This window comes from Sphaeramia orbicularis, chromosome 10 (assembly GCF_902148855.1).
Source record: "Sphaeramia orbicularis chromosome 10, fSphaOr1.1, whole genome shotgun sequence".
Classification (NCBI taxonomy): Eukaryota; Metazoa; Chordata; class Actinopteri; order Kurtiformes; family Apogonidae; genus Sphaeramia; species Sphaeramia orbicularis.
Window position 1 is genome coordinate 21,105,154 of NC_043966.1, and position 576,716 is coordinate 21,681,869.

Here is a 576,716-nt window from a genome sequence, read left to right on the forward strand (position 1 = left end):
TGGGTATTCCGCTATTTCTTGAGCCAAGCTGCGATATCGCAAAGTTCTGTGTTTGCTTGGTCGGGGGGATCCACCAGGACATGGTCAGTCAGCTTTTACTGATAAGATAGTAATGTGGAAAAAAAACGCATACACATGAACCCAACATATGCACACACACAAACATACAGCTGGCATGTGGTTTTATTATACACCATGAAATCTTGTCACATGTGCTTCACAGCATGATTGGTACTACCCCATTTCTGAGACACATATTTTCTACTTGTGTGTACAATTTTACCTAAGAAAAAAACATACTAAATATATCCCATAAAGTTAATATTAACCCATAAAGACCCAAACCAAAATCATCTACTGATATAAAATGTTTCATATCTGTTCATCCATTAATCCTATCAATACATGTAAATAACTGGTGTAAAATGCAGTTTATTGTCTTTTCATGGTCATCAGGTATGACCCATTTCAGAGGTTCCGTAATGAACATGGAAACACCAACATCTTCTGCAACACTGATTCACCAGTAAAACCCATGGAGTTGGATCAATGACAGTGGATGAAGATACTTGGTTTATGTTCAGTTAATAATATATTTTGTTGAAAAAGTCACTTTTTCTTCAGTTTTCTCAGTTTCTGATATAATAACCCTCAAATGTAATCTGAGCTTTTATGAACATCTATATGATCAGTGAACTAAATACAGGAAAATACTTGATTATCACTGTAAAAAAAAATCAATAAGTGATAAATCATTTAAGAAAGGTTAAACAGAGAAAAAAATTCATTTGGGAACTGCCACAAAAGTAGCACTGGGTCTTTACAGGTTAAAGGGGTAGTTGGAAATAATTTTAGTTCAAAAGATTCAATAATGAACTTAACTTAATTTTCAGTGAAAAAATGAAAAATACAGAGGATAGTATTATAATAAATACTGCAAAATCACTTAAGAAAAGTTAAAACGAGAGAAAAATTGATTTAGGAACTGTCACAATAGTAGCACTGAGTCATTATGGGTTAAATTTTAATCATTTCAGAAATTACTGTCTGAGAATCCCAAGTTGAGTATTTAGACTTGCTTATTTGATCTGTCTTCATTCTTGGCATAAAAAAGGCGGGGGGGTTAAGTTGCTTCTGGGAACTGAAATTCTGAAATATCCCGATAAGTGCGTCACTAAACACAATATTCACCTTTGAGTTCAGGTACACTATCACTGTTCTGCTATTAAAGTGTTTTATTTTGACTGCTAGTGGCACTGGAATCTGTACGGTTTGTTTTACAGCAGATAAACATGGATGCCACAAGCACAAAAGTGATATCATCTTTGCAAACAGCGGAGGCAATGACAACGTGCTGGAAAATGTACTAAATTGCTCATGAAACAGGATGACAGGTTGATGTAACCAGTGCGGGTTTACAACTACCGAAATAAAAGATTTAGATGAGGTAGAACGTATAATTTTCTTGGTTACACCTCATTTTGCGGAGAGGAAATTTGGTAGCTTGGTGTCATTGTGGCTTGTGGATTTTGTGAGAGTTTTCCTCTGTCTTGGGAATTGGTGGTGGTCTCTCTAAGACGCCTGGTTTAAAGCTTTGGATGGCCAAATGGGGAAATTAAATTGTGCAGAGTAAGCTGCCTTCAAGCAATTTATCAGGAATGCTATGGGAAGGATTAGCCAGCATAGCCCTACTGCAGTTAAGGGTGGTATAACTAGCTGCTGACTGGTTCACACTGTAACAAATACAGACTGTTGTTCCACTGTGTTAGCGAAGTTAACAGACTGTTTTGTGGATTTTTTTTTAAGAGCAAGAAATGTTTTTGGTTTCATCTCAGTGCTATTCTCTTCCTAACACTTGCATTTTTGCATCTGTTTTTACAAAAAATAAGATGAAGATAATTAAAAGAAAAAGTTTATACCACCAAGGACTTTTTCTGTTGTAATTTTTTTTTTACATTAAAAAAGATACCTAAAATGTATAGTTTCAGGAGTTTCTTAGAGACACTCATCCATAGGAAGTATAGTGAGCTTCTTAAAATGCAGATTGGGAGAGAGAGAGAGAGAGAGTGAGGAACTGATTTTTACATCTATCCATCCTTAGTTATCACAGTTTAAAAAGAGCCCAGTCATTAGCATTTTTTAAAATTCCTGTGCACTTATTATCACGGGTATTATGATGGATTACGCAAGATTTGTCATCCGTTTACAATTAATGGATTCCTCACAATGCAGATACTTTTTTTTTTTTTTTTAACTCTCGCCTCATTAATTCGACTTTTTGTTCTCTGTTAACTTTGGCCACACTGAGATTATAGTATCACCGAATCAACAGTTCAGCTGATTTTCTTTTTTTTTTTTTTGCAAGGCTATCTTCAATAAAGATGCTACAGCACTGCGGAAATGTGCCATGAAGATAAAGGAAAGAGACATGTCAAAGAGTGCCTTTCCATCCAGAAGCAAGGCACATGGGACGTTTTTCAGCGAATAAGTAGGGCAGCCCTAATTCTAATTTGACAGCCTCCTCTAACGCATTTCCTCAGACCCTCAGTAAGAGAGAGAGAGAGAGCAGAAGCCCGTACAAGCAGTAAAGAGAAATAACGCCTGAGCTACAACACATGTATGTATTTGAGCACATGCAAACACATGCCCAGAGCCACCACATACTGAATGATAAAGTCATAATTTAAACATTTTCTTTCAGTCATTGCACTGCGTGGGCAAAATCATATGTGTCCCAAAGGCTTTTTCTGGCAGAGATCCCTGATGTGACTTTGCGTATGTTTCCAGTTGTATATGTTGGACCTGTATTAATTTCCCATCATGCTTGAATACTTGATCTTTGTGGGTGTACATTTGAGTGAACAGTGTAAAATGCTTCCATCCGTCTCTCCGCAGGTGTGCTGTAGGCCATCACCCTTCCATTCCTCTGCAGACTGATTGAGGAAGCAGAAGTGCAGTAAAGTGCTTTTTATCTGCTGTTTGTAGCCGTGATTTCACAGGTGGAGGGACCCTATTTTCTACCCAGAATACATTAACAGCAGGCACAGGTGGACGCCACACAGCTTTGTGTGTGTGAGAGGCAACACTGTTGTTTTACATCCACACTGTAAGACCGGATAAGTTGAGTTTACATAAAAAATTTGAGTAAACCGGTTGCCTTAAAAAATGTAAGTAATGAGTAATGAAAACTTGAGTGTATTAAACTTAAATGTTTGATTTGAATGGAATTGCTAATTTAAGTACAGCACACTAAATTCCAAGTTAATTTAACTTAAAATGTGTTCCAATGTCAGTTGCTTTGTATAATCATTAACGCGATATCATCAGGTCATTATGCTCAATTCCAAGTTGATTTAAATAAAATCTTTTGTAATATAAATTGTACTGTATAATTACTATAACTTAATATACAATAGTATGGATGGAAGTAATGCAGGAATTCTACTCACCACAGTTTGACAGTATAGGGTATGCTGTTAATCTGGCAAAGCATAAAGATATTTAGCAGGTATCTGCATTGATGGATGAACAGGAAAGCCATTGTTGGGCCTATGGCTCTCACTCATGGTGCAGCTCTACAAAAATACAAAAACAAACACAACAAGGCCAATAACGTACCATACACACATTAAATCAAAATTAACACTAACGCCACTACCCTGCTGAACCCCTGCAGATATTTTCAACAACATGCCCAATACCCACAATGGAATTCAGAGACAAAAAGGTGTGGTCATGACTAAAACTTAGTGATTTAAATCCATTCAACTTAAACTGTTTTTCTACTTTCGGCTATGTCTACAAATTAGTAGAATATATTTAACGTTTTATAGTGATGCAATAAAACTTCAATCATTTAAGTACATTGTAATTAAGGCATTTTAGTAAATACAAAGTCTGGCCTTGCAAGACCCCCCCACCCCCCCACCCCCTTTTTTTTTTTTTTTTAAACTTGTCTTGTCCAGCATCATAACAGCAGAATGGTGGTCTGGCTGCCTTTTTGAATGAATGAATGAATGAATGAATGGTTTATTTTGGTTTGTACAGTAATCGCTACACACAGTACAACAACCATAATAAACACACCCAAAAAAAAAAGGAATAGGCCAGAAGCAGAAGCTTATTTTTAACCTGACACACCACTTACATTAATTCAAATGTGCACATCATTGAGCATTGTCATTATAACTAAAGAACCAATAACAAAACTTAAGGCATTTTTTAAACTTTATCAGAGAAGTGAAAAACTTAAAATCATTCGCTTTGCCAAGGGAAACTTCATAAAGTAAATGAGGCTCCCCTTGATATTCTACTGTCTTTATTTGGAGTTTTGTTGAACCACATTTTGATGCCGGACCTGACATGAAGGGACAGGGGGAAGAGAGTGAAGGGGGGAGAAAAAGGAAGAAGAAGGTGGTGAAGACCTTCACAAGAACATATCAACAATACTAACAATAACAACTGTGGTGATAAATACGATAGTAACAAGAACTACAACCAGAACTGAGTAAACTACGCAGAAAAAAAAAAAAATTAACAACCATGGGAAAACATGGCAGATTCTGTGCCAACTGCAGCGACATCCTCTCATTGGATGACATTTATCACATCAGGCTCAAATACTGACAAATGTATGTATGTGTTTGTATTAAACAGCAACTTATTGTTTCTTAACCAACAGTCTTGTGTTAATAATTAAACTAATTTGAGCTGTTTTAAAAGTGTTTGGTATCTATCTATACAGTGGTATATATTCATACTCATATCTTCAGTACTGAAGTGTAACCTTAACCTATAAGGACATGTGGCAGTTCCCAAATTTCTCTATATTTAACCTTCCTTAAGTGATTTATCACCATCTATCTTTCGTAATATTATCTTCTGTATTTTGTGTTTTTTTCAATGAAAATCAGGTATTTTTCTTTTATTTAATTTACTAATCGTAAATGTTCATAAAAGCTCAGAGTAAAGTTGAGGGTTATTATATAAGAAATTATAGAAAACTGAAGAAAAACTGACTTTTTGAACAAATCTGTCATTAACTGAACATAAACCAAGTGTCCCCATCCACGGTCATTGATCCAACTCCATGAGTTTTACTGGTGAATCAGTGTTGTAGAAGATGACGGTGTCTCCATGTTCACTACGGAGCCTCTGAACGTCCAAGTGGGTCATATTTGATGACCATGAAAAGATGACAAACTGCATTTTACACCAATTATTTACATTTATGGATAAGATTAATGGATCAACAGGTATTATACATTTTAGATCAGCAAATTCTTTTGGTCGTCGTGGATGTTTGGGTCTTTATGGGTTAAGTTCACACTCTCTACATGATGAATTAATCTATTCATCATCAGGCTTAAACTCTATGCCCACACTGCAACATCATCTACATTACATTTGGCATCTATTTTTATCTTTCTGTCTGTACTTCCTTTTGCAGTGACAACGAGATTTACTACAAGGAAAAGTGTCCAGCACATACAGTAGTTTTTATTATTAAATTATTCAGTACAGCTGTTGTGTTGTTGTCCCTAGGAATTGCTTTGTTTTGTTGGTATGTTCCACACAAGGATTTCTGCCAAAGTAAATATGTGATCATTTGACATATTTATTATAGTGCAGTGTTTGTATCAATAACAGCCCTTAATAATTAATCACTGATTTCGTTTTTGTATCAACACAACTCAGTGAAAATTTTTACAGGTCTGTGGTGCCCCCAAGTGGAAGAAAAGTAAAATACAGTTTAGGTGGTGTACAGCAGCTTTAACATTCAAGGTATCTGACAAAATGATGACTGTATAAAAAGATATTATTTAAGAGATTATCTAAATTTTATTACAAGAGACAAACATTTGCAGATGTAAACCAAACTACACGAAGCAACTTTAAAAACGAACATTTAAAATTTGCTACAATTGTTGTGAGATGTACAGAGCTTCTCAGACACACTATATACTGTTGTTCTGTCTGAGTGATTGTGCTTTTTCTCAACCACAGACCAATTTATGAAAGTCGTACTCACAAGTGCACAAACTGGGCAGAGGAGTGAAATACTGGGGTGGGCTAAATTGTTAACCAAAAATGTGTAGCCTTTGTATACATGTGACCCTGAAGTAAAAATGGGGAAAACGTCTGTAGCAAAAAGGTCACACTTGAGTGCAGCCTTGTAAGAAGGAACGGTACTGTCAAATTTGTAGAGACTGATTGAATAAACCATTTCCTTGATTCCAGATCTTGTGTGTATGTCTCCAAGAATGTGTGCAATAAGAACAATACGTATCCTGTCCCCTGAAGGGGTGGCAAGGGGTATTGTTTTTGGCTTGTTTCTTTGTTTGTTAACACTCTTGCAGCAAAACTATTTGTTGAGTTCATACCAAATTGGGTTTATAGACCGCCAGTGACCCAGAATACTTCTCATTACATTTTGGGAACAATAGGTCAAAGTTCAAAGTTTTTGTGAATTTTTCAAATCCTTTTTTTTCTTCATTTACTTATATTGGGCAAAATTTCAAATATCTGTAGTAGCAAAACTATTGGTTGAATTCATACCAAATGGGGTGTATAGATTGCCATTGACCCCCAGAATAGATGTCATTACTTTTTGGAGAAAATAGGTCAAAGTTTCATTTTTTTAATTAATTTTTTACATCTATTTTTTCCTCCCATTTAGTAATAATGAGTGAGATTTCACATGTCTATAAAAACATAAATTTTGTTTCAATTTACTTCAAACTTGGCACATATATAGAGACAACTGATATGCTGACATCAGCACAAGCATAGACATTATGACATCAGCTGGACCGATGCCAAAATAAACTACAATACATTCAAGGGGTGGGGTTTGTTGTGTCTGGCACCACTTGTTGGAAATATAGTCCATGAATTAAAAGTAAAACATTGATGAATTTCACTGTGAGTTTTTAAAGTTCCTTAGTGTAGGTACAACTAAAGGTACAGCCATGAGAGTTCACATCTACACTTTGAAGTCAGTCTACCTTCATCTTCATCGGTAACTCAACAATCCCAAACTTTGTAACATCCTGACTCTCCCAGTGTTTGGTTTCACCGCTCCTCCCCTGATGTAGAAATGACCTTGGAGCTTGAAATGCAATGACACTCAGCACTAGCCTGGTGGAACTCAAACAGCTGCTGCAACTCAAACAGGCTTTCTGAAAAAAAAAAAAAAAACAACCTCCGCTTCCAATGCTTCACTCATTCTCGATGACTATTGTATTTTTTTTTTTAATTTTGTTTAACAGAAACTTACATTTTCATCTCAAATTCACCTAGAACAATATATTACCTTTTTATAACTTCATCATTAAGACATTTGTTGGGCTAAAAGATGTTTTTTTGTTTTTTTCATGTTAATATAAATCCCATATATCCCCAAAACATGCATTTTAAGTTTCACCTCAGAACACCTCACACCATTCATTCTGCCATATATATGTACAACTATATATGTACATCAGACATAAACTGCTGCTGATTCTGTATCTTTTGCTGTAAAATACAAATGATCAGCAACTGACCACACCATTTTCATCATCATCATCATCATCATCCTGATGTGTGTTACCAGCAAATCAATGTAATACTGATGGTAGTCCTTTAAAATTTAAAATTTAAGTTTTAAAACAGCTTTTAAGAAGTATTTTAAAAAGGTGATTAAAATTAAACTTAATTAAACTAAAATAAAATGTATTTCCATTCACTAACTTTGTTTTTTTTTTTGTTTTGTTTTGTTTTTTTACCGAAGCTCATGGGTACAGTTTAGTTTGATTTATTTCAGTTTTAGATGATTTCATGATTTTTTCAAGAAATATAAAAAATAAATTCTTTAGTTATCAAAGAATCATTATATCAGTCAAACATAGCACTACAAAAATTTATATTTAAGAAATGATAAATTAATGAAGGCAAAATCAGGGGTGAAAATACCAAATGAAAAATGCTTCCACTTTAAATACATTAGTCTAAATATACATATAGATGAACATGTCATTTAATGCTGTTATGGAAAAGTGAAGCAACTTTCTTGATGTACAAAAATTATCTTTTGAACTGACAAACATCATACGTGTAAATGGTGGCACAATTTGGGGATCAGAAAATCAACTGTCGTATTTGTCAGTGACCAGCATTCACATTTTTACTAATATTTAAATTTTTGTGTTTAAAGGTAATTACGGAAATTTGGACGAGTGACACTAAAAAACTATCAAGCACGTACACTGAAACATGAGTGACAGCAGGTCAAATAAAATAAATCACAAAAATTATCATTTCAGTTTATCGCATCTTCATTATTTGCATTATTATATAGTTAGGTTTTTCTGTTGAAGTTGATTAGATATTCATCTGTAAATATTTTCATCTTTTTCAACACATGATAATATTGTTATAATTACATTTAATCTGTTTTAGTCACCCTAGTCTTAGTTTTTACAGTGCTGGACTTAAGCTTGTATAATTGTATCCTCATGAATTTACATTTATTTATTTATTTATTTATTCATTCATTCATTCATTCATTCATTCATTTATTAGTTTGTTTGCTTACAAAGGAAATATGCTAATTTTTCTATTTAGTGTTTTGATGTTTTACATTATTTTTAGTACCCCTAGACCTGCTTTATGGTGAAACAAGAAATGGATACCTTATTTTTCCACAATATGTCCTCTTTAAACTTCCATCTGAGTCTGAAATAGCATCATACCACCATCTGTCATACATGATTTTTATTAGCTTTGAATCTTCTATTTATTTGTCACTTTGCTGCTATGAGGATTTACTTCAAATATCTCAGCTGGCTAAGAATAAATAACTTCTAAATCTGTTTGAAGTTACTTTTTTTTTTTTTTTACAAGCCTGGAATATGCATAATATTTGTACTTGTAATCACATCTTCATACTCTGCAATGGAGAGAGACAGATATGTAGTTGCAGCATGAGGTGAGACATAACACAGATTTACCACAGGATGGCATTGTGATACAATAAAAAAAAAAAAAAAAAAAAAAAAAAAAAAGATTTGTCGCTCTTCTTTCAAGCTCTTATTCCCTGACCTTCAGTGACTTACTCTCCTTAAGAATGTTGTTCATTAGGGATCCATTGGTGCCAAGCCAGTTAAATAAAGCTGTTAGTTTAAAAGAAAACCATCTAGCAAGAATAGTGAATGCCAAACATCAGGTGTCCTTAAGCCTTAACAGCATTTTGACAAACTTCACTCTTCACAACTCTGCAGCTAAAAACAAATATGTCCTTTTGTGGCAATTCTTTCAAAGGCTCAAAAGTTAACAGCACTGAACATAAATCTGTCAAAGTTTTCAAGGGTGTTCGCCATTTAATGGCACAAGACTGAAGTCGCTAAATTCTGGCTAGAGAGCAGCTGAAGTGATTTTATACCCACTTGCCAATTCTTGCACTTGCTTAAGCACTTCACTTTAGCAGCAAAAGTATTGGTTGAATTCATACCAAATTGGGTTTATAGATTGCCAGTGACCTAGAACAGATCTGATTACATTTTGGGAAAAGTTGGTCAAAGTTCAAATTTTTTATGAATTTTTAAAATCTTTTTTGCATCCAACCTCAGCAGCGATGGTGCGTTGCGAGAGGTCTTGCTTATGCAGCTCAACAATCCAACCACGTTCAAAGAGAGAAAGCCTGTTTTCCCTTTGCCATCAGGAGGTCATGACAGTGTGAATATCTGACAGAAAATGACACTGAATCTACATTTTTGTGCAGATTTTAGCTTTTAAAGGCTGTGGTCTGAAACTTTTGATCAGCTGATGAACAGCCTATTTCAGTTTAATGGTTGTTTTCAATAAATTGCTTACTTTTTTTTTTTTTTTTTTTTGTCTCACTCCCATTTCTTCTTTTAGCATTTTGAAATTCTACTTAGAGCCTTCTTAAGATCCAACAGTGCAAAATGTACATTCTTACAATTTTTGAACTGGTCTTAAAATTTTGATGAGGAGTGTGTGTGTGTGTGTGTGTGTATATATATATATATATATATATATATATATATATATATATATATATATATATATATCCGGCTAGAGAGAATTAAGCTTGACTGTACACTGTAACAAATTTTACCATTAAATAACAGTAAAATACTGGCAGCTACAGTTGCCAGCATGTTACTGTTATGCTACAGTATGTCTACTGTAATCTGCAACTACAGTTTCTTACTGTAAAAAGTATTACGGTACTGGGCTGTACATAATGTACCTTTTACAGTAAAATACTGTTAGCCACAGTTGCTGCATTTTACAGTAACTACCGTATTCCAAGAAACAATACATTACTGTAAAACATATTTAATGTAATATTTACGGTATAACACAGCGAAAAGCTAGGATTTTAACATTTCAAGTTACATTTTAAAATATAAAATCATGAACATTGCTAGAAAAAGCTCAAACAAGAGATGACAATATTATATATAACCATGTAAATTGACACGCTGTTTAGTTTAACTGTGTCCACTTCGCAGCTAGCTAGTATGCTTCAACTTAAATTAGCTGCATGTGTGCTACATACGGTTAGCACCCCGAAATATGAAGCAGTATTATCACGTGTGTTATACTGTGGAAGTTGCGTCCGGTGTGAACGCAGTTTATGGAGGCAATTTAATGTTTAATGAACCCAAAAAGCCACAGTTATGTTGATAAAATCACAATTACCTTGATAAATGAACAGCTGAAGCAGGATGGAGTTATGGCAGTGTAGGCAGAAGCATCAGGTGGCTTCTGTTCCCGGTCTGTATGGGGTTAAGTCCAGGTGAAAACAGCCATCCTCAGTTATTTTCTCTTTTTATTTTATCCTTCTGCTTCAAAAAAGAACCACTAACCTTTGATGCAGACAGTCTATAGTTAACATTCGTTGGATTGAATCTTTTCTAAATGAGCTGGTGGGATTTGATGCCAGATGACTGTTCAGAGCAGTTCTGTGCGGACAGCAGTGGAGGAACTGAAGAAAATACTGGAGAATACTGTCACATTTTGCAGTAGCTTACTGTTTTAAATTTGCACCTTAAAGACCTCATTATTTACAGCATTATACTGTATTTACTAATAACAGCATGATGCTGTACAAAATTTGCTGTTTTTTTTCATTTTTTTTGTTTTTTTTTTACAGTAATTTGTTACAGTGTATTTCATGCAGTTTTACACAGGAGCAGATAAAGTTAGAAGCCCCCCCCCCCCTTACCCCTACCCCTCCGTTTTGCACATTCATGTGATGGGGTAGTATTGTCCCAATTCTCAATTAGATGGAATGGAAAGGCTAAGGCGGAGGGCTGTATAACCCTCGAAACAGATTTTCCAGGACCACACTACGAATGGAGGGGTAGGAGAAATTTCCCATAATTCTGTTTAAATCATTGGCAAGATGGAGGTGAACACAGCAAAAAAGTGCAGCAGCGTGATGAAAGAAACACACAAATGTACGTATTTTCTTCATAAACAACTTAATCATTTGAGTGACCGTTTAATGCTCTTTCCATGTGTTATAGATTGCATTTGTGTGGTTTATTGGTGATAGCTGCAAAAAGATGACCAAAGCCCATGCAACAGAGACGGTTACAGCTGCTGACGGCATGGTGAATTCTTTCGGAAATTCTTTCATATCTGTTAATAGCGGCATCGACGACTGCTGATGACGTAACAGGTCTCAAAGGGTTGTCCCATTTCACAGGAGAATGTTTCAACCCCCGACCTATGCAGCTCCGTTTCAAGGGGCGGTGTCAGGTGCAACGGCCAAGAGGTAGGGGTAAGGGGGAGGGCAGAAGGGTGAATTGGGACTGGGCCATAGAAATATCAACTTACCTTGTCATTACTGATCCCAGTGATCATGCTAAGTAGCTTGTTGAAAGCAGGGTTAGGGTTAGTAATGAGCGTGCGTCCATGTGGCCAATGCACTGTCTTCTGCCATCTTCACCCACTGGCTGAACACCAACAGGAAATAGAACTTTCCTGCCACATTTGTGATTTCTTAAGGTCTCACAGTCTTGTTGTTTTTGTTTTTTTTATTAGTATTTGAGCAATTAAATTATGGGCGAAAAGTGTGTTTTAACATGTTAGAAGTATATAATTGAAGAACATATAAAAACCTCAGCATTATATAATTAGAATGTAATAAGATCTAGCTATGATTTCTGTATTTTGCTGATTTGCTCTAAGTTGTGTGACTTATTGACATAAGACGGTTACAGGCTTCCAGGGGTAGAATGGAAAAATACAGACAGATGGTCACAGGTACATTAGCTAAGTTTTTAGGAGTGTGGAAGGTTTATTGTTTGATTGTTTTATTAGCCATAAAGAGAAGATGGTAAGGTTTGTGGGGCTAGGACAGCTGTGGTGAGGGTGATACGAGAAGTGACTGGCTGAAGTTAGGAGGAGGAAGGTAACACCCCAAGTAAAGAGTATAAAGAAGTAGGAAAAAGTTAACTCTGGGCTCTTGAGGACGGGGGATCAGAGAGATAGGTCTTTTGCTTTGAGACTTCATGTCTGTTGGTCAGGGAATCTGATTCTGTGTAACCTTAGGAGACCACAGATCTGTGTAAGTTTGATTAATGTTCGTTCAATGATTGATTCATTGTTATTCTTAAATCCTGTTTCGGGTCTGTTTTATGGTCAAGGTAATAGCTAATGTAACGAACAGAGAGAATAGAGATAGAGATAGAGAATCCTACTATATAATGCACGTTGTCCATCCGGCGTCTGATCAATGTTGCAGCAGGGGAGGGCGTTTGCACACAATGCCGCTGTTGCACCACAGGAGGGCGTTTTAGCCATGGGTACAATGCCGCTAGTTAGAGTAAAATTTGTGAGTAGAATCCCAACAGTTACCAGTGAACATGTACCAAGTAAAATATTACTGAAAATGCATCAGTAATGCCTTACACTACTGCATTGCAGCAAAAAGTACCCATACATTTGTAACATGTTACTCCAGTGTTTTTCCACCTTGAGGTCAGGACCCTGCGTGCGGTCACCTGGAATTCAAATGGGGTCACCTGAAATTTCTAGTAATTGATAAAAATAATCATAAAAAAACTTACTAATAAAAAACATATGGTGAGTTGAGAGAGACAATCCCAATACATAAAAGACATGACAAACTGTGAAGCTGAAACTGAAGCACTGTGGTACTGTTTATCTGTCAAATGTTCATTGTGGCTGATTTAAGATGCTGCAGCTCTTTCATAATTCATAGTTTGAGTTATTGTTTGTTCAGTATTAATTGTCAGCCTTGTAAATCCAAGCTGGACTGACTGTACATATCCTGACCAAGGAAAATAAAATTCTCCCTTTGTGCAGTAATCTACACTTGGCTTTTCTGCCTCCGTCCATGAAAATATACATTATATAGATTAAATGTCATCTAAAATTAACATTTATTTGCAACATAGTATACCAAACTATTACATGATCAAAAACAAATTAATTTTAGCCAAAAACAAATGTCTCCGTATTGAATGTCTGGGGTCGCCAGAAATTTGTAATATTAAAATGGGGTCATGAGCCAAAAAAGGTTGGGAACCACTGCATTACTCCCAACAGTGCTCATAAGGCATAGTAATATTTTCCTGTTGTAAATAATGGATTTCACTGACATATGCAATGGATGTGTGCTATTAAAACATTCAATTAATGGCCAGAGATATTGTGTTCCAGAAAATGTAATCTTTTTTCAATAAATGGATAGCCCTGTGAACTCATCAGGAGTGAAGTGAAGAGCTGACAGGTGGGTTATAATGGATTCTGTCCCCAAAGTGGATGTGTCTCTCGTCAGTAACACCCTCATTCGCTCTCCCTCCGCTCTGCTGTGTGTATATGTGTGGCTTTCCTCCCATTACTCCAGAGTTCTTAAGCGAATTGAGTGAGGCAGAATAAATCAGTGTGATCAAGATGTCATCTTCATGATAATGAAAACATGATGCCTCATAATAAGTTTCCTGATCACAGAGAGCTGGTGAGGCTTAATAACTAACTGACAAGTAGCCGAAAACTCTGTGGTGTAGAGATTCAGCCGACTGTGGGTCCAGAAATAATCTCCAGCGTGACTAAAGCGTCTGTGTTTATGTTACTCATTTCAAAAAGTTATTGCTGCTGTTCTGCCAAATATAACTTTGAGTTATTTTAATGTACAACAGTAGTAAATGTCAAATAAGAGACAGTTTATTTTGTTTCCAGCTACAGTATAAACTCTCTAAAAGGTCAAAAACAAAACTCCTTTTCCACAGGTTCATCTATCGCTCAAGTTAGCACAAAAATATCAGAAGAACAAGAGTGTATTTTGCAGCAGTGTCACAACAACAGCACAGGAAAGACACACCAAAAACACCCAACAATATAAATCATGCAAGTAAATAAGCTCACACCCTATTTTTTGACATTCCGGGAAAGTTTTACAGTGCGTCGTTACGTCTGTAAATCTGTGTTTATAGCTTCACCCCCTTTATCAATTATTCAACAAAGAAATAGTGTGCAGATTTCAAAAGCTCCCCTGTATTTATAAGGCTCCTCTGTGTAAAAATGAGGGTGTGCCTGTGAGGTAACGTCAATGTTGAGCTAGAGTTTCCGCCCCGCAGTTTATGCTTTCTGTTTCATTTGATGCGAGATAACATTCATCATTTCAGGACAGTGCTTCTATCACTTTGATTCTGGAATTTAATGATTCATGTGATGGCAAGAAAAACCTTTGAAGGAAAAAGTGGGTTCAGTATTTTGGGGATGTCAGAGAAGTGCTTTTTCTGCAGCCACTGTAGAGAATAACAATGTAGCTGGAAAATGATACAGCATGCATACAATAAAATTATTATAATCAATATTATTATCAGTAATTTAGTGTAGTAGTTTGTAGTTTTTTTTACAGATTATTTCTCAAACAATATTGAAGTCCAACCTTGTCTACTAAAAGATGAAGGGGTCAAAAGATGATGAAAAAATCACTGTTTGATAACTGTAACACTTTATAGTAAGGATGAATGGAAAAAGCATGTATTAATTCCTGTTTTACCATATGAATCAGTAATCTTCAGTAAAATACTGGTATGTACTAATGCAGTGGTTCCCAACCTTTTTTACTCATGACCCCATTTTAACATCACAAATTTCTGGCGACCCCAGACATTCAAAAAGGAGACATGTTTTTTTGCTAAACTTAATTTGTTTTTGATCATGTAATAGTTTGCTATATTATGTTACAAATAAACGTTAATTTTAGGTGACATTTAGTCTATATAATGAATATTATTATGGATGGAGGCAGAAAAGCCAGGTGTAGATTACTGCACAAAGGGAGAATTTTATTTTCCTTGGTCAGGATATGTACAGTCAGTCCAGCTTGGATTTACAAGGCTGACAATTAATACTGAACAAACAATAACTCAAACTATGAATTATGAAAGAGCTGCAGCATCTGAAACTGACCACAATGAACATTTGACAGATAAACAGTACCACAGTGCTTCAGTTTCAGCTTCACAGTTTGTCATGTCTTTTATGTATTGTAATTGTCTCTCTCAAGTCACTATATATTTGTTATTAATAAGTTTATTTATGTATTTTTTAATTTTTTTATCAATTACTAGAAATTTCAGGCGACCCCATTTGAATTCAAGGCAACCCAAGGTTGAAAAACACTGTACTAATGTATGCTACAGAGGTTTTGTTTTGTTACCACACTATGTATTATTTGTATATAATGCAAATAAATTGAAAAGTTTCACGTTCACATGCCAGATGTCTGTTCATTCTAGACAGATATTTGCTAGTGAAAGGTGCAATATGTCTTTTTTGTTTCATATCGGCACATGCCAAGGCAACCTCACACTGGCAACTGTATGATTAGTAATTTTTGACCATATACACACTTTACTCATATCCTACTTGCTTGTTTTGATTTTATAGGATTACCTTTGGGACTTCTTTATTTCAGACTTTCATTCCTCAGAGGTCGGTGTATCTGACTCTGATGAATCAGTGCATTTTCTGACTCCTCATCTCTAACAACAAGAAACACAAACAAATAATAACAAAAATGAAGTTCTGTCCTCAGTAAGCATACCAACCATATTCTTTTGATTCTGTATATCCTTGTGCAGGGCTGTTTACAAAAAGTGACCCTTTGAAACGAATTAAACCTTTGTGATGGTAAGCTGATAAATGGATTTTTGCAGGTTTAGAAAATATTACATGGTCTATTCAATATTTCAGTGCTTTATAAGAAACTCAAGCTTTTTGGCATTTCCTACAGCAGAAGTGGAAGGGCTGTGAATTTTAAATGTCAAATAAAAAACATCAGTTGTACAGTAGTACATTCACTTCAGATCATGTAAGTGATCTATTTTTTTTTTTTTTTTTTTTTGCCTGCACATTTATGCTCAAATACTGAACTTGTCAACAACTGACATTTAACTTTATACAAAAAAAGACTAAAATTGAATTGAATTGAAAATATGCTTTAATTTTATGGTTTTAATGTCTTTGGTCACTGTGTGAGAACTCATGTACAGGAAATTTTGGATGAGTATATTAAGTTAGTATAACTTCATCAGAAATTTAATAACACTGTATGTTTCAGGATTAATATCAAGGTTAAATAACTATTAGTATTAAGAAATTCTTAAACTATACACCACAGAGAGTCAGTATTACATTTCAGCAGTTACACTGAGGACTTGTGTGACAATAACCTTACAATAATAATAAAACAGAGATACATTTCAGTCTGAGTTTAGTGTCTGAGTAATGTGAACTTTTCAGTTTCAGAAGATTTCAAGGTGCACAGCCACAGTGCGAAAGGCATCTGGCAAAGGGAAGGGGAGGTCATATTTCTACTTTTTGCAGATGATAGTGTCCTTCCAGCCCCATCCCAAGATGCCCTCCAGCTGGAACATTTTGCAGCTCAGTGTGATGCAGCCAGAATGTGGATCAGTGCTCTCAAATCTAAGGCCAAGGTCTTCTCCTAGAACAAGATGGTGTGTTCCCTCAGTCAGAACCTTAAAATGATTTGAAGCATTATTTCATAGTGTAATTCAGAGCGTGACCAGTAAAAAAATGAGGTAATTTCTGATAATAAACTGAATATTTGTTAGATCTCTGAGAAGTGAGGCCCAGATTTTAATGCTAAGATCAAGGCAGATAGATAGATAGATAGATAGATAGATAGATAGATAGATAGATAGATAGATAGATAGATAGATAGATAGATAGATAGATAGATAGATAGATAGATAGATAGATAGATAGATAGATAGATAGATAGATAGATGTGAAGCTAAAAAGTGTACATTTAATCTGAAATGTAACCTGAGTTTCTTGGAATGGAGCCATAGTGTAGTTTCTTTTGTTTCTGAGACTTGTTTCTACAATCTACTTGCGTCACATGAAAAATGTGAGTCAGATCAAACCTCTAAGCAGTAAAATGTTCTATTTAGGTATCTCCATTTAACCCATAAAGACCCAAACAGCAACCGGTAACCAATAGCATCTACTGAGCTAAAATGTTTAATCACTTCTGATCCACTGATTCTATCAATTCATGTAAATAATTGGTGTAAAATGCAGTTTGTCATCTTTTCATAGTCATCAGATATGACCCATTTGGACGTTCAGAGGCTCCGTAGTTACCGTGGAAACACCGTCATCTTCTACAGCATGGATTCACCAGTAAAAGCAATGGAATTTGATAAATAGTGGTGAATGGAGGCACTTGGTTTATGTTCAGTTAATGATATAGTTGCTGAAAAAGTCATTTTTTCGTCAGTTTATTCTGTTTCTGATAGAGCTTTTAAGAATGTCCACATGATCAGTAAATTAAATCTAGGAAGATACCTGATTTTCACTGAAAAATACTGCTGTTTTTATTTTGGTTTGACATGCTGCAAATTCTTTTTTTATCCTGCAGTGTAGTGTTTATTTATGCATATTTATTCATTATTATTTTTAGATTTTTATTGTTATTATCAGATTTTATTATTATTATCTTTAATATAGGATTCATTTTATAGGATTTTACCATGTCATGGCTGGACCCGAGTACTGATTTCGTTCATGTATACATTACATGTAATGACAATAAAGTGAACCTTGAACCTTGAAAATGCAAAACGCAGACGAAAATATTATAACACATACTGATCAATCACATCAAAAAAATTAAATATAGAGAAGAAACTATTTTTGAACTGCTACATAAGTAGCACTGGGTCTTTAAAGGTTAAGCAAAACTTCTCTACCACATGTGTGAGCCCTTGTAACGCAATAACAAACTTTTTTGCCATTTCGTTTTGGATGTATGACAGACTATACATTTTGGCAGTGAAATGAGCTTTCAATTGGCTAATTTGTTATCACCGTTGCCATTTTCACCATTTACCTGAACTAAAACGCTCCCCCGACATGTTAGGCTGTAGTAATGTCCCTCAATTGAAGCCTTAATGAGGGCTTTGTCCCACCGCTGTGAAGCTGTTCCTTGACAACACTTCACATCCCTTGTTGCAAGAAAAGCGTCAAACAAGATGCGCCGGTCTCCATCGCTCTGAAACGAGCTCCCCTTCTGTGATGAAAAATGCAGCCTGTCTCGTTGCTTATTGCTGTGGCATTTAGGTGGCTCAGTGTGGTGATTTCAAGAGCCTGTGGTGTCAAAGCTATTTCTCCTGCTTGTGGCTTAATGCTCTGACTCAACAAACCTGACCATTGTCATTTCCCCCCATAGTCTTCATGGTGGCCGTGAAGAAAAGCCGAGGAGTGTAGATAATAACCGTCAAGGAAAGGGCTGTGATTGCACATCCATTTCACACTGAGGACCTCTTCCTCGCTTCCCCTAAAGCAGTAAAATGCTGTATGGGGTGAGGTGTGAGAATGGCAGTAGGGGAGAGGTGTTTTTTTTAGTGGTGAGAGATAAAAGAGGTATAGGACCTGTGAATGTGGGAGTCCTGGGGGCTGCTGGTGTGTGTCTTAAAAACCTGAGCTCTTCAGTGCTAGGGCCACTACTTTACTTCCTCAGAAATGCCTTTTAACTCTGGTATGGTAGTGCTGACCGAGAACACATGCAGTCTAATGTTGGTGGATAACCGGGCCACTGTACCACTCTGCCTGCTAGGACCACCAACCACAGCCACAATTTACCAATCACCTTCCTCCAGTCTGAACCTGTATGGGTGATAACAAAGAACTAGAACAGAGAAAAGTGGATGATGAACAAGTATTTTTGTAGAGCACAAGTTGTTTAATGCTCAAAGAAGAAGCTGGAGGTCCACAATCTAATACAGTAAAATACAAATTATAAACTGAAGAACTATTTGTATTTCTTTATGTGACTGCTGGTTAGGTTTTGACCTTGCAGAGAAATTTAATTCGATGCTAAATGTTTGCCCGATTTGCCATGCCTCATAAAATGTTTATGTTTTTATTTCTTGCCTTCAAGGCCTCAATGATCACCACATTACAGCAGCGGTGTATGACTAATTGGATAGCCACAGCCATAAGTAAAATTAATGCATCTGGATTTTTTCATTTCTGTGTTGAAAGATTTTTTTCTCTAATATTTGAAGGGGTTTAAACAACCATTTTCTAAAAAATGCATTTTCAGTTTTTGTTTTAATGAACACTCTTTGTAGCGCAGTCATTGAAGAATTTTGTCCAGATGGCACTAAGCAGTGTTTTGAGATGATTGTGTTTCATTGTAAACCTCTAGATGTCACTGTTGGTTAACCACTGTGTTGCTGCAGTCCGGGAGGGTATTTGTATTTTTTACACAACTTCTATAGCAGCAGATGGTGCTGATCATCAAGGCTCGCATCATATTTATTTTTCTTTGTTACTCCTTGTAAAACCCACCCTCCAGATAAATAAACACTACAATTGACGGTACATGTTGGCTCAATGCAATTATTTCTAATTAAACAAAATAAGATATGGGTACTTGGCTGATAGTCTGAATGTGCAATTAAGATTTAACAATTCAGGTGTGTGGTCTTACGTCTTGCCCTTGAGGGAGACTAATATAAACCGCAAAAAGACAAGAGAGAGAATTCTCCACAGTCATTGTTCATCAAACACCTCTTCATGTAGCAACATAGACTATTTTGTCTTCATCTTGTACCAAGACAATTAGTCAGTAACTCAGAAAAGCACTTCATCTCAGAGTGGTATTCCATGAAAATGAAAAAATCATGCTCGGTGGTGTCCATACTCTGTTGGAGATTGTTATCCATAATCCACTCTAGAGTACTCACTTTCCCCTGTCTGATTAAAGGATTTCTGGTAATTGCACATTACACATACTGTGCAGCCCTCCGTGGGTTCACGGTAGGTCACAAATGTTCTCCCTCCCTCATTCTTTCTTAGTTTCAGCTCAGGCTCCTTTATCTCTCATATTTACCCTTTATACCACAAACTATAATGTGTACTGTATCTCGACACTAAAAAAGATGAGAAGGAGGCATCTATTTTTTATCACCAATAACACATGATGTACTGTACTATTTTTTTTTAAGTCATAGTTTTTCCCACATCAGATTTGGCCCAACGACAAAGGGTCGGACTTTTCTATAATGGTGCTTTATTTACCCAAGAGAACCCTGTGGGACTGCAGCATGCTAAGCCAATCAGCAGTGTATAATTGAAATGGAGCAGCAGTAAATGACTGCAGATAGGAACTGAGCTCCACTCCTACTGGAAGATCAGATAGCCAGGGCAGTGATGTCTGTTGAAAACCAACTGTAATACTGCACACATGCCGTCCCTCTGGACCTTGCAGATAGGCCTGTACAGAATGTATGCGGGAAGTGCGGTGAATGTTGGGAGGAAACTGGAAGAAATGATATGAAAAGGGAAGGTTAGGGAGTTGATGTGCCTATAATACAGATTCTTTCATCGCATTCCTGTTCAGGTCTGAATAATGCCAATTTCAGTCAAGGCTGATTAATTGCGGTTAAATACTGAAATCTTTCCATTTATTGCTTGAGTCCTTGTACATAAATACGCAGTTTACTCCTACACCTCCTTCAGTATTGTCAAGTGGAGGAAGGGCTTGGTGGAGAATGTTTTTCCTCTCCTTGTTTGGCTACCCATGAAATATTCAGTGCTCAGTTAAATAAAATGTCTATACTGAAACCAGAACATACTGTATGTTAAATTAAGAATAACCACTTAGGATTTTGTAACAAATTTAGTAAAATGATATGACATCCCTTACATAGAGTGCTTTGTGTCCTCTGATATCATTTGTTTAGCAGCTTTTCTGTTTATTTTGTGACTTCTTTCTGGTGTTTTGTTCTGTCTTTGATTTTGCTGGCAGGTAAATTTGATGTATCCCCCCCCCCCCCCCAAAATAGCATAGCTACTGTTTTTCATATCTTCAAACAAATAAAAAGATGAAAGAAAAAATAACATTCAGTGCATATTCTTGCCAGCTTGTGACATTTAAAAGTGCATTTAGTTATACTGGCAGAATATTTTCCTAACAGATAGCGCGATCATTTTTGTATGCATGTTTTTTCTTCAGAAGCATGAAGTAAATATTCATGGGGTGCATGATGAATCCACATTTCAGCTGAGTTCAATCCAAAGAAGTAAATGTGGATTATTTATACTATTAATAATATTGGGTAGGGGTTTTGGAAAGTGTGTTTGGAGCCTCTATTGTGTTTTTTCTCTCTGTAAATCTATAAAAAGACTAATAGGGTTTCCCACCAGGGAAATCTGCTTGTGTTTCCTGTCCCAGAGCTGCCCTCTTCCTCTCTGACTGAAAACCCACAGCCTGCTGCTTCTCCACGCCAGAGGAGCAGAGGTGGAGCTCGCTGTAACTCTGTTTGAAGATCTAAAAATGGACCGCAGTATCATATCTATCTGTTAACTTAACTCACACATACACACACACAGAAATTGCATTTGGCATGGAAACTGTTCAACTTGGTCTAGTACTCCCTAAGTACATTTTTCACAAATAGTGTTGATAGTAGTGTATGCGTATGGTGTATGACTGTACTTTTATTGCATTACAATAATAGTATTTTGGGCATTCATTTATACCTTAATGACTAATCTATCTGTATGTTTTATTTGCTTTACTTGCTTATTTCATTTAACATGCCCCAGAAGAAGGTTAACTCTTTTTGGGGGGTATTTTTTAATTTCCGTGGGTGTTCTGAAAGAGCTGAGATAGTGTTTTATTATGTCCTGGGGTTCTTTAACACTGATGAATTCTGCCCATGAGAATCCTTTCTCCAACATTTTTTGGTCCAATTTCTGTCTAACAATAGCAAGTCCAGACTGTTCTCTGTAAACTATTCACTGATAGACTTACCTAATGCTTTACACTGTGTACCAAAGGCAGACAGAACAAACAATACCAAAACAAAGTACAAATATTTTGTTACTAAGTTCTGAAATACCTGTGCTTCAATATTTAATTTACCTTTTTCTCATATATTTTCCATAAGTACCTGTACTTTCTACCCCTTATGTTTTCAAACAGTCTCTCTACTTGAGTTTTAGTACTTTTGAGAGGAATTTTGCATCACTTCCTAAAAATAACCTAAATATAATGAACAATAATACAAAGAAGAGAGAAATTCTCTGTTGAGTTTGCACAACAAACTAAACAAGGCAAAAGCATCATAAAAGATGCAAGATGAAACTCACAGAAAGGAGACTGGGTGGAGGAGAAACGGTTGTCATAATTTTATTCTAAGTTTTTATGTGCTAATGTAATTAAATCTTTGCGTATGAGTCTATTTGAATAATAGTCTCATCTAATGTGAACATGTGTGTACTCAATAGTATTTAGAAAAATATGATCAATCCTGTGTTATTCTCTGGCTATCTCTGGCTCCTACCAATGTAGCACGTAACTTGGGAGTCATGATTGATAATCAGTTGACCTTCACAGATCACGTTGCCTCTGTCACCCGATCATGTCATTTCACTCTGTTCAACCTAAGAAAGATCAGGCCATACCTAACCCAACAGGCCACCCAGCTCCTGGTGCAGACTATGGTTATCTCCCGCCTTGACTACTGCAATGCTCTTCTAACAGGCCTCCCAGCTTGTATTGTCAAACCACTACAGATGGTCCAGAATGCAGCAGCGCGTCTGGTCTTCAATCAGCCTAAAAGGGCACATGTCACCCCGTTACTTATTGAGTTACACTGGCTACCCATAGCTGCCCGCATCAAATTCAAATCCTTAATCCTAGCCTACAAAATTCTCAGTGGGTCTGCTCCTACCTATCTAGGTGCACTGATAAAAGCTTATGTTGCCCCACGACCACTCCGCTCGTCAGGGGAACGTTGTCTGGTGATCCCCAGACCTTGTACAAGACAATCCAGGCTCTTTTCATGGGTCGTTCCATGTTGGTGGAACTCTCTACCAAGTACTATGAGAACAGAGGCATCCCTGCCGATCTTCAAGAAGCTCCTGAAGACCCAGCTTTTCCAGGAGCACCTCCTGTCCTAGCACTGGCAGACATCCCATTTTAAATATTTTAATAAAGTTCTTCCCAGGCTTATCACAGATTTTCCCAGGATTATCTCTGGACCTGCTGCGGTGGTCCTGCCTCTCTCCTGCCTTCATCATCATCACTCACCTATCCTCAACTGCCTCCATGTGTCTCCCCCTACTCCCCCCTACTCCCCCCTTCTCCCCCAGTCTCTATCTCTATCGCTCTCTCTTTCTCTCCTTCTCTACCCTCTCTCTTTAGCCCCAACTGGTCCTGTCAGTCGGCCATCCTCCAGGAGTCTGGGTCTGCTCCAGGTTTCTGCTGTTAAAAGGGAAGTTTTTCCTCACCACTGTCACCAGTCACAAGTGTTTGCTCCTGGAGGATTCTGTTGGGTTTCTGTAAATTGGCTTAGACTCTGGTTTCTGACCATCTCTATATATAAAGTGTCATGAGATAACTTTTTTTGTTGTGATCTGGCGCTATATAAATAAAACTTGATTGATTGAATGATTTAATTGGTTTTCCCCTGTAAGTCGCTTTGGAAAAAAGCGTCTGCCAAATGCATAAACATTAACATATTCTACTTGGCTTTACAATAAATAGATGGAAACTCAAACGTATCATAGTATTTACAAGTTCTGCAGTTTTCTTAATGATTATTAGATTTCAATAAGTCAATATTAAGCCAAACCAAAATCCCCTTATTACTGTGTTTATCATATAATACAGAAACATTCTTACTGATCAGTGCAGGACCCTGGTGTTAGGTACATATAACCAAAAATTCATTGTTTCTTTTTTTTGTGTGTGTGAATTTTTTAGTATCAGTTTCAATGGTTACATATTCAGTATCATGTCAGGTTTAGTTAAGTATACTTTTTTACTTATGTACTTTGCATTTCAGAGACTGATGCTGCATCATATTTTTACTCAAGTGTCTGTATTTCCACTAGATTAAAGAACAGGTGTATTTGCCATCTCTGGGGTGACATAGTAATTTTGCTGTGATAGTTCACAGTGACAGCTGCTGCCTCATTTTACCTTTATATTTGACGTACCTTCATTGTTTGACATCAACCAGGGCCCTGGAGAGACTGTTGAACTAAAACGAGGGCCAATGCTAACTCCTAAGTAGCAAGACTCTATTGTGGTATCAGCCCCAGCCTGTGTCCACTTATCACCTTAAACATTCTATGCTTTTTTGTGTTAACCCTGTAACACAAGGGTGTCAAAGTCATTTTAGTTTAGGGGCCACATTCAGCCCAATTTGATCCCAAGTGGGCCGGACCAGTAAAATAATAACCGTGAAAAAAGGACAATTATATTATGATCAGGTTTACATCCACAAAGTTTTCTTAAAAATCTGAAAAACATAAACAACTTGAATAGTCTTAAGAAAAATAAGTGCAGTTTTAACAATAGTCTGCCTCGGTTTATCAGTTTATTAATTACACATACATTACAATCGCACAAAACATTTAGTAACAGGCAGAATATTGGTAAAACTGCATTTACTTTTCTTAAGACATTTCCATTTGTTCATATTTGTTCAGGTTATTTACATTTTTTTGTGAATGTATACTTTGGTAACGTAAACATTTTCATGTAATTTAACTTTTTTACACCAAAAAAACAAAGAGAAAATTTGGGCTTGTCATTATTTATAGGTTATTATGATAATATTTTACTGGTCTGACCCACTTGATATCTAATTGGACTGTATGTGTCTGTATGTGGAACCTGAATTAAAATGATTTTGACACCACTGATTGTTAATATCTTCAGTGTAATTTTTGGATTTCACAAATTCATCCTGCCGGCCAGATTGGACCCTTTGGTGCGCCGGATTTGGCCCCCGGGCTGCATGTTTGACATCTGTGCTGTAACGCCTGAACTATTAAATCATTGACAGAAAATGTCTTTACTGGTCCGCCTACACACATTGGGTGGCTGTGGCTCAGTTGGTAGAGCGGGTCATCCAGTGACTGAAGGGTTGGCAGTTCGAAACCTGGCTCCGACTGCCCACATGTGGAAGTGTCCTTGGGCAAGGCTCTACATTGCTCCCAGTAGGGCCTGGCAGCACCTTACATGTCAGCAGCCGCCCACTGGTGTATGAATGTGTGCATGAATGTGTGCATGAATGTGTGCGTGAATGGGTATTGGGCACCGTGAAGGTGTAGAAAATATGCTATATAAGTGCAGTCCATTTACGATTTTCTAAACAACCCAAAACTTTTTTTTTTCAAATATCAATTTCCATGTATGAGTTTTGATTTTGTATCATATTTAAACAAACAAAAACATAATATAGTACAAACTTGTCCAACAAATTGGTAATTCCTTGTCAAAACTGGCAAAGTTCTGCCTCCTTCCTCATTAATGACAATCTTGTAGTGTCACTGGAACGGCCTCTGGGGAATGAATTCCTCCCCCCTGGTGGATTATCTGTGTATTGCATGTATCTAATTGTATACATCAGGTTTTTCAAGACAAAAAATATCACACTGATCATGTAGAGGGCTTCAAAACTCATGTACCAAATATGATACGTATGGTGTTATAGGGTTAACAATGTACAATTTGACAACTTACACTCTGAAAAGGACAACAGAGATGACAAAGCCAACCATTTTGTTCTGTAGGGCACCTAAGACATTTATAGAGTTGACAATTACTTTATGGGTGACTGACAACCTCTTAATTTTCTTGCTGTGTCACAAGAGTGGCACATCTTTGTAGATTTATCTTAAGATACCTCTTGTCATCAGGGGATCTCTGTGCCTGGGGATTAGAATTGCCACTTAAAGGGTTTGTTGTTCGGTGTATCTTTTTAGTCTTTGAACACTTATCTCGGCTTTGCATCACTGAACATTTATCTTGACTTTGTTCTTCTTGAAAGCACCACCTGACCTGATCTGTAGATTCTGTTGTTGAGGCATGACACATTGTGCCTCGAGATATCGCACAAGATTTTTTGACGTGTCCACATATCTCTGTGAGAAGGTATGTCAGTCAGTTGGTCAGCTGGGCCTGTTAATAATCAATCTTCCCAATCACCACTTCAGACTCTCCAGAAGTATGTGGTGATGTGTTTACCTGCACAGACCCTGCAATCTGCCTGTGTTTCTGTTCTTCTCTTCATTTGCTATGTTTGGAATGTTTCTAAGTCCTGACCTTTTGACAATGAGTTTGTACCTCCAGCAAATAACAGCGTTGCATCCAGTTTACCTCTAAAAAGATGATATTTCAGGAGTAACATGAACTTAAAATTTAGCACAAATGCTCACTCGGATTCAATGAGGAACTGAACATGGTCAAAGGTTAAAGGTTAGGATCACTGTGACCTTGTGTCTTTACTGTTTTATGGTTGTGATATTTCAGGAATGTCTAAACATATTTTTTCAGATTTGTCAGAACTGTATGTTTGGAGTCAAGGATGAACTGATTTCAGCCACTGGGTACTCACAAAATGGTTTTTTTGGACATAATTTTACATATTGATGCAAGGACAGTTGATGTAAATGACTGAAGATGCTTCTTTAAATGCAATTTATTCTCACATCAACAGCAATGCTACTCAAATTATTTATTTTTTTTTTTTTTCTACAAAAATTAAATGATTTTCCAATGAACTTTCACTTGTTTCTATCATGTTTGGGGGCATCAGGGGCAAAAATCAGACAGACAAAAATATTTAAAATCAGAAACAATATACTTTTCTGAGTCTTTTTTCCTGTGTTATATATGTTGTGGGTTTCCATCTTTGTTACAGTACAATGTGTGACAGGAAGACGAATATGTTCAGTATTAACCGACAGTGCAGCTGGGTCACGCTGGCTCTGAAAGCAGGAACAAACCTAATACAATTTCATTTTACCTTGTTTCCACCAGAAAGAAAACATTGCTTTATTAGCTCAGGCTCAGCTTTGCTTCCTGAATTACTTGAATCTTGTGTTTTTAAAAGTACTATTATGTTGCTGTATGTATGCAATGATATTATGTCTCTCAGTAATATTGTACCTTCAATAGCTTTCCTATATTTCCACTTCATCAACTCATTCTTTTATAAGTACCTTGAAATTCCTTTCTTCATGTAAAATATTTCTTTTGAAGCTATATTAAATTAATAAGTCTAAAATGAAATGTATATAATGAAAAGAGAGTTATTGAATCCAGCCAATGCAACAGCAATGTTCAGGCGGTCTCCTCTTCATAGTCGTACAGATGAATACATGAGATGTGGCTATTCAACCATTGCCTTCTAGTTTTACCCACTGGGAGGTTAAATGGCTCAGTCAGGGACGGACGGAAGGGATTATTGTGTGGTACAGTACATATGCATACTCATTTATAGCTTTAGCAAAGGATCATAAGAAAAAAATAATGGTAAATATTAATGCGATGGACACTCTAAATGATTTAAGCATTAAATAAGTAAAGTAAGGAAAGGTGTGAACTATTTGACAACCTATGCCAAGCTTGAGCAGAGACTCATTCAGAAGGGGGAAAAAACTAATATCATTTCTTGTTATTTGGACCAAGTCATGTTTTTATAAAGCCTGATTTGCCCACTTCAATCCTAAGTATTTCTGAATTGTGTGGCAGCACTAATACAATTTTCTTTCATTTCTGGGTTTTTCCAGGTTTTGTCTGCAACAATTACATCCTGACTGAATTAGCATTTTAATTACAAGGCAATTTTTGCCATAATGCTGAATACTGAACTATTTCTAATGAAGCAGACTTCAGAAAATTATTCCTGGAATGTATGACTGGAGCTATTTCAAGAAGTTCTTTTTAATTAAAATGGAGGATTGGTCAGTCCTGTGCAGCATGTCATCCTAAATCACATAAATAAAAGAAGAACAGCCAACTCTTCAAGGAAAATTTCAACAGTATTCCCCACACTAAGTTGTTAAGAATGAACAAGTCTGCCTGTTGTTATCTTGATTAAGGTCACAGCCACCTGTAGGGAACGTCAAGTTAGAAATGAGTAATTACAGGTCTATTAAAAGTAGCAGAAGTATTGCATGGCACTGAGTTTTTTAGCAGCTTGTGCACCAATAAATGCAGCGTTATACCTGCCTCTGCACAATTTAAAAGGAAATTGTGGCTTATTATGTCCTGTACTGAAGGTATTTGCTGCCCTGCCTGAACAATGGGTCATTTTCCTTATAATGTGATTACCTCAAGACTCAAGATGTTTATTGTTTTGTTTGTGCACAATAATTGCCGTCCATATGTGCCTCTATAAACCCACCTCAGGAGCCCACATGGAGAGAAAAGGGATTAAAGTTGAGTTCCAAAAGTGGAGTTGCATTTTCATTTTCTGCATATACTTCATAATATATTGGATTTTGTAAATGTACTTAGATTATGACATTTAGAAAAGAAAGACTGCAAGCTGTTGAAAGAGTTAGAAAAGTTATATCCAAAAGTTAGTTTCTAAATATCAAGAACACAGAGCCACTAAAACTATGATCATTTTCTGACTTCTGGAGATATCAGATTATTCAAGTGCTTATGTAAACAGCATACTGTGATATGCTTTGTCTGATTATGAGAAATTAGATTAACACATCCGGATTTATCCCCAGTACTTTGATATCTTTGTGCATGTATACTACTATAATCTGGTTTATTTTGTTCTTTTTCATCTGCGATTTGTGTAAAAAAATAAATAAATAAATAAATTGTAGAAAACAGATATGACCTAATCAAATGTGAGCTGAGAACAATAATAGGAAGTTTGAGTCTACCATCACACATACTCTGAAAGAAATCCGATGATTTACTGAAACATGCAAACCAAGGTTTTTGATTATTGCATTTCTGAATTGCATGAAAATGTGTCAGATCCAATTATTAGTCCCAGTTATCAGATTTTTATGGTCATGTAAACAGGCTCACTGATATTGGTGTGTATTCTGGTGCTAGTAATATAAAGTACTTGTGCAGAAACATTTATTTTTGCTTTACAAGTTATTGTGCACTGCAGTTCTTCCTACAGCAGATGTTGGACATGTCCAGTGTCCTATAATATAATCTCATGTGGAATCTGGCTGGCTTGTTCTCCTGCCTGAGTCCTTTGGACTTTTATCTGTGGGGTGGACTGAAAGGAAAGGTCTACAAGAGTAGTCCACACACAGCTGAGGAGCTGACAGTTGTAATTATTCAACAGATCTCACTGGCCACACTGCAGGTATCTGACAATATGATAAAACACGTCCAGACTTGTCTTCAGGCCTGTGGGGGACATTTCCAACATCTGCTGTAGGAAGAACTGCAGTGCACAGTAACTTTTGTGGAAAAAAAACAAACACGACTGCTCAGTAAGTTTTGGCACACCCTGTATATTAGAAACACTGTCACCTTACAGTAAAAGGTCCTGGGTTTGCAACATGTATGTGTGGGTTTCCTCAGGATATGCCAGCTTCCTCCCACATTCTCACATGAATATGAGAATGAATGGAAATGTTCTGCCATCTTCATCTGTGTGTGCTGCATTTCCCTTTATGGACGGTTGCGCATCTGACAGCACCATGTATTTAATTTGTCTCAGTGCAATTTCACTTTACCTTGTTTCCACCAGAAAGGAAACACTGGCCAATTTAACACAAAGATTCTGGAAAAAAGGCGAGATGGTGAGCCCACCTTTTTTACACCACTGACCGATTTACAGTCAAGTCAAAGGAGTAACAGAGGTGAGACAGGCTGGACTTTTACACAGCGGACCTGCGTTCTGGAATACTGTAACATGTAACTTGCACGTCAGAAATACTCCGAGCATAGCAGTGTTGCTGACCTCTCCAGAGTCAGCCCATATTTCACCATTCCACAAAGGTTAGCATGGATAGAGTCCTCCGCCCGAAGTGACAACAGCTTCCGGATCTCGACATTTCCCCAGTTCGACATCTTTCTGGTCACGCTGATAAATGGTCACGCTCATTTTTAAATCCCCCCGGTGCTGGGGTCGCACACTCAATACGTCATCAAAGCGACACACCTTGGTTGCGGAACAAGAGGTGTTCCTTTTACATAGCATTCCAGAATCATGATCCCACCTTTATCACGGCTCTGTTACTACCTCCAGAGGTGTCACAGAGCCACAATAAAGGTGGGACCAAATGATCCCACCATTTTGTTTACACAGACGTCATTCCGGAATAAAGGAGAAATATTCCCGTAACAGAAGTGCTGTGTAAAACGGGCTATTGCTTCATTGACTCAGGTTGGGCTTTGCTTCCTGAGTTACTTGTCACTATGTTATTGATGTCATGTTTCTGGAAATAACATTATACCTTCAATAGCCCTCCTACATTTCCTTTGAGTGTGTTTTGTCAGTCTTTTATAGGCATCTTGAAATTCCTTCCTACGTGTGAAATATTTCTTTTCACTCTACCATGTTTAGTTTTAAACTGAAATGTGTATAATGTATGAAAAGAGAGTTATCTGATCCAGTGCCGGTGTAACTGCCTTGTTCACCAGGTCTCCTCTTAATAGTCTTACAGATGAATACATAAGATGTGGTTATTCAATCATTACCTTGTAGTTTTACTCGTGGCAAGGTTCTGCCATCATCATTTTTATGGACGGTTTTGCATCTGACAATTTGCCTCATTTTTTATTTCTTCTTCTTTAGTTTTTCTGCTTCTTTTCCTTTTTGTGCCTTGTAGCTTAGCATGTCTGTCTATGACTTGTCCAAAAAAATTGAACTATCCATGTTTCCTCATGAACCAAACCATAGTTCAGTTTGACCTCAACCAAAGTCGCAGATGTCAGTTGAATAAACGACTGGCTGTTTGGTCACAGTGGTCCATGGGCACACACACACCTGCAAATTTAGTTGGAATCAAAATGGAAAAATCTGTAAATCTGGACCAAATGAGGTGGGCGTCAAAGTGTCCTCTATGTCTGCAATATACTGCCAACCTATGCATGGTGTACCCCACCTCCACCCAGTGACAGCTGGTATCAGTTGAAGACCCTCTGACCCTGCAAAGGATTAAGCATTTGCAGAAAATGGCTGAATTATACACCAGATGTACAGTCACACAGGCTCAGAATCCCACTAATATTTTCATTAATACAACTGTAAATAATATGACTATTATCAATCTTTTTGTAATTTGGAAAATCCATGCACTACATCTATATATTTAGATACTTTTGCTCTGTATTTTATTGACGTGTAACTATAAGTAATAAACTTCTTTCGCACATGCACAAGGACAAAGACAAACTGCAACAAAGTGTATGTGTTACTCTGTTGTTTGTGCTGTTGTATCACACCTGGGAGACTGATCTCATGAAATATCGTTGTATATCACACCAGTTCTTAAGGCATTTGGCGTGCTATACAAACGCATTTTCATCCCTTCGCGTGTTATTCAGTGTTATTTGATTGTGTGTAAATTTATGCTAAGATCTTCAGTTTATATATAAACTAACCCTAACTCTAACCCTAACCTCTAATTACATGGTAATTGGCGGAGCGTGAACATACATGGAAAGCTTATAATGTGTACAAATAACACGCCAATTAAAAGCGGCATGTATATTTACGCAATTCATGATATCACATTGCACCTGGAGGAATCTTGGGATATGCATAAAATAAGATGTCAGAGTAGCTGCCATATGTTAAACATCTGGGAAATGTTTCCATGCTAAGTGGCACAATATCTTTCCATTAATTTAAGGCTATAAAAGTTAATGGCAAACTCTTGATTAATTCTTGTTTTCTTGGACGATTACATTTTAGCTCTGTATAATGATCTATGATAGGGAATGGCACTTCACCATAAAGTGCTTTAGCAATCACCAAAACCATCAAACATCCATTCATTATTTCTCATGGCAGGGAAGTTTCAGACACCAGCAAGACATCTTTTTTTGTGTGTTATATTTGAAGATAGCATATCTTAAGAAGTGAGCCCAACACTGTGTGTGTGTGGGTGCAAACACTTTGAAAGATGTACTGCCATTTTTTCGTTTGATAAAACACCTCTCATATGAAAGCAAAGTCCTTCATACAAAATTTGGTTTTGTTGCTTTCTTATATCTGCAGTCTCACATCTTTACTGTAAACGCTGCACTGTTCAAAGGATAACAGCTGTTGTAACACTTTGTGGTGTATCCACTGGCCCATAAAATGTTCAGAGCTGAATAACAGAAAAATGTGCTCAGGTTACATGTGGCTGATGAATGACGATAGTAGTTAAGAAAGTATCTACAATTTTTTTGACAGGGGCATTCAATTTAGGTAAAAGGTGTAAATGGATTAAAACAGACATAGTACAAGTCAAATTTAATGGGTATAATTGGCTATCCACATATTAGCAGTGGTGGAAAGTTTGCCCTAAGTTGGTAGTGAGCTCTGGCAGACTAGAGAAGAGTGTGGTGCTGCCTTGTAGTACAGTGGGTGGGCAATGAATAATTTACAAGCCATTTCTCTTTCATCTCTCAGGTCTAAACACAGAGCTCTTTGCCGTCGCTGTCTATGACAGCCTAATATCTTTCTAAGTCTTGCAGTACTGTAATAGGAGAGGTATGGCTCTGCATAACGAATGCAAAGCATGCTGGGAGTTTCAGTAGGGGCTATTTGGCTGAAGTGCTGAATAGGCTGTGAATTGCAAGCAGAGAAAACTGGCAGGAAAATTAAAGGTTTAAATAACCTTCCACAGATACCAATAGAAAATCATTAGAAGTCCATGTGATAACAGCTGTGCTTAATCTTTATCAGGGAGTACCTACTTTTTGGGGGTCATGGGCAGTCACGCCAGAATGGTTGAATGAGTCTTGGGAAAATGATGTTCCACATAAACAGCAGCTGCATTTTTGTAATTATAGTGACACCAGCTACCAAAAATAGTTGTAGTGGTATCCACCATCATTACTATAACACCAGTTTTTCCACTACATTGACAATTACAGACAGATGTGTAAATGCCTGTTTGTCAGTGTACTATTGTAGGACTGGACAGTGAATTATTGTATTGTTATCCATCTTAAAAGATTTAATTTCCTGTTTCAAAGCTCTATATGTCAGCCCTGCCAGGAACTGGCGAAATGTCCAAGGTGTACCCCCCTTCGCCTGTAAGTAGCTGGGATAGGCTCCAGGTGACCCCCGTGACCCTGGTGAGGATAAAGCAGGTTCAGAAAATGAATGAATGAATGAATGAATGTTTCAAAGTTCATATTGTTAACACAGGTTTGGTCAACCTGTGGCTTTAGGAGCACATGCTGATCTTTAACCCTTCCCAGTAGCTCTATGTGGCTTTCTCCAGGGATGAAATGAACAAATTTAACAAGAGTCAACTTACTTTTACTTTTTCATTAGAATCTCAAAAGTGTTCATGAAATGATCTGCTCACCAAGGTTGAGACAGATCATTGAATACCAGGCAGTAAAGATAAAATAGAACAGGAGTGAAGTGGACCAAAACTGACCTAAATGTAGACTTAAACAAATATGAATCACATCTTCAGCTGAACCTGGGTCTATTCATCTACCTACTGAAGCTGGAGCACAAAGAACATTTTCTAAAGAACCAATTCAACTTCAAGTCCAAAAAAATACAAAAAACAAGGTTTATTAACCCAAAGATAAGTAGACAGTTATACTGTACAGGCACATTTAAAAGTTTTTCCAATGAAAATGTTCATCATTTGTCATCTGTCATTATATTTTAATGTATTTTTATGTGTGTGTGTTTATTTATTTATGACGTGTAGCTCCTGCCTGGTACTTTTTTTGTCTGTCTGACCAGTAATTGCTATTTAGACAACAGATTTCTGACCTCTGTGTTAATATCGAAAACAGCTGACCTGTAAAGTTTATAAACTTTTCTTTTTTTTCTTTTTTTTTTTTTTTTTTTTGCTAAAGATCCATATTCCTAAGCCAGTGGTGGCTGACAACAGTCCAACATGGACAGATGGAAAGCTGAATGACCTAATTAAACATTTGGAGCTGATTTCACACAGCTGGACCCAAACAAAATATAATCACATACTAATCTGAGCCACAAAGAGCGAATTACTAGTTGTAACATGGTTTAGATGAATCTTAGTCAAAATGTACTAATATACCATACTGTGTCTGTTTTAGTGATGTGTGAATATGAATTATTTCCCCTCATTTAAAAGCCATTTTACAATTTCTTTGAAGTCTACATTTTTCTTTACTTTCTAATTTACTGTTTTCAGCTACAGAAAAAGTAGTATTGATCATTTCTATGGAATGACTGGGTTATTTACTATCTATCTATCTATCTATCTATCTATCTATCTATCTATCTATCTATCTATCTATCTATCTATCTATCTATCTATCTATCTATCTATCTATCTATCTATCTATCTATCTATCTATCTATCTATCTATCTATCTATCTATCTATCTATCTATCTATCTATCTATCCCTTTACACCACATCTTCAGTTTTCTTCATCCACAGCTGTGACTGAAGACACCAAGTGCATTATGGATTTTCTTGTGAGAGACAAGCAAAAGGCTGCTAAAAGTCTGACTATAATAATAAAAATCATACATCTTTTTGTGTTTATCCCAGCATTTTGTTTAGAGCACTTGATTTTTTAAGAGGAAGCACAGAAGAAAAGAAGAATAACAATAATTTCACAGTGGTCTTGGTACCTCTTTGCAATCAGTTGAAAAAAATAGAGCAAAGATAGAGCAGACAGTTGTAAACATAACAGGAAGAATAAAATATTCTTTTAAGGTTATGAGGCAATCAAATAGACACCTATTCTATAAGCCAAGACAGATTATTCTGGCCTTGTCTTCCCTAAAATGGGGACTATTTTATCTATTAACTGTTTAACATTTTACTTGACAAGGGCACAAGCATTTTTGAGAATCTTCATTAAAGCCATTTTGCAGATGGAGCATTTATTCAGCAAGGGATACTAAAGCCTGAGCAACATCTTAAAAATCATTCTGCTGAGATGACACTTCTTAGTAGGCTCTAGTGTCCAGTAAAATTTACATTTTAATTTAAGTGTCAAAACTCTTAATGATGATATGACCGCCTCTCACTAAAGTTCCATAGGTCAGGAGAGGACAGGTGAGCGATTTCCATGAAAACCGAAGAGGATGGCACAAATGCATCCAAAGGCACTATATATTGTTAGAAACTGTAAATACTTGTCCATAAAATACTGACACTCTAAAATGTATTTAATAAAAAAAAACAAACAAACAATTAATTTACATTTTAATTGTCATACTAATCACTACATAAATAAGCAGAGCAGCAGTGGAGAGGCATAAGAAGACTACATATTGTTTAAAAGTAGACACATTTATCATTATTAATATTATTTATAAAGATAATAATTGAGCATCTGATAGTGTTAGTGTTAACAACAAAAAATAATGAATAGATTTAAAACATGGATACACCCACTATAGTACAAATATAATAGAAAAAGAGGCATGTTTGGGTTCTGTGTGCTTTTGAGCCAAATGAAAGTGTATAAAGTTGCAACACATACACATATAAAATATAGCTCATTATGTTTTATAGAATCATTGTGTAATAGCAGGTGGATTTAACATCCCAGTCATCTACTGCCACCCATGTCTCTTATTTTATAATAAATAGCATCTTAAACAGGTGATAAAAGTGATGATATCAATACAGTAATACAACTATAACAAGTGGTGCCAGGCACAACAAATCCCACCCCTCGCACGTATTGTAGTTTATTTTGGGATCGATCCAGGGTTTTAATGTGAACTCTTTCATTTTCAGTGGCCTCTCAGTGTTTTACTGTTTTGAACAGAAATGAGGAATTTCAACCTGAATTCATCTTTTTATTCCCAAAATTGAGCCGACTCACTGGGCTTGTTAGAAATTAATCAAGCATAACATTCAACCACTAAAATTCATTTTTATGATCAGGAATGGAAGTAACTGTAATTTGAAAAACAATGAATTTGAAAATTAATGGACAACAAATAATAATTATATTTTATCATTAAAAATATCATTTTGGTTAAAAAGCTTTAAATACTGGTGTATTAACTATTAAAGAAACATAAAAGATTACTTTGGTAATTAATTAGCCTATTGCTAATTTAGGGAACATGTACCATCAATGTTACATTGAGGGGTGGTTTAATAAATTTGTTAAGCTCTGTAAAATTAGAATGTGATCATCATAGTTGTTGATCTCCAAGTCAAATGATCAAATGACAAAAAATTATTAGTGATATAAACTTTTGTGTTTGTGTGTGTCTTTAAGATTTCTTTCTTTGACAATATCTTAGACATTTTTTTAGTGAAGTTTTACTTACTTTTACCTTTGAAGTTAACAGACATTGTTATGTTCAGACTACAATAAAAAAGTCTCAAAGCACAAACCAATTATGTTGTTAAAGCCTTAATCCTTAAAAAGTAATGATTTTACATTTATGTTAATAATCATTGTTATTGTCTACATATGTACTACAGCATACACTACCAGTCAAAAGTTTGGACTCACCTGGTTTTTCTTTATTTTCATGACTATTTACATCATAGATTCTCACTGAAGGCATCAAAACTATCAATGAACACATATGGAATTATGTAATTAAAAAAGTGTAACATAACTCAAATCATATTTTATATTTTAGATTCTTCTAAATAACCACATTTTGTTTTTATTACTGCTTTGCACATTCTTGGCATTCTCTCAATGAGCTTCATGAGGTAGTCACCTGAAATGTTTTCCAACAGTCTTGAAGGAGTTCCCAGTGATGTTGAGCACTTGTTGTCCATCTGTGGTCCATCTCGTGCCACTTAAATGAGAAGGTGAGTCCAAACTTTAGACTGATAGTTTACATATATATTTTAAGATAATACATGCACAGTTACACATGGTACAGTGCAGTGAAATACACTTTTGGCCAGTTCTAATATTAAACAATTTATTTAAAATATTTCAAATTGCACATTTTTTCTGCCATGAAAAATTCTAGTAAAATTTTTTCAAAAATAATAAAGTAGTTTACATATTTACATAGCCTGCTGTAGGATATGGCACATCTTTCAGTGGATCTGTAGAGGAGATAGGGGTCAAAGCAGATCTTAATTCGCCTTATCCAATGTGACTTTTGTCTGTTTGTCTAATGACTACTCAATTCATCAGCAATATATTTCAGCTCCACATTTCAGGCATTAATCTGAAACCTTCCACACACTATGCACTCTATTATGTAATGGAGTAATATCACATTATGTCATAGACAAACGTGCGGGGGTGTGTATGAAAGAGACATGACTGGGAGTCTTTTGTTGCGGCTGATTCCCGCCTGCTTCATATCCACGGTCGGCTTTTCATAATGCTTTTCATTGTTGATCTATCCTTACAACTGAATGAAGCCCGTCCGCTGGCTGTGGAACCAAACTGACTCCTCCGTCACTACGCTCCTCCCCTCAACGCCACGCCGACCTCTGAACTGGCAACTCATTTGACCAATCACCACTGGAATACCCATCCCTGACGTCTTTCATGAACCAATCACAAACCGGGAGGCGGGATCGCAGTGGGCCTGTCGTCCAAGTTTGGTTGCAAAGGTAAGCTCTGGTTGGGATTTTGTTAGTTTTATTTAACATGTAATTATTTCTAACAGTGGTATTTAAAGATTTGTATCATGTGTGCTTGTTAAGTATAGTGTCTGTTAAAATAAATAATGTTTGGCAGGCAGCGGTCGGCCATTTAGGGCTAGCTTGGCTAAGGGTACAGCCCTGTAAAGTATCCCAAGCAGAGAGAACAACGGTGATTTTCCTCAATTACAACCACTATTTATTAATTTTGGCTAATATTTGTAAACTATGGCGTTGTCAGTTTACGTTGAACAATGTTTGCACTATCAGCGGAATTTACTCGGTTACAGCAGCGTTATTGCTAAGTTATACGGTTGTAACTTTGCTATTTTTAACAATAAATGCTGTTTGCAAACATAGGGTTTTGGGTGTAAGTGTAAAAACAGTCACTGTTTTCTTTTATCGAGTCGAGTGTAGCTAACATTAGCTCTGACATGTTTGTTTATACTGACACTATTTGCTGAATGTGTCTACACAGCATACTAACAAGGCTGTTCACTGAAACACGTGTTAAAGCAAACGTTTGTGTAACTTAATCCTCAAGACATTGTGATAGACTAACTGTTTTTTTCTATTTTGTGGTCATTTCAGACAGCACATATCCACGGAGTGAAGTAGTATACAAACCGAGTCGAGGAGACTTCAGGACGGAAACTATACCCTACCACACCTCTTCTTCAAGCAGCCTCCTCGACAGGGTTGGATACTATTGGGAACTATTTGGAAGTAGTCAGCTTCACTTCATTTTCTTCCTTCTTTCAAACGTAATGGATTTTGAGAAGACCTAACCTGGATGTTTTGCAGTACAAGAGTTTCCAAAAGCTTGCTAGTGGGTTTTGACAACTTCTAAAAGTCACGTTTAAGACTTGAAGAACTGGGAAGTAAATTAAATACAACATGGATCAAGCCAGCGGTGGGGAGGACCCAAATAAACCCTCCAAAAAGAAGTCCAACGAGGATGAGGGTAAAAACAAAAAGCTGGTAGGTATTCTCACAGGTTTGTTACTGTTGCATGAAAGTAGGTGTGGAGTAAACTGTCACATCCTTTAATCCCACATCCAACAGTTAGCGTCACTCTCAGCTGTAGTAAGCCTCAGAAAGTTGTACTAAACCACAGCTGCAGAAAGCCAACTACTCTGCATCTCTAATAGTGTTATAGTTATTCAGTCAGTCAGTGTAATCCTCTTACAAAGTCAAACCAAGCAAAGGGGAACTTTAATTTTACCATAGTTTGTAAAAACATTGTCAATGCAAGGCATCCCTCTATGGGATATTGCACAAATAGGTATTGATGTGTTGTTGTTACTATTTAATGTAGTCTAATACAAAGCAGCTAATAGATGTTAGAGCTGAGCAAAAGAGATAGTGTTTCACTGAGTGCTGTACTTTTCTAAGCACTTAAGTGTATCATGTGCTTATCCCCGTCAATGCATCTTCTGAACATTTTTAAAGAGCATTCTTGTTTGGACAGTCAGGCATAAATATATTTTGTGTTGGCGCAAATAAGAAGTTCAGTCACTGAATGACTCATGCCATAAGTGTGATGTCCTTGTGATTTCTCCTGTGTGTGTTTGTGATTGATAAATTCTGAGTCTGCATAAACAGTTTTATCAGATGAATCAATGACTGTCACAGCATGACAGCACAAAGAAGATTACAACTGAAAACTAAGTTCGTACTTGAATATTCATTGGAGGTTGAGTAATTTCTGTTGCCTTATCAAGTGGCAACCCTCACTCGTTGTCACTGATGTGCGGGTGTTACTGAGCTATTACTGTTCACTGTGGATTGCCTGGAAATGAGATCACAAGATCCAGAGCTGTGGGGTGTTGATAGTGTGGTCTATCCATGCTGGACTAATTTGTACAGGATGCATTTTTAGCTGTAATTTTGTAAACAATGCCTGGCCACTGCTAAGAATATCCCAACACTACAACTAAATGTCTTATTTATTGAGCTATTAACATAGTTTTGAATTCACTGCCTTGAGTGGAATGTAAAACTGCAAATCTACATGATACTCCTCTGTGCACATGCAACAGTGTACTACTATACACTTTATCAGTAACTGCAGAAGCTGGAAGCAGTTGAAAATAATTTTCCATAACCAAAGACAGAAAACTTTGGCTGCTGTTAATCACAGTATCCGCTTTTCCACATTTGTCAGCGTGGAAAGTTTGGCTCAAATTGAACATTGATGTTCAGCGTCACCACAACATCCCTCAACATCTAGCAGTAATATTTATGCACTACATATCTTGAATAATTCACTGTGGTTGCTTTTTTATCTCTGTAGGGAATTGCCAAAAATTAGTACCCACTGATACCAAAGAAGGAAATGAACAAAACTGGTGGTCCAACAAAGTTAAGGGAATGTGTGACTGTTGAAATTCTCAGGCAGAAAACCACAGTGTGGACAGAAATAAAAGGCACTCCCAGAGCCTCCAAAGGGTGTTTCTAAAGAGACCCTAACAACAGCCTGCAACTCTAGAATATCCTGCCTCCCAAGTTTAAAATGCTTTCCAAGTTTCTTTCGTCTTACATCACTCAGTTAATCAACCCAGTGAGATAACTGCTTTTTGTTCCCAAAAGTGGTCTCAAGACATAGACATGTCCTCTGTTGCTCAATACTCCAAGCAAAGCACAGTCCAGTCAGAGGCAAAGGAAGCTTGTACTGAAGCTGTTGCAAAAATCTCAACACAGCTCTTTGAGAGAGGAAGTAATTATTCATCCCCGGGTGGAGCCACGATGTGTTCTCTTTTCAGCTGTCCAGTGTACACTGCAGCTCCAAATTTGTTTGCATTTACAGGCACAAATAATATTAAACCACTAAAGCAGCAATTCACAGTCTAATGAAAACTGGAGTTCTTGTTAGGGTCTATCAGATCATTATGTCATATCACATGTGCAGATTTTTCCTATGTATGAAACCAACTATCACCATTTATGGAGCTATTCCTGACGTGCAGTTTAGGTCACATGGACCTGATCCAGATGCAGAGAAGCTGTTCACTCTTATGCCATATAAATGTAGTCACAATCAATTTACTGTTTGCATGCATAACAAGTAAAGTGGCAAACAGTGGCACAGTATGGAGCAGTATGGTCCAGAGAAAGTCAAACCAGTCTTTAAAGGAGAAACCCTGAATGCACTGTTTGTTTTACAAGTCACTGGACAGGATTACGTCATGGCAACAGTATTTGATATTTGGACCCAGGACGTAGATACGAAGCACAGCCAAGGGCATTAGAAAAACACCACAGTGTTGGGAGATAAAGATAATACAAACTTCCAGGTGTTTGCTGCAATTCTCTGTTGTCAAAACATGATGCTCACTGAAACAAGGTAATGGAATGAGGTGTTTTTTAAAGGAATTCAGGAGAGCTGGTTTGACAAAGAGGCCTGAAATATTACTCCACTGCATACCAGAGTTGACGATGATGTCACACAGAGCAGCATGACTTCCACTCCACTATGTCCATGCAATGAATGCAATGATAAAATTCCACAGACATCACAGACTGAAAAACTACAAACCTTTTGGGATGTATAGTCTATACGTTGAAAGCATTTACATGCCTCTATCTGGGGTTGTAATTTGTTGCTTGTCATATTGTGTTGCAAATGAAAAGATCTATGAAAAAGTTATTAGAAATAACATTAATTTACTACATTAAGAAGTCTGAAGTAAACTGATAATTTTTGTCCTCTCGGAAAATCAGTTTTTCATATTATTCTTGTACCATGACATGATAAAGGAGAATGTTCTCATATCTTGTCATTGAGGATATCCTGGAAAATATTCTTATCCATTAAGATTTATTTATACAGTGTTGCAGTATTTATGGATTACAAACATATTAACCCCTACAGTGTCTGAGAAGGAGCATTGTTGTGCAATAGCTATCTGGCAGTAGCTTTCAGTTGTGCTGAAGTAGTAATAAAATTGAATGAATGATGTTTAGATTATGTTCCATTAATCACTTGAATAGATTTTCAAAGTATATTCAGTGACTGTAGCTGTTTCTTTTGGTTTTGTTAAAACTGATGCAATTTGATGATCCAAGTTACTTTTATGTACCAGAATCCTCAGTGTGTTGTAGGTTATTCTCTCTTGCCATGTGATCCATCAGGAAAGTGAGTGATTTCTTTTTGATTAGCTCAGGCTCAGGTTGTTGGCTTGCTTGGTATTGTCTATAACAAATGGATTAAAGGTGATGAGTATCTTAAAGGTCAGTCATTGGTGTATTAGCTACAAGCCGAAAGACACAGGTCAGTGACTTACAGCATGAGACAAGCCTCGGTGGGTTACATCTTAAAAAACATGTTCAGTTTTGAGCTGAAATTTAAAGGAGTCTAAAAGTGACTTTAATGCATTGTCAAAAATAGATTCTGTTGACTTGTATTGGCTTCCAGTGTTAATGATGGCAATTCTCACTTCTGCATGTGTCATGAGTGGTTTAATGCTTCCCATTTTTGGTGTGTTCTGTAGTCATTGGAGTTGAGTTTCCAAAAACAAAACAGATCAGCACTCGAAGGCAAAGAAATACACAGTTGTAAAGAAAAATATTCTTTATATATTTTGTATACATGGGTTTTTCATGTCAGGTTGTTGGTCTGTCTCTGAAGGTGGGGTACTTGGTTTTAGCCTGAGTTTTTGGCTCTCTGACTTTGCAAGCTGTTCAGTCAAACTTTTTCAAGAAGGAATTTGGGAAAATTGGAGTTGCACTGAAAGCAGCATCTGAATAGTATGCATTTAGTTACTTAATTAGATATGAGATATATAGGCATCTCCTATTACTCTGTGATTGGAGCTATACTCTGAGAAGGTAAAGTAAGGCTACATATCCTCTTGAGACCCAGCAATGCATCTTTGTCCTCTGTAGGGGACAAGTTTCACAGTTTTGCCTTTAAATGAATAAATAAATGAATAGCTGTCCACTGCAAAGACCATTCCATAAAAAAAGTAAATGTATCAGAAAAAAACTGCTGCATTTTGTCTTTTCCAATCAATCAAGACAGTTATTTAATGCAAAAAAAAGCCAAAGTTTTTATTTTCCTGGGTCTCAAGAGGATATGACAAAAATAGGTGGGCTTCATAGGAAAAGTGCATGAACCACACTGTAAATGTTACACTTATTTAGTGCTTTTCTGGTAGTTAAAGTGCAAATTCACCCATTTGCACACACAAATCCAAGTTGCTCCCAGTGGGGTTCAGTGTCTTGCTCAAGGACACTTCAGCATGTGGACAGGGGCCAGGGGTCAAACCACCATCCTTTTGGTTGGTTTGGATAGAGAACTTGCTTAACCAGCTGAGCCACATCTGCCCCCAGTGTTACCAGTAAGACTGCATACTGATGCTAGAGATGTAACACCCTTATCAAAGTGGTTGAATGGACACAATGAACCCAGACACTTACTTCAACACTGGAATATTAAACAGTGCACCATGGGCTTTGTTGACAACATTTATGTCGTTAAGTTGTTGACAAGATGTTAATGCTTTGGTTGCTATTGCTTTAAGATATTTGAGTTTACTGACAAGATGATATCTAGTCTGTTTGAAACGGCTATGGGACATAGGTGCCTCTCAAAGTAGTTTGGACGAGGTCAAGGGCGTCACGGAAAAAACAGACAAGTTTAAGACAAATATTACACATAATTGGAAAGGTCTAAATGCCATCCTAAACATACTCAAAGGGCAAAATTTAGTTTCAGATATTTTTGAATGAAAAATATCAAAAACTACTGCGTCACGGACGGACAAAAAAATTAATGTCTATTTTTTGCAAGAATTACAAAGGTCTCAAAAGTGAAGTTCCTATGACATTTTCATCCTAAAATTTATTCAATGTATACCTTAAACCCTCTATTTTACAACCCAATAATAGGTTAGAGGAAAAATATATTTTATCATACCTAAATAGCAAGAGTTTTGACAAGTAGCAGCCAAAAATGTCACAGATAGACAACAAAAGTAAATATCAAATTAAACATTTTTTATTTCAATTATCAATATCATATAGATTTTTTTTTTTTTTTTTTTTTTTTTACAATATTTAGAACATTCAAATAATATTCACATTATATTCAAAAGTATTTTGCATATGCATTTTTTAACTTCAAACAGTGTGTGTTTAGAATATGACATAAATAATATAAAAGTCAAATATCAATGTATAAGGAATAAATGGCGTTTATTTATGAGTTTATAAAGTGAACCCAGAATGACGGCATAAAACTGTCACTTTCCAAACATTCACATTAATAAAACTCCTCAAATTATTTCTCATTTCAAAATACATTTTTCTGAAAATATAAGTAATTACCTACCCAAAAATATAAGTTTGGTGTAGATTATTGTAATTGAATTTTTTTGACCAGATGTTAACCTTCCCTTGACTTCGCCTGGTTGCTAATTTCAGCTTCTTAGTTAACGTGGCTTGTTGGTTTTGTCATGTGACGCTTTGATGCTTTTGCATTAAAGTGCTCCTTTTAATGTTGCAGAAAATCATCAGAAAACATTTGAGGGAAACCCTCAGTGATGACTAAGCTACAACAGAAATGAAATTCTGACATAGTTTTATCAGTGGTGCATGTCCTTTATTTTCTGTCAGTTAAAGCATTATTAATTAAATTGTACTTAAATCATTGCAATTGTGTTCATCTTTCATTTTTGTCATTAAAGTCATGGCTGAGTACCGAATGAACAGTTCACTACTACTTCTAATATCTTTATGAGGAGACGCTGGATGTGAGAGACATTAGTGGAATGAAGGCATTTCCATCAGTGGATCTTTTGCCTGGTTGAGGTTTATTCTCCACCTCAAAAGCTATATAGACATACAGGTATTTCAGAGTACCTGGGTATAAAATTTGATGTCATTCAGTTAATTATTATAAGCCATGATTATTTTTTGGGAGAATATAAGCTTTTGTTGTCTTCGGTTAGTATTAATTGTTTGTGAAATACTAGACACAAACTGACAGTTACTTTATTATTTCTTATTTTATCAGATGACTCTTTTTAAGACATTAGATAGACATGCTACATACAAAAACTCAAGCTTATGTTTGACACCGGCAAGAACTTTGTGCCTGAATCACGTACAGGCACAAAGTATGTGATTGCAGTGATAGAGTTCCCCTATATACTTTTTTTTTGACAGTATCATTCAGTGAATCACATTTAATAGCTTACTCTTGCAAGCTGTGTCATTTGAGAACTTTTTTAGGAAGATACTGGAGTCACTTGAGGCCACGCTAGCATTTGGTTTGTAGAAGCTGTCGGGTTGTCGCACAGATGATGCTCTCTTTTTCACTGACACCATCCCATTTGGTTAATCTCAACATGTCTCAGCCACGTTGGCCCTCCTAATTTTCCTCCATGTGTGACTTTGCATTTTTTTCATTTGCCTTTGTGTATTCCTGAATATAACTGGTGTTAAGTAAATGTGTGAAAAATAGCAGGAAACAGACCACATGTGTGTTTTAATGGCATTCAGGAAGTTGGAGAGAGGAAGTGGTGAAGAATGCTTTAGTCACACAGTGGAAGTAACCACACTCACTGTTAAGTCACCCTCAGTAGATTAATCCTCAGACTTGAGAGTGGAAAATGTATTTGACTGTCTCTGCTGCATTTTAAACAGGCTTTAAGACTTATCATGAGTATAGGAGGTCATAGTTTCATGCAGCTGTTTGATGATTCAGGATTTAAAGGCAATGTTTTGACTTAGGTACCAGAGTCCGATGTAGACCAGGATGAAGGCATTTCCCAGCTCTTTGCCTTAAATTTTTCTGGCTGCAATATGGGAGGTTTTTGTCCTAATAAATTATAGGGAGGAGGATAGAGAGGTGGATAGAGGACAGAGGAGGATATTGTCAGTGCCATTGATTTAATTTGCTTTTCTGGGACCTGAAGATTAGATTTATTTTTACTTTTAATTAGTACAATTAAAGCAATAGCTTACCGAGAGCTTAAAATGGACTTTTCCTGCAAAGTAAATGAAATGAGATTAAAGATAATATTATGTGAAGAAAGGTCAATGGAGGGAGAAGACAAACTAGCCGATAAGTAGACTTGTGATAACATGTTCTGAAACACATATCCTCCTATGCTTTGCCTGCTTTTGTGGGCAGCACAGTGGCTCAGTGGGTAGCGCAGTAAGGCCCCATGTTTCAGTCTCAGGTGAAACAGGGTCCTATGTAGAGTTTGTGTGTTCTCATTGTGTTCCTGTGAGTTAACTCCAGTTTCCCCTGCCATAACTTTGCAAACCTTTACGTCATCTTCATTCTTCCACCTCTTGACCTGCTCTCATTGCACTGACTTAGATCTTGGGGTTGGTTTATCAGGCGATCCTGGGTGCTTCACACCAGCTCTTCACTGCTCCTATTGGAGAACATGTTGGCGAGCATGAACATGTTTTGCCATCGGGACCAATAACACATTTATAAGAAAAAGGTTGATTGGGATTGTTCGACAAATTACTTGAGCCGGCTGATTTCTGCTGTTACAGCACAAGAGAAAGCCAAGTAACAACCACATTTCAGAGGGACACAATCTGATGTTTATAAACATTAAGAGCCAGATTTGGATGGAGGTTAACTCAGACTTCCTGATTATATCATTTTCAATCCTCATGATACCACAGCATAGCTGCCTGCACCAATCATTTAGTGAAATAGACTACCATATTTAATAACTTTTGCTTTTGCAAAGAATAACTGTTTCAGAACTCATTTAATTGCCTGATGTGGTTAGAAATTGCTTGTAATTTTTTTTAGCTTAAACTGAAAATGTGAATGAAGAGCAAGTGAGGAATTCTATAATTTAAACTGAGAACCAACACAAGTCACCAGAATCTATATATATATATATTTTTTACATAAACCTTAAAAAAAACCTACATAAGCATTGTTTGTTTATGTAGGAAAGTTATAATTTTGACGAAGGAAAAAAATGACAATATTCAGAAGTTTCATTTAGAAAAGGGAAATAATACACCCTGATGTATTTATATACCTACATTCCAAGTGCCAATATCCCTTATTTGAAAAGGGTCTATTCTAGACATTTAAATAGAACAGAACATTTTCAGGCATAGTAATTAGATTTTTTTAACAGATATAACTGCCTTGCTGGTCCACAGCTTGCAACAACTGTCATGGATTTCCATGTAATTAGGACATGTTTGACTAACCGCTAAAAATACACATAAAAAACCAGCACTGAAATTGTAAAATATTTTAGCATAAAAATATACATATATTATTTACATAGAATAAAATTTACTGTTATCATTGCTGTAATTGTAATTGAAATTTATGATTAAGTCTAGTACAATACTCAGTAATAATATAAAAGCTGTGTCCCACATTTTCTTCAAACAAAGATCTCTGTAGACAGACATTCTTATCTTGTCTCGGAAACCTTTTGTACAGCTTTTGTTGTGATTACATATCATACAGGTCCTCAAGGGGACAGTAGTAGAAATTTGCTTTCAGTGGAGACAGAGATAACCTCAGGGTAGTGCTGTGCTAGTCTGCAGTCACATGCTCGGCCACCCAGCCATTCAGATCTTACCGACTTTTGTGTGCTTTCCTTTTTCCTAGTTACTGTTTAGAAACTGTAAACAGTTCTAGCGCTTTCCTGAAATAATAAGCCTGACTACAGACTCATGCCCTTTTAAAGGCACTTAAACTCTCACAGAAATATAAGACATTCTCTATATTCTATGTATCTCAAATTCAGGAGTAAACATTAGGCCTGAATCAACACAGCATTTTGTAAGACTTTATTTATTTGTTGAGAAGAACAATGTGACATTTTGTGCTTGATTGAATTGTGTCTAATCCAGTTTGCAGGGTGGACAAGTGCTGTGAGATTGTCTGTGTGTGATAGATTTTCCTTCACTGGGATAAGAGGCTATGTTGTGCTTGGGCGTATTAGATTTACAAATAAGTATCCTTGTGACACAGTGCACAGTCAAAACACTGCACTCTATGTGTTGTTTTAGAATTGTCCATTTAGATTTTGTTCTGTTCTTATATTAGTTTTTTGTTGATAGTGTCAACAGAAGCAGCACTGATGTAGTCACATGTAACTTCAGTTGGTGTAGACCAGTTTTATACACTCCGTGTAAATTTAAATGGGTGACAGAGTAGTGCAGTGTTAGGACTGTTCTGGGACTGAATCCAGTGCAAGTTGGACCATGTGGAGTTAGTATTTTCTTTCAATGTCTGAGTGGGTCCCCTTCAGGTATTCCGTCTTCCTCCAGCCTAAGGACATGTACCTCTGATAGGATATCTGATCTGAGGAGCTGTAGCCCCATGCGACCCTACAGAGGATTAAATGGCTATGGAAAATTACTTTATGAACAAAATGTAATTTGGGGCTATGTGGTATTTCTGGTGCTGTGTTGTTATTTTTAGGAACAGTCGATGATCTCACTTTGACATATTACACACTGCTAGTTTTATCAAAAGAACTCTGAAACCCAAAGATACTGAGTTTTCCTGCAATATTGACAAAGACAAGCAGCAAATCTTTAAATTGAAGGATGTAAACAAGAGAATGTACTTTTGCGCTTAAATGCGTAAATGTTAAATCTTAATTTTTCCTGACTCATTTTTCTGACTCAACTGTTTCAGCTAAGCTAAAACTACCTATGTCATTATTGTTTTACAAGTTAAACATGTTTTAGCAAGTACATGTGTGTACATGAAGTTTTGGTGGAGTCTGTTTGCGTTGGTAGATGATCATCTGATGTCAGTTGACTCATTTCCAGACTACTTGTAGCTGGTGTTGTTTGCTGTAACTGCTGTAGAAGAGTGTGACAGGAGTGGATGAACCTGAGAACAGGCATCACGACATACATTGAAATCAGTGTACAGGCTGTTTTTCACAGATGTTTGATCAATATCGATCTGTGGTTTTATTTATTTCAACTTAATTACAAAAATCATCTACTCCTTACCAGGTTAAAAAATTATTAAATCGAACCTTAAGTGCACTTAACAGATTCCAGTGTCATGCAGAAATAACAACAAAAATAAAGCCAAAATGGAGTTGCATTGTGTGAAAAAAAAATTAGGCGCACACTGTGGTTCAGTAGCTTGCGAAACCACTTTTAACAGCACTAACTTGTAGTAATTGTTTTCTGTATGATTTATATGAGTTCTTATTTGTCTCTAGCATTACTTAAGTTTATTGAGATTTGTGGGGATTCTTTCTTACAGTCCAGCCACAATATTTCAAGCACTATGAAGACTTTTATGGGCCATTGCACCACACTGTTGTGTTTTGTTTTTAACCATTTTATTGTGGATTTGCTTGGTCTAGTTGCATGACCCTAATTTTGCCAAGCTTTAGCTGTCAATCAGATGCCCTCTCATTTGACTCTGGAATACTCTGGTTACCAGAGGAGTTCATGGTCAACTCAATGACCAGTGCAAGGTATCCAGGTCCTCTTCAAAAGAAGCTTAAAAAGATTACTTTTCATTACTGTGGTTGACAGTTGGTGTGACATGTGCTAATGCATGCTGATATAATGTCGGGTTTTTGATAAATATGGCACTGTGCATTATGGCCAGATATCTCCACATGTGTCTCCACAAGTCTTGCGTTTTACTTAGATGCAACTTTAAAAACCTGCCATATTCGTTCCAGGGAGAAGAGGCTTTCTTCTGGCAACCCTTTCAAACGAGACTGAATAAGCCAGTCTTTTTCTAATTGGACTGTCATGAACTTTAACATTTAATATGCTAACTGTAGAGTCTGGGATACAGCTCTTGGCTTTCGTGCAATTCCTCTGAGTGTTGCACAGTCTGACCTTGCGGTGAATTTGCTGGGATGTCCACTCATGGGAAGACTGGCCCCTGTCTGAATGGTTTCCAGTTGTGAATAGTCTTTGACACGGTAGAAAAATGGACTTCAGACAGTGTGGAAATGGCCTTAGAACACGTAGAACACTTAGAACACAAAACACTAGCAAACTGCTTAAAGTTGTGCTTTAATAGAGATTATCACACATTCTGATGGCTGATAGCCTAATTCAAGGGCATTTGCTTAGCAGCATCCAGATGCTACTTTCTCTCTTAATTCTTATGGAAACACTAACATTGCATTTAATTTTTCACACCATGCGTCTGCATTTGTGTTAAATACATGATGACATAGTGGAATTTGTTGCATGCTGTTTGACAATATCGGTTAGATTAAAATAATTTTAGAACTTGGTGAGGATCAGAGGATTTCTTATTATGTTTTGGTAGATAAAATCACAAAATTCAAAGAGAGCATACTTTCTTTTTCTCATGACTGTAAGAAACTGAGAAAGTTGCAAATTTAGAAATAGAAATCAGTGGCTAATGTCAACAACAAACCAGCTCCCAGCTCAAAAACAGACTCATACATATTAAAACACACACTGTTTGACTAAAGATGCTGTTTTGATTTGACTGTGATTATTTCATTGACCACAAATACATTCCTGAAATTGACTTAGTGAGGTTGTATTTCGGGGAGCAGATTCACCAAATGAACTTTTAACTTTGCTGACTGAAAATCTGGACCTTGACATTTAAAAGTGGACTGAATTTCACTTTGCAAAATTATTTTGACAATTCTGTGAGGCTCCTTGTTGAAGCAAGCACTAGAGCTGAGGAGATAAAAACATCAACCTAAGATTGAATTTAGATGAGGCTCAAGGCTGTAGTGCAAATGAAACCAGATGTCTACTGTCAGTTAATGCTCAGGAAGAGCTATTTGCATATTGTGAAGGAAGGTTTTGAAAAGGGTAACTGTACATGTATTTTGCAGCTAACATCAGTTTTGCTCTAAATATATTCTGAATTGATTCATGGACTAAACATATATTTCAGATATAAGTCATGTGAAATGTCAGGTGTCAACAGGGCCTTGGGGTGTTCAGAATGGGCCCGCTACCACATTGTCATCCCTGCTTGAAAAGGACATTGTCACAGTGTAAACATAAAGATTAATTTGATAGATTTTATGAAGAAGGATGAACGTTACTTCAATACTTCTAAAAATCCTTATGCATCAGTGTAGACTGTTGTTGGCTTCCCCCTGCCTTTACAAAGGCAGCCACTGAGAGGACTTTGTAACAAGATTAATTGTGACAAATTTATTTGTTTAGACTATTTCTAATTCACTTACTTGGATGGTATTTGGTCCTGCCTGATGCCACTCCCCCAAAATTGAGGATGATATTGGCTATGCTGTACGTCCTATTCGATTACAGAAAGACAAATTATGCAATTTTGATGTTTATGGGTATTAGAAGAGATGAGCCTCTAATGGAAGTAGAAGACAGTGTGGCTATGTGCTTAATGGCTGTGAGCTACATGTTTCTCTTGCACAAGTTTGGAGGTGGTAAGTGTTGTGAAGAAAGGGGTTTTAATATCATTCTCAGTAGATAATTTGCATATAACTATTAAATATACCATCGAATGTCCACTGAAATGATGAGGAGCAACAACCAAACTTTATAATTTTACCTTCAATGTTCAGTCAGTTCAACATCCTGTGTAACTTGATAAATTTAAGGTTAATATAACCATTGCATGTAGTAGTGCATATTTTATGTTTTATACTGATTGTGTGCACTCGGGGTTCTACATGTTGAATTTCAATTTCTGGATTTCCCTGCTTCTTTTTGCATAGCACATTGAATACAATGGTCATGGTTGGCAGTGTCTGGCTTCCACTATTCCTTTGTTATTATTAGAACTAATTAAAGTAAAACCTAATTTCCTTCTAAACTCGTTTTACAGAGGCAACGTGGCTACTGATTTTATAGTGGTAGTTCCACTGAGTGACTTAAAATGACATCATACAGATGGTCTAGTTAAATTGGCTGGGAATAACAGACGTTGCTATTTAAAAGCGGTTTAATGGTATAGCCATTCTGAAATAAAAAAGGTCCTCTGTCCATCTTAGAGGAGGACTTGTATCATATGCCACCTGGTGGCATTGTGTAATAAACCTAAGAGCTTTGAAACCACGAATTAGCACAGGTTAATGTAATAATAACAGTAATTGTAGTTTGAAATACCAATTTTAAAAGTTATTGTGAGAAATATGCATACTGGCATGGATTTGTGTCCCCAAATTGACTCTCAAGTTGTAGGATATTGCTTTGTGTTTTCATTTTTAAGGATCTGCATGGAGTCATAATCATATTTGATTAAGGAGGGACCCAGAGCTAATTTGATTAGGTTATTTAGAGGAATATGTGTTTGGTAATAAACATTTATTATGATGAAAAAGTTTACTTTAATAAGCAGGAAAAGCCCAGAGGACATACAAGCTTAATTGTTAGATGTTAAATTGCGTTGTTGCGATGTTGCCAAGATAATGGGCAAGGAAAGGCCCTCAAGTCAAGGCAATTAACCAAACAGTGGTTTGATTGTTGTTAAATTGATTAGAAAATGTTTAAGTACTCCATTTGAAAATTAGCTATTGTTTCACGCGGTTTTAGACTGCTAGAGAATGCTGGGCTTAATGATACATACGCTCAGAGTTAGAAATGGGAAAAGTTGTTACCTAGGTTAAATTCTTATCTTGGCAGATGCTGTCAGAAGTTGTGAAACTGAGCTCAGAAAATATGGAACATGAAATACTCTTTTTTGCGATAGCACCAGATGAATATCCCATATTTGTTTTCTTGACTTGAAAAAACATGGAAGACACATGAAGCCTGCACATAGGGACTGAAGCTTGGTTTTCTGTGGTTCACAGCAACTGTTGATCAGCTGGTGCAGACAAAACTTGATAGATAGGGCAGTTTGAGTGTCTGCTCAGTGTTGCCCAGAGCGACAGCTGATGAAGATGCACAAAGGGAGGCGCAGGTTAGAGCCAATCTGTTTGCTTGCTCCAGCATCAGTACTTTCCTGATTAGAATAGTGGAGAAATCCACGGCTGGAGGCAGGCTTTATGGCCATCACCACCCCACATCTCCCTGCTCATTAGTACTTCACAGCCTAGCGCCACAGCATATGGCAGTGTTGCTACTGCTTCCCATTTGAGGTGTGTTTTAAATGACTGCCCCTTGCAGAGCCACAAGCCTTTGGCAGTGGTCTGTCTTATTGTGTCTGAAATGAAGATTAACATCTGCATTTGAGTTGAGTGTTTTATGTGAGCTCTGTGGAACATTTTGTGAAGATTACAAGTTTAAGTCCCTCAGAAAGATGATTGACAGGGAAAACGTTTGTTAGCACTCTCCAGGAAATAAATTGGACACTATTCTGACTCATGCCTAACAGTTAAATGGTAGGTCAACAAGAAAATTCAGTAGGGTTACTATCATTTCAAGACATGCTCAATAGAATAAAAATACACAAAAGAGATACTAGTGCTATTTAACTGTGCCAGGCGGGAGCATAATTCCAACTGAAAATGCATTATTTTTGAGGTGTGTGTATATTTTAACTAAATGACTTAACTCTTGCATGTTTCCAGTGGGTGGTGTGGACAGATATACTCATTTTGTCTGTGAATGTGGGATTATAGATGTTTAATTATATGCCTTAATTTCTCATATTTTTTGTACAGCTGTGTGTGCTTAATACACAGTTGCTGCACATTAAAACTCTATTATTTGGAATCATCAACTATTGTCACATCCTGCACATGTACATCGTCCTGGATACACTCCCACCTCTGTTTAAGCAAAAACCCACAATGTCAGTGTATCTTTGTTTCTAAGCCCTTAGAAACACAGCTACATTAAGATATTTGTCACTGATCCTGTACGGCTTCTCAAAGGTGCATGTTCATTTGATTTTTGATGTTCAATGAGTGTACCCTGAAGGAACGAGTACATGTGACACATTTCAGGTGGGATACATACTGTGCACTTTGTGGTGTTGTCATTTTCTGTTGGATCTTATTTTTCACACTGTGCCCTCCCTTTGACAGAACATACACATAAAAACATTGGCTGATGATATGGTAAGGTGCTTGGTTTAATTTTTGTGTGATTATTTTTGTTTTACATCTTCACCTCATGTGTTTGTGGCTGCATGGGACTGTTTAACTGAAAATATGTGGATGGATCAAATGTGCCCGAAGGAAAAAAAAAAAAAATTAAAAACACACAAGAACTGAAGACACTGCATCCTGCATTAGTGTATAATATCTGTACACATTAATAGACAAGTGGTGCCAGGCACAACAAACTGCAACCTTTGCACATATTGTAGCTTATTTTGGCATCGATCCAGCTGATATTATCATGTCTATGGCATGTGCTGATGTCAGCATAGACATAGACAGCATGGACACATTTCATTCATTATATGTAAATGGGATTTTTTTTTTTAATTTCATAAAAAATTTGAACTTTGACCTACATTTCCCAAAATGTAATCACATCTATTCTGGGTCACTGGCAATCTATAAACCCAATTTGGTGCAAATTTAACCAATAGTTTTGCTTCTAAAGTGCAAACAAACAAACAAAGAAACAAAGTAAACCAAAAACAATACCCCTTGCCTCCCCTCTGGGGGGCGGGGTAAAAAAGAATTAAAGTGTAAATCTGACTCACTAACTTGTCTTAGCTCTACATAATGCTATCTAAATGAAATATCATTTTTCATGGAGCTATGATTTAACACCACCGATGTCTATGGTTCCTAATAATTTATATTGTGAACAACATCTAGCCCATAGCATCTAGTCCTTTATAAGCAGCAGTGTGCAATTATCAGCTCTTCTTGTTATCAAATGTTTCTACCTGGGGGCTTTTTAATACCCTTACTTAACAAATAGTCTGACTTTGTTTCAGACAGTATTGCATTAGTCATGGGTTGTACCATGAAACATCAACATGCAACTTGAGATAACAGGAATATTGTCTTAGCCTACGGTCTGTTTGATCCATCCTGTAATATTTCAGTTCACTGACAGTAGAGACATCATACATCCTGTTATCATGTGTGTGTCTTTCATTTATGTGTGTATTCACCCAGCATGCCCTCATTAACCTTTTCTGAGTAGGACTAACATTACTGATTGCATGCACTTCTTTTTTTGTTTTCTGACTAAACTTTGCTGGGTTGCAATAGTGTCACCTAACTGAGTCTCAGAGGATTTTCACTGATGTTGTCCATGGGAGCTGAAGTTATTAGTGTGTGCCAAAACAAACAAAAAAAATGGTGATCCTTCAGGGTTGGTGGTAAGTGCAAAGGTTTTGATAAAAACTGTTTTTGGTTGATAAATATCACAATAAAAGTCAAATTGTTATTTTTAGTGAAAGGCTCATTTTTTTTTATCCTGAGCTAAAATTTAAGAAATCATAGGGTTATTTATGGTTCAAAAAAAAGATTGAACATTCAAAACAATTATGATAAAATGTTTGTTCACCATCAAAATATACATACACCATGCATGTGTGTAAAATTAAGTAAAGACGAAAGATTCTCAGATCATTTACTTTTCAAGATATACAATTATACAATATATTATATTGAGGTTAGTAAACATTTATGTTGACCATGTCAAATTTAGGTGCTTGTATGTTGGGAAAAAGTGTTTTTTTACATGGGCCATCTCAATCAGAGCTCATTAGTAAATTTAATAGACAAAAAACTGTTGCATAGGATAACAAAAGTATCAACCTGTTTTAGTGGACTGCCTATTCTCTTTTATTTAATAACGTTCATTTTTGAAGTTTATTGATTTAAGAGGTTGTAATCATGAGTTGTGATTTCACTGAAAGGTTAAAAAATAAAAAGCATACAAGCTGGACTACAGTATTAGTGTACATATTTATTCAAAATTTAAAATGTTAAATATTGTAACTTTAAACATACCATTTCAGATTATTTTCCTGCAAATTCTCACAAAATTTATAAGCTTTTACTTTTTGCATATTTACCTTCACATTGCCTCCATGTGCGTTTTTTTTTTTTTTAATGCAACTGCTCCCAGGCCCTTTTATATTTTCCCTTCCTTTCTTTTGACGATGAACTGGAAACTCAGACTGAAATGCATGACTCAGACTCAGGCAAAATGCAATCAACGTCTGTCTACTTGGAAAGCAGGGTTCGGTACACAAGCAGGCAGTCAGGAGATTTGCAAAACAACTCGAAAGGACCCAGCTGAGACAAGGTCAAAATACACTAAGAAATGGTCATACACAAAATATCTCTGAGCACTAGGAATAAAAGCTGGAACACTTGCCACAAGAGAATGAAGACAAAATGGTGCAGGGTAAGGGGAAGAGTTAAACTAGTGATGTTACCTGTGACACCAAAGCTTCGAAACAAGTGTAAAAAAAAAAAAAGAACCAATTTTCAGTGGGGCTTGTATTGGAGCTTGATTTCTTTTTTGCTGTTCATGTGACCCATGACATCCGAAGCTTCATTTGACACATACACCATGTGACTGGTCCAAACGCTGATTCAATGGTAGCGGTTCACGCTTCACTGCTGATAAATCTGTATGGCTGATTTGATAAGAACATGAACAAAACCAACAAATAGATAAATGACTAAATCAATGCATGATTTATCCACATCACTAAAACCAAGGAAGTATATGTACAGTAGCATATCAAATGAAGCTTCAGATGTCATGGGTCATGGGATCGAAAACAAGCTTCGAGTAGTGAACCTTTTTCAATACAGTTGTGTTGAAAAGGTTCATTGCTTCAGAAAGCTTCACTTTGCCCATCACTAATTTAAACTTAGGGGAGGGGGAGCAATGAGACACAGGTGCTAAACATTAGGAGCAAAGCAGCCAATCACAGTGCAGGAAGTGAAGGTAAGGGAGAGGTGAGATTAGGTATATCAAAATAAAACAGGAACCACAAAAGAAAGTGAAGAACACAAAAGCATAACCTGGGGCATGTAGCTATCCAGTTGTGACAGCCTTTCCTTTTCCTTTTTCTTAGACACATTCTGAGCCATCCCGGCCATCAAAAGTTCTTGGGGTACTGTAAATCACAATGAGCAAACACAAGGGAAAAAAAGCAATTTCTAGTGTGGTTTCTTTCAGAGAAAATGTGCGTCGAACACAAGAATAGGCCTTTGCTTGTCCCAGTTTGAGCATGAATGCTAACAGCAGTATTTTAACATCTCTTGTGCTGCGTTTTCTTTCAGCGTGATCGTATTACCAGCTTCAGAAAAACAGGGATGAAGAAGGAGAAGCCGCTCATACAGCACCCTACAGATCCCCTCTCTACTCAGACCGAGCTGCCTGTTCCTCAGCCTCTGTTTGATGACCGCTCCATGAACCTCTCAGAAAAGGAAATCATTGACCTCTTTGAGAAAATGATGGTGAGCTTTGCCTTTTTCTTGTGTTGTTCACTGAAACATAATAAGCTATAATAGGGATTTTGTTTTTGTACAGAGCGAACAGGGCTTTTGATGGCATAAAAAGGAAACAGCCCTAGTAGTTGTAAGAATAATCAAATGGAATAAGTCAGCAAGAAGTGTTTTATAATGATTCATACATAATATGTTGCTAGTATTTATGCTAATAAGTAACTTCTTACTGGTGAAAATGTGTACCTAAAAAGTGGTAATGTGAAGTTTATACATGCCAATTAAAATAGAATACTCCAAAAACCCATGGATAAAAGTGTCAATATATGCATCCATAAGCCAAGTACCTGTTCATAGAGTGCTTAATATGCAGTTAGTATTACCGCACAGATAGTCTTAAAGACGTGTATTTTGCATGAAGAAAAAAATGAACCCCAAACTTCGAAATTCACTTTGTACTCATCTGTGGGGTCAAAGCCTTGTCACACTTGTGATTTTCTCCATTGAAATGCATTTTTGGCCTTATGTTCTGCAGGATTGAAATCTAACAAAAAGCTTTCAGCCCATCTCTTTGAAGTAGGGAGCTGAATTACTCTGGCTTCATTGCATAGGTTGTGTGTACTATTGTGGATAATGTCTTTGAGTGTGTGTGTGGTATGGTGCCTGCCTTTCCTTTTTTCTCATACAATGGTCTTTATTGCCAGGGCCAGAGAGATGCGACCAGTGCCCCTGGTTTTCATCAGGCTACTGCTCAGTGTTTTCTTGCCTGGGTGCTCATCCCTGTCACTCAGTTCACCTCTCAATTACTATGTTTGTGCTCACAGCGGCGTGACATTAAACCCAGGCTTCAATTTGCTCAGTGACAGACGACACAGAAGGCATGTTCGCTGCTCTGACATTTGACAGGCCTTGACACTCTTGGTCGGGAAGTATAATTACAGTAATGAAATAAAAAAGAAAAGGGTTATTTACTTATGTACTTTTAGATCTGTCAAGATTTGCTCTCACAAACTGTAAACTTTTCTTCTTTGATGTAGGAAATCCAGAAATAACAGTAGCGGATACTTCTTTTTGATGCTAGTAGATTCACTCTAGCGTCTGTTTTCTCTTTTTTTATGTCATACACACATACATCTTAACTGCTGTTCGTCTTTACACCCATTAAGTTATTGATTGTTTTTATGGTGCTGCATGCTGTATGTAGCCTTAGAAGTCTTGCTGGCTTCAAATGAAGGGATGACCCATGCCATATTAGTGAGACCACCTACTGTGCATTAACGACTAGGAAAAAATATTTTTTTTTTTTTCGCTTTTTTTGCTTTTTTCTGAATTGCGATGTATTTCTGTAAATAGCAAATAGCTGTTACAGAAAGGTCATCAGGGAATATAAAGGAAGACGCACTCAGACAGTGGGTAGGAAAACCAAATGAACTCTCTCCAGAATTTTTGAAGCCAACCATTGAGCAATTTGGTGTATTCATAAAACTACAGGGTAAGTTAAAATGCATTTAGAAAGATATGTATGTCTTAAAACCATGTGTTTCTCATGGTGTTTCCTCAGATGTACACAGCTGGAATTCAGAGTCTCTCATCAAAATGCACAGCAGTAAATCGGTTGGTGAAATGTGTGGTATTTGGTCTCACTAAAGAGGCAGCTGGGTTGCAGTAGCAGACTCCAATCCAATACTATTCAATCTTAGAATCATGGTGACACTTACAACGTCTAAACTCATTTCTTTAGTATTCATTTTGCTGCGAAACCACTGCCTTCTATGGAGCCTCTATGGAACCCTTAACACACTGCAAACTCCTTTCATCAGCACTATTTTCTGTAAATGGATCATTATAGGAAAAAAGTTGTGGCCAGTGTCCAGTGAGGTCAGATGCATGAACTTACCCTCTACATCTAAACAAAATCTCCCCGATGACATGACTTTCTGTCAGTAATTGGTGCACACTGGCACATTCAAGCAGCAGCACGCCAGCAAGAAAACCTCCAAGAGCATGACGTCTTTACGTAGGGCTGATCGAATTCAATTAATCTTAGTGACAATTTATCTCTGCCCTTTCTTTTCCTGCTCATTGTTGAGAGTAGTGCATCGTTTTGATGATGTCGTACACACAGGACTGTCTGGTAAAGTATAGCTTCGCAGTGCTGCTGTGGTTGGTTTGAGGTTTTATGTGCAATCGTCAGGGTGAGCACTCCTTGTAATAAGCACCGATATGATCCCTCAGCACTTACACTCTGCTCTAGGACACTAAAAGAAGCCCATAGGAGAGTTACTGTGTGTGCCTGAACACATTTATGGATCAGACTTGAGGATATTGGACAAAAAATTGATTTGTCACACCTAAAACAAAACATTTTATGTGTCTCCTACTGTCTTAAGATATGCTTATTCCCATAGCTTGGTCTTTTCATGTGGTCTTTACAAGTAATCAGAAACCTGTGGTCAGTAAGGCAACATTCACCATTTTTCTCTCCTTCTTATATTTTTATTATATTATTACTTGGAGTACAAAAGAGTGCTTTATCTTCATAACCTCAAAGGCTGTTCCCCGAGGTGGAAACCAGTACCTCAAACCTGGCATAAAAAAGCAAGACTAAAGTTGAATGTTCTCTGGTCAGATGGGAGAAAAATAAAACTCTTTGGCCATAAAGACCAATATTATTTATGGAGGAGAAAGGTTGAGACTTCACTTAGAAGAGTACACCAAAAGATTGATTTTACATTATTTGAAGGCCATACACTCAAATGATGAAGTAGATTTTAAACTTTGGTACATGAAAAAAATTAATTAAAGGAGAGAAATATGAAAAAATGTTTTCTGCTATTCAGAAATGTTCCTAATATATTTGGTAGTTATCTTGAACTAACAAAGTGAATGTATGTTGAAATAAAATGTTGGTGATTGTAGAAACGTTTGACAGTCAACGTCTGGCCTCTGCAGTTTTGATGATACAGTATGTGGCCAGTCTTGTTCTGCAACCATCTTCACCTGCTGTTTGTTTTACAGGCTGGCAGCAAGTAAAATACGAGTTACTCTGTCTCTCTAAAATGTATACAAAACTTGTCTATTTTGGATAAATCACAGCTTTATAATTATGAGACTTGGTTGGCAATAGCACATAACACTGACTAAGAAGTGAGACCATTTTAGGCTAAGTTTCCTTGGGGTGTTTTCAGAATATTGTAATAATGTAGGCGTGCATTTTTACATTGCTTCAAAACCAAAAGCACCTAAGCCCTCACAGGGATGTCTATGTATAAAATGGTTGTAATCCTGGAATGCTAATGCAGTATGGGTGTGAAAACTGTCAGCTGAAAGTACGTGCAGTAAGATTCTTAATTGTTTTATTTCAGAGCAGAGACAATAGCCAGATCAATTAAAAAATGTGTCACTGCTGCATTCATTACAGACTGCACTGTAAGAACCAGTCGGATGAAATAATGGCATTCCCATACCTTGGATCCACAACACCTAGTATGCCAGGTTTTGCACAATAAGATTATAAATGAAGGCTGATTAGCTGTAGCAGGGTTTTAGAAACAAGATGTAAAGCACAATCTCTAAGGCAACTCCTCTGCCACTAATAGAAGCTCAAATCTCATCATTTCAGTGAAACCAGGAGCATGGCTGAAGATTTCTTGGGATTCTTTTATGTAGCCTGTGAGGGTATAATTAATAAAAGAGCATTAATCATTTTGGAGACTAAACATGTAGGGCTCATTCCTCCAGTTTGCCCCTGACAAGCATCCCGCAGGCCCACCACTCATACCCCTAGTACAACACACTCACCCAGCCACGTTTTGCCTCGTTTATTGAATGCCAATTAAGCAGATAAATTAGCAGGGTTCAGAGATTAATTAAAAAACCTGCTGGTTTCGGTGGGTGAGGAGACCTGCCAATTTTAACTTTAAGCTGCATTTTTTTTCTTCAATTCTGTGTTCGAGAGGATGTTAATGGTTTTTGCTCTGAGGGTATTTACCAGAGGAAATGTAGTTGGAGGAATTTAGGTCACGATGCCCCCGGGTGGGATTCCTGCCCATGCCTCCCTGACAAATGAATGAACAATAGTGAATGAGGTAAGATATTATAACCAATGTCTAATACAGTGTTCCTAATGCCGCATATTTGTCAGTGACATGTAATATGAAATCTGATGAGGAGAATCACTGCCAAATCAGATCAACCAAATGAACAGACGCATGATTTTCTTTGTTTTCCAGCAGAGGGCAGCATGGCTCCACAGCTTTAGCTCGACTGCCCTGAAACTCTGAGGAGGATGTTTTTTTCCCTCTGTTCATTCTAGCCATCTCTTTGTGAGAGAGTGCTTCTGATAAACATCCCCCTCCATTCTAATCATCATGTCATTCCCTAGCTTTTAGTGCTCTGTCCGGCCTTCGCTCCATCCCCTGATGTCTCTCACATGAAAGACCTTTTTTGTGATGCAGAATTAAAGTAGTGCGAAGATAATACTCCCAATGACACGCAGATACTGCCTATCCAGCCTATCTGATGCAGTTGCCTGGCCTCAATAGAGGAAGAGTTGTTTTATTTTGAGTTGTTGTATGCAGTTTATACTGTAGCCACGCTACTTTCATTTCAAGGACTAATTAGTACTGCAATGTTTTCCTCTTGCAGAACCTTGTGTCTTTAGCAAAAAAAGGATTCATTAAACTGTAGAAATCCAGCATCTAATGGAATAGTTGTATTGGAAATTGAAGTATGTTTTGTGAGGTTTGATATCTTCAAAAGAAAGGATCATAGTCTAAATGTCATAAAATAGTATAAACCTTGAATTGAAAGAAGCTTTTTAATGTGTTATTTGTATATGGTTGAGGCAAATGCAGTATGTAGCTTGTTTGGTAGATTTGATTTCTCTCCTGTTCTCAGTCCATTGTGTGTGTATGTGTGATTATGCCTGAACGTGAAGACAAATCTCTTTTATAACACTGATTCTATAGTTCAATTTAGATCGTAGCCATTCTCCGTTATTACATTTAATTTCTTCTCGTGGTGTCTTTGTATGTAGGAGGACATGAACCTGAATGAGGAACGCAAAGCTCCGCTGCGTGGAAAAGACCTAAGCACCAAACGGGAGATGGTGGTCCAGTACATCTCAGCCACTGCCAAATCTGTAAGTGCCACAATAAAGCAGACTACTGTATCTGTTATTGATTATAGAACGCTCACTGTATAATCATAGTAGTTAGGCTGAATCATAACGACACACCGCACTACTTTTTCCTATGAATTTAACCTGATTCTCTGCTTTGTTGCTTACTTCGTCATCTTTTCCAATGCACTGATTCTGTTGTTCACTCTTCATGCCTGATCCTCAGATCTTTGATACCCTTTTTCAATTTACCCTTCATTTTTTTTTTCTTGTTGTAGTGCAATCGGCCGTGGTAGGCTATTAAAAAATGGTCACTGCTTGTCCAATTTTGTGCTTGCATGTCAGGTGTTGGTTGTCCAGGTGTTTTCTTGCATGTGAATGTTTTTGGCCCATTGATGCCCGTGCGCTGTGTCATCATTTGATAAATAATAAAGGATTAGTTAGAATATTTGTTCAGTCGAATTATGACTGTAAGAAGCACAAAGTGTAGATTAGTTATTGCATGTGGTTTCATGGTTTTTTCTAAATAATAAGAAACAGATTATGAGACTTTAATGCTTTACTGCTTTATATTGAGATTATGAAAAATAATTGTACTCCATCTGGTAGAATATTTCAAAATCTGGTTCTTTTTCCTCATAAAAAAAAACACCACTCAGAAGTAATTACTCTTGATATTAATTCATAAATTTGGATAGAATTCTTGTGTCCTTTTTTTTGAAGTTACAAACCTTATGAGGTGAAACTTATTATATTGGAACAGAGGAAAAAAGTGATTTCTGTCCCCATTGCTTCCTGAACCTGGTAGCTCTGTCTTGACACCACCATTTATTGCCTTCCTCATTGTTATGGTAATTAACTGGCATTATTGATAATGATGATTATCCAGCATGATTGATTTCCTCACAGGGCCCATTATGCTTTGTGAGCACTGATATTTTATTCAAATTAATAACGTAATCTGTGTAGTCAAAGGACAGAAGACAAAATGTGATGTCTGTCAGCACCCTGCTATCACATTTAATACAGATGAAGGAGGGGGATGGTTGGGAATCAGTGATGATGTATCTGTGCCTTCACGTAAGTTCACTTATAGCTACACCAGAACACCTGTAACCACTGAAAAAACAACAGGGAGACTTATTTGTTTGCTTTTAATAATATTGTATTTAGAACATTAGATTAGCTGCAACAAAACATTAACTATACAGTGAAATTATTTTTGTAAAATCAAGTTTCAGTCAGCAAAGAATCTACCTTAATTGTGCTGGTTGATCTTTGTATTTCTTTTGTTATAATATCATAAAAAAATTATTTATTATTTCACAGATGTTTTTGAAAAGTGAAATATGAAAAGAATTTTGTAATTTATGATGCTTCTGATAAATATGATAAAAGAAAATCTATAAAAATCAGAGAATCTTGTAGAGGCACACCAGCCGACCATTATCATGCATAGCCCAGATTCAGTATTCACTTAGCTGCGTGTCTTAAATAGCCTTTATACTTTTTTCGATTGCTAGGTTTGACTTGTTCAAAGCTATTTCTGTGACTATTTTTTTCAGGTGTAAAAATGTTTTCATGTGTGTATGTGTTAAAAAAACCTCCCACGAAATTTGTTTCCAGAGTCATTATCTGAGCCTAATATTGTGTGTGGTTCCTGATGAGCATGCTTTGTGATATACACAAGTGGAAGATTACGCTGCAGTGAAAAGGAGTGGTGCATCTTGGGCTTGTTGGGGTGTCTTTGTTGCTGTGGTGCCTTGGCTGTTAATATGAATTCATCTTTTTCTATCATAGATGTCTGCTGCGTTGTGAGAAAGCAGTGTGGGGGGCTTTAAAGGGGCTTCACACATGTATTTACTTCATTCCTCTGGGTTATATGCAATCATGATGAGACAAGATATAGATTTTTTGCCATTTTCCTTTTGTAATGATTAATTAATATCATCATTATCCATCACTTTGTTGCCACTTGGCCATGTGCATTATCTGACTGATTGTAACCATTTAGAGCTAAGTTAGAGTATGTGTACTTGTTGAAACTGTGCAGAAGGTGTAGGCTTAAATCCATAAATTTTACTGCTGGAGGGAACATAGCCCAGCATTGTGTGGCATTTCTCTTGTTTCTGTTTGCACTCAATTGAAGATCAAAAAGAGCTTCACAAATGAAATGTGCAACTTCCTTGAATAACTTGAAATTCTCGAATAACAATATTTTTCTTGGCATTGTTTAATGCCATATAGACTCTTTCTGTAAAGCCATCTGGCATGACACTATATCTAATATAAGAATCTTCTGATTATTAGTTTGTTTACTCTTGTAAAATATGCCATTCAAAAGACAGTCAAAGATTTCTTTCCCTTTTTCCTTCCCTTGTGATTTGCTACCTCTCTACTACTCTATCACCATGCAAGACTGAGAACACTTCCATATTCTACCAGGGTGCCTCAGCAGGAGTCTGGCAGAAAACTACCAACTAATAATGGAATGTCTTTCGAGGGAGAATTTTACATTGACCCTGTTCATTTGAATATGAGCTGTGTTTTAATGGAATCTAGCTCCGCTTCTGCAGGAGTATGTCTGTGGACGTCCTTGGCCATCAGCTTTGCATGAACATTTGCTTTCTATCTCACTTAATATCTTGGTTTTTCTTCTCTCTATCAAAGTGTGCCAACATCATTCCAGCTGCCAAAATTCCTTTTACAACAAGACAATCACTTATTGCCTGAGATTGACTTCTCTATTGACAGTGAATATTTTACTGTGTCAATTTGTTTTATTGTGTCTCAGATGCAGGAAGGGTGTGATGGCAGGATCTTATAAGGGGGAGCTGTTCAGGATTATTATTTCACTTGTATTCAATTATTCATTTGATGTGACCATCAGTGTGCCACCTTCTTCTAGTTACAGGGCATTATATGATGTGGGCCTGTTTTATGGTACTGATGGCTGTTTATGACACTTCGTTGTATATCAAAATGTATAAAAATATAAAAACAAGATAAGTAATGGCTACACTTGTGCTATAACTTTGTGGTTTAGTCATAAATTAGTGAAAGAGGTGCTTAGTATCAAATCGCACCAGGTATTAATATCTTAACATTACTTAAACTGTTGGTTGGGGCTATATTTCTTGCTTGAGTTTTGCCCCTGTTTAGTGAGACCAAGGTGTCACAGTGTGTTTAATATACAAACTTGTTTTCAGTAAAACTGTGCTGCTCCCCCTCAAGCTCCTCCCTTAACGGTGTCTGTGCAGACTCAAGATAGTGTCTGTTCTTGAGGTCGGCTGCTCCAAAACACTACTTAAAAACAAGTATCCTGTACTTCAGGCATCAACATCTGTGGAAAATATCAAAGTTTAATGTGACTCATTTCAATGTGTCTAGTCTGCAGTATTCATACAGTGTAAGATATTCCCCAGTATTAGACACTGACATGCTGAATTCACCAGAGAGCAAGGAAACTGTAGATACACCGTATGATTTAAAAAGTCTTATGTGCATGATCAGGTGGTGGCATGTGTAAAACCGACTTTATGGTTGTCATAAACTCTTGGTAGAGGGATGGAGAGGGTAAATCAAGCAACAAATGGCCACAGACTTGGAGAGTTTGAGAGTGACAATAAAAGAAATGGAAAGTGAGATTAGAAGAGATGGAAGGAGAGAGACAAATGTGAGAGAAGGAAAACGGGGAGAGAGGAAGGCGGGGGGTTACTTCCTGCAGTCAAAAACACATTTCTCCAGAAACATACAGCACGGCTGAGAAAGAAGAGCTCAACCACAGATTAAAATATGTGTAGTTTGTGACAGACACCCTCCTACTGTGAAACAAGTCCCACGGTTGCAGTAATAAAAAACATTTCTGCCACCTGCCACTATTGACAGATAACAAGGTTAAACTCCAGGAATCGTGCTGACTGCATGAGCTCAAGGTAGCTCTGCCACACAAATTTGACACCTGAAGCCCAACGTTAATGGCAGTTGATTGATTTTAGCTCAGTGAGACTTGTGTAACCTCTTTGTCCACAATGTCTTGTGTTCCTTTTTTTGGGGAGGGTTAATCTGTAAATCTATACCCATCATTCACTTACAAGGACAATCATATTTTAGCCATTTAATCATTTAATGGATCCCCTGTGTGAAAACAAGCATGTCTTAACACCTGGATTCAACACTTCCACAGTTGTTTTTGCCACTTATTGTGCATGTTGATATTATTTTATCAATGCAAACTTGGAATACGTGTCTGTTTTTTTTTTTTTTTTTACCTTGTTTCATTTAATCATATTTTTTCACCAATATATTATTAATTTAAAAAAAAAAAAAGGAAATTGCAGCTGCTAAACAGACATTTTCTTAAGTATGTGCTTATAATTGTAAAGGTTGGCTATTGAAAATGTAGGGCTACAGTGTGTGCTATAATTGTGTGAAGGATGTTTGTGATGTCACACAAATTGCGCTGATGCCTCAACGTGTAATTGAGAGGATTCTTTGGCCTACTAATGATTGTGCTGTTTGTGTCTTTTTGCACATTAACCTTCTACGCTGATCGCTGCATGCAGATAACTGGGAGCAAAGTTGCGGTAAGTAGCCCATTATTTATTTGGCTTCTGAATCTTGTTCTTTCTTTGTATGTCTTCATTCACCCCCTAAACACACACAGACACACAGACACACACATCCCTCTACTGAGTGGATGTGGAGGAGCATGTTCCCAACTGTGTGAGTGAGGTCATTTTTATGGCTCGGATTTTTATTTTCGGCCCTGATATTGCTAATGGGCTGTAATTCTGAAAGGCTATAAATTGCTAACACAATTCTGGCATGTAAATGGTAGCACTTTCAAATGAAGGATTTTGAAATTATACTGCCTGAAAATGAACTGGGAAAGATTTCTGTTGCTTTTTACTCTTTCTCTTTTAAAACTCCAGTCAAACACCTATTAGCATTTGAATATTGTAATACCAAAAAAGAGCAATGGCTTTTGCACAAACACTCATAATCTGCAATCTAATCTGTTTATTGGAACATATTGCATGTAGATGATTTCAGCAGAGCTTATTCTTTCTAAGAGATGGAATACATATTGAGAATACATATAACTTAATAAGACTTTGACTCACAAATTTTAAATACAGAGAAAAATGCTCAACTACAATAGTAGAGATTAGCACATTTTTCTGTCTTGGTCAAAAATATTAGGTTACATTAATTTTGCAGTACTTGTCATCGCTATATATGAATATTTACTGTCAATAACCCTGTCTCTGTTAGAAAAAGGAATTAAGCCACAAGTTTGTGTTTTTACAAGTGTAGGCTTTTCTTTTTTATATTGATGCCACTTTACTTTCCCCACCTTAAAGTAAACAAGAGGCCCATATGGATGCACACTGACTAGAAATATGCCTTCCTTTCATTACATGGTAAAAAACCACAAATCTTAAACAATCCCATAATATTGCATTACATTATATGATGTTTTGTGATATCTTTTTTTAAACATTTAGTATATTGGGTTTAGTTGCTTAAAAAAAACAACAATAACAAAATAGCTGAAATACTCAGTTACCTGTTGTTGCAGGTCTTAAGTGGTCACTTTAAATGGGATTTTGTGCTTTTTGAGAGCTTTGTAAGGATTAAAAAAACTGCACTCAATAGGACCACACAAGGTAAATCAGCGCATTGTGACATGGCATCATTGGGGCACAGGCTCTAAGGACAACTTTGTGCTTTGAGGCATTTTACAGAAATTTTGTATTGATTGGGAAGATGGAGGTTTTGGCCGGACTCCTATGTGTGTGGATAGGGTAGTTTACTTTTGGAAGTTCTGCAAACTCTGTTGAAAAAGTGCCAGAAGCTCTGGTTATCAAGTGTTCTGAGGTATATGATCTTACCTTGGTAAAAAACAGAAAAATTAATTGGTTTGGCAAATGTTAGTGCCAATGATGGCTGATAGCTAGTCTTAAGCTTCTAAACTGGCAATACTGACTTTGATGTAAAATAATAGCTCAAAATTTAAATGAAAAATTTCCCTACTAGATTTTTATTGTCAGTTAGATGATTAATCATTTGGATGTGTTCTTTGTAAGTATTTATTACCATGGTTTAGTTTAAACATTCATTTTTTGATAAAGTGAAGGATTCATTTCATACTTGAATAATCTGATTTCAGTCTCTCCTTTTTTGGGGAAGAGGCAGAGATAATACTGGGTTATTAATTGACTATTGGGCTTTTTCTGCTCCAAACTATTGTTACTGTATTGGCCCTTAAAAATCTGTTAACCTCTAACCTCAGCGACCCTCATGGTAATCATCAGAGCAGTAGCTTCAAATGACTAGTGCAGTGAAAGCTGTGAGCTGTCACTCTTAAAGCTCCATTGAAGGAGAAAAGAAACAGGGAGGGCATTTAGCCTGGTTAGCCGATCATGGCCTACAGTTAGCTCCCTGCTTTGCTGGCAGATTCCCATTTTCACGCTGTCAGCGTGCTTCTGTGGGATAGAGCGCTTTCAGATGTGCTAGAAGGAAAGTGTTGGTTAAGATTGTCTATAGGGAACACACAACTGTAACTCCTCTGTCTCAGGCATGAAATCTCTCTGGCACTTGCCCCTCTCCCAGTAGAAAAAGAGGTGTGAATAGAGGACTGTCTGAATTTGCTTTAATCCAGTCAAACCGATGTGCAAGTGTGCAACACTGCTAAGTCTTATATTCTCTCCATCTCCTTAAGCAAGCCTGAAGGGAATATAAGCAGCACATGTACCTGGATGCCTGCAGGTAGGCTTGAGCAGACGAGCCAGGCACCTCTTCTTTTCGCTGCCCCACTGACCATTATGATGGCTGTATAGTTAGACTTTGTAAAGATCGACCTGATTTATGCCACAAGTCAAGGGCCATGTTGTAATGGTCCATCACTGACTCCTGCAGTTATGGTGAAAGCAGACCTCTGTCTTTCTGCACTCTTATTGACAAGCTCTGCAGCTTCAATACTGCTGCTGAGACACTGGGAACTACTGTAGAAGGACACTCAGAGAGCCTAGACCTCTGCCAAGGTTGGTAGTCCTTCATCTTATAAGTCAAGCTCAAGCAATCCAATATTAAAGAAAGCCAAAAACATGTTCAGCCTGTGTCCCTTTTTAATGGATCTTCTCCAATATGTAATGGATTCTGTGTGACTGTTGGTGATAGTTTGTATGGTTGTGTATCTGTATGTACATCTGTTGGTATGAGTACAGCCAAAAGACAGACATGAAATATGAGAGTACGGGAGAACTTGTCAGGGATTATTTAAGCTTATTTAAGAAATTGTAACCAGTACATATTTTAATGAATCAAACAGATGTTGGCTCAAAGTGAAGAAAATACCTTATATTTTTGATCAGATACTTACCATATTTTCTGGACTTTTTCAATCCCGAGGTTTTTTTAGACTTGACTGGTTGATTTTTGTCGGTTGATTAACTACTGTGGTTGTACTGTAAAATGCAATAGAAGTGAGTCACCAGTGAATGGGTAGTTATAGATCAGGTCAGAGGATTGTATCCAGAAGTATCCAGCTGAAAACTAAGGGAGACAGAAAGAGATTTTCAGTGATATGAGGAGATGTAGACATCTGGCTCGTCTTTAACTCCAATCAAGTACTTGTTCACTGTGCCAGGAGAGCTTACGAAGGACCTTAAAAAAAATAATGAAATAAAGCGAGTCTGAAAGGAAATCAAGGCAGCCTCCTTCCTTCATTCCCCTCTTTACCTTTTAAAACCACATGCCTCACAAGACTTTTTGTTTCAAGCGAGCTATTAAACTGGGTGCTGAGGGTTGAGCAGATTTGATGTGGCACATGTCCTTGGTGCTTTAAAAGAACCGCAATGAAAAATTAATCAATAGTGTGTGCCTCCTATGCCCTGAGCCAGTGTTCACCATAGATTCTATCTTAAATTAAGATCAAGGAAACATGCTCTGGAGGGTACTGTTTGAATAAGATCTTTCTTTGATTGGCTTAAAGCATCTTTTAGAGTTTATCTGATAGACATAAAAAGTTGTCTTTGAGTGATATGGAACAATTTATTTGACAAACTACTGGAGAATTGTGCGGCTGCAAACCTGGAGTTTCTCATTTTAATGAATGTCAAATATTTGCCTTGTAATATACTGAGGTATACATTTCTTCTGTATTGATAATCACATTGAAATTTTCTTTTCATTCCCGTTTGTCACTAGACATGATGTAGACTAATACATTCATGCTCTAGAGGCTGTGATATATTCTGTGTAAGATAAGTCACCTGCTGAATAAAATATTTTCTCTGTAGTGCCATTTGTGACAAACTCCGGGGGTTATGTTAAGCCAAGGGAACTGTACAGTTCCTGTGTACAGAGTATTTACATCTATATCTGAGTACATGTCAAATAAATACATACTGTAAAGGCAAACCATGTAGCATGTAACTAGAAAAAATTGTAGACTCATGCACTGATAATACCTCTATCCTCCTGAGACCCAGTAAGTAAACATTTTCAGCGTTTTACATTAAATAATTACCTTAATTGGAAACAGCATGATGCAACAGTTTTTCCAGATACATTTTGTTTTAAATATAATGTCTTTTTCAGTGGACTTTTTTTTTTTAAAGTAAAGCTGTGAAACTCTTGCCTACTACAGAGGACAAAAATGCATTGCTGGGTCTCAAGAGCGTATGCCAGGGGTGCCCACACTTCTTCAGCTTGTGAACTACTTTTAAAATGATTAAGACAAAATGATCTACCTCCACTATATATCATGACTTTGATGCGGGAGACTGGGGTTCGAATCCCAGCAGGAGTGTACTCAACAATGTCAGTTATCCCATAGGCTAATATCTATTTTTTAATGCCATGCAATCTACTTGCACCTTTCCGACCTACATGTCGATGGGGAGAGATCTCGCTCTCTTTCTGTATTTTCTATTTTCCTGTTATTTTTCTGTGTTTAGGATGTTTCTTGAGGCCTGGATTTTTGGCAGTGTCCAAGTCCATCGATGTTAATATCATTGTGCAGCTTGTGACAGTGAAACAGAATTAGAGCAAGGCTGCTCTTCTTTCTTCAGTATTCTTAGACCGACTGCAGTTCTGTCTGAGTGACAGAATTCTGGCAAACCACAAATACAGACATCTCTTATTTATGAGAGCTTTAGAGCAGGATCACCCCTGTAAATTAGAAAATAACTATAATTTGCTGTATCTTTTTCTCACTGTCATTACTTATTCGGCCACCTTGTTACTCCAGTGGAGGGGACAGGGCAAATTTCAACAGCTCTCTTTAGAAACACAACTGAGACACGCTTCATAGTTTGCCTTTAAATTTGATTGCACACAGAAGTAAAATATGGCAACCATTTCATTAATGCTTGAGCTTTTAAGTCAGCAAACAACACTGGTTGGAATTGGATGCCAGTAGGAAGTCTCAAAAGCATTGCAGCCACTTGTGTGCTGTGTAAATCCTTTTCACTTGAGTTAAAAATTGAAAATGTTGTCTCAAAGAATAGAAATGTTATTTTGCTTAATAAAACATAAGTAATGGATTTAGTTAATGATGAAGTTATACTGTAATGCCATGGATTGCATTTTTTCATGTAAATATGAATTTATGGTTGACATATTGTACATACAGCATATGTGAGCAGTGTACTTTTCTTGGTTACTTGTCAGAATTCATGTTTGGATTGATCTTTATAGGAAAATAGAAATAAAGGCTTAGGGTGTGATGTGTGCGAGGGTTAAAGTCAACGCTGTGATTAAGAAAAACTTCACTTTTCATTTCATGTTTTTACTCCTTTCTTCTGTACTACCTTTTCTTTCTATTCTTTCTCTTCTAATACATCTCCTGTCCTATACAACATATGTCTTTTCAAAGGCAGAAACAATCTTTCCTCTTCAATCACAAGGGGAGGTAGATCTTGTTATTTTGAAGGGAACATGAAAAACTAAAGTGGTCACAGTATGGTTATTCTGAATATAGCAGAGGCTGTGCTTTATAGTCTATTTGTGTTGGTGTGTGTTCATGGTTGTAGGGTCGCACATGTGGAAAGTTGCACCGTTTTTTGTCTGTGTAGTGCAGTAGACTTAGATATTACATCTTAGATTTAGAATTGCTCAGGAGAGGTGGGGTATGAAAGAGTGTTTTAGAGATAGGGAGGGAGAAAAATGGGATTCTTAGTTCAGTTGATTGCATATATGTGAATTTTATGTACTGTATGCACATCCTCACACCAGTGATGGAGCTTGTGAATACTGGCTATGCTCTCAGTTGTACATCTCTCCCCCACAGCTCTGTCACACTCTCAATGGCATTGTCGGCATGCTCAGCTCGGCAGGAGGCTCCTGCAGGGCCGCATTAGGCCCCATAAACTTTATAGCGTATTTTTACAACCCGCCTCTCTGTATGCATCCACCATCACTTCCCATCGCATCTGCTTTAACTGTTCACACAGCTGTGAAATTCTGTGTATCCCCATGTTTTATGGTTGCCTGCTCCTCCAGTCACATCACATTTCTTTATTTGCTTCTTTAGCTCTTTGATATCTTTCTCCACAACTGTGCATATTTAGTAAGTTATTTGCTTTTGTTGATGAGTTGTCTGCTTTTTCTAGATGTGATCCCTGTGAAATAAGGACTCGTATGTCAAGATTTGCATAGAACTTTTTCCAGTGGGTGATTTGATATTGCACTTTTGTTTACAAACTTGCCAGACTCTTTGTGCATTTCTCCTTTTTTTTCCAAATGTAGACTTACATGATGTTAATATGTGGCACTGTCCACAGCAGTCTTGTTGAATGTCCTCGTTTCACATCAGTCACAGTGCGTGGTTTGAGGACAAAGAGTAAAAGGAGACAGCTGTTGACAGGGACCAGAAGAGTAGAAGACAAAGTTGTTGTAGCTGTCAAGTTTGGATAGAGTTACACTGATGGCCTGTTTATAATCCCCCTCAACTCTTGCAATAAGCCCACCAGGTCCTGTGGGAGTGCCTTACTATTCAGCCAACTAGTCCACTCAGCACAACAGAGTGCTAACAAGGTATAGTCTCGGACTATCAGCTACCATGCTTTCATAGTGCTGTCATACTTGGACGCACAAGAGTAAAGCCACATAATCGCCTCATCAACAGCCAGGTTCTCACCAATTCCCCAGACAGCTCTCTGCTGTAGTGATTGGTGACATGATCAAGGCCAGATCACTCGCTGTGTTATTGTCTGGCTTGCAGTTTCTTTTCTAAGGGTGCTCAGGAGAAATGAGCTACAGCTCTAAAATGGCAGGCTTCAAGCTGTATGACTTTTTACCTGTTTATCAGCAGTATTGGGTTGGTTGACTTTCCCAAGTAAATGAATGAATTTGTGTGAGTGAAATAGCCAGTTTCATATATAAAGATTTAGGCTGTTAAGACTTGGATGAAGGATAATGTGGCAAAAATTAAAAAGACAGGAAATTATCATGAATGAGCTGGGTAAGAAAGTAGTCAGAGCTTTTTATAAACCACACGCTTCACCTACCTTCCATTGTGTGTCACCTTTCTTGTCCTGTATTAAAACAAATACTGGTGTTTGAATAGTGTTTAGCGGTTTTATGGATGTTTTACAACTCTGCTGATGGCCTTGGGCCCTGGTTTTATTTGACTTAAGAGTGTATCACTCACAGAAGCTGGTTTATGCATGGTCATTGTCCTCCAGTATTCAGATAGAGGCATCAGCACCTGCAGTTCTCCAGTCAGTATTGTAGTACTGAAGGCCAGCACTTGGTGGCAGCGGTTGGCCATTGAATTTGATCGTCAGTGCACCACACAGGGACTGATAAGCCATATTGTTGCTATGGAATTGACCTAATGGGTTTCTCTCATGCCTACGTAACATAATACTATGTGTGCCACTGATACGGTTTTTTTTGGACATCTGATCCTTACAAGAGGGATTTGTGTGAAATGGTACAACAGCATTCAAATTGGTCTGTCATTTCAGATCAATACTCTTACCAAGGAAGGAAAAATAAGGATAAAAAAAGAGACGTATCTTTATCATCGGGCCTGTTCACAGATTCAAAAGCAACACTGTCTGTGACATTGTGGAAGGCAGCCAACTTTTTGTGAATCCAAACTTTTGTGTGTTTCACTTGCATATCCAGTGAGGAAGCCTTACCATTCCTGCTCCTGGAATGACCTATTGTGCATGACCTCTAATATGACTATATCTGTGTTATTTATTGGACCAGTCCCACAATAATGAATCAACAGTGTATTCCCACACCAACATAACAAATCTTGTTATAACATTACTGTCTTTGTGGCACACTTTGTGGCTTTCTGTACACCTCTCATATGCATTATGCTAACAGCCCAAAACCACATGACTGTCTTAATCTTTTTTCTGTATTCTATTGAAAATGCTTTCACACAGAGTCTTGAACACCAGGCCTAACTCTGTTTTCTGGATACACGCCATATCTACTAAATGACATCTTGTTCTCTTGACACAACTTGGGCTTGTGTTCTGCTGAGACATGAACTCAGTTGGATATGGCTTTCGTTTATGGTCCAGTTTGTTTTCTAGCAAAGACACTGATGACAGAGGGGTGCAACAACACACATCTTTTTTCCTTGACAATGGTGTGCATTGTATTTCAACTTCTTCCACCTTGTCATTCAGCTCAGGTGCCCTCACTAACATACCTTATCAATTTTTAATGCACAGCCATATGGTGCTGTTGTTCTTCTTCATGTACTGTGCTAAATAAAGGTGAGTAACATGAAGCAAAAGGAAAAAAAAAATCTACCTCTACTGTTATTTTCTCAAATGTTGTAAAGGCTTTTTGGTTTATCAAAAGGTGTTCAAATGTATCAAGCATTTCTTTAGAATGGGACCAATTACTAGATATTGACCTGAGGCTGATTTGATGGCAGATGTATAGTGTTCCAAATGGTGATGTCCTTGATGTTGGCTATAGACCCAGCATGTGAGGTGACATCCAATCATGTTGAGATGGCTGACCTGTCTCTTTATGTCCCGAGTGGTCTTGAGAGATGATCTTTCTAATGTCAATTGCATGAATGTCTTTTTCACACCTGAGAGGCCGGCCTTGAATCAAACATAGTCTGCTACAGGATGTGATAAAAACACAGGACCTTACAATGAAGACCCCTGATGTGTATAATTACACAGTCATTTAATAAGACAAGCAGCAAATTCAGTGTCATGTGTGAGGTGTTTTTCTTCTTTCCTGTCAAGATTTCCCATGTTAGCTTTCAGTTGGCTGTCTGTGCTGCCAACGGGTGTTGTTTGCTAGATTGTTTGTGTGTCACCTCACATGTCTCTGTGTGAGGAGGAGGAATTTGCCACCACAAAAGAATGAAATTGAGAGGGAAAAAGTTCCTTCTATGCCCTGCAAGTAGAACAAAAGAATAGAGAAAAAAATCTTGATGTTATTATGCCGGCAACATCTTCTGAGCTTCTGATATAAATGAACTAAGGGTTCTAAAATTGTCATTTGAATTATGCCTTTCATCTCCCCATGGTTTTTAGTGAAGCAGTTCAGCCCAAGTCTCTAGTGAATGTTTTTTCTTCCCCTGTTTGCATTTCTGAACAAGCGCCATAACTGTAATGAATTCTATTATTTTAAAACCAATTACTGTTAGTTGGGAGCTCACATTGTCGTTCTCTCAGAGGAATTGTGCTGTTGCAGTGTTGACTACGCTCAGACTTCATGGTATTTCTTCCTATTTCCCTAACCACCCATATTAATGTACTTTTCTGGTGTTACTATACTCACTTCATACATGCTCAAGACTTCATATAAAGCAAAATTAAAGGAATCAGAGCAGTGATTATTATTTTCATTATTTTTTTTTTTTTTGCATTTAAGTACAACCGATGTCAGTGTGGTGTTTGAATGAGAAAGAAGCCATGTAAATACAAGGAACAATATATCTTTTTACCCCATCCCCCAAAGGGGAGGCAAGGGATGTTGTTTTTTGTTCGGTTTGTTTGTTTGTTTGTTTGTTTGTTAACACTTTAGGAGCAAAAATGATGGTTTAATTCATACCAAATTGAGTTTATAGATTGCCAGTGATCTAGAATAGATGTTAGTACATTTTGGGAAAGGTAGGTCAAAGTTGAAATTTTTAATGATTTTTACAAAATCTTCCCACTTACCTTAATTAAATATGTGCTATATGTGTGGTTTGTTGTGCCTGGCACCACTTTTTTTTTTTTTTTTAACTTTGTCATGATATTTTAAGGGTGAAAATGCACAGCTAAATGATTTGCTCCTGTCTTACTTCAAGATAATTTTTTACTTCTAAAAGGGAAAATCAAATACTATTTCAACATATCTGTGTCAGGTTTAAAAGGATTTAAAGCAACTTGATTGTGAAGTAAGTGCAAAAATGCTGCAATGCAGTACACTGCATGATTTAAAATGGTCTTCTCTGCTTGTCAGTTTGTATTTTAATGTAACCCTCACAAACAGAGTCATTAAATTTGTAAAATGTAAAGTTAAAGAGACAATCTGCTGAGCTACCACTAGACATTCAGCCTGGGGGCTGGAGAATCTCTGCTGTTTGGAAATTTTGAAAGTTTTTCATTCTGTCTCTTATTATATTTAATTAATGCTTTGTGGTCTAACAATGAAATGATGTTTAAACTCATATTAGACCAGCAGTGTCCTTTGTTCATAGTAATTATATTTGTTCACAATTACCAAAGACTTGTGCAGACACTTTTACAGACACTATTACAAAGTTCCTCTTTGGTGCTGGTTTCCATTATACTCATGGCTAATTGGATCCTGCGTAGTCAGTGTTTGGAGGTGGACTTCATTGTTCCCAATTTTTGAGTTCTTGTCCTCTAGAACCACTTGCATTCAGTCAGTCAAATCTTCAACATACAGCTTAAAGTTGGAAGTAGTGTCAAACATTTCTGCACTGTAATTTTTCAAATCTTTCAAATTAGTTTAGCATTTTGGCTTATAGTATGTTCCTAGTTCTACATACACACTCATGCAAAGAGAGGAAAAAGGAAACCGTGAGAGATTAGACACGTTCACTCATTAAGAGCCAGCCACTCATTCTGCCCCAAAGATTGATTTATAGCTTATTTAATAAGCTGAAAGGTTACCTCAAAACAGATTTTCTCCATAATTGAACAATTTAGTGCCGCTCAATAAGCATTCATGTCAAGCTGAGATGTTGTGGTATTTCTGTCTCTCTCGCTCTCATGCATTACCACTGATATAACAGTGCCATAATTAGTCATTAGAGGAAGTATGAAATATTCAACATGTTGTATTTTGGATGTTAACAGGGTGGGGTCCGAAACCTGGGCACAATGGCTGTAGCATTAGTTAACATCGTTGAATGTTCTCCCAATTAGCTCAGCAGCTGTCTCATATTAGGGTCCTTTGTTCCAGATGTTATCTCATTAGAATGGCATTGATCATCCTAATGACTCTGAGAGAGATTATTGGTCCACATTAGTGTGACCTGCTTGCTCCCTGTTTCCCTGAGGTCAAACCACAGTAGCTGCACCCATCCATATGTTTAGCCGATGGTTAAAGTGTGGTGCCATTTTCTCTATTCATGGAGACTCACATACCAGCAAGTGGGGAACAAAACTGACATGTTACAGTGCTATTTGATAGTTACAGACAGTGTAAAGTCACCCATTATTTGTTGTTCATCCGGCTAGAAGTGTGCACAGTTCACTAAGAATATCACTGTTCATAATGACTTTTATTTATGCATGGGTGCACTGAGTTTAAGCCACACTTCTGTTTGCTTCACATTATGTTCTAGTTTGAAAGAGTGAAGGCTATCAGTTTTTCTACCTGTTACCTTGCCTGTGAAAGCAAGGATAAAGCAAGCAGCGGCAAGGATATTTGGCATTGTGTGCTTTTAAATTCAAAACATCTATTCAAAATACCATACGGTATTCAGAGTCACTGGTGTTGCCGAGTGGTCTCATTCAGATTATTCTACTCTCAAGGCTTTTATTTTGTACGTGTTTGTATGTTCATTTTTGATTGGTATTAGCACACATGCATGCATCTTTACATACACCAGATTGTGACTCTGTTTTTTGCTACACGGATATGACGGTGTTGTGACAGGAGGAGAAGAGGAATTTGAGTCCTGAGCTCACACTTTGGTCCTGGTTTGAGTAGCTTTGTGGACAGACAAGGCTTTGCCAGGGTATTGCTGACAGCAGAGATACAAGCAGTTCCCTCCCCTGCCACAACAACTTCAGAGCACGGAAGTACACAGAAATGTGTGCGCCTCATCCTTTTGTTTCCCCTCTCTGTCTGACTTGAAGCTGGCCATCTCAGATTTCTGTGAAGTCATTGAGCCATTGCCCATTTCATTTTGGGTGTTGAGAAGAAGGTAGGAAATCTAGAGAAATACAGAATGTTCAAAGTAAGATTGGATAAAGATGAAAAGATGGAGAAAGTAATGAAAACTCAAGCAAAATAACAGGGAGACAGTTTAATATTATGCATTCTCCAGCTTGTCCCTCCCTCTCAGCAGTCCGCAGTGTAACTAATCCTGACTTTTTCCCTCCCTTTACAGCGTAGAGCTGCCTCCTGCACCACAGTGTGTCTCTGTGGTCAGTTAGTTTCCCACATGACTCTTGGGCAGTTTCTTTCTCCTGCTGCATGAACACCTATTACATTAACTTAGCGCCATTGTTTTTATACTTCAGACTCAAATGTGTAGTAAAACAATAAGGTTTAATTGCATCCATCTCAGTGGTTTTGTCTTCAGGTTTTCAGGCTCCAAGGCCTAATGAAAACGGAGAGGCATCAGTTTAATTATAATGTACTCGCCTCTTATCGAGGAGAGATTGTTTTTATTTGGAGCCCTAATGAATTTCTCATCAGTTTGTTATTAACACTGTGCTATCTGGGGCTCAAGTGGGGAAGCAGCCAATTACATGGCTTTGTTCTCCCTGATGGACAAGTATTTGTGCCTCCATTGAGAGAGAAATAACTTGTGAAAATGCAGTGGGAAAAGAACATAGCCACATCTTTCCCCCATTCACTGCCAGACAATTTTCTGCTTCAGGTAAGGTGGAATGTGTATATGCCATTTCTTGTAAGATCTTTCTTCTTACGCCAGCTAGGTGTGCTTTTCTTCTAACAACGTGCTCATCAATTGCTTACACTTTTGGAGAAAGATGATAGTGGCTAGCTGCAATAACAGCTTGCTCTTTAGAAAGAGAATCAAAGCAACATTTCTGCTGTTATGGATGGAGTGTGCCTAGTCAACTGTATATAACATGACATTTATTTTTTCCAGTGTGAACATTTCAGCAAAATGAAGTTATTACGACGCAAAGTGCAACAACTTAGCTTAGCCTCTGGTTGATATGGTGGAGTTGAAAATATTCAGAGGATTAAAAACATGTAATGATGATTTGACATTTTCTCCCCTGACCCTGACTGTATATGACATGGCTTCCTTAACCTAAAACCCATTTGAAACTAATCTAATGGGATATGAACAGAACATAATGATGTGTGGGGCCTTGCTATTTGCCTTTGTTCACAAAACACTTCCCTAGTTTATTGCATTTTACGGTTGAAGGGCTTGATCACTAGTATTATGGCTTTGTAAATGGGAGTCAATAAATTACCCTCTGATTAAAGACAATGCCCTCACTTTAGGTTTGAGACCCATTCGTCATGCATGGTTAGCACAAGTATTTTGTGTGCACTAGTTTAATCACTTAAGTTCCTCTTTCATTTTTCCCTTCACCTCCATCACTGATGTATGCCTGATAGTTCAACATGAAACAAATATTATGACACTGAATTCTGTAAAGCGCTTTTAAGTCCAGAATCGTTTTTAAATGCATTGAAATGAGTGGTGTTTTTCCGATAATTTTGTTTCCGCTAACATTTGATCTACCTGGTCTTGATTTCATATTTATGTACTGTTGCATGTATAAACAGTGTTTACCACAAAGTTGTGCAGGGATGTGGTGGGGGATGCTTAAATAAAACATCAGATGATCAACCTTTTCATTTTAGATTCTTTTTAATGGATTAAACTGAAAATATAAAATTATTTACCAAAAATGTAAAGATATATCATATTTTTATATTTCATGGTATTCTTGACTTTGCTCAGGCATCGCAGCAGGCAGGCACAGAGCGTTTTTGTTACCATGGTGATTAAGTTTCACTTCATGTGCTTCCATGTGTTGGTCTGTCTAATCTCGGCATGTGTTGTCAGTGTCATCATTTTGCAGTTATCTGTTATCAATTAAGTTATTTTTCACTGTATGAGAAAATAAATGGCTATTGTCAGAGTTGACAGCTCTGCTTTACGTACAGTGAGAGGATGAGCAGAATCATAGCAAGAATGGAGCCAGTTTTGTAACTGTAACAAACATATAGATTCACATAAAAAACATCTTGCTGATTATCTGATATCCGATTCACTGTGGAAACCATCTACATTCCTCAAAAGACATGCATTATTAATCTTACGGAGTTTATTAGCTTGCTGGTCTGTCTTTGGAGAAGCGTCTCAGTTCACTATTAAAGCACCTAATGTTGACTAGTTAGAAAATAAACAACAAGCAACAGTAATGCTCTACTGCCAACATTAATACTAAGATTACTTCACTGACGTGTTTATTACTCCATCGTGGCTTGGTTCAGAGGCTGGGAGTTGAGGGTCTGGCTCTGTTCTTTGTTCTGTTATGTATTTGACAGTTTAAGGAGGTGTGTAATGTTAGCAGAGATAAATGTGCGAGTATGTATGTGTAAAATATTTTTTGGAGATTCTCATTTTCATTACTGTTCAGTGTGACATTAGCAGACCACCCCAAATTCTTTTTAAAATTAATTTATACTGCTACAGGGTTAAAAGTGAAACTTTAAAAAGTGAGCTCTACAGTATTTTCAGCTTGTTAAAACGACTATGGAGGAGCAAAATAGAATAAGGTGGGCAGCCACAGTCTGTGTCATTAAGTGGAGACTATAAAGTACAGATGCAATGACTGTGAAATCTTGAGCAACGTTAAAAAATATATACACAAAATACCAATGCTGATAAGCGATACTGACACTGATATTGTTTTTCCATTTCTTCCTGGCCTTCATTACACTGTCTTTGAATAAGCACACATTTAGGTAACCTAGAAGACAGCAGGAGGATTCAGCAGAGGAGGTTTCAGGAATTTTTTTTTCACTTTTTCTAAACGTTATAAGATGGGAAGTACAGGGGCTTTAACGGAGCATTCCTTTGCAAACAGCAGAAGAGATTAACATCGACCTCTGCCACTGGTTAATTGTCATCTTATTAGCTGTTAGCTGATGTCACTCAACACGGCCAATACTGGGTGTTAACTGATGTTCAGCTTTATTTTTAGTAGAACGGCACTTGGTAAAGTGCATATTTCAGTTAAAGCCCCACAGTCCTGTACTTCCTATCTCATAACATTTAGAAAAAGTGAAAATGAAATTCCTGAATCCTCCTCTGCTGAATCCTCCTGCTCTCTTCTTTTTATATCTTTTGAGAGTTTTATATTTTTTCACAGCTCTTTTCTTTCTTTTTTTTCTTTTTTGTTCCACTCTAGAGTTGAATAGGTTTGTCCTTGGCCCATGCCTTACCCTTCTACTAAGTTTCTTGCAAACTGGTGCTGTGATATGGTGTGTAGTCATGCTGATAGTCAAACCAACAAACAATAATGTGCAATAAAAAAAAATCTGAGAATTGAAATTAAAGTAATTATATTGTTTAACCTTATATTTTGAGCCTGTGATTCTTTTGGGTCAGAGGTTATTTATGTATTTATTGCAGGGATGCAGATACAAATGAGATTTGTTCTGTAATGTACTCACAATTTTCTCTATATTTGTCCAATTAACATTTCTACCTCAACCAATTTTAGTTAATTTGTTCACATATTTTAGGCAAATTTATTTACCCAAACAGAAATTTACTAAGTTCCTTAAAGTCGTGAAAACTTCCTACAAAATCATTTAAACTATGCCAATTAGTTACCAGTGTTTTTTTTGTTTTATTTTTTATTTTTTTTCTTATCATGATTATAGCTGCTGCTCTTCACTGAAAACATGAATTTGAGTTTTGGGTTATGGAAAAAACAAAGATGTTGCAGGTAAAACAGATGGACCAGGTTTGTAGATACAAAGCTTTACGCATGTCAACAAGGAAAGAGAAGTATTGTACTGTATTTTTGCTGACCCCCGTGCTTTGGGAAAAACTGCTGACCCCCCCTACCCTTCCCCACTGGTTTGTTTCATGCATCTTCAAACCTCAGTCACACTGATTGATACACAGCGGAATCGCCCGAAGCTTCATTTTCACATGAAAAAGCTTACAAGTCCCCAAAAGCAAAGCTCACAGGCCATTATGGGACTAAGGGACCACATGCTACTCAACATAATCTGTTGCATCCCCCTCTATACCTACACCCCTGCCTCATTCTCTATGTTCCATTAATTAATGAGAAAATAAAATATCAAAGCAAAATGAAAATAAACTCCATTGGCAGCCGTCATTTATTGATCAGATGTGGCTCTAGTTTGAAACATCCGACTTGGTGATGACTGTATAATTAACCTGCTGTTTATTATTCAAGTACATACAAATATTACATTATGCCATAAAACTAATACTGAACTGCGTCTGGGACTATAAAGTTAAACCCAATAGGTGTTTTTCATGCTACCTATTTGAAGCACAGTATCATTTGTGTGATATTAGACCTATATAATGTGTTTTCCCTTTCCTGTTAATGATATTTTCTTTATTTTGGTTTCAAATGTTTCATGTAGTGCAGCTGCCTGCCCATAGACAAGAGTTGTCAGCCAGGTTCCTACCCCTTTTGTGTGGATTAGTCCCACTGCTGGAGGAGGATGAGTGAGGGAGTCAGGTGGGCCCAGCAACAGCCAGCAGGGCCCGGCTAGGTGGATCCGCTTGCAGTGCTAAGCTTCTTAACGCACTCCTTCCACAGTGACATCCTTTAACCACTAACATCACACACTGCCGTCCTGGCAATAAGCAGGTCCTACAGCAGACACACCTGTAATTTCAGTAGCCCCATTATAATCAGCATTTGAGTCTGAGTGGATTAAAGCTTTAGGGAGTTGTGTAATGATTAAGCATATTCCATTATTTCATTCAGGGGTATTTGCATGTTACCCAAAACACTTGTGATGGCCTTGAGTCAGCAGTATGATGTGAAATGAGCTCGTTAGAATTTTATATAAGCCGAAGATACCTTTAAAAAATTAAGCATATTGTTTCTCCAGTACCAGACTTGTTCAAAACAACGGTGAATGATGAACTCTAAAAGTGTCTTCTGCCTCTGGTGTTTTTCTCTAAAACATATAGCTTAGTGTTGTTATGTGAGCCACGTCTTCACTTCGTCAATACAAACTGCCTTTGTGTTTTTGACTTCATGTCTACTCACCTTGATTTTATGCTTGTTAATGACAGCAATTACAATCATGAGTCAGCACAATGAATGATGGTAATGATAATGTGCTGCTTATTCAACATAAGAATTTGTGGTTCTGAGGACTCTTGTCCTGTGGCTTGTGCTATGGTTTTTAAATGCAGAATGAACTAGAAAGGCATTTGGAAAGTGCAGACGCACACCAAAGCCCGTAGCTCACCACTATTTTGGATGTAATGATGGTCGACAAGAGCAACTATACTTAAGTACAGTATGCTGTGTAGACTGATTTTATAATGTGTCATATATCAACATCCATCTTGGGTTACAATAGCAGAATCAGCTAGCCCTGGAAAGCATGAGGCCACAAAATAAAATGTGTAAGAGGCATTCAAAAAGCACATAAAGTACGTTCAACTTCAGAATGGTTTTAACATATATAATGGCACATACAGTCGTGGAAAAAAATATTAGACCACCCTTGTTTTCTTCAATTTCTTGTTCATTTTAATGCCTGGTAAAACTAAAGGTACGTTTGTTTGGACAAATATAATGATAACAACAAAAAAAACTCGTAAGAGTTTAATTTAAGAGTTGATATCTAGTCATTTTCCATGTTTTCTTGATAAAAACCAAAATCACGTAAGTTCTTACATCTACTGTATAGCTATGGCATTGTACTGCCAAAAACAGTGCTTTTAGGCGTTACATGTTTTCTTTTCTGTCTGTTTTAGTCACATGAGACACACAGGAGTTAGAACTTGATTGCATAACCATTGTTTTTGATGACTTTTCATGGTCTAATAATTTTTTCCGCGACTGTATATTCTGTTTATATTTGCTTGACTTTCAGCCATAAGTAGACTGTTTGAAAATAAGGTTGGAACATGTCTTCATTGTTGTATCTGCATGTGGAAGATAGCACTCTTTCACTCATATCAGACCATTTACAGGCTTTATTAATATCTCATATACACCAGTCATCTTGTTAATCAGTACCTTAACCTGTGCTAGTGCTATAGCCTTCAAGTTTAGTGAGATAAATTTATTAAGCAGCAGGCAACTGTTGAAGCATCAGAGTTTCCTGCATGTTGCACTGCACCAGGTTGTGATGTTGTGACAGATGCCACAGGACAGACTGATGCTCTATATAAATGTTTTTATATGTTATGGCACAGGCACAACTTGTTGTCATCTGTCACTATACTTTCACTCTAAGCTCAGAAAAAGCTTGTACCCAGTGTGGTTTGTTTGCTGTCAACAGCTTCCATGTAGCTCTGGAGGTTCATTAACAGATATAGATTGAGTCTTGCTTGTCTCCTTGTCTGCCATATATTCTGCACCTTGAACCACACCAGTACTTCACCCTTGCTTGCTCCCTCTGTTTCTGTAAAACCACTGCAGGAATGTGGATTATAACTTGTAGCTATTAATTGTGTATGGAAAAGATAATAAAGTCAATGTAGCAGAAAAGTGAAAATCAATCTTTAAAAGGATAAGAGGGAAATTGATTCCAAACGTCTATCAATATGCATGTGTTTTGAGTTGTTAGGTTGTGTTGCAGGGGTGAGTAGATGTCATTCTCCAGCTCTAGTCCCGCCTCTATAAATAGTAGTCTGTGCGTTGCAATTCCTGAGGGGTTTTCTACTCTTTTTCCCTTTCTTTCTCTTCATCCTGATCCCGTTTCTCTGTCCTACCCCCTCCTGTGACTGTGTGGGGCTGTCTTTCCATTTATCCAACTACCATATTATTGTATGATGCATCACTTAGGAATAACTAACTTACTATGGCTTAGATCACCCACATATACAGAACACAAATATGTTGATCAGTGTATAACAGGGTTTCTTCAGGTCATTAAAAAACATTAAAAGTCATTAAATAGAATTTGTGAAATTTTAGGCCTTAAATGGCATTAAAAAGCATTAAATTTGATGTCCAGAGGCATTAAAACATTGAATACACTTAATGGAAAAAAGCATTGTTATTCATGATTTATTTTGATTATATAAACATTTTAGAATTTCGGTCGGAAGTATAGTGTGATGATTGATAGGCCAAACCCTTTAATTGGCTATTGTTTATGGCTGATACACGAAATCACAACACCAGGTGCTTGGAATGCAACGTGCTGTGAGCGTGCTCATGCTGTGGCGAAAGAGCAGGAGGAATATTAGCAAATGTCGGAAAAATTGGAAAATGCAAGTTTCAGCTCAAGTGATTGGAGGAGGAACTATTCAGAACCTGGTTAAAGCCTGCCGCTGGTAAACCGTCTTAAAACTATATAGAAAACTGTATCTGCAGTTGGACATGGGCATTAAATTTGTTTAAAGTGGCATTAAAAATGGCATTAAAAAGCATTAAAGTAGATTTGCTGATACCTGCCAAAACCCTGTACGTCTTTTTTCACCCTGTAATTCTCAAGTAGGATAGGTTATTTCTCAGACCTATCTAATACTCTTTTGTTGAAATCCTTTCTCATGGCAAATGGTCATGGCAAACTTGTCAAAAGAACTGAATTCACTTCAAGGTTGGAATGATTTTTTTTGGTAGTTGTTACTTCATTTTGTTATGACTCTTTGTTTTTCATTTAAGTTGATTTTAAGGGGTGACAGCTCTTGCTGAAAGATGTTTTCAAGTGGATGCACTAGTTTAATGAATCTTTTTTTTGTAAAATGCCTCATATGTTGTTCGACTTCGTCTAATCCTGGTAGTTTTAGTCTTCATAATATGGAGTATTAGTCAGAGGCAAGATTCAAAAAGGTTTTGTAGTAAAACTTTATGCCATTTTTACCCTTGGACCTTGCCGCAGGGTATTGTCATCAGTTTGTCGTCTGTTTGTCCCTTCGTCCGTCTGTATGTGCAAAAACTTTGGTGTGAACCAGTGGTTATCAACTGGTCACAAATTTTGGGGGGCAGCAGATAGTTAATGATAAAGTGAGGGGAGTTCACTTTCACTTTCTCAAAGCTTTATCGACATGTCCTCCACATACAGGTCCGTCGCGTTACTTGTAGAATTATGTATTGAAGCCCGGATTGAGGATGGATTGAGGTCCGTCAGCGGGGTGGGGGTTCAAAAAAGGTTGAGAAACCCTGGCATGGACTGAAGGCCAAGGGTTCTCAAGTGCGGCCACGTTATCTTTAAAACATGGCTTCATTCAAGAGAGATGAATAGCTCTCCACAAACAACTACAAAGATCCTTGGCTGAGAAAGTCAAGGTAAGCATGGTTAGCCTTCCTGTCTGAAGTTTTCCAGTGAACTTGGAGATTCGAATCTCACGATGAAATATTCCAGATATTTCATCACCTTCCAATACAAGTCACTTGTTCTTATCTAAGACAGTCTTATTCAGAGTACTCCCAAATGGGACTCTGGCGCTTTCTTCTGACTTTCACCATAGTGATGCCAGGCGGATAAATTGGCAACACAGTCCTGTGATGTGCTAACCATCTGCTGCCGTAAAACTGGCACCGCTGAAAAACGATTTCAAAGATTTCATATCCACCCCAAACACTAGGCTTACACATGAAATAAATTGACAAAAGCCAAGGCTTTATAATGTGAATATGTATAGCTTAAATTTTCTGCCTTATTTTTTTTTTTTACAATGTTCTTTCACACGTAGTTTTTGTTATAATCACCTTTGAAAAGTTCAAAATTTTCAGAGTATAGGAATTTTTTGTGAAGATTGATTACCTATTACAAATATAGATAAACATCTATAAACTAATTGATCAACACACTAATAATGCAGCATTAGTTACAATGTCATATTGTAATTACTTTGGACAGCAGGCGCTTTTGTAATTTAATTTAATTCCTTGTTTATCAAGGAAAATGCATAGATTTCTGATCATACTCAAATATGGATTTAACCCAAACATACAAACTAGTATTAGTGACAAAAATGGTCAGATCATTCTAATGTGTCCACTATCCTTGTAATGAAAAAACAAAGAAAATGGATTGATACAACCTGATGTTGTAGAATAAAAAGAGATTTTTTTTTTTTTTTTACATGCTTTTTAGGATGATGTTAAATAATGTGGAAAAAAATTGTTTATCATTTTGAGACCATAGTGAAACTGACCTTTGACCTTCTGGGTGTAAACGGTAACCACTGCCTCACTTCATACTGTTATGTATGTATATGAACCTATGTCATTTCGGGTGATTCTGTTGTATGAATTCTTGAGTTATGATGAAAAATATGTTTTGTAAGGTCACGGAAACATTGACCTTTAGTTACCAAAGTCTTTTTTGGTTGGGTCTAAATGGATGTTTGTGCCAAATCTTTGATGTTCCTGAGATATTGTGCTTTTAAATGGAATGAGGATCAACTAACTGAGGGATGAGCCATCTGGAGCAGGCAAAAACCTAAACCAAGAGATCAAAAATGTATGTTTGTACACCAGTCTGCTTAGTGTAACTGAATCCAAAATATTAGCATAAACCACTTTAAAAATACAGACTTGTACTCTTATAAAGCATAATTGTGGTTAATTTTGCAGTTCCTGTGACATTCCTTTTTTGTACCTGCTGGGGTGACAAACACACACTGGCAGCTTTCAGTTGTGTCACTCACAGTCACGTAACAACAAGTGTAAAGCCATCAGGCACTGACAGTTTGAGGGTGGCTCATGCTTTTGACACTTAAGATTACCATATCAGGTTTCGAAACCAAGCTGTCTAATTGACAAGCTTAGGAAACATAACGTGGCATTCCAAATGGTGTGCAGTTGAATACATGGCATCTAGTGTGTGACCTTAATTTTGTAAGATGTTACACAATCTTACATGTTGTTAACATTGTGAGATGTTTTTCTTACAGATGTTCATGACTGCCACGACAGGCTGATTAACCTAGTCAATTAAGGTGCTAATGAGACAGAATTTGCACATTTGTTACTGGGTTGTCTAGAAGTTTACATGGAATCATTTATGAATAAAATATAAAGAGACACTAAAAATAATTATAGCTGTTGCAGTCAAGTCTGATGTGCAAAACTGCAAATTGTGGAATTAAGAAATGAAAATGTAAACACATAACCACAGATACCATTACCAAAGTTTACTTCAGGGTCAGTTGTGATTTAAGTCTAGAATAAGAAAGTGTCAAATATTATATATTTTAACTGCTGTTTTTTTTGTACTAAGAAAAAGTAAATGCCAGAGACAGAAATAGCTGACTGTCTGATTTTGTAGATCAGATTGGAAATGGGTTAAATGCTGTTGCATTTCTTTTCGATTTTAATAATATTGCTTTAAATACACATTTTTCATTGTCTGAAAAATATGATTATTCTCAGATGTTTTGTAGTTTGTGCAAGAAATGTCCTTAACTGCTCAGCATCAAGTCTTAATTAGTTACAGTGCATTCAAATTAACTAAACTGCTCCTATGCTCATTTACAACATCAGTATTATTAAATACCTCACTAAATTGAAAACATGCGGTGATGCCGAATTTTGTGGCCGTGATGGTAATTTGCACTAGGATTAGTAAATCAACCCTCAAATCTAAATAATGACTTTTGCCAAGTGCTTGCCTTCCAAATAATTACCATCAAGTGGGACGTGACTGCAGGAGGCTCTAAGGGCTGATGGGAGCTCATCAGGGAGGCCAGCCATTTACTCCAATCGACACAAAGACAGTCTGCTCTCCCTCAGGTCCTCCTACCCACACCCTGAGATGCTGACTGTGGCGTGCTGCTAATTAACTCAATGAAGATGAGGTTTCTGCCACAGTTGTCTTAAATAGTGCTCAGGTGTGCTTGCACTGGCTTAATGCCGGTTTGGCTGTTTGTCTCCCTCCATTTATTGCCGTACTCTTGGGTTTGCCGTGTAATGCTTTTGCTTTGCTCTGTATATTTGCTTCTGACTTTGTACCTGTTCACAAAAATACAAATGCTTATACTGTATACATATATATATAAAAATATAAATACTGTATGTAATTGCCTTTCTTTTTTTGCCTCAGCTGGCTTTATACTCATTATGTTGTCTGAAGCATAATGTATTACTTTTTTCATTGCTACTTATTATTCACTCTAGGGGAACTTGTAGTGAGATTCTTTTTCTGTTGAGCTAATTGCCTTTGTAAAGACCTAAAACTAGCTGTGACTTGACCATGAAGGAGGGAGGTAGAGAAGGTAATTACTGTGAGGACTGCTTTTTTCAATGAGGAAAAGACAATGGAGACACCATCAATAAGGACAAACCTTCCTGAACCTTTTCACCACATACCCTGTAATGAAGACCTTTGCTATTGGCTTAGATGGATGAGGCTCTCTGTGAGAGCGAGTGAGTAAGAGGCAGGTAGATGTTTGTTTAGGGCTAGCTCATAGTGGATATATTGGAATGGGAGTGAGCCTGTCGGACAGAAAGGCACATTAAGACCAAGGTGATTAAGGAACAGAGTTGATGGAAAACGAAGTACTATTGACAAGGCTTTGTCTTCTCCTGGTCTCCCTTGTGCCCACATTGATGCCCCTGTCTAGTCTCCTCCAGGCTAAGCTACCTGACTGGATTCACAAAACCTAAGGGGGATTGATTGTTCTGCAGCAATTTTCTATGCAAGCCCAGGCAACCATATTGATTTTGCAGGTTTCAGGAGTGGTGGTCTTACGTTTATATTACTGTTAATCATTACTCTCTTGGCATTTTTTTTCTCTCTCTCAGATTTCTATGTGTGCACTGCCATATAAACTGATGATGGTATTTCACACATTTACACATGCGTAGAATGAAACGAGAAAGAAAAAAACACAGAAATAATGAGGCTAAAATTAGGGTCCCTTTGACAACTCATAGACAGTAGTGTAATCTTTCTAACCCTCAACCTGTTACTGTGGTTTTTAACTAGGTTGGCACATGTCTCCTGAGAGATCTTACCCCAGTCCTCTGTGGCAAATTATTCCAACTCATCCAAATTACATGGAGTTTTGAGCATGGACCTTAACCTTGAGCTCCTGCGATACATTCTTAATGGGACTGAAATCTGGGCTTTGAGAGGAGGCAGTCCAGGACCTTGATTTTGTTGTCTTTGAGAACACTTGGGATCAGTTTAGTTTGTTGTGCTAGTAGAAGACCCAATGACAGCATGGAGCCACAATACCATAACATTTCACACGGTGTCCTTTAAGATTTATTAAAAACTATTTCACATATTTAACATACAAAATACATAAAAGCTAGCACAAGTGGTACCATGCACAACAAACTCTCCCCCTCACACGTAGCTTATTTTGGCATCGATCCAGCTGTCATGTCTATGCATGTGCTGATGTTAGCATATCAATTGCGTCTATATATGTGCCAAGTTTAAAGTAAATTGAAACAAAATTGATGTTTTTATAGAAATGTGAAATGTCGCCCATTATGAGTAAATGGGGGGAAAAAAAAGGATTTTAAAAATTCATAAAACATTGAGACTTTGACCTACTTTTCTCAAAATGTAATGACATCTATTCTGGGTCACTGGCAATCTATAAACTCAATTTGGTATGAATTCCACCAATAGTTTTGCTGCAACAGAGATGTTAAATGTTGCCCATTATAAGTAAATGGGGGGTGGGGGGTTAAAAATTCATAAAACATTGAAACTTTGACTTACTTTTTCCAAAATGTAGTGGCATCTATTCTGGGTCACAGGGAATCAATAAACCAAATTTGGTATGAATTCACCCAACAGTTTTGCTGCTACAGACATTTGAAATTTTGCCCATTATAAGTGAATCGGGGAAAAAAAGAATTAAAACATTCATTAAAAACTTTGAACTTGTACCTACTGTTCCCAAAAATGTAAAGAGATCTATTCTGGATCACTGGCAATCTATAAACCTAATTTGGTATGAATTCAACCAGTAGTTTTGCTGCAACAGTGATAACAAAGAAACAAACTGAACCAAAATCAATACCCCTTGCCTTCCCTACGGGGGAGGGGGGGCAATAAGAATAATATTACAAGAAGAGTAAAAGAGATGTAAAGAATGTAAGAAAGGCATATTAATCATACCAGTGATATCCATCGCTCAGATCCCTCTACAGATGTTATATAAAACACACAACATTTTTATTCCATAAGAGCTTGTATAATGCCTTTAAAAGTATTTAAAGAGTGCAGTTTTGCAGTTCATTCCATACCATTGGTACATAATAGAGAAGGTTTAACAAGGCTCTGACTTCATTCAGAGGAAGCAGTTGATCTAGTGCTTTTCTCAAGACTCTCAACAGCGAACACAACTTTTCAGGCCATATACCTAAGTATTTGTAACAGTTGACTCTTTCTATACATTGACCATGTAATTTTTAAATATCTAAATCAGTTGCAGTAGAGTGGGAGTGAGTAATGGGTGTATGTGTCCTGCTCTATGGCTCGATTCAAATAGGCTGCCACTGTATATGTCATTGTATCGTCCGCATACAAATGTCAGTTAGCAAAATTTCTTAAAGTATTGTTAAGACTTTATTGATAGTACTGCTTTTACCTATACTGCTTATTCATGTGGCACTTAAACAGTACTTATTGGGTCTTTTTTTTTTTTTTTTAAAAGAGATAAGGATTTTGTCTGAACTTGAGAACATAATTATCTACCTGTATTTTCTCATGTAGTATAGGCCTATATAATTAATATTACGTAGTAGGTAAATGCAACAGCATTGGTTTTAACTCATCACTATCATGGATTCTGATTTTGTCATATAAGTAATGTGAAACCGATATAAATAGTTATTACTGCAAAAGAAAATAGTTTTTGACTCATCATTTTTAAGTAAAAAACTGAAAGCAGGACTTTTTGTTCATTAGTATTTTGACAGTGCCGTAGTTTGCCTGCAGCCTCCAGATCTCTAAATCCACCTGAGGCACTATGGAACTATGAGTCTCTTAGCGACAGATCAGATGATGCTCTGACCATTTCAGATGAAATTTATAAACACACCCACAGCAAAACAATCAGTGAGCTGTTCTTATCTAGGCTCTAGGCTGCTAGCATACCAGTTCATAACATACAAAGCAAATACAGATGACTATGACCTAAAGAAACTGGATCTCTGTGTCTGCACTCAACAGACCTTCACCAGGTTTCTAATGACAGACAGACAGACAGACAGTTTCTGCATGACTATACCAAAAACTGTCAACAAGTGTCGTGACGACTTTATCATTTAGCTCTCAGAGACCTGATCCTAGGTCTCTTATCTGGATTAAAAGTTGCCTTGGTCAGAAACAGAGTTTCTGAAAAAAATTCTCTTATAACTTTTGTATTTTGTATGTATGTAGCTAATACACTGGAAATCATCTGGAAATTTTTCTATTTTACTTTTTCCAGTAGCGTTAGAAAGGACAATAATGTCAGAGCTGCTGTCAAAAAGCTGCTGTCGAAAGACCTGGGGATATCATTTGTGACTAAAATTATATCATCTAAAATTGTTTTAGCTTTTTTTTTATTGTTAGCTCACAAAATATTCGAACACCTTGGGTTTAACAGACAGTCTGGAAAATGGACCATAGTTATTTAAGTCAATAGGTCTCCACTCTTCAATAGAGGGAGAATTAAAATGTAAACCTAAGCTTCTCTCCTCATGACCTCATGCACCTCAACAAGGCACAGCAGCAAAACTGCTTCACACACTACCTTTTTTTTTTTTTTTTAAACTTTGATACCAGTTTTTTTAATGGGTGAAGACCTTTCTCTTCCTTCATCAAACGAGTGTACCTAAAGAGCTCTAATTTGGTCTCGTCAGACCAATCAACTAACTTCCTGCACTCATCTCCATATTTCAAATGGTCATCATGGGTAAACTTCAGTCTGGCTTTCACGTACTGTGTGAGCAATAGAGTTTTCCCCTTGATGAATACCTCATAGCCCTCCTTAAAAGTTCAAGTCGAGTCGAGCAGAGCTCAGCAACAGTCATGTTTGCAGAGATCTGAGGGTTCTTCTTGACATTTCTGATGATTCTCCTCTCCAGAGTCTTTGACATTTGCACTTATGACCAGGTTTGGGTTTGTGGAACGTGTGTCCTTGTACTTTGCAGTGATGCAGCATAAAGCTGTTGTCCATACCAAGAAAACTTGGAAATGGAAGTTTAACTATTCATCTACTTTCTTTCTTAGGTCGAGAGATTTCTTTTGCTTTGCGTCACAATGAAAAGACTTTTTTTTAAAAAAAATGTAAAAGTGGTTCTTATCAATCTATCTTTAAAGTGGCACTACTCCTCTTCACTGGAGTTCATTTAGTAGAGGTAAATGCTGATTGATTGAACTGTTCAAGACAGATGGTTTTTAGGTGTTTTGAAAGAGTTCCATTTGCTACATTTTCTTGAAGAATTCACTCAGGAACTAATCGTTTTGACAATATTAATTGCCAGTACTTTTGTTGTGAAGCAATTTTGAGGCTGTAGAAAACAATATCAATCTACGAAATGATAGCCCTCAAATTTTTACATGTTGTATTTGAAAGAAAGCAGGAAAAAAATGTCCATATCTTGTAGGAGCCTAATCATCTTTACTACAACTCAGTGTATGTATGTAGGCTGCACATCATCAAACATGCATGCACGCAAACATACTAGAGCACACATAATGTACATCCTTGCACCAACCTTAAAATTCATCCACAGAGGCTCCTGTGTGGAATACAGAGCCAATGCTCCTGACTTGAAAGCCTCTCCAGAGCCTCAGATGTGACATCAGCTCGTTCTGTCTCTTGCTTCCCCCCTCCTTCCCCTACCCCCTTCCTCTTTCCTACACTCTTTCATCAGCTGAGCCCATCTTTTGACACTTCAGAAGGTGTTCCACACATGCCTGTCACCTCTCCCCTCCTCCACTAACACTTTCTTCCCAGCTCTCTATTGAAAGCACGCGTCTCTGTCTGAAACTTATGTACTTTGTAGAGCTAACGCTTTGGCGTTTGCATCACCTTGAAGTTGGTAAGTGGTACTGAGCGAGGAGACCGATCTTTAGTGTTTAAAAGGGGAAGAGCTCAGAAACATTCTGTTAGTGTGGCATGGTGAGTTGGCAGACATTGTACTAAAGTGGGGGGAGGAAGTAATTGTTTCACCTTTGTACCTGTGTCTCCTTACAACTTTGAACAACAGACTAGGAAAAAAGCGGAAATGTTAGGGACCTCCTTTCCTCCTTTGTGTAAAAAATACCCTTTAACTGTTCTGCGTGTCTTTCTGCTTCAATGTATTCCTCTTACAACCAGTTTTATCCCTTTATGTATGATTGCACGCATGTATGTGTTGTATGGTGATTTAAGTGGTCTCTTAATGTATTGTGAGCAATTAAAAGTAAGCATATAAATCCATTAGATTCACATTAAGGGAATGATATAATGATATTTCTCTGGTTGAACAGTAGTGTAGTCTCTGCTGAGGCACTATACCACTGTGTGAATGCATTGCTTTGTGGACTGAGCGGTGCTGACTCCCACGTACCTGCTCAGGATCACTTTGGCTCAGCCTCAGAGGGAGCATGTTACCTATGTACGGCTAGAAGAGGCCTTTGGTGTTAAAAATGAATTCACTTTGGTTATATATTCCTGCTTGGTGATGTAGGTGATTGTGTTCTGTGCCTGTGTGTTTGTTTTCCATTCTGTAGAGTTCAAACAGGATAGAAATAGCCAATAGAGTTTTACATTTGCACAATTAAAGCACATTTAAGATGCAAGTAACTAAAAATGTAGATCATTCATTTGATAGAAAAATAGTGATTAATGCCTTGGTTTAATGGATAATCATAGTTAAGATAGAGTTAAAGAAGACCAATTGGCAGTGGACAGTAATAAAAAAATAAAACAAAACCAAAAAATAATAATAATAAAAAAAAAAATCCAATATTATTCTTTAAAAAGATATTTGAAAATAACATCCCACTGTGCACTTTTCAAGTTCTGACACTTGAGACATTCAAGACAATTGTCCCGAAATCTTCTGTCAACACTTGGCATAAAGGGAGGGAATGGATACAGCTTGGCATGTCATGTGGCGGATCTACGATCTGCAGTAGCATTTTAAAAGCCACGTTCCTCTCTGCTTTTAATAGTACAATATCTTTAGCTGAAAAGAATCACTGTTTGTCACTTCTCCCCCTGAATTTGATACGTTGATCATGCTTTGTCGACTTCTCAAATGCTTAGTGACATTTCTACCTTGCTAACCACACCTCTGCTGGTCATGTTCTCACTCAAGTTGAATTATTTACATTTACATCACGTTAGGGAAAAAAGAGTCATGCAAACTAATTTGTCCAACCACCAGAACTGTGCAATGAGTTATACATCTTAGTTGGATTGTTGACGGAACTTTGAGCTCTGTTAAATTTGGATGACGATACATTCATGGAAATAATAAATTACAGACATGTGCAAGGCTGATCATGATATAAAATCATCAGCTTGTTCTCCTTTTGTAGGTCATTATATTGTTTAAAATTTGTGTGTAAATATTTCAAATGTTTTAGGGTGTTAGTTGGGCTTAAAGAAAGATCTATATCCTGTGGTTAGGAATGTGTACAGCTGCTTGTAAGCAGACAGCTCTATGACCTTTAGAAGGATGAAGGATGCACAGATTTGTCCTCTCTGTAGCAGTTATTTGTTGGTACACACCTTGTTTACTGTCAGCTTGATAACACATAATTTGTCTATGTCTGATTTGCCAGACCTTTTGTAAAATTGTGGAACAGTGTTTGGATTATGAAAAAAAAGCTTTGAAAAGTTCATAATAATCTGATCTATCAGCTCATCATAGAATTCCCTCAGATGCATTTTTGTCTGAGTTTCAGTAACTAGTGTTCACCTAAAGAGACATCAGTGGCTCTTGTAGCCTTTCAGCACTGTTTCCTCTGTAGTCAGTCTTGATGTAGCAGAAGCAGGGTTCCATTTCCATGGTATTATCCTCTCCCCATGTAAAACCATGGCTCCTATCGAGGCCTAATCCTCAGCATGGGGAGAGAAGGGCAGGCATTTTAGATTTATTAGTTTTTTCGCACAAAGCTAAAGAAAGCCCTAGGAATGCAGTTCATGCCATGCTGAGATCAGTATGTGCGCAATGCACACAGACAAAATAGGATTTCGGCTGGGCAAGCAAGAGAGCAGGGATAGAGGGTAGGGAAAGGGGTGAAAAAAGTAACGCTGGGACTTGAGAAACATTCCATTCTAGAAAGCTTTACTTCATTATCAAGTGAATTTATTATTCCCTGGAGTAATACTAACATTAAATGAGGCTTTTTTAATATGCTGGTCAGACATGCTGCTGGCCATTTGAGCTTTGGAAGAAATAGACACAGAGGACTAAGCAAAGCAGCTCCAAATTTGGCTGGGGATTTTCTGCCTCTCTGAATTTTGTTATTCCTTGCAAGGGGAGGGAGAGGCGTTTGGCGTTTCTGTTTTTTGATTATTGTCTGTTGCTTTGTTTTGTGTTGTTAACAATGGCCCGCTGCCATCTTTTCACTGAGTTCAATAAACACTTCCTTGAATGACATTATTCTTAGGCATCAAGCCAGACCAGGGCTGGGAAATCATGCTTTTATTAGAAAACATGAATCTTGTCACTGGCATGCCTAAGGATTATTGATGGTAGTTGCAGCACGGATGGCATTTGCAGATAAAGTGAAGCTTAATATTCAAAATTATCATAGTGGTGTCTATGACATTCTTCAAGTAGCGCCTGGTTCTTATCGATCGGGTGCTGGTTTCACAAAACGAAAGAATTAATTTATTCTCCAGATCGATTTTTTTAAGATAACACATTTTGCGCTCCGTCTGATGGCACATCTACTGGGATATGATGGATGTTAAGAGTATGGTTGAAATTATATTCAAGACCTCGTGGATGGGTAAGTTAGGATAGAAGTTTTGTTCTTTGAAAGTGGCTCGAGTAACTTTAGTTGTCTTACTGTGTGTCAGTCAGCTACCATTGTTGGAGATGAATTGAATAGGCTTTTTAGCACAAGTCATGTTAGAAGCAATCAATTTGAACAGTACATTGGAGAGTGAGCATTTGTCGCTCATTTCCTTCATTCACAGCCCCGCAGTTGAACTCCATATTAAACTATACTCTTGTTGAAACATTTCTTTTTCCATCATAATCTGTCATTAATGGGTTTTTTTCTCCTCCGGTTTCTTCATGTGCTACAACTGACAAACCAAGCATTTGAACGCTGTTAATCTTACTTTGATGAATTTCTTTGTCTTTTTCCTGTGGTGTAACAGACACATCAAATTCCTCAATAAAAAGTGATTCCTTGCTCCACAATTGAGTCAGTTGAATAGAAATAATTTCACTTTGACAAGTTAATTCTTTGTTTCCCCGTTTATAGGGCATCATGTGGGCACAGTGACTAAATTATTGTCGCTGCTGTCAGAGGTATTAAATTCTGAAAAGTTCTCTCTTAGTATCATTTGCCTAATTTTTGTGAGTAGCTTGGCCTGTCTGTAGAGTCTGATATTGCCAGCTCTTGTTTATGGCACTCCTTTCCCCAACTGGAGCAAATTAACATTCTCATTATTTTATTTGCCGGATGCAGGGTTTTTAATGGTCTTTCAACAAATTAAATAACCTCAGGGCATGGGCAGGATTAATTAGATAATAACAATCACATCTCCTCTCATCTTTTTAGAAAATAGATTATGTCTTGATGGTTCTATGGATGAGATGGGTCTTTATTTTAAATGTGGATCAGAGGAGGAATCAGTGCAGTAGAAAATCTGCTAATTATTTACAGAGAACCTTATAGTGCCTACCTGGTTGTTTCTCTAAATTAACCACAGAAAGTCACTGTAGCTTATAAACACTTTTTATTTCCGACATTTCACAAATAGAAAAAGAAGGAATTGAATAGAATTACAGAATGTGGACTGAAATGTAAACATAAAGTGCGTAAACACACACAAAAAAAGCCGTTTGCTAGTTGTTTAATAGTGGAGCATCTTCTCTGATGCCTTTTGAAGCCACAGCGATTCAGCTTCTCTAGGGCATAGAGCCAATGAAACTCTCAACATGTTGTGTTAAGATGTTATCCAGTTCCTGCAGGAGGGAGTGATAAAGTCTGACAGTGTCTGATCTCACACTAGCTAATAACCCCCAAATTACAAAATCAGATTGATAAAATCATGCTGAAAAATAAATTGACTACAACTCCTCAGACCAAGTTGTAGAAACATATTAATTCCCTTGAAATGTAAACATCTAAAGACATCATATGCTTTTGACTCTATAATACAATGCGTTGCAAATGCAAAGCTGTAGTGATGTTTTCTTTCATCCTGCCACGCTGATAATACCTTATTGATAGTAGGTCATTGTCATGCACATGTGCACATCTGCTGTCAGCCCACACCATCATTAAAAGCCTCACAATGAAGGCCTGTTTAATTAGATTTAAATGTCTGAGTAAAAGGAGGAAATGAGAAAAAGGTTTCAGTAGAAGGAATGGTCATTCATGGTAGTAGTCGTTTGCATAATAAACCCAGGGTTTGAAGTGCTCTGTGACCACATGTGCAATGAACATCAATATCAAAACATGGCTCACAACCTTGCTCCAGTACTTCACGCTTTACTCATTTATACACCAAAGATTTTTTAATACCACCCTGATGAAGACAAAAAAAAAGTGTTTGCTGAATAAGATAGCACTGGAGAGAGTGGTGTGATTTGTTTTGTTTTTGATGGACATTCTGCCTCATGCTGGTGTACACCTCACTGTGAGTGCACTCTCAAAATAGAAAACTGAAGTACATTTCTGATGGTGGGATACAATTTGTCTATCTTCCATCTTTTTATAGTGAGTTAAAACATCTTAAAGAAGCCACATATCTATCACAGAGAGCCATTTAATATAAACAAATTACATATAAATAACGAAGTATATTTTGTGCTTGACTACGCTATTGCTCCCAATATTAAATACATCTCTGATAAAACCTAATAAACACATATAGTACATCTATTTATGGATCAGTTATAAACTACACCAGTTGCAGAAATATATATATTGCCAGTTACATTTCTGTCATTTTTTTTGTGTGTATTTCTTTCCGTATATTTCATTCAGCTTGTGCACTTGAACTTTTTTGCCCATATACTTTTTTCACTCGCGTCTTTCTTCTTTCATACTTTATCCATCTCGTCCCACACCTAGTCTTGTGTTACTTAATTCATTTTCTATCAGTCGGTCTTTCATGCTTCAAACTACTGTATCTGTAGCACTGAAGGGCTTTTTCATCAACATGTATCCATCACTGGTCAGATAAACTGGTGCCTTTCTGCACTAGATCAGGTAATCATACACACTAAGATTTTCTCTTATAAGGTGAGAGGATTGACTGTATGTTACCTTCACGAACTGTGTTGCACTTATATGAAAAAAGAAATATCACCACTCGCTATGTTGGAGTTTTTTGTCAAGCAATCACAAACAAACCACTTGGTTTTTCAGATGAACTTGATAATGAACCGAAGACATTTCTACACTCAGAAGCCAAAACAGTATTTGTTGATATTTAGATGCACAGAAAAGACCCACACAAACAGCAGTAATCCCTTTTTTGTTCATATCACCCAGAGGATCTGGTATAAGTACATAAGAAGTCTAGACCTGCACTCACAAACATGTCATCTGCTATTCAGCCTCTTGAAGATGGATGAATGCTTTTTTTTTAAATGCTACATAGACAGTTTCACACCAGCTGACACCTTCTTTCAAGCAACTTGAATGACTTACAATTATCAGGTGACAACTTCTTGAAACTGCTTCTAAGCCCTTGAGTTACAGGCAAAATATTGTATTCAGCTGTGAAGTCTACCTGGTTTGTTTGTATTTACTAGAATTTTTCTAACTGGAAGAGTGAAATACCTATAAATAACTGCTAGTTTCCTCATCTAGAAGCAGTGGTAAAGGTTCCTTTTGATTCGACGATATTGTATAGAGGAAATTAAGTCCACTTTATTTCTTCTTTATATGCTAGTATATTCTTTTTGACTGCCTAATGGAGTGAAGGCATATCAAAAGCCTCATCAAAGCTCAAGACTGAGCGGTGCATTTATAGGGTGTTAAAGCGCTTCGCTTCAAGAGCTGTGGTTTTGCATGATCTAATGACTGGAATGATGTTCAAAGTCATCGTAGCCTCTCAAGTTAGAGAAAACACTTCACATTACTTGCTGAAATAAAATGGTTGATTCATGTGGAAGACTGCTCTCAAGGGGGCAGTACATGTAGCGCATATATGCATGTGTGTACTTGATTGTATTGACGATGGTAATCATGAGGTGAAAGTTTAATAGTTGTGTCGCAGTTGTGAATAAAACTCTGAGAGCTGCAGCTGATGTGTCCATAACTCTGGCAGGAAGAGGAAGCAGCTTTGCAACTCTTGTTAACGGCCTCTTCACTCTGAGGATTTGCTTATTAATTGCATTACAGTAAAACTTCCCCTCTTTTCAAGTCACTAATCTGTCATGCAGTTAAGAGTGTAATAAACAGAACTCTGCCACTGTCTTTCATTATATATTTTAACACATAGCATTTGCTATATATGCATCAAAATATCTAAAAATAACTGCAACTGTGGAATATATTTTTTGACTTATATTATGTATATTACAGAAACACAGTAAATACCTGATTAAAAAAAGCATTGTATTGTAACGAAAGGACAAAACATGAATGCACGTCACTAAATACATCTCTTTGTCAGCAAAGATGAATTCTATAACAGCAATTCTCTTCATCCCATGCTAAGTAACAATTCTTCTGATTCATGTTTTGTCACAGGTTTGTGGAGGAGATGTCACATATGTTAAGAAACTACAGAAAATGGTTAATCGGTGTTGTTCTTTGTCTGGTTTGTGATATGTTGTCGTCATTACTTGCTTTTTCTGTCCTGTTATTTTTCAGTCTAACCCAGTTTTTCTTGATGGTATTAGTTCTTTCCTTCCTGGCATTGACTAGTCCATTTTAAAAGTTTTACATGTAAATGTTTCACCAGGGAAAAAAAAATGAAATAATTGCAAAAATTGTATCATTACATCTGTTTGCCACCTCCGCAGAGGGACATTTAAACACACAATAAGAGTTTAGATAGCAGCAAAACATGTTGCTGACGAATGAATTAGCACCGTGGGCTATGCATTGACGTTCAGTTCATTTGAGCTTGGAGGAATGCTGCAGGCAAGAGTTAATTTCTTAAAATTAAACTAAGCATATTGGTACAGAGGTTTATGGAAATCTGACCAGTATGTCTCTGAGGCATTACAGAATTCTTCAGTGCCTGTGGGGTAATATTAAGTAGCTGGTTGTTTGTTATTAACTGGATTACTGTGCTGCATGATGAAGGAACAGTGGGTGTGTTAAGGGGGTTGTGGTGTTCCATTAAAGTTGCTTTAAGTTTTTCCTATCAACCTTACAGAGAGGGTAATGACTATATCAAAGGGCTTGCAGCTGCACCAGCATGTCAGGATCTTGACAAATCACCTAGGATCCTTTTTTTTTTTTTTTTTTTAAACTTTATAGTGTTTCTGCTTCATTAGGTACAGTACAAAAAGTGACAAATGTGGAAAGGAGAGAAGAAGATGACATTTCAAAAAGGTTGAGACCAGTATTATACTCACAGGCTGCACATGGAGTTCACACACAAATTCATTATTAAACCTTTGAGATCACTTTTATAATCAACAGACAATGAAATGGGGATTCATGTTGGTTTCCTGATATGACTACAGAACAACATTAGAAATCAGTTACAGTGTGTGAGGCTGGATTTCTCTCACTTAGAAATATGACTAAGAAGTCTTTAAAATAGAAAGTTTTAATGACATAACCCTAGCTTTTGTGCCGGGGCAGTGGAAGATGCGAATTAACGGCAGAGCTCAAATGGCGATCTTTATTCCTCCCTTTTAATTTCTCCCCTGGCGGCACTGAGTAATAGGTGGGTAATTAGCACAAGGTGAGCTGCGTTTTTAAAGGGTGAGCTGCTTTATAGTGTCACACCTGTGTTAAGTCTCTTTCATTGTTGTTCTTTGAATATTCAGTACATTTTTAACCTACATCTAACTTTACCAACATCTAACACTCATGTTTATTGACTGTTGATAGAGGCTTTACCATTGTATATTTGTGGTGCACTGCAGCTGCTGTTTCAGGTTTTTTCTACATTTGTAGTTAAATGTAAAAAACGGGTGCTTAGATAGATAGATAGATAGATAGATAGGTTACTTTACTTTCTTAGCATTAAAAGGCCTGATAATTTTTTTTTTCCAACTCAATATACTCATACATATACTATATATAAAACTCATATATAGTATATAGTAGGGATATGAACAATTAATCGACTATCAGTTAATTGCCGATAAGGATTTGCTAGATTAAATTACAATAATTGTCGGTTAATTGCTCTTTTCCACAGCGGTATTTGTGGTGTCAACAGTAGGGGGCACCACTGCCTAAACTAACCAACTAATTATTAATGAATTACCGTACTTTCCAGACTATAAGCCGCACCTGATTATAAACCACACTCACCCTGTCTCCAATGTCTCACCATCGCTTCGTTGATGCCAAGCTTACGTGCAGCAGCTCTGTTTCCTTCTTTGTCAGCTGGATCGATCGTTAGCTCAGAAAACATAAATTAGCCGCATTATTTTAGAGCCACGGGTTTACAGTGTGTGGAAAAAAGTAGCGGCTTATAGACCGGAAATTATGGTGATTGATAATTTGCATCCCTAGTATATAATAAATATAAGGTAAAGTACTCATACAAAGTAAATACATATATTTACTATATATGTGTATATACTCATTCAAAATACATTTATCTCATAAAACTAACTGAAGAAGGATCTTTATTTGTCAGTATTTTATACATGTGGACGCACACTGAAATTGAACCTCTTTTTTTAACCCATCACTAACCCACATGGGTTGCCATTCAGCCAATGGGGGTTAAGTGCCTTGCTGAAGAGCTCATCAGCCAACAGTTTCTCAGCCAGTTCTGGGAAATTTAACTGCCTGCTTCTCCAACCATCTATGCCACGACTGCCCCCGAAATGGGAGTATTATTGATAGAAGTGGAGTTATTTTGTTGTTAAACATATTTTCATGAGTGTACATGTTGACTGCTCAATAATGAGCCATTCCCAGTCTGTCAGTATGGATATTTGTTTTTGTACGACAAACTTTGACATTAGAAAAGCTCCAGTTTTGTGTAAAATCTCTCAAGGATTCTTCTCTCCTCCCCACATGCAATTAGGGATGGGTTAGATTTACATAGCCACATATCTCTCTGCACTGTTTTAACACACTGGCAGTGGTGGAGAAAACTCTGGCTGAACTCATCATCATTCTAAAACAGAAGCAAAACTCTGGCTCAAACCGATCACAATTGTCTTGGGCAGTGCTAAAGGGTGAAGTGGCGGTGCCTTTGGAAATACTGTCGAGGGGACTTGTTTTGGTGGAATTCTTGCATATGTTAAGGCGAGTCCTGGCACTGAAAAGCCTAAATCCTCACAAAAGAAAACACCACAATGAACCAAGCAAGACTGTATTATTGCATAATCTAAATCTTTGGCATTTTCAGTGTGTTTTTACTCGCTGAGATGCTGTTGTTGTTTAACATAGTGACGTGGGAAAACTGTCACACACATACCGGCTGGGGATGAGAATGCTGAGTGAGATAGTTGGCTAATGGCTTATTCCAATAGTATTTTGGTTCTGTACTGGCTGTCAAAGATGTCATGAGTTGTAAAAAACTACATTGGCAGTTTTGTTTCAGAACGAGATATGGTTTAACCGTAATATTCTCTGTTATAACAGCGAGTGTAAGCACGCACCTTGTTAGCGTGGCTTTGTTTGCTGGAGCCATGTTGACTCTTTTGTCTTGTTGTTCTCCTTCCTACCTCAGGCTACATAAAAATGAAGGCCTTAATTGATTTAATGGTTGTTCACTCCCACATGCATGAACAGTTGCAGTATCGAGCAGAGCTTTAAGTGTAGGGAGAGGGAGGTTATTGTAAGAAAAAAAAAATGAACAGAAGGGGCACCAATTTTAAAACCCTCTCAAGTGATTACTTGGTTACTAAGGGGAAGGAAACTGGTAAGTTGGTGGGTGATTTGATCTTTTATGCCATGAAAGGTTGCTGGGCAGTGTGGGCCATGTAGCCAGGTGGAGATTTATTCCCATTCAGACAACCATTATTGTTGACCTTGCCTTGCCTGGGAAAGCCAGAGTAAACAGAGGCCTAATAAATCAACTTTAACAAGCACAGTAGTCCTGGCTGGTGGAGCAGCCATGCAGCGCCGACACGCAGGGGTGGATTAATCCACACCACCTCTTCTCCACAGAGGATACCTGTAGAGTCTGATTTGGCTGATAGTTTGTATGCAGACGCGCAGGGACATTTAATTGCTCCACTGAATGCATCTCCCCAGCCAATGTGTTTGTATTCACACTCAGAGTTGTGTTTGTACGGGAGATACAGAGCAGTCAAAAGATAGGATGCATAATCATACTCTTGTGCTGAATTTCTAGACTACACTTGAAATTTCATTACATGCTTACCTGGTGTTCCAGTGCAGGATATTTGTCTAGCAGATTGACTTGCCTGCCTATTTGATTCCTCATCAAATTCATCCCCTCTACGTCAAGCAGATCATCAATGATTTATACTTTATACTGCAGCTCCCTGCAATGTAAATGCATTCATAAAAACCATAATATCCTGATGTTATGGCAAAGTAATAATCTAGTGTACCACTGACTGTTGTGTTCCTGTTTAGAACATCAGATTATTGTTTTATTATAGTATTTTTTTTCATCAGTAAATGATAGATGAACATTACAGTAATTAAATCACATCGTGATATTTCAGTGCAGAACCCACAACAAACACATACACACACACACACACACACACACACACACACACACACACACACACGTAAAAACATAAATATGCACAAAAATACACTCACAGACACATGCCACACCGTTCTTCCATCACAACCTTCTTCACCCCAAGTCTGCCGTTCTTTGCCTCTGGGGTGTAAATGTGAGTGGGTGCTGAATAGTAATTTTTGAGTGCAGCTTGTAGGATGGGTTTAGACAGAAAATATGCAGAATTGGCAGTGTCAGTCAGTCAATATCTCAGTCTGTTATTCTTCCTGACATTTGGTTGGGGGATGATCCCAGATCATTCACAGAAATATACAACAATGTACTTTAAAAGGTACAGAGAGGAAATTAAATAATGTATCTGAGAAATTTTACTATGTTATAAATTAGTGACTCAGAGTGATGGGATATGGGATGCACTTTCTCAAAGCATTTGTTTGGACAGTTTGTTGCTGTACTTGAGTAAATTCTTTACATGTACTGTATGTGTCCACATATGTGACTGTCTTACTATGCACGTGGGTGTGTGTCGGCAGAGTAAATGCAGGAGAGTTATTCTTCCAGTGTCATATTTTTGGCATGGTTGTATTGTGTCCCAGGCTGCTGCACAGTTGGTGAATATCAATGCAGTGTGGCGTAGTGACGGGGACTGGAGCTGACATGTTGTCACACTGTGATGAAAAGCACTCTGAGATGATGTGGCGGGAGTGTTCCTCCTGTCCGCAGAGAGATGGCAAGCTGGCTCTGGCATTTGTGTATTCGTTTGTGCTTGCATGCATGTGAGTGTATATGTTTGTGCATACTTTTCTCTGAGTGCACTTGCAGTTGTGTGTGCCTACTGCTTGGCATTAAAACCCATATCACTTTACACAGAAACTGTGGTTTTGCTTTTGCTATGTTTTTGGTGTAGCAGTGGCAAAATATATATCTACTATAGAAACCAATAAAACAAGGTGTGTACTGAGTGACTTGGCTGTCAAGAATATGTCACAAACACTGACGTACTCGTCAAGATCAACCGCCCCTCCCAAGAATTGTAGGTGATATATTTTACTTAACATGATATTCTAATGTTTTACAAGTGCACTTTTTGACCGGCAACCCTGTACTGCAAAGACATCTCCACAGGAAAGAAGCTAAAATATAACTAAAGCATTCCTCCTACTAACTTTATCTTGTACTCACCAAACAAAACACACCTGTCAATGGGATAAGACAATTTTGTTTGGCTAGATTTACTAAAAGTGGAATGAAATTCCACCCTTCTGAAATAATACTAAAATTCAAGCATGTTTTGCTTATTACAAGCAACAAAAAGACAGGCTTAATATTATTAAACTGCGAACTTGTTCTGGTCTGCTCATAAAATAATGAAATGTTCCTCAGCTCGGGTATTATAAAAAACATTGGAATATCTTAAGTTGGATATATTTTCTTAAAGTTAAAAATACTTTTCCAATGAAAACCATGCTTGAGATGAGAATTCTTCGTAGAAAACTAAGCCTTGTTCTCCAGAAACAAGACTTTTCTACTTTCTGAAATTCCTTTTTAGCAGTTGAGCTTTTGTATTGTTATATTTTCATTATCCCACTGAATCTATGCAGGCCTGAGATACAGACAGATACATACTGCACACATGCAGCTTTTTCATGTGTATACTGTCTCAGAAATGTTGCAGTTCCTCAGATGAAGCTTTCTCACTTCTTCCCTTGACAGTGCTTCTGGATTTCGCAACCACTCCATCAAGTCTCCATGAACTTGATGAACTCTCAACCATTTACACCACTGGAGAGCTGACGTGAGGGGGGGGAGTCACTTTTCCCTTGCTGTAGTAGTGGTCTGGCCAGGTCTCTGCAGACTCTAGGGGGCCCTGTCTAGGCCTTCTGTTTCCTTTTTTGGGCAAAGGTTCAGCTCTCACTTGGGCAGAGGCCTGTTAAAAGCTTTGCTTAATGCATACGAGTTTGTCTCTGTGGGCTGATAACAGACAGGCCCCACCTGGTTACTGCCTGAACTTAGTAAGGTTAATTATTGAACAGGAGAGCATGAAGGACACAAGTGAACATAAGCACAAAATGTGTCATTGTAAGTTATTTTTAATCCACAAATTTATATCCATGCATACAACTACAAACCCTAACAGACAACTAAACACCCCATTTATTGTTCCTAATGTTGTTATAGTACATACAGATGTTAGGTTAATTTTGTTCTCGTTGCAGTATCGTAACTAACAGTGTTACTACAAATGTTATGTGACTTTCTATTTCTATGACTAACCTTGAAGATTGTGAGGCGTGAGATGACATACCTTCTTGAATCAAATTCATTTAATCTCCTATTGTGTAGTGTATAGTGTGTAAAACAAAGTGGTTCAATATAGTTGCTGTGTATAATGAAACTTAGCTTGCGCCGTACTATTCTATGAATAGACTTTATTGTGTGTTGGGTGTCTATGCTGTGTATGTCTAGCTCTATATGCTTATATATTCATGTGTTTATGTGGAGGCATGTGTGGCACTGTGTGGCTGTCCTCCTGTGTTAGCAGTGTGTTATTGAATATGCATCTCCATCAATCAGGGAGTTGTCTGCTGTCTACTCCGTCCTAATTGCACCCCTAACCCTCTCCTTCTCTTCTGTTGCAGCCTTTGGTCGCAGCGTAGCATTTCATTTCCATAGAGGAGTCCTTTTTGATACAATAGTCTCATTGAAGTACTCCTCTCCAGATGTTCTCTCCATAGATAAATCTGCTATTCAGATCTCTATAATTGATTGTAATATGCAGAATTAATGCCTAGGGTTAGAAAGAGAATTCTTGGAAACGTTTTTCACTTTCCTTTTGAAATTCAAAACAAGAAAGCACCACAATGCACTTTTTTCTTTTGCCCAGGCACAGCATACAAGTGCAGTGCAGCGGTGCCTATTTGCATATTCTCTAGCTGATTCTGTGCAAAACAACTTGGGTATTGTTACAGACGTAATTAGGAAGATGATCAAACAGGCCTTTTTTTTGCGACATTCACTCTCCTTCCCTCTCTCATGTTGATTGGAGTAGCACTGATACCATTGCTGGATTTCCATTTAGAGTTAAAATTTTATTGCAAATAGTTGCTACTAATGATGAGTTCCGCGCATGCAGCTAACAAATGTATGTGATGAATTTAAGAAAGTTTGCTGTTGTCAAGTTCAAAAAGCGACTGAGTCACAGAGACAGATGAGACGGACAGAGAAAAAGACTGAGAGAGACAGACGGATGCAGTGACAGAGAACGAGGCTGAGTAGTGAACTCATTTGGAATTCAAGTGTGTTGGTAATAATAAGGGAACCTCGGCAGCCCTTGTTGAATTATAGATCACACCAGCATGATTGGATGAGGTTAGGCCATTGTAACACCAGCTTAATAATTTACAGATTGTATTACTACAGTAACAATCGCGCAGGGAAGGTAAGTATTTTTCTCGTCCTCCCACATATATGACGGAAGAGGAGGCATGTGTCATATTGAATTGTAAGTCCCTCAGATGCAAATGTTGAAAATCTCCTTTTTTGGCAGAGCTTTGGAGTGATTTGAGTTTGTGCGGATGACACAATATTTTGTAGTTGAGCTGATAATTTTACTTCCTTTTCATTATTCTGTTTTTTTTTTTTATTTCCAGCAGCGGCTATGTGACACCTTATGTGTTTACTGCACACTTGCTGCTCTTGGATTTCTCACTACCTCATATCCTTATTTCAATCTTGTGAAGAGACTGAGCACTGGGTTACTCATAGTGACTAATTCCAAGCTGTACATACACAATGACACACAGTGCATGATCCTTTGGCTCATACATACCGCCAAAGTGTTTTTTTGTTGTACTTTTCTTTCAGTCTGACTGGACATGTGGCTTATGACACTTTGTCCATGTGGTGCATCATGTCACTGTGACTCCACACCGACATGCTTGAGTTCATCCTGCCTCAGTGTCTGTATTTATAAAACAAAATGACTTCTCTTTCAGTTTGCCGGATATATAGCAGAATTGTCTTTTCACAGAAAATTGTGGCAAGGAGTAGACTTCATGATGATGTTGTAGGAAATGAGAATATATAAGGTTTTAGAGAGAACACCTGGGTTGGTAGTGATAGGACCAAGCAGCAACCTCGTTAACTTCAGATCCTGTTGTTGGCAGTAGGTGAAAATCAAGTCAGGCAGGCACACATATCCCCCAGTCGGCCACTTTCTCCCTCAACCAACTGCTTTTCCCTTTGCCCAAATATATGTTGACAGACAGTTAAGTATCTTCACTGCACAATGACGTGTGTGTGTGTGTGTGTGTGTGTGTGTTCAGGCTTGCATCCATATGCATGGCTTGGCTGTAGATTGCAGAGGTAGGACTTCCCCAGGAGATGTTAAAGTTACAGCTAAAGCAGGCTGACTGTCATTGTGTTGCATCAGTTGGAAGGCAGTAGATTAGTAATATGCATTTGCCACATCTGTGTGGTAAAAGAAACTGTGATTCCGACTTATTTGTACCTCAAATGCAGTCCTTTTGATGCATTTTAATTTGTTGTTGATAATAAATACATCATTTCTACAAACCTTAATGGCCAAGTATTAAGAGGTAGCTTCCTTTTATGACAGGCTTCAAATCTGGGACAAAATATGATGATATATTGATAATACAGTACAATACATACACACAATTACATTTCATAGCAAAATTTTACACAGCAGGATGTGATTTATGAAAGAGAATGTTTAATGTGGGCTTTCAGTTTGCTAGTTGACACCTAATTTTTTTTTTTTACAATTTTACTTTGCTTCCATATGAGATATTTGTATAGATTAAGGCAGTGGTTCCCACCCTTTTTTGGCCCGTGACCTCATTTTAACAAAACAAATTTCTGGCGACCCCAGACATTAAAGACTGAGACATTTTTTTTGCTAAAATTATTTTGTTTTTGATCATGTAGTAGTTTGCTACACTATGTTGCAAATAAATGTTAATTTTAGACGACATTTAGTCTATATAATGTATATTATTATGAATGGAGGCAGAAAAGCCAGGTGTAGATTACTGCACAAAGGAGTTTATTGCATTTTATTTTCCTTGGTCAGTATATGTACAGTCAGTCCAGCTTGTATTTACAAAGCAGCAAATTAATACTGAACACACAATAACTCAAACTATGAATTATGAAAGAGCAGCAGCATCTGAAACTGACCACAATGAACATTTGAAAGATAAACAGTACCACAGTGCTTCAGTTTCAGCTTCAGTTTGTCTTGTCTTTTATGTATTGAGATTATCTCTCTTAACTCACCAGATATTTTTAATTAGTTTATTACTTTTACGAGTTTTTCATGTGGGACCCTGACCCCAACGTTGAAAAACACTGGATCAAGAGTTGATGTATGTTGTTATTGTTCATTGATTTGCTCTTACATCACTAGAATCTTTCTTTTTCTTTTTATGTGGCCAACTCAGTACTACTCCACACCTCAGTTCCCAGTGTCTCAAATTAAAACAATATCAGCATCTTTGCCAAGTCTAGCCTTATTTTGGCTGTTGTTTAGGTTTTAAAGATGGAAAGACAGTAAGAAACAGATAGTGAATGCTCTTTTTTGTAGACAACAGCAAGAAAGAAACCTCCATCATGTAGGCTAATTGCTATGAAAGAAAGCTGTAATTGACCAATTATATTTAGAAGAACTAATGGAGGGAAGCAGAAGAAAAACTAAGGAGATGTTGTTTTAAAGATTGGTCTTGTCATGTTCTTTGTAGGAAAATAGAAAATTATAAGTGACTGGATGACAATAAATAAATGCAATAGTGCAGAGTGTTGGATCTTGTTTAAAGGGAAATACAAATTTCCTTTATGCTTATTATGACATTCTTAGGGCTAAAAAAAAGTAACCTTAACACTGTGAGCTGTGAAATGAAAAACTTTGAAATATTGCGGTAATTGCAAGCCCAGAATACTTTTGGGTGTTTTGTCTGACTGAATGAGACCAGGGTAATCATCGTTCACTGAAATTTACAGGGCATATAGTAGCAAAAATAAACACAGATCTATTTAACTAGAAAACCATAGTGTCAACTCTGAATATAATTGGACTACTGTGACAGAGTAGTAAAAATCATCATTTGTCAGCAATATGACTTGTAAAGCCTAAAACAGTAAAAAAAAACAACAAAAAACTGGCAAAATACACGACATGGCTGCTTTACAATTTTATTAAAGAAATAAGGCCCATTAAGAATATTTGATGGCAAAAAACTATCTTGACTCACTTAATTAATTCCAAAAATAAAAAAAAAATCAAGTCATTTGAAAAACTATTTTTTTATCAAGAGAAAACCACATTTAATCTCCTAATCATTTCCAAAGCTGTATATTAGAAAAACATACTTTTGCAAATATTGGGTGACACAGTATGCAGGCACTTTGACAGAAGAAAGTTGTGTTTGGTAAAAATTGTGATATAAATTGGTAATGAGCTTTTTTTCCTGCACTCTAAAATTATCATTTAAATCTGTGCGATCTGCTGCCTCAACGCTCCTCTCAGATGGGGGTCTGTGAACCACTTTCTTCCAGCCTAGCAGAGGAACCTCTTCTGCCCTGCAACTCTTTTAATTGGGATGCCACGGTTAAAATTGGAGTGGCTGAAACCTACAGGGATTCCTATTCCTATCGTACCCTGTACACATTCAACTCGCAAGTTAATGACCATGCGACTGTTATGTTTAGACACACAGCACGACTGAAAAGTCACGTCTTCCGTTTGACACCTTCAACTATCTATTTAAAATAACACATCATATACCGAGCAGCAACGTTAGATGTATATATGTTAAAATGGACGCTGGGTTCATGTTGTGGTGCTTATAATAAATGGTGCGCCCATTGTTACGGTGGCATTGCACACTTCAAGGCTGTAAATAATATCCTGCTGCTATTTGGCTGTGTTTTTCTGTAATGTATATTGACTTTACCGTGGAGAATTAAAATATAAACAAACAAAAATACAACAGACATCAACATATTTATATATAAACAGAGGAAATGTGGAGGTTGCACTCTGCTTTCCCTTGTCATTAACATGTACAACAAACAGGCCCGTTACAACTAATCGCCTTATCGCAGTTATTTGCATAATTATAATAATCGGAGTCATTCACCTGTATAAAACAAGACGAAAGAAACAGAAATGTCGTATTCCATGTCTGTTTCTCCATCTTTTTCCAAATTCTAATATTTCACTAACATGTTACTTCATCTTGACACGCTTGACTTAGAAGTAGAGCTGGCTGATGTGGTCTAAAAATCTCAATTTACAATTTTAATCGACTGTTCTGAAGACAAATCATAAAAATATAAAAATAGTTTTTCTTCACTCAAACTGTGTACCATATGCTATGTGTAGAGTAACACTTTAATATGTAACATTATTAATGTGTTACATGATGCAAACAGGTTGCATTTTGAATTTTTGTTGACCAGGAAATGTCTCAAAAGAATGATCTCTTATTTTTTCACAATTTTGACAAAGCAAAACCTTGATTAATTAAATGAAATTGATATATTGCCCAGACCTACTGAAAAGTACCTTTCATTATCAGTCTTTTCTTTGTACTTCTCCTCTCAAAACTCTTGACATTAAAAACATAGTGTGCATGTCTGAAATTAGGCCTAACATTGTTTTTTATTAAAAACTGAATAACTGTTGAACTATGTTGAAGTCAATGTCAGAATTATTAAATCTGAATAACTGAACATCATGGTAAAAGTAATTAATTAGTAAATATGAAACCAAAAATCAAGCTGTCTTTTTTTAGCCATTATTTTTCATCACAGTCAATATTTCCAGTTCATATGTCCAATATTAATTGTCAGTATCTGTTCCACCGTCTGCTGATATAGTTTGAAAAACATTCTTTCATTGCTTATTAACCTATATCTGATAGGTTTATATATTTGTGTATTTCAATGAAACTGGGTTTATTTTGGTATTTGGCACTTTGCCAGCTTTTTTACACCCAATAATAAAAGAGAAAATTAGACATATTTCCCTCCAGGATGTACCTAATGATGACCTCAGATAAATGCAAAAAAAATTATGCTCTTGCTCTGAGCCATCCCAAAATTAATGAATTTTTAATAAATAATTGGGGCCTAGGTGTCAGTGCATTTTATTTTGAAAACATGGCTTGAAATGGTCTTATATTCCACTATAAATAAAGACACTGTGTTAAATTTGACAATCCTAGTGGTTTTTCTAATCCAGACATGCAGGTTTTTCATGAATCTCAGTCTCATTCCAGGTTTCGTGAGTAACCCATTGTGTCCACACGCGTTATATGCGGAACTGGCCCATTTAAACACATAAATCGCGAGTGATTTTGCAACAGTGGCCATTTTTGTGAAACACTCTGCCTGGCATATTTACTCCAATTCCCAAAAATGTACCTGTGAGAGAATAAAAAGATATTTGAAAAATTAGTTGCGTGTAATTTTCGTGTCCTTTTTACCGTGTTACATGTGGATTTTTATGTGTGCGTCAAATAAAAATGTGTTATATCTGAAAAATACTTCCTTTTTACTCAGTAAATATTTGTTTTTAAAATAGACCCAAAGTGCTTCCAAACTGGTCTACATCTTGTTTGAATATTTAGCCCCTCTGTCCTGCTTTTAGGTTCCAGTTTCATTGAAGCACCCATATACGTTAATTAGCCGCTATTCAAGCTTTTTATGTAAAATCTGCGTGTGCAATTTTTATTTATATAACTGACTCAAATGCAAACACAAGTGCAGTTTTAATGTATTTGTTCCAGCAGTGGCAGACTTATACAATAATAAATAACGATGACATGCAATGAACAGAAAAAGGCTGTTAAATCCATAATTGCAATTATTTCTATGTCAGTTAGTTGTAAACTACAATTCCATTACTATAGTTGTTTATTTTGTTGTGTATTTTGTTTTCTCAATACAAATTTGGCATTCTCATGTCTGGCCTCTGAAAAGAAAATAGTCTACCCTCAAATAAGATATAAAACAAAGCCTAAATCAACATCAGTCAATGCAGTCCATTTCACACATCCATCCCCATATAATATTACCCTGTCCTGCTTTCATAACAATAATTCTGTCTCTTGCGCTCTGTCTTTTCCGTCCATACACACACACACACACACACACACACACACACACACTCACACACTCACATGCACGCAGACTCACAAAAAGGCTGACAATTACACAGTCTTCCTTTACTTGTTTTCTGTTGCTCTCCACCTTTCTAATCATCTCACAGTCAAGGATCTCAGTTGTAACTTTTTCCCTCTGCAGGACAGAATATTGTGGGTTTTTTTTTCCTTAGATGCGTGTGGGGGTGGGGGTGCTGTGCTACTGGTCTCAGCACCTCAGCACCACCTTTAAAGCTTTGTTGCTCCCTGAGTGTGCTTGGAAAAAGAGAAGATGTTGGCAAGCTAAGGCATCCTGCCAGTTTGTCTGTCTTTTTCTACATGGGCTGCTGCTGCTTGGGGTCAGCGTTCAGGTCAGGGTTGGAATCTGTCAGCGTGACTGGTTCTCCTTCACTTGTAGGTGAATACACTTTTTCACAGACTGTGAAATAATGTAACAAACACCTGACAGTATATAAATATCCTGAATATCTTTAGCTATTAAGAAGCAGGGCCATGTTTTGCATTTGGAGATTTTTTATCTACTGTTTCTGCCACTCAATTCAGTGTTTGTAGCTGGAAATTAGGACAACTTCGAAAAAAAGTAGGTTGAAACATGAGGACTTAAACTTGAAAATACGCCGCATTTTCCTCCTGGGAAATTACTTAAATCATTAATTAAGTAATTGGTTTTCTCTAGCTTGGTTGGTCTATGAAATAATTAGTTGTTTCAGCCCTACTGCAGTGGCTATTGCTTGGTGCTTGCTGATCTGATGCCTGTTTGCTGATGACAACCTCCAGTTTCTTTGAGTGATTGTATGCTCTTATGTGTGTCAGAGAGATTGCAACTAAAAAAACCTGGGGTTCAGATAATGACTTTTTTGGTTTCATGTTGCTTTAGAAATTCACATTTAAAGTTGTGATTATCAGACCTCTTTTGAAACCATAGGTGCTCAATCGTAATAGATACTCAATTTTTGCCTCTTCTGTTTTCCTGTCCCTGTTTATTGTTTGTTGTCCATCCCCCTTATGTTTTCTCCTTCATTATCAAGCACAGTGACATGTATATAAAGCCCCAAACAGCCTTGCTCACCAGTGTGCTATATCTACTCATGCTAAATTAATCTGAATTCAGCTTTCTCGCTCTGGTTTTAACACCTCAGAATTGTATTGCTCAGGGAGACTCCGGGTTCTCCCTTCTCTCGTCTGACTCTGACTCCCATGCTCTTATTTTCACCCCACTCTGTCTGTCCTATCTCCTGCTCTTCCCTGTTCATGGAGGCAGGTTTCTGACATGAGATGGAGCTGTGGCTTCCCCCCATTCATCCTTTGATAGGGGTGTGGGGTCTAATGAAAGTGAAGCGATGGGGATTGGGAGGAAGCAAAGGGACTGTGCAAACCATGGGGGTCTGGGTCTGGAATTGGATAGTTAGAAGGTTGCCACAGTGCATTAGTGCAGGGGACATGGTGTGGGAATGTTGGGAATGGCTTTTTTCACCAGTGATTGGGTCTCATGTCACCCGGCCTGCTGGTTTAAATGATGCCTGATTAATTGAATGAGCCACACACTCCGCATGAACTCCACTGATAAAGACTCCATACAACACACCCAAGTCCCAGTATTATTTTCACCACAATTGTAGCATGAAACTGTTCAAGACAGTTAGATTTTCCAACGAGGCAATATTACTCACAGTGCAATAGTTTGTCAGTGTAGCATGGTTTCTAATTTTGAGTTCAGTAATTGGCTTCTTGCTAAAGGAGTAGAAGAAAACTTCCACATCTGTTTGTGTTTTTCAGAGTTATCTTACTGGCTTACAGAGTCAGTTGTGTTACTCCACAGGTCCATCAAAACCTCTTACTAGCTTTATATGCTTGACATATCAGTCTGATGAAACAGGATGTCAACACAGTAGGCAAGCCCGCCTCACTATAGTAGACCATACTACATCAGAGAGATTAACCAGGAATTCAGATGTATTAGAAACTATTTCAAAGGATTAAAATGTTTTAGCCTCACCTAAAGTGTGACATCAAATACAGTTTCTTCACTTAGGGAGTATAAGCGGATTTAGGCTCTCTCCTTTCATTATGCCTTGAATGCTGTTGAAACGGCCCAGGACAGAGCGGCGTCAAAATGTGCAGAAAGGATCGATTCCCTCTCCTTAGAAGCTGACAAACGCTGGGCCCCACGCCTTTGCGCCGATGCATTAGAAGATTAAAAGTAATGTCTGGACGTGGCAGTCGCTTCCTAATTGATTCTAAGCTGCCTCCTCCCACACGCAATCTCCACTCCCCTCCCTGCCATCAGATGAGGTGCTGCACTGTATCGATCCCTGACGCCAATTTCTTGATTGCAAATTTTGATGTGAAGAATCCGGCCTAATGCCATAATCATACACTTGTGATTACGGGGGAGTCTCTTCTAATCAAAGATCCAGGCTGCCATGCCAGAAGGCAGCCTGGGGAGGCAATCAGGAAATGATCGTTTAAGGAAGCATACTGAAAATATCCAACAACCTTCTAGGCTATATCTATCTCACGCTTTCTCCTTGCTTCTGAAATGGTATGATCCTTAACTGTAATTATACCGAACTATGTGCATGAAACGTCAGTGCTATTTATTGTCAGTTGGATGGATCCACAATAATTTCCATTTGCATGTTAAATAATTGTAGTCATTACTGACAAGGTAGGATCTTGAAATGAAAGGATCAAGAAAGTAATGGAGGAAACAAAAATTGTAAATATTTTGATAGATATTGTGATTGTGTTGTATATTGGTAGTTTTAGATTTAAAAGACTGCTATTTAGCTTTTTTTTAAAAATGGAATTATGCATTTTAAAACATTTCCCTGTGGTCTACATAAACTGTAAATCCTATGCTTGGGTCTGAATTCTTCATTAATTCAACTCCACAGGTCCATCTTCAACCCTATTTCTGAGAAATGACACCAGACTTTTTGAGCACTGGCCCTTTAAATGCAAATGAACCACTTCACCCCCCCACCCCCAGGTTGTTGGCTGTGCTGCTCTGTTTACTTCAACCAACAACTGAACATTTTAGGTGATCGGCTCGAAGTTTGGACATATTTTCAGTATGGACTACAACCGTTGCTGCTGACAGACAGTTATGGCTTATTTGGAGAAATGTTCGTTGGAAGTCTTGACGTTGTATGTGCAAATTTTGTGATGTAACTAGTTATAAACATAACAAATGAATCAGGAATTAAAACGAGTTGTAGAAATCCACTCGATTTTTGCCAAAATTAATATAAAGATAGCTTTGCAGCACCTAGAGGGCTCAAATTCAAACTTTTTGAACTATTAGGGTCCAAGTACACAAATAAAGGTACCAAAGGCGGATAAAAGTAGGTTTAACAAAATATGACCCCTTTAAGAGGTCATGGTATTTTTTGCATTTGCATTTGGAAAATATCGTCATCCTCTTAAAATATTGGCCTAAGTTATAATTTTCAAGTTAAAAAACAAAACAAAACAAAAAAAAAAACAGAAGAAACTGAGCCGGTTATGGAGTTTTTGATTGTTTTTGTTTTTTGAAATTTATTTGAACCCATAAAGACCCAAACATCCACCCTCAGCTACGACCATTGACTGATCTAAACTGTTCAGCACCTGTTGATCCACTAATCCTATCAATACATGTAATTAATTGCTGTAAACTGCAGTTTGTCATCTTTTCATGGTTATCAGATATGACCCATTTGGACGTTTAGAGGCTCCGTAGTGAATGTGGAAACACCAGCATCTTCTACAACATTGTTTCACCAGTAAAACCCATTGAGTTGGATCAATGACAGTGGATGGAGACACTTGATTTTATGTTCAGTTAATGATAAATTTTACTGTAAAAGTCACTTATTCTTCAGTTTTCTCTGTTTTGATATAATAACCTTTGTATTTACCCTTTACTGCTTTAATGAACATCTCCATGATCACCGGACATAAGAAAATACATGATTTACACTGAAAAAACTCAAAGTACAGAGGATAATAATATAATAAATCGGGATAAATCACATAAGAAAGGTTAAATAGGGAGAAAAATTAATTTGGGAACTGACACAAAAGTAGCACCGGGTCTTTATTGGTTAAGAAGATGACAATATCTATTAGAGGCCTGGGCATATCTGTATCATCACAATGCTTCTTTTGTAATATTATGTCATGACTACAACTTACTACATAATTGCACACTTGAAATTTCAGTGATATTTTGCTTAATTGCTCAAGCCTGGATCAGTGCAGGTGTAGCTCACTGACAGTCTTTAAGCTAAAAAGGCGGTGGTGACATTTGTAATGACTATGTACAATCACACCAGAAAAACATTTCACCAGTCATATTGTATAATTGATGACGATGACCTATACTTATGAAGATGAGCTGATTTCAGTGGGCAGCCCTGACATGGCAGGGTATCAACTGTTATAATGAATAATAAGTTCAGCCGAGGTCACGGGTAGAAGCTGACAGGGTGAAATAATGTTGTTTCCCCCATTGACAAGAGCAACTGGCCCAAGTAGATAATTAGCTTAGTAAGGTGGTTGTGTGCAGTGGGAGGTGGAGCATGGACGCTTCCTCTAGAGCTCACTTTTTAATAAGCTGATACTTCTTTTTAACAGAACAGAGACACCCCTTGCATGGAGCTGACCTCCGTACTTAACACGTACTAAGAGCCAGGGCAGTGGACTAGAAAGTCAGACTGTGAAGAAGTCGGGGGTGTGTGTGTGTGTGTGTGTAAGAAGGCACAAGAAAAAAGAGGAAATTAAAATACGACCATGATTTGCACTTCTCCCCATCCAAAATGTGTTTTCTTGTACAGTGTTTGCACCTACTGAGGAATTCAAGATGCGACTCCACACTATACTAGGTGATTTATTTCAACTTTAAATGCAAGCTTCAAGTAGTTATTGTTTACCTCTCTCCTTTCTGCAGTATGTCTACGCTGTAAATAATAGTAATAATTTCAGGATGTTCACCTTGACAGGGAACTGGTTGTTTTCTTTCAACCGCTTATTCAACGACTCTTATGGTGCATTGTTTTTTGATGTGTAGCAATGAGATACTTTCACTGCTATTGTTTAACCTGTGGGGAATAGAGCTTGATGTACCTCCCATCCTTACAGAAATGAAAAATAAAATTGGTGTGGATGCGAGCATACCTTTCAATGGCATTGATAGGTTCGCTTTCTTGTTTGTTAGTTGTCTCAGTGTTGCTAATGTTTTCTGTACTGCTATGTTCTGTAGGAAATCGACCCATTTCTTTTGTGACACAGGCATAAAGCCATGCAATTTGTTCTGAAATAGTAATGTTGAGCAAACAGGTATCAAGACAGCCTGGATTCAAACTGCAAAATTTGTTATGTCATTTGATTTGGTCCCTGAAATTGTGATTATGCTGTTATCACAACCATTATTACCACCATGTCTGTTTTCATTTGCGGTTCAGAATATACTTTAATGAAGGATATTTTTTTCTCAGAGAATTAGATTATGTTTTGGCTCTAATGTTTACATCATAATGTGCTGAATGTGAAAAATGTCACATTGCCTGAATGACAGGAAAACAGGCTTTCTGAGTGTGTGCAACACAGCTACAATGAAAACATATTTTCCTTTAGAAAATGTACTTGTCTGCTGAGATGACTCATTTTAAATAATGTCTCTCAGTAACTAGTCAAAAACCAGCATGAAGGTCATCAATTAGGTAAATGATTGTGAAAATTCTTCCTCAGGAAAATATTATTACGAGCTGCAATGTTGAATTGCAGTAGAGGCTATTGATAAATGATTGTTAATAATCTAAAATAGACTGAAAGCAATGATATGTCAAATGGTTATTTTATTTTGTTCATGACTGCATCAACATTACAGTCTCTATACCACTCCACATTTCATCTCATCTTTCCTCTCTGGAAACTCAGCCTCTGTTTCTCTGCCAGCCTGATGTTCACACAACCTGCCTGCAGAGGGTAGCCACTGACTGCATCAAAAACCACTCACCAAAACCCTCATTTCATATACTGGCCACGCACAAGCTTACATATTCACACATGCATGTTTGCAGGTGCACAAGTGTGCAAGTGTGCCATCGTTTTGGTCTCTATCTAAACACTACATCTGCATCTGATTAGGCGTTAGTTAAGTGTTAGAGGAATAGAACAATGTGCCAGATGTTAGCAATGATCTTAAAAATAAATAAATAAATAAAAACAAGAAAAAAAAAAAAGATCCCATTCCCAGACAGGTGGAGCTGGTGCAGCCTTGTACCAGGTTGGAACAAACCATACACTTACCAGGGTTGCCTAGATGAAACGAATGGGATTTTATGTAAACTGCTTGTCAGCAGAGATACACTGATCCTTTTTTCCACGGGGCTGGGGGGTCTGGGAGTCGCTACAGTATGGTGTGTGTTTATGTCTGTATGTGTGAGCTGTGTGTGTATTAATGTCTGTTTATTTGTATTCCAAGCCCGATTTGGGGGAAGACAGGCATAAATACATTCATGTACACATGCTTGTCATAAGAGCACTCTCATAGTCTATCGAATATGATGTGGAAGCTTTAATAATGGATGTGAGCAGCAGCTGGAAAGGTGGAAAGGCATTGATTTATACCCACAGGTTTCCTGGGATTTTTATAGGATTGGCTAAATGTCATTACACTGCAGGTGGGGAGGTGATGAACTGTAATAAACTTTGATGTGGATGGGTGTGTGTCTCCTGTCATTGGCTCATAAACCGGAACACTCTGACAAGTCTCAAAAGATCTACTACCCTCCTACCACCTGTCATCTTTTCAGACGCGTATAGTACACATAACCACACTTCTGAGCAGACGTCTGAATCTGTGCAGCTTCTGAAACATATGTACACTTATACCTGCGCACATGTGGAGATCTGAAGAAGGGCAAGGCCGTTGTTGGCAGAATGGTTTTCATGACATTGTGTGTGAACAGCATGTGTGCTGACATACAGTGGTGAGCAAAAGGTAGAAAAAACTGTTATTAATCTGCACATATTTGAGGGTTTCATTTTAACTCTGGACTGGCATAAAAATCAATGGCTTATAAAATGAGTTTTCATATTGTGTCAGTGATAATCAAAATGCATGAAAACATGCATGCATGCCACAGTCAAACCATGACACTAACTTTCTTCTAAACTGAATGTGCTTTTCTTATGTTGAAGATTTCAGTTTAATGTTGTAGTTGCATAAATGTTGCAACTTAAAGTATTTTACTCAATTCATTTTTAAATTACTTCTTCATGTCTGTACCTGTGCAGTTTCTTGACAATTCTTCCTGCTGCCAATAACAATGAAAAGTACAAAAGAAGTTTAGTTGCAGAATGTTAATACATCATTTTATACGTTTATTGTAGAATAAACTTCAATCTAGTTTCTGTTTTCATTATTTTCCTCCACGCTATCCTGCACTATCTTCTCTTTATTTGCTTATAGTTCTTGTTTTTTTCCCCAGATGCTGTTCAGTAACAGCTTAAAATACCAGTTGCTCAAACCATACTTGTAAATCAAGTAATTATTGCTTGGTTCTGTTTCCTGTCTGTTTCATTTTGGTCCTACACCAGTCACCCAGTTTATGCTGTGGATTGCCCTGAATTAACAAATGCACCTTCAATTCATTTAATATTACACATTAGACATGAATTCTTCTCCCCAGCCTTCTAAATCTCAAATGAACAAATTTGTCCTTGTTTTTGTCAACAAACAACTACAGTGAAAACACCTTGAAGGTCAAGTCCTGCACTCTAACTAATTGGCCAGGATGTTTCTGATGTTGTTGCTAGGGCAGAAATCTTGCCAAGTACGGCATTATTATGCACTCACTAGTTCAATTGCCATTGTGTTTGTTTTTTTCTTTTTTATTTCAGATGTTATTGTCATCACATTCAAATGGAGGCAGGTCCAAAAAGCTCCGTAGGATAGTTGTTGTCAATTACTTCATTGTTCTAGTCAGGGATCTACATTAAGGAGTCTGAGTGCATTCTCAGGTTGTCACTTGGGAAGCAGCATTCTCTTTACTGATGCCGGCACCAAGCCCTCACCAAGCGAAATAGAGTAAAGCTCCTTCAGATCCTGGGGAATTAGGGAAGTCTTCATTAAAAATGGGAAATGTTGTCGATACCAGGCACAAAGAGCAGAGAGAGGATGGCAGGGTCCTTGACTTTTGATTGAGGTATGCACTTGATAATAAATTACTTCAAGTTTTTAAATCCTCTCGCATGCTGGATAATGATAGCTTTTTAGCAAAAGCACACACTGAGCTCACTGCTCCCACAATTCTTAGATACGCTTAAAGAGGTTCACACCCCAGTGCCCAAGTGCATTTGTCGTATTTTACCAAACCGGGCCAATTGTGTGCATTTACAATGCGATAAACCTCATTATGTCTGCCCACTAACCAGTTGTGCATTATCTGAAATGGTTTATGGGGCTTATACAGGCCAATTTACCACAGCGCTTGATTCCATTGTTGGTTCATGAATGTGATGCTTGTCTTAGCCTGACTGAGCTAATGTTACTCCTGCTCAGAATGAGGATGCACTCTTTCTTTAGACTCTTTGTATCGAGGTGATTAAACCCCTGGGATTTTGTGTCCATGGCAAGACATTATTGCTGTCAGTGGTGCATAGCAAGTTGAATGCACCTTTTTGCATGTTAATCATCGGAGTCTTGCACTTGTGTTATGAAACGAAAAAATTCAAGTGAGGAACTAGAAAATCAACAACAAAAGGGCGATCAGAAATTGGAAAAGCATTTGGGATTTTTTTCTTCTTCAGAGAAGCACAGGTATAAAACAAAAAGCAGGTTGCCATTCTATATATTTCTGTGGATTGCATCGTGAAGTAATCAGGCATAATCAATGTAAGGTATTGCACAAGTTAAAATTAAATATGCATATAGTGAAAAAAGACTCACCTCAGGGGTTAGAACAGCTGCTTTGAGCTCTTGTCTATTCCCTGTGCATGTTGAGTGGTGACACATTGATTTCTGTGTACGTCGGATCTGTTTGGACTGGGGTCAAACACAAATAAGGTCTTTGAGGTTTGGCCAGAAGAAAAAAGTGTAGTGTGCAGTTGCATAGTCACTTACTGATCATGATATTCATCTTACATTTTACTGGTGTTTTCTCATTGATGTAGAATTAGATTTGATAATGGTGTCCTGATTCACATCAACACTGACAACTGAGCCTACATTCTTGTTTATCTCTCTGCACCGTTCCCACTGCTATCACCCCCACCACCACCACCACCACCACCACCATGGCCCCCCCCAAACAAAAATTCCATTATTGTGACAACTCTCTGAGGTGTTTGTAGATACAGTGACAGGCAAGTCATACTCACTCTCTACATTTCTCTTGAAACCTAATCTCCAGCATGGCCTTGCTCACCCTGCTGATAGGCAGATAGTGGTGGGAAGGCTGCTCGTACACTTGCTGTCACTGTAGTTCCACTTGGAGCATGTCTGCTCTCATTAGTATAGATTGTGTATTTTGGTTTTGTACAATATCTCTCTTGTGACCTATGAACAGTGAGGTTAATGCAGGGCTATAATGTGCAGCAGCCCTTGATTGCACAACGAACATGTCATCACAACACTTTCTAACGTCAGTGTTGCCACTCTAAGTGATGTTGGTCTACATAATATGATATGTATAGGCAGAGGAAGTCAGGCGGTATTTAATATTTGTGGTTATTGATCGTGGCCTCGTAATGTAATTTCACCATCCTTTTTCATCATAGCAACTAATCGGGGTTAAAAGGAGACCGTCACCCACCGTAAATCCTCTTCCTTTTCCCATCTGTTTCCTCTTCATCGTTTTTTCCCCTCTCTCCCTCTTTCTTTCTCTTGTTGCCCATTGGGCAAGGGCCCGGAGCAGTAAAGTCCTCTGGCTGATGGAATTTTATGGTTGGCATCTTGGCAGACTCCTTCATTTAACTTTTATCCTTGTCAGTCTTCAGTGGCCTAGAAAACTGTCTATACAGAACAATCATAAAATTCTGTCTGTCACCAGGCAAATTTAGGTAACTAATTTTTTAGATCAAATTATAAATCTTTTAACTTGGCTGGCTGGATGGGTGGTTGGCACAATAGCCTGCTGAGCAGAAGTTTGAGCAATCTTTGCCTGCTCATCAGTCTCTTGGAGGAAGCATATCAGTGTTGGTCTGTGGTGGCTGGCATGGGTAGTGGAACCAGACAGAGTTACTGTCAGATATTCGAAATGGAATACGATGAAAGGCTGACTGATTCTGGGGCAAGTAATATGTTCATGTTCTATTACACACTGGCATGATTCTGAGTCAGATATCAGCTTGTGCTGCTCATCTGGAATATTTTGTTGAAAAAAAAAACAAGTTTCATCTGACACCAGTAGAAAAATACATGCGTACCTGTAAGATAGTGAATTATCTACATAATTCAACAGATCATGATTATAGAAAGTTGAACAAATGCTGTGTGGTAATACTACCTTGGGAAGTTCTTCAAATAAATCTCATTTGAAACAGCAATTCATTTATCCATTTGAAAACACACATTACACTTGCACATGTGCACACAATCACAGGAACACACACGTACAGAAGGAATTTCTGCATGCCTTTGCCTTGAAGCAGTGATGCCAGAGCTGCCTGCGTGTTACTAAATCCCATTCTCAAAGAACGTTTTACCCCCCACGTCTGAGAGGCCCTTGGCATTGGGAGAGAACACACACAGGGACACACAACGACACATACACAAACATAATCTACATGCCTGATGCAATGTTCAGTCACTTGAGCAAACAGACACTTTTGGGTACATGAAACAGCATTGCAGTGTGTCTGCTCTTATTAGTGAGACACTGCTTATGCCGTTCCTCTTCATGGGTTGTTTACTATATACAACAGGGAGGGAGGGTGTTACTTCTGGATTGTTGCACTGTTGTGCTATTGTTTTGCCTCATTTTTCATTTTGTTTACTTATTGCTCTTCGAAGAACTATGCATGACAGCAAATGTTTCCACACTGCCCATAAAAATCCTGGGTTTTGAGAAGGAAAGGGAGAGGATCAGAGAGATACAGGTATGGGTGGACAGAAGAATAAAGGAAGACAGTGGCTTTGTGACTCACCTACAGCTGTAGTATTACTGATGAATATAAATTCATGTACATCTGAAATAACACTGGCTAACATTTGATGCATATTCTACAGTGTGTGTAGGCCACCATATTTGGTGCCATTGACAAGTTGATCATTGTCTTTTGTGGGTTTCAATGGCTGCATGTTGTAGAGTAGGGTGGGCACTTGCCACTTTTTATTCTGTTGTTTTGATAAAATAATTTAATTTTCTCTCTAGGAATATTCAGCTCATGTTAGTTACAAGTAGACACATGTCTGCATTGTATCTGTTTGTTTAAGCAGATGTATTTTGTGCTCACCTGCAGTGCATTAAAATAAAAAAAAAAATAAACAAACAAGTGGTGCCAGGAACAACAAACCCCACCCCTCTCATGTATTGTATCTTATTTTGGCATTGATCCAGCTGATGTCATCATGTCTATGCTTGTGCTGATGTCAGCATATCAGTTACCTCTATATATGTACCATGTTTGATATAAATTGAAATAAAATGTATGTTTTTACAGATATTTGAAGGATATTTTAAGGAAATGGGAGAAGAAAAAATATTTTAAAATTCATAAAAAATGTGAACTTTGACCTACTTTTCCCAAAATGTAATAACATCTATTCTGGGTCACTGGCAATCTATAAACCCAATTTGGTATGAATTCAACCAATAGTTTTGCTGCTACAGACATATGAAATTTAGCCCATTAAAAGTAAATGAAAAAAAAAAAGATTTAATTTTTTTTTTTTTTTTAAGTTTAACTTTGACCTACTGTTTCCAAAAAGTAATCAGACCTATTCTGGATCACTGGCAATCTATAAACCCAATTTGATGTGAATTCAACAAATAGTTTTACTGCTAGAGTGTTAACAAACAAAGAAAGAAACAAACAAAGAAAGAAACAAACCAAACCAAAAACAATATCCCTTGCCTCCCCTTTGGGGGATGGGGTAATAAATAAATAAATTATTGTTCTACAGCAGCCATGCTGACGAGACTGCCTTCACTGTAGATGTGTCTGCATTCACTTTTTGTTTACCTGCCTTGTAACACAATAAGATGGCTGCTGCAGACAAGATTATCAACCGATCCTGATCTCAAAAGGGCATGTAAATGGCCCAATTAAGTATTGTTAATCTTGGAAATCAAACCACTTTCTTTCAGTCTAACAGTCATAAGTGGTAGTTATATGAGAGGATAATGTGTAGACTGCATGATATTTGTTCTGCATTATTGTCATGATCTTACTGTCATAACCTGGTGCAACAGTGTTACTGAGCTGTCATTTTTGCTTCACAAGTTTGCTTTCATTACCATGACTCCCAGGCAATATGGAAAAATCCCATGGTACAAAACCTTTCAGCTTTGATATTTTCAATACCTGCCCCCCTCCTTCTATCATCCTAACCCCTCGTTGGTACAGTGAAATTTGAATATACTAAGAAAAGGCAGTTTTACCCAGTGTCCTGCTGTATTTTTGTGCACGCCAGGCAGCGCCCTCCTCCATTTTATTCCTCTGTGATTTGCCAGAATCTACAAAGATAGAGCAAAGACGACGAAGAAGAAATGTCATTCTCAAGTCGTACCCCAGGGTTTAGCAGTTCACTGCAGAGGTTAACTGGTCTGGCTGCTCAGCAACAGTTGGCATGGCTACCATTTCCCAGGGTATCCCCTCAACACCCTCACCCCGGCAGATGCCATTCATATGGCTGCCAATGCAATGCTTTTACACAGAATTTACAGGTGAAGAAGCTCAATGAACAACCATATGTAGGCTAGATGTCTACTTTCAAGAGACAACAATATCATTTTTACCTTATTAACATGAGAGATAACTGGAAGTATAGGAATGGTTGTAAAAAAAAAAAAAAAAGCAAGGGACTCTTTTGGGGGAAAAAGGTCTAGAAATAATATTACATTCTTACAGCAATAATAATAAAGCTTCCCATCTCTCTTTTATGACCCTCCAATAAGTGAGTTGTTTCTGCATCACAGTACTGAATAGAGAATAGGGTAGAAAGGCAGCCCACAAAGCAGGGAGGCAGGGGCCCTGGTTTTTGATAAATGTCTCTTTCTCCAGGCATTAGGTGTTCTATTTTTCATAGCAGGCCCTTCAGCCATGCTGGGGAGAGCTTGGGCCTCACATGCGCGTTCGTGCAAGGCGCCCCAATCCTCAGAGATGGTGACTAATCCGGGCCTACTGTCTGGGGGCGAGAGTGGCCGCTACCAGCACAGCCGAAAGGTCACACCTGTCAGAGGTGGGGGTGAAAAAAAAAACAGGGCCAGAAAAGGAAAGGAAGCTAGCACAGTGGCCTCTGCATAAAATGTATAGCTTCATAATGCCTTAAATAGTTTAGCTCCCAGTGATTTGTGCAAGCAAACTAGCTGTTATTAATACAATTACGTCTCTTCTCTTATTTCATCCCTGCAGAGTGCTCACTCAAGTCTATGTCTTCATCCTACATTTTGTGCTTATTGCAGTATTTAATTGATTCATCCAGGATAACATACTGTCTTTCCTGTGTGCCTACATTTTAATGTGTTCATTAGTAGCATTTAATTGTTCATTTTAAAATTTGTATAATTCAAGGTTATTGTATTTGCAATATCATAATAATTAATCGTCTGCTAATGGACTCTACCGTAATGCACTTTATTATGATTTCTATTTTACTTAATGTAATCTAAATTGTCCCCTGTGCCATGGTACCTAAGCAGTGCTCTAATTGTTGGATTTTTTATTAGTTTTAATTTTTGTGTTGGTATAATCAGGTAAATAATTTAAAATAATAATTTTACCATATCTTTGTTAATGAATTATATGTATATGGTTTCCTCTTCTGCCTATTTGTCTCATCGACCATTCTTCTATCTTTTGCATAAAAGGGTGTATGGTTTTGTAGTTTTGTGGGTTGTAGAAATTTTCTCATATAAGTGCAAGCAAATGTGTGTGTTCGGTTCCTCTTATTAAAATTGTGGATGGCAGTTTCTGCTTTTGCCTGTGCTCTTGCTCTGTTGACATTATACAAATGTTCCTGAAGCATAAGAGGCACTGCTGCACCTCAACATCAGCTAGGCAGCATGCCACGGCTGGGGCATCGTCCTCAATTCAACAGGCAAATTAATCTTGCTTTGTTGGAGTAGTCAAGCCCAACCTGGGAGAGAGTTCGTTTAGCGATTGCTCTGCTGATGCAAGTGCTTTCTCAAGTTTGGAGCCTTCATTTATGTGCAGTTAAAGATCTCTCCATCTGTTATAGGTAAGACCTGGACACAGACGTCTTGATGAATTGGTATTTCTACTGCTATTGAGCAGCTTGCAGTCTCTCAATGGAGACAAAGTAATAGGGTGGATATTAGAAGAAATAGTTTTTGTTTCCTGAGACCTTAATGTGGATGTATCCAATAACGTTTGATTAGAAGGGGAGCCTTTAGGTTTGAGAGAAACACATAAATATCTGTCATGATATGCTGTTACTGGTATACCACATTGGATTGGTACTGCTTGGTGTTTTTTTCTTTCTAAATCTAAACTGTTTCTGTTTTTTTTGTAATGCATACAAATACACATACAAAGCCAGAATTATTCACACGCATGCTTCAACCTCGTACACACAAACACACATTGCGTCTTTCAGCACAGATCACCTCTCACCCTTGTCTCTTAGCTGTGCTGTCTGTGTGATGAGAAGATAATCTCTCAGTATGGGTTTTTCATGGGAAGATATTTCATAGATCATGTTTTTCTTGTGATGGGGTAGCAGCAGACAATTTGAAATCCTATTTATCTAGCTAACAGGGAAGAGGAGAGGAAATGTATCTGTGGTTATTAGAGATGAGACGACCCCAATACAGACATGAGAAGGAGATCAAAGCTGACCGCCCTGGAAATAATGACTAAATCCAATGTATCCCACCCACTGCTTTGAGGATGTGGAAATGCAGAGTTTCATTTTGCTTTGTGAGTTTGTACATGTATGTACCTTCATGTGTGGGCACATATAAGCATTTTTTTTTTTTTTACCCGAAATAGCTCGGTCTAGTCCAATCCTGTCCATGTTGAGGGTCACTACAGCAAGCACAAACATGAACACAAATACACACTCACCGCCCACCAGCCATTTAGCTTCTGGCAAGGCCCATCACCATTCTCCCTGGACTACCATTGTCGTAAATCATGGTTGTCCTCTCTATCAGAATCTGCCCACAGAACCTGTGTAGGGACTGGATATCATTAATGTCTCTGCCAAATCATGTTTACCTGAGCCCAGTTTTTATCTTCAGTCATTCTCCCTCTTTCTCCCTCTTTGTTATTTATTGCACATTCTTGGCAGTTTGTTCGCAGGTTAGAGAGGATGACCAGGGAATGATGGGTTGCAGGTTCTGTGTGTTGAATTGATAAGAGCACCTATTAACTATTCCAGGAGCAGAGGTTAAAGTAAGGGAGGGTACAGTTTGTACCATTAGTTTTATGAGTATAGGCATCACTCACTGAGGATCTTTGGGGTTGCCGAGTCAAGCAGTGCAGAAGTGCACTGGAATTAGCATGCAGCTGTTACGCAAATCAAGATGAACCCACCAACCTTGCATGATAGAGACAAAATAAATGGCCCTTATTTTCTAATTCGGCATACGCTCAGTCAGTGTGGGTTATTTCACACAGATTCCATTCTCTATGGGCTGTGTGGGCAAAGGTAGATACTCCACACAACATAAGACTGTGACCCTAGGTTAACAAAGAATTTGGGTGATCACTCCAGCACCTTCTCCTGCAAAGGCAAAAGGCCAAGGCCAAGCCAACAGAGCCTGATTAACCACACACCACACTACATACAATTTCACAAGTAGCAGAAAAAAGGACAACAAAAAGAGGAAAAAGAGGGTGCAAAGCAACAGAAGATGCACAAAGCTGGAACCAATTTGTAGTAGCATACACACCTCGGCCAATTACGTGAACCTCTTGCCGGTTTTACAAATTGTGACTAGGGACTAGTGACTATGTACACACTGTGCATATTAAACCACTAGCCCATAAAAGAAGTTATACGTTAGGGAATAAAACCCTACTTTTAAGGGGCTGATCTGTTGTAGTGGCAAAATAACACACCTAGGGCCAAATCCACAAAGAATGGATTGCAGCTGCTAATAGCACTCTAAATTGCATTGTGTTTGCTTCTGCAATCTGCTTCCTTGCACGGACCTATTCACAAAAGATTTTGCGCTAATGATATGCTGGCTCAAACACGCCCATAAACTTTTGCACCTGTGTACAATTTTCCCCTGTTTCCTTTGCACCTGAGCTGTCTGTGCTGCAGAGCTGTTTGTAGTGTTTGGGCCATAATGAAAACTGCAGAGAGTAAAAACCTTCAATTTTAATATTAAATTTGCAGAAATGCATGTAACATGCGACACATTGTGACCATCAAAATACTCTCTGTGGTGCTTAACTCAGGTGGGTCTGAAATGTGTTTTATTAATGTCTAAATCTGTAAAAATAAAAATGTTCCTGTGTCACTGAATCATAACAGGAATTTCACAAAACAGTTGCACTGATGTTCTGTTTTTTCATTGTTGGCAGCATCATACGGCAGCTGAAATAATACATGTGGCTCCATAGAGGCTGTGCACATTTATGCATGAATTAAAATCAGTCCTCATCCGCTTATCTGGCTCCGGGTCGCAGGGGCACCAGCCTCAGCAAAGAAGCCCAGACAGCCCTCTCCCTAGCCACTTCCACCAGCTCTTCCAGGGGAATCCTGAGGCGTTCCTAGGCCAGCTGAGAGATTTAATCCCACCAGTGTATCCTGGGTCAGCCCCAAGGTCTTCCTCCCGGATGGTCATGCCCAAAACACCTCCCCAGGGAGGTATCCTGGAGGCATCCTCACTAAACTCCCGAACCACCACAAATGGCTCCTCTCAATGTGGAGGAGTAGCGGCTCTATTCTGAGTCCCTCCCAGATGTCCGAACTCCTCACCCTATCTCTAAGGCTGAGCCCTGCCACCCTGCGAAGGAAACTCATTCCAACCACTTGTACTCGCAACCTCATTCTTTCGATGATTATCCAGAGCTCATGACCATAGGTGAGGGTCGGAACATAGATCGACCGGTAAATTGATAAGTTCCCTTTTGGTTTAGCTTCCTCTTCACCACAGCGGACCGGTTTAGCGTCTATATCACTGCAGAGGCCGCCCCGATCCACCTGTCAATCTCCCGCTGGTTGGGATTTCATGATGTTTAATACTGTGTGTTCAGATTATTGCAGGTTTACAAGGAGTGTTTGTAATAAAGTAGCCTGATCTCCGTTCGCCTGAACCCAAAACTCTGACAGATTTCACTGTTTATATCATTAAAAAGAGAAGGACCATAACTTCTTGATTCCCGTGCACATGCAATGTTCATTTAGAAGTTGCTAATTTTAATTATTATAATGCTGAAAATATCCTGTTTTAATAATATCCCGCTGTAGCGGTTTATTGTAAGTAAGACAAACAATTTGCCAGGTACACAAACTTACTTTTTCAGACTGGTTGAAATTTTTGTAGATGATTAGTTTCTTAGTGTTCTGTTGTCTACACACATAATCTCAGGTACCTTCTGAAGTCAACAAAAGGCAGTTGAAGTGTTGTTTATTCTGCATAGTTATTTCTGAGGATTCTGAGGTTTGTTATTCAGCAGTATCACTGGGGAAAGCGCTGCAAAAAAGAAAAATATAAGACTAACCTGGACCTTTTGCCCCCATAGTACGTTTGCCCTATGTATGATTTATCAAGGTTAGTCCCTTATGGAGAGAGTCTGCAAAGAAGGACGAAGGAGGATAAAACAGGACACACATTATAAACCAATGTCTGTACTCCTTTTGTAGTCCTTCTCCAAACTTTTAGTGAGTAGTTGCAGCTCTTGGCTTTGTACCCAAGCTCCCCAAAGCTGGAAACAGGAGCACAGAGTACAGAGTTCATTAGGCCTTCACATTGCAATCAATGCAGCAGAGACCGCGGTGAAAACCTAAATTAGATCCTGTGTGACTTTACCTCCTTAACAGCTCACTTGTTAACACCCCTCTACCATGACACTGGGAGTACATGAGGGGAAAACAAGCGCTAAGATGGCTTGACATACTTTTCGAGTTTTCTTCTGTCATAATTTGTCACTTGTCTTTGTGGAAATCTGACTACTTTCTCACCTCACAAAATACCTCACGTCTTTGTGCTGTCATAGAACTTTTTCTTTGGGACAACACTGAACCACTTGCTGTCGTTGTATTGATTAGTGAGTGGTTGGAGTGTAGTCTGTAGTGCATTATCTAGAAAGCGGTATGTGTGAGTCAGTCCAAGGGCTTATTTTTAGGTTGCATCAGTAAAGAAAAATACACCATATTTTAAATAATCTTATTGTCAGAATTTTGTCTCACAAAAACCTGTCCATTAGCTGTGTCTGTCTGTTACATTTGCTTGTTTTTCAAAAGACATACTCTCTTTCATGTTACATCCTTACAGCAATTCTGTTACTCTGCTGCAAATAGACACATAACTTAGGACTTCTCTCTGCAGCTAGTGTGCACTCAGTTTTACTCATGCTATTTTTTTTTTTTAATCTCATCTACCTGATTTTCAGTGAGCTGGCTGACATCTGCTCCTATCTTTATAGAGGTGTCATTGAAATTCAGTGCAGACATGAGTCCTGCAAACTACACGGAGAATTGCTTAGAGGAATATTCCGCGTCGCACACAAACATACCCCCAAAATATATATGCGCACAGAGACACTGGCATGTACATAAGGAGTGAGTGAGTAAAAACTCTTTTATATGTGCGTATACACAGCCAAATACAAAGTGCAGAAAATGTGACTGAAGCTTTCCCGCATTCCCTCTTGTCAGGCTTTAATTAGTTGCAGCATTAATAGCCTTCAGTTAAATACAGGCATAAGAAACAGTTACTGAACTCATTTGACTAAGATTCTGAGAAATGTGTTACTCCTACAGTATTTGCTTGACATAAGTATGTGTGCAAGACTTATTTTTATGGTCCAGACAATCTGCTCTTGTAGGAAATGGTAAGGCGAGGCCAAAGTTTTGACTTTAATTGGGTTTACACCTAAAGAGCCCTGATCATGTGCTTTTTAGGGCAACAGAAACATATTGAAGCTGAAAAAATGACATGCTTGTGGTACTGACACTCATTTTTCAAGCAGTATTAGCTTCACATACCTCAGAATTTCATTATATATAGTAATATACATACATACAACATAATTAGCAATTTATTATTATTATTATTATTATTATTATTACCTCCTTGCTAGTAGTTATTTCTACTAGTACCTTGTGCAACTGCCTGTTTTTTTCAATACTGGTTTCTTTTTCAGAGTTACTGTTTTGCTATTTTCTTGTATTTCTTGTGTGCATATCAGATGTTGTGCTGTTTATTGGTACCTCAATTTCCAAGGGCTTTGCCTAAATGATCAGTGAAGTTCTATCTAATGTAATGTAATGTAACGTAATGTAATGTAATCTAAAACAAAATCCTATCTGTCATGTTAACGTAGAGTACTATAACGTTATATAAAATTGTAGTTTAAGAACACATAGATTACACACAGTGGAATGCAAATACTTCTGTAAAATATATGCCACTGGAGCCCAAAAACAGGCTGTAATTTTCCTGGCTGATTTGAAAATTATACTGTATCTACAACCACAGAATAGCTAACAGAATTTTTTAACTACACATTACATAATAGTAATACATTGACTTAGACTTGAATTCAAATATTTAAGAGTCATTTTATGACAATGGTTGTGTTTATAAAGGAAAGGGGGGTATTATCCACAACCATTTATTTTATATTTTCCTGTTACTGTGTTATGTGAATAATTTTGGAGTGATTGACTCCAGCAGCATATTTTATTTCTGCCACTAACTCTTCTTTTTTCTCTGTCCTCCCTTGTTTTCTGTTACTCAAATGTAGTAATTTATAAACCCTTTCATATGCAAATATCTTATTTTTCCTGTACTAATTTGCAGTGCTTATTGTGGCTCCCGTCCACACATCCTCCAATGCTCGATACATTTATCAATAAATAGCTTCAAGTTGTTTTGTTACTGGCAGTCCTTATTTGTTCTTTTTCCCGTCACTGGCTACTTCTATCTGTCAGCGTTAGGAAGAAAATTGATATTACTTTAGTTTTAGTCCAACAAGGATTAAAACTCCAACCTCAGGTATTCTCAGGTGAAATGTGTTGTTTAGGTTGTTTATTATTTTGATTCCATTAACTAATAAGTGTGATTTTTTTTTTTCCCCCACAGAACTAAAAAGGAGACTTTGGTTAAATTTAGGCATCTTTATAATAATGTTGAGCCATAAATCCCCAGAGTAGTGCAATGAAGAATACTTTCCTCAGCGTTGTTATTATAGTATTTCATCACAGCTACAGTTTTATCCACTAATTTTGTTTTATTGTATGTGAAATATCAGTTGAATTAAAGCCACAGAAGCTTGCTGACTGTGCTTCTATTCGCCCCTTCTCCACATCTGGGGCTCAGCCAGTAGGATGTTTTGTGTGTTTTCTTCAATGCTGGAGTTGTCTGGTGTAGGTCAGGCTAAAGTTAAACAGTGAAGGTAAAAGGAGGGGGTGAGCCTCCTCAAAGAGGTAAACACAATCGCCTGTGTTGTTAGCCTGGTACAGGGTCAAGGTGGTAGTTTCACAAACAGGTTAACTTTGAGCCGACTTCTACTTTGACTTTGGGTGACTTGAGTGGCAAAAGGTTGGGAACAAAGTGCTACAGAACGAGAAGAATCACTCACGCTGTTGTTGTTACGACTGTTAGTCTGCTGTCGTATAAAACAAACCTCTTTTTGCCGAGGAGTTTTAATCTTCAAATTGAACACTTTTGTTTGGAGATCATCTCTGGGGTGAAACAAAATTCTTAATATTTTTGTTTTGCAGAATCCAGAATAAAAAGTGTTTTATTCAGCAGTCCAGTGTCTGTATTGTAGATAAAAGAATGCATTTGATCTCTTTGTTCATTACTGTTATTGAATTTGTTTATGTCTAAGCTCATGTAAGGCTTTTTTTTAGGCAGAGACGCATCCTTTATTCATTACAGCATGACAAGTAAATTCTAGACAATGAAAGGGTTTGCTTCTTTTCTCTGCATTCTGAAAGTTTAAAATCCATTTATAAGAACATGGCCTTTCTTTAATAAAAACACATCCCTGTATAAATTCTAGTCCTGAATAAATAAATCATATATTTATTCAACCTAATGGGTGAGCTGTCCCATATTTGTATGTTTATATATTTTTTATATCTGACATTTCAATGTATTTATACACACACACACACACACACACACACACACACGCACACACACACACACGCGCACACACACACACACATTTAATGCATATTAATATAGAAGCTGCACACCCTGCTTTTAATTTAGTTAATGTATTGGGAGGAACATTTCTGCGCTGTGATTAAAAAGGAAATGGCATTGTTCAGTATCCTCAGGTTTTGTGATTGTTGTTTCTGGGTGTTCTTCTTCTGGACCTTGTAGATTTACACACATACACACACAAATACACAAACGCCACGAGGTCTTGGCCACTGCCCAGTGTTTCTTACAAAGTGAACCCTGCAGTGGTAATTTCAAGCTGTTTACAGCCTAATACCTTATTGTTTCCTTTTGTGTTTCCTCCTCAGTGTGCTGCTCTGCCGCTGTGTGTTTGTCTTGTCTGGACACCAGATATAATGCCACCAGTCTAATTATTGAGAGAATGTTAAAGGCCTAATTGTGTCCGTGTTATCAGGAAGTTGTAGTTGCCCAGACATGAGACAGTAAAACCATCAGAAGATTTTGTTTCTTGACCATAACAGGCAGAAGATAGTAGGCAGAAAAATAAACAGGAAAGAAAAGAAGTAAAGCCCCTGGTGTGTACAGATACACACATTTCTTTGTGGTTGTCACCCAGGGTTAAAAAAAAAAACACCTCACCATGGACAGAGGACACAGTGAGAGACGAAGACTACAGATAGGAAAAAGAATGGCAAAAAGAAAAAAGAAAGTAAAGAGAATGAACTGCAGAAAGAGGAAAAGCGGTAAAATGCTTGGCCACATGGTCTGGTGGGAAATCCCCCACTGAGCTGGGAGCCCTGCGCCCTGGTGGCTAGATGAAATGTCTTATCTACCGGCAGCAGGACTCTGTCCTTTAAGTAGGGCTAGGGAAAACTCATTGTCCAACCAACCAGCATCTCAACTGATCCGTGTTCCCTGTGACCTTTCCCACTGCTGCCACAGACACATGCCAAACTTTAGACTGTGTTAAATGCAAGACTTCTCCTTTTTATACAATCCCTCACACGCGTTTGTTTGTATTTAAGGCTTTTCCTTGAATAGTTTTCATGACAGAGTTGGTCAGAGGTCATGTCTGTATTAAGGGAAAGGGAGGACATGTCACATCTTTATCCACCTGTCTAGAAACAGTCTTTTACCATTTCTCATTCTGTCTTTCCTGGCAACTAATCTATCAGCAGGAAATTAAGTTATAACGTGGCTATCATGTGGCTTGATATGCACTAATTGCTCAGATTGTATCTGTATTATTTTTACAAAGACCAGTGAGGTGCTGTAGTAATTTTCATTAATTACATACAAAGAGTAATTAGATTTTCCATTATTCACTATTTTTTGAGTATGACTTTCTGAAGGTGTTGGTTAGGGGCCACCTTGTCTTAATGCAGTTATTTTATGTCCGTCCTGCTTTAGTTTGTAAGATGTTCGTAATAACCTTGACACAGGATGATATACAGTTCTGCTGCAATCCTCTATAAATAAAACATACACTTAATGTGGTTAGCAGAGTTATCTAGTTTTAACATGTGCAGTAGTTTTTTTTTTTTGTCTTGAGGGTTTCTGTTTAGTTTTTGATCTGAGTTTTATTTTTGTATAATCCCATTTTAATCGTATGGCTTGAACCATTGACAAGTGAGGAAATGGGTGGGACTGTGTTCATTGTCCAGTTAACATAATTATTCTGTCTTTCTATATTTATTTTTAGTCTTGTTTGTCTTAAACTGCAATAGTCCCAGTGGATAGCAACATGTGTGACCTTGTTTAAGGCAGTTGATAGAATAAATAGGGTTTTTTTTTGCTGTAAAATGAAATGCGCACATCCACATTCAAAGCTTTGGATGAAACAAGACTTTCATACTTGCCACAAAGAGAATGAAATCATTGTAGCATGCTAAGGTCATGCTGTGACGAAGTACAGAGACACTAGTTTAACATCGTTTCTTCTCTGGTTTTGCATCACTGACTAATTGTACTTTCTTATCATTTAACACTGCAAGAAACAAGCAAGTCTATAACATGTGTTTGAGTACATTCCATATGCTTACGTATTTGAGAGCAAGAAGTAGCCAAACAGACGGAATGGAAGGAGTGGATGCAATCAGCAATCTTCCAGCCTGAGCTTGTAGGCTAGACACTTTGCCGCCATGTGGTATTCCAGTAAGCTGACAAAGAAGCTGAATAATGTATCTATCAGTCTGCTCGAGTGTGCCGAGCACTGGGCACTGAGAAAGCTGCCAACTTGTTATAGGCTCATTACAGGTGAAGATGACATGTGGAGGTGCAGCCGCCTTGGCATTGTCTCCCTGCCCTGCCCTCGATGGAAGGCGCAGCACTCTGTCACTCCCCATGGCAAAGAGAAAAGGGAGACAGAGGTGATGGAGGAGGAGGAGGAGGGCAAGGAGGAGGAGGAGCAGGTGGGGGGAATGAGCCTCAATGCTCCTCTAACCCCCCAAAATGAAATTGACAGGCTCGCTGAAGTAATTGCTCCCAGAACTATTTTCTTTGGCAGGAAATACTGTTATCGACAAATAGGAGATTCAATAAATGGCAGGAGATGAGGCTCTGGGCTGTGGTCAAAAGGCTGTGTCTGTCCTCTACTGTTGAGGTTGCACTGTCTCCTGATGCTCTATCTCCCTGCCCTGCCCTTTCTCCCCAATAGTCTTTCTCTACTTTTGTATCTTTCCCTACTTTCTTTATCTCCCTCGAGCTGCCCCGCCTCCCTGTTCCTTTCACTTTTTGCATCTTGCCACTTCATCCCATCCTGTCCATATAATGTCTCACTCTCTCTCTTTCTTTCTTCCCTCTTACTCTGATTCTCTAGGGGCTCTTTTTGCCCATTTTCTTCTGTTGACCATTTTTGTGAGCCTGAAGGGGAAAACTCTATTATCAAATAGCCAGCAGGTAATACCCCTTCCCTTCCCTTCCCTTCCCTTCCCTTGCCTCCCTCCCTCTCCTCTGCAGACAGTGCAGTGGTGTAATGTTGATATTATCTCAAAGGATTCCATTAATTTAGGCTGGGGTCATGAAAAAGCAGTTTATGGTCAGTGTCTCTGGTTTCCAGAGGTCAGAGCATGCGGTGAAACCAGAGCTCAAGCTTTTCTGGGCATAGTGGTTTGCCTGCTGGGAACTACTGAGAAGTAAGGAGATAAATAAAAAGTGGGTGGTGTGTTTGTCCACCACTGCTCTATGTATTACTCAGGATGTGATGTTTTTATTTGCTAAATTCCTAAAATGGAATCACTGTATGGCAGATTCTATATTCATACACTTCACACACAGTACGTTGTCTGTGTTTGTGTCAGCATTTCTTTTTTATTTTCTACTCCAACATCATTTTACCAAAAGTGCACGTATTTGCTGTTGTTTCACCTTTATTTTTAGTCCTTTGTGATCTGATGCTCTTTTCTGTTAGTAGGAATTAGTGTAGCTTGGTTCCATTCCTAACACATCACACAGCTGTGGAGTAGCTCAGTGGAACATTTTGTGGACCAGGTTAAAGAAGTGACAAAGCAGAATTTTGGACAAAACTACAGTAACTTACAAAAACATAATTGTATAATTATACTCCCACCTTCTCACTGTATCAAACAAAATGTTCTTATGGGTGCAGGTCCACTGTCTTGGCTGTTCATTCCAGTAGCAATTGCATCAAAACCCTGGAAATGTGAACTAGTTTGTACAAGTTCAGAGACTGGAGGAGAAGGTGAGATCAGTACAAAGTTCATGTCTTTAATACTGCTATTGAACAATAAATACAGAACAAGTGGTGCCAGGCACAACAAACCTCACCCCTTGTACTTAATGTAGCTTATTTTAGCATCGATCCAGCTGATGTCATCATGTCTATGCATGTGGTGATGTCAGCATAACAATTGTCTATATATCTATATCTAAATCTATATCTATATGCCAAGTCTGTCAGTAAATTGAAACAAAATTGATGTTTTTATAGACATTTGAAATTTCTCTCATTATAAGTAAATGAGAGAAGAAAAAAGATTTTAAAAATTTATTAAAAAATTAAGTTAGACCTACTTTTCCCAAAATCTAATCAGACCTATTCTGGGTAACTGGCAATCTATAAACCCAATCAAATATGGATTCAACCAATAGTTTTGCTGCTAGAGTGTTAAACAATCAAGTGGTGCCAGGCACAACAAACCCCGCCCCCCGCATGTACTGTAGCTTATTTTTGCATCGATCCAGCTGATGTTATCGTGTCTATGTGTGTGCTGATGCCAGCATATCAATTACCTCTATATATATGCCAAGTTTAAAGTAAATTGAAACAAAATTTATATTTTTATAGACAAGTGAAATCCCGCCTATTTTAAGTAAATGGGAGAGAAAAAAAAAGTTATAAAAAAAATTCATAAAAAATGTTAACTTTGACATATTTTTCCCAAAATGTAATGACATCTATTCCGGGTCACTGGCAGTTGATAACCCAAATTTGGTATGAATTCAACCAATAGTTTTGCTGCTACAGACATTTGAAATTTTGCCCATAATAAGTAAATGGGGGAAAAAAAAGATTTCAAAAATTCATAAAAACTTACTACTACCTACTGTTCCCAAAATGTAACGAGATCTATTCTGGGTCACTGGCAATCTACAAATCAAATTTGGTAGGAATTCAACCAATAGTTTTGCTGTTAGAGTGTTAACAAAGAAAGAAAGAAGCAAACTGAACCAAAAACAATACCCCTTACCTCCCCTTCGGGGGGGGGGGGGGGGGGGGGGGGGGGGTAATAAAATGAATCTGTTTATTTAATAGCTTTAACCCAAACACTATTATGCTCAGCTACAATAGCCTGTGCCTTCCAATCATTGTATTCTGGTTGGTTGATTAATATATATTTTTTTTTCATCTAGGCAGGTACAGTTAATAAAAATCTCATGCATCACTACTTCAAAGTTGTCCTTGACAAAGCAGCTGAGTACATTTTATTAAGCCTTAATGTCACTGGAGTCAAGAGTTGCGTAAAATCCACCAGTGTGGCTTTAATCCTTACCTGCCATCGTCTTTCAAGCATTACTCAGCGCAGTGCTGACACATTGTCTCTGCTGTCTACCCTGCTCAGTTGTAGTAACATTTGTTTTTCATCTAAACTGATCTGCTGCAGACAACCTGGGCTTTGTTTTGAGAAACTTAGACCTGTAGTCTGATTCTGTTTCTTCAACTCTAAACCCCAGGCACCACAGCCCACAGCTATGTAAACAAAGCAATCTGTGGAGAGAAATCTTACTCATTAACATCCTTTTAACATCTAAATGTGAATAATAACTTTACCATGCTTGTATTGGCTAATTACCATATGTTTTTATACATCTTGAGTAGGTGTCTTGCAGGAATGCCTTGGTTTCATGCCATTTCTTTGAAAGGCCTTTTTACTGTGACAGCTAATGATTACAAGTGGTGATTGAAGATAATATCACTTGAAGTTTGTGCATATCAAGTTAATGGAGTACAAAGAATGTAGATTTACAAGTCAAGTTATAGAAAGAAGTGATGTGTACTTGATCCTTATGAAAGCGCACACTCATAGTTCATCAGTGATGGTGAAATTCCTAAGTGTGTTAATGCAAACTTTCTCTTCTTTCTGCAATTTTATTTAGTGAGTATGTTATAGAAAATAATCACTGGGTCAATGGGAATTAAAAACAACTTAGACATGAAATTGTAATGGTTTTATCTCACTCACAGATGAAGTTTTACCTCACTGATTAGGGAGGTTGAGCCTTGAAGTGAATCTCTTGCCAACACAAAGTGAACACATCTCACCTCAAGGTTTTGAAGCACTCGTCTCACTCCTCTTGTTCTTGTTTTTCAATAAATGCTCAGATACTACATAGAAAGTGTTTTAGATGTGTTTGTTTTTGTTATGGAACTGTAGCTTGTACAAGAGCAGAATTGGGGGAAAAAAAATACTTTTGAAGGTAGTATGTAGTCAGTAATGAGAAAGGTTTGTGTCCCCATGGTCTAATAACTGCCAACTGGTGAATAAAAATTTAACCAGTCTCTCATACACATTCATCCAACAGTGCTTGAAAATAAGTGTTAGAATGGATCAATCAGAGCCCAAAAAAACCCCAAAAAAACACAAGCATGGAAAATGGAATTATTATAAAACCACCCTTTTAAAAGCACCTGTTTCTATCAAAATATCACAATGAATACAAGAATATTTAAAACTATAACAGAGGTGTTTGAGGTATGTGTTAGCAGATCGCTGGCCAGTAGGGGTGCAACGGTACATGTCGTACCATTGTACTGATCAGTACATCCCCAGCGGTATGCTCCTAGCTGTTCAATTCGAGCATGTATTGTGGCACGGCTCATTTGTCATTTTCAAATGACATTTCCAGACAACTGATGTTTATATAAGAGCTTTGCAAGATGACTGACTTAGGGAATTCTGCTGTCATTGGTTGAAGCCGGACGTGGAGCCTGGCTGTGCGCTGCATTCAGCCCGTTTGACTTAAACGGAACTCGAATCCAGCTCTGAGTAAGGGCTCATTCATGTTATTTTCTGGGAGCTTGCAGATCCGTACCCAGACGCAGAATACGGAGCAGTACCAGTGGGAACCATGAAGGCAGTGTGAGATTTGAACAGAATAATTTCCATAAATAGCGGAACTTTTCAAAGAGTGACTGTGTGAGTTAGTGAAAAACTACCAACATATTTATGATAACTACCCTTCTCAACATTAACAGTATCCACATTAGTATTACCTCCTCTGTTGTTGTCATGTTTGTTATTATTGACTTTCTTCTGCTTCTTTTTAAAAAACTTTACTCTTCTTCGAGGCCAGTATGGTAATTAAGAGCAGTGCCCTCTGGTGGACTGATTGAGAAACACTCATTCCAATATAAAAGACGCATGGAAGTATGAAGGCAGTGGCACATGACAACATTAGAAACGGACAAACCTATTTATGTACGTAAAGCGAACATGAATGAGCCTTAAGGCTCTCCATCAGCTCCCAGTTAAGTTTTGGTGCACAGCCGGCCTCTGCGTCTGAACCGTACCGTGAACTGTGACTCAAGAACCACAATTCACACCGAACCGTGGATAACCTGTACCACTGCATCCCTACTGGTCAGATCTGTTTTTTCCTCTTATTTTTTGGTAGTTACTTCATTTCCCCTTTGTGATTCAATATAACTGAATGGTAGTGGGAAAAAAGTTGGTTTTGTCTGAAATAACTCCTGAAGGTTGAAGTGATGGTATTGTAAGCTTTATGAGATGAAAGCCTCTCATCATATTTGAGCCAATCAGGCAAATATCTCAGTTTACATCCAGACAACAGAATACCTAGTAGGTTGCTATGACTGTTGTTTTTTTCAGATACAAAAGCAAAAAAAGAAAAAAAGAAAAAAGGGAAAACAAAACAGGTTGTTTCATGTTGACTGTGCATTGCAAAAGATCAGCAGGCCTCTCTTTTCTACAGACAAATGAGCTAGCTTATTACTTCCCAAACCGCCTATTAGTGCAGCTCACTTCATGGGGAACCAGCAGTCTGGGGATGAACACAGTAAAGATGATTTTGCCGAGTAGTCTGATTCAGGCATATCCAAAGCTGTTTCCAGAGCATTTCTTCATCACACTTTGTATGCCACCTTCACACAACCCCCACCTGGAATATAGCCAATTTTGACAACAGAACCTGAAAATTACTAATTTACCACAGGTTTGTTTTTTTTGTGGCTTGTACAGGGAGTTGAAATAATGCGGTAAAATTGCATTATGCAAGCCTTTTTGATTCATGTTCCTCAAAATTTATGTTGATTTTTGGACCACATGGACAAAGTGGCAGACAATAATAGATTCAATCACTCAGGTACTTTGAAATCAAGCCGTTGCTCAAAGTAATGCAGCATTAACACCAGTGTGTGTACGTAGATTGGGGGTTTGTGTATGCATGTGTGTGTGTTGCTGCCAATAGGTACACTCATTGTGTAGGCATTAGTGTTGCAACATGTCCCTTGAGTCTTCACTGGAGATGATACATAAGAATCCATTTACTGTAATTATGAGCTGCCTCCGATAACATATAAAGTCTGTGTTTAGCTCCTAGTAACATACATTATAATCATGGCTAATTGAGAGAGACTGAAGTAGTCTTGTTATTTCTCTTCAAAAAACAATTGTTTATGGTATGAAACTAACAGTCAATAGATATATTAGAGGTCCACCCATAGTCACCTTTTAAACGCCGATATAACAATAGTTGCTATCAGTAAAATTACAGATTAATTACCCAATATCACTGTCCACTGAAAAAAAAAATCAACTTTGTCTCATGTGTACTGTTCTTGCCTTTGTTAGAAACTAAGAAATACATTGAACAGAATATATAAATGAAAGTAATTGTAATGGATTATACCGAATACAGACATTATTAATGTAATAAAAAAAAATATGGATCACTACAAACAGACGCATGGAACTGAACATCAAACTATTAAAAAATCTCTTGCAATTTTTATTTTTTCAGTTATTATCCTCTTGAGACCCATGAAAATTAAAAAAAAAAAAAAAAAGGGCTTTTCTAAATGAAATAATTGTCTAGATTGGAAACAGCATAATGCTGATGCAGCTGTGTTTTTAGATACATTTTTTGTTTTTATATTTTTTTATTTGTCCTTTGCACTGAACAGTTTTTTTCATTTTTTTTTTCAGTAAAGCTGTGACACCCTTGTCCCCTACAGAGGATAAAAATGCATTGCTGGGAAAAGTAGTTTTTGCACAATAAACTACCCCAGATTTTAGATTAGTAGTTACAAGGATTTCTATAATGCTGACTGAAGAGCTGACTAGTCATTGATGTCCAGTGTGCTACTTTATTATCCATCCATTTCTTCTTATACATCCATTTTTAATTCCATTCAGTAGTGTTGTGATTTTAAAAAGCCATATCATCTATATAAAAAAAGCCAAGTGCCCTCTGTGTGTGTGTGTGTGTGTGTGTGTGTGTGTGTGCGTGTGTGTGTCCCTGGGGATTCACACAAAATCTGGAAAGAGCTGTCTGTTATAGTTTGGCATACTTATGTAATTTTGGTCAAAGAAGAGACTAGCGAAAACAGCAAGTTGATAGGACTAACATTTTGGGAGATATTAGTAATTTTGGGATACAATAGCCTTACAATCACATTGCTATGTCCAGAATGCTTTGGCGGTGACTGCTGCACAAATGCTGTACAGCATGCATGAATACACAACAGCATAAAAAACTACCACATCTAGAACCCGTTGATCCCCACGGGTCAACGTGGTACTTAATGATTAATTTGCTTCTGTGCTTCCTATTCATTTGGATATCCTTTACTTGCTTTCGCAGATTTATCAGTGATTTTTTTTTTTTTTTGGCTATACTGACAATGGTGTGTTCTTCTCACAGCATGTTTATACATATCTGTAATTTTGTTTGCAGGGCGGGCTGAGGAACAGCAAGCATGAGTGTACGCTTTCATCCCAAGAATATGTCCATGAGCTGCGTTCTGGCATCACAGAAGAAAAGCTGCTTAATTGCCTGGAGTCTCTCAGAGTGTCTCTCACAAGTAACCCTGTCAGGTTAGTAACTTAAGCTCTGTTCGCACACTGCTAAACTCTGTGCATCACCTCTGTGGTCACCACCAGCATCACAAATAGCTTTTGTGAATTTTCATTTTTATTTTAGAAAACACTCTTGATTTGCTTTAAGGTAAATTCAGAAAACAAAAAACAAAAAAACCCTTTTGAACTTTTTAAAAAGGGAATGCCAAATGTATCATGTACTAGTAAATATTTATACTCACTTTAGTCATGAAACTTATTTTCTGCTTTTTTACTTGCTTTTATAGTTAACAATAAGGTGCACAATTTGATTGCAAATAGCATTTCAAGGATACAATAGCATATGGATTACTCTGATGATATTTTTACTCCTTTTAACAAGCTATATGAAGTGCAAAAGTTTTTCTTCTTTTCAGTTGAGCAAATGCAAATTGTTAAGTTGCTACAAGCAAATGGTTTTGTACCTGGAATATATTTGTGCACTTGGCAGTTATTACTCCATTCTTTTATTTGTTTAATGAGACTGTTAGAATATAAACTACCATTCACACCATCTATTTGTAAGTGGTTGTATGTGAGGAAACCTGGGACCTGTTTCATGTGGACTGATTTGCTGGGTCAGATCAAGATGCACAGCATCCACTTTTAACCCTTTAAAACCTGAGCCATTAAATCATTGACAGGAAATTCCAGTTCTTTGAAACTGGAGCCTTTATTGGTCCTTCTGAACGACCAAAAAAAATATTTTTCAAATATCCGTTTCCATGTATGAGTTTCAATGTTGTATCATATTTAATACATCGGGTCTCAATGATCAAATATTATTATTTTTTAACAAACAAAAACATAACACAAACATCTCTAACAAATTGGTAATTACTTTTCAAAATTGTCAAAGTTCTGCCTCCTTCCTCATTAATGACAGTCTTGTAGTGTCACTGGAAAGGCCTCTGGTGAACGAATTCCTCCCCCCTGGTGGATTATCTGTATATTGCATGTATCTAATTGTATACATCAGGTATTTCAAGAAAAAAAATATCACACTGATCATATAGAGGGCTTCAAAACTCATGTATCAAACATGAAACGTTTGGCATTATAGGGTTAAGCAAGCATAGGGCGCAGTGCAGGTGATGATCATATACAAGCCTGTAGCCACTGGGAGTGTGTCTTCCAATTCACACCACTCAACCTATTAAACTCTAATAGATAGAAAGTCTAGGTTTCCACACCAGAAAACTAGCTTTTCTCAGGCTTTAATGAGCGCTCAGCTTCAGGTCATGTGTGTAACCAGCCACCACTGATAAAATTAAATTCACCAGCGCTTTTTCTCTTAAACAGTTATGATCGCACACAAAACAGTACAGAGCATAAAGGAGATTTTCTTTCAAATCATTCATCTGTTCGTCTTTGAGCCATTCATTACGAGACTTCAGTGAGTTTGTATGCCTTGTCGCTAGTTGTTTCCCAAATTGTCTGCCTTGTCTCTTGTAAAGGGGATCTTCAGTTTTAATTTGGTCTCTCTAGTGCAAAAGAACCCACAGTGACAGCAGATCCTATAAATTATTTACCAGCCTGTAGTTGAACAGACGTTTCTTAATGGGAATCAATGAATGGTGCATATTAAATAGTCATCTCATGAGTAATATTTTTTAGGCTTTTTTAGGCTGACCCTGGGTATTGAGAAACGACCTGTCAGCGTGGTCCCATTAGAAAATTTGTTCAATTTTTGTAGCGGTAGCATCACAACAATGAAGAAAGCAGCAGCAAACACAATAGATGAGAGTATACCTTCTCATACATTTGTACATGCACAGTAGAAACAGATGCTTAGTGCATACACAATCAATGTTTAGTTTAGTTTGACAACTGTTTGCAAGAGCCTACTGTGTTACTGAGTTATTGCAACAGCTTTCCAAGACATTGTGACCCTTGGGAGCAGATCCAAAGGATGGAGGCAGCCGAAACCAATAGTGAGTAGGTTGGCCACAACTCCAACACACATATGTCAATAAAATATTCTATATAACGGCGTGTATTGGTGAACTGGCGCCATCGAGAAGCTGAAGCATGCACACATCCGTGACTTGAATCATTTATGGTGTAGCCTCTACAAGTTGAGCTTTTTTTTTTCAGGTTATAATAATGTTCAGGGAGAAGATGAGGAAAACAAAGGCAAATTTAAACATGCTTTTAACACACATTTAATTAAGTATATGAAATGGAAATGGAAATAACTGACAGGAAATAGTGTCTAGTTGGGGAGTAGAGACCATTTTTTCTCCATGTTTGAGCCTCTAATCCACACATAAACAGTGTTTTATCTCACTGAAATGTTTATTTTGTTTTCGAATATAACATTAAAACCAAACCACAAAAAGATTTATATAAAAAGAAAGGAAAGGAAAAGGAAAGGAAAACATTCCAAAAGGAGTGGGAAGTTTAACCTAATGCTTCTTCTAACTCCTTTTTGATACTTCTTCTCACTCCTTTTTCTTTTTTTCATGTGTATTTTTTGCTTCCTTGAATTTTCATTTCTATATTATGTGGTGCAAAGAAGTCAATTAGTAGCAATCAGGAAACTTGTACCAATTCCATATTTGAAATAAATCAATAAAAAAAAATAATCTCCCGCCCCCTTATACCATCCTTCTACCTATCCTAAATTCCCATGTCAGATCCAATAAGTAACTCAAAAATCCTACACATATCAGACTAAATTCTGACTAAGCACAAAACACAAAAATGCTATACATGTCAAGGATAGACTTGGTCCATTTTGCAACAGCGTTTCACATCAAATGAAACTCTGTCCCTTTCGTAGCAGTAATTATACCAATATCAAAAACAAAAAAAACTCTGTCCATTTATAACAATAATACACATATTAAAAACAAAAATAAACTGTCCATTTCATAACAATAATACGAAACTCAAAATAAACTGTCCATTTCTTAGCAGTAATATACATATAAAAAATAATAGAAGTAGAGATAAAACTGGATAATAGAGATTTTTTACAGTTCCTTCCATAGTGAAGATTTGTTAAATAAATAAATAAATGAATAAATAAATGCAGTTTGTGTGTATGTGCTTGGAAATGAAAATGGTGGCATCACACTCACCATGTGTCTATGCCTTTTGTTGTTTTGTGTAATTTACATGCACCTTAAATGTCAAATATAGATCATATAAAAATCAGTGTATTTATATGGTAAAATCTATATATCATCAAACCTATATAACCTCAACCAACACCTTTAAGTAAAGTGGAATCGAGGGAGGAAATAATTTGAAAAATGTTCATATTAATACGGACATGGTTAGACTGAAAACATAAAATAACATGTTAAAACTGATTCATCCGTTTGAACAATTTTCATCTCCAAAACTCTTTTTCCATATCAAAATTACAAGTGGAAATAATTTAATCAGGAAAACCCATATGACACGTCAGTTTGACCTATGTTAAGTGAATCAGTGGATGTTTCATTAGCTACATGCAAAGAAGAAAAAAAGACACAAATTACCATTGCCCAAGTAATTATCCCTCAAGTGATTACAGAGATGTTAAGTCAGTCTCCACAGTCTCCAGCAAACTGTGGGGAGTCAAGTCAGCCTTTCCACTCAGAAAGGCCAACTGTTGCCGATGGGATGTAAGTGAGGCCAGTCTTACCCTGTGGGTGTTTTGAAATGGCTGAACCTTTGACCGCCTTGTAACAGACCAGTGTGCTCTGAAGGAATAACCTCCCATGGATGGATGGATTCATCCGAGAAGGACACCTTTCCTTCGGGTGTGTGTGTGCCATAGACCAACACCAGTCCTGTGCTCATCTTAACGCCTTTCATTATTTGTCTCAAAGGAAAAGGGACTGCTTTTTTTTTTTGTTGTTGTTGCTTTTTTTTGAAGCATGGATAAGGTTACTTCTAATTAATATGAATGCACTTAATTGTCATGGATCACATCACACAGGAAAGCCACATTTGGTTTGCTACTCTTTTGACTCCACTATGTTAATGTAACCTTTGTATGATATGTTATCTTATACTGGAAAATAACTAGGAAGAAGAGTGTTTCTGCTTCACTTCACAGCATGGACTCATCTTCTGTTTAAATATTGGTATTCAAATGTTATGGCAAGTTTATCTTAAGAAATAATTTAATTCCATTAGGTTGCTGTACAGCATATCCATATCAGTTAAAGGTTTTGGCTTTTTACATGAAATAATTTGCTTAACCCTATAACGCCGAACGTAACATATTTGATACATGAGTTGTGATATTTCTTTTCTTGAAAAACCTGATGTATACAATTAGATACATGCAATACATGGATTATCCACCAGGGGGGAGAAATTCGTTCACCAGAGGCCTTTCCAGTGACACTACAAGATTGTCATTAATGAGGAAGGAGGCAGAACTTTGACAATTCTGAAAAGTAACTACCAATTTGTTAAAGCTGTTTGTGTTATATTATGTTTTTGTTTGTTCAAAAAATAATATTTGTGCATTGAAACCTGAAATATGAAATATGATACAAAATTGAAAATCATACATGGAAATTGATATTTAATTTTTTTTTTTTTTTTTTTTGGTTGTTCAGAAGGATCAATAAAGGCTCCAGTTTCAAAGAACTGGAATTTCCTGTCAATGATTTAATGGCTCAGGCTTTACAGGGTTAATTGAGACAGCATGACGCAACAGTTTTTTCAAATGCATTTTTTTTTTTATGGAATGCTCTTTGCAGTCCTTTTAACTAAAGCTGTGAAAGCCCTGTCCCTTACAGAGGACAGAAATAAATTGCTGGGTCTCAGGAGGATGTTGAGATATAAATGTAGTTTTTGCATGATAAACTCCCCCAGATTTTACACTAGTGGTTACAGGGCTTTCCATAATGCTGACTACTCATTGATGTCCAGTGTGCTACTTATTACATCCATTTTGATTCCATTCAATGGTGTTGTGATTTGCTAATGTCACTCACCTCCACTTTCATACAATGTGAGTGTGGTGATAAGATAACTATACAGATAAACATGTTTATCTGTGTCTGTACCACACACATACAGATGCAGATAAGTATGTCTGTGTGCGTATGTCTCGCCCCCTCATGTCCTGTATGATTGTGTTTATGTGGGTGTACGCTCAGTGGAGAGGTTGTGTCCTGCTGAGTACAGAGCACAGATAACGGTACTGTACAAATATTAGCCAAATAACTGATGACAAATCATTTGAAGGAATTGCCCTGTAAGCGCTAAAAAAAAATCGACTGAAAATACTTCAACATAGATGTTTACAGGTTTAATGAATATACAGTTATCTTTTTTTACACTATACTTGTTAATCCATAGCCATTTCTCCAATGAAAAAGGCAATGTTGTTAAAGTAGCAGGCCTTTGTCATGTGGTGAAAATGGTTATTTTGCTGTTTAAAATGTCCTCGAACACATACCATTGTAGAAATCTTGTTTTCAAAATAAAATATGATGTAATTTATAAATAATATAACACCAAGACATATCCTAGATAAGACAGCATAGGATTAAAACATGCTGCTCTTTAAACATTAACCAAAGACACATTAACATCATCGTACACTGAAAATGTCAATGAATAAATACATCAAAAAGGTCTAATGATTCCTCTTAGCGAATAGGCTTTGTTTTAAATATTTATAAATGTTTACAGGCTATGGGACCAAAAGGAATAAGAAGCCTGATTTATTTTTACCATTATGCACCTACTATAATAAGCAAACACATTAATATATGAAATAATTACAATCAGGGTATAAAATGGAATCGTTTTGGATCACAAAGCACTAGAGGCCACCATGTTTGGGCTTACCCAGCCAAAATGTTGTGCCCGTGGGCATGCCCCCAGACCGCCCTAGCTGAATACTTTCCATAGCGGTTTCTCAAATAGTATGTTTTAAATTATTATTATTACAGAGACAAACTCCTATTCCCACAAAATACTGATACATGGCCAAGAGCTGATTACTTGCCACTGTTTTTTATTTTGTAAAAAAATTGAAACATCCATTCTTGATGAGAGACACGCCACATAATAGTCTGGTAGTTCGAGATTAGATTTTCCTGTGTTTATCTCTTGAACTCTGCATGTAGTGCAAGGAGAGAATATTCTTGGAGATGTCAGAATTCTGCCTTATCTCAATGTTTATATTTAGGCCATATATATATATATATATATATATATATATATATATATATATAAAATGGTCATTTGTACGGTGTCTGGTTGAAAATTGTGTTTTGTGACGTGGGCCACTTGATGCTTTAACCTCTCTAAATGTCTTACATGATAACAGAATAGGAGCGTTTGAGCTGTGTTACATGCGGTCTGTCTCCAAACACACCGTTCATCCTCTTTGTCCAACTTCTTCATACTTATGTAATGACTAAATCAAAAACAATTCTGTCTCATCAAGCATTAAACTTAATTCTCTGCATTAAAATGAAAGTATTACCATCAAAGTATTGTTTTTCACAGTGAGTGCTTACCATTGCTTTTTGTTTTCCTGTGATGTTTGGGCAGCCTGCTAATTTGCTCCCAGAGGCCTGTGTTTGTCTAATAGTTTAATTGGCTGGGCTGCACACCTGTTTGGCAATGCAGGTGGCCACAGGGCCATTGTGCTGTGGGTCTTATCTCCCAGGCAGTCCCACACAGGTGTGTGGCATGCAGCCTTTGCAGGTCCACCCACAGATGGCATTGCCTGAAGCACCCACTGCACTATTCTGTTTCCACTTTCTTCTCCTCAGCTGCCATGTTTTCCACTTCTTTCTGTCAGAATTTCCCTAGCTAATTATTTATCCTCAACTTAATTTTCCCCTTTTTAATTTTGTCATTTGGATACTCGCTTCTTAATTTAGAAGTGTCAGATTGAGTAGCCACTTTTCATTAATTTCTTAACCCAGTGACATTAAATGAGATGCTAACTTACAGAAAATTAAAAGACTCTTATTTTCTCATTTAGTCGGACAGAAATCCTGAGCCCTCTATATCATTTTATCTTCATTGTTTCACTGAAACAAGGAAGACTGTGACTATGTCCCTGTAAAGTATAGATACTGATATATTAACATCTTACTAGACTTTTTTTGTTTCTGCCTATTAAAGCCAAAACTCAATTTACGTTTGTATAACATTTTCTTTCTACATAATGTAGCATAACCTGAACTCATACATTTCATCAACTCTGTAACTATCGAGTTTTAGCTCACTTTCTTTGATTTAACTTGGGTGCCTTCAATAGACTTTCTAGCATAAAAATAGAAAACTGATTTTGACCAGCAGACTTTACGACCTCAGCTTTTGAGTTCCTTATGTTTAGCCCTTAGCATAACACTATGACTCTGTCAAATCCCAACAGTGACTTTCATATTAGATCTGCTCGCTCTCACATCCCTAAGACATATTTAACCGAAATTGAACCGGGCTCCTAACTTTTCATTATGTGAAGTCTTCATGGTACAAATCAGACATTTTCCCTGGGTCATTTTCTTGTAGGGTCTTTTATGTGGAGGTGGATGATATTTGCTGACTCTGGAGTTTCTGTCAGTTTCTGGATACTCCAGGTGTGGGCTGTTGTAATGATCTCGCTTCTCTGCCACACAGATTTGAGTCGGATTCAGTCTCACCAGCTTTTCTCTGTTAAATGCTTGTGGCAAAGTACCCAGGGTTATGTGGAACACTATTAATGGACTTTTATGAGCTTTGAAGTTAGTGTGCGGGCTAACGTGATGCTGCTTGTCCTTTTGAATGGCTGTCCTAATGCCCAGTGTGAGAAAGTATTGAACTGAAAAACAATGTCATTTCTGTGGAGCAGTGGAGTGGTACTCTTGCACACAGAACTACCTTTAAAGAGCCCTCAATCCCTGTTTTCAGTGTCTCAGCTGCTATTTTATTAAAGGGGCAATATGAAGTAGTATGAAGCATGACCTAAAATATTATTCTGTTTTGTCAGAATAATAATACAATCCAATGCTCTGAAGTTCTGTCAGAGAAGTGGATTGTAGAGCTATGGACTCAATCTATTCATCCTGACGGTCTGACAGATTTATGTCACCACTAGAGGGAGTAGTGAGTCACTCAGCAGGTCTTTCAGGGTGTTGAAAGCTAACACCATGGGGCCTTTGACAACATGAGATGAAACAACATCGAAATAACTTTTACAGTTCAAGAAAATGACAAAGTGAAAAAACCTAGAAGCACTGTTCTTGTTTTCACCACTGGACACCGATCTAAATGAAAAAAATGGAGTTTGATGCTTAAAACACAGCACTTGTCTACACCAGAGTGTGATTATAAGGCTTCTGAAGGTATAAAGTCATGTAATGTTTTCATCTTTGCTTATTTGTTGATCCATTCAGACTAAACTGCGACAGGTCTGACCTTGTGTGGATGATTCTAAACAGATTTTAGTGCAGCTACTGATGGCACAAACCACTGTGGCTGTGGTTGTTTTCTGTCTAAAAACAATGCTAAGCTAACAGAGCTATAATGTAAACTATCAGCTGATACAGTAACCTTCATGAAGAATATAAAACACAGTAATATAACTGACTGTCAAACTAAGCAGATATTATATATGTTATTTCTGTTATAGCGGTACTGAACAATTCCATTTTACTTTGCACTAGAGGGAGACCAATATATAGATTTTTTTCAATATCAGCCATTGGCCTTAATTTGTTTTGAAAGCCGATATTTGACCCGTAGTAAAAATGTTATAAGATATTTGATTAGGCACCTGTGTGGGCAGCACTTGAAGTTCAATAAATGTTAAGAGTACTATATGTATGTGTATTCATGATTTCATTTATATTGCTGGATAAAAATTTTAATTATCTGAGTATTTCAATTGTATTTTACTGTCAATGTGCTTTAAAAAACAAAAAAAAAGGCCTTAAATATTGGCCTCAAAAATCAGCTGTAGATCTTGGCCATTGGCTGACCAAATTTTTTAAAATCGGCATTGGCATCGGCCTTAGAAAAAACCATATCAGTCAACCTCTACTTTGCACAATACAGTTTATTGTTGCACTGTGCTGTTTTTCTACCATTTCTGTTTTTTATGCTTCTAATTTATTATGTATAGTGTGTTTGCTCTTGTATTCTATGTTGATCTTATATTCTATTTTTGCTGTCTATCATGCTGCTGCTGCACTACAGTTTCCCAGTTTGTGATCAATAAAGTCTGTCTGTCTGTCTGTCTGTCTGTCTGTCTGTCTGTCTGTCTATCTATCTATCTATCTATCTATCTATCTATCTATCTATCTATCTATCTATCTATCTATCTATCTATCTCTCTCTCTCTCTCTCTCTCTCTCTCTCTCTCTCTCTCTCTCTCTCTCTCTCTCTCTCTCTCTCTCTCTCTCTCTCTCTCTCTCTCTCTCTCTCTCTCTCTCTCTCTCTCTCTCTCTCTCTCTCTCTCCGTCCGTCCGTCCGTCCGTCCGTCCGTCCGTCCGTCCGTCCGTCAATCTGTGAGTTTTTGTGTTAGAAAACTTGATGATAGCATAATACAGATGTGTGTTAACGATAGGGATGGGAATTGAGAACTGGTTCTTTTTGAGAACCGGATCCCAGTAGCTTGATTCCTTGGAATCGTTTGCCTGCCTGCTTAACAATTCTGCTTATCGATTCTGCCTTCATTGCACATGCGCAATGACGTCACACATACACTGCAATATTTTGGTCAAAACGTAGCCAACATGGTGTTGAGGCAGAAACGGTCTGAATAGATGACACCAGGTCCACTTGTAACAGTGTCAAAGCTTCCATTTCTTCAAAAGGGTGGAATCCCTCCAATATGCTCAAACATTTGTCCACAGCATGTGATTCATTTGATACACTACTTAGCGGCACTTGTGAATCTAGTGGCAGAGTGAACACCAGGCCGTCATCCGGGCCCAGTTCCTGTTCCAGTGCGGGCAGCAAACGTCATACCCACCTCAAATATAAGTTTCCAAAGGAAGGGGAAAGGAAATGAGGTGCACAACAACGGGAGACGGGCAGAGTCAAACCGGTTCCATGTAGTGGAAATGCGGCAATAGGGGAATTAGTAAAGCATCTTTAGTTTCACTTTAACTGCCCCCCTCCCCAAACCGGGCCCGGCATCATCTGTTATTATTACTTGTACATACTGTACAGGGTGGGGAAGCAAAATTTACAATGAACATTTAGTTGTTTTTTTCTCAGCAGGCACTACGTCAATTGTTTTGAAACCAAACATATATTGAGGTCATAATCATACCTAACACTATTATCTATACCTTTTCAGAAACTTTTGCCCATATGAGTAATCAGGAAAGCAAACGTCAAAGAGTGTGTGATTTGCTGAATGAACTCATCACACCAAAGGAGATTTCAAAAATAGTTGGAGTGTCCATAAAGACTGTTTATAATGTAAAGAAGAGAATGACTATGAGCAAAACTATTACGAGAAAGTCTGGAAGATACTATTAAAGAAGAATGAGAGAAGTTGTCACCCGAATATTTGAGGAACACTTGCGCAAGTTTCAGAAAGCGTGTGAAGGCAGTTATTGAGAAAGAAGGAGGACACAGAATAAAAACATTTTCTATTATGTAAATGTTCTTGTGACAAATAAATTCTCATGACTTTCAATAAACTAATTGGTCATACACTGTCTTTCAATCCCTGCCTCAAAATATTGCAAATTTTGCTTCCCCACCCTGTATATGTTATATTTTCTGTGCAGAGATGGAAATATAAAAGACAGTTAATGCAAACACACCCGTTTGTACTCTTTTATACCCTCACCCAATGAGAATCGATAAGAGAATCGATAAGGAGTTGGATCGATTAGCAAAATCGATAATGGATTTGGAATCGTTAAATTCTTATCGATTCCCATCCGTAGTTGATGATGAGCTTTATACTTTCTGCAGTCAGCGATACAGATACAGCGTATACATTGTGTCGATATGTTTGCAGTTTTACAGCAGTAAGTGTATTATGGTATGCAACTTCCCCTTGCTGTTGAGAGTTTCTAACATCAGTACAACATCTAACCCTTTTCAGATAGCCATCTGTTTTGTTTTATGAGTTAAATATCTTAATGTAATCTAACTACATTTTACACTTGATTATTGAAATGCCTACTTGAAGTTTACAAATGCATTTCTCTGTTGGTACACTTGAAATTGTATGGTGTACACAATTCAAACACATTCAATTAAAAAGTGTCAAAATAAAGTACTTTCTTGGCACATATGTTTTTTATTAGTAACACTAAGCAGCCTTCTGCATCCCTCGGTCTTCACATCTCTGCTTCTTCTGTCATCAGTCTGCATTGCAGTCAATTAACAGCGGCACAAAGGACCATATCCATCTGTCCGTCTTCTATTCGGAGCCTTCAAACTTATATGAGCGTCGAATCGCCTCGCAAGCTATATACAGTTTCCTCCCAAGACATTTTGGTCTAGAAGTCTTGTCTACCAGAGGCACAAAGTGTGAAATGTGTCTTGCAGTTAAACTCAAATGACTTAACACCACACAGATGAATGATACTGGAGTTAGAACTGAGACACCGTACACATCACTGGACAAGCTCTGTCTGAGTTCAGTCCTTCGGAGAGATTAATTTCTTTTTTTTTCAACTCTTGTCTATTTTTGATGTGAAAATACCTCCTTATCTTAGGGAATCATCTATAATTGATCCTCTGTGTTCTCTTTGTAATCCTGGATAATGCTTTTTGGAATCCCAATCAAACCCTGCCATTCTGAATTTTTTAGATGTAGACATACTTAAACACAGGCATGTTAATCACTTCAGAGCAGTGGGAAAATAGCAGTTTGATTTTTTTTACCTTTACTATCAAAATCCTGCAAGAAAGGATTGGAAGAAAGCATGATGTAAGATTTCTAAAAGTCTTAACCCCTTAACATCTCAATTTACATACATGTGTGTTAAAAAATGTATTATTTGTGTTTTTGCTTTCAAGTAGATGCTTAATGAAGTGGAGATTGGTAATTTGACTATAGCACATAAAAGAGATCAAGTTTTGGGTATGTTGCGTATTTATTGCAACAGGCAATAAAAAAACACATTTTCTCGTCTCATGTATGGTTTTATTGATGCCGCATGATTTTCACACCAACTATTTTAACTATTATTATCCAAACAAACAGAGCTCAAGCTTTTAATTTGTAATATGGGTGTCAAATTCATTTTTAGTTCAAGTTCCACATATAGACCAATATTATCTCAAGGAGGCTGGACCAGTAAAATAATAACACAATCACCTATAAATAATGACAACTCCAATTAAATTACATAATAAAAATATTTACACTTACAGCTATCCTTTCACAAAAAAATGTGAATAACCTGAAAATCTATGAACAGTCTAAGTGCAATTTTAACAATAGTATACCTCAGTTTATCATTTACACATGTACATTATAATTTACAGAATAACAGTGGATTTACAGATACACAAAACATTTAGGAACAGGCATCTAGAACTGACAAATATAGCATTTAACTTTACACATTTTGTTATATTCTGTTTTGAATGAAAAAAGTGCAGACATTTTTAATTACATCATATGCACCACATGTAGTAATGGTTACATTCATAAACATATGGCCATATGTTGACAAAAAAGCTGTAACTCTACACAAAATTATAGCATTATTACTGCCATTTCCATCCCCTGGTTTAGGTTGATTATATTATTCATCGCTGCTGTTTCCATGCCCTGGTTTAGGTAGATTATTTTCTTCATTACTCCCATTTCCATCCCCTGGTTTATTATATTCTTCATCGCTGCCGTCCCGTCTCCTCACTCTTTTCTGGTGAAACTCTTGTGTGAAGTCCACCAACCCACTTCCCATAAAACACTGTTGCATTCATTCTGGTTTGCGTAAAAATAAAGGGCAGAAATTGCATTTATATCCCAGCATTTTATGTTTTTAATGATTATACAAATGAACTACAGTGGCATTTCCTAAAGAAAATGCGTGCGTGATGAAGGCCATTTAAATATAGCACTGATCAGCTCGCACCATTTTTTTTATAGCCAAATGTCACTAATATGTTGCAAACCGAAACATTCAAATAACTTAAAAAATAGTCATCATACATTGTCTACTTTAATATATATGCTGTAGAAGCACACAATAAACTTGTAAGTATTTTTTATTTTGGCACAACTTACCGTCACTGACCGATCCGATGAGAAATAAGTGCTTGAAAAAGGTTCCCAAGAATGTGTTGAATATACCCATTCTCTATCTTGCTATCTTGGCTGTTTCCGTGATGGAAATGGTATGTCACGAATTTATGCCCGGCGGCGTTAAGGTGTTAAATACAGAAGAGGATTAGGGCCACTGGAAAAAAAACAAACGAAAAAAAGGTCCAGTATGTTTTATTCTGCTGTTATTCAGAGAAAAAAGTCAAAATTCTGACTTTAATCTTAGACATCTGACTTTTTATTCTCAGAATAATAATAAAAACAATATATTGGACCTTAATTTTTTACATTTTTACCCCGGTGGCCCTAATCCTCTTGCGTAGTTTAATGACCAGACCATAGAATATGTTGATGTTGCTTCAGTAAAAATTATATGGAGGAGGATGACTCTCTCTGCAAACCTCTATCATCAAACCTCCAGGTCCAGCTCTATTATTTTTCAAGGAGAGACTAAATAAAAAAAGATTATAAAATTATATAATCTTTAAAGATGTCGATAAGATTTTTTTTAACCTCAAACTGTAAGAAGTAATTGTCTTAGTGGACTTACATTTATATTTGTCCTTTTACTTTCATTTTATTCACTGGATCCTATTACAAAGTCTTTTATGTCACTGTTAAATCTGGCCCAAATATTATGGCTCTGTCTTACAAAGATGTGTTGGGAAGTCAGAAGTGAACAAGTTAGCTAGTTTTTTACCCTTGCAGCTGACATCTGAGTTGATATTCACCGTTCTTCCTCAGAGGCAGTGAAAACCTTTTTTCGGAGACATAAATGTCCTCAGTGTCTGGGTATATTTTAAGAGTGATGCCTATTACATTTTATGACACCATCTGTTAACCTCCAAGATATCCATATCCAGATAGCCATATCTGTTATGGCCCCACAGTGATACATACATAATTCAGAAATATCTGATTAGAATTCTGTATTGATTAAACGATGTTGTGCATTTTAAGTTTGTCTTCACTGAAAAATGGATGGTAAATATGTTGTTGGAAATATGTCCCCAGCTTCAGTCTGAAAACATTTTTACTTTTTTTTCCATTTATAAGATTAAAACATTTTAAGTGAGCAGGAAATCCATACATTAGTCCACATTGTCAGGTATTTGTTTCTACTTCTATGCTTGGAATAAAACCATTTATATTTATGTTTCCTACCCTACAAAAGTCATCCTATCTGCTCCAGGATTTAAGATCGCTCCGAAATTGCCCTAGCATTTTAGTACTTTCCAGCTGACAGCGTATAAAAAAAGACAAACATACTGTACGCACACATTTGTGAAGGTGTACACTGACACTTTTCAAAAGATTTTCTACATCTATTGTACTGTAAAAGACGGCAGCAACAAAAGCTCCAGCAAAATGGCAACTTTACCAGTTTGAAAATAGAATGTTCTTTCAAAGAATTGCTTGCCATTGCATTTCTTCTTTTCTTCTTGAAAAATGAAACTCATCTCTGCATAAATCAGCAAGAGTGTGCAGATAAATCACCTCCAGCCTACAGTTTGTGTGGTGTTATGGAATTAATTGGTACAATCATCGAAAATATCTGCCATTTCTGCAACTGGGTTCTCTCTAATTTCACCACTGCAGATTTTTTTTTTTTTTTTTTAAACATAGGGAAACTCTTTGTTCTTCAGAGGATAATTAGAAATTTGAAGAGTGATTTGCACACTGTAGGGGGTCATTTCAGAGTGTCGTGAGAGCGTGGTGCGATCTCAGCTGTCTGCACTTACTAGTTGATTTAATTTCTGATGGGTTCTCCACGCACAATACGGAAACACACACACAGTATGTTTTCATCTGTTTGGGAGACATTATATTGGCTTGCATTACTTTATTGATGTCTTAGTTTACCCACAATATGCTTGACACTAACCTTTATTATGCTGTTGTTTCATTTGTGTACTATCACAAGAAAATATGAATTGCTATTTTCGTTACCAGAGTGAGACATTAATATTTACAGGGACGCCATGTGTTTCTACAGTAGCTCAGAACTTACACCCATTTTGTCCTCTTTATTTCTTTATTTAAGGATCCCCATTAGTCTCTACCAAAGCAGAGACTATTCTTCCTGGGGTCCATTCCCAATATTAAAGTACTGCAATTTTTACATTCACAAAGCACATAGACAGAAAACAAAACAAAACAAAACATTAAATACATTATGAAAATGTTTACATCTACAAAGTTTCCTTAAAAATGTGAATAACATGAACAACCTTTGCATTACAACTTGCAGATCACAGTATATCTACAAATACAAAGAACATTTAGAAAGAGGCAAAATATTGTTAAAATTACACTGACTTCTCTTAAGACATTTCATGTAGTTCATATTTGTTCAGGTTATTCTTGTTTGTAAATGTAAACATTTTCATGTAATTTTACTTTTTTACACTAAAACAAAGACAAACAATTTGGGGTTGTCTATATTTATAGGTTCTTACGATGGTATTTTACTCATCTGATCCACTTTATATTGGTCTATATGTGGAACCGGAACTAAAATAATTGTTAATATCTTCAGTGTAATTTTTGCATTTTACGTATTTACATGTTGCATTTTACATGCAAGTCGTTTTTTTTTGCCCACAGGCTGTATGTTTGACACCTCAAAAGCAAAAAAAAAAAAAAAAGACCAAAGTGAATAAGCCAAGCCCTGCCCTGATTTAATCAACTATCATAGAGGAGGATGAGGTGATTGTTATTTAGTTGGTCTGGAAGAAGCCACTAAATCTTTCACCTTAAAAAAACCCAAAACAAGTCTCAACCTTCGATTTATGTCCCTGTTTACATCATGTGGACATGCATTTTGTCCCCACAAGTGATTGTTTAACACCAGAAGCCTCATTTTAAGAAAGCTGACACCTGGAATATTGTCCGCACTGTGTATTATTAGCTTTAGCACCAATTTCAATTATCACTTCTGCTCCAGTTGGTAATGAAAACAATTCCTATGCCGTGGTTCATTTTTATTGCAGTATTTGTGTTTTACTCGTCTAATGGTTTATCTTTATAATAAAAACTAAATTAGGTGTAATACAGTAGAGGAGTTTTGAATAATCTCTCCATTACCTTCTCTCTGCTTTGATTCAGTACATTTAAGAACTGTGGCAGCCAGTGGACACAGGACAGTGAAGTGAACGAACAAAGCAGCTGTGATTTGGATGGTAGCGGTGCATGTGGGCAGGAGTTACATGGGAAATACATCAGCTGCTCTGTTCTTTTTAAAGGGCAGCACAGGTCAATGATTTTGGCTTCCTGTATAGCATTGATGTTCCTTGCACACAGCATTTTCAACTCAGCAAGTCTTACTAGTTTGTTGGATAATTACTTTTACCTTGATTCTGCCATCTATTAAATATTTAGCTTATTTTTGTTCAAGGTTAAATTTCTGATTAGTACATATCAAGGGAATAACAGAGGGAACAGTCAGCTAGATTTGAGGTATTCCGAGAAGGATTTCTGCTGTATGAAATTTCATAGCTTGGATGTGGTCCTAACTCACTTTATGTGGTCTTTATGTAATAAAATGATCTACTTCCAAGCGTTCATGAATATATAGGAGAGTGTCAGCTACATTTATATTCTTTGCTCATACATACTGCATGCATTACTTGGTAATGTCAGAATCAAAAGTTTAAAGCCTCAGAACGGCCTTTTTGCTGGTGCCTCAGTTACATAAACTCATTTTGTGCTATTTCAATCTTGGTATTGTACTTCCATTACTTGCTAGCTGTCAGCAACTGAAAGAAAGTACATAATTTAGTAAACTTCAACAAAGTTAGATGCCAGTGAACTGATTATGAGGTGTAATGTCACTAAGATATACAAGTTACAATAACAGCAAACTTTAGCATCAGCATTTCATGTAAACAGGTGGAGATAATTCTTGTGTTTTTTTGGGAGTAGTGGACAATAAGTGCAAAGCAGCAACTTATTAAAACTGACATGGTGTGAAATTGTGTAAAATGAAGAGCGTTTGATTTTAATTAAGTTACAAAGGACATTTAAGAAAAGCAAACAATAAAAAAAAAAAAGTTGCTGCATTTTGTGGCTGTTTTTAGTATATTTTGAGATATGATGACAAGAAAAGTACAGTTCTACTTTCTGTCATCTGATATGCTCTGTACATTAAAGTTATTCCAGATAACGATTAAATTGATCAAAGTATAAAGTAGCACCATGTTTGGCGTGGTAAATCATTATGCAGACAGTGGGGGTGCTTGGTTTCAGGCTGTAATGTCCAGAGCTTTTTGTTACACAAAGCTTTGGGCCTCAGTTGGAGTATTGTAGCACTGAATAGGTCAGTGGTCCCACAGAGGGACACTTTCATGGCCATGTCCTGTAATATAATATGAAAGATGCACTTGTACAAAGGCTTTCAATAACAAGGTGTTCCATGTAGCCATTATAACATAATAACACTCATCTGTGCATCGAAATCAGCGAATATGCATATCATCTGAACTCACGACCAGTACTTAGTCAAACAGAATGGTTGAGAGAGTGTCTACTTATTAATGTCTCTTTCCCTTTTTAGTCACTGGAGGTGGCTGGTGATCAGTCATCTTTTCATCCTCAAACTTGATGAACTTCTTACTTTGAACACAATCTTTACCCCAAACTTTGCTGTGGAATTACTTCTCTTTTAGCGGTAGATGCTAGCACTCTAACTACTTGTAGTTTTCTTACTTCATTCCCCTGTGCAAGATGTTGAACGCAGCCTTTAGCGGCAGTAGAAGTATTAAAGGGGTCATATTTTGCTAAACCCACTTTTATTAGTCTTTGGTACATTTATTTATTTACTTGGGGACCCTAATAGTTCAAAAAGTTTGCATTTGAACCCTCCAGGTGCTGCAAAGCTATCTTTATATTCATTCAGGCAAAACTCAAGTGGATTTATTCAACCTGTTTCAATACTTGCTTAATTTGTTATGTTTTATAACTAGTTATGTCATGACATTTCCACATATAAGGCAGTGGTTGTAGTCCATACTGAAAATATGTCCAAACTTCGAGCCAATTACCTAAAATGTTCAGTTGTTGGTTGTATTAACCAACACAAGTGGATGAACGGGACAGAAAGCATGGTCATCAACTGGGAGGGGGTGGGGCACAAAGTGGCTCATTTGCATTTAAAGGGCCAGCGCTCAAAACGACCTTTCTGGTGTCATTACTCAGAAATAGGTTTGAAGATGGACCTGTGGAGTTGAATTAATGAAGAATTCAGACCCAAGCAGAGCATTTACAGTTTATGTAGACCACAGGGAAATGTTTTAAACTGCATAATTACATAAAAAAAAAGCAAAATATCACTCCTTTAACAGGAAGTGCAAAGACATATTGGTGAAGCTACATAAAGGTCGCTCGTGTGAATTGTTTTGCGTGTGCCTTTCTTATTTGTTTCATTAAAGTGTTGAGATGTGGCATATGACGAGACTGACTGTTTGAAGAGGTTGAGATAGACGGGGATTTTCCCACCTATTGGTATCAGCGGATGTAATGGCTGATCAGTTGGAAATACTGACTTTGAGGGGAAAATGATAAGTAGCTCAACAGATAAAAAAAAACAAAAAAACAAAAAACTCCAACCTAGATTTTATACATAGTTCTGATGTTCCTTCCCACATTTATTCATTCATTTCTTTGAGTTTGATGTTTGCTTCAGATTTATTTGGATATTTTTTACATTTACTTGGTGCTCAGTCTGCTCGTAATAAAGTGAAAGTAATCAATTTCAGACATGCCTAATACATTTTCAGTGCCAGAATTTTTGGCTGGTGGAGCAGGATGATATTCAGTTAACCTGCACCTGTTTTTTTCCTGTTCCAAACTATTGTTATCATACTAGCCTTTAAAAACATAACTATCGAATGACCCTTACTTTAAAGTTTTGTATAGATTTTACACTTTAACATATAATTTTTACATTCATTCATTTCATTTCATTTCATTTATTCAATTATTTCGAGCATTCACAGCATACATACAACTTCAAAATTTTAGAATCATTCATTTACACTCGAAAAGGAGTGGGAAGAAGAAAAATTTATGTAATCCCACTCCCATTTCTCATCATCAAATAACTTAACGTAATAATGTTTTAAATACTCACTCCTGTCTTTAGACTTTAAGCCAGGACAGTGAACAAATAGGCCTATACCAGAATAGAAGAAACTCATTCGACAGTATTTACATTATATAACCACAATGTGTGTGAAAAATAGAAACAAAGTACATTCATGGTGGTTTTACTACAGGTAACAGTTAACCGTTAACTTACATTATAATAATTACATACCAAAAATGGTAAGAAAACTACAATACCACAAATGACATTAGATTAGGGACATTGGAGTATTACATAGAGCAAGAAAGGCTTTCTATGAATAACTTAATTTTTTTTTGTGTAAAAACTACATTTCTTGCTAAAGTCAACTTAATTTTTGCATTTCCCTGGTCATTGGTTGCATGTTTGATTTAGGGCTGGGCGAGTAGGTCAAATTAATTAGATTAATTCATTTTTTTCTCTCTTAAAATTGTAAAAAGCATTTAAATAAATAAATAAAATCGAGATTTCTTGCTCATCAAAAATGCAAAATGCAAACTGTTTGCTTGTTACAGTAAACTAATTATGTTCTCCAGTTATATATGAAATAGTTTTTGTAAAGAAAGTGAAAGAGATCGTGAATCATCCAAGACACTGATTAAAGATGACACGCAGTGATTCAATTATTTGGTCACATCACTCAGCCTGAGTTTGATCAACACATCCTGAATAGTTTCACATGTCTAGATGTAATTGAACTTGAATGTAATTTGTCTCTCTGAGGCTTTATTTACTCACTTTTATTTTATAATATATTGCAGTCAGCTTGTCTGTTTGTTTTTTGGCAACTGTGTTTTGTTGTGGTGCCTTTTGCTATTTTTCTACTGTTCATCCGTGTTGTCAGTCATGCCATTTGTCATCATTTAATTTTAGCAGCAGAATTAGAAATCCATCCAAAATTTTTTTGACTGAACAGTATTTACATTGCATTGTGTGCATGTACTTGAGTGTGGTAGCTCAGTGTTCAGCAGGGTTCTTTTACAATAACAGTGTCTTCAGTTGACCACCAGAGCTTTGTATGGAACTGGTCCAGGGTGTGCATTGCCTCATATGAAGGACATGCAGGGACACAGTAGGCTCCAGCTGCCTGATCTCAGTACAGTATAGTACAGAAATTCACTGGTTGGATGAATGTTCTCTATATATAACTATGACTACATATGTAATGACAGCATGTATCAAAAAAACTCACCTCCTTATGTGATTGTGTCCAGATCTGACTCACAGACCTATGACTTTGTTCATAATATCACATTAGAAACCCCTGCTAACTATGAAATATTTTCACTGAACACACACCAATATATCTTATTTGACAGTGTCTTTATATTAATGTATGTATGGGAATTGTTTGCAGAGATTTTCAGTGCATACATTTTATTGCGCTTAACATGATAACAATATAATTGCATTAAGCCAGAAGAAATAACACAAAATATAAAATAAAAAATTGCTTCCCTAAGACTTACCATGAATTTTTCATTTTGCCTGCGGAATATACATGATTGCAGAAAGTAACACAATTTGGTGACACTTAACTAGAGGATTATAGCCATCAATATTAGATGAACAAGTTCTCCCCCAAGTTAATGAAATCCTTGGATTTATGCCCGCATTAGAAAACGAGACTAATAGGAAAGGATTCGATCTCTTCTTTGGCTCACTTCCTCTCTTCTTCACTGTTGAATCGGAAAATGGACAGTTAAACGTCCACAAGAATCCGTTACCTTGATGTTTAACCTGGACTTATGTTAACATGATCTTTAGCGTTATCTGCCCGGCTTTCAACAAAACAAACGTCATCTGATTAGAAAGTCACTGTGAACTCTGAAACATTAGCAATGCTGATTATGTGTTACGATACAGAACAGTTGTGGTCTTAATTTGTGTTTTATTTATAATGTTTGTAATACGTTGTCCACTGAGCCTGTTTCTCTGATGAACACAGATGTAGGGCATTTTATAGCCTTAGGACAGATACTGTAAAAGTACCATCTCTCATTTTCTTTGTAGTAACTTTGGGGACATTTAGAAGGCAAGCTGCAAAGGGACCTGGGGGTATACGTGAGGGGACAGAAAATGATAGACAGTCTGGGATGCAGGGAGGAGTCCAAATATTTAGTGCCTTAAAACCCTTGAGGAGTACTTCACTCTGCTGCTACCTGTGAAAAGGCATACGTTTTAGATCCAAACTGCTTTGATGTCTGCCTATGTAAGATGGACAATGCAGACTGTGTCATGCAACAAACCAGGGGATTTCTTTACAGTTATAGCCCCGGTGGTAAATAAATGTTTACTATTTTGATACAAAGTGTAGTCGATTTGTGGTTCACTCTTTACTTCTTCCAGTTTGTGCACATCAGTCACACTTTGTGGATGAGTCAGTGGAGTGTTAGTTGTGAAGGCATTTGGATTTTAAAACCTATTTTCTTGCCTTTGTGTCTGTGTCTTTGGCTCACGTTCTCAATTGCTACTCGCAGTCTTTTGAAGTTTGAGAAAAACATGATGCACAAACAGTAAAACAGTGTCTGCTTACTATTTATTTACGGTGCAGTTTGCGTCCGATGATAATTGCCCCGATTGCAGTACATCAAATGATAATGAGATGAAATCATTATTTAGTCCTTAGTGCAGAAGACAAATTTAATTTTGCACGCGCCTCATTGTGGCCACGCAACATTCCCAGAATCTCATATTGCAGTTCGGCTCTACAATAAACAAAATTCCACTCCACAAATATTGGTTCCATTTCCTGCCCCCTGAAAACCTCCATTACTGTCATTACGAAGATGCATACACAAAGACTGTGAGTTTACAGGATTGTGCTCCCTGAGCCATGTCGCCTCCTTTCTTTCTGTTGTCGCAGTCTCCTGTTCGCTCCCACTACCCCTGTATCACCAGTGTGTATAATGGCATTGTTATTCTGCAGTAAACTGAGCCAGTTGGGTTCCTTATTTTCTTTTATGTCTTTAAATATGTACAAAGCATAGACTAGAAGGAAACTTTGAAACTGGGAGGCCTACTGTAAACAGACATTTATGAATTTGCAACATTGTGATGATTTGTTTTTATATTAGAAAACCAGATCATCAGTGCTGGAAATATTAATACATCAGGTCTGGTTGTCTGCTCATGTAATTTGACTAATGGTAGGCGGGGGGTTGTAGCATTTGCTAATTTTGTCATATCAAAGAAATATCTCACCTCAACTGTACTAGTAGCCTCGGGCGAAGCGCATCTCTTCTCTAATTGAGGGTCTCTTCCGACTCACTGAGTCAATACAAATGACTTTAATACTCAAACCATTATTATTTTGAATTATTGTCAAAAAGGCGGGATAAATTATTGACTTATGCCTCGTTTATGTCAGAAAATTGCCCCATGCGTTTTGTGTTATTGACAGTCAGGGGCTTGAAAACAAGTAATGCTAATGACATAATCTGGCTGTGACCACACTGTCCTTCCCACTCTCCCTCCGCCTCGCTCCACTCGTGGCTTAGACAAACAGGCTCATCTGCACTGGATCATTTGCCGTCTCCTGATACGCTGTGGTTTATAGCCAATTATCTCCCGCGACCCATTATCGATTACAGTGTTATCTTTCTTGCATTGCTTAATCTTTTGGTACAGGAACATAGCAGCTTGCAGGGGGGCCTGGATACAAACTGCTTAGCAATGGGAACACTAGTTAAGATAGATGGGTGTTCATTTGCTTGTAAATGGGCGCAGTTTAAATTTAAACTGATTCAGAATGCATTCGCTATGAGGGAGGGCAGGGTTGTTTTTGATTTGCAGCTCTCTCTGCTTGGAATTAAAAACCACAAACAGTCAATTTATCCAAGTGAGTGTTGAACCCATAATATTAGGTGGAATGACTGATTTCCTCAGAGGTTAATAAAAAGTCATTTGTACTTCTTTCATCTGAACCTCAACACAGCTCCTAGCAAACCAGCTGACTAAAATTTACAGAACTAAAATAAATGGTGTCTTGTCTGTTTGTGCTTTCCTTCTAGTTGGGTGAATAACTTTGGTCATGAGGGTCTCGGTCTCATTTTGGACGCTCTGGAGAAGCTCCTGGACAAGAAACAGTGAGTGAAGTCTTACACCATCCATTATCATTTGTTTGTATCATGTGTTATTGACATTATATTAATGCTCTGGACAATTGTTCTTGTTTTTTAGGCAAGAAAATATTGATAAACGAAACCAGCACAAACTTATCCAGTGCTTGAAGGCGTTCATGAACAATAAGGTTTGTATGAATCAATGAGGAAAAGGTGTAAGAAAACGCTATAATGAAACATTCATTCATTCATTTTCCAAACAGATTAATCCACAAGAGGGTCCTAAGGATTATGAAGCCAATTATTTTATTAATTCTCACTAATATGACATGATTCAGACCTGAAGTTTATAGGCCTATTCCTCACATATTTGAATTGTTTAATTTTAGATGTAATAAAACCAAAACTAAAAAGAATTCCCCATGTTTCAAATAACTTCTAAATTAGCAAAGGCTGCAGACAGTCTTTATACGCTTATGGGAAACATTTAAAATAGTAACTCGGATGGCCACGAGTCCACACCTGACTGAATCAGCGTACTGACAAGCCGGGGATATTGGGACGCTAAATTGAAGCTAAATTTACCATTTCATGCCCACTGCCTCAGATGTTTTAATTATCTTTTTTGGGAAGGTCTGGCTCATTTCTCAAAAGTAGCACAAATTTCAAAGACAGATGAGCAATTGATGTTACTGCTCACAGATAATCCCAACACACGGTCATCTCTACTTATTCCTCCAGTTGAAGGGGGGGACGAGACTAAAAGGTACAGAAGACTATAAGTATTTGTCCCTACAGTCCTGTCCTGAATTGAATTAATTCATCATCCTCTCCTTTTCCTCCCATGGCTTTGTTGTCCCTGCTTTAAAAGAAAATTGAGGCTAAGTTTATCTTATGTACATTATAGTTTTATTTTTCTGTAATTTCATTTTAACTTGAGGTAAAAGTTCTTGATGAATATAAATGTTTATTTACATCCAGCTGAGTTTCTGTTTTTATTCTAATTCCTAGTATGGACTGCAAAGGATCCTGGGAGACGAGCGCAGTCTGTTGCTGCTGGCACGGGCCATTGACCCCAAACAGACCAACATGATGACGGAGATTGTTAAAATTCTCTCTGCTTTCTGTATTATTGGAGAAGAAAACATGTAAGTGTTACATTTGTTTTCACATTGACATCTAGCACTTGCGGGCAAAAGGTGTAAGTTCATATCTGTGACATTCTGCTAATAGTGGGTAAATTTACTGACATGTTTTTGGTAAAACAATGATTGTTGCAGTTATCGAATCAATAACCTGAGATTTATTTGAACAGATTTTCAGATTCAAACTCAATTTATTGCCATTATGCATCTAGAAGTACATGGCAACGAAATGCAATTTAGCATCCAGCCAGAAGTGCAATAGTAGCAAATGGTGGAAGTACAGAATATATAGTGTTAACAATATTTACACTATGTACCATGGGTATAATATATGCAGATATAAGTGCAATGGACTGTTTGAGATGTTATTATTCTATTCCCCATACAGTGGACATGGATAAATTGTACATATTTGTAAAACACAGTCTCACTTTCTCTATGGATGAAATGTTAACTGTTTTCATTGTAAGTGTTTTGTACTTGAGACAACCAGAGGCCTCAGTGACACAATCCTCAAAACCTCTACAAACAACTGGTGCCAGGCACAACAAACCCCACCCCTTGCATGTATTGTAACTTATTTGGGCATTGATCCAGCTGATGTCATCATGTCTATGCGTGTGCTGATGTCAGCATATCAGTTGCCTCTATATATGTACCAAGCTTGAAGTAAATTGAAACAAAATTGATGTTTTTATAGACATTTGAAATTTCACCCATTATAAGTAAATGGGAGAAGAAAAAAGATTATAAAATTCATAAAAAAAATTACTTTGACCTGCTTTTTCCAAAATGTAGCCATGTCTATTCTGGGTCACTGGTAATCTATAAACCGAATTTGGTGTGAATTCAACCAATAGTTTTGCCATGTGAAATTTAGACATGTGAAATTTTGCCCATTATAAGTAAATGGGGAAAAAAAAAAGATTTTAAAAATTCATAAAAACTTTGAACTTTGACCTACTGTTTCCAAAATGTAATGACATCTATTCTGGGTCACTGGCAATCTATAAACCAAATTTGGTATGAATTCAACCAATAGTTTTGCTACTGCAGACATTTGAAATTTTGCCCATTATAAGTAAATGGGGAAAAAAAAAAGATTTGGTAAGAATTCAACCAACAGTTTTGCTGCTATAAAGTTAAACATAGGAACAAACAAACCAAACCAAAAACAATACCCCTTGCCTCCCCTTGAGAGGGGGTGGGGTAATAAAACTAAAACTATCTTTATGACTGCTAACCATCAAAGATGAAAAAGGAGTTAAAAAGACTGTGTGATTTGGGTGATTTGACCTTCTTTGGAGCCAAGACGCCATCCAGAGTTGTTAGCAAGTTTTCAGTGTTCGCAGTTAAGTCAGGTTTTCTATGGTATTTTCTATCCTTTTCAGCAAATCACTGCTGATATGGATATAGCACAACACCATTTCAGAACCCCAATTGATGGCAAAAAAGAGAAAGTAATGATGGCTAGATGCAATCCATCTCTGTTATGGCTGCATGTTCTGTAATGTTTCTGAAACAGCAAGAGGGCAGAAGACCGCTCCCTCTAGTAAACACTGGAATATCACTATTGGTTCAATTTTCTCCCACCGTGTGGCATGTGCTCTTACAGAGATCACACTGCATGTATACGGTTTCACCCACTGTGAACATACTGTATACTACATTTACGAGTGACCTGAGATAGTATGAGATACTGATGGGTCGCATGGTCAGATGATACAGTTTAGTCTGTTTAATGTGTTGAACTACTCAGTGTAGTTTGCCACTGACACACAACCTGGCTGACAGCTTATAAATTGGATTTAGGCGAGTGTTTTTTATTGTTTCCCACTGGGCCAGACTAGAATAACAATGGCACTTCAAAGACAGTCTGTATGCAGTGGTGGAAATAAACAAACCCACAATTTTGCTGGAGAAGCTGAGTTCAGCAGCATGTCTCACATCTCTGACCATCCAAATAGGCCTTTATGGTTGTTGTTCTGACCCTTGCTGGGACTGTGCATGGTTTCTAAAATGATTTCCTAGTTACTGACTATCAAGGGATGTAAATTGCACGGTAAAAAAGTAACAATCAGCATTCGATCCAGCTCTTTTTTTTTTTCTTCAAATGAGGAGCTGTTTTGTAATATGAAAGAAGAGGACAGATGCATAATAGAGTAGTCAGTATCTCCAAACTCTTAATTTCTTCTGTTATTGAAGATATTTATTTCGATTTTGTGACTTTGGTGAATCATGCAGATTCTAAAGGCTGAGTTTTAAATGGTAGAATGAAACCAAATAGTGACAACTTCACAAGAGTGTCAATGAGAACAGGACAGTTAAGTGTACTTATATTACAGTATATTCACTGTATATATCACACTTATCAAAGAGCCTGGAAGTTTGACAGGTGACATCAGGAATCCATCATCTGGCCCTTTAAGTTGGCAGATTTAGAACCATCCACTTAGACAACAGTGAATTTAGGCAAATTTAGAGAAGTTAAGAAAGTAATTTTTCTTCTTTATTGTCCTTATGGGGACTTTAGAATATCTATATTACATTAAATGTTTGTTTCAAGATCCAAAAAGGCTTCCACGGACAATTATATATAATATAATGCAATCTTTGTAATGTTTCTGACGTTTAGAAATAAATGTGGTTGGTTTGTTTAGTATTAATTATCATCTATTTTTCTTATTGTACATAACAGTAGTTTGTTTCTAGCTCATTTGTACTAAACATATATGTGCCTCAAAAATCAGTTTGGACCCTAAATTAAATTAAAATAAATAAATGAATAAATAGTTTACTCTTGATCCCACATTGATTCAGTTTTTCCTGATGTTTATTGATTTGAGTTAATATTTAACTGATGCGCTATTTAATCAATTCAGAAATAATATTCAATATAAATATGTTTAATTATAATTATACTCTAACACTGAAACTTGATGCTTGCATATACACTGAGCTATATTTAGTGAACAAATCTCTCCCCGTTAAACTACGGAGGAGCAGAGTTGATATAGACATGGATATCTTTTCTATGATCATAGACCTGCATTAAAATATACACATCCTGTAAAAATGACAACCAAAGGAGCCAAGATGTCACTTTGTTGCTCAGAAACCTCTTTGGCAACCCATGTTGTGGTGCTGGCTCATGTTCAACACCCACTTCAGCTGACAGGATCAAAGGGAGTACGACAAGTTAAGCAGATCTATCTTGGCTGTTCTGAAGCGTTGTCTGAACTGGCTTTAAAGCTGCTCAGTATGCAACTCCCCATGTCGTCTGCGACTTTGTAACCCCTATCACAGAGCGTGGCCACTCCATTTATCTCCGTGTCAGGCTTACATCACACGTACAGTCCTGCTGGCCAGATGCATGATCTCCCTCAGTCACAAAGCTTGGAGTTTTGCTTGATTTTTTTTTTTTTTTTTGTGTGTGTTTTTTGTTTTTGTTTTTTTTTAATCTTAGGACTGTTTTTGTTTAATATATGGAAAATTCGCTGTGCAGGATGTGATAACATATTCTTGCGCGTGCATCCTCCCATACTGATCCACACTACTTGTAGAAAATAGTTTTTCTTTCTTTTTTTTTTATCTTATATTAAATTAATGAGGGGAACTTTTTAAGCAAACTTACAATTCCTCTTTCCCAAAAAGAAGTAAGGTTTTGGATAGCAGATTCAATCGTTTTTTTTTTTATTTTTCGGCAAAGACAGAATGGCAAACAAGGTTTTTGCAAGGACAGAGAGACCACCTACTGCCAATTATTGTCCATGCATATTGTAAATCACTGTTTACGCAAGTGCCCATAAGACATCAGCTTACTTTTATTGCAGTCCTCTGTCTGTTCATGTCAGCAACACAACATTTCTTCTTCATTCACAATTTAGAGGCTGAAATTGTCCAGTCATCTTTTTAGCTAAGCTGCCTTGAGCGATAACAAGTACTCTAATTTCCTTACCTTCTCAATAGGTATATTTGGACATTAGTCTAGCAGTCCCTACAATAATTTGCACCCTTTCTCTCCTCGCCAAATACTCTCTTCTACGATTGCTTCAGCAGCTAAACACATTTGCAATAAAACCCCATTTTTGTCTAGCATCACCCTAGTAACAAGTGCTATTAAGTCAAATTGAATACTACAGCAATAATAGACCAGACTGCATATAAAAGAGATGGAGAGACGTAGCATTTGTCAGGGTGACCAATCGCTGGCTGACTAAATGTCCACACCATCACAGAGTGGAAGATAAGATACATGGTGTTTGATCTGAAAGTTGTGAGTAAATGTCCTGTTGGTGAGGTGATAAAAGGGTTTGTTGACTATTGTGTTTGCCTGCTCCCTGTTCTCTGTTTTCTTCCAGCCTGGATAAGATTTTGGCTGCCATGACAATTGCTGCAGAGAGGAACAATAAAGAGAGATTTGCCTCCATTGTGGAAGGACTTGAAAACCATGAGGCACAGCAACTCCAGGTTAGAAATCACACACAAAAAGCAATTGATGTCATTGCTAAATATTAATTTTGCATTCATCATTTTGCTTTTATTGGAATATTTCTTACAAAGGATGAAAAATAAATTCTGGATCGATACCGTACATAGCAGTGGGTGATATGGCAATTTATGCAATGTGATATCATAGTAGCATAATCTATCTTAATAGGGTAAATGTACTTTAATTAAGAAAATGGTTTAAACTACTCATATTATACTTCATCATTTGATTTTTTTTTTCCTTTTCAGTTGGCACTTTAATACAAATAGACTTTTATGAGACATCATTTCAGTTAAATGGGGTTATTTTCAGCAACTATCAACAGTAGAGGGAAGTCATGTATCAGTAATACACCCACAGCTATAAAAAACAAACAAACAATTAAATCAAATCATTACTGAATAAAGCTCATTGTTTACACACATCTGTTTTATGCCATTTTCAAGTTTTCTCCTTCAAATAAAAACTCAGTCAAAGGAACACTTCTGTCTTATAATTAGGGCTGCAGCTATCGATTCATTTTGAAGTTGAATATTCTGCCAAATATTTCAGCAATTAATCGAGTAACCGTCATTGAAGCCGTCATTGAGACTCATTATCATAGACTACCACAAATGCATAGCTTACGTTCTAATCAGCGCTTCGGATGTGTACTTATACACATTGCATGAGATTCTCTGTTTTTTTTAAGTTTGAAGTGATCCCAAACTTTGGACATCTTTTGCCTTTTGCAGACAGTCTCCTCACTCTCTTCCATAGCACCAGCTTTTTGACTCTGAGCCATGTACGTCATTGTCTACAGTCGTAGAACACGATCCCCAGGGCGAAATGCAAGTGACTACTTAAACACAATTAATAATTAAACAAATACTTGAGGCAAAAAAAATGATTACAGGATTTTTTTGTACTCAAATTACTCGAGTACGCATTACAGCTCTACTAAAAATTGTTACATGCAGCTAATAAATTACAGTATACAAACAGCTACAGGGCGGGGAAGCAAAATTTACAATATTTTGAGGCAGGGATTGAAAGACATTGAAATATTGAAAGTGTATGACCAATTAGTTTATTGAAAGTCATGAGAATTTATTTGCTGCAAGAAAATTTACATAATAGAAAATGTTTTTATTCTATGTGTCCTCCTTCTTTCTCAATAACTGCCTTCACACGCTTCCTGAAACTTGCGCAAGTGTTCCTCAAATATTTGGCTGACAACTTCTCCCATTCTTCTTTAATAGTATCTTCCATACTTTCTCGTAATAGTTTTGCTCATAGTCATTCTCTTCTTTACATTCTAAACAGTCTTTATGGACACTCCAACTATTTTTGAAATCTCCTTTGGTGTGACGAGTGCATTTAGCAAATCACACACTCTTTGACGTTTGCTTTCCTGATTACTCATATGGGCAAAAGTTTCTGAAAAGGTATGGATAATAGTGTTAGGTATGATTATGACATCATTATATGTTTGGTTTCAAAACAACTGACATAGTGCCTGTTGAGAAAAAACAACTAAATGTTCATTGTAAATTTTGCTTCCCCACCCTGTACAATAAAACCACAAATCACCTCTGTTTTCTGTATGGTTTATGTTATCAGTAGCAGGACAAAAGGTCTGTCTGTGAACAATTTTAGCTCAAATCTCTGCCATACACTTCATATTTGTACTCTTTTTTTTTTTTTTTTGGGGAACTCTTTTTCACAAACATTTAAATTATACTTTTCAGCCAAGTTTTATAAATACTATAAAGTATCAAATAATCAATACCCTTTCAAAATGTCTTCAAATGACAACAGGGACACTGTAAAAAATAAAATACGATATGATATAAGATGTAGTGATATGATATGATATTATATGATGATTTAAATATAGCTGCAGTAAAAACTAGAGGAATGTTTTACTGATTTGAACACGTCAAGCACCCCGCTGTCAAAATCACATTACCCTGTGAAGCAGCAGGATTCACAAGATCACACACAATCCTGTGGTAGAAAAGGTATTTCCAAATAAATAAAACACCATTAATCTATGTGTATATTTTACACACAGATTTATAATACCCCTTACTTTGTAATAATTAGCAACTGTTTCAAGTATCCATACAACAACAAGTTTTTTGTCATACGTAACAGATGAGAACATGCCACAATCCTGTACCATCCACCAAAAATTTAGTATTGTTATGAAAATCATGTTTGATGCCAGGGAGGCGTGAAATTTACAGCAATGGCTCTCTGGAGCCCACTGCACCTCAGTCTCAGCTGTCTTCACCATTGTTTTCTTTGTCTCTCTCACGGCCTTTGCATCCACTTTTCAGTCCGACAATACCTCTAGCACACGATGTGATGTGATTGCTGGGCCATTGAGATGCACCTAGAGCTCCATTGCCACTACTTTAATCAAAAACACTTGGTTCATTGAGCACCTCGACTGAACTTCCCCCCTTTTGCTTTTGAGAACACCAGAAAAATGATAATAAGACAAGCAAAGATGTTGACGTCCTCTAAGCTTTTGTCCTTTTCCCTTCTACCTCACATTTTCTCCTTTCTTATATTTTTTTCTCACATCTTACAAATTCTATCCCTTGCCTTTTTCCATGCTGCTGTCAAGTTTGGTCCCAGAGGACTCAGTGTGAAAGGGCAACTAAAGCACCATGCCTCCTTTTTTTTTCATGAGTACCCTTCAGCAGCAGGAAACACCATACTGCAGAAATAAAACACCACTTAAAACATGCTTTTTTTGAGGGGGGTAAACCAAAAGAAGGGAATTACTTAAGGAATTACTTTTTTAACTGCAGGGATTATTAAGTCATGAAGGAAAAGTCATGAAGGAAACTGATGAGGCGGTCGGTGGGGGAGAAAGTAGATATTCTTTTATTAGGAGGCTGTTGTTTTTCCTTTAAATTTTGCCGTTAATGAAATGAAGCTCTGCTAATTGTGAAGTAAATTAAAATGCTTTGCTGATGCAGGGTTTCAAGGAAATTAATAGACTTTTTTTTTTTTTTATCCAAAACCTGTGATGAGCTGTAGAACTAGACTTTGCTAATGTGATTAAAATGTGTTTTTCCGTAGTTCGGGCAATGCTCCTCTCGTCGAGTGTACAAGAAACTCTACATTGCAACTTTAAATCTGTCCCAGCAGTGCCACTTTTAATTATGGTGCTTGGATCTCCCCCTATGGCTCCACAGCAGCTCACTAAACCTAGAAAGATAATGCCCCCATGCCCAAACCAAACAGTTCTATCCTACAACGCATGACTGAGGTATGTTTGAGCTCCTTGATGTACATATCAGTGTGTACGCAGAAGAACAGAAAGAATTTTACATGAGCTCCATGGCATTCTTCACTCGCGTTAAGTCTACGAAGACACAGCGAGTCTTTCTTTTATGTCTCTATTTATGTTGGGCTCTAGTGGATACAGTAAAACATCAACTTTCAATGCACAGATTTGGTTTTGAGAATTTCGGACCTTTGCTGAACATGGAGGAGTTTGCCAACTTTCTAGTACCAGGTGATAGTGGCACTGCATACTTCAATCCAACAACCTTGGGCATTCCCAGAAAAATATGTTCTGCTTTTGTATTGCATCCTATCAGATAGCTAACAAATGTAGGATGCTTTTATAACTCTAAGGTAACAGAAAAAATGCCTCTCAGCCCACATTGTTTTTCGCATGACAAAAACTGTCTTAGATCGATGATTGTAGCTCCAATAAAAATAGAGGTTAATGGAAAAGTGTGATAAAATTATCTGTGGATAATGGATGAAGAGCTTAAAATAAAGTATCGGTCTCTATATTTGCTGATAACCAATGTTATCTGCATGCAACTGATAAAAACAGGTCAAGTCAATTTTATTTACATAGCGCCAAAATGTCAAATTAGACTCGAGGGGCTTCGCTATCTGTACAAAGTACAACACTCTAACTGTAGACTCTCAATTCACATTATGGCAAACCGATTTAAGAGGAAAACAAACCAAAGAAGCATCAAAAAGAGCAACAGAAGTCGGATCCAACTTTGGGAATGTGCAGACAGGCTATAGGTGTCGTACATGCGGTCTTTGGTCAAACAGACCACCCAGAGTGTAAAAGAGTTACATTTTCAAATCTGGAAAAATAAAAATAGATATGAGACTCAGGAAACCACACAGCATTAGCATTGTTGTGGCTCTTATTAATAACACATACAGACCAACAGTACAGGGTCAAGGTTTCCGAAGACAGCGTTTCACATCGTCTATGGGAATCCTTCAGCCGGCTATTGATTGTCTGTCAAAGGAAAACTGTCTTATCCATGGCTTGCTCCCCAGAAACACCTTACAGCTCATTATAATTCATCAGCGATTTCCTCTTAACCCCCTCCACTACCCAATGCACACACACATAGATACACACACACACTCTCTATCAGGCTTTTGCTTTACCAGTAAATCCATTAATAATGCACATCTAGTCAATAGGCACACTGGGCCTGTGCCTTCCACCATCTTTCTTCTCTCTCCTCTCTCTCCTTCTGTTGCATTCACTTATATACAGTATAGTAGATTTTGGGTTGGAAATAAAATATCAAATAATGACACTCCAAAACATGTTTATTTTACTGAGGTGAATAGTTTACAATTCAGATTGCATCATATTTTATTGATATTTTTTGCCAGTGAGAGCTCTTTTGTTCCTCACCTCCTGTTTGTTTGTCTGTTTGTCCTTGTGTCTGTCTACACCACAGGTTGCTTGTATGCAGCTCATCAATGCCTTGGTCACATCCCCCGATGACCTGGACTTCCGGATACATCTACGGAATGAGTTCCTAAGATGTGGCCTCAAGAAGATCCTGCCTGTGAGTTGTTATTCACATGCTTTAAAGTGAATTTGCACGTCACATGTCTGTGACAGTAATTGTTTCTTTCAATAGTTCACGAATCCTCAAAAATCTTCAAAATTATGTTTTCTAATTCTGTTCACATCCATTAAGACTAAGTGATCCTGATGAAGCCTTAAATACTTAGCCTGGCCAGCCATCCGTCCTCAATGAGAAATCCGTTTGCAGTTGCGGGGCTTGAATCCAAATATGGAGGCGGGACTAACAGGCACTGAGTAAACCAATCACAGATGAGACGGATGTGACGCTTTTGTTAGAGAAATTTAAGAATACAGGGTGTAATCTGTAATTCAATCCTTATTTTTGAATCAAGTAAACAACAGTTGTAAAGAGGTTTGTGGACTTGGAACTGACTTGGAACAAAAAGAAGTCGGCGCAGATGACGCATTGCGAAACACACGCCCCCCAGACTTGTGATTGGTTCAGTATAAAATAGATTGTGTATATTTCACAGCGGCTGGCCCAATTCCAGACTGTTTTCTCAGTATTGAATACAATGACAAAACCAGATGGCTGGCCAGGCTGTTAAATACTCATAATCCTATACATTTTTAAACAAAATACTTAAATACTCTATATTGACGCAAATATTGGGACACATCTAATTGAAGTGTTTTATTGCTGACAGGATGAGGTTTAATTTTATTTTTCCGATAAATATTGCAGTAAACTTTATGCTTAGGTTTGTTTACTGCCATCTATGCTTACAAAGTGCCTCAGATTTTGCTTTGATGTAATTTCATGCAACATTAATATTTTTTTTATCATAATTTTTCTTCTGCCTCTAAGTATTTATCACAATCTGACTACAAATGGTCATTTCAAAACAAACATAAACACCTCGTTTCTTTAACTCTCAATAAGGAGGAAGAAATCTGCCTTTAAAGATAAGATAAATATTAATTTGACATTTATTTAACATATTTATTGACAACAACTGACATGAGCATTTTTTTTTATTTTTCCAATCTACAGAAATTAGTTCAACAAGCTGTCGGTGACAGTATTTTTGTCCATATAATATAGTTAGCTCAAAAATCACAAAAGTTCTACTCATAATACAAGTTAATTAAATAACTTGTATCACATGACACTAGTACTTTTGTTTTTTTAATATTTAATTATTAAAATTAACCGTTGACCTAGAAAAACGGGTGGCTGATTATCAGATCAAACGTCTACGAACTGATTCGGTGTAAGTGTTTTTTTCACATTTATAATCCATAAAATAAATTAGTTTTAAAAATGTGGTACTTTGGCTCTAATACAGCCGCCTCTCTCTATCTGTAGTCATGAGTAATGTACGCCCACAGCACTATCTGATTGGATACGCAACATGAGTAATAATCTATCAACCCTGAAAAGAGTTCAGCAGTAGTAATAGCATTTATAAACCTTCCAATTGGACGTGAGGTTAAATGTATTTCAGGATTTGTGTTTTGGTTGAAATCTGACACAAACATTAACATTTTAATGCAAAATATGCTGTATTTGTTGGCACAAAATGTTGGTTTCCTGGATTATTAATAACTGGTGTTGTGTCCCAGGAGAAAAAGAAGGGTTTCCTGGATTATTAATAAGTGGTATTGTGTCCCTGAACAAAACAAATATAAACAATAATGAAAAAAAAAAAATTCCTTGGTCGAGCTGGTAGTAGCACTAGCTTGCCAAGTAGTGTCAAGTGTGATGCTGTATGTAGCACTTCATCACACAAGTTGTCCTGGCATCATTATCAGCAGGCCTGCACATCTTCGCACAAGGCGAAGGCAGAGGAGCTCAAACTCATCACTCAACCTCTCATTTGCAGCGAGAGGGGTGAATGTGTCACAAAGCCAGTTGTTAATAAGTCATCCCAGCTGCTCCTGTTGATTATTACTGTCATTACTTTAATTATCTTCAATTCTGCCCCCTGATATGGAAGCCTCAGTGCACAGTCATTTATGAATAGCACGTACACTGGTTTTAATGCCCACATTCAAACTGACACTCTTTCATCTAATTATGAGTTATGCACAGTAGTCAGTGCAGCTCTTGGCAAAGAAAAAGTGAACTTCGCTAAAAAGGAAAGCACAATTTGTTTTGTTTTTAAAGTCCTTGATGCATGTATTTGGCCCTCCTTCCCGTCTCCCTTTCCCTCTTTTGTGGCATCGTGCACCTCCCTCCCTCCCAGTGTTGCTTAAGACAGATGGTGCACCCAAAAAACGGTGCAGGGTGATTGATACCTGCAGAAATTGGGTTACATTTGGCCCTGTCTCCATCTGTAAACTCCACTGCCGGTGATTCATAGAGCAGTGGTAAAGAGCACTCCCGTAGCCCCTCGTGGCTGGAACAGGTGTGCAGAAATTGGTACTGTCTGGGATACCTAGTGAGAGGGTTCAGAGTGTCTCAGTGTCTCCAAGTTCCCAGTACAGCTGTAACAGGGACTAATATTCTGGCTTTTACGAGTCCCTTTAACAGTAACGTATAGAAGTATGACAGGTTTTAACGACACAAATAGTACATATAAAGCTTCTTACAGTCTGGGTCTGAACTACTCCTATTCCTGTTATACACTGAACATATAGTAACTTTTGCATGACTTTATCTGTCTTGTTTGTCTAACTCGCAGGAGCTGAAGGAGACAGAGGAGCTCGACATTCAGCTCAAGGTGTTCAATGAGAACAAGGAGGAAGATTCCATCGAACTCTCCCATCGTCTGGATGACATCCGCGCTGAGATGGAATATCCTTTTTGTCCTTCTTCTGTGTGAATATACAGATGAATGGGCCTGTAAAGTTAGCAGTGAGAGATGAGTGTGTATTGTAAGTTTGGTCAGGCTTTACAGACTAGAGCCCCTCATGACTTAGTTCATTAGTGAAGGATTTGAAGATCCGGAGCACATTATCCAGCTCTGTCTCTGACCAGGGATACTAGGTAAATAACCACTCACCTTAACCTCCTACAGCTTCACTTCTGTTATTTACTCTACTACTTCTCTCCTTTTCTTGTCTCTCACCTCTTCTTTTCTCATCTTTTGTCTGTTGTAGCACTGTTATAAGACACAAGAAGAACATATCAAACATTCCCTTTTATTATATACAATAGACGATTTAATAATTTCAGTGTTTTATTCCATTTAAAAGCAAAGTGTGTAACATTTTCCCTAAAAACTCTATTGAGATTCTTACAGCAGTAATCCACAAGCATCAGTTCTGACCCCATGTCAGTGTATTGTGCTGTATTTACCTGCAGAGACCCTGCACTTTGCCCTGTATTTCCTGTCTTCCTCCTGCTTTGCTCCTTGTGGAACGCCTCTGGGCGTCGACCTTTGGGCAGTAAGGTTGCACCTCAGAGTGCAACCGCTATGACAGAATCAGGAAATAATGGTTTATTTTCTGATTTCACTGCTTTTTTCTCACTATGCCGCTCCCTCGTCCCATTCAGTCTATTGCTTGCTCATTCACCACTCTCCAATTGACCTTGAAAGGTGCCTGTTTTTGAACTGTGAGGGGAAGTTGGAGTAGAAATGTGAAGAACATGCACACACAGAGAGCTCCACATGGAAGAGCCCCACCCACCTGGTGCTGGGTTTGAACCAAGGACCTTCTTGCTGTGAGGCATCAGTGCTAAGCATTCCATCTTAGTAGATTACTTGGTAATTGCTTGCAGTTGTGAATGTCAGAGTGCCATGTTCATTTTTATATGTCAGCCTTGTGATGAACTGGCATCATATTTGTCACTTGATGTCGTCTGGGGTGGACTCCAGACCCCCACAACCCCCTTACACAGTTAGAATACAGCAGAATAGAATATATCTTTAGTGTCACTGTTATAGGAACAATGGAAATCAGTTTAGCTGCTCTGTTCTGTTTAGCAGCAGATTCTTAACCCATAAAGACCCAAACAGCCACTAGTGACCAAAACCATCTATTGATCCTAAATGTTTAATACCTGTTGAGCCACTAATCCTATCAGTCCATGTAAATAACTGGTGTAAAATAGAGTTCTCATCTTTTCATGGTCATCAGATATGACCAAGATGAATACAAAGAAAAAATAATCATCACTCTCATTCGTTTGTTGAGTGGAGAGGAGGGGGCAAGCTTGAACAGTTCTGTTTATATATACAGTTGTGGAAAAAATTATTAGACCATCAAAAGTCATGAAAAACAATGGTTATGCAATGAAGTATTAACGGCTCTGTTTATCATGTGACTAAAACTGACAGAAAAGAAAACATGGAATGCCTAAAAGCACTTTTTTTTTGTCAGTACAATGCCATAGCTACTGATGTAAGAACTTAAGTGATTTGGGTTATTATCAAGAAAACATGGAAAATGGCTAGATATCAGCACTGAAATTTAAGTCTGATGAGTTATTTTTGTTGTTATCATTATATTTGTCCAAACAAATGTACCTTTAGTTTTACCAGGCATTAAAAGGAACAAGAAATTGAACAAAACAAGGGTGGTCTAATATTTTTTTCCCAAACTGTACAAGTAAGGAATGTACATGCTTCACCTGAAGTATTATTATTCTTGGCATCTTGCTGCTCTTATATAAAGGTGAGTTTTCTCCTCCAGCTCTCGAGCACTGTCTATTAAACGCCAAAAGTGCAGACTAGAAGTTCATAAGATTCAAAGTAATTTAGTCCAAAGTTGAGAATGTCTCAAAGCATCCCGGAGACAAACCTTTTAATAATTCACCATTCTTCTCTAAGGCTATGTATGAATGGCTGACAGTGTGAGCAGTCGTACCAGAAGCTGACATTGTTATGCAGATGTTCATTTCCACAACCTTTTTCTTCCACCTAAATCCCACAGTTCTAGTACTGGCACAAAGTGTTGCTGTGAGTGACAGTTTCTGTTGACACATGTAGGTGAAGGAAGGAGGTTATGCGTGTGCGTGCGACTGTGTTTGTGTGGCGAGTGAAGAAGTAGCAAGAGAGAGAGAGAGAGAGAGAGAAAGAGAGGGGAAAAAAAAGTGCACCTGGATTAATGATGTGCTTGAGCAGGTTCACAAATGAGAAGGCCCAATGTTTGTTTCCAAGGACAATGTGGTATTGATCTGAAAGCTCTGAACATGATTTGAATGTCTTAGCCTATCCTTTGTCTTTTTTACCCGAATAACACACAGATAATGCACACACGGCTGCACAGACGAACACATATATGCATGGTATCATGCAGGTAATACTCCCACTACCTGAACATTGCATGTGTGCCTTGTTTCTTCCAGCGGTTTCATGAATATTAACCTGGAGAGCCTCGTCTCCTCTGTGTCCGGCCTAGGTCCAGGTGCTGAGGAGGTGACTCCAGGCCACTAATACATATTAATGGGCTGTGGAATGGTGATTGATTGAGCCCACCACTGACTGGCCTACATCATACTTGACTGCCACTCATGTTTATTCATTATTTGGAGAGAGAGAGTAAAGAAAGAGAGACAGAGAGAGTGAAGAGGGGGGTGTCATCGAACGGATTGGCATTCTACATTAGGTTTATGTCTGCAGCTTAGTGATAGATGAAGCTAGTTGGATACTTTCCCAGTCTGAGCTCCTTCTCATGTCCTCTCAAATGCTTCTGTGGTGAGGCTATAATTGAATCTCACAGGATTGGTAATTCTCCCAGGCTTCATACTCAGCTAATACAGGGGAGGGAAATGATACTTTAGAGAAGCATGTATTCCCAGCCCTCTCTCTCTAAAAATTTGATATGGGATAGGAGTTTAATTACAGACATTGTTGAAATTAATAGGAAAAGTGTCAAACAGTATTTAAAAGAATTGATCTGCTCAAATTGCAGTGGCGGCAGATTGTTTGTACGGATGATAGCATGGGAAATGGAGGAAGCAGTTAAACGGCGTTTTCTTTTATTGAGGAAATAAATTACTGTATATGAATTATTGATACTTTCTTACGGAGTCATCCTTCATTAGCTGTTGACAAATCGGGACAAATAGTATTAGACAACAGGAAAATCAAAACAAATCTAATTTTTGGACTATATTGTCGAACCATCTCATATAATTTTTATGAGTTTGCATCTAGAAATAAATGTACTGTATCAATAATATCTGCTATATAGCACACATACTCTACAGGACGCATGATGTTTATAGTAAATTAAAAAACAAAATGTTTTGTCATTTTGCTTTCATGTGACTTTCACTTCAAGCTGAGAAAAATCACAGTACATTTGCATTTTACTGATATTTTTTCCACTATAGCACAAAGGGTGGGGAATAACAGCCTTTACTGCCAAACCGTTGAAAATGTCACTTTATCTCTCTGCTCTCAGTGTGTTGCACATAGCAAATATATTAGCACACATTGTCAAGATTCACACTTCATGTTATGACGCCAATCAGGTATTCATCTTTTCATGCTTAACGGGGTATTGTCTCTTTATTCCTCCTTTTTTTCTGCATTTTGAGCAGATATCTGAGAGTCTTATCTGTCTTTTTTCCCCAAACAAGATGAGTCTCCATTGGGAAATCCTTCTTTCTCAAGAAAACAAATTAGACTCCAAATCATTATTTTCCTAGGTTCTGTTCTTGTTTGAGCTGCAAATCATGAATCTTATTAGAAGTTTGAGGAACACATCCTTAATCTTGTACTGTAATGTCAACCATTTATATATAAAAAAAAAATAATAATGATAATAAGTGAAATGAAATGTGTTTGAATGTCATCTCATGTGTTATACATTTGATACTATTTCAATATCAAACATTCTTTGATTCTTTAGATTTGAAGCATAAGATATGAGACAATTGTAGGTAGTAAATAGCTCTTAAACAAGTCTTCCACGAATCGTCTTCAACAATGATATTTAAACATGGAAGAATGAAAAGTCAGACAGTCTGATTGAAGATCTGTTTTAGATGTCAAAGCCATTCCTTCCTCCTGGGGAAATCAAGCATAAGACATATAATCAATACCTTTTGCAAATTTAATAACATGAATCCTCACTCCTGAGTACAGGTCCGTTTCAATTATAGAAATGAATCTCAGGAATGTTTTCGCCCTGGGAGTGATCGTCTCCTTTTCATTCTTATCTTAAATATTCGAAGCGGTGAGTTTATTCGTGTAATTAATTTCCCGTATCTTGAAAAGGATCAGAGTGACAGGTAAACCAGAGGGACCATTCTTTATTGCCAATACACCTCCTCATGTTAGCTGTTTACAGTGTTGTAGTTTCCCCAAGAGGAAATGGATAAGAGGAGTCACATCTCTGCTTGCGTTTGCACAGTGATGCCTGTCAGAAAAACCTGAGGTTAGGAACTGGGGGAAAATAGTTTTAAAGAAAACAAGAACTAATAAAATTGACAATATATATGGAGTTATTGCGTGGATAGAATGTACCAGAATGATGCATTGAAATCAGGCGTACACTCAAAAGGAGTTAGCTTGAACTGTGTCACTGAAAAATGTATACAACGAAAAATGTCATGAAATTGGTTTCCTTAACCTTGTTCCTGTACTGATATGAATGAGGTGTACCATCTCCTGTCCAACATGGTGAGAGACACTGGATCAGAGACCTACTTCTTATCCATTCTTCAGCACCTCTTGCTCATCAGGAACGACTATTACATCAGGTGAGTTCCGTGCGACAGCGGCTTTTCATTATTGCTTGATTTATTTCTTAAACATTACTCCAAAACTTTATTGTAACCTACCTCCAAAAGGTGCCTTTTCTCCATCTGTCTGTGTACAAACAGCAGATTTTTACCTGTGTTTACCTACGCTTCGTCAAAACTAAAAGACCCGCAGGATTTATTTAACACGTGTTTGCAGCTGTTGCCTGTGAACATAACAACTCTGATAATGTTTTAATTAGTAATAGCCAGTAGCTCATCAGCTACTAAGCTAGTAGGAGGTGTTGTGGTGTATAAAGAGTGTTTCTCCGCTCAGCAGCCATGAACTTTGAATGCTCAACTTGTAACTTGAACACAATGGATTCTCTATGGAGGGATTCCTAAAATGAGATAAATCTTCAACTTCAGCTGAACTTCTATCCACACCAGACTTTGTAAATAATTTGGTCAGCTCAGAACCAGAATCAGAATACTTTATTAATCCCTGGGGAAAATGTTGTGTGTTCCAGTTGCTTCGTGCAAGTATAATAATAAAAAAATAAATAAATAAATAGAAAGTAGCAGGAAATTGTTATTAGTTGTACTGCATCCTCAATAAGCAGCCCCTCTGCTCTAGCTCTTTTCACAAAAATAAATAAATAAATAAATAAATGTTGATACTGGAACAGAAAAAAAATCAGTGTTTTATATTGAAATCCAAAAATATTAAGTAATTTCACAATAAAGTGCTTTCTACTTTGCCTTTGAAGAGCAAATATGCCAGTCACTGAGCAGAAACACAGCCACTTCCCTGAATGAAGTGACACTGATGTATCCGCTGCTGTGTCAGACCTTTTGCAGAAATAAGACATAAAAAAAAGAAAGTTGGAAGACGAAGGGGAGATGAGAGGAGCAAGATGAATTTACCATAGACAAGTTGCTGTACCCTTGGAGTTATGAATAATGTATTCCTCATCTATTCGGGAGGAAGTGCGAAATAGAATTCACATTAACCAGCTAGTACAGCCACATCCACCCTAACTCCAGTGACCATGGACCCTTCTGGAAGTCAGCAAAGAAGGCATCAGTACCAGTGTTTATAAAAAATGATCATCTTTTTAAAAGACAAGTTTTTAAAATACATTTTTCTCCACCTCCATCATAAGAGCAAGGGCAACTGCACATGTACACACACAAACGTTAACACCATAAATGCTTTCTGAGTGAGGCTTTATATTCGCCATAAATCACTGCTACGTGACTTCAGATGATGGAAGATGCAGCAGTATATGCAGCTGATTTTAAAATATACCATCTATCTCATTTTAGTCTTTGCCTTTCAGGTAACCATTTGTTCATCATGTGGTTAAAAATTCTTCAATGAAATTTTATTATATATAAATAAAGAAATCACAAAAATAGGCAGCTTAGAGGAATAGCATGGTTGTATTGTTTGGCTCCTTCTGAATCTTAGGTCACATAATCGGTATTAAATAATAATTCACTCAACACAATACTGTTTATAATGTACAGTAATCAAATAATAGGGTGGTTTACTGTAGGCAAACTGATTTAGTGTCTAATGTCATTTCACCAGCACAATATTTGCTGTGGTTTTTCCCTCCAGGGCTTGGTTTATTTTTGATAATTAATCTCTCACTGCAAGCCTAATGAATAGGAGCACATCAAACCCACCCAGTAAATATAGAGCAGATCTGCTCTTTTGGAGCCTGGTGATATGGGGATTACACTGGTTATGTGGAGCAGAGCTGGATCAAGTGGCTGGGGCTCTGCTGAACTGCAAGCTATCATTGGTAGAAATGAAGGTGCCAAAGTAAAAGTAGAGGTGGGGAATGATGCAGGGGACATATGCTAGCTTCTGGAGCCCAGCCCTGCCCACTGTGGAGAAGCCTGACAGTTCTGGGTCACTCTCTCCGTCGCTAGTTATCTCCACCCAGCCCCTATCTGCTCAGTGATGGCGGAGGATGGAGGACGGAGGGAAAATAGGGCGGCTTATTGAGATAATAATGTGGTGTACATTGGTGACAGTTGTAAGCCGAGTGCCACAGTGCTTAAGCGATGCAGGGCGGTATGTGAGCTTTCACTCGCTTGTTCCAATCAAGAGTGGGCGAATCCGCCAGCTCAAGCTTAATGTATGGCATTTCATGCTTTCAAAACAGTGCGCCTAAATGCTGATTTATTTTATTTGCTTTGGCTCTAAATTTTGTGTTCTTTCATATTTCCGTTCATAATGTGATGTGGCCTGTCCACCCACAAGGCCCCACTAGACATGCTTTTCAATTTACTGGGAATAGTTAGTGGAAGCTTCTGTAATAAATTCCATGGAATGTAGTGTTGATAATAACAAATGTTTATTACAGGCATTTCTTTTTACACTGACACATGCTTGGTTATATCATATATGTTTTTTCAGTCTCCGGCAGAATCTTGACACCAGACACTTTATTCAGAGTCGGACTTCCGAAATCAATTATTAGGTTGTAGGAATGTGTTCTTCCTCTCAGTGCTTTTAGGCATCAGGCCAGTGCATCAGATGGGAAGGCTTTGATCAGACTTTTAGTTGCTTAACTGCCTCAAAGTTGTGATAAAATCTCAGGCTTTTGGCAGCGTGTTAGTTATAATCATATAAAGGCATTGGACAATAACTTTAAATACAGCATATTTGCCATATGGCAGCTTGTGGAAATTCCACTACTGGCTGTGCCCTAATATATGTATGCCTGTTGCCAAGTCATATTAGGTTATAAATATACAGTTCTCTCTAAAGCAGGAGTAGAAAATCCTTTGAGGAGTGAGGAACATTAAATGCCACTTGAAGTATATTTAGGGTTTTGTGTTTTCATGCTTTGGGGGTTTACATTCACTTCTGGATCCAAACATGGCCTGGATTGAATCACTAAAAAGTTCTGTAGCTAGTTGGACTATTTTTCTTTTACTATATACACACTGAGTTTTCACTTGGATTCTGAGATACTATGTTGAATGAGCAGCACGTCAGTCTGTAGAGAAATAAAAAAAAAAAAAAAAAAAAACCCCAGAGAGAATTTGAGCGTTGTCCTCTGGTCAGCGTTGTGGTTAGAAAATAATTATTTCTGAGTTTGGAACTCTCCTTAAGCCGCCGTTGTATTTGCTAAATGTCACTTGCAATTAAAGTTGATAATGTTACAGCGAAAAGGTCACATACAAACCTGTGTGGTGGAATGGGACTCCGAGGCTGATTCACAAACGTTGCTCGACAACACCGAGTGCTCAGTCACACTAGTTAACTGGCTGACATGTTTTCCCGGTCATTGTGCTTTCAATTACACACATTACACTGATTAGATTTACATTTCAGTTTTTATGGTTGTTCTAATTGGCAAAGATGATGGCAAATTAGGCAAGAGGGCACAGCATAGGCTCGGCCACCGTCTGTCACCTTGAAACGGACACAGTAACACAGACTTTAGTTCTGTATGCCCATTAATTTGCTAATTTCATGATCGGGGTGAAGCAAGTGGTGAAATTTAATAGGGTGCCTTTTTCTCCGGCAGCACCCTTTCTGACATGGCATTTTGTGACCTCTAGCTTGGATAAGGGAATAATTTGTGGTTAATTAGCCTTGTAGATTTTGTGTCACTCATATATTCCTGAGGCTTGTCTAATTGTTCTGCTTTATGTTTCCTGACCCTCCAGGCCTCAGTACTACAAGGTGATAGAAGAATGCGTGTCTCAAGTGGTCCTGCATCGCAGTGGGATGGATCCTGACTTTGGCTACAGTAGAAGATTGGATGTGGACTTCACCCATTTAATTGGTACTATTCTGATTCATATGTTATGGATTTTAACATGTTTTTGAGCCTACACAGTAAAAAACAGAGTGTCAATTTGGCTCTTAGAGAGTTGAATTTAACTCTGTTTCAGATAACATTTGGTCCCACACAAAAATAGAGTAAAATTTACTCTGTGGCCAGTGTCAAATTTTCAGAGTTAGTTCTGCTCAATTCAGTGTCAAAATTAACAATATGTGTAAAAATATGCGGTATTTTCAGCAATTACTTTTTATAGTGCTATTTTACTCCAAATTTAGTTTAAAAATGACTATAAAGTGTTAATATTTATTTCTTTGCAGTGTTATTTTCTTCATCAGTTTGCACCCTATGTTGATATTGAAACTATGTAGAATTGCAGGGGTTCCTAAGGTGGGAGTCGTGAGATGATTTTCAGAAATTTCTTGAAGTAGGCTAGCTCTTTGGGTTGTATTGACCGATTAAATGTATTATTGTTGTACTTACAATTTGAAGGGAGAGAAATTGCTCCATAGGTTTCAATCAACCCAAGAACTGCTTTTATTTTGAAAGAGCAAAGTCCTCCCATCAGCAAAATGATCATAGTTTCATAGTGACAGTCAGGTTCGGCATTGTTCTGCCTACAGGTTTGACTAATAATGTCACATTAATTAAAAAAAGAAAAAAAAAAACATAACAAGGCCAATAAACATTGTAAAACAGACACATTAACCTAAATAAACATTAACACAAAACCCCCTTGAACCCCTGCACATAAAATAGAATGCTATGAGTAAAATGTCCAGTACCCACAATGCAATGTGGCAGACTGGAACTAGTCATCACTCTATAGAGTTGAATTTTACACTGCATCTGTGCAGAACTTTACACTGACTTTTAACGCTACTGTTAGAGCTGGTTTACTCTCCATAGAGCTTAAAATACTCTATCTAGGTTGAAATAGCTTGACTTTGAAATATTGACACTGCATTTTTTACAGTGTACGGTACCTCATATTAGTCCGAATGTTGGGATAACAGTACAAGTTTTTGCACAAACTAACTAAAGATCCACAATGTACTGAAACAATGCTTCTTTTTGTACTGTAGGAGGCAAATCACTAAAATGTTTTGATTCCTCCCAGTCAGTGTCATTATCCTCTGTGATCTTTCTGAGGTTCTGCAGTTGCATGACATATAAAACAGGGCCATCTAAAATGCATTGTATCTGGTAAAACAAGTGATAACCCAAGGCCTTTTATTATTTTTTTTTCTGTTAGAATTTGTCATTTGTTTTCCTGGGATCACAGAGAAAACATCTATTTGCACTGAATTACTAATGACACTTTTTTTTCCCCGAGAAAAGAAATAAATAACACCACTTTCTCTCTCTGTTGTGTCACTAACAGTTCTGTGACTTGCCAACACAGGGTCATTAAAAGTTTCTAAACCTACCCACAGAGGACAAAAACGGTATTAGATAACTTCTGTCTCTTACTTTACTGTAATTTAATCAGTTAATAAAAAGTTTCACAGAAGCGTTTTGCCAAATTTACATTAAAGACATTGAATTGGATACCTATTATCGAGGCTTTTCCACTTTTCTTTTTTTTTTTTATTGGCTTCTTTCATATATTCTGATTAGAGTGGTATTCCCTCAGTAACAGCAGTATTTAAAGGGAAGAAGGTGTCACAGAAGTTGATGTATGAGCTTAACTTGCGTTTAGAAAGTGTAATTTACATTTGCATTTGCACTATCCTGTCGCTGATTAATCCATCTGTAAAATATGAGCTTTGTAAACACATTCAAAAACAAAAAAAAACTTTTAACAGTGGCCAGCGGTATGAAGAAAACATTTGCTCTATCTCCAAAGCGTGCAGAAATTTTGATCACCTACTGCTCCGACTGATTTTCTCTTGAGTATCCTACACGCCCTCCAACAGCAATTAAGAACCGATCAAAGGTTTTTACACATTAAAGACGTCAGTTAGAACAGCATTGCCCAGGAGAATAGGAGGTGTGCATGACTGCGACTGCACGGTATGTGAGCCAGTTATTAAAAGCAAATACTTACATCTTAGGTATGAGGCATTTCATCACATGCATCTTTATGAAAGAAGTACAGGTCAGTGTTTTAGCTTTAGCAGCGTACAATGAGAAATAAGGCCTAACTGTAAATCTCACATACAGAGCGATTTATGTGTTGTTTGTAGAGGAAGCTGGTGAAACATCTGGTGACTGTGTCTGCCTTGCCTTATAGATCAGTGTGTGGATAAAGCCAAAGTTGAAGAGAGTGAACAGAAAGCTGCAGAGTACTCTAAAAAGGTAAGACATTAATCACTCCAACAGCCCCCTTTGGTTGGCCGGCTCCCATCAGGAAAGTTTTTTCTTCTTCAGAGATCCCAGACAAGCTATTGATTTTCCATGCCCTGATCAATACCTGGCTGTGACGCTACATGATCCGTATCAGCATTACAAGGATCAAAGCCGATGTTTTGATGTATACTTATTTGTGCACGTAGCAGTGGAGATTTAAGTTATGTGGAGGCATTTCTGAACAACGTCTGGATTTTAAAGGTTCTGTATAATGATATATTTGCAGAAATGGGATATAATGTTAGCAATTAGGTTTTCAGAAGTGTAAGGGGTTGTCCATGTGGAGACAAAAGTGTTTATAATTGGATGGGCGTTTCATCCACATGGAACCGGTACGTACGCTTTTTTCACTTTTCTGAAATGATGACACCATAGCCCCACCTCTCGTCTTATTACCACATGAACATTCATATTCACCGCCATCTTCCTCTTCTTGTGTTTCTTTTACACTGCAAAAGGTTTGTGCGGATGCTCCATGTCTTCTTCTCTGGTTTTGATGTACATATGTGGCAGCGTTACAGCGCCACTCACATGCCTGGCATATACAGTCGCAGAAAAAAATATCAGACCACCCTTGTTTTCTTCAACTTAGATAGATAGAAAGATTAACTTTATTAAGGGGAAATTCAACATACAGTCATACCACATCCACAATAAATAAATGAATACACAGTGTAAATAGCAAAAAATAAGTTAGATTAAAAAGAAAGTAGAATTAAAAGACAAAGTGTGTATTCTACCTAACACATTAAACATAAAAACATTAAAAAAAAAAACATGAGGATAGACGATTTCTTGTTCATTTTAATGCCTGGTACAACTAAAGGTACATTTATTTGGACAAATATAATGATAACAACAAAAATAGCTCATAGTTTAATTTCAGAGCTGATATCTATCCATTTTCCATGTTTTCTTGATAATAACCAAAGTCGCTTCAGTTCTTACATCTATAGCTATATGGCATTGTACTGCCAAAAACAGTGCTTTTAGGCATTCCATGTTTTCTTTTCTGTCAGTTTTAGTCACATGATACACACAGGAGTTAGTACTTGATAGCATAACCATTGTTTTTGATAACTTTTGATGGTCTAATAATTTTTTCCGCAACTGTATACTTAAATGTTTTGCAGTTGTTATGTAAAGAGACGCACATTTCTTGAGCTGATGCCATGTTTATGGAAATGTTTTTTCTAAACAAAAAAAATAAATAGATTCTTGTCATCTCCATGTGGACAAGACCTTAAGATTACCTTGAAATGTGGATAATTTGCTACCTTTAAAGGAGCTGTTAGACCCAGCTATGTTTCTACAGTTCCTCTTTCCATTTTATAGCAAGTGGAATCCATACTTACTATGTTTGAGTGTGGACCAGAGCAGAGTCCTTCACAGGTTCGCTTTTCCTAACCATCCGCCCATACCTGCAAAACTGACTACCACAACCTGACCCGCTACCCACCTTTTTTTTCATGTCCAATCCACACCCGCCTGTACCCGCGTACATTAGACCCAACCCGACCCGTGATTTAACACATTGTCTACACAGTAGCTCACTTTTAAGGGCGTTATTTTTGGCTAAACCGCATGCCATCAATACGTCTCTAATATGTGCTGCTCAATGACGTCTGTGGCCGGATGTAAACCATGGTTGATCCACAGCCGGTTTGTTTTATTGTGAGGTGAGCTTCAAAATTAGAAATTAGGTAATCATCATCATTAAATGTCCTGCAAATTATTTTCATCCACGAATCTTTTGTTTTTTCACTTCCCTGCCAGCTACCCCCCCACACTTTGTTTAATTTTATCCCTGCCCATACCTGCGAAAATTCTTATTTTTTTATTTTTTATTTTTTACCCATTCCCGCGTGTTTTTGTGGGTTAGCCATTGGGTACCTGCGGGTATCCGACTTGGTGCAGGACTCTTGACCAAAGTAGTGTCCCCTTAATGAAAAAAGCACAAAATTGACAAACATAAACATCAGCTGCAGAAATGGCCTTTTGAGGTTTTAACAGCCGCCGTAGGGCTGGATGAGGCGTGGGTTATTCAGTTGGTTCCACTTTTTAACCTTATCACTAGATGCTGCACTGAAACCTTCATGTTGAACTACTGTTTTTTTGAAGAGTTCATTTGAAATAGGAATATCAACACATCAGTTTACCTTCTCTTATAGATGTATGCAAATGTTCTGTCCAACACATTATATATACACCACTGAAATGCATCTAAACAAGCTTGACTGCAGCTCCTTTAGCGATACTTGAGGGTCCCTCGGCATGTTTTTCTTAAGAGACCCACTATCCCACCGTGCATCCTGCTGGGCCAGTGAAGTCATTGGAGTGACATGGCTTGGTTTCTGCAAAGGTTAGATCCATCAGCATACATGAAAGCCAGGCCTGAAACAAGACAAAGGACAACAGGGCTCTAGGGCTATGAGGGCTATGAATAGAAATTGGCCAGAGAGTGTAAGACAGCGTGTTTTGGTGTGTGTTGATGTACCCTGTGGCCATTCTCTGGAGACACCCTGCTGCTCACAAACTTACGCATTGTGTGTTTGTGTGTGTGTGTGTGTGTTTACACCTGTGCACTTGTTTGTTAGGTACATGTAGACATTCTTGTGTCTTCTTTTTGCAGTTTGATGAAGAGTTCAGTGCACGGCAGGAGGCCCAGGCTGAGTCTCAAAAGAAGGAAGAGAGAATCAAAGAGTTGGAGGGGAAGATCCAGGCCCTGGAGACTCAGGTAAATCCATGAAGAGAAGTGTCTAAGAAATCCCACTACCCTGCAAAAAGAGTCTTACATTACTCCAGAGATGTTCAATATTGTATGTTTCACAGAAAAGCATGAAAAAGAAGGTGTTCAAAAACTGGAGTTGGAAGAGATTTTTAAGTAAAAGTAAAAAAAAAAAAAAAAAAAATTGGCATGATCATAGCAAATGGAAGTAATGGTGCTGCAGGAAAAACTGGTTGATTTGGTCAGGATGATAACTTTCCACTGCACTTAGAGATGCGCTACCCTCTGTAAGTGGGAGTTATCATCCATGCAAGAATGTTTGATTTAATAAAGGGTCAATCTCCTTCTTGAGTTGTATCTCTTTATGGGGGCAATTTGCTCTATTGAAACGTTTCCTATGTAATTCTATCATCACAGAGATGGATGGCATTTCTTTTTCTGGCCTCCACATCATTTCTTCCCAGGCACAGTCCTGCTTTTTAAGCATGGAAAATGAATGTTATTTCCCCCTTAACCCAATTTCAAACACTTTAGTACTGTCTTGGGATAAAAGGGCAGTATGCCTCTCTGCTTAGGGAATTTAATATAAACCACTATTGAAAGATGGTGTTGCTACATCTATATCAGAGAGTGATTTTTTTTTTTTTTTTCCTTGCAAACTTTCATCTGTGGTTTCTCACGTTGGCACTCACTATCTGATGGACTTCACCTGCATCTGTGGTTCAAACATAACAGGAAATATTCCCAGTTGTAACGTGCATATAGTTACGTCCACTAGGCTTAATTCACAGTGGAAGCTTTTACAGTTTAAATGCTATAAACTTTGGCCATTTTCCTGGCCAATGTCACGCCGGGTTTTTATAAGCTGAACTTAATTTTTGTGGAAGTGTCTCTCCTGCATTTCATATACCTGAGTGCAGAGTTCCCACTTGTCACCTGCATTAGCACTCTTACAGGCTCATTGCTCACTCTGTTTCTTATTACTGTCCACCCATTTTAATGAGACCATCAAACTCCAAGACTCCTCCCCTCCTGCTTCCCCCTTGCTCTCCCCTTTTTCCACCTTCTGTCAGAAATTCATGCATGAGGCGACACTGCCTTTGCTTGCCCTCTTTCCCCCTCTAAAGCTTTTTATGTTGTGTTTCCAAGTGTTTTCTTCCCCATAACACACCCTCCCTTCACCCTCTCCTGGCAGGCATCTGTCTTTTGAAGACTGATTGTCTGTGGTGCATTAACAGGTAGTGTAAAGCAGAAAGGCCCTGGAGAATCGAACCCTCTCTTCTTCTGTTTGTCTGAATGCGCTTTCAAAGAACAGTTACTGCTGGAGAGTTGCACATCAACAGACATTAACCTCAGCAGGGAAACATGTAATTTGTTTTTGTGCAAACTTGCATGAATATGGCCATAAGCATCTCAGAATAACCCCCATGCATTTGACAGAGCTAAAAAACATCAATACACACATGTATTTAAAACATTCATATAATGAATGCACAAATGGTTGTATTTACCAGCAAACACATGCTGTTAAATGATATTCCAAATGTGTTCTTTATTCTCTTTACATGCTAGCTGGTTACAGCTGAAACACTTTGGCCTTAATAAACTTAAAATTGAATTTCAATTATCCATTCATGGTTGTATTTTTTTATGCATGAATTTCAGTCTCATGCATGTGTCATTAAAACATTTTTAACATTTCATTGGATGAAACCAAACATCAGATCTACTTAAATATTTATTGGATCACTGTCTTTTTTGATATCTGACAGTAGTCTGACAAGCTCAAGATACAAGAAGTAAGTGAAAAGAGAGTTTTATTTCAACAGCTTTGGCAGAATTCATTTGGGCACTTCCATTTAATTTATTTAAGAAAGGTGCTGTCAAGGGTTTATAATTTTTTCCCCTAAGAAATCATTCTTACAATTCTGCTCCTGTAATTATTCAGAGTTATCTTCTCTCTCAGGGTCTTGGCTGGTGTTCACATAGACCATTACAGTTTTACCTCAAACAATGAACAAAACAACAGTGTCATGCTCTCTGATGGTTTTGATTTTTGTACTTGAAGAGATTCAGTGTGAAAGAATGTGTTTTGCAACCTAATGTATGTTTGTCACTGTGCTGTAGAAAGCCATTAACCATGAGAGCGCAGAATGAGGGCGCTCACACAAACACACACACAGTTTGTCCATCAAAGCAGCTGCGCTATCACTGCCTTTTTGCTGAATAGGAATAAAGTGGGAGCTAACCATAACCTTTCATCTTCTAGACAGAATTCCTGTCAGACATTAAAACACATGCATGCCTAAGTCACTTCTCTTCACCTTGTTTGTGAACCAACACATTTAATGAGTCTTTCTGTGGGAACTTTGGCATTGTAACAAGCAGCCTGTTTGATGTGTCTGTTTGATTATCCCCCAATTGAGTGGAGTGGAGGTTCTGCCTGTAAACATCAACAAAGGACACAGAAATCACAACAAGTGGAAATCATCCACCCCTCCCCGAACCTTTGCTTGCAACCATTCAAGGCAAAAAAAAAGGAAGCTTTTCATTCAATTGGCTGTGGATGTGATGAATAATGTAGCACTGCAGAGGTACATTGGAACAGTCTGCGCCATCCCATTAATAGGTTTTAACAACCTGGCGGTCTTGTAGCTGACCCAGCTGAGCCCCCAGAGTAGCTGGAGGTGTAGTAGACCACTTTTCCTCTCTTTTGCTGCCAGTCAGGCTCTTTCCTTTTCTGATTATTGAATTTGACTCAGCTGATAATGACAGCAGAGCACACAATACACTGCTTTAATTTTGTACGCTGTTACAAGATAGAACTAATTTAATTTTATCATATATGCACTGTTAAATGCAGCGACATTCAGACATCCTATATTTGTATAATTGCATTACCGTTTTTACAGGAAATGATAGTCAGAGGAGCGAGAAAGCATGGCAAAATAATTTTATTGCACAAAACTTCCTCTTAATCATTCTTTCATTTTTTTTCCATCTTTTTTGTTCAAAATGTTATTCTCCGCAGTTCATAGAATAATGTATTTTTATGAATTGCAACATAAAATCTTACATTTCAGTTACGGCGCAATGTGCTCCTCCTCCTCCTTTTCCTTCTCCTCCTCCTCCTTTTTGGCAAGATTTTGCAGAATGAGGTGTCAAAGTAAAATAGGTACATTTTTTTTTGTCTAAAACAAAGGCTGCACAATGAAATCAATGCCCATCGCACATCTAAGAGTGTTAACTCGAAATATATTTTGTCTTGCCAAGAAAAAAAAAAGGAAATGGAAGAAGGGTTTTGAAGATGCACCAACTGTCAGCGATGCTGTGCCTTGTTACTTTCATGCTGGAGTCAGTGCTCTCCACTGATGTTCTTTTGAAGATAGATTACATCTTGTTTTAGGTGTAAAGGTACAGTACATTCTGCCTTTTACACATCAAATACCTTAATCAGACAAAATTAGATTACAGCACCATTGTCATTTACTGTGTAAGGGACATCCTCCTTCCCCTGCTTGTGTCTTTTCTGCCTTCTCTGTTTGGTGAATACTGTACCTGTTGTAGTGCGCTAGTGTTCCTCTCCTGTCTATCTAACCCACCCACATTTGTGCCTCTCTGATGCCCTCTGTGTGTTCCCTTGGTGTGTATCTGTGCTGTGGGTGTGTGTATGTGCGTGTTGTGTCACACAGTTAACTATTGAAACAGACAAGCTCAAAGAGGCTCAGAGACTCATCAGGGAATCTGAAGCCAAGGTGGGTGTTCTCTTTGCATGTGTGGCCCTTGACACATTTAATCACTTGTAAATCTAGCCTTGTACAAAATTGGATCGTGGTGCTTCAAATCATTTGTTGGAAAAATCTAATCCAAGAACTGAGCTAAATATCAGTTTTCTCAGTTTATAAGAGGAAAAAAAACATCTTAAAATGAAATACAATACAGCAGGGGTCAGGAACTACATTTGCCTAAGGGCCGGAATTTTTCTAAAGATACACTGTGGGGGTCAAAAGTCTAATTATCAGTGTCTAAAATTAATATTAATATCCAGCCAAGCATGTTTTTGCCAACAAGAATAGGGAAGATTTCAGTATTTAATTATTAATAATACTATTTCAAATAAATAACTGAATTTTAAAAGCTGGCTGTGTTGAAATAAATGCTATAGTGTTATAATTTTAGCATCTAATTATTAAAAATGCTCTAATAAATGACAGAAGCACAAATGTGGTTCAGTGTAAAAAAGAGAAGTACTTCCCTGTGTTAAACAATCTTTACAGCCACTTTAGCATAGATGTCTGAATTTAGAAGCTACAGTTCAACACACCATATAATAATAATAATAATAATAATAATAATGATAATAATATAATAATAATAATAATAATATAATAATAATAATAATAATAATAATAATAATAATTATTATTATTATTATTATTATTATTATTATTATTATTATTATTATTATTATTTTATCATTATCATTACGCATTTTTTGTAGTTATTGTAGGGAAAAATGGTAGAAATATACCAAAATACCACACGGCTTTTTCCCCTGACATGTTCTAAATTCATTAATATACTGTGGGCTTAATTGGAACCTGTGGTGGGCTGGATGCACCCACATGCCGCTTGTTGATGAGCACTGCTGTACTGTATATACTGTATTTATACTGTGCAAATTGATGGTGTTTTTAATCAACAGAAAACAAATGACGTGCTTTAGAAGTACATATTGCATTAAATATACAGTTATCAGTAGACCTGCAGTGAACTAAAGTGGTTTTTTCAGCCACACATATTTTCTGCTTATTTAATGCAATTTTCTTAAGTAAACACTGTGATGGAATTCCTTTATCAGAGATGGCAAGGGGATTGGGGAATATGATTTAATCACAGTGCATTCAGAGATAATTACCTGCCACGCTGACCTCCCCAATTGAATCAGGAAGCCTATGAATCCAAATTGGATAGGTTAGATTTTATATTAGCTGGATCTCCTAGTTTATAGACAGCTCCAGATGGGCTCTGGAGAAGTAACTTCAGCCACAATGGCTTCGCATCATACAGGAGAAGTCATGTACACTTTATATTATATAGCATAATGAAGTAATAAGATGTCATATCTTTTCATTCTGTAATATTCAAAGCTACTTCATGTTGAATCCATACTATACATTTAAACCTACATTATATATATTTGTATCTTATCTTTCAGTAATAAATATTTTTTACGTCCTGGTTCTGTGGTCTTATATATTGCATCTGTTTGTCCCACTTTTGTGGACACAATATTTCAGACACCGTTGTTTGGCATAAACAATCACATGAACCCAGGGTGAAATAAGCGGAATTTGTTCACCAAAGGTCAAAGTTCAAGGACATGGCCACTGTCTATATGACAAAAATTCCACTCAAATGTGCAACAGTGTAAAATGAAGACATGCTGGCATTTTATATGTAAAATAATCTGTAAAAAGAGCCAAAAATACACCTAATACTGTTATACTCTTCTCCATAAATTGCTTGTCTGACATTCAACCATATTTCTGTAATTCTATTATATATATATATATTAAAAAAACATGATATCCTGCCAGATTATTACAATAAATGTAAAGTATGTCATTGTCCTACTGTACATATGACAGCACCATGAGAAACACAGAATCATAGTTTAATATGTGATTCTTGCTTGTCTGGCTTGTTTGTTTTTATACGCGAAGAAGATGCCAGCGGCAGTGGTGTTGGAATGTGAGCGTTCTGTGAAACACTAGGACTATTATTGCGTAGATCAGACAGAGAGAGATGTGGAGAGAGAGAGAAAGGGAGAAAGACTCCAAGGCCCTCTCGATATGGAAACAACTGCACCCTAATTTTGCTGCTAATTTGCTTTCATTCCCTCATATTAATCTTAGAAGAGAAAACGGGCCACAAAGGGCTGCACACTGACAGACATGTAATCATCAGATGTGGATTTTTGCTGAAGGGCTCTGGGCAATCTGCGTTAGCGGCTCCTTGAAGAATACCTTTTTAATTTTAGCCCTAATAAACAGTTGCCAATGCCATTATGTAATGAAACACTATGTAACGTGTTTAAATATTAACAGAGTCTCATTTAATGCACACAATCAAATGATGCACATAGCGGGGAATTGATTCTGAAATGGAGAGGTGCAAGTGGAGATGCATTTTAGAAACAGCTGGCATCTAATCAGCCTCAAAGATCAAATCCCGTCTAAGCTTAGATGGCTGTAATTGTTGTATTTACGTAACTTCTTCTGTAAAACATTTTCCTATTGACATTATCACTTGCTGTGTGGTGTGTGTGATAGCGCAGACATCCGAACTCAGCACACAGACTTTGTCTTATCACTTTTGTGTCTAATTATATCCATGTCTACTGTTCAATAGCCTGACATTATGAGGACTCCTGATGGCGACCTTATGAGGAAACAACATTCTTATCTACTATAAATTAGAATTTTAGTCATTTCGAGTCTCGCATTCTTTTGCTTAGTATTTACATACATATCAGCTTCGGTTAATGAACACAGTTTGTTGACCTTTTGGACAATTTAAAACTCCCTTTCAAAGTGGCATTGGTAGACTGTTCTAAGATTCCTGGTTATGATATTTTGATCAACTCATCATGTTTTACACCATTTAATAAGTTAATAATAAATGTCAAACACACAATGTATGAAAAAAAGCTCTTTTCTAGACACTAATTTTAAGTAAAATGTTAAAGGTCATACTTGATGTCCTCCTGTAGGCTATTGTGTTAGTAAAAGTCATTTCTACTCTGTCCATTACAGGGAGTGTTGTATCTCAGATTGTTAAATGCATGCCCAGAAAAGTGTGTGGTACAAATTAGTTCTTGATTCAGTAATCAAATTTAACTGATTTAACTGATTATTAACATATGTCGACAAATCCTTCTTGTTGTAAAGACGAGCTCTACTTATTAAATGCAATGTGTTCCTAAGATGACAATAATACAACAATAGCTGATTAAATAAACAATCAGCCAATAAACAAGACAGCGTAGCATTTTTGTCTTAAACATCAAGTTCTGTTGTGGATTAAGTCGAAGCCAGTCTCATCTGATCAGTCGGCCTCCATTAACGCTTCTGTTTTCTATTTATAGATCGCCGCAGGTCCAACCGCACCCGGAGCCCCTCCTCCACCTCCACCTCCCTTACCGGGGGGTGCTGCAGTTCCTCCGCCCCCTCCACCCCCTCCTCCTCCACCCCCTCCAGGTGGCTGTCCTCCACCCCCTCCACCCCCTCTCCCCGGCCATGCCTGCATTCCACCACCACCTCCACCTCCACCGCCACCAGGTGGTGGGCCGCCACCTCCTCCGCCCCCTCCTGGGTGTGGACCCCCACCTCCTCCACCTTTCTTTGGGGGCCCAGGCGGACCTCCACCACCTCCTGCATTACCTGTTATCAAACTGCCTTATGGACTTCAGCCCAAGAAGACCTACAAGCCTGAAACTGTGATGAAGAGGGTCAACTGGACCAAGGTATGGAGACCTCACCCATTTGTTACCTCACTTGGCTACTGACATGGCTGAGCAACATAGATAAATAAATAATATCTCAGGGGTGTCAAACATGTGGCCCATGGGCCAAAATCAACTCACTAGAGAGTCCAACCCGGCCCTTAAGGACAAAAATGACACTGAGTATATTAACTTGTTCTAGTTTCGCAGCCACATAAATTTGATCTCAAGTGGGTTGGACCAGTAAAATACTGTCATAATAACATATAAATTATGACAATACCAAATTTTCTTCTTAGTTTATTGTAAAAAAAATAAAATTACATTATGAAATTATTTACAAAATGTCCTTTCACAATAAAATGTAAATAACCTGAATAAATACAATCAACCTGATTGAACATCTTAAGAAAAATCAGTAGGATTTTATCAATATTATACCTGTTACTAAATGTTTTGTGCATATGCAGATCCACTGTGATGTGTAAGTTGTGTTAAGAATAAATTGTAATTACACTTATTTTTATTAAGACAATTCAGGTTGTACATGTTTTGTTCAGGTTATTCACATTTTTAGAATGCAGTTAACTTTTTTCACACTAAAACAAAGAGAAAAATGTTATTATGCCTCTTATTTTACTGGCCCACATGAGATCACTTTGAACTGTATGTGGCCCCTGAACTAAAATGAGTTTGACACCCCTGCCATAAACAAAGGTACTAACCTGTGACACGGTAGCTTAGGAACAAAATGTACATGTAAAGAATAAGCAAAAATGGTCAGGCCAAAAGGAAAATTTATGTATAATTTTATGAAAATGTACCTCAAAGCACAGTTTGGAAAATCTTATTGTATAGTAAAGGAAATATGGGTAAAATAACGAATGAAAATTAAATGAAAATAATGAGCTGTTTATTTCACTGCTTTAACTAACGAGTTAACTTACTGCTAAAAAAGAAATACTTAATCCAGTTGTACAAACACAGTGTCTCGGACAGGTTAGGGGTTTCCATCTTTCTGCATTCATCATTTGTAATTCTGTGCCCATTTATGCATTAAAGACGTCACTGTAGAACTTGTTTTCCAGACGTAATTACTTTACAGTGGCAGACAAAAAAAAAAAAAAAACATGTACACAAACTCCTCAAGACTTTTAACACTATAAATGGATTTAAATACACTTGCAAGCGTTACACTGTTAATGGTGCAAACATCCGGTGTTGCAACACTTTCCCTTGCTACTTGGCCTATTTAAAATGCATGCGTGTCTCTGAGATTGAACAGGCCATAGGAGACAGAAAGAGAAGCGAAATGCCACAGCCTCACGCCTGCAGTTAAAAAGAAATTACATGACTTGTACTCGATATTCAAGATATAGTAATTTACATCAGCCCACATATAGTACACCACAGTACATGGGGTATTTTCAACATGTCACCCAGGCCTACTTAGTAAAATTGTTAATGTGAGACTCTGAGGGAAATGCTGTTCGGCGGTTACTTTACATAAAATATCACAAAAACACATACATAACTCTACATAAAAAAAAAAAAAAAAAATGCAAAGTTGATGATCCAGACCAGAGGGAGCTGTATTCAGATGCACTCTTAATCGAGTCAAAAAACCGTTCATCCACAGACCACACTATTCCACACTCAGCACCCATTTCAAAGGATTCAACAGTAAACAATTTTTCCTGCTCAAATGTCCTTGGATTTGCACATTCTTAGAATAATTGAATGAAGTCGTGGTTGTGTAATGTTTCATCACATTTGAATACAGTTTCAATAGGACATTCTCCTGCATGTGGGCTTTATTTTACCGCAGATAATTTATCCATTGCCTTAGGAGCTCTTCACATTCATTTAATGTTTTTTTTTTTTTTTATGAATGCTTTTGTGACCTTGTATTTTAGTCTTCAATTACTGACAGCAATCAAAACATCAGACTAGTTCTTTTGACATTCACTTGAAGTTGCATATTATATTTAATGATTTTAGTAGAATAGAACCATTTATGAAAAGGAATTTTTGAGTGTGACTTATCTGTGTATTGCGGGTAATTGTAGCAATGTCTCCATGTTTTTCCACAACAACATTCAAATGAACAAATCAAGGGCATATTTTGCTTTATACCATCCATTATTTATGTGACAAATGACTGCACCAAATGATAATGTCATGAATGACAAAAAGAAAGGTGGAAAAAAATAATACAACATTAACTGCTTCATTGCGAGCGCTGTGTTATTTGCTACTTGCGTCACTTCATGGACTCTTTTAAATGCTATAAATGTTGTATAAATTGCTTTACTCAGTATGGATGTTTCCAGAGCAGGAGAAAATTTAATAATAGTGAATCAAATAAGAATCATGTAGCGTGAATTGTATAAATCATGAATCACAATTCAACTTTTTTCCCTAATGCCAGATGCGCTTTTGTTTTTACCATGATTTCAAAATCTGAGAACATTTCTCTTGTGTACCTTGCATGTGGTTTTGCATAAATAATTATTGCATGCAGCGAACTGCAATTGTGCATTGTCTTGGAAGAGCAAAGAAACAGGTTAATGTGCAGGTGAATTAACCTTGCCTCCACAGGAATTGTAATTTGGTGATGCAAATGAAATTCATAACCACCTGAGGAAAAACAATCTGTGTCTTGTATGTCGATTAAGTGGGACATGAGTCGTCTGTCTTCCCTATGTGCAGCAGATGGAAGTATAGGAGTGCCAGGAGCATTTTCTCATATATATATGTCCCAAAAGAACATGAATCACACTCATATTTGAGGGTAGGAATAAGAGAGCTATATGTTGTCAATAAAAATGTAAGCAATTATTACACAATTGCACATCCATGTTACAATATTTGGTGAAGGTGAAAGTTATGTGCATACTGTATACATAACCACTTTCCATATACATATAGACAAGCACTTTCCATATACTACAGCTGAAGTAACATAGTTTTTAATACAGGAGAAAATAGAAATGTATTTTGTTGTTTACGTATTACACTTACAGTGAAAAAAGTTCTCTAGTCAGGCATGGGATGTGGTAGAATTGCATCCTTACAATAATAACAAATTCACATGGGACGAGACCAGACTTATACATTGGAAATGTCAGCTTTGTTTAAGTGTTAAATGCATTTTAAATCAGCTTGAGTCATATTTTTCCACTGCATGTACTTCCACAATTGTGTGTCAGTAAATCCCACAGAAAGTTATTAGATTAAGTAGGGAACTGTCCAAATGCCAAAGTAAACAACACCCACATTAAACTTGCGGCCATTTCCCCATTTAACTTTGCATTTTAAACAAAAATATTTATAAACTCAACGGAATGCATGTGCATTCGGTACAAAAAGTTATATTTGTTATTTTCACTATGTGCTGTTTTACTGAAAATAACACATTTGCAATGCAATGATGGAAATAATGGCTTCCGTAACTGCCATAATATTTTTGACTCTCTCCCACTAATGTTGGGATTAGTCCTAATTGCTTTGGCCAAAGGCTTATTGAACAGTCTGAAAAATAAAGGTGACAGAGGTCATCATCATCTTCAGCCTCTGTGCAGCACAGAACCCTGACACTTCAGGGTGGTTGTATTGACACTGGGTATTGGAGTCTTAATCACATTAATCATATTAGAACACAAAGCAGATACTTCTTTTAGGTCAGAGACCTTTTCAAGTGGGTGTAATATCAGCTTTGTAAAAACTTATAATAGTAGAAGTGGAGAAAGACTGTCTGTGCAAAACCTTTTGGTGTATTTCAGTTGCCTGGCCTGGATTGAAGCCAATTATTTTTTTGGTGTAAATGCTGTATTTATGCTGTGGTGGTCCTCCACTACAATCAGAGACATTGAGATATTATTTAGGCAGGAGGTAGAGTTTGAGTTTTTCTTCTCCTCCAAGGTTCTAGAGTCATAATGCCCGTACAACTTGACTGGAAATTTTAAGTTCGCTTTGTGATGTGAAAAGATTGTTGAAAATCAGAGCAAAACCTCCACCATCTATCATGTTCCAAGTCATGTAATCACCTCCAAGTTGCAGTAAAAAGGGTTATGTGTTGAACTGATATTCCGAAGTCTTGAATCAACGCTATGTATCCACCGACTGTATAAACTCATTAGTTATAGACATCTGTACTACAGTATTATTTAGTTTTGTCCTTACTCACAGCCACTGGCAACTGGTCGATAATAAAAATAACAAGTGGTGCCAGGCACAACAACCCCGCCCCTCAAATATTTTGCCCATTATAAGTATATGGGAAGATTTAAAAAATTCATAAAAAATTGAAACTTTGACCTACTTTTCCCAAAATGTAATGACATCTATTCTGGGTCACTGGCAATCTACAAACCCAATTTGGTATGAATTCAACCAAGAGTTTTGCTTTTACAGACATTTGAAAATTTGCCCATTATAAGGAAATGGAGAAAAAAAAAAGATTTTAAAAATTCTGAAATAATGTGAAGTTTGACCTACTGTTCCCAAAATGTAATGAGATCTACTCTGGGTCACTGGCAATCTATAAACCCAATTTGGTGTGAATTCAACCAATAGTTTTGTTGCAAGACTGTTAACAAACAAACAAACAAAATGAACCAAAAACAATACCCCTTGCCTTCCCTTCGGGGGGGTGGAGTAATAATGTCACATAAACATAATAAGATCAAATAATAATGTTATAACTTAATGAGCCTCATAATCAAACTCATCCATGTAGAAGAAATGCTGTGATTTCAGCATCAAACTCTTGTTTCCTAGCGGTTCTCATGTCATCTCGTCACTTTCTCATGTGCTGGTGGTCTTCCTTCACCATGGGGGACCGGCAGAGTTACTCACTACCCTCTCTAGTGGTCACATAAATCCAATAAATCCATCCAATACATTGTCATTTTTAGGCTAACTTCAGGACTCTTTATTCTAAACACTACTGATACTTTTAGGTCATACTTGATTATTTTAAGGTAGAAATACTCCATACTACTAATACATCTACTAATAGTTCCTTTAAGGAATGCTTTACAATCACAGTGTTGTATTAACATGCATTTTTCCACTGTTAAACTGTTAAATCAGTTTCTTAAAGTAGCGAGGGTGTGTGTGTGTTCCTCCTTAAAAATTGTGCAAAACAATTAGATTGATCAGATTTTTTTAATTAGTTTGAGTTGCGTTCAAACTGTGCTTGAAGATCAGATACATTAAATCAGCTGTGTTAAACATGCAAGGCCAAAACTTTCCTGCCAAAGGGTCTAATCCGGCCCACAGGAGGAATTTTTGAAGTGCAAATATTATGCTAAAGATATTAACAGTCGAGGGTGTTGATATCATTTTAGTTCATGGGGCTACATACAACCCAATTTAATCTCAAGTGGATCGGACGAGTAAAATAATAACCTATAAGCAAAGACAACGCCGCATTTTTCCTCTCCTTTTTTGTTTTAGTGTAAAAAAGTAACATTATATGATTACAATTATATAAGAAAAAAGAGTGTAATTTTTACATTATGCCTATTACTAAATGTTTTGTATCACATTTTGACACCCCTGGATGAAATTATACAGTGCATTTCTGAATCTAGGCTTTTCTAAGAGCTCTGGTTTAACATTTACTATTGTGATCTGACTATCTCATTAAAACAACAGGTTTTGAAGAACAATATAGAGACAATGAGTTGTGTACACCAACAGTGGCTTGTGTTGAAAGCATCTGGTGTTGCTTTTAACACACATCACTACAGGGTTTGTACAGGTGCTTGAAATCTTTGAAAGTCCTTGAATTTCAATGTTGTGTTTTTTGTTCGTTTTAATTTAAGTGCTTGCAATTATAACTGTAATATCATTTATTTTTAATATTAACTCTGCCAGGTTAGATGGCAAGCCAAAGCTACTAACAGAGAAGGTGATACATTTTGAAAAATAAAACTTTATCTCAAAAAAGAAAATTAGCAGGTGCTCTCAAGTCGACTCCAGGTAGATTTTTATCTTAAGCTTCAGCTCGGTGCGAGTTTGTCTGAAGGACGCCAAGTGATTTCCCTTTTTTTGAATAAAACTTTATTCTCCTTTAATTTATAAACTTTTGCTGTCATGAAGCATAATTTTAGATGCTTATAGCGTAATACAATGTACAACATTACGAGAAAAAGCGGAATAAATAATCATACAGGGTGGGGAAGCAAAATTTACAATATTTTGAGGCAGGGATTGAAAGACAGTGTATGACCAATTAGTTTATTGAAAGTCATGAGAATTTAAATCTTCAAATCATATTTTACTGCATTTCTAACGCTCTTGCTGTCTACCTCAAGTTCAATTGCCATTTTTCTCATGGATTTGGTTGGATTCTTTAGGATTTTGGATTTGAGAGCTTTAATAAAAACTTTGGTACGTTTTTTGTTGCTTCCTCCACTTCAAGACTTTCTCGTAATAGTTTTGCTCATAGTCATTCTCTTCTTTCCATTATAAACAGTCTTTATGGACACTCCAACTATTTTTGAAATCTCCTTTGGTGTGATGAGTGCATTCAGCAAATCACACACTCTTAGACGTTTGCTTTCCTGATTACTCATATGGGCAAAAGTTTCTGAAAAGGTATGGATAATAGTGTTAGGTATAATTATGACATCAATATATGTTTGGTTTCAAAACAATTGACATAGCGCCTGCTGAGAAAAAACAACTAAATGTTCATTGCAAATTTTGCTTCCCCACCCTGTATGAGTATATATATTCTTTTAGATATGTATTTTACGACTGTGATAAGGTGCTGTGCGGGAAAAATTTGAAAATGACTCTTAAAAGTGCTTGAATTTGACCTTGAAAAATGTGCACAAACCCTGTCTCTATCCCTACATGGCCTCAGGTGGAGCACTCTCTGTTGCATAGGTGTAACTTCCACTTCTTTTTTTAATCAAATAACTGTAGGATTGAGGAGTTTAAGGACAGCACCGCAATAGGCCATTGATAAAAAGCTACAGCACTTCTTACAAAAGTACTTCAGGAGATGTAATGCAGTATCCTGCCTGATATTAGCCAGTAATAAGTGCATCATGTCAAATGGGAATGTTTATGTCTGAGTTTATCGGTATGCTGCATGCTTTCGGTCTTATCTCTGAGCTGTACAGGGGAAATGAAAGAGGGGGTGAAGCAAGCCCCCCCAGTGGCCTACTATCATCTCAGTGTGTAGGCTCATGCTTGTCTCGGAGAGGCTTTGCTGTCTAAGTAGGTGGGATGTATGAACAGATTTGCTGAGGTTTTGTGCAGCAAACTGAAACACATAATGCATTATTCCCAGGAGAGGTTAGCAAGAGCTTTGATGTGTTAAGTAAAGTCATTTATTTACATATCATTCATAGCGTGGCCATCCGTGTGGTTACTTGCCATCGCCGTGACAGTATGCTGTGCTTAAATAAACACGGTGAGAAGATCATCACTCAAAGAATTATTTAAGTCAGCCGTCTTTTCCTTCTCTGTCGTCTATCAGTTGTGTTTGGTACTCAGATGCTAAGGATGCGCACACAAGGGCATGTATATGTCCACATATCGGAAAACACACACAAATCCCCATCTCCAGTGAGAAGAACTTTTTGAGTGGCAGGTTGCTGGAATGGCGGTCTCTGATTGTGGTGATAATGGAATCCTTGTGTCATTGCAGATAGTGCCTCAGGAAATGGCAGAGAATTGCTTCTGGATCAAAGTCAAAGAAGAGAAGTTTGAGAATCCTGACCTATTTGCTCAGCTCTCCCTCTGCTTCTCCTCACAGAGCAAAGGTAAGGAGGCGTCATCTCTCTTCACCCTTTCCTTTAATTAATCTACACACACGCTTCATTTAGCCTCCGCAGCTATAGATGCTAAACCACTTTCATCTTGTGACACTTTAAGAAACCATTTTTCTCCCAGAAATATTAATTATTTTTAAAACAGGAGCTTTTTTTTTTTTTTTTCATCTGTATTTGAACACGATCTCTGTGTACTCTCATTTTCAATCTCTCTGCCAATTAGGGATACAGATGCTCATGTTGCACAGTGTGTATGTGCTCACATCTTTGAAAAGGCTAAAAATGCATTGTGGCCATGTTGTATTTGTTTTTGTTCCCATTAAGTGGTTTTAGATGAGATGTTTTCGTGTGTGTGTGTGTGTGTGTGCGTGCTTGCAAATGGCAGCGCGCAAACTTGAACTTGCGTGTCCATGTGTGGACCGAGAGCAGTTATGCTTGGTTTGCTTCTTGCCTTTTCCAGTCCAGTAGGCCAATCCTCCATCGGGGAAGTTGGGAGGCTTTTGTGAAGGAAGCTCTGGGAGTTTTCTTGTCCCGGCCAGTTTGTTTTTTAGATACACAACCAAGCTACCTAACTCGCTGATGAATAACACAAGCAGCACATAGCAAGTTTGTTTTTGTATGGAAGAGGGTGTGTGAAGGGGCTTGATGTATTCCTCCCATGACAATTTGACTGTTTTCTACTTGTTTGACAGTGAATGTGTGTGCAGTACACTTCTCTAATTCCAGCAGCACTGGGAGGGGAAAAAGCAGAGCCCTGTCAAGTTCAGGACAGTCAAATCTGATCTCTGTCAGGGTGTGTGGACATAACTATATGAAATCCTCCAACTTTTCCCACCGTCTGTTTGGACACTAGACAACCCGTAAGCATCTTCTTGCTCTGCCTTTCTTGCACCATCCAGGTCTACAAACTAGGCTCATCTCTTTTGTGTTCTGTGAAATAAATAGCAATTTTCCCTCTGCAACCATGAGGTTCTGGCATTATACAGATGGAGTGAGAATATTGTGAGGAAAGAACAGTTGTTGCAAGACTTAATGAAGTGGCAGGGGTAGGCATAGCAGCATGCCACTCTCTTCTGATCTTTTACTAGAGAATATGTCAGACACTATATTTTTTAACATGTGCTCCATAATATTTCTGAAGTAACTAACAGTGAAACCTCATGGCACTTTTGAGATCCGTGTTTAATTGGTTTCATTTATTACTTCCTCTGCTGTGAATCGTACATTGTTAATGAGGATGATGCAACTGGAACGAACAGAAAAATAAACAATACATTTTAGAGCTCTGAAATAGATTTAAATAAAATAAATCCACCTTAACATTCCACAGACACATGGCTTTAATTTAGCTTTAAATGTCCTCTTTAATTCTTTATAAAATTCACTTTCTCACCCACTGGGGTTTAAGGAGAAAAAAAAATAAAAAAACTTCTATAGATAGTCCGTGTTCCCGCTGGCAGAGTAGGAATTCATGATCCAGCATTTCCCCTGGGAGTTACCTTAGCTGGATCCCTATCAATTACCCCTGCAGGGACTTCACTGAATCAGCTCTTTTCCCTCTATTGTTGAAACAGAACATGATTTGCTCATAAATGAAAAATGCTGTTTAATGTTTGATATCTACACCACTCCACCCCCACTTCCACCCGTGAAGTTGAAAGTCAATGAGGAGGGCTTTGATGTAGATGGTATTGCGGAAAAGGTTGGAGATGGGATCTTCGTAAAATGAAATAGTGGTTCATTTGTTTTTCTCTTTCCTCTGTCTCACCATTGTGCGGTACAGTCTTTGAAATAGATGCAATCTCGGGATATGAGAACATTTTGTCAAAATCATCCCCGCCTTATTTTGATTCTCAGTCTGACCTGTTGGCGTTGTGAGTTCTTCTTCAGGTCGAGTTGGTTATCTGGTAATGTTGCACTTTTAAGAGGTTTAGGGAGTTCAGGGAAAAACTGAGGCTAGCATGATTAATTCCTGAGGTCTTGTACTCTCATTCTAACCACGAATCATTAATCCTTTGTGCTGATGTGACAAAGAAGTCACTGTGAAAACCACCTTCATTTGTCTAGCATGTTGTCACTTATGGTAAAGCACACACACATGCTTTTGTCTTTCCTTTTGCTTCTTTCTGCTACAATCTCTTCTCCATCTGAGATGTGGATATTTATAAGAAAAGCACACTTTAGGGGACTAGTCTATCGTGAAAGATGAGGCAAGCAGGTGTAAATGCGTTCCCCGCAGAGCTGCCCTCAGAAAATGGTGCAAAAAAGCTTCTGTTAACTTCGCGTTCTTTGGGATTCTTGCTTGTTACTTGAATTGTTGAAAAGCAACACTTCGGCAGTAAAAGAAAAAAAAAAAGAATCACTTTAACAGTCTCCAATTTTCAGATGCTTATTGCACTCAAAGGCCTCTAAAACAACTGAGAATGCAAGACTGTCATCTCCCCTGCTGCTTTTATGAGTCTCACTGTTTAATGAGTTTTACCGAGGAAAGAAAATGATAATCAAGAGGGATTTCAAGCTCAGCTTCAATCTTTTAAAAGTGGCTTTTTTTGTCATTTATTATGAGATGGTTCTTTGCCCTGATTGAAAAGTTAATATGTCACTTCCTAGAAGGCCATATGAATTAGAGGAGTCTGATCTTATTATTATTACCACATATTTCATTCATTAATTTCATTAAAAACTGTAAAAGAAAATTGTAAAATGTAAAATAAATATTATAGTTGTAAAATAACAACTGTATATGAATACACTACATGTTAAATACAAATCTAAATGGTATTTAATTAGCTAACTGTATATGCAGGTTTTTAAAGACGATGTTACCAGAACACACAACCTTCAAAATATGTTTAATTTTCTGTATAATTTGCTTTCAGTGTTCACTACTGCTATTTTTTTTAAGCCATTCATATTTATCTGATCTATGGTAGAGATCAAGTTGCATTAGATATTTCTTTTTACTGATGTTTTCAACCTTTTAACCTGATTGATTTTTTGGTTCTGGTTTAGATACATTATCTAAAATCCACATTGTACAAAAAACCAGTGAGTCTTTTTCAAGGCTGTGAACATGTCGGGGAAACATGTGGCATCTTTTATGTCACTGTAAATTGTGTTAGATACCTGAAGCAAGTATTTTTACCTTTGACACCATTGAGTGTTTTGTGATTTGAAAATTGTTACCACCCACACATACAGCCAAGCAATCTGCTATCACAGACACACATCTTTACTTCTGCTTGTTCACCAACCCAGTCCTTAACATCTTTTAAAAGCACGTATGTGATATTAAATAAATGCTATAGAACAACCTATCTATGTGATAATGTGGTTTTATTTTCTCCTTTTGCTTTCTTTCTGTTATCCCCTCTCCCTTTTCTGCCTGCATTGGCTTTTCCCCTCTTTCTTTAGCCTCTCCTTCATTGACTTGGGTCTCTTTTTTTCCTTTTACCCTCATCTCCCCTTACTTCGCTTTATCAATCAGTGGGTTGTGCCTTTTGTATGGCTCTTGGGATCAAATCAGATTCACTTTGGGATTGAATGTGTGTAGCCATGGCCTGCTGCATTTGGAAAGCAATTCATTCAGCTGGAACTTTGCAGTTCAATCTGAAACAAGATTGATGTTGGCAAACTTCACACCCCCTTTCTTCCAAAATGTTTCCTCCATTGCCCACATCAATTGCTGATGGACAAAGGGCATATGCCACTTTGTAATGGTGATTTCTGCGCCTCTCAGCAGAAACAACATAATAAGAAGATTTGAGTTACAGAACAACAACTAAAATCTGAAAAAAAGTGTTACTCTGTAGAGCATTTAATACATTTGAATCCAATAATCAGTCATTAACGCATGGGAGTATTTAGAGATGACACCCATAGTGTCAGTCTACATATTATAGTTTAAATATTGTGTGCTCATTAAAGTTTTTTTTTAGCACACAAAATAAATTAGCATACACTCTGGTTTCAAAGTCACTGCTATCCATACTTCTACAGAGAGATGGGCATAATGAAGATATATGTGCATCCTCAAGGATAAATCAGAGTGTAGTCATCCCCTCTGAGCAGGGTCATTGGAACTCCTTATCCCAGCATGCCTCTCTGTTAATGATGCCGAGGCAGCTAATGAACGTGATTAGCCCAGTGCTCATGGTGAAAAAGGCCAAAGGGGGGGGGGGGGGGGTGGTGGTGGAGATTTTTACTAAAATGATGTAGAACCGTTGCATTAATCTAAGATCTGTCAGTGCATCATGTAAGATATAGTATTGATACATTCCACCCTTTCACTAATTTATAATAGATCTAGTGGTTTAAAATAGTTAAACATATAATTTTGTTTTTGCTACAATACAAAAAAAAAGGAAAGAACTCAAACTTGTGTCATCACTTGAAAGTTCGGCTCTGAAATCGTAACTTGGTTAAGACTAACAGCCCCACTCGTCCTTCCACTCATCACCCCGGATTTGATCCAAATCCTTCAGGAGTTCTCTTTCACTTTGACACCTGGTTTCCGTACCAATGTCCCTCTGACCCACACACACACTCTCTCCCTGCTGTGCCAATGTGGCGAGCACACCATCAGCAGATTCTCAATCCCAGTTACAAAGCCCTAGCAGCGGGGCGGTAATGACCCTGCCACAACAGCAGTAATGATGGAATCAGTGGGGGGTTTAGCTGGCTCTCTGACTCCCCCTAATAAGTCCCCTAATAACTCTGTTAACATCAGGGCTGACCCGGCCACCAGATCAAACACACTCACGCATGGTCGGCCACCTCACATGATACCCGGCAACCTCTCAGTCAGGCAAGAAAAGTGTTGCTGACCAGCATCCCCTGTTGTCTCTGATGGGGGTCCTTTGGTTGTTTCAGTATAAGTTCAAAACTGGAAAACAGGAATTTTAGGAAAAAGAAAAAAACAAAGCCTGCTTTAGGGAAAATTAAGAAATTGTTTCTAAGATACTGGAGCTAAAACTGAGCTAGATGTAACTAGTAACATTATTTTGCATAATATCTCAGCCAAGGAATTTTTTTTCACATTTCAAAAAGAGTTGAAGAATGAGACCATTGATTTAAGAATATTAATTCCATTGACAGTTACTGTATTTTGTCATTTTTACATTTTTAAAACTGTAATTCTCACTGACTAGATTTCTACTTTTTGTATTCTTTTTTACTTAACAGAGTTTTTGTCTTTTTTTTTAAAGCTATATGGCTTCATTCTGTCAGGGCTGTTTTGTGGGTCCGTGGACTGCTGCAACCCTAAGTGCCACTTAAACTATTTTCTAATCTTGTTAAGTTGTATTAACTAAGAATATGTCTGGTTAATAGAAACCTTTGAAAAGCTTGTTGCTCTCAAAAAGACCTATCCCAAGACTACCATTTGAGCTCTGCCTTCTCAGATACTCACAGTGTAATAAAGGCTTTTGTCTAATGAGTGTAAGCTCAACATAAGACACTGCAAAACACTGTGGAATAGTCTGGCTCGTATTAATAATGTTTGTACAATGATAAGCTTTTGATATGTTCTATGTCAGGGTGTTGTAAGTCAGGCTTGATGGTTTACTATGTTTCCCTGGAGAGCTTGGCTGTTTATTACTGATTCTGTTTATTGAGAGGAGGGTATAGCCGCCAAGACAGCTTCCTCTGCGTCTTTATCGTGGGCTTTTCTTCCCTAGGAGAGTCACTTTACTGACATTCCTCCCTTTCTCTTTCTCTTATCTTGTCTTTTTCCGCTTGCCTCGGAAACCATCTCTTTGGACATGACAGTGCCTATGTGGATTTACAGCCCGCTTAGTAAAGAACACACCCACACTCAGTCTCACCAACTCATTGTTTAACAGCTGCGCTCTCGAACTCGCTTAGATCAGAATTGGCATTTTAACACATGCTCATTTGGTAAACTGTCATCAGTGTCTTTTACTCGAATGATACCACCGTTTGGTCAGTTATTTTGATGACCCAAGACCCCCACTCTTACCAGTAAATCGTGCGTTCGGGATTAAACATCCGTTCGTCAAGCAAAGCAAATAGGATAATATCCCATTTTGGACGAGAAAAGCCTCAAATGGTACAATTATCCTAATTTTAGAGGGGAGTCATTAATTGTTGGCACAGGCAGGACACATTTGTCTCAATAAAACACAAAGCACCCTGATGCTCATTTCTGTCTGTTTGGACCAGCCAGCCCACTGTGAATATCTCAGGGTCAGCCCTTTTCTTCGCTCGTCCCTGCACATTTTTAATATATCACATATGAATGGAAATTACGCCCTTAAATATTAATGACAAGTAATTGGTTTATCGTAGGAGACTATATTATGTGCGTGTGCATCTGTGTCAGAAGAGAGAGAGGGGGGAGAGAGATTTCCTCTCATTCCTACTTCATATTGCCTAGCTGTGATGTCCCACTGATTTTAATCTTCTCTTCTCAGATGAGAGCCATTCCGGCTATCACACTGCACTTTAACTTTAGCCCTCTGAATATTAGCTTTCTTTGATACCTGCCGCTTACAGCCTCCCAAGTCTACACCCTGCTAACTTTTATGTGCCTTCAGGTGTACTGTAATGTTCATCAAAAAATGTTCTCTTCAAAAATAAATATCCTCTGTGTATCTAAATATTTTATTTCTTTTTTACTCTTGCTCATTCCCTTAGATAATCTCTGTGAGCACATGTTTGGGATCTGTCAGTTTTATCTTTTTAATCTACTTCTCAGCTTGCACCTTTAAAATCTATACAGTATCTTTTTTCATCATCTAACATATTAGGACCATGTTGTAGTAATTTTGCCACAATTTGTCACTGTTCCCTTTTTTTTGTATTTCAACAGTCAACAGTCCAGAGGGCCAAAATGTACCAAAATGTATGTGTACTCATGCTGTGAATAACAAAAAGCATGCAAAATCTGTGGAGTGAGCAGCCATGAGAAGTTTTCAGTTAAACTTTATCTCAAATGCATTTGTTGAAAATATTCTTTTTGATTGTTAAACATTAAGATTTGTTTCAGGGCCTCTCATAATGCATGTGCTTTATAAACTCGGAGCATCTTGGCCTTGTTCACCCACCATTACCATTAAATGTCATTTACCATCAAGGAAATTTTTGTTTTAGTGTACACAATAACAACCTAACTCCCCTCACGCTCCCAGAAAATATTAACCTGCATCAGTGTAATACCTGCCAAAGCAAATTTCATTCATTCTGTTCAGCAATCTCTCCCTTCCTTGTAATTTTTATTTCAGTTGGAACTTGCGAGGTGTGCGTATTTGTCTGTCGTCTTCTGTAGCAAGTGTCAAGTGTCTGCGTGTCTGCCTAATTGAGTGATAGGATGCTTATTAACAATGGGACATGTCTATAAAAAGAGGACAATGTCAGCCATTTCACTGGAGCTTTTCACGTGGAAAAGCCCCAGTGGAGCTTCATTAACTCATCCCCATGATCCCAGACAGCAGAATATGGTGTGCATATCTAATCCAGCTCAGAAGAAAGAGTACAAGAGCAGTGGGTTTTACAAGGAAAGCTTGATATGTGATGCTTCACCGTTCACCGTCTAAATGTACTGCTGCACAGCACTGACTGCCTGAGTGTTGCATAGAAGGAATCTAAAGGTTTGTGTGTTTACTGCTATTATGTATCATTATTACTGGGAAGGCTAAAATACATGTATTGTATTTGTGTGTAATATTACAACAAAAAGAAAATATCTTTCCTGCTTTATTTTTGTTAAAGCTGTTTTTTAGGTGAATCCATTCAGAGTATTGTGACATTTGTTTTTGTCTTAGCAGCTTACATGGGTTTTGTCTTCATTCTTCATGCCAGGTATTAGTTTTAGTTGCTGATAGCTTTTGTTCTACTTAAGCAGTGGTTGTTCTTTTTTTTTTTTTTTACTGTGATACGCCTGTAGCCAGTTTACTTTTCAAGCTGTTAAAACTCAACCACCCGCTGCATTTCATAATCTCCTTTTAAATGAGATCGAACAGAAACTCAGTTTGCCACAAATTTAACAGAATTCATCAGCTGTAATTGCAAATGTTTTACTAGTTTTTCCATTTTACCCTTTTCCTTCTAACTCCGACCTCTACTAATGTGCTTTGCATCCTGCTGCATTGACTTTGGATTTCCATACAGATCAAAAAGTGCACACAAACCCCATTTCTCCACTGGCTAACACAAAACCTGACAGTGCACAGTAGCCTGCTGAGTTTGTTACATGGCATTAAGTTTAATTTGTCTTTGTGCCACTTTGGTGGAATTGGTTTGTGACTACAAGTGGGCCAGGGGGTGACACTCCCACAGCCAATCTGGCTGGAAAGGGACAAAGAGGAGAAGTATGGGGAGAGAGCAACTGTGATGTCACATACAGGATGGGTAAACAATCAAAGTCCTGCGTGTTCAAGATGGTGCCTCCTTGAATATAAACAATCATGACATCTCATGCCACGCCGAGGTAAATTACTACACAGACACAAGCTGAGGAGGTGAACGAAGCACATGCACACACGAAACACAAGGGCAGAGCAGACTTATTAGAGATGGTGATACACAGTCAGTCAAAAAAGAAAACACAAAAGTAATACAACAAAGTCAGTGAAACTTACAGCAAACTGCTTATGCAATACAAATAAGATTAAAAGTTTTGTAAGTTTGTTAACTTTGCAGACTTTAATAGGATTATATATAAATGTGTCAATACAGCCTTTATAATTAAAATGTGTTCCTCGTTATTGCATAGTAAGTGTGGAGAAAAACATTAGGTAAATGACAATAACTCTTTACTAACAGGCTTCACTGATTCTGCTGATCCAGCTTGACTAAGAGTATGAAATGAATGTTTGGACACTGTAGATTCTCCTGCATATCTCAGCACTGTTGGAAAATGCCCCAGCGGTCTTTGTACCACAATCTTTGGCGTCTCTTTTTGATGATAATGAAAAAATAATAATTTAGAGAAAAGCAAATCGTGCAATTATGATTTATTTTATTTCCTTCAAGCCACATATCAGTCTTAACTGCAACATAGCAGATTCATTTGATAGTGGCCACAAAAATTAGCGTTTGGGGGCAGAAAAATAGAGAAAAAATGGAGGCAGTCCAAAAACATGTAATTAAATAGACATCGAAAAATGATAGAATAGTCTGTTTAATATTTATTGTGTTAGATTCATATTGGTATGGGTAGCTGTTTTTTTTTTGTTTTTGTTTTTTTTTTTAAATCTTTGCTTTAATGCCTATGATAGCATTATGTTTTCTGGTTGTGATTCCCTGGATGATTCTTGTGAAGGTGATGTCTCAGGTATGGCTTAACAGAATCTACTCACATTTGTTGCATACTTTCACTTGGACTTATGAAGAAGTTGAATTGGAATAGAAACGGATGCAAACTGACATTTTCCTGGTTTGCAAACCCATGGAACCGTGTAGTTTCGCTTTTGTGGCCATTGTTCCCCTTCCTCCCATACTATCCATTTCAATAATCTTTCCTGTCTTGCCCTCCCTGCCATCTCCCTTTAACTTAAAGTCAGTTTCTGCCCTGATATCATTGTCTCGGTGCAGAATCCACTGCATACATATTTTACATCTGTTGGTATTTCCTTATCTGCATGAATTTTGTCTCTTTCTCTTTCCATCTGTGTCAGTTTTCCAATCTCCTCTTTTCCCCTGTCTGTTCTGCCTTTCTCTTTCTCTCTTTTTTTTTTTTTTTTTTTTTTTTAGCAAAATGAAAGAAATACTTTCCTTCTACTGTCCTGAATTTTATTTTTACTAGCAAGGAAAGATGGCAGAAAATAACTTTTCAAAGGTTCTGATAATAAATGTGCTCATCTAACAAGCATATATAATTATATCTGAATAACTTTATTTTTACTTTTCATATGTTCTCTCCTTTTGTCTGTGTTCTGAGAGTCTCCTGTGAAGATGAATAGTAAAATTATCATTTAAAATTTGATATGATAAATCATGAGATCAATGCATACTGTTATGGGCAGGTGAAATTAAAGATAAATCACACGTCTGAGTTTTTTATCGTTGCGGCGCAGAAGCCTTGGGGGAAGCACTTTCTCTGAATTGCAGCATTTGCAGATTGTTTCCTACTTTGTTCTCTCCTTTTGATCATGTTTTATTAAACACGTTGTACTGTTGAAAAATTGCAGAAAGATCTCGAACTGTAATGTGATAAATGTGCTCAAGCCTGAACAAGACTGCTATTAATGTGAATCATTATTTTAAAGTTGTTTCTGAGCTGTTGGTGCAAACTTTGACCGCATAAACAAACGGTAAATGTGCTTGGGCCTGCTGTGAAGCAACACTGAGATCTGGCCTTGTTAATTTTTAAGTGTTTCAGTGGTGTTGCACTGTTATTGCACCTTTGCTCCACCCACGCAGGAAATTAAATGGAGACATCGTCTTTAACACTTAAGGACGGAACTATGGTCATGGGAATTTTGCATGTTCTTGTACGTGTACCCATACATTCGTTGACGCTAGCTAAACTAAGCCAGTCAAGATAAGATAAGATAAGACTTTATTCATCCCACCATGGGGAAATTTAACAGTTAACAGCAGCAACATACAACAAGCAATCTCAGAGAGAAGAGACAGGTAGAAAAAAGAAGGATTCTCTGTTGCATTGACTCATTTGACATTCAGATGTAGTATGTGAATGAGCAGTGTACTCCTGAAGTCGTTTCATCATCTCTACATTCTGTCCAGCAATCTGACCCTACTTACTTTCTCCCAGATGAGGGCTGACTGATGTCAAGTCCACATATAAATGTTTGCCACATAAAATGTACAGGTCTAGACACGGTTAGAGCCTGTTGAGGACAGAAACCAGTGCTTGTAAAGACGAGACAGATTACTTTGACAGTGTGGATTTGCATTAACGTGTATCTGCACTCCCAGCTTTTCTTCTCACCTTTCCAACTCTCTTCCAATCCATCTCTTGTGGAGGTAAAGCAGCTTATTAACCTTTCTGAGGCCACAGGCATCCCCAGAATGGAAAGACACCACAGAAGTACTGTGTAAGACAAATTAACCTTAGAGGATTGATACGCCTTTATTTTAATCAAACTAAGCAGTGAAACACATTGAACATTTTATGTTTGATTTGACTGTGGAGAACATTTAATTTTTTTCATTAAAGGTTAGCTGAACTGAAATGGAGATTTCAGGGAAAAAAAATAACAGTAAACATGGAAATGATGTAATACCATAGTTAGGTATCACTTAAGTTTTTCCTACACCACTGCTATAACTGTACTTTTAAAATGGCACAGATACATAAACAGTCCTTTAAAAAAAAAAAACAACACAGAATGACTTTATTAAATAATATCATCTCAGAAAGTTGAAGAATGTATTAACTGTTAACATTTTTGTGTACTTAATATACACATAAAAATGAAAAAAAAAATCATGTATCACATAGAAGGCATAAATAAAATGTAATTTAAACTGTGTTATCAGTTTTTTTTTTTCCTGTGTGGCGCCAGATGTTTCATTAAATTTGATTTGTTCCCCCTTTTGCACTCAGTTGTTATTAAACAGTGGTTGCATGTTCGATTTAGGCAGCACCGAAGCACTGAAGTCTGTGTTGCCATTTGCTCGGGTTTTACAGGAATCAGCACCGTAATGACAGTGGGTTTCTGTACTGAGTTCTGTGAAATACCGTACATCTGTATGGATTATATCTTGTTGATCATAATTGGATTTCTTACTATGTTGTTATGCATATCTCAGACATCACTGAAGTGTCTGGAGATCTTATTCTTATTTTGCATCCGTGATGTGCTTGTCTCTAAAAATTCATCAGCGTACATATCGTTAAAAAATGTACAGCATGTATCCAGGGAGTTTTGGAGCATTTCTCTTTCCTCCCCGGTTGCATGTTCCATTGCTCTGGGGCAGTTATCCCAAGGAAATGCTATACATCTTTTACAAATCTGCTACAGCTGTATCTATAATTGACTATCTATAATTGCTTGTGTGTAGCACCCTGCGATGCAATTAGATATCCTGCAGTGAGGTGAAAGCAAGGAAGAGACAGGTGTGGGGGTCACCTTGGAGCCCATTACTCTGCCCCTGACATGGGTGGTCCACCCTCCGAGAGGCATTTCTTTGGTTGGGGAATATTCTCCCTCATAACACTCTAATGTGCACTGTAGTGTTAAAGATGACTGAGCCAAACAGGAACTGGTATGTGTTTATTTTCTGTGTATTCTTCCTTGTTCCATATTAAGCAGCAAAGTAGAATACAGGATGATAACAGGCGGATGACAGGGCACAGTAGAATAGTTTGGGGTTAATTGTTTGTTTGTCTGAGGTTTGCTTACTCTATTGGCATTAGCCAGAGTTAGCACAGGGGTGAAAGCAGAGGCCTTTGCCAAGCTGTGATGAGCTAGTGGTGTAGTGGATGACTAAGCAGGGCACATTGGCCAGTCAGACCCAGATTCTCTGTCTCACTCTTCAGACAGGGTTTGTTCATTAAAGATGTGGGAGACAGCTTGACCTTAGGCAACTCTCAAATGACCCCACTCTGCACTTGCTTCAACAGCCTTGTCTCTCTCATACTAGACTGAGTTAGTTAATCTGCGTCCCTACTCGCTCCACCTAACTTGTGTACATAATGTGTTTGTGCGTGTGTGTGCTTGTGTGTACGCAAATTTGTATGTGTGTTAATGAGGGCTCCTGGTGGTGTGTAATTAACACAACAGCAAATGTCCCCAAAGGGTAAGATTAACGTTGAACACATTAGACACAATGGAGCCCGGGAGAGACTTTTTTTTTGGCAATTAAATGTTTTGTGTGTGTGTCTGTGTAAGTCAGACCATAACTCATGTTGGCATAACTGTATTGCTGCCACTTCTGTCTTTCAGACACAAACATGCGCTCACACACACACACACACACACACACACACACACACACACACACACACACACAAACACAGGCTCACACAAAGCCAGCAGTCCCTCTGGATTTGCGGGCTCCTCACATGCAGGCTGGCAGGATTCTGTCTGCCTTCCTTTCCCGACCGCCTCCTCCACACAACCTGGTCCAACAAAGATAAACACATGCTGGGTAGATTATTAGAGAAGTACCAAGGGCCCCACAGCAGAGCAGCCAGTGCACTATTGTGCTCCAAACGTGGTGGTACCTTGTAGAATCCGATGCAGTCACCCCCAGGGTGTTCTGATACATACTTAGACACAGGTGGGCGCTGATACCAGCATGAGAGCTACAACAGACTCCAATGACATTTCATTGTCAAAAGAAAACTCCGGGCACAACATTGTTTTCACTAATGGCATTGCTGGTGGCTCAGATGTTCTAGCAGCTTGAACGGTTGAAATGAAAACTTGGCAGTTGTCTGCATACGGATAAGAAATAGGCTGTAATGTAAAAAATAATTTTGCCTTAATCTTTTGCTGACATAACATATCCTCTGACAGCACAGGGTTTTTGTATTCTTTGAATAAACTACTATTATTTTCATCTTCCTAGTCCAAAAAACAAAAAAAGGAAGAAAAAGCTAAAATAATACATTCTAACTTGAAGAATCTGAGTCAACTAAGGGTTTCCTTACAGATGATTTCAGTCACTGACTTTCAAGACCAGATGAGCTTGTATCTAAACAACTGGCAACACATGATCATGTAGATATCGTTTGTGTGTCATAATCATGGTAATTAATTGTAATAAAATAATAAAATGAATGAACATCACATTTAGGGTAAGCAGATCTCGACATAAAATTTGTGGGCAGCTAAGGCTTGACATTTTGTTTGTAGTTCTAATTTGGATCCAATGTTTGTTTCCCAACCCTAATTACATCCAAGCATGTCTGTCTGATCCATGGATGCATGTCTGTGCTCAGTAAGTTTATTTACAGTACAGCATAAAGTAAATATAAAAGTATATGATGTAGGGTGAAGGTGAAGGAATGATAAGCTTTTTTCTTTTGACTGTGTGTAACTGTTACTGTTGCTGTTGTTGTGCTACTGTTCCTTGGGTGACACATTGAGCTGCAACAGTGAGGATATGGGCATGACGATCCGTGTGATGCAGATGGCTCTTTTTCACTATGCTGTCTTAACTCCACTCTCTTTTTGTGACTGGTGTTTTCCACTGCATATAGTAACCCCCCTCCTCAGTGTAGGTGGTCGTCATAGTGATGCTGCATGAAACTGCTGCACAATATCCTCCTCATTTTTGTTCAAGCCTCCTTTTTCTGAACATAATGTAGTTTCCATATAATCAATGGTGTAGTAAAATAAATTAAAAATAATCAGAGTAAATTGAATGTAAACCAGTGAGCAGAGTATAGTAGCTGTTAAAAATTGAAGGTTTATTCAGTCCAGTCCTACATAGTGTTGATGCAGTGGATCTCTATCAATCATCAGTCTGCAGTGTTTTCATGTCACCTTTTGGTATCACCTCAGTTCTCTTGGAACCTTGATGAAGGTGATACCAAAAAAGTACCAGGTATTGTCCACAACTTAGCCTGAGGGAAAGCTAAAAAAGGCGAGTTGAGTCAAGCCGGCCATAAATCATGTAGTACATGCAGTGTTTATTTCGTTGAAGCATCAAAGGTTTCATTTTTGATTTTTAGACGTTTTAATCAAAGTTCTCCTTAATTACTTGCTACTATGTCTAACTACTTTACAAATATTTAATTTGTATGCATAATGTGTGTTTGGCTTTGATAACATTGTTCTTGATCCGAATAAAACGCAATTGATTTGAAGTAAGAGAGATGATACCAGAGGACAAGGAAGGTTATGTAAAAGAGAGAGCACGAGGAAGATCAGAAAGATGAAGGGTATGAAGACAGACATAGATTCTGCAGACACGAAAGAGATGTTTTAAGGAGTAGTGTTATTTGAGATGAAGAAAGTGATAAAGGGAGAAGAATGTGATAAGTACACCGGTGGAAGCTGTTATTGCTGCTAAGGAAAATGATAACATTTCTCAGTAGAGGGTTTGTGCATACAGCCCCACACTTCCGTCAACTTTATTTGATCAGGAGTAAGCTGTGAGGTTCTCTGCTACTCTGGCAACAAGACATCATTCGCCTGCTATTTTAGTATGTGTATGTGTGTGTTTTAGGTGTGTGTATTTGTTGTTTCGTAGGTTAGCAGTGTCGACACCTTTGGGAGATGCTCGGGGTCGGAAGCGAATGTCTGGTCACACATGCAGACCTTTAGCCCCTTTGTTTATTTGTAGCGAACGAGAGGCCAAAAATACACACTCATACAAACACACACTGGCCTTAGGAGGCTGCCTACAATAGTATTATTGTTCTGTCTGTTGTAATTAAGAAAAACATGCTATCAAACCAACATTCAACACTGGTTCACTGGTGTCTGATTTTTTTTTTTTCTCCACTGAATATGGCTTGATGTCCGTGTCCTCCAGCACAGATGAAAAAAAAAGAAAAAGAAAAGAAACCCAATTAATGTGACATGTTTTCAGCAGAAAATGTGAATATTTCTTTGCTTACAATCCAAGGTCTTCAAAGCAGTTAATTGCTGATCAGAGCTGGCAGGTCAAGGATATATTTCTACCTTCTCATAGTCATCACTGAACAAACTGCCAAGACTGAAGGAAAGAAATTCTTGCATGCTAAACCAAAATCAACACAAGCAATCTGTCACCTAAAACATTAAAAATAAGATCACCGTAAACATGTTAGAGAAGTGTTGTTTATTTAGCTCGGCAAGATAAGTGTTAAGGTGATACCATTTAAAAAAAAAAAAAAAAGAAAAATTTTTAAAAATTGCCAGAATTAACAAAATAATACCTATTGCACATGATACGGCAAGAAACCCAGACAATTAAAAGCAGACTTTTCAATAATATTTCTTTTTTTCTGCTTGGTTTAGGCTATTAAGTGCTTGATTGTCTGATTTTAGCTCGGCAAGATAAGTGTTAAGGTGATACCATTTTTAAAAAAAAACAAAAAAAAACAAAAAAAAAAAAAAAAAAAAAAAAAAAAAAAAAAAAAAAAAAAAATATATATATATATATATGTGTATGTATATATATATATATAAAAAATAAGATTTTTTTTTTTTTTTGCCAGAATTAACAAAATAATACCTATTGCACATGATGTGGCAAGAAACCCAGACAATTAAAAGCAGGATTTTCTATAATGTTTCTTTTTTCTGCTTGGTTTAAGCTATTAAGTGCTTGATTGTAAGATTTTAGCTCGGCAAGATAAGTGTTAAGGTGATACCATTTTTATAATTTTTTTTCCCAGAATTTGCAAAATAAAACCTATTGCACGTGATACAGCAAGAAACCCAGAATATTAAAAGCAGAATTTTCTATAATGTTTCTTTTTTCTGTTTGGTTTAGGCTATTAAGTGCTTGATTGTCTGATTTTCTGTTAACCACTAAATTAATTAAATTACTTATCATTTTAAAAGGCACCCAATTTACAGTATGAAGACACACTGTCTTTATTATTTAAGTGTAAAAATGTAATTTACTGCTTTTAGAGGACTTTCAGACAGTATTGTTTGCTGCACATGTCTCATTACTGATAATACTAGTTAGATGCTGCGTGCGGTAATAAACCTGCGGCTGTACTTTAAGTGCTTGTTTATGATGCTTTGTATGCATATTCTCAGTGAGACTTCCCTGGTTAAAGATAATTTTAAGTAGCAAGAAAATACAATGTTCCTCTTAAGCACAGAAATAACAACTGAGTATCAAATAATATAATTAAACACGATAGTGGTTAGAATACCTATTTTTCTGTTTAGTACTGCAAATTACCCCGCTCTGCATTATTATTTGCTGTGAAATATTTTGTATTAACATGTATTTCCCATTTATTCTTGAGAAAATAATCAGATTAACCACATCATAATGTTGACAGTAAATACGGTGAATATATACAATGCACATACAGCTTTGGGTTATATCATAAGCTTTAGCTGTAATGTGTTTTGACCTGATATATATATATTTTTTGTCCAGCCTATTTAAAATGACAGGCGTTTTCATGCCATAGTCTATGTTTTGATTCCAGAAATTTATATTCATGTGTTACCAGTCATTTGCCTTGAGCTTCTATTATTAGAGATTTTTTTTCAGCCAGTAGGGGGCACTGTGATATAGGGCATTACACGGAGACTCTCTGAGGTTTGAAGCTGTGATTAGTAGAGGAAAGTACACATCCCCTCCTCGTTGGGGTTTTGTAAATCATAGACATACCTAATAAAACACAACATAGTCGCCGTCAAAATCTCATCACACACTGAGAGGATTGTGTATATTGTGACAGGGACCGATCTGGATGTTTGAACTGTACAGACCCCGAATCGATGTCAAACAATTTTCTGAAGGAATGCCAAAGTATTAACTTTCACATGTTTCATTTCCCAGAGGAGTAAGTGTATTTCAATGCCACGGTCAATCTGTTTTTTATTTTTTTATTTTTTTTTATATCCAGTAATGGTTTGTGTCGAGAGCAGTCGAACCTTTTCTCTCAGGAACTTATGTCCATGGGACGGTGAGTTTAGTGTTGGATGTCACTGAGAAGATTAAATGTGTTTGGCAAAGGAATGTTCACTCCTTTGCTTTATGTGTGGAGACAGCTTAGAAAAACAGTTAGCTGAAGGAAAGGCCAAACTGGTCCTTAAAAAATACAGTGTTTCTATCTGGACATGTTACATGAGCGAGGTTAAATAAGTAATGTTCTTATAACACCTTTATTTGATGAATTATTTTGGAAGAAAACATCTAAACACCACAGTATCCATCTTCAAATGATTTAATTTCAATAAATTGCACATACAGATTATAATTTACATATTTCTTAAGGACTTTCTCTCTGATGGTAGTGGTTATTGTTGACTTTCCACATTTGATTTGAGCATTTATTACATGAAGTACACCTGCATTTAGCATTATAATACATGTGTAGGCTAACACGTCATTTCTAGCACTGGGTCAATCAGCCTTCATGATTTATTGTAATGTACGATTACATAATAGTCTGTAGGTAGTGTGTGTATTTTTAGTGCGTTATGTCAAAGATTGGTTTGTCGACCCAACTATCGTACAGGTTGTGGTTGTTATATAATCATCACAGCCTTCATTTGTGAGATTGAGATAAATTAACAGGTGTAATTGCATTGAATTTGGCCCTATGAACAGAGGATATGTATTTTTTAATTGTTGTTTTATTTTATTTAGGATGAAATGACAAGATAATTTAGATTTTTAAAATTTATTTATTTATTTATTTATTTATTTATTTATTTTACAATGAACAAACTTAGTCAAAATAAAATAAAATACAGTCTTTTTTTTTTTTTCTTTCAATGTTTCTGGTATGTCAAACCAGCTAGTAGACCAGGAGTTGTCATGGTTTGATGCTGTGTGGATGGTCACTTTTCCTCTTGGATTTAAGCATTGTAAAAGTGTTTGCCCATAAATGATGTGCGCTGATTTATCTAGGGGTGCAATGTAAGTCTCTCTATTCATAGAAACAAATCAGTCATTATTGTATTCATCTTCGAAGAGTTGAACAGGCTGCAATTTGTAGCTCTGGTGAGTGTGAATTCTTTATTTCTGCTTGGTTCAATTCATGAAACCTGTGAATGGTAGACTGGTTCATGTAGGAGAGAGAGGACACCTTAGGTTTTTCTTCCCTTCATGGTCTATTTTCAGTGAATTTCCTGCACTGGGTGTCCTTGGACAGTCATAATTTCCCTCTTTTCTACTATTCTTTATTGTCTCCTTCTCAAAATTGACAAGGCCGAACTTACCACAATCTTTGCTTGTAATTTCCACTGGATTCCACATGTAAACGTGTGCTTGTTACATGTCAAACAGACATCCCAGGCAGAGTTTACCTGTTGACTGTACACTTTTCATCTTTCTCCAGGCGAATTTGGAGAAGAATTGCACAAACGATTAGAAGAGAAATGATGAGTGTGGGTGTGTTGTTGTGTGAATTGCTGAAGTTCACACAATTTGTGAAGGTTAATTGTGCTTGAAAAATTATCTGCATCTAAAAATCAGGTGCAAACTTGTACAGGCACATTAAAGGGAGATTTCATTGGGGAAATATAATGTAACTAACCTGTGTTATACAACATACAGCGTGAGCACTAAAGACTGTGTGCAGGGTAGGTTTTATAAATTATTAAGCAAGAAATTTCTTGCAAGCAACTATGCTGTGATTGTTAGTAAAAAGAGTATCTGCCTATTTTCTAAAGCCAAACAAAGAGGGAATAGAGAGCTGGGGCGGTGTAGACATTGAACTTTATCGTCAACAGGACCTTGAGTGACATTTAATTGTAACTATTTGATGTTGTGGGAGTCTTTAGAAAATAGAGCCACTGATAATTTAGCTTTGCTCTGGTTGCCTTGGAGTGTCACTGCCATCATTACCTGCATTGGTCTGAGCTTTTTTTTTTTTATTTTTCCCTAATTTTTCCTAATGTCTTTGTTGGTGTGTCATGATATCACAGTTTCTTCAGTTTGTAATTTCACTAAATTGCTGCTTTAAAAACTTACTTTTGGAATTATAAAAGCAATAAGTAAACCGTCAAAAAAGTTTACATAGTTTAAAAGACTGAAAGGAGCCAAAAATGTTGAATGTCTCAGGTTCTAATTAATCAACAGTGACATGAGAAAAGAGCATTGATTTACTAGAGATTATTTCAAATCCTTCATGTTCTTAGCTAACATTGCTGAAATACTGAATTGAATTTTCTTTAGGATTGGACAATATGTTGACTTAATTTGATTAAACAAGGTTTTGTTTTCTGAGAAGTTAAAAATGATAAAATCAGCATTATTCCTGTGGAGACCTTTCTTGCTTGAGAAGAAAATCTAAATTCAACCTGTTTGCTTCCATTATATACTTTACGCCATTAAAAACACACGGTTCAAACATGTGGTGTAATTTCCAGAAAATGATTTGCTCAGGTGCCTATTTTGTATATGTTGCTCACAAGATGAGAAACACAGTTAACAGCTGTATTTTTTTCATTCCGGACGTGCACGACATCAGCGTTTGGACTAATCCCTTAATGTCAGACATTGTGTCGAATCTCTTGTACGGAGTGTTGACTGGTAACTTTAGGTGTGCTCAATAGTCTATGTAAAGGCAGCAAAGAAAACGCCCAAATGTTTTTACCAGCTCAAAATGCCGTGACTTATAGTGCAATGGAAAGAACGTGCCATTGGTATGTTACCAGCTAGTGAAGTCGCTTGCCATTTGCGCTGTCATCACGGTACGATCAGTCGTCTGAGTGATCAGATCCCTCAGGACAGGATCATGAGACTTAGTTCCATGCGTCATCGCTGCACTGCATGTTTGGACGCCAGAGGTGGACACACCCGATATTGAATGATGACACTTTCAATTTCTGAGTACCTGTATTCAGTGACTGAATAAATGTGTTAAGTCAATCACAACTTGTCTACAATTCATTCTCTAATGACCAATGCTTCCCTCTTTAATATGAAGGTAACCCCAAACCAATTAATTTAATATATCTCCAAATACACATATTATTCTGACTCATGTGTTTTTTATGGTGCTCAGTACATATTAACTGTGAATACATTTCTATGCTCATATATGTTATATAGTTTTAGTAAAGATTATTTTTTTCATCATTTTTGTCATTGGTCATTATTGCCAGAAAGCAGTCGATTAAAATCATAAATTGCCCATATCATTGAAAAAAACAAAACACAACAACATTTAATTAGATTTAGCTTTTTTAAACACTGACACCAAGATGCTCTATTTTTACCATTTAGTCAATTCTGAATTTTGAATATTAGTTTCTCTCATTGCTAATAATCAGTATCAGTCCTGAAAAGAACCCTGTTGTCAATTCCTTCTGTGTACCAAAATGTTTCTGATTTCTGCATAAATGAAAACATATTACAAAGGTAACGATAGATAAAGGTTTTAATAACTATAGAAGTGACCCTTAACGATGAGACAAGGTAAGATCTGTTTTATGTAGTGAATAAATTACTGTTGAAATGGAGCTGTAAATGGTATGATGAGTCATTTTCCACTTGTTTTCACAAAACCTTTTCTCTTCCTAACCTGTTACCATAGGAAAAGGATCCTGGGAAAGAGGTGTGGATCATTTTACAATATGGTTACCAAAGCTTCTGGTGGGATTTCCAATTAAGATGCAATCTGTTATCTGTTCAGACGACTAATAAGCACAACAAAGCCATGGAGGGGACCCCCTGGAATTCATATCAGACCACTCGAAATAACCAAGCCCTCCTATCTGATGCACTGCCAATACCTGCTCACTTTTCCAATTAAAACCCCAGGCAAGTTGTTCTCCTGTTAATAAGGAATGTTCGAGGGCTACTGTCATTGTGACATATAATGGGTGGACGCCAGCTAACTGTGTGAGCCGGGAGCATTTCATGTGGTTTCTGAGCTTCTTTGTTATCTGAAATCAATGTGTGTGTCTTCATACATGTGCGCACAAACACAACTGCATGCTACAAGAGGCTATTGTGGGGTCAGCGCTGATGTGTTCGTCTGTGATAATTAGGAATCTGCTGCGCCCAATCAGAAACAGTAGTTGAGTCAAAACCCGGCGCTGATGACCTTCATTTTATGATATTTACAACATGAAAGGGAGAAAGCAAGTATGAATCAATGACAAAAATAAGTTGAATAGAGACGAAGACAAGGACGTGATTTTATTATTTATTTATCTTTTCAGCATTTCTGGGCATTGTGACTGAGAATGAGCAAGGCCTTCAAAACACTTATTAACTCTGAGTGTGTGGGTTGGTAGTTGGATGCAGTACAACCAGTGCATTTATTTATTTTTTTCAACAAATTGAAGATGCTTTTTTGCTTTTTATTGCACTTTGTCAGCAGGATGTTGATTATCTTTATTTACTGACGCTGTTAGCTGTGATTTTGTTTTATTCGTGCCTAATGTCTCGTCCTATAAGGTTCACCAACTTATAATTTGTTCTCACGAAGAATAACTCATTCCGATTTTACTGTTTGGATTCATTGTTCTGCATATGAGTATGTTCTTGAGCATAAGGGCAGTGCATGTGGATTTTTCGCCCACCAGTGGAACTTACTGGCCCGATAGGGGAAGATATGAGAATTTCTGGCTCCGCTGAAGTTTGATAGCCCCACGTACACACAGTTCCACAGAGATTAAGCACCACGGGCAAGTCTTTACTCAGGGCAAATGGCACATTGTGGAAAATATGTCTCCTCCATACATTGTCTTCTGTCTCTCCTTTTGATACATACCCAGTATGCACCAAGTCACAACCACTCATTAGGGTATACGCAAATGATTGTAAACACCCACACCCACACGTAGATGCATGTACTCAGACAGGCAAGTCTGGATCCAGATTGTTTCAAAGCAGAGGGAAGTAGATGCTGCAATTTAATTAGAGTCTGCCAGCACCCACTGAGAAATGCTCCTGAATTTGACACTGTTTTTCAAATGTCACTGGCAAGTGCCTTACTTAAAATGAAATGTGACTCATTCACAAAGATTGTGTCACGTTCATGCTGGTTTATTTTTTTCTTTTTTCTTTCTCTCCCCTCTTTGGTTTTCTGGATATACCAATCCAATTACTGATAATTTAATCATCACGTGTCATATGATTCATATGGTATGATAGTATTTTAGAGAGCCCACAGAATGACCTGTCAGCTGGTGAATCTGCAAATACACACTCAGCAAGTGGGCACAAATGGGAACAAAATAGCTGACACCCGTTGATGGACGATCCCATCAATAGCCAGAGCTAAGTTTGGTTATTTTAGTATCACATGTCAGCCATTTTGTGCTTATTTCGTGAAGTATCAGAGCATTAATGCTTCATTTACAGCAGAACCATGTTTTCAGACTTCACAGAGTACAAAATGTTTGAACAGGCAAAATGTACTTGATACCTTGTTGTTATTGAGTAAATTATATGTTTAAAAGGTTATTCAACTAATATCCATGTATGCATTTATCCATCCTCATACACATGCAGCACTTAGCATTAGCAATTAGCATTAACACGTAGCATATTATGAGCAGTGATCTGCCATTGAGTAAAATTTTACCTCTGTGTGTATATTTCTCATATTTTTCCTTTTTTTAACACACCACTTCACTTCTGCCTTATATGATTTTATTTGCTAAAAAGTAATTATATAATACAGAGTAATTTCTTTTGCCATAATTACCCATTTACTTTTTTAAGTTTTATAAACATTACAGCCTACAGATGCTAACAGGATGAACATGTGCTAGTACTGTGATGCCTTTGCTCCTGGGTCCGAGCAAGCAAAAGTGAACATCAACATGAAAAAGTAAATTTGTACACATCATTTATCAAGTGGACTCATTTTTTAGCTAAATATCTCTATTTAATGGAACTGTTATCCTTTTTAAAATACCATTTGTAAAAAAAATTACAACTGATTTTATAGATTGTACTTTTTACACCGTAGCCATGCCTCAGACATAAAAATATAGTTCAAATTTGATGCTAAAAATTATATCTAAAAAATTTGAAAATGTGTTCAATCTATCATTTAAAAAGACTATCTGTGAACTGTTACTTAGCAATTACTCTTTATTTATAATTTGCCTATATGAGAATGGACCACCACAAGTTGTAAATAACACTGTGTTAGTATTAAATACATTAAATAAAGCATTGTGATTATATCTGGCTTGTTGATTTAAAAAATAAGTCAACATTTTGGGTGATGCATACAATAGTAAAGAGTCATCTAAGTGTTGCTATGGCAGCCTGTCCAGATGTTACCACATTCTCATGTCAATAAAACAGAGACTTTTCAATACGTTACTCCAAAATTTATTTTCAGCATAATTGAGCATAATATCTGAAAGGTTTTGTTCTTGATATCAACTTCTGTCGAGAACTGTATGTTTTGAATGTTTGCGTAAAGCTTAAAAATTGATGCCCGTTTCAAGTCCACGTGTTACCGAGCAGTAATTTGAGATTTTTCACCCAAAAATTTTACATCCTCAGATTTTGTTCTACATAATTTTAAAGTGCTCATTAGGGCTGGTCGATATTGGAAAAAACTGACATTTCAATTTTTTTTAACCCTGCAATATATATTGCGATATGAAAAAACATTCAGGAGGATATAATAGCTGTATGGTGCCGACGTACATGGTCAAACAAATTAGTTGTGCTACCTCCTGTTGTGGCATCAGCTGCAAGGCACTGTCAACACAGAACATTTCAGTATCATCCTTCTTGTAGCCAAAATAATTCCAGATAACTGACATTGCTTTTCTTTTTGGCACCAAGTCTTCGTTTTTTGGTGATTTTCTCTTGTTCGTTTTTCAGTGTTGTTATCAGTGCAGGGGTGTGGTCTGCTTTGGCAAACTGATTAAGAATGATTGTGATTAGTGGATCGCTGGGCACAGTGTGTGTCAGGTACCCTTGAAACACGTTGAGTTCATTTGCCTCCTACATTGCAGGACCTGCCATGTGACTACTGCCCACATGTACATCACGATGACAATGCTCAAACAATATATTGTGCAGCTGTAGTGCTTATAAGTACCTATGCAAATATGTACAATACATGCATAGAAGTTACTCTGGTTACATGACAGACTGTTGAACACAAAATGTGTCCATGTGTTACTGCTCGATTGGACCCTATTATGATGTTTTTGCTTGGCTTCAATCCAAACACCACCAGTCTGTTTTTTAGTTTGTTGACTTGCAGTATACAATATTTCACCCACGCCTTTTACTCTCTCTGTGTTTTCTTGCTTCTCCTTTGTCTCCAATTCAGTCGCTGTTTGAACTCCCAACTGCCCAGTGAGTTCGGACACTAGTATCAGCTGGACAGTGTTCTGTTTGTGCCTTTAACTCCTCTGTGATCAGTAAAGTCCACCAAGGATAATTTATCAACTTTAATAGTGCTCTACCACATACAATCCTCTAGCAGTGCCAGGAATAGTTGTTTTTTTTTTTTTTTTTTTTAACGTGGCTGACCCTCCCAGTGTGGGATCTCAGGTATAACATCCTGCGTATAAACCTCTTTATAGTGTCTGCCTTTAATAAACCTCTTTCTGCCTCCGTCAACTGGCTCCTACATGAAAATGAAAAACTGCAATTTCCAATTCTGTGAAAGTTGCTTGTGATTTCCGTCAGAACTATCTTTGATCTTTGCTGTACTCTTTCAACACATGAACTTAAATTAGAATCTGTACGATCCTAGAGATATTTAACTTAGATAGAACCTTTTCTATGAAAGTTCCATTTTGTGCATGGCTAGTTGTCCATTGCTGTTCGATTGTACAATATGCTTGCATTATTTTTTTTCCCTTTTGGTTCTGTTCCAGTAGGAATTAAAAAAAAAAGAGTGTGACAGGAACATATTGAATGCTCCATTGCTTTAATTGCTGATATTATTTCTTCTCCTTTTAGGCTCATTTGGCTTGGTGTTACAAACTATTTTATACTACTTTAATTTGTTTGTTTTGGCAGTGGAATGCAGTCTTGATAAGGTAATAATTGTTGCTTTTCAGTGAAACACTGCTTTCCCTTGTTACAACCAATAGCAGTGCTTGTTTTTTATATCTGTTTTTGTCCATTTCAAGTAGGAAATTGCACACGTTTGTCAAATGAGGCACCTGTATGATCTTTACACCGCTACAGGTTGGTGGTGCTGTATGAGAGCAGAGATTACAACTATTTACTTATTTATTTCCTTATTTATTGGTGTTGTAGCATTAGTAAAGTATCTGGTGATAATTGGATCTGATGTTCACACTTTTTTTATTTTTTTTACCATCAGTCATATGTAAGTATACCTGTTTAATCCAATTCTGTCACTGTCTTTAACTACTACTTTATTGTCCAAAGAATTTTCCCACCCAGATCATTATCTAGTTGGTTACACATCATATGAAGTAATTCATAAATGCTAAACTGAGGAAAGAACATTTATTTTTTTTGCTGCTACTTGTGATTTATACTTCCACCAAGTTAAAGTGACAACTGACAATGCCACTTTTAATTTGATTTGACAATAAGCTTAAATGCTTTTCAATAACATTTTATTTTGGAGTTATTGTTGATGTTTTTTACTGTTGGGTCCAAATTGGTTGTTGGCCTTTTTGATCACTAATAATCGGTATATGCATTGCTAGTGAAACAGTCATATCAGTTAATCCCTACTATGGTGTGTTAGCTCACTGCTGTTAATGCCATAAACATGTTCAAACTGGAAATAAGATGAGACTGGTTTATGTTCATAAGAGATTATAAATTCATTTTTAGAGCTAGGGTTACTTTGAATTTGTGTTGACATTGTTGGAAAATTCAGTTTAGTTAAGATCAGTTGTAGTCATTTATTTGGCCTCATAAGGAGTGGAATGGAATGGAATGTATCTAACTGTGTGTGGGTTTTTGCCTCTTCTGTGGTAGCTTGTCCACTATGTTCTCAGCTTCTGTAGTGGTAGCCGCTGTGGAAGGTATAGCAGAGCCCTATGGGCATTCCACATCCATTTGAATTGTTTTCATTGCACCTCCATGGCAGAGCACAGGACTTTGTTGAAATTTTAATGGATCTTTGACCTAGATTTAGTGTGTATGTGTGTGTATGTGTGTGTCTGATGCATGTCAGTCTCACCACTGTCATCTGAAGAAATACATTTACAACTGATGGAAGATGGTTAGCTGTGCAGAAGTGTAGTGCTGGCAAGAATTTCTGTCAACCTGTCTTGTCTGCATGCGTCTGTATTTACTCCTAAAGGAAATAATGAAGTCAGAAAAAGAAACCCTGCTGATGAACGTGTGTGTGGCTGCACTTTCAGAATTCAGTGCCGTGCATAATAATTTGCTCCTCATTTATGCATTTATGAAAGATGCACCCGTGGGGTTTGGGTCAATGGCAAAAGCCGCTTTGTCTGACGAGGCAAAGGGCTGAGAAGTCAGACAGACAGACACAGTGAAATGGAGGATTCATCACTGACAATCATGTCATAGCTTAGTGTATGCACTGACAGGGTAAAAACTGAATTATAGCTTTCTTCGTTTCAATTTGGCAGTTTGGTGTTCTGCCCCAGCCACTTTGTTTTGTTGCTAGTTGAGCAAAGACACCTCTTAAGCAAAGTGAAGCATCCTTGGGGAATGAAAGAATGAATGGCCCACTCTAGTGTAATCATCTTCCCATGACATAAAATCTACATCTGCCGCCATCCCCTTTCTCAGTATGACTTGAAATCTTAAGATTGAAGTCATTTGAGTGCCAATTCACGCTTCTTGATAACACATTTTAGCTTTTACCTGAATATGACAGTTTCAGATAATTTTATAAGATAAAAAGAAACGTTTAAGTCCTGAATTAACTGCCTTTACAGTATACCCCTCTTTTCACAACAGCAAATTGCATATCAGAAGCAGATAATTATGCTTATTATTCAGTCAAAGTTGAAGCTACCTCTGTTATGGGAAAAAAAAACAAAAACAAACAGCCTTGCATAGAATTGACCGAATGGCAGACTCCTCCCTAAAATGGTCCTTGTCCAGTCCTACATTAGCAATGAGGGAGCAGAACCTGCGACAAACAACTAGAATTGAGCAAGATGCTAAAGTGGTCTGCCCATGGAACCTGTAATTCTTACAGCAAATAACCTGAACGTTTGGAAGGAGGTGTTCATTCCCAAAGCCTAAAACTCAACTACAGAGATGTGTTCTGTGGATTCAGCATTATAGCAGACCCCACTATCAACATCTTTGAACTATGTTAGTTACAGCCAGCAGCTGGCATTGTTTGTAATAGTTACCATTTAGCCTATCATCCTTAACTTAGCTAGTAGGGTGAATTGTCCTAATGTGGGAGACTTACGATTTACATTATTATTATTATTATTATTATTATTATTATTATTATTATTATTATTATTTATTTATTTATTTTTTGCTTCGATCAGAGTTATGTCCCCATCCTTTCTGAAGTTGATGTTGTGGATGTAGCTCTTGACTGCATATTGCAGTCTCTTCTCCCTCGATCTTAATGAAATCTAGGAGCTATTACTCCAAAAAGCATCACTGACACGAAGATACAGCTGCCCATGCCATGACAATCAACTTTCATGGGAGTTTCAGAGAACGCACAACAATAAATAAGAGTTGCGGATTTCAAGGACCGGTTCATTAATGTTCCTCTATAGAATGCATGGTTCAGTTTTAAGATACGTCATTATTTCACAGAGTAGCAGATATTTGTTAATCAACGCGTCACATTTTCAGTGTAAATCTATGGAGAGATTCTGAAAGCTTGTCACACATAGCAACAGTAACTAAGAGGGCAGGGCCCCACCGATCGGTCAATTCAACTGAGTCCTTTTCAGGACAATGTCTCTACCTTGCATCCAGTCAAATCTTTTTTTTTTTTTTCTAAATCCTCTTTTATTGCCATTATTTTTGGTCAAAGCAAATCCACTTTTTGGGTCATTCCCTTACTTCTAAAACATTTTCTGTATTAAACAAGCCCTCCAATTATTTCATCGAGTTTCTTGTTGAATGTTGACTCTTGTTTGGGAACTGGGTAAAATTAAACCAGGAATGTGGAGGAAGAAGAGAATTCCTTATTGGGTGATTAAACGTAACCTTTAGAACTATGGTGAAGCTGTTAGCCATGCCCTTTCTTTTCCTGCAAATGCCATCTTAGAACTCTGGTCTAATGATGCTACAATAGTTTCAAGGCAATTACACTGCCTCTAAATTGATCCCAAAGCATTCGACGTGTGAGTGGGAGAGTAAAGAGGAAGGAGTGCAAAGGTAGATGCCAATCCAACAAGCAGGTGGTCAAGCAAGGAAGCAAGAGGCCTGAATGATTTAGCAAAATTAGCCTTCCTGATGGATTGTCAGAAGCTTATTCTTAAGCTATAGGTTGAACCACAGAAAGGAGGAATGCTTTCTTACTGATACTGTTTGTGATACCAGTAATTTGCTCAGGGTTGCAACAGAAGGACGGACTGGTATTGCTACTGGGCAAACTGCTTCCAGTTAGTGTGGACAGTACAGTTGCCGTGACTGCCTCCAGGTATGGCCACGGCAGGGGATGCTGCACCCAGCGGGAGCCTTGTTTTGCCATAGCCTTGAGTCCTTGTAACCAAGGGAATTCTGTGAGGCCCTGCCAATCATTTTATAAGGATCACAAGAGCTACTGCCTGCTTTCTTTAGGGCCAGTGTGGGAGGTAAAAATGTACACAAGCAGACCCAGTCCAACTGGCAAGGGAAAAGTAAATATCTGCTCTAGTCCCACCTACATTTATGCATACTTAATGCCAAAGACTATGTTTCTAGGGATTTCTGTGATGAGATGATGAAAAATACGAGATGTTCAGACATCCAAACCGATTTGTCCCTATATCAACTCAGCTGTCTATTTTTTGTTCTTTATTTCATTACTAATCATTAAGACTGTTGGTTTCCTTAATGTAATAAAGATTTGGCAGCCCTCCACAGTGTTGTGTTGATTGGCAAACAGCTATTATCATAAGACGACATTTTTACAAATGCAAATGACACTCTGCTGTAAGCTGATAAAACATAATCTAGAAAACCTGTATATTTGCAGTGACCAAAAATAACTATTTCACCTCTTACAACAAGTAGAAACGAAGCTATGCACAAGTTTTTAATTCTACCATATTCACTCCGACCTCTTTATGGTGATATGACACCGTCTCATCATTTACGCATCACAGTATGAATATATATTTGTTCCTTTTCTATCTGGTCACAGACAACAGATGCAAATTTGGCAATTAATTTGGCTGAACATGATGATAGAGCAGTGTCTAAGCTTATTTAGTAGAGTAATGCAGCCACGGACAGTGGAAAAAATTACTGACAGAAGTCTGTTTAAAATTCACTTTAGGAGAGAGGAGGCTCTGTGTTCCATTTTTCACCTTAGGGAGTCCTGAGGCTCATAATCACAGTCCAGCATGAGTAGGCAGATGGCCTCCACTTATACTGCGACCTCACCAAATCTGCCGTGAATCAACTTCTGTGTTCAGCGGCAAAGCCTGTAAAAGTTTTTTTTTTTTTTTTTTTTTTTCCTGATCTAGTGGTCTTGGATCAGTTTTCACTTCATGTCTAGAGGTCGAGCTTAAGTGTTAAGGAAAGTAATTTCCCTTCTTCGCATCTTCCTCAAATCTTTTAGTCTGTCTTACATCTGAAGTTTGAGAGTGGGGAAGATGGAGAGCAGGTGTACGGTGATTGGGATCAGTGTAGCAGAAAGCTGTGGGATTCAAAGGGACCTGGCCTGACAGTTACAGTGTGCGCCTTTCTTCTCGACTCCCTGCCAAGACTCAGCTGAGACCATCTGTTTGGGTGACACCACATGCTCAGACACTCATGGTCGTGATTTACAGTATGTTTGATAGATTATTTCACTGTCAAACAGAAAATATGAATGCATCCATGTTATTTCTTATTTGAGGAGCGAATCAAAGGATTTTTTTCAAGTAATGCAATTATTAATCAGTTATGAACTAAATGTTTGTTACTACATGGATTCTAATTTGTAAATAACAACAATTATATATAAATACAGTTCTAGCAACTAATATTATTCATTTTCATCATTTTCATCTGAACCAGAAATGACAGAACATGCAGATTTTTTAACCAAGTTGACACAAAATCACACTGTTGATGTGTGATAAAATGTACAAAATGACTGCGTTTAACCAAATTGGTTAAGGTTGGCATAGACTGTGTATAATTAGCTGAGAGAGGGATGTGGGTTAATCATTTGTTCTTGAACTGCTGTTTTGCAGTCAGTAGATTGCTATTTGGCCATTGCCTTGTTGGATTTTTGGAGCTAGAAGTGACTATATTTGGACAAAAGGGGCAGAGTTGAGGGAGTGCAGGGTCATGGGTAAAAAGCTAAAATTCATCCAACTGACTGGAGTAGAGCTGCATGTTAAGAAAAAAATGCATTTTTCCTTTATTTAATAAATAGAAACTCTGAAAGTCTGACTCGACAGGCAATCGAGCTGTCATACAGACCTGTCAATCACACCCTGACAGCAAACGTCAAAGCCTCTATCTGGTTATAAATGGAGGAAAAATTAGATGCAGCATGAGACGATTTACTAATAGTTCAAAGTAAAATGAATGAGACCAGAATGACTCCTGAAGAAAACATAAAAACTTTACCTTGTTTAACTCAGTTCACCGTAATGAGGTTAAAGCTGCATAGGACTTTCATCACCAGTTTTTCATCAAATCTGTAAAACCCGAGTCATAGCCTAAGTATCACGAATCTGTAAGTCTTTCTGTGATTACGCACCTGAATCTCTTCCCTCACGGTGAACAATTTTGAAGTGTACTCCACCATACTTAGGCTATGACTCAGGTTTTACAGATTTGATGAAAAACTGGTGATGAAACACATATGCAGCTTTAACTATGGATTCCAGGAGTTTTTGGAGCCAAACCTAGAGGCCACTGGTTTTATTGCAACTTTAAGATACTTCTGAACCGGTTTCATTTTGCAGCAAAAAAAATAAAACCAACTTAGTTAGTAACAGGGAAACATTATAAGAATGTTATGTGACAGTAACAAACATGCACAATGGCTCCTTTCATTTAGAACTGTGACACAAACACTTTTTTTGGGGTTTTACTTGCACAGGTTTGTTATCTCACCATATTCATCTCCACCTCTTCCCACTGAAGCCTCCATATCCTCATGTGACATTGTCTTGTCTCTTACATGTCACAGTACGACTATGGCTACATGCTTGAATGAAACACAATAGGGTCATAATAAGCAGTTTGCTCAAATAATACGGGCACTTTTCAACAGGAGAACAGGCCTGGCATTTTATTTGGTTTGTTTGAATGAATCATCTGAAGATTTGACAGTATTGTTTCAAAGTCAAACAGAATTACTATCATTAATTTTGACAATCATTTCTACGTAGTTTTGGCCAGCCCATGTCGCCTTATATTTCTGGTTTCATAGATGGAGGAATCAACAGGTTTTTTTTTTTTTTTTTTTTTTTTTTTGTAATAAAGTCCAAAGCAGTTTCTGTCATCCAGTCACAACCTGACAAACTCCATGTTAGTCATTTCTGTTCTGTGTCTATTGTGTGCCAGTGTCTAAATTTCCTCATAAGTGAGCAAAGTGTTAAAAACCTACTTCTTGTCCATGCTGTCTCACTATGCATTTACTGCAATTTCTCTTTGTTCTACTTTAAGTCTTTCCTGGCTAAAACGACAACAACTAGACTGAATACAGTATCTAGATATACTGTATAGTTTTCACTCCACAGTCAGAGCAGTTATTACTTTATAAGCTTGCTTGGCAAGGTCAGGATGATGAAATTTGAAAGGATAGGGTGTATCACTTATAATGTAATTCTTCCAATTAGGTTTAAGTTTGTTTAAGTCATTATATTCATTGAATCGACATATGAAAATATATAACCTCAAATGTCTTATCTTTACCATAATAGTGGAAGGTCTCAGAGCATCTGTCTGTCTGTCTGTGTATCTGCACGGTTCTGAGAAACTGAGATGTTTTTAACTGGACAGTTTGGTACCTACAGTTGAGGAATAGTCCCATCTCAACATTAATTTTTTTTTCTTTAAAATTCCCATTTTTAGAGTCAGGAGGGACTGATTTAATTCATGTTGCTAAGCAGTTGCCAGGGAGAGGGACAGGAAGCAGCCTTGCACATCTCGTCAGCCTTGCATGATGGGAAATGAAGTTAAAAACAGGCACGACACATTTATGGTCAAAGAAGAGACTAGCAAAAATGGTAAATTAATAGGACAAATGTTTTGGGAGATATTGGTAATTTTGGAATACAGGAGCCTTACAACCACGTTGCTATGCCCATGATGGTTGACGGGAAGTGCAGTACCACGCTGCATAATGGGAAATGAAGTTAAAAATAGGAACAACGCATTTACTAACTTCAGTCCCCAGATATTGTTATTAATGTTATTTAAATTTTAAAGAATGATTTACCAAACAATTTTTATGTCAGTACTTGTAAAATATAGACCAACATCTTTTCCCAAAAGTCAGCTCTCCGGAGCATAATAACTACCGCATCTAGAACACGTGGTTCCCCACGGGTCAACACGCTAGTTAGAAATGTAATATTATATAAGCTTCAGAGGACAAATTTAGTCGCACCCAACAGATCTCCCCAATTTTCACGCGACATGGAAGAAAAGTTGTTGATTAAAACCAATGTTAACATTAGACTAGACTAGACTGGACTGGACTGGACTGGACTGGACTGGAATGGAATGGAATAGAATAGAATAGAATAGAATAGAATAGAATAGAATAGAATAGAATAGAATAGAATAGAATAGAATAGCATTTATTGTCAATGTGTGTACAATGAAATTAGGCGTGCTACTCCAGTCAGTGCAGCAATATTAATAAAACACCAGTACTACAGAAAAATAAGAATAGAGCCAAAATAAAATTAGAAAAACTGAAAATAAGATGAGAAAATAGAATATAAAATTATAAACAAAGTAAGATAAGAACAGAGCTTGGTAGAATAAAAATAAAATAATAGACAAAATATAAATAGACTCAAATTTACAGTATTAACAGTATGTAACAGTAGGTATATCTATGAACAGTATAATAATTACAGTAATGTATTACTTATGAAAACACTATCTATATCTATTAACATTATGTATATCTATGAAACAGTATTAATATTAACAGTATGTATTAGCTATGAAAATGGTATGTATATCTATGAACACAAGTCTTTATCAAACTAGTGCATTTATATTTAGATAAATATTGAATGAATATTGCATTGCTGTTGCAGAACAGATGACTACTGCACAACTTATTGCACACAGTTTTACATATTGTAGGGTTATTGTGCATTTTTCCACCTCTATATATACTGTGTGCTTTGATGTGTAAAGTTCCTCAGTGATGGACAGCGCATGGTTCTGTGTTCCTTTTCCTCTTTAAGCAGTTCTGTGGCGTTATCCTTTTCCTTTTGGTGTTTAGAGGTGTGTATTTGACCGGGAATGTTGTCTTAACTCAGCCTTGTGACATAAAGCGAGCTTCTGGCGGCCTCTGAGCTCAAGGGAGACATTCCTTTTCCTTCATCTGCTGGTTGGGAGTGGGAGGGTGGGGCTGTGGTGTTTCAGAGCACATTATATGCCCCAGATAGCTGCATTCCTATCCCCGCTCCCTATCTAACCTCCTACATGCACACTCACACACTCAGCCTGGGACCACACCACACCTTTCCCCTGCATTTTACCACATCCTCCGAGTTTAATTATCTGGGAAAATATTTATTCATGGTCCACTGTCATTACTTCGTTTGATGTGTTGATGAGGTTGTCTTTTATCTGCACTGTCACCTCGAGTCCCCTGCCTTCAAGGTGAACTTGTTGCCAGAAGGGGAGATTCACAGTGGAGTTAAGAAGCCAAAATTCTTATGCTACACTTGCAAAGTTTTTGGATAGTGATATTTTTCACTGTCTGGCTCTACTCCAGCATACTAGATTTCAGATGAAAGACTATTAAGTTAAACTGCTGACTTTCAGCTTTAGGGTGTTTGGGGTTGTTCATATTTGTAATAGGTGGTCATATATTACCCATTATTAGAATCAGATTGTGAAACGGTTTTGTTTGTTCATACTGAAACATCTACAGTGCCGTGCCAAGACTGATTGGACATTTATTGCTAATTAACCAGAGTTAATTGGTGTCAACTATGTGTGGACTCATGTTCTAAAATGTGTCTTTTCATGTTCAAACTTGGCAGGACATAGAGCCAAGTCCACATACAATGGATTCTGCTTGATAATTGCGCAGGGAAATCCGCAGCTTTTGCGCCTGCAGTTTGCCTTGTTTTAAGGACCTATTCATAAACAATTTTGTGCTAACGATATGCTGGCACTAACTCACATACCATTTGAGTGCAAATTTCATGTGGTTTGAATAGAACTTTCTACTGTTTTTGGGGTGTTTTTCAACATTTCAGCACGTAGCTTTGTTCATAATGACAACTGCATAAATGAGAATTGCACTAACCATCAAACTGCGTCACTTAAATCAAGTGAGATTCACACAGAACTCTTCACAATCACAAACCAACTTTCATGCTTCTATAATATTTTGCATCTGTAACACATAAAATAAGCCCTACGATGAATTAGCGACATGTCCAGAGTGCACCCCGCCTACACCCATGGGTACCTGGCATACAAATCAAGCAACCTCACAACCTTCTCGAGGTTAAAGCAGTTCAGAAGATGAATGAATGAACACATAAAATAACCTTTTGTGTCACTGAATATATCACAGAAACTGTACTGACGTCCTGTTCGGTACTTACAGCTGTCTCACAATGTCTCCATACAGTAAAAGAGACTGTGTACATTTGCCCACATGACGCAGTGGTTGTAACACCTGATCCATCCATTCAAATGACATGTGCAGCATTGGTGCAATCTGCTTTTGCAGCGAATTCACCTCTTGTGGATTCTTTGTCTCATTTAGACTTGTCTTCTGCTTGTAAAAGCCACAGAATACTTGTATGGGCCTGGTCTATTGTTAGAAAAAATGTTTGCAGCCGTTATTTTTACTTTTTAGTTTGCAAAACCATACTTTTCAATGGATAAGGTAAAACATTATTACACAAACACTTTAAATTAAAACAAAGATAGTGCTACCATACTTTGTATTATGAAATTCACTGCTTATGTCATCAGACCAATTCTACTTGAGTTTTTGCTGAAAATGGTCATGTACAGTACATTACAGTTTATTTCATCTTGATATGCTCATTTGTTTCCACGTTTCCATCCAACTTGACATTTCAGTTTATCTCAGGTGTAAATAATTTTCTGGTTCCTATAGTTCAGGCAAACATTAGAGAAATACCATTTTAACCTCTATTCTATGAATCATGAATCCTCTTCAAAGAATACAATGCCCCCCCCCCCCCCCCCCCCCCCCCCCCCACACACACACACACACACACACACACACACCTTTTAAAAAGTACATTTCTTACAACTGGGACAAAAGTTGTGAAATTGAAGCACCACCTCATGCTGTTTTTAATCCAATGAATAAGTATGCCAAGAGCAGCACTGTCACATTCATAGAGCAGCATTTTAAAGGGATCTCTCCCAATGTGCTCTGTGATCAGCACTGCATTGTCCATATCCGACATGTCCTTAAAGTGCTTCAGGCATTGCGATCTGACTTATTTCCTTGAGTGACTTCTCCCCCATCAAAATCGTCTTACTCTAGTAACATGCTTAGTGTTGCTTGCCCACAGAAATAGCATCGAAACAAGGTCGCTGCCAGATGCTTAAGTCTTTTTAGGGGCTTGAGATGACATTCCCATTTTCAAAGTCAGTCCAGTGTCATTGCACAGATTTTCTAAAAAAAAAAAAAAAAAAAAAAAAAAAAAAAGCAGAATATCAGTAGCATAAACACAACTTATACATTTAAAGGCTAGATTTTGGTTAAGCTCTCAAAGACTGTTTGAATTAATGTTTTTTTCTGACTGAATCACCACATTTTCCATGCGTTAAGCTTTATATTTATGTTAGTATTATACAACAGTATCAGATGGGAAATATTATGGAATTGCAACAGAGGCTTAAAATTAATGATCACATGCAGCCATAACCAAGGGATTTACACTGGGCTAATTCACTGCATTTAAGAAGTTATGATTAGTCAGAAAGATTTAAGTTCATCACACCAAACATGATTGTATATCCGAACACTTTGTCCCAAAAGGACTCTGGGACCTACAACAAGGGTGTCAAACATACGGCGTGTGGCTGAAAACCGGCCCGTCAAAGGGTCCATTCTGGGGTGTGGGATGAATTTGTAAAATGCAAAAATTACACTGAAGACATTAACAATCAAGGCGTCAAAACCATTTTAGTTCAGGGGCCACATACAGCCCAGTTTGATCTCAAGTGGGCCAGGCCAGTAAAATACTAGCCTAACAACTTATAAATATACACTAATATTAATAATATGAAAATTCTGACATTTGTGAACTATCATCTCACAAAAAATGTGAATAACCTGACATGTCTTAAGAGTAGTGAGTGCAATTTTAGTTATAATCTGCCTGTTACTAAATGTTTTGTGCCTTTGGAGATCCACTGTGATCTATGAATCATAATGCACGTGTGTAAATGATAAGCTGAGGCATAATATTGTTAAAATTGCTCTTATTATTCTTAAGAAATTCTAGGTTCTTCATGGTTTTTCATGTTACTCACATTTTTTGAGGGATATTTTGTAAACATGAACATTTTCATGATTCAATGTTACCTTTTTCACTCTAAAACAAACAAGAAAATGACGTTCATCACAACAAACATGATTGTGTGGAAAGATATGACATGACTAGAGATACATTTACCGTGGTAAGAATTTCTATTTGACTACCCTCATCTTAGAGAAATGAAGGAGAAGGAAATGGTCCAGACAAGTACAACTAAGAAAAAATGTGGGTCATTAACTGAAGGTGTACCTGAGCCTTGTTTGCATTACTGGAGATGTATGCCAGGTTATGTTGTACACTCAGTGAAAAATCACTGAGCAAACGTCTGGGCTATAGCCAAAGTAACCTTTCAGCCATTTACTTTTAGATCCCCTTATAGACTGACCATTTTTTAAAGCAGAACAACTGGGACACAGTTCAAGCTTGTGGTGGGGCCGACTCACACTGAAGTAACAAAGAAGAGCAAACACATGCAGCTGCAAGGATATGTGTGCTATTGGTTTTAAATTCCTTTGATCTAAAAGGGAGCCACTGTTATTGTGTTTCAAAGATTTCTATGTGGTACTCATGTTCAACTCTTCAAAGTCCAGATAGCCCCAATTTATCAAATCTCACCGGAAGATGTCAAACTTCATTCAGTTTTGCTGCACAATGAAAATTCATCATTTACCAATCAATAAATCTGCACAGTTGAAGTCAGATGTAGGGATGATGAAATATGAATTATGAGTTTGCTGAGGCCTTCTTTTTTGCAGACATCCATCACTGTCAACAAAATGAGTCCAGCAAATATTCAATTAAGACCTCAGGGCTCCATTCCTCATTCATTATTCTGGGGTTAATTTGTAACTGTAGATTTGTCTTGTGTCACTTTAAGGCGAAGAAAGGAAGATTTTTAAATGGACTTTTTTGTCGAGCTCATGTGCTCCGGCTCATCTTGTGGATTCATTCTTGAATATCTGTAGTTAAAATGTCTATTATAGGTTTCAAGTACACTGAATTAATTAATAAATACATCTGTTCATTTACATAAACACTTACTTTCTCCACCTGGCATGTTTTTTGCTAAAATTTGCATCGTAGCATAAATGTGTAAATTAACATTCTCGAGATGCACATGGAAGCTCAGTTGCAGTTAATCACATGTTAATTTTACAATTTGTGGGGGAAAAAAAAAAACTGTCATGAATATGGTGTGGCTCAGGTGTTAATTTACAGAAGCCAAATCCTCAGGTTACTGTACAAGTGCAAGTTCTGTACATAATAGCGTTATTGGTAGTTTAGGGGTAGTGTTCGTAAAATAATGTTTGACCAACTCCACAATTTTACACCTACAGTGCCATCCCCTGTATGAAACTCATGACTGCAGAATTTTTAGTCTCGCCTTAGGCAGCCATGCAAGCCAGTCCAGCTCATTGATTGCCTCTTCATCGAGAGGGCGGGGGTGTGCACTGAGGAAGAGGTGAATGTCGCACTGAGTGGCAAGAGGTGAGGAAGCTGTGGGAGAGCCATTGGCTGACAGAATGAAAGTTAAACACCGGCCTACAATCTTGTCTCACAGCTGGAGTCAGCTTGTAGCCTTGGGGCAGGGGTTCAGTTTATTGACCAAGCTGGTTCCACTCACCTGCCCAAACCCTGTCTGCTTCACGTGGATTTTCCTTGGGCCCAGTGCTCAAGAGATGTCCGTGTGTTATTGATTTGAATGTTACCTTAGTAGTGAGTCTGCTACTGTATTCTGCTTTTCACATTTATCACATGGTGCTCACTATGCTTTTATGTTTCCTGAAGCTGAAGCTGCCAATTTCGAGAATGTCGCCTCTTACTCTAACCAACAGGGACCTCCACTGTCAGTGATCTTGATTCTGTGATTAGTCCAACAGCGATGCACATTGATTCCCTGTCCAGTTATGAGGAAAGGTCAACCCAAACTGAGCTTATGACCGTGGTCAACAGCTTTCACAAACCATCTGGAGAGCTTAGAACTGACTGCTGTTTGAATGTCAATCACATAGTGTATAATCATTATTGCTTTTACATAGTCAATAGTCACTTTTCCATTGGACATCTGCACAAAACTTTACTGATATTTACTAAATGTCAAAAAAACAGAAGTGTGTAATGTCCATTTTTCCATTAAATCACAAATGCGATGATTTGTTTATTTATTATCACGGGATAACACAAGAAGTGTTTCCATAAACATGGCGCTGAACATAAATATCACGTTGATTTACAGATATATTCATTATTATTATATGAAACGGGATGGCTATGGCTCAGTTGGTAGAATGGGTCGTCCAATGACCAAAGGGTTGGAGGTTCGAATTCTGGCTCCGACTGTCCACATGTCTCCAACTGTCCTTGGGCAAGACACTGAACCCTAAATTGCTCCCAGTAGGGTCTGGCAGCACCTTGCATAGTGGCAGCCGCCTACTGGTGTATGAGTGGGTATGTCAGGGGTCACCAATCCTGGTCCTCGAGGGCCGGTATCCTGTATGTTTTAGATGTTTCCCTCTTCCAGCACACCTGACGGTCATTATCAGGCTTCTGCAGAGCTTGATGATAGGCTTATCATTTGAATCAGGTGTGTTGGAAGAGGGATACATCTAAAACATGCAGGATTCCGGCCCTCAAGGACCAGGATTGGTGACCCCTGGTGTATGTGAATGGGTGAATGTGAGGCCTTGTAAAGCACCCTGAAAATGTATAAAATGCTCTGTATAAGTTCAGTCCATTTACCATTTGCCATTACCCTTCTATCTAAATTAAACTAAATTTAAAAAATGATTCAGTTTCCTGGTGTGTCCACACATACCACGCCATGTTTCTTTTAAAACTCTTCTTCTTCGCTTGTTGTAACGTCCATCAGAAACTGTTTTTTTTTTTTTTTGTTTGTTTGTTTGTTTGTTTTTTATTCACATGACTGTAGGTGCAGAAAAAGGTCTTTCCATTGCAGGTTTGTGTGATATACCAATTGCATTTTTCCATTAGGTAAATTTTTATGCACAAGTTTAACTAAGGTTTGCTATCATGGATACCAACAATTGACACACAACATCACCCTTATGAATCACACATTACTGGCTACTCTCTGTATACCCTTGTGTGTAGATCTTGTTCCACATCTTGTTCCACATCTTGTTCCACCAGGATCCCATGACCTAAAGTATATGTTATTACTTAGATCCCAAGAGCAGTAATGATGCAGATTTTAGATTAATACATTATTCAGTTTGACATGTAAATATACATTTTATAATGTGTTATGTAACTTCTGTTTTTAAAAACAGTACATTTTTGTCTCTACTACATGTGGAATTTGCCTGCGTCCCTTGTTCACCAGATATTGAGCTGGTTCTATTTGATGTAGCTAGGCTTGACATTTCAGCTCAATCCGCCAACACTCTTTGCCGTGCTCCAGTGTTGTCTATTGCTGTTTCAGTTCATCTAACTAGATTGCTCATAATATTGTATACATGTTCAAAGTAAATTTTCCTGGTAGTCTAGAGAGATTCCCACATTTGAGCCAGTATATTTATTACCTCTGAACAGGCAGTGATGGAACAACAGTCTGTCCTGTTGATGAATCTGCATTGTCATTTTATTAATACCCCCACACGGCCGGGGTGGCTGCCATGGATTTTCCATCTAAATGGATTAAGCTTTCATTTCTTATGCCTAACCACCAAAAAGAGAGGTTGGAAAATAAGAAAACATGAGATAAAGGGCTTTTCCAATGCACGATCACTCAGTTACTTCTTAACCCCGTCCGGATTGACCCCCACCTCTTTGTCCTCTTAACATAAACAAATCAGCTTGTTTTGAGCAAGCCTTATGCATATATATGAGGGCTTAGTGTCTTTGTGTTTCTGTGACACTTAATATGTATTTCACTTCTTGAGTTAGCAATATAAGCCACCGAAACAGCTGGAGAAATGTTTTATTAGTTTTAGAGCCATGCACTGGAATGTAATTTATTTTTGACAAATGAAAAGAAAAGCAAGCAGGTGTCAATTGGTGAAAGGAGAAATGCTTTGAATGCAACCCAAGCATACTTTTTTTTTTTCTTTTTTGAATTTGGAACTCAAACAATTTGACAATTAACTGCACCTATAGGCTGAACAAAAAATACTCTTTCTCTGATCCATTCAGTAAAGGTGTGTAAAAATGTGGCTCAGACTAAAGTGTGACCTGCCATGTGTCTGGCACACTGCAGGTGGGGGGGGGGGTTGGGGGGGACACAATACACACAAACACACATTCATTCACTACATTCACAACAAGATATTTCAGCTTGACCTCTGCAAGCTGAAATAATGTCACATGTTGCCAAGATGCATCTTGGCAATTGTCCTGCACTGAAGGGATTTGCAGGGAGAAGAAGAGGGATGGGAATGGGGGATATAGATAGGTTGGTGGAGTCAGCCCTGGATTTATGTGTCTGTAACGGAGCCATTTACAAGGAGACAGTTGCCCCTTTTCTTCAGGGGGGGAGTTGCTTGTTTGCCACAGAAGCTGCTGTGCAAATATTAGCTGTCCTCATGCACCTGCTGCCATTGTGGGATTCTCCCCCTCCCTACTGGTTTCCCACCCTGTATTGCTATACACTTTATTTGTCAAACACACAAAGGAAGACAGACGCACAATAGAGGAACATTTTAGCAGTGCCTGGTCCTGTGTCTATGTCCTGACACAGGGTAAACAGTGGTACGACCTCCCATCCCCCAGAGTTGGGGCTGCTCTGCTTTAATCTGGGGCAGCGGGCTTTCATACTGGAGGACTGGTCAGTCACAGGTCCCAGTGTTCAAAAGGATTTGACCGCTCATGGCCCGGCCCACCAGCCTCATCTACATATGTATTTATAGCAAGTGCAAGACACAAGCACCAGTGGATGGTGGCAGTAGATGGCAGTATTTATGTTGATGCGTTCTAATCTTATTGTCCTGATATTCAAAGAACGTTGTGTTGATTCTCAATCAGCTTTAAATCCTGTTAATTCCCCCTCCTCTCATCAATATTTAATTTTCCTCATTACATAAACTATTGTGCCACTGTGTTCCACTCAGCTGCTTTCCAACAGTTCAACCCTTCTTTTAAACCATGACACCCTAATTTAATTCTGATATAAACAAGTTCACTTGAAATGAAGTGAATGTGGACAGAAGGTTTGAAAATATTTGAAAACTGCAATAATTGTCTTATTAATTTTATCAACACTTTTTTTTTTTTTTTGGCTTGATGACTCATTTCGTTTTCTTTGTGGATTTTAGTTTATATTAATTAAACATGTAATTAGATTGAAGTTTGTTTTTTTTTTACCAAAACCAAAGCAAAAAATACCAGTAATAACTTGAATAATGGGAAGACAAGAAGCCCGTAATCTGTTTATATCATATACATTTTACTGTTATTTATATCTATGAATATTACACCCAACAAAAGGGTGAACTTCAATAATCCGTTAAACTATTTCGTCTTATTTCAAATGTCAAGTTTTTTTGACACTGGAGGGCTATGTCCCTAAATGTACATACATACTTTTCATGGACACACTATTTTTTTTCTACCTATTTTCACTTTTAAATATTAGAACATTCATTGCGTCCTTTTTTTTTTTCTTATTTGTGAATTTTCTGCTTCCACATGCTCCAAATAAGTGATTGATCAATCAAACAACCAATCAATGAATCAGTCATAAAAAATATGAAGAATAAATATGTTAAATGTAATAAATATGTAGTGCAATGACTCAAATGTTTTCATTTCTTACACTTTTTTTAGCTTACCGGGTGACAGGCCGTAAGCGATTGTCATCATGTGGTGTCCGTCATCGTTATCTGTCGTTGTCGTCTGTCGTCCGTTACAAAAATTTCAGTCATCTTCTTCTCCAAAACTACAGTTCTGATTGACTTCAAACTTGGTATACAGCTTCTTTATGATGATGTCAACACAAGGTATTGAAATTATTTCCATCCGGATCTGATTCTGGATTTGGTACGACTTTGAAAAATTTTCCCATTATAAGAGATAGGAGGTGGATTGATACAATAAATCAGTAAGTATCAATGATATCAAGTTGGAATTTGAATTTTTTACAGATCTGATTGGAATAGACCAAAACATGGGCTATTTCTGTAATATAATAAATACACATAACTGGGTGATAATAAATGGCACCTGGATACATTTCCCAAAGCTTTTAATTTGGCCGGTAAGCTACAGGGCCATTGGTCCTATTTTTTTCTATGTGGACCAATGTGGTTTCAGAACTCTGAAGTAGCTCAGTTGTTTTATCCTTCGTCTACTTAAATAATTGAAATTAAAGGAACCCTGAAGGATACTGAATTTATTTTTCAGTCTGGATGTTCATAGTTGTATGGTTGAAGGTTTCGTATAAAATATTTTCCTAGATGTAAACTCGGCTTTTATTTTAACTTTGTGCAAGTACCTCTTAAAATGCTTCATACAGTCAACATTCAACAAGGTGTTTATTGCCCTCTTTGTTGCTTTCAGTCTCACTCTGTGTGGTTGTCACCAGTGCGCCTTCTCTACTTTCAACTTATTGCTTTCTGCATGTGCGTCTATTGTGTGTGTGTGTGTGTGTGTGTGTGTGTGTGTGTGTTTGTGTGTGTCTGTGTATAGACAAACACCCATATCCTCATAAACAAAGGGGGGGTCCCTGGAGTTGGCCACAATTACCGTGCGTATTGTTTCTACTCTTTAAGTCTGACAGGCCACACCACTTGGGGTCTCCTGTGCATTGCTCCCTACATCATCCTCCCTCTCAGTCAATGTACAACACACAATCACATAAGCTCTATGTCTTTGTATGTGTATGGGGCACCTTCCACTCATACAGGACCTCACAATATCTGTTTTTGTATGTTCTTTATTAGAGTGCTGAACATGGACACATAACATGTAACTGTTGAAAGAAGTGAGAAATGTATGTGAATGTGTGAGTCAAGGTTGACACGGACAAATAAAAGCTGGTTCTCAGTTATGCAAGAGATAATAAATACATACATACATTAGGGCTGCACGATTAATCGATTTTAAATCGAAATCGGATTTTTTTAATTAGGACGATTTTTAAAAAAGGGAAATCGTAAAATCGATTTCATCTTTCTTCTGCCTCTGGGCCGCGCGCCTCCGCGCGCCCGCGGGCTACCGTAGGCTCTTCCTGTGACAGCGGTCTGTCACAGAAGTCCGTGTAATGACCACAGACGTTAAATCTGTTAATGAGCCCGCAGTACTTATAGCAATATAAGCCGTGGCTTCACGCAGGGATCCCGCAATTGAAATATAGCGAGATGGGGATCACTCATCTTCCGTTGTCCCGGATCCGTACCGTACTGTCTTCTTCCGAACCGGGTCTGGGTCTCGGGGTCATCAGCCTCAGCAGAGGAGCCCACACAGCCCTGTGCCCACACACATCCACCAGCTCCAGGATAGAATCCCTCCAGTGTGTCCTGGGTCGGTCTGTTCCACACACAGATCCCTCAGTTTAAATAGAACCACATGTGGATCACTCATATTAACCTGGTCCACGCACGACTGATGCCTGTCACTGACTGACACTGGTATCACTGCTGTGGGCCAGATACCCAGAAAAGGGGGGGGGGGGGGGACTTTTTTTTTTTTTTTAAATAATTAATTTAGTCCTCTTACTTGCCTAATTTTTCATTCACAAATGTAAGTTCTTTAACACAAAACCAAATATTATTTATATTTTGTAAGATGTTGAACTTTATTTAAAGCTGTTAGATAAATGTGGAAACAAAAAGGCTGTAAAAAACATAAGTATTTGCTCTGATTTGGACATTTTATTATAGTGTATTCCCCCTGACAAACTTATGTTATTTTCTTGTTGTATACATTGTTTGTATACTCTACTTCATTTTAAAGATTTAATGAAGAGAAAAAACAAAACAAAACTGTGGGTTCATCACGTGATCCCATCACAGCTTTGAGGTCAGAGCAGTAGCTTGCATTGTGGGCTGCTCATGAAAACGACATGCTGACTTCTGTTGTCTTTTCTAGTTATACCCAAAAATCGAAATAGAAATCGAAAATCGAGTTTTTAGAGGAAAAAATCAGGATTTTTTTTTTTGCCAAAATCGTGCAGCCCTAACATACATACATAAATACACCAGTAGCTCAATTCCTTGGAATCGTTTGCCTGCCTGCTTAACGGTTCTGCTTATCGATTCCGCCTTTGTTGCACATACGTGATGACGTCACAAGCACAATGTATTGTTTTGGTTTAGAATGTAGCCAACATGGCATCGAGGCAGAAATGCTCCAAAGTAGGGCTATATTTCATACAAAAAGACGACATCAGGGCCACTTGTAACACTTGTAAAGCTTCCATTTCTTCAAAGGGGGGAAATACCTCAGATATGCTAAAACATTTGTCCACAGGGACAGGCTGTAGCTGTGGCTCAGTTGGTAGAGTAGTAAATGGTCGGTGGTTCGAATCCTGGCTCCAATTGTCTACGTGTCGAAGTGTCCTTGGGCAAGACACTGAACCCTAAATTGCTCCCAGTAGGGTCTGGCAGTGCCTTGCATGGCAGCAGCTGCCCACTGGTGTATGAGAGTGTGTGTGAATGGGTGAATGTCAGGCCTTGTAAAGCGCTTTGGGCACCATGAAGGTGGATAAAATGCACTATATAAGGGCATCGATCACACAGCATGCAATTCATTTGCAGGAATGTCACGGTCCGGCGTCATCTGTTATTATTATTTGTGCATGCTGTATATGTTTTATTTTCTGGGCAGAGATGGAAATATAAATGACAGTTAATGCAAATAAACCCATTTGTACTCTTTTATTCCCTCACTCAATGGGAATCGATGAGAGAATTGATAAGGAAACAGATCGATAAGCAAAATCGATAATGGAATCTGAATCTTTAAATTCTTATCTATTCCCATCCCTACTTTTAGATCACTCTCCCAACATGTTAGACTGGTCACTGGTCACAAGTAAAATACCTCCAGAATAAATGTAGTGAAACTTTATCAAGCTTGAGTCACTAATAAAGAAAAATGTAATCAAAACACTGGTTGGCTGTACTTCCCAAGACATAAGCTTTGGTCAAATTATGAAATTCTGAGAATTAATGAGAGAATGGGTTTACTCCAAATGAATGTTTGTCTCTAGATGTACTTCAAAACACTGTCTGCACATTACATTTACTTTACAGGTTCTGTCTGGTGGAAGATTTATAAATCTATCATATAAATGTACATAAACCAATATATATGTGTAATAATACTTCATCATATACATTGAAAACATCAGCCAACCTGCACTTTGGTCATTTGTTTTCCAATTCATCTTGTTGAAATAAGTAAGATTTTGCACATACAATCTCCGAGGCAGATAATTAAAAAAAAAAAAAGAAAAAAGTAGACCTGAGATATTATCTGATTGCACAACAAGTGTGTCTTACCTTTCCAGTGCAACTGCCATTTGCAGAAAACGTACATGACAGAAAGACAGGTTTTTATACAACAAAAGCTCTGAAAAGCAATCAGTGGTTTCTATCTACTGAGACACTGAAGCCCTGTTAATGAAGTGTTGCATTTATAGAGAAGCGCATAACAGTAATTTTAACATTGCGGGCGTGAGTGGATCAAAAAACAGGTTTCATATTAAATAGGAGCTTTTTTACTTATTAAAAAAGAGACAACCAGAAATATACCCTACCCCTAATACAAGCCACCTTCAAATAAAGAACTGGTACCTTCTGCAGATGATGTACATAAAGGTCTGGACGATAATAAGCAAATTTCCCAAATATACAGACAGGTGATGAAATAGATAAAAATTTTACGACTTCTAAAGTGTCTCACTAAAGTGTTGGGCCACAGCTTCAGTATTCCTAGACTTTGATAGTACAAGTCTGTGAACTCAACAGGAGGGATCAAACACAATTCTTCTAAAAGATATTCTCCCATTTGGTCTTTAGATGATGGAGGTGGAAAGTGCAGAGTCTCTGTCAGTCTAAAATCTCCCACAGGTGTTCAGTCAAGTTGAGATGTGACCGTGAAAGCTGCAGTGTATGATTCACATAATGTTCATACTTATCAAAGAATTTAATGACCCTTCATCTCCTATGAATGGGCACTTTATTATCCTGGAAAAGACCACTCCCATCAGGTTTTGCCTTGAAATTTGATAGAGCTGTCTATGTTTCTGAACAAAATATTTCAGATTTTTGTCATTTTGTCCAACATTTTGATGATCATACAGTTACGGAAAAAATTATTAGACCATCAAAAGTCATCAGAAACAGTGGCTATGCAGTCAACTTCTCTCTCCTGTGTGTGCCATGTGACTAAAACAAACAGAAAAGAAAACATGGAATGCCTAAAAGCACTGTTTTTGTCAGTACAGTGCCATAGATATTGATGTAAGAACTGAAGTGATTTTGATTATTATCAAGAAAACATGGAAAATGCCTAGATATCAGCTTTTAAATTAACCTCTTACGAGCAATTTTTGTTATCATTATATTTGTCCAAACAAATGCACCTTTAGTTGTACCAGGCATTAAAATGAACAAGAAATTGAAGAAAACAAGGGGTGGTCTAATAATTTTTTCCGCAACTGTATATGTCTTAATGATTTTTTAAAATGATTTTTAGTTCAATTTGAAATATGTCAATTTTTTTAAATTTTTAGTTCTAATTCTTTATGTAATTATTTATATAAATACTGCATTTCTTATTTTCTCACTTGTTTGTGTTTTTTTTTTTTTTTTCCTGCCTGTCTTTTCTCTGCAATTGCTTGTTGTATGTCCCTGCGGTTAACTGTGGAATTTCCCCATGGTGGGATAAATAAAGTCTTATCTTATCTTATCTTATCTTATCTTATCTTATCTTATCTTATCTTATCTTATCTTATCTTATCTTATCTTATCTTATCTTATCTTATCTTATCTTATCTTATCTTATCGCCTATCTACAGGTTAACCTACAAATGAACATGTGCATTTGTGTCCTATTAATAATCATAAATAATAATAATAATAATGTGTTGGTTGATAACACTGTTACCTAACCCGGAGTAATTATCACTTGTTTGAGGGATATGATAACCAAACATACAAAAGGGTTAAAATATTATTGTCTCTTCACTGGACATTGATTAAATCCAATACTTCTTATTAATACTTCTGACAAAGAGGCAATATCATCACATCTGTCTGCTGTTGGAGCTGCACTAAACTGTTGCACTGAATTTGATAAATCTTGGTGAAAGGTTAGGACATGGGCCAGAGACGAAAAATCTGGGGCAGATTTATAAGAAGTGTTATAGCCTGGATTTTATTTCCTTTGTCTAACATCGCAAGATTAGGGTTTTTGATAGAAATACAAGACTGTGGGGGAGGTATGAGCTCTACCATGTGCTGCATTTCCAATGAAACATTTGACACTTAAATTGGCACCTTCAAACTGCTTGTGCATTCACGCTCCTGTTAAATCTCAATTGCAGTATTGCTGCCGCTTGCAACATATTGCCTAAAGCTAACCCCAGCACACTTTTGTCAAACAAGGGAAAAATGCAAACGGGGAGGCAAGACTCCAATTAATTGGCCATAGATATGCGGCTACATGAACCCATTAATGGGGAGCAAATAGCTTTAACTTTGTTTCTAATGTAATATAAACTTTAATTAATAAAGTGTGTGATGAAGTGGAGACTTATCAAACAAGCCCTGTGTCCATTAAAAGCCCTAAACCCTCACAAGGCAGGCATATTAAACCCAGTTTCAAAATGTGTTTATGAGCCCCATGGAGAAAAAACAGGGAGAAATGCCGAGACATGAAGAAAAAGAAATGAGTTGTGTAATTAGTGAAAATTAAGAGCTTTTAATCCAGGAGGAGGGATGATACGAGGAAAAGTAGGGGGGGAGAGATAGTTAAAAGGGGGGTATTGGCATGCTGAGATGGGTGGGTGGGACTATGAAACAAATGCTTAGCTTACTTTTGTTTGCCCCTGAAGAAATGAGCAAGGACCCAAAGGCACACACCTAATAAAGACACTCATAATAAAAAATATGGTTATTTTTGTAACGGGCTTTAAACCACAGCTGGCTTCACCTATAAGAACTCTTTGTTCTGAGAAATTCTGCTCTGTTAAAACGTCTACACGCTTCTACATGTTTACAGGTTTATCGCCTATCATTTTCTAGTAACCTAAAGATTCGAGTTAAAGGTTCTTTTCATGTTAGTGCAATGATATTCTGTGGCGCTTATACCGTCGCTCCAGTTGTCCGGCTGCATATGTGAGATGTGTGAGTGTCAGCAGCTCTTATTTCCCACTTTAGTCAGAGTAAATGTTAAAATGTGTCTTAGACGTCATGTTATCAGCAGAAATGCTATTTCCTGGTCCTTCTTCAAGTGGCATTTCTTTGCTCCATTTTATGACACGCATCAAGACGACTTCCACCGACAGTTTCTGCTTCACTAGGCTTGACCTTCTAAAATGAATCCAGATGTTCCAAGTGATGGACAGAAGTGAACACCAAGGGAGCGGTCATGGTTTAGGGACACAGTGATAGTATTACACTGAATGGAAAAGCACAATCATCCACCCTGCAGGTTTCACACCACCGCAGAGTAGAGCAGAGAAGAAATGCATCTTCCCAATGGGACCGACATTACATACATGTCTTAAATGGGGTCTTCATGTTCATGGCCTTGCTAACAATGAGGCCAGTGGAATAGTTCTAAAAGGTGTATTTTAAGCGCGGCAAAGCAGTTTTCACACCCAGGCTCAAGATGTTAAGTAATTTACGAACATTGTCTCAGGTAAGGACCCCCTATTGTTTACAAGAGAAGCATGAGCCATTTTGGTGTGCTTTTTAAAGTGCCAGGAGCCATGCAAGTGATTGTTCTTGCCTATGAGCTCTGTTAACCTCCCCCTCCTGCAGAGTCTTTCTAGCACAAAACTGCTCTTAATAGATGTTTTAAGTTCTTCCACAGCCTGTGCCTTTGTCGTCGTAGAAAAATTGCAACTCATTAAAAAGCTGGGTTTTTTTTTTATTATCAGCCAAGATATAGCAGTAATACAACTCACGAACCTGTACTACCACAACACGAAATGCACGCTTCTCTGTAGAACCACATGCTTCATTATTTATTTATTTATTTTTTAAACCAAGTAAGTTCCCATTTGATTTCATTCATGGCTACTGACCAAAAATACCCTCGCTTCCGTTTTATGTTTGTTTAGTTCACCGCGCAGGAACAGACAGATGGTATACATGGAGTTAACTGCTGACAGTTATTGCATCCAACATCTAAGAATGCACACCCAGCACATATTCTACCCAGGAACACAAGTACAGAGCTTTTTGATTACAACTAACCTACCTTTTAAGCAACTACGAAAATTCATGGGGGTCAGAAAGTTTGTTTTTATTAGATATTACACTTGATTAAAGATGGTGAGGCATGCATGTGTTTGTTTTTGTTTTGCTCCTTTTTGTTTTTCTTTTCTTTTTTTTTTTTTACTACGTAATCATTTTTTCAGTGGTTGAGTAGTGCTAGGAAAAACTTGGTAGATCGCCAACGAGATATGCAGAACAGCATTTCTCTTTCATGTCTCATTTGCTCTTAGTGGAAATGTCTGAGATTAAAGAAAAAAAAAATTGTGAGATTGATCTCACTGCAAAATACACAGTATAACTGTAACTACTTTTTTCATAACATTTATTTAATTTTATAAGCTGTATATTCAGTTCAATTGTGCATTAAATGAGCTATATATAGTATTTCTGCTATCAAATATTTTAAAAAATGACCAAAAACTGTCATTAGAATATTAAGAGTAAAGGGATCTGAAGTTATGCAACAATACAAATGTTTGGATTGTAGATATATGAACAGAATCTATTTATTCCAATGGTCCAGAAGATTTATGTGACCACTAGGTGGAATAGTGAGTTAAGAACAAGTTTTTGAGTCAAGGTAAGTGACAGTGTTAAGATCTAGAAGCACTGTTGTTTTTACCACTGGACATAGCTCTAAATTAAAAAAAGAATGGAGTTTGATGCTGAAATGGCAGCATTTTAATCCTACACGTGGAAGTTTGATTATGAGGCTTCTGAACATATAGCGTTAAAATGTGACGCTATTATCTTTGCGAAGTTGCTGTGTGTTGATCCACAATTGAGACTAAACTATGACAGTTCTGACCTTGTTTGGACAATTCCAAACAGATCTTTAGTGTAGAGTTGACAACACAAACAGAAACAGAGATGATTTACCGCGGCTGTTTTCTGTCTAAAAACAGAGCTAAGCTAACAGAGCTATAATGTAAACTATCAGCAGACATATGAGGTTTGTATGTGCATTATACGACACAGTGTTATTTTGACGGACTGAATTTTTGTACGAAGCTTGATGACGCTATAATAATGTTTGTAAAGACTGAACTTCGCGCTTGACACAGTCTGTGGATAGATTGTGTTAATTTGTTGGTTGTTTTGGTACATGCCTTCCCCCTGCTGTTGAGATACAACCCCTTTACATAAATGCAGTAACTGGACTGACTCTACACCCAAAGCATAATTGTTGGATTTATAGTTGGATAAAATGACCATTAAGGGTGTCCTTGAAAAACACACTTACATAAAATTGGCCAGATAGCACTCACATTGTTACTAAGCAAAAATGAGTATAAGAATAATGGGTGTCAAGGTTGGTGCTTTGGAAAAAAGCTGCCATGTAACACCAGGTCTGTCATGATTATAGACTTCATGATTCCATAAGTGACAGGAGTGGGGTATACGTAATGGATCCACCACCTTCCACTATGCACTTTGTTCTTCTGGGGGATGGAGTCAGTGTGGGTCTACTCTGCTCCTTTTAAATCTGTGGAGGCCCATAAGGAAAAAACCCTTGAGTGGCCTCTGGGAATACTCTGTCAGCTTCTAGCTCAGATAAGAAGACACCTACCTACAACAAAGGTAGAGAGTGGTCAGAGAGGGTGAGGTTTTCAGTGGAGAAAGGAGTAAGAATTAGCAATATGTTTAGAGATTAGCATGAATAAAATGAATAGCCTAGCAGCAGAGGATAAGGTATTATAATAATGACACAAACATTGGATTAATTTTTTTTTTAACTATAACAGTTTTTTTTTTTTTTTTTACATTTTAGAACACACAAACAAGCAACACTACCAAGATGGGGTATAAAAGAACATTCATTTTTCATCTGATGGAATTGGTAGGCAGAAAATGTACTCTGTCCTTCAGTGGTGGTGGCCTACTTTGAAAGTAAAATAGCAACTATTGGAAAAGTAGAATGCCAATACAGTACTTAATATGCGTGCATATCAGCCTAGTGCAATGCTGTGGAGGCACACCTGAGAGGAATGTGAAACTCTGGGCCAGGTGCTTCATTCCCCGAGAGAGTGGGGACCGGAGGGTTTGGAGAACAGAGGGAGTGTTTGAAGTCCTAGAGGATGGTCCTGGTTGTGGGTGGTATGTGAAGTCACAAGCCTCAAAAACACATGCTGCCACCTGGTTGTCTGAAATAGGCTGCTATGCAATTATCTGGGTCCTAAAACACGTGGGCAACTCGGAGGGATTGCAGATTTATTTTCAATGTGACTCTTATTAACTGTTTGAAGACTTTGGGGAGGTGTGTTGATGAAGAGGAGGCGATAGTGTGGAATTGATACTGTTCGGGTGCTTACGCTGTATATTCTTAGTCATTCATTTTAACATTTCTTTTTTTTTTTTTTTCTTGAAGTCACAACTTTCCTCAGTTTCCTGTATGGTACAATTGATGCTAGGCAGTCAGAGATAAGGAAGATGTAAAGAAAAAAAGCCATTTTTTGTGCTCTGATTGTGAACTTTTAAAGAATTAATACAACTTCATAGAGTCAGAGGAAGAAACAGCTCCAACAGTAGAAGTTAGATATTTAAAATACGGTTGGGTTTTTTTCTATAAATATTATCATTGTATTTTATTCGACTGCATGGATCCCTTCGCCTTCAACAAACACATTGCGATACCGACCGGTTTCTTTGTGCACGTAGCAGGTGACCCGACCCCAACAGGCTCATCTGCTGACACAGATAACAGCTCCTGGATGAAGAAAGATGAGACAACAGGGAGGCTGTCTGTCACAATGATGAAAATGCCTCCTATTTCCAGTACACATGTCTAGTGTCTTTGTACACTGATGCATGCATGTTCCTATGTGCACGCATGCAGAAGTCATATACATAATGATGGATACAATAGTGTTTTACAATATGTATGGACAGTCGACAGAAGGCCACTATATATCCCTTTCAAGATGATCCCTTGCCTTTTCCTCCCTTTTCACCAACAGAAGGCTTATCCTGCGCCATAGTATATGTGAACCTCTCCTCCTCTTCAGTCCCAGCACTGCTGCATGGATCAGTCTGACTCAAGTTAAGATATGGTTGGGAGGAGAAAAGGGATGAAGGAACAAGAATGTAATTGTGGTGCACTTTCACACAGACATGGTTGAATAGAATTTTGAAGTTGCAGAAAATATTGTTCTTTCATTGATATAGTGGAGTATCGGTGTTGATTTAATGATTTTGTGGTAGTAGACAAAGGCCGCTGGTTGTTTTGAAATGTCACAAGTACATAAGATATATGCTCAATTTTCTATCTGTCGACTGCAAAAATGTGCAAATAATGCCATAGTGCATCTAAACTAGCGTGCGCTGGGTTTGAGCTTCCTGTTCTTTTTCAGGTACATATTTCCATTTTACCGTATATCTTATGTCATTTGGCATTTTCGATACATTGCCAGTCCATGAGAGATGTGCCCAAGTGTGTTATGTTGTGCCCAAGAGTTGCCTCTTGCAAATCAACCTTCATGACTGGCCAGTACATATTCTGTTCCTATTCGGATAATAAGCACTGAACATACATACTTTCCATCCATCATTTTCCACACAACACAGGGTCAGTGGGTTACATGGATCAGCCTGGTACAGTGACTGAGCATAGCTAGATAGACCTGACTTTAAGAAACAGCTCTAAGTTTTGTCATGTTTTCAACCCCAGCTGTTAAATGTTAAATACATCATGGCAGTGAGCACGCTTGAATGTGAACAGCTGACATGCCCCAGCTCTGTAGGTAAATATTGTGCAACTGTATTACACATCTTGATTGACATGGGCATATATCTGAGGTGGAGCTCTTTACTTCAGAGGCTGGTGTTTAAGAGAATGGCAGCAATAGCCATTTAGAGCACCAAATTACTTAAGTGATGTACTTACACGTCAAAACACCACCAACTCTACCTTTTCAGAGCTGTAATGGCAGTGTTTTAGCCGTTGTGTTTTCACAAGAGTGTAACCTTAAAAGCTTAGCAAATACAGAAATATCATTTATTTAGAGATAGGTACGGTTCAGGGCACTACGCACCATCACCTTGCAGCATTCTCTGGTTACACATTGATGGGCTTATGTAAAAAAAAAAAAAAAAAAAAAAGAAAAACCAAGAAAAAGCAGATTTTAGGATGTAAACTGGATGGTGCATCTGCTGGGCTGTGTACAGTATATCAAGCATTTAAAAGATGCACCTTGAAATAAATAGCTTGTAAAAATAAATAGCTGGTGTGTATTAGATTCTCTCTTGTCTATATGCATGTATTTCCTAACATTTTCTTTTAGTTTAACCCAATTCTGTCTCCTTGGCAGCAGCAGATATGCCATTATGAATTTGCTTTTTCTCTCACATGATATGTCTTGGCAGGGTTCTGCTATTTTTCTTTAACATGTGTGCTCTTTCACTTATGTCATTGGCAAATCGGAACATCCATAAAATCCACCTGACAACTGACACATGGCATGTGATAAACATCTGGTGCTAACACAGCCTGTGTTTATCTGTTGTTTATGGCTATTAGAGATGAAATGACAGCTGAGAGTATGTTGATCTTTTGTTTTTTCTTTTGTTTATTTAGACATGATTCTTTAGGTGCCTTTATCTGTGTGCTCATGTGTAACTTGTGCACATGCACATGTGTTTTGGTTGTGACAACTCATTGCAAAGAGAATGGTACCAGGGAGTCAGGGTTCTAAAGGCTGCTGTCAAGATCAAGGCCTGTGTGTGTATTTGTGTGTATTTGTGGTAGAGAAGGCTGACTGGGCCAAATAAACTAGAAAGAACATGCATTCCAGAGATCATCTTCTGCCAATGGACATGCATTTGGCCTCATGCAGTTTCCCTTCATCTCGCAGTACCTTGTGAAAGGAGCGTAGCAGCAGAGACTTGTGTACTTGCTTTTGATCAGCACACCACAGCAAAGGCTTTCAAGTGGATTTTTTTTTTCTACCATGATACCATGACTTTGTAAATGCTGTAAAGGGCCAGTGGCTTAATGACTACTATCCAAATATCCTAATCTGGACATATCCGCTTTTGTTTCATTACTTATATGACTGTGATTTCTTGGGTGTTGTTGATATAAAAAGAAGTCCTACAAGACTAACCAATGACACCAAGTACAGAAAACAGGAAAACCTATTTTCACATTATTGTGGACACTTAGAAGAGTGAACAATTGGTGTGTTGCTCTGTTGATGCCATTTAGTTTGTTTGTGTATGACTACTTCAATATATTCACATGAAGGTCATTGTAGATTTGGGTTTGATGAGTTCTTTTGACAGAAATCAAAGAAGAAACATGACTTGCTGGTTATTTCCACTGTTTCTTCTTGATTGATTTTATTTCCACTAATTACTTGTTTGTGTCTTCTCTGTATTCCAAGCTAATTGCATTCGGACTTGTTTTTTTCTGTAAAACTGTACAGTTGTAAGCCTCATATCCTGTTAGCATGCTTTCCTTTTTGTCTTAATTGTTTGCACTTAAATAACAAATGGATGAAAAGCAGTCCCGGGAAAGAAAGCCAATTTGTTTTTTTGTGCAATTGAGGTGGCTGGCTGTAATGTTGTTATTTCAACTGAAAGTGTATTTTAGGTTAAGGGTAGTAACAGCTAAAACTCTAGGTCAGCACTATGTTTTTTATTGCGCTCTGCCAATTGCTCACAGGCTTCACTTTACAAGGGAAACTTCACTAAGTGACTGACTCAATGCCTCAGCATCATTTTTACTGCCATCAGGTTAATACAGAATCTCATCCAAGTCACCCAGACAGCAGGGACGCAGCAGGACTCATAAACACATCATAATCACTCCACTAAGAGGTGAATCGGACGTAAATGTTTTGTGCCCCAATATCACAGTTACCCTAATTCCACTGTGGCACAAGTCAGGAATCCAGTTACATTGTGTCTTGAGCCATCAAGCTTGAATCACCCACATTTGGAGTTCTGACCTAATATTTCACATCATAAACCCAAGTCTATCATTATCACTCATTAAGCATTTTGTCCCCACACTGACACAAAACGAATACATTTAATCAAGATTTGGACTCCAGACTCTATGGAGCGTGGATTGTCATGTGTTGTGGTCTATGAAGACAATTTTATAAGAAATTACAGCTCAGACATGTCATGCCAGTAATTCTAATGATTATCTGTTGGTGTTGTTCCTTTTGTGTACATGTATTTACAGTTATTATATTTATTTTATCACTCACTTATCCAGCTGGCTTTGTGTTCTCCTGTGAGCAATAAAGATGAGCAGCACTTTGTAAAGCACTGTGAATTGCCCTGTGTGTGAATTGTGCTATACAAATAAATCTACCTTGCCTTGCCTTGCCTTTATATTTCCCTTTAAATGCTCTTTTTCTTTATTCTCACTCTGTTTCTCCGCACATGCATTCTTCATTTCAATGTTCTCTTTGTACTTCCTCTTAATTTCAACAATGTATTTTCTTTACAATCTTTGGCCACCTGAGTATTGTGCCCATACAAAGCACCACTGTACAAGATGTCTGACAGTATTCAGTTTCTCGAAATGAATAGCAGTATGCAATTTCTTGAAAGAAATCAATTGTACACATGTACACAAGTGTACAAGTGTTTCACATCAAGGATAACACTTTTTTTTAATTTGTACTGTATTGTATTGTGGTCAGTAGGTAGTCAACTCTTTTATTTCTCTGTTCACTGCCATGAATTATAACAGATTTTCAGATACTTACATGTTTACATTAATTATTAGACATTTTTAATCAGTAAGTCATTAAATAAGTTAATTAAAAATGTGCTCTTTTAACTCTGTTTTTAACAATATCCCAGCCACAATAATGTCTATTAATAGTCTAACAACACTAAAATGAGAAAATAACTTTTCTATATACTAGTACTTAAAACATATTGTGGGATTATTAATTTACTGAAGTGTTCTTTCTTTTTCCCAATTTAAAAGTCAATTATAATTTTTTGTAATTAGGATTTGATAGTGGCAGCATTATGGAATTATAAGTCATTTTTAGTGTAGATGTGCAGTTGTTCCAAATATCAGTCTGTTCCATTTGTAATCATCTGCATCAGTATCAGTCCCGAAATCGGTCGATCCCTGAAGGTGGAATATTCTGTGAAGATTAGCAGCTCAACAACTGCTTTGACTTTGGGATTTAGATGCAGTTCACGACGGACTACCTGTCTTTGCACATACATATTCTCCTTTCCTCACTTTTAAGTCCATCCGCGGGTGTTGCGTGGCGCATCTTTAATCAGGGTATGTCTACTTTGACACCGTCATATCATGAGAACATGCCTCTCTTTTGCTGTATGAAATATAATTATCAGGAGATGGAAGCCGTCTCAATCAAACATCTTTTTACCTTTTTTTTTTTTCTTGTGTATTTTGTTGTATAGTTGTATTAATAGCAGACATAGCACCAGCTGTCTTTGTGTGATTGGGGACTTACAATTATTCTGTATATATCTGTCCCTGTGTTGATTGCCAAGGATAAACCTATTGCTGCTAACAAGCGTGGAGTCAAGCTGCCAGAAAGAGAAAAAGTCATTTCCCCCTCCTCTTGTCCTCATCTCTCAGCAAACCTTGACATTTTCCAGCACAGAAATGTGAAGTATTTCTTAAGTCCTTTCACGCCTCAGTAGACAAATTGGATCAACCTATCGGTTAACCTTCACAAGAAGAAGAGATAATACTTGAGCACATTTCTTAAAAATAAAAATAAGCATGGTCGTCTTTTTCTTGTTTGACAACCTTTCATGCGTCAGTCTCTCTTAGTGCTTTGCCTACATGCACCTATGTGGTTCATTTATCCAAGAAATGGTGGTGGATACAGTGAGAAATATTACAGACAAATTTTTTTTGTCAGTTTTTATTAACCAAATATTTGATTCTTGCATGGCCCAAAATAGCTTTCAGTTGTCCTGATATATTAATCTCACAGCCAGACTTATTTTTATTTTTTTTATTAACAATTGGAAAGAAGTATATATCCACAGGCAAAGTCATAGTGTAGCATGGCAGAATCAAAGATGGAAATGTTAACATTAGAATATGAATATGTAAGACGGGACAGAAATCAAACCAAAATGAATTTTTTACCTTGTCTGTTGTAACATCCTGTTTTCATCTGCAGATTTTTCATGAGCGATCACACAAAAACAAAGGAACTGGGTTGTTCATGAAAGAGAAAGAAAGGGTAAAAGTGTAACTGTGCTTAAAAAAGAGTGAGGGCAAATAATGTTCTGTCAGCTGACAAATGTACAAAATGCAACCCTGTCAAATACCCTCCAAAGTAGGACAAGCACCGCACAGACAAAACCCAAGCAGTTTTGTAAAAAGCAGACACTGTAAGTGACATAAAAACTAATATTCAGAGCACAATGAATAATAGCACTAGATTTAGGAAATGTCTGAGTGTCTGATTACTGAAGATACTTATCTAGACATAAGATAAGACAAGCTGACAATAATTGAAGAACATTTGGCTGGTTTTGTCAGTTTCAGCAGTCTACATTCACCACTGTTTGCATCACATTGTCTGGTTTTATGTCTGCACAGGTAAAATACAGAAATGTGGACAGTTTTTAAAGTTCTTTTTCAAATAACTTGACTGACCAAATTGGCCAGAAGAGACCGAAAAAAGATCCCTAATCAAAGTCAAGGAATACCAGTTAAGATAAATATGGATAATCACGAATTTCTCTGATTTATAGTACTTGTTTCCTCCAGATTTTAATTTTTGTGATAGACCATGTTGTGCGTATTATGGGCGTCTCTGTCTTCAGAGAACGTAGCAGGGGCCATAATAATATTATCATTTAACTCCCAGCAAGACAGCCCCTTTTTCCCAATAATTTCACAATATCTCCTTTAATGGTGGCCAGCAGGTGCACACCTTAAAACCTCCACCTGTTTCAGTGTCTTTCGGTGAACATGTTCTCTACTCTCTTTTTCTGGCCTTGGTCCTATGTGGCTTGGTGCTGGGAGAGGTAATAAAGACCACAGAGACATCAGTAATCCTGCCAGCTGTCCAAGAAACAGCCTTAGCCTCAAATGTCTGTTCTTTTCCCCCTCGTAGTGAGGCTAGCCCAGTTTCAGCTTTGTCTACTGAATGCTTAAGGTTGGACAGCATGGTGTGGTCTTAATGGACGCCAGGGGCAGCCGTTTGGACCATCAGCTATAGTGCCTTCCTACCAGCGCTCAAGCGCATTGGGTCACGACGAGGTGCCTTGGCACATCTAGAGAATGGTTTCCTCCAACTGATTGGCTGGCAGGCTCAATCCATTCGATGCCCCTAGGAGCATGTCTCCATGACCAATTTAAGAGGCAGAGTCAGAGCCTTCCCACACTCCCTGCCTTTGAGAGAGAGAACAACAGTCATGTGTAGATGTGGGCAGATTAAATATACTTGTTAAAAGGTTATACCAAGCATCAGGTCATTGACAGTGCTCACAGAGTTATCGATTGGAGGGATTTTTATTTGCTCGGCATTGTTGTGTTTTCTTAAGTTCATCTGCGCTTTCTATTTTGACAATTTGTTGTATGAGAGAATAAATGCTAACTGGTGACCTGTAAAATACTACAGCAGAGATGCACTTTGTAGAATTTAAGCAGGCAGTATGCACCTTATTACATTGGGGTCGCTTAATCAAGATAATAACAGATGTAGTAGTATACAATGTTGTGAAGCAGTGTGGGATCATGGGAGTTGTTTTCACCTCCACTGCTGATACACAACAGGCAGAAATCATGCCTACAAAAAGTATATATTTATGTTATGTCATTTCAGTCTAATGAATTAACACTAAATTTGAATGTTGATGTTGCAATCTCAGTGATTTTCACTCATAGATGTTAACACCATAGTGATTGAGCTTACTACCCATATTGTATCATAGTTCTTGTATTTACTGTGCTATTTATACACTTTTATGATGCGGGTATCTGTGGCAACATTCCTGCAAAAAAGTCATCATTTGTGAACAGCAGTGACGTGTTCTGTCACCACTGTGACCAGTGACCTGTCACTGTGTCAACGTAAGGCCTGGACTCACACAAAAGCAGCTGTCACACAGAGGTGAGGCAGACAGTGAGCCCCAGTGTTTCACACACACATACACATACACATACACATACACATACACATACACTGACACACACACACACTTTACAGAGCCTCGCTGATGTTAACAGCTTCTAAAGTAGATTTTATTTCTAATGAGTCATTATGACATGTTTACTTCCACCAGGGAGGCTATACAATGCAGCCCACTTTAGTCTAATTTCACCAGCCACAGACACATAATAAGGTGGAGATACAGGTAGAAACAGAAATAGATATAGCATTTGCATCTCTTTCCACAGCTTTTAGTTTTTACATGGAGTTTGACCTTTTCCTCTGATTCAGGGTTGAGAGAAATGAGTCTCATGTTCACTTTCACTTGTTGTGAAGTCCTGGTTCAGAACAGAAAAAGCTAAGGAGTTTGAGTGAGGTGGTTAGATGTCAATCAGACTGTAATAAAGAGAAGAAAAAAAGAAAGACACGCCTTCAAAGTGCCAGGTCTGTGGATCTTAATGACATAACCATTAATTGGTTGTGTGAGAGTTTGAGAGGTAGCACTGCATGATTTATGTGAAGCTGTACTCTTTTTGAAATCCACAAAAAATATGTTCTTCTAACTCTGTTTCATCTGATTCAACTAGCAAAAATTCTGAGTCAGAGGCTGAATCTGTTAGATTATCAGATGAAGCACCATGATGACTGTTTAGTATCACTGTGAACCATCACCATGTGTCTAGTTCTGTTCAATAGCTACTCCATACTTGGGAGAAAAAAAAAAAATGCAGGACTTGAAGTAGACTTACTAAATACTTTCAATGCTGACAGAGAGGATACACCACCACAGATAAAATCTAACACTAACAAATTAATCACTGTTGTCAATATGAGGGCGTGGCCACAGGTTACAACTGTCAGCTGACTGATGATAGTGATGGCAGCATAAACCTGCATTTATCTCTTATCACCGATAGGGGCTGCCAGAGAGGAATCTTGGAGATAATGACTTTAACATTAATTTTGGTAAAGGGGATGCAACACCACTAACAGACTGATTAATAATGGCATATTTCCCTGAACTGTTAGACTCAGGGTGCGATTTGTCAAAAAAACGGAGGGGGGGGGGGGGGGTTTGGGAGGGGTCAGCAGTTATATATGTGGAGGTGCGGTCTATAAGTTACGTAACTAACGCTGGCATGAAACAAAAGTGAAACTTTACATACTTTCAACGTCCAACTCCTGGGTTCTATTCCTCTATTATACAGTGAATCTAAACGAAATTTTCACAACTTCTAATCTGTATCCACTGGACACACAAGTGCTGGGCCCTATGAATTTGTCACATCCCCCCCATCCTTACGGCGCCCCTGTGCATGGGGACGTTCGCGAATTCTGAGACTGCCGACAGTTCGGTTCAGGTGAACGTTAGTGCAGTAATGTAGGATATAGGTGTAAGAAAACTCAGTTACAAGCTGCCTGGTATTTCAATTGGTTGGTTTAACCCCCCCCAGGATGAAATTCACTGAGAAGAAGTAGGGATGTAAAAACCAGAGGAGGGGTTGATCCCCCCACTCCCTCCAACAAATCGCACCCTGATTACACTGTAGGAAAATAAAATGATTGAAGTTAAGAACACAAGTCAACAAAATATGCTGAAATTTCAGTGTCACATTGTTATATTTTTTGGCTTTATTATGTTGGTTGCACTGAAGTAAGAAGGCTCTGTCAGTTTTGATTAGACCTTATTCCAACACACATTTAGTAGGACTTATAAGGATATTTATTTTTGATTCTAAAACTGTCCAAAAAAGACAGTAAAATGATCCCTGTTCACAGTCATGAAATACAAGTCAAGATAGTTACGCATAATAATAACAACTATCGCTGACATTTCTGCACTGACTCCCGACTTCTCACACGTATGTACTATTTATGTTTAGGAAGATTAATAGTATGTGGTAAACCCTCTCCTTTCCTCTTAGAGAAGAAACAGGGAAGGAGGTCAGTAAGGGAGATCTGTGTTGTCTCAATTAGAAGAGGAGGCGTTTTTCTCACTGGGCCCGGCTCCAGGCCCAGCTGTGTACCTTCCACCGTGGGCTGAGCCTCTCCCTGCATACTGAAAACATTACTGGCCACAGGTCACAATGTAACCCTGCAGGACTTATCCTGCTCCCTGTACACCCACCGTTTATTTGGAGATCTGGGGAAACTAGAACCAGATGTTTTTCAGACTGCTGGACTGATAAATTCAAAAGGAAAAAACATGCTCAGTCGAATTGATGTGTTCATATGCTATTTTATGTGTGGGTTCTGATACTCAAGAAGTGTGAATGGCTTTACACTTTTCCGGTATTTTAAGAGTCATTATCAGCCGCCTCTTTTTACCTCCCTGTTATCATTAGACTTGATGATGATTGCATGTTCAAGACCACCATCTCATCGCCGATTTGGCTCTATTTTAAGGATCCACATTGACCTGTTGAATAGTATGTTTTAAAACAGCGTCATTATTATGTCTCTGTGAAGGTTAAAGCTCAGGCAAAGGAAAACTGTGTAATTTCTATAAACAATAATAAAAACGTAGTGGTAGATGTCATGAATGAAAACAGAGGTTTGCTTTCACTATCATCTGACCTGGAAAAACACTTGGAATAGTTGACTTAAGAAGTAGTGGTCGACTCATAGTAGAGTTTTTTTTAAAGATTTCTTGGAAGTTTAATAATCAGCCCATGTTATCCTCACCCACTGACATGCATCATAAAAGTTGAACAATTGCTGACCTGAACATCAAAGTCAAAGTAATAAATATCCACGTGACTAAATCTGAATCACAGAACATCATAGTCAGAGCAACTCATTGATCTGTGTGAAAATGAAAATCAAACTAACATTAAAAAAATATATACTGGGGAGTTATTTGTTATGTTTTCAGCTACTGTATCCCATGTTTCCTAGTTTAAATGCCTGGTATCAGCCTTTATCGGGGCCAACTTCTGCTAAACCTATTGGGAGTAACTAATCTTAAAGACCCAAACAGACCAAAATAATCTACAGATTTAAAATATCCAATAACTTTATAAACCACTAATCCTTTAAACACATAAATAACTTAGGTAAAATGATGTTTCTCAGCTTTTCAGTAACATCAGATATGACTCATTTGGATGTTCAGAGTCTCCATAGTGAATGTGGAAACACTGCGACATTGATTTATTAATAAAATCAATGCAGTTTAACAAATGGCAGTGGTTGTTTTTATCTGTAGTTAATGACATGCTTTGCTGTAAAAGTCACTTTCTCTTTTTAATCTGATAAAATAACCTTTGAATCTACTCTGAGTTTTTACGAACATTTAGATTACTATTAAATTAAATAGTGGAAAATACCTGATGTTCGCTGAAAAATGCAAAATAGAGAGGATAATATTATAAGAAATGATGAATTACTTGGGAAGGGTTAAATGTAAGGGGGAAAAATCATTTGGATGTCGCAGGAAAATAGTTCTAGGCACCAATACCTTAAACATTAATATATAAAGTCTTGTTTCCATGAAAGATACTTATTTATGCCACTGACAAGTATTAATTGATTATAACTAAAGTCAGCTCATGACTGTTTATCTGGTTGCAAAGGCAATGTTAAACCATATTCACTCAGAACTGGTAATTTGGTAATGTTCTTATTTACAAATGTTCAAGTTTGTGTGCTCATGTTTTCCAAGACTCAAGCAAATGGAATGATTTTGTGTCTGTGAGTCTGTTGGGAGTGGGGTTGCCTTTTAGTGAGTTGCAACATGCCTTAAAGATTTAAGATAGTGGGGGGACTGTATAGATAGGCGAGTATCCACACAGCAAATTGGTTTTGCGTTTTGAGAAAGCGACCTCTGTTTAGCCTTAGTCAATGGGAGAAATTGGTCACAGCTGGATTTCACTGGTCAAATGGTATGTTCAGATCTCAAGTGTGCTCTCTGTTTAAGGAGGTCTCGCTCAATATTCCAGCTATGACTGGGCTAGGTACTTTTTACTAGTTGAAGAGACTTTTATCTTTCCAGTAGATGTTCACCAATGTCATTGTTCATTATGATTTTTGCCCTTATTATTATTGTTTGTTTTTTTTCTCTAGTAGCTCACTTGTATGCAGTGTCTTTATAAATATGTATGATTATACTTTAAGATGGTAAGTCAACCTTGTTTTATAGAAACTGGCATTAGTGGCTTATATTAACACTTCTGTGGAATTGGTATTTCTGTGAAAGGAAGCACGGCTAAGGCCAGTGACTCTTCCTCTGAATCCATCTCCTTTATATGGGCTGGCAGCTCTCCAGCAGCTCAATCCTCAGTATGAGTCCCTGAGATGGAGGACAGGGCACATGTTTGCAGGCAGACTGCACATTTGAGGGAATAAATTGCCTTGTAGAGTACCAGACTCCACATTGTCTGTTCCACTCTGTGTTCCTTTGCCTTTAAATATGTTTGGTGAAGACCTGTCATCTGCAGTTTCTTTTATTTCTTTTCAAGGCCTGCTCATTTTATGGTGTCTGGTGGTGGGGCTCAGCCGGATGGTCTGTGTCCGGAAGTGAACATGTGGTAGTGTTTAGCTTTGTAATGCCCTGGGTTTTATGGACGTCTTGAGGGAGATATTGCATGGAAGGCGACCAGGATAGGGAGTGTGGGCCAGCAAACAGACTTGGTGTCCAAGTGTTGGAGAACTCTTGTTATCATAGAGCTTCCCATGGGAGTACCTCAGTCCAAGGCCCACAGAGAAGGCTTAACATGGATGCCAAGTCATCTGTAATAAGCCAAATCTGTTTTTGCTCAAACATTCATGTAGTTTTCATGAAACCTCTATCAGTTTGGTGACTCCTCTTGGCACAGAGCAAACTTTAACTCCCCCTCAGTTAATGGAATGTGTAACAGTTAAGCTCACCAGAGGGTTCATCTTCATGTGGTTGTATTAGCTTTATTGAATCTTTCATGTTTTTTTTTTGTGTTTAAACATGATTATGAAGAACCCTCTTTTCTGTTTGACAAGTTTCTCAAAGCTTTTCATCCTTGGAAGTTGGTCTATTACAACAACTCAATATCAGATATCTAATAGTTATACTACACTGGTATGTTTCTCACTTGCAAAGCCAATATCATGTCAAAAGTGTTTTACACTATTATTTTTCTTAATTGACCATCAGCTAATGTCAAGTTGAGCTCTGAATACCACGGCGGTTTTTGTGCTGCTTTGGATGTTATTCGAATTTCATCAGATTATTTCATGCACAGTTTGCCTGATTAAGGAGTAAATTCACTTTTGTCAAATATACCAACAAGCAATAAAATGCTTTGGAGAAGCTTGAAAAAAAACATAATCTTTCACAATCAATCAAATAACAGCCTGCCATAGAAATAATGTCTTAAGTAGATATGACTTAATGGTATTATTTGCACAAACACGTCAGGATTACAGCAGGTTGCCAACGCTGTGTACATCACAAATGTTCACTGTGTGATTGGCTGGGAGCTTGTATTAACAAATATGAATTTGTGCAGGAGGGATGGCAGTGTTGTCAAGAGTATTACATTTAGCCAATGGGCAACAAATGAAACACGTTTACATATTGGCACAGACTTAGATCAGCTGTTAAGAAACTACAATGGTGAGCAGGTTCAGCTTTTTTGGCACAGTGGCAATTAAATGGACTTACATTCAGGAGGACACAATGACAAATGTGCCCTGACAAGAACGGAACTTAGAACAGCAGTCCAGTTCAAGTTATTCCAGAATTTTACTAACTACCTCTAACTTTGTGTTTTGGAGTCAATTATAAAACTTACTTTATTATTGTGGCCAGCCATCTGGTTGAAATATGCCACCTATAGTCATCCTCTCCACACACCTGGGACTCTGACTAGTGTGACAGCTAGAATGTGTGCAAGCCCTCGAGGGTCTATCAGTCCACATGCAGCGCTCAGAGGAAACATGTGACATGTGGCATAATTGAGTCTGCTAGCAGGGCCCAGCAGAAGTGCTCTGAGCTGTATAGGATGGTATCTGAAAGGAATGTGCGTGTATCACATTATTAAAGACACTGTTTTTCTGTTTAATTTGAGACAGCATGGGGCCCTGAGGGTAAGGCCAAAGACAGCTGAGGCACTGACGAATGGGCCGAGAGCACCCTGCTGAGAGTGTAAGGTGCCTAGATGAGAGATTCAAGTGGCAGTAGAGGAAATAAAATGAAGGTTTAAGCGAACAATTTAACACTAAAAGCATCCTAATCCCTCTTCTCAGTTTAATTTGGCCTCTATCTGTGGGCCATTCGCACTGGGAGATCATTGTTTCCTCATGTTTTATTTTTGCCGGCTCTCCAGTTTCTTTGTCCAAGGCTCTAGTAACACACACACACACACACACACAAATAAATACGGTGTGATTCCTTGGGTCCACATCTTCACTCACTCTGTATATGTTACAGTATTAATGGGCTGTAATGTTGATGAATTTGTATGAGGCAATAGATGTTTATTCTTCATCCTGTCAAGTGGGTGTGAAGGACTGTTGACACTGAAGTGTGAAAGTGCATTCACGTTCAAAGACATACTATAAGTCTAACCCTGGAAATGAAGGATTAATATCTTTTTCAGAAGTGAAATGTCTCCGTAAACAACTGTAAAGTGACTGTGTTGGCATACTATACATCTCAATCTCCCAAAAGAAAGAAACTGAAAATGAACATGTAACATTTGTTGGGCTACAACACAAGTATTTTAGTTTTCTAGGCATCTGTTTTATATAAATCAATAGACACCAAAGATATGAATAATATCAGATGTGACAAAAACAATACCGGATAAAATCAGAAGCATAATATAAACAGCAGAGTAACAAAAACAAAATACATGATACGAGGCTTAAAAAGAAATAAGCACAAATAAAATCTGCCATCTGAAAATTGGATTTGTAGCACCTACATGTAAAAATACCACCTAAACACCTAGTTGAAAGACATATTTGTAAATCAGTGACCCTATTTCACAACAACTAGGAGTGGGGTCAGTGTTTTATAAACCAGACATGACTGACACAACTCCTCAAAGCTTCTCTTGTCATAGTGACTGGATGTGTAATGAGAGGCTGTTCCATAAAAGACCACCAGTGGAAAAAAAAAAAAAAAAAAAAAAGGAGCTTCTGGCAACATTATTTACTCAGAGTACTTTACATGAATGCACACTTGCTCTGCTATTATAGTTATGCTGTGACTGTACCACTGTTATTTGTGAACACAAGTGTAGGAGCATAGAAATACATGCAATGTTGCTTTTTATATTCTAAGCTCCTCTGGCAGAAAACTACCTTTGTAAATGTTTCACCACTAAGATACATTCAAGACCTCCTCAGAGATCATTACTCCGAGTTAATTATCATATGTACTCTTAAACATAGTAGTTATTCTAAACCTGACAAACAATGCATGTCCATGAAAGCGGAGGAACACTAAATATGTGTTCACACTAGGTTTCCTATAAGTTACAGGGCCTTATTAATGCCAAATGACTGAATGAATGAGGATTTAGTGATGACAGAAAAAAACTAATCATTGTAATAAACATGACAGTGGTATCCCAACAGTTTTCACACCACATACAGTAAACTGTTTCATTTCTAGTGTCATGTGTTGACAGTTAGGCAGGTGCCTTCAGCATTGCGTCTCCTGGCCGCCCAGGAGATGTTGCCTCTTTGATTGTTTCTTCAAACATGCACACCAGCACTAGGGGAACAGATTGTTTGTTCTAGATTTCCTGGGAGACTCCCATCTTGGGTTTAAACAGACTTGTTGTGATGATTAGTGACTAAGTGTGTAGCCTCTCCAACAAACCACTGGAAGGAGAAGGAAGGCTCTAAAGGATCTTCTTTTACTCCTCTTACTTCTTCATTATTGTGTAATATGCAACATCCCTCATTCTTGTCCTCATTCTCCACAGCTCAGTACCATTATTTCAATTTAAAAGCTGAGATTTTTTTTGTCATTTTACACATGTTCCATACAGGCAAGTTTAATGTGGGTGAAGATTAATACATGGTGACATGTGGTGCGCCCCTACTGTGCAGACTCAATATTGTCTCTATTATGAAAACATAGGTCTCTTCATTCTTGTACTAATTTGTCTGTTGTGTTCAGTCACATAACAGAGATTTGCCATTTTCCCAGACTGTGGGGGGTAACACAATTATCTCCTTGGCTTTCCTTGGTTTAGTCCCATTTTACCACTGTCACACTGACTGAGATTTTGGCACCAAAATACAAGTGAAGAGGGGAGAGTCATCTGCAGAACACAACTCTTATGCTACAGTTTAAGACACAAAAATTGTCATAACATTAAATTGTCTGTCATCAGTCACATTTTAACAATTTATTATTTTGTGTGTGTTGTGGTGCAAAATAAAACCAGACAAACAGTATTATGTCATATTCATGTTCATCAGCTGTTTAACCAGTTTTATTTGCTGTAATGATGTTTTCAGGGCACATTTTTGCTGTTGTTTGACACACTATATCATGTTGCTGTATTTAGGATGCATCACCTTATGTAGTATCTCAACAAAAGTAAAAGTAGCTAATTAGTTTCCCCCCCTATAAATAGGAAATGTGTAAAGTAACACGAAATGCACGAAATATCTGTTCTAAATTGGTTAACACCATCGGTTGTTATCACACTGAACTTTGCATGTCTTTGCAACACCTGTGTCTCTGTGTTTGCATAAGCACATATTCATTCTAATATGCGTGAATTATTTATTTCACTTTGTTGTGGGAAATACAGTAAAATACTTTGACTGTCATTTATTCTTGGTTTTATAAATCAGTCAGTGTAGCATTTTGATTGATTAATGCTACAGCTCTAGCTTTTTGATTAATAGCCAATGTCAGCATAGTAATGTTGAAAATGTTTTTTTTCTCTTCTTCTTCCCTGTAGTAAAAAAAGACATGAAAGATGAGACCGACGACAAAATGCCACAGTTCAAGAAAAAAGCGAAGGAGCTTCGTATCTTGGATGCAAAGACAGCACAGAATCTTTGTAAGTACATTCAGTGTTTTCATATCCAACTGTGATCTTCTGTAGACCTTACCACTACCATACAGCCCGAATGTAGGTGTTATAAAGCAAATAATCACATGTTTAACGTCATGTATTTATAGTGGTGTATTCTGTCTATCTTGACCTTTTATGTTAGAATCATCATTATCTTTCTTTATGACACTCCTGGTCTTTTCATGCTCATGTGAGCAGCAAAGCAGAACTCTTTGTTGGAAACACACAATAGAAAGCTCTTAAAATCTAAAGCGTTTTATTGAGCCCTTTGGGGAAATCTTTCCTTGGCAATTCTTTAGTTGTCACTGTGAGTGCATATAGATGGTTTCCAAACGTCCTGTCTGTTGTCATCTCTAAGCAAATTCAGAACTGAACACTAAAGCTTCTTGAAGGTGTCCTTTTTAATGCTCGCAGGCCTAAGGGCCTAATATCTCTGATATTTTTACTGTACTCTCAAATATTTTCTTAATGTTGGAATTAGAAAAGCCTTTTGGCTGTAGCTCCAACATTTTGGTACCATTTCTAAAGCTGTAATACCCTTTACCACAGAGATATAAGAGACGATAACACTTCATGAAATATGTATGTTAAATGCTAAGATTATAGATCAACCTCCTTGCAGATCTTTCTCATTCCTTTTGGTTTATCTGTGTTTTTCTTACCTTACTATCTACTTACAAAACAAGAAGCAGCATGTGTTGAGACACTGTGTATAAGACAGAGATAGTGGATACATTTCTGTTCACTGTGGGTAATGCAAACTAGAATGTTAAAATAACCTTAGCGATGCATACACGTACATCACAAAGAAAAACACCTATGTTTTTCCACCATTTTTTGTTTTGCCAGGGTGCAGTGAAGCTTCCTATTCTTGTATCTTACATGTATCTAAACTAAATAATTGATAGGCAAAATATTGGGGTGTGATGTAAAAAAGGGGCACGTGTCAAGAACGAATGATGCGGAGAAGTCCCTGGATGTGTGCTTATGCGTGTGAATGCAGTCACGTGTATGCATTTGCGTATGTGCCATCAGCACTTGTCATTGCAGTTCTGCACAGGCTCTGACAATGTTGATAGGTGTCACTGTCATCTTCGATTACAACCCTGGTAGATGGGTTTTGAATTTGGCAGGAAGTAAAAATAAGTGTAGGGAATCTCACATTTAGAACAGCAATAGATGGAAGACTTGTGGTCCTACACAGCTACACACAGCTCCCCTGAGTCTCCTTGACACATACTAAAGCATCATGGATCATAATCACTGCCTGCTGCAGAAACTTTCTCAGCTCCTTTTTCAGTTTTGATCTGTGTTTGTATTGGAGGTACAGTGACTAGGATGAGTAGTCGTGCAAAATAAATGATTGCAATGTCAGTGTCACTGTTTGTACTTTGATAGCATGATTATGCATACCACTGGCTCTCTGTCTTAAAATTTAATAGCATCTTTTTTTCAATAATCTACAGGCGGGTGGTTGTGTTATGACTGAGCCTTGAAAAAAGAGAGAATCATTGCATTGCACATGTAATAAAACAAAAGCAGAGAGGCCTGTTGTAAAAATGTGCACTGGTTATTTTTTTGAAGTGGCTTTAGTTTTGTCCTCATTGAAACTGAGCATATGACCATTACCAATTATCAAAGCAAAGTCTAAAGTCACACAACAAAACAATGAACCTTTGGTGGATAGATCATCAAATGTTCTGTGAGCAAGAAAAATAGTGTTCCCTTCTGTTTTTTATAAAGAAGAAATATGTCGCCCAGTGCAATGGTGAGACTCAGCCATATGTTTTTATTCACTTTATGGATAACAATAGAACTTTATGGCACAAAAAATAAGATAGATTGGGTTGTGGATACATGGGCAACACCATTTGTAGGATTAATTTACTGCTTGTTTTAGTGTTTCTATAGGAGTTTCTGACAACGAAACAACAGACAATTACCGGTCTTATTCCTAAGCTTAAGTTTTAGGGCCTATGTAGTTAATCATTAGAGCTGCATTGGATGAGGCTCAAATCCCATCACTAAATAAGGCTACACTTTTTACACAGTTAACACTTTTTCTATGACACCAATAGGTACGGGCAATACCTTAAAAGAAAACATCCAAACGACAAAGGAAGAAGCTACATTTTCACAGTTATGATGTTTCTGTTGTTTGCAGTTATTGCAGGTTAGGTAGCGGCATATCCACCTTGTTGCTTTTCGCTTCCCAGCCAACTAAGGCTACAAATATAACTCAGTGCACCTGTACACCACCTAAGAACAGGGCAGGTGACACAGTTAGGGTTGTACAGAGCCAGGGAATAACCAAACAGATGACCAACTGCACCCAAAAACAGAGCACGGAACAAAGCAGGAATTCAAATGCAGGATATGGATTGAATTTCTCACTTCTTGGCTGTCCAGCTCTTAACCTGCCTTTTTCACCTACATATTGACTTACGTTTGTAATTTACTACAATATGTTCCAGGATTGGGTCTGACAACCTTCCCCCAACAGAGCCTTGTAACCAGCTGTTGTTTTATATGAGAAGGATATAGAGAACATACTGCAGAGAGTGTTAGAAATGTTACACACCGTGAAAGGATGACATGTTCCATTTGATGTAAATGTCTCTTCATGAGGGTTATGTCATTACAATGAATTAAAAAAAGAGGAGCAAAAAAAAAAAAGAAGTGTTTTGCAGTTCTTGAATTCTTGAAAGTACCACCCCCCTCTTTTTGTTACATATCAAATACAGACATCAGGTCCCAGTGCTGCAGCAGCCTAGCATCTGTTGAGTTAGTCTCCTCCAACTCATTACTAAATCTCCACCTGTGACTTCCACCTGGATCCGCCATCAGCTCCAGTTTCCACCATAGACACCTTACCCACAGAGAAAAATGCCTACTAGGCTGGCAAAGGTAGCACGTACCAAAACAAAACTATGTAGTCTCCCCAGGTGACACCACCTCGAGTAGAACAGCCAGTACTTCTGTTACTTTTGTAGTAAAAGTAGTGGTATATGACTAACTCGTGTGTTAACAAGTGAGCATAAATATTACAAATTGTAGCATCATACTGTTACAGGATGATGTTGGATATTTTCCCCTGATTTTTGGTCAGGGTGACACAAACTATCTGTTGAAGGGCAGGGAGTGTATTAGTTTTTCCAAGTGACAAGTTAGATCTGTGGTCATTTTGTCTGAGGAGCGATGAGAGCTGAAATGTCTCTTTGAACCCCGCGGTCTAATAAAAAAAGCAGAGGAAATGACTCTCTTCTCTCTCCATCACAACAGCAATTTTCTTGGGCTCGTTCCGCCTGCCTTATGAAGAGATCCGGGACATTGTGCTGGAGGTAGACGAGGAAAGACTGAGCGAATCACTCATCCAGGTAGGACTGATGTACACCCACACCGACACACACACCCACACACACACATATCTATAAATATAAACACACACAATGAGTCTGTTTGTGTGAGAGCGTGATGGAGTGAGCTTTTACAATGACGTTCATGGCCAGAAAACATTTAGGATTTCAGTGTCGACTCCATTCTAAACTTGTTCCGTTCAGCTTTTGGCAAGTTCATCTCTTCATTCACATGTGGACCATAGAGACCTCCCTATTCATCCTTTTATAATGGATGATGAAGGACAAGGCTTGGCAAAGTCTCCCCAACTCCACCCTCCTTTCCTCTTGGTTTTGTCTTCAACCTTGATTGATGAGCTTTGGAAATGCTACTTGTTTTTGCTCCCCTTTTATTTTTTAATTTTGTTTTTCTTGTTTCTGAAGGCATTAATTGAAAGTGTAGTGGGTGTATCTGAGGTAAAGACACACCAATGGGCAGCATGAGACGCAGTCGGCACTAATATTTTCTATAATGTTGATTTTTTTTTTTGTGCGTATTCAACCAGAAATGGCCATCGTTAAGGTTTTGCTTTGAAGCTCCAGTCCTTGGTTTCTTCCTACCTGGGGAAAATAAAGAAAAATAATTACTTCTGTAATGATATACAGTGTATGTCCCTTCCTACATGGTTTATCAACACTTGCACAGGAGCTACTCTACGTCCTCATCACTGCTTAGATCCCAGGCACTTGTAAAAGAAGGTGCAGCAATATATTTTTAGATGGGACTTATCTAGAGAGCGGCCCTACAGGACTATTATTTTAGCTCTGATAACCTTTAATTGGCTGGCAGTCTGGCACGGGGTGTAGAGTGTATGTTACGAGATGGCAGACTCCCCTCTGCTGTGGGTGAAAGGAAGTTAAGGCGTTGACCTTTTCCCACCTCCAGCTGTACCTTTGCGAGATAGAAATAGCAGTGAAGCTGTGTCCCCGACCCATTACCAAGTGAACCATAATGCACACAGTCCCAACTGAGTGGTTACTCCGCAGGTAATCTAACAAATACCACGGTCATTGGTCTTGACATCTTACAAAAAACCAGCCATTTTGGTGAAGTTCATTACAGTGTTAAAGTATGGAAGGAATCGTTAACAAAAAGTAACAGAACAAACTTACCAAATATAGAAGAAAAAGAGCAAAACCATCTATTCCAAGATTTGCCTTCCTGTACATTTAACCATTTTATGTATGAATTGTTAATAATCTACAGGTATTTTTGACATAAAACATATCCAATTTTTTTTTTTCTTTTTGATATCTTATTTCTTTAGTATAATACGCAGCTATTCATTGTAGTGGATTCCATGCACTGACACTTTACCATTAATCTGCAATTTTTAAGCATAAACATGTCCGTAAAACATGTTGCTGCTTTAAGAAAATCTACCATTTCAGTGTAAAATGTAACTGTCCACTGTGGTGAATGGATTGAACTGTGAACAAAATATTTCCTACACTGTATTTAACCCATAATGGCCCAGTGCTACTTTTGTGGCAGTTCACAAATGAATTTTTCTCCATATTTAACCTTTCTTCAGGTATTTAGCGCCATTTATTGTAATATTACCCTCTGTATTTTTTGCTTTTTCAATGAAAATCAGGTATTTTCCCATATTTAATTCACTGATCATGTAGATGTTCATAAAAGCTCAGATTAACGTTGATTGTCATAATATCAGAAACTGAGAAAAATGAAGAAAACATGACTTTTTCAACAAAAATATCATTAACTGAGCATAAAGCATAAAGCATAAAGTGCCTTCATCCACTGTCATTGATCAAACTCAATGGGTTTTACTGGTGATACAATGTTGTAGAAGATGACGTTTCCACGTTCAGTATGGAGCCTCTGAACGTCCAAATGGGTCATATCTGATGACCATGAAAAGGTGACAAAGTGTGTTTTACAGCAATTATTTACATATACTGATAGGATTAGTGGATTGACAGGTATTAAACAGTTTAGATCAGTAGATGGTATTGGTTGCTGGTGGCTGTTTGGGTCTCTGTGGGTTCATTAAATAATTTCTTTGTAACTACATGTTTTGGATTCATTAAACAATATATCAGGTTAAGATTAGACTTTATTTATTCCTCAGTGGGGATATTCAAGTGTCACAGCAGCATTCACAGTAAAGTGAGTGTAAAAAATTTTAGAAAATACAGTTTGTGCAAATAATGTAGATTTAAGTGAAGACTGAATAACTGTCCACTCTAGTAATGTCATGCTTGAAAGGGTTAATATAATACATAGATATCCACTGCAACCTTCATATACTTTCACCAAAAAAAAAAAGAAAGGAAAAAACCCCAGCAAATCAAGGATATTAAGGATATGTTGCATAGTATTCAGTAAGTGAAAAGGACTGATATTTTGCTTTCATATTAAGAAGCTCATACATCTTTAAAAAATGATTTCCATTTTTTCTCTCTTATATCATCAGGAATCCTTCTGTACTAAATGAGCAGGAGAACAATAAGGCTGATAACGAAAATGAAAGCTCAACATGGCTCCGGAGGGCAAGTTTGTGAGTGAGCTTAAGCGTCTGGAAACTGAGCTAATGTCACAGCGTCCAGCGGGCGGTGTGACCGACCAGCTGAGTTAAGTTATCGGTGCAGAAGGAGCGCGCATCTGGCAACTGCGCTTTCACTATTTAAATAAAAGATTCAAAGATGAAGTAAAGCCTGTACTGGACAATTCTGAAATTGCTCTTAGGCAAGTGTTTATTTGCTGTATCCTGACCTTAACCTCACTTGGAATCTCCCACAGTGATTCTTTGTTTTTTCCCCTTTCTGTAGTTTGTAGAAACAAGACTTCTGGACATTTTTACTTTTCACTTAACACTTTTTCTTTTTTGAGCCATGAAAAGTATTACTCAAAATTATTTAAAGCTATTGGATTTTTTTTAATAAACACTGAGATGGTAACAGTGTTGAAATGATTTGTTAATATTTTTGTTTGATGAACACAATAGATTACAAACAGCATACATACAATATGTTGGCCCTGTGGGAGTGAATTATTTTAAATCACATTTGCCTTTTTTAGTAATTGTTCTTATTTGCTTAGATTTGTTGCAAGGTTTTTAGTTGTCTTTATTTGTGTAAGAGAGAGAATGTTTCCTTCAAGGTTTTGCAGCTGCATTTCATACATATTTTAGATTTTTTTTTTTTTTTTTTTTTTTTTTTTTAATCATATTTGTACCTTTTCATCTATTTGACTATGAAGTACTCTTTGGGAAAAAAAAAGAGGAGCAGGAGCATTACAGACAAAATGCAAAAATGCCACTGATTTTTTTTATTGTAATATATATTTTAACAACTGTTCCGGTGAAATAAGAGTGAGAAGACTGAACAAAATGCAGCAACAAGCTGACAGATTAAACAAGGAAGCAAATGACACATGCACAAGAAATACAGTTACAGCGATACAGACTCACTGAAGGGGAGCAAAGAGACTTCCTGCTGGCTGACACAGTCCTGAGTGTGGGCTCCATCTGCACAGTGCTCATCTACACTCATTATGCTGATTAATCACTCTACACCACCCACTTTCAGCCACACGCCAATCACCATTTATCCACATGGACAACTGCACACACAAACTGAGTGGGGAGATATATCTGCGTGGCGTTAGTGTAAGGAAATGCACATGCCATCTTGTTAATGGTAGAAGGAGGTACAATAAATAGCAAACTAGGGATGATAAAAGACAGAAAAAAGATAAGAAAATAGTATACACTAAGATTGACAACTTGGGGAAAAAAACGGAGTATAACAACACACTATGAAATTCTGTTCAGTTAAAAATGATTTTCTTCAAAATTGTCTTTTATTCATTTTGCAAAGAGAAGTGATAAGAACACAGTGAGTTGATAAATAGAAGGAACAGTGGAAATGGAAAGAATCAAGTGAGCAAGAGGTGTTCATAATGCATCTAAAACTCTGTAACTGGATCTTATTATCTTTCTTTTCCGTGGACATGTCTAATGTAATGATTTGTCAGCAGAATGTGGCAGTGCGTTGGCCTTGAAGTACCCCTACAATGTGTCACCCTGGCAGAGTGGATAGATAGGAGTTGATTGGCTCTTCTTATTCTGCATTAGGGCCCATCAACGCCTCGGAAATGATGTACACATCCCTGAATGCTGGCAGACAGTCCAGGTTTTCACTATTCATCCAGGCTCCATATGGATCCTCGCAATTCCACAGTTATTTTCATCGTCATGCTCTCCGCGTACAAACATACGTCCACTACATGCAAATGCGTGTCACTTATTCCCTTTTCCCTGCACAAATGTGTCATTTGTCACCCAGCCAAGGCATGTGCACAAGGTCCATGCACACACGCTTGGATGCAGCTTCTGTCTCACGCTTTCTTTTTAATCTCATTCGCCTATTCATAGTGATGGTGGACAGAGGTCACTTTTGTCTATTAGGTCAGCTTCATCAAATGCAAAAAGACAACAGAGCCACCCCACTACCACACTCTGTATAACAATGAGATGAAGAGGACAATGAAAGACAATAATGAACGTTGGCTCAGTGAAAACAGATTGAGCCTCAGAACACTTGGCAGAGGTCTGCTTTTAAAGGGCTGACAGCCCCACAAAGCCATTCATTTCTATTGTTGGCTGGTAGCAGAAGTAGCAAGGGAAGGGTCCTGTAGACCTTGTTTGTGTGGCAAAGAGTCAGACATGTGTCCTGAATTTTGCGGGCGAGTTATATTGTTTGGGTTTAGTTTGGATCCCTAGCCCCTGGAGTTCTTTTTTAGATTGTGGCTGTTCCAGTGACCTTGCCGTCACTGACTTAAGTTGGCTCTCACTTTACTGTAGGTTTTAATTTCTCAAAAAGTCCCTTACAGCTTTTTTTTTTTTTGTTTGTTTTTTTTTTGCCACGGGGAGAGGGCTTAACTGGCATAATGATGGTATTTGGTCTCCTGCCCTTACAGTTCTTGCCAATAGAACACAAGGAGTCTAAACAATGCCCACATTATTAATAAGCATTGTAAACTGAAATAGTTTATGGTGTAATCAACTGGTACACATGCACAGGATTGCTCATAATTGTTTACAGCCAGGGCTGATATGACGTAATTGGATGAAAGGATAATTACAGTGAGTGTTTTATTCCCTATTAATGATCTTTTTTGTCTGTATCATTTTATTATGACTACATCATTTCTTTTGCTTAAAATATCCACATGGCCTTTTGAGATTCTTATTATTCCAGTGGCACATTATTGTACAAAGCACAGTACAAGGACAAGAAAATGCAAGGATCCATGGCAACTATATAAAACAGTGGAATCTGGTTGTAATGTAACTGATACCGGTGAAGAATTATGACAGTTCAGTTGAGAGATTTTTTTGAAATATGTTAACATTTAGCTGCATGTTTAATAGCAGCGTATGGCTAACATTACTGTAGGTTAGTTTAACAGTTCGTCATCATATGCTCCTGTCACAAAGGTTTACATTCAGTCTAACATCATGAAAAAAAGTGGTTTTTCATCTTGCTAGCGGTGGCAATTTATAGAGGTGGCTGTTGTGATTATAGTTTCTAAACTCTGAAGTCTCTTCCGATTCATTATCCTCTAATGAGATGCTTAAAGCAGACTATGTTTGCAGAGCACCTTCAGTCTCCTATTTTGGCTCACTTCTAATTTAACCATCTCACATCAGCCCTAATCACAACTTTGACCTTAGCGGATTAGTGCAAATGCATGACCATGAAGGGTTAGAGTCACGTTGCAACTTGAGTTAGCCGCCGAAATTTCTGAAGTCACATTCGCTGAGGCACTGTGACTTTCAGCTTGTTAGGAAGAGGTTTCACAATGATTCAGCTGGTTTTCTACCAGGTGTATGCAGTGAGCACTTTTAAGGTGTGAACGTCCATAGGTTTCACAAATATTCACACTCAGTTGGTGTGCTATGAATGTGTCTTACTTCTATATGTAATAATAATAATGAAAAATAGTCAACTGAGATAGATTCACACATTGAGCAACACGCAATAAACATAGTAAACGATAAGAAGTGCAGTGCTAACAGCCGTGTAGCATCTCTTTTCTCTTCCTTACCCAGAACATGCTACATGATCGAGCTGCTCAGAATTAGTTAGTCATCACTAAATGTTTAAGCACGCCCAGTTTTTGGTGTGTGTGGTAAGCTTAGACTCATCAGCGGATGATGTGGCCCTTGGGGCTTGTTTTGTGGAATATCAGAGTGGCTTCTTAATGTTTAATGTCTGCCAATGTATTTTATATTACCCCATCTCCTTTTCAAAAGGAAAGGCTAATGACTAACACTGCACCGCCGCTATTCATTTGTAATTAGTATCGCCCTATGTTGTGTGCAAATGCACCAGTAAGAATATCAAAGAAGTGCACAGAAGTGTCCAGCCTTCCTTGTATTTAAACCCAGCATGGTTTAATAAGTAAATGTGTGCTCATAATTTTTAGCAGTCATTGGTTGCTCTACCAGGGCTTTTAAGAAAACAGTGAGAACCATTTGTATTTCTTTACAATTTAAGATGATTAAGATAAAATGTTTCACATGTTGAATCTAATATTGCATATCTTGATTCAGCTTTGAAATCTAAGGTGAAGACTAAATGATCCAGAGTATCTGAAGTGATGTAGCATGTGCCTACTTAATTAGATTAATTAGCTAATTAGATTTCACCAATTTGTATTCCAATCATTTTATTAGCATTTCACCACATGATGACATAGCTGATAACTAATTAGTCAGTTCTGCATTAATTTCACACATGGCTAACTTTAAGCTCAAAAAGAACCTGTCCGGTTGAAACAGTGCTCACAGGCCAGTGATGTTTAGTGACATAGAATGGTCAACCCCAAATTGTCAAATTGTGACGTTCACGTGACAAGACAGAGTGAGGTCAGGCTGGTGATGTGGTTATAAAGGGTCAAAGTCCTTAGTGGGAGGTCAGGCTGGAGGCTTTATTAACAAACCTAAGCAGATGAATATAAGGGACCATCGTTCATCTTGTATGTTGTTACGTTAAAGGAGGGATATTTTGCTTTTTTTAAATGGAATTATAGATTTTAAAATATTTCCTGTGTTCTACATAAACTGTAAATGCTATGCTTTGGCCTGAATTCATTAATTCAACTCCACAGGTCCATCTTCAACCCTATATCTGAGTAATGACACTAGAAAGGTTGTTTTAAGCGCTGGCCCTTTAAATGCAAATGAGTCACTTCACGCTCCACGCCCTCCAGGTTGTTGGCTGTGCTGCTCTGTCGCGTTCAACTAACAACTGAACATTTTAGGTAATTTGCTCCAAATTTTGACATATTTTCAGTATGGACTACAACTGCTGCTGACAAACAATTATGGCGTACTCGGAGAAATGTTCGTTGAATGTCTTGACCTTATATGTGCAAGAGTCATGATGTAACTAGTTATAGATGTAAACAAATAAAGGCAGGAGTTAAAACAGGTTTTGGAATTCACTCGATTTAGCCAAAATGAATATAAAGATAGCTTTGCAGCACCTGGAGGGTTCAAATTCAAACTTTTTGAGCTATTAGGGTCCCCAAATATACAAACTAGAAAAGTAATCGGAGAGCGCAGACCTCCGCCAAGGCAGATCAGTCCCCCTGATCACTACCAAAATATAATCATTTGTTCCTTGTGCCATTATCAACATTTCCTTAAAATTTCATCAAAATCTGTCGGTAACTTTTTTAGTTATCCTGCTAACAGACAGACAAACAAACAAACCCAGATGAAAACATAACCTCCGCCGTCCTTGGCAGAGGTAATAAATGTACCAAAGACTAATAAAAGTGGGTTTAGCAAAATATGACCCCTTTAAAACTTTACCTATGGGTTTATTATTGCAGCTCTATAAAGGGTCGCTGTGTGTCTTTATTTTAGCTACCCTTTACTTCGATCTTTCTTTCTGGTGTATTTTCTATCATTTTTCCTGCTGCTCATGTCAGTCATTTTGTGCAATCAGTCTCCATACCAGTAGGGCAAACACTGAATGAGAAAGTATTTAATTGTGCAGGTTGGAGTACGTGAAAATGCCCCAATTTAATTGTGCAGTGACAGTTATTGACTGTCATATCATATGAACACAAACAATTAGTGACTATGTTCACAATATACAGTTCATGTTGAATTGCAGACCTTGCACATCTTGGTGTCACCTGTCACCTGGTTGTATATTTAGTTTTGAGAAAGAACAGCTAGTTTCTTCGTGAAATGCATACATTTATATTCATATATTTTCAACTATTTTTTAAAGAAAATTATTTTCAATAGGAGCAAACTGTGTGCACACCGAATTGTAATACAGACTGACTAGGTTGTCTCACAATAAACACAAGTGCTGTCAGCTCTCTGCTTTGCACTACTTCCCTTCACCTTGCCATGGCAACAACCTTTCCGCCAGGTCTCACAGGAGTCTTTCGTACTAGCCTTGCTTGTTATTATTGTTTATCTCTCTTGTCAATCACTGAAATCACCACAATGCTCATCCATATGCATGGAACCATCATTACACTTGGTAGCCCGTTGGCTGCAGGGTCTGGCAGTGCCCATGCCAGGCTTTGTTCTCCTCTGTAACAACAGGTGATTGTAGCAGCCTGGCACATTGTCGGGCATCATTTGCATGGTGTAAAAGTGCACATGTGGGGCAAGGCGATAAGTATGGCTGTGCACTGGGCCTGTTGGATTAGAGCTTAAGCAAGAGAAACGGGGGCCCCCTTGGGCTTAATTGTGGTTTATTTTGGCACACAGCACATAACTCTCTTCTGCATCAAATGCTAATTTAACAATGAAATGTGAAATGCATTATGCTGATTTAGTGGGACTGGAAAAATAAAACAGAAAAAGAGAAGTATTGAATAAACAAAGTAAAGGCAGGGAAAGGGGAGACGAAGCTTGGCTTGGTGCAATATCAAATGAGCTTCAGAAATTGATGGCCAGGACCCAAGGTACCACATGTACTTTTCACTGATCATCACCACACTGCTGATCTCTAGCCACAGGGTCCAGGCCAGGTACTCTGTCCTCAGGTTGAATATTGATTAAAAGCACACACTCTCTCTCTCGCTCTCTCTCTCATACTCACACACACACACACACACACACACACACACACACATGCAGACACGGGCAAGTTCATGCACAATACAGCACAACAGTTAAATTTTGATTAGGTGGAGTCCATGCAGCTTCTCCTCAGGCACACTGGGTGCTGTGTTTTCTTAACCGAGTAAAAATTACTTTTCTGTTTTCACACTCCAATTCAGTGTCTTTGTTTCAGTGACAGATGGCACATCACTCACAGAGACACTCTCAGACAGCAGACTCCACAAACAAATTAATTTCTATTACTGTTTTGCATGCTCGCTCTTTTCTTATTTGATTGACAGTCTCATCATACAGCAGCACTGTATTAGAATAACTGTGTGAGATGTTGTAAAAGACTAATATTTACAAATGAGAGAGAAATTCATCGCAGAGTGGTGAAGGGCACCCCCCCTTTTCAACTTGTCGGGTTTGTTTTTTTCAGCAGATTGGCAAAATGCCCTGGGTTAAGAAACAAATTCCTAACATACATTATAAATAATGCACAGTCTTTATTGAAAGTTAGTCTCCTTTCAGGTATGTCCAAAATGTATATCGATGTGTAAACCCTCAAGGCTCATAACAGATTTGAGCAGAGGTGGAATTAGCTTATAGGAACATTTTTATTACCTCCGCCAAGGAGGTTATGTTTTTACCGTCTGTCTGTCTGTCTGTCTGTCTGTCTGTCCGTCTGTCTGTCTGTCTGTCTGTCTGTCCGTGTGCAAGATAACTCAAAAAGTTATGGACGGATTTAGATGAAAATTTCAGGAAATGTTGATACTGGCACAAGGAACAAATGATTAAATTTTGGTGGTGATCGGGAGGGGATGGGGAGGATCTGCCTTGGCGGAGGTCTGCGCTCTCCAAGTGCTTTTCTAGTTTATCACTTGCTTTCTTCCTTTTGTTGTTGTCTGTTTCTTTTAATCCTCCTTCACACTCTCCATGGTAAATGTAGGTGCTCAGGTGTGCACATTTTTTTAAAAAAATCCTCTATATTTCCTTCTAACAGACAAATTTAATGTCACACTAAGTCTGTCAGATTTTCCAGCCCCAAACTTCAAATTAATCCCTCCCTTCCCCCTCTCTCTCTCTCTCTCTCTCTGTCGGCCTATTTGCCTCTCTCTCACTGTGTTTGTGTCTTTCTCTCTGACTGCTTTTCTTATTTTGTTTAATGCGATTTTAGAATCTGTCACACTCGGTTTGTTGCCTGTCAGTCTGTCACTGTAGCTTTGCTCATATTGAGATTTGAGGGGTTTGTGTGGTTTGGCTAAATGTAGATTGTGTAAGACTACAATGGCTTGTATGACTGATGTTATTTGTTCAGCATACTCACCTGTGAGACTCTTTTCTATTGTTCTTTGTTGTTTTCTAGGTTGCACATTTGATCTTTTCATGTATACTATTATTAATGTCTATGGTGTAGATTATTGTTGTGGACGTATTTGATGTATTTTAGATACTGCAGATGCTTCAAAGACACATAAATGCAAAAATATCCAGAAAATGTCACATTTAGATTTTATATTCTGTTATACTTATCAAAACTGCCCCAATGTTCATAAACAAAATCACAATTTAATGACCTTTCTTCCACATTTTCAGTTCTCAATTCTCCTGTAGAACCCTAATCTTTTAGATAAATGCTGTCTACTTACAAGATAAACTGTGCAGTTACTTTTTTTATTGTATGACCCTAAGCTTAGTTTGAAAAGGGGAGGAAAAAAAAATACTTTTGGAACTGTACATAATGTCTTTTTAGGAACTGTCAAGCATTGGTCTGAGAAGTAATGCTTGTAGGATTTGAGTAGTCTTTTTATCTGTCTATTACTTTGTTATTGATTTAAAGTGAAGTCTTCACTGATTTTCCATGAGCCAGGTAGGAAGCCTGCTGAGATGTCACGCTAGGGAGATGGCACTCCCATGTTGCTCATCATCACAAAAAACGGGCAGAATACCACATGTTCCTTCGTCTCCCAGAATTGAGGAGAAAATCAATTAAAAGGAGAAAATCACATCTGTCAAGCACATGGCAGTCACAGCTCTTCTGTCTTTTTTTTTGTGCAGACCTCCCATAGGCCTTGTAGCGAGAACACAGTTTATTCAGATCATCCTTTAGATGTCATGTAATTCTCCAGCTTTTCGCTTTCATTTAACCTAACTTTATTGCTCTGAGAATGGCTTTATCGATTGACATGCGTCAGGCTGTATCTTAAGTTTTCTTGGCTTTCTTTATCATTTTGACATTACTGTTGGGAATATGCTCCTCTGAGCACTAAGTGTATTTCACAAGATAGGAGTCACAAGATAGATTTTACCAGAGTCCATTTTGATTCAACAAAAGAGAAAATGACAGATACCACCAAAACATTTCCAACAAAGTACTACTGAAAATTCTTCTTGTTAAAATAGAATAAACTGTATTATTTCCCAGGATGTAATCAATATGATAAGCAAAACATTCAGAATTGTCAGCAATAATCTTTGTGCACTGAATATCAACATTATTTAACATTTTTCTGTTGTGCTACACCAACACTGACTGTTTCAACAACAGCTGCATAGCAAAGTTAACACCTAATGCATGCTTAATACCACCCTTTTGAACTGTATTAACTTAGCACGGTTTTGCGGATGCTGTGAAACTGTGAACTTGATTCAGTGGAAGCTGGTTGACAGCAGTAGAGATCAAAGCTTGGAAGTGAAAGCCCTACAGATACTGTCATCCTCTACAAATGTTTAGTGAACCGTAACCTGTATCTCATTACTTTTACACTCTCCTTTACCCTTACACCCGCTCTCATTCCCGAAGCACAGACCTTTGACAGTCTAGGTAGAAAAAGTTGCATTTATTTTACCAATATTCCCTACCATTCAGCATTGTTGTATTCATACAAAAAGAGCACTTCCTAGATAATAACAAAGCTGTGGATGTGCATAACGCAGAATTGTGGACAGAATAGAGACAATCCTTGATAATATAATGTGCACATGTGCTACTAAACGTGCTATTTTACAGTTTTATCGTGTAATATTGTTTCCTTTCATTGTTTCCGACATACAGCATTAAAATAGAATTATGAGGGTTTTAACTTGAATATCTTAATACTGCTGCTGGTTGCTGCTTTGTTAGTATATTGTTGTATCTTGGCACATGTGCAGTGCAATGCAACGCCTTCATCTTCGCCGAAGGCTGTAAATGAATGTGTACTTTTGCTACTATACTTCCAGTAATCCTTCCTTCACTGCTGTGTGTGTCTGGTGGCCTGTGGTGAAGAGTCTGGCCCAGCCTCATCACCCAGTCTCCCACATTGTCACACATATGGTGTTGCTTTTGTGTCAATAGTGCTCTGTGGGGTTTCTAATAATTAACAAGATGACAGACAAATGAAATGACAACTGCAAGGTGGATTTGGTGTTGCATTACCGAGTCATCATCTTTCTTTTTCAATTGTAGTTGCAAATGTAACTCCATTTCTGATGTAACGGGCCAGTTTTGGAACGGGTAGATCTAAAATGTGCTCTGCCTATGAATTTGTCAGTGTGTCATACATGCTAGTGCAAATGGTTTTATACATGCCAAGGTCACTAAAATGTTCTTAAAATGTAATATCAGTAAAGCAAGAGATGTTGAATTGTAGAAATTTCGCACATTTACTGACCGGTGTTACCAAGGGCACCTTCTCTTCATTTCTAAACCTGATACAACTTAGAATGACAAAGGACTTATGGTGAATATGCCCTGTAAAAGACCTACAGTGTAAAGGTGAAACATACAAACAACATTTTTTTTCTTCTCGAGCAGTGCCAGAATAGAGCAGCATGTACAAACAGATTTTCCAGGCATTGACAGTAAAAATTGTGCGGTGTTGGGAAGGATTTCTGTTGTGTTGTTACTGTTGTATAAAGGACTTCCATTACAGTTCCATGGGTTTCATCAGCATTTTTATGTGTTTTATTTGTAAAGTTTGAAATGACAGCAAGGAATATTTTAATATAATATGGCTACAAGGAAACATGACTGTATTAAAAGCAAATGATAAATGACAAATCTTAGTTGATATTTACAGCATTTTGTCAAAGACAAGACAAAAGAAATGATTTTTTTTTTTTTAAATGCTTTTTTCTTTCAAGAGCTCATGATTTTATATAAGTGAATAATTAGCAACTTCAACTTTGTGCTGGAAACAGTATATTCGCTGTTGTGATTCAGAAGAGAAAAAAAAACAAAAAAAAACAACATGTAGCCAGTCATCATTTAACTCCAATATAAACCTTAACAATTCCAATTATTCTAATATGTTTCTTTACTATTTATATAATTCACTATTCTTTCTGCTTCTGCTGATATGATCAAAAGCATTCATTATCAAGGCTTCATTGCTTTCTGCAGACCCTAATTGGGGTTTCAGCAAAAGCAAGCAACATTTGATATAATGGCTTCCTCCCAAATAGGAATGCCTGCATTATGGCTTACTTTTTCTGTTGCTGAATTCCCTCAGGGAAGGACAGAGATGTCATCATTAGTGGGCAGTAGAGTCTATCCGCGGCTGCTGAGGTCTGTAGTGGTCAGACGGGCTCGTGGCCCAGTAACAGTGTTTTTCGCTGTGTTTCCCTGTCTGGGTTACCATCTGGGCACGTGACCCTAGTCTGCTCCCGCTGAATAAATTTAGGAAGCTAATGAGGAAGAAGGCTTTGTGATGATGTGGAAAAGGGCACCTCTTCCTCTTCTTCTCCTCTGAGAAAAAGAGGTGAAAAGTCGCTCTGGTCAATTTTATTAACTTGGCTGACCTTCACACAAACAATTAACATTTGCAGAAAACACAGCCCCTCCCATTAACTTCCTCATCTCCATCTTAATCTTCAACTTTACCACCAGGAGCTTCATTTCTTTCTGTAACAAGTAAAATTAAACAGAAAAGTAGCAAATTAGTGGCAAACCCTTCACATGTTTTTTGAAGACAATCGAAGGTCATGTGGATTATGCTGTAAAAGGTCAACCATCTGAAGTTCCCCGCTATGTACGATAATTGGCTACGGAGCAGTACTGCCACAGCCAAGATCCAACAGTAAGCTGTAATTATGCGACTTCATCTTCTCATTCCATCAAATTTTTATGTATCCTGCCTGAAATATCAACTAAAATAAAGATAGATAAAGGGTGAAAAATGTTTACTTTGACGGTCATACCCCAAAGAAGGTTTTCCATCAAATCTCTTTTTTCCATTATTAATTTTATCACAAGTTGTAGATGTGAGTTTATGTAACATGAGACACCGCAAAGTTCATTCAAGGGAACTTCTTTGCATTTTTACTAGCAGTATCTATGTAAGTCTAAAGGAAAAAGGAACATATTCAGCATCTGCACACTCGGGTGTAGTCTCTTTTCTCCTCCTACTGTGTAAGGTATCCTGTCATCCCTGTCCGTGAGGTGATACTTGTCCTGACGTGGGCAGAAAATGAGATTTGCATTAACAAAATGTGTCTGTGTGTTTGTGTGTGTACGTCTGTGTTTGTGTATGCATTCCCATTTGTAGAACCTGATAAAGAACCTGCCAGAGCAGAAAGAGCTGAGTGCACTGGCGGAACTAAAGGGCGAATATGAAGAGCTAGTGGAGTCGGAGCAGTTTGGCATTGTGGTAAGTGTAATTTCCTGGTTCCTGCTGGATCGCCCAGAGAGAAGTTACAGTATGCACAATCACACTCCCAGTCTATAACACTCCGCTGTATGCAGCTGTGGAATCCAGTTTTTCTCACATTCTCACGTACATACTGCACTTCCTAACACATTTCTCATTCCTTATTATCTTTCAGGTAATACTTTAATACTTTCGATGCATAAAAGTTTTGACCATCTATTTAGCAGACAAAAAAAAAACAGAAGACTTACAGATAGTTGCTTCACGTCTTAGTAATTTTCAAATACTCAGAGTTAGATTCAGTATAATAGCCTATTTAAAATAATAAACTTACAAAAAAGCTTTCAGTAAGCAGGGTTAACGTCAGCTAAGAACTCAATCACTTTTTTATTAGAATTTAGCTTGAAGACCTGAGTGAAAGCCATGTTTTGACATCGGATGTCAAGGTTGTCTTGTGATAAAAAACATGCCCTTAGGCTGCAAATCCTGTCCATAATAAAATTCCTTGAACAAGCTTGTAACTGTAATCAATCAGCTTGATGATATATCCCAATCTTCCAACTGATCTACAGTTAAAATTAGATATACTGACTGTTGGGTATTTGACAGGAACAGGATTACAAGTGCTACTGGTAACTTATTGTAAACGTAAGAGTATTTTATTCATATTCAAATCAGTGATAAACAGCTTTATCTTTATGGTTTGATGGTATAATTCTGTTGTTTTTTACTCTATATATTAGTCAAACTGACATATTTGTTAATTATTACCCCGCCTCCCGAAGGGGAGGCAAGGGGTATTGGTTTTGGTTCAGTTTGTTTGTTTCTTTGTTTGTTAACACTCTAGCAGCAAAACTATTGGTTGAATTTGTACCAAATTGGGTTTATACATTACCAGTGACCCAGAATAGATCTCATTACATTTTGGGAACAGTAGGTCAAAGTCCAAATTTTTTATGAATTTTTAAAATCTTTTTTTTTCCCATTCACTTATAATGGATGAAATTTCAAATATTTGTAGCAGCAAAACTATTAGTTGAATTCTTACGAGATTGGGTTTATGGATTGCCAGTGACCAAGAATAGATGTAGTTACATTTTGGAAAAAGTAGCTCAAAGTTTTTTGGGTTTTTTTGTTTTAATTTTATGAATTTTTAAAATCTTTTTTCTTCTCCCCTTTACTTATAATGGGCAAAATTTCAAATGTCTATAAAACAATTTTGTTTCAATTTACTTCAAACTTGCTACACATATAGAGGCAAATGATATGCTGACATGAGCACACACATAGACGTGATGACAGCAGCCACATCAATGCCAAAATAAGCTACAATACGTGTGGGGGGAGGGGTTTGTTGTGCCTGACACCACTTGTTATATAATGTTTTGTTTCATGCCAGTCTTGTTCATCAAGCTAAAAAAAGTGACTATAGTACGGCACAGAACACAACTTTAAATCAGTTGTAGAGGAAAGAAAGTACATCATCAAGCTCTCCTGACCTTTTCACCTAGTCACAAGTGTGATTACTGTTTAATTAACTGCTCCTGTTGTCCATTTACCAAGTGAACACCTTTAGCTTTCCAACTGAACTGTACAGTATGCCAAGTAAAATAAATATGATCATATATCTGATCATAGCAACACATTGTAAAACTTCAATTGGATCTCTGAGTCGCAGATGTGCTCCCAATCTTTTTATTTAGATGTAGCCTTTTTTTCGCCTTTGTCTTTTAGAAGATGTAATGAAACAGGGTGGCGGTCTCCCTCATGATCCCACCAATGTTGTGATGACATACATCCCCACTGATGAAGTGGCTCCTCAATGCAAAGCTGTTTAGTTCCCCTGGGAAATAAGCCATGTTCAAGCTTTTCTCTGCCAAAGCTGTCACCACCATGCTCACTTTCTTAGTGATTTCTACTTATTGTATACAAATCAGTGCAAGTGAGGGAGAGGGAATGAGGGAAAGTAGAAAAAAAAGTGTGTGTGAATGTGCGTATGTGTGTGTGGAGGGACTAGAGGTGGGTGGGAATGTTGATGTGAGGGGAGGAGGGATTATTTGACAGACAACTTGCCTATACACATGAATAAATTTGAGCAGTAATGAAACATTATGGGCTGGATCTGAAGGTTGCCTTCAAGCAGCGGATTATGCAGCAATCTGTGCAATTTGTCTGTGGCGGCTGCTTTGCCACATATCTTACAGCGAAAATACTATTTGTTTTAATTCCCTACCATTTTAATAGCTATTTTTTGTCTCCTTTTCCTACATTTTTGTGGCTCAGTGATTCCACTCCTGACTGAGCCCACAAGTATTGATTAGGGCAGTTTTTTCCCCCCTTGTACAACAAATCCATTTAATGGACAATTCCTTTATTCATTTTAAACTAGGGACAAAGCAGAAAACTAGAGAAGCTCATTTGTTAAGAGGGGTTGTAGATTTTCAGTTCATTAAAATCTCTTGGAGTGGAACTTAAAGATTCAACATGGTAATGATGGCAAATTAATGTATATTCAGAGGGGTCTTTGTTCACTCTATGAAAGGTTATTGTAACAAATTACAATACAAAGTTAAATTTCAATTGTCTTTGATTCTGAGAGGAAAAGTGAAAAGCAGAGACCCACAATAGTTCCATTTACAAAGCCCTTTTGTCTTTTTGCATACAGGTAAATACCAGAGATCACGAGAAATATATTATTTGTTGAACAAGTGCGGCAGCCCCAGGGCCTCAATTTGCTTGTAATCAGTGAAGAGTGGCTTTTACCTTAAAACACACACATTTAACTGTGAATCACAAATGTGGCACATTACACTTGTAGACATTCCAAAGACTGCTGAGCAAAATAAATTAAATTCCACTGTCATTTATGCTGAACATGTTTTCATAGACCATTTACTGTAATCACACTGATGGCCTGAAGATGTGATTAACTTTCTTTTTTTTTAATCTATTATTTATTTACATTTTTGTTTATTTATCTTTTTAGATGAGTTCAGTAAAACTCCTACGACCACGTCTCAACGGTATCCTATTCAAGTTGACTTTCGAGGAGCAGGTGAATAATATCCGGCCAGACATCATGAATGTGACATTCGCCTGCGAGGAGGTGAAGAAGAGTGAAGGATTTAGCAAGCTGTTGGAGTTGGTGTTGCTGGTTGGCAATTACATGAACGCTGGCTCGAGGAATGCCCAGACATTTGGTTTTAACATCAGCTTCCTCTGCAAGGTAACACACTACCACACACACACAAATGTTGCTCACAGGAAATAAAAACAGTTTTCCCTCATTTCTAAGAACCGAGTAAACAACAATTGATTCCAAATGTCTGAATACAACAAATAAAAGAAAGATGATTAATGATGGGGCATATGGGATTTGAGCCAGCACCGGCAGCGTCCTCGTCCACTGCCAGATAAATCACAGCATGCGAAAGGTGTGAAAGAGAGGACTGGCAACATGTACTCACATAGCTACAGTGAGAACAACAAAGCATTTGAAGCAGATCTCACACACATCAGGCAGGTGGTGAGACAAGAGGGTATATTGTTTTGAGAGCCAGATTCTTTAAGCTAAGGCCGGAGATGAGACCGTCAGCCCTGTTGTAGACAGACTTCGGCTAAGTCTTGTCACAGTGAACACAGCGGTTAAAGATTGAATTTTAAAATGGGCCTTGAGCCATAACCAAGTGTGTTCCTAAAGCACAAAAGCCGTGGCATTTTGTGTATTTCCTGTATATATTTCCTGGGTTCTCATCTATTTTTCCATTTCTTTTAAATCATGCCTGACTTATCAGTGTTTGGTCTGATGTATAATGAGTGTGTTAGAACTAAAAGCTAGATTTTCTGTGATATCACATACATAATAGTAGAGTCTCAGTGACACATTTTTGTTGGCAGCTACATAAAACTGCATATAATAGCTACAGTTGTGGGAAAAAAAGTATTTGGACACCCCATGCATTTGTGATATATTGCATTAAGAATTACACTTAAGTCATTGAACTCTGCCACGTATTGTTCCATTCTCCATCCAACATATTTTCTTCTGCACATGCTCTATTTAGTCGAGGTCAAAACTGGATGTTTCAGCAAGACAAGGAAACACATCCAGAGCATGACATGTTGAAACTGTCAAGAATTAAGAAAAAAAAAGCATTTGTATTTTTTTGTGTCTGTCTGATGCAGCCACACCCTTTGAAGCACAAAAAGGATTTTTTCTTGCAAATATTTCATGATAATTATGTAAAATTTAAGGGTGTCTGAAAAGTTTTCTCTACTACTGTACATTCACATCTGTGCCAAATAAAGTCAAGTTTACAGAAAGACCACTGAAGAAAATCATTACAGAGACAGTTTAAAAAACTTTTTTTTTTCTTTTCAGGTTTCTTTTTTGTGATTTATTTCTGCACGCAGCAGAGAGTGAACCAAAAATTATATTGGAAGGTAAAATTGCATCCAAAATGGGCATCTCTTTAAAAAAAAAACACAAAACAATAATAAACATATCAGAGCATTCGCCAAGTCACTCTTTAGTGTTTAAAGTTCCCATGGCAACACCGTACAGAATGAAGAGCCAGTAAAACAGGTGCAAAATCAGCCAAATGTGAATAAATCATGTGTGTGCGTAGACCCAAAACTTTTCTTTGTTTTTTGGTGACTAAAGAATTTTCTCCTTACAGTCTACATCTTGCCAACTCTTGACTTTTGTGGTTTTGTGAATCCAGTATGCGTTTGGTATTCCAGCTAGCTGACTGAATCAGTGTGGAGTGTCAGTGTAGAGCCAGGTAATGCCTTGGGGGGCTGATTGGACCATTATTGATGGACAAGGAAAAAAGTCTGCTTTCTCACTTTAGTCAATCAAGTAAATGGCCCCCTGGGTGGCAGGTCTAGGGTACCTAATGGGCTCATCAGGGAGAAGGACGTTGATGATGGGAATGAGCAGCAAAGGGAAGGGCACCAACTGACCCATGGTCCCCTTCTGCCTTCAGTTTTCCACTGTTGCCCCTCATCCGCACAAGGACACACCGATCCCCTGGGAACAAGCCTTTTCACATATATTCTGCAAGCTAAATATCACCAGTCTTATGGATATAGATATATGTAGATGTATACAGTGGTGAAAAGGGCTTTTCAAGTCACTGTAGTGTAAGTAAGTAAGATGTAAGATGGGTCAATATATTTTTCACACACCAATTAACCATGCAGCACTTGAAAAGCACAAATAATAATTTAACATGAATATTCAGGAAATGAATAAAACCATATGCTGCATGACCTAAAAAAAATCTATGTATAGGAAAGATAATTTCCCTTGGGTTTTATCCCTGTCGCACAGAAGGAAAAACATTTTGACTGGTTGTGCTAAATATTTAAAGACAACGTGGCACTGATTTTTGCTGAATTTAGCTTGACTGAATATGTTTTAGGCCCTTGGAAACAGGTATTCAACTACCCAACATTACTGTGACCTCATACACCACTTGAAAATACAGGCGTTCTCACAGAAATTACCTTTTTAAGTACTAGTATTGAACTTTTACTACTCACTGATGCCCTTGTATTCTCAATACTCATTCTCATAAATGACCCTGCACAATTTTCTGTTCATTTACTACAGTTTTCTTCCCAATGTACAATATATACTATGTAATTACAGGTGCTGGCCCATGCTGTGTTTGCCTTTTGCTGCAGATCTATCTATAGCAACTAGTGAACTATCTAGGGCTGACAATACTTTTCACATTAGAAGGACTGTCAAGACCCAGTTTTCCTATGTACTCTTTTTCATTGATTAGTAGTTATTCTATTATTCATTTATTCTATATTCAGATATACTAATAAAAACGGATTTGCTTGTGATATACATTTTCATTCAGAATGGTAAATGTATTAAATGTGTTATACTAACCTGTGAGGGATATGGACTTTTCTTTTCTTTATTTCTACCTTAAGCCAGTTTTTGTTATGAAAGATCTAATAATATCCCTGTTTACAAATGCTTTTAGAAGCAGAATAGTCATGTTTTTGTTTTTGTTTTTTTTCATGTCCCTGAATTCTAATTTGTACATTTACAGATTAGACACACCACTAAAATGAGATAATATACAGTGAAGCAAACAGTACATTCATTACCACCCATAAAAGCACATTTTGTGGAGGTACATTTAAAGAAAGGATGTGCGTTGAAAAATAGTCTTTGCTGCCCTAGAATTATAAACCAGTGTTTATGAGGTCTGACAGGAAAAAGCTTTTCAGTTTTGGTTTTAAGCATAAAATGGACAGAATCAGAGATGGACTTGGACTTAAGGCTGCCTCAGACTTTGACCCACACCAGTTAACTACAGCATGTGTAGAGATACTTTCAAACTGGAGCTGATGAAATTCCTGATGTAAAATTGTGTGACTATAACATCAGTATCCTGGACTTTCTGTAGTAGATTCTATCAGTAGGATGTGTACTTCCTCAACAATACCAACACACAAACCTGTTTATTCTGACGCATACTGTTAAAAAAAATGCAGCACATATTTACTGAAACATACACTACCAAAATGAACAAGAATGCCATGTTTTTTTTTTAGTTTTGTGTCACCGGAAAGAATTTGATGCACCATAAACTTGCTCTTCCCATGGTTTGTCGACTACAAGACTTGAATTTCAACAGAGACACCTCGGGGCTAAATGATTACATGACATAATAGTATGATCAAGTATGATTTTAATGTTTGTAAATGTGAAATACTCACATTTGATGACAAACATGCCAGTTGAGGATGCTTTATGTAGTTTTATATCGATACCATGCACTCAATAACCTTTCTGATGGTTGGTTGAACATTGTTTAACAGTATATTTACGTCCATATGTATATTATTTCACAATGTAATAGAGTTATGGTGCAAACTGCTTATTACAGACAACAAAATGAAATTATATACAATAAGCAATCTCAGACTGTCTTTTACATCAATACTAATAATAAGTTTGTGCTCATACAATAATACAAATGGTTTCATTAGGGTTTTATATATTACATTAAAATTACAGCTTCGTACATAGTATACAGAATGGTCTGTTTATGAATTAGTGGCTATACATGCTCTCTGGACTTGGTTCGGTCTTATTATGTCGTTGATACTCACCTCACAATGCTAATGTGCTTCCAGTTTCATCAGATAATTTTAATGACTGCCTTATTACCTCAAACCACATGGTTTCACTACTTACACCCACAGCACTCAATAAAACCCTTCGGTGTGCCCATTCTCCATCCCCGTATGGGCACTGGATTAGTCCAGGTTAATGATCAAGGATACCACTGACACATTTTATCACAAAACACTGCAGTTATGCACAGTGTGGAGCTAGTGCTGTACCACTCTGAAATATTGTTTGTTCGTGTTCTCATTTTTGCTTTTCCCTGTTTACTCTTTAGTCTTATTTTTTTAAATCTATTTTTATATTATAATAGTTGGCAGATGAAATCAGAATCCCAAAGAAGCACCTTTTAATGACACTTTGGGGTATAACTTTGAACAAATTAAAATTTAAAATCCATGAAATTAAATTGTGATTTCCCAATGTGAGCAAATGATTGATCCTTATCTAATGAAAGAATCTGCATGTGTTTTTGTTTGTTTGCGTACGTCTTTGTCTGCCTGTTACTATTTCATTTCACCATATGCATGGCTGTGCGTGTGTGTCAGTGTATACTTACACACACTTCCGTGTGGGCATGTCCAAGTGCAGACTGTTTACAGCACAGACTTTATCAGTATGAGAACACGTAAGTGTGTTGTGCTAATTAGCTTTCCCAGCATGCCGTTCGAACAGCATGGCAATCACAGTGGGGATGAATATGGAACAAGTTTCCTATGCTCTGACTTAGAGACTCCAGCTTCTGTGTGTGAACAGAGACATGCACACATACTTGGCAAACAGTACTTTCATTTAAACCGTCCTGCTGCACTGCACTCTGCTGTTTTATTCTTGTGGGAGTGATATTAGTTTATGTTTTTGTTTATTTATCTGTAATTGTTCGTAGATGTACCATTGGTCTCATCATAATGCATCATCTCCTGTATTATATTGTTTTCATTTAATATTTTGGATTATTGAACTAAGCAGTAAGTTGAATCTTATTTTAAGAACCTTTAAATTATCTATTGGGCCTTGAGTAAAACTAACATGATATAAATAGACCTTCTTTTGCTTCTCTACAGCCTTTTTAAAGTCAGTCATGAAGACATGCTATACTGTATATGTAACTGACCGTTTGACAGTTGATATAGGATGTAGGTGTTAGTTTCTATTAGTCAGGAATGTATTTTCTCTGTTGAACAGATCCACTTGACATTTTGGGGTTGACTGATTATATCAAACACACTGTAGGTAACAGTAGACAGAAACTTTCCAGTGTTCACCCACCATGTAAAGGTAATACTTGCTGTCGTGAATACTAATCATAATCACTTCAGTCTACTTTACAGCTGTCGATGCTGTTTTGGAACACATGTACTATTTAATTTGGATGGTTAGATACTAGATATTAAGTCATAATTAATAGAGTCTTGGGCGATGGTCAGAACATGTTGGAATTTGTATTTTAACTTTGCTAAATAAATAATTTATACATGCAGAAGACCAAAAGTGGATTAATCTTTTACTTCTTTGCTTTTTTCTTCTGTAGCTCCGAGACACTAAATCTATCAGTCAGAATACAACACTTCTACATTTTCTGGCAGAAAAATGTGAAGATGGGTTCCCGGAGATTTTGAGGTTTCCCGATGAACTCGAGCACGTGGAGAACGCCAGCAAAGGTACGTGTCCTTCTGTACGTCTTAAAATCGTCACCTTTCATAGTACCCTTATATATAAAAGATTCTCAGTCGTATTGTTGTCTATTCAAATATTCGTTTATATTCATTTGTTTAATAATTTTATCAACTTCTCTTATCTATTTTATCGATTGATGTTAGCTAGCGCTCTCTCTTTGTGACAGAAATAGAGTTGTTTGTCTGACCACACTGTCATTCAGCCTGTCAATAAACTAATTTCACTCTAATTCTATTCTCAAGCATTTGGTGGAATCCCTGCAGGCTTATTTACTTTGTTAGTCTCTAATTGGTTATTTAATCTAATTCTACTAATTATGCACTTGACTGAAGCTGCCAGCCATTGTGTAAGTGGACTGAATAATCTTCACTCACTATGTATATTTAGATTCCTATATGCGCAAATTTGAATGTCATCAACTTTGTCATTTCATGGAAATAAATTATTCAAGGAGAAGCCAGTTAATTGACTGAGACGAGTAAATAAATGCCTCTTGTAAAAACCCGGAGGAACTATTTAAGGAGTAGGGATGCAAAGAATGCAATTACTCTGAGGCCTCCGCTTCCTTTCTTTAACGGTTAAACTGGTTCAAGAACAGTGAAGGAAAAAGTCCTTTTTAAATTTGATGGTGCTCATTCTTTTCAACAAGTTTGATGTCTCTACCTCAAGCCTTCTACTGGCGCCACCAATGAGCGTAAATATGAGATGCTTTTATGCGTGTAACTTCTGAATCGTCTGCCGGATTTTCTAAAATTAGGTATTGTTGGATTCCCTTGATTGCCTTCAAAGCTCTCTTTGATGTCAATTTCCGCAATATTGAATTTTCCACCATATTGGATTTTATGAAAATGCTTTCACAGGCCACTTTTTTTTTTAAATCCTTCACCAATATTGGCACAAATGATCTTCAAGCCATGTCTCATATACATTATTGTATGCATTTCTGATATTCAAAGGCTGTCATTTGTCACAGCCAATAGAGACCCTCTAAATAGGAAGTCATATTTCAGTGATGCTTTGATGTGGGGCAGGGTCGGTCTGAATAGTTCTTTTTGTTTCGGAAGATTCCTGAAATGACCCGGAAGTATGTGTCAGCAATGATAAGAGCCATCTAACACTCTAAATACAGAGGAAAGGAGGTTCAGTGTGTCTTCTAGTACCTACTGGATACTCTGTTGCCAAAGGAGACAACATCTATTTTGCATAGATGTACTATTCTGGTACAATTGTGCTGATTCAGGATCCATATTGACAAACACGAGTGAACAGAATGTGAGTGTGACTGAGTATTTTTGCAGCTTTAGCCTTTATTTAGGCCTATATCTGTTCCTACCTTTATAATGAAATCAAAGTTTTACTGTGTTGTATGTTTGTATCTTGCATTCAACAACACTGTAAGAATGCACCAGGGGAAGTATCCAAGATGTGCTTTTTGTAGTCCATCTTCAGAACATTGTAGTTTTACCACAGCTGACCTATATAACATCCGTCTTCTTTGAGTGAGCAGCCAAATTCAGTCAGCACCACAGTGCCTTTTCCTTAGTCCTTATGAATTCTCTTTTCTGTCTTTTCTTAACCCCAGGATGTTTTCCACCAAGGCCTAGGAAAAGTTGATAGGGGATATTTTTTCAGATGCACCCTTGGTGCTTGTACTCACAGCACTATGGTTAAGCTACCCCTTCTCAACAAAAAAAACAATCTAATCTTTTACATTGTGCTGCAATAAGCCAAAATGTATATATTTGTTGATAACGGTGAATAAGTGTTCATGTGTTTTCCGTAAATAAATAATAGTAATACTCTTGGCATTCCCAATGGTGAGACATATAGGCCTAAACCCAATTTACCCCTTCCCCTTCCCCTTCCCCTTCCCCTTCCCCTTCCCCTTCCCCTTCCCCTTCCCCTTCCCCTTCCCCTTCCCCTTCCCCCTCCCCCTTGGCCCTTGTGACCCTTGGCACTACCCCTTGAAACTGAGTTGCAAGAGGCAGAGTTTGAAACATTCCCCTATGAAATGGGACAACCCTTGGAGACCTGTTACGTCATCTGCCGTTATCGATGCCGCTATTAACAGATGTGACGACTTTGTTTCTGAAAGAATTCACCATGCCATCAGCAGCTGTTACCGTCTCTGTTGCATGGGCTTTGGGCATGCAGCTATCAACCACAAACCGCAGAAATGTGATCTATAACACATTGAAACAGCATTAAATGGTTCATCAAAGGATTGAGTTGTTTACGAAGATAATACTTACATTTTTGTGTTTCTTTTGTCACACTGCTGCACTTTTTTTCTGTGTTTACCTCCTTCTTGCCGATGATTCAAACAGAATTATGGGAGATTTCTCCTGCTCCTCCATTTGTAGCGTGGTCCTTAAAAATATCCGTTTTGAGGGCTAAACAGCCCCCTTGAACCCTTCCCCTCTAACTTATCGAGAAGTGGAACACCCCTACCCCTTCACGTGAATGCGCAAAATGGAGGGGTAGGGGTAAGGGGATGGGTGAAATGGGATTGGGCTGTTAACCTGACATGTTAACTTAATTTTCTCAATTTTTACCAATTTTCCTGCAGATTAAACCCAAAGTCACAAAAGCTATGTTGTGGATTTTTTGTTCATTATTGTCAATCGAACTCTGGACCAAAGCTCTCAAACAGAAAGGAAGAAAAAATAGTCAGCAACTGCCTGATGCACTGACACCAATCTTTGTGTAAATTCTCATCACCCCATCTTAAGGTTGTCCAAAACTTGCATCAGTTGAGCACTTAGAGCGATTAAAAGATAAATTATGTTTAATCTGTGTGCATTGGTCATGTAAAATCTGAATATTATCTCTGATGATATCTAGGGAAGTCCAACAGATGGGACATGACAATCTAGTATGCCAACCAAATGTATGTGGTATGTTGGGTTTAGCAGCTGTAGACAAATTTTCCACAGATCATCTTCAGATGAAACCACACAAAAGTCACATGGACTTTTTTTTCAGAACTGTTCATGAGTTAAAGCAAAATCAAAGCCAAATATTCCAAACAGGATACATGCTCTTATTTCATTTAGGGGATGTAATTAAGATGGCTGTTTGCAACTATATATTAATATGACACTTATAACCATGACTGTTCTGTAACTGTAAAGACAATACTGTAAGGTTAACATGATAATCACTATATTATCAATACTGCAGCAGGTGGTGTCAAACAGTGGCCTATGGTTATTCCGTTTACAAAAAAAACCAACATAGTTTTTCATTTCTTTTTCTTTCTTTTGTTTTCTTAAATCTTACACTTATTGCCTTATGGACTTCAGTATTTTTTACCCAATAAAACTATATTCCTCTTTTAGGGCGTCTAGTATTCTCTAGGTTTTCATTTTTATTGATAAAAGCAGTTACACTTTGAAAGAACCTTGTTGTTTATTGTTTACTATATGAATCCCTAGTGGCTGTTACCTTGGCAACAACTACTCTCCTTGGCATTTATAATAAAATATACAGTCCAATTTATCTTTACACTTGGACTGCATAAAACAAAAACATATTCTAAGACACATCAAAACCCAACATATGATATAAAACACATTAGAGAGAAGAGTTTGTCTTTTATTTGTTGGAAAAGAGAAAGTCACCATTTGAGTGTGTCCTGCAGATTTCACAAATAAATCGGTATGGAGCGTCTCACTGAAGTGTGTGATTTGTAATTGTTGATTGTTAGAGGTTTGTTGAGGAGGGTTGACTCAGATTCTGACAGTGATGAGGGACGTTTTAATCAACAGGCTATCTGTGGTTGGAGGCTGTACAATTAATATACCTCATTGATAACTGCAATCAGGCCTTGGTAATTTCCCTTTGAAATCATAATTTTTCCAGCCTTGATTGGCTGCTTCAGACTTCCAGTCCTCCAGAGCACAATTTCCCTAAGAAATTGGATTGCCACTTTGTTATAATCTAGAAATGTGTGCAGGTTTAATTCACCACATTGCAATTCACTGACTGATGCCTTTCAAAATGGTACATCTTCATTCTCTATACTGTAATTATACGTTCTCTGTGACTTCTCCATGAGGAGTTTTTTGAAATTAAGCATGACTGCAAACAATTGCATCATTGATCATATGATTTTTACTCTTTTAGGTTTCTGCAACATTTAATGAAAATCACAATAGGTGTAAATAAAAGTCTGTTCCATTCCTTGTATGTTCATATTGACACTGTCAGGTGTGACTGTAGTAATAAAGCAACGACCAGTGCTTAACTACATAACTACATTACACAACCATGCACAAAAGTTTTAGGCCACATGTTGGTTCGTTGTTTTAGCAAGAGTATCATGATATATTAAAATGTTCAAATGCATCTGTACATCTGTACTAACCCTGTCCTGTTTGTGTCTCATTTGCACTCTCTGACATTTTGGTTTTTGCAATTGTACTACAATGTTACAATATGTTGTGTGTATATATATATATATATATATATATATATATATATATATATATATATATATATACAGGATGGGGAAGCAAAATGTACAATATTTTGAGGCAGGGATTGAAAGACAGTGTATGACCAATTAGTTTATTGAAAGTCATGAGAATTTATTTGCCACAAGAAAATTTACATAATAGAAAATGTTTTTATTCTATGTGTCCTCCTTCTTTCTCAATAACTGCCTTCACACGCTTCCTGAAACTTGCGCAAGTGTTCCTCAAATATTCGGGTGACAACTTCTCCCATTCTTCTTTAATAGTATCTTCCAGACTTTCTTGTAATAGTTTTGCTCATAGTCATTCTCTTTACATTATAAACAGTCTTTATGGACACTCCAACTATTTTTGAAATCTCCTGTGGTGTGACAAGTGCATTCAGCAAATCACACACTCTTTGACGTTTGCTTTCCTGATTACTCATATGGGCAAAAGTTTCTGAAAAGGTATGGATAATAGTGTTAGGTATGATTATGACATCAGTATATGTTTGGTTTCAAAACAATTGACGTAGTGCCTGCTGAGAAAAAACAACTAAATGTTCATTGTAAATTTTGCTTCCCCACCCTGTGTGTATATATATATATATATATATATATATATATATATATATATATATATATATATATATATATATATATATATATATATAACATGTAACATGATACAATTGATTGATGTAGACCAGCATTAAAAACATGAATTTCAAACCAAAAGTGATTGACAAATCTAGTTTTTAGTGTGACCTTCCTTTGTACTTCACATGCCTTAAATTCCTCCTGACAAACACTATGAGATGTACTTAAGTAATTTAGTGTTTTACACATTTTTTCATTCAACACATGTCTAATGTTTCTTGGTATGGGCTTTATGCACAACCCACTCCTTCCTGATCTCAAGGCAGCGCCTTTATTTCCTGTCTTTCATTATTGGACACACTGATTAATCCAGGTGTGCCTGACTACAGTAGTCACAACCAGAAGTAGCAGACACACCTGGATTAATCAGTGTGTTCAATAATGAAAGACAGGAAATAAAGGAGCTGCTTTAAGATCAGGAAGTAGTGAGGCTGTGCATAGAGCCCATTTGTGCTACTTTTTGTCATGAGAACAGAGATCACAGTAAATACTGTTTCCTGTAGAACCCATGTAGCTTTGTGAGTTTTTAATACTCTGAAAGGTATCCACTGTAATTTTTATTGTATTTTCATAAAGAGACTGAAACATAGATATTATACTCATTACTCTTGTGTAAAAGTATAAAGACATTCTATCATTGTCACAAGGTTTTGGTGACTAATAAATACCAATAGCTAATAGCTACTTACTCCACAGTAGTATTAGCAGTATTAGAGGAATGTTTTACTTTATTTAAAAGTCAAAGTCAGCCCAAAAGTAGATTAATGTATCTTTTATTTAACCGGAAATGATTATGCCCAAGCATTTACCTGGTATTGGATGGGATTGGAGGTAGAGGTTAACTAATGTAGTCCAGATATTCCCCCAGATATTCCCTGTAGAATATCTGTGTGCAGGATCCTATCTCTTAGGATTCAGTCAAAGCTTACCTGTACCAAGGTCAGTTTTAATTAAAATTCATTATTATGTAAGGAGACAAGGCCAGCAATCTGCTGATTTTTCAGATAGGACCTGCCAAGATGGACCGAGTCTAATCTTTAATGATGAAATATTACTTTAACAAAACACGAGAAAAAAAATAGTTGTTTGTAACTTTGCATATGGCACATTGGGACTCCGATGATGTCAGAATTACTTTACTGACAAGTAGTGTCTGAACATTCACCTTTTACTTCATTTAAGACACTATTAGGTTTTAATCTGTGGTCTTTTTTTATCACTGTGTGTTGTGTCCTATTGCTATGGTACTTGACTAAGCTGTTTTTATCTTATAATTTAATCATGCTTTTAGATGTAAAGCACTTTGGGCTTCTTTATGTTGCTGTAAAGTGCTATATAAATAAACTTTTGATTTGACTTAAAGCAATTAATGCTTTTCATTTACAGATGTAATTAAAGCGTAAGTTAGATGTTAAATTAATGCAATCTGGTAATATGATCAGTTTTCTATCTTTGAGAAACCATCTAAAGAGCATGAGTTAAATCACAGAGTTAACAAAAGGATACAAGTATTTGTTGTAAATACCGTAGGTTGGACAAGATAATTAGCACACAAATAGATGGTCATTTATTGTAGTACTTGTGGAAGTAGAAAAAAATGACAAAACAATTGTAGGTTAAAAATTGTAGTAATTATCCTGCATTTGTGACAGAAATATACTGTAATGTAAGTTGCTATGAAAAAAGTGTCTGTTTTAGTTCTATTTCTGTACAACCCAGTTCAATGTAATATACAGCAGCAAGTGGGGTGAACAGCAGTGTACTTTGTTTACTGTAAGTCCAAAGATTTATTTACCCACCCAGTCACAAGCACAAACGTATTCTATCTGGGAATAGTGTTGTGTGGATTGGCTTAAACCACTGTGTTTTTTTCCATTTAACGAACCAACTCTGTGTACAAACACTGGAGTTCCCCCACTCCCCCCCCACCCCCCCAAACATACACACAACAGACAGCTAGTGGACCATGAGGAGATATTCACTGAGTTTGACAAAAATCTATAGGATTAGAATCACTTGCTCTACCTGTAAAAATAGCAAAATGACAATTTGTGGTTGACTGCTGGATGCTGGCAACTCTGTATAACAAGGAGGTTGCCTACAAGAAGCTGCGAGTATGTTTTGAATGGGAGGAGGGCCTCCCTTTGACACACCGTAGGTAGGGAAATGTAACTGAGCCAAGCCTCGGGTGATCTTTTTGAAGAGGTCAGATACGAAAGATATGAAGGATCTTCTCCAAGTTTGTAGCATTCCTCTCTGACTCGGCCTTCATTATTGGTTTTCTATCTAACCGCTACCATATTTCAATGTGAGCTCCCTCTATTTCTGGATCGGTAGCCTCTCTCGCTCCCATGTCATGTTGGATTCTCCTGATAAATCGCTTGCAGGGGTGAAGGATTTCAAGGAGTTCAGGATAGTTCAAAGAGGCTCAGGCCTTCTCATTGGGGATGCTTTTTTTTCTCATCTCCCTCTCAAAAATGACTGAACACACCCACCAGCACCCAATAATAACTGGCAACATCAGCACAGACAAATAAACATACTTACCTTGATGAAAGTGATTAATTTAGATGCTCAGAGTAAAATTTCCTGCAATGCAGTGTTTATTAATTTTGATTTTTCACATCCTTGCTCAGCTTTATCTGAGACATCTACGTCCCATACAACACCGTCCCGTATTATTTATTTTCTGTTATTAAATAAACCTTAAATGCACCCTGGTTAAACGCTACCACTGGCATCCTCGTACCAAGTGTAAGACATCTGATTGCCATTCAAAAGGACATCCACTGTTAATTTCCCTTCTGTGTGATAGCTCATTTTTATGTCTGATTGATATAGTATACTTTATGAACCATAGCCCTGGCTTTCGCTTTACTCTTCTCTTGAGCCATTAACATTCATTTTAATATGATGTTTTTGCGTTTATAATCATGAGTCATAGAAGCATGGAACTTTTCAAATAAAAAGTTGTACCCTTATAACCTTTAATGAGATTAATAATATTCTCCATATCCAGGTAATTGTTGCTTTCATACCTACATGCCTGTGTTCACTTTGTTTTATATTTGTGTTTTATTTTATTGGCCCTCCTAAAACAATTAACATTACACTGGGAATTCCCTCCAATATTTTCATAAAATTGTTAAAGGTTAATATGTAACATGAGGACAACTTTTTAATTATTATTACTAGTGTATAATCCAATGGTAAATACCTTACAAAATGAATGCCCTCTCTGACTTTCTCAGTTAAGTACTTTACAGGATGACACAGGAGTGATCTTTCAGCTGTATTTAATATTGTTCCTTATTTATTATTCATATTAGAGCTGCATAATTAAATATTAAAAAAGGACTTGGGTTATTACAATTCCTGATTTTTTTCCCATCCCTTCCTAATCACGAGATAAATAGTAAAATTGACTCCAATCCCGTGGAATTCCCACAGGAATCCCGTCATCTACTGGAGTCCCAAATATTTTTCAGCCTCTGACGTACATCCAGGATAACTCGCTCAGGCCAAATTCTCTGTGAAAGCTAGATTTTAATTCTCAAGTTAGTCAGTGTCTCTTTCCTGCTTGTGTATATTGGCAAGAGCAAATATGAATATGAGTGTAACATATTACACTTGCAATGGAGCATATTCTTACTTTAACCCTGATAAATACAAACATTAACAATTACTTTCTTCTCATTTTCTCCCTGTGATTGATTTTTCAAGGATAACGTTCACACTTGAGCCAAGTCTATACCACAACTTGTACCACATATATGCTTTGTATGAAGCCATTCATAAATGCAATATTGGATTTTGAGACTATAATCATTTGAAATGTAGTCATAGAATCCACTATTTTTATACCCCTGACCTCATTGTAATAGCAGCAGCAAAGCCTTGAGAGAAGTGTCATTGGCCAATTTGCCTTGTTAAATCCCCCCCAGAGATGAATATGTGGGGCCTGACAATGGGAACTAAGTCTGTGTGGTGATTCCACTCAATCAGTGGTGCACTGACAATCTGTCTTGACAATCCGGGAAAAGAGGAAATATGACACAAATGTTCTCATAAATCTATTTAGTATAAGGCATAGCCAAGGGCAAAGTACTTTGGAGCCTGTGAGAGAGAAAATGGAGAATGAGGGGGGGGAGGAAGATGAACTCTGAGGATATTAATACCGCTGTGAATATATCTATTATCCACATTCATTTCAAGGCAGTGCAGCATAATAAAGCAGTGCCCATTTCCCATTTAAACTCCTAGCAGTACTTGGCTCTGTATTACGTAGACAAAATGCCTTTTTGGACGGGGTGGAACACAGAGGGGATCATTTGTCTTTTGGTTTCAATGGAGTCGCAAGGAATCTTGGGTTTTGGGTAGATATTCTCTTCTAATACCAGTCCAGAGAGGTTATCTGCTGAAGTGCATAGAAGCTTGACGAAGGACAGACACAGTTAAGCCAAACACAGTGGTATGCATTAATAAAATATGTTGACCCTTGAGTTACACCCAAGGTTCCATAATATGTTGATGCTTTAATTGAAATGATAATAGTTTTTCATTCCACAGCGTACGTATGGACTATGACAGCATCAGGGAGACAATATGGAGGAAAAAAACCTATTTTTTTTTTTAATTTTTTATTTTTTTAAAGATATGTATCAGAAATTATCGTCAAATTCTCAAACACAGTTTAAACTAAGATTTTTTCCTCTTAAAAATTATCTTGGGGTTTGGAAATACCAGCAACAAGTTGATATGGTTGCTTCTTGGTGTCAGAATATTGATTGAACTGCTATTGAATGGCAGCCTGTCTGTTATTGGAAATGTCGCAGCTATAACCCTCAACAACAGACCATGTGATCTTAAAAGAAAGTTCAGTTCACCTTAGATTTGCAGTCAATAAGTAAATTTATGTAATATCATGTAATGTAGATGCTTATGAATAGAGTTGAATTTCTTTTACATGTATTACCAGCTTTATTACAGTTTATATTGTGAGAAATAGTGTACAACAATTTATGTATGTACAGGGTGGGGAAGCAAAATGTACAATATTTTGAGGCAGGGATTGAAAGACAGTGTATGACCAATTAGTTTATTGAAAGTCATGAGAATTTATTTGCCACAAGAAAATTGACATAATAGAAAATGTTTTTATTCTATGTGTCCTCCTTCTTTCTCAATAACTGCCTTCACACGCTTCCTGAAACTTGCGCAAGTGTTCCTCAAATATTCGGGTGACAACTTCTCCCATTCTTCTTTAATAGTATCTTCCAGACTTTCTCGTAATAGTTTTGCTCATAGTCATTCTCTTCTTTACATTATAAACAGTCTTTATGGACACTCCAACTATTTTTGAAATCTCCTTTGGTGTGACGAGTGCATTCAGCAAATCACACACTCTTTGACATTTGCTTTCCTGATTACTCATATGGGCAAAAGTTTCTGAAAAGGTATGGACAATAGTGTTAGGTATGATTATGACATCAATATATGTTTGGTTTCAAAACAATTGACGTAGTGCCTGCTGAGAAAAAACAACTAAATGTTCATTGTAAATTTTGCTTCCCCACCCGGTATATGCTTTTTTCATCTTATGTTATGCATACAGTTGTTTTGATTTATTTTACAGCTTCCAGTGTTACTTCAGGTAATTCTAATCACCTAGTTTTGCAAATACTGTCCTGCTACGATTCAGTGCAGATGATTCTCAGCAGCAGGGAGTTCATGAGTGTGAAAATTATGTCCAAAATCTGCTACAGAGCGCACATAACCTCAGATCTCAGACTTACCCACCAGCACTGCATTGACCCAGAACACAGTACCAGGAAATCCGCGGTGTGGCTTTGTCTCTGTATGTACTACAGAGGCCCACCCAAAGCCTGGATTTAAACCCTTTGAACAACTGTGGAGAGACCTGAAGATAGGAGCTCACTGATGCTTCCTATCCAATCTAACTGAGATTAAGAGATGTGCAAGAAAAAGGAACAGCTCGAATCCAGGTGTGAAAAAGTTTGTGACGGCATACTGTACCCAGATGACTGGAAGCTACAACCTCTTTCAGTTACAGATGATTAATCAGTGATAATTAATGTCCAGAGAGTTTATGAGAATCTAATTGAACTGGTGCACTTTTTACAGGGTGACAGCATGTGAAACTGCTTTATTTAGGGTTGTACTGTTTTTTTGGTTTCATTGTAAACCATGGATTCAAACCTTTTCAGCTCAAAAAGGTGCCAAAAGGGAAATGTGGTGTCTCCCTGGGACCCAGATTTACAAAATAGTGTATGAATTGCCATAAATATTACATTTTCTTACAGACTCAGAAAATAATGCTCAGGAGAAAACAATGTCCTTAGGAAATGCACATATTGTGACAATGTAAATATGTTTTTTGAGGCAAAACAACCAGAAATATTTACAAGTTAAAGGGAATGTGTATCTACTGTCTTCATGTCTAGATTTTGGCTAATTATATGCATTTTAATACAGGTAGGGGTTAAATTCTCAAATTCCATCAGCCATGACCTGGGGGTGAGCCTGTTGCTTGTGAGGTAATGCCACTTTTTATGACAGTGTTAAATGACATCAGCCCAACTAGACTCATATTTGGAGGATATATTTGATTTTGATAGAACAGTGATCTACAGAGAGAAGGTGTGCATTTTCAAAGCAATTTTTTTTTTTTCTCTCTTTCCATTTTGGCTCCTGCAGCTTTAAGGGAAGTTAAATGCCCACCTCTCTTGTGTCCATTTTATTAAGTTTTTGCCTATGGAGGATTTTTAATTGGAACTTGCAAAGCCAGAGATGATTCACTAACATTAAAAGTTATCCACAGGCTCTTCTTTTGTAGAAGGTGAAAAATATAACATGAAAAAAACACCTGATTCCTTTTCCCATGGCTTTGAATTCACCTATTTATAATAAGAATGTTATATATACATATATTCCTGCCAGTTTATAGAATAACATAAAGTAAGCACACTCAACCATTAGTCATCTTAATAGTGTCAGTGTAGATAGAAATGGAAACAATTTCCTCACCAGTTGTTTAAGGTATACTCATCCCTGGATCCTGAAAGTAATAGAGCAGGATCAGCAAGGCCAGCAGTGTAAATGGACAGTCTGTCATGAAGAATATTAGGAACAGGAAACAGACCTGTCTGACTCCACCAGCTCAGGATGAGTGATGAGCTCGAGAGAGTTTTGCTTTTTTTCCTTTTTTATTTTTTTTTTTAAGAATCTCACTTCACGGTGGATGAGTGGTTCATTGTGAGACCAAAACAACAATTCTCTCTCTCTTTCTTTCTCACTTCGCTGTCCGTCTCTCTTTCCCTCCACCTCTGATTTTTTTCCTCTCACCACTTTGGCCAGCCAGTATAAATGTAGACAGAGATAGACACATGCAGGGAGGCCAGCAGCCCTGCTTAGCATCAGGCTTCAGTCTGTGACAGCAGATTTCAATGAGGGCTGACAATGGGACCAGGAATGAGAATAATGCTGTTTGCCAGCCTAGAAATTCAGCCTGTCACAGTAGACCATTTCCTATGCTAGGAGTGTGCCATGAGCTGAGGTGAACAAGGAAGCCCCATTTCTAATGCAGCTCTGTTTTCCTCCACTAACTCATGACTAGAACTGATCCCTTCCTGCAGATTCACATAATTGTAAAAGTTTCCGAAATTACCAATACCTGCTTGACAATCTGGCCTCTGCATTAAAACACTGACAGATATAAAGTCATGCTCAGTGACATACAGTGCTTGAACTGCTCCAGCAAATCTCATCGGACAAGTGTAGCTGACTTATGTATGTTTGCATCAGAAACACTGCAGGACACGGACACAAAGGGATGCAGAATGGTTCGCATGTACAACTAAAAAAATCTCAAGCAGAACAGCTTGAGTTAACAACCAGAGGCCTTTAGTTGGCTAGGCACTGCTGAATTTTTCCAGAATAAATGCTTTAGTTTGTCGAGTTATATTTTATACAATATTTCCAGAGATGCGGATCAGTTTTAAAAAGGCAAGCAGGTAATATGTTGTTGCATTAGGGTCCAATCAAGCGAAAGTGAACATCAACATGAAAAAGTGCATTTGCATACATCATTTGTCAAGCGGGCTCATTTTTTAGCTGAGGATCTCTATTTTATGGAACTGTTATCCTTTTAAAATACCACTTAGACAATACAGGAGAAGTTCCGAACCTTCTGCTAGGCTGCATTAAATTAACATGTGTTATCGAGCAGTAATTTGACATTTTTCATCTAAAAACTGCATCCCCCCCAAATTTTGTTATACATAATGTTAAAGTGCTTATAAATACCTACTCAAATATGTATAAAATATGCATGTAAGTTACTCTGCTTACATGACAAAGACTGTTGAACACAAAATGTGTCCACGTGTTATTACTTGATCGGACTCATAAGCTTTGATTAATCACAATTATTTGATTCTTGTCTTCTTTTTAGTTGTAATTGAAATGCAAAATCACTGAATTAACATGGAATCAACACAAAACAATTGTATTTACTGTAAATCTGAGTACTATTGAAGTGCACATTTTATATACCCTGACAGAAGTAATAACCAGTACTGTATGCTCCCCCTTGAACTGCCATCTTATCGTGGTGGGGGAGTTTGAGTGCCCGAATGATCCCAGGAGCTATGTTGTCGGGGGCTTTATGCCCCTGGTAGGGTCTCCCAAGGCAAACAGGTCCTGGGTGACGGGCCAGACTAAGAGCAGTTCAGAAGCCCTTATGACTAAAAAACATCTGAAGAACGTGTATGTTAAAGTCAAAGAACAAATTTTATCATATTACAAGGTCTTGTTTGCACAAATACAAATGATAACAACAATTGTTTTCAAGTAATAGTAACATTATCACTGCTTTACTTAGAAATGGAGAAAATCTAATAACTCTGCCCAATACTAGTCATAGTTAATTTAAGTTGTTAATTCAGGGGTTCTTAAGTGTTTAGAAAATACGCTGTCATATTTTACTAAAATTGCTACTGGCATCCCAGTAGGAAATACCACCCATGTTTTTTCATGTTTACAGTGAGAATGTCAAATTAGAAAATTGTACTGTAGCATCCTCCAGTAGATGCAGGCTCTACCTTCTGGCAAATCTCTTCTAATTATATTAAGTATTTTCAGGGTGGGAAAAAAAAAAAAATTCGGTAAAGTATTGGAAATTATTTTATTTTATGATTCTGAATTCAATTTATTGCTCCAAAACTGATATTATTCATATTTAGTCCCGCATTTAGTCACATTTCAGCCTTTGCTCATGGACAGATGTGGATAAACACAACTGGTATTTCTCACTAATCAGCGCTTCATTCTTTGTCTGGTAGCATCATCTTAAACCCACACTCACCACAGTGATGGCTTACTACGCTGACATGAAGGTAATGAACACATGACATGGTAAACTGAACTACAAATGTGATGAAACACAGAGTAGAACAGAGTAACATGACAACGCCCCTCCAGATGCTGCTGTTTGGGTTTGATTGGCAGCAGATCGATGAGTCAGACAGAGCGAGCAGCAGACTGTTGGTTATATTCCATCGAAGTTATTCAGAATAACAAAGAAATCCTGCGAGTAAAGAAAATATACAGAGAACTTACCAAACACCTGTTCAAAAGTGACATCTTGGACTGTTCCCTTGCAGTCAAATCACTGTGTAAATCTGCAGTTGGTATGTTTTAAACAAACAGACAGGTCACAGACTGTTGAGTAAATCAGAATCAATGTATATTTTAGGCGGTAAATAAATTAGGTTTTTGAGGCTCAGACCCCATCTTTTAAAAGCCACAAATTTACATCATGTTTTCAGGGGCTATTTACGTGTTGTATCTGATTTTACTATTTTCTGGTACTAGCCGGATGATCAGGAGCAGCCAAATGTTTTATGTATGTATGTACAGTCGCAGAAATAATTATTAAACCACTTTTGTTTTCTTCAATTTCTTGTTCATTTTAATGCCTGGTGCAACTAAAGGTACATTTGTTTGGGCAAATATAATAATAAACAACAACAATAGCTCATAAGAGTTTAATTTCAGAGCTGATATCAAGCCATTTTCTATTGTTTTCTTGATAATAACCAAAATCACCTCAGTTCTTACATCAATAGCTATGGCATTGTACTGACAAAAACAGTGCTTTTAGGCATTCCATGTTTTCTTTTCTGTCTGTTTTAGTCACATAACACACACAGGAGTTAGTACTTGATTGCATAACCATTGTTTTTGATGACTTTTGATGGTCTAATAATTTTTTCCACATTTGTATGTATGTATGTATGTATGTATGTATGTATGTATGTATGTATGTATGTATGTCCACTGAACAAAAATATAAATGCCACACTTTTGTTTTTGCTTCCATTTTTCATGAGCTGAACTGAACAATCTAAAACTTTTTCTACGAACACAAAAGGCCTATTTCTCTCAAATATTGTTCATAAATTTGTCTAAATCTGTGTTAGTGAGCACTTCTCCTTTGCTGAGATAATCCATCCACCTCACAGGTGTGGCATATCAAGATGCTGATTAGACAGCAGGATTATTGCACAGGTGTGCATTAGGCTGGCCAACAGTAAAAGGCCACTCTAAAATGTGCATTTTTACTGTATTGGGTGGACCAGGGGGGTCAGAAAACCAGTCAGTATTTGGTGTGACCACCATTTTCCTTGCACAGTCTTCTTCATGAATTCTCTGAAGGCTTATGGTAGAGAAATGAACATTCAATTCACAGGCAAAAGCTCTGCTGGACATTCCTGAAGTCAGCATGCCGATTTCATATTCCCTCAAAACTTGTGACATCTGTGGTATTGTGCTGTGTGATAAAACTGCACATTTTAGAGTGGCTTTTTATTGTGGCCAGCCAAAGGCACACCTGTGCAATAATCCTGCTGTCTAATCAGCATCTTGATAGGCCACACCTGTGAGGTGGATGGATTATCTCAGCAAAGGAGAAGTGTTCACTAACACAAATTTAAACAGATTTGTGAACAATATTTGAGAGAAATAAACCTTATGTGCATACAGAAAAAGTTTTAGATCTTTGAGTTCAGCTCATGAAAAATGGGAGCAAAAACAAAAGTTTGGCATTTATATTTTTGTTCAGTGTATGTATGTGCTAGCTATTTATGCATTCATTCATTCATTCGTTCATTCAGTCATTACCTCAATTCAGTTTTACTTAGCAACTCAAAGATATTAATACCATAAGGTCTAGTGTAAGAAATATAGAAATTGCACAGTTCACAACAATCACAACACATATTGAATTGACATCCAAGTAGGATGAGGAAAGTATCTTCCTGACCCCAGTCTGGTCATGTTGGGGAAAAAATATATATTTAACAAAAGCTGTCAAATCAGTGTCATGACGCTGCACTGCTCCCTTTTCTTACTGTAGTAGTATCGTTTTTGACACCTGCTATTGTTCAGGACATTATCATAAAGTTGGACTAAAAGTGGCCATTGTGCATTTAGAAAAACATGTAACAGAAGCAGAAGCAGACGGTGCTTTTAACCTGTCACGCAATCGTAGAGTAACACGACTGCTGTATTCATGAATCCAGTCACTGAAAGGACATTTCACTAAACAGAGGCAAACTTTGAAGTTTTATTCACAGAGTTGTAATAGCACATCTGTCAGGTGACTCTGATAAGTAAGATAATGACGAGGATTGTTGTACAAATGAGCAGGAAATTGAGTTTTCTCTGAGGTGATCCCTGCACCTTCCAGATAAGGCCCTGTTGAGGCATTACAATAACAACTGCAGGGATTTGTAATATTGACTGACTGAAAGAGCATAAGCTACAGTACAATATGCCCACCCGGTTCAGGATTTATTTAGTGTGTTTTGTGTGATGGTTTAGTGTCGAGATCTATATTAAAAAAGACAAAACTGCAAAATGATTACCCATGAGAGAGCTGTGTTAAATGAGAGCTCTGCCAATATTATACATGCAATTCAGGTAATTGGTTAAAAGGAAAGCGATTTATCCAGTGATAATTGTTGTTTACCATTTTAGAAAGAGCCTCTCTTGAAGATTAAAAAGAATGGGTGCAAAATTTATGTTGTTAAAGTCTGGAAGCATGGGCAGTTATGGTAAAGAAGGCATCCAGTAAATGTCTCTGTTATTGCACCATGGTAACGGTTGGGTTTTTTTTAGCTACAGCTTTAGTCCCATAGAAGACATCACACGGGCAGATATTTCAGCTACTTAGATGCATTTTCCAGTTTTAAGGAATGCAAGTCACTAGGTGAAATTAAACATGAGTTATTTTTGTCACTCTATATTATCTGGAAGCACTTAAGAGAGCAAACAAGCACAGACTTTTGCCATGACTTTGGCAAATTGTTGCCCTCCTAAAATAATTGCAGAAGTCAGTTTTGACAAAAATGACTTTTTTTTGCCAAAATCATCAAATATTCCATTTCTGGATACATTTTTTTTTTGTGTTTCCTGAAAAATCTGAAATAATAATAATAATAATAATAATAATAATTAATAAATAAATGACTTGGGCAGTTAATTTAGGAAGTTGACGAAGTGTTAAAACTGCAATATCATCACCAAAGTCATTATTTTGCATTAAATTAAAAAAAAAACAAAACAACAACAAACAAACATATATTTAGTTCAGGTTTTTTTCTGTTTTTTTGAGAAACTTGAAAATTATGACTTTGGCCATCATTTTAAGAAGGTGTCAATATGTAACATAGATAAAAGACTGGGCTAATAGCTTTTATATTTCCAAAGTACGTAGTAAGGATCATAGGGTACTTGAAAATAAATGTACACCTTTCCCAGTTGATTACCTCCATACCAGCCTATATACTGATATTTAATATGTAGGGACTTGGGTGCAGTTTTACACAATAATCCTTATACTTGCTTCCAGTGCCTCTGTGCCTCTCTTCTGTTCCTCCTTAGAAATTTGTCAACAAATGTACTTCCTGCACAGACTCTATAACAAACTTTATAACCACACAAGCATGGGTAAATCATATTGAGCTGTTAAATTGAATGCATTTGTATGATGCTTTTATCGAAAAATGCTTTACAGTTTGCCTCCTTCCTACCCATTCACACACATCGACAGCTGTGGCGCCGTCAATGGAAGGTGTTGTCCTGCCCACCAGGAGAAACTTGGGGTTCATTGTCTTGCCCAAGTACATTTCGGCATATGGACAGGAGGAGTAAGGGATCGATTCACCGACCCTGCGGTTTGTGGACAACCCACTCCTCCTCCTTAGCCACAGCTGCCGCATTTATGTGTTATAAAATGTCTATTAGGCTCGTGGCTCTGCACAAATCAACAGAAAGAGAGTTTGGAGCACTTATCCTTTGTGCCAATCATAGGTCTGTTCATCCCTGTTGTTCTCCGCAGGCGTATCACACTATGCCATGGAGAAAAATACACATCATCCCAGACATGGTATTTACCCAGCTATTTACAGCAACAGATCATTTACAGACTAGGTGGTCATTGCGATAAAGTGCCTCTGTTTTATTCTCCATTCCTTCCCACTGCTGCTATTGACCACTGTTTGAGAAAACGTGTCTGTAGCTCAAATGCTGTCATAAGAATCTTGGCAGTTTTCGCCAGCCCCCGCATGTCAGTGGGGGTGGGAATTGATTTTGGATACTAAATTGGGTCATTTTTATCATGGCCTGTCATCAATATATAATTTAAAAGCAGGCCTGAAGCGAGCGTTGCCGGGCTGCTCATCGGAGGTTTATAAGGCCCACGGGGGTAGGCTCCCTCGTGCCCCTTTCGGTTAATGCATGCCACTATGTGTGAAGATTCATCCAGTGATCCATCACCAGTGATTTATATCCCCAGAGGAACAAAGATATAGCAATGCACGGACATTTACTGCCTGTGTTGCGACATTTCAAATGGAACTCTGGTATTTCACAGGATCTGGTGAAACCATCCTTATCTGTTTCTATCATGAAAAACCATCTGTATCTGTTGCCATCAAGTCATACTTGTTTTTCTGCACATTCTGCCTCTTTTCAATTGCCGTCCTTCGAAATTATGCATTGTTGAATCCAAAAGTGATTTCCGCTATATTCCTTTGGACTAGTTTATGTAACTATTGCACTCAGAGTTGTCATGTCTTGCCTCTCCGGTGTTTTCACTGATGTGTCGTAGTTTTCTGAGATATATTAGTGAGACTGAGGCAAAGATTTACTGTAACAGCTTTTGATATTTCATCTGTTTTTCAATGTTGGCACGGTTTTGAAACAGCTATCTTTGTTTCGTATACACCAGCCAAACCCACCTTCACTTCAGAAACTGCTTCCTTTGTGTAGTGCAGACCATATTGTGTTTGTTTTCCCTTATGATGTAAATCATGCTGATCTGCTCTAATTTTCTCCTTAGGCTTCATGAAATGAGTTTAATTTAGCAGCCAACCCGTTATTTCCAAAATAAATCTAACAGGTCCTGACGATGACCTTTCTCTTACATGTTGATGATTTGCATTTTCCTCCTTCTTTTTTTCCAGCGCTGTGATATGGAGTCACACTGTGTGATCCATATTCAAATATTATTTAAATGAGTTGCTCCACATTTGCATGTAAAATTGAGGATTTGAAGCCAGGTCGCCTGCATACTGATCAGAGGGACAACCTTCATTGGAAAGAGGGTTGATATTGCAAGTAAATGGGACATGGTATTAATAATTGTCATGGAGTGAGTGGTCTGTATTGCACACTGTTATAACAGTGTTTCCCCCCCGATGTAATGAATCTGATATCATCCTCAGCCCTTTCACTTTCAGCTCAGAAAATGATTACACTCCCTTCAAATAGAGACTCAACCAAGGTTATAAGACAGCAACTCCTTCACCCACCAAAAGCCCTATTATTGCCAGTCAAGAAGATAAAACATGTGCAAATAATAGTTAAAAAATAGTCGCATTCAGAGGGCTTTACATTCCTAATTACCTCTGCAGGCCACTGTTGTGACACATAATCTCATGAGGGGAAAGTATTATGGAAATGCAATTTTTGGAGAAAAGCCTTATCCTGTGAGTTGCATGTTCAGCTCAGTTAGCCATAAGGTAAGTGATGCAGTATTCACTGTATCTTCAACAAAACATGAACAAAACATTCAGGTTTTTAATTAACTACAACTAAGATGGCAAGAATACTTTCATAATTTCAGTTCAATTTCAACAGATACAATAAAAAACATAGTATTAAAGGCAGAGAGTAAGGTATTAGAACAGGTGAGTACTTTACAGTTAAAGACACAGTTTGTACAATGTAAGAAAATATCAACCTTTTAAAACTTTTTTTGCTGACCTGCTCTTTTTCTCTGTATCATATGACTTATTATTGTAGTTTTGCGATTAGCTATGTTATGTCATATTTCATAACCTAATACGCCCCAAATTCCAGGGGAACTTGAATTTCAAAGCTATCTTAACGTTAGTACATTATTTTGAGTTTATTTATTAATTTGCATATAAATGGCCAGCTGTAATTCACGTGTCTTAGTATCCCTACTTTTCCTCTCCTTTGCCTTGACATGGAATACCAGCTGAGACCTGCTCTTTACAGAAAAGGTCTGTTTTTATTCCTTCAACTGAGGCAGAGGTAAGGAGGGACAGAATCGATTGTTGCGGGCCAAATTGAACCTGTGTTGAGCTGCAGGCAGCCACGAGATAAAGCCTCTGACGCTGTCTGCTGTGTTTATCATCAGGTGGCCTTTTCTCTGTGTGCTATGCTGCGATTTTGATGTGTTAAGTCATAATAGGGGAGCCACCATTCTTTGGAGGGGCTGCCAATAAAATCGCAGACAGAGGGGATTATGTTTCATGTCAGCCCATTATTGTTTCCACCTTCCCCTGTACACTTTTCTTCACCTGAAGAGCCATCTGCTTCAGTTTTTCGTCCTTCTTGTCCAGCTTTGACATTAATGTTCCATTCAGTTGAATATTTCACTTACATTCAGTGGTAAACTTTGACTGTAATGCTCTTTAAATCATTACCATTTAGTTTCATTGTTAGTCAGTAATCATTCTGTGCCATAATGCCAACCATTATTGGCTTTTCATTATGAGGTCTTTGTCAGAGGTGATATCAGTGTATCTGTCGTGTATACAAGGATGATATACCCACAACAGGGTTTGGTTTAAATGTTCGCAATCACAATATTTTTTTTAATCATTGGACTTTATCACGTTTGCATGTCCCACATCACAGCCAAACTCATGTTATTTTTAACCATAGTGACAATCAGTACCAGAGAAACACAAATGGCTCTAATCATCTGCTACCATGCAGCTATCCAGGCCAGAACTCTACGTGAAAGACCTATCACAATAGTCAGCTGTTCACTGGAATTACATTTAGTCTATTGATTTATTTGTATCCAAATATTAGCAGCCAGAGCCAGCCACTAATCTTGTGATTGCAGTAGGGAAACGTCACTTCACTTATTATTTTATTTTGATATGAAGACATTCAGTTGACATTTTGGAAATTGACTGTTATACACATTTAATCACGTAGATATGCCTTAGTCATCTGGTAGCATTGAAGACATAGCAGAGGCAGTTTTATTGCTACTGACTATGTTCCCAGCCAAGCCTCCTCCGTCCTCCACCAACAGAGATAATTTGCCACTGTGAGTGTTCCCCTGTAAGTGTAAAACCTTGGCAGGATGCTCATACAGTGCTTTTGGTCTGCACTGGTCTTGAATATGCCCCGACAGCACAGTCTCCCTTAGCTTGTGTGACCTTTGCTTGTGGTTTTCTCTGCTCCAGTATATCCTGTCAAACCAGTGTGTTACATTGCTGCAAATTTAGTGGAGCATGCTAACTCTGCGGCAGCGTTCATGCAGGAAGAACGGCTAAATATTTTACACTTGTTACCAAAAAAGGTGGGAAATAACCTCGCAGATAACCAGACAGGCCCATTAGTAGAAAATGACGATGGCTTCAGGTATTTTATGGGTATGTATGAAGATGTCTTCTGTGAGAAAGATGAGGATAATCCCCCCGTTCTGCCTGTGGGCTACATTTCCAAGGTCCCCCTAATCACCTAAAAAAAAAAAAAAAGAAAGAAACATACCAGTTCTTTTCAGGCATTTAGTGTAGATCTTCTGAATGTTTTTAGATACTGATATCTCTTGGCAAACCGTACCGACAAAAGCCACACTTCAAGGTAACCAAAGGCTGAATTTCTCACTGTTCTTTCACAACTTATAAAGAGAGAGGAAAGTATTCACGTGGTGGGAGTCACCACTAAAAACTACATGATCCGAGAGAGAGAGGCTGAATTTGACTGTGGGTTTGAAACAGGATGGACATTAACCACATGCCCCGAGTCAAAGCTCTGGTTGTCCGTCAGGTTTTATGGCAACCTTTTGTCCTACTTTAGCTTTAAGTACCAACCACCTGCATTCAACAATGACAGAGAAAGGCCACAACCACAACTGAAAAAGCCCTCAGAGTAATAATTGTATGATTTTCCTTTCTATCCATACAGTAGAAAAATAGTCGCCTGCTTTAGTCCGACTGACTCATTCAGCAACAGAGAGCTCTTTAAATGATTTCCCATTCATCCTCTTTTTATTCCTATTTATACACATCAGTAACCATGTTTGACCAGGTACAGTGATTACATACTGAGTCCCAGTTCCACTTTATCTATCAAGAATAAATCACATTGTCGCAATCATTCCATGAGAAGCACTAAATATATTTATGGTGGATGAACTTCTGTGTATTTAAGGTCTAAGAAGGTATCATATACTCATTGAGCATATGGATGTAATTGATATAACTTTAGATATGTGAATCTAGTACACCAGAGACCTTTTTCTTCATCATTTTAGAAAACTAAAACATTTAGTTTGATTAAAATCTCCAGTGCAATAAAGTAGCACTTACAGGAATTCTATCAAAAGTATATAAATGTAAAAATACACCTTTAAGTGGATTCTAAAAGCTGAATTAATTTAGCAATAATAATTAGCAACCTGCTGTAGGTTTTACAAATATATTTGTGACTTAAGGAAGGTTAGAGTTGTATTTCTCCATGACCTATATTCATGGGGTAATAATGTATATTCAGGGCAATGACAGCATTCGACGAAGCCTTAAGCTGTTGGTTATTACAAAAGGCTGCGAGCTACCAACCCTCCAAGTAATCGCTAAATGGGAGTAGTGAATGAAGCTGCCTAGGGCCACAAGATAACTGCACAAACACCCCAGCACTATGTGTCTTTTGCAGTTCTAGTTCCCTAATGTTTTTGCCTGCCCTTTGGCACTTAGTGTATAACCTGAAGGACTGGCTATGAGCTCAAGGCAAAACCAGTTCCAGACTTAGTCTTTGTGGCTCTGGTGGTTGGGACTGATAGTATAAATGCTGGATTTATGAGTGCGGACTTGTTTTGTTTCTGCTCTGTGATTCTCCTTGTAGAAAAATGTGAAGAACATGTGATGTGAACTGCATTTACTCCACCATTTATGCCTGGTGGTGTCATGAAACTGAGATGTAATGAACTAGAAGAACATTCTGAGCTTCTGGTAAGGTCACACAGTTGTGAAATTAACTCAAATGTGTTTTTTCACAATGTTGGAAAAAATATCAAAAAAATAAAAAGTTATTTTTTTGGATATGCTCCAAAATGTAATGGGTTCCTATTTAGCCAATGCCCCCTATCCCTCCACAAAGTTTCATGAAAATATGTGCAGTCTGCTGACTGGCAAATACACAAGCCAGCAAACAGACACAGCAGAAAATATAACCTAGGTGCTACATTCATCATCAGTGGTGGAGCCACGTGTGATTTATTTATTACATTTTTCAAAATAAAACCAGAAACAACTACTTGGGAAACCCAAACCAGGGGTCCAAACCCACAGCTCCTGAACCAGATGTGGCTCTTTAACCTCTCTCCAGTGGTTCCCCGTGGTTTTGTCAGAAAAACACAAGGAACATATCAAAATGAATTGCAATTATTTTGGACATTTTGTTCTTATTATTGCAGGCCTTTCTTAGGTTGATCAGCTGTAAAAAATGTTTAGCCCACGCACAGAGTAAAAACCTTTATTTTTATCATTTCTTGTACCAAAATGTGTTCAGGTTGATTTTATTTTTTGCTAAACTCAGTATCACCAACTCAATTTGCATGTGTTTCTAAGTAAATCTACATATGAGGATTTCTTTTTTTTCTTCTCCATTATAAAAATCAGTTTTGTATTTTGGAAATAGTGCCCTCCAAAAAAGTACTAAAAATCTAAATTGTTCTCTTTGCCGTGGATGTCATTTCATAAATGCACCGAACATTTCATTATTGTAATGGAAATGAAAAGGTAAAATACCAAATAATCCTAAATAGACTATCACAGATCAGCCACTTCAGGTGTAGCATCAATTACAAGAGCTTTCACTGTTTTTCTATCCACCAGTAAGTCTAGAGGCACCAACAATGATGTTTTTCATAGTGTTTGATATTTAGTCATATCCCTAGTTCCATCCTTATGTGTTTTACTATCCAGTTAGTTGTGTGTAAAGAGCAAACATTTGGAATTAAAACAAAATCTGCTCATTTGTGTATATATATAAAGTAGTGTATGTAAAGTAGACTGTGTATCTGCGTGTGCATATGTGGTACTTCACACGTTTCACTGACAAAGCGCTGCTCAGTGTCTTACAGTAATAAATATGAGAGGCTGATATCGCTTCAGTAAAAGCCAATCACTCGCTTAGTGTCTCGTCTTCGTTTCGATGCGTCTTGCTTATGCCACATACCATATCACAGTCCTGGATTGCTCTCGATGCTATATTAAGCTACTCTGTATTGGTGGTGGTGTCGGTGGGGGCTGTAAAAACAAGAAAATCAGCCAGTTAATTCATCTCCCAGCTCCAAAGTCTCATTACACTGCTGATGAGTTTAAGGATTGCCTGAGGTGGAAAGGGGCTGTGTTTATGGCTCCGCAATCGTGCGTACCAAGTCTCCTTGTCTCATGTGGATGGAAAACAAAAGAGTTGCCAACAGACTGGCCAAATGAACACTGAATACATCCCTGTTTAAACACGCCATGATTGTACACTCATTTATACATATGTTTCTAAATACTCTTTTATGTCCTATTAAGGCTTTATGCAGTGGCTGCGAAATGAAGACAGATATGGTCGGTGAGAGAATTGATCTGACCTTTCTTGTCCTGTAAGGGATATGAATCTTTCTGTATCTGCTTTATTAGTGTGATGTACAGACCCAGAAAATCCTAAATTAGGAAGTTACATGTAGGTCACAGTACAGCTACACTATAAGCAGAAACAGAACAAGTATATGTAACCTACATGACTGCTCCAAAATATTTGTCACACTAGAATATGTAGGCATTCTCATTAAGGTAAATTATAGTATCTTTAGAGACAGAGATAATTGCATTTATATTATTTGCTTTTTTCCCCCTATTGTACACAATAAGACATTCAAGCAGCTGATTAAATAGGTACAGCATTTATACTGTAGATGTACTTTGACCCATAAACATAGATTCAGGTTTCTTCATGCATGCCCATACGTTAATTGATTTTGCATGAGTTCTTAACCCATAAAGACCCAAAGCACCTACTGATCTAAAATATTTAATACCTGCTGATCCACTAATCCTAACAATACATGTAAATAAATGGTGTAAAATGCAGTTTTTCATCTTTTCGTGGTCATCAGACATGACCCATTTGAACGTTCAGAGGCTCCGTAGTGAACGTGGAAACACCGTTGTCTTCTACAGCATTGATTCACCAGTAAAACCCATGCAGTTGGATCAATGACAGTGGATGGACACACTTGTTTTTATGTTCAGTTAATGATAGATTTTACTGAAAAAGTGATGTTTTCTTCAGTTTTCTCTTTCTTTTTTATAATAATCTTCAACTTTAACCTGAGCTTTTATGAACATCTACATGATCAGTAACTTAAATATAGGAAAATACCTGATTTATACTTAAAAATGCCGAATACAGAGGATAATATTAGAATAAATGGTGATAAACCAGTTGAGAAAGGTTAAAAATAGAGACAAATTCATTTGAGAACTGCCACAAAAGTAGCACTGGGTCTTGATGGGTTAATGGTACAACTGGATTATGGCGAAACATCTCAGTGTTAGTTTTAATATCTGATTTTTAGGTATGATACAGTGCCATTAACTCATTTCCAGATCCAAAAAGTCTGCAACAGCAGAGCTTATATGCACGTTCACTATAACTTCTAAATTTGTTTATGTAACTCAAATGCACGTGTTAGTGTTATATCTTTTTTTTTTTTTTTTCACAGTTATTACACTTTGTTTACCATAGTCAGTTTTTACTTGCAGTAGCTTGTGATTTTAAGTGTCTAGAATACTGTTGAAACTTGGTCCATTTACAGAAGTGCATCATTCACTTCATGCTGGGCTGTGTGTGTTGACATAAATTGTTACTTTATTTACCTTCCTCTGAGCTGGACAGCACAGATAAAGGGCTGACAAATGAACCATGAAGAGTGAAGATGTGAAACACCTCAGAAAAGCCTTATTTGATTTTGTGGTAATCAATAAAGTTCTGAATCGGCCCAATGCACCAGAAACTAATGTTGCCTAGCTCACATGCCAATCATATGTAATAACATGCTAACATGCTAATGCTAAACTTAATTTTTTCTCCTTTAATTAGACGTTTTTTATATGCAGTTTTACTTAACAGCTTCATCAAAACCTCTGCTCTTTATCATTGCATGTAAAGTGGTAGAATGACAGCTAAATGTATGGAGACACAGTACTGCAATTGAATACAGAATTATGAACAGGACTGGACCTGGATGTAGGAAGTGTTTATGAAGAGGATTACGAAAACCTGTATTTTATTGGATGAATATGGATCAACACTTCATCTAGGCTTTCAATAGTCTTGAATGTTGTGAAGCCAATGCTGACATACAGGAACTGTTTTAGACTGACATTTTTATAGAAGTGGATGTTCCTAACCTTTTAAGGGGCAAGTATATTAACGTTGTAATACCACTGACAGCCACTAGATGCTGGCTCCGAAATCATCTGACTCCTCCTAATGGCTGAGTCATAGTTGTGTTTTATACATCCCAATAACAAGGTTTTCAAGATGACATAATAAGATTTAGATGCATAAATGTCAGTAAGTTAGTGTTAGTGGTTTAGTGTTAGCTTACTTATCAGCCCTCTCAGCCAGCTTTTTTTTTTTTTTTTCCAACAAATATTCGTCCAACAGCTAAAACAAACTAACTAACTAACTTCATGTTATTCTTCATGTCACAGTGGCTCCATCCACTCCTCTGTCTGATATTTAATCATAGTCTCTAATCAGAGGTGTGTGACCCACCTCCCCCAGCCCTCTGCCCTTGAGTTGAAGTCAGCGTGTGTGTCTGTGTGTGTGTGTGTGTTTGTGTGTGTGTCTGTGTTTTTTCTCCAGTATACTGATTAAAACTCATCATTCACATTCACAAACCCCCTCAGTGTTTTTCAATTTCTGCAGAATGGTCCAGAATGGTACTTTTGGTGGCTGTATAAGCACCACTGGGCTACAGTCGGTCCCTTCAGACCCTCCTATGTCTCAGGAATTGTTGCAGATCGCAGGAGGCTCTGGCTTCAGGCGTTACTGGGGCTGGCTCGATGCGACTCAGAGCACCATGTCCCTCCTCCATAGCAATATTTGCTTTTTGGGGGATTCTGGAGGGGAAGAATCCTCCGCCTCAAAGACCCCTTGGTGGCATTGATGCTTTGCGATTCTGTGTCTGCTTTCCATTTTTCTCTGGCCTGGGGATGCCACTTAGCAAGTCCCACCTCAACCCCCCCCCCCCCTCCACACACACACACACACACGCACATACACGCATTTACAGTTGACAATGAATTCACACTCACCCTCAGATAACCACAACATGCTTGTTGTCAGAAAGCGGATGTCTGAATTGGAAAGGTTAGAATGATTGTTCTTACACGCCATTATTGCATTTAGATTGAAGACTGTGCCCTTAAGTTAATAATGTAAAATGTATTCCTGCCATCATTGCCAAATTCCCTGTAGCGTTTCTGTTGTTAGGGAATCATCATAGCCAGTCATCTGCACTGGAAGATAAAACCAATATGCTGAGGGGATGTGACCTCCCATCTGACAGATGCCTCTTCTCTACGACTGCTCAGCTTAAAACCAATCAAGACAAGGCCGGCTGTTTTTTCTCCACCATTAAATGCATGATTTGCATCCAAATTTCATCAATAATCACGAAGGGCGGTGGCAGAAATTGGCATGATTGCTAGAGTTCACAGAGCAATACTTGAAAATGTAAAGGATTGCTGTCTCCATGGATGGATGGCGTAAATCAAATGCAGAGTGATTACAACCTGACGCCTCTCATTGTTGAACCAGTGCACTTCTAGGTACAGTGGTCTTTCGGGGCCTGTGATGTGTGTACTAACAGGTAAATGGACATGAATTTTAATGTTTCCTTTTGATGAAACTAATGGATTTAGAACTAAGTTCCATAATATTTTGATCCAAATTCAGCTTATCTAAAGGAGAATTTGTGCCAGGGATACGCCGGTACCAAATCCATGTAAAGTTGCCCTTGATTTGTGTTTGAGAGCTGTAGTTTTTCAGGCTTTTTTCCACCATTTACAGATTGATCCTGAATGAAAAGCGCAAAGAGACCCAAGACTCTCAATTTATGTCTATAAAATTAGCAGAGATCACAAAACAACCTCTATGTGTTTTGCTTCTTCTGCTTCTCTAGTATTTCATGCCTATTACACAATCTAGTGAAATGCGGCTGCAGCTATTATGAGTCAAGCAGGTCTGAAACATGTTAAATTAATGTCTGACTCTTCAGATAATCTCTGAATGTATCCAGGATTTCCCAGAAACATTAGCGCTGATGATGTGTTAGATACTCACAGGTGTGTCACAATGTCTTCGAATTCCAAAAGGCGTTGAGCACGTAATTAATTCAATTTCATGAGCCTCACAAACTTGAATATTTGAAGAACTAGTGGAGAGACAGCCTGAAAGATTGGCTCTGGAGTGAGGTTTGCACTCAGTTAACACCAGATTTCCGCAGACATTCACTGCACCAGCCTAACGGGTTGTGGCAGTTTACATTGGTCTTTTGTGAATTTCGACAATTTTAGCAACGTGGTTTATTTGCATAGAAAGGGAGCGATTTTTCACGGAAAGCATGAATATTCCACAACTTAAATCCATGCAAATGATACAGTCGTGCCATGGCACTATTTGCTTGGAAATGGAATTGTGGTGAATTCCACCCTTTGCTGCTGCTTGAATCAAGCACTGTATTGTTGTTTTGTTTGCTCTGATTTTAGGGGGCACAAAAGCCGTACAATTTTTTTGTTTTCATGTATCTGACCTGCAGAGTATTAAAGTATGAGGAAAATGGTCGCTTATTATAGTTAATCAGAAACAGAACAGAAAGGCTGAATAAAAAGCTGTAGATTTCCATCACAATAACCTCATATTTAGAAAATGTTTGAATGATCACAAAACAAAAGCAGAAAAAGGAACACATTTTTAATCAGAAGTATCAGTGACACAAGCTGAACCATAAAGCGTATTTATTTATTTTTTATGTATTATACACTCTATGACTGATGAATATCATATGTGATGAGTGAGTGGCCTAATATCTTCCCATTGCTTCATCAACAAAAGGAAGGAGAGGGAGAGGCAAAACAGTATTTGACTCATCAGCCACCCTCACACTCTTCTCATGAGTCATGCACTACCACACATGTGCAGACTGTTAAGCATTAAAAATCCAATTTCTGAAATATGCTCAGTGGTCCAAGTGAATTTGAACAGATTCATATGTCAGAAACAGAAATAGCTAAAGAAAAATTATAGATTTAGAAATATGGTATGCAGAAAATCAATGATATTTTACCTTTGATTTAAAGTAGAACATTTCCCTACATTTAATAGTTGTTGGAAAGAATATATATTTCATGCACTATAATAATACATATTAATTCATCTCTTGTTATTGCATAGCTTGACTTAAAGTTAAACATATAGTTATAGGCACCAAAGTCAAAAAGAGGAAAATTTCTCCTGCCTATATAAACGTTCCCTCAGACTGGAATCAGTATTTCTCACAGAGGGAGCTGTTGAGCTACAAGTGGGAGCATAGCAGAAGCCAGATGACAGGAGGGGAAAAGGAGAGTCTGATAAAAGAAGAGAACAAACAGAGACTGAGATAAAGGAGGTGGGAGAGATGGAAAAACTAAGCAAGATGTTTTCAGAGCGACTATATCGTGCAAAGAGTCTAACAGTATAACAACATACAATGACTGTTCCTCCCATACTGAGCTTACTCCCCTGCCAGTTGACCTTGATAATGCTGAATACCCATCATCAGTGCCCCACTGAGATTACTCAAAAATGTGCTTTCTCTCAGAATTTAATTTAATATAGGCACAAGGAATAATGTGGCAGTTTATAAATCAGGTTTCTCAAGGTTAGAATAGCAGTAATTGAAGCTTGTATATGGAATTTAATTCCTGTGCAAGCAGAGGTATAAAGATTACTTACGGCTGAATTTATTTCAAAGATGTTTCTAAAGGAGGTTGTCAGTGGGATATCAATTATTAAATTATCAAAGCCACTAAAAATGAAAGGTACACCACCCACCTCTCATTCTCAGGAGGGAAATTAAAAAGAAAACTACTTCTTTATTTATGAAACTTTGCATATTTAAACCCATTTTGTATTTTGGCATCCTAATACTTAGACAGAATGTAGAAAGTTGTAACCCGTTAAAATGCATCACACTGAAATGAAATGGTCTTTTTATGCACAAGAATTGTGATCTAAGATATTTGTGGGTTGCGCCCTTAGGCATACACCGTGATAATGACGGCTCCCAGCTCCCGCATTTTAATTGAAGTTGTTATACTTGTGTTTAAATATTTAGACGTTGAGATTTTGTTTTTGCTTCATTATGGATGCGCTTCAGAGGATGAGTGCGTGGGATTTTAGTGGCATCTGGCAGTGAGGTTGGAAATTACAATCAGCTGAATACCCCTCCCCTACAGTGGTGAAAAACATAAAAATACCCTCATTAGAGCCGGTGTTTGATTTGTTCATTGTGAGCTTTAAAATTAGGGGGATAATAACTCTGATCACACTCTAATATAATAGAGCACAGGTGTCAAACATAAGGCCCTCCACAAAGGGTTCACTCAGGCCCCCAGGATGAATTTGCAAAGATTTGACAATCGAGTTGCATAGATCACAAAACTAAATTCTATATTTTTCAATCTCAGACACCTGTAACTAGATGTTTTGTATATTTGTAGATCCACTGTGGTCTGTAGGTTGTAATGCACATGAGTAAATACGAAGCTGAGGCATAATATGGTCAAATTTGCAGTTATTTTTCTTTAAAAATTTAAGGTTGTTCATTGAAGTTCAGGTTATTCACATTTTTTGTTTAAAGAGTGTTTGTAAATGTAATACTTTTTGTGCTGAAACTAAAATTTAAAAAAAAAGAGTTCTCTTTATTTCTAAGTTATTATACTATTATTTTACCGGTCTGGCCCACTTGAGGTCAAATTGGTTGTATGTGGCCCTGAACTAAAATGAGTTTGACATCATTGTAAAAGGGGATGGCCCTGCTGGATGCCATAAAACAAACAACAAGAAGAGGAAGTCATTCAGCAATAGAAACATGATGGCATAATATGTCAGTATCATTGAAAGGGGCCTGCTCCTTAAACTAGTCTGTCTTTCTAAGGTAACACACACACACACAATAATTTGGACTCTCAGATGATTATACACAAACGAAACCAAAATTACATATTATTTTCCCTGTGTGCAATTGTGCCCTCCAAACTCATACACTCAACCTTTAACCAGTCAGCTTATATCAGTATTTTAGTTGCAGTTCGGAGACATAAGACAGAATTTAGACACATTCTTATACAATGATGTGTTTAGTATTCTGCACTTTTCTATTTGCTTGGACTTGTATTTTTCAGATCTTTGGCCAGTCAATATGGCAGGGAATGTTTCGGGCCTCTTAAATCTAGAAATGTCAAGTGAGGTGCATCCCTTAGAGGTTCAGGTGAAATAGCCTCAGCTATGTGATAAGGTGCTACTTTGAAGTTGTGAATGAGGTAAGAGGCATGAGTCAACCTCTGCAGGCTATTATGATCACCACACCCCCACTGCTCAGCATCTCTCCTGTCTCTCTTCAGTAACATTCACACAAGTCATGTTAAGTCAAGCCTCCTTTGCCTGCAGAACCTTCTGGTTCAAAGTACTGCCTATTAAAAAGTAATTTGCCCCAATTGATGCTGTGTAATGACAATATTTTGTCACTGCTCTGTATTCACTTCTGTCAGAGCTGATATGCAGTTGCAGAAAAAATTATTAGACCACCCTTGTTTTCTTCCATTTCTTGTATATTTTATCTGTTTAGATATGTTTATTGAATTTCCAAAAATACAGAATACACACAGGTATTCACACACATTAAAAAAAAGGAAAAAAAAAAAGAAAATTAAACATAACCCTCCCAAACCCCTTGCTGTCACCAGATCTGTATGCATATACAATATGGCACTGTAGATATAAATAAAAATACATATCTGAGTATTACTTAGACACATACATCTTAACTTGTACATGTGTCGTAGGATTGTCAAAAAAGGTTAAGAAAGATTTCCACACTTTATGAAACTTCAATTTCTTGTTCATTTTAATGCCTGGTACAACTAAAGGTACATTTGTCTGGTCAAATATAATGATAACAACAAAAATTGCTCATAAGAGTTTAATTTCAGAGCCGATATCTAGCCATTTTCCATGTTTTCTTGATAATAACCAAAATCACTTATGTTCTTACATCAATATCTATGGCATTGTACTGACAAAAACAGTGCTTTTAGGCATTCCATGTTTTCTTTTCCGTCAGTTTTAGTCACATAATACACACAGGAGTTGGTACTTGATTGCACAGCCATTACTTTTGATGGTCTAATAATTTTTTCCGCGACTGTATATGGGCATCAGTATAGAGGAGACATGATTCATATTAACTCTAAATGAATGTAGTTCTGTCATTCATCCAGGAATTAAGCAGCATTTGTAAACTAAATGTGATTAGTTGCTAGCATGTGTGGTTTTCACAAAAATACAGCCGTTGCATCTGTTAATTTGTTTTGTTTTTGTGTGTGTGTGTTTTTTTACTTAAGCATATCCTCCTGTTTTATGCATTTTACAGAGCTCAACTACCCAACGACACATTAATGCACATACAAACAGACATCTGGGACCTCAAGCTATGGTCACTCACTTCCCATCAGTATCTTTCATGCATTAAAAACGGCTTTGCAACTACCCACTCGCTCACTGCCGGCTCATACCTTTCTGTAGTTCCTCTGACATGAGAAAGGTATCGTAACAATTTCAAAGAATAATATGTCATGGCAGAGAGAAATGACCATCTTTGAGTAAGTGCATGACAAGCATTTATGGTGGTTGATTGTTGGGAGAGAAGAAGTAATCAGTGCGTCCCAGTGAGATTCTTATTCTTTTATTGCACGGGGCAGAGGCTCACACGTAGCACCAGCACAACACCCTGACTGATTTCCACAGCACTTCCTGGGGAATTGTCATCACCTCAGGTCAATGTCTAAACTTTCCCATGCATCAAAATATATTGTAATTGACTCCATTTGTAATTCCTCCAGAGATCTGGCACTGGGCTGTAGCTCTGATGGCTGCCAAAAGCAATAAAGTCTCACAGACATGACCCCCATTGTAAACAAGGCCTCTTTCCAGAGCGAGAGGTACAGTACGGTGTAGTTTTTCGGCGTCTGCTTGTACTTTTGTTCACTGGCTCTTGCCCATGCTTCCACGCGCTGCAATATTTACATAATAAAGATCGTATGTGAAGTTTTAATCTTACTGGGTTAACGTTTAAGCAACTCCTCTTCTGTCTTTTGCACTTGGATAGCTGGATGGTGCAAAATAGAGATGTATTTTAATTTAATTTTATAAATATGGGTGTTGGCTGGGTATAAGATACAGCAGTAAATAGTGCATTTTCATAGTACACTAATGCATTAGTGTGCCTTAGGGCAATAATTAATGTAACAGTGTCAAACATAATATTCTAATGTGTAAATGTTTTTTTCTTAGTAATAATTTAACATTAAGGAATATAATAGATGTTCCCTAACGTTTGATATGTTTAACGGTCCATATTAAATAGTCATGCGTCCATTTAATAATGATAATGATTATTGCTGTGGTAGGAATTTGCAGATTTACCATCCCATATTCAAACCATATGATCTTGCTTTGGCGGGGGGTCATTATTTCTAATCAGAAAGCAAATCCTTCATTATTATAACAGTTCTGTTATAGGGAGGAATTTAAGGTAAATGCAAATTAAAAGAGGAAATAGAGCAAAAGTAAAAGGGATTTAGCCTTTCATGTGCATGCAATTAGTGTAACGGTGATGGAAAATTACTGGTGCTAGATTTATGTCGACACTATGAACAATCAATCTGTGAAATTAATTGCATCATCCGGTGAAGGTATTGTCTACTTTCTGGTACGATCTAACGTGATAATTCGTCTACATGCATGCATCTGTTTCTGATGCAACATTTCTAGTGTATTTAATGATTTACACTTTGATTTTTTTTCTTCCCCCTAACAAACCTAATTTATTTATTCCCCGTAAACTAAAAGCACTTCACAGTTAGTACTGCGTAGTGAGGTTTCCTCCCTCTTCTTTTGTTTATGCTGTCCGTAAAATTTTCTCATTTGCCACTTTCTCCTGCCTGCTGTTTTTAACATCACATGATCCGAGGTAATCAGAGAGAACAATGTGACTGCTTTGTCACAGCAACAATATCACTTTCACTCCTGCAACTGGAGCTGCTTTGATTCCCGCTGAAAGGGGAACACATAGAGTTGTGTTTATCCTTTTGTCTCTTTCCTCTGCTGTACTCAAGTCTGCCTCTCATTTCCTATTCACTTTCAGGTGCCATCAACAGCCAGTGTATATGAAAAAAAAAAAAAAAGACACAACATGATTTTTCATTGAACTAATAAACCTATGTGTCTGTCATTTTATGCAAAGGGGACGGTCATTTAAAATACCTGTAATTTGTCCAAAATGATATTATATGAACTTAACATTAATCATTGTCTTTGTATCATCCCACTGATCAATAGCCAATTTTACCACGATGTAATGAATATACCCTTTGGTAAATGTGCTGTGTATTTTGTCAAGTGTAAAAACAGCCTCCTCTCTTTTACACCCCCATGTTATGTGTGCTCAGGACGATAACCAGCCAGAGGAAGATTACTTCTCCCGCGCTTGTAAAGATTTTAATGTCTATAACCTCTAGAGTTTAAAGGATTATAGTGCTGATATTATAACAGCCACACCCCTCTGAGACAAACACTTACATGAATAAATAAATAAATAAAACTGCTTAAAACTCATTCAAGCCTGATAATAATGTTGTTTTTGGAAATTTTTCACTTAGTTTGGTACATTTCTTAACTTGTCAATTAGCTTCAACCTTGAATCGAAGACACTCTCATAAAACACATTTCATCATTTGCATGGATAATAACTCAACCCTCATTAACCAATCAACCTTCCTTTTATCATTCTACTTTACAGCCCACTCGAATATTATTGTGAAGCGCAAACCTTCAGGTGATCGTATTGATGTGCCTGTGTATTAAAGGAGGTCAGATGCTATAGTACACACATTACGTTCTTTGGAAATGTTGGTCTTATACTTGGAAAGAGTGATAAATGCATTCACGAACGACCTTCTTCCTTAGTTTTATGTTGCATTCGTCTTTGTTTGCGCAAGTGTGTAGATTATTTAAAACTTGATCTTTTATGCTATGTTGGCAGCAACGTTCAAAATAAATCTCAATTTCCTTTGTAACCTTTGGCGGCTCTGCAAGAGCACTGGATGAAAGATTGGTATTATTTGTCTATAAATCAAAATGAAAATTGCACCCCTTTACAAATGACTGAATATAAAGTTGACATCTTCACATTATAGCGGTTGATTTGCTATTGTGAGCTACATAGTATTTTTCCCCGGCAGTTTATTTGAAGGAAAAGGGACAAAGCTTAATGAAGTACGGTTTGTCTGTCTTTTGTTCTTGGGCATGACTAATGTGTCAATGGCCAGTACTACAAAGCTCATATCAGTAACTGAAGGATGTTGACCATAGAAAAAGATTCACTGTTATTCACGCAAGGTAAATTTCATGTTTTCCAAATGAATATTGTCTTTCTTTTGTCTTTCTGCATATCAGCATAAGGCTCATCGCTTACAGAAATATGCATCACAAGTTACTCGAGAAAACCTGTTTTGCATATGTCTGGCTTAGAAACCTGGAGACTTTTTTTTTTTTTCCCTATGTCATTGAAAGATACTGGCAAGCCTCACTGACAGCAGTCATTAGAATAATTTTACATGTTTCAGAAATCCTCTATGTCTGGAAAGACAGACTATAAAATGCCCTCTATCCCCTTGATCACTGATGATGTGCATTCAGAAGATACCAGTTTTCTATGTTTGGTTGCCTGAAGATAGCAACATTATTTTTGTGCTAATTCAACCCTTAAAGACGTAGAACTATGTATGTGGTGACAAAAATGAGTTGTTCTTTACATCTAACCTTTCCTAGGTGATCTATCACTATGTTATTTATTTTGCATTTTTCTGTGAAAAACAGGTATTTTCCCATATTCAACTCATCGAACACAATGATGTTCATAAAGCTCAGAGTAAACTCAATGGTTATTATGTCAGTGAAACGGTGAAAACTGGAGAAAAAGTGACTTTTTCAGCAAGGCATATCATTAACTGAGCATAAAATCAAGCGCCTACAACAACTGCCATTTGTCAAACTACATGGGTTTTATTGGAGAAGCAATGTTGCAGAAGATGATGTTGTTTCCACCTTCACTACAGAGCCTCTGAGTGCTGAAATGAGTCATATCTGGAATCATATCTGATCACACTGAGTAGCTAAAAACATCATTTTACCCAAATTATTTAAATGTAATGGATGGATGGATGGATGGATGGATGGATGGATGGATGGATGGATGGATGGATGGATGGATGTGAAAACAGCTCCAACTGCAACTTCCTGTTGGAAATTTTTTGACCATTCCCCCTATTTTATGACATAAACAACAAACAATTGCTATTTAATTTCAGTATTACTCCATGTCATGAAATTTGTTTTTAAAAAAACAAACGAAAAAAACAACAAAACAGTGTTTCCATCTTGAATCAGAAGTGTTCATTCAACATGTCTTTTAGCCTGACTTAACTCATTTTTTCTTTTTCAGTTTGGGTCAGAAATAATGCATTTAAACACAACAGTGACACAACAATACAAGCAGCAGAATGGCTTTTTTTTTGCCAGTGAACTGTGACGGGTTAAGAGGCTTCAGGGCTGTGAAAAGACCATATGACGCAGAGATAAAGCTAGCCTGGCCAGCCATCCATCTTTCTCAATAAGAAATCCGTCTGGAATCGCGGAGCTTGAATCCAAATATGAAGGCGGGACTAACAGGCGCCGTGTAAACCAATCACAGATAAGATGGACATGACAGTTTTGTCAGAGAAACATACAGTAAGAATACAGGGTGTAATCTGTAGTTTAATCCTTATTTTTGAATCAAGTATACAACCGACAACAGTTATAAAGAGATTTGCAGACTTGGTACTGACTTTGACTTATGACAAAAAGAAGTCGTCCATATGAGGCATTGCGAAACACACGCCCCCCAGACTTGTGATTGGTTCTGCATAGAATAGATTATGAATATTTCACAGTGACTGGCCCAATTCCAGACTGTTTTCTCAGTAGACACTTCTACACAGAGATCCTGGAAAAAAGGTGAGATGGTGATCCCACCATTTTGCCACCATTGACCCATTTCCACAGCAAAGCCAAAGGTTTAACAGAGGTGAGACAGGCTGGACTTTTACACAGCAGACCTGCGTTCTGGAATCAAAGGGGCGGATAGTGTGACAAAGTGACAACAGCTTGCGGATCTCGGCATCTCCCCAGCATGACATCCTTCTGGTCACGTTGATATGCTTGCTTGTTTACTGTACATGACCCACACTCATTTAAATCCCCCCCCGGTACGGGAGAGACAGCAGGCTCATATGGAGGCACTGGCATGGATTCTGTGGTAGCTTCATGCCATGGGTGAAAATGGTATGTAGCCACTGCACCAGTGGCACGATGCTGTGGCACACAGGGCGGCTGCCACAGAATCCTTGCCAGTGCCTTCATATGCACCCGCTGTCTCTCCTGCGAGGGGGTTGCCGTCATCAAAAGGTCACACCTTGGTTGCTGAACAAGAGGTGTTACATAGCATCATGATTCCACCTTCATCACAGCTCTGTTACTACCTCCAGAGGCCGCAATAAAGGTGGGACCAAGTGATCACACCATTTCATTTACACAGACGTTGTTCCGGAACAACTGCGAAATATTCCTGTAACAAGTGCTGTGGGCTACAATTGAATACATTGAGAAAACCCGGTTCATGGCCAGGCTAAGATAAAGTGGCAAAAGTATTCTAAATATAGCACACAAATAGATGGATATTTAGACAGGACTTTAGAAGGTGGTAAAACCAGTGTTGATACTCAAACTAATCCTTTCAGAGTCTCATGTGGTTCTACATGTGTGTGATTCTCTGTTGTACGGATGTCCCTGAACAACTCGTGAGTCTCATCCACCCCAGGACATTCAGATACTGATCACCACACTCGCAGTCTCTTTCTGGCTTTGTAGCTGTTTTCAGAATTCTGCAGTGGGTGGAATGAGACTCACAACATTAAATGCACTTTAATGCACACACTATATTCATTTCTGTACAAAAAAAAAAAAGGTAAAAGAAATAAATGGCTGAAGACCAAAACATTAAATAGATCTCAGCCATTTGTGTGGCAATTGCTCTCATTGACAAGTAACACTGATGTTAATAATACTCAGTATTGAAGTCCCACAGCTTAGCTCTGATCCTGTTAATCACTCCCCTGAAACACTATTACAGTTTGCCTGAGTCCCAGTTTTTGGCTAACGCAGTCAGTCTCAACAGTGTTATAGCCAACGTTTGCCCAGTGCTTTCATTCATATCACATGCAACTGTCACAGGGAATAACACAGACCTTCCAACAGCCTAATGCACATTCACTTCTTCCTCTCTGTATGTCCACTTATCTTTTTTTTTCATTATGTTTTTGCCATTAATGAGGCTGAGATCATAGTGACAAGAGCATGTGGATCTCAGAGGTCCTATCAGCAGAGAAACAGGCCATGTGATAGTGTGGTTTTCTCACTGTCATCCCCAGGAGTCAGTTCTGTAAGAATTGAGGCGGGGGAGTTGTGAATCTCCCCGACTGAATCCAGCCAGCCAGCCTGCTGCAAAGTCTAATAATGACAGTGACCTCACCCGTTTACTCTTATTGTATTGCCTCTGGACTCATCACAGCAACAGTTTGTGTGCATCTGCGGCTGTGTATGTGTCTGCGGTTTCTAGCTTGGAATGCACTTTACACACCTTTGTATCTGTGTTAAAGGTTGTTACAGTGTGCTCGCAGACTATGAGATCCACAATCCAATTCTGTTGTCAGAAAATAAGAAGAAGAGCAAATCCATGCAATGGAATTGATGTAATGCAAGACAAGACTGACCCCTGCATTACTGAGGCCACATCTCTAGACGGCTTGTCTGTTAACCCACTCCTTACTCCCGCCGAACTTGAATAATAGTCTGTTGTGGTGGTTCCTGACATTTTTCAGCTGGAAACCCGAGATAAAATGTTGTCTTCTCTGACCGACATTTATAAAATCATATCATAAATGACATCTGTGACTTTGTTTTCATCTTGCTCCATCATTTACGTTATTCTTGTCTTTTGTGTCATCTTTTGTTCAATACATTTTTTGCATTATTTTTGTCTTTTATCTTGTTTTCATCTTATTACATCCTTATGTTGTTTTGGTATTGTTGCTTCTTGACCCCCTCAGGCCTTTCCCCTACATTTTACATGGGTCGATGAGGTCAACTTTTCCACATAACACTACTTATTTAGAAACATTAAATCAAATGCCATATTATTTTTATTTATTTTACTCTATAAATTGGTGACCCAATAAAAAACAACTCTATGACCCACTTTTGGTCTCAATACTGAGTTTGGGGAAGGCAGTTCTAGTGGATGGGCTAAATTTCCGAAAAAGGTTAAATGCTTGAAGTTGTTTAAGTCTGCTCTCATTGGTGCACATTTTGATAATCAGTGAATGCTGTTATTAGTTCACTGTACTGTTGAGTGTTACTGTGCATGTCATTACAAAGGCTGGACAGTAATATTAATATGTTTAATTTATAATTTATGTAATTTAATTTAATGCACAGATCGAAACAAACTCATTCATGCTTACTAACTGACCCTTGAACCACATATCAATTGCAAATGGGTATATTTTTTATTGTCTGTTGTTTTTACCAAAGATGTTTGGTAACCCCACAACCCAAACACTGATTTATTTTATTTAACTTTTTATATTGGTTTATACTGAGTGTAAAGTAAGTGCTATAAAATCTGGCATTTGGCCATACATTTATTGAAGGTTTTTTTAAGGCTCTTTGCAGTGCTTCAGCTCTATGTTTAGCACAATTTCATCATTTTTCTGTTTTGTTTTTTTTTTTTTTTCAGATTTTCAGTTTTGAGCCTCAGATACTACAGGATTTAATTGTAAATGAATATCAGTACTGCTGAAAATAGAAATAGATTGACTTCTAATAAAATAAGAGGCTTTCAACTACTTTCTTGAGTAACTGTAATGCAGTGAAGTGACAGAACATATTCAATTATTGTGAGTTAATTGTACCAATGGAGCACAAATAATATAAAGGAGATTATGCTTGTTTGTATGTCTGTAGAATTAAATAAAAACTACTGCACCATTTTTTTTTTTTTTTTTTACTTTAGAGAGCCATTGTCAAAAATAGAGCTTAATAGTCTGTCAGTGCTCTTGACCATGGTACTGGTGAATGAAAATATGGATTTGGTTCCCAGGCTAATTGCTAATGTTAATGCTAGGTCCTGTGTGTTTTTTAAAGATAGGTAAAATGCAAAGACTGAATTTCAGAAAAGTGGGTTAACCTTCAAAAATTTTGTATCAGTTTTGTGATGTTGCAGAATGCTCTAAAACCTCTAACAATAGAGAGTCTTGTGGTGGAGCAGAGTGGATTTCATGACCCTGATGGGAGAGATTAGTGACATTTTGGTGAATTTGGTTATTTTTGCTTTTGGTAGAAAGACAAAAAAAGAGATCTAAAAATATATATGTGTTTGGTCCATGGTTTGGCTACATGATAGATGGTAGAGCTGCTAGAACTGGGCCATGACTGTTGCAAAACCTCAAAACTGTGACACTTCTCCCATAGGAATCCACTGAAAAACATAAGCCTCTGATCTCCTTTCGAAGACCCTAGATTACACTGGGAGATTGGAGTCTTTTTGTCTTTGGTCAGAAAATCATTCATAAAACACAGAGCTGATAGAAAAGAGGAAAACACTGGTCATAATTAGTGTTTTGTTTGTGTTGCAATAATATTGTGGAATGAGAAGAGGGTTGACTACTGCCCTTGTTTGAGGTCTCTCTGAGTGCTCTTCTAGTTTAATCTTTTATTTTTTTAATTGTATTTGTGTGTATGTGTGTGGGTGTGTGTGTCAATAAACCTAAACCCTTAACAGCAACTTAAACATGGTAATACGTCCATGCTGCTGTCCTGTTTGATCCCCTAAGACTCCGCTTGCTGTTTGAAGTCCCTACTTGAAAGGTCTGATCTGAATACTGTGGATACCACAGCAACTCTGCAAGCAGTGATTACACACTGATTAATGAGCCGCTGTAGACACGCACACACTGTACACACAAACCTTCACGCATACACACACTAACTTTCTAAGCCACACATAAATGGACTATGCAGAAGTCAGTCTGTCACAGCATACACAGTCTAATTCATCCTTGGCTGGATTTTTTGACTTCAACAAACTTTTTAATGATCCTTTTTATTTGTCTCATCACTCAAAACTGAATCTCTTTGTTGTCAAAACCTAATCTGTTTTCTTTTTTTTCCAACAGTATCTGCTGAGATCCTGAAAAGCAGTTTGACCACAATGGAACGTCACATTCAGAGGCTGGAGAACGACATCGAGAACTTTCCCAAGACAGATGACAAGCAAGATAAGTTTGTGGAAAAAATGTCCATATCCTTTTATTGGAGTAGTTTTCAGCGTTGCACAGTTCTGAGAGTTTTACTCTTTTCACAAACAATGTATGGCAACGTATTGTAGCATTCACTGTACTGGTTTGTCCACAACAGTGGCAATGGCATATGCTATTTGTGTTCTGCCTGGCAGTGGTAAGTAGTTTAAGTCACTTGGTGTGATAGGTGGCACCCAAGGGATCTTGGGGAATGGATCTGACTGCCGTGCTGTGAGATGTTGATCAGATCTCTCTCTTCACTCCTCCCTGAGTCCCTAGAGTGAAATCATGCCTTTGGCTATTTTTACTGCACTGTGCCATCACTGCCTGTCCCCTGGGGGACTCTAATAGGGGCTCTAGCCCCTCACACCAACTTATCGCCTATCCCTGATTTCATCTCCTGACCGGCCACGAGCCTCTACACAGCCATCCGTGCACTATCTTCTCTGTGGCACCTCTCCTGTTTCGATAACAGAGTGTTTCACTTAAACCTAAGCATCTCAGCTCCCAAATTGAATTAGCCATGTCTCTGCACTTTCTTGAATGCCCTTTCTCAGATGAAAGGTCCTCACTGTATAGGTTTGATCAATAGTGGAAATCTAGCCTTGTTGTCAATACCCTGAGGCTAGGGTGGCTTTCGTGACAAAAACAGAAAAGCAGACAACAGTTACTGTTGTCTTTGTTTAAAGCATTATTAAACAGGGAAAGGAATTACTCAATACTAATTTAGCAAGTGAGTAGGTGTTTCCATATGCTAGGCACTAGCATAAAAGACAGCATTTAACCTGATTTTTGCTTCCTTTTGTCTGAGATTTATTGAGGCTGACTTTGCACATTGGGTGGTATAAGAGTAATAGCCTTCTAACACATTAACAATCTGCTCCCAGTCAAAGAAGGGCACTTAAATTTGTGTAATTAAAAAAACTGAAGCAGAGATCTCCCTGGTGGCGGCTTGGAGGCAGAGCAGGCAGGCAGGAAAGCTGCTCTGCCCCCCGATGTCAGTATTGATTCCCAGGCTCCTTCGAGAACTGGAGCCTTGAGTGCGAGGAAATGGAGAAGTGTAGATATACTGCGGCATGGCTCTCCCTCACTGTCTGGAGTTCCTCCCCCGAGAATGGCAGAGAGAAGCCGGCCATGACCTGAAAGACCTCACTTCCTCCTTTTTCCCCTTTTCCTCATCTCACCTCATCAGATTCTGTTGCTAGAAATGAGACTTACCCAGGGCAAAATTCTTATAGTTTATTTTAATCAGAAACAGTTTGATCTATTTTTTGGGACTCAGAAGCATCAAGGCACAGGAAAGATTTAAATGATGAAAAGTGCTCATTTTTATCTTCATTTGGCTCCCTGGAGTGTTTGATCTGCATTTCATCTCCTGTGTATAATTAAGTCATAAAATAAATAATAATGTAATTGGAATGACAAGATGTCTGCAAAAGTTTGCCACATTCCCTCTACTGCATACTATGTACAGTATATCCATATATACTATATATAGTATGTAAACCATTCTGTACTTTGCTCGAAATGTGTGGAGTACGAGTTAGTCTGTTTGGTACAACAGACATTTTTATGTGCGTAAATAGATTAAATAGATAGAAATTGACTGTGTGTGAAGCCGCCTCTCCAAAGTCTGTCAACTAGGTTTTCTTACACTTAATACCACCTATGATATCAGGTGTCGGGCTGTTTAGCGCAAGCAAGCATGATGATGAAACTGAAACCACAGACACATACAACAAACAGTGAGATAAAGAGATAAAGTGCAAACTGTGTTTGATTTGCTGAGGTTTTAAGTACCAGTGTTTGCAATGAGCTTATGTAACACTCTAATCTGTGTTGCACAGCTAAGTATGTGAACAATGACAGTGTGAAATGCGGTGCTATATATTTTAGGTTGACATTGTCTTTGGTACACTTAAAGCAAGCGACATACCAAGGCAGACATACCTTTTTTAAACTCTTCTACGGGATTAAAAAAAGGATGTTGGTTCCTTGAAGCATGACAGATGGAAGAACAACAACAGCTAAAAGTCGTGCATTTGATGCTTGAGCAACCCTGAAAAAGTTAAGTGAAGCTCCATTGTCTTGACTGTTGGGCAGAGTGATGAATGAGTCAGTCTGTTTGTGTGTGTGTGTGTGTGTGTGTGTGTGTGTGTTTGTGTTTGTGTAAGAAAGGGAGGAAGGGAGTCATTTACAGTGTATGTGTAGGTGAGTATATGTGCCTCTGCTTCACACTGACTCTTGTCAGCTTTTTCCTGAGATTAATTTCAGGACGCCTTGGTCACTGCAAGGTATTTTAAATGTAATATGTGCCCCAAAGCACCATAGTTTTAATTAAACCTTCAACAATAAATTATGTTTTGTGTTTTTTCACTGTGCATGATTAGTGTATCTAATTTGTTTCTAATTTTCAGGTTTTTGCCAGTTAAGAAGTCTGATAAATTTCTGACAAACAATTTCTTGAGTCTACCATATTTATCAGTCACATGCTTGCATTTCAGGGTAGATTAGGAAATATTATATAATATTTACCACAACTCATCAGAAGTAGTTATACAGTTATAAATGAGAAATGTATAGAAAGGACAGAAAGAAGCATAGATGAAAAGAAGGAAGGAGAGAAGAACAGAAAGCGAGAGAGAAAGTAGAGCTTAGTGGAAGCACTTCATTTGGCTTTATTGATACATTTTTCTCTCTCCATTACTGTAATGTATGCAAATGACTGAATGGGGTGTTTGTTCAGCAGTTTAGTGATCTCTATCTGTCAGAAGTAATGGGAGCCCACAAAGGCTGTAGAGTTGAGGCACAAGCCCCCAGAGAGCAGTATTTCACCAGTGAGGCTGTGGCTATCACCTACACATACATACACACACCCATTTCCACTGCTGGATATGATAGAGTAGAGCTGGGGCCTTAGAGCGGGACTCTGCATACTGGAATATTAATGGTGGTGAGGTGGCTCAATGGGAATGATGAGAGACTGGACTGAACCTTGATAGATGCCTGGACATGTCCAATACATCTCCCGCCGCTGTACTCAATGCCTTATCCCAACCCACTGATATTTAGTTTAACCTGATATTTCCCAGAAGGCCAGAGACAGAGACCATCATTCTCTCCCATCTTCACACACACTGCATGACAGAAAGATTTTTTCTGCGGCCAATTTCATTTTTGGACTTGGCCTAACAGATTTTACCAGTCTTAACTTTTTTTGTAGGTTAAAAATAACTGCATTGAAATTAGAAAAACAGTTTCATAAACTCCTGTGGTATGCCAAACTTAAAAATAAATAAATAATAATACTAATAATGATAATAATAATAAGTATTTTGTTAAGTTGTTGCCCCAGTGTATCAGTTAACAAAGTTGTCAATCATATGCGTGTATTTTATAGTGGTATTTTTGTGCAGTCGTTGAGTTTTTATGGTAAAATGAAGCTGTTTCTCATTGTCTTGTATTTAAATGAATGAAAGGCAGATAGTCATAATTCACTCAGAAAGTCAACAGTTTGTTCTTCTGTGAATTATCTATATGTAAGGTATTTGTTGGATCTAAGCAGAGACATGTTTCTACATTTATTTATACATTGATAGTGATAACTGAAATTATAATGATTGGTGACCACAGTGGACTTACATCTGAATATATTCTGTAACTGAATATATTTTCAGAAAATAGCTAATATGTTATATTTTTGTTTGGTGGAGATGTCATCAATTATTAAAGACCTTTCAGTGATGGAAATGTAATAAGATTTTCTGATATATAGAGAGACTCTAAGATTAAATTGTGTTACATTACTTTATATATTTCAGTTTTATTGCCTAGTTTAAAAAACAACTCTTAGAGAGATAATCAAGACGTACTCTTGTAATGATAAGTTACCTACGTTTGAACTGGGTAACTCATGTTAAACTCCTCCAAAATGATAATCAGTGTGAGCTACAGTACAGTGCAAATGTCCTAGTCCAACATTATGTTTGTTGGATTATTAAAGTTTTAATAACCACACATATACATTTCTCAGTTTCTGTATTTAGACCCAATCTGTATACATGTGAAGTTTCAGACATTAAGTTGCTTCGGTGGTCGTAATTAGTGGGACTTCCTTTTATATTTAACTTGTCTTTAACCCTTTCATTCAGACAATATAAGATTTATTTCATTAATTTTCAGATTTTTCATACCAGGTTTCATTCAACAAATGTCAGATGTTTCTGTTTGTGCTGCTTCTCGTCATGGGGTCAGAGGTCACACTAAATAGTGATATTAATCTTTACAACACATTTAGTTCAGTTTTTGCTGTCTTTTAAAGCTGTGAATATATTCCATATATTTTCTTGTTATATCAGAAGAAAAGAAAATGATACATAAATATTGTTTGTGCTAATTTCAACCATGCATAAACAACAGAGCTAGAAGTTGTCTGAGACTTTTGCTCAGTACCGTCAAAAAAAGAAGTTTATTCTTTCCTATTCTAGTTTTTAACAATAAAGTGACAGCTGTTAAAGTAGTGAAGCTTTGATACCAGGTGCTGAAAAGGAAGTGTCAACTCCTTGGCTTCTCTAAAGCCTAAAAATCACAGCTTTTTACACCAACTTACTCCACCCACACCGGGTCACTTCAGGACTAGCCCGTAATACCGCCTTTGCGGCTTGAAAATTGACAGATGCATTTATACCGGTACCACCTTTTTGTTGTTTCCAGAGACTTCAGCTTGATTTAGTTCACACTTCAAAGACGAGGGTTCACTGCAATGTGTTTATGAATGGCTCTTGTCAAATAGCAACAGTTTGGGAGTCTGTTAGCTTCAGGTTAGACTGTGTACAGATACTGCTTTAGCTTGTATCGGCACCAGGCACTTAAGGTCAAATAAATGGTTGTTAGTGGAACAGTTGTTCTATTTAGCAGAGTGCTGAGTTTAAACAGCACAAACATCCCCTTTTAGAGCTTGTTTGGTCTTGAGAAGCAGTGTTGTTTGGGGAAATTATCCCACTTTTAGTGCACCTTTATTTTTTGAAATGAGAAGTCAGTCAGATTATTTACATAATCATCATGCTTAGTTCTGTATGTTTGTATATAACAAAACTGGGTTAAAATATGCTGGTGGCACTTTGAGGAGCTCCTTATAATTTTTAAAGTACCAATACACAAACACCCCCCCCTCCCTTTTCATACAAACACACGTAAGCTCTCTTTCTTAATCACTACATTCCTTCAAGCCCCCCCACCCCAACCCCAACTGTTTCCCTTCACTAATGAAATTCATTGTAAACTGTGTGGCCAATTAACTGAAGCACAGATAAACCATAGAGCCTTTTAATTATCCAAAATTCAGTTAAAACCTGTGTAAATAATTGGAGGTGCTTAAAACAGTTTCCCTGCCTGAGTTCTGTTTCTGTATCTCTCACCTCAGATAAAGCAATGAAAAAATGCAATCACTAGAACAAATAGTCACCTTTCATGTAGCTTTCTGCATGTGGCAATAGATATTAAGATTTTAATTAACACATTTTAATGGTTGCGTGTCTGAATAAACATACCCTTAAATTAAAATTGTAATTCTAATAGTTATTATTGTGGGGAAAAAAATAACACAAACTGTAAACGGTGGGAAAAAAGGCTGTAGTAATTTTGCGGGTGAAACCATGTTTTTTCCCCTTCAAATGCTGTTTTATTACCTTTGATGACAAATGTTAAATGGCTATAACCACAGGTATATCCTTCTTAAATAACCTATGTACACAATGAACTGGCATTGTTGCAGAGTGACTCAGCTGAATTATATTAGAGTAGACATGTATTAATCCCAGATAAAATTAAATGAATCCAGTCGTTTACAGAGGATAACGCAAAAGAAACAAAATAGTGCAAACCAAATGTTACATACACATTACACTGAGAATATTGCTATGAACTTGCCACCATGCAATAAAAACTTTTTAGTTAAAATATTGTAATAACTAACTTTTTCAGGTGTATTGTGTTCACTGTATACCATATCATAAAGGAACATTTTACAATACCTTTCTACTATTTATTAAGCGCCCTATGTTTGCCTCCATTTCAGTATGCATACCGCACCTTTATGGATTAATTAACATTTCTTTTTATATTTATAACATTCATTAAATTTGTCTCATAACAAACATTAATTTAGCACAATGTACATTAATGACATTTCAATGTGATGAAGCATGAGGACATGATATAAATAATATTGCAATTTTGTAGTTTCAGTTTTTCAGCTCTTCCATTTTTGATTAATTCAAGCTAAAATTGGGCGCATAGCTCTTAACTCAGACAGCTCAGACAGAGTGAAATTTGATCCACAAGACACATGTCAGCCATTAAAAAAAAAAAAAAAGTCAAATGATAGATTCCACAGAATATACATGTACAACTTGTGTCAATAGACAGAATCATGTTTCTATCTCCTTGTCTGGTGTCTGTCATATTCACCACCAGGCAAAAGGCCCTTTAAGTACCCTCTGGTCATTTGAGTGAATTCCCTAGAAGTTCACCAATCAGTATCTTGTTAGTCTTTGACACTCGGCCTGATGTGGCAGCTCCATTAACCAGTAGAGTAAGCTTGCTGACAGGCCACCTCAACTGTAGCTCCCAGGGGCAACATGGGATATGAGGGGGGTGGTGCTGGAGGCGCACCCATGATATACACTGCATCTCCCCTTTTGCTCTTGAGTGAACAACTGTCATATTCCACTGATAAAGTCTCCATGCCCTGCCAGTCTTTGAGGCCATCCTATGGGATCTACTGCAGCCCATTGGATTTGAAGCCTGATGAATTGTTGAATTGTTTTCTCACACAGAATAAAATCCTACTAATGTGGTGGTGGTAGCCTCTTAAGCCCATTTGCTCCCAATGCCCACAGTTCCAACTGTGTTACCATGGCAATGCTATGCAATGCTTGTAGCAATATACACATTCTTTACATTCACCTAACCAGAAAAACATCAGCTAAATGTCCAACGAAATCAATTTATCGAACAGAACACAACCAAACAACAACTACGTTAATGAGCAAATATTAAAACAAGCAAACCGTCTGAGATCAGCGTATGTCATGAACGATTTTATAAAACAAGACCAATGTGACAAACTGTGCAGAGCTACGCTAACACTAAGCAGATGCAACAGAACAAGTATTAATTATTTATTGCTAAATCTCATTAAACAAACCAAAGAACAGCTAAATTAATAAAAAATAAATAAATTTAATAAAATAAAATAAATATTGCATTATTAAATAATTATTATGAATTTCATCATACTGTTGCTGTTTTCTGATCATAACTTGGTTTTAAATAAATGAAGCTTCTGCTATTGGCTAATATGTTGTTTTGTGTTACATTGAAATGATTCCCACGAGAAACAAATGCCCCAGGGTTTGACAGGTTAAGTATCTGTGAATGCCACATGTGAATATACCATATTATATGCTTTCCACAATCATTTCCTCCAAAATTTGTTGCCCAGTTAATTTCTTTTATTTTTGTGATTCCGTGTGTCGCTCAGCTGCTGTACAGCATGCGTTTATTGGCCCACGTCTCCACGATTATTTCTGCTCTACAGAAAGTCGGGCTAAGGACCCAGTGGCAGCAGCACCAATCTGCACCTCATTACTTCCCCAAAAGGCCTGGGCTTAGTGCAGGGTAATAGACAGAGGCCCAGTCGCCCTCATTTGTCATGGGCTCCTGGGTTTGATGCAAAGCCCCCCTTGAGCACTTGTTGCTGAGCTCTAATCCTGCAGTAGACACCAGCCACGCTTCTCTGCTTAGCCATCCCCACTCTCCACCGTCATGGCTCATGATTTCACTTTCATTTGATGTTTTAATGAAATCCCTGAGACTCAGTTGAATGGCAGGCCCATTGTTGGCAAATTTTTCTATCAAATGCAAGTGGATGGGAAACGTGACTAGAGTTATTTGTCTGGTAAATATGAGCCACTGAGGGTTTACTGTTTTTTTTTTTGTTTGTTTGTTTTTTTAAGCATCAAGATCTACAATAGAAGATGGTTTGATTAAAATAAAACAGGTTGAATTACAAGGAAATATAGGTAGGCTAAATAGTACACAGAAAGCTGTTTTCATCTTCTTTATAGTGCTCTGTGATGTGATTCATTCTATTTCCCTAATAAGTAATAATAATACTGCAGTATTTATAGCAGGGGAGAATTTTAAAATGAGTTGGTTGATACCTTGTTAAATCAGGTAGATAGTGCACAGCAGACATTTATACAATGGCTGACATTTATTCATGTGCAGAGCTGTACATTACCTTTTTGTTGTGCCTTATGTTAAAATAAGTGCTATGGGGCAGCACCCAAAAGGCTGGGGAAAGCTTCTTGATAAAAAGGCCCGAGTATCATTAGCTAAAGTTGCTGTGTGTGCCAGTTGAAAGTCTCTCTAAAATGTAAATCAAACTAATGCCCACACACATATTCCTCTTTCCCAACAGTAATGTTATTTCTTTTTTGCTGATGCTGTCGAGGGATTAGAATGTTTTTCTGCATTTGCTACTGGGCTCTGTTGATTTCTAACTTTGCTCACTGGTGGCTATTGTTCCTCTCCCCACGACAGGTCCCAGAGATCATTGTGTCTGCATGACTGCGGGCCATCTCCCCTGAAGCCTGCTCATATACGTAACCCCACAAACGATTAGCAGAACTTATTGACTGCAATTGCACACTTTGGAGCAATTAGGCGCTTCATTATGCAAATAAAGTGTGCTAATTGCCTCACGTTTGCTAATTGATTATAAGATACGGTATATAGAGGAAATCAGGGTGGACTTCTTCAAAAAGATTTGGTCTCCATCACTCTAAGCGGCGAAAAACACAGAGGCCCATTTCCCCTGCATGTCACTGTGCACTGAGCTCTACAAATTTGAGACGCAATGGAAAAGTCGGAGGTGAAAGAGATCTCTAATTACAATGAATCTGTGACAGTCAGAAACACTAACAGTTACAAACGGCAATCTGATGGTAATCAACAGGGGATTCTCCATTAATTGGCAAAATGAGGCTCATCAATCACACAGAGGGGGAATGCTGCACAGACAGTATCCTGTCAGAGTCACCCACTGTGGGGGGAGCAGCGTGACGCGTGTCTCAGGGACAGAGTCATGTAGGGAAGGAACACTTTCTCCTCTCTCTCTCTCTCTCCCCCCTTCTCTCTCTGTTTCTCACCACATGTGGCTCTCAGTAGACATCTCTCCAACTCATTCTGACAGGCTTTGTTTTTCCTTGTCGCATTTCAAATGGGGATTGGCTGGCATTCTCTGCCAGTCAAGGCCGAGACAGAATTGTCAAAACACACTGTTGAATTTCAGCTTTTGGAGGATATTCTTTGCTGATGACATGTGCTGAGAGGCTTGTTACCCCATACGCTCTTTCCTTATTCAAGCGCTCACAAAAATACTGGTACTGCTTATTTTCAACTCAAGAGTCCTTGATCATTTTATTGGATAAGAAAAACTTTTTTTCAAAACACTGACAACTATCTTTGTGGTCTTGATTGGGAGAAACTTTTGAATATTGCTCTCTTTTATGGAAAATACCATTGTGCGGGGGCCGGTGAATTAACTCCAACCGAACCATATCACTGTTCTTAGCAATGTTCAGCGTTGATTAAACAAAGCAAATGAACATCAGGCCACATAATATCCTGCCTCTGTCTACTGGTCAATAAATATAGCCTGACAACAATTGACTTTTTCATCAATTGAGCCAATCAATGCACTGTTTCTAGACTATATGCCACATGCTGGGTTCAGGGCAGTAACAGGAAAAGCAGGACCGAAAGAGTCACTGCTCGCTGTTTGCTTCATTTTGCTTCACGTTTTTATGTGCCACACACTGCCAACCCTGACTTGACCGACAGTAATTTCACTCGATATGTGCACATATTGCCGCATTAGCACATGGTGTATGTTGATACAATCATTACCTCTTTCCAATGCATCAGGCCAGTAATGTGTCTGGCATGTCACAGCAAATGGAGCACTCACAACTATCTTGATAGCTGTAACCGACAGGGTGAATACACTGCTAGTCAAAACAACAGTCATGCATGTGTGGGTTTTTTTTATTGTCAATTAACCTTTAATTAGCAGCACAGGGATTGATATTATACATACGCTGACCTCTAGAAATGTTAGTGGTTCTGTCAATGATGCTCCATGAAAATGATTACATGAAATTGGTCACTTTGTTGTAAAGAGCTCCCTACTGCCGCATGGCTGACACTCACAGTGACACACTAAGAAAGACACATTTAACATATTGCCGTTAGCTGCAACAGCGGTGACATTAAAATAAAATTGGATCAGGAACATAATGTTGTAGTTGATCCTCAGCTCCTCGTTCTCGCACATACACACATACGTGACTGCTGACTGTATACTATGGGGTGTCTAAGCCCTGTCATTTATCGGCAACAGGGATGTGAGAGTTGCATCTGCTACCTGAACCAGAAGCTGACCTTGAATTGACTTACTCTGATGAAGACTTATAGCTGATCCCTTGGCTTTTTCCCTTGATGCCTTGCAGCTTTCCATCCTCACTTAAGAACACAGGCAGAAACCAAAGACACCATATATCCTTTTTTCCTGGGGCGCTCTACACTCAAATACTACCCATGAAACTTGTCGTGGTTGCAAAAATATATGCACCTTTCCTGAATTTTTGCACAATTTCTCGTCCTTACAAGAAATATTTTACAATGTATGTTACACATTTATTTTAATCTTAAGTCTTTGCAGAACAGAATTTAAAGTAATTTACAGAAGCGAAAGCATTTATTACCCCAACCCCCAAAGGGGAGGCAAGGGGTATTGTTTTTGGTTCCGTTTGTTTGTTTCTTTTTTTTATTTCTTTCTTTGTTAACAGTCTTTTTTTTTTCATCTTTTTTTCCCATTTACTTATAATGGGTGAAATTTCAAATGTCCATTGCAGCAAAACTATTGGTTGAATTCATACCAAATTGGGTTTATAGATTGCCAGTGACCAGACTAGATGTCATTACATTTTGGGAAAAGTAGGTCAAAGTTAAATTTTTTTTATTGAATTTTTTAAATGTTTTTTTTTTTTTCCATGTACTTATAATGGGCAAAATTTCTCATGTCGGTAGCAGCAAAAATATTGGTTAAATTCATTCTAAATTGGGTTTACAGATTGCCAATGACCCAGAATAGATCTGATTACATTTTGGGAAAAGTAGGTCGAAGTTCAAATTTTGTATGAATTTTTTTTTTTAAATTTTCTTCTCCCATGTACTTATAATGGGCAACATTTCAAACGTCTATAAAAAAACATCAATTTTCTTTCAATTTACTTCAAACTTGGCACATACTGTATGTAGAGACAATTGATATGCTGACATCAGCACATGCATAGACATGATGACGTCAGCTGAATCAATGCTACAATACCTGCAAGGGGCGGGGTTTGTTGTGCCTGGCACCACTTGTTGATGTTTTCATTCCATTACATAGGATTCCAAAAAGTATAATTAGCTTCCCACTACAATGAAAGTGCCCTTTTTTTTTTGTTTACATTTTTACATTTCTGCATGTATTGTTTGAACAAAGCTCTGTGGCAAATGCAAATGGTGTTTGATAGGTTCTACAACATTTAACATCATTTGTTTTTCCACACTGACTGAAAACAAATACATTTACAGAAGTAAAACTGGAATATTTGTTTTTAGTGGAAATAATGGCATATACACCAGCCGCATTTGTTTTAACTTTTCTACTTTTATGTTGTATATTGAGTAATAATAAGGTTTGTTGTAAAGAAATTTAATCACAATTTAGACAAACTACATTAAGTCATCTCCTCTTACTCTTCATGAAAACTTCCAAATCCTAATGAGACTGTCAAAAATTGGTTCATTCTGTAATTGAAGTGAAATCTCATACACACCTCAGACATATTTTAACACACTAACCGTGTTGCCTGCTGTAATGCTGATTCAGACACATTTCCTTCCAACGCTGTCCTGGTGTTGCATGCCACAGAGCAAGTGCAGGTGTGAAAACAGGCATCCAGAGGGGTACTTAGGAACAGGCATTTACTGGAGGGACATATTGGTTAGTGCTGCCGCAGCTCAACAGGATGAGAAACTGTTGCACAACAACACCCTGCGGTTGCCATCATCAAAACACCAACTTACAGGTTGTGCATGTCTTCGAAAATATGTAGTCAAATAGGATGCTCTGCACAGCGGAGCAGATCATACCAGCGATCAGCGTGATTGAAAACTGGTTGGATAGGTTTCCGTATTGTTTCTGGAGGCGAGCTGAAACGTGATGTTGCAAAATAAAAAATAACTTGAGCAATTTGAATGACTGACTGTAGTTTTTATCTGCTCTGTGGGCTGAATGTGCTCTTGGGGCATGTTTGTGATGGATAGTACAGCAGGGGTTAGAATGCCTCAGGCTTGTTTGATCCACTGGTCGTATTCGTAAACCTCTGTGAGCAAGGTCATGATGCTCCATCTGAAACATAATTCTATTTGCATGTGCTCTGTTGCCCTACTCCTACAGTTTACACGGACAAAGCTGATACTCAAAGTCTGATTTAAAAGAAATTCTCAGTATGATATGACTTTTTCTTCACCCTGAATCTTTGTAATGCTACCATTTAGTTTTTTTTTTTTTACATCAGTGACAGTGTACAAATTTTTCAAGTCACCTCCTTCATTCAGTAAAAATATTCAACCTTTAGATTAATCATTGAAGGTTATCGTCATCTGTGAACAAGACAGTTACAACCATATTTTACTCTTTTAATCCTAAAATTCACTTAGCTCTCTATTAATTAATGTGTTTAGATGTAAAAGTGGTGCATTTAAAAAAATGAACATGTGAATAGGTCAGGTTTTCAAAGAACAGGCAGCTGCTTAAAAACACCTGTAATCACCCACTTGAACCTTTAAACTGCTTGATTATGCTTAACCTTCTGTGGATCCACTATGATAATTTTTATCATATTAATCACTGTTGTCATGTCTGTATCTTTAATGCACTGCACATATGTTTGGTGAAGTGTTAAAGCTCTTTTTAATCTATAGATTATGGAATTTGCATAACACATGCCTTAGTGATGTTCTACTGTGTTTCTTTTCCTATTATAGAATTCAATTATTCCATTGGATGTGAGATAGTACTGAAAGGTTATAATGCTATTGAAATAAGACAGATACAGATCAACTTTATTTATCCCTAGGGGGAAATTCATTCAACACACTATTAAATAAGACACATTTACCAAAATTACGTTCAGTTTTGACTTAACGCTGATAATAATTCCTAGCCATAATCAGTGTGTCACCTGTCATTCAATGAAGTCACAGGTATTTGTCCCAAAAAAACTAAAATGTATAAAAAAAAATATGTGCAGTTAAAGAAGTCAAATGAAGGACAGGAAAGGTTTATGTGGTAATTATTCTGTATGTACAAACTCACAAACCAAAACATACACCAGGGCCATTGGTTAAAAGTATCATATTTCAGCTTGGATTTTATGTTCACCAGCAAAAATGATGTTCATAATCAGCTTCCCTATCATGGAAATGAAAGAAAACACACACACACACACACACACACACACAAAAAAAACAACTTTAAGAGAGTAAATAATAGTGTATTCGTCCTATGATATTTTCTTTGAGGCAAAAAATGAATAAATACTATTAAAAAAATCAACATTCAGGGCAAAAGTATACTGAATATAAATATATTTACATTACTTCATTTACATTAACTCTGGGTGATTTTGGTTATAGCTCAAACTGAGAGTCATGTGTCTTTACAATGATCTTACATCACTAATTATGTACTTTGTTCGTACTGCACACACAATTTATTGGTGTTTAATTGTAATAGTCGCGGTGGAATCACAGGGGAAAGGCACAGCAGATTAGATGAGGGGGCTGTGTCATGTGACCCAGTGTTACAGCTGTATGTGTCTGTGTGCGGGGGCGTTTAAGGAAATGTGGGAATGTGTTTACATGAGATAGCTGCAAGGTGATAGCCATGAATGAGGCGTTTCTATTGAAATGATTAAAATGATTGAGGACAGTGGCAAACTCATTCATCCCTGAGCAAGGTGATGAGGGACATTCGGTGTGTGTGAGCGTTGGAGAGAAAAAGCCTCTGTGCATTCATGTATATATATGTGTGTGTGTGTGTGTGTGTTTGTGTGTGTGTGTGTGTTTATGTGTCACAGATGTAGCACAAGTTGTGAAATGGGACTGGCACCGAAGCAGCCGGAGAGATGTGGAGCAATGCCCACAGGAGGGCCATGTCTTTTCACTGTACATCTGAACAGACAGCCAAATATTTATCATCACCCCAGCACAGCCTACGTTTTAATTTGACCTTAATCAAAGCAAAGTAAACAAATTCTCATTTTCAACTCTGCCGCTTGTTTTTTTCATGCATTTTTTTTTTCTTTTTGTCTGTTTAGGATTTGTTTCTGTCTGAAGTTATCGTCTAAATATGGGTTGAAATAGGCAAGACCGATGTTTTTTGAGGTTTCCACTGATGTGTTTAAGATAAGACTTTATTGATCCCACCATGATGAAATTTATCAGTTTAACCCACCACCGACCAAAAGCATCTACTAATATGAACTGTTTAATACCTGTTGATCCACTAATCCTATAATACATGTAAATAATTGGTGTAAAATACAGTTTGTCATCTTTTCATGGTCATCAGATATGACCCATTTGGACATTCAGAGGCTCTGTAGTGAAAGTAAAAACACCATCTTCTGCAACCTTAATTCACCAGTAAAACCCATAGAGTTTGATCAGTGACAGTGGACTTGGTTTATGTTCAGTTAATGATAGATTTTATTTTTAAAAAAAGTCATGTTTTCTTCAGTTTTCTCTGTTTTTGATATAATAACGCTCAACTTTAGTCTGAGCTTTAATGAACATCTGCGTAATGAGTGAATTAAATGTAGGAAAATACCCGATTCATACTTAAAAATGCAAAATACCGAGTATAATATTAGAATAAATGTTAATAAATCAGTTAAGAAAGGTTAAAAATTTAGAAACATTCATTTGGGAATTGATACAAAAGTATCACTGGGTCTTTATGGGTTAAGATGGATTTTATTCAATGTATCTCCACTGTCCAGCACATTCCCCTTAATTGCCTCTAGTGGGGAGAGTGGGTTTTGCTAATGGTCTTTTTCACCCAGTTTTGTGTTCCAGCTGTGGATACAGAACAGACAGTCAAATATGTATCATCACCCTATCACAGTCTGTTTTAATTTGACCTTAGTCAAAACAAAGTAAACATGTTCTCATTTTCAACTGCCTGTTTTTTCATGCTTTTTTTTTTGGTCTGACTTTTTGTCTAGGTATGGGTTGAAATAGGCAAGACCAATGTATTTTAAGGTTTCCTCTGATGTGTTTAACCCATAAAGACCCAAACATCCACCACCGACCAAAAGCATCTACTGATATGAACTGTTTAATACCTGTAGATCCACTAATCTTATCAATACATGCAAATAATGGGTGTAAAATGCAGTTTGTCATCTTTTCATGGTTGCAAATGGTCTTTTTTCACACAGTTATATGTTCCAGCTGTGGATACAGAAATGTCAAATATGTGCCATCACCCCATCACAGCCTATGGCTTAATGTGATCTTAATCAAAACAGGGTAAATGTTCAACTTTGATGCCCATTTTTTCATGCATTTTTTCTTTAGGATTTGTTTTTGCCTATAGGTAACATATAAATATGGGGGCTAAATAGGCAAAACAGATGTTCTTTGAGGTTTCCACTGATGTGTTTAAGCTGGATTTTAATCAGTGTATCTCCACAGTCCAGCACATTCCCCTTAATTGCCTAAGGTGGGTAAAGTGGGCTATGTAAGTGGTCTTTTTCACCCAGTTATATGTTCCAGCTATGGATTTTTTTTTTCTTTCAATCTTGAAGCAGGTGGTAGAGAAATAACTAGAGTAGTTATTTTTGATGCTATTAACATTTGTACTTGACACAAAGGCTAAAGCGCACCTTGTAATTTAAAGGTAAGCAGAGCTAGCCTCAATGATCACGTTGGCTACATATAACTGCTTTCAAGCACATCAAGTGTATGTCTAAACCCACTTAGCATTGGCAGGCTTGTGAAGGTGTTGATTTGAGGTCTATAGGTTGGTGTTTCCCACTTCTCTTTCTTTCTGTCTCGCTCTACCCCTGTCAACTCCTCTAATCTCCTGAATGCCATCCACACTTACTGTTCATCCCCTGCCTTCAGGATTGGTTTCACACAGTGATCCCCTCACTGACCAGACAGACGACTCAACAATTAACCTCCAAGGCTGACCCGAAATATCTCAAACCCTCTCCCTTCAGTATCCTTATTGGGCTCTAATAGATTTCTAACAGGTACGGGAAAAAAAAAAAAAAAAAGTGGATTGAATTTCACCCATCCAACCCTTAGGCGCAGTGCAGAAACACTGTTCAGCTTGTTGTCTGTTTTTTCTTTACTAAATACCACAGTCGTGACTACTGGTATGGTATGTTCCCTGCACAGAATGCGTAATGGTCAGGCCAAGCGGTTGATACATAGTCCCAAAGTGTTAATAATGGCATTAGGCTCTCTGCATTCTTTGTGGAATTAGTCTACCAATTGCTTCTCCATTTTCATTTTGTTAAAGCCCTCCATTTCAGTTATTGTGCTAATAGCCAAAAAGCACTCTGCTGGAGCCAGTTTGACTGAAACTGTATTCCCCATGAAGAGTATTAGTTCCTGTGTTATTTAATGTCACTTTAGCCATTACGGCACGATTTACAACCGTCACAGCGTCTGTTCCCTACCTTTCTACTTGTCATCCCACAGAGCAATGGATATGCCCTGCTGTGTGCGGACCCCGGTTGGCGGTCCTCGTCTCTCGGTTGTTTTCAGTGAAGATCAGTGGCATCCTGGGTAATCTTTCAGGGCGCCACTTGGTTTTCTGTACTGTATGTTAGGTGTCTGTTGCCACATGCTCTCTATGAAATGTGTTATCCTACTGTCACAGCATAGTGTGTGTGTGTGCGTGTGTGTGTGTGTGTGTGTGTGCGTGCGAGGTGGTCATTGTGTTGGTAGTCGAGTGGGAGCATGTGCAGATCAGCTTGTAGCTAGAAAGGTAATGATTCATAAGACAGCCAGTAGGACTTATACACTAATAGATCTCCTGGGAGATAACCTAATCCCCCAACAATATCTCCTTATCATATTACAAGTGAACTATGTACAGAATGGGCTTCTCTATCCACAAATGAATACTAAGCCCTATACTTACCTTTAAGCTTATTAGATTCCATCTGAAACAGAACGGTATCAAGTGTTCTCCCTGATGCAAGGCTGATCAGAGATAATAATCCTTTTTTGAGATTAGTTTTAATTTCATGATGCAATTACCATAACTCCAATTTAAAATAATATATGGTCTCCAAAGCGGTAGTATTTAAAACATTCGTAAAGTAAGTTGCTGATTTGTTAAAGTCAAACGTGTAGATTATGCAGCGGAGTTGTACGACACAGTGAAGCGACTATAAAAGCGAGGACAGTAAATACAGTATGTAATCTGTTCATTGAGTGTTTTTGTCATCCATGGAGATCACAAGAGAGAGCTTGTCAGTGGCAAATGAAAGTCAGGCTTCTTTTCAAGGTGCGGATTGGAGATTAGTAGTAATGCTCATCTCTATCTTTCTACCCGCTTTCACAGAGATGATACAATTTGCAAAGGACGGGGGCTGCCTCTCCCTCTCACTTACTCTCTCTGTCTCCCTCGCCCATCTACTGCTTCCTTGTCCTCACTCTCTCATGTTACCCATCTCCTTTCTTCTCTTTATCCCTTTCTCTCAGATTGACTAAGCTCTAGAAAGGGTTGCTAACTCTTTTCAGGATTCAAAGAGGAAGAGATTGTAGGAGCGAGTTGATATTCTGCAAAGAGCCCCACATGGCTTTGTGTTGCCAAACAGACTCCCAAGGCACATACTATTTTTATGTATTTATTTGGTCTTTATTTTCCTCTACAGATGTGAGCGCTGCCGCATGTCAATTCTTCCTCTGTAGCTATCCTATTTTCTCTGCCACTTGTTGACAAAGAAGTGTAAAAATCTGCCCTGGCCAAGTTGCCAAAAAATTATTTTCTTCCAGAAAGTTTTAGTTGTGTTTCCTTTGGTAATAAAAGTGTTGTTAAGAAGTAACTTTATTATTTTGGGTGTCTTTGCCTAAAAGTAGATATTTTTTTTTGCCAGGACGAAAGCCTTTTAGCTGAAACCAAACCAAATTATTTATTTATTTATTTATTCCGAACATGCAAAGAAACAAAATAAAACAAAACAAAGCAAAGTAACATTTAAATAAACAGAATCTATCTTCCAGTACATGCAAGTCTGAATTTTACATGGTCGAAAAGGAGTAGGACGAAGTTTTAACATATTTAATCCTACCCCTCAAGTGCTTTTACACCTTTACCACTAATTTAATACAAGAATCAAACAATACATTTTCCCTAATTGTAGCATTCAGCCACAACTAATACATAATGCAGGAATTGTTATGACAACATTGATTCTAATATTCACATCTGTTGCCCATTTAATTTTATGATGACTTTTTTCACTCTAATATTGAGTCTTTTAACCTTGAGCAGCCAGTCATGGGCCGTGCCACTGAGTTGGTTCACACTTTATGTCTTGCTCTTTCTTTTGGTTTATCTGTGCATGTCACTGTAGTTTGTGATGCTGCACTATTCGACCACATGTCTGTTATCTTTGAGGGACGACATTCCTGATTTATCTGTCACTTCCAATGTCTCTTTTGGACGCTTTTGGTGAATCACATCGAATTCTTATAACTGGTTCACCACAGCCTTCAGAAACGCTTCTTGACATTATATTTACATACATATTTAATTTTTACAGCCTTTCTGAGGAGCAGGAATTACATTTTTAAAAAATCCTTCCAACCACTGTATGAATATATTATTATTTGTGTTTTTTGAAGTATAAATCTTCTTGTGCTTTTTATGTCTCTCTTTTTCGAAACACTGGTTTCTGTAGTTGGCCCAGTGTGAGGGGAGGATCCAAACCCTCCTTTGCTGGTGTGTGCTTATCTGGAAATTGAATTTAGGTCTGGATATGTTGCTTGGTAGTTACCCACATATTCACAGATCACTTGCCAATAGGGAAACGGAAATATTACACTCAATTAGCTGCTTAATGAGGCATCACAGATGAATTAAGGTCTTTTCCCAAACCTTTACTTTTTTTCTGGCCGTCGTAATAGCAATATAAAACACATCATTTTTGTATCCTGCATAGCTTTGATGAAAGTACATCATAAATATTTATTCGAGATCACACTGAGCAATGCGCTGCAACAAAACATTTGGATTTCTTTATTATATGGAGCAAAATGCATTTTTATATTTATTCCATTCCTGTTATTCTTATACAGTATCATTTATGGACTGAAAACCACCAGTATGTCATTTTCTAAGCTTTAAAAGTTTATTTGTCTCTTTATATGATTGCATTTAAAGACTATAAAAAAAAAAATATTTCATTGCCAGACAAGGGGTCGACCTCTCATGTAATAGTTGCTATTCTCAAGGCTGCAGCCCATAGTATTATCTGAAGGGGTCACAGGATGTTTAATGCGTGGGCCTATTTTTGTTCACACATTTTCTTTTTCTTTTTTTTTTTTTTAATTTACCTTTATTCCTTGTTCTTTTCTAAAAATCTCCATGTCATACCAACGTCTGACAAGGAGTATTAAACAGACTACTTAATGTAAATGTGTTATTTTGAATTACATAAGTGTCCATAATAAAATGCAGATGTGTCATAGTCCGTGTCTTGGGCTGAGACACATAAACAGGTGCTGTTCTTTCAGCCGTGTGTATTTCCAGATCTCATCAGCATTTCCTATCATTCACATTACCGATATACACATATATACCTGTGTGTATATGTGTATATTTTTACATTTGGGACATGGGATGCAGATTTCCTCTGAAACATGGCTTTGGATTAATGCCAGAGTCATCTCGTGCTGCTTAATTCTCTGTTTCATGTTGTCAGATAATGACAGGATTCAGTATTGACTGGTGAAACTGGTCTTATTTCAGCTCTTGTTTCATTACATGGCGTCGGCGTGCGTTCAATAGGTCGCTACACAAGTTTGATTCATGATTGTTCCCCACTGCTTGTTATTAGTGCGGCATCAAAGCTAGACTTGGTAAACACATTTGCATTTTAATGACTGATATAGATTGTTCTCCTGCTCAATACCACCATCAAACCACGGCTCTCACCCCCCACCCCCACCCCCCCACCCCCCGATATAAGTGAAGCTGCAATAGCTTAGTTAAAAACATTTACCCAACACATCAAATACACGCATGTAACATGCAACACTGGTTTAACGTTCCATATGATTACTGGACTGTAACTGGCACTTAGCAGTCATATATGCACACTGATAGAAGACTGCTTATGTTTTGAAAAGTGTACCATTGTCCCCCATCAACTCTCTGAGGTTTTATGTGACAGCAGGCCAAGAATAAAAAAGTCTAGATATGTTAATTAAGAAAATAACTGGGTTAATGTGTCCACATTGTGGAATAGTGCAGTTAATGTCAGTGAAGAGAGATTGAATGGTTGAAAATGGTATCTCAGAGCACAAATGTATGTCATCAGAGCGGCAATCAGCCAATAAGGAGTGAGTATTTCAAAGGGCAGATCAGTTTTGTGTCCCCAACTCACGTTTTCCTCCCTTGCCACCTGCAGAGGATGATGCTACCCATTAAGGAGAGTTTACCTCTGTGGGCATGTAATTTGATGCAAATTAGAGCAGCAGACTGCCAAATGAGTGCACTGATTGTACTGCTAGCTGGTTACACAGACAAGCTACATACCTGTAGTACTGTGGTGTGTTTTTGTGTTACTAAGGTACCTGACATGATAAAGATTATATGAAGATGATAAGCTTTGCACAGTGATCTTATCTCAGTGTGCCACTTGTTTGGAAATGCTTCACATTGCCACGACAATTCTGTGTTGCTTTTTGCAAACAAGGTGTTCAAGGCTTGATGTTTGGCATTTTTGTCAACACCATGGTTTCTGTGAACTGTTTGCAGGAGTCCAAAGCCAGTGTGTTTCTAAATATGTGCCTAGGACAGTGTATAAAAGCTTCATCCTTGTATCACAAGACAGAATAAGAGACAATAAATCTAATGTCTATTTACTCTGCTAACAACACATGTTTCTCTTCCTTTCTACATGACTTTTTTATACTCCTTTTTGTCCATGTTGTGATTATACACATTTCTTCCAGCATTTTCGAGGGAGAGCAATTTATGTATCTCAGCAGAGATAATGTGAGCAAATGTTTTCTTCAGCAGTCCACTCACTGCTAGGATCCTATTCCTGGATGTGTACAAAGCCTCCAAAACCTTTTTGCTATGTCACCTATCGACGACCAATCAAACCAATAACAATGATTTTCACAGATAGTGCAATGTTTCTGCAGAGAAAAGAAAATATAATTGGCTGAAGAAAGTGAAGTTTAAATGCGGGGGTTCTTGTTTCAAAAGCAGAATTGCCTATTTTTTTGATATTACTGACAGTACTGTTGTCACTTCACAATAGCAGACAGGCTGGAGGATGAGAGGAGGGCAGCTGGGGAGGCTCTAATTTATCTGTTTGTCTGTGTTTTCCTCCCCACACTGGAAAAGGAAGGAGGCTGTAACAGGGCCCAGCTCCACAGGGGAGAGTTGTGTTTAGTGGTGGCATTGATTTTATAAAAGGTTGCACAGTGGGGAGGCTAGGTAGGCCTGTCAGCCTCGGCTCTTACCAAAGCACATCACACAGTCAAGCTAATTGTGCCCTCTCTGTAATCCCCATACCCTAAAAAGGACACAGTATGCAAACATATGTCCACATACCATCCCTTATGAATGCATAAATATCATATTTTCATATGAAAAAGCCAATTTTCTTCCAGCAAAAAGGTTGTTAGTTGCCCATAACCATGTTTTTTCTCAGTCTATTGAAGGATATTTTGGGGTATATTAAAATCAGCTGTCAAGTGGGTGATTCAGTTAGAATCAATACTTCTTTTCACCTCTGTGCATCATTCAACAGATACAGTAATTTAAGACTTGATAGACAGGGCGATAAAAAAAATAAAAGGAAAACGCAAGTTGCAGAGAAAAGCATTCACACATTGACATAAGGTCCTTTGTAAATGTGGCTCATTACAATCCTCATTTGGAAAGTGGTCGATTGATGAGGATGGCGATCATGGCTGATAAACATACCACAACAGGAGGTTGTGTACCCCTAGAGCGCTTTATTATGAAGCATTTATTGTGATTTATTATATTGGTTTAACTGTGTTTTGTAATGAGTTTTAATTGATGTTTTTGTTTTTTTAAACTATTGAGTGATTGGGAGTAGCTGGCATTTACCTGAATCTCCTTTGGGATCAATAAAGTACGGTTTTATCTTATTACGGAAGGACTGGAGGGACCATTTAAGTGTTAGGGAAAGCGGAAGAAAAATATGAGAGGGTCAAAAAGTTGAAGACTAAGACAAGCAGCCAGAAACACTAGGCTTCCTGATTGCTTTTTCTCCAAATCCAATACAGTCACCTGACCTAACAAACAAACCAAATAAACTTTTTAGGCACTGTTCAGTGTTTTGGTTTTGCCACAGTTTGAGGGACAACTTTTCACACATTTATGAACATTTAGGAAAAATACAGAATGCAGTTCCAGCATATGATATTATTTAGCAAAACGTAGCCACTTTAGAATTGCAGGTATGCATATGAATATCATACGAGCCCCCGGTGGCTGTTTATATTTACATTTGTGTGCATTTATGTGTGTGTGACTGCACATAAACGCGTGACAAACACATCGGAAACAGCTGCTACACACAACCTATTCCTCCACAAACAAATGGATCGCAAGTGCCAGTTTTCTGTCACTCATTAGGCACTAATCATTTGCAAATCCACTTGCCTTGCAGCAAGTATATCTTACTGTATTTTCCCTGTCAATTATTTTCTTTCAGTCTTTCTGCCGCATGACACCCAGCAGTTTTTTGACTCACACGTCACACAAAGCTCTGTCGTCCGCCTGCTGTGCCACATGACAAAAAAACTCTTGGGGAGATCACTTTATCTTACTCTTGATTGCCAGATAATTATCAGTTAATTATTTAGAGCCTTAAATTAATTTGCTAAAAATAGTCTCTGCCCCTGCGTTGCCAATGGAGACGGCTCCATTATTCCTTTCTCCTAGTCTGCATCTCTCTTATTCTAGCTCCCCATCTTTGACAGCTACTTATGCCACTCATGACTGACTGTAATCTAATAAAGACGAACATTGCCCTTTTGTATTTAAAGCAACCCAGTTTGAGCCTAATGGTTCAACACTGATTGTTTGAATTTCTCTTAGTTGTGTGTGCCATTACTCTTGCTGTCAGCCGTAAAAGTCGGAGCATTATGTAGTGTTGCGTTGCCGCTATAGGAAACCAAATCATTTCGTACAGTTTAATACACAAAGTTATTCCAAGGACTCACTTTAAGATAAGGCAAACTTTACCTGTGCCTCACAACACTCTTTAGTGGATAGCAGGATAGCATCTTCTTTTTACTTCTCTACTCTTTGGACACTTCATTAAGCTGCAAGAGTTCTGAACAAAGAAATGTGGTGTAAGTGGTCTTTTAATGGGATTTATTGGCTTAAAGAATCGAAATTGCGCCCCCCCCCCCCTCTCCTTTTTGTTCCCACACACACGCACGCACACAACATGCGCACACACACACACACACACACACACACACACACACAACATGAGCACACTGAACCGAAGGCCAAATGGGCTGACCTGCTGAATGGGTTTGTGCTGTGGTAATGATAAGGCTATTGAATGGAGCTGTACTCTGTCATGCTGCTGGGCCAGTGGTCTTGCTGAAGGAATTTGATCAATATACAGTCTCTCTCTCTCTCTCTTTACCTCTACTTCATTCTCTTTTTTTAATCTTTCTCATCTTTTTTTTTTTATAATTCTATTCTTTCTTTACTCACAAATAAAATCAAACAGTGTAGCCCACTTTTGACTTCTTGGACTTCATAGTGTTTTTGCTTTTATGCATAGTGCTTATTCTAATCTGGCAAACTATTTTCGTTGCTACCTTTTTTGTTCAGACAATTGAAAGCGTCAGTATGAAAGAACATTAATTCACCGGTCCCATTGAATTGCTTGATGACTAGGTAAAATATTTCAGAAACACTATTTTTATTTCAGTGTGATTTGTCAGATAGTGTGTACAAACCACACTTAGGTGTCAGATTTGTCATTACCCTGCTCACTATGTACTACTACTGCTACAGACAGCTGCATATTCTATTTAGGTGAATTAATTAGACTTTGTTGTTGATTATGGAAATAATATTCCCATATCCAGCAGCTAACCCTTGATCTCATTCCAATTTATAGAGAGTTGAAGTTCTGTCCCTTCTGATGTGCCACATGGGGCAAACTTGGAAAAAAATAGCAGGACAAATATGTTTTCATACGATTTGAAAATTTATTGTTAAGTAAGCAAAAAAGCAGCGCAGTGGTGTAATGGTTAGCATTTCTGCTTCACAGCAAGAACGTTTCAAGTTTGGCTTTGGCCATTAAAAATATCTATACATTGGTTAATTCTTCTGTCAGTGCCCCTGACCACAGCGCTGGTGAAGATCTGGAGTTGGTTCAAAGCATTTTCAGTGGCAGCTCACTGCTCCTGATGTGTGCTATGGGCTAATTCTAATTGCTATTGCTAGTGCAAGGTACTGTGTGTGTGTGTGTGTATTTGGTACAATGCAAAGCCTGAATTTCCCTACGGGGGTAATAAAACCAGTTAACCTTTAACCTGTTAAATGCACTGCATGTCTGGTTGCACGAGAATCACGTCACCAACAGCAAAGCAGCTGCTGCCTTGGTATATTTTATTTCAATCTTTGACTGCAATAGGGGAAAAAAATTAAAAGGTGATAATGAGTACAAGGCTGGTTATATTGAAGATACAAAGACATACTCGATAGCGCTGAAAAGACTCTGGAGAGAACCACTTACATTGACGTCACCTCTTAGAATTTGAGATGTGTAGTTTTTCTATTTACGTATCTTCATAGTCTGATAGTTTAAGAGTTTTACAACAAACTTCTGCTTTCATTACTTGTGAATATATCTTTTAAATGGACCAATATGTATGAAAATGGTGCATATTTTAAACAAGCTAAAAATGATCACTTCATTGCATTATAGCAGAACAAAGGTGGATCATGTTAAGACAGTTATTTACTGTATATTAGTGAGGTCAGGTGATATTAAGACCATCACCTTAACACCATCGTCTTGTTATTGCACATCCCATTATGCTGATCCAGTCCAGCATTAAACTGCAAGATTCTGTTGACATTTAAAACACTCCTCAGGAGTAAGGAACCTCACATCAAACACAGCCCCGTATGGTGTCCATTTGCTAACGGTTGTGCCTGGCCTGATTACTGGTCTGTTCACAAGGCATGCATTAAGTGACCACATGTGAGCTCCTATTTCTAGCATTTTACAAGATGATAGCACAAAGAAGATGTAATCTGGAGCTGCAGAGAGAAAACCTAAGGGAAGCAGTGTGTTTTTAAATACTTACACATTTATTAAACCTGCTAGGAATTCCAAATGCTATGGAACTGACTTGCAGGCAGTTGATTATTATTTGTCTCTTACATAATATAACACTTCATTGATATGGCACAGGCAAGGGAACAACACTATACCTTGTATCCCACACATTTTTTTTTGTGCTCACTTAATTGCAAAGCCAGACAAGTCTTTTAAATTGATCATACTGCAGGGAAGAGGCTTTTTTCTCCCGAACAGGAGGCTAGGAGTATTATAATGTATTATCTAGGAAAAAGGTGGGTTAGGTCAGAAAGTGGGGCAATGTAAATGAGATACAGAGCAGCATCAGTGGCTTGTTTTTCTACTTTGGCACTGCTAGCTGTGTTGATAAAGCAATAGCCTGTGTTATTTGGTTTCCAGGGGTATAACAGCACCTAAATAAGATCAAACAATTAAATTGAAAGCAAGCGTGTTTATGAAAGGAAAAGGATGTCTTTCATTTTCCTCACAGATCCAATTAGCTCAGTTTGGGGAAGAAAAGAAGGTGGCGGTTGCATTTATGACAACTAAATCACTTAATGTGCAACACTTGGGATCATTGGCATGTAACTACAGTATTATTCACAGAAAAGGCTCTTCTTTTATTTATATGTTAAGGTGGAAACATGCACTCACATTTAGTTTTGTATCAAAGTAGTCCAGTTGGAAATGTTTTAAATGGTTAGCCGTGTAACATCAAACTTACCTGTGTCAAGTAAATGACACGCATGTTGCTTGTTTGCTCACACATACTTGTGTCTTCAAGGGGCATCTTGTAAGCCATTGTAATGTAGAAGTGTGGATTGATGTTTACCGATTAGATCAGCGTCAGGGGAAGCGAGAGACTTGACCTTTTACAATTTGACAAGTATGAACATTGTAAACACAGTGGATTTGCATTGTCATGTTTCCACTCTGTGAAAATTACACAGGGAGACACACACACCAAGGGCATCGATGTGACACGAGATTGCTTTGGATGACGATGAAAGGATGACAACAGCTGTAAAAGGCCATCACAGATAAAAAATGTACGTGTGCACATGTGTTAGTGTGTGTGTTTGTCACTTACCTTAATAGGGGTGTGTTGTGCTATCATACACTCAGTCGCCGGCATCATTATAGTGGACACCAAATTATATTTCTCATTTTTTTCCTTCATTCGCTACCTTTTTTAATAGCCTATCCATGATTCAACAGGTCATTCCCATGGACCTAATCCCCTCATATCTAATTTATATCATCTCTTTTCCTTTATCAGATGTAGTCATTACACCCACTAGTCTTCCCCTCATTGAGTTGTTCCACCACCAGCTGGGTGCTGTAGTGAAGAGCTTTGAATGCTTAAGCAGAAGCAACCTTCCTCTCTACACGTATAAATATTTCAGGGACAGACGGGCAGAATAAATTGACAGTAAAATTGACATAAAATCTGGCTTTTAATTTCAAGAGAAAGGGGATGTGGGGATGGAATGGAGAGAGCACGGAATCAGGAGAGGTTATGACCTCTGAGTCAAAGTGGTTTTATTATTCACTGAGCTTCTGATGTGTGAAAAATGTCTCACATGCTTATTAAATTTGCATATATGGATATAATATCTATTAATTTTATATACTATGCATATATATTTATGATGTGTTTTTAGAAGATTAAAGATATACAGAGTGGGGAAGCAAAATTTACAATATTTTGAGGCAGGGATTGAAAGACAGTGTATGACCACTTAGTTTATTGAAAGTCATGAGACTTTATTTGCCACAAGAAAATTGACATAATAGAAAATGTTTTTATTCTATGTGTCCTCCTCCTTTCTCAATAACTGCCTTCACACGCTTCCTGAAACTTGCGCAAGTGTTCCTCAAATATTCGGGTGACAACTTCTCCCATTCTTCTTTAATAGTATCTTCCAGACTTTCTCGTAATAGTTTTGCTCATAGTCATTCTCTTCTTTCCATTATAAACAGTCTTTATGGACACTCCAACTATTTTTGAAATCTCCTTTGGTGTGACGAGTGCATTCAGCAAATCACACACTCTTTGACGTTTGCTTTCCTGATTACTCATATGGGCAAAAGTTTCTGAAAAGGTATGGATAATAGTGTTAGGTATGATTATGACATCAATATATGTTTGGTTTCAAAACAATTGACGTAGTGCCTGCTGAGAAAAAACAACTAAATGTTCATTGTAACTTTTGCTTCCCCACCCTGTATATGATAATGTTATGTGGGTAGAAAAAAAAAACAAAAAAAAAAAAAGTCCAAAAAATGTTGGTTCTTTAAACTATGTAGTGGAAGGAATTAGACGAACAACACCAGGAATGTTGAGAGTAAAGACATTAAGGTATTCTGAATGCTACAGCAGCACACTGAAGTATTACATTAATTACATTTTGCAAAGGGGAGGGAAATGGCATTGGATAATCACCACCCTGTTGGCACCTTCTGTAATCCAACAGAGAGAGAGGGAGAAATGAGATACAGTAGTTTGGTTTGTTTGTGTGTGTCTGTCTGTTTGTGTGCAGTGACAAAGATGGATCAACGGGATACAGTTTTTCAATGGCGCACCGCTGATTTTCATCCAAGGTGCTGTTTTGATTACTTTGGACAATATCCAGCAATTTTCAGAGAGTATTGTTTCACTAAGGCATTCAGTTTGGTACAGATTTAATTATTTTCACCGTGCAAAATGAACCTGACTTGAATTTCTGTGTTCTTATACACAACAGACAGGCTCCAATTTCAGAGGAGTTGCACTTCTACAGACTGAAAAAACACATTTTATCTGACTCTTTTAAAGTAATTATTATTTTATTCAGAATGGTGGGTAAAGAGATATGTCTTAATCAAAGATACTTAGCCAGAACTTTTGTGTTTGCTTTAGGGGATGAATCTGTGAGCCATTGTCAGTTCTAATGTTTAATTAGTCCAACATCTTGGTTCATGACCAAATTCTTCCAAATTCCCATCAGCCTCCGTTATAATGCTTACTGCTCATTTATATGTTAGCAAATGCTGCCTACAACCATCCCACACAGAGATCAAATGTTGCTGAATACAATTCACCATTACCATTGTGAGTATAGTAAGCCATTTGCATGTTTTTTGTTTTTTATTACAGCCTGACAAAGCTAGTAGCACAGCAATTCAGATCATATTTAGCACTTAAACTTTATTCATCACAGTTATTTGAGTTAACACCAATTATTTTTCATAACTGTGATAATCATCTGTGTAAAAAAGATTGAATTAAACAAAAAGAAATTAAGGTTCAAGTTGCTTTATTATCCTCTAGAGCACGGGTGTCAAAGATATGGCCCGCAGGCCAAAACCGGCCCAACAAAGGGTCCAGTCCAGCCCATGGCTTGAAGTTGTGAAATGCAAAAATTATACTGAAGTTATTAACAGTCAATCATTTTAGTTCAGGTTCCACATCCAAGCCAATTCAATCTCAAGTGTTTCCTTTAACAAAAAATATGAACATCAAATATCTCAAGAAATATAAGTGAAATTTTAACAATATTCTGTCTGTTGCTAAATGTTTTGTGGGTTTGTAGATCCAGTGGAAGTTGTAATGCACGTGTGTAAATGATAAACTGAGGCATAATGTTGTTAAAATTACATTTACTTTTCTTAAGAAATTTCAGGTTGTTCATGGTTCATGTTATTGACATTTTTTAAAGGGTAGTTTGTAGATGTAAACATTTTCATAATGTAATTTTTTTTAGCGTTTTATTTAATTTTGTAACTTTTTTTCACCCTTAAACATAGAGAAAATTTAGTGACAATATTTGTAGGCTATTGTGTTATTATTTTACTGGTCCAGCCCACTTGAGATCATATTAGGTTGAACTAAAATGAGTTTGACACCCCTGCTCTAGAGGGCAAATTGTTATACAGTTAGTAGTTTACACATCAACAAAATTAGCAAATACAAGTATAAAAATCACATACTATTCAGAAATCGGTGTCTAGTGTCTATTGATTTTACAATGGAGGAGGACGTATGTACAAAAATAGCATGAAATATCATATCATAGTCATCATCAGTGTTTGCTTTTTTATATTTCATTAATGGGCTTTGTATATTTAAGTTATTCATGCCAAATCTGCTTTGTTCCAAAAAGGCAGCCAACACTCTATAATACATGAAAGAAATAAATATAGAACATGTCCACTTCAAATGGTAAAATAAACATGAGAAAATGATGCGCACTTTGCAGTAATTTAAAATATCTACTTTAGATTTCAGTATCTCCCCCCCCCCAAATGCACTAGCCTTCCTTTCCTTACCCTCACACACGTATTTCCTTCCTATATCCACCTCAACACCGGGTCACATCCCAAATCCCCAGAACTGGCTGCTCTGCTAATTCCCTCTGACAGCCCCAGTGTCGGTGCCACAGCCCGACTCAGGACTCTGTCAGCCTGTTTCCTGCTCACCCTATGGGCCTCCCTCGACTTCTATCACCCAACACCACAGTACGGTCCTGTCCTCTCCTCTTATGAACCTGACGCACTGTGAAAAAAAAAAAAAAACACACAAAAAACACATCCTATTACTGGAGATTATTATGGTCCTTAATGAAGGTTTCGACTTACCCGTTTGTTAGTTTTCTTGTCACACACAGTTTTACATTTGAAAGACCTGCAAGCAAAAAATGTTAACTTTATCGATCGGAACTCCAACAACGATAAAGTATTTTGGACGTAGATTAAAAATAAGAGCTTGTGGCGATCAATTTATAGATTTTTGTATCTAGAATTACTTTTAACGTCTAATATTCTGTGTGCCATCTCCTTCTCCCTCCCTCTCTTTGCCCTCCCTCTGCCCTCCATTCCTTCACCTCAGCCCCCCGCCCCCACTCTGCTTTCACTCTCAACACGATGGGTTGTGTCCAGTCAGTGGGCAGCCTTGGTGTAATTTGGCCCACAGGGGCTGTTGGCAGTAGGTATGGGGATAAAGGGAGCAAGGATGGTGGGGTCTGGAGAAAAGCAGGCTTAGTGTGGGGCCTTGGATGGAAGGGCCAGCAAGCACATAGGAAAAGCATTAAATAAACATTAATGGAACTAGGTTACAGGAGATTTATTAAGGAGGCTTTTTGGCCCCCACTGTAGGGTTTTATGCAGCACTTTAATAACTCTCTCATGCACATAGGTAAACAAACCAGGTAATTTATTGCCATCCTCATAGGTGGCCATTGTGAAAACTGTTTTTCACTTTCATTTGGCTCATAATTGGATATTTTTTTTTATCATGACATTGAATTGGGTCTGGGTTAAAAAAAAACTGTTTTTACATGTAGGTTAAGTCTGACTTGGGTATGGTTTTGATGTCACTTTGTGGTGCTAAAAATGAGCGCCCTTAATCGCAGCTTACTGATGTTAAATGCACCCTCTCTGGCATGTCAGAAACATAAAAGTACATAAAAAGTGACTGATTAAACACAGTGATGAGGACACTGTGACAGGACAAAGAAATAATTTGAGATTTTCACAAGTGCAGGTTCATAAAGACTGTTCTTTTTGGCAAGAATGGGTGATTTGTGTAAGACAGTTATAAAAATATGAACTTGCATCACAGTGTCATTGACTGCACATTTCACATCTGACATTGTCTCTATAAATCATCACTGTCACATATGATACTGTGTGAGTAGTGTAACCCTAACCTTAGAGTGATATGCATGCTATTCCGCAAGCATTCTGTGAATTATTGCGGTTATTTTTTATTAACATAAAATAAAATGCTACGTAGAAATCCAATAAGGCATGAGTTACAGTATAGAAGTCCCACCAATAAACTATAAAATATAGATTTTACAAACATAATAAACTTTAGTTTTATATTCAAGTGTATGACTGAGCAGTAAATAAGTAAAAAAAAAAAAAAACTCTTCAGATATCTTATCTCTCAGCATCTATATCAGCAACATTAAGCCCTTAAGCCCTGGAGCAGTTGTCTTGCTCTGCGTTGGTGAGGTTCACTACACAGGAAATGCAGGCGGTAGCCCTCCTCTGAGGACAGCCGTGGAGAGAGCAGAGACTGACAAACACAGTTGGTGCAGCCAAAGGAAGCTTGATGCTTTACCTTGAGACCTGTTGCCCGTGATCCCTGCTCTGTTTCATGCCCATGTGATGTAAATACCCGACATAGCTCAGACAATGTAGTTCTGAAAGTTCACTCTGAGGAGGAGAAAAAGAAGAGAGTTCTTTTTTGAGTCCGAGAAGTTAATGGAAAGAATATCAAGCGGGAAATATAGAAAGAGAATTATAAAGGGGAATGTGTTTGAGTGAGACGGTGGTGGACAGAAAGAAAGGGGAAGAAATAAAAAAAAAAGATTTAGCTTTAGAGAAAAAGAAACAATAAAGGCTACAACGACTGAGAGTAGCTGAGGGAAAGAAAAGAGGAACAGACAACCTGACAGAGAACTATTGAAAGGATGGGTTTGTGACTGTGTGCTTGCGTACTTTATATAAGAGAGTGTGTGTGTGTGTGTGTGTGTGTGTGTGTGTGTGTGTGTGTGTTTGCCTCTGCTCTCTGTCTATATGTGTGTTTGATGAAGGGTCTACCGGTTGTGTTGCTGCAGGATAGTGTGCGTCAGGCTCCATCAATATGACATGTCTTTGATGTGGAAATACAAGGAGCAAAAGCCCAAGCTGCCTCAGTCCAGTCCCCAGCGGGACACGTCTACCACCGTGCATGTGCATACATGTGTATGTGAGTGTGGGCATGTGAAAGAGAGAGGGGAGAGAAGTAGAGAAAGAAACACATGGAGCCACAAGCCACAACAAGCACCCAAAGTAACCGCTGTTCCACTGTCTTTAACTACCGTTCTGCCAGGACCAGAACACATTTCCATACTGAGCTCTGCTCTAGAGAGGAGTCATTATTGTATGTAAATGCTGTTTAGTGTTCATTGTTATGATGCTTTGTTGTGTTCTCGATTCTGATTGGTCAATAACAGCATTCGTCACTCTTATTTCTGTATAACCAGTGATGTGAATAACAGACAGCTGCTGTGCTAGACACTGTTCCAACCGTTGAATCTAATGGACAGTTTTATTTAGCAGAAGCAATACAATCATTCTCAAATCAATCATATGATTTTATATTAACATTTTCTGTCAAATTATTGATTTGCTTCTAAGGAGCCTGTAAATCATCCTGCATCACCCAATTGAGTTTTATTCCGCAATAATGACCGTTTCACTGTACATTATCCTCTATTTACCATGGCCTTATTTTTTTATAAACATGACATGATATCACACATACCTATGTCTGATCATGTAGAATCTTTTTTTTCCCCTTTGCAAATACATAAATAATTAGACATTGTTAAGAGTATTTTAAATGAAGTCCATTCTAGTACTGAAAGCTCTGGATATTTTTGATTTAGTTCCGACATTCAGCTCTACTAATGACCCTACACCATATGGCATAGTTCATGGTGGATTTATAGTAAAAGGAGTTTTTTTCTTACATTTTAATGGTTTACTGAACAAATACAACTCCAATACAGTACAGTCACATTACAGTGTTGCTCTGGCAAAGTTTAACTTTTATATCTAGCGGTCAGGCCCCTGAGTTTTCACACACAATGGAATGAGGGGGAGGTGAACAAAAGAAGAGATAAAGACAGCCTGACAGAAGCAAGGGGGATAAATCAGGTCGAGGCGGAGAAGGAAATAGAGACAGGGAAGAGACAAAAGACAGAGGGATAAGTCCATCCACTGGGCCCGTGTGTGGGCTGCTAACCTGGACTGTGCCACTGTTTCTGCCTTTTGATAAGCCTTAGTTTGCTGGGAGGTAATACAGCCAGCCCGACATGTCAGTGTTTTCATTTCCTCTCAGCTGTACATATACACATGTAAGCATATGGAGGTGCACAGATACAACGCACACTTACACGATGAACATTTTATTTATATGCACATATAAATAATGTGTGAGTTAATAAATCGCCTAAGGATATGAAACAATCCTCGGCTCCAACATGAATTTTCACCATGATGACACAACAAAGAAATAAACAATAAACAAATGGCACAGAAGGGAAAAGAAATGTAATGTCACATTCCTCACAAAGAACAATATCTTGATAACTGTTAGTCTGGATAATGACAGGCCACATGCAATACCAGCATGTGTATGTTGCCAAGGCAACTGCATATGAACTCTAATTGTTGGTAACTGTACACATGATACAGTGAACAAATGCCGCAGCCTTAGTAACTTTGCAAAACATAGTACAAAGTACGGTCAGTTATTGTGTTCTTTACTATAACATAAAACACTTGGCTTTTTTTCAGTTACAGTGTATAAATCCAGAGAAACAGTAGTGCATTCTCACATATGTACTGTATATTTTAGCGTAAATCATCAGTTCAAGGGTTCTACTGCCAGTAATGGAGACACAGTAATAGACAGCGAATTCATATTATTGAAAATATAAATTGTTTTCACACAGAGTTCACTGATAACAGTTTTGGGTCTGACATTTACTGTGACATTGCACTCACCAAAATAATTGTGGACTGTGGCGGCATTTATAATATAATTATTTATAACAGCCAGAAACACATATACTCTTTCTATGGATGTGAACGTAACAGATACTGTTATCTAAACAATTGTTGGAAGTTTCCTGTTCAGATTATACTCACTATTATTTATAATAGTTGATGCACATATATTTTTGTCTGTGAGTTAAGAAAATGATACTGTAGGTAGAAATCTGGAGGAGAAAAAGCCTTTGTATTATGGAATTTATGCTCAGTGACAAGGAAAAATATTACCTCCTCCATCTTCAGCATGGCAGATGTGTTTACTTTTATTGTGTATATAAATGTAGAGGTAACCCTGCTGAATTGTCAATATCTTACTACTTATGTCTATTGCACTGCACCAATTTTTACTGATGCACTTTCATGGATTCTCTACTTTCTTTTTGGAAAAATATGTTTTTATACCGGATAGAAGTAAGCAGAATTATTTTTTTAAATCCAAGATGAGACAGATTTTAGCCTGTATTATGGTTATGATAATTGTAGGCAGTAAAAAAAAAAACAAAAAGCGAAGGTCAAAATGACACGAGCAGATGTTGGACACTACTTCCAGTTTTGATGAGAATGTTTTTGAGGGGTTTTTTTTTCCCCCTTGCTTCTCAGCTTGTGGACGCCTGTGCATGCATATGTATTTGTGTGTTTTTGTGTGAAACTCTATGCACCTCATCCCACCCTGGGCGTGCAAGTCTTGGAGTGTCCAAACGCAGTCTCCATGAGGTCAGTGTCTGCTGTGATAATGCTTAACTGATGCCAACTGTCAATAGCCATTCACCAGGAGAAAAGTGCTCCGCCTGTTCAGTAAATTACACAGTGCGACGTGAGCTGTGAGGTTCAAAACAACCTGACCCCACTGTTGTTGGGAGAAACAATAGAACAATGACTGCAATCAGCTTTTCCAGCAACCATCTGTGTCATGCTGCTGACTACAAAACACCTTTCCATTACTCCAGGGCTGCAGCTATTAGCTCACCATGCCATTGACTCCAAAGTGAGATGGAGAGGTTATTGTAATGGCACATTAGATTGTCTATGACCCTTCTTTATCCAGTGTTTTGTTTTTCTGACCTTGACATAGGTGGGGGGGTTTTTAACGCTATAAAGCTTCTGAAGTTATCATTTTTCACATTGCCTTGTTTTTCCACTGATAAGCATATTTGTAAGGTGTCATTACATTGCAGATGACAGTAGCTTTTAAACATGTTTTGTCTGTTGTATTTTTCCTCATTTTTTTTCCCTTGACTCTATCCATCCCACGGCTTCTGCAAGCATGCAAGAGAACAATACGAAAAACTCTCCACCATGCACAAGAACATGCAAAAGCTCTACGAGAACATAGGCAGTTTTTTCGCCTTTGACCCTCACTCAGTAAGCGTGGAGGATTTCTTCGGAGAATTGGCCAACTTCCGCATGCTGTTCATGGTGAGTATATGTTTCATGTTATATATCTCATGTTGGTTCAAAACACATATTTCCACCCGCACATATACAGTCACAGAAAAAATGATTAGACCATCAAAAGTCATCAGAAACAATGGTTATGCAATCAAGTACTAACTCCTGTGTGCATCATGGGACTAAAACAGACAGAAAAGAAAACATTGAATGCCTAAAAGCACTGTTTTTGGCAGTACAATGCCATAGATATTGAGAGAAAAACTGAAGTGATTTTGGTTATTATCAAGAAAACATGGAAAATTGCTTGATATTAGCTCTTAAATTAAACTTTTATGAGTTATTTTTGTTGTTATTATTACATTTGTCCAAACAAATCTACCTTTAGTTGTACCAGGCATTATAATGAACAAGAAATTGAAGAAAACAAGGGTGGTCTAATAACCTTTTCCGCAACTGTACACTTTTCACCGTTTTAAGTCTGCCATTACAACAGGCTACCTAGGTGTCCTCCTGTTTTCTTAGCAATAGAAGTATAAAAGTGCGAATTCTTTTGCATGTTTGTTTTCAGGATGACAGGATGACCTTAACTTTCAATATCTGGTTATTGGTTATCATTATTAGAAATAATAAATGCTTAAAACAGTGTGTTTTAGTAAAAAAGAAAAGAACTGACTTGAAGTTTTAAGTGTATTTATTATCAGAAACAACTGTAAATGTCCATCATGAAACTTTTTGAGATTGCAGAAATAAACTTGCAGCTATTTTATATCTGCTCAAACATGCTTTTTGGTCTTGAACATTCAGTATCCATATTATGGCTTCATATTTTTTGTCATTTCTAGGTGTTTTTTAGCCTGTGTGGAAGTGTCAGAAACATTTTCTTTCTGTTTGTAATAGAATTCCACATTGCTGCCGTAAAGTGTTATATACTGTGGGAAAGCTCAGGATCTCAGCTTGTGGATGGCAAAAAAGGTTCAGGAGTTACAGTAATTAGAACGCTGTGAAGTGCAAAATGGAGCACTGGAGAGATTGCTGTTGTTAAAGGAGTGATATTTAGCTTTTTAAAATGGAATTATGCATTTTAAAACATTTCCCTATGGTCTACATAAACTGTAAATGCTATGCTTGGGTCGGAATTCTTCATGAATTCAACTCCACAGGACCATTTTCAACTCTATTTCTGAGTATTGACGCCAGAAAGGTCGTTTTGAGCGCTGGCCCTTTAAATGCAAATGAGCCACTTCACACCCCACCCCCTCCAGGCTGTTGACTGTGCTGCTCTGTCCCGTTCAGCCACCTGTGGTCGTTAATACAACCAACAACTGAACATTTTAGTTAATCAGCTTGAAGTTAAAAAAAATGGTATATAGGGTAATTTTTGAAGATTACAATTGTTAAGATCAAATAATTAATAAGTAAATAATTAATTTTCTACTCTACATTAAATTGCCATTACTTTGGTTAGTTATGTTTTCTGTTTTTTTGTTTGTTTGTTTTTTGTTTAGTTTCATTTCTTTATACTTTTGCTTGTTTGGTTGTTTTTTCTTTTTTCTTTTTCCTATATTGAATGCTGGGTAGCTTAATGTGTTATGTGGGACAGGCATTAATATAAGCATTATGCTTCTGCCTGTACCTTTTCAGTCACTAACCTGCTGGTAATGTTTGTAGTTTTGACAGTGGTTGTATTATGTGATGACTGAATAAAGAATTTCATCATCATCATCATCATCAAGTTTGGACATATTTTCAGTATGGACTACAACTGCTGCTACTGATAGACAATTATGGCATACTCTGAGAAATTATATGTGCAAATGTCGTGACATAACTAGTTACACAGGGTGGGGAAGCAAAATTTACAATATTTTGAGGCAGGGATTGAAAGACAGTGTAAGACCAATTAGTTTATTGAAAGTCATGAGAATTTATTTGCCACAAGAAAATTTACATAATAGAAAATGTTTTTATTCTATGTGTCCTCCTTCTTTCTCAATAACTGCCTTCACACGCTTCCTGAAACTTGCGCAAGTGTTCCTCAAATATTGGGGTGACAACTTCTCCCATTCTTTTTTAATAGTATCTTCCAGACTTTCTCGTAATAGTTTTGCTCATAGTCATTCTCTTCTTTACATTATAAACAGTCTTTATGGACACTCCAACTATTTTTGAAATCTCCTTTGGTGTGACGAGTGCATTCAGCAAATCACACACTCTTTGACGTTTGCTTTGCTGATAATAGTGTTAGGTATGATTATGACATCAATATATGTTTGGTTTCAAAACAATTGACGTAGTGCCTGCTGAGAAAAAACAACTAAATGTTCATTGTAAATTTTGCTTCCCCACCCTGTAGATGTAACAAAATTAAGAAGGAATTGAAACAGGTTGTAGAAATCCACTCGATTTTTGCCAAAATGCATATAAAGATAGATTTGCAGCACCTGGAGGGTTCAAATTCAAACTTTTTGAACTATTAGGGTCCAAATACACAAATAAATGAACCAAAGACTACTAAGTGGGCTTAGCAAAATATGACCCCTTTAAAGGGTTAATGTGAAATGAGAGCAGCTTGCACATGCAGACTTTTATGTGCTCTGGTCAGGTTTGGTTCCACCTGACTAGTGCTAACAAATGTGCATGAACATTTTACATTTTTGGATTACACTGTTCACTGAACTTTAGAACAAAATTGAAAGTGATATGTCAAACCAACACAAATATCAAGTTCCGATTTTACCTACAGGTCATAAAAAATCTAAATCTTTGTAGCGGGTTCAGATTTGTCGGTGTAAATTCACATTCAGTGTCAGAAAGCTTTGTTTTGGCAGAGCATTCAGTGTTTCTAGGCCGCCTATTGTAAGGTTATTCTTCGATAAGTCTCGCTAGACTCAATGTCAGATATTTAGACTTGTAGTTGTATAACTTGTCTTTTTCTAAAGGAAGGCAAATATGAACTTTTTTTACTCCTGCTTTCATGGGTTAAAAACTCACTAAATGTCAAAATCAGTCATGACGAAGTTTTAAAACAAGAATGCACCACTTACAAACTTGAATCCAAAGAAAGAGAGGGTATAATCTGAGCAGCCTTATATGTAATTTCATTGTGTTGCAGCTCCTTTTGTGTTTTGGTTCTACATTGCGTTGTAGATGTGCTAGATTTTGGCTTCGAGAGTCTTTAGAGGACCTGGGTTAAGATCAGGTGCGTGTAACTATTGAAAAGATCAGGGGCTAAGTCAGGTTTGCCTGGGGCTTATATATTTATAGATAGACTAGCCTCAGTGGATTGGTAGGTTATATCTATCTTCATAATAAGTTAATATTATTACACACACATAAACACAGCTCAAAGGTTAGAGGTTAGTATGTTATTTTTGCTATTGATTCATGCTCTGCTCACCTTACCTTAAATTTATTGCAGTGCATCTCAGTGTCTTCTCCCATGCGGCTGTTCTTGGCCCTGATGGTACAAAAAAAAAGTACATATATATGGTTACCTTTATCTGTATTCCTAAAAACAACCAGTTACAGCTCCCACACTAGTACATGAGATATGTGTCTAAGATCGACATGTATAACTGTAGTTTAACATCACGTTATCGTTAAGTAAAAATATATAATTTCTTATATGTATTAAAGAAATGTTTAAGAATGATCAGCTTTTCTAATAGACTCGACTCATCTGCTCCTCTTTTCAAAAAATTCAAATTTCTCTCAGTTTTTGATGTGAATGTTTACCACATCTGTGTCTTCATGTACAAATATGTTCACTTAACTCATGCCCTTCCCAAAGCTTTCCAGAACTTTTTTATGTTGTCGTCTGTTATACACAATTATCTTCCACGATTCTCAAGCAAAGTTTATCTTCGTTACTGCCGAAGTTCCTTCAGTCAGTATTCTCTAAAATATCGTGGACCTCATCTTTGGAATAATCTATGACCTGAACTTTAATCAACATCTTCTTTATCATTATTTAAAAAGCATCTGAAAAGGACTCTCTTTATTGATGAAAAAATGTAAAGCTTTATATCATTTGATTTGTATTTGTATTTTTTTCCTTTAGATTATTATTTCAGTTATATCATAAATATTTTATTTCTGTGTATTGGTATTTATAAAAAGCCTTTTTTTGGCTTCTATCCTCTCCTGCACAATGGCGTTACTTGCATGAAAAGTTTGTATTTATTTTCTTGTTTGTGATGTGCAAATAAATAAATAACAAATAAATACATGCCACATTTAGCCCTACAAAGACAGACATTCTAAATTGCATGATTATATTACAGTATCTACAATTCTGCATGATATCCCATTTCACAAGCTCTATTATCATCATACGCATGAATATGTGTTGTGTGTCTCTGTTCACACATACACATATTTCCCACTTCCTTCAGTAGATCTTTGCTCCAATGGCTGCAGCAACTCATCATGATTCATGACCATCGCCACCTGCACTCGCTGTTTGTGGTCTCTGGACAACACAAATTTATGTACATATTACAATTACATGCATGACAAAGAGAAAACAATTGTGTTTTCTTTTTTATCCCCATATGTGTTTTGCTCCCCAAAGGCAGAACTGTTCATACGACCATGAAGGTAAAGGAATTCAAGTGATCTGAGAGAGACCTGTTTTTTTATGTGTGGTCTTTAATTATTTCACCATAGGCTCATGTAATGTAGACTCCCTCTGTTAGCAATGAAACACCTGTTTTCACTGTGTTCCAATACTTTTGTCCATATAGTGTATAGTCTTCAAATGATCACAAATGATTATAATACAGGTCAAGATTTTGATCTCTCAACAGTAAGGAATTGCATGTTAAAAAAAAAAAAAGTGTATTTGAAGATGCATTTGTGTATTTGCAGGGACTAACTGATTATAATTTTGGTTAAAGGTCATGGTTACTGTGACCATGAAGCACATTTTTTGGCCATAACTCAAGAAGTCATGCTAATTATGGCAAAATCTAATAGAAATGGATAAAAGTATTAAAAGAAATTGAAAATATTATACTCCAAAAGGTCATAGGTGATCTTTGCTGTGCCATCACCATCGCCAGGTTCTGCAAAAACACTTCTGGTTTTTACTCAAGCCCATAACTTATGAACAGCAAAAGAGAGTGAGAACATATTTAAACATTAAATTAGATCCTCAGTTGGTGAAGGCTGAATATATTATTTGCAGTAAAATTAATATTTGAAGCAATTTATACATTCACGGAGACAACTTTGTGCTGTTTTTGAATCAACTTTTTGAGCCGAGCTTGTGAAATGTGTCGAACGTGGACTGAAATGGATGTAAACTCCAACATGATTAGTTGGTGGACACGTAGAACTATGAAGCTGTAAATGTAATTTTTACTGAAATCAGAATTATGTGAAGTATTTCATTCATAGTTTGAGTATTGACATTCTAAGAGTGTTGAAATATTTTTAGTTTTCTGACCTTAAAGTGGTAGTGGTAGATTATTTAAAACAGTCTAATTGATGTCTATGATATAGATTTGGGTTGAAGTATGTTTCACTCAAAAAAAAAAAAAAAAAACAGACACTGTTCAATGTTAAAAACAGAAACACAGCAGTTGCTGCTCTACGGATGCCTAGAGTGTTTAGTTTGTTTATTAGTCTGGATCTGAACTAATGAGTTGAAACAAGTCACACAATGAAACGGATCTGACAGAAACAGATTAACTGATTCGTGAAGCAGTAGACCAGCCACCCCTGTGTCCTGAAAGGTAAAGGTTCTGTTTTTGTTGAGGGAGTCCAGTCGCTTTCAAGAGCGCTTTCGGGCTTCAGTTCCCTAGTTGAGAGGGCTCTCTGATGGTAAGTTAAAACAGTGAAAATATCAATAATATAGCACACACTTGAACTGATATTGATTTTAAGGTGGGACTTTAGAAGATGGCTGAAATACTGATGTCCACAGCATCACCTTGCTGAGCTTCCATGCCGATGCTCCTTCTCTGCTTTTCTAAACTGTGCTCTTCACAATCTATTTCAGCTCAAACTACCCCTTTAAACACTATGACACAATTAGTCTTTTAGTTACATAACCCCAATTATTGCCTCAGTTGCTGTGAAAAGAGCACACTTGTTTAACAGCCACAACAGAGGGTTTATTTTGGATAAAAGTATGTAAGATATAATATAAAAAGTAAAGTAAGACACCGTTTAAAAGGCTACATGGGATCATATGAGGTACTCATTTGATAAAGAACAAAACCACAGTATTTTTCCATAAGTACACAAGCCTGTAAAATATTAATTAATGTCTCTGCTTTCCTATCTTCTACAGTCTATCCATCCCTCCTGGCACCGCCCCAAATATTCGTGGTGTCAGGAGGATGACATGGTGTCCAGAAGGCATGCTCTCAGTCTTCACAACCCATTAACGTGAATGGCAAGGTCCCCTTGTCTGAATCCCTCTTCTCTCTCTACTCTGATCCCCCATCTGAAACCAACTTTTCATTCCCACTGATCAAAGTAGACCAGCACACAACACAACTCTCCCTCAAGGATTCCAGAGTTGCATATCTCTAAAAGAGGCATCCACCCAAGAAAATAAATTATTCTCTCAAGCAAATAGCTGGAGATGAATATTTTATTAGTGATTTAAACTTTCCTGCTACGGATAAGGGGAGGGAAGTGAGTGGGATAAAGTGTTGTGGTGTGGTTGAAATGGGGGGTTGGTTTTAAGTTAATGCATTCATATAAAAACAATCCTTTAATCACCATCTTCTTCAGATATTATTTATAGTTTTTGGCTCTTCAGCTCTGCTGACAGAAAGGCTAATCCCATCTGCTTGCAGAGCGCATGGAATCAATGGTTGTTTCTCCTTGAATGTTGTTTTCATTTTTTTTTACTTGGTGAAAACAACTCAACAGACTCTTCCTCAGCTTTTCTTGTTGGTGCAGGAACTTTTTGAAGACGTCTGTTAAGTATTTATCTTTGACAGAGTTGACCTACATCAACCGTTCCTGATTGGTTTCCAAATGGTAACTCTAATGAACACTGTAACTTCTTGTCAGTCAGTAATTAAAAAAAAGAGCCCTAAATTTAACTTCTTGATATTCATGGTACGCCTCATAATTTTATTCTAATATTGAGAAATCAAATTGTTTGACTCAAAAAACATCTTCACTAACATCCATCCATGTTGCATGTCCCTGTGTATTGCATTTTCAGCATAAAGCGTCTATGTATCTAGTATTATTAAAGAATTCCAATGCAATAGTCACCTTAAATTGCTTTTACTAAAATCAAGGGCTTAATGCACCCGACCAACATGAGGCATTTGAGTAAACGCATTGACCGACAGTCCTCACAGAACTGAATGTAACCGATAAGAGAATCCATTAACTCTATTTTCCTTCTGTTTCTTTCTTTTTTCTTTTCTCCCTGTCTCACTCCTGACCCATTCACTTCTCTGCTGTGGCCGATGAAATATCATTTGATTTCAGAACATGGAGTCAGTATTCTGAGAGGCTAACAATTTGTTAATTTAATGCTGCTGGTATATACAGAGTACGAGTGAAATGCAATCGCGGGGTCTGTGTGTGTAATCCTGACCAGGAGCATGGGGCATAAGGATTTTTCCATTAATTGGTTATCAAAGCACAGCAAATGTGGTGGGATGAGCCAACAGTCTTTCTAGATAATTGTGTGACTTTCTAATAAGACCAACAGACCCGGACTGGATTCACAAAATACCAAGACAGAGCATCTACAAGATTATAATGATGACTTCTGTGTGAGTGCCTCTGTATGTGGGCACATCTGTCCACTTTTGAGCCCATTTGATATTTCTAAAGCTTGTTAATTCCTTCACAATATGACAAATTATCATAATCATGCTGATAACGATGATGCTTTGACAGTGGCACTCACACCACGATCATGCTGAAATCACTGTCAGTTATTCAGTTGAGTATTTTTACTTACACTAGCATGGCGCAGTCATTAAATTCATTTCACCAGATTTTGGAGGTCACTCATCAATATGGGAATACATCTACAGTACAGAGCAGAAGTCTCACAATCTGTAACCTATAACTTCTTGAAGCCATTTCCCTCCACATCCTGGCAAACAGTGTAACAGATGGCTAATAAACACATTTGCTGCTTAAAGCCCAGGCGCTGTAGTGTTTGTAAAATTCAAATGAGATATAGCAGTGACATTCGCTGTGTGAGATCATTGGTGCAACTGAGCAGTTGGAAATAGTCATCACTCCTTCATTGGACTGGCAAACTTGTATGCATGGGAGAGGAGCCATGCCGTGGGAGATGTATTGTGTTGTGCAGGGTCAGGGAAGAACAGCAAACGCATTTCATGAATTATTTAAAAAACAGACCTGCAAACGGAAAAAGCTGCCTGGCCCTTGTCGGCAGATTGGACCTATAGGTTGCACAGCATTCAGTTTCCAGCCACATATAGATAGAGTAGTACTTATAAGCCCTATCTAACGCACTAGAGGCCATAAGTGTGACATGTATGTGAGTCACTTTATCGCATGGTCTCCTTTAACCAGCGGATGTGTCACTCCGTAGCGTGGTAAACAACTTCACCTGACATTAAAGTGTTGATATGCAAAGCCACACGTTTTATTGAAAATGTAAGAGAGTCTCTCTTTGAATGTACACATCCCCTCATATTGTGGAAAGCTTTCAGTGCATTGTGTTCACTAAAGGGCTTCAGGGAGGCTTCACAAAACACGGCTTCTGGACTATAGGGTGTCCATGTTTTATTTAACAGTTATTATACTGTGTCCTGACCAAAAGAGACACAGTATCTTGTGCAGATAATCACACAGGGTTAATGCCATGACCTTTTTGGCAGAAAGGACTCTACTTCACCTCAGACTATTCTCTTTTTTGTGTCTAATATTTAGATTTTTATGCTCCATATTTTATCCATAAATGTATGTGACTGTATTTAACTGCTGGAATTGATTTTTTTTTTTTTTTCTTTCCTGGGGAACTGTTTGAGTAAACACTCTTTTCAGATCTCCCCAAGTGCCTCCTCACCATATTCCTTTTTTATTAAAACAATATTAATATGCATTTAACAGTAAAACTCATTTTGCTTTCATCATTTCATCTTTTTTAGGACATTTTCAATGATGGTTAAATAGATATCTCTAACACCCAAGAATGAAATAAAGCTGGCATATATCATGTGCACCTCTCAGTGAAATTACAGATGTCACATATTCTTTAACTCAATTAGAAGGGCAGAAGTTGTAGATTTGTAGATTATTTTCATTTGTGTATTACTACAAGTACACTAAGGTCTAAACTGAGGGACAGATGACTGAATATGAAGGTCCAAAATAACTTGTTTCCATAGTCACCTGAAGTTATACCGTAAATATTAAGTAGATAATGATGGTCAAGGAACAAAATGAGTTTCCATATATATATATATATATATATATATATATATATATATATATATATATATATATAATGTGTGTGTGTTTGTTCTCTAGACATCTTTTTTAACATTTTGAAGTTCTCACGCATTATCTGATCAGATTTCAGGGGAACCAGGTCTTTTGTATTTTGTTCCAGTGCGGTTTAAATCTGGATTTCCGCACTGAAGATTATTTTTGAAAACACATCTCATGGGAATTGTTTATCTCTTGTATGTCCTCCTACAGTATACAGGGGTGCCAAGAAAATCAGACCTGATACGATCACTTGTTGCCAACAGCAGAACAGGGGCTGTCAAAGTGGTGAAGGGAAAATAAGAGAAGAGTAAAAGCATATTTGTTACTATGGTAATTAGTGGTGCTGTTTGATTAGAGCAATATGATTATGTTGCATAATCATGTTTACAGTCAGAATCAGTTGTTTGTTTAAAATAAGTTTTGCCGGCAGGATTTTATTTGTAATCTGCATAATTTATTTTTCAATTTATGATGCAGATTGTGAACACTGCATCGGCATTATGTCCAAGATGAAGACAACTAGACAGAGGATGTAGACAAAATTCATTTTTGTTATCTCCCTGGGGTGTAATGCAGAGGGATATACCGGTTAGCATGTCTGTCTGTCCGTCATCATCTTTTATTCCAAATCCTACGTAGAAAAAATTCAATATGTTCCCACCAAACTTGCCAGAACCTTGCTGTTTAGGAACTTGCGCAAGATACAATAAATGCTAGTTTGTTTCTAGAACATCACTGGAAAATAATTCAATATTTTTTCAACAGACTCATTACCATTTATCAGTTATGTCAGAGGTGTCAAACTCATTTAATTCAGTTTGATCTCAAGTGGGCCGGACCAATAAAATAATAAATAAAATGTTTTTCTTTGTTTTAGTGCAAAATAGTAAAATTAAAGTAAGATAAGGAAAATTTAATTATGAAATTATTTGCATTCACATTCCTCTCACAAAACAAATGTGGAAAACCTGAGCAACTTGAAATTTCTTAAGAAAAATAAATGTGATTTTAACAATATTATGCCTAAACTTATCATTTCTACATGTGCATTCAGATTACAGTGGATCTCCAAACCATTTGGTAACAGGTATAATATTGTTACAAGTTTGGAACTTAAATGAGTTTTACACTCTTCACTCTAATTAAACTGGAACCTTTGGTGGGCTGGTTTTGACCTACGGGCAGTATTTTAGACACCCCGGAGTTATGTAATTTGCCATTCATCCATGCTGTTTATGGCATTTATGTTTTCAGAATAGAACTAGTACATTACAAGTTACTCAAGACCAGATTCCTTTACTTTCAATAGACAACCTCAGTGAACCTAAGCTAACATCACTAATAAGATCATAAAGTTCATGGTAACTTTCATCACTGAACACACAGGACAGACTGACTTAACTTGACCGACTTGACTTTTATACTGAAAAAAACATCTTGCCTTATGTCTGTGTAGATTCTTATTTGCTCAGGTCATCATTCTTCTTGGTAGTTCTTCTCGGTTCAGCTGGACTGGTTTAGCTAAAGAACATCTTGTCTTATATGTCATTATATGATTTATTCACAATACAAAAACATATTCATACAGTCACTTCCCTTCGTCTACGGTCGTCTCTCTTTCCCCTCCTCTCTCCTTCGTATGCTTCCTTTATCAACCTTACTTGACCTCTCCATTATCCTCTCCATCCTCTCTCTCTGCCTCTCTGTTTCTCTCTCATTGCCCTTGTCATCCAACAAGGAGACGGTGACAATGAGGGCTTGTGTCCTTGGACATGGAGTAAAGCTCTACTATTGACTGGCATGATGAGCTGCTCTTTCCTTGTTCCTTCCACACAATCCCTATAATCCCTCTGTCTTAGCTGCCAACACGGCACACACATCAGGACCACAGGGGCATCTGATGGGAAGGGGGGGGGGGGTCTACTGTCGCCACTTATTATATCAGAGCACGGCCATGCCTTCACTTACTGTCACACACACATATTGTATGCATGCAGAGGAAACACCACAGATTAGCAAACGCAAAGACATTGCGATTATTATAAGAGCGTGCACTCATATACATGATGCACATATGACCTGTCACACTTGACAAACACCTGTTATACATCCTGTCAAGGCTGCTCTACAGGCCTGGGAGGAGAGAACATTTTGTTACATCCATAGGTCACACGGTTGCGTCGGACTCTAGGTCAGCATAAGAATAAATCAACACATTTGTAAAGGCTGAATCTGTACTGTTGATTATCTCTCTTTCTCTGACTCCTTCCTGACATTTCAGCTGGTCACGAAAAAGGAGGAGGACGATATCTTTCTCCCTCCTCAGAGACAGTCACACTGCTGCTACATTTTCATTTCTCATACACTCGATCCCCCATATTGTCAAAGGAAATATGCTAGCATGGGACATATGTCTGATGATCAGCCTTTTTATATATGCATAATGTGCTGTATTAATGCATTATTGACAACGGATCGTTTCTGTGTTACTGAAAATATGTAAAGCAGTGCAGAGGCGAACAGACAAATGGGGTTGTTATAAAAAAAAAAAAAAAAGCCCATACACAAGGCATGATATATTGTTTATTCCGGCAGCTTATCTTTAACTATCAAAACCTTCTCAGAATAAGAATTTGCTGATGGCATGCTGCTGCCTCTGAACACTATACAGTAGTGAAGACACTAAAAGAGTGATGGTGGCAGAAGCCGGATTCTGATTTTATCTTTGGGTGTGTGTGTGTGTGTGTGTGCGTGTGTGTGTGTGTATGTATGTGTGCCTCATCAGGAAGCAGTGAAGGAGAACCACAAGAAGAGGGAGATGGAGGAGAAGATCAAGAGAGCCAAGCTGGCGAAGGAGAAAGCAGAGCGCGAGAAGCAGGAGCGCCAGCAGAAGAAGAAGCAGCTGATTGACATGAACAAAGGTATGCCACTTCTCCCTGTGCCACCTAAGAGACAGAGACGAGGAGGCGGATGGGGAGTTTGGAGGAGAACAGGAGGATGGAGAGGGGGTTTCATGGAATTGTACTTCACACGGATTTGAACTCGGAAGGAAGAGGATAATGTGTGGGAGTAGGGGGGGAGTCATCTTTTCAACTGTGAAGGAATCTTATAGTTACTCCCATAGCTGATACAATCTCTCCAAACAAAAGACAGATTATGCTACTTTTAGCTTGTTTTTTTGTCCGTTTGCTCATATGCACGGCAACGCTTCATGCTGGGTTGTAATTCTCCAATATTTGTACATGTATAATACATTTTAAAATCTTCAGGTAATAGACACAAGTGCTGTAATTCATGTGCAAAAGATTTTGTTTAAAGCAGCGTATGACTTTCATCAATAATTTTTCTTCAAATTTGTAAAACCTGAGTGATATGTCATTGTATTGGCTTATCATACACATACTGTAAGTAAACGGTGAGGGTCCAGCCATACCCTGTACAGTTGCAAGGTGTGTATGATAAGCCGACACAATGACTTATTCCAAAAATGCCATTAAACTGATGTCTAAGTATTGTTTTTCACAATCACACAACCCATTTTGTAAGATGACAATTGACTTAGATTGATTCCTTCCATTTCTTCTGACCCAATAGCGGACATGGTTTCATTGCTTGTTGTCTCAGTGTTTGTTACTGCTGCGGTTGCATGGAATTCCCAATCCCACAATGCGCTTCGCGACAAAATTTCCGAAAAGGCCCGAGTGTCATTTCGGTTTGGTATGTAAACAAACAGACTGCTATCACTCAAGTTTTACAAATCTGACGAAAAGTTAGTGATGAAAGTCACATGGTGCTTTAAATATGCATGGGCACAATAGTTATATGATGCATGTGGTTTGATGTGAGGACAGAAAGCTGAGCGTAAACAGCATGAGAGTAGATTGTAGATTACAGTCATGACATGCCCTTCCTGTTGTTTTTAATTTTTCACTGGTCAAGCACAAGTTAAATGACAGAAAATTATCTCTATTTCAGTCTCGTTCCTTGCTTTCGGGCAATTTGCTATATTTATCATGTGAATCATTTGAATTACTCTATCGTCCAGCCATGGTAGTAAACTGTGTATTGATCAGTGTGAGCTGCTGTTGTTCAGACATGGAAAATTAGAGGGACAGAGCTAGATGCGTGTCTCTAGCTATGCCAATGACATTGAGACGGAATTTCAAGCCTGAAGGGTCTTTGCAAGCCATCAGTCTGGTCTTTTTGTCCATTTTTTTTGACAACCAGACTGGAATTTTCACAATTCACCAGCTTCTAAATGTCAGTGCCAGCCAAAGACCTCTCTGTAGCTCAGCCACATTGAGAAATGTGACAAGACAGTCCTCAGTATGCCACAAACTCTCCAGGATAATTGATGCATGCTACATTTTTTTTCCCCATTTTTTTTTTCTCACCCTCCCAGAGCAGTGACCTCTTTGAAAGCTTCACTTTTAATAATCCAACATGGCTGAGCTGAAAGAGGCTGTCTACCCCTCTCTCTCATTCGGGCTAACCAGATGGAGAAGGGTAGAGTAGTAGGTATAATATTAAATATTTCTGCCAGAGCAGATTTTGATCTCAGTTTCTGAATGCCATAATATGACTTTTATGAATAAAACATGAGGATGACATGGGCAACGTTGCCTGCAGCCTTGTAGATAGTGAGTATTGTCCTCCACACCAACACCTAGCACATTGGACAGTTCCGATCACAATGACCTTGGCAGTTATGAAATGCACTTAAAAATTCAAGATGTGCTGAACCTCGTTTTTTTTTTCCTGTCAAGGTTTTTACCTGCACTGTTTACACATATTATCAAACCGTGAATAGTCGACTTTGTGTACTAACTTGTCGCTATGTGAAATGTAATCAGAGAAAGGACAACCAAATATGAATGTCTTTAAATGGATCCTATGAATGGAGAACTGAACTTCAGTCAGAGGCAGGTTGTAGGTTACAACAGCTTGGCGTTCTGCTTGTGTGTTTTCTCTCAGCTTCTTTTAAAGCTGCTTGGTTGGAAACACGTATATCAGGATATTCAGTGTTTTCTCGTTGCACATTTTTCTTTTCTCTGCCTCTAGTCCTCTCTAGTTGATAGCCTTGGCCTGAGAGTCTCAGCTCTTTTCTTCCATTCTTTTCTCAAATTCTATATGTGCTTCAGATATTTGAGGAGTTAGTTATTTGAGGAGACTTTTCATATCAATATTTCATGGTGGGCATCAGCCGTGTTTTCTGTGAAGGCTGATGAAAATAAGGTAGTGTTTGACAGAGGGACTTACTGAATTCCTCTTACAATAAATTAATCATGTTTGAACATTTTCCAAACATTAATTTTGCATTTAAAAGGTCGGTAGGGTAATTGAAACGCTGAAGTGGATCCCCAGTTTGATAAACCTATTGCGGTAGTCGTTATTCCAATCCTAGTCTTGGTCACAAACCATATAGGTAGATAAGACAGACAGACATGAAAGGGATATCCAGCATTACTGACCTAAATATACTGTTTTATGTTAACAAATCCATTAGCATGAACAGATGGAGAAAACATATGGCCATTATATTATGAGAATATACAGGTCAATATCCTAACCTTTATGGATTTATTTATTTTATCACTTTAAAACACTTTCATGGATCCTACTATTGTATTTAATGCAGATGCAAAAGGCTATTTTGGAGAGGGGATAGATTTTATGTCATTTCACAAATTGCAACCTAATCCTTCCCCTTGCAAATGATTAACAATGAAATGCATATTTAATGAGAGCTTAATTCATTTAGCTTTTACCAGGATGGTACCAGGATGGGGGAAGGGGACACTGATAGATGCTTTTAGGAAACAGATAAGCAAAAAAAATGTTTCCCCACTTCCCAGCTGATGAAACTTGGAAGTACTCCCTCTGAAAGCTCTGTGACATACACACTTCTTCAACAACCATGACTGATAGATAGACAAGAGCAGAGCCAAACGTGTTTTCTTTGTGAAATATTAGAAATCCTAATGTAGGAAATTGCTTATGAAATCATTACCCGGTCACCCCATTTGTTTTAATTTGCTCTAAGTGGATTTTCATATTCTGTTGAACTGACCAGATGTTCAGCATTTACTAAATCACTTTACTTGACTGGAAATAACTGTTGAACACTGTAAAATAAACTCAAACTAATGCTTCTGTCTAAAACAGGAGAAGATGGTTTATCATGGGGGGGGGGGGTATTTTTAGTGCAGCATATGAAAGAGTGTCACAAGCAGCATGCCAAGTGTGTCAAAGGCCTGAGCATGGTAGAGCATCTGGACTTTCTATCTCTAAGGCATTAGTGAGGAGAAGCGATCGCCTTTGGCCGCCTACTCGGCTGGCATCACCGGGGTCAGTGCCCCATACTGGGGCGGGTGTCTGCACCCACATGTCAACTGTGTACCCTAGTCAAGTTTACTAAACTGTGAACAGAGCCAAGAAGCACACATGCTGCTGTGAACACAATACAGCTTGGCATAAGGCACATAGGAATAAACAAACAGCATTTTATTTAGCCAAGGCTTTTTCTCAGGTAGCACGGAAGGGAAGTAAAAGACTGTTTTTGATGTTTTTGTACACTTTTCACAGACCTTTTTTATTCATTAGATTTTTTTTATGTATGGGGATAAAACTTGTTTTATATTTACACCATATAAACACTTTAAAATAAATCTCCAAAAGTTTTTTTATTACCCACCTGAGGAATATCAAGATGTGGAACATATTGGCTGTAACCTGCAAATTTTTACTGTACCTTTTTATCTATGCACCAACTGTTCCTTATCATATTTGCACATGGTAATCCAGCTGTACTAATCTAGCATCGGTTGAATGTGTAATTGACTACCTTTAGAGCCAAAAATAATTCTATTTGATCTTTTTTTTAAAAAAATGCAAACTTTCTGTAAAAGTGTTACTTGTATTGTTGTAGATGACCCTTAAACCCCCAAAACACATGTAGAGGCTCCACAGATGGTGTTTTTATGATAAAGTTACCTGCGAAGTGATCATTTTTTATTGCATAAATTAGAGCCCACTCAGCCGCTTCAATTCATTCTCACAACAGCTTGCAGACACCCAAGCAGAGTGCTGGCATATTCACCGTCTTACTCAGTGGGAATATTAAAGGGTATAAAGTAGTTTTTCTTATTAATATAGTCATTGAAAGATGTTCTAATCATCTCTAATACAGTTATCTCTTCACAGTTGGTATTTTTGCATCCAACATATTCAGTCTTTTTTAAAAATGGCCATTAATGATGTACTGAGCATTGTTTTTTTGTTGTTGTTGTGGTTGTAGGTCCCTGTCATTTTCAATACATTTCAAGATAGTGTCCTCCTCTCCCCTCTGAGGCTTATTTTGTGTGCGGGTGATAGACATCTAGGCACTTTCAGCAAAGCCTCCAGGATGAGGTCTCCGTGTCTCTATGATTCTCTGCAGAAAGAAGTTGGCATGTTGACAATGATGGGCCTGCAGCTTCTATTTATGCATCCTCTTTGTCAACCTTTCACACTCTGAGGATGAACTAGCATATATTTACAACAAACAAAAGTGGGTGTAAATAAAAGTATTTGATTTGGTAAATGTAAGTGAAGTAAATTAGTCTAGATGTAATTTTAAAATAGAGCACCTGCATTTATGTTGTGTTTTTTCAGTGTTCTGCGTTGGCATCAGCTTCTTTTTTACATGTTAATACAGAAATGTGCAATCGCATTCAACATTTGCTGGATAATTTACATCGAACATTGTTATGAGTTTGTGTTTGTCCTCTGTCAGGCTTGTTTCTTTTGTCCAAGACTTTGTTTTTTTTTTTTTTGTCTTGTTTACCAAGACACATTTTTCAAGTTCAAGTCTGCACGAGTGGGGCACGCTTAACTAAACTAACGTATTTTTCTGCAGCTGATTGACTGGTTGTGGCTGGCAGAGCCCTGTCAGGAATGACAGTGGCAGATATGGATTGATGGCTTTGTGTGACACTGACAGCTGCCGGTAGGCCAGTGCATACCTGCATCGCAGCAATGCCAGCAAGGAAATCATACACAAGTGCTGACAGGCAGTGGTGGGGTGGACAGGTTAGCTCACCAAGTTTGCACAGTGTCTCACAGCTCAGCAGACATGGCAAACAATATTATCAGGGGAGATAGCTTGTAGAGATGTGAAGGTCAGAAACCCAAGTAGATAAAAGAAATGTTTCTGGAAGATATTCTCGCTATTCCTCAGCTTAGCTTGGGAAATGAAGGCAGTCTTAGGAGGTAAATCTGACCTTTGTGTTTTATTTAGAATGTAACGAACAAGGACAGACCTTTCCAGAATTCAATGAAGATATATGGCACGATTCTTTTGCATTCTCGGCCTGTTTATTCAAGTGTCACTTATTTGTCATGCTTGTGATAGGCTCTATATGTATTAAGAGTATCTGCATATGGATGTGACAGCAGTGTAATGCCAAACTCTGAGGAAATTACTTTTTTCCTGTGTCCTTGTATTTGTGCTGCAGTGAACCAGAGTGCAGAGAGTGTAAGGCATCCTCAGAAACTCCTCAGTATGGATTGGTGAATTCCATCATTACCTTGAAAGATGGGAACAAGGACACAGGATTATCTGCTGTCATAAACCCATTGTAATAAATAACAGCATATTAGATTGTGCTATATCTGCAGTCAAAATCGGAATCTGCCTCAAGGCGATGATGGCCTCCTGAATATGGCTGACTGCCTCATAGCTCAGGCCTATAAGAAAATGCCGACAGATGAGAAACACATAGAAATAGAGTATAAGCCACAAACAAATGACATGCACGGATTAAATACATCTGACTGACTCCAAAATGACATTTTGTTGGGGAAGGTGATACAATAAAATACTTATCCTCCCAGATTATAACATTTCCAATGCAATGCCAGAAATAAATGTCAGTATGAGGAAAATGAGCCTAGCTTCACGGGAAGCCTTTTAATGTTCTATGATAAATACCACAGTTCATTAGCAATTAAAGGCAGCACCAGGGAATAGTCCTTCCCATATTTTTTGCCTACATCTCTGTTGCAGCAGATGCATTAAATTGTCAAGAGGTGCATTATGTTTTTTTTTTTTTTCATTTCTTTTCTTTTCTCTTAATTTTGTGCCACCCTCTTTTCCACAGAAAGACAAAGAACACTAATTAGATTTCACTTTAGAGCTTTTAATGATTTTTATCCTTTATCTTTAATTTAATTAAGTTAAGGTCACAATCAAGGAAGTGAGACATGCATCAGATATCTGTCTTCCTGTTTTCTTTTTCCCTCCATCTCCTCATGAATGTCTCTGTCTCACACACAGAGAGACCCAGTACACTCTCTCTGCCATTTACTTTTCTCTCTCCCATTGCTTTCATAAATGTTCCTCTTCTCCTTGGTGAAATCAGCTCAGGCACAGTTGAATCTCATTAATTTGTGGGTGGTTCAAGTGTCTGATCATTTCCCCTCCCAGATCTGGACCTCACCAGTCACTTTACAGTCAATCAAACCTAATTACCCTCACTACAAAGACCATCAAATCCCATTGTCAAATCCATTTAGCCTCCCCAGACAGCACCGCCTTTCACTGATGCAAACAGCCCATGTGGGGTTTGGTTCAGATGTTATCTTGATCTGGATTCCAGAACTCAGTATTCGCTATCCAAATGTGCCACTGGTTTAAAATGGGAAGCCTGTGCTGCACTGAATGGATGAAGCAGAGTGTGTTTATACTTACACCATATACTTCCACATTTCAAAGCTTCTTTGACGTACCTTTCATCTCAATAACCTGGTTTATTCAAGTCAACCCTTCATTAACAGTTATGTATGCTTAAAGTCCATACAGTTAAGATACCGCATGCTGTGTTATGCCCAGCCAGTAATGTTGGCCTGGCACCAGCAGTTCAAGGCTTTTCCTTTAAGCCAGCAATGGTGCAATAAAGGAAATATTTTTCGCTCATAAATATTTCTTCTCAGATTCCTCCCTTCATCCTGCATCATCAAGACCTCTTTGCAATAATGAGCTGAATGCAGCACTGAAAAAATGAAGACAAATTTAGCCACAAGCACTAATGTTTTACTTACTGGGATAATTACAAGTGCACTTACTGTTGCTTTTTCACAATGCAGTGATCTTATGGTCATGTAAAAGTGTTTTAATGCAAAGCAGAAAAAATAAAGAAAGGTAAGATTATATCAAAGCTCCTGTAAATATGTTTGTATTGAATTTTTATACCCTATCTTAAAACCTTAAAACCATAAGACTCACTAATGAACGGTGACACATACAAAACTTCATCTTCAATAGGATAGAAATAGACAGAAGCCCTATTAATTATGATGATATCATAATGATATAATGATATTATAAAGTAGGTCATTTTCAGTCGAATTTTTACTTTACAAATTACAGACATGGCCGATTCACGCAGGCTTAAGATCACAGACGACTTCCTCAATTATTACAAATCACCTAAGATCCACAGGTAATACTAGCCCAGTGTGAATATCAGATGGGAGTTTTACTTACCGAAAGATGTTCTGAAGGCAGAAACTGTTGTGATTAGTCCAATCAAGCATCCAATCAAAACAGAGGAGAGGCGTGACAAGTAAGCGCTAAGTGGCTAATGGTTCTTGCTAGGATCATCGTCATTGTGGATTGAAGGCCCTGTGTTCTTTATCGCGGGAAGGTAAGTTTATTTTCCAGTGAATTAACAATATGGAATTTAAATAGCGTGTAAGTGCTTAGTTTACAGGAAAATTTGATTTGTAATAATTGTGGAGGTTGTCTGTGATCTTATACCCGTGTGAATAGGCCATGTCTGTAATTTGTAAAGTAAAAATTGAACTGAAAATGACCTAGCTTATAATATTATCATAAAATAAATGTGTTAATGTTAGTTCCATGCAAATAGACATCACTGTTATTTGGTAGGATATGGAAAAATTTTAGTTTCCACCTTGCATTTATTCAGCGTATTTCCTGGTTGAGAAGTATAGAAGTGAAATGAAAGTAGTTTTAGTGTTTTGGAGGGAAATTCAAGATGTATGTCATGATATAACATGGATATTCAAAGAAAGAACTCACTTAAATCCTTTAGAAGACGAGCAGCTGAGGAGATAATAAGATGGATGATAAACATGACAGATATAGCAACGAACATTTTTCAGCCTTTTTACAGTTATCTGTACGTGTTTAGACATTAGAATTGTGAAACAATGTCAGTAAATTTTTGTAAAAAAAAAAAACTACTCATCCAGTGCAAATGCAGCACATGAAACACAGGTGTGGGAGCTGAATTTCCAAATCACCACAGTTCCACAGGTTATGTTAATCCTATATATATATGTTATATCATAAATTGGTCTCACATCCAGGGAAAGAAGCACAGAAAATATACACAGGTTCAGAGGTAAAGGGTAAAAACAGATAACTTCTAGCATTCAGTGTTTTCAAGAGTAGAGGGAAATGATCAACACTTTTCCAGTATTGTGATATCTTACTGAAAGTGGAAGGGTCTACCATATTGAAGCTAAATTTAGCCGTACTGAACCCATAGAAAAGGGGCAGCAGTCATCTCCTCTGCTGTTAGCACTGGCTCCCATGGCCCTGCTGGCATCCTGACATGTTGACCCCATGTGGCTCAGAGAAAGTGTGTCAATTTAACATCTGTCAGTGCTCGGGTGAAGCCTTCCCTAGTGTGTTGGTGGTGTTACTGGGCAAACTAGCCGAGAGCAGTGGATAGATGGTGATAGCAATATGGTAACTGAGGGGGGGGCCGCAGGCAGTGTAAGTAAATGATAGCAGAAGAAACACAGTGTGGTGGCTGCGACGTTGCAAGCACCCCCCCCCCCCCCCTCCCCTCCCCTCCCCTCCCATCTCCCAACCTCCCCTCCCTACTCTTTCTCACTTGGGGCCTGGCAGCATCCATCCAGATGGAGGGTTTATTTTTGTTTTTGTTTGTTTACTTATTCATGCATCCAGCTATTCGGGGCATCGCAGGGGCTTTCGTTCCACCACAGAATGCAAATCGCCACGGCGGCTAATCCACTTTCATCTCTCCCTTGTCGACATCCAACTTCTTTCCACGTTTCCCCAGTCTCTTACAGTCAGGAGGACATCTCTCTTGCTTTCAGGCTTTGCGAGTAGGCCTGCGATGACCAGGCCAGGCTGACTTCAGCGTTTGTCTCTGCATCATGAATGTCAAACTCAGTGCACCTCTGAGCTCCCACCTATGTGTCTTATCTCCAGAACACACTGGCCTTTCTCCACATTGTTCCATCTCCTCTCACTCACACTCTTCGCAAGTAGCAGCACCACTGCCAATTCCTTTGGAATGGAGGCTTGTAGTGGGATGGCTGATTCAGTAAATAAAGACAAGGCTGAGTTAACAGTGAAAAAAAAAAAAAAAAAAAAATCAAAATTAACTTGTGCGTGACATTACTGCAGTGGACACGTATTCAGTCGTCAGTTAAAGTTGCATTATTTGCACTAATGAATCCAACTCTTAATTGTTGTGCCATTGCATTTTCTAATATTTGTTAAACCCACTTTACTCTAAATGCTGCTGTGATACTTGAATTTCTCCACTGTGGGGTAAATAAAGTCTTATTGTATATTATCTTATTCTAATACATTGTTTAATGAATCCAAAACATGTAGTTACATAGAAATCCTCTAATAAACTACAGTTTAGGGAATAGCATGTTCACAGTTTAATCCTGATGGTTTTTGTCATTTTTTTCTCAGTGACTGAAGTTTCCCAGAATATAATTACTGATTCATGATATTCCCCCACAGTGGACAGTTACATTTTATACTGAAAAGATATGTTTTCTTAAAGCAGTGATATGGTCTGTTTGTGGAAAGAGCTTTATGGGTGTGTTTATGCTTAAAAAAAATGTAATACTATTACATGTTAAACTGTTGATGAATGGAATTTACTTCAATGAATAGCTGGGTATTATGCTGAAGAAATGAGCTATTTGGAGGGAAAAAAAAACCCAAAACACTAGTTCATTAACAATTAATCCATGAAAGGATTAATAAGGATGTGAATCTGATTTTGTTAGCCACCTTAGCCCCTTTTCCTCCCTCTTACAAACATGCACACAAACACCTACAAATGAAAATCTGGACAAAGTGTACAAAGGTTTTTGTGGGTCATTGTGGTGAAACTATTGTCAGGGTTGGTTGGTTGTACTGCAGGGTGATGGTGAAAGAGACTAGAGAGAGAGAGAGAAAAAAAACAAAGGAGAGACATCTAACAGGTGCATGACTGCTGTCCTTCGGGCACTTGTGTTCTCGGTGCACTCTGTGCAGACTGTGGCAGTAATGGTGTGTGTCTGCTGGGGTCTGAGGAACTACTGGGACTGCAGGGGAGGAGGCAGAGAGGAGGGGGCAGCCACGCTCAAAGCCAGACAGCCGAGCACCGTGGGGAAGGGGATGCTGAGTAATGCAGGTGGCTGTGTGTACATTTAGGTGGCTAAGCCTAAAGTCAGGTGTGAAAGTAACAGAAAAACCAGGTGCGTACAAGTGAGAGTAAAAAACCGAGACATGAGATTAAAAGAAAGTGTGGTTGTTGCATCTCCACCTGGCCATAAAGCAGCACCCCCTCCCTCCACTGAGGCCTTTGTTTCACGGCTAATGGTCCAGGTTAATTGCACAGGTGACTTTCTGTGGGGGAACAGATGGGCTCAAATGTGTTCAAAAACAATCTGCAGCAGCGAAAAAAAAAAAAAAAATAGCCATGAGTTGCTCCTCTCCTCTCCTTTTCTTTCTCATCCTCTCCACTGGATTCACAGAGGGTGAGTAGGGTGAGGTTAAACTCTCTCTGTGTTCCTCTCTCACAAAGGTTTCAATTCATCAAGCACAAGGCCTGTAAGCTTTCATTAGATCTCATTACACTGCAAATTAGACTCTGGGATTGACCACTGGAAGGAAAGGATGGGAGGGTAGTAGTGGATAATAGACATCTCTGTGATGCTCAATGTTTTTCATGTCAAACACTTTAATTTGGTTAGAAAGGGAAAATACTACACATTTGTAAAACTGCAAGATATCTGGAAGTGATTGATTAAACTATGGGGAGAAGAGGGGAAAAAAAGCTTTTGTTTGTCGCACTTTCTGTTATTTATCTTTGCAGTTAACTTGACGCCCTTGCTATTAGTTTTACTCGTGGCACATTGAATGTCTTCATATGCCGTTGTATTACGAATCCACATGTACCAGACTGAGGCTTTTTAGAATTCTAAGACTTGTTTGTCTCTCCTTTCCCCTGTGAATCATGAAGGCTGCATGTGAGCCATCAGAAATTGAGTCCTCAATCGATCCACTGCGTTTTTTCTCCCTAGAACAACATACAGGAGATGACAGATAGCAAATCGAATTTATGAACAGCCTTTGTTGACACTGCTGCATAATTATAGAAATGCCATGTGTTTGGTGTGTAAAAAGACAGCGCAGCATTTCATTCAAATACGTAAATGCCTTTATGCTCCAATGCATAAGTAAAACTCTTTGGCAGCTGTTCCTTTAGCATGTAGTTATACAAATTTTTGGGATGTTGAGCACGAATAATCTTAATTGGCAGAAAATAAACAATAAAATATCATGTTTAGCATATTCTAAGCAAATTGCTTATCTTAATTGTCCAAGGTTTGTACACAGGCTTTGATAATGTCCCACTATACAAAAGTTTTGACTACATCTCTATTTCTTCTAACAGATCCATGAGCAGTCATAATAATACAAGTACCTCTTAGTCACACTTTCCCTGTTTCCAATCCTCCTCCACGTGCATCCATACCTGTAACTACACAGAGCATGTTTGTTGATCTTTTACCCACTCGTCGCTCAAGAAATCTGGCCTTTTAACTTGCGTTTAGTTGCAGCAAAGAAACATATATTTGTATCAGTGTAAGCTCTGGGCAGGCTTTCACTGTAGTGTAGGTGTGTGTGCCTGCATACTGCAGTGTATGTTTTAGAAGTAATTAAATGTCACAGGACTCAGACCGTCAAGTATCCGGGAAGTGTTTTGCGACCTTGTGTCTTGCTTCGCTTCACTAGTCCCTCTCAATAACCCACTTCAGCACATGCAACACTGCATTTACAAAAACCCTCTTTGCTTTTTCCTCCCTTGCTGCTTTCTTCGCTCTGTCTTTCTCTGTTCTTGTTGCCTGTATTTTCTCTCTTATTCTCTTATTCTATCCTTCAATGTACATCTCCCTTCTCCAGTAGTGACACTAAGCCTGTCCGGGCTTATTCTTCTCCCAGTCCTTCCCTTGCAACTCTTAACACCTGACTTTGTGTTTTGCTCCTGGGATTGGTGAGTGGTACATTGCAGCTGCTTCCACTTTTACAGTACTTTTTTTTTTTTTTTTTCTTAAAGAAAAACTAATCTGATGTGTGAAGTTTTTATGCCAATCCTACTGAGAGCACATTGCTCTTGTTATCCTCCTAATTAGAAAATGTGATACTGGTGCTTGTAAATATATTGCAGACTGAGCCAATCCCCATGGCTCACTGTTACATTTGGCACAGCCTCTGGGTCTAGGTACCACCTGATATTCAGGTGAGGGAGGGGGAAATGGGGGAGTGGAGGTAGGCAGGGATCAAAGGGAAAGATATAGAACAGGTACACCATCTCTCAGTGGGAGGTAGAGTTTCACAGAGCTTCATTTCTGCTCCTAAAGGTTTAACTGTTTAAGAAAGTACCTAAAAGTGCAAAAGCCACAACCGTGTTCCACACTCTCACAAGCTTTAATAAGATCATTAAAGTACCCCGGGGCTGTCTGTTGAGGTACCCACCAAGGTGTTTCATCACTGGAAGGGTTTGTCAATGTCTTGGGTCTTAGCCCATCTTAACCCATTTAGAAAGCAATTTCCTGTGAGCAGAGGGGATCTTTCCTCTTGAGAAAGATCTTTGGGCATAAAAGGTTAGCTTTTCTGTAATTCCTCGGCATGCAATCTACCACTGCTGCTAATGAGAAGCGGTTGAATATTTGCCCTAGGTTTAACAGCTCAAAATAAGACGAGTGAATTGAAGGAATGAGGCAGAAAATGTCTGCTAAAGTGGGCAGTGTTACAGTAATTATGAGGAAAGTTTGCTCTAAGGATTACAGGAACAAGTGTAGTCAAATATTATTCAGCTTTATTTTTTTTACATTTAAAACTTACCTGCCTTTGCAAATTGTTGAATATATGGTGCACTACATATGCGTTAATAAGTTCATAGTCTCAAGGCTTATCTGTGAGACGTTCTTGCTGAGGGTAAGGCCTGCTTAAGTTTAAATTGGGGTCCAAAAGGACATAGTTAATTGAGCGCTCCGAGGTGACTGGGGAGTATGTTTCCCATTTTAGTCATTTTGGGTTTTTGTGTCTGTAGCCCTTCCCCTAAACCCCAGTCTACTAGGGCTCCCAAGTCTTGGTCATTACAAATGATGAATTGTGCTACAGTTAAGCTAGAAGTAGGACAAATTGATCAAAGTGTCAGGTGCCCCCTGTGATGTCTAGGTCTCCATGAAGAAGGCAGTGAAGAAGGAGCTGTCAAAAAGTTTCTAGTGCCAAGGTGGCTGTAGATAAATGTTTACCTGCCACTTAACACGTTCTACCTTCTGTCACACTCACAATGTCCTTGGTAGCCTACATAAGGAGTTGAAGTCGCTGATGCTGGGAGTTCAACATATTGTTCTCTAGGTCCAAAGCCGGCGAAACCCATGCTCCCCCTTTTAAACCAATGAGCTTGCTATCTGAGGTGTAGTGCTGCAATTTGAGATAAGCACTACTTACTTGGCTTGGCTTTGGTTTTGTTCTGATAAAGCTGGTCTAATTAAGCTTGATTTAATCGGGATTGCTTTTAAGCACAGCACACAGCCGGAATAGATACTTTGATTTCAAAGTAGCCCTTGGGAAGGACTTGAGGAAGAAAGAGAAGAAATGAGATAGAGAGCAAAATTAGTGTGAGTACGAGTGAAGTGTTGCTTTTTTAACATTTGCATAAGACATGTTTCTATTCTTAGTTGTACCATCTTCTCTTTCTTGCTTGAATGATTGCAGGTTGTACACTTTATTGCTGGAGAAGGGAAAAACATGTGCAGCCCTGACGTTCTGTCTTAATGGCAGAAATGTGCTATTTTCCAAAATTAATCGTGTAGCATTCTTTGTTAAAGTGTTTTGTTCAGCAGACAGGAGTAACAAAAGATTGATCACTGTACTGTCTGGGAATCGAGCTTTATGCTGAAGCAGTTGTCTCCACTTATTTTCAGATGTTTCCCCTCAGCTGTAGCTGTGAAAACACTGAAGAAACAACATGCTCAGACCCTGGTGGTAAACACTAGGGAAGAGCTAGTTCATTCATGTATGCAAAAGAATTGATGGCCAAGTCTCCGGCTCCACAATAAGTCACCATAATGATCTTACTTTAAAATAATGTCTTTTCTGGACCAGAATGATAAAAGGGTGCCCCTCTGACTCATTAGTATTGGGGCATAAAGATAGATGACCCAGATATAGAACCTTAGCTTGTGTTTGAATCCTGTTTCCGTTGAGTATCATGCTGCATGTGTATAATGTGGACACATCTTGTCATACCACTGGTTTTACAGTACTTTCAAGTGTTTTCTGACTGTCTCTTCAGTTATGCCAACTGCTTCAAACTCTCTGGTTTCATGGATCTACTCGACAGCTGAACGGTGGGCAGGAGGAATGTTTTTCGAAGGCCAGTCCTGGTGTCATTGACTGAACAATGATAGAGCGCCTGGGTATCGAGCGGCTCCACACTAAATCTTTGTAAAGAGCACTTAGCTCCCCTGCGTTAGCCACAGAAAGAATATCTGTCAATGACCATCAGTGGATGCTTTTATCCTGAGGCTCCTCTGCCTGTATTAGCTGCTAAGGTCTGTGTGTACTTTTCCTTCTCCCCAGCTGTTTGACTGAGAAAAAGGACAAACCTGAGTGACAGGCCTCTGTCTTAACACTCATACACTCTATAAAAGGCTTGTTTATATCTCTTTTAGTTCCTGTTCCTTCTGTTTCTGGAATGTAGTTTCATTAATCAATTATTCACACTCACTGAGTCAAAGAGTATTAATTGCTGTAGCAGTCATGTATAAGTTGAGTGTTTGGGATTATATGTGCGCTCACATATGCACATGTGTTATTTGGTACATCACCCCATTATGTCAATGTCCCAGTTTGAAACACCTTTCCCTCTTTTGTTCGGTCTCTTACAGAAGGAGACGAGACTGGTGTGATGGATAGTCTAATGGAAGCGCTACAGTCTGGAGCAGCCTTCAGAGATCGGCGAAAACGGACACCACGCAATGGTAAGGCAGTGTGGAGACGGCTTTTATGTTAATGCATCACTTCTATTTTTCTGCTGTCTGTACAAAAACTGGCTAACACCTGTATGTTTAATGCAGTTTAAATGCATTAATTAGTGTCTATTCATATGCTAAAAACAATGATCAGTGACTGATGTGTTTATAAAATATGAAAGCAGATAGAAACCTTTTTGAATGTATTCATACAGGTGCCATAGAAACCTGAACACATGTGGCCTTGTACAAGTCATTAGTAATTATCATCATTGTCCCTTCGCCATTTATAAAGCGCTTATTATAATGTAGCCATGCTGCCTGCAGATGGACTGAGGCTGATTTAGTGTAATCCTGGTGCTAGCAGATTCTATTCTGTCATGATGAATGGCTGTGCCCAGGAGAGTACCACCTAGTAGGGGTGCCAGGGTCAGTGGATGCACAGGGTACAGTTCTAGAAAAGAGCTACAGGTGCTTTTATGGCCACACTGGCATGGTTAAGAAAAAATAAAAGAAAATAAGAGAAAACTTGAGATTGAATGCTTCTGCACAAAGCAAGACTTACACTAAAAGTAGTAAAGCAAACATATTTTAGCCTGAGCAAAGTCATATTTGTCTGAACGCTGAAGTATTTGAATATCTTAGATTCTTGCTGATAGTAGTTACTGCAAATATTTTCTTTCTGTTAAAAGCAGAGTGCAGTGTTCAGTATAATGCTTTGAGATTAAATTATTTTTGTCAGCTCCAAAACTTACTTTTATTTTTTCTTTCTCCACCACAGAAAGTGGCTATAGAAGATTTTCTATATAATAATTCAGCTAGTTTTCCAGTATGCTCTGAACTATTATTTACTGTGACCCTGTACGATTTTGGATTCCCTACAGTCTGATTCAGCTATACTGACAATAAAATGGGTTGGCGCATTTCTCTAAAATTATATTAAAAAAAAAAAAAAAAAAGGGTTTTCAAAATATGTGGCAAGTTACTATAAAATTATGTGTAATATATGTAATCTAACTCCAACTTTTTTTTACCTTTTAAGGTTGTTTCAGAGTAAATACTAAACCCTATGATTAAATCTAATCACATACAATGCATGCAGACTTTGGATTCAATATTTACAATACTGACACATAAAAAACATCTGCATTCTTCAGCTACTTCTTTTTCATCCCATATTTCTTCATCTTATTTTTAATGCAGGTCCCTATCTGTGGTTAAGTAGGTATACTTACAACTTAAATTCTGGGAGTGGTTATTTCCTGTTATTTATCTGAAGTATTTCATCTCTGATCCCTTTCTCTCTTCTTTTTCCCCATCCTTCCCTTCTTTTCCTCCTTTTCTTTTTTTCTTTTTTATTTTTTTATGACCAACATCATTACAGGTGATCAAAGTCCTTCCAGTCCTGCCTCTCGGTGGCCGGGTGCTAACTATGGTAACAGAACCTTAGGTGTGTGCATTTAACCACTTTTTTTTAACCCAGAACAAGTAATACCCTTCCTCCTTTTGCACTTTTCCTTGTCGCATAACCCACATGTCCTTGTCAGAACACTCAAACTGAGCTGCTCTACAACCTGTGCTGAGATTTAATGTAAGATTTACAGTAACAAATGTAAAAGCAACTACTAAAGACTTACGTGAAGAATAAAATTAATTCGAAGCATTGGTATGACCTACCTGTTATAATGTAGATGCAGTCCATCTGAGGATTTCTTTTAATATATAATAGAAATTGCACAAATGACTTAATGAAGCAGTAGAATCAAGCAGAATCACATTTTAAAGTGTAATATGTCCAACAATTTGAAGCTGCCATAACACAAGTGGCTATATTTGAATTGCTTTTGTCTGTTTCACATCAAAAATAGTGAGAAAAAAAACACACTTTTATTTTTCATTAACAAGACATAAGCAACCAGGTAAAGCTCGTCATAACTGTAGTTGGTATTTCTAAGCTTCTTTTATCTGCCTTTTGCACATAGAATTACAGTACAAAATGCGTAAAAAAAAAAACTAACTTTCTCATTCAAATGAAATCCTCACTGGTCATTGAAAAGCCTGACACTGCTAGCATACTTTAAGAGCTAATGACATTCACAGCATTCAGTTACTAAAGAAATGTGATGTTGAAATATAGTAAATAACACATCCTCATTTTCTCTGGCTTTATCAGTAAACAAACCTTATAAAGTAAACAAGGTTTGTGGAAAATATCCATGAAGCTGCATTCACAAACATACCATTTAAACTAAATAAATTAAAATACGAATAGACACCATTTGATGTATAACATTTTTTAAAATATTCAGATGTCATCATACATTTACAAGAAAAATAATGGTATGACTTTAATAAATGTTAATGTTTGTACTGACTTCATGATGTAAATCTTACATTGATATCTTAAAAATGCTATGCAGTAATATATGTAAAAATACAGAGCAAATTAATGCAAATGAAATTGCTCATTAATGTTTAATCTTAGAACACAAATGCAGTTTTATTTGCAGTTATACATAAATAGTTTATGATTGACTGCATGGTTTCTGATTAGTAGAGCAGCTACAGTTTTCAAGTACTTAGTGTCGAAGCATGATATCATTTCCTGTCTTGTGACAATGTCCAGGACCTGTTTCCCTGAGTATATCTGTAGATATTCCATGCTTTGGGCACTCCAAGTAGTTTTTAACACTTATTTTTCCTTTGTCTGATAAATGTCAAAATGATGTGGATGATGTATATCCCTGTCTAAAGGATTCTTGCTTTTTATTCCACGCAGACGCCAAATGTGGTCAAAAATCAATTGACTGCAACTCTCAACAGATTGTTTCTTTGCGTGTTGCATCAGTGTCTCTTGCTATAATCTGCTTTTGGTTGCATGGCTCCATGTGCCTGACTTGAATGAGTGTGAAGACTCTGTAAAGTGTGAAGCTAAAACACTGAATTTATTTATTTATTTACTTTGTTTGAAAAGCAAGGTGTGTGTTTTGTCAGAAAAGTATATTCTTCTCTCAATATCCCCTGTGGTTGCACTTGAAGTAGAAGGTGAGCTGTTTTTCTGTAACACTAAACAAGCACTTAGGACGCTTGAAAAAGAAATGCAAAACTTTGCTTGTAGAAAAGTTTGTTAATATTTAATGTAAAGTCGGTTTTCTAAAAGCAATATATGCTTTAAACATTCCATGGCAAGGATAGCCGATATGAGACATGATAAGTTGATTCTGAGTGTGAAAACCGTTTGAAGAGGTAGCATGTTACCACTCCTATGAGAGAAAACTGTTTTCACTGTGGAAGTATCTATTACATATTTGTAGCTAAGTTCATCTCTAAACAACATTACCACTAGAACCAAGCTCATGAACAGGAGCTAAACAGGTTCTTCCCAGTTGGTTCAGTAGAACTATGAGAGAAGTGCATTGTTTTGATGGAGCTGATGTAGAGATATGGCATCATGCTGTTCGGACAGTACTTCAAAGCTGGATATATTCTATTTTTGACCTCAAATACATGCCTCCAAGAACACTGAGACCTTGGAAAGATACTGGTGAAAACAGTTGGTGACTAGCACCTTGTATAATACATCTCAAGACCGCTGTTGCTCCCATTGAATAAAATATGCTGCATGTCTCTAAGATATTTTCTTATTCATATGACATAAACAAGACTCTTGAGATCCTCATGATGATCCTTATAATGGCTTCCATGCATGGCAGCTTGCATCAGACTTCCTCGGTGCACACCCACCCTCTACTCCTCACTCTCCAGTGCATATCACTGCTATCCTACCAGAATGTGTTATGCACTGACAGTCTCTGTTTATTGATATGGAACCCGGTACTGTGGTTTGATAAACAGCTGCATAGATTCCCTACGCTGAGGTGGAGAGAGTGGAAAATCCTTTTGAAATGCCGGCTCCATGGATTTTTTTCTAAATGGAATCTGGAAATGAGTTCAGCTGCTATAGAGCATTGGGAGAATGCGTCTCATCTTATGAACAAGGACAAATGGAAATCTTAATGCAAACTTTGTAGGTGAATAATTTTTTGAAGTTCAGCGTATAAAAAGAAACAATTAACTTCCCTAGATAATTTGGGGAGAAAAGTCTACTGCAGCAGAGTTATTGGTGCATTGTGGGAATTGATATTTATGTACTTTTGCTAGGTACATGTTTGCTTTTGTCTTTTTGAGACTGACAGCATTTCTGCCCATGAATTTTCCAGCAAAGACGGTTCTCTGAGCAGTTCTATCAAACAGTGTGCCAAATCTATTCACTCCTGCTTGTCATGTCTGTTGTAATCTCATGCTTTAAAGCTTGATTAACCTCCTGTCATCCTCAAACGAGCAGCGTGTACCACAGAGAGTCTCTCGGAGTCGCACAAGAATCTCCGCTTACGTCAAAGGACTTCATTTATACCCAGCATGCCGTTCTTCAGGCTAAACTATACTCTAGCAGACTACCTCAAGTGTCAGGCTGAACACAATTCTAGGCGCCGCCAGTCACAATTACACCCAATTCCAGAAGCATTTCCTATTTCCTTGTCTCCACTTTGTGTAAGATGGAAAACCTAACCCAAGAGGCCATACTCATGTGTTATGCAATTACATCAGCCAGTCCTAATTCAGCACGCGGAAACTGGATGGATTGATGGAGACGAGTGAAGCCACATTTCTCTTGTAGGTTTATTATCATCTCAGGAAGATAATGTTGTAATATTCTGTCCAGTTTGTTTGACAGTATATAACAAACATGATTTTCAAGCATCAAAATGTTAATTGGCTAAGGATAAAAGAAATATAGAAATCAGAAACAGGAGTTATGAGTTGCTCTGCCTCCTTTCTTCTCCTATTCTGTTTCTGGTCAGACAGTTACCTGGGTATCTGGCAGGAGATTGGTGGATAGAGAGCAGGAGCCTCTCATACATCCTGGCTCATCGATTTTCGGTCAGGGATGAAAGCCACAGACTCAGTAGGTCTTTCATACTGGGGGGCATCCCAAAAGACACATCAATCAGATTTCAAAGAGAACCAAGCCAATCTTATTTATTTACAGCCTTTTCAACATCATTACAATCCCAAACCAGGCTCTCTCTTCTTTCCTGTCTCTGCCTGACTTTCCTGCTTCACCTTCACAGGTCAGTCCATCAAAAGTTCCCTTCTCTGTTCTCTATTGTAAGTCTCTTAAGGACTTATTTGACATTGAACAGGGAGGGATCATCTTACTCCCATTAAAAAATAGAGATGCTGTGATATAATGCATGTCAGGATTAAGTAATTTCAGCCCAGCTGTCTAATCCCCTGAAGCCTGGCAGTTAATTCAGTTGGTCCGGCCAGAGAGTGAGCCCCCTGTATGTTTAATGAAGATTAAAATACCTATTTTCTCTCATGAAATTTTAATGGAAGAAAAGAGAAGAATCTGAAAACAGACAAATGAATGTGGAATTACCATTTTGAGGTGGTGTGTCTCTACCAACCAGTCAAGTCGTACTTTACAGTTACATCCGTCCAGATTGGTCTAATAAACTGTATGCAATGGTCAAAAATGTGTTGGACAGAACATCATGGCATTGCAGTGGAGTGAGTATTGACACTTAGGATATGAAATGTCATTGTGTTATTCTATCCTGTGAAACAAGTGTGTGAAATTGTTATTATAACTCAGACAGGTCATTGTCACCACACAAATCGGGATGACGGACAACCCAAAACCATAATGGTCTTACTAGAGCAGAGTCATAGCCAAAGTGAAGTGGCTCATCTCAGAGGCAACGTGGCATTCCCCCAATTTCAATTTACCTTTTCATAATGGCATAAAATGATAAAATATCATCTATCTTCACATTTTTGTGATTTGGATGAAGAGGAGACAGCCAGAAACCTTTCCTCCTTTTCAAAATGTACCACTGTTTGTCATGATTTCTGCCTCTTGTTTCTTTAAGACACTGTTAGGTTTTCCTTTATATTCTTTTTTTTTTTTTTTTTTTAATCCTATACATTCTCTTTTTTCTGTTTTTGTTTTCACCATATCTTCAGAAAGTGACAACCACACTAGGTTTAGCATGGTTAAAGCTTCCTCCATCTTTCCTCTGATCTAGATATCGCCCACTTTTTTTAATTACATCACAGGAAGTGATAGTGATCATAATTCCCTTAGCATTCAATTTGCTCACACATGCTGTACCCACCGCTGCAGGTTTATCTCTCTCTTGTTGTCCCTCAACCTTTCCAGCAGTTGTTTCTCTCACACACACGAGAAGGCTTGTGTCACATATCAGATAGGGACAGTTGCTGTAGGGTGTCTCTGAGTTGAGGGCTGAAGCCCTCTGCCTCCCCAAGCCCTTGGCTTTCACTTCAGGCTGTTGACAGATATTATTCATTGGGGCAGCCCTAAAGGCAATCCTAACGAAAGTAGAGCTAACATGATTTGAGTCAAAGGGACCCAGAGGGTGTCAGTGCCTCATGCTATACCTGGGATGGCTTAGTAGATGTGAGATATCAATAGAGTAGATGAGAGCAGTGCTCTGTAGAGACGTCCTGCTTGAAATCTATCACCTGCTTCTCATAGATAAGGATATTTATCATTGGCCAAAGGGAAAGGCCAAAGGGAAGGAACTGAGGCATGGACAGCCACTCCATTTAAGATTTGATGTCCTAGGGCATAGACAAAGCTATTGTCCCTCCCATTGACCCACAGGGCCTTTCTCTGGACCTGATCATTTGTCATTCTCAGCAGAAAACCCATCATGGAAATATAGATGAAGATTTTATGTACCATTTGAGTACCCTTGGCGCATAACTGATTCGTTGCTTGACTCTGCCAAGAGAGGACGTAAAGTAAGTGAAGTGTGACATGGAGCCATTTTGAGAGGATAAATCAAATCTTAATAAAAGGCGGACTCTCAGAGTGGACACCAGGGGTCTCTTGCCTCTGCCCCTGCTGTTAAGTACCCCCTAAACCCTTTGCTGTTTAAATTATACTGAAGCGATCTACTTGAGTACAGGGCATCAACAGGGGGTTGTCTGCATGCTCTTTTCATGCCATTATGCCCTTTTACAAGTCAGTGTCTGAGAGAACGCCATGTGGAACCTAGCTCTCCATGGTTCTGTTTACTTTTCCCCCTTTTTGTGGAAGTCAATGACTGGAGACTTGGAGCTCTTAACTCTTAGAGTATGCTGATTAGTCTGACTTTATTGGTACAGGGCCTCATTAATGTAAAAAGTAGGCAGCTCTCCTGCCTAGCAGACTATGAACAAACAACTGCCAAGCTAAAATGTCTACTAACTTATCATATTCAGTAATATCCTAGAGGTTTTGCAGTGGGCTGTGTTTTTTTCTTGCTCACTCTCATAACAATATTGGCTTTCAAGTATGTGGGCAGTTATGAAAGGTCACCCTAAGTGTAAATTGTCAATACTGGATCAATTTTGGAGGGCAAATATGCTTTGGAGGCCCCATAATGGAAGGTTTTATCTTATTTTTACCCAAGGCACATTCACACAATAAGATTGATATCGTTCATTGTTTGATGAATTCCTAATAGACCTATAAACTTGCAGAGCTTTAAGCCAAAGGAATGCCTGTGAAAGCCAAATACAGGCACGGCAGTCGGACCATCCCACTAGCTGAAAAATTGCCCTCATATAATTCCAATGGAATCTCGCCCAAGCCATCATGCTTAGCGTTGAAGGATGGGCAACTTGCGTTGGTTGAATTAAACCTTATTTATAGCTCATTAGGCATACAGCAGGGCCAACTGATGATCAGCTAGAGAACAAATAATGTGCAGTGAAATAAGATGCCATCCTGTATGGTTATGTGTTCCACTGACAATAAGAAGTGGTGCCAGAATCAAATGCTTCTTACCCTGCTGTCATACTCTTGTTTTTTTTACCTCCTTAGTATGCGGCGGCTGTTATTAAAGTATAAGATATAATGTCCAGACAGATGTTTGCATTTGAGATGTCAGTCTCTTACTACAATCTGTCAGAGACAATGAGGTGGAATTAATATTTTACTTTCCCATTAGACAGGCTGATTTTCTCTAATGGAGAGGTGCAGAATAGGAACAGCAGGCAATGAGAAGCAATGAGTAATAATAGCAATTCCCATAAATACATATATAGAGAGAACATGTCAGGTAATGCTAAATGTTCTATTCAGTTAGATGTAACAGTAAAGAAGTTCTTGGAAGAAGATAGTTAAGACACAATGATGTAAGTGTTATGATGCTCAGGTTATAGTGGGATTTTTCCAGACTATATTCACACTCAGTCTGTTAATGTGTGAATATGAACTGGTTAATATTTTACAATGGTGTAAATTAAGTCACACATACATTTCTGAGGCGAAAGAAACAGAGGTTACAGTAATGAAATTTAAACAAGTTCGCATTTCCCCCCACAAATGTACAACCACTAGCCTAAAGTTTTTTCAGAATTGAATCACTGTGAAAGATTTATTTTAAGACAAAACAGGTTAATAGGATGTAATGACATAAAACTGGGAAAATTCAGTTCACCGCATGTGCGATAAAAAAAAAATATAAGCAAAGTATAAACACAATTATCTCAGGTGTTATCATATAGTCTCACTAACTTTTTTTTTTTGCTTGATTTGTGAATTGTTTGTGAAGATAAAATGAGACAAGGTTAATTGTTTCCAAAACTGATTTAGACAATGTAAATTGCTTTAGTGTGAACAGTCTTCAATCAACACAAAGGAAAATAATGTTTTGCAGGTGTGATAACAGCTGTGAGACTCCCACACCCTTAGTGGAACACTTTAACTTTAAAAATACGGTTTTCTAAAAAAAAATATGATAAAAATATTTTAAATAAAATACATATATAATAATATTATGTAATAAGAATAATGCAGTAAACCATCTTTTTAGCCGCTTGTTCAGCAAAGTGATAAACTGTAAATGATTTGTGTATGCCTTTTAAGAACTTAAAAATTAACTGATAATAAAACTAATGCTAAATAGTTGCATTTTTTAAGTTGTACTTCTATAACTTTGCTATCAAACACATAATTAAATAGTGAGTTGCATCTTATATGACCACACAATATTTTGTAAAAAAAAACAAAAAATCTTCCTGGTTACAGCATACTTTTTTGTCCTTATTTTGCTAAAGACATTAGAGATTCAAAAGATTTTCTGAAATCAGCACATTCCGTCTTGTGAGATGGTCACTATTTTATTTGTAAAAATTTCGGCAGTATATGAGTAAGGAGTGCACTGTTGTTATTCGTAAGGATAAATGCTGTCATTAATTTAAATGGATTTGCAGAGAGCGTACCGCCACCAAGCCCCAGCATTCCCATAATTCACCGAACAATTCCCAGCCCTACAATGTTAGACAAAGTTTTAAAAAAGAAAGAAATTTCTGGGAATGCTTCAGCGTTTCATGGGTTTGACCTTGGCCGAAGCCCTACTACTTTAGTTTCATTAAAAAATTGATAAAAAAAAAAAAAAATTAGTGCAATAGTTTTTGTGCTATCCTGCTGACAGACTCAGAAGAGTGATCAAGTAACCAACGTGGTGGAGGTAATTATGAATAATAGGGTAGTCAGCGTGTTTGTGAAACCCAGTGAGAGGGAGACGGAGGACAAAGTAGATTAGAAAGTGGGGGAAAAAATAAAAAAATTAAAAAAAAAAAAATATATATATATATATATATATATATAAATACGTGTGTGTGTGTGAGTGAATGAGTGTGTATGTTCTGAAATAGAAGACGGGCACAGTAAACAGTGAAGCAAAGCAAGTTGTGGTGGTGGTTGTAGTGATAGTGATAACAGCAAAAAGTTAAAGGACAGAAGAGACAGGGCAGGAAAAATGAAGGTATTAAAGACAGACTCCTGCACACAAACACAAATAAGCACATACACATCCTGTGTGTGCAATCAGCAGAATGTTCCCTACACTCAGGCACTCCCCCCTCCAGTCAAGCATGATTGTGCTTGACGTGGTTCCATCACTAATGCTGACTGATGCCCATTTGCTAGGCTCTTCACATTTATTTATTTATCTGTTTATTTGTGTCAAGTTTATTTATTGATGGGCCTTGAGGATATGATGGCAACTCTCCATGTTCTCATATAGGATAGTAAGAAATGGAAGGCTATAAGGGTGTGCAGCATTTACACGCGAATGAACAAAAGGCAGAAGGAGCACAGGGTTCACCTTTTTTATTTAGATTCCTCCAGTCGAAATAGCTATTCCTCTCTGGTAATGGAAAAGTGATATGGCCCATTTAGTTACTTAGCACTAATCCCAATGGTTTAGCCGTTTTTTTTCCTATTTTTTCTTCCCTTTTATCTCTTTGTCTTACTTCATTCGTTCTTTTGACTTCTATTTGGTTAGTGTCTGATGGAGGGATTTGAGTGGGGTCAAATTACTCCCTTGCCACTCACAGCGACGTTAAGTGCGTGCAGCACATTTCAGTTGTAGCTGACCACCAAATACCCATGAGGGTTTTAAATGTATGCTCTGTTTAATGCCCAATGTTCACATAACTCCCCATTTTTGCATTAATCGATTTTGAAGCGGAATGTGGTTTTCTGTTTTATTAAGCTTTACACATTTTTAGTTTGTTGCCGTTTAATAAGATGGTTCTTTGCTTATGGCTGTTACATAGGATGATGCAATTAAAGCATAATGAGTGTAAGTGTAATTGTTGTTTATTCTCACAATGACATATTTGCTGTTGTAAGCTACTGAGGGAACAGTGATGCTTAATTACTCACAAGTGTACAATTTGAGGTCATTAGCTTTAGAAGCCAATATCTCTGGCCGGAGGTCTGCCAGAGGACCTTTGTTCTGCTCCAGTGGTACAAAGAATGCCAAGTAAAAATAAATAAATAAATAAAAAAAATAAAAACTCCTACGCATTACTGTATTTGTCGTTGCACATTTAATTTTACCACACAATCCAGTGATGAATTTACTAGAATTTTTATTTGCTGACAAGAATAGCTGAAATATGAATGGTGATTTAGCAGCTGATATAAAATTGATGATGACTGGTAAAGGTACATTAAGAGAACAAAGAGAAATGAGGAGCTCCCCAAAAGTAAGGGGTCGGTTGTCTGTTTGTGACAGGGAATATAAATTCTCTTAATAGGAGAGGATGAAAGACGTTTTGCCCGTTCATCTTCATTCATTTGGTTATAGATTCCTTTTCTGAAACTGCTTAATCCCTTAAAGGGTCATGTCAAACTGGAGCCAATCCCAGCTAACATCATTGGTGCGTCCGAAAGAAACTGCAAAAAAATTTCCTGTTGGGGAACCGAAGAGGGCAAAAATCAGCTATGACTGTTCACACATATTACCACATGCCCGAAAAGTGTGAGGAGCTACCAAACACCTTCCTTCAGCAGAAACTGATTGGCATCTGTGCTCGCATGGAGACAGAGATTCTACCCCACTGCAACCATGAGTTTATTTGAATTAATCCAAAGCAGTTACACTATGCAGAGAAGGAGGAGGAATAAGCAAGAAAACACAACAGCTTAGTATTCATGAATTCCATAAATTACAATGTTACTCCCCTAAGAAATGACTAATATGTCAAGTATAAAAATAGACACTTTGGCACAGTACAGACCCTCTGCTTCCAGTAGATGAGGATTAAGCAGATACATTATGAAGATTTTATTTATATGGTTATACCTGCACAGATTTACATGTGTATTGTACATTATTGTGTGTGTGTGTGTGTGTTAGTGTCAACACATACACACGGTGTGTATGTACAGTCTTTGTTTAGTTCCTGTGTATGTAAACTAACCTGGGTTGTGTAGTGGTGATGTTACAACAGACGGATAAGGGTCGAAGAAACAACAAAACAATATAGGGGTCATGCATTAGTGCAGAGTCAGTGGAGGTTGCTGAGTTTGTAACATCTCTACCCTGAAGGCATTGCCAGCTAAGTAAAGGAAGGCTGCACAGTGCATTACCTCAACTATTATTATTTCTTTCCCCTACACTCTAGATGAGTCTCTTCCAGTGGCTCAGGTCACTATGGCCCCTGGGCAGATTATGGCAGATGGAAGCTGTGATGTTCTTCAACATTTCCGACAAGTGAGAGAGGGAGTGTGTCCATAACTTTGATCTTTTTTTGTTTTGTTTGTGTATTTAGTATATGTGTGACCGCGTGCACTCTTTAGTCATGGGGGTGTTTACCGAAGCCTCTTATTCGTTGGTACGTCGGGGGTTGACCTGATTTCTGTGTCACAGTGTGAATCATACAGGTTAGCTTTTTACGGAGACGGCAGGGTCGGCGTCAAACTAAAGCTATGAGTGCACCTGAACATGCATGCTTACTCAAAGGTACAACTCGTGTATGTGTAAATATTCTATGTTAGCTAAATATAGCATTCAGCTATTGCAAATATTCCGGCACCGTACATTATGATTAGTGAGAGAGCATGTATAGTCATTTATGACCTGCATTATTTAAGTCTTCTACATGGTAGGGCTCTTTTCTCGCTCCTGGTACTGCCATTAATATGTTTACAGTGGTGGCAACAGTCTGTCAGAGAAATTGATTTTTCTTTTGCCAGTTGTAAAAGTTTTATGATATTCAATATGGCTGAAGAAGCAGCCCTTTCATTATTTTACTGGATCTGCTGCTAGCTGAATAGATGGTTCTTGCTTATAAACCTTGAATAATTGAACAGGGGAATCAGTCAATGAGAGAGGGAGAGGCACAAAGTCTTGATGGCTTGATGGCAAAGATGACAGCTTGTGAAAGAAAACGACAGCAGACTGATTAGCCACTGTGTCATATTGCTTCATGGCTGTCTGTACACTATGCTCTGTCATCTCTTTTCTGCCCTCTTCCACTCTCACATCCCCTTTCTTAGTCTATTACCCTTTCAACTTGATCCATCTGCCCCCTTCCTTTTCCCTCTTTCTCTCACTTGTACATCTGCCTATTTACCCTTGTATTTCTTCCTTATCAACCTCATTCCTCACTATTTCCCCTTTTCAACTTTAATGCCCTGTTTTCTTTAAATGTCTTATATTCCCTTTCAATCCATCCCAATGACCCCGTGTCACTCTGGACAGAATTATTACTCTTGGATGGAACATCGGCTCAGTGGCGCCGTACTTTGCTCTCTCTGCCCACATTATCCATTTATGGAGTATCCCCTTTTGTGGTGAGCCATCTTCCTATAGCCCAGTAATGATAGGAGTCTTGGCGACCCTGTGCATTTGCACTGTAATATAAGACATTCTCATTAGTCCAAGGATTGCGCTCTCTCTCATGTCCATTACATTAATTGCTACACATCACTGCCTGCAATGGCCCTCCGTATTCTGTTACATTGCTGCCATACTTTGTCCTGGATCTGTGGTCTTCAATCGCTTTGCACAGGAAGGTAAGAAAGGTAATTGAAAAACCCTATATAGAGAATTGGATTTGGTGTTTTTTTTGTCAAAAAATCTTAAGAAGATAATACCCAGTTTGTTTGTGTTTTGTTACTTGAGTGGATGCCAATGAATGGAAAAATGTTTTCAGATCAAATAAATTGAAGCCAAGTGCCCTTCCACCCCCGCACCATCCCTCTGTTGTCAGTCATCTCTCCTCATAAAGGGAAGCAGGCCGCTACCATAATTGCTTTGATGGTCCAGCCTGAACAAATCACTTCTGGGCATAAAGAGAGGCCTTGGAGATGGCAGCCAGAGAGAAAAGGTGCGAATGAATTAAAGCACTTTGCGTTCCTCTGGGGCATGTGGCCCAGATTTTTCTTCAAAGAAAAAAATATAAGGAAGGGAGGAAAGAGTGTGGGGGTGGGGTGTGCCTCTTTCCCTAGAATAAATGGCAGTAAAAGCAATAATACACATCCAGCCTCCATTATGCCAAAATGGAGAGCTTTTTCAGGGAAAACACAATGGCACTGACATAGTTAACTGGCAGGTGGAGAAAGGAGGATTTCACTGGAAATAATCTGATTTTGAACGGGGCTCCCATCTATGCAAGAACCTCTGGTCAGGCCTTTTGTGGAAGAACAAAAGTTTGGTCCTCTGGAAGGAAAGCTTTGAATGTTTCAGTGGCGCTGGGTGAATGGGCCATGTGGATGTCCTACGGCCCTCACTGCCAAGCACTGCAACACACGTCACACGTCACACAAAACACTGTGCAGTACGACCCAGCTTCCTTAGAGCCGATCAATGTCACAGCTAACTTTTTTTTTCTATCCTTTCTGTTATAATTTAAAGAGTCTGATTTTATATATTTGCTCTTATGTATCAGACGAACAGTTTAATTATATCCACTCAAATGCCGATAATTCAGTGGCATCTGTAGACACCCAGTGAATGACCCAGCATGAACTTCTGATATTATGTCACAACTACTCAGCTGTAGTAATCTCTCTGCATGGAGGAACTGCAGTCTTATATATCAAGACTCCTGGTTTGATCGGTTGAACAGCCGTGGTGACAGAGAGTTAGAGATATGGCTGATACAGCTGCAAAGACAGATATTGAGTAAGCTTAGTGTAACAACACTGTTCATATCTCAAAAAGCTATGTAACATTCTTTTGAAATTGCATTTTTCTGTCAAATCGAAGTCTGGTAGATGTAAGACAAAACTTAAAGTTTCCTGTGACTAAGTGACTTGCACATAATTCAGATATTTTCATGATTCTGTTTTGAAACAGAGGAGGGGGGTGAATAGATGGTGCCTGTAGCTGGTGGGTGACTGAGGGGAGTCTGCAGTTTTCAGTAAAAGTTCAATTATATCTGCAAGCTGCACAGGGTGAGTTGTCATGAGGGTGGCACAAAAGCTGTGGGGCCATTTGACTAATCCTCCTACAACTCCACAAAACCTCCAGGGGTCACAAGCCCCCAAAACAAGACTCCATGGGTGTCTAGAACATCATTCTTTTTCAATGGTCTTGTCTATTTTCCCATGCAGCCTAAGTCACGCCCCCTTTTAGTTCCAGCCTGATCCTTTTGCTTCTCTTTAAGTCATCCCACCAACCCAGTCAGCTTCCCCCAAGTACTTGCTATCAGACAAACCTTTGACCCTCTTTTGGGAGGGCGTTGCTTTTGTTTGTGGTTGACAGCCCATTACAATCCTTCAGAGCTCCAGGTGCATGTTGCAAAGGAATCATCAGACCACATAAATGCAGACAGCTGATATAACCTAACGTTAGATCTATTAAAGGAAAAATCTGTCAAATATTTGTGTCATCTGCCAAAATGTACATTTAAAAACAAAGACAATAAAAGTGGTATATTTTCCCCAAAAGAAAGTTTTGACAGAAGTCAACTTCAATGCCTTGTTCTCTCCTTTTAAGGATTTCTTTCATGTGACTATCAACCTCCACATCATCCTATGAGGATGAGGAGTAGTTAATAATTTAATTGCTTTTCATATTATCATTTTGCTTCTTTATTGTCGACAAGAGCACAGTTTTCCTTGTCAGCTAGAGTTAAGCATATTTATCTTATGCACTCATTTGAAGAGTATTCTTTAACAGAAACGAGGTTGAATGCATCCGCATGCAACAAAGACCAACCATTATCAGTGCCTACTAGCTAATTAAGGAGTCTCTCTGACTCGTTACTTGCCAAGAAGTCTGCAGTAGGTACATAGCAAAGTATCCAACCATGTGTTTCAGGGAAATATCTAAGGCATTACTTCTGCCCTCCCCCCATCCATAATTAACCTCCCTCCATTCATAATTCAGATGTGTTCTTCACACGTCTTCTAGTGAAATGACATTATCTTGCAGTGGCTAAACAGTCATTGTGACACCCCCAGTGTACGGCATGTCTGCCTGACATACTTTTGTTACTGTTGTGGCTCCACCCCACCCACAAGTGTGAGGTGGAAGACAAACCTGCCACCATTTTCTGTCATCGATATTTTACAGCTGCAGGAGGGGAACGATATGTCAGCTCATCTTTTTTGATTGAAAAGACTCAGAACTGCTACAAAACTTCTTTATCCATTAATGAGAGCAGACGAACTGTACGAGCAGGATTCACATAACAAGGACACGTGCCGGCGATTTAGAACAGCTCAGTGATATTATTTTCAACTTTGTAATCTCTCATCTTCTTAAATAATACATTTGCGATACATAGTTTGAATCACTGAGCATGCACGCTAAAGACAATAAACACCTCTTACATGGAGATGATTCACAACCTGTTTTTCTGAGCATCTTATGAAAGACTGCAGAGACTATAATGTGGGATTGGAAAAAAAAGGAAAAGTGAGTGATTGAGAAAGGGGAGAAATAGATGCATGATGGCATGAGGTGATACAGAAAGGTCATGGGAGAAAAGACTTCAACAAAGAGAGGCAGAGAAGCAGAGTAGGCGTCCCATTGCCAAAGCACTCAATATTGTGTCCAGTCCTGAAGGATGTGACATATTTCTCCAGTCTTTGTTGGCTGTTTTAATCAGCTTACATATGTCCTGGATGGAAATTGAATTTGTCTGGAAGAGAGGAAGATACTATTGGCGCTACCACTGCCTCTTGATTTTGTGTGTGTCTGTCTGTTCCCGCCTTCTTCCTTGTGATGTGTGTGTGTGTGTGTGTGTGTGTGTGTGTGTGTGTGTGTGAGTGTGAGAGAGTGTGAGTATTGTCCGCACCAGAGCCAACCAATTCATAACAGCAATGGATTGTGTTTCTCCCATACATCATTGTCAATGCGGCTCACCTCTGCAGAGCAAGCTTATTTAATGGCCAAGACCTAAACTCAGTGTGCACAAAAGACCCCCACTCCCCCTTTTCTACCCATTTGCCCTCTGGCATTTGGAAGTGTGCTTGTGCTGACTTTATGTGTGAAACAGCTGATTTGTGTATGTGTGTTTGCATGCGTATTTGTTCTTTTTTTTTTTTTTATGTCGAGACATCAGGTTTCGTGGAAAGTTTGTGCAAAATCATTGGATTACATACTGTACATTCACGTGAATTCATTTAGCACTTATAGTATCTCACTCTACAGTATGTTAACCCACTGTGGAGCGAACAATCACACCCAACTTCATCTTGGATTTAAGATGACTAATGTCTATGAAGGCACAGTCCATTAATCTGTCCATCTACTGGGGGTTTTGAATAGTCTGTCTGGCACAGCTAGACTTCTCTCAATGGAGTTCATCCCTCAACAGATCACCACTTTATGGATAGCATCTTTTTTATTATTTTTGAGCCAGTGCAATCTTTTTCTGCAGTTATGATTGATCACAAATATCACACAGTATGTTCCCGACTTGCAGCAGAGATTTTAAATAGGAAAGTCTTGTGCCTTTGAACTGCATAGTGCACTGGAGTGAGTCAAGTATTCTCTGAAAATCAAGGCCAAGATTATTCACCATTTTCTATGATGCACTCTTGTCCTGTCTTTTGTTCACAGAAGTAGGGCATGTCAGGGTAAAAAGAGCAGCACAAGATACAGTATGGATACAGATATCTTATACAAAAAAAAAAAAAAAAATAGTATGGCATTAAAGACATATAGGAGCAACTGCTACTTTAATAGTCTATCTTTAACCTCATATCGTTCAGATGATGATAAATGCAAGTAACCTGATACCATCTACATGATGTTTCCTGTACCTTGGGGTTTAGTCTCCTTCCAAATCAACGCAACCCCCAGAGTAGGTCACAGTTGCTCACAAACAACTAAATACAGTACCTGCTCTTTTTAGGTCACTTCATTTGCATGGGGGCGGTGGTTTTGGGGGGGAAGGTTATAAGGCATTCTTGATTCAGATGCAAATGGGACAGTTATCAGCAGCCAGGACCTGATGAATAATGGGATGTACAAAACGCACGGCCCTGCATAAGGAAATGAAAGAGCGCCTCTTTTCTGCTCCACTGATTTCATTATAGACACTATTATTGGCTTAGAATGGCAACATCTATTATCTAGAGTCAGAATGTGAGCATTTTTTTTTCTTCTTTTATTTATTTATTTATTTATTTTTATGTGGACAGTCTTTTACTACTGTCAAACCTCATCAAATATCACTGCCCCAGATAGGACAACGTGTACAATGTGTGCGGCCCTCAGGCGGTGGGCAGATATAGGAACTGTTAATGTGTCTTTAGCCTTGAGATGGAGCTCCTGTGACAGACATTCATGCTTCCAACTTTCTTATTTCAAATATCAGGGCCGAGTCCGTGCCAGCGTTTATGTGTTGTTAACCTACAAGGCCATCAGCTGTAAACATACATGAAATGAGCAACTGCATCTCAGTCTGTTTATTTTTTATGTATATTCAGGACATTTTTTGTTTTCTTGTGAGTAAATTAAAACACATGACTGAGCTCATTGTTTGTGTGCCGCTTGTTTGATACAGTAAAGGGAGAAAAAAAAATTAATTTGGAAGTTTTTAACTGGCATGTTTAGTCGGCTATAACATTATGTATATGAATCTGAGCTGCCGTTCATTCCTTTTTTTTTTCAGGCAGTCTTACCTTATCAGCATTTTACATCATGTATATAACTTAAATGAATGAATGAATGAGTGGTTTATTTTTGGTTTGCACAGTAATCACTGCGCACAGTACAACAACCACAATAAACACAAAAATCAAAAAAAGGAATAGACTAGAAGCAAAACCTTATTTTTTGCCTCTCCTTTTCACCTGACGCACCACTAACATTAAATTAAATGTTTACATCATCGAGGATTTGCGTACATAACAAAAGAATCAGTAACAACAAAAACACATCTACCATCTCCACTTAATATTCCTGAATGATCTTATACTTAAGACATTTTTTAAACTTTGTCAAAGAAGTGAACAACTTAAATTCATCATCAGGGCCATTCCATAATTTCACACCCACAACCGAAATACTTCTCGACTTCACATTTGTCCTCACTTTCATACATTAAAAAATATAAAGACCTCTTAAATTATAGCTACTCTCTTAATTTGAAGAACTCTTTAATGATATTTGGAACTATGTTATTTTTTACTTTATAAATCATCTCTGATATTTTAATACATATATAATATCTGGTAGTTTTAAGGTATTAAGTCAAATAAATAAATTATTAGTTGTTTCAAAATATCCTACTTTATTAATTATTCTAATAGCTCTTTTTTTAATGTTACTAATGTATCTATACTAGTTTTTCCTTTATTTCCCCATATCTCTGCACAATACGTTAAGTAGGGCATAACCAAAGAACAATATATCATGTATAGGCTACTTCTATATATGTAAAGAAAAACAAACAACTCATATAGGGGAGCAATGACAGAAATAGCAAAAATATACACAGTAACCTAAAATAGTTAATGGGAGATAAGTATATTTCCCATTCCATTCTTTCCTTCTAGAAACCCTTTTCCCCTGTATAAGATTAACACGGAACATTTAAAGTGTGTAGCATGAACTAAGGGTTTACATGGGTCTATGTGCACGTTACACTTATCAAGTAAAATCAGCTCTTAATAGTGTTACAAAATCAATCCAGTTTTTCCAATAACTGGTGAATTTGTCTGAATCAAGTCTGACAGAGAAAGTCAACTATCTCCATCATAGGATGTCACCTATTGCCGTTCATTCTTATAGACAGATATATACCGATAACAATGACAGGATACAACCGTATAATCACTTTTCATTACATTTGTCCTTCTTGAAGAGCACCGATGTGCCTACCAAACTGAACTGCCTTCGAATTCCCTATAATACAGGGGCAAAAAAAGTGAAAAGTAGATCATTTGGATCTAAGAATAGAGGACAGCCTGTGGCATAGGGCAGCGGGAACAAAAAAGGCAGAAGGATTGGCTGTGAATAAGACTCACTGACAATGTGATAACACTGTAACTAACCTCCTGGGATGTATTTCTTTACCTTAGCTAATGCTACCCTCTGACTTTCCCACAGAATTCACATATATTGTCATCCTGTTCTCATTTTGCCATGTTTTAACGGTAAATTAAGTGCGGCTGTTAGAATGTCAAAGTGTAATGCAGTGCATCAGTTACAGATGCTATTAATAATTAACAAGATTGATCCATGTTTATTCTGCCTGTCGTTTCAGATGAGCGAATATGTTGCCATTACATTTTAAGAGAGGTTGTTTTTTTTTTTTTTCGTTTTTTTTTTTTTTTGAGTGTGTGTTTTCTCCCTGTGCTTCTAGAATGTTAACTACATGCCTTACATAATATCTGAAGTTCCTAAAAAAGAGTAGGTTGGTTTTTAATATGCTTCCTGCTCCAAAAATTTACATTCTGCAAGATGATCTGGATATTCCTTTTCACATATTTTTCTATGATCGGTACAAGGACAAAAGTTCAATAGTGCCACGAAAAACCTGAATTGTTAATTTAGGTGTTGTGGTGAGGATTTCTAAGAGCCTGTGTTTAAGATAACAGACAACAGGTAAATCTTGGATGGCCTCGCTTTCGTATATCCCAAATGACTGTCTTGCGTCCCCAAAAGCATGTGATTACAATACACCTCCAGTCTAATCCCTAAATTACCCCACAACGATTGCTATCTGTCCTGCAAAAATTGAGTAAGCTGGCAAGGTGGCAGAAGAACAAAGTGGATAACAATATCTTTGCCAGCCACGGCATAGGACACACACTTTTATCGGCGGGCCCCTGCATGTTTTGAAGTTAAGCAAATTGGTTCTGCTTTCAGTGAAGCACAGTGTAGTTTAGGCACCTTATAAAAGGGTTTACGACGCCTCTTGCCAACTGGGTAGAAACATTCTTTTCTTCACAAAAATATCTGGCTTTGGTAAGATTATGTCTGTTTCTATTCCTGCGCTTGGTGTGTTGGGGCTCAATTCGCCAGGCCCTTCACCTCTCAGAGCTTAGCCTTAATCTGCATTTAACGGAGGCCCGGAAAAGACAGAAGTGATTATCATAATGTTATATTCTCAAAAGCCTTTATTTAATAATTTGTTTTAATGTCTTTGACTTTTTTCAATATATCATCTGGATGACAGTGTCAGAGGTTAAGTTTTTTGTTGTTTTTTTTTCTCCCCCATAAGAGGATAAACAGTCTGAGAGTATCAAGAGACGACAGCTAATTTTAGCATCTGAGAATTCCCCATTTAATCATCTTGTATTTGTGTATTTTTTACAGTTAACTTGCTGTTGGACTTCTAGGACAAGAATTATATGTAAATAGGACATAATTTAGTGTAGAAAGCTCTTAAACAGGATCGTCACAGAGGAGCCACAAAGGGAGAACTCTTGCATATGTTCTATTAACTGATCAGTTTTTATCATCTCAAACAAGCAAATCATGCCGCAGTGCATGTTTCATAGCGCAATTTCTTCTTCCCTCCGACAGTTAAGGCTGTGGGTTTTTTTAAGCGATTATTTATATTCCTTGTTTTAGCCTTGTTCTCCTCACTTCCTCTCCCATTCACTGTCATATTTTAGAAACCTTCAGGCACCTTGTCCTCCACATGCACACACAGACAGACACACACCATCCCCTATCCTCCTCTGGTCCTGTACGTCGTCCAAGTGATTGGATGAATAAGTTGTGCCATCCCATATGGTGGGCTGTCCTGCTGGATCTGATCACAGTAGTGAATGAAGGAGCCCATGAGTCACCACCGGTTTGTTCTGCCGCAGTTGTCACGCTCTGCTGTCGCATACTTCCCCCTCTCCCTCCGTCCATCCTGCCAGCCAACAGACGCCGTGCCTTTTAAACTCTTTCGCCCTGTCGTTCACTGTCTCTCTCTCTCATGTGCATCATAACGGCAATCTCTCACATCCCCCCTTACACTCCTCCATGTTGTCTTCTCTCTCTCTCTCTCTCTCCTCCTTTTCTTTCCTTTTGCTTCCTTAGATGAACTAAAGTCTGTGCCCTGTTCACTGACAGCTTGAACATCAGTGTGTTCCCCATGCTCAGTACTTCCTTCACAGTCAGTGCCAACATCATTGTCATTTATAAACATTTTATGCCATCTCTGTAGGGTAATGGCTAATTTTTCCCACCACACAGCTCTTCATTAAAACTTGATTTTCTGTCAAAATGTATCCCAATCAAATTAGCTCTAGAAACGCGGACTTAACTAAGGCGTGTGTCAGAGTCGCTCACTCTGATGCATCCATGGTTATATTTTTAATCAGGAAAGATGTTCACGTGTTTATTTTTGAATGAATTCCACCCGGTTAAATGAGGGTTAAAGCACAATGGGGTGTTTGATAAAAACAACATAATAGAGAAAAATGCTTTGAGTTGATTTGGATGATTTCCGTGATGATTTCCCAAAGTCATCATTTCCTCTGCGTTATTTTGTATTTAGACACTTCTGGAGTCATTGTCTTGGATATCAGCTAATCAAAGAAAATAACAACATGGTTCAAATGAAAACATTTGGAGAAAAAAAAAGGTCAAATGTATCTGTTGATACTGCCATCAAATTAACCCATAAAGACCCAAACAGGCACAGGGGACCAAAACCATCTAGTGATCTAAACTGTTTAATACCTGCTGATCCACTAATTCTATCAATACATCTAAATATTTGGTGTAAAATGCAGTTCGTCGTCATTTCATGGTCATCGGATATGACCCATTTTGGACGTTCAGAGGCTCCGTAGTAAACGTGGAAACACCATTATCTTTTTCAGCATTGATTCACCAGTAAAACCCATGGAGTTGGATCAGTGACAGTGGATGGACACACTTGTTTTATGTTCAGTTAATGATATATTTTAATGAAAAAGTCACTTTTTCTTCAGTTTTCTGTTTTGATATAATAACCTTTGAATTTACTCTGAGCTTTTATAAACATCTATATGATCGGTAAATTTAATATATGGAAAAATAATGATTTTCACTGGAAAAAATGCCAAATACAGAGGATAATATTATATATTATAATATAATAATATTATAATTATAAAAAAAATGGTGATAAATCACTTCAAAAGGTTAAATCTATTGAAAAATTAATTTGAAAACTGCCACAAAAGTACCAAAAGACACAAAGATCAAGGCTGAAATGATTGATGGGAGATAGATAAACACAAAGAGGCCTGGTGAGATTCATGTATTTGGTTCCAGGGTGTGTGTGATGGTCATCTACAGGAGGTCGGCTCTCAAGCTACTTAGATCCTTGTTGTGTTCTTCAATATTGGAGAAATCAATGTATAACCAACAGGTTCACATGCACAAATGAGCAATGGGTGTAAAAACAAAAAAATAGCCCCATTTCAAGGGTTCAGACTTTCCACTACAGTAACATAAAAAAGTCTTTTATGTTTTCCCCTTCCTCTTCTCCATAACATGCTTTAGTTTTTTCTCCTTTATTTATGTTTCTTTCTTCGTCTGTATTATTTTTCTGAAAAGGAAAATCAATATGCTCTCTATCTCAACCGTGAAAAAAACAGCAGAGAAAGTAAACACTTACAATAAGTCTGGAGTGTTTTTTTTGTTGTTGTTGGTTTTTTTTTTCCTTTGTTCAAATTCAAGTTGTTTTTTTTCATCTGGGTTAGCGAATGTGTGTGCACATGCTCTTTGGCTAATTAACTACTTTTGTCATGTTGCCTTCAATAACACCAGTGGGTACTTGAGTGGCTGATATCAGGAGCATATCATCACTATAGAATGACTGCACTGGCAATAGTGTTAGCAGTGTCTAAATTACTGCTCTCTGAGGTACTGGCTGCTTTACCATCATTAGCACGGCCATTACATAGATTGGTGAAGGAAGGATGCTGAGGCCCTGGCAGGAGACCAGCTGAGTGTTCCTCAGGCTGACAGGGTCATTCAGGAAGTGTAGTCTGCTTCTACCAATGCCCCCCCCCAAATACCACCCACTATTCCCCCATGTGAGAGCTGGCCTCAGCCTGCAGAAAAACTGGAGATTAGGTGTGTGTGTTGGTGTGAGTGTCCCTGTAGACTCCCCATTATTGTGAGGACAAACAAAAAAAATCCTCATAATTATACTAAGGGTAAAATAAATGAAATAAGGATATGATTTTGGTGCAAGTGAATTTGGTTTATATAATTTAGTTTGCTGTTGTAGGGTTTATGTTTGCAGCTTGGATTCAAATTCTAAATATTGTTTCTCTCGCAATATTCAATTTTTGGTCCCCACAGACATAGATGACATTTGTGTGCAAGTGTGAAGAAGGGAGTGAGCGGAGGTCGGAGTTATTAGTCCAAAATCTCGCCTAGGGCACCAAATGCCAGCCCCGAAGGCAGTGAGCAATCATTCTACTGAGACTGCTGTCACTTCTATCGAGTAACCCAACCAACTCATAAAAGAATAGTGACCCACTCATCCTGTCGTCTTCTGTTACACCACTCCACACTCTGTCGTAATGTGACCTCTGCCTATAACATTACTTGATTAACAAAGGTGAAAGAACTGTTAATTAACCACCAGTTCCACTCGGTGCCGTGTGGATGACATTTCACTAAAGCCGACCAGACTTATGAGTGATGACTTCAAATAAACATGTTTACATGAGTGAGTGACAGAGCATGAAAGATAAAATAAGACATGGCCTTATGTTTAGTCGATTAAAGTGTGGATAGAGGAGTGAGCCAGCACATATAAGCACAGCGTCATCAGGAACAGAAGCTGGAGTTGAGTGGATTCACCTTGCCAATAACGTGACATTTTCCACTAGCAATAATGCAGGCTAAATTTGGCTTTGAAGAGCATCTGGTGCAAATTGGACATAGTTGCTCTTTACCATCATTCATGAATGATAGACCGTCTGTTTACACCTCACTCTGGCGTGATAATGGCTGACAGTTGGATAATAGATGCGCTATAAAGGTATATGTTAAGAATTGCAAAGAAAAGTAGTAAAATACAAATTGTGTCTGTGCTTTTCTTATGAAAAGCACACACATCTATGCATCTCGCTTGCATACATGTGTGTAGGTATGCATCTGCATGTACCTACGCATGTGTGTGTGTACATGTGGTACCTGGGTGTGTGTGTGTCATCGGGGGCCACTGAGGAGGAGCATGTTAACCAGAGGAGCAGCCGGTCCACCAGATGTTCATATTCCCACTAGGCTTGTCACAAGTGGACCTTTACTTTCTCTCCCCGCAGTACACACAAACACACACACACACACACACACACTCATTCAGAACTACCTCGGCAGACTACACATAGTCCAAGCGCACCAACCCAGAATGGAAAGCTACTTCTGTCATAGATTTGCATACACACACTACAACGAGGATCTCCTTCAAAGGAAGCTCCGGTGAGGAACATATAAAACCACCTGGCCTCAATGGAATAACTGTATTTTCCACCAGTAGTATGAATAGTGTAACAAGGCGCTCTTAGACAACATATAATGTTTCTTCCCATTGCCTGAGTGTGTGTTGTAAATGTACAAGTATTGTTCACATAATTCACACTAAAGTCATATGCCATGTTTTTCCAATGACAGAATATTCATGTGTACACAGAAACACATTTTTAACAACCGATGCCAATTTGTGTTGCCATTTCACGACGACAGCAGTTTATTTGCTCCCTCATGCTCGGTGTGGCGCACTCATTCTCATCTTCATATACTATGGTTGGGTGCCCTTCATGGTGCCATGATCCTAGGTAGAGGATGTGGCCATTTGGAAATGTCATGAGAAAGGTCGCGACCATCATTGCATCCAAGTTCAACAGGCTGATTTATGAGGTTCTAGCAAATGATATATAGTAAGGGGATGGTGGAACAAGCAGGTCCCTATGGGCACCCCAAAGGTCACCCAACTTAATTTCAATTAGACCTAGGGAGGGCAGGTAAATATGTCACTGGTGGAAAGAGTGCAGAGGAAATGGATTTACTTGTAATGACATTGTGTTTATGGGGATTAAGATAAGGCTAATCAGTTGAAGAAGGTGGATATGTTAGCAGAGTATTGATTGAAGAGTTGAGGAAAGAGATGCCAAATGAAATAATCATTCCACTGAATTCCACACGTCTCACAAATGCAGTATGTTGTTTATTATTTACACAGGGAGAAAAATGCAAGTCTCAGCGCTTCCCCCACTTCCTATCAATCACACTGAATTGTACCCGCACTGAATCCCATCAATTACTGCTTTGTGTTTGACAGATGCAACACAAATTCTGATTAGCCAACAATTCTCTGCAAAAGCAGGCATTGTAAAGAACAAACGGCTTGACATTTTAAATATACAAGTCAAAGTTTACCGCCAGACCCAACTCCCTTCATCCCAGCTCGTCGTTTCTATATGTGTCAAAAGCACACACACACACACCCACACACACACATACACACAAACACAAAATGCTTCAAAATGAGTCACAAATTGCCAGCAAATGATTTCCTGCTCAGGGAGAATAACAGGGTCCCACTCTGCCTTTGATTCTGTCTCTTTTTTCATTCCCTCTTTGTTTACCCATGCTGTCTGGCAGTCGCTCTGCTGGAATTCCTATTGATAGCTGTCTGACAGGGAGGCTGGGTGCTAAACAGCCCAGGGGGTGTAGTGTGCTGTACAATTTGTTGTACATCATATAAATGTTTAAGAATAAATCTGTGTAACATTTTATTTATATTTTAGTGGATGTTTCTGTTGTGTTTGTATCAACATTGTGTCTTCATACATGCCATCCAGTCACCAGGTGTGTGTATGGATCTGTCTGTCTGCGTAGGTTGCGCGTCTGTTTGTGTGTAGTCATGTGTTTGTGTGCCTGGCGAGGGTGATGTGGCATGGAGGTCACTTCTGTCAGATCTAATGTCCAGGCCCATGCTGTGATGTGAAGGGCACTGTCAAGAGACAACCACGAGGCAGCGCAGGTACAGCTGCCCTCGGTGCTCTTTTTCCTCTGTGGCACATACACATTGGCTGGGACACTTAGACAAACACATCCATGCCGCCTGTAAACTGACACATGGTGGTGGGAAAGCCCCCCAGGGTGAAAGCCCCAGGACTGCACGGTCTTTTCAAAACAAACGCTGCCACCTACTTGTTGACTATCTGTTTTCTGGTGACTAACTCATGATGCTTTAAGAAACCTGGAAGAGAGGAGCTCCTGAACATTCTGTGACTTAAGATGAAGGATAAAAGATGATATGCATTATATTTATAGTCATGTGTTTATGGGCAACTTTGGAAAAGTGCAACATCAATAAACTGTGGGTGGATGAGACAGAATTTACAGGCAAGTTGAGTTTATAAGACAGAAAGTACTCATCGTTTAGGACGTAGATAGAATATTAAAACAGGAGAGGCAGCAAAATAGTTCTGAAAATGGTGTGATATTCCCCCTGTTATTCCAATAATGGAGAAAAAAAATGTGTTTATTAACCATGGAAATAAAGTTGCGGGCAATATTTTTCAGATTTGTTCTTATACTAGTGCTGAGAGGTCACTTAAGTAACCTGAAGCAGTTCTGTATCATATTTCAACATCTCACTGAAATTCCTCTGCATTTCTTCTTGAGTAAATTGTACTGTCAAAGTTCAGTCAGCTTGTTTAAGTGTGTGAAGAGTACGCATTAGCAAAGAGAGATCAAGTCATTCGAATGGAGGAGGAAGAGTGATCAGTAAAAGCCGTCGACGTATAATACAGTTAGAACCGCTCTAGAGTATGTGAAGTGTGCTTGTGTCCTCATAGATGTACTAGTGTTCTACTTGGCAGAATGTGAGATGCATGTGGGGGTGTTTTATACGTGTACAAATTGAAATTTTCTGCTGCTCGCTGTCAGCATTGGACTTTTGACTAACTACAGTTTTTATTATGAGTAAATTGATATAAAGACTATTTTATTGAAAGTGTTACTTTTGACAGTATACTTAATTCCAGGAGTACTGAATTGTCTATATTGTCTCTTTTAGGCTGGTTATGGATGAGACATTGGTGCATCTCCATTGCACTGTGAAGTTTGAGAGTGTTGCAGACAGTGTTAAATCCATAAAATAAAAATTTAAAACAGATATGTTTCTTAAATTTTAGTTGTAGTTCACCATACATTTAAAAAAAAGTTAGTTTTATTTTTCAGTTAAATAAATGATATGTATTTACTCACTGGAAAAAATCTTAATCTTACCAAGTGTATTTTTCTCATTTCTAGTCAAAATATCTCATCACACCTAAAATTTGTATTTGTATTTATTTATTTAGTTACAGGACAGTGTGTATTGGCATTAGTTGCGAAGAACAAGATGCATGTACCAGATTTAGCAGAAGAGCTCATTTCCATCTGTTGTCCTGGACGCACGACTAACATGATAAAACATGAACATCGTCATCATCATCAACAACAAATAAGACATAATTGCCTAAAGACAAACTTTTCAGTGGGATATTAGAACTTATTTTTAGACAATAGATCTTTAAAATTTTATTTCAAGAAATCTTACTAAGATAATTTTCACTTGTTCCATTGGCAGATTATGTTTGCTTGAATTAAGAAAAAAAAAAAAAAATCTTGAATTAAGCAAAAAAAAATCTGCCAGTGGAACAAGTGAAAATTATTTGGTAAGATTTCTTGAAATAAGATTTTCAAGATCTGTTGTCTAAAAATAAGTCTTATATTTCACTGAAAAGTTACTCTTTAGGTGATTATGTCTTATTTTAAATGTGGTGAGATATTTTGACTAGAAATGAGAAAAATACACTTGGTAAAATTTAGATTTTTGCAGTGCTGTCTGACGATATAATGGAGATTAATAAATTGAGTAATTTCTATTTGTAGATGTAATCATGTATGTGTCTTGTTGTGTGGTTTTGTGATGTTTAGACGAGTAATTATTAAGTAATTAATAAATATATGCAAAATCAGAACAAAGTAGGCCTACAACTGCTCTTGTACAAACAATCAATCCTTTAGTCCTGAAAAAGTACAAATAAATGCCAGAACATTTTCAGAGAATGACATTTCTGAGAATTAATTTTCTTTAAATTGGTATTAAAATAGTGGTAATTACTGTGGCTGTAGTGAGCATTAAAGAGTTTACGGTGTCCAAAATCAGGGCATAAAAATATACTATAAAAAGTTTTGGATTAAAGGTGAAAAGAGATTGTGTAAAATTTGTGTGTGACGGCTGTGATGTGTGTCTACAAATCTGTCTCCCGCTTCACGTCTCTGTCAGTCTTTTTCTGTAGCTGTTCTCAGGCTGTACCCCTCCAGTGTACACTATGTCCACACGGCGGGAGAGCAGCTCTGAAACTTTAATGCTAATTGATCCCAGTGAAGAAGTGTGGACACAGGTGTGTTGCCGCAGGCCCTGGCTCTGACATGGATGCCAAGGGATTCTGAGTAACCAAGGGGCCTAAAGGGCCACAGCAGAAAAGTGCCACTAGCCAGGGCACAAGTGACCTAGTTCTGTTCTAATCAGCACAGGTTGATGTGCACAGTTGGTGTGTGTGCATGTGCATATCAGTGAGAAAGAAAGAAGTGTAATAGACCTTTTCAGCCAAATAGTCCCAGAAAATCAAATGCTCCAGGAACTAAATCTGACAACTAAATGTTAATTCACTGGTTGTGGCTATATTTTAATTTAACCTACAATGATGAAGACAGCAGCTTCCTTTCATTTAGCTAAAGTACAGACAACTACAACAGCAAACCCAGTTAGGCTCTTCTAGTTTATAGGCTCTTATGGCTGAAATGCTTGTAAAACTCTTACATTCTTGGAGGATTGTCTGTAGAATAAAGGACAATGATTCAGGACATGACTTGATCTTCACTATAAAGCTTCTGAGAGTGACTGCATGCGCAGGTTTGAGTCGTGTAATCTATGTGTTAGTTTTTGAGCAAGGATGGTAATTGTGAGCCCTTGAGCCCCTGGAAAACTCACGTCTAAATCAGACTCAAGCTGCTGTGTAACTCCAAGATTTTCTCTCTAAATTTGCAGTCTTGATTTTGTGGATGTGGGTGGGTGGTTGTATCTATCTATGCATGTGTATTGGTCTGGATGGAAAAGAGTCCTAGTACTGCCAAGACGCAGGTGTGCGGATTAGGTGAGATCCCTTCTCATATTCTCAGTAGTATATCTTATTTGATGGCTTTTCTGCCATGTAAATCTCATCAAAAACTAGCTAACAATAGCACCACGTTGACAGACGCCCAAGCATCTGGCGAGTCACCATTCTGAATGTTCAAACTGCTGTGAACAACCTGTCTTCAGAAAGAGGGAAAATAACTAGGAAGGAAACTCAGGGAGTTTGTGTATGCTCGCGTGTAAATGTACGTGCTTCTGTGTGAGCATGAAAGAGAGAAAGGAGGAATGAGAATGAGATGAAAGTGTAAAGTGCATGTTGATAGTCTCATAAATCATGAAACTGATAGTGCTGTATCTTAAACATTGTTGGGCCAGGTGATGGCATGATGATGATCTGAATGCACTTACGCTTCTCCTATTTCTACTATCTCGATTGACTTTGTTCTTTCATTCTGCTCAAAGATAGAGAAAGATAGGAAAAGGGAGAGAGGGAGACAGGATAGAAATAACTTTGGCCAGTACAGGGCCCCATTAAACTGTGATGAGTGGCCTCAGTGAGGAGCTCTGTGTACAGCACTTTATTCAGGAACAATCACTTATTTATAGGTGTTGGAATTGTGTTGTTTGCTTGTTTTATTGAAAACCTTGTGGGTAAAGTGGCGACGGGCCGCCTGGCATGTGAGCGCCACATCTCTGGAGGGCATCCCTGCAGAAAAATCTTCCTCCTTGATGAATAAGTGAAGGGAGTGGATGAATTTTTCATTCACACAGAATCCATTGTCGCTTGAGATGTCTGGTCTGTGGGTATATGTGTAGTCAACCTGGACAGAGTTTAAAAAAAAACACAATGATGGCACTCATGCACGTACATGCATAAGCACACTATGTATATCAGTGACATCACACATGCATGCAGAATGGACCCCATTCAAGTTGTGGACAACGTGAAGCTCTGATAGGCAGTGACTGTCAAAAGTTGCTAAAGAAGATAAATGAATTTGTAATTTGTGTTTACTCAGCCACAGGACTATATCCGAGCTTATCAGTCACAACACAGACATATCCACAGCTGTGTTGAGAGAGGTGAATAAATTACGATCTTTCTATCAAGGTTTTAAAAAGCTATTGTTTTCTTGTAAACATTTTTTTAAAATAAAGAATATCCCACATCAATTGATCCAAAAAGCCACGTTAGTACTGTTTTTTGTTTTTTTAAACTAGCCTATCTGTACGTCCTATGTCTACCACCTCGACGTTAACTCCTGTACGCTAAAACTCACATTGACAGCCACAAAGGCAAAGCACAAGCAAAAACATGAAGGTAGCAAAGTGTACCCCATCACAGGAATGGTTGTGGTATTTTGTGTACATGAGGGAGCATCTCTCAGTATGAATGATTTATATTAAAAGAAAGTCTTTCTGGAAGTACACCCACCCTGCACCCCCTGTGTGAACAGAAGGGAGCATCTTCACATGGCCAAATGGGTCTGATGGTGATGGCATTGAGGAAAAAGCAAGGCAGCTCGCTTGCACAGCCTTCTATGATCTCCACCACCACTCTCACTGCGCACTGGGACGCATCAAAAGGGGGATTAATAAATAAATAACACACAACACCATGTTTTATTAACTGAGATAAGGCATCAGTGGTAAGGGGTCCTAGAGAATCCTGAGATTGGATGTCAGCTAGGATTGTAGCAAGAAACTTGCAGCAGCTGTTGAAGAAAAGTCTTTGCAAAACAAAGCTGTCTGTGATAAAAAAAACAATGTTTGTGTACAACATGTAACGTGTGAAGAAAATGTATCAATTGCTTTATTTCTGATGTGTGAATGGACTATAATGTTAAAAAATGGACATCCTCCCTGACTTTCACTGATGTCAGTTTCCTCAAAACATTCTCTTCCAAGTTCTTCAGTTGCACCAGTACAACACTAGGTTCCTTTAAATTCACTCATGCTAATGAGTCCCAGAAGAACAGAATCTCCAGTTCCAACAATACATAAGCATGCAACCATGTAAGACTGTTTCATATCCTCATATTCCTCCTCACAGTGAGTAGATTATAAAATGACTGTGTATTATAGACATATGTGTGAATACATAAATGCACAAATGCATTTTTGTATGTATGTTTAAGTATTTATGAATTCATTCGTACAGATACCCTTCTGTTTTAGTAAAAATTATGGCAAATGCGTATATTGACAGATAATTATTTCATGTTTTTTTGATTAAAAAAAAGAATGGATTGATGTCACAAAATTGTTCAACATGATAAATCAATCCCTAGACATTTTCAGGTGGCTCATTTGGTTAGTATTATAATAATAATTCTAAATATAAGTCAAAAATATGTGACGTCATCAGATTTGAGTCAGCAACTGGAGCAAATAGTTTTGTTTTTTTTTCTTGACAAAGAATCATAGATACTCTGTGACAATTTGCTGAGTCCTAAAGCAACACACACTACAACACATTTTAATAATATAATAGAAAAAATAAGATGGACATAAAAAAGAGAGTGGAGGACAGGAGTATTTACTCTACATGTATACTTAGATTGATCCACATACTATAACTTAGGATCAGAGCACCAGATATTTTAACTACTTGTGTAGTTTTGACAGAAATCTGCCGCTATTCCTGGAAATAGGTTTTTAGCTTATTTGTGTTTACAGTGAGGGAGATGTACTCCTTCCTTAACATGACACAAACAGGTGTTTGTTTCTATAACCCCCTTCTAGGAGTGAATGCAGGGTGTTTTTATAGCCTTGCCTGTTTTATAAGTATTAATACTGTCAGCATGATGCTGAGATTCCACTTGTCAGGCATTATCTCCACATCGCAAATGGATTAGTGTATGTGAGCATGCCTATGAGTGTGCATACACATGTGTTTATGTATATATGTGTGTAATTGTGCATGTGTGCTGCCAAACTTATTGGTGCTTCTGTGAATATGTGTCTGAGCATTATGCACCTATGAGCATGTGTTTGTGTGTCATCTTGAGTGCACTGTGAAGGTGTCATTGTGGAGCCTAGGCCCTGTAAGCTGTCAGACAGTGAGAGATGCTGCACCTCTAAAGGGCATGCTTTCTGGGCCTTTCCTGTCTATTATAAGCCCTGCAACACTCATCAAGGCTGTTTCTGTGCACCCCCATGTCCCTCAAGCAGCCACAGAGAAAAGCCACCTTTCTAACTAGGAGAGCCCTTGCCTCTAAACTTCACATACCCTTGTCTTCCATTTTGACATGATAAACGCAAGCAGCAGTAATGAGGCGTCGGGTTGTCAAGGCATCCATTTTGTTTTGCTCAAATCTGAGTAGAAGCAAAGAATTCTACCCTTTCTCCATTTTGAGACATCCAGTCTTTATTCTCTTCCCCTACAGCTCCTCCAGTGCCAGAGGTTAGTGCATTCTTACTTCACCTCATGATTCATGTTCACTAATTTAGACCCCCATCTAATATGAATCATGTGAGGAAATAAGGATTTACAGCAAAAAAATATAGCAAAAGCATCATTCTCTTTCATATCACCCAAAAAGATGACACCACTGAAGGTGGTGCTAGCGCTAAAGCTCAGATAGAATGCACTGAGGCTAGCCAAAGATTGAGACGTGTCGCTATCTTGCCATCTGTAACAGTCACGCCTGGCGTCGTCAGAAACAGATCGCCTTGATACCAGCCACATCAAATCTCCAGTTTGCCAAGCAAATAGAATAAAACAATCTATCGATCTTGCCCCACCTCCCTGTGTATCAACACAATCCATCTGTGTTTATCAGGCTATCTGGCTTCCTATCTTTTGTTGTCTGCAGGCAGGCATTCTTTTCTTTTCTTTCTTTTATTTTCTTCCTTCCTCCTCCCACATTTGTTTGGTGATCCATCAGCCTATTTACCTTATCATGCTGCCAAACCATCCATTTACGCTCCCATCTGTCTGTCAGACTATATCTTAGCTTCCATTTGTCTAACTATCTCTCTGTCTACTCATTCACCTGTCAATCATGCTGGTTGCCTTGGCTGTCGTGGGTCTGGCTGATGCTACACTGACCTCGTTGGCTCAGAAGACCGTTGATAACGTAATTAGATCCCTATCACTTCATCAAAAGTTTTACACTGTATTAACTACGGCATCATGGGAGAAAAGTCATAGAGCAACTGTATGGATAAAGGTTAAGATGTTAGACGCATAATCTATCTTGATATACAGTTATGTGATTGATGTAAAACACTGTAAAAACGTAGACCTAAAGGCTGTATACTTTAACTGAGCTCATACAGCATATTTTTAAAGAACATTATCTGTAATCTAAATAGCTCATGTCAGAGTGTCCAAACAGAAGCAGGTCACTGCTTTGGCTCAGTCCATTTCAGATCAAGCCTCAGTGGAGCAAGCCAGACACTGATGTCCATGTAGTCAGGGGGTCTGGCCTCCCACAGAGGCCCAATCAGTCTTGTAGGATCAGTGACTGGGCCCCCTAGGCACCAGTGTGCCTTGGCCTGATGGATTACTCTCTCTCCTGGCTCAGCCTGTGAAACCCAGGCCTCTGCTACAGGCCCCATCTGTGCTCTCCATGGCTTCTGTATGCCTCGTGGTCATAGTCTTGCGCTGCTGGTGAAGCCCCAAATCACAAGATTCAGTGTTGTATATCTATTTTGACACCCCCAGTAGAGCACCAGGCATGAAATCTATGCCAGTGTTCTGAGAAAAAGCAGGAGTTAATGTTAAACTGCAGAAGTAGATGCTCTTGCGCCCTTTCCTGCGCATCATAATAACATATCCTCATATCACTTCACTTCTGAGCTTACACTGGAATACTTGTTGTGCCAAAGAAAGGAGATCATGTCAAAGTGTAAAGTAAAGTAAAACAGCAGGCAAACAGGTGGGCAATGCTTTTTCTTTTTGCAGTTTTTTAGGAATTTCCTCTTGAGGATATTTGTTTTCTTTCATGGTTATACTTAGGTTGAAGCCTGCCTCCTGAAACTTGACTGCTGAGAGGACAATCATGAATGGGAGTTTTGCCTCAGGCACTGATCGATCGCAAAGTGTTTTCATATAACTGTTCATTTGGGCTGTGTGCGCCTCCGCTGCATCCCAGAATGCCAAGAGGCATTGTTCCGTGACTGAGGAATCAAGTCCAGCAGAGATATTTTAAGGAGATTTCTGAACCTGAGGGGCCCAGTGAGGAATTGGTGCTACCAGTAGTCTGTCAGGCTTGTTGTTTTCAATCAAAAAACAAATGTTAGCCAAGCTTCAAGGAGAGTGATGGATTTTTCTGAGATTACCACACATATATCCACACAAAACAAAAAAGTGCAAAGCACACACAGGTGTTACATACACAGACACAAAGTATCTTTTCGTCTCACCTGCTATTTTGTCCCCGGTAGAAACCTGTCAAAGCGTCAACATTCAAGAGATAAACTAGTACTTTTCTTTACCTCTAAAAATAAGTATTTGTATATAAACATATGCAGTGATTTCCTTCCCTCATGAAACATATATTGCGCAGAGCAGTGGGGGGACATCAGATGCAGTAGAGGGTGAATGTGTGTGTACTGTGTGTGTGTGTGTGTGTGTATGAGGAAATAGGCTGGATTTATGCATAAAGTCTGACAACATTAAGAGCACCAAAAGGAGATGGGGTTATTTAAAACGGTGGGTGGGATGGGGGGGGGGCAGAGATGTGAGAGGCAGTTGCAGGAAAGAATGGCTGTATTCACTATCTGGGTCACTCACCAGAATTGCCAAGCATGCACATCACAGTTACCCACTGAGATAGAGTGGTGATAGAGGCATGGAAAGATTAACCACATCCCTGCACTGTCAAAACCCATTGCATATGTTATGACCACCCTGCTCTCTGCCAGCATATCCTTGTTACCGTTTATCTCACCAGGCTGTCAGTTAAACTCACTTTGCCTTCAAATTCTGTATACAAACTGTCAAGCAGGAATGCAGACTTGTATACATGCAAGGCAAATCTGAACACTACAAGATTAGGTGTTCATTTCAAGGTAAAAGTCTGTAGTAGTATTCGGGTTGCTTGGGGATTGAGAAGAGAAAAGTTGAGGAGAGAGTAGAAAGACTGTTGAAAACCTGGAAAACAACAGGAAGAAAACACAATGTATACAGGAGAGAGTGAAACAGAGAGGAGGAGAATTTCAGTATCTTGCCTCAGCATGTTTATCCAGGCCTGTCTTAGGCATTTCCCCCTGTCATGCCATTCTGATCGCCTCTGCTCAGGCCTTGCTGTGGCATGCTGAGAAAACACACCAAAATACACAGAGCAGCGGATTTCAGCCCCCTTACCCTGAGATCCTCTGACATGTGTACACCCTCTTTATTTAGGTGATATTGTGCTAAAATGTAATTCACAACAGTGTTTGACAGCCAACGCGTTTCAGTTAGATATTATTATTGTGCAACCATGAACTGCGAAACAAACCTCCACGGATGCAACATGTACACATTTGCAATCCTAGATAGACCTTCACGGAAGTCATATATACGCTACGTTTTAGAACATGAGTACAAAAGATGCATTTATGTATTTAAAGGGATTATATGTAGTACTGATATTCCAAGTATTGTGTGAGAACACATGAACTGTTAATAAACCCAGCAATGAATGCGCACTACGTGTCCACAGACCGTATTAAAGGTCAAAGTCGACTTTACTGTCAGTTTTGCCATATGTACATCGTATATAGAAAACTGAAATTATTAGGGCCAACGGTGTAAAATGAACATAGTAGAAAAAAAATACAAAAAAACCCAAAAAAAGAATAGAATAGAATATAGCCATGAACAGAATCCTATATTATAAAAGGGAAGTAGACTCTGTGTGTCTCGGGCATCACACAAAATACGGAAAGAGCTTACTGCTGCGAAAACAGCAAGTTGATAGGTCCAGTATTTTTAGAGATATTAGTAATTTTGGACTCCAATGGGCAATCACGTTGCTATGCCCAGAATCATAGAATCATTACTAAAGTGGGTTACCTAGGAACAGATAAACAATAGTGTCTTGTTGCTATGGTGTCAAACTTCATGTGCAGAAACAGACATGCCAGCTGAGAGGTTATTCAACTGAAAATGCCAGTGGAATTTACCGAGAAAGTAAAGAAAGTAAAGGAATGAACTGTAACAGAGGATCTAGAACCCCCACGGGTCAACACGCTAGTATAACTATAAACATAGAGTATAAACAGCAGGGGGCCGAGGAGACAATAAATTGACAATTTAGGTGCAACAGTGATGTTAACAAGTGAGGTATTGGCAGGGGCACTGCTACCAATTATGGGCCCCATGAAAGCATAATCACTGTGGACGCTACAGAAATTGACTATCTTCTCAATGTGATGGGCTGGGATGGGGGGGTGGGGGGGGGTGTTTGTACATGCGGGTGCAGTCCATGAACGTCACTTACCATACCGTCAAAACAAAAGTGAAACTTAACATGCTTTCAACGGTTGCCTCCCAACTTCTACACCTCTCTTATACAGCGGATCTTACACAAATTTTTTACAACTTCTATATCCACTGGGCTCCCCACAAATACTGGGCCCCATGAATTTGTTACCCCCCCCCCCTTATAGGCGCCCCAGGGTATTGGTAATAGATGAGTTGTTGAGTTAAAGTGGCATATGCACATAAGGGGCTGAATGAGAGGGAGGGGGGGTGCAGAGTCCAGGATTTGAGTGTGTGAAGGGGAGAGGGGGCAGAGCAGGGTGGGAGTTGTTCAGCTTTCTGATAGCCTGGTGGATGAAGATGTCCTTCAGTCTCCTCCCTGATGGCAGCAGACTGAAGAAGCTGTGAGACGGGTGGGTGGTGCAATGTGGAGGGGTGAAGTAAATGTCCTGAAGGGAGGGGAGAGGCACTGACAATCTTCTCAGCTGCTGTCACTATGCACTAGAGGGTCTTTCAACAGGATTTGGTCCAGGAGAGGTCCCCTGTGACATGCACACTCGGGAACTTAGTGCTGCTCACCCTCTCCACAGCAGCACCATCGATGGTCAGCCAGGTGTACGGTCTCCTGAAGTCCACAATAATCTTTTTGGTCTTATCCACATTTAGAGAGAGATTGTCTCTTCACCACATGGCCAGGTGGCTCATCTCGCTCCTGTAGTTTGTCTGATCGCCGTTGCTGATTAGAACCACCATGGTCGTGTCATCTGCAAAGTTGATGAGGAGGTTGGAGCTGTGTCTAGGTGTGCAGTCATGGGTCAGCAGAGTAAAGAGGAGGGGGCTTAATACACATCCTTGGAGGGCCTTGGGTATCATTCACTGAATAAATCATAAAGCTCATTGTTTACACAGATCTGTATTATGGTAACATCACATTTTCTCCTTCAACCAGAAATCAAATCAAAATAGCACTCTTATAATGTTCACATGCTGCATCAGCTAATAGTTTACATTATAGCAGTTAGCTTAGCCCTTTTTTTAAACACAAAATAGCCTCAGTAATAAAGGTCAGGCCAGCTCATTATTGAAAATGAGAATCAGTTCTCAACTAACTTACCTGGTTAAATAAAGGTTACATTTAAAATATAAAACACAAATCACCTGTTGTGATCTCAGTACAGATAATACCATCCCATAATAATTTTATACCTTCATAAGCCTCATAATCAAATTCAACCATGTGGAAAAGTAAAACACAAATCACCTGTTTTCTGAACAAACAGTGATCTCAGTACAGATAATACCATCCCATAATAACTTTATACCTTCATAAGCCTCATAATCATAATCTAAGTCAACCATGTAGAAAAAACACTGTCAGCATCAAACTCCATTTTTTTCATTTAGAGCTGTTTCCAGTGGTGAAAACAACACTTCATCACTTTCTTTGACTATAAAAGTTGTTTCTACATGGTTCTCATCCAATCTTGGCATAACTTCTTAACTCTTTATTCTCAAAACTAAAATGATTATTATTTTATTCTTTTCTATTTTTGATATTTTATGGTTAAAAAAAATACAAAATACTCTTTTCAGACAGGCTGATATCATATTTACCAACTCCACTGCAGATATTTTGATTGAAAGACCCATTCTTCTTGCACTCAGGAACATGTGAAGCTTGGTTAACTTGAAATCAATAAATGAAGCTCTAGGTAAAGCAGAATAGGATGATGGATACATCACTGAGGAAAATTTCATAAAAAATTAACAATCAGAAACAACAGAGTGCCTATAGAAAATATAAGAATGTAGTCATGGATAGAATTGTCTAAACAGACTGCTAAAAGCAACAATCTCCCCAGACTTGTTGAATAGCACATCAGCAAAATATTGAAACGCTCTGTGTAATCTGCTTTGTGAGACCAAGTGAGATTTTAGCAAACACGGGCATGCAAATATGTAGAAATTTGTTGTACACAATTTTAGCATCAATAATTCCCTGAGTGGTTTGCAATGCATAAATTATAGCAATTGTTATTATTAGCTCAATAGCTCATTGTTAATGTAGGACACTATCAAATAGACATGGAGTGTGTCTTTAATAAATCAAATGCAGGCAGAAATATAAAATAATAACACAGAACTCCAAGGTAAAAAATTGGAATTTTTGAACAACTATTTGGAGCAGAGCTGTGGTATATTTAGATTTTCTCTTCCAGTTTTATTACCACAGGCTGCATAAACTTGTGTACTTTAAAACAGTGTGAACATTGTCTTCTTGCATCATGTGTGGAGACATGAAATTTGGATAAAAAATTAAGTCATCTGACTCCTTATGGGAAATAGCTGTATGATTTTGTAGAAGAACAGATCTAGTGCAGGAGCTGAGAGGAAGAAGGTAATGCTTTTAATCCTTAAATCTTCTTCTGAGTATAGTGTGTGTATATTTCAGCTGCTTTTTATAAAACATGGAATGACTAAAACCATCAGATACAAAAGGTCACTGACATTCTTTCTTCTTTGACTCACCGGCCCCACCGTCCTCCCTCCCCTCTTTTTTCCAGCTCTCTACAACTGAACTCACCTTTTCTTCAGATGCACTATTTTTCCCTCCCCTGCTCCTTGTTTGGGGTGATTACTCTTACCACTGAACGAGGGGCTGTGTTTGCCACGACTGTAGTTTTGCGATACTCAGCCCATAACTTTCAGCAGGAAGAAATAGCTTCTCTCCCTCTGCATCCCATTTATACACCGTATCTTGTTTCTGTGTAGGGAGTTCCATTACTCTGTAGCTTGGAGGCTGGCAGAGGGAAAGGAGGGGTGGGATTGGGGGGTGGGGGGGATGAAAAGAGGTGATAGAAGGCTGCGGCTGTTGCTGTTGCTGCAGACACTTCCGCCTTTTGACAGTGAAGCAAACAACAGCAACATGTTTATGCGTAGTGTGTAGTGATTTAATCACCTTTATTATGTTTTATCTCATCAAAATATGAATGCAAAGTGTCTCGGAGAACGAATGAGACAAAGGGAGCGACATGTCGGAGAAATCATGTCATTGCTCACTTGTTTGTACAAAAGACAGCAAATGCAAGATTTTAAAAGATATTGTGGAATAGGAGCAGCTCCAGCCTCTGCCTTATGATGCATCCTGTTTGCTCTCTGCAGCTATTTACACACATGATTGCTGATTATGTGAGCCTGACCTTGTTATTGTTGCCTTGATGAATGTTACTGCCATGTTTAGATGTTGGCCCAGAGTCTGATGCTACCCAGGCGATATTCAACTAACATAGCCTAATCCCTCCAAAAGTCTTCCTGTTTATACTGGACCACTGAGAGATAATTCCTCAAAGTATGCTACGCTGAAAGCATTTGATAGATGACTGGCAGCTTTTCCTTCTTTTGCAGATCATAAAGCTCTATCATGATGTAATTCCGCGTAATTAGTTAAAGATGACAATAACACAAAAGTCATTATGATATTTAATCTCTTTTGGGGAATCCACCAAGAAAATTGCGGCTTTATCGTCTATCATAACATAAAACGACATGTCACTGGAGACCCTCCAAACAGTCACGAGAAGGTTGGAGTTGAGTGCGCCGGCTTAAGGCCTCTGCTTTAGTTGTTAAGTAATCTTGGCGTCCTCTCCTCCTCCTATTACCCTTGTCTTATTCAGAGCCTCTCCCTGGTGGCAGGGATCATCATGATATACACACAAGGATACGCTGGTGTGTGTTAGAAGCAGAGGGTGTGTGTGTGTGTGTGTGTGTGTGAGTTTTCCTCAAAGCAATGCGCTGAGCCGTTTCTCCGCGAGCCGCTCGAACACTTAAGCAACAATGTATTCCTTCTGTGCGTAAGAGAAAGAAAGCGACAGAATGTGTGCATTTGTGTGTGTGTATAGTCAGTGACTTCCCCATCCATCTGCCCACCCTCATTGAAATCCTAGGTGCATTTAGTAACATTTTGAGAATCTGTGCCAGCCAGCATTTAATTAAGTTCTACTATGCCAGCATATCCCTGCTGTAACATGGAATACCTTCTCTTCTTTTGTCAATTTCTTCTCCTGTTCTTGTGCTCCTCTGTGTCGTGCCTACTGTAACTCGGAAAGATGTCGCCTCTGGGAGAAGCAGGTAAAGAAGCCATCAAAACCAACGCAAGTAGAAAGAGTTGCAATCAGTGTACCAAAAAAAAAAAAAAAACTACTGTAGAGATTGTGTTTTTCGTAGATTTCTCCTCCTTTCTCCTAGTCTCAATTTGTTTCCCTCTCTGTCTGTTGGTGCTCGTGTATGTGTGCTTAAAGGATTCAATTCAGTAGAGGCTAGTAGTAATGTTTCTCTCCCAGTAGAAATGGTTGCTGTTTGTTCAATTGTTGTGATAGATTGATGTGGGGTGGGAAAAGATGGGCTTTTATGCACCTGAAGATAGGAAAAGAAAAGTCTTTATGAGAAGCCAATAGTTCTCCGTTGAAGGATACTCTGATGGGAGATGCATTTTTGCTGGAAGTTTTTCTCCCCCTTCTGCGAAGTGTTTCACGAAAGCTTTACCGTGTATCCAGGCAGTTAGACGAGATGCATTTACCTCCAAAAGGGCACTTTTCAGTTTTATATTCTGCAAAACACTGCCTGGTGTAATAAGGTGTTCCTGCAGGATTTCAACAAGTGGTCGCACTGATGGTTTGTATTGTTTTCAGCTCATGTGGCAACATATCAACAATGTTCTGACTTTAATATCAATTATCCGTGTGTCATATAAACACCAATATACGACCATGATACTGAGGTGGTTTAACATTTAATTCACTGCTGTTACAGATGAAACCTTGGATACATCTGAAAATATCAACAATTGTATGGATTGCATTGTGCTCTATTTAATATGTGAACAGGTTTTTATATGATTTCTTGGTGAAAATGTTGAATATATGTGATTCAATTAATGGACACAAGAGTAAATGCAGCCCCCCCCCCCCCCCCCCAACTCAAAGCCCATCTGCTGCATAATGTTTTGATTTAGTCATCTCTCAATTCATTTATGACCATTTTCATACGGGCTTTTCTTTGACCCTTTTCTTCCTTTTAACATCTTATTTGTAGTAACAGACATAGTCCAAACTGACATGAGGGTCTGCATTCTCTCTCAGACTCAGAGTTAAAGGGGGCTGCTTTTCCAGAATTAAGGTTACAGCAATTGGGCTGACAAATGATTGGCAGGGATAAATTGTGGTTGATCTAGTTTTTTTTCTGTCCTCATTTTTTTTTTTTTTTTTTTTTTAATCTTGTTTCTGTGTTTCGGAAGGATGTCTTTTAAGTCCTGCTTACAGACCAAAACTGAACCTTTAAACGAAAAAATAAATGAGATGTTAAATAAGCAGTGGTGATAAGTAGTAATACTCGTCTACAACATGTCAGATTTAACAAACAACTGCTGTATGTGGACAGTATGTTGAACTGAGGAAAACAGAAATCACAGCCTTATTAGTTGTAGAATCTCTGTCTTCCATTTGGTCTTTTGGTTCCTTTCCTTCCTCTTCCTCTCTCTCTCCTCCTGTGCACCATCTGCATGATGCTTTGTATCCAATCTGAAGAAGGAGTGCTCTCTGTTCTCTACTGTGATGGCAGGAGTCTGTGTGGCGCATGTGTGTGAGTGTGTGCGCACATGTTTGTGTATGTGTTCGTAGCCATCACAGTCACTCTCAGCTCATTACCTGACATGATGGATGAAGTGAGTGCCATTAAACAACGCCCAACCCGGGACGCCTGGCACCCTACAGCTGGCACTGACTAATGGGCATGGTGGTGGTGGCGGGCTTGGAAATACCAGGGAGTCCTGTGTGGGTGTGCCTGTAGTCGTCTCCATGGCTATGCTTCCTGGTTCTCTCCAGCCCCACCTGCCACCTGGCTGCCCGGTCGATGCCATGGGCATTTCTGGGCAAGCATGGTTGGATAGCATGGGAGGCAGTGTTTGTATGACTCTGTCATAGAGCTGGCAACACGGAAAAACCAAAGTGAGCTTTCAGACCACAAAACTCTGAAGTTCTGTCACTAACTGCTGGGGTACAGAACCATGTTTATACAGTCCCTCCAGGGAAACAGGATTATGCGATCTCATAATTCAACGCATAATCAAGCAAATAATGATGATGACATGTACAGGCAATGTCGGATGTTATATGCCCAGGCTAATATGTTGGCAAGAAAATTCTCAATGTGTACAGAAAATGTCAAGAAGAATCTCTTTAGAGCATATTGTACTCCTCTTTATACTGCTCCCTTGTGGGCCAGGTTTAAAAAGGCTAGCCTACAGAAGCTCAAAGTTGCATATAATGATTCCATGAGAATACTGTTGTAAAAACCTCGATGGATGAGTGCAAGTGAGTTATTCTGCAATGCAGGAGTTCACACTTTTCAGGCTCTTACGAGAAACTTAATGTACAAATTTATCTGTCGATTGAACGGTTGTCAGAATTCCATCATTAGGCTTCTGACAAATCCTAGTCATAGTTCGGTGCGATACCAGTCATCCCTGTGGCGACACTGGTACAGTTGTCTTTTATAATATTGATGATGTTTTGTCTGTATTTTTAATCCATTTTTAAATTTATTCTGTTTGTTAATTGCCTGTTTGTTTTTTAAATGGACTCCCAAGTCTGCAAATAAAGATGATGATGATGAAATAGCGCACATTATGCGATTATACAAAAAGGGTGCATATTCACCACAATAATAGCATATTTCCGCGCAAAATACGCAAAATATGTGGGGCTTGCATGATTTCATAATCCCTGCATTTTTCTGCATAGTTTAAAAAATGTCACATTGTAACTTGACAGCAGTTACTGTCCTCAACGAGCTGCAGGTGCTGCCATAAGTCCCGCCCCCATCCCAAAGCACTCACAGGTGGTCAGTCTCACAGTAGCCTCATGCAGCCATCTGAGCTGCAGTCAGAGCACAGAGGAGACCCACTAGTGATGGGTGGATCAGCGGGTTCCCTGTGGGGTGGGTCAAAAAATTTCACTTTATTTGCGGGGCGGGTCAGATAATTCCACAAGAGCAGGACCTGCGGGTTGAAAAAAAACCCAACCCGCGCATCACTACTCCACATCCACAGAGGAAACCCACCACTCCATGTCCACACCAATGAATAGCACATGCTAAAAGCCGCCGCTGATCTCACGTACAGAGTTGGATGTAAATGTAAATGTTTCTTCACTGTCACACTAAAATAAATCACTGCATTTGTGGAGGGGATCTGAAAAAAATAATGAACCTGAATTAGGGCCAGACCAGTTACCATCATTTCTCACATTGTCATTGACAGTGACTCTTTTTGGACCTTTTAGATGATTAATGCTGTGAGGTTAAAACAGTTCATACAAAAAATGTTAAAAATATTATAGCTATAGCAAAAAATGTTCCTGTTTTACTGTGAGTTGTTGTTGGCTCTTAAGTGAAGCGTAAAGTTAGAACTAAACTCTAAGTGAGTGTCTCTTTTGGGTATTTTTATGGCCCCAATCCCAGGTAAAGGAGGAGGGTTACACATAGAACTAGTAATTCCAGCCTCCTTAACAGACTTTTGATTAAATTTGATATGCGAACTTTTCACAATACAGGAAAAAAAAATATTTATGTAATGTGGGTCTAAACAAAACATTAGTCATAAAGTTACTTTGAGAAGTGATGTGATGTAGTGTATGCTTACTTCTTGCATGTTTGCTTATTATGGGATGTAATTAGACATTTTTCATTTAGAAGTAGCCTAGTTAGACAGCGTGTGGGAGAAGAATCGAAATGTATGTTTTTCAAGTTCCCACATGTTCAGGGAATCGGGGCGGCCGTGGTTCAGATGGTAGAGTGGGTCATCCAATAACCGAAGGGTTGGCAGTTCGAATCCCGCTCTGTCCATGTAATGTTGTGTCCTTGGGCAAGACACTTCACCCTCCTTGCCTCCAGCTACTCACACTGGTGTATGAATGTGTATGAATGTTCGGTGGTGGTCAGAGGTGCAGATTGGCAGCCACGCTTCCATCAGTCTGCTACAAATGTGGTTTACCTCCACCAGAGGGGGAATGTGAGAGCGAATGAATAGTGGATCCTCTGTACGCGTTCATAGAAAAGTGCTATATAAATCTAATCCATTATTATTACAGGGTGGGGAAGCAAAATTTACAATATTTTGAGGCAGGGATTGAAAGACAGTGTATGACCAATTAGTTTATTGAAAGTCATGAGACTTTATTTGCCACAAGAAAATTTACATAATAGAAAATGTTTTTATTCTATGTGTCCTCCTTCTTTCTCAATAACTGCCTTCACACGCTTCCTGAAACTTGCGCAAGTGTTCCTCAAATATTGGGGTGACAACGTCTCCCATTCTTCTTTAATAGTATCTTCCAGACTTTCTCGTAATAGTTTTGCTCATAGTCATTCTCTTCTTTCCATTATAAACAGTCTTTATGGACACTCCAACTATTTTTGAAATCTCCTTTGGTGTGACGAGTGCATTCAGCAAATCACACACTCTTTGACATTTGCTTTGCTGATTACTCATGTGGGCAAAAGTTTCTGAAAAGGTATGGATAATAGTGTTAGGTATGATTATGACATCAATATATGTTTGGTTTCAAAACAATTGACGTAGTGCCTGCTGAGAAAAAACAACTAAATGTTCATTGTAAATTTTGCTTCCCCACCCTGTATATTTTCAGAACTTTTGTAAATTCCAACCATTTCACCGAATAAATCACATTAAAAAAACATATTCCAACCCATAATCAAGAATTTTTCCGGAGGGACTGTTTATACTTCCTAACACCTGAGTTATTCTTTTTATTTTTAATTCATTTCTACAGCTTTTATTCAACAGACAGTGTGATATTGTCGCATCCTGCAACTCTTTGAAGCCTTTGTTCGTTGCCCAAATACGTTCCATACATACTGTAGCTCTCTTCATATTATTCCTCTGCCACAGCTTGTTTTTCCACTTATTTATTTGTACCTGCATGCATCCATTTACTTTGTTTTCCATGCATATGCTGTATCTGATCTGAGAATAGGTTGAGGGGCTCTTGAGTGGAAGCCTGGATCAAGAGCTGAATGAGTTACTATGACACCAGACACAAGCACCTCCACTCCTGCAGCTTCCTCTGTTTCTCCGTCCTCCCCTGCTGCTCTGCTCTCAATCAGCTTGGATTTACTTCATGTTGTTCCTACTGTTCTCTCACCGTTTCTTTTCTCAGTCTCCTTTAGTTTTTCCATACAGTCTTTCATTTAGTTGAGCTCCTGCGTGCCAGTATGGATCAATGTAACAACACTTTCTTGTTCTTTCTCAGTCTCCCACTCTCTGATTCTCATTCTCTTGTTGTTTCATTCTCTTAACAGACAACCGCCGCGCAGTCCTGGAAAGGTCTCGCTCACGCCACAACGCAAATCACCAACCTCGATGATCGCCCGCGCCTACCATAAGACGCTAGATAAGTGCCAAAGAGGCCTGCGAGGGGGAGACCTGGAAGACATCTGAAGGAGGGAAAGACCACCCCTCACTGTGGCGACCACACACACACAGGAATACACACACACGTTCATACAAAAAAGTTCTCTCAGACGTACACACAAAGCACCAAGTATGGGAAAAAAAAGCGGAAGAAGGTCCCACAGAACTGAAGAAACTAGAGTACATCACACACAGACACTTAATTTCCATGCTGTTCTTCTGAAGCCTTACATATTTATTCACTTCTTCCTCATCAGTCTAAGATAGTTGGATTCATAGGAAAGGGAAAAAAAACAAAAAACAATAGACCGCTGCTGTTAAGAGAGAAAGGATTCCATTTCTTGAAAACCCATTTTGATTTTTGCTAGTTTAAACCTTCTAATCTAATCCTTTTCTAATCGAAATACTACATTTTACACGCAATTTTGACATAAAACATTGAGTGTGTTGAAAATAGAGATTCTGCTAAGATGGACTGCGCCATAATTTGAGTTTATCATTCAGGAGAACATACTGCAAACAGAGCATTCAGCAGAGGGGCAGCGGGCCAGCTGTCCTTTTAATGGAAAAACAGGGACTCAACACCCATGTTGGCAACTCGCTACCGTTTTTCTTGAACAACTCGCTGCCGCTTTGACATGGGAAGGAGTGGCTGTTTGTTGCTGTTTTATTTTTCTTTCACTCCCTCACTTCAACCAGCGTCAGGACAATGTTCGTAAAATGAATGATTTCAATTCATTACGTATCCCACAAAGCTACAACTGGCCCCTGTCAGTGATAATATTTCACAGCATATGAGTCATGGATCTTAAAACTGTAATCTCTTTTTGACAAGATGCATTTTATTTTTAGGTCTGTCACACCCAAACAAACAGATTTCTGACCCCAGCTTGCTTTTGTTGATGTGAGAGACTGACATACGTCTAAATGCATATAAAACTGCCTTGTAGCGTTAATACGACCGTGTGACCGTTCCAGCAGCCACGACATCTATCACGTTTATATAAAAATGCAAAAAAAATGATATATTTAATTGTAATCTGCATTTAAAGCTGTTGTGTTTTGATGTAAAGCTATAAAACACTCCAGCTGTATCATCCTATTAGTGATGTAAACTCTCCAATTTTAAATCCACTGGTTTTTAATAAAACAACAAAAAAATAAAACAAGATTAAGTCTGCAGGAAAGCCATCAATACAAAATGAGCTCAAATCACTATCATATGAACACAGCATCTACATAAAGGAATATTTTACTATTTTTGGCACATTTAGTTAATGTTATGTGAGATTAATATTCTGGTTAACCACTGAGAAAATTCAAAATAAAGCAAAATGTGAGATGGTTGTGATAATTTGTGGATAAAGTGTAAACCTTAAGGGGGTAAAGACACTAAAAACACTAAATGACAAACTTTTAACACTTTGATGGGGCTTTTTCACTGGAAAAGTCTGCTCAACTCCCATCAACTCGCACAGCAGTTTTTGCATTTTCATTATATCCGATTACAAACCACTAGGTGCCATGAGTTTCCAGTGAGCTAAAGCTAAATTAATAAATATGGCTTTGTCAATACTTAAGCAAAGCTAACAGGAAATCTCCCAAAAGTTAGAAGACAATTTTCTATTTGGCTCTATCGTGATAAATCTGATCAGAGATTTTAGTCTTAACAATTTTATTTTCTGGAAAAATGTCTCTCAGACTACGTTCAGACAGCAGGTCTTGATGCTCAATTCGGATTTTTTGGTGAAATCTGATTTCTTTTTTATGTGCTTGTTCATATTACACATTAAATGTGACTTCTATCAGTTCTGAGTATGAACAGAATGTGACCCTGAAGTGACCCGCATGCGCAGAAGAGGTCCTGATGTAATATGTGACTTCTATGTTTACAGAAGTAACACTCCTGGGATGCAGAATTGTGACATTTGTCGCTTTTCAATGAAGTAAAGGTCGGATAAATGCGACCTGGCCGTTCAGACTGAAGTCGCATTGCAAAATATTTGATATGTATCAGATTTAGGACCACATATGAAAGTGACCTGGGTCGGATTTGTGCTGTTCAAACGGTCTTTAACAGATCGTATACAGTTTAAATATGGGCAAAAAAATCGGATTTGGCCCACATTTGCCTGCAGTCTGAACGTAGCCATAGCTGCAGTCAGCTCGAAGACGACATCAGTATGTTTACGACACATCACCACGGCAACAAGCTACACTGACAGAGCACTATACTAAAATAAAGTCGAGGTTCAGCCGATACATCAGTGGAAAAGCAGCATAAAAGGTCCTGGTTCGAGGTAAAATCAGCGACCCCAATGTTTCGTTGTTTATTGTGAAGAGTTTTTGTTTTTTCAAATAATACAGTGATTAATTTTTGCACTGATGTGTAAGAATAATGGCTGAGATTTCACCGCAAGGGATGGCTTACACAGGTACATGTGATGAACCGATGATATGGACGCTATAATTAGCCTCAACCACGGATAAAGACAGCTACATGGCATTGTTGTGACTTAATCTATTAATCTGCACAGGGCATGATTAAGGGCATGTCTGCATTCATTAATGAACAACAGTGGAAGACAAAATGAGGCCCAGTTTCCAAATAACCTCTGTTTTATTCAATGGAACCATTTTTACCACAGTATTGTAAAAGTGACAAAGACTCGGTGAAACACACACAACTTTTTTTTTTTCCGAATGTGCAGAGTTTTATGCATCTAGTTCCTAATATTTTATGACCATGTAAAGAAAAAAAAAAGTTTAAACATAGCTGTAAGCTTTGTGCCAAGGACCCACTGTCAGGCTGTTTCTTCACGTGTACTAGTTATTCATATATTCATGCCTAGGGTGGCTGTGTCCCCTCACTGCCCTAAACTGTAAGCAGATGCTACTAAAAACAACCATTGAATCCACATGGAGTGTGGGTACAACCAGAGTGATCCACTGAGGGGTACAGCAGACAAGATGATGCGTGTCTTAGCAAGTAAGTCTCCCAACGCCCTTCAATTCCCCAGTACTAATGGCATAAGTGACCCTTTTACAGAAGCGGAATTTGTTTAATAATACCATCACCCTGCTTTAAGCTTTGTGTCTGTGTGTTTGTGTCGGGACGGGTGTGTACGTGCACGCCGACTCTGTAATCGGAACAGGAACTCGGGCAAAATAGGATTCAGTGTGCTTGAGTCTTGGGCTGAATAGATGGAGCTTTTTCATTTAAACAATCTGCCAGCACTAGTCGTGATGTGTCTCTTTCATGATGCCCCCTCTCCCCAGCTCGCATGCTTCTAAAAATGCAATTTTACACATCATCTCGGCTCAAGGTGCACCCAAAAATGCTGCGAGAAGTCTGCATATGTAAGAAGACAATAACTCTCCTTTGAATAAGATTCAAGCAGTGGCAGAAAGGAAGTAAAAAAAAAAAAAAAAGAGGGTTTGTGCTTTAGGGATTCGACATAGATCAGAGTTTTAAGGATGTGTCGTTACAGCAGTGATTCCCTTCTTCTAATCGCGACTCGTCCTTCGTGTTCTGCACCATCACACCTGCTCACTTTAGAAGCATTGATTAAGATGCAGATCCTTTCTAAATATAAGTCCTCTGTCAAATAACACCGGTGTCCACAGTGACATTTGGTGTTATTGTCACCGCTGACTGGAAACAGAACATGCCTAAATAATCATCGGATTGTTGTTGACAATTCATATAATCTATTTTTCTTAATGATTTGACTGAAAGGTTTTCCCATTTGTTATTTAATCAATTTATTCTTTCCCCAATTTGTGCCAACTTGTTTTGAAATGCAGTTCACAGAAAACAGTATAAAAAATTTTACCAGGTTTTTTTTTGTGTTTTATATCTCAAAGGGAGTCCAGGTTTCTGTCTGTGGAGCTATAAACCAGAAAAAATGTACAGACATTTAAAAAAAAAAAAAGAAAAGAAAAGAAAAACGAGAAGAAGTTGTTTTTATTTTAACCATTTTAATATCTGTACGATTAAGAACAGTCATTTAAGGTAGATTTTGATGTGATTGCAAATGATAGTGGTGGTATTTCTTAAATGCTCAAACATCTTTTGTAAGATGCCATTTATTTGAATTTTGACAAAACTTTTGTAATGTCCCCCCTGTAGAGTAAAACAAGTTTAGAGCTTCACTGTTAGTCATTGTAGAAGTTTCATGTACGATCCCTGTCAACACATATTCCTTTCTAGTGATAAAACATCAAACTGAATACGAATCACGAATGCAAATCCAATAAATATCAGGTTTGTTGCCATTGAATAGCTCCAACGGTGACGGAAATGTACTCAATTTCTGAATTCTTTTCTGGTGAAAGCATCTACATGGCAGCTAACTGTCCAACATAAGGGAAACTTCTACAATGACAGCGTTCTTCATCATCCCTGTAAGTGATTGTTGTATTTCTCCCCTCTTCCCGTATTTTAGGGTAAACAGAATTCTGTGTTTTTAGAGCAAATAGCAGGTGAAAGATCCTGAACTGTGTAAAACAGGCCTACGCGTTTAGGCTGATCATCCCATCGTCTGTAGGCCTTTAACTAACGAACCTGAGTTGATGACGTGGCTTGTTCTCTTGTTGTGATCGAATGAACGAGGAGGCAGGGGTATGAGAGATATATCAAAAACTGTAAAGGTGCCATTTTGGAATGAATTAAAAGAAAAGTTTGCGATGTAACTTACACTCACTGACTGTGCACTTTACCTCACAAGATATTCTGCTCAGGCAGAGGAAGAGTTATTTAAGATGCTTAAATATAAGATTGCCACTAACAGAGTGAACTATTTGCAAAGTATTGCTTCTGGTAAATAGTTCCCAGCTGCCACATACTCAGTTTCTTTCCAAGTTTGCGAGTGCTTACTATTGATTTGTGAAAAACCAATTGCGGCAGAATAAACAAACATTGCTCATAACTGTTGACAAACCCTGTCCGACCATGATGTGTAAGCTGCCATATCCCTGCCTACCTTCCTTGTTGTCATTGAGTATGTTTTATTGTCACAAGAAACATTTATATTTGTAACATTTTAAATTTATTTGTATCCTTAAGAACATGAAAAAAAAAAAACAAAATGGTTATGCACACTGTCCTTCCATAAAATATGTAATGGAATATGATACTAAATAATAACCACTTTGTTATATAAACTGATTTCTGAAACAGTCTTTGTCTCTTTGTCTTGTTTTTTTATGTAACACCTCTCATCGTCAGACTTCGGATCAAGTTTTGTTTGTTATATATTATATATTTTTCTCCTTTTGTTTTGCCTCTGGGTTAAATTACATGCTCAGTTTGCTTTGTGGCAGGGCAGAAGATACCTGCCCCAGTCTGACGTATGGACAGGCATTACAGAGAGCTGTGGGTGTTGGCGCTTGATGAATGGGACAGCTCCTACCTATAAAAGCAACATATTTGGACCTTGGTGTCTCCACTGCTTTATCTTACACAGCGTCAAAGGCAAAGTGATAAGGCTGTCATGTCCGACAGCAGCTTAGGGAAATTACAACACAGTCAGAAAATTCATATACAGAAATTGCCCTTTTTAGTCATTTTTCAGATCCTAAAATTTCCTGTGTGACTGTGCATTTTCAAGTTAGAGGACAAGGAAAGTCCAAAACTTTGTGTATTGTTTAATAGTGAAGGATTTTGTACAAGGAGACTTTTACCTGGGTTTAAACCATGGGGGTCATACAAGCAGGTCAGACCAGGAAAATAACAGGCATTAAATAACCTATAAATAATAGTTTTTTCTGTGTTTTAGTGTTTAAAAGAATTACATTATGAGAATGTGAATAACCTGAACAATCACGTACAACCTGAATTTTTTTTTTTTCAACATTCTTTTTAAAGTCATACAAGAAAAAAACAATGCTTTTAGATTTTCTAACATAAATATAATACCCATCCCATCCCTCCCCCCACCCTACAAATTCTCAGGTAATGCATCCCAATCTGAGAATAAATAAACAAACAGAAGCAATAGTATTAGAAGGTATGACACTCATCAGGCATAAATACTTAAACAAAAAGAAAAAAACCTGAAATTTCTTCATAAAAATTGTATGTTTCAGTTCATTATTAACACATCTTACAGTGGATCTACAAAAGGCATAAAACATGTAGTAACAGGCAGAATATTGTTAAAATTATGCTTATGTTTCTTTAAACATTTCAGGTTCATATTAGTGAAGTTTATTCATATTTTATTGTGAAAGGATACTTTGGAAATGTAAACATTTTCAGAATGTAATTTTACTTTTTTTTCCCCACATAAACCCAAGATTTAAATTTGGAGTTGTCATTATTTATATGTTGTTTTGCTCTTATTTGACTTCACAGATCACACTGGGATGTATATGGCTCCTGAACAAAATCAAATGTGACTGTGACTGTTAATATCTCAAGCAAGCAAAGTTTATTTATTGATATAGCACCTGTCACAGACCAGAAAAGTCACAAAGGCTTCACAAAGAACAATAAAATACAAAAGGGTCAAAACACAATATTCGAAATCTCTGACGGGACATTTTAGAGACAATTTGACAGATTAGTGTTGCTAAATGACCTACATTTTTACTTTTAAATGCATTTTTGCTTTAGTTGGACCATAAAGGATTATCCAAAAACAAGAAGTTACTTCATATTGAAATAACTGTTGGAATGGCAATCAATTAAAGTTCGCTCTCTGACGGGACATTACTGTGTTTTGACCCAAAATGAAAACAGAGATACGATTACAATCACAAAAAGGTATGAATTAAAATAAACATGATGGTCCTATAACAAACCCTATTGTAAGTTTTGCACTGAAGGGCTGTGCGTTAGGCGCCCAGGTTTAAATAGACAAAACAGGAAACATGCCTGATTCTATTCTAAGAACTGAGGGTTTAAAATGAACCAAAAAATTAATTTAGGCAGTAGTTTATTTTGGTGCAGCTCATATTCGAGTGTGCACATGTGGCTGTGTTGGACTATTTAGACTCCAGTGAGGCTTTTGTTTTCACGCCTGTGTGTTCATCTTTGTCTGGCAGTCTGGGTCCCAGGAGTGAGTGTCAAATGGCAGGGCAGAGCTGTTCATGTCTCAGCCCCTTAGTGTTACACCACCCCCACCACCACCGCCACCCCAACCACCCCCACATCCACCAAACATGCTCAAATCCAACGGTGTGTTCTCCCTGCATGTGCCATGTCCCACTTCCCCACTGCAGCGAGACGACGTAAAATAAAGCCTGACACGGGGAAGTAACCCTGTGGCCACAAGGGCCTCTCAGTTGTACACACACACACACACACATATACACATATACACACACATATACACATATACACACTCAAAGCTCTTCCTTTGAATCTTGGGACTGATCTTCTCTGAGTCTCTCCTCCTCCCAGTGAGCAGTCAGACAGATGGAGATTCATCTCTCAACAAGCTGTGATCTGTGTTTAGAGATGTGTGCTGGAGAACACAACTCTAATTAGGTTTATTGTTGATCTTGGGAGGTTAATTTGTACTTGGCTGCAAGTAAACATGCTGAAAGAGGCCAACCTAGTTCCTTACAAGGCACCAATATCGCAGCTTAAAGAAAGGGCGGTGTTTTTATCTTCCTGACTTTCCAGGTGATTCAGAAAGATTACACCCCCCATGCTATATTTGTTTGGTTGGTGTAATTGCGCTTTGTACTGCGGGTGAGAGATATGTCTTGTTTGGGATGGGAGAACCAGGAATGAGATAAGGGGAGGTGTGTTTGTCTAATGAGCTTAGGGTACAGTCTTGTGTGTATGTGAAAGGTATTATTTATTTATTTTATCTTTGTATTTTATTTTTATAACCTCCGAGTAAGTAGCCTTGTCAGACTCTGAGAGATGAGCCGAGCCCACACAAGTTCTCCTTCTCTCCCCCCACCCCCCCTCTTTTTTTTTTTTTTTTTTTTTTTCTCCACGGTATATACATTCGAGGTTCTAATGCGCCCAGTGATAGATCAGTTGTCAGCGGGTGTACAACATAATTATGTTTCATTTTGCATTTCCGCCTACTTGAGAATACTGTGGAGATGAGACAAAGCAGACAGTAACGATTCCCCCCTTACCTGAGCTAGTTCTGTCTGAGGAGAAATTTTATTCAAGCACCATTTTGCACTTAAACATGAGAGTTTGATAAATGCACCGATGTGTGTTCAAGGCGAATGGGTGTCTCGGTAAATATATCTCTGAAAGAATTTTCTTGTCTAATGTTCTGCAGGTGCATGTGCATGCCCCGAGCAGCTCAGTGTTGTCTGTATTTATAAGTGTGTCAAATAATGTGACCATCTAGTTTAATGCAAATCCACAAGTTGCAATGTTTTTTTTTTGTTTTTTTTTAAAGAAATGTTAATAAGCAGAGTTTAATACTGCTTATAATAAAGTATGGGGGACTGTGGTCTGTGAATGTTTTAGTCATTTTATTTGATTTTCAGAATTATTTATTAAAAAACACAAAGTGAGTGGTTATTGATTTCTGTTTTTAAAACAATTGAAATACTAAAGGGGATGTGTTATTATTATTTTTTAATCATTTGGTGTTGTTTTTTTCTTTTACAGAGCAAAAATAAAAGCTTTGGTAAAAAGAAATACTGTATGAGAAAGCTGGTTTTATCATTTTCTGATGCCAGCTGTGGTCATTTATAAGGCAAAAGCAACAGCCCTGATGTTAGCTCAATTATAGCACTTCAGGGGTAAATAAAGGGAAACACAACTGAGCAATTGATTCTCCTTTTCTTCTATCTCCTAAGGCTGTTAAAGCATGTCAGGCATTTTATGGAAAGTCTTAATACAGCCACATTTAAATGTGTGAAACATTTGTACCATTTGTGACAAAAAGGGGAGCATTCACTAGTTTCTTCACGTCTAGACCACATTAGACTGGGTCCCAGTCTAAAACCACTAGTCTGGATTATCCCAGAGAGAAATTTAAAATCACTTCTTAAAACCTGTGTTCCATTTATTAAACAAAACTCATATCTGGACCACATCAGGTCATGTCTGGGTCAGAAACACGTCCACACTGACACCAATAATTTTTGTAAACAGATATTTTCTTCCTCTGGTTTTAGAAGAAATTCTATCCACTCACCCTTTTTCTTAGAAAATATGTCAGAAACAACTACAAAGTGGTTCAAACGCTTGGACAAACCATTATTTTTGTTGCACTTGAAACTATGAACACTGAGGAGAATTTAACCAATTTATTATTACAATAGTTTTATATTTTGCCAAATCAATTTTAGAATTTTTCTATGTGGTTCCTCTTATTTTGATGTTATTTTGAAGAGCTTTTATTTTGGAAATTTGTGTTAAAATGACGTGACCTCTGACCTACACTCTCAAAAACAGAGGTACGAGATCAGAACATTTATGTACCTGTAAGTACATTTTTTAAGAATGTTCTCTCAAAAGTACAGTATTGGTCTTTAGGAGGCCAGAATTGCACCTTTAGACTATGAAAAAGGGTCCAAAGTTACGTAAAGTACACATTTGTACTATAAGGTACCCTGCAGCTTTAAAAAATGTGTGCAGACCATGAGAATAGGCTGTAGGCTAGGAGAACTGAACAGTAGGCCTAATTATAGTTTCAAACATTAGGCTTATCATACTTTAATTACTCTATATTATATTTAATAATAGTTTGTGTTTTAATTTAATAGCCCAATTAGCTCAATGATAATAGCCTAATAATTTATTTAGCTGATTAGAACCTCTGATTATTGCCATAATCTCTGTTTTATCAAGTTTTCATTCACACCTCCATGTCTTGATGTCGTAGCTTGCCTATGCCGCTTTTTTTTTTTTTTTCTCAATTAGGCCACTGGTTCAAACTTTAAACATCATGGCATTATCAACTATATGAGAGTTTTCTTTCTATGTGAAGTACTTAAGGTACAAAAATGGACCATTTCAAAAGGGTACAGAAATGTCTCCCAAAAAAGTACACCCCCAGCGACAAGCATTTGTACCCTTTTACAAGCTGGTACCTCTATTTTTGAGAGTGTAGGAAGCATCATTTCCTGTAGAGTCATGTGACCTCTCTCTATGCACAGCCCACTACTTCCTGAACTTAAAGCAGCTCCTTTAGTTCCTGTCCTTCATGATTGGACACACTGATTAGTCCAGGTGTGTCTGACTGGGCACACCTGGGTTAATCAGTGTGTCCAATAACAGTTCAGGAAGTAGTGGGGGGGGCCCTGTGCATAGAGCCCATTGTTTTCTGGATCCTGACAGAAGAGGTAAAGTTGATCAGTGATCTCAGGTACAGGGGTTGGACAAAATAATGGAAACACCTTAAAAAATCAACAAAATATAATTTAATATGGTGTAGGTCCGCCTTTTGTGGCAATTACAGCCTCAATTCTCCGAGGTATTGATTCATACAACTTGTGAATTGTTTCCAAAGGAATTTTAAGCCATTCTTCAGTTAGAATACCCTCCAACTCTTTTAGAGACGATGGCGGTGGAAATCGACGTCTTACTTGAATCTCTAAAACTGACCATAAATGCTCAATAATGTTGAGGTCTGGGGACTGTGCCGGCCATACGAGATGCTCAACTTCATTAGAATGTTCCTCATGCCATTGTTTAACATTTCTAGCTGTATGGATTGGGGCATTATCATCTTGAGGTGAAGGTGTTTCCATTATTTTGTCTGAAGGCTAGTATCAAAATACTGTAAAATATACCTTACAGAGGTGTAGATTTCAGATGGTAAAACCCATTCACGGTATCAGCAGGTTGATTTGGGTTATGTTTATTTTTTTAAAAGTGCAGGTTTTCCATACTCTGACTAGACGTTTTTCTTATGCCAGAAGTCCAGAATGTTGGTGGTATAACCAGAATGATGGTATTGAGTCTTTTTTTTGTTTTGGGGAGGAGGGTGGGGGAGGGTGCTGTTTTCTGTACTTGTGTTTATTTGTTTGTTTGTTTGTTTGTTTTTGGGGTTCTGTTTGCCCATTTGATAGGTATGCGTTTATGTGAATGTATTTGTGGGGATGCCACCTGGATGGGGGTGGGGGCAAATTCACAAATTTTGTAAAAAAAAAAAAAAAAAAAAGGCCTTAATGGTGTCAATGTTGTTATGGAAAAATGATATAGTTGTTGAAAAAAAGTGCAGTTTTTTTTTTTTTCTTCCAAATGCTAAGTTTCCAAATGTAGAACGGTAGCAGTTTTTCCATTCAGTGTGTTGTGCTGTTCCTTTGCTTTTGAAGGTGAACTTAAGGAAAACTGGACACTGAGAAGAAACTGCTGGACTGATTTGTCTGTTTGTTACAGGTATGTGAGCTCCTGTATTTTGTTCTTTTTATTTATTTTTTTTGTAATATTGTGTTTTGTGAAATACTAAAAATTGCTGCTGATGGGGTTCGAAATCATTAAACTAGACATTAATTTAACTGTTCGATCTGTAGGAGACGCATTTTGTTTTATTCAGTGGTTTGTCTATTTTATTGCTTCATTAATTTTGATTTCATTGATTTATTTATTTTGAGCATGCAAAGAAACAAAACAAAATGAAACAAAATAAAACATTTAAATGAACAGAATCTATCTTCAAGCACATAATGAGTTATCACTTAATGAAGATAAAACAAAATTTATGGTTTTTGGTGGTGCTAGGGGAAATGATGATATAAAACTGAAAATTAATGAAATTGAAATTGAAAGGGTGTATGAAACAACATTTTTGGGAGTGATTATTTACCATAAACTCTGTTGGAAACCACAAATAGAATATATCAAACGCAAAATGTCCAAAGCTGTTGCGATTCTTTATAAACCTCGAGACTTGTTAAGCAAAAAATGTTTGCATATGTTGTATTGTTCACTTGTAATGCCATATATGTCATACTGTGTGGAAATATGGGGCAATGTGTATAAAACTAATTTAGACCCAATAATTAAACTTAAAAAAAAAAAAAGCTATTAGTCATAAACAAAGCTGGTTATCTCCAATCAAGTAATCCACTTTTTGTAGAATCTGGTTTACTAAAATTTTTTTGACATTGTATATTTAAAAACAATGGAATTTATGTTTTGCGTTATAAGTAAAAACCTTCCTTTTTGTATTCAGAAAATTTTTAAGAAAAGGACATAATAATTTAAGAGGGATGTTTGTGTTTGAAAAATGTAAAGTAAGAACAAATGTTAAATATCACAGTGTTTCAATTATTGGTGTCAAGCTATGGAATGAACTGAAGGATGAAGTGAAATTGTGTAGCTCACTGTTGAGTTTCAAAAAGAATTTAATTTGTCTAATTATGAAGGGCTATGAAAGTAATATGATTACAAAATAACTTATTACACTGAATGTAGTATAATTTAAGTTTAAGTATTTATCTGCTGCAACTTAAGGAGTGGACTTGGACTAAGGATGTGAATAGGAGAAGCAGAAATAAGCTTCCGGCTTCAGCTTCTTCCTTTTTCAGTTACAAAATGTGTTAATTTTATGTTTGTTTTTTTAATATGTAGGTGTTTCGTTTTGTTGTTTTTTTTAACATGTATGTGTTTTGTATTTTGTATTTAACTGAAATAAACATTTATTCATTCATACAAGTCTGAATTTTGCATGGTCGAAAAGGAGTAGGAAGAAGTATAAACTTATTTAATCCTACCCCTCAGTGCTTTTACACCTTTATCGCTAACTTGATACAAGAATCAAGCAATACTATTTTCCTAATTTTAGCATCAAACCACAACAAATACATAATGCAGTAACTGAATTATACACAACAAAATGCTCATGGCAGTACAGTCATACAGACTCAACAATTCAACCATTTTCTTCAATAATTACAGCATATTTATCAGTACATCATCCATAAACAAACAGACCTCATTGTCATTATTAAATACTGTACCTCTTAAGAATCAATTCTTTATATCTGTTTTTAAACTGAATTATGTTTGAAAAAAGATATAAAGAATTGATTCTTAGAGTAATGTAATGTACTGTCCTGTGAGGAGACGTGTGCTTGTGGAAACTGGTTATGAGAAGTTGCTGTACTGATTTTTATGTGTTACATACAGAAAAAATTCCCCTGTTGGCAAGACAGAAGTTCATTCCCCACCATCCACAAACACAGCACAGAGTTAGCAGCAATCCCAAGTGTCAGCCATGTACAATAATACTAGACATAGAAGACGCAGAGGCTTTAGTCTGTCATAAAGGTAAGCTGCAACAACAAGTAAGTTATTAAGAGCTGTCTTTTTGCTGAATCTCTTAGTCCTTGTGTGGGTTATATAGATGTGAGCACCTATCCCAGGTACCTATGGGTGAAGGAGGAGTAGACTCTTGATGTGTCACCACTTCATCACTGGGCTGAAAGTTATACACAAGTTAGCTTAAGGCAGTGTTTTTCAACCCTGGGGTCGCCTGGAATTCAAATGGGGTCGCTTGAAATTTCTAGTAATTGATAAAAATAAAAAAAAAAATATATGGTGGGTTGAGAGAGGAAAAAATCACAATACATAAAAGCTGAAAATGAAGCACTGTGGTACTGTTTATCTTTCACATGTTCATTGTGGTCAGTTTCAGATGCTGCAGCTCTTTCATAATTCATAGTTTGAGTTCTTGTTTGTTCAGTATTAATTGTCAGCCTTGTAAATCCAAGCTGGACTGACTGTACATATCCTGACCAAGGAAAATCAAATTCTCACTGTGTGCAGTAATCTACACCTGGCTTTTCTGCATCTGTCCATAATAATATACATTATGTAGCCTAAATATCATCTAAAATTAATGTTTATTTGCAACATAGTATAGTAAACTATTACATGATCAAAAAACTTAATTTTAACAAACAAACAAAAAAAGTCTCTGTTTTGAATGTCTGGGGTCACCAGAAATTTGTGATGTTAAAATGGGGTCATGATCCAGAAAAGGTTGGGAACCACTGCCTTAAGGGCTTATTCATGCTCTACGTTAAAGACGCAGATGGATACAGACAGGCTGTTCTGTCCGTCCTCTGCGTACATTCCGTATGTAATTCAGTCCATTTTCTGGGAGCTTGCACATGTGAACCCAGACGGAGAATACAGAGCACTACCATTGGGAACTGTGGGGGCAGTGTTGACATTTGAAGAGAATATTTTCCAGAAATAGTGGAACTTTTCAAAGAGTGACTGTGTGAGTTAGTGACAAACTACTAACATATTTATGACAACTACCCTTCTCGATATCTACATTATTATCCACATTAGTAAAACCTCCTGTGTCGTCGCCATGTTTGTTATTATTATTATTGGGTTGTTTCTTCTTCTTCTCAAAAAACTTTACTCTTCTTTATGGTATTTAGCCAGTATGGTAATTACGAGCGGCGCCCTCTGGTGGATTGATTGAGAAAAGCTCATTCCAACACACTGGGCATATTGGAAGTATGAAGGCAGTGAGGCTTGACAACATTAGAAACGGACGTACATCTTTACGTATGTAAAGTGAGCATAAATGAGCCTTAAGAGGGGCCGTAGGCATGAATTGGCAGCCACGCTTCTGTCAGTCTGCCCCAGGGCAGCTGTGGCTACAGGTGTAGTTTACCACCACCAGAGGGGGAATGTGAGAGCGAATGAATAATGGATTAATAATGTAAAGCACTTTGGGTGTCTAGAAAAGCGCTATATAAAATCCAATCCATTATTATTATTATTATTATTAGTAGTAGTAGTAGTAGTAGTAGTAAGAGTAGGTTGGGCTTTTGGAAGTGCATTATTTATAATGTGGATTTGATCATTACACTGGTCCGGTTTGTTTTCCTTTGGTATCCATGCTGACCTCATACACTGATTTATACATGTAGATTTGATGTTTCAGGTGCTGGTTCATTACACAAAGAAATAACAGACATGTAAAATCCAGTGTGATGCCATCATTTTTCAATTTTCAGTTTGTGAAGTGTTTCTAAAAATCTCATTTTTTGTGAACTAAAATGCGTAATCATGTGGACAAGAGGCTCAAACACAGAGGGATGCATCTATTTGGCAAAATATTTACATTAGTGTAGATGTGGTAATAAATTGGTCAAGTCTGGACTAAATCATCCCAGAGATGTTGAGGTCATTTTAAAACACAGAGTTTGATTATATAAACTTTTACTTTTAAGACGTTACCTATATTTTACAGGGTGGCTGAATTGTGTGAAGCCTAGAATAAATGTGTGTACAGAGATCGATGCCTCTACTGGATCTGCTTTTAGCCTACTCATCCAATTTCAGCTGTGTCAACCATCTGACTATGACATATTTTTAGTCGTCTCTTGTACACTTACAGGCACTCAGACAGGCTCCCTTCAAACCACCAATCTGCCGTCTTTATCTTGTACTTTTTTTTTCCCAACCCTGGAGTCACTGGAACTCACTTGTCAGCGTGTTTGTCCAGTCTGCCCTGGCGGAGTGTTACTACTTACAAATCAATACACTTTTTTCAGTACATGAAATTTTAAAATGATCCAGACAGCAGATGTGTCTGCCGTGTCACTGTTCTTCAAGTGTAAGGCATAGTGACTTGTAACACTATGTGCAATAAAGCTACTTGACACTGAGTGATGGTGGCATTAACCTAACCTGGAAAATATATTAGTAGAAAAATCATGTCAAGAGTTAGTGCTGCGGTCTGGGTCACATTTCTATACTGCTGATAAGTGCTGGTACTACTGCATTCAGCATGGCATTTCTATGATCACAGTTCATTGCTCCTTCTTATATCTCCTTTTCTCCATCCTGCCTCACCCCACCCACATCCAGGAGACATGGCTCCCAGCAGGGAGAGGGTCAGCTCAGAGGAGACTTCAACCTGTCAGAAAAAATTCACATCTAGCCCCTCATGCCTCCCTTCACCATCCAAGCCCTCTGTCTCCCACGTCTCTCGGCTCCCTCTCTGGCACCCATCACTCCTCTTTTCCTCTGCTACCCTCCTCCTCTTGCCATTTGATTCAGATCACTGAGTTAGCCTCCGTCTTCTTTGTCTGAGACTCCATTTTGCCTGGCAGATGGACAGGAGGAGAGGAGATGGGCTCACATGGAGGGGAGTGTATATATATGTGTGTGTGTGTGTGTGTGTGTGTGTTCATGAGATGGAAGGAGAAAAAGAAAGGGAGGAGAAGAGAGGCTGAAACTTTTCTGGGAGGTAAAATGTCAAACAGCAATGAAGTGAGGAGACTTTTATCTGTCAAACCTGTGTGAGGTCTTGTCTTTCAGGCTACTGAGTGACAAGGCTGCAGTTAAAAGAGAAGCGAGATGCAAAAGTGAGGGCGACAGAATGAGTTTACCTCTCATTCGGTTAGCTTGTCATACAGCATCAGCCTTATCTGTATATGCCCTATTTTACCTTAGCCAGTCTGTGATATCAAAATACGTTTATTTTTTTTCTCTCTTTTCCAACATTTCCAAAAGTCAAATGTTAATCATCTACACATTTTTCTTCAAAAATAGCCAACATTACTAAGATTAATGATCAAAATGCAGTCTTTTTCTGGTTTGTATGGTCTTTTGAAGTCTGAAAATATGGCCAAAAAGTATTCCAAATGGCTGACTCACTATACACTCACTGACATGTCCTACATTGCTCTACTACTAAGCTCATGCTCTTAGCCTATGGCAATGCCTTCACACACAACTCAGATGCAGGCCTAAGAATAGAGAAGGGATTGATGGATGTAGAAAGGGAGCTTGGTAATTGAGTAAGTGCCCTTCTGGATGTGAAAGCCTGATTTTTTTTTTTTTTTTAATAAAAATCCTTTCTTAGAATCGTTTCACTCAAAAGTACATAAAAGCTCTTTCAAAGTTTCCTTGTGTTCTTTGCCCTCATCGGAAACAGTCCCTGCGGAGAATGTAGAAACACACAAATATGCACTCCCTCCTAAAAGACTAAGATAAAAGCTTGACCCCACAAATACAAACTTACATGCATATGCACAAATAGGTTCGCATACACACAAACACTCATAAAAAATAGAGGGCATTCCATTCAGGCCTCCCGACAGTGTTTTCCAGCCCTGCGTCTTAACCCAAGGTTATTAATAATGCTCTAGTTGAAACATAACAACTCATTTTGCACTGAAAGGTTTAAAGTGTGCGAGCAAGCAACAAACAGAGTCTTTTCATCTTGGGTGTGCCCGGCAGCAAATAATGACCTGCAAGCCTGTCGAATGGCCATCAAAAATAAAGTGAGAGGAAAATGTGTGATTTTGCTCAGTAGAGACTTTTGTCACTCAGATGTGGAAGAGTATGGGCAGAGGGAGTGGAATGAACTGCTGTAACCTGGAGACAGAACCTACAGCGTGATGTCAAACTAATGCTCCAATGTCAGTATTGAGCTTCTGCTGCCTCTTTGAATGTTTCATCATGGTTGCATTTAGCAATTCATTTCTTTATCAATGTACATTAGTCATGACAGGAATTCATAGATTTCAGAATGCTGACATATAAGTAAGAAAAATCAAAATAAAAGCAAGCAATTTTAAACATTTTAGTTGTACATTTATTCATCCATCAGATCAACAGACAAAGGGCAGCAATTTTTCCAATAATTACTTACTTTTTTTAGTCCTTTACTGATCAAATGTATCTTGTTGGAAAGAAATATGCTGGAGATTTATATGACAAATTTCAACAAAGTGACAACAATCTTAATTCACCCTGAAAATGCAGTAATCTGTCTTTAGGGAAACAGCAGTTTTATTGTGTACTTCAGGTAAATTTTCACATAAAAATGGATAAGAAGGAAATATAAGGGTGAATCACATTGTTTTTATGCTTGTAAATAGATACTGTATGTCTGCTTGGAATGGGAGGACCTCAGGAAGAGTAGCTGATGTCCTGCATTGGCTAATTGGGTTCTAAATAAATAAATAAATAAATAAATAGGTAGGTAGGTAGGTAAGTAATTTTCTGGATGTTTTTTGACAAAATTTTAACATATTTCCACATTACAGCACAAAGTTATATTGTATATTTGATGAGCCCTGTACAATGTTAACACACCAGACTATCAGCACACTATAGACAAGCTAACAATCAGCTGATGTTCAGTCTTTTAGCTGTAGTTTGATGCTGTTGGGTCCATTGTTATTGCACTGTGTCTGGTCAGTTTCCAAATGTGCCTTGTTGTCTACGTTGACCAACTTAGGCAAACACTTCCTCTGACCCTTACCCCAACTAAATATGTAGCCTGCATGTCAGAACACAGATAACACTGCCAACACTTACCACTTCTACACCGAGACAAAGCATGACAACACCGCTTCCCCCCTCCCACCCTCCTTCCTCCAAGCCCATTCTGGTGCCTTCCTGCTGTGGTGGCATGTCGCCGGCACGTGGCCATTCACCTGTCCCTACCCACATGCCAGGTTAGTCAGTGTCACCGCATAATGATGTGTGTTCATACTCTCTTCATAGTGTGTCCTTCTGGGGAGTAGAGGGAGTAACACAAGGTGACTGTTGATATTAGGATGTAGCATTTGCTACGCTGGGGCGCCTCCCTCATTGGTATTTCATGTAGAGTGCGGTCGCATTCGTCACGTTTCATAAACTTCCTTATTATTCACTGGCGGGGAGTAATTTTGTTCTGCCGCTCGCAGTTGTGAAAGTGAGATAGCAGGAGAGAGGGAGGGATGACACACTGAAATCCTTCTAATAATCATTCTCGCTCTTCTTCATACATGATCTTGTTTATCAGAAGAGCAGGTGGTTGAGTGCCACTCACCTCCCTCTGCAGCCCAAACACATGCTCGCTCTGTGAATCCTACGGGTGATCATCTGTGAATCCCCACCCAGTTGCAATACCTCCATCCAGGGTCTCAAGATAATCAGCAGGCTTTCTCAAGCTTAGGCAAACAGAGTTGTCAGAGGAGTGACACATACAGTCACGCCTAAGGGAAATGTGGACTTACAGCAGGAAAGTAATTCATCAGTGGGTTCATGAATCAAGCAGTGTCCCTCAGGCCTGTGGCACTCCGGAAGCTACAAGGAGCAGAGGATTTGCTTTTACCGATGCTTATGGCACCAATGAATTGCTTAAGTGCGTGCCATATGCAGCAGGTAGCTTTCTCTGCACACGTCCTTGTATATCTTTGTTTAGTTGCAGAACGTGCCCATAAAGCCAAGCATAGCAGCGAGAATTTTACGCCAAGCAGGTGGCCATGTTGTACTCAGCCAGAAAGCATAAAAAACAGCCTGCCCCCGGCAGCTGCCTGGCCATAAAACACATTTATACCATGATGTCCGTGCTCGTCCCTAAAGTGTGCTTCAGGATACGGGTCCAAAAAAGTAGAACCTGGTATATCAGATGAACTTGAGTCAACTCTGAAAACAAACAGACAAACAAACGAAAAAAGACTTTGACCTTTGTAACGGAAAGACCTTCCATTGTTCCTCCTGTTTGAGCTAAAGTTGCCAAAGTTCACTACACACACAGTATATTGTTCAGTACAGTAAAGAATACAAGTTTGAAGTAACTACTCTTCAAACTTTCTGTATGACTTTTCCGTTACCCCTCTTCTATTTTCTGTGCGTTCCTTTGTTCCTGGACCCTGGGCCTCCTCCCTTCCTTACTCTGCTCTCGAGTAAAGTGCCAGTGAAGTTGTCCCTAAGGCGGTGGATGCACTGGAGCATAAAGTGTGCCACAAGGTGGACTGGCGTATTAATGGAGTCCAGTTAGAGCGGCTGACCTGTGAAGCAGTACGGTCAGCTGCTAGGTGAGCACGCTGCTGCTGTAAATCCCAAACAGGCGTCCCCTGTCTCTCTCTCTTTCTCTTCTCCGTCACGCCTATCAGCCACCACTTCCCCTCTATTCTGCAGCACCCACACCGCAGCTAACAGAATGTCAAGTCAAGCTATGTTACCGAGGCCTGACGGACCGGTCAATAGGGTTTAGATGTTCCAAGTTGAGGTTGTAATTGCTTCTGTTTTCTCCCTCCCTTCAGCCCCTAATGACAGGAAAAGAATAATTTCAGTTTTAAGGAATACATATATGTTTCCCTGCAGAGTTAAGACGCTGCTGTGATTTATGACCATCATGACACTGGGGACTAATGTTATAGCCCGCAGAGAATGCAGGATCTCTTTGTTCCCTGCATTGTTATTCCTATGAGTATATGAGTATGTTCTTAACCTCTGAACAGTGACTGATTTATTTAGGATCTTAAGAATAAAAGGGTTAAGAAAATGGTCAACTGCACAATGGAATGTAATTTATTTAATGAAGCTGACACATATATTTACCATTATATACACTGTACAAATGGTTTATAATTAAGGCTATTGAGTTTAATGGAAAAATAATCACAAATAAGTTAGAATGCGTTATAACAAGTTTTCATGCATCAGGTTCATTATTTGGCCATATAAGGCTACTGTTGCAGTAATTGCGACACAATGTATTCTGTAAAATCTCCAACCGTGCTAGTTGCTTGGTTGACTACATCTTGTTGCTTCCTCAGTTAGCACATTATAGCATTTATTAATGATGTTCTACCATTTATAATTGGTAAGGGAGCCTAATGGCGACGTGTAAAACATAATATTGCCAAAGCTTTAGGGTATGAATGTGTTAATGTGATATGCCAAATGAAATTTAAGAAAGTAGTGAGATATGCTGAATGTCAAATTCTACTAATTCATTAGTAAACAGCAGATGAAGCTGGTGGGTGTAAATCCTGCAAATGGAGAAGATAAAGTTAATTCAGTAAACAAGACGATATGAGGCTTAATGGTAGAGGTCAATCTGGGCTAACTGGCAAGCAACAGGTCAGTGTTCCCTGTTTTTCAAACGTTCAACAGATTATTAATTATTTATACAGCTAATTAATAACCTGCTCTAAACCACTCATAAATTCCTCATTAGGGTAATCTTATTATAAAGCAACACCCTTCAAACCATCTACAATTGCTTAGAAATTAGAGTGGACATGCTGATGAGATCACACAGAATAAAGGTGTAAATATGTCTCTGTAGTTCTGTCACGATTTTATTTCCTGACAGACAGTCTCAGGTCACCTCTATACATGTTATGTATCAGTCCCTGTGCCCATGTCTAAACCCACCTTGCAGAATTTGCTTTCAATAATGTATAAAAGAGGGCACAGACTTTGCATGTATTGTCAGTGCGAGGACATGATCTCTGACATCTGGAGCCGTGCAGGGCTCATACTGAATGATAATGGCCTCTCCTCCTTTGATGAATTATTAAATTCAAATTGTTTTGCAAACAAAACATATTTGTTAACACAATGAAATCTGGGGTGAAAGCTAGAGCTTTATCAATATTTAATTTTCACTGTAGACAACAATATAGCCTTTGGCCAGTTTCTGGTACATAATTAATGAAAGGGCAATAGAACTAACTACATATAAAACAACTGCAGCTGTCATATCATATAGGTTTTAACTCTCCAAACCACTATTCTTATTTTACTGAAGTATTAACACAAGCCATTGATACAGGATGGTGAGTTTGGATTTACATAAAACCATTCTCTTTCAATATGACAATGACACAATACTGGGAAAAAAAAAATCATGAGCAGTCACTGGAACATTAACATTCATGTCTCCTTGTGCAGTGAATGTCCATCACTCATTCCAAGCCGCCCATTGTTTGTCGATCACATGATGATCTTTCCATATTTGGGATTGTTGATTGATTGAATATCAATGTCAGACTGCAATTACAGAGATACGCCTGTGATTGAGCTATTTAATATTTGATTTCCTGTTGAAAGGTTGCCCCCTCCTCTCATTTACTTGCTTTCCCTGTGTCTCTGGTATCAGTGAGAGGATGGTAAGTCGGCACAGTGAATATCAAATGGCTGATTGGGGCTGTCACAGCAGACCCCGGTGGACCCTGGTTGCCAGATGTGCTTGTCCATTGGTGTCAGCAGCGGGAGTTGTCTCTTGGGCTTGCAAGGGTCTGTCGGGGTGGACAGACGGTGCGGAGGAGGTTGCCGAGTGGAGAGCTGTCCCTCACTAGGGCCTGCCACTCATGCTGTCTTTTTCTCTATTCATCAATGTCAGTAAAATGCTGATGCTGTTATCTGATGACTATACCTATCCTTTGGTACCATCTCTCATGCAACATGTGCTGCTGAAATAAATCTCCCATAACACACGCCTTTGACTGACATCTTCCAATGAGTTATTTTGTAATGATACTGCAAACATTGGCTCAGTTTTCCACAAAGAACGTGGTTTGTCCCTGATGTACACATCCCTGTGTAGCATTTAGGTCAATAAATGAATACGGCCCGGGAATTAAAGGACACACTTTTTTGTGCTATTGATTGTTTTTGTGGTGGTGCTTTTCAAATGTGGCACAGTGTGAGAGACATACATAATAAGATGTAATAATGAGCAAGGGGAAGGTTGACCTTAAGCTTTTTCTAGTTTTTACTTTGTCCTGTTACTTAGCTATACCTGTGGGTAATTAATAAAGGCTGTTTTTTATGAAATGAGGAGAGGCACTTTGCTGCTGAATTTGAGGGGCACCTTCCTACATTTGCTTGTATGTTTCAGACCTTGGAGAGCTCATTTAAACCTTACTTTATTGTTTCCAACAGAACCACTTAGGAGAACTGTAGTGGTGCTTGTTGCTATGGAGGGCACAAGAAAGGGACACAGTTGTACAGACTCGTTATGGAGAGGGAAACGTGTGTAAAGAAAGTATGCTTGTGTGTTTATGTATTTATGGTGGTGAATGTTTTATTGTATTAAGTGTTTGTGCCATGTGTTAAGCCATCTCTGCACCAAAGTTCATGGATTGTGTGTGTGTGTGTTTTGAGGCAGCCAGCAGAGCGGGGGGAACATCTGCACACAGTGGCACAGGCCTTCTGCCTTTACACACGGCTCCTGCCGAGTAACGCTTCACGGCCTAGCAGGCTGTGACCTCCCAGAGGCTCCAAGGGAGCTCTTCCTCTTAAAAGCCAGCTGTGCCTCATACTTTCTGCCCGCCAAATATTCCACAGTCCAGCTGTTCACCTGAGAAGCATGGAGCACAGCCCTCCCTTTTATATTTTTGAAGAGCTATTGTGCAGGTTTAAGAGAGCATGGAGTTTAGCACCTGTGATGCCTTTGTTGTTATTGCCAAAGCAACAAATATGGCCTCTCATTTTGTTTTGGGAATATTTTAAAGCAGTACAGTCTGTTGTCTTTAGATATAAGTGATGAACCATTCACTGAATATATATCTTAACAGGTGATCATTATGTATGTTTTCATTTCATCAGCTCATAGAAATGTCTCAGATAATTGCAGATTCAAGCTCTAATGTTTCTTTCCCTCGGCTTCAGTTTCTCGTTACAGATGTGGGATATTAACCATGGTATAAGCATGTCCCCAACAGGGAATATGGTGGACAAATTTTCATAATTGATTTTTATTTTTCATTCAGAGAAGGACTGTATGATATGGTCATCTGTGGACGTGTGCTGGCGTCTAGTGAATAATCCATCAAGGCTTTTAATGATGCCAATCATTTTGATGCTGGGAGTCGATGCAATGAATAGGACATATTTGCTGATGAAAAATATTTGAAATGCAGAACTTATTGACACGTTCATTGATTTTCTTCTTATTCTGAAGTAGGGTGTAGGAAAGTTGCTCAAAATAATAGAATGAGCCACATCAAAGTAATAACTTGTTTGAATAAAGCAGCTGTTTTTTCTTGTAGCATGTGAGGACAGTAACATAATGCAATTCTACCATTAAAATCGTATCTACCATATGGGCTGCTGACATTAAATACTGTATTGCTGTGTTATTGAAAAGCATTACTGACATTACAACTAAAGACATTTGCCTCAAAGTATTTGACTTTTAAGAAGGTGTCATTTGATTTCAGATCTTTTTTTTTGTACTAGTTTAAGTAGCAGAGTATTTCCACAAATGCAATCACTGCACAGGAATGAAATATTTTACATGCAGCAGTGTAATTTTGAAGACAAGTGTCTTCTTCAAAAATGCCTATAGGGCAATAAGTACTAGCATGTCACTCATGAAACACAGGCAGGAATGTGGGACATGGTAAAATTTTTGTTGTAACAAGGTGCTGCTGGCTCTATCTGTGAAGCAAAGCATATAAGAACTGAAGAGTGAGCACCTGTAATTGTCTTATATATGTCTAGAGCAAAGCAGTCACCGGTCCGATGGGTGTAATGGTTGGAGTTTTTCCTGTACTATATACACACCACATAGAAAAATCCGATTTCTAAGGTGTTTTACATCTGTTGCTGTAGGTTTACAAAGTGAAAAATAAAACTGGACATTTACTGAGCTAATGCATAAATAATATGACTGAGGACTCACGACCAGCGGTGTAGTCCAGGGTATATGTTGGTATATGGTGTATACCTACTGATTTTTCAGTCATCATTGCATATACTCACTTCCAAATCCCCTCTGATGTGCACCATTCAGTCGTATCTGAGCCAAATTGCCCATTTTTTCCCCAAAGATGGTGAAGCTATGACCCGCCCTACTCTCCCTCTAATTGGCTAGTACTCGCTGCCGTCACTGATTGGCTCATCAGTCCTCATGCCTAAAGTTAACCAATCAGAGGCAGAATAGGGCGGGTCATGCCGAGGAAAATATTGCTAACTAGCGCCGCCCACCTCTGGAACCTGATTGGACACCTCAGGTGCCAGTGCCACCCCAGTTGACTGACAGGTCACTGCCCCTCTTGTTGAAAAGAGCGCAATTGTTGGAAATGTGAACAAGAAAACCAGAATAAACATGTTTCAGATGAGTGACACATATCGAGAGAACCTGCTTTCATGGAATACATAATTCTGAGGTAAGTTTTAAGGTGGTTTCAGAATGAGTCACTGTTTTAAACTACTGGACATATGACTGCACATTTAGAGAAGAGATTTTGTCACCAATAGTTAAAGTGTGTGAGCAGGCTAACGTTATTTAGCCTAACATTATGAAAGGCTAACGTTATGAAAGGCTAACATCCTATGTTTGCCTCATGTTGAATCCATTTACATTCACGCAGCTGCTTGTGTGACCAGTAAAACCTACAAACTGCTCCTGATCAAGTCATGATAATTTTATAATAGTGAGCAAATACTACTGATGGATTTTTGGGAAAAGTAATTAGAGTAGTCTTACATGTCACTGTTTCTAAAACAGGGCGTTTTTCTGGACTACTTAAAAAAAAAAAAAAGGCAAAAATTTAGAGCATACCCACTTCTCCAGGGACTACTACACCACTGCTCACAACCCTTATAGATGAAGAAGCATGTATTTATACTATGGATATCTTTCACTCTATCAGCCTGTGTTGCTGAGTTTTTGTTACACACTTTAAAGGTTCGACATTTAACATTTCTGCATGCTGGTGCTCTCATATGGAATGTGTTAAGCTTGCCACTCCAATGTAAACATAAGGATTTTATGCACTGATACCACAGGCACCTGAAATATGATCTGGCAATATGTGTTTTTTAAGGTGTTATGATCCAATTCACATCATGGAAATAAAAATGTGAATCATGTTGTAATACATGTAATATTCTTTCCATTTGTTATATGGGTGCTTCTATGAAATTGGTCCCTAAAAACAGGACATGGGGGCTAAACATTCAAACAAGATGTAGACTAATGTTATGAAGCAAGTTTGGAAGCACTTTGGGTCTATTTTAAAAATAAATATTTACCGAGATAAAAGAAACTACTTTTCAGATAAAACACATTTTTATTTGACGTGCGCATACACAAATCTACATGTAGCATGGTAAAAAGGACATGAAAAATATGCGCTACAATTTTTTTCAAACATATTTTTAGTCTCTCACAGGTACATTTTGGGAATCGAAGTAAATATGCCAGGCAGAGTGGTTCTCAAAAATGGCCGCTGTTGCAAAATCACTCGCGATGTATGTATTTAATTGGGCATGTAACGCAAAAAGACACGATGGGTTACACCTGAAACCTGGAATTAGACTGCTGATTCATAAAAAACCTGTATGTCTGAATTGGAAAAACCACTAGGATCCTCAAATTTAACACAGTGTCTTTATTTATAGTGACATATAAGACCATGTCAAGCCACGGTTTTCAAGATCAAATGCACTGACACCTGTAGGCAGCTTTTCCTGTCCCAATTTTGGTCCTATTTTTGGCCTCAATATTTTATCAAAAATTACATTAATTCTGGGATGGCTCATAGCATGAGTATAATATTTTTGCATTTATCAGAGGTCATCACTGGATACATCCTGGGGGGAAATATGTCTAAATTTCTCTTATTATTGGGTCTAAAAAGCTGGTGAAGTGTTTCATGGAAAGACCCACATATAAATCTTGAAAGAGGCAGTCGGGATGGAGCTTTGTGTTCAATCAGAAATGAAGCGGTGCAATGAAGCTATTACTCAGAATGTGAGATTAGCACTCGCCAAAGCAAGGGACAGTAAAAGAGTAGGTGAGAGAATAACCCTCATAGTTCTCTATGAGATGGGAAGTTAAGAGTTGCAACCTCACATTGATTGATGACCACCGTGGCAGTGATGTATAGTGTGCCCCCATCCCTGCCCTGTAATTTATGAGCGAGCCAGTTTAATTTGTCTTTAGCTTAATTTGGCTCATATATACGACGTATGAATCATGTTCTGCAATTGATGGCTTGTACTGTACAGCAGTGGTGGCTGACTGAAACATGTCTTTTGGCCAGACACCTTCACTATCATCTGTCCAATCTACATAACTTGACAATTAAACTAATAAGTGAGAATGGCACCATCTGATGCAATTTTAATGAGGATCACGTTGAGTAGTGGATTCTGTCCATGAGGAATGTTCAATGGGCTGTCCCTGATTCCCAGCTCTATTGTAGATGTGGTTAATGCGTTTTGATTAAAGACTCACTGTAACTAGTAATTTCCCATATTTGATCCAAAACTCCTCATTTTACTGCAGGTCAAAGTTCTGTTGTGAATTTGAAAGATTTATTCACATTTTCAGGTCTACCTTCAATACAACTTTCATTAAAGTACCTGCTGTCTTCTCTCACTGAATGCACAACAAAGTAGTATCACTAAGTGACTATGATTATATTGCTAATAAATGCTGATTTGTTTTATGTGCAAGCCTGTACTTTCTATACAGATGGCTGGAATTATTTGACTAAATCCTTGAGTAAAATTCAAGTAAAGTTACTAGCACACATAATGTCAATAAAACACTCCTGAAATCACCTGCAGTTTTTGTGAGCTTCCATTTTTATTGTTTAACATTGGTGTAATTAGTGACCCTATAGAATAATACTGTGCTATACCGAGTGTCGTATTATCATGATTGCGGAATAACCTGTGTTATCATACAGTTTAAAGGCACCACTGCACACTACTGTCTGGAAACATCTATACTGGATTTTACAAGAGGTTTATCTTTACGAACCTTAATCCTTGCCATAGTAAGCTGGGGCTTCACATGCCACACTTAGAAGTTGGCGAAGCTGCCATTGTATGTAAAGGCTCACTAATAGACCCCAGTGGGGCATCATTCCTATTCCACTCATGATGAAGACATTCTCTCTTCTCCTCTTTCTTTAACACTTTCCTTCTTTCTCTCTCTGTCTCACTTTGTTTCACATTAAATTTTTCTTCCGTTCTCTCTCTCTCTCTCTCTCTCTCTCCTCTCTCTCTCTCTCTCTCTCTCTCTCTCTCTCTCTCTCTCTCTCTCTCTCTCTCTCTCTCTCTCTCTCTCTCTCTCTCTCTCTCTCTCTCTCCTCTCTCTCTCTCTCTCTCTCTCTCTCTCTCTCTCTCTCTCTCTCTTGATATTTTCTCTTGGCTCTTCTCTGCTCTGCCTGTGGGCCTGTGAAATGTCTCCGTCTGAGGAGAAGGCCCCCTCGTCCCTCTGGAAGCCATTAGAGAACCTTTATGAATATGTGCTGAAAGGGCGCTTTTTTCATGGGTGGGGACAGAGTGGGTGGGAAGTTGAAGGGGGTTTTATGTGCAATGCTATCATTTGCCTTAGATGCTCTTGTGAATGTAGATTCTTTTTGCTGCACAGTTATTTTTTGCCATTTTTTGTTCCTTTTTTAGAGTTGCTGGTAGTGCTGAGTGACGCTTGTGTTGAAGTGCAATGCCATGCGTCGATGTTTTCTCTCCATGTGTGTGAATTGCTTTAGAATATTGTTAGCCTTCACAGTCAGTGGTTTTACTTTTAATATTTTCCCCAACATCGTCCTCCAATATCTTTCTTATATACTTTTTTCCTTGCTTTTACTTCTGATTTTTTTTTTTTTTTGGCGGATGGTTAAGTGTAACTTCGGGCACAAACAAAGTACAAGTGCTGCTTGGTGTAAGTGAGTTTCTGAAAGGGGAAACATGCAACAGGGCCCGATTTTTGCGGCTTTTATGCATTCTGTCCCCATGAAATAAATATCACTGCATTTTAAAAGCATGTACGTAAAATTGAGCCTCAGTTAAATATTCACGATGCTCTCGAAGAGATAGTGGTCACGATGTACTAAGTGCACCACTTTACTTGTGGCATTTAGCCCTGAATCTTATTGGTATGACTATGTACTCCTACTGGTAAGCCTGCGGCAATTTGTGTTTGTATATGAACTGCAGCACTTTAAACAAGACTGGGCTACTGTGGGATTTTTCCTTTTCTGCTTTCACTCCTTGTTCGTCAGCTCTGCGGTAAAAGATCATGAATTCTGGCTTTAAAATTAGAGAATGAAAGAGGAAAGGTGGTGGCGGTGGCGGTTGCCCTCTGTGTCTTTAGCTTATTAATTGTGAAGAGGGCAACTGTTTTGAGTCCTGCCTGATGGTTTAGGCTGCTTGCCTGCCAGGGTCAGAAAGAGGTCTGGTGCTCATGAATCATGCTGCTGGGAATAGGAGCCCAGCTGCGGTCCACAGGAGGGGGGCTAAGCATTGCCACAAAGGCAGCATCCACAGCACAGAGGTGCTTTGGAGGTCCTGCAGGCTCAAACAATCAATCAGGGCCCATTCTATCATAATTACACCCAGGGAGTCACAGCGCTGTGCTGTCCTCACACCTCTCACATATGCACCTTCGCTGCATCTCTCCCTTCACCTCTTTCGTCAAGTGGTGAGCCTGGCACTCTTTTCTAGTCCCTCTAGCCACTCCATCATCATCTTCCCTCCTCTTCTTTCTTCTCATCTTCTCCTCTCCCGTTTAGCTGTGGTCCATTTGACCTCCATTTTGGTCTCACTGTCAACACGATACTCTGTTCCTGTGTTCACACGTTACACACAAACACACACTTAGAACATGCACATGCACACACAGCGTCGAGCAGGTTGTAGGGAGGATAGATGGTAGGTGGACTGATGGTGTCTGTGCAGAGGGAGAGGGGGTATGTAGGGCACAGTGTGTGGATAAAGTAATGATTTCTCCTTCACACCTCCCTTGCTAATTAGTGCAGGCTGCCTGCTGCCTTGAAGGAGGTGGTGTCTAGGGAGCTCTGCTATTTGTCTTGAAGAATTACCGACAAGGAATTCACGTCGCTTCTTAATCCCACAGATACAGGATGGAATTCAACACTTACCTGACTGCAGCCACCTTTCACTATCGATTTAATGATTGTAGCAATAATTTTTAGCCTCCACTCCTCATTGCAGCCACGCTACAGGGTTGTGGCTTAAGTTGCTGCCCCACTTCGCTTCTGCTTAGAGCCCTCACTATGCCAACTATTTGTGGCTTCATGCTGCTGCATCCTCTGCACAGATGTGCCTGCCACATTCTCCCATCAAATTTTTTTTTGTTCCCTAAGCATTTCCACATTTCTTCACAACTGTTGTTTTTCTACCCTCATACTTTTTGAGAGCTGTCAGCACAGCAGCGACATCACTTAGCCCTGTCAAACTGTAGGACTGATAGCAACAGGGTGTAAATATGACATGCATTTTGGAAAGTAGAAATCTATGTTTTAACCTTAGCTCTCTCTACCCCCCACCTTCTGCTCCACCACTGAAAACGGAAGACTTTGAGTTGAAAATTTTACTTTTTTTTTTTTTTTTTTCTTGTGTTTGTAATGCAGTTGGAGTAAGGAGAAAACCGAGGTAGAAGTGTAGCATCTTAAAGATATATGTGATAGGTGTTTGTGTGGGAATCCCATTAACATTATTTAGCCTTGGGTAGATCTCATCTCCATAGCAGCTGCATCTGACAAGCCTGCCATGGCACGACAAAGAGGCCAATCATTAATGTCAGCCAGAAGAAAAAAAGAAGTATTATGTTTCCCTGGAAGTACTGCTCAGTAATGACGTCCATTTCCCTGCATTTTGTACTTTTCCCTACTGGGCTAATAAGATGAAACTTTAATGATCTCACTGGGTATATTGTGCTCATACATTACCAATTGTAATACGATGCAGCGTAAAAAAAATATAGATTTCTGCCTGATGAATATCTATAAGTGATAAGTAAGGAAAGAGACATATGAAAGGTATGCGTGGCAGCTGTAACTTCTCAAAGTCATAAAGTTCATGAAGTGTGCAATGTCACAAAGTATAGTGATGTGTGGCTCAGCTCTGATGTTCTTCAAATTTGCATCTTCGCATAAATCTCTCACCCGCCACCCAATTCATAGACCTGCACCTGATAACACATGATTTCTATGTGCAAGTGTGATGATACAAGGACATATTACACTAAAATGCCCTCATTAGTGATGGGCGGATCAATCTGAACATCAGTAGTATCAATACCAAGTCGGTATCGGTATCAGACTGATACTAGTGTGGTGAGATTGCTACTTCAGTTTCAGTTTACAGATCATTTGGATTTAATTTTTGTATTGCAGTTTCTGAACACTACCTGGGAAAAAAATTGTTACCTCCGCCAAGGAGGTTATGTTTTTGCCAGGGTTTGTTTGTTTGTTTGTTTGTCTGTTTGTTTGTTTGTCTGGCCGTTAGTGTGCAACATAACTCAAAAAGTTATGGACAGATTTGGATGAAATTTTCAGGGTTTGTTGGAAATGGGATAAAGAAGAAAGGATTAAATTTGGTGGTGAACGGGGGTGGGGGGGCCCACGGGGGGGGGGGGGGGGGGGGGCACGTTTGTCTGTCCGTTAGTGTGCAACATAACTCAAAAAGTTATGGACAGATTTGGATGAAATTTTCAGGGTTTGTTGGAAATGGGATAAGGAGGAAATGATTAAATTTTGGTGGTGATCGGGGGTGGGGGGGCCCCCGGGGGGGGCCACTGATCAGCCTTGGCGGAGGTCTGCGCTCTCCGAGTGCTTCTAGTTTTAATTTGTTTTCCAGTGATCATTTTGTGCACTTTGCCAATTTAAGAAAAAAATTCCAGACATGACGATGTATGGGGAAAAATTTGTTTTGTTATTGTTCTATTGTTTCTGAAAAAAATGATTTTGATAAGAGTATTTTCTAGTCACTTATAAACTTTGCCCCAATTCTGTCCTGGGTTTTAACTATTGAATAATGAAAAAGGAAACATCACAAAACATTTAAAGGTCATGAAAATTAAGACTTAGCAATTTGGTAATGCATCCACCTTAATTATTGAAACATATTGGTATCGATATCAGCGATACTGGCCTTGTGATTACTTGGTATCAAATCAATACCAAAATATGCAGTATCGCACACCACTGGCCCTCAGTGTAAATAAATTCACGTTTATTTAAAAGAAAGTATTTATACTCCAGAATGATCCAACACAGGCCGAAAATTCTTAATGTTTGCCGCTTCCTATACAATATAAAGCTAATAATGACACTTAGCCACTGCCAAAATAAGTAATAACATAATAGTCTGAGCAGAGGCTGGCATATTGGAGACTAATCAGTAATCTCTTCAAAATTAAAATGCAAATGTAGCTTCACAAATACAAACCTTTAGAACTAAGAATGATATTAAAACACCAACATTAAAAATAATAATAGGCTAGTTAAATAATCATCATTTCAGTATAAATAATTTGGTTGCAGCTTTTTAAATTTAGAACCAAAACGGGCACCAATTCAGACTATGCACCTATGGGCCTCTATTACAAATATGTAAATAAAGCCCTGCTCTTCTGAATGGGCATGTTAACATTTTATTGTAAATATTGTTTTGTCAGTGATTAAATGCAGTGCAGGACAACACAAATAAAAACATTCTATACCCTTTACCAATTGGTGAAGGGTATAGAATAGATTTATTTGTGTTTTCCCAAGGGCTACAGTTGTAAAATTTCACCCATTTGCTATTAATCAGAATATTAACTTTTATGACTGAAATATACTTGTAATCTGTGCATCTCTACTGTGTATTTTATAAGCATCTTCATGCAATACGCTGACAGACCGATCCAGTTTAACAAGATTCTGTATAAGGCACAATATCCCCTCTAGTGTTATCAATATGTTTTTTTTTTATCTATACCTTCTGATACAACCTAAAGCACTGCTGGATTGATTAGTGCCTTTAGCGACGGTAGCACAAAATGACAGGGATAACCTTGAAATGTTGACGGTGTGACAATGCTTTAAAGTGTGGACACAAAAACAGCATGATTAGGGATAAGAAAAGGTTGCGGTTATGTCTGAGCTGTGTCACATGGCTTTCTCCATCTTAATCAGAGTGCAGCATGACACAAAATGAACATTTAGTGTGAAACCCGAGAACAGACGAGTTTATTATTAACATGCTCAAGATATATTACATTAGCTCGAGCATCTTAGACCTTGAGTTTGTTCATGGTTGAAGTAAAATCTAATGTAATAATACATTTCATATTCTGGCATTTTCAGCTTAATTCGGCTCTAGTATACATTCAAGTAATGACTAAAGTAATGAGGTGACTTGACTTCTGTTCATGTGATCTAAAGTATAGACCTGTATCATATACAGGTCTAACATATAGAACTAATCTATAGAATTACTTTCTTTACAATATAGAATTAATTTCTTTATAATACTTCTGTTCTCTCCATCTTCCACTACCTTTTTCTCTGTATGCCAAGGAAAGAAAAAAGTAGTCATTCAACACCCAGGTTATGGTGAGATTATACATTCGTAGTTCCAAGAAATGTACACTTGACACATTTTATCCTGGTGAGTTGTGCTGATTAACGTTCGATCTTTAGGGAGTGTCATTAAATAAATAATAGCCTACTCTTGGCTGCTTTTGGCATCTGTAATTTATGCCTATATGATGACTTATCCTGACATTTAAGATTACTATCTAATTTGATCCCTTTTCACTGAATTGTGAAATAATTTTATTTTAACTGAATAATTGTAATACGGTTATGTATAATTAATATTATACATATGATTTTATTCTGTGTACTTATTTTATCATAGACAACACTACTGCAGCAGCACACTGATCTCATATTTTTCTGACGAAAAATAATTTCCTTTACAGTAGTGTTTAATAGTCGTTTGGTCCATTTCGAATGGACCAGAGGAGGATCAGGCGAGTCCAGACTTTCTTTTAGATGCTAATACAAAAATGCAAACTCTGATTCGAACCAAACAAACGGACGGTCTGTTTCCAAGCAGACTCTGGGCCGGTTCACTTCTGGTGTGAATATAACGGGCTTTGAGCTGAAACAAACCAAACCTTTTTGTGCTTAACGAGCCACCATTGCCGCATAGCATTGTGGATAATCAACAAAACAGGAAGTAGCAGAGCTGCATGGGTAGCCAGAGCTAATAGCAGCAACCATGAGCTGTAGACAGATGTGGAGCAATGAGGAGATTGACTGTCTCACTGACATCTGGTCAGATTCCCGCATTACGCAGTGAGTCTCTGATTCACCCTGTCCCCGACTTTTTTGTCCAATGCCAGTGCAGTTCGTCACGTGCGTGCTTCAGTTTACACATTTAGGTCCTCTGCCAAACAATGCAATGAGAATGCACTCTGACCCAAATGAAAAAAAAACATAAAGACTGCATTTCATCCAAACCAAATAAGTGGACCAAAGGACTTTATAGGTGTGAATACCCCTAAATTACATAGGAATGTTTTCTTCCCAAGGTTGTTACACTATCTCTGTAGGTCCTGTCCATAAATAAGAGATTTGCTTGCCACATGGCTTTCACAGTTGGTAATGCATTAATGAATCTTGAAACCTCTCAGCATATTACACACCCACTACTGTAATGCCACACCCAATACAGCCATATATCAGTAATAGGGGATTGTGTCATTGCCTGAATAGAAATTGATCTAAGTTAATAAGGCAGTTTTCCTAGTTAGAAGTCATGGAACTGCTAAAAAGTCAGTTTCAGCTTTGCTATTAGCATCTCTATTACAGTCCTGTTTCATGTACCATAGAATGACATTGGCTGTATGCTTTTATAAATTGTTAATGTATAGTATTCCATTCATATACATTAGGGATGTAAATGTGTACTCGTTTGTACCGAACCGTTTCGGTTCAGGGCATTTGATACAATACGGAGGTGTATCGAATGAATATATGTAGCCTATGTGAAGAACGCAAACACTCGCCTTAAGTTTCCACACAAACCACAGTATGAGCAAGGTGGCTGCAAGCAGAACTCATGTGCAGGGTCTCCCCTGTATACATTGTGCAGCGGCACCACTGCTGAATTCTCAGCGACACTGCAAAAAAACCCCAAAAGACTTTATTCTGAGGCTGGGGTGCTGGTAAGGGGGGGTAAGCATGACAACATAGTATAACAAAGGTACAGAAGCCAGGTTGGACATTCAAAGCATATTAAGTTTCACTTGTTTTTCAGTCGTTACGGAGTGCACCCCCCTACCCCACACCTTCACTGGTCTCCTTCACTGTACCGAAAATGTAACGAACTGAAGACCCCTGTACTGAAAATGTACCGAACTGAAATTTTGCCGTACTGTTACACCCCTAATATACATATTCACAATGGAGGATACTTTTGTTTTCATTACTTTTTTTTTTTCTAAAAATCACACCAAACTGAGGGAGGATAAATATTCACAGAGAACCTTCTGCTGAACATATACTCCTCTGTAATGCAGCAGTGTCTAAACGCCCGCATGTCTGCACCACATAAAATGGATGACACAGGTCTGGGCTAAGAGGCTTTGCCAAAGCTCTGGCTTACCAGTCTCACAGGTGTTAATGTCTGCTCTGTCTGCCACCCTCACTGAGATGATTGGCCACCACACTCACTTTCAAAGCAGAGTGTCTGGCACAGAAGTTACCCAGTCCCACCCTTTCTACAGTGTTTTATTAGTGGGGTGTTGTAGTGGGGGTGGAAGGAGAGATGGAAGATGAACATTCCAAGCCTATGCTGTGCAGAATGAATGTGACAAAGTAGTGTGATGCTATGTGGTGACTGAGCTGAGTACATTTGTGTTTTGTTTTTCATCTGCCTGCAGGGGGGGGGATCTTTGTGCCCATGGTAACACTACAGTTAATGATTCCTGAGAGATTTATAGTCCATCCAGGTTCACTTCACGACTTATTAATTAGGAGTTTGAGAAGAATCCAAACATGAACATGCATGATTTACGCATCTGGTCAATTTACGCATCTGCTTCACACAATGGAGAAGAAAACCCTGGGACATATGATATTAATACTTTTCTTCCAATGCTTTTTGAATTCCTTAACACATGAAACATAAATCACATGCATGTCTTTTTTCAGGTAGCGCCATCATCCAGTGCCCGTTCTTTCTCTCCCTCTCTCTGTCAGAGTGTAGATTGCTTGTGGGCTTTTTCTTTATTGTGAGAAGATGCTTGTAAACACAATCCACAATGCTAGCATCCTGTGGGCTGTAGCTTGTCTTGTGTGCATAATGTGTGATTTTCAAAGAAAGTGAAAGGCCCTGGCCTAGCATAGCAGCAGCACATGATAAAAGGGTTTTTTAGGGGGGACGGGGGGGTGACACAGCATCCGAAGATACAGGTTTTCCTTTTTATTTAAAAAAATATCCTCTTTTCTGTCAGAGCTCACACTGTTATGGACATAAAAAACAGCTTTCCTTTTTCTGAAACCATGGGCTGAGGGAATTGCATCACACTTTCATCAAGTTCGTGCCAAGCTATGAAGAGACGGTGTCCAAGCCTGTATTATTTATTTCTATTAATTGCTGTATTGCGGGAGAAACAAAAAACAAAAGTGAGGCAATTATTGTCCTGTGTGAGTCTTTAAAATATTAATTTAGAATTAAAATTTCAGATAAAATGCATAAATTATACAGCCATTTTTAATTACTCTATGACATACAACATATATATTAACTAACTTAAATTGAAACACTGAAAAATACATGAAAAACATTTCCTTTAAAGCTGAAGGTGAATCTGCTCCACTACCTACTGTATCTACACTATAAATATCAATGCACATTAAGATGCTTACTTAAACTAAATGCTGTTCATTGTCTCAGTGCTGCCTATGGATAGGGAGATTTACATGGGAAGAGTGAAATCCCTCCTGTGTCTTGGTGGAATTGTGCGCCTGAGCAGACTGGATTTCAGCTCAATAGAAGCTGTAATTAGTTCTAATTTACGGGGCAACTCCTCCCCAGCGACCCTGCTGTGCAAAATCCCCTGGCCACTTGGAAAGATCATGTTTTCTTGCACAGAGCATGGCACTCAAATAAACCACAACACTGCCATTATGGTTTGCTCCCCACTGATTTTTCCACCTTGTATAAGGTAGATGAAAGTCATGTCTTGTGATGCTCAGTGGAGCATACACTTGCCTGTTCCCAGCTATTAAGATGTGAAGATGCAAAGGGTGCCCAAAGCCACCATAAACACATCAGTAATAGAAGCAATTGGAACGATTGGCAAAGTTTCTGGTAATGAGAAGATGTTACTGCTTCATGTGTTTGCGCCATCAGTGGCTGCAACTGACAATGTGTTTTTAGATCTAATGATGCATTTGCATGTCATTCTCTGTGCTTGTTATTGTTCTGAAATCAGTCCAGATGCAATTTGAGTGCATCAATTTAGAGTCCAATGTTACTCAAGCAACTAATGGACTCTCAGGCAAAATGAAAATTGCTTCCTAATGATCTGACTAAGCTTGATGGGTGAATCTAAATTGATTAGTGTGCTAACATGAATGTAATATGGAATTAGCCTCTGAGAAGTGTGATCACATTTTTCTGCTCCTTACTGACCTTATTACACTCTAGCATTTTGTAGTTGTGGCCTTGTACTGAATGAATATTTATTTTCTCAATATAGAAATGTTTTGAAATATTGTGTGTAAGGAAGTAAAATAAAGTGGTTTGGAATAAGGTCCCTGAGCCAGATACCAAGTAGTACTTCTGTAATGTGTTCACAATGGACTGTGATGCAGAATGTGGAGGGTTAGCATGCCAGGTAGCAGCACCGTCCAATGTCGATGTAGAAATATGTGATGATTTTGAAAAATGTAAGATACTTACTCAAATGCTGAAGGTCTTCTGAAGGTTTTCTGGAATAAGAAGAATGATGAATGAAAATATTGCTGTTCTTGCAATGTTCCTCTTTATAACCACAATAAAATCAATTTTGTATCAATTATATTGATTTGCTTGTTGACTACATCTCAACTTTAAACTTCTCAAGGACCCAGTAGAGCAGTTTGTCCAATCCTGGTCCTTGAAAGCCACTATCCTGCATGTGTTAGATGTTTCCCTCTTCTGGCACACTTGACAGTTTTTATCAGGCTTCTGCAGAGCTTGATGATAGGCTTATCATTTGAATCAGGTGTGTTGGAGGAGGGATACATCTGAAACATTCAGGATAGTAGCTCTCGAGGACCAGGATTGGACACCCCTGCAATAGAGTCTGTCTCAGAGGTTTTTACTCCCAATTCACCCAGTGTTTAACATTGCCATATTACTCCCTAGGTCGTCTGTGCTCCATTGAAAGGCAAAGACAGGAAGTAAGTGTGTGAGTGAGTGCAAACATGCACTACAATGATTTGACCTAAATGTTACATGAGTTCTTCCTTCTTGGTATGAAGGACTGAGGGACATTCGAATACTGGCATGAGCTGGCAGCTGGAGCAGAGCACTAGCGCTCATCACCCCCCCACCTCGCATCGTCACCCCCATCGGCTGCTCATCCTCCGCTCTGCTCTCGACCCTTTACAGCAGCTCACCTCAGTGAGAATGAATAATGAATGTGACTAGACACATGGGTCAGAGGTGACGTGTCTGTGAGGGAGCAAATTCCTCCTTGATTAGTACATAAAAAGCCAGGCCCATCTGCCTCTTCTCTGGGATTTGACAGGGGTCTGGCTAGGAATGCCAAGAGCCTAGGGACGGAGGAGCAAGCAAAGACAGGCTTGAGGTGTTGGGTGGGGAGGGGGAGTTTTATGCACAAAGCAAAGAGAGACCTACAGTGGGGGCACTTTGTCATCACCTCACATCACACAGACTCCCCACCATCATAATGTCTAAAGCTTTAACGTGCCTTTAGGCATGTTATTCTTGGTGCACACATCAGGCATTAAGTGCCAGAATGCATTAATTTTGGTAATTATGAAAAAACACACATCAAAAATTGAACACTGGTTAATCAAACTCAATTCTGCACTTTGACCCTATATGACACGGGACACTTTCTGTCTACACTAGTATTGTAAACATAATGATTACATTACCATGAAGGCCGACAAGATCTGTAATGAGCAAAAAATGTATATTATTTCACATTATGCTCCATTGTTTGTATCGTTGGTTCAAATCACATTCCTTACAGCAATATTTTTTTGGTCATTTTGGCACTTTGAATTCTTCAGCACAGCATGCATGCAAGCAGGACTTTTGCATGTGGGCAATACAAATATGGAGGCGAGTGAACATGACACTGAATGTATTTATAGACAGAAACTGCTTGTATGAAACTTCCAAATGAAAGACAAAAAGCAATCAAATGCAATTAAGTACAGTATAGTTATTTTAAATATTTTCTTAAGGATCTTCTAGTGTCATTCTTCTATTATGACATCTGGTGAAATCATGATATAAGCTAAAGCTGGGTACACACTGTTTAATTCTGGAACTGTAAGACAAGATGAGAAACTGTAACAGTACATTTGATCGTAGCTAAAGCAGTAATGGAATTTTGAAGATGACCACCAACCAGAAACATCAGTCTACAGCTGCTTTTTCATTTGTGTACTGACCAAGCAAAAGGAATTATGTATGAAAAGATGCACTGAACAACCAATGCTAAAACTGCAATGGACTGTAGATCCGTTTTTTAGAGGCAGGAAATTAACAGCTTTTACAGGCTTCACATAAAGAAGCGTTTAACCTGTGCAGCTTATACATCTATTAACTGACTCACTTTTCTTCCCATACCTATTTGATGTGAAACATTTTTCTTATTTTTGTCCACAAAGCTCATAAAGAATTCGGTTGAAGAAGGAAAAATGATTTATTGATCCACCTTCCTTCATACAAAACATTACACAAAAAATTATATCTCAGAATGTTGTAATTTATCTTGAAAGGTCTACACAAACTTATCCACAAATTCCAACATGTTCGGAAAACATATTTCTGCGCATAATGGGCTGTTGTGCATCGGCAGTGACCCTGGATTGACAATCACAGGGTTCCTACAGGTTTCTACAAGTTACATTTAAAACTTTTTAAGACTACTTAGAACAGAATTCAATGCCTATTTCACGGATGTTAGGAAAATGTATTTATTTACTCCAACACTACTTTTACATAATGAAGTTGCCGGAGAGCTACTTGAATTAAGCAACATTTATTTACATAGCTAATTTTCATACATAGCTACACATATTTTGCATAATACGTTTGTAACATTGTATTCTTTATTATTTTACTACTATTTTATTTATATTTCTTTCTTTTAGCATTTACAATATGTAAAAATGGCTAATTCTGAAACTACTATTTCATATCACAAAAATCAAAACTAAAAAACAACAAACACAAGCCACATTCTCACTCACTCAATAAAACTTCACCAGCATGTGTGTGCTGTATTTCTGAATGATTTGACCTTTTCTATGCTGTCAAAACATATCAGTTAAAAACAGAATAACTTTGTGCACATAAATGCAGCATCCCCCTATCGCTTCTACAGAGTCATCACACTGGAGTGAAACCCAGAGGCACCTGCTCAGGTCCGACTCCAGCTGTCTGAGCGCATACACAGATAGAGCACACTCCAAGCTGGACATCAGCAGTAGCAGACAGAATCTCCGTCTTATGTTTATGGTCCCGGTCGGAATAATGATTCCACCACCGCAGTCAGAGCCTCTTTAATTCTACCTCCATCAGAGAAGGGCTGTTTGTGCTTGTCCAGGATGTGAACTACTTTAAATGATGCCTCGGTTGAAACACTGGCTTCTTGGTGGATTTAGTGAACATGGACTGTTGTTTTTTCAGTTTAGTTTTCAGCTCTTCTACCTTCTCTTTACGGAGGCTGATTCCCGCTGGAGAATCTCGGGAAAAGTTGCTGTGAACTTTGGTGAAATGCCGCTCCATGTTGCATCTTTTACTGATGTCAGGCTCGTGCCACAGATCAGACACACACACTTGTCTTTCACATTTGTCACAAAGAAGTCTGTGTCCCGTTGTTTGTAAAAATAATAAGTTTATGCCTCTTACTAGTGTGACTAGACTCTGCAGATATTATTGCGGGACTAAACCCACTACCTGCCTGGCACCTGGCTCATCCTGACCCCCCTGTGTCCCGCCCCTCTACCAGTGACAGACAGCAGACCAGTGCAAGTTTGACTGACAGCTAGTTGATCGTTTCATCTTGGAAGGGGGGCAGGATACTTGTAATTTTATTTTCATTCATTCATTCATTTTCTGAACCCGCTTTATCCTCACTAGGGTCACAGGGGTCGCTTGGAGCCTATCCCAGCTACTTACGGGCACCCTGGACATTTTGCCAGTTCATCGCGGGGCTGACATATAGAGACAAACAAACACTCTCACATTCACACCTATGGGCAATTTAGATTAACCAATTAACCTATTAGTGCATGTCTTTGGATGGTGGGAGGAAGCCGGAGTACCTGGAGAGAACCCACACAGACACAGGAAGAACATGCAAACTCCACACAGAAAGGTCCCACCCCCCACTGACTGGTGTTGGAATCGAACCCAGGACCTTCTCGCTAATTTTCTCGTAATTTTATTTTATTTTTTGTAATCAACTGTTTTTATTGATTTTAAAATTTCTGTTTGCAAACATAAACAAATTCAACATTACACAACAAAGAATGTACACTACACCTACAGTACACACAGAACACACCCCTCTGCCCCACCCCACCCCACCCACCAACCGTTATTCTCCTCCTTGTGGGACACACAATTTGGTTTTGAGCATCTGACAAAGAAAAAATCAAAATAACTGAATAAACTAAGTATTAATCAGGATTATAAACAGGACATATAGAGTTACCTTAGATGAGAATCTCTAAAGTATGACACTTGTAATTTTGATTGGGTGAAAATTTAGACCTGATCTACCAAGTGACAACTCAACTTTGTGTTATTATATCATTGACTCCTTAGTGAGCTACTGGAAGGAGCCTCATGAGCTACTGGTAGCTTGCAAGTGATGTGTTGGAGACACCTGGAGTAGACTAACGCTACTGTCTTTGCAGCTTGGACATTTCCCAGACACATTTAAAGACAATACAGCGAACAAGTTTATGGCAACATAACCTAAGACCTACCATATCAGATTTAATACTTTTTAAATACTTTTTAAGGTATTAAATTCAGATTTGTAAATTCGAGACTTTTAACACTTTTCAAGACCCCGTGGGAACCCTGCAAGCATCGCACATAACAGAATGCAGTGATTATGCACAATAAATCTTGACCAAAGTAATACTCATTCATTGCAACAACATGACCACATGCAAACAACAAAATGAATGCACAGAAATATAATACGCTATAAACAATATTCACCACCAAATATCACATTTTCTTCCCACAGAAAATATTGATTATATGTGCAATGATTTAGATTAATTAAGCATGTAATTAAATAGGCTGATTTTTTTTTTTTTTTTTTTTTTTTTAACAACTTGACAAGTTATAAAATCTGGGACTTAATGGGATTTTTTTTCATAGGCTATCATAATTCCCTTTTACAAGCCAATTGCAGGCAATATTTATAACAATTGTTTCTCAAGTATGGATTTAATATGTATTTCTCTTTTGTTGTGTGACGCTAAGCATACACGTATAAACTGCAGGCTTGAGGGAGTTAGCAGCACTTTGCTTCGAGTTTACAGGCCAAAATAGAAGCTTTAATGCCTCATGTGCAGTTTTTTTCAGAATCGCTCACACCAGTGTCTTAAGTTCAAGGCCATCCACAACATCACTAAGAATCCCTTGAAGCTCCTGACCCTCCCAAGGGGGGCATCATTGATTTGATTAGTCTTTATAGTAGGATTAACAGTAGAAGCTAGTCTGCAGAGATGTCCACTCATTTACAATGATGATCAGGGGCATGGGCTGGTAAATTACTGTAATGCATCCCATAGTAACAATGCAATATATAGATCCCCTAAACGAGGCGGGAGATAAGCAAACATGTTAGGAGAGGAAAACATGGAGCAGGTTCACCTCGACTGGAGAGAAAGAACATACCCTTCGGCAGCGGCTATAATTAATATGCTAAATTGAATTGCAATAATCGACTAGGGGACTGGCCTCGTGCTCCAGAGGTAGGATGATTAAAATGTTAGGCTCCACTGAAGGGGTGATTGGGACCCTGGCGAATTAAGGATCGGATTTGATGGGAGACAATGCGGATTCTATTTTTCATTAATTAGCCTCAGATCCATAAAACCCGTGAAAGACTTCAATTGTGTATTACTCCAGCCTCTCAATTACATCCATTCATTAGCTCTGAATGGCCTCCACCAATGCATTATAGCACATGCATATGAGAATAAAAGAGTGAATGAAAGATTGAGTTGACTACCCTAATACCACTGGGTCCCATTATTATGTGGGGAGGGGGGTTTATGAAAAATGTTGAGGTCCTTTGTCAAATGTCAAAGGGATGGATGCTACATGGCCGACATCCGGCACAATACACATTTGTGTGGAACGTCAAATCATAATAAGTTTCTATTAAAAATCTCGGGGAGGCATCCTCGCAACAATTGTGTCCTGACAGACATTAATCATTACCGTCTTTAGGAGGTGCACCCAGAAACACAATTATCAATGTCTCTGTAGCTTCTATGCTCCACTACACCTTTTTTTTCTAAGTATGAATTCAAAGCGCATTTAATAGTTATGTAAGACTAAAGGGTAAGAAACTGTCCTCAATCTTGAACGCAAATACTGCCTCATAGCCTTAAAGCAACACCATGGAACTTTTGCTCCCAACTAATTATTTGACTGTTGCTTCTTTCCATGTGCAACAAATTTTTTAAAGCCTTGTAAGGCGACCTTGTTTAAAGTGGTTCACATAAAATCTGTATCTCTGCAATACTCACGCATTTGTTGACAAGCCATTGATGCTGGCAAACTTCCTGAGGCAAGACAATTAATGTGCATTCAACCGTGTCTTCAGGTCAGGTAAAGTAGCTTTACAGCATTTTATACAAACATTATTGTTTTATTTTTTTTTAAATGTCAGATACAAAAAAAAAGACGACAAATGAACAGATCTATATTATGACAGCGTATTAGGGCCAGAGAGGAAAAATAAAAACACTTGTCACTACAAAAACAAAGTCATAATATTTCAAGAATAAAGCCATAATATTATGAGAATAAAGTCAATTGCAAAAAGAGTCCTAATTTTTTGAGAATTAAGTTGTAATATTATGAGAATAATGTAATATTTCGAGAATAAAACCATAATATTACGAGAATATAACATCATGATTTAAAAACTTCCAGTCAGTTCCTCCTCCACAAAAGTGGCAATCTGCTCCAAATCAGTTTGGTTCTTACGACAAAACAACCCAAACGTGTGCAAACTCACTTCAGAGTCCTTAGACTAATGCTAGTCTGTTGATGGTGAGCTAATAGGCTCAGTATTTCACTGTGCGTAAACCCCAAATGAAAGTATAACCTCACAAAATGTTCCAAGTTCTCCATTATGCGATGAGTGGGTACGACTTTATTCTTGTAACATTATGGCTTTATTCTCAAAATATGATGACATTATTCTCATAATATTATGACTTCATTCTCAGAAATTTGTGACTATTTGTATTCGACTTTTCTTCTCATAAAATTACGGGTTTTATCTTGCTATTTTGCAACTTTATTCTCATAGTGACAAGTGTTTTTATTTTCTTATATGGCCAAATATGCCATCATACTATATAACAGCCTATAACTGACTGCTCATTGTGGGAACATAGTTTTACTGTAATACAATGCTGCTTGCGTGGTCATCATATTCATATTGTGATGCAAAAAATGAAGGTCAGTTTGTAATGTTGTAAATTCAGTTTACATTAGCGTGAAACATGATAAGGTTTACACTCACTAGTCCAACAGTAACTCCACCAGGTCTCCATGCGTAGGTCATCCCTCCTCCTCTTTCAGCTCACACCATCAAGTGAAAGCTGGGCCAATATTCACCCTAGTCTGGCCTCTTATTTTATCATTCTCATGCTGACTTTTCTTTGTCTCTTCAGACAACACTCTTAAAGTCTTTCTTTTTCTGACTGCTTCTGCCATAACTGTTGGCCTATTTGTAGCTTTCCTTCACTCATAACTTTGTTTACCTGTCTTGACTTCGGAGGGTGAAGGGGGGATGTGACGTGTGCCAATAAGCAGTCCAATTTTGTAGTTCTTTTTGTGTAGGGGCTCCTATGTGCAACCAGCAGCTGCAGTGCCAGTGCAGGTGATACAGACGCTCTGGAGTGATGATGAAAGTGTAATTAAACCTATTGTGAGTTGTACCACCAAAATGACCTTGAAAATATAGTTTGAAGGCTGAAAAAGTCTGTTGTGTTGCTTTAAGATATTCTTTTTTTAAATGACAAACCTTCAAAAATAAGTTATTTTTTTTTGCTCCAACCACAGAAGTAGGTATTTCTAAAATCTCAAGGATGATCCCTCTGAGTTTTCAAACACTGCTCACAATGACTGCATATGCAAAGAGCCTTTAAATGAATAAAAAGACTGAGTGCACTGAGTCCTGTTGTCTGTAGATGTAACTCTCCAGACACACAATGCAATCTGATTTAAAATCTCCTTTGACAATTCTTGGTTGCAGTGCTTTTGTGTTGCTGTAACTCAGTACAGTTTTACTTATTTTTATTTTTTTCATAAAATTAAGGAAAAGCAAAGCTAGAAGATTTACTATGTTTTATTTTAATGCTCATATTTCTTTAAGAAGACTACACAAAGCCAGGGTTGTCATTGGGCCTGTTTTTGGCTAGTGTCTCCCTTTGTGTGTGTATAAGTGCCTGTGCTTGCATACATACACAGACATAGAGAGCAGTGTAGTGACAGCATGAGAGAGGTGCACAGTTGTGTAATGAAACCCATAATTACAGGGTGAGAGATGGGCATTGTTCATGCATTTGACAAGTCCCTTTCAGTCATGAGTGCAGTTTTCAGTCAAAGGACTGTTTTTCCTGTCTTTTTTTTTTCTTCAGAAGGCTGTCCACCTTTTGCTTCTGCACAAGAACACAAAGGCGTCACTCTCCTGGATAGGGACTGTGCATAGTGATAATACATGATTTGCATTTAATTCTTGGCTATGACAGGCTCCCGTACAGTAGAGCCCAAAGTCTAATTTACATTGTGTCCTTATCAGGTGCTATCATGCTTTGCTTTGGGAGCATATGACATTCAACTGCGTGATATGGTAGTGAAATACTTAGCCCGTGTACATGTGTATTGTGACAATAAAAACAGGCTTCTGACGTGTTTTGGATGTCGTAGTAAAGGCACCTGTGAGGCTTCAAATGAAACCATGGCTGCTTGTACATTTTATATAGTGACGAGACAAGTACTTTTCTAATGTAAGGATGACATTGTTTGTTGCCACTCGTGATGAATGTCAAGCATCTATTTCCGCACATACATTTTTTATCCTCCTCATGCTCCAATATTTGTTAGAAAAAAGGAGGCATGAAAAAGAAGCTTGTACTATGAACACTATATGAACACAAAATTGTTCCTTGTCCTCTTGTAGAGCCGTCCCTGACAGTGTAAGTAATTTTATTGAACATGCCTTTTTGTCTGACAAGTCTTCCAGAACAAAAGTTCCAGACGGGAGAATCTAGAATGTCACATATCAGGTCAGTGCGTCCGAGTGTGTGATTCCTCAGATATTACACATTTTTAATTCCTCCTTACATGCCACTGGAGAACAGCAGGTGCAATGGCAGCCCATATTTGAGCCATATTGTTACTGAGCTTTGGATTCTTCTGGGAGGTGGGCAGAAGATGGAGGAAAACACAAACCTGACCCTGGAGACAGAGAGGCACAATCTGCTGTGCATACATAACGCTCCTGCCCTTCCTGTTCTCAACACACTCACTCATTCTCTCTGCTTCCTGCACTGGTCATTTTCACTTCTCCATCTGACAGTGCTACACCGAGACAGTCTTAACCTCTCGCAAAATGCGCCAGGTCCGGGCTAGTATCGGCCCTGCTGCCTGATGAGTGATTAAACACATATGGAGCGCATCGGCATTCCCAATGAGACCCCGCCAGCCAGCCCAGGGATATGTGCTCATTCTCAATTGCCAGGCCTCATCTGCCACCTGCACCTTTTTTAAAATGAATTTGTCACATATCTGAGGCCAGGAAACTGCCCGGCTGAGTGCCACCTCCATTTGAGCTCAATGGTTTGAACACTATCAGAAGGGACGTGTCAAAAATGGCACAATTTGAATTGCATGTGAACTGTTTCACCATGTGCTCTTGCATGTTTTTTTTGTGACAGGAAGACAAGCCCTGGAGCAATGATATTTTTTCACTTTGCAAGTGTTATCATGGAGAGTTCTCTTTCACACCAGGGATGATTGGAAGTGTTAACCATGTTTCCTATGTTTGACATGTCCCTTTGTCAAGCCCTCTTGTCGACAGAATGTTATAGTAAATTAATTCCCTGGGGACCCTCAGCCGGTTTTCCATTCCTCTGCCACTTTTCCTTCCTAACTTGAGTCAAACACTTCAATGTCTAAGGTTAGAGGGAAAATGGATTGTCTATTAGTTTTGAAATTCAGTACCGGAGTTAAGATGGAGTAGAGTTTGGTGGTGGTGAATGCTGTGGTGCAGGAATTCCCGTAGGAATCACAATTTGCCTTAGCATCCCCTGGCCCTTCACAGTTTAATAACTCAATAGATTACCTGCCGCACTTTCCAAGGACATTAAACCAAGTTCTTCTCAGGATCGATGGGAAAGGGCTTTCTGGATATCAACACTGCTCAATACTGCACACTTCATTTCCCACACCACAGAGGCCCTACATTTAATTATACCTTGCAGAATGGTTTTAATTCCAACTTTGTACAGTTACGTAAAATAGCCTGTCGATTAAAAGGAAGACAGATATGCATCACTATAAAGAAGGAATGTATTTTCCCCTAAACACTGAAAAACAAAATCATGGTTCAACCATGAATACAAAGAATGCAAAGCAAACTCCGATTCTTCAATGAAAATGGTATTCAAAACATTATTACAATATAGCTTGTTTATTTTATCACAAAGTAGACAAGATGAGCAATGAGTACTTATATTTCAGACAGGTGGCAGAAAGGACTTATTGCAGCTCACTTCCTTTGTCAAAGGCAAGAAGGTCTTTGGAAGGTCTTTTTCAAGTGTGACACTCATTGCTGTAGACTATTTACCCACGCTTGTGCTTTTATTTATCGCACAGTTCCACCCCATGAATTATCTAATGTCTTATGGACTGTAAATTTCCCTAATGCAGTTCTATGCCCTTCCTCTAAACTTACCTACAAACATACACATGAGCACGCTCAAACACACACTGCAATCAACCACACACATACACAATCATAATACCCCTGAAGTCACCCTTTGTAGGACTACTCCCTCAGTTTTATTGAGTATTGAGGAAACTAAATGGCTGCATTTGTTTGCAAGGGGTAAGTGATGAAAGCATCTGCCATAAGAACCCCTGGTGTCCTTTTGAGGCCCTGGTGAAAGCTGTAAAGCTGCTGTCACCAATCAATCAGTGAGAGTACTACAATATTGTTTACTAGCGCAGCTCATTAAGCAATGTAGCTGAACATGCTAACTTAATTTAAAGTGAGATTTATTGTGGCCTGGGCAGGAGAGAACCATTGTCCCGGAGCTAGACTCTGTGCCTCGTGGATCTGGGTTGCTAAATTGCAACTAGGAGTCGCTGATAAATTGTCCTGTTCTCATCTAACCTACTTACCGGTTTCCAGATAGACAATAATGAAGAATCATTTGACACTGAACTGGAGCGCACTAAAGTTATTTGCCATCACACTATCAAGCCTGACTGCTGGCTAAAGAGAAGAAAAGCCTACACATGTAGAGACATCATTGACCAGACATGACAAATGAAGATACAGCTGAATTCCTAAGAAGCGGGAAAGAAAAGTACAATTCTACCTAACTGCTCTTACTTTACTGATTTTAAAAATAGTTTGTAAGACTGCAGAATAAAGACGACAATTTTCAACAAAGCTATTGTACTGAATAATTACTGTGGGTATTGTGAAGATGTTGATAACAAAAAGGAATGCAATTGGTTTGGTAATTCCCATTGCTTAGAGACACACACAAACACAGTGCATCTCTAGTATTGACACTGACACACTGACAGGCCTCCCACTGTGGACGGGGTTACACTGAAGCCCAGTGATCAGGACTCTCTGTGGGGTGCTTTGGGCTTCTTCCCAGGCACCAAGTCCAGGGGCATCTCTCTAGTAAGTGCCTCTGGGGAGTAGTCACACTTTTAAAAGACGGAAATTAAGTGGAAAAATGTCTGCTCACTCACTGATGTAATTATCTGTCCTGGATTAACATCTGTTCGCAAGCTTGAGTGCCAAGTCCACTTCAACATGTGCCAGTACCTCGTGGCAGTGCCGAGTATGTGTACCTGTGTCTATTTCCAAAAGCTGTGTATCTTGGCACCAGCTGCAGCAACTTTTCACTCTGACATCCTCCACCCATTCAACATCTGCGTATTTATGTGAACATCTTGGCTGCGGTCATTGAGAATACCAACGTTGTGACACCGCCTAATAAGTTTTTCCAGTTTAACCACGGTACTGTGGCACCACTTTTATCAGGCACAAATTATAGAATGAATAGAAATGAAATATTTGTGTGATACATTGATGATTATTACAGTTTAAATGATAGGATCATATTGGCATATTTTTATTTAGCAGTCAGTCGTATTTACAGCTCTAGTATTTGCAGCCTATTTAATTATAAAAAGATTCTGAGCAGGGAAGGTTTGTCCCGCTGGTAGGAAGCCTCTGTAAAGCTCATTAGCATGCTCCATTTATCTATATCATGTGTGTCAAAGTGAGAGTCAGGGTGGGCGTTCACCTAGTGGCTTATTCCCACCTTAACAACTCTGTTGTAACAGAGCTCAGGTGGCCTATGTGTATGAGAGAACCTGCTTGAAATTCAGCCTGCAAACCCAGTCTAATCCATTATGCATTGGCATTGTTATACTCCTTTCTACTTTCCCCCTTATTAGAAGGGCCAACTTTTCCCAGTGTTGCTCTAAGTGTGAGCTAAATGAAGGATTCCATTTGAGTTGTGGTTATTGACACGCAATAACCAAAGGATTACACCTGTCTTACTGTGGAAATGTCAGCCAGTATAAGGAGAAGGAATGTATTTGGACGCCCCCTGGGTATACACGGTGACTATTCCCAAGAATGTTAAGCCCAGTGGGATCAATTTATAATTGAACTATACCATGGAAAAAAGAATTTGCATCTCCCCTTGTTAACTGGGCCCTAATTATCTTTACTCTTTAGTTATTGGAGCAGAGGGGATAGAGCACTGTGTCCTCTCTATTAGATCAACTGTCTGGGGAGTTTTTTAGCTATAGGTTAATGAACTGCAGAATATCAGGCAGAATGCAATCACAGCCCAGCCTAACCAATATTACCAAGGATATGATGTTTCTCAGAATGCACACAAGGGCTGAGAAAAGTCATCTCTCTGGGGAGCATACCCCTGTAGTTTCAGAGATGTATAATTAGTAACAATGGCATGGTGGTTTTCTCCCATTGAGTGCTCTTTTTTAAAATATCATCTGCTCTTGTTGCCACACACACGCCTCTGGCTGATGGATATTATCAAGTACACTCATTATTATGCATGACATGTTTTACAGAGCTCAGTTGGTATAAGATTTGCGTAGCCTTTGGCTTGTCAAATGATTCTATAATTGATTAGATTAATACTGATCAGTCCAAACATGAAGCACAGAGGGAACTGTTGTCTATGTATAGCAGATAATTGGATGCAGCGAGTTAGGGTGAATGCATTATCAGTGATTAAATGGTAAAAAAAAAAAAAAAAATTAAAATAATAGAGCAATCACATACGCTAATATTTTACAGGAAATGGAGTCCTTCTCCATCAAAGCGATTACTGATAATGGTGGAATAAAGAGCACTAGGTGGCAAAAATGATTAACTGAAATAAAAATTAGAAATTGTGGACCACTGCCAAAACCAGTGTTCCAGTTTTCTTCTCATTACACAGTATTATTAAAGTACAAATGATTACCTTTTCCTTCTTTCTTAAATTGAACTGACTCTAACCATTGTAAGTTTTTAGATCCACACTGTTACATCCCCATTAATGCATTATATTTATATAAGTTTTACAGTAAAGTTCCACAAATAACATTCTAACTTGCCTGAAACACATATCTCATACAGCACATAACCAGGGAAGCTGGAACCTTAAATTGTTGCAAATTGCTCTAATGACACCTCATATAGTACAGATGTGCACAATCAGATGCTAACAGAGGCAGGGCAAAATTACATGTACTTCAGCATTGATGTTTTATTAGCAGCTGTTACTGAAAACAATGTTGTTTGGTTACAAAACGAACTAAAATAAACCAAAATTATCGAGAAAATGTCTTTAAGTTATTGTCTTTTTCATTTGGATACATAAGCCTAGTATTTTGGGTGAATATGAGATGGTTCTTCCAGTGTTTTAGCCGTGCCAGTTTTATGACAGCAGATGGTATGCACGTCACACATCTGTGTTGCCAACCCATCCCCGCCTGGCATCATGGCGGCAAAATCAGTAGAAAGTGCCAGTCCCATTTGGGATTACTTTGAATATTACTGCGTCTTTAGATAACAGCAAGTCCCTTTTAAAGAGGAACGTGATAAAATATGTGGAATATTTCACAAGGGGCAAAATCCCCATAATCCAAGTCTCTTTGAAAAACTTGCACAAGAAAGGTAACCTGGCTTACCTTGACGAGGCAAAGGAGAACACCCAGACACCCTCCCCTGGAGCATAAGCCAGGCCAGTGTGATTGATGCACCATGAGTCAACAGTATCCCCACTGAAAACGCACACACACAGCTTCCAGTGGTGACCTAGTAGCTTCTGATTTGTACCAACACACTGATGGGACATGTTTTTTAGTTGTATTTGGTTCTAAGTGAAAACATTTATTTTATTCTGAGGAGATTTTACTGTACAATGCAGTGAATCTTTTATTTGCAGTAACAGCCTAACATTAAAACAGTCTGTTTTCAAAGTGCTTCATGGCCTTTCACTCATTTGCACGCAAGACCTGAACTGATATAATAAATACTGTAGATGAATGAAAACTGAGAAAGGAGACATCGCAGACGAGTTCAAACCCTGCATTCTTTTGCACATCAGTAGCCTAAGAGTAGCACAAATTCCATCCACTTACTCCCCCAGTTCCAAAAAGATCTGAGTCAAGGGGGATTAAGATACTAGATAATTCAACAAGGATTTAATTTGAAGCATACTGCCTTAAGTCAGCATTAGAGACTTTCTTAAAGTGTGTATAAAGGGAACCCAAGGGGCTCAAGCAGTCAGCATGGAAGACCTCAGACACGTGCTAATTTTACAGTTGGATAGCCTGGAGCCCTTATGCACTTGTGAGGAAAGTTAATCAAAGTGTGTGATTCACAGCCTTGTGTTATTATTTATAAATTTCATTTATTTACAACTGCAGGTTACAGTTGTAAGACTAGCAACAACACAATGATATATCTAAAGCCGTCTTAAGTTGCTGCATTGTAGTTCAATCTTGTTCCAATGACATACTACTCCCTTCTACAGCTACTGGCATAACAATATCCCACTTACAGCATGCTCCTGCTCTTTTCAACAAATACTGCTTAGCATAGCCATGTGGCCTTGCCATAGCTAAATAAACCTTTTAAAACTAACACAGGCCAGCAGCTCAAGAAGCAGCCCAGCTTTTTCCACAGCTGTCATATTCAAATATTTCTTCATATTCTCCTACTGCTTGTCATCTTTTATATTTCCTATTTCTTTTGTTGTTTCTTCACTTTAAAATGTCAATACACAGCATGGCCAATTGGTGTGACAGTGACAATTGCAATTATCGGTCATATTAATGTCTCATAATCAAATAGAATCTTTATAAGCTGGATTTTCTGAAAATGTTCCAGCCCTGGACAGACACTCATTTTATAACAGTTCTATTGTGGATGTAGACTGACTCAGCTAAGTACAAACATATTCAGAAATTACTACTAGTATTACTGTTGTCATTTACATTATTACTTCCTCTGCATTACCTCTACTACAGTACTACTACTACTACAGTAGTCATAGTTGTAGTACCACTAATAATATTACTATGCTCTCACCACTACCTCTATTATTTCTACTAATGCTACAACCAATACTACCACTATTACAACTAATATTACTAGCACTACTAGTACTGTCATCACCACCTCTGCTACTACTACAACTACTACTACTGGTACTACTACTGTCACAACTAGTGCTTCTACCACTGCCACTTCTATTATTATTACTATCACAACTAGTACTTCTGCTGCTAATGTTTCCACCAATACTACCACCACTACTACTACTACCTACCAGTTCTTTAACTACTACTGTTGGCTACTACAACTATTCTATTATTGTCAGCACAACTTCTGCTGCTGCTCCTACTCCTACTACTACTACTACTACTACTAGTACTACTACTACTACTACTACTACCTCTACTAGTGCTTCCACTACTCTACTACAACTACTACTGCTACTGTCACCACTAATACTATTACAGCCAGCCTGGTCACTTCTATTATAAGTGCTACTTGTAGTACTTCTGGTACTACTACTACTACTACTACTACTACTACTACTACTACTACTACTACCTCTACTAGTGCTTCCACTACTCTACTACAACTACTACTGCTACTGTCACCACTAATACTATTACAGTCAGCCTGGTCACTTCTATTATAAGTGCTACTTCTAGTACTTCTGGTACTACTACTACTACTACTACTATGACTACTGTCACCACTACTGCTACTTTTCTACTTCTTACTTTTACCAACTTTTTTTTTTCTGCTCCTACCCCTACAACTATCACTACTACCCCAACAAATATCACTAGTACAACTATTATTACCATTGTTCAACTACTACTAGAATTGCTAACACTATGACTACTACTGTTATTACTACTGTGCTACAGCTACTACTACTACTAGTATTACTACTACTACTGCTACTACTGTAGATGTAGTAATAATACTGTCACCACTACCTCTACTACTTCTAATACAACTGCTATCTCTGCCACTTCTGCTACTGCTATTACTCTGCTGTACTATTCTGCTATTACTCCTATTATGTTCACCATTTTTCTTTCTTTCTTTTTTTTTTTTTTTTTTTTTACATATCCTATTCATCATGTTGTATATTCAGATGAATGTGACAGTCAATGGGGACATAGTTTGAGGAACATAATATAAATAACACAGCTCACATTATTCATCAAGTCACAGATGTCTTGAAGTTCTGCTGTAATGCCATTCATTAGTAATTCTGATAAAAGGATCTGTGTATAATTTTCTGGGTCCAGCGCTTCTGTTGTTTTCATTCATTTTGTTCATCAGCCTGAGTCCCTGAGGACTCAATGCCATCTTATGGCCATCTCCTCTCCAGCTGGTCCACAGGTGGCTAAGTACACTTTGCACTTATTTGTCTGGCCTGTCTGTTCAATATTAGCCTTCTCTCCATCCGTGGAACTGTCCCTGATATTGTTATGAGAAGGGAGCATGGAATCAAGAGTGCAAAAAGGCATTTGGCTGGCATTTCCCACCTTGGCCAAATCCAGCTCCCGTTGCCTGGGCCAGACTGTTTCGTTTCTGTTTGAGCATCGATGATGACACTGTTCCAGGTCTCCACCTGTGTCCTCCTCTGATCAGTGTGGTGGGCATGCTGGGAAGGGATAAGCAACAGCAGGATGCTCTCTTCTTTCCCTGGTCTTTCCGCGCTGATAAGCATAGAGAGATTATCAGGATTGTAAGGTGTTAGAATCTCTATCTTTTATGCTTGACCTAAGATCGATGTACATATGTCTATTTGACTCTGGTACTTCAGCTCTGACAATGCGTTGCAGAAACCTTCTTTTATAAGCATGATCCTCTAGATTATTTAAACAGTTGCATACACACGCACCATTTCAGTAATAAATACAAAAAATACACATACAGTTACCATATCTCAGTTAAATATATGTTCTATAACTGACAAGGTGATGAATCATAATTATCTGATGTTGCCTTAACCCTCAAACATCAGATCAGCCACTGGCAACCAACAGCATCTACTGATCTAAGATTTTTAACAACTTTTGCACCATTCATCCTATCACTACATTTAAGTAATTCAGGTAAAATGCAGTTTCTCAGCTTTTCAGCAGCATATGATTTGATGAATTTGGATGTTCAGATACTCCAAAGTGAATATAGAAACACTGTCATTTTTTGTAACATTGATTCATTAGTGAAACCCATGTAGTGTAACAAATGAAAACGTAAAAAATACAAAAAATTCAATTGTATTCTATGTTTTTTTTTTCTATTTTTTTTAATGTACACCTACATTGCACATTTTAAAAAATGCATCTATTGAGTGTATTTTTCTGTTAAAATTTGTACTTTTTCTTTTTAAATTCTGTATTTTTCCCATCCATATCATATCTGTATATATATTGCACGTTTTAGCTTCTGATTTAAATTCTATACTGCTGCAAGGAGCATCCACAATTTTGTTGTACTGATCAATGACAATGGATTCTAGTCTATTCTAAATGGCAGTGGTTGTGGACCTGTTTTATGTTCAATAAATGAGATATTTTCCTGTTTTCCAGCCGTTCTGAAATAATAACCTTTGAATTTACTGAGCTTTATGAACATCTACATAATTAATAAAACAGAGGAAAATAATTTATTTTCATGGAAAAATGCACAGGATAATATCATAAATGGTGAGAAATCACTATGGAAAGGTTAAATACGGAGAGAATTTAATGTGGAAGTTCCCACATTAACATTTCTAGGTCTTTTAGGGTTAACATAACAACTGCCAGTTGCTGTGGCCTGTTATTTTGGATTCGCTGCATGTTCAATCCTCTTATTCTACTCAACTCAATTTCATAAACCCCAGACTTCAAAATGTTACCTGTCGTTTTATATTACAGCCTGTAAAAATCTTCAGAACTTAAAAGTCATTCTTCATGCGTTATATAAAAGGGTAAATGTTGATCAGTGAGATGCTGGTGGAGATTAAGAAAACTGCCAACTTGGTCTCCTCATCTGTAAGGTAAGATGCATAAATATCCTAAAAGCATTGGCGTTTTGTGATACAGCGATTACCTGTGATTAAGACGGGCTACCCTGGTGACTTGTATTTTCCCCCGTCTTATCCCTCCTAAGCCTCGCAGACACAGACACACTGAGACACAGCTTGAGAATCTCCGTCCCCAGTCGCAGCCTGTCTACACATGATAAGACTGAGCTGCACTTTCCACTCAGGTCGGGAGCTCAGTCCACTGCATACGAGTCATCACTTAATCTATATAATTCATAGAGAAGGGCATTAAGTGTACACAAAAGACAGAATCAGGGCACTCTTGCTATTAATATGACACTCATATTACACCATTTCAAACTGTTTTTACATATTTAAGCTGCTTGGTGAAGTATCATGGATTCAACTACAAGCAGGGTTAAAGTACATATTATGGGAACATTTGTGCACAAGGTCTAACAATCTCAGTCTATACTTCTCTCATAGACATTATAGCAAATATGTTTTATGGTGCTTGGTGTGCATTACATCAGGAGAAAACTCACAAACTGAATTAGTACATCTGGTCCTTCCATTTAAATGTATGTTAGTATCATCTTTTCTGAAATGTCACCTTCGTTGTTTTTTTTTTTTTTTTTTTTTTTATTAAATGTGCTTTATTTGCAGCTTGCACGAGCCGTCTCGCTGTGTTTGCAACTCTTAGCTAGCTTGCATGGCGCTTTGCTAGCTAAGTGCATTTATTTGCAAAACACAGAAATGCAGTTTTGAAGCCTTCAGTCTGCAAGTGATGACGCTGCAGGAAGCTAACACACGTAGCAAAAACACGCCGTTTGAGTTGTATGATATAAAAAGAGCGGTGGAACAGAATTTACCGTCGGACACTTCAATCCATCTGCCTATTCATGTAAATATAAACGACACTCTCTTCTGTAATAAAATGAAGCATTGACGTTTTGGATTAAAGGATTGGCCCAACATTAAGATGCGGCCACTCAGAAAAGTTGGTGTTGTGGAGTGGCATGGTTGGATGAGTGAATGTGATGATGCAGAAAAAGATGGAGGCATGGCATGCTCTTGGGAGGGTGGGGGAATTTGCAGTACCTGGTCCAAATAATGGGGGAAGGCCAGCTGGGGCTTTTGGCAAACATATTTAGGACCTAGTGACAGACCCTGAGCCCCTGAACTAATCCTGTTGCAGGTGATTATATGGAGAGAAAGAGGAGGACTACACCCTCACTCACTTCCACTTCTAATTATACAGTATATTATGATGAAGAAATATGAAGACTCAATGAATGTGTCAGCATGTTGAATTTTTTTTTTTTTTTTTTTTCTGGATCAATTATTCAGATTTTTAAAACTATGGGAAGATGATTTACATGATGCTCCTTCTTATGCACAATTTATTCTGTAAAATTCTGATAATTGTGTTTCCATACAAGTACACCTGATACAATCTACCTAAAACGACAGGAATCATATATTAAAAAAATGCATTGGAAATGTTCTTGTACTGCAACCAGCCACCAGGTGGATGAGCAACACATTTTAGGTTCACATTAGAAGAAGAAGAAGAATCTTTATTTGAGAGTATATATAATGCACACTGAAATTGATCCTCTGCTTTTAGCCCACTGCTAGTTCAACACGCAGGAACACAGGATACACTGCAGAATAGGAGCAGTGGGGCTTAAAGGAGTGATATTTTGCTTTTTCTAAAAAAATGGAATAAGTCATTTTAAAACATTTCCCTGTGGTCTACATAAACTGTAAATGTTATGCTTGGATCTGAATTCTTCATTAATTCAACTCCACAGCAAGGTTATAATCGTTAGCAAAAACAAACAAAATGACGAAAACTAAAACTGGAAAAACATTTTTGTTAACTGAAATAAATAAAAACGCTAATTAAAAGGAAAAAAAAAACCCCCGATAACTAACTGAAACTGTATTGTGAGCTTACAAAACTAACTGAAACATATAAAATTATGGATAAAATTCCCTTTGTTTTCGTCTTTGTCAATGTCAGTTGATATCAAACTGATTTATTTCGCTCCAGCAGTTTGAGCTAGCAGCACCATACAGCACTTCAGTCCGTCATGTCTGGTCACTGGTGGTTTCCAGTTGTCTTCTGGTCCCCACTTTACCTGGAACATACAGACTAAAGCTGGGACACAGCAGCACAGTCCTGTCTGGGATTTACTTTAGTGATACATGGGGTGGGGTTTTTTTTTTTTTGTTTGTTTGTTTTTTTGTGCACTGTGTGTGTGTGTGTGTGTGTGTGTGTGTGTGAGTGACAGAGACAGAGTGGAGCTAAATGACAGCGTCAGACAGAACTAGCATCCAGGTAAAAACTGGAGAGTTTATCACCATGAAAAGGCCTTCCAAGCCCTAAACTGGACAGTTTAGAAGAGGAGAAAAGAAGAGGATGAAAACTAATCCAATTACAGAGGTATGGAACCTGTTATAATGTTAAAAAACGTTTGATGTTACTAGCTACAGCTAGCTGAACTGAAATGAAGCAAAGTTGGCTAATTATGGAACTGGAGATGATTAAGATATAAGATATCTGCTAAGGTGTGGTTTACTGATGATGAACTGGGTTATATATGTTTATAAGTGGTTTATATGTGTTTCTATATGATTTATATATGTTTCTGTGCGGTTCACTGCTGGTTAGCTGGTTTATATATGTTTCTATTTGGTTTACTGCTGGTTTATGTATATTTGTATGCGGTTCAACTGCTGGTTAGCTGGTTTATATATGTTTCTATCTGGTTTAACTGCTGGCTGCTTTGTGCATCTCCTCTCACGCTTTGCACATCTTCGCATTGTTTTCACGTAAGTGACGTTGTGTATGGATCGCACCCTCCCCCAACCTGCTATGGGGAATTTATACATTGTACTGTACATGTGTTTGTGTCTCTGCTCAGTCAATGAGCCGCCCTAACCCGACCCCCAAATAAAGTGTCCAGAGTAACCTGCAGATTCGCACTTCACTAATTTCTTTGAATAGGATGGTGAGGAAGATGAAATATATGAAATAACTAAAACTACTACTAAAACTAAACTAAAACTAAGCATTCAGAAAAAAACGATAACTAATAAAAACTAACAAACCTGCTCTAAAAACTAATTAAAACTAACTGAATTAGAGAAAAAAAAGTCAAAACTAATTAAAACTAAAGTATAATTAAAAATCCAAAACTATTATAACCTTGCTCCACAGGTCCATCTTCAACCCTATTTCTGAGGAATGACACCAGAAAGGTCATTTTGAGCGCTGGCCCTTTAAATGGAAATGAGCCACTTCACACCCCACCCCCTCCAGGTTGTTGGCTGTGCTGCTCTGTCCCGTTCAACCAACAACTGAACATTTTAGGTAATCAGCTTGACGTTTGACATTTTCAGTATGGACTACAACCACTGCTGCTAACAACCAATTATGTCGTACTCGGAGAAATGTTCGTTGGAAGTCATGACCTTATATGTGCAAATGTCGTGATGTAACTAGTTATAGATGTAACAAGTTAAGCAGGAATTAAACCAGGTTGTAGAAATCCTTGTGATTTTTGCTGGAATGAATATAAAGATAACTTTGCATCACCTGGAGGGTTCAAATTCAAACTGTTGGAACTATTAGGGTCCAAATACACAAATAAATATGCCAAAGACAAATAAAAGTGGGTTCAGCAAAATATGACCCCTTTAAGTACCTTGCTCAAGGGCACATCAGCCAACAATTTCCAGAAAATCTTTTTGGTCGCAAGCAGATTCTCCAACCTTCTAGGCCACGGTTGCCAGATCCCAATACTGGAAATCAGAGGGATGCTAAGACAATGTTAGTCTATTATAATATCATACCAAGACCAGAGATTTACATATGGACAATAGGAAAATGTCCATACCAATAGTTTAGAAGGATACAGTTGTCACAATATTTGACCCAACATGTTATTTTTCAGGGGGTAAAGCCTGTTAGAGCACATGCATGTACTTTTAGAATTGGTGTTACAATAACTACTTATCTCACACACTTAACACATAATGTAAGTTTATCTTAAGAAGCTTTGTATTTTGTCATGTCATCCCCAGAAATGGGACACACTGTACATTTGACAACACCAATAACATCAGTTACTGGTAAAACAAGCAAACATGTTACTTTATGATTAAATCTGCTACCTAACATCAGCATAGAAATTACATTCAGTTTATGTTGGTAAACTATAATTAGTGTTAGTTACAAAGATAACCCCGGCTTCTCATGTCTGTAACCAAGCAGTCATGTTTTCACCAGGAAGAGTCATGAAACAGGTGGATATAGTAAATTGTGAGATCATTAAATAATTATGTTGAACAGGAAACAAATTATAGAAGCGGAGCAAACTGATTAGGAAACAGATGCATTTTCACTGTTGTAGATGAGATTGTTATTATCACCTAACCTATAGAATGACAAAGAAACATTTGCATTTAGGATTTTCAACTGATTTTACCCTATTCTATGCATCTAATTCAAGTGAGATTATTTAGTCTTGAATGTACTTAAGGCAGTATTTTTCAGCCTTGGAGTTGGGACCCCATGTGGGGTTGCCTGAAATTTCTGGTAATTGATAAAAAAAAAATAAAAAAATAAAAAAATAAACATATATATATATATATATATATATATATATATATATATATATATATATATATATATATATATGTATGTATATGTATGTATATGTATATATATATATATATATATATATATATATATATATATATATATATATATGTATATGTATATGTATATATATATATGTATATGTATATATATATATATATATGTGTAAAACACCAAACACTTTTCCTAATAAAAATCAAGATCAAATAAAATGCAGGATATAATATCTGAGAGGGCATATCTTGATTAACCCGATCATGTGACTGCGTGTGTTACTACACTTCAACCTGCACAGTCGCAGTCAGAAAACCAGACGGAACAGAGAATGGAAAGATTTCTTCACCTGCCTGGCCTCGCTAAGACATCTCTAAGAGAACGTGCAGACATCAAAAAGGTGCTTTCTATACATTATATAGCCTAAATATCATCTAAAATTAATGTTTATTTCCAACATAGTAGCAAACTATTACGTAATCAAAAACAAATTAATTTCTCCATTTTAAATGTCTGGGGTCGCCAGAAATTTTTGATGTTAAAATGGGGTCACGAACCAAAAAAAGTTGGGAACCACTGAGTTAAGGTTATATGTGTTTGCCATCAGTGTCATTTCATACACAAGCGACTGAGATCATATGTTCTGTATGAATTACAGATAAGTTGCCATCATGGATAAAATTCAATTTTCCTATTTTAATGTCAACTTAGTTTTCAAATATTCTAATACAAGATGCAAGAAAGTTTTAATATTAAGACTGACTTTTTTGAGAGATTGTTGGGGTGTTTTATCCCTACTAATACTGAGACCAAACCAGTGCTAATGTATCACTCTGAAATCTGTGCAATAGCCATAGTTTTGGCATTAATCTGAATGACCAAGGTCATTTAGATCTAATAGGTACTAAGAATATTTCACACAAATTATAGAATGCTTTAAACTTCAACGTGCAGCCACATTCTTTATGTGGAAGCAGCCATGGATACTACACAGGCAACAACATGGAACTAATGTACATTATAACTAATGTATAAGAACGGCATGGAAAAAAAGAGGAAGTGCCACTGTGTATGAATGAGGGAGAGTGATATGACCCATAATATTATAGTTTATAAGGACAAGAGAGTGATGATACAGCCATTTCATACAGAACATGAACATATATGTGGATCTGTCCGTGCGCATTCATCTTATGGACTTCATGGACCGTGGTCACTGTTACTGTTTACAGAGGCTCCAGTTATGTATTTTATACTCAGATGGATTGTACCGGCTCTAATGACATGCTCATATGTGATGTTTCCTGAATTCAGTCAGAATTTAGAATAACTGTTTCTAACTTTGAATCATGGTATGAAATGCATATATAAAATAAGACTTGTATTTGGCTTTTTTTTTTTTTTTTCCATCTTAAATTTTTCTTCACATATTTTGAAGTAATTTATGAAACTGTATTTTATGTTATGGTTTTTAATATATCTATGCATCTAACTATTTAACATTTTATTACAGCTTTATTCACTGAAATAATTTGGTCTTTTCTTTCCTGTCATATTTCTCCTCAACCCTCTTGAGGATTAAGAAGTTCAGAAAATGAATGAAGGATTTTTCTTTTCTTCATTCATTGTCAACCAAGGGTCACCCTTCATTGTTCTCTTGAGCATGAACTAAGGTCAGTGGATTAATCGATTGACTGATTGAGTTCATACAATTCTCAGATAAACTGAAAACTATTGCAATAACACTATGTAGTACTTGTATTGCCATTAAACTAAACAGACAAGCTAATTTATATGCAGTGATTTTTAGCCCAGAGTCTGCCGGAGCAGTGCACCCTTTCACCACGATATCTTACAGCAAGGCATTGATTGGTACTCATTAACATGGCAATCTTGTTCAGAGCCTAAAGATGAAAACGTGATTTTTCGTGGTCTAAATTTTTCCACAGGCTTTCGACAGTTTGAAAAGTCTCCTTTCAAGAAATGTGGCGTCAGCTCTTGTCCAGTCCTTGTTAATTAGCGTCTATGCAACAGAGCTACATGTGAAGCACATCTGTCTGTTTCACATGATGAAGCCATTTCCACCACTGAAGTGAATCTGAGCTGACAGATCTTTAAAAAACCTTCCAATGTCCTTCATACTTTGCTTGGGTAGGGGTTTTGAGAAACTCAGAAATTATTCTTTTCCTTTGATTTGAAATACACTAGCCACATGCACGTGTAACAGAATGTATATCTCCTCTGTAGGCTGGTGACTAGTCGGGTCAGACAACTATGATTGGTCAATACGCATTTTCAAAACAAGTACATGAAACCTCTTTCCATTGTACGGTCGCGGAAAAAATGATTAGACCATAAAAAGTCATCAAAAACAGTGGTTATGCAGTCAAGTACTAACTCAGTGGTTCCCAACCTTTTTTGGCTCGTGACCTCATTTTAACATCACAAATTTCTGGCAACCCCAGACATTCAAAACGAAGATTTTTTTTTTTTTTTGATAAAATAATTTTTGATAATGTAATAGTTTACTATACTATGCTGCAAAAAAATGTTAATTTTGGATGAGATTTAGTCTATATAATGTATATTATTGTGGACAAAGACAGAAAAGCCAGGTGTAGATTACTGCACAAAGTGAGAATTTTATTTTCCTTGGTCAGGATATGTACAGTCAGTCCAGCTTGGATTTACAAAGCTGACAATTAATACTGAACAAACAAGAACTCAAACTATGAATTATGAAAGAGCTGCAGCATCTGAAACCGACCACAATGAGCATTTGACAGATAAACAGTACCACAGTGCTTCAGTTTCAGCTTCACAGTTTGTCATGTCTTTTATGTATTGGGATTGTCTCTCTCACCTCACCGTATATTTTTATTAGTAAGTTTTTAATTTCATTTTTATCATTTACTAGAAATTCCAGGTGACCCCACGTACATAGGGTCCCGACCCCAAGGCTGAAAAACACTGTACTAACTCCTGTGTGTATCATGTGACTAAAACAGACAGAAAAGAAAACATGGAACGCCTAAAAGCACTGTTTTTGTCAGTACAATGCCATAGCTACTGATGTAAGAACTTCAGTGATTTTGGTTATCAAGAAAACAATGGAAAATGTCTTGATATCAGCTCTGAAATTAAACTCTTATGAGGTGTTTTTGCTGTTATCATTATATTTGTCCTAACAAATGAACCTTTAATTGTACCTGGCATTAAAATGAACAAGAAATTGAAGTAAACAAGGGTGGTGTAATAATTTTTTTTCTGCTACTGTATAGCATCTGATGTCCTTGTAAGGGAATGAAATAAGAATATCCCATATAACAATACAGAAAAAGCAGGGAATGCAGCTGCATGTGTGTCTTTAAATCCATGGCCCAAAAACACTGTAGATGTTTTAGAAAGGACCTGCCAGACTGTAAAATGTTCTCATTTGATGGACATGTTTTCAAACCTGTTATTTTCCAAGCCCCCGCCTACTTAAATGGTCACCTGCTGTGTCATTCTATGATTGTTCACGCAAGTCAAGTGATGACGGAAAGTGACACATTTTTAGTTTTTTTAAATGACCTACTTTAGGTCACAAAGACATCAAATTGTCATGTGGTGACTTGAACTGTCTGCAGGTGTACAGATGGCTGCTAAACATGAGCCTCTATTTCGTAGTCTAGTTTCTACTTTGCCTTCAATTACACAAACAAAACAGTACAGATCCTGGAGATGAAAAAAAAAACATGGCATAGTAACCTGTCACAACGGAAAAATGCAGGTGCTACTAACTCATCAATATCACACCTGCAAGAATAAAAAGATGTCATAAAAAACAATATCTTGGCCAAGATTTTGTAGAAAACTCTTGCTAAATGACACTTACCTCTTGATTAGGTGAAAATCTGACTTTGTGGCTCCTTTAATGGGTGCAAACCTATCATTAAGATTTCAGTCTCGAATTATATAAAGTTTGGGTTGGCAATTATAAGCAATTAGCAGAAACTATGGAATTAGTACAGTCGTTGTGTGTGGGTTGCAGTAATCACAGCAAAATCACAGCAAGCCATTTAAGCCCCAGGGAGCCCTAAAATTACTTCTGTTCAGGTTACCTAAAGATATTCAAAAGGTAAATGACAAAACGGTCTTTTTCTCTCTCTCTCTCTCTGTTGTTAGTTGAGTGGCAGGTACAGCCTGAGACAAACAGGGCTTGTAACATGCTCTAAATCTGTCAGGGCTGATTGCACTGGCCTCATTTGACTAACGGCTACGTTAAAACACACACACATTCAGACGCCAGACCCAGTTAATGATAAGATTATAACTCAAAATATGTGAATAAATCCTCTTGGCCTCACACAGCTATAAGCACTGTCACTGGATTGTACTAGATATAATTCTATAGGATACTGATCCTGTTGTGGATTATATTTATATATGTAATACATGGCAGTGGATTGTGCACATACTGTATATACTGAGGGCAAATAAAGTTTTAAATAGGTTTATCATGATTAAAGGTTCAATGCTATGTCTGTTATTTGTCAGAGGTTGTTTTTCTTACTTTGACAGATAAATGAGGTGTGATTCAGACTGAAAAATATATAAACACATTATGTGTTCAATGATACAAGTGCATCTTTGGGTTCCTACTTTGGTTGGGTTAGTAAAAAATAAAATGCAAACTGTGAAAACTGAGTTTAGAGCAGGGGTGTCAAAATCATTTTAGTTTAGGAGTCACACACAGCCCAATTTGATCTCAAGTGGTGAAATAAAAGCATCCTACTCTAATGGATGTTCTGTGTCCGACGTGTGTCCCGATGTTGCAACATGTGAGGGCGTACAGGTGCAATGCCACTCTTGTACTACGGGAGGGCGCTACTGTACCATGGCACCATGGGTACAATGCTGCTAGTCTATGTTAGAATACAAATCTAAAGCTACATTTGTGTGTGAGGTATGCTAGGTGATTTTAACAGGGTCCCAGCTAACCTCGGAACGGCTCCCAGCTCACCTCGGACCAAGTCCGAGCCCACCACAGACCCTCACATGCCCAACCACCACCAAACTCGCCAAATGAATAGAAACATTACCTGACTATCTACTACGCACAATGTTATGCCCGTACTCAAATGTTGTGAGGTATGCTGGATGATTTTAGCCTCTCATGCTATCGTACAATGGCACCACAGGTACAACACCGCTAGTAATAATAATGAATATTTCTGTTAATCAACACGGCATTTATATTTGTCACCATGTTTATGGAATGACTTCTCATGTCATCTCACAATAATAAATAAACAAATCATCACATTTGTGATTTAATGGAAAAACTGACATTACGCACTTCTGTGTTTTCGACATTTAGTAAATATCGGTAATGTTTTGCGCAGATGTCCAATGGAAAAGTGACTAGTGATGCCCATGACTGTCCATGTCTTCTGTGTAATTTTTGCTCTCTGCATATTCATCCCATGGACCACATTGGACCATTTGGTGGGTAGGTTTTGGGCTGAGGGCCATATGTTTGACACCCCTGGTTATTAGTGAGTGTAATCACAACCATATACCTTTTCCACTTGCATGCTAATTGTACTCTGTATTTAGTCTCATAAAAAAGCCTCTTTGACTACTATTTTATTATTATTATTACTGTTATTATTGCTGTTAATGTTGGTAGTAGTAGGTAAAAAAACAACAGCAAAACATATTCATTTCAACTTCTTGTTAGTGGTACTCCATAACAGCACTTTCTACTCCAACATTTATCATTATAGAATTAGTTGTACATTGTCATTGTACATAAACAGACACTATGGAACTGGAACAGAATGCTGCTGTTTTAATTTTTATCTGGAGATGTTATCTGGTCTCTAATAGGACTGGTTACTTTCACATTAAGTACAAATATCCACATGTTATCCATACCAGAACTTGCTTACTCATCTAAACATGCTCACAAGCTCTGTCACTCCACTCATCAACAGTAATCTTGTGCAGACCTCCGCTAACCAACCCCCCTGTCAAAGCATTTTACTGTCTATACTATAACAGATTTAGTTACACCAGACCGGCTGACTTGATTTTTTTGGCACTTCCTCCTTTATCTTACTTTTGTCTTGTCTGTCAAACCGACTTCTAAATCGTATTTTACTCAAATCTAATTGAACCGGGGTGGTTTAAAAAAATAAATAAATTTTAAAAAATCTATTATAGGATTTATAAATTCGCCCAATGCGATTTGACCAGAAATGCAGGAGTATTTTGTTTGCCTGAAGGGCTTTGAGTGACATGATCCAAAGGCTGCTGTGCACAATCCATTACATGTGCTGTCTATTTTCGTGATTTTTATTGTTTTACTTGGCTTTCAGGCTTATATTCGGTAATGTTCAGAATATCTTTTGCACTTATTTTCTGCTTCAGTGGAAATTGAACATAAGGTGAGTAGATCTTCTGCTTTGCCATAATATGATAGTCACATGGAGACATTGATCATGATGGATGACACTCTTTTCCACTCCATTCGTAGTACATGCTTTTTATGAGAGGAAGAAAGGGAGTAAGTAGCTTTCGAGGGACATACAGGTCCTCTCGTAACAAGACCAAGTAGGAAATGTAGGGATTTGTTTGTAAAGGAGAAGATCTTGGCTGGTAAAACATTCGGTCACTTTGTTTCACGAGGATTGTAACGTGAAATCCTCAGATGACATCTCATGGATTCAGTATTCATTTTCATTTCTTTCTGTCTCTGCCTCTCTGTTGCTTTCTCTCTTTCTCTCACAGAGCCAAATGGTCAGTGATTAAATGATGTATTCTGTGGGATGCATCAGCCAGGTGGTGTACAACGCATCTGTTGTGTTAGTCTTCCAGACATGGTCTTACCCACTGCAAGCCTCCGGTGCTAGCACGAATGGTCTCAGCTGCTGTGTTCCCATTTATTTACTGTCATCTATTGGACATCTATTTGTACAGTTTTCTACAAAACACCAACAGGTTTAATTACTACAACCACAGCTACCTCCCCAGACTCCCCCCCTCTTGCAGACATCCATCCACAGTAATACCCTGCTTTGCACACACAGTGAAAGTTAAAACAATACTTCTCTGTTATGTGTTTACAATGAAATCACCAATGTCTTAACCCTAGAACTATTTCTGTGGCGACTTTTAATTAATTTTTCTCTACATTTAACCTATCCTAAGTGATTTATTACCATTTATTATAACATTACCCTCGGCATTTTGCAATTTTCAGTGATAAACAGGTATTTTCCTCTGTTTAATTTACTGATAATGTAGATGTTCCTAAAGGCTCAGAGTAAAGTCAAAGTTTACAAAAATCATGGGAAGGAATGCTTCTAGGACCCAAAAAAAGAGTTTGTTTGAGGTGCTCTTTGGAAAAAGGGATTCATAAAGTAGATGATAAACAAGAAGAAAACTCCAAGGCACTCTCTTTAAGCATTAAAATGCCTTTATTCTCATGGCATAGTCATATACAGGCCTTAGTCAAAGTTTATTCTATCAGAACAGAAAAAGCTGGAGAAAAACTGACTTTTTCCAACACAATATATCATTAGTTGACAAAAAAAAATGTGTGTACAGCCACTGCCAATTGTCAAACAACATAGGTGAATTGCTTGTGAATCAGTGTTGACTTTGAATGTCTAAAAGAGATGCATCTGGTGCCAATGAGAAGCTGAATTAAACTCAGTCATTTGAACCATATTGATAGGATTAATGGTTCAAAGGTTATTGGACATTTTGGATCAATAGTGATATTTTGCTTTCTTTTTTTTTTTTTTTAGATGGAATGCATTTTAAAACATTTCCCTGTGGTCTACATAAGCTGCAAATGCTGTGCTTGGGTCTCAATTCATTAATTCAACTCCATAGGTCCATCTTCAACCCTATTTCTGAGTAATGACACCAGAAAGGTCGTTTTGAGCGCTGGCCCTTTAAATGCAAATGAGCCACTTCACCCCCTCCAGGTTGTTGACTGTGCTTTGTGTCCTGTTCAGCCACTTGTGTTTGTAAATATAACCAACAACTGAATATTTTAGGTAATCAGCTCAAAGTTTGGACATATTTTCAGTTTTCAGTACAACCACTGCTGCTGATAAATAATTATGTCGTACTAGGAGAAATGTTTACCAGAAGTCTTGACCTTATATGTGCAAATGTCGTGATGTAACTAGTTGTAGGCCTAACAAATTAAGAGGGGATTAAAATGGGTTGTAGAAATCCACTATGTTTTTGCCAAAATGAATATAAAGATAGCTTCATAGCACCTGGAGGGTTCAAATTCAAACTTTTTGAAGTATTAGGGTCCAAATGCACAAATAAATGTACCAAAGATTAATAAAAGTGAGTTTAGCAAAATATGATCCCTGTAAGTCTTTGAAGGTTAAATATATGACAGTGTGGTAAAAGTCTTTCTAGTTGCTGTGTAAATGTTTTTTCCACATAATGTGTGATTAAATGTGTGATTTCTTTTCTTGTCATTTAATGTGCAGGGTGTTTGTTTAATTAGACTTCCATCCTTTGTGTGGGTTTGAGGTAAAACAAACATAAACTAAATACAGTAAATTCCAGACTATAAGCCGCTACTTTTTTCCCACACTTTAAACACTGCGGCTTATACTTCGACACAGCTTATACGACGATTTTACCTTATTGCCTGCCACACCCCAGGGAAGAATCTGTCTATTGTTACCAGGTATGCAGGAATGGATAACATTAACAACTTAACCTTTATAAAGTTAATATTAACACACACAAAAGGGGAACTTTTAAGGAAAAATAGTAAACCTTCAAATGTTAATATTGTTTCACAAATATACAAAGCAAAACTCTGAATGAAAACACCCAATAAAGCTCTCCAGAGACCGTCATAAATTTAAAGCATCTCAGAATTAATGCGCACGTTGTGCGTAATGTTAAATGAAAATGATATTACAGCAGACGTAATTACTTGTTTTTAATCTTTATATTTTAAAAATAAATTAAAAGTCCTACTCTAATGAAAAACAAAAATTTGTTCACTTTCAAGTGTCTTTCAAGTCATTTTAAGTCCGTGAATCCACAGCCGGCGCAAAAGCAAGTCAATCCCGTATCGGCACGAATCCAAAGGAAACCCCGATAAGTCCACCGACAAAAAAAAAAAGAAAGAGAAAATGTGCTTTTATTACTATCCTTTTATTGCCTCGTTTTTTGTCTTTTGTTTTTTAATCATCATATTAACAATGAATCAACCTACAGATATGACAGCAAGCTCACACATATCATATCCATTTTCATACAGGGAATAATTTCATTTGAACTCAAAGAAAACCTTTATCCGATTACCGTCCAGTTTTGACGCAATGAAAAAAAAGGTTCCACTCGGTCCCATAGACTCCCATAGAAGCCAGGCTTCAACGGGGAAATGCACTGACCATAGATCGTATGAGGAAACAGCGCAACGGGAATGTATGAGAAGTGAACAACATCGAGTCTGATGATTTGTGATAAAGCTGATTCTGAACGAACTCGTCTGTGAGATGAACGTGTTTTAACACGTGTAGTCAATGAAATGTCAACACAACCAAACATATTTAAACATTTAATTTTTGTAATGATAAGGGAAGCCGGGCTTCTCTTGCAGTCTATGAGAAATCGCCACTGGTGGACACCCGCGGCTTATAAACCGGCGCGGCTTATACGTGTACAAAATTGATTTTCTTTCTAAAATTAGGGTTGCGGCTTATATTCAGGTGCGGTCTATAGTCTGGAATTTACGGTAGCCACAAAACAAAACCCAAGCATTTACAAAAGACTGAATTAAAACAACTAACTGACTTAACATCTTAAATGCCAGGAGAGAGACCTGGCTGGTGCCCCGTAAAAATCAATATAACAAAATAGTACAAAATAAATAAATTAAAGTTTCAAACTGTCACGACATGTATTTTAGGGTTGTCATACTCATTTTAGTTCAGGTCCACATACAGCCCAATATGATCTCCAGTGGGTCAGATCAGTAAAATAACAAGTGAGAAAAGCAAAATTATATTATGAAAATGTTTACATCTACAGTTACCTTAAAAATCTGAATCAAATAAAAAAAAAAACCCGAAAATGTCTTTAGAAAAATAAGTGCAATTTTAACAATATTATGTCTTAGTTTACATTTACACATGTGCATTACAACTTACAGATCACAGTGGATCTACAAATACACAAAACATTTAGTAACAGGCAGACTATTAGTAAAACTGCACTTCTCAAGATATTTGTTCAGATTATTCACATTTTTTGCCAAAGGATAGTTTGTAAATGTAAACATTTCCATGTAATCTTACTTTTTGACACTAAAACAGACAAATTTGTCATTTATAGATTAGTATGATAGTATTTTACTGGTCTGACCCACTTGAGGTCAGATTATTCTGTTTGTGGAACCTAAACAAAAATGATTGTAACATCCTTGATTGTTAATATCTTCAGTGGAACTTTTGCATTTCATAAATTCATCCCACGGGCCGGATTGGACCCTCTAGTCGGCCGGTTTTCGCCATATGTTTGACACCTGTTATGTATACAATACATCTTCCACTATCAGGCTAGAAAATAAAGAATGGATACAAATCAAGCACATTTCACTAATATTTTATCTCTACCTAAAACTCTAAACATATTTTCCTAATAATAATTAAGAATATTAGGATGCACATATAAGCGGACCTGGTGCATCCATTTTCAGTTACAGTATGTTATTGATTTAGTGCAGTGTTTCATCAGGTTACATTTTAACTGTGCTTTTTTTTTCTTTGCTGCCTCTACTTTCTTCCTTGCTCCTTCCTTCTTCTTCACCATCATTACATATATAGTGATTCGCTTGAACTCGTGCAGACTGACACTGCCCTGACAGATTTGTTGGAAGGTCTTTGATTTACTGTGCAACATGGATCCTCTCAAGCTGCTTTTATGGTTTACTGTAGGTGCATGTATGTCAGCAGGTGTTTTTATTCGTCATGTTTTTATTTATTTATTTTTTGCTGTCAGGCCTTGCCACATGAGATTAAAACAAGGAGAAATACCCCTTTCTCATGTTCGTCCTTGTTTATAGAGATGTTATGGGGCAGAGTGTGTGAATGATTTATATTATAGTGTATTCTTCACACAAACACTTACAAACATTAAAGGTGCTTCTTCATTAGAGAAAATGTAGAGGATAGCCTTATATTAGTTGGTATAATCAAAGAAAATAAATAAGTGAAAGAGTTACATATCTAAATATCTTTTGGTGACTTTTCATATGAAATATGAACATATGGACAAATAAAACAAGCATCATTTATGCATATGTACCAACAATCATCGGTCATGTTCAAAAAGTTGATGTAAAACAAATCAAATAACAGAGAAGCACAAGATATATGAAAGTAAAGCTGTTTGTGAAGAAATGTTCCTATGTTCCTGCCAAATTATTGAAATAATGACATTTGATGCTATTGGTCTATATTTAATACTCAGTTTACCCACCACTTGTGATGTGTAACTCACCAGCATGAAGAAAGAGCAATTTAGTAGGAAATGGAAAAGTCTCAAAGTGGACTGCATCAAAGCAAAAGGCAAATCTCTCTACCTACTGTACTTTGTGAAGAAGCTATTTTTAATATGCTGAGAGTTCATCATTATGGGTAATTTCGCACCAGAATTCCTACAAATGACAAATTCCTACAAACACTTCAGCCTTTTTTATAGAATAAAACTGTTGCTTTGCTCAATACTATATGTGTGGTGAGTGCCAGAAGTCCTTTTTTATGCCTGTAGGTATAACCTACCATTTTCCTTCTTGTCTCCATAACTGGCACCATAATGGTGGAGATGCTCCCTGTTACAGCTCTGTATATCTCTAAGCATGCAGCTGCCGCCGCCCAGGAAGCTCCGCATAATCCTGCGTTCTGGCACTGCACTATAGCCTAAAATAATGGGCAACACATTATCTTAGCTAACAACATATTTCCTTGTCAAGGGCAATTTGGCAATAGGCTTGATGTTTAAGGAATCATAATCATTCGAATAGCATCAGCTAAACACCCCTTCACAAATATGCAAGTATGCACTCACACGCACACACACGCACACCACTACACTCAGCATGGTCTGTGATTGATTAGCACAGTGGCACTGGTACAATAGCTCGGAGGGGGTGCAATCCTTAAATAGAAGGTTTGAAGAAAGAGCAAGGCAAGCCAAGAATTCTGATCAGCTGCAAGAAAACTGTTCTGGATGGTGTTCAAGTACAAACACACAACCATCAGGAGTAAAGAAAAAAAAAAAGAAAAACAACAACTTTTATTTTCTGCACAAAAAGGCATCATCCTACCAAACACATCTATATGGATAGTATGTTTATTTTTATTTTCTCTATGTGCCAAAAGTCAGATTCTTACCTAACAATACCTATATGGATAGTGCAGTATATTTCTTTAAGTTCATGCATTTATTTTTATTTTCTGTGTGTACAAAAAGGCATCGTGCTAGCAAATAATGTCAATATGGAGAGTGTGTGTGCACAAAAAACACCACATATAATATTAAAGTTTGATCGCTATGATCATGATGTTTCCGTAACATGTGATAACATTAAGGACATAAAGGTTTCAAAGGGGGCGTTCAAGATTAGTCACTAATCCACTGTCCAAATATGAAATATGGTCACCCCCACTCTTTCCTCAGTTATTGCTCTGAATAATAGTCTGAAAAATGTTTTGTAGAACATTATGAAGTTGACCTTTGCTCATTAGAACATAAAGTAACATGACATCATCATTTTATCCCATTACACATTTTTTTTTCCATAATTAGTGTATGAATTCTGAGTTATGGCCAGTGACAGCCATGACTGGAGGCATTTACATAACTGAGAGTTACATGACCTGCAAACAGAATTTGTTTAATTAAATATATATTGCAAAAGTAAACAGATGTTCATTATTGCCAGTTAAAACCCTGATGAGTTGTATAAAACCCTAAAGATGAGCATATGAAAAAGGTGTGCTCCACTGATGTGATTTAAAGGCGGAGGGAGTTATTCTAATGCACTTCTGTTCATATTTCTATAATATTCAAATGAGTATCTCCTTATTAGTTACTATTTAGTTGCACACATTGTGCTTTTGCTGAATAGATTTGGTGTTTGGGAAGAAAATCAAGCTGGACTTGGACTGATTCACTCCTCGCTATTAAAGTGAGTATCAACAAATATCAACAGTGTTTCAGTGGCTTACGCCATCTTTAATAGACTGAAGAGCAACATGGCCTTTATTTGGTTGTTGTGATGAGTGTAATGTTCATCAACCTATTGTAGTGCATTTTTTTGTGTGTCCATATCCTATTGTATCTGTTATATTATAGTCACATTTTCTAGTTATGTCACCTGTTAGAAAAGAACATTTGTACAAAAACTGGGACACCAGCTGTTGTTTTTTTGGTGATCTTCAGGCAGCCTACTGCTGTTCTAATGGAGAGGATGCGACCACTCACCTTCTTAATCCTTGCCAAGTGATAACAGACAAAATCACAACAAATTAAATAGACATTATTGTAAAAACCTTGCAGGAAGACAGCATGTGCTTTTAAAGTCATCCAATATTTGTTATCTGATTCATATCTGCCACACTGACAGATAATTTCCAGTATCCGGTATCTAGAATGTGCAGTACATTTCTTGAACAAAGTGGAAGACAACTTGTGTGATTTCACAGAAAACTGCTTGGACAAGTGGAAAATCGCATCTCTTCTCCCAGTGACTCCCTCTCCTCCCCTCAGTCATCCACCATTAAGCTTGCACAGTAGCAAAACCTGTTGGCAGTCTAATCCATGCTGCTACCGGCTGAAATGTAACTAAGACAAAGCTCCTTTATCTGCCCTATAGTCTGCTGTCCTCAGCACACAATTTACTATTCAGTCATTTAACAGATGCTCTTATCCAGACAGAGACATAATAAGGAGATTCAAATATGGAGCTGGCTCAGACGGCCATATTTCCAGTGTGTCTTTGTAACTTGGTCAGATGTGAAGGACGGAGGGCACTGATGCTGAAGGTCACAGGAGACCTGTCTGGATGGCAGACTGGAGATGACTTACTTTATGACTCTGCCTGTCTCTCATTTCTCTCTCTCTCTCTCTCTTTCTTTCTCTCTCCCTCTCTCTCTCAGTGGATTTCTCATTTCCTATGTTTTTTTCTACCTGCATGCCACATTACATTTTGAAGGTGAATCCCATAAATACTGAAATTACTTTGGAGGATAAATTACTCAGGAGGGGATTTTTGTAGCATGATTACCATTCTTTGGGGGCTTTATTTTGCATCAACAGTATCTTCCAGTGGAAACATCATACATTTTGACAAAGCTAACAGTCTATTTTCCTTATAAAAATATTGGCCTGAAACAAAGGGCAAATGAAGGAACTGGGGGAATGTGCTGATTTATTTAATCCCTTTGAAATGTGTATCTCTCTCAGATTTGTTCCCAGCGTCTCAGGTTTTTAATTCCGTCTCAGTTTTTATCTAAGAAAACAGGCATGGGAAATTAATCTCCTGAAGACTCTTGACAGGGTCATGTCGAGACCCACAGACATTCCCAGCAGGTGCTCACTCTATGTCTGCATGCCACTGTGTGTGTGTGTGCAGTGGGTGTGTATATGTATAGGCATATACACATTCAGTATGTATGAATGTGTTTTCAGTATGGCATTTCACAGTTGCAGTGGAGATGAAATAATTCTTATGTTAATTAGAAATTATCAGTATTTTTAAAAATAGAATTATACAAATATTACAGTGTACTACAGTATATATTTTGTCGTATTGACAGACTCTTCGTAATATCAAATGTGCTGTGATATATCTTTGTTAAAACCATCTTGCAATTTGAATAATGATGTCATTGAAATGTTACACATTTTTCTTGTGTAGGTTACCATGTGAAACCAAAGCAGTACAATTACCAAGGCTGTCATCTGAATAAAGCTCAGACACATTGTAAATGCAAGACAGTCTTTGACTGTTGGCTAAAAGGACATCATCTGACATTGTCTAACATTTATATATCCTCTGCCTTGCTGCTACCATGCACATTTCAGTGATGACATGTCAACAAACACCCACACATGATGAGCACACCATCTTGTGTGGGTGCATAGAGAGTGTCAGAAGAATACACCCCACCCTTGTTCCATCTTCTTGAGTGACAGTGTCCTGTGATTCATGCAAACAATAAAGTTCCAATTTTATAACAGGGTTCAGTTAGCTACCAAGACACTGCAGGAATCCACAAACAGTGCGTGAAGTGGTAACAACGGTACAATGTCAACTTCTATTTCAGGTCTGGTCCACACTAATGCAGAGATTTTCTAAACTTTTTTTTTTCCTTCTGTTTAACTCAAAGACCTTAACAGCCACCGGTGACCAAAAACATCCACTGATCCAAAATGTTAAATAACCTGTGAACCACTAATCCTGTCAATACATTTAATAATGAATGTAAAATGCAGTTTCCAGTTTTTCAGCTGCATCAGAGATTATCCATTAGGACTCTTGGAGGCCCCTTCGTAAACACAGAAACACTGTCATATTCTGTAATATTGACTCACCTTGTAGATTGACAAATCACACTGGTCGTAGACACTTGTTTTTTACATTCAGTTAATGATATATTTTGTTGAAAAAGTCTCATTCCTCAGTTTTCTGTGTTCTAATATAATAGCCTTTGAATTAACTCTGTACTTGTGTGAACATCTATATGATCAGTGAATTAGATACAAGAAAATACTTGTTTTTTTTTCAATACAAAATGCATAGAATAGTAGTATAATAAGCTGTGATAAATGAAGTAGGAAAGGGTAAAGGCAAAAACAGACAGATATAGAAATAATTCCAGGTCTATAAGGGTAAAAAAAATTAAAAAAAAATCCTCTGCAGAACAAAATTGATCCACATTTAAAAATTCAGACAAACCTTTGTTTCTGGTGTTTTTTAGTGTGTAGATGATATGGATGGAGTCATACTGTGTGCGGTACAGAGACTTTTGCCTCTTGGTGAAGTTGAACATAAAATTCCAAGTTTAGCTGTAAAATGCTAGGACTAAACACAGGTAAATAAAGTGGTAGCCATGCACATTATACATACGAACAGTTGAGATATACAAATTGGGTTGTATATCTGTTGTTAGTGTCCTTATAGTTAGATCCTCCACTTTGGAAGGTGTTTAAAGCATTTATTCAATCAAAACACTGTTTGTCAATGAAAGACCCAAATGTCAAGGAAGAAGTTAAGTTTTGCTCAATATCCATATTGATGTGGACACGACCTGAGAAGCAGGATTAAGGCTTGTATCTCCTCTCTTCCCCCAAAATACACATGCTGCTCGGATAACCACCTACATCTCCCACACTCCCTACACGCAGCTTCTCAACAGGCGTGCCAGTGCTGAGCAGTGCTTTAACCACACAGAGCAAAGGAGGGCCAAGCGGCAACTAGGCCAGCGGGGGCACAACCTGTCAGGGAACTCTGCTGCCAAGTCTCAAATAACATTTAGAGGTAGCCTTGACTGAAAGTGACTTTCAAAGTTTACCTTAGTATTGCAACGTCCTGTATACAAGTGAACTGGACAAAACATCCAACTTTTTACACTTACAAAAAAAACCATTCATCCTCTGAACTCTACAAATGCTTTTCTGAACCATTTAGTTTTCAAGAGGGTTTCAGGACCGCATGAATTTTCAGAGGACAAGTAGTTTTCAAGCATTTATAGTGGCATATTTCAATTTTAATTATAAGATTGCATTATTATTATTATTATTATTATTATTATTATTATTATTATTATTATTATTATTATTTTGTATGTATTATTTGAGTTTGTCTTTATTTTTAAGGCACTGACTAGTTTCAGTTTTATTTAGTCTTTCAGGTATTACAGAGAAAGCACTGATTTACAGAAACTGGAAATCATAGGATGAAAGAAATTCTAACCTGTGCTCTACTGTTCAGCAAAATTTTTTGAAGTATTGTTGCACAGTCTTGTGGAAAACTCAATGTCAGTGAACATTTGAACCATTTCCTGGTCATGACTGTGAAGCTCCTGAGGTTTTTGTGTGCTGGTAGAGTGTCTCAGGTGGATTTTCATATTAGTGGGATTTTTTTTCTTTTTCACTTTTAGCTGTTACAGTTGCCCTTCATCATGACATGTTTACTTTTGTCTAATATAGAGTCATAGTCAAAGTATTCCCATTGAGGACTGTACCACTTTCTATCTGGAACTTTAGCCATTTCACAAAATATCTTTTGAACCTCAAGGATCGTCTTCTTCTTTTGAGATTCATGGAAGCTTCCATCCACTATGTTAGATTGCTGATAACCTATGCAGTGACCATGGTACTGTGTCATCTTCAATCTGTGTAAATGTAGTTTTTTTGTCGCTTGAGGGGGGAAACTGAAACAAAGCTCATTTTACCTGCTTTTCTATTTCATTCTAGTTTGTGGCAGCTTGTACTTTTTAACACTGTCATCATAATTTTCTGTTATAGTAACTTAAATGGGTTATATTTTACTAAAGCCCCTTTTTTTTAAACAATATATATTTTTTGATTTATTTATATACACACATACACTTGTAAATATACACACAATTATAGCAAGTTTGCAATTCATTGTGCCTCACTAACAAAGGCACCTGCACTATTACAAAAACAAAAAGAATTACAAATAAACAATACACTTACACATCCCAACCTTTCAGCTATAAACATTTGTGCACAATTTAATGCCCTGTTACAATTATGGGTATTTGAACTCATTAACCCTGTTTTAAGGTTTACACAACTGAATGTTTATTCATCCTCATTATCATTTTCTAAATGGATACTTTTAACAAACACCTGTTATGCCCCAGCTAAGGGACCCTAGGGCATGGCATGAATTAGTGGACACCTTTCCTCACTCCCAAGCCACAGAGAAAACCCCAGGATGCGGGTTGTGCATTTTAACAAATAAATGGTTTATTTACAAACTATGTAAAGACAGATAATGTAAACTCAACAAAATGGCAGCTTGGTCTTCGGGGTGGGCCCAGGCCAAAATAACAAACACAACTTCATTAACCCAGGAAGCGAGGCTGACCTGCAAAAGAAAAGAAACCAAAATACAAAGTCTAACCTCCCTACTTACTTAAACATAGGAAAACAAGGCGAAAGAAAACGGCAGCCCACCCCTACTGCTGCAACCAGGAACAAAGGCAGAGTGAAGATGGGGTTGGGAGTGGAGGAACGACGACGATAGACCAGCCCAGCTTCGTCATCTTTATAGTCCCTCCTCCTGCTGGTTGGTCCAGTCAGTGCATGGGATCTGGCTCTGCACCTGCAAGATATTAACCACTCATGCACAGATAGAATGTCGTAACACACCTTTAAAGGTTCCCATATCTTTTCAAACATATCCTGCCTTCCTTTTCGTATGTACGTCAGTTTCTCCAAAGGAAAAGTTGTCAACATTTGCGTCACCCAGTATGTAACACTTGGCCTGCTGATATTTTTCCAAAACACTGGCATTTAAAAGACACATATCTATTAATATTTGTTCTCTTTTGTTGTTTTTGTGACCTTTTGGATAAAGTCCTAAAACAAAAAGTATAGGATCCATTGGAACTTTTTTTTTTAATTTTTTCTATTGTCATTTTAACCTCCTCCCAAAAAGATTTTATCTTGCTAAACCCACTTCTATTAGTCTTTGGTACAGTTATTTATGTATTTGGATCCTAATAGTTCATAAAGTTTGAATTTGAACCCTCCAGGTGCTGCAAAACTATCTTTATATTAATTTTTGGCAAAAATCAAGTGGATTTCTACAACCCATTTTAAGTCCTTCTTAATCTGTTGCGTGTACAACTAGTTATGTCACAACATTCACACATTAAAGGTCAAGACTTCCGACGAACATTTCTCTAAGTACGACATAATTGTTTGTCAGCAGCAGTGGTTGTTGTCCATACTGAAAATATGTCCAAACTTTGATCTGATTACCTAAAGTGTTCAGTCGTTGGTTGAATGGGACAGAGCAGCACAGCCAACATCCTGGGGGGTCAGGCCTTAAGTGGCTCGTTTACATTAAGGGCCAGCTCCCAAAACAACCTTTCTTATTCAGAAATAGGGTTGAAGATGGACCTGTGGAGTTGAATTAATGAAGAATTCAGACCCAAGCATAGCATTTACAGTTTATGTAGAACAGAGGGAAATGTTTTAAAATGCATATCTTTTCTTTTTGTGTGTTTTCTTTTTTTAATATCCTTTAAATTACTTTTTCACTGCTTTATTTCTTTTTAGTTTTAGTGATGATTTACCAGATTTGACCCATGCCCCTTACTGCTAGAGTTGGAGGGAAAGAAAACCCCCCCCCCACAAATTAATAGACGGTAGAATGAATGAGCGTCATTATAGTCAATTCAGTCCTTTTTGTTGGTAGTTCTGCTTTCTTTCCATACAGCAAATCTCCAAGGATGTTTCTTCACTACATCTACAGTTTATCAAATGCGCAAATTGCTGCTTTTATGATGTCTTTTTCTATCCCTGTGGCCTCTCCTTCAGAACGTGTGGAGAGTCTATCTGATTTCACTTGTAATTGCAATGGCCAGAAAACCACCACCAAGTCATCAATCAACCTCAATTCGTTGGAGGTTTGATTGAATTTCATCATTTTCTTCAGTCTGAGAGGTTGTGGAGGTCGATAAGCCTGATATTTGCAAGAGTGTTAGTCAAACGAGAGAAACAAGAATGATATGAAATAAAAGCACCACCCTAAATCTTTTATTTCCTCCACTCTTCATTTATAGCCTCTTGGAAATGTATTTTTCTATTATGAAACATGGTAACTTTCTCTGTGGGAAGAAACAAATCAACAGGAAACAAATATATCCATAACAGACTCTACATTTAACATACTGAACAGAAGCTGTGTAATTGTGAAGTAGAAATATCCGGTTACAGGAATATCAATATATCAACTTGCAGTGAAAACAATGTCAATAACAGAAAAACAGAATATACTTTTAACTCATAACTGAGCTTGAAACTGGTATAAAATCAAAAACAGACATATCATTGTAAACTATTTTCCTTTTCAGAGCTGATTTACCTGTTTTTTTTTTTTTTTTTTTTTTAATTGTATTTAGGCTAGTGCTCGACAAAATATTGTGACAGGGTAACAAAGACAAACAATCAAAAGAGAATTCATAAGACATAAACATTAAGCAAAACAAAGACGGGTGCAAACAAAGGGCCATTTACAGGTGCATTTGTTTGTGTGTGTGTAAAAATATATATATACGTGTGTGTGTGGTTATTGATGATTTTTTTTTTTTTCTTTTGTGCGGGTTTTGCATATCCAGGTGGAAAGAAAAGAGAGAATGAGAACAAAATTGCCAGTCTAATAATTAAAAGGGTTTAAGGATATGGGTATACAGAAGCAAGAAATCCGAAAAAGGTTTTAAATAAAAGTATAGAAAGAAGCTTAGGGGGCAAAAAAAATAAATGAGTAAAATAAAAGATTAAAAAAATTATAATTAGAATGAATAAATAAATAAGTAAATAAAAGAAATAAAAATGAAATAAATAAACGGCAAAATTAATAATCCCAAATACAATAATAGTGATAGCCTTTTCTCTCTTTATCCTTCTCTCTCCTGCCCCCTCTCCCTCCCCCTCTCTCTCTCTTCCTTTTTCTTATTATCGTCACTCCAATATTTCTAGATTTCTATAATATACATTAATTGACTTTTGTTTTTGTAGGTGGTATGGTCAAGGACTTGAGCTCAGCTGCCGACAGCCCTGGGGTGGCAGCTAGCTGAGCAAGTCCACTTCCTGCCCCTTCAAAGCAACCCTCTGACCTGGTTAGGAGAAAGTCTGCTCATTTGGCTGGGTAGGTTTTTTTTTTTTTTTTTGTTCAGTGTTTTTATTACATATCGAATCATTCAGAAAAGCATAATACAGTCATTATTTTTTGTTTTTTATACCCAAACCCATGAACATTCCCACCCTGTCGCACCATAAAAAAGATAATTGACAATAATAATAATAATAATAATAATAATAAATAAGGAACACAGATATTAGTCACAGACTCATATTAATAAGACTACTGTGGAGTAAGTGAGGGATCTGCCTCTTTTATGTGATTCAGAACAGGTTGCAAGGCACTGAAAAACTTTTTGGCACATCCTCTTATATAATATCTGATTTGGCTGGGTAGTTTGTTTCCTCTTTGATACCCGTCTTTTTTTTTTTTTTTTTTTTTTTTTTTTTTTTAACACACCCAAATTTTAAACTCCAAACTTGCACTTGGCTTTATTTTTAGTCTGCTGTTAAACACATTGCATTTCATTAACCTGGTGATGCAGCAGGTATTTAAATTCTAGTCTTTATTACATAAAATGATCATGTGACTGATATTACTTTGATAAATATTTGTGATTTCTTTTTTTTTTTTTTTTTTTTTTTAATTTTACACATCTGTGATTGTACACAAAAACAGAGGTGTGGAAAGAGCAAGCTAAAGTGATATTAATAGAATCATAATCTCCTCTTTCATCTTCAATTTTTCACCATCAAATCAGAGCAACGTAGCACTCATCACCTTCTTAATTAGCTGTCACAAAATGGCCAAGAGGAGTTCCAGAAAAGATGCTTCCCTTGACGCAGGACAATTGAGGAAATAGAAAGGCTGGTTTCTAGGATATTTTACCAGCGTTTTCCTTTATAGCTTCTTTTAAGGCCATGGTCCTCTTGGGTGCTAGCTGTATCTATCCTAAGTGGAAATGGAAGAGGCAAAGAGGTGAGGCTTCACTGGACACACAATACATCATATGTGACAGATGTCTGGACATGTCCCAGTGCCAATATTCTCTTCTTCAGTAAGCCGTCCTGGCAGCCCAGAACACACATATAATCAGACAGAACCTAGATATCTGTAATTATTGTCAAAGTAATTCCAAACAGATGTAAATGTATGTAACTAAATAACAAAGGACTCAAAGTATTGTATGAATCATATGTTTTATTCTGCTTTTGTGAGCAGAGTATGAAGCTCTGATTGTAGTTGGGATAAAAATAAGAAAATAAAATTAAAAAAATTCAGTTGTTTTCTTTTCCATAGTCACTTCCCTTCACATTTTGATACCATAGTTTTTTACCCCTCAGCCAACTTCTGTCCGAAGGGGTATAATCATTTTGTCGTCTGTCCGTCCATCTGTCTGTCCATTCAACGACATAATCACATTATCTGAAGAATGCATTGAGATATCTACACCAAATTTAGACTGTGGATGCATCATGTGACATTTTTGTAATACCAGGTGATTTCATGTAAGGAACGTGTTTGAACCACAAGTCTCATAAATGGCTCATTAATTCTTGTTTTGTCCCCGTTGGCATGGAGCAGACAGAAGCCTATGGAGAATTGGTGACCTTCAGGTGCATCAGTATCTCCAACAGTAACCACTTAGTTGGTCTGTCCCACTGTCTTTTCTTATGTCTGTTCTGTCCCACTGTTTTGTCTCATGTCTGTTCTGTCCTACTGTTTTGTCTTATGTCTGTTCTGTCCCACTGTCTCATGTCTGTTTTGTCCCACCGTCTTATGTCTGTTCTGTCCCACTTTCTTGTCCTATGTCTGTTCTGTCCCACTGTAAAACTTGAGATTGTTACTTATTAAGCACAAGCTGTAATTAAAAATATAGTTGTCCTCCGGAGGGTGGTGGTGGGTTTAAAAATAAAAAAGAAAAAAGAAAATAGTCTTTTGACCTTGACCTACTTTTTCAAGGTCAAATGGCCTTGTGCACTTATAATATCCAAGTACTTTCAAATATAAATATGCATGTAATAAGTTTTACACAAAGACAATCTAATCTAAATTGTACAGGGTGGGGAAGCAAAATGTACAATATTTTGAGGCAGGGATTGAAAGACAGTGTATGACCAGTTAGTTTATTGAAAGTCATGAGAATTTATTTGCCACAAGAAAATTGACATAATAGAAAATGTTTTTATTCTATGTGTCCTCCTTCTTTCTCAATAACTGCCTTCACACAATAAAAGCAAATTACAGGCAAGAATTTGTAAAGCTCCTGTTGATAAAACTCTTGGTTCCTTGGTGTCTGCAGAAATAGAAGGTTGACATTTCTGGTACTGTTGCATAGTGGAGCTTTAAATAACTGATGTGATCACAACAAACATTGGTCCATCTCAACAAAATCTCATCACCTCTAACTAACTACAGCTTGTAAACCTCCCATGTTTAATTTAGAATTGGTTTTTGAAAGTTTAAAATCAGGTGATATCTTAAAGCAAAGAGCAGAATATGAAAAGTAAAAGAAGAGGGATAAGAGCAGGCAGGTGATGAATGTAAGTGGAGGAAAAGGTTAGGATTTTAATACAAACTTATGTAACACTAACAGAAATAGTACATTTGCTTTGGAAAATTTAAGGGTTAATATACAACACTGTCATAAGTCAAGTCTTCAAGCATTTCTAGAAACTTCTCTACAGGTAAAGCATATGTCAGTGTGTGTGCAATGGATAATGTTACAATATACACATGCTACAGGGTGGGGAAGCAAAATTTACAATATTTTGAGGCAGGGATTGAAAGACAGTGTATGACCAATTAGTTTATTGAAAGTCATGAGAATTTATTTGCCACAAGAAAATTTACATCATAGAAAATGTTTTTATTCTATGTGTCCTCCTTCTTTCTCAATAACTGCCTTCACACGCTTCCTGAAACTTGTGCAAGTGTTCCTCAAATATTCGGGTGACAACTTCTCCCATTCTTCTTTAATAGTATCTTCCAGACTTTCTCGTAATAGTTTTGCTCATAGTCATTCTCTTCTTTCCATTATAAACAGTCTTTATGGACACTCCAACTATTTTTGAAATCTCCTTTGGTGTGACGAGTGCATTCAGCAAATCACACACTCTTAGACGTTTGCTTTCCTGATTACTCATATGGGCAAAAGTTTCTGAAAAGGTATGGATAATAGTGTTAGGTATGATTATGACATCAATATATATTTGGTTTCAAAACAATTGATGTAGTGCCTGCTGAGAAAAAGCAACTAAATGTTCATTGTAAATTTTGCTTCCCCACCCTGTAGGGCAGTAACTTTCAACAGAATCTTACACTATATTTGGTCAAGGGGGATTTAAAGTGCACAGCATGTTATGTTATCATATGGTGAACTGACAATCATGTTTTTACCGAATTTTAGATTTGCTGCACATAGGTATACAACTAAGACAACATTACCTGCATTTCTATTTTAGTTTATATTTCATTGATAATGGCAACTAAACAACTAAGTAAATAAGTACATTTTATTTATAGAGCACTTTTCACAGACAGGGAGTCACAAAGTGCTTTACCAATGTAAAACAATTAAAATATAGTTTAAAATACAATTTAAATTGAAATTAAAATACAGTTAAAATGTAATAAATACATTAAGTCCAATTGGTTTGTGACAGCCCTGAGTCAGTTTGGATTTAAACCAAATGACAAATAAATGAATATGAATCACCTGTTTTTTATTGGCTGCTGTGTGCTCATTACAAACCTCTGTTTTATTTGAATAACTAATGAACACAGACTTGTTGTATATTAATTTACATACTTATACATACATGTACAGTATGTGTCACCAAACTAAATCTACTAACAATAAAATCAATGAAATCTTTGAACTGCCTTTCAGATTTTGCATATTATATCTGACCAATTCTATGCTGATGATGTTCTATCTTTACAACTAGGAGAAAGACATTCTACAATGATTCAATCCTTAGTTAATATAATTAAGGACAAAATATGTAGCATTAAAAAAAAAAACAACATAAACTTGCGTAATAATCCTCCTCAATCACCACTTCTGACCCGCTGTCGGTGTGTGGTGGTGTATTTACCTGCAGAGACCATGGCCTTTCCCTGTTTTTCAGTATTTTCCTCTTGTTTTCCTCTGTTTGGAGCAGTTCTGCTTGGGAACCTTTGGACAGTGAATTTGTACTTCCAGCTACAGTTTTTGCAGGAAGAAAACTGGTGGAAATGAGACAAAAATATAACCTGTCATTCACAAAGGATGCACAAAAGGTTGCAATTCAGCATAAACTGCAATGCCAAACAGATATCAACAGTGCTGCACCCCTGTCATTTGCGTGGATATAAATTTGGGAATATTCATATCACATTCATTCATCACATTTTCTTCCCATAATTAAGACTTTCATATATTAGATTAGTACGATGGCTTACTGTATCTATTTGTTTTACAGTTAAATGCTAATTGGAAAACTGTAAATATTTGCTTCACTGACGATCAAAAGTCTGCCTAGCCACTTCCACATTAATGATCTCTCTAGCAAAACTATTCCAGTGACTCCGACAGTACAAGTGTAGCCTCAGGTGTTGCAGCTGAATGGTTAAAGTATGTTATTTCACTATAAAGAAACATTACCATGCAGTAGTTATTTCATTGAGTCTGTTCCAGAAAACCTTTCATCATCTGAAGATGGGCAATATCTATGGTATTAACTGTGATAAATGTAGGCTGTGGTAATGCGGCGTATGCGTTTCTTGCAGATTGTAGTGTATGAATGTAACTTCTGAGAGAAGCTACAGTAAAGTAAGAGGAGAACTTTATGTTAAAACCTGCAGAAGTGCTGAGTGAGTCCATTGACACACAGTAGTGGAGATCTCATTAGTAACAATTACTGATGAAACATTAACAGAAAATTATGCACAAGCACCCTGATCACAAACACTTACAACTTACATGCACACACAGAAATACACAAATTCTACAAATACAACAAAAATACAGGCACACATCTTACTGCTTTGTGTGATAAAAAAGGTTAGCCCTGTTACTAATTGTGACACTAATTCATTATGAGAGAGAATTAGAGTCTGGCCTCTGCTGCTGCCCAAACTCCAATCAGGCTGTAAATGAGGCAGAAAAAAATGGGCTGAAACCTTAATAGAGACTCTTCAGACATGTGAATTCCAGCACCTGCACATCAGCACTGCACAGGACATCAGCAACTAATATAGAGGACTGTTCCTCTGAACATGGTCACATTATGCATTGATATATACATATAATTTGTCAATTTATTGACAATTATAACTATATGATTAATTATACATATATACAAACACATTATGTATCACACATTTTAGTCAGGATATGTCTTAAAGGGATCATATTTTGCTAAACCCACTGCTATTATTTACAAACTATATCACTATTCAAAGGTCATGGGAGGGGACAATGGGCATCCATCTTATTTTCTACAAAATTGCCAGGTTACAGCATTAACACTTTGGCCACCATGTCAATTTCATTTCTTTACCCATGGCAACTGTTCCTGCCTTTCAAAGTTAATTCAACTTGTTCAAGCCTGAAAATGTCACTGAGGACAGGCCAAGTTAGGGTTAGGGTTAACCGTAACCCTCCCATGACCTTTGATTGGATTTAAATCCCACCGCTACTTCACACAAACCAGTTTTAACTTGGATTGCACAATTTGCCCCTGCTCACTCATGCATGAAAACCTGGGTCAGTAAATTTGGACAAATATCCACTAATCCCCTACCTACCAACGTCCATAAAAGAAAATTTCAGAGAGTATCAAATGCGGAACTGGGGGTAATTTTTCAAAATGTACATTTTTTTTATACACCCTGTATATAAAGGGTGTCCCAAAAAAACTGACATGATTTGAGACGTCCATATCGGAGTGACAACATATTCAGGAGAAATTATACTTAATAGGATTTATTTTTGACATAAAACATTTTATTCTACAAATTTCAAACCAAAAATTCTGGGGGATGGTTATTTTCTAATGTTCCAAAGTTATTAAAAATTGTCAATGTGAGTGTGTTGCTTGTGTGGACACATTAAGTCGGTAGTGGCGTTCCTGCCACAATCGCTGCCTTTTTTCCAACACAAACAGCCTTCCTCTTGAAACTTCTTATGCCACGTCCAAATCTGCTTTCCTGTTGGAGCATTTTTATGAAATTTTCTAACAAATTCACGCTGCACATTCACATTTGACTGAGTTTGGGCGTACTTCAATACACAGAACGCCTTTTCTGTTGCAGTAAACGGCATGTCTAATCCTGAAAGCAGAACAATAAAAATGGTTAGACTTTTCTGAGTAAACAAATTTTAAACAAATTATTAGGTGACAAAATTATGTCACATTTTTGGGACACCCTGTAAATTTAGTTCAGAAAACGCTAAAATGCTCTTTACACAGGTTAATAAGTGATGTCTTCATACTCGCTTGTGGCCTCCCAGTTTTGTTTTAGTTTAGCTCCAGTCATCACTACTGGTAACATCTGCCGTTTTGTAAAATTTCTTACTTTTTGCTTCTCAATACAGGCAGCCCAGCAAATGAGAAAGAGGATGGTGGTCATGCAAAAAATAGACTGAACAGTGAGCAGCATTAGCAAGAATAAAAGCTTTGAAATAGATAAATAAAATGTTTTTTTCTGAATATTTCACAACACTTTATGTTCTAAAGCACAAGTAAACATGCCTTCTCTTTCACATAACTCTGTGGGAATGTCCTGAGGGAATACAGCCAAAGAACAGGCTTCATCTTGTGTGCTGAGACCATCTGTATTAATATAATGTTGTGTTAATCAGATGACAGACTCACAGGTTTCTTGTGTGAGCTTAGCCCAGAGTTTTGCTTTCCAACAGACCTGCATCTCACTAAACACACAGAGAATGAACTGCACTGAAGCACCTGAAACACTAGAAACTTTAATGCCAAACAAGAGCAAATTACACTCTGGTTCAGTACTTTATGGGTGTTTTTTGTCCCGGCATATGATTAGCACAAAATCTTTGGTGAATGGGTCCTTAACATGGAGGTCATTGTGACCTACACAATACTACACAATTCCCTGTGCAATTAAGGCACAATCTGTTCTTTGTGCATTTGGTACTGAATGTTTGAAACACACTTTTACTTTTTCAAAATAAAAATATTACTCATTATGTATTGATGAGTTAAACTAATAACATAACTTAGCACATATGCTCTCAAAGTGTTATTGTAAAATGCCAGGTGTTGTCATGGAGGTGATGTACAGCTCATACTAAGCTTATTGTTTACTCTTCACTGAACCAAAATATGCCAAGGCCAATGACTGGTAAAAGTAGTATTTTTCTAATTACAAAACTAGGCCAACTAAAAAGGAGTTGTTGTCATTACTTGAAGTCCAAAGCTAATTCCCTTGGTTGTAGTCAGTTATCCATACTTAATTCAGTTTCTAATCTGCTCATTGAATCCAAATCCTTATAAATCCCTTCTAAAATCTATTTAGGTTTACATCTTTAATGAAAGCCATGGATAATATCATACAAGAACAAAAATTGTATGTAATTGTCTTCCAAGAATTAAAGCGGTACTTTTCTAGCTACATTACTTTTTTCTTATTTGCACAATTTAGACTTTTTTTTTCCACATACATGTAAATTGCTATGATATTCAGATCTACTTTTCTGATTCATGAGTACATAAAACCCTTTAATCTGTAAAAAAAAAAAAAAAAAAAAAAAAAAAAAAAAAAAAAATCAAAACTCTTCATTCCCACAAAACACTTTCCAATTTAGTTATAGAAATAAGGCTGTTTTCAATTTTCATTATAATGGCACCAAACTGGCAGTTGATTGTAACTTGATAGAGATGTGACAGTAAGAGTCAGGTAATACAATAAGTGGTTTTACTGCAGATAAAAATAACTCGTTGAGTTTATAACCTCTCACGCAGCAGTGAAAAGAGGCGAAGATAACAAAATCAGCATGATTCAAAGCACTCATCCTTATTTTTTATTTTTCAATTACATGTTTTTTGGAAATGGCATCACTTCTTCTGGACCCCTGTATGTTCTAACACACTGATACACTGGTATTACTTAGTGACATGCAGAAGAGGATGTGTGTCTACTGTGTAATTACTCTTTGCCTTGCTTTAGGGCCAGCAGGCAATTCAATCACAGCCTTCTTATAGTTATATGAATATATATTCATCCTAACTTGCAGGAAATACTTCATTCTCTGAAAATAGATGTAGGAAAGACATGTCTAAATGGAAATGTTATTGAATGATTGATATATCCCCACTGGAATATTCAATCACATATTTTGGTTAATGAAAATGGACAGAGTGGAAATGGGGTAGGTGTAAGAGGTAGTCATGGCGGCTTATTTTATATCATATGGCTGAATGTATTTAATATCAACACTGACGTCATGTGAGTATAGGTGTCAATGCCAACGCCACATAATGCCATTATCAATATCTGCAGAGTGTAGGTTGTGCTTGCTAGAATTATTTCAATATAAATAAACAAATAATTGGACGTACATCCAATTTGATGGTGGAATTGGAAATGAATCGCCACAACCTGTGTAGAGTAGGTACAGTAACATCCGTATGTTTAGTCTCTGCATGTATGCCTCTGCATATCTTAAATACTCTGATGCCAAATTTATACTAATGGGTTTTGCCCAGCAAGGTTCCATCTTCCTTTTGACACAGTAATGTAAGAACAATTACCTCCAGCTGAACAGTTTTGGCTAAAATTAGGAACTGACCAAGAGGATTCTTGGAATTTTGACGTGTCTGACGTCTAGAAATTAACTCACTTAATGACTGTGTTTACATGCACATCACTATCGTAGATATTGCGGGATTTCTGAAGTTTCTTTGTGTTTGTGCATGTGAATTTCATACAGTATATGGACAAAAATATTGGGACACGTTGAATTCTTTGTTTTCTTTTCTAACAGGGTCTGGGCTACAAAACAATAATGACAAATGTCATAATATGGCATTATATTGTGATAAATATCATCACATTGGTTAATTTTGTTTAAATTATTATCTTTGCTTCCAAAATACCTCTGAGATGGTTTTTACTTGATTTCTCTGAACATTGATTTTATTTTTTTTATCCATGACTTTAAATGTTCTACCTCTAAATTTTTAAAAATAGTTTTCATGTTCTAACTAAATAATGATTTTCAACTACAACTAACCATCTACTTTAACACCTGAGGAAGAAAAATGTCTCATTAAACCTTAAGGAAATACTGATGTTAATAAACAATATGCACAAAAATATTAGGACACATCATGACTGCAGCTTGTAAGATGTCCTGTTCATGCTGATTTGAGATACAAACATCAATGTATTTATACATTTTCATAATGTATCTTTACTTTTTTACACTAAAGCAAAGAGAAACATTAGTAGTTGTGATTATTTAAAAGCTATTAAGCTATTATTTTAATCCTCCAGCCCACTTGAGATCAAATTGTGCTGTATGTGGCTCCTGAACTAAAATGAGTTTGACGCCCCTACTCCAGTTGGAGTACTCTGGTAGTAATGTGCTACTATTATACACTGCCTGGCCAAAAACAAAAGTCACCACCTGGATTTAAAGGAGTGATATTTTAAATGGAATTATGCATTTTTAAACATTTCCCTGTGGTCTACATAAACTGTAAATACTATGCTTGGATCTGAATTCTTCATTAATTCAACTCCACAGGTCCATCTTCAACACTAACTTTGAGGAATGACACGAAAAAGGTCATTTTGAGCGCTGGCCTTTTATATGCACATGACCCCACCCCCTCCAGGTTGTTGACTGTGCGTCTCTGTCCCATTCAGCCACTTGAGTTCGTTAATACAACCAACAACTGAACATTTTAGGTAATTGGCTCGAAGTTTGGACATATTTTCAGTATGGACTACAAACGCTGCTGATGACAAACAATTTATGTCGTACTCTGGGAAATGTTCGTCGGAAGTCTTGACCTTATATGTGCAAATGTTGTGACGTAACTAGTTGTAAAGGTATCATATTAGGAAGGAATTAAAACCGGTACTAGAAGTCCACTCATTTTTTGCCAGAATGAATATACTGATAGCTTTGCCTCACCTGGAGGGTTCAAATTCAAACAATTTGAACTATTATGGTCCAAATACACAAATAAATTTAGCAAGGACTAATAAAAGTGGGTTTAGCAAAATATGACCCCTTTAACTAAGCAAAAAGGTACGAGCCTCCTATTGGGTAATTACTGCATGGGCGATTATCTTTCAGCTGGCAACAAGTTATTTAACCGAAATGGATGCAATGAGTAGCTTCTCATTTCTTAAACAACCCCGTTGAAAGACACATCCTGTGGTTGTGGAAAAGATGTTGGTCTGTTTGAGACGGGTCAAATCATTGGCATGCATCAAGCAGAGAAAACATCTAAGAAGATTGCAGAAACAACTGAAATTTGGTTAACAACTGTCCAACACATTATTAAAAACTGGAAGGATAGCGGGGTACCATCATCTCTGAGGAAGAAATGAGGTCCAAAAAAAAATCCTATTTGATTCAGATCGGCGATCACTTAAATGTTTGGTGAAATCAATTTGAAGAAAAACACAGTAGAACTCAGGGCTCTGTTTAATAGTGAATGTAAGAGCATTTCCACACGCGCAGTGTGAAGGAAACTCAAAGGATTGGGACTGAAAAGCTGCGTAGCCTTAAGAAAACCACTGATTAGTGAGGCCAACCAGAAAAAAAGGCTTCAATTTGCTGGGGAGCGTAAAGATTGGACTCTGGAGCAATAGAAGACGGCCATGTGGTCTGAGGAGTCCAGACTGACCCTGTTCCAGAGTGATGGGTGCATCAGGGTAAGAAGAGAGGCAGATGAAGTGATTACCCATCATGCCTAGTGCCTACAGTACCAGCCTGTGGGGGCAGTGCTATGATCTGGGGTTCCTGCAGTTGGTCAGGTCTAGGTTCAACAACATTATGTGCATATGAGGTCGGCTCACTACCTGAATATACTAGATGACCAGGTTATTCCATCAATGGATTTTTTTCTTCCCTGATGGCACGGGCATATTCCAAGAAGACTATGCCAGGATTTATCGAGCTCAAATTGTGAAAGAGTGGTTCAGGGAACATGAGGCATCATTTCACACATGGGTTGGCCTCCACAGAGTCCAGACCTGAACCCCATTGAGAATCTTTGGAATGTGCTGGAGAGGGCTTTTAACAGTGGTCAGACTCTCCCATCAACAATACAAGATCTTGGTGAAAAATGAATGCAACACTGGATGGAAATAAATCTTGTGACATTGCAGAAGCTTATCAAAACAATGCCTCAGCGAATACATGCCATAATCAAAGCTAAAGGCGGTCTGACGAAATATTAGAGTGTATGACCTTTTTTTTTGGTGGCGACTTTTTTTTTTTTTTGGGCCAGACAGTGTGTGTAAGATAAGATAAGATAAGACTTTATTTATCCCACCATGGGGACATTTCACAGTTAACAGCAGCAACATACAACAAGCAATCACAGAGAGAAAAGACAGGTCGAAAAAACCTTGAGTGAAAATGAAAAATATGAGGAGAAAATTTTTAATTAATTAATTTTTAAATTTTTTATAGATATTTATATAAATAAAGAATCTGACTTAAAAATCAAATATTATTTACATATTTACACCATCATCATCATGGCTGCACATGAACATGGTGTGATATGGGGGATGGGGGGGTCACTGTGAAGTGTTATAAAATCTGATGGCTGTGGAGAGGAATGACCTGTGGAAACACTGTTTCTGACAGATGTGGGCTATCTATCTATCTATCTATCTATCTATCTATCTATCTATCTATCTATCTATCTATCTATCTGTCTATCTGTCTATCTGTCTATCTGTCTATCTGTCTGTCTGTCTGTCTGTCTGTCTGTCTGTCTGTCTAGTATTGTTGTGTCTAGTTTTAAATGGTTTCACTACCCTCTCAGTTCACATTTCACAAAACAGTCAGCAGTAATCTATGAAAAAGTCACTAATATATGCTTGTCATAGTGGGATGATGAGTGAGTCATTAACTCATATCATAATATCAAAACGCTTGGTTGAAGATGTTATATCATTACTGGTCAGACTTTACTCTGTGTCTTTAATTGGCTTTTTCTTACAGCTAAAGTAGAACACAGTTGTATAGCTTAAGTGATTTAATTAACATAATGACAGTATCATGAAACACGCTCTTAGAACACATTTTTTCTTTGTTGTAATCCTGACTACCATTCGAGGACATCAGTAAGCACATACCCTGTCTTTTGACTTTTTGGATCAGATTTTATTTATCATTTATTTTCATTCTATCTGCTGTTATTTAGCTAAAATAGATAGTGTGACTGAAGAATTCTGTTTGCTTCGTTTTTGACTCCTTTCTGCTAAAACCATCGTGAAAATTGTAGCCTTCCCCTTAGTTTGAAGTGTTTCCTGGCAATGCTCATGCACCATTTTATAAGAAAAGCTCAACACACAGAAAATAGCACAGCCCACAGTCTATATTTTACCCAAGCTAAGGTCATAACTTTAGTTCAGCGCTGTTATGTAACCAGTTCAGGCCACAGAGCAATGCTCATAATTAACTGGTCAGTCTTATTCTGAACTCTGAACATCTTTTCACCGTCAAGATTTTTTGGTTTGAGATCCAGATACAAATGGAGAACATACCCAGAGTGACTTCAGCCTGCATAACAAGGTGATGACTTTATGACTTGGGAAGGTCTTTAACTTCCTCCAAATCGAAGCCAAAAATGTTTCAGATTCTTGTCATGAAAACCATAGTTATCTATAATATTTAGTTTGTGTTGTTATTTTAACATTAACTGAAAGGCTCTCTTCAGTCTTTTTCTGTTACAAATTGTATATGATCATGTTAGAAATTATGATCATCTAATGCAACAATAGGAGAACTTTTACACTGTCTGTAAACTAAATAATATGAACAGGCTCCAATACGCAGTTTGTGTCATTGATGAATGGATTAGTAAAACCCAAGCTTCCATATATGGTCTTATATCAGTTTGAAAGGGTAATAAATGAAATGTTTTTGTGTCTGACTCAGCATTTTTGGTGATAAATGCTTACTTGGACCAAAGACAGATATTCTCATAAACTTCTACTTAACACATTATATCCTAAAAAGTTGATGTCATCAGCACTAAAACACTTAAATCATGATTTTTTACACTGAGGTGCTGTATTTTTGATTGAAGAAAACATAACCAACAATTCAATATTCTCATTCTGCCTCAGATATTGCATACAACTAATAAGTGTCTGTGCTTACATGCAGCTAAGAAGTGTTTAATAAAGACCGGATAATTCAAGCATAACTCCTGTCAAAAGTCTGTCTCTGGATAACTGGCCTGTTTCATTATCACTTAATTTGTGTGTTTGCCATTACCCACAGTTTATCATCATGGGAATATCATGCCTACAGTCATAACTAGTCAGTTATTAGTTGAGATAACTGTGTCACAACAAGGAAATTTAGCCAAAGCCAACACAAGAGAACAATGCAACCCTTTAGACCTGGATCCACTGTGGGTAATATCATACAAAGATCTAAATAATGAAACCAGCTGTGCTAACAGATGTTCCTCTGGAATCTTATTTTTCATGAAGGGAACTACAATATGTGGATACCAGAGGGGATCTGTTTGTGTATGTAAGAATAATTACTGCATTCTCAGAGCCTGCTCTTCCAAGTCCAAGTTGTCTTCCACACTAATCAATTCAAGTAGCGTAATTGTTTTATTAATTATTGATAATAATCAGCCCGGCAATTATGATAACATAGTCGGTTCATGCACACTTAATTGTATCTACAGTTTATTGGTGTCATCAAGGGTTCTTTGTTCCAACCTGGATAATTTCATTTTTTTTTTTTTTTTTTTTTTTTTCCGCCTGGGCAATTTTCTGCATGTGTTTCTAAAAACCATCCCAACCCAAGAGAATTTTACTGAGGAGAAAAAAAAAGTTTAAATGCCACATTTTTTTTTTTTCACACACTTTGTGGAAAGCTGGCATTTGGAAAACAAGAGTTTCTCCACAGACATCAGTGTCCTCCAAAATAGGGCACTGTATTAGAGCGCTGCTTTAACACAGGAAATATGTAACAAATATGTCAAGGCATTTTAGGGATCAGAAAAATGCTGATTTAAATCCATTTTGAATGAGTGATTTACAACCCCATTCTCTTTGTTAGAATTTTTATGGCTTAACATACTCGCTTATTAATTTATGACTGCAGTTTTCATGCAGTGTAATGAAAGGCACCGCTACCCTGTTATGGTAACCTACTGGTAAACATCTATAGATCAGAGAAAATAAAAAAAAACTCAATGGAAGCTATAAAGGTTACGCCTATTCTTTACATGTGGCAGATGGAAATGTACGTCCAGACAGGAATCTACAGACACAAGTCGGCTGCGCAGAGGCTATTCCCAAGGTGTGTTGTTTACTTGAGGTTGAGCTGCAGCAGCTGAGCTTTGTTCATAAAATTACTCAAAATAACCAATTATCCATCTTTGGCAGTGTATAGAACCATCTCTAAACCCCTAAGGATGCCTGTAGTCCTGACACTGACAGAAACAACTCATGTCACACAGTCTAAATATAGCTTTTTATCCTTCCATTTTCTGTCTCACTTTGAGTGCTCTGTCTGATATGGTCTGTGTGTCTTTATATCTGTTTGCCTCTACATCTGTCAGTCTGTTTTATGTCTAGATGTCTGTCAAATTAAAGACAAAAAGGTAATGCGTGAGCCTTGACTCTTAACAGATAGTAGCTACAGAATATAGCCATCAACGCAATTGCCTATATGGTCCAGCAAAATTACAGTGATTAGTGTTTATTGTGAAGAAAAGAGCTTTTTATATTGCTTTCTATTTTGCTGAGGCTGTAATTTGTTAAGAACAAAGACCACTGGACACTATGGGACTGAATAAAACACTAATGGAGGTGTCCAGTATTTGTCTGAGATTATGGGTAGGAAAGTGACAATCAGCCATCTTTAATGTCCAGTGTACAGTCCCTTTTTTAATCATTATGGGGGAAAAAAAAAAAAAAAAAAATCCATGTGATTCAAAGTACAGAGGAAAATGTACGTATTTATCTTGAACAGTAACATTAAGTGTATAAAACATCTAATGCCTCGACACCTCAAGGAATTAGATGTGTGAATTAGGGGTGGAAAAAACACCTGATATGTAGTAGTATCTACACAGACTTACACGGCAGCAGTATTTTATATCTTCAATGAGAACAAAGGCACTGACGCATATAACTGACACAATAGGGCAAGCATGGGTAGCATTTCCTCTCATGTCTAATTGGTTAAATTATAGATAGACTTGGCTGTATTTGAATGGAAAGTTCACCCCAGGACAAAGATCTTAATAAATATTTAAATTAGGGATATCATTTTTATAGAAAGCGTGGCTAAAGGTTCTACTGCAGTGTTCAATGAAATAATACATTAGCATAACTCCAAGCTCTTAATTTTTATCATTTATTGAATTTTAATGTCTGAGACAATGGTTTTTTACACACCTTTGGTCTCTAAAGTTTGCATTTGATTAGACTTCTTACATCTCGTCTTGATGCAGATTTTTACTTCTGACAGTTTGATCAGTTGCGTGTAATTTGTTTGTGCTTCTGTCTGCCAGCATAATTAAATTTGTAGAGGATAGTACATAGGCCAAAGATGGAAATTTAAATAAGTGGGAGCTCTATTTCCTTAGAGGTTTGTACTCACAGAATATAATTTTGGTCTGACAATGTAACAGATCCACTTAAACACTAGTTGGATAAAACAGGAAATTCATTAATTGCTTGTCAATTAATTTGTTGCATTTCTTTGAACAAAATGGTTCTCTTTTAAAGCATCACCTTAGTCTCTAGAGAATAATGATGGCTATTTTGCGATGTCTCACGTTTAAATAAAATGAACAGGTTCACTGATAATATTAATTTACTGTATGTGAAGAGAGTTTAAAGCATTGAAACTCAGGTTGGGAATCTTAGTTGTAAAGCCGATATGATACGCATCTCCAATCTGATATATTAAAGACACATGTGTGGCACCTCACGATACGATATGATTCATACCCAAATCATGATACAGAACGATTAAGCACATTCTGTTTCAACACATTCATTCTGGTTAAAAAAAAAAAAAAAGCAGTACAATTCAAAGAGCTTGATTATTATTTATCAAATAAAACCATGACTTTTCACAAAGTGGCTTTTTGGCAGTTCCAGAACACGTGCCTCACATACAGTCACGTGAAAAGGTTAGGACTTTATCTGCATGTTTCCAACACTCGACTTCTTGATCCCTCCCTGAATCGATTTGTAACGTAATGTATTTGTAATGTAGGTAAAACAGAAAAAGGTTCTGTCACTTTAAGAGACACCTGCACAAGGTATTCTGGGATGCGCTGTTCGATATGTATGTCGCTGTTGAAGGAAGTATCTCTGGTATGTACGGCAGTATTAAATGCAGTTGATGTAGTAAGAAGTACACATTCAGAAACCACGTCGTCACCTCCCTTCTATGTCTAGTCAGATTCAGATACAGACATTACAGTATTCATCGGTGGTGCTCGTGCCCAGTGCATCCACGGAGCTCAGACTGTCGTGCGCAGTGATAATCTTCCCATCTCTAATCGAAACATATTCACATAAATTAAAATCATCCTCACAGTGATAGAGCTTCTGAAACAGTCTAACAAGGAATTTGTAACAGTAGTGGAGAATATTTAAACTGAAGCGAATGGAACATTTTGTCTAGCAAGTGATAGCGAGGAGAATAGCATGAATTCACAAACGCTCACGTCTAATGGTCCCGGATGAATTTTAAGGTGGCATCAGATTCTTTAGACTACATATTGAGGAAATGTGATGGATGGCCCTAGAGAGGCAGACAGGGGGATTAAGGGAAACAGAGACATACAGCATGTTGAAATTAAGATGAAAATTGGGACAAAAAGCAGAAACAGGCTGGGTGGATTGGACAGGGTGGTGATAGAATTCCACAGGGCAACCTTCTAATTAGTTCTGTTAGCCTGGGGCAGTGCATTGCCATTGGCCTCATAGCATACAGAGTTCCTGCAAGGCCTCTAATAGAATGATTGACCGCTCTGGTAAAGAAACTGATGATAGCTATCATAAGTGTAGCACTTGCATTTAATTACCCTGGGGTTTACAATGCATGATAAATACCCACTTGTATAAAGATCGATAATTAGCATTCACAGTTTGGAATATGAACTATTACCTCCTAGAGTGCGATAGAATGACTCACCCACAGTAGTACACAGAACACATGGACTCCCTATCCATAGGCTCCCATCGTAATATAAAAAAGATTTTATAATGAATCCATCTATCTTATCCACACGTACACAGACCGTTCATCGTTGTTATTAATATTAAAAACGTGTTGCAGTAATACTTTAATGGAAGAAAACAATTCAGAAGAAATATAGAGTAGAATAAATGCATTGTTTCTTGGAAAGCAGTCATTTTGTTTCATGAGGTGGTGAGTGATCATTCCATTTCACCACGGGGAAACAAAACAGGAGTGTGGCTACCACCGACTTCCTTTGTGCTGCTCCTTAATTGGCCAGCAAGGGAAATCAGCCATTGAAATGGTGTCACAGAGAATGTGTGCTACCCAATGAGCGAGTGGTAAGGGGAACATGTCAGGGGCCGGCATTAGCAGCATCTTTAAAAGGCTTTTTTTTTTTTTTTTTTAATAGGTAAAGATATACAGGTAAAAGGAAGAAAATTAGACAAGGTGAAAGAATACTCTGCCTCAGTTGCATAACATAGAATTATCATAGCATAAGGGTTATGGATAATAATATAATGATGATAATGGTATGATGGGTGGTTTGTATTTTGTTCTTGTCACTGGTTTCTTTGCTTTTTCTGCCAATACCTGAATTACAACATCAGAGCAGACATAAACCGGTACAATCACTTGATCATAAACACAATCAAAGAGGCCAGGCTTAGTGTCAGTTATTGTTAACGTGAATCGTACAAACGTGTGGTAAATGTCAAAGTAAGTTGCTTTAATTATCCCGATGATGTTGTGAATTTACCCGCAGTCACTCCAGACTGTTTCTCTCATATGATATGGCCTCATTAATTCAGATTATATTCACACCTCTCAGGGCTGTTTTCACACATCTTTTTCTTTTTTGCTTCCTCCTATCTTTTTTCTTCTTTTGACAGATCACAAGAATGGACAAAAACAATCTCTGTGAGATTGAATGTGGAACTGTGCAGGTTGAACACCATTCCCTTTGCAAGAGGTGTTGATTGTTTTTACAAAAATAGTGGAAAATCAAACCAGTAGGTCTGTAAGTTAGTGAATACATATAAAGCAGAAATGAAGTGCTTTGCTGTATTCTGTTGAAAATATGTTAACATAGAAGATAACAAAGCAGTACATGAGAAAGTCCCGGCTTTGATACCAAATGAAAAAAAAAACAAATAGTACGTGGTTTTTGGATGCTGTGAGACTGAGACAACCCCTTCTCACATGCTTCCAAGAAGGAGATCAATATCCATTTAGTTCCTGTGTTTAAAAAGGTAGATTACATGTTTAACCCAACTTAGCACAGAGACTGTAACCAGCAGAAATCACTTAACCTTTGTCAGCACTCCCAACACTTAGCTGCCTTGTAGTCATTTTGTGGTGTAATTACGGTCCAAACTAAATTTCCCTACTTCCCTGTTACCATGGAGTAGATGCACCTCAAGTTCTTCTAAAATTTGACATGATATAAAATTAAATTAAATAAACATTTTGCAGATGGTTCCCTACACATCACAAGACATTTGCAGAGTATTTTAATTACGGACCGGACTGCTACATGTTGCCGACACAGGAAATTACACGTTACTTTCAGCATCCTTCTATTCATCATCGAAGGTAATTATGTAGTAGTGGTTGCTGTAGTAGATTGAGGGAATCTTGGCTTAATTGTTCAGAAGCGTCTAAGTGTAAAGTGTTGATTCTGCTGGACACAGCATTGGAGTTGCTGTGGAAAACACTATAATCAGCTCTGGCCACACTCCCTAACTTTACTCTCATTAAAGTTGGCAAGTGACATTTAAGTACTCCACCAGGGACTTCACAATGGAAATAAATGGCAACTTCAGTGTTAGAATTATAATGGCCTTCTTATTATACTTTTAATGACCCAATCTAGTTTTCAAAGTCACCTCCTCAGGAATAGGTAGGCCTCTCTGCTACTACAAGCTTCCTTTTTCTTCTTATTGGCTAATAGGGAGCAAATGATGTCAACTGCGCTGTAGAGGGATTCTAGGAAGGGAGCAGAGGAAAAGGCTAAACGCTCAATCATTTACTTTAACTCCTCCGCTTTTCCTACATCCAAACTGGCTTCACGCAGGCCCATTTGGATATTTTCATGCTACATTTCATACAGGGGTCTTACTAATCCCCAGGCCCAACTAATGAGGAGGTAATGAAAAGTTAATCCACATAGCTCAACTTCACCTAGCCTTTAGCTAATGCTGCTTTTAACTCCAGCACTCATTAACTTTTAAAACATGAGCTATTAACAACAGGTTGTAGACTACCCATCGGCTGGCCTCCCAAGCACTCTGCGATCCAACCACTCACTGTGCCTGAACTTTAAAGCAAAATTAGACGAAAGAGAAATTCTTGACCAACTAATTAGGATACAGTTCGGATTTTCTGGAGCTCAGCTGTCACTCTATTGATTCCTCTTCAGGATTGTTTTGCCCTTGGACCGGTTAAATCAGGGACATCCATTTAACTGACAGAACATACATATAATGATGCTCAGGTGCAGTTTGACTTAACCGTATCTCAATATCTGCCCGGTAAATAGCTTTAAAATATACAGTGTATTTATTTTTACCTGCAGATTTATTAAAATGTTCACAGGAGCCAAACATATTGATTCGTCTTGTACACACTCCATTTTCATTAAGGAAATTATGAATAATTTAAGAGGATGATTAAAAATGAATCACAACCAACACACATCAAGAGCTTTAGGGGGGAGGTCTAGGTATTTGAAACAGACACCGCCACCTCCCACCTCTCCCCAGGATTCAATGTTGCCTTCAATAAGCCCAGCCACCGTTGTCTGCCTGCCTCTATATGACAGCACAAGGCCATAAAACATGTCTGACTGAACCAACGATAAATAGTGATTTGATTACAAACGGTTAATGTAAGGGCAAACAAGTGCGTAAATTTTGCATTCCTGGAGCTTTCCTGACAGCTCTCAACTGATTACCAATTCATCATTTTTGTGCTGTGGTGACAGATAGTTCTACAGCACTGTTGCTCTGGAGAATGAAAATGAGGTTAATGAATGTGGATTAGGCTAATTCCTCTGTCCTTGCCAGACCGCAGGCCTATAAAATACCCATATATACAGACCTGCATGGATGAGATGGTTTGTAGCAGAATGGAAATGCTCATTGTCCTCATGGGACATTGATCCAGAATAAAAGCACATGCTGCTGCCTTCTTCCTCAGTAATTGAGGTAATGTCTTTCAGAGGTTTAAAGAGTTGAAAGGCACACTTCTATAAACATCATGCATAAATGTATGGTTTCACATTAATATTCAGGTTCATTACATAAGATTTAGGGGCATCTAAACTAAAGACATTTTTAACAATTGCATTTTTATTCTTGTACAATCACCTAAAAATAAGAACAATTATCATTATCTTAGAATGAGTTTCTGTTTGTCTGCAGAGAAAGAGGGTTATTTTTCCTGGAGTCTGATGTGTTGTAGCAAAATGTTACTGAAAAGGCTCAAAAAGTGGCATTTTTTTAGTACTTTTTAACATATTGTCACAGGTGGTATCTATCATAATGGTGCATTATGATCACCTTCTATGTCAAACTATGGAACTCAATTATCTTTTCATTCATTTTTCCATAATCCTTTCGAGGGTTGCGGAGTTGCCAGACAAGGAAGCAACGAGGTAGCCTATTCCAGCTACCGCAATGGTGTTGCTGGAATAGATGTGTTGCTCGCTCTTCGCAGGATTGGCGAAACTCCGTCCGTCCGTCCATCCATCCATCCATCCATCCATCCATCCATTTTCTACACTGCTTGGCTTTTGAGAAGGTCGCAGGGCTGGAGTGTATCCTAGCTAACAGTGGCCGGTGGCGGGATGCACCCTGGATATGTCACCAGTTACTCACAGGACGAATGGAATTCAATCAATAGCCGATATAAAATTTGACAAAATAGCAAAACATTTTATGCATGCCCTGATTAGGGCTTTCATACTTTAAACACTTACCATAGAGGAGAGTTAAATGAGAGGTATTTAGTTCAGTGTGCTAATTCACCACTAGATATCACTAAATATATCAAACTAATGGCAAGTTGTATTGAATGGTAATTTTTATAGAACATACTGCAACTTATGGCAAGCAGGACCTGAAATAATATACTATACTTCTCTCACATAAACCCTTTTAAATGGATTTAAGGGGGAAAACTTGGGTTGTTTGGGTGGTTTTCATTCCTCTGCGCCAATCACAACCATCAAAGTCAATGCTAAACCTAGGACACATGAGCAAAATTGGGTTAAGAAATATTGTTTTGGTGGAACATTTATAGTCATTGTTATTAATATGACACAAGATGCAAAAAACAATGTATGTCTTTACAAAAGTTCTCAATTTTTACATAACGAAGGTGAATTTGAAATCAGTATCGCACAGATAGTCGAGAGGGGAAGAATGCAGACTAAAATAGTTACTAGATAGATGGATAAATAGATAGAACATCCTGTCAACCGATCTAGGTGATCAGTACAGCAAACTTACAAAAATGGAGCTGAGATGCTCGGCTGTTCCCACATTCTTCCACCTTCTAACTTTATAAATTATTGCAACAGTGTATACAGATATGGCAAATAAAAAGTAAAATCCAAAAAATAAATAAATAAATAAGTAAAGATGTCTTAGATGTCAAATCACATTTAATTTGTGGTATATCCAGGCTGTTACAGAAAGAAAAATCACTTACTGAATCACTGAAATTCACCCCCCCACACACATAAGAATCTTCTTTTCTTCTCAGGGGGCTGCCGATTATCTGTTGTCACACTCACAGCTACAGTATTCCAGTCCCTATTACACTGTAGACATCTGTCTGGATGGGGAGAGATAGTATTTGATGCATTCCCTCATGATTTAAGACAGATTCAGCGACTAATTTATGGGCTTGCTTTGTAATTGCATAGGCACGCTTGCGCATACGAAATCTACCAGTGAGTAATAGCTGGTGTGCACTGCCACGTTGTTACTGCCAGGCAGTCAATTTTACATAGTTAGACATCAATTTATGGATCTTTACCTTGACCGTGTATATGGTGATGACTGCGATGCCTACAGGATGATCTTTCCTTCAGCCTATTAACCTATGCTAATGAAAACAAAATGCAAACTCTGGCCCCTATGTATTTTAAACCAGGAAATTTTCATTTTAATTGGCTGAGCTACAGATTAACTTTATATTACATTGCTAATTACAGTGATTAATAGTTATCATTAATTGTATTCATTAATCACCACAAATTGAAAACTACTTATCTCTTCACTAACAGACACTTACACATTGCATTAATGATTATTTAGCAGAACTAACCTGGAATTATCAAATCTGTGGTTCTGCCCAACTCCTGATATTTTACTATTTTATCCTGTTGATTTAACTCACTGATCTTATAGTCATAAAATATTAAATATGAATGATAAAATGTCAAAGAGAAGACTCATATTGAAAAGCAGAAACTTTCCTCTAATATAACAGGGGGCAGTGATATAGTCTGTGCTAATGGATTTCCTTTATACTTAGTTCAAACTCTAGAGGGAAAGAGCAACCAGTTGGCCCATGAATCAAGATCTGCTGAATCTCAATTTCACACTTATAAAATTAGCAGAGTCTTAAAAGACGACAGAGACATGATTCAGCAGAATCTGGCTTTGACGATTGGGAAAGAAGTTGGACGAAGACCAGAAGCATGACAGGCAGCTTGCAATATGTGAACCATTTCTGAACCAAGTTATGAAACTGAACAGTACATGTAGTTCAGTATTGCATTATGTAGCAATCTTATGTTAAAGGATTTATTATTACTTTGGGACAGGGCCAAACTGAAAAAAAAGACAAGCAAACCAAGATAGACTGTAAAGTGTTAGGATGAATCCTGAAGTAGAATTTCATTTATGGGAGGAAGCAGCAAATGGGACACAGCAGTTCGTATTTATAATATAAACATCAGGGATCTCTTCAGTTTGTTGATTTTTTTTTGGCTAAATAATGTCATTATTAAGGGTCATGAGCAATTTTTAAAGCATCTGTCAGTGCAGTGGCCAGAGCGCCGCTATATAAACAGGCCTGATTGGAGGAGCATGATCTCTATGGTTAATGTAGACGCCACAGGGAAGGAAATACCAAAGGGCTAACGGAACAGAGTTTGCCTCACACTCCATGATTAATTAATTATCATTTTCTGCTTGATGGCTCTCTGAGGGCCATGGTGCTTTGCTGCTGATGCACTGTCAGCATTTGAAGCTTATTACTGTGCCAACCCATGTAAACCATATACTCCACTCTCTGTTACTTCAAATTACAGAGCCATAATTTCATAGTGAAACTGTAATTGGCACATTCATTACACTCTATATTGAGACAATTCATAAAACATATGCAATTACAGCTACCGTTCACACGTTATGGTGAACTGGTTATTTAATGAGGAGAAATTCCATTTGATGCTTTCTTCGTCTTTCTATATATGGGTTTTTATCACTTATTGCTCATGTCTTGACAGAGTCTCTCTAAAGACAGGGCTTAAGAATATTCCCATAACTATACTTTGAGGAGAGCAATTAATTTAGCGAAAAATAATTTCGAGTCAGAATAGATAAAGCATCGACTGGGATTTAACTTTCAAAACTGTAATTACAAAGAGAAAAATGTTTTGTACTTTGACTCTCCTGTCATGATTGCAGGAGACAACTTGAGTCCTTTTAGGCCACAATTTGTGTTAAAAATACTTCAAAATTTTGATTGATGCATCTACATTTTGTTGATATTTCTTCTCAACAGTTATTAAGACTTTGACAACAACACACAACTAATAATCCTTTGGTATTTCCAAAACAAATAGCAGATGCAGGACATTGCGGTTTTGCTATATCAAAGCTGTTTATGGCTTTGCGTGATATTTGTCTGCACACATTTTGTCGTTACCAAGCAGTGAAATGAAGCCCTCACTGAGTACTTGGCACGTCTAACGGACCAGATGAAATATTGGAAAACTTTCTAGTGTCCAGATTGAAAGCTGTACACGCATTCATTCATGCATCCCCATTGGGGGCACTTTGGCACAAAAAAGCTATTCTTCTAACAACCTAATTTGGGTCATTTCACTGGACCAGTCATCTAAACAAGCTAACAGGCCCACTGAGGTCTGGACAGAACTGCTTTTCGACTGCACTTGCTATGAAAACCTTCCTCCAACTGAATATCACAGGATTTTCTATCTTTTATCCACATGTATTACGTATCTGTTTGTTTGCTCGTTTTCTTTAATTATTTGTTTTTAAGGTGCAATTACCTTGTGTGTTTTGATTAAAAATTATTGTGTACTTGATAATGTTTGGCCAAAACCAATTTTTTTTTCAACATAAGAAATTATAACATCTACTGATAGAGCAGAAAAATAAAACATTTTCCCTATTCCTATAATGAAGGTTAATTTTAAAGGTCAGTTTATATGCAAGCTTCTTTTCACATACAAAGTTAGTGTTAATTCATGTAGCTTATCCAAGCAAAAAATACAGACAAATTAACAGCTCATAAATTTGATTTTAATGCTAATTCACTAAAAGTCTTTTTATGAATTTCTTTTATGATTTTATTTTGCCATGTGAGACACTTTGTATCTGTGCATGCTACAAATTAAGCTTAGCATTATTATTATGTTTTATCATTATTATGCATTCTCTCCTGTATAAATAGACAAATGACCACAGACTCCAGACAATGAACGCACCGTTGGATTCATCAGCCAGTAGATAGCAAGCTTATTAGGCTGAAGTCAGCTACACCAACAGTGAGGCAATACACTGTATGCAAGTTTTTTTGTTTTTTGTTTTCATGAAGAGCTGATTATTTTGTGGCATTTTTCGTCGACTAAACAGTCAACAGTAGAGAGGCAGACAGGAAGGCAGGGAGACACAGCAACAACAACACACAAGGTCCCTGAACCGTGGATGTTGCAGCCATGTGGCATGCAACTCCACCAGATACCAAATACACTTCCATGCATATGGTAATGAGCATTGCTTTCTTCACGATACAGAAAAAAAGGTTTGCAAAATTATGGAAAAACAACTAAATTCAGGATTCATCTTTAAATTACTTTGTGTTTGTAATGACTCAAATATCACAAAATATCTGGGCAATAATCATGAGAAGAGATGCAAAAGGAAAGAGGCTGGTGTAATACTTCAGAGAATCAAGAAGGCAGGTGAAGCTGTTCTAATTGACTGCTGAAGAGAAAAAAAAAAAACTCTATAATGAGAGCAATATAATCACCTGCTGACATAAGCAAAGAGTGAGAGGGTGAAAATGCAGTTGGGATGTATTAAGTACTCCAATCTCATAGGATATGAAGCATATGAAAAGGTAGGCATTTTGCACTGCTGGAGGACTACTGAAGCAGCATGGTCTCCTGCCAGATGAGTTTTACCTTATATGCTCACACAATTAGCTATTTCTCAACAATGTCATAACTCACTATGACGTTCAGTGATAGAATTACTTGACTGTGTGTCTGCTTGTAATTGTAAAATAAACACGCATTCAGTGAACTCGAAAATAATTAACGGACGTCCATGATTTTGAACTTTAAGAAGTTCAACATAAATGAGAAATGTGTATTTCCCCTAAAATTTTCAAGTGTTTGACTAATAATGCAATAATTCAGAAACCAAGTAGATAAGTGTTAAACAGTTACAAATATTCAGAGAGGTAATCACATTTTTGACAGTCAAAAGTAACCCTGGGGCTTAACACATTACCAATTCTTGATTTTAGAAAAGAATAAAAAATTCAGGCGCTTCATATTTCAAAGTTGAGCTTCAGCACAGATAAGTGATTATTGACTGGGTGGATGTTATATTCTGCATAAAACTAATGTGATGTCAATTAGCCATTAATACAAATGTCTTGCCCTTTTCTGTAAATGTCTGATTTGACTCAGCCGTTAATATGCAGTCACTATGTGCTTGCACACAGGGAGGGTGTTGAGTGTGGTTGCTTGTTATGCATGAAATTAGCATCAAGCTAATGGGTGAGCTGGAGGGATACCACTCAAGAAGAGTGAAAGTGGCTATTTTCGGAGTCAATCTGCAACCAGTAAAGATTTCCTTTTGCAATTCCTTCTATGGCATATATAGCACCTGCATAATGTTTCATAAACTAATTCTGTGTTTAAAAAAAATGTACTGTGTGTTGTGAGTGTAATGCTTCAAATAGCTTGTCAAGAGCTTGTCATTTGTAGCTCTAACAGTATAAAAATGCCATTCCCAAGCTAGATAAGACTGTATGGAGGACAGGTGGCAGCTGGGCCCATAAAGAGCTACACAATGACTTGGAACAATGATGAAGCAGAGTCATTGACCAATGGGGAGTGCCGTGAAATAGCTACCATGTCATTGCACAAAGCCACTGGTCCATTCAGCCTTTATGACACCTGGAAGGGCAATCAGCCTTCACTCACAAACACAAGCTGGACTCAAGAAACAAGCTGTTCATAAAACTACTGATCACTACTTTGGTAATTCCACAAGCTACTTGGAAATAACATAAAAATAACCTCAAATCTTAAACTACTTGCTTTTAAGACAATTTCAGCTTCTATAGAAAATATTTACCAACATAAGGTCATGTTTGGAATGGTTGCTATCTGCACATGGTAATGTGACAGTTTGAATAAAGGTCAAGATTTTGAATGAATGAATGAATTAGCACCTCCATTATCTCTCTCTTGCAAGCTGTGGGCAAGTTCAGTCTGCACATTAATGTTTTTTTCCATATTATTTTGTTATCACTTTAAAAGACCATCTGCCAGACAACCATATTAAAGTTTTGTAATACCTGGAGTTTTTATTCCTAACATAAGCCTTCATCTAGGTAGGTTAACCTTCAGTGTGCAATTAATTCAAAGCACATTTACTCCCAGCACATATCTTTCAGTGACTTTAGAATAAATAAAGACATTTGCAAAACAACCACAATTTACCGACAACATAATAGGAGTTAAATGACTGCAGGACCAAATCAAGGATAATAGTGCTTGTTTAGCAGAAAAGCTATAAAGTGGTAGAACTGGCAGAAAAAAACAGCCTTTTGAAAGCTGAAGTTACATCCCACAAGGCTGAGCTCATGTCAACCAGTGAACTGTTTACATCCACAAAACTTGAGAAGCTTACATTGTCTTCCCAGCCTTATCAAAGGCTGTGCACAACAAACCACAACTTGACAATAATCAGTAGCTTGAACAGTCTGAGCAACCCAAGCCAACCAAAACTGAGTTCACTTAGAGCAAGTTTTTTTTTTTTTTTTTCAATTGTTCTACTTAAAACCTATGTAGTATGAAGAGTTATAATACTTAGTTTAGAATAATTTATGATGCTTATACTAATAGAAGCAATAGTCAGAAGAAAAGATCAAGAAAGGGCACAGCTCCTCATCCATCCTCATTACTCATACTCTTTTTCTACAGAGGCTGAGGTATGATGAAGGCCTATCTTCGGGGAAAATGCTGTTTTACATCAATGCATCAGTAACTCCAAATTGCAAGTGAATTGGTCATATCCCCCTTGGTAGTCTCCTAAGAGGGTGAATAACTCCAAATCACATGAGTCATTCTGACTGTAGGAAAAATTCTCTGTCATAAGCCACATATCACATGTTTTGGTGAGTTTTGCCCTCTGTGTTTTTTACATTGTCATATTATTGTACTGTCACATTGGTGCACATGTAAATACGAAGAGTGTCTAATTCTATCACATAATAGAACCATACAGGCTCTACTGAATGGTAAACTGAAGTGCAGTATGTTTATTCACATTTAGTGAGATTTTCTAATGCCTTATTTTTAGGTTGACTACTTATTTGTAAAGACTACACACGGTCAAAGACAATTTGGTTACCTAGTTTATTTTATTTCCTACAATTATTGATGTACATCTTGTTAGTAAAGAGCGCTGGACTGCTAAATGCAATGTGGGGCTGTTATTAGATTTGTGGCTATTGCATTTTACAACTATATAATAAATTTCCTGGATATTGGCATTTAATAAATAGTCACCGTTACACCCTAGTGATCACAATTGAAGTGAGACACAAACATCTAAATGTACAGCCATGTAATTTTTATGGCAATTCATCGAACAATCGACAAGAAATAACAAATGCAAATCTGCAGCTGAACATATAGAAAGTGTATTAGAATAAATATGTTGTGTATGTTTGCACAAATCCCAATAACTTAAAAATTATGAAATATGGGCTCCACACTAGAAAAATTCAAAATGCACCAAACTAAAAACAAAATACTGTATCTAAGTAGTGCTATAAACCAAAAATTAGGTCATAGCATGTTTATTTTGTATGTTCTAGTCAACTTTGCAGTGGCATTAAAAAGTGTCATATTAAAATTAAACACTGCACACCAAGCCTTTTGTGTAAAGTGGAATAAAAGCAAATTACAGGCAAGAATTTGTAAAGCTCCTGTTGATAAAACTCTTGGTTCCTTGGTGTCTGCAGAAATAGAAGGTTGACATTTCTGGTACTGTTGCATAGTGGAGCTTTAAATAACTGATGTGATCACAACAAACATTGGTCCATCTCAACAAAATCTCATCACCTCTAACTAACTATAGCTTGTAAACCTCCCATGTTTAATTTAGAATTGGTTTTTGAAAGTTTAAAATCAGGTGATATCTTAAAGCAAAGAGCAGAATATGAAAAGTAAAAGAAGAGGGATAAGAGCAGGCAGGTGATGAATGTAAGTGGAGGAAAAGGTTAGGATTTTAATGCAAACTTATGTAACACTAACAGAAATAGTACATTTGCTTTGGAAAATTTAAGGGTTAATATACAACACTGTCATAAGTCAAGTCTTCAAGCATTTCTAGAAACTTCTCTACAGGTAAAGCATATGTCAGTGTGTGTGCAATGGATAATATTACAATATACACATGCTACAGGGTGGGGAAGCAAAATTTACAATATTTTGAGGCAGGGATTGAAAGACAGTGTATGACCAATTAGTTTATTGAAAGTCATGAGAATTTATTTGCCACAAGAAAATTTACATCATAGAAAATGTTTTTATTCTATGTGTCCTCCTTCTTTCTCAATAACTGCCTTCACACGCTTCCTGAAACTTGCGCAAGTGTTCCTCAAATATTCGGGTGACAACTTCTCCCATTCTTCTTTAATAGTGTCTTCCAGACTTTCTCGTAATAGTTTTGCTCATAGTCATTCTCTTCTTTCCATTATAAACAGTCTTTATGGACACTCCACCTATTTTTGAAATCTCCTTTGGTGTGACGAGTGCATTCAGCAAATCACACACTCTTAGACGTTTGCTTTCCTGATTACTCATATGGGCAAAAGTTTCTGAAAAGGTATGGATAATAGTGTTAGGTATGATTATGACATCAATATATGTTTGGTTTCAAAACAATTGACGTAGTGCCTGCTGAGAAAAAACAACTAAATGTTCATTGTAAATTTTGCTTCCCCACCCTGTACAATTATTCAGGTCCTACAATAGACGTGTCAAATTATTCCAAGCTTAAAGGTGGGGTAGGAGATGTTTTCCTGAAGCATTTTTAAAAAAAAGTATATTGCTTAAAATCCCCTTCACACTCCGATTACAGCCAATTAATTAAGTGCTCTAACACACACACAAAAAAAATGTAGTCACCTGTGGAACGGACAGGACTGAAAAAACACCATCCAATCATTTTAACCGGCCCATCAAAATGATTGAATGGTGATATATCTATCAAACTCAACTGCCATTTGTCCCTCCCCCCTCTGCTCATACCCCTCTTCCTGCATGAATTGTGCGTTCTCAGAAGTTTGGAGCAACTGTACAGGAAACGAAGCCAGAGCCAGAGCTTGGCTATATTAGCTAAATTAGGTTGGAAAGTTCACCACCAAACTATTTTGTCACTAACATAAATCACTAGGGAATGTAACTTTAGCCAGATAAGTATGAATTGGTGCGGTTCTGTAAGAGCGGGGGTGTTGGAGGGGACTGAATGAAGTACAGATGGATCCGCGAGCCGGGGCCGGAGCTGCTGTCAGAGCCAGACCCGGGGCAAATTGATGCTGTGTAGCGTTCGTGAACCCTCGGGAACAAGCATTGCACGTGCCATCACTCTGGAGGTGTGGCTTCGGGGGATGTCTGAAGAAAGGGGTTTGGATTTTGAATTGTGTCTTTTCCAAATGTAGCTTGCTCGAACCATTTTTTCCAAGATCTCCTACCCCACCTTTAATGTATTTGACAGTAAAACTTATGCCGCATTTCCACTACATGGTACCTGCTCGACTCAAATCGACTCTACTCGGCCATTTTGCGTTTCCATTACGAAAAGGACCTGGAATCTGGTACCTGGTACTAGTTTTTTGGTATCTCCTCCGCTGAGGTTCCAAGACTGGGGAACTGATACTAAAACGTGACGTGTGAACACTGCAGACCACTGATTGGTCAGAAAGTCGTCTCTGTGACCCGCCGTTTTACAAAAAACAGATGCGGAAGTTTACAGTAAATATAGCGGTAGGTTAATCCACATGACGATAGCCCGCAAATTTACATCATGGTTGGTCGAGGAGAATTAGTCTTTGGTGGTTGACGTAAAAATTCAGCATGAGCTTGACGAGACAACGAGCGAGTTTATCATCAACTCCCTGACCAGACATCATGGAAGTAAAGCGCCACATCACTATGACGTCCAGGTACTTTAAAGTCTGTAGTACCCTATAATGGAAACGGTCTCCAGGAATAGTACCTGGTACCCGAGTTGAGTCGAGCCATTTCCATGTAGTGGAAACGCAGCATTAGGCACACGTTTAACCTCAGCCAAAGATTGAGACTGTTACTACACTTAAACCAAACCAGAGTAACCGACATAAATTACTAACGGCATGTCCACACTGTTCCACTGTCAAACACTTAAGTTCATGTTATTTTCTCACTGTTTGACAGAGCAACATAACCTTCATATTCTACAAGTTTTTGCTCATCTGAACTGGAGAGATGCACAAGGCATCAGTCAAACTATATGTTAACAATAGAAGGTATTCTCATTCCTGTCAGGTCTGGGTGTAATTGCATTCTTTTTAGTCATCTGAATTTGACACCCCATTTTCAACAATGACAGTATAGTAATTGCTTTGAGAAGTCATGGCTGAGCTTTTGAATGATACCAAAATACCACCACCCTCCCCACCCACCTCACTCTCCTCAGCATCCTGTCTATCTACTATGAAGTGCTATTACCAACGCCTTTCGTTCAGTCAACCATGATGTCTATTTGGAATTGCTCCACCACTGTCAGACCCACTGCTGTTTTTCCTCTTTTTTTCGGCATGGTCCCAGATGAACAAGGTCTTCTTTTTTATTTGTGCCAATAAGAAGACATAAATTGAGTGTAGTTGGATGCATGTCAATTCTCAAATAATATTACATAACTTTAGATTTAGTGAATATAAATAAAATCTCAATAATAGTCCATACAATTACAGATTTGTTTTTTTTTTTTTTGGTAATAAACTGATAGGTAGGGTAATGTTAATATCCTCCTGAGACCCTGCAATGCATCATTGTCCTCTGTACTGGACAAGAGTTTTACAACTTTATTTAACCTTTTATCAGGCAAGTGACTATTTTTGGTCATTTCCACACACATAAGATAGTGATAGCAATAGTTACAGTGAGGCAACAATCTCAGGTCCAGTGTGGTCTACAGGGTCTGAAAGTGTTTAATGTAAAAAGGCCAAAACCTTTACTTTGTTGGGTCTCAGGATAAAAATGAAATGTTCTGCATTTTTTTTATTACCTCCTGGGCTGAATTAGTAGGAAAAAAAAGATTAAACTTAATTTATAAGAAAAGTTTATTAGATAGAGGGAATGTCTCTTTAGAAGTCAATCAAGCCTGTCACTATCTGGGTTTCCATTACAGTTTTACGCAAAATAAAAGCAATATTTCTACAGTTTCGACAAAGTACTTGTAGGTTTTTCCATTGAGGAGTGTTTGGCTTCTTATTCTAGTAAATTCTAGATTCTAGTAAAGTCCAGTCTCACGACATGTCGTAATTCTTGTAAAATCGTACTGTATAGTTCTTGTAAGACACTTGTTTAAGGAAGATGGATGCACTGAGTTTCATGCAAACCCCCCACGGTGTTGGCACTGTAGTGTCGGTTCATCTACTGCTATTGCAGTGACTGTCTTAAAGAAAAGAAGGGAACGTGCAATCATCCCAAGGCACATTCTTATTTATCACAGCGGCCACACAGGATGGATTTCTGGGAGAGAATTGTACATCAGGAATTCACCAATGAGTTGTGGAACCAGAATTTCCATATGACCCAGGCAACGGTTAATAAACTGTGTGATGTTATTTAACCTCTTGTGGCACCAGACTTGTCACGCCCTCGGGAAGCACTTCCTACACAAAAGTGAGTGGCTATTGCCTGATACAAACTACTAACCTGTTCTGAGTACAGGGTCATAGGTGAGACGTTTGGCGTGAGCTAAACCACCATGCACAGATGTGTCAAAATGTGTAAAATGTGTTTCCATTACAGTTTTGCACTATACTTCTGTATTGAAACATCTCAAAAACCACCTCATGAGATCATAAAAACTTTTTTGCGACCTTTGACTGTTTTTTTTGCGACATTTCCGTGTTTTCATTATTAGTTTTCTATTGCACAATTTACATTTTGCACATTGCTGAGGGTAATGGAAGCCCAGCTATTGTTATCTGTTATATGTTTTACTGTTACTTTACTGAATTATCTGTGCTTTGACTACAATTTATCATGCAATAATTAATACCGAACTCCGCTTGACACCATTCCCTTTTTTCAACAAAGCCACTATGGAGAGCAGTCCTGTTTTTACTGAAGGGCTGGCAGTGGCAAATGTAATTAGATGGGGAGTATTCCTCCAGGTGTTTAATGGCTGCTCACAAGGTCAGCACAGCCATGTTTAGGATGCCATTCAAGCGTGAAAAGGAGGAGCCAGGCCTGGTTGACTAGTGAGTGTAAGCGCTGTCATCCCTCAGGTGACTCACATGAGTTCCACCCGCACCTCGTTCCACTGTTGTAAACTTTGACAGCAAATCACAGGAGAGGATTGGCTGTCCGAACACATTACAAGTCCACAGCCTGGGTTATTGAGAGAGGCTGCGCTCATGATTTCCCTAACATTCTCTGTGTGATATATGGTCACTTCCCTGAGATTACAGATGCATCCTGGTGCATAGAGCCAACCAAGCTGATTAACCTTGAAGACCTGGGGCTCAGTTCAGCATGGGAGCGTGAAGAGCAGCAATGTCAAAGCATCACTGAAAAAAGAACCTGTTGGAAGGAGCCAAGAGGAGATACAAGATGGGAGGGGAATCTAAAGTGAATCCTTAAGCA

General features: G+C 37.8%; 1 protein-coding gene across 2 annotated transcripts; it reads left to right on the plus strand.

The window, feature by feature from the left end:
- The first annotated feature begins 37,895 nt into the window (after nucleotides 1-37,895).
- Nucleotides 37,896-466,148, plus strand: diaph2 (diaphanous-related formin 2). Of its 2 annotated transcripts, XM_030144879.1 has the most exons (33): nucleotides 37,896-38,063; nucleotides 38,685-39,074; nucleotides 54,038-54,070; nucleotides 57,224-57,400; nucleotides 62,427-62,531; nucleotides 67,076-67,096; nucleotides 145,961-146,100; nucleotides 169,463-169,537; nucleotides 169,632-169,701; nucleotides 170,525-170,661; nucleotides 175,020-175,128; nucleotides 179,884-179,994; nucleotides 182,645-182,757; nucleotides 187,501-187,617; nucleotides 191,293-191,411; nucleotides 193,645-193,709; nucleotides 196,393-196,497; nucleotides 200,181-200,243; nucleotides 203,639-204,016; nucleotides 211,668-211,782; nucleotides 281,556-281,657; nucleotides 284,955-285,049; nucleotides 299,709-299,810; nucleotides 302,797-303,036; nucleotides 308,501-308,630; nucleotides 351,058-351,182; nucleotides 386,781-386,945; nucleotides 399,160-399,295; nucleotides 414,603-414,695; nucleotides 416,071-416,136; nucleotides 456,129-456,150; nucleotides 461,398-463,201; nucleotides 463,659-466,148. In XM_030144879.1, the coding sequence occupies exons 2-32, from the start codon at nucleotides 38,991-38,993 to the stop codon at nucleotides 461,534-461,536; spliced, it is 3,552 nt and encodes a 1,183-aa protein (XP_030000739.1). In that variant the 5' UTR covers nucleotides 37,896-38,063; nucleotides 38,685-38,990; the 3' UTR covers nucleotides 461,537-463,201; nucleotides 463,659-466,148. The 2 variants fall into 2 exon arrangements, with proteins under 2 accessions (XP_030000739.1, XP_030000740.1); XM_030144880.1 differs by lacking the exon at nucleotides 200,181-200,243 and having other exon boundaries at nucleotides 37,897-38,063.
- Nucleotides 466,149-576,716: the final 110,568 nt, after the last annotated feature.

Bases quoted from the DNA above. Each gene is read 5' to 3' on its own strand.
- diaph2 (XM_030144879.1), top strand. From the start codon at position 38,991: ATGGATCAAGCCAGCGGTGGGGAGGACCCAAATAAACCCTCCAAAAAG. The intron at 62,532-67,075 runs GTAAGTGCCACA...CGCTGCATGCAG, and splicing joins TCTCAGCCACTGCCAAATCT to ATAACTGGGAGCAAAGTTGC. The intron at 170,662-175,019 runs GTAAGTGTTACA...GTTTTCTTCCAG, and splicing joins ATTATTGGAGAAGAAAACAT to CCTGGATAAGATTTTGGCTG.